Raw genomic sequence first — 514301 nt, forward strand, 5'->3', positions numbered from 1 at the left:
CTCTTATCTTCCGCATGTACCCGTTCCCGAAATTTCTCCTCCATCACTGCTCCTATATGTCGTATCGCATCATCTCTCTCTAACTGATATCCCTGATGCGAGAGTATGAACTTCTGTCTAGCTTGCGTCGTTTCACCGAGTGAGTTCAAGTGCTCCAAAACTTCTTGGCTGCGTTTCTATCTTTCTTGCTTACCATACTCATCCATTCCTCACCCTTTCTCTGAATTTTCGCGTTGATCAAACTGGATGCCTCTCGGCGACATGTTCTGAAAGTGTCCCATTTTCTTTTTACTTCTGTTTCTGACTCCCCACTACGCTTGAAATGCCTGTGTTTTCTAGAGGCTTCCTGACATTTTTGCATCGATTGCTTCACTTCTCTGTCCCACCAGCTTTTTCGTCTATGTCCTTGCTTCCCCTTCCGTTCACTCTGAACTTCGTCTAGTTCCAGAGCAAAAAGCCTAGTTAGGCTCTCATAGGTCCAATCTGTATACCGTTGCCCTGAAACTGCTTCCTCTATTCTTTCAGCAACTATTTCCAACTCTTTGTTGCTGCAGAAAGTTTGCTTTGAATTATGTTGTCTTGTTTCAGCATTTACTTCTCTGGCAAAATTCAACTTAATACGTTTGTGATCACTAACAAGACTTTTGGAACCTTCTTCATCTATTTTCATTATTTGTAACTTACCACATATTTTGTGTGACATGAGTACGCAATCTATAGTTGAATGTAGATTGCCAGTTTCCCACGTTATGTGCCCGTCACACTTCTGACTGGTATTACATGCTTTTTCACCAGTTCTAGTAATATGCTTCCAGTTGAGTCCGTATACCCATCCAGACCCTCCATATGGGCATTCATGTCTCCCATAATAATTATTTCAGAGCTTTCCCCTAGCTCACTAGTGTCTCTTGATATGCAATCAATCATTTTTCTGTTTTCCTCTTTAGCACCTGTCCCTGTCCATAAGTAAACAACTCCAAGGACTGTTGATTCCCAGCGACTTTTCCTTTCAGCCACAAATGTTCGGCGCACTCCTTTCTAATCCTTTGAAAGTTCATGTTCTTCTTAATAAACGCTCCAATTCCACCTCCCTTCCTCGTTCCCTCCATACTGTTGCATTCTTCCCACACATTGTCAGGGTTGCAAGGTGGCTGCTCCATGTCTCTGAGATGTGTTTCCACAAACCCATACACCACTAAATACTCCTTTCTTAGTTGCTCCTCTACCTCTTCCCATTTTAATCTATTTCTACCACCCTGCATGTTAATATATCCAATGTCTGATTGTGCTGTTTGTTTATACCTGTTCTTACGTTTTCTCCTCTTTTTAACCCTGGGTGCCTCTCCTGACTTTGTTGGGTTTTCAAAGGAGTGCTAGGGGTGCTCCGGTTTGTTTACGAACAAACCGGAGCACTCCTATAGCGGACGCCACAGGCGCCGCGCATGCGCAATGGAGTGTGGGAGAGAAGTTCGCCGTCGCCCATAAACCATTGAAATGCGATGTTGTCGGCGTCGGTGTGAGTCCCCATACTCTTTTTCGCGTTGGAATTGTTGATTCTACGTCTTCCTGGCAATGTCTGACTACTTGAGCGGCCTCATCGAAATTATGGAGGCTCGTTACACCGCAAACTTTCGCGTGAATAATGTGACATGCAGCGATTCATTCCACGTGGACGCCGCAGAATGGATGCTAAAGCCTGATTCGCATGTGGAGATTCAGCTCGCGATTTTCAGTCACGACGTCGCTCGGGTTGCAAAAGCGTGGACCGTAGCTGAGATGGCCGACTTCGATACTGAAAATCACGAGCAGAATCGGACCAAGTAAATCAGGCATAACAAGTCGCTGATGGCCACTGGTAACAATTATCAATATATCCTTGTATCTACTGTTTACAGTGAGCCTGCTTACCCCACAACGAACCTTCAAACTTAACAGTCTTTTGAGGCCTGCACTTAGTTCTTATCGCTAATACAGGGCCAACATTTGGTCTACGGGCCGGTGTCGTCTGAAAGAGCGGACGACAAGCAAATGATGATTTAAAGGCTGACTTGCAACCTTTCCATAGAAAGAGGTGCAGGATCTTTTCACTTGTCATGAAAGATATGTACTATCGGGGAAAAATGAAATGCGAACAGAGGAGCGCGTGGCTCGCGGTACAGGCTGCGCCGCCTGGAAGTGAGCCTAGGGGCGAGGGCGCGTGGCCTACTTCGATGTGCTCACGACTCTCGATTGGCGCTCCCCCAGCTTCGGCAGTGCGCCTCTCAGTGCGCTGAAAGCTGTCACCGCTATCTTTGCCTGCTCGGCGAGTGCGGCGAGCTTCTTTGCACTGCACGCGCTGAGCCAGCAAAGATAGCGGTGACAGCTTGCAGCGCACTAAGAGGCGCACTGCTGAAGCTTAGGGAGCGCAGAGGGAGGGGCGTGAACACGTCGGAGTAGGCCACGCACCCTCGCTCCTAGACTCACTTCCAGGCGGCGCAGCCTGTACCGCGAGCCACGCGCTCCTCTGTTCGCATTTCATTTTTCCCCGATAGTACTATTCTTTAGAACCTAAGACTTTATTGGCTAGGGTAAGCAGCTTTTTTAGAAGAACATTTGGTCAGTTTCCAGTCGCAGTCGGGGATATCGGTTCAGGATGTTCTTAGGATTTTACAGGTGTACCTAGGTATTACGGCGGTGCAACATAACAGTCAAAGGTACATCCAGCAACAGGGTGTGTGTATTGGATCGGCGGTAGCCCCAGCTCTTTCTAATATTTATCAAAGAGACCTAGATCTGCGTCTTCTAGAGTCTTTTAGACATAGGTCCCCTAAGGAAATTCTGGTGAGGAGGTACGTAGACGATAGTTTGGTTTGTTCTACAGATAGCTCCTTAGTGGATTCTTTGGAGAAAGTAGTGTTCGAAGCAGCACCTGAATTAAAGTTTTCGCTAGAGAGGCCGAATGACGACTGCTTACAATATCTCGATCTTTAACTTAGGACTAGTTCAGGCCTTTGTTGGGAGTACGGAAAGTTCGCAACAAAGCCTCTTCTTCCTTTCAATAGCTGCCATTCTAAGCATGTGAAACTGGGGATAATTCGGAATCTCATCAATTCAACAGTACAGAAGTCATGCTCACATTTTATTGGCTCCTCTCTTCGTCGTTTGACAAAACGTTTCGAGGTTGCTGGATATCCTCGGGAACATTTTTAAGGCAGTTGGTGTATATGATATCTCCAAAGAAGTCAATTCAGAAAAATCCTAAACCTCCAAAGCGAGTAGTCCTTCCATATTTTCATAGAATTTCTCACAACATCAAAGCATCAGCCAGCAGGTTTAATGTTGGCACTGCCTTTTCTACAGATGATAGATTGAGCCGTTTGACCCCTTTTGCCTCGACTGTTTCAGGTTGCTCGATAAAACACAGAGAAAGGGATGTAGAATGTTCGTCGCGTGTCGTTTACAAGATACCCTTTGATTGTGGCCTTTGTTATATTGGACCAACTAAACGCTGTATAAATGAGCGGTTGACGGAACACAAACGTTGTGTAAAGAAAAAAAGACCCGTACTCCGAGTGTCAAAACATCTGATCGAATGTAGGAACTGCGTACCATGGTGGGATTTAACTTCAGTAGAGTTGCGGGATAAAGATGACCGTAAGCGGTTGATAAAAGAGTCATTAACAATATTAGGTCACGGGAACGCAGTTAATAAGCCGCGCTTCGGTTGGGCAACGAACTTCGGCGTTTTCTTAGGCTGTGAAAAGTTCTGACCTTCAAGGTTTATCTGTGTAGGTTTCCGGGTAGAAGGGACGATGGGTCGTCTTTCCTTTTTGTATGTGTGTTACTGGGCTTGGGGTTACCAGTGTGTTTGGTGGTCAGGAAGCGAGCGGTCAAAAATAAGAGAAGTGCATGACGCAGAGTCCGTTGTCCTTGTTGTTTAGTCAGAGGATACGTTGGTGGAAAGAGGCATTCTTTAGGGTTCTCACACTCTCCCCTTTTCTCTTTTGTATCGAAGTGCCTATATAACCGGGTTTCCGAAAATAAAAGTTTCAGCTGTGTTAGAGACTTTTTAGTGTTGTGTCGTTTACCCGCAGTTTCGGGTTTTTTTCAACCATAAGCAGAAACGTTTGAAAGGGCAGATGACAGTTGGAACGATCAGGCGGCCGTTTGAACTTGAAGATGCACTGAATGTAGTCAACAGGTAATCCGTACAACTTGACGGTTTTCCCATGTTTATCGAGGGAAAACCGGATTTTGACGGTTTTCCCTCTGCTTTCTTCTGAAACCATATCACTCGTGGAAAGAACCACATCCATCGCCAGAGCGACAACTGAACTGGGCCGCATTCCAAAGCGGCGGCCGCTTCTCTCTCGCTCTGTACCAGCTGTGCGACGCTCGTGGTCAGCTGTGAGGCGCTGTGGTCAGCACGCGTGACCTTCTCCCTCTCTCCCTGCCACCAACATAATAAAAGTTATCACCCTCCGTCGCATGGGCACTACCATCTGGGAATCATGTGACGCAGCGCCATAAGATGGCTTCAACTCGTCGCTCCTCTCACCCTTTCGCGCTTTGGCAAAGGCGTTGTATTCATGTTTTTTATCACATTTTACCGCGATTTTTTCCCTTGCTTTGTGAAGTGTCGTCTGATACTTACTTCTACTACCCAACTGCATGCCATCATATGTCCACAAATCCCGCACTTAAAGGGCCCTGCAATGACTTTTTTACTAATTTTTAATTTGCACCGAACCTGAGCGCACTGAACGTAGTAACTTAGTGAAACTTTTCTTTTCTCGAAATTCCCTTTATTTTAAAAGTTATAGGCAAATTAAAATTACAAAAACAAGCAAAAAATAACCTCCCTCATGACGTCCTTGGTTGCTTGAGAATGGCCGTGAACTAGAGGAGAAGTAGTGAGCTCATCGAGCACTCACGGCTGCCGCACTCCGAGTCGACGGCACGAAAGGGCGCCATTGAAGCGTGTTCTGCAGAGCCGTGTATTGGGAGAGTTTGGCCAATAGGCGGAGCAAAGGCTGCCGCCAGCGCCGAATATCCCCCCCACGCTTAGAGCGTAAACAAAATTTGTGACACAGAGTCAACCAATCAGGAGACCGCGACGTCACAATATTGCAAACGACATTTAAAGCGTGAAATAGAAGCGTTCAATCTCGGCCTCTCTGATATCCATCTCACAGATGTCTGCAGTGAAGACAAAGGCACAGGCGCGTGAGCCTAGCTCAGCAAAACGCTTTTGTTTGTACGAGAGCTCGTGCGAGGCATTTTCCAAAGCCACGCGCTCGTGCCCATGCCTTTGTCTGCTCTGCTGATGTTTGTTCGCCCTGGCAGGCTTGATAGAGCAGCGTCCTGAGACTGGCTGAAAAAACACAGTGCAAAAGGTGGGGCGCGCGAGCGTCTTGAGACGCAAAGTCCCGCTCGGCTCGTGTGCTGGCTTTGGCAGTGCTTTCTTTCCCCGTCTCAGCTGAGACGCTGTTTCTAGCAAGTCGGCCCTGATTTGGAGCGCACGTTCGTTTACTCCACACTTGAATATTGGCGTGACTAACACCTCACATGCACAAAGTTTTCAGTCACCGAGAGTTAAACCTTATCACTCTAGCGACGCTAAAACGGCTTAAATTAGTCGTGTCACAAATCTAGAGCTCACGACCACCGCTAGGGGCTGTTTCAAGGCCTGTGGTTGGCCCCGAGATGCTCGCCTATTCAAACCAATGTATGGCCAAACTCTCTCAATAAACGGCTCTGGTGTTCTGGATAGGCTGTATGCAGCGGGCAGCCAGAGCGGCTCTCATTCAATTTGCTGCGGGATTAAATACTAATTCGGCAGGACACTTCATTGGCCACAAACGACAGCAAACACGGGGTAAAGATCAGTTCAGAACGGGAGCCACTTCGCGCTGCCATACCGCCAAAGGGCTAAATCGCCAGCCAAGCCCGCGCCGAGAGCCTTGGGAACGCTCGGAACCGGTCGGATCCTCGAGCCGGCATACGACCGCAGCGCCGCCGCGTACATCCGGGACCTTTCCGTGTCGGCGCCTGATCCCACTATTCCTTTCTAGTATGCGCCGCTTTTTCCACCGCTTGGTGGCGGGTATGTCGACGGGTCATTTCTTGTTTCCGTACTTTATGAACTGCATTCGTATCTTTTTTGATCTAAAATACTGAACAAAAGCTACTTTTATAAATAACTGAAACGGTTCCCGCCACTTATATTTTGTATTTCGACTAAAAAGAAGCTTTTAGCGGCTCTGACCAGTAATAAGCCCAGGACCAAAGACGTCACATTTTGCGCGCTTTCGGTACCGCGGGTCGCCCTCGTCGATGGAGGAGGTTTCCGCGTCGTCCGGTTAAAATAGGACGCACTGATATTTAGTTACTCTCTCCGTGCCCGCTGGCTTGCCCGAACCCCAAGAGACGTGGAAACCGAAAAAAAGGTGGACGCTTAAATATGATTGCAGGGCCCCTTTAATGTTACAACACGTATTGACAATTTGCACAGTCGGCGTACCGGATACGTGCGAGGAAAGCAATCAGCATTAGCACTGGTGGCATTTGAACATGTAGATGACTCTAAGACACACAAGCGCAGATTGGCTTAAGTGATAGTGGCGCAATAAGAAGCGCAACATAATTTTGTGCTCACGCATTTTTGATCTGAAATAAGGAAAATATAGTCAACAAAAGGTGTCATTGCGTGTTTCTAGAAAGCATCCTCCTCTGCCTTCATAACAAGTCCAAAACAGTTGCTTTTGACTATACAGAGGAATATTTTTTGTGTTCATTTATGAATTTAAAGAAACTATAGATTGTGCTCAGTCTCATGAATGCAGTCATTCAATTTTCTTAAAGGGGCCCTGCAATCATATTTAGGCATTTACCTTTTTTGTGGTTTCCACGTCTCTTGGGGTTCGGGCAAGCCAGCGGGCACGGAGAGAGTAACTAAATATCAGTGCGTCATATTTTAACCGGACGACGCGGAAACCTCCTCCACCTACGAGGGCGACCCGCGTAGGCGAAAGCGCGCGATATCTGACGTCTTTGGTCCTTGGCTTGCTACTGGTCAGAACCGCTAAAATCTTTTTTTTTAGTCGAGATACAGAATATAGGTGTCGCGAACCATTTCAATTATGTATGAAAGTAGTTTTTGTTCGGTATATGAGATCAGAAAAGAAACAAATGCAGTTTATAAAGTACGGAAACAAGAAATGACTCGTCGACATACCCACCACCAAGCGGCGGAAAAAACGGCGCATATTAGAAAGGGCTAGTGCGATGAGGCGCTGACGAACGGCGTGCGTAGAAAGAGCCCGGATGTACGCGGCGGCGCTGCGGTCGAGGATCCGACCGGTTCCGAGCGTTTCGAAGGCTTTCGGAGCCGGCTTTGCTGGCGATTTTGCCATTTGGCGGTATGGCAGCGCGAAGTGGCTCCCGTTCTGAACTGATATTTACCCCGTGTTTGCTGTCATTTGTGGCCAATGAAGTGTTATGCCGAATTAGTCTTTAATCGTGCAGCAAATGCAATGCCAGCCGCCCTGACCGCCCGCTTCATACAGCCTATCCAACACGTGCTTTAGTGGCGCCCTCTCGAGCCGTCCACACGGAGTGCGGCAGCCGTGAGCGCTCGATGAGCTCACTATCCCTCCTCTAGTTCACGGCCGCTCAAGCCAGGACCTACTACGTCATGAAGGAGGTTATTTTTTGCTTGTTTTTGTAATTCTAATTTGCCTATAACTTTTAAACTAAAGCGAAATTTGAGAAAAGAAAAGTTTCATTAAGTTTCTACGTTCAGTGCGCTCAGGATCGGTGCAAATTAAAAATCAGTCAAAAAGTTGTTGCAGGGCCCCTTTAAGATATCCAATTCAATTACTTTATTTAGACATAAAGGGTTGGGCTCCCCATATTCATACAAATAAGGGTATTCGTAAAACATCCATAATTTAGGCTCGTAACTACGTCAGAGTTCTCAAGCTGGCCCGTTACCGCTGTATCAATCACAAGGGACACATTTATATAACGAAACTAAGCGAAAACGACATGACACACTAATACCACACGGGCGCTTTGAACTGTCGTTGAGTTTACGAGTTATTGGCCCCATACTGTGATTGAACTTAACTGAACTGAGATGGTGCTATACGGTTCTCTAGAACCCAGTTGAAGCTAAAATGAAGCCTTGTGCCACGTGATCAGCCTAATTGTTAAGAGAATATCGCAGCTCCCGAGCCCTATGCAATTCCAATGCCAACTTCTTAGTATTTTTTTCTCAGGAACCACAGGATGGATTGACTTGGGAATAGTTTTATTAGAAAGATAATAAAAAACTGAGTAATATTGCGGCACCACATTCCCCGATCTTTAAGTTTAAATGTTTTTACGGAACCTTAAAGCTGCTGAAAAATGCCATTTTTTCGTTCCGTTCTTCATGAACATTTAAAAATAAACCAGGGCCTAAATACAAACTTAAGCGCCACAATATTGAAGACCGAATATTTTTGAATACAACTCTTACAATATCTTTTTTTCCAGATATTCTCATTGTGAAAAAATATATCTAAGTTTGCAGCCCATCAGAATGTCACAAATCCAGCTGTCAGCTGGCGCCATCTATGAGTGTGTCGGCGAAATGTCCTCTTGAAATTGCGCACTGTGTTATTGCGCCCGTCCAGGGCGCAATAACACTTTCAAGACGCAAGTAGAAGTAGTCCATACTTGCGTCTTGAAGGTCGGTTCGTTCGCGGTGCGAATTTTGAGATAAAAAACCTCCCAAAAAGCGCTTTTCTTTTTTGTTTTTTGTTTTTGTTTGACGGGTTTGTGAGTCGCGCGAGTGTGATTAGTCACATCACTCGAGCGCGTCGTTTGCGAGGATGTTCCGTTCATTGTTGGTGTATTGGGGTCACGCAAATGCGAAAAAAAAAATTTTCCTTTTTTTTTTTTTCTTTTTTTTCTTGCTTGGTAAGGAAGATATTTCGCGGTTATCACGGGTGGCGGTCATAATAGCGGATTTTAGAATAACGTACGCAATTTTAGCGCACGCTAGCGCTAAATTTAGCGCTTGTAATAGCGCACGCGACGGAAGAGAGCTTTAGAATAGCGTTTCTCCGCCGTGACGCAAAAGCCCAAGCAGCTCGCGCTTGCAACGCCACCAAGATAGAGTCACAATTTTTATTTCACACACGAAATGCTGTAACGTTAGAAAAAAAAAAAAAAAAAGAAACTAGATTTTTGGTAGATAATACTATTTCAGAGTTGTTTAAACATGAGAACGCGACGCGAGCGGTTGACAAGTCGTGTCCGCTTGCGTCACCTCGGCAAAAGAAGTCTCGCGTACTGACCTTCGCACATCGTACCTTCGCCGAGAAATGTTCGCGCGTCGCAAGCATCAAGTTGCCGGGGGTCGTTTTCAAACCACGTAAAATGTCGTCCCGCATTGAAAATCGCAGTCGCGAGGATGTCGCCGACGTCGCACTCACAACGCCGCCAAAGCAGCCGCCGACATAATCCTGAAAGCCGCCATTTTTTTTTTTTTTTTTTAACTGTGCTTGTCTTGGCTTTAGCCAACTTCTCATCACGAATCCTCTTTGTAGAAGCGCAAAGACTCTTTGCGTGCGCACGCCATTTCCGAGATATAGCGCACGCTAAAATTGCGCACGCAAAGCGCAAAACCTGGTTTGCATTCGGAGCATGCGCAGTGGCGACAACGCTATTCTTTGCGTACGCAAAGCTTTAGCGTGCGCTATTCTAAAACTCCCTAATAATTCCGTGTTTTCGGTGTTTATTTCTATCGAAATTCGGCGGGTGTTTCTCGGAGTTCATTTTTCAAAGGGGATTCGGGGTTTATCGGATTCATTTTTGTTACATTCAAAATTCTCTGAAATTGGAGTTCATTTTACTGTGTAAAATTTTAAGAATTCTAAATAAAAAATAAATAAGGTACCGGCACCATGACCCGTTGTATAACGTAATAATAAAGTTAAATTGTAAAACTCTCTTTTTTGCCGTTTATTTTGTCGCTGTGACCTTGAAATTCGAAGTTTTTCGGATAAATCTGAATTGACGGAAAATTTACCGGCGAGTGTTCTTTGGATTTTTGTAGATTTATCCGATAACACGGAACCCTAGTCGTAAGTCGTCAATCGCCCGAGCGCCTCGTTTGGAGGATGTTTCGTTCTTTGGTGGCGTTTTGGGTCACGAAAATGGGGATGAAAGATTTTACGCTTCAAGTGGTTCTTGCGTAAGGGCTGATGTTAGCAACTGCAGGCAGACAGAAGCTACCGAAGCGTCAATGGATTGATACGTCTTACCACTTCTTTCTGTCCGAAGCAGGAGAGGTGATTTGATCTGGCGATTTCAAGTACTCTGCAGAGATGCATTTAAAATTGAGTCTGGACATTTCATCGAACGCCGTTTCATCGAAGCCGTTTCATCGAACGCCGTTTCATCGAACACCTTTTCATTGAACGCCGTTACAGCCTGTAATATTTTTTTTTTATATACACAACGTCATCTAATTCTCCCTTGTTTTTAAATCACAGGGTGCAGTGACGAAATAAGTTCCATCGTGAACATATCCTGCTTCGAGAAGAAAGCCTCCGTGAAACAATGACCCCTCTCCATGCCACATGAAAAAAATTAAAAATGAGACAAAAAACAGAAAGCACGATGTGCTTTCTGGGCTTTTTTTGGGAAGCGGGTAGTGTTTTATTGTCCGAGAGCGTGTACCTGTAACCTTGGGTTATGCGAAGATCCAGAAAGGTTCTGTCTTCTTGGGTAACAGAGTACACCCAGGGCTTTACTATTGTCTTGTGCGGGTTGGCCTTCCTGAAAAAGCGTCCTGAAGATGGTTCATAGGCAAAAGGGTCGATTTTAAAGATGACAGTGAAGGGGAGGTGGTTCCAGTACAGGGTGTAGCTAGAAACAATGTCGGCAGACATTTTGTGCAGCTTTTAAAAAAAAAAAGCAAAAACGTTCAATCTGAGCATAAAGTTCATAATCAGAGTATCATTATATTTTATTTCGCGTGTGCTGTCCTGGCAGTTAAAAGATTTCCGTGAATAAACCTTGAACTAAGTGTAAGGGTGAAAACCAGCTGATGTGAATTGCGCATTACTCAAACCCCCACACAGCAGGTAAAAAACGACACAGACACTTAAAAGTGTTTTAAGTGTCGGTCCTTTACCTACAGTGTCATGGTTAATTCAGTTGTGTACATGAGTAATTTGTTTTCATTTCTTTTTATACCAATTGTTTTTATTTCTAGTAATTTGACTCCACCTTTAAAACAGTTTCACAAGTGACTACCTTAGTATTAACAAATGCAAGGAAAGACATCTATAAAGCACTGTTATGCCCCAAAACTCGGTACATAGAAATTCGATAAAACGGCCCTTAGCGATTCAATGAAACGGCGTACAATGAAATGGCGTTCGATGAAATGTCCATTCATTCGATGAAACGGCGTTCAATGAAATGTCCGCTACCCATTTAAAGTGTTTACTTATATTAAATTCGGAAGAAACATACGTTAGTTCGTAGATTTTATTGTAATTTCGACATTCGCTTTGCATATAAAGTGTTGGAAGCTGATTTCTACCGTAATATAGCAAACATTGCGAAAATTTCTTCAGTGAAGCTAAAAGAGAAAAAGCTTTTTGGTAGTAGGCGTCGCACGTTACTATTTAGAAGTTGGGAAAGTCTCGCTCAGAAGATTTCTTGTTCGACCCCAACCAACACACTCTTCATTCAGTATTTTATGAAATAAAGGCGAATGTTTTAGACAAGAGCCCGCACACCTTTTATTGTGGTGTTCGTCGATTGCACTGTCTTGGATGCGATGAGCCCTTGACCGGCTGTTACTGTTGGGCGGCAAAGAAAATCTCACCGGAGAACGGGCAGCGAAAAAAAGCTCACCGGAGGGCTCACCGGTGAAATGCTCACCGTAAAATTGACAAATGCGGAGAAAAGCTCATTTACGAAATATTTCATTCAATATTTAAAAATTTATATTCTCGGCCTTGTTCACACTGCGGTGTTTATATTTAAAACTCATGTCCGCACTTTGCTCACCGCTCATGCTGCGCTTTTTGTGTGTTCGTATATTTGTAAAACCAAGTGTTCTTGTTCAGTCCCAGAAGAATAGCTTACTTTCTAAGAAAAATGCGGAAGAGGCAGATGAATCCAGTTTTGCAGAATGCGAACAACTAAAAAAGTGGGAAACGCGTTTTTTTTTTTGTTTTTTTTTTCCTGTTTACTTTTCCATGGAGACTAGGGCATCGCCTCAAAGTACAGTACTACGAAGAGCAACAATGTGACCTCTGTTTCGGCACCCGACGACTCCTGACATCTTAAAAAGTATCAAGTCGTCTTGGGCCACATCACCGAAAGAGGTCATTGTTTATTACAAAGCTAAAAAAAAAACGGAACATAATATTGGTGCGTGCGCAGCTGGCCAGGTAGGCAGTGCGCCCGTGGTCGAACAGTTACCGTGCTTGCCTTCCACGCAAATTGCCGAGGTTCGATGACTGGCCACGGATACACCTTTTATTGTTTCTGTAATGTTGCGTTATGGTAAATGTGAGAACCCTGTTGTTTATTCGAAGTTAGAATGTTCTACGCGCCGAACCTTCAACGCCGATTGTTCCAGATGCCCACGCGTGTACATAGAGGCTCAGCAAGGCCAGGAGTCAGTCTCGATTTTGCTATTTCACCAACATCGACGCCTGCGACGCTAACCTTCTATTTTGCTCGCTCCATTAAACGGTTAGTTTCTCCAGTTATTTACAGCTTCATAATTTGTCACTCAAAACAATATCTTTATCCTTTGGATACAAAGAGAAAAACACTATTTACAAAGAAACGAGAAACGATCTGGCCAGAAACCATGATATTCGATAAAACGGCGTTCTACGAAACGGTTTCGATGCAATTGGGTTCAATTAAATGTCGTTCAATCAAATTATTTCGATAGAACAGAAGCTCCGAAGAAATAATGTTTGATCCCTTTGTAAAGGTGAGTTTTTCTCCACATCTATTAAACGTCTAGTGAGCTGTTCTCCGCATCCGCCGGATTTCTGGTGAGCTTTTCTCCGCCAGAAAAGAGTGCAACACCTAGAAGCTCACGGGAGAAAAGTTCACCGCAAAACTGACAGATATTGAGATGAGCCCACCCAAGAATTATACGATCAAGCTTTTAAATTTAGTATTTGCGGCTCTACTCTGGGGGCCCTGTGGAAAAGTACAGACACCATTAGGAATAAAGAAGCAGAAGTCCACAGTTATGCAATAACAAAGTGACCTCGTCATTGCACCCGACGACCACAGACAGCCCCCAAATTCTGTCAGGACCCATCAGCACCAAAAGTCAAATTACGAAAACAAAAATACGGAAAATAATGTTGTGTGTGTGTGCTGCTGGGAGCTTACAACTACAGGATAGAGTATAAGCCTGGGCCAGACAACCAAAACGCCGACGCGCTCAGTCGACTTCCACTGGAGACTTCCGAGGAAGCAACCGATGAGCTACCTGAGTATGTCCATTCGCTTCAACAGCTCGACAATACTCATCTTTCGTCACAAGTGCTCCGCCAACTGACCTTGAAGGATGAGGTCCTCCGTACGGTGAAGTCCTACATTCTCAGAGGTTGGCCTCGGGAGAGGAAAGTGTCTGATCCACGCATGCAAGCGTATTTTACTAGGAGGCTAGAAATGACCGTAGTCCAAGGTCTTATCTACTGGGGCCACCGAGTCATTGTTCCTGAGCCCGCACGAGACCAAATGCTGCAGCTTCTGCACGAGACGCACCAGGGTACCTCAGCAATGAAGTCTGTCGCACGTACAATCGTGTGGTGGCCTGGACTTGACGGTGAGATCGAACGTCTGGCGAGCAATTGCCACACCTGTGTACAAGCAAGGTCGATGCCGCCGGCGAAGACTCCTGTTAATTGGCCTTTGACTCAGGAGAACTGGTCGCGTGTTCACCTGGATTTCGCTGGTCCAGTAAACGGTGCGATGATCTTGGTTGCGGTGGATTCGCACTCGAAGTGGATAGAGGCAATCGCTATGCAACATGCCACGACCGAGTCCACAATCACGGCATTACGCGAGATTTTTAGCCGGTTTGGCATACCGAGAACCATCGCGTGACAATGGCACTCAGTTTACATCCGAAGCGTTTGCCATGTTTTTGTCCAACAACAACGTGAAACACTTGCGCACAGCTCCGTACCACCCACAATCGAACGGCCTCGCGGAGAGAGCCGTACGCACCATCAAGGAGGGTCTCAAGAAACTTCAGACCGGTAGTTTGTCTATGCGCCTCGCAAAGGTGCTATTCAACTACCGTAGGACGCCATTGGAAGATGCAAGATCTCCGTCCCAGCGGCTTTTAGGATACCAAATCCGCTCCCGCCTGGATACCTGCCTTCCGCTTCCTGTCTCTTTTCCTCTCTGCTCAGAGGGAGATACTGCGAGTAAGCTTTGCCCTGGCGACTCCGTCTGGGCACGCAACTTTGGGGAAGGGGAGAAGTGGCTTCCGGGGACAGTTAAAGGAACAACGGGTTCCCGTATGATCACGGTCAAGACGTCAGCAGGAGAGCTGAAACGGCACATGGACCAAATTCGTCCAAGAGAGAGCACGGCACCTGCACCACCGGTGAGCAAGACGCCACCGGTGAGCAAGACGCCTGAACCACCCCATCAAGATGCAGCCGCACCAGCGCAGCCTGACGCAGCGGAAGACGAGGCCGTCCCAGCTGTTCGGCGGTCGACAAGACCCAAGAAACCTGTTGACCGATATTCACCTTAAGGAGGGAGGAATGCTGCATCTCAGACATCATCTTGTTCGCGCGTGTGCGTCTGGTGTCGGACTAACGACGACGACAACCAACAGGCAGTCTCGAGAACAACGCGCGAGCAAATCACTGCAATGGAACTGATGGCCTAGCCCAACTAGCTGCCGATGCCCGGTCTGTTGCAAGAGCACATCTCCTGTAAATACTTGTACATAGATTAAAGAGCACTAGTAACGTCTCTAATAATGTCCAGCAGTACCTCTATTTTAAAAGAATGTCATTTCCAAAAACGAAAATCGTAGGCAAGTTTCCACCGCATTCTTCAAGAGGCCGGTGAGCTTTTCTCCGCGTCGGTCTGTTTTGCACTGAGATTTTCTTCTATTAACTTCTTTCCGAAATCCGTGACTTTAACATCGACCTGCACCTTTTTTTTTTTTTTTTTATCGAAACCGCAAAAAGACTGCACGTGCCTGAAAGACGATGCCGGTTTTTAGTCATTGTAATAACCGGTCAATTGTTGCAATTGGACGTTCCTGTACGGAACGACCACTTTTTTGATGAAACGGCGTTCGATGAGATGTCCTCGAACCCCACGCGTGTCCCGTTTTTTTTAACTTCGGGGTTATTTTCTCGATTATTGCTTTGCTCGACCACAACTCAGGCGCCGATTTGTAGCTCCCCCACTAACCTTTTTTTTTTTTTCTCCCTAAAGAGACAAAACACAAAGAAGGTCCAGACTCCTCGGAATGCCATACAAAGACGCCTACCCCAGCCACAAGAGAGTGGACCCTTATCCCCAGAGCCGGCCCGAAACAAGCCAGAAACCGAAACTCAACTAATGTTTGCTGAAATTTGGACTATATTTGTCGGTGCATTGATCTCATGTTTTTAAGCTGGAATTGGTCATATGCGAGAAAAAGCACTGTGGAGGTGACCGCGGTACATGGCTCATAGCTTTACTACTGATACTCAAACATTCCACTTTATTTCAGTTTCGCTTGACATAGAATTGGCTCATTTAGGAAAAAAAAAAAAAAAGTTCTTTACTTATGATCTTATAAAAACAATTATCCCATGACCCAAAAAGCGCCCAGCGCCCCTTGACGCTGTTACTTGGTGCCACAGCGTTTATTGATTTGAGTGATTTGCGGTGGCAGCGTCTCGCCCGAGTGAACAAAACAAAACAACAACAAATGCGGCGCTCAGTAAAAGATGCCGGGCCTTAGTGGCAATTCAGTTTTGCGAAGTGATTAATCGGAACACATAATTATAAAAGTTATTGTTAAAATATTTTTTCTTCTTTTTAACATAGCTTTGATCAGTGTGTATATAAGACGCAACGCTATCCAAACTTCTGGTGGTTCATTTTTTGGCCTTTCATTTTTTTTTGGACTGTTGAAATCATAGAGTTATTACAATTGTAATAACTCTATGGTTGAAATAAAACAAATTCCAATGCACTAAAAAAAAAGAAAAAGAACTGGGATTTTAATGGCTGTTGATTGTATCGCAAACTGGTTACTTTCGTTTCTTTTTTCGCACAAGGAGATCAGACACTTTTTAGAGTGAGTAGCCTTATTTTTCAAAGCACTGCTTCGCGGGAATGAAATGTAGGCTCTGAGGGCCTGCTATTTAGGACGCTACGCCATTCCGACTTGTGGTATGGCGAATTCGATTGGTCGTTTTGGAGCGCGCCGGGATCGCCTTTTCTGGAGCGAGCCAATTTCGCTGGGCGATCGGGATGGAGACGGACGTGTTTAACTGGTCGTTTAAGGCGAATTCCACTGGGCGTTTTGGAGCGCGTCGGGATCAATTGACCAGATCTGTAACGGAGCACACGATCCGAACGGTGTCGCGCCGCCAACGTATCCCCGATGGAACATGACCACTGCTCCGGGATCGGCGGATGCCTTCCCGTCATTCAACTGCCCGGGAATCCCCTTTCCGCGGCCACCGCGGTCGTTTCGAAGACGTTTTCGCAATCGCGGCGCTAACACGTGTTCGATGCACGAGCGGCAGGAATGGCTCAGGAGCTTCTAGCAGAGATTGCCGGAATGCCCGTAGCGCGGCAAAACCTTATCCTCTCCATCCTGGAAAACGAACCGGCTGTCGAGCCAAGGGGTAAGCAAGTGGCCGAGCTCAGGCGAGATGTTCCGCGAGAAAGGAAGTCACGCGTGTGCGCCGAGGGCTGGCCCGGCTGGCTTCCGGTTGAATCCGCCGAATCGTCGAAGCGACTTTTCTCATGGCGAATTCCCTGGTCGTTTTGGAGCGCGCCGGGATCAACTTTTCTGGAGCAATCCTATTTAACTGGGTGATCGAGATTGAGACGGACGTGTTCTACTGGTCGTTTTGGATTAGCTCCCACCAAGTCGCTCCGCCGATTTCGGCGGATTCAACCAGAAACCAGCCGGGCCAGCCCTCCCCAGCGCACACACGCGACTTTCTTTCTCGCGGGGCATCTCGCCTGATCTCGCCCATCTCGCCTCAGAAGAATTCGTAATGGCCGATCGGGAGGTGCCGCCTGTACCGCCACCGCTTGACGACAGTTCGTCAAGTTGCTCGAGCAGCTTCCGGCAAACTTTGCTAGAAGCTCCCGAGCCATTCCTGCTGCTCATGCGTCAAACACGTGTTAGCGTCGCGACTGCGAAAACGACTTCGAAACGGTCGCGGCAGCCGCGGAAAGGGGATTCCCGGGCAGGTGAATGACGGGAGGGCATCCGCCGATCCCAGAGCAGTGGTCACATTCCACTGAGGATCCGTAAGCGGCGCGACCCTGTTCGGATAGTGTGCTCCATTCCGGATCTGGTCAACTAATCCCAGCGCGCTCCAAAACGCCGAGTGGAATTCTATGCAACGTTATGACACAACGCCACGAAAGAAACGTATGGCATATTTAGTTTTCGTAATGACGATACCAACAATCTACATGCTATTTGGAAATCACATCGTACGAAAAATCTCGCAACGCGAAATAGCCGAAAAACCATGCGTTTGATGTTTTTTTTTTGTTTTTTTTTTTTCTATTTGGTAAGAATGAGACAAAGGGCCCCCTTTGCGATGGCTTTAGAAGCCCCCCCCCCCCCCCCCCCCCCCCCTTGATATCCCCTTTTTGCATAGCAGAACAAAAAACAGCCATTTTCGAAGCTAGCAGGGCGGAAGGAGGGAGTGGGTGGGTCGGGGGAGGGGCGGCTTTTAGGTTCAGGCCGTCCGCTGATAACCGGAACAAAAAAAACAAGCTTCAGACGGGTGGAAAGGCTCCTCCCCAGTGCCATCTGGATTGTGGAAAAGTTCCTATCAAAGATGAAATTCTACTGCAATATCCTCTTAAAGTAATTTACTCAAAGACATACCTTTTGTTCATTATAAGTATATCGTACAATATGTTTAATACCTTGTTGCTTTTTAGCGGCGTTAACACGAGTACCAAAGCAGATTCAGGACTAAGTTCCGCATATTTTAGGATAGGTGGTGCAAGCTACTGCCCGCTACAATGGGTGCACCCATTACTATTTGTCCATTTATACAGCTCGTATGATCTCTGTGCAACTCAAGGAGGATAGATGGGTAGGAGAGGGCATGACGTCAGCCGCGTAGCCTCCACAAGCCACGCTCCCTTGACGCCTCGCCTTTCTCATTTTCCTCCTTACTCTCCTCACTTATCAGCCCAACATGACCAGATCACGTGACCGTAGCTAGCCTTTGTCTAGCCTTCGATCTGATAAAACCTACCGGACGGAACGCGCGCAAGCCTGCAAGCAGTGTTGCCATTTTAGCGATTTTGTCGCTAGATTTAGCGATTTTCTATACATTTAGCGACGGATTTTTTAATTTAGCGGCTAGCGACTTTTTTAGCGACTTCGGTGTTCAACCGTAATCTTGTTATTTTGAACAATTTTAGAGATGCTCGCGGGCTAAACACTTTTGCTCCTCTAGCCGAGTTTGCTTTGGATATATGCTCAATTTAGCGGCGCGCTTAAAAACAATGTCAACACAGTAAACAATGCTGCAGACCATCTCTCCCGCGCCCACGTACCCACGTGCTCTCCGCCAAACGTTGAGAAGATTCTGGAACTGTTTAGGGAGGTGTCAAGTGGACTTAATTTTACCTGGGAATTGCCAGTTTTTAGACATTTTGATCCTTTTTTTTTTTTTTTTAGGAACATGGCTGTTGGCAGTATTGTCCGCGCACTATGAAAATCCTGGTTTTGTTTGAAAGTGCTCACTCTAAACTGGTAAAGAGGGGTATAGCCTTGACTAGAGCACTATATAGCTCTTACGGAGCAGAGTAGCGCAATCCTTTGAACCTCATGTTTTGCCGACAAGATAGCCGACAGAGCGGCTCGGCGCGAGTCACGTGGTACTCAGGGTTCCAAGAGGCGACCCGCCCTCAGGGAGAATACATGGAGATCGATACAACACGGCTGATTAAAAAACGAACGGCGAGTTCACACTTTTCAAAACTAGTCTGTCGTGAAGTTAGTAAAGCACTAAACACTTTGTCAAAGTTTTAATAATATCGGATGCGTGTGCAAATTTTGAGAAGGCAATTTCCAAGGCAATGGCGTTTGAAGCAGACGATTTTTGCTCGCAGCGGAGATGGGCTTTTCGGGTTGGCCGGAGCGGGTCACGTGAATGGTGTGACGTCGCCGTGTCGTATGCTGCATGATGCCGCTCAAGCAATTTTTTAAAAAAAGTCAGGTTCTTGCGGGTCACAAAACTTAGCGCAAATTATTCTAAAATGTTCCATTATTATGTCACAAACGATTGCCATTCCGTATATTGCCACAATACTGAAGAAACAACGATTTTCTCACGTTCTCCATGCATTTCTGACCGCAGTTGGAACCTCCGGGCGTTCGCTGCTAGTCGCCGAGAGGCGGCGTTCTAGATTGCGCTACTCTGTAAAGGGCTTCACCCTATGCCTACCGAAGACAACATAGATTTAATAAAGTCATTGGGTTTTAGAGACAGCGAAGGGAGAGTGGATTTCAAGACTGTAGAGATTACCAAGCAAAGATTAAGTGAATGGTGGCAGAAATCGAGAGAAAACTAGGTATTTTCTTATCCACTGATGGCAAGGGGGTTTCATAGCCTCACTTTCTTTGCACTGCGGAGTGAATATAGATTTCACATTTAATTAAATATTCTAAGCTTAAATGGTAAAACAAAATGGCTAGGTGGCGTAAGCTACCGCCCGATCCAAAGGGCTCAGCCGTATTCATCCATCCATCCATCCATCCTCTGCTCCGAAGGAGAGTGCTCTAGCCTTGACAAGTGCGGCTCTGAAAGAAAAGTTGAAATCACCAGATGAAAATCAGTCTTGACGACAATCAAAAAGGTTAAGAGACATTACAAATATTATTACAAATAAAAACCGTCCTAGTTGTTTTTCAGTGTAAGTTTGGCCTGTCAAAATACCTGAGATATGGTTATTTGAGGTGCACTTATTTAATTAAAGGGCAACTCCACTCAAAAAGTCGACCCTATCGAAATGACTGATATCGCTTTAGGAGGTCAAAATACGGTCATACCCAAAATATCACGTCAAACCGACGCCGCGTTACCGATTAATACCAATATTAGAAATGTTCTCCCGGCTCGGTTAGCGGCCCGAAAGCGGGTGAGCAACGCTGGAACCGGGTGAGCTAGTGAAGCAACACTGGGCAATGACGTAGATCTAGTCCTACGCTCTCGTACGGACGCCGCGAACGCTTCGTTTCCTGTGGCATTCTGCGATTCTGCTGACAGCACGAGGTGTTTACCACATTATCCTGTGTTCTCCTATTTTTATTAGCGTCCAGGCAGTTGCTTTAATTCCAGCATTGCTTCCGCGACAGCGCGGAAGAGAGCGAAGCGGTGCTGCTCGCTCACGCGCGCGTCGTGGAGCCGGAGAGATTTGCCGGTCTCGCGTTGGGCAATGTCGAGCAGGATTTGTAGTGCTGTGGGTTGCACCAACAACCGGGTGCGCAACCCGGAGCTGCGGTTCCACCAGTTCCCAAGAGACCGGAAGAGGCACAAGGTGTGGGTCGGTGCCGTTCGCCGGATAGACTTCGGAAGACCGTTGACTCCGAGCTCCAACGCGAAGCTCTGCTCCCAGCACTTTACGTCAGACACCTACACACGGGATCTGCGGCTGCTGACTGTTGCGGGTTTCACCACGAAACAGGCGTATTTGAAGAACGTTGCGGTGCCGTCGCTGTTCGCGTACCGTCCGCCGGCTGCTCCAGCACGATCGGCCGGACGCAGCAGGTCGCGGCTGATCTAACTAGCGTGCACATAAAGGCACCTTGGCTTTAACAACTTGGACCACTTGTGGATAGATCTGTCCATCTATCTCCCATTATTTCGTTTTCTCGGTCCGCGCGCAAGAAGCAAATACAGTCACGCTGCGTCGGCACCGACCGCGTCATATTTATAGCAGTCGGATTCGCTATTCGGCCGGCAAATTTATAAATACACACTAAAACTTACTACATTTGATGCATATCAACAAAGTAAAGCGGTAAAAAAAGAAAATGTGCATCTAACCTTCTGTTTTGAAACTCCACGTGCGACTGAGCCGACCTTGTCGGCGCGTCGGCTCAGAAGCGCAGGACTGGAACTAGGTCATGCCGACGACGCGCCACTAGTATCAGTGTTGCCAAGCTGCTTCAACCGGTAGTTTCGGTTTCGCCGTGCCACCGGACCGATTCTTGCATTCGCGATATCTACAAAACTATACACACTACCGAAAAACAAATTATATCTCGTGATTCAGGGTCGCCGGCTTCGACTAAACAGATCATAACCCAAAAATTGTAAAAATGGAGTGGAGTTGCCCTTTAATAAGCTTTTGGAATTCAGCGACTTCCTGGCGAATCTAGCGACTGTTTAGTGACTTCCTGTCTGTCTATGCTGGAAAAAGCGGTGGAGAAACTGCATCGTGACTTCGCCGGTGGGAGGGGCCTAATCTCCATCGCCAACCAACTACATCGGAAGAGAACTGCACCGTGACGTGTCCGGTGACGTCGCCGAACAGTGGCGATTGAGTTGAAACTACATCGTTCTTTTTTCCCCCACAGGGAATTTCGGAGAATCGCCGAGTAGGCTAGCGCACACCAGCTCGGAGCACGTGGAGCGAAAGCTCGCGCTGCAGAACCCCGGGATCGTGGGTTCAATCCCCGCTCCTGCCCGTTTCGATCTGCTGGATGAGCATCGTACCGGCGTGCGGTCGTGTACTGCGTGATGCACGTTAAAGACCCCGAGCTGGCAGTCGTACTGCACTGGCTAAATTGCTTATCTACAGTGGGTAACAATGTCGCCATGTTCAGGCAGACTAACCTCCTGCTGTATAAACAACTAATGACAAATTTTACTTGTTGACTATGTTTAAGTGCGTTAGTGCAGCTTCTCTCGTGCTGCACGAGAAAGAAAAAATGTTCCTTCGGGGGTAAAATTTTCGGTGAATTAGTAAGCAAAAAAGAAGAAAAGAGAATATTTCCCTCAGGTTGGGTTCCTAGTAGAAGAGGGGGAAGAAGAAAATCAGTTAGTCTAAAGGGCCACCCACACTAGCGAGAAAACGCGCCCGGCGCGCCGATAAATCGGTTAAGCGGCAAGATAAAGGGCGCGTCTCTGCACGCGCTCGTGGCGCCGACTGTGCTTCGGCGACATTTTGTTACTTGCCGCGATCGGCGTGCCACGCGCGTTTTCTCGCTAGTGTGGGTGGCCCTTTACGGTGTGTATGGTCTTTTCTTTATGTGTATGTTTATTCTAGTTCAGCTGGCCTGACCTGAAGTAGTTGCTTTAAAATAAAGCATATCTCTCTCTCTATCCACCTGAAGTATGAACGAACTAGCTCAATTTAAGCCTGTTGCCGTTGCTTGCTTGGCATTTCGGTCAGCCAAATCGCTTATATGGTGTGCACACAAATGAAAACACTCTCATGTTGAATCGTGTAAGAGTATTTAGAATATTTATCGATGACGCCGCTGAACTTGCATCGCTCGAAGGACTTCCTTTTTGTGAGCGCCTTCTCTGCTTGAGTTTGTTGGAAACACAGCCACTTCGATCCGAGGCAATCGATGATAGCGTTGGTGACATCAACAAGTACGCGACTCACAGAGCACTGGAGAACACCAATGTTTTCGTCGCTCCCGACGGTTCCCTGGAAGCCACCAGCGGCGTAAAAGCGTAGAGCTGCGAGGACTTGTTGTTCGACCGTCAGCACACGGGGCCCTTCAAGACAACGCTGAAGCTTTCCGTGAAGCTGGTCACACAGCCAGCGAGTCACCCCTTTGGTCAGCCGGTATTCGCCCACAAATCTCGCATCGCTCGTCTCGAAAGCATCCCGGTGATCTCTAAAAACTCAATCCGCTGGCGAACCCAACAGTAGAAATGCATATGTTAGGGTCGCCATTTTTTTACGATGCAGATTGATCTTTGGCTTCGCATCGACCACTCAGTTAACTGCATCGTCAAAGTGCATCATGACGACATTTTGACGTCACCGCCAACTAGGGGTGTCGCGAACCGGCCGCGGTTCGAGTTCGACCAGGTTCGACTTTTTCGAACTTTTAGTTGAAAGTTCGTCGAACCTTGTATTGAGGTTCGACTCGTGTGCGCATGCGCGACAGGCTGGCCAGTTGGCTTCGGATTGGATGGTAATGGCTAAGAGATGAATTAAGTGCAGCGCTGATCGGCTATTTCAGTCAATACAGTACTAAAATTTAAGTTATTAACTTCTTTAGTGAATAGAATTAGTTTCTTTTAATTGCAGCTGTTCACACAATAAAATAACCCTTTGCATAAAAAAAGAAATTCTCCAGACCTAGACATGCTTGTATCAAGGTCTGGCCACACTGTCCACAAAGTCGAACCGGTCGAATCTGGTGAAAAGTTTGAAGGTTCGTCGAACCGGTTCGACCCAGTCGAACCACGAAAGTTCGACCAAAAAATCTGGTTCGACAAAAGTTCGCGACACCCCTACCGCCAACTGCATCATCTTACGAGCATAGCCCGAACTGCATAGGGAAAAACTACATTTCAACGTCATGTCACGTGGCCCGAGAGAAGAGCCAATCAGTGCCCGATGCAGTTGTCTACATCATTCAGTTTGCATTCCAGCATAGATAGACTGGTATCAATTTAGCGACGCGCGCAAAAAAAAGATGGCAACACTACATGCAAGGAATCCTACAATGAACCATCTATCTCGCACGTGACACGTCACGCGCGCCAATCGCCAGAGATCTGGTCACGTTGGGCACAATATTGTTTAAACTTTTATTGCGACGTGCCCCCTTCTAGTACTTATAACCTCCTTAAAGCAGCTGGTCCCTCCGCCGTCTTCGCTCGTTTGGTGGTTTCCCGGCTAGCCGGGAATCATTTTAGCGGCAGCTCGGACGCCTAGACCTATCCTTTTCCGGAATGTTTGCTGCTACGATTCTTCCTATACGCCTCCCCCGGCATTCTGAAACAGTAAGTGCCTTGCAAACAATTGTCGGCGGCCGCGGTCTCGCGGACAGGCACCATTTTTCCTCTGTTAGTGAGCTCAACTGTCACTATCGGCTCAATGACAGTTGGCGCCGCCGTGTAACTCCGGCCGCTCGCAATTGAGTCAACTATTGTTGATTCAATGGCAGCTGAGAGCGCCCGTGTAACTAGGGTAAAACACAGCCATGACCCAGCTAAAACCGAAACCAACCAAACTGAAGCCACCTTATGGCACTAAAGCCCCTTGATACAGGTTGATACAAGACAAACGAAAACATATCGAGGGGCTTTATATGGCACCGCGTGTCAGCGCCCTCTGTTCACCGGTCGGGTAACTACAGAGATGCAAAGGTCAATACTTCCTCACCACACCTCTCTTTGCAACGCCACGCATGGTGCTGACACACGGACGAACACCAGCGGGTTTTCGTGAAAGCTAACGTTCGAATGCTAAAGCTTTAAAATCACTACCGCACCCATATATGCCGTGAAATGGCCCCTGCATTCTTCTGTAAAAGCTCCCGGGGGGCTGGATAGAACCCCTCCTGCCCTCCCTGCTATTTATGCTTGTGGCTGCATCATAAGCACTCTTTGGATCCATTGAAGTCTGCCCTAGTCACGATTCCACTACACCGGGATGAAACGAGTGCAACGGCAAGATTGGAACCCCTGTATTCCCAAAACTGGAGACTGCCCACTTGGCCTGTCGGAGGAGGCTGCAAGAATTCAGGTGTAAACACCGAGAAGCATTAAGGATGCCTGGGCTCTTTTCCCATTCATGGATGGACAATGAGAAAAAAGAAAATGGAAAGAGCTCCTCAGTGCTGGCGAAAGAACAGATAACGGCACCTGATCACTGTTCTGAACCTTGCCGCCTTGCATACCTCCGAGAGGGCCACAGTACCACCAAAGTAATCTCTGACACTGTGACTAACGTAGAAGTTTGGGCTAGTCGGTATTTCATGATTAAAAATTAAAACAGCGCAAGCACACGGACAAGAACAATAAGGTAGACGAACAAGGTGCTGTTTTAATTTTTAATCTGAACAAGAAGGTAGACGAACAGTGCCTTGCTCATCCACCTTCCTGTTCTTGTGTGTCCTTTTACTGTTCTAATGTTTAATCAGACACTGTGGCTGTTTTTTTGAAACACGGGACATGCTTTTGCTCCCAGATGCACACAATAAATGTTTGGAGCACCGTTTAATGCTCAACTTCTGCCGTGCCATTAGCCGAGCAAGATGGGAAGTGCATTGGCAATCTCGAGGTTATATAGGCAGCTATTTACAAGCGCAGGACTAAACTCGCTCGTAGCGCGGCAGTTATCACACCTGCTTACGATTTAAGGGACTCCAGTTTGATATGCAAGACGCCAGCTGCGTGCCTCGCGTGTTGCCGAGGAGCATCGAGACAAAGCGTCATACAAACTGTTGTTGAGACCAGACCTATGATGCTCTGTGCTAAACTTGCATCAAATTACGGCTTTGAATGGTTGCGAGCTAATAGCGTAAAATGAAGCTTGATCCAAGGAACTTTGCAACTACACAATCGGTCAGACATTGGGGCTCGTTTTATTTAAAATTTCTCAAATTGTTGCTTCTGGCCTACTTCACTCGCAGTCGGATTCGTCCCCGACTCTCGCTCCTAAAACATCTTCCTGTTGTTCTTCGCCCGACGAGACCAAATTCTTCTCCACGTATGGCAGCATTTTCTGCCTGAACATCTGGGCCTGGAAGAGCAAAGATGCAAACCTGCTACTCTAATCATCATGAATGAACAAGTACAAAGTCGCCAAAATGAACATATAACGACGTCACTACTTGTTCGAAGCTTTTGATGAGCGAGATTCTATCTGTCGCTTGGCTTCCTCGTACAGCAGAAATATACTTCATACAGCCAAGATAAAGACAAACTTCATTCAGGTGGAAAGCAAGAAAGCATATAACTTGAGGAAAAAATGTCAATGCAAGATCTGGAACAGGTGAAAAAGCCGAGCTCAAAACCCACCAAACTTCCTGCAAAAGCAAAAGATGTAAGAAAACCTGGTTTGCATCACGTTTGGGTTTACACCAAGTCAAGCCATGTCTGTACAAGATGGCATGCTGGCAGCACATAATTGTCAGTTGGTACCAGTCAGCACAGCATTTTGTACGACGATTTGGCGCATTTTTAAACAATAATATAGTGCTGCGCAAATATTCGAATTAGTAATTGTTTCAAATAATGCACTCTTCTACATTCGCTTCAAGATGAACTCCAATATTCGTACTTATCAAAGTGTTGACCGCGGCAAGTTAGCGCTGTTGAATGCGCTTCCCACCGAAAGACTCGAGCACGTTGCTTGAAAAATGTAATGGATCACACTTACAAATCACTTTCGCTGAAAAGTACCGGATTACTCTACTACATTACAAATTACTTTGACGTTACTTTTTCCATACACTTATCGAGATAACAGAGAAATAATTTTGATGTTTTCAAAAATGTTCTACAACACTCCTTTCCACTTCTCATATGCCCACATTATGGTGGTCCTTGTAAGAACAAAATATTGCATTTAACGGAAAAAAACGTAGGTGCACTCCGTTCACCTCAAAGCTGACAAGGAGCTGCAACCACACCCAACAACCCGCTAGCTTACAGCAACTCGAAATGATCCCTGGAATTCTGCAGCCAAAGCGGTGCACATGCTCACTAGCAGCACCTACCACCGCCATAAGATCAAGAAGACAACGCCTACTTGGTGTTTTTGTCTTGATCTTCGTTTTTCGCATATTTGTATACCGTATGTCTTGCACGTTTTTCTAGAGGTTTTAGCGACTGGTCATAAAAAAAGTTGTTTTGCTTTTTGGTGATTCTCCTCTTCACAATGTTTTCTTTTTGCTGAACTTGCTGTCTTTATGCCACTGAACTGCCCACTCATATTGCTGCAGTTTCTATACTATGTTCATATTTTTAAAAAGTAACGAGTAATTAGAGTAATCGGTTACTAATATTTGTAATGAAATTAAATTACAAATCACTGCCGCAAAAAAAGTAATATGGCAATTACAAAATTACTTAAGGAATAGATTACAGGTAATCCATAACTTGTAAGGGATTGCTTCCCAAGTCTGCTCAGCAAGTGGATGAGCATCTTACCAGCGTGCATCCCTACTGCATGGTGCACATTAAAGACCCCAGGCTAGCGGCTGTGCTGCAGTGGCTAAATTGCTCATCTACAGCTGAGAGACAAGATGCCCGTTGAGGCAGACGAAGTTTAGGCTGCATAAACACACACGATATTTTTCTGCTCACCAGGCACCTATGCACTGTGGGGAAGCAATTACTGCGAAGCTTGCGGGCTTTGAGGTATTGCATCCCCACAGTGCACAGGTGCTCAAACAAGGTTGGTTTTGAGGCCTCTTGTGACGGTGGAGGACCAGATGCACTGCTGCGGAGCGGGTCCTCCGCCGTCACAAGAGGCTCAAAAACAGGCCTTGTCTCTCACCGTCCTACTCGGTTGCAAGTGGGTGAACGGCGCTTTAGAGCGTATGTTAGGCAGCCATGTCTTGACAGCCCGTGCCCCTAACACAATTTTTGATAACGCATTTTGAAAGGCAATTTATTTCTGTAAAAAGATCTCTCCATGTATTTCCATAGTGAAATTAAAGGACCTATATCTGCGCTTGGTACGATTGAAACAATCCAAATTGGACTAGGAATGAGAAAACAATTGTCCAGAAGGTAAAAATAAGAAGACCACAAGGGGAGGGGACAAGCGAGGCGCTTAAATCGCGTGTGCATAAGACTTGTCCCTCGTCTGGTTTCTCCCTGGGCTCACCTGGCTGAAGAGTACAGCATCGGGAAGGTGGATGTCTCCCGTGACCAGGGCGTTGACCTGCGACAGCCGCTCCCTGGGCTCGGGGCTGAAGATGTAGAACACCTTCTCGGCTGGGTCCACAGCACGCACCAAGCCTACAAGGAAGGACAGGCTAATCTGTGGCCACAAAGAATTACTTCCCACAATTGGGATCGGGAATGTGACACTGAAGCCGGTTCCCAGTTATTTCAATTCTGAGTATCCCTTCGCCGTTCAATATTAAATCAGACTTTTAACAAATTACAGATGGTGTCCTGCAAGGTTTCATTTTAGAAGTTTTGATATTTCCTGTTTACCGTATTTACTCGCATAATGAACGGACTCGCATAATGAATGCACCCTCCACAGTGGGTACCAATATTTGGACTTTCCTTTTTTAACTCGCGTAATGAACACACCTCCAATTTTTGGCTCCGCGAGTCTCGAAGTGCATCCTATTTAGCTAGCCACCAAGCCAATTTTATTTTGCTGACAAGTGGTCAGGCCAAGTCAAGCCAAGCAAAGCCGCTCTCGTAATGGCTGCAAGTGTGTAGATGCAATAGTTGCAGAAGTGATCAACCATAAAACCGAGTGGCACGCACACTTGACGAAGCTTGGGTTGAGGAATTGCCCAGCCCCGGTGATTCTTCGCCTATTGGATGCGTTGATGTCAACAAACATCGTCTGTGGTCCGCTTTCGGACAGTGAAATCGTGAAAGTGGTTAGGCCTAGGAACGGTCGCGTTGCTCTCCGTGCAGAGTGAGCTTCGTAGGCCGCTTTTCCTTCGGTAAAAGGCACACCGAAAGCGGCCATAAAAGGTATGCAATTTATAAAGCATGGTTACTGTGGTGCGCCCCCGACCAGCTGTGAGTGCGCCTCCATCAGTTGAGAGGTGCCACAGTTTGTTGCCGTGTTATATTGGCACCTAATATGACATTTGCACAAAGTGTCTAAATGCAAAAATTTTGACCCACGTAAAATTGTACCTTCAAATATGTGCCAATTTTTCTGGAAAAAAAAAGTGTTCATTATGCGAGTAAATAAGGTATTTACTTTGGCTTCAGCTGTCCCCCACAACGAACTAAGTTTTTAAAGGCTATATTTAGAAATCAATAGAAAAACCACCTAAAAAAGCAGACAGAAAAAAAAAAGTCGGAAAACACCTAAGCACTTCTTATGAGTTGTGAATGCAAAAGCATGAATATCCAATGGAATGCCGCAGAGTGATCTGCGGAGTTCTGTGGCGCGAGTAATGTTTTCGAGTTGTAGCAGAAGCACCGGCGACAATGTGGATGCTAGAGGCAGATCCATGTTCGTCGGCGTCGAGATGAGCAAAAGCACTGCCGACGATGTGGATGATGAAGGCGACGGTGAGACGAGCAGAAGCCTCCGAGCGCGCGCCAACGTGTCCATTTTAACCTGCGCGGGGCCCGTAGTGGCATGGGTTGCGGCAGTTAGTTTTCTCGGTGCGCTGGCGGCACGGACACGCAGCGCCATCTGGCGGCGGTCGTTGAAACTGATGGGCGCAGCGGCCAATGAAAGCCTCGTTGCCGCGCGCCAGCCAATGGAAGCTTTGAGACCAGGGAAACTAGGTGCCATTTTCGCGCTTCAAACTGATGACGTCGGCTCGCTCCATGAGACCCCCAGTTAATGCTTTCGCATTAAAAAAAAGCGCAACAGTATAGCATACAACTGACTCTCAGTAATTCAAAATCATTTTTGTTAGTTCAAAGCAGGGGTATGGTCCTGGAAATCATACATATGAGTCTATGGGGGAAAATATGCGACCATTCACTTAAGCCCCGTGTCTGGTTAATTCGAAGAATTTTTTTGGGCGCTCCAGAAGTCCGATTACTCCAGGAAGAGGAAATAACCTAGCAATTATGCCATCTCAAAACACGACTAAGTACTTATTCTTAGGGGTGTGCGAATACCAAATAGTAGTTATCGAATCGAATATTGAATCGAATCAAGAAAAAAAAGCCGAATATTGAATTGAATATTGAATAGTGATTTTATTTGTAGGAATTTTTCAAAGTGTGCTGCGAATGAGATTATTATATGTGCAGAGTATGCGCCTGGTACAGAATATGCATCTCATACAGAACAAAACCTCAAATGCAAAAAAATTTCGGTTTAAAAAAAAAAAAAAAAAGCAGTTGCTGTTGGACTTTGGGCACTAAAGATCCAATTTTATGGCACAAACATAATCTATCCACCCTAAACGTCACAAGAAAACCAAAATTACAGCCATGCCTAACACCGCAAATTTTTAAAAAAATATTTGCATATCTTAGAAAAGGGGCATTTTGTGATATTTGGTTTCCATTTTAAGGAAGAAAATGGCACCCAAGATTTCATTTCACATAAATAAACAGATAAGTGTTAAATCTGAGTAAACAGGCTTAAACAATATAATCTGAAGAAAAAAAAAATGTGGTTAGGTGGCACAAGACATTGTCCAACTGCCGCTATGCATCCATTTTTCCGTCTACCTATCCTGCTTGAAACGTTAGGATTTTTGTAAAATGGTAGGACCAAGAGGTGTTTCTCGCATGGCCTGTTTAACATCACGGCGCTTACATCAGGAGATAAAATGGCTCTTTTGTCAGCTCCGCGCCGACCGTGCATCTTTGGCCAAATATTCAAGTGACCGAATACTAGGAATTCGATTCGCAAATTGAATTATTTGGGAACTTTCTATTCTATTAGAATTCATATATTCGAGTATTCGCACACCCCTACTTATTCCTCCAAAAAAAACAGCTGCATTTCCAAACGATAGATTCTTGATCCAGACACACTTTACATTTCGTGCTGATATATGTTGCACCTCTAGAACCTAACAAAATTGGTCTGTAGAATAAGTTAATGGCAACTGACACAGACACTGGGAGGGGAGTAAGCTCAAAAATGACCATTTCAAACATTTTCGTGAGCCACGGTAAGGCGTTCAAGTTCTTTTTTTTTACTAACTTCTAGGCCACATTTTTTAACAATTCTTTTTGTACATGAAACTAGAAGATATGCAAATTAAAACACATTAAAAAACAAAAGTCAAAATTTTTAGTCGGGTCGTCTACTTTTCGACTTGCATCTCCGCTTAAAGAAAAAGACTGGGCTTGGCCGTCATTCACCACTGGCGCATGTGACATGTGCATTGGCAAAGCATCTCTCTACAAATTTTCAGACCCAAAAGCTCTCAAATGAGCAAAATGTTTTCTTCATTATTGTTTCAATCGAATGAGAATGCGAAAAACTATACCCGGAAGGATCTCCCTGATTTTGCAATTCACAACTTTCGGTACAATTTCGCAAAAAGCTAACTTGCGGCTTTCTTTTTCTGACCAAGACTGGATTCCACTCTCTCTACCCGACAGAAAATGTGTCGGAATCTCGGAACTTACTACACAGCACCTCTTTTCCAAAGATCCGCGTTTCTCACGTGAGCACGGTAGTTTTTCACAAGTGGAGCGGTGTTTACGCACGATACGCTCGAATTCAAAATCGGGCTGACGCAAACATCCGGAAAAGTGGCCGTACGTCCCAAGTCGAGCTGCTAAAGGTGGGTTCCATAGCGCACCTCCGATTCATGCGACGCTCAAGAAGGGAAAAAGTCGAGCGCCTCGCCGATGGCCTCCGTCGCGGTATTTTCCCGAGACTTCTTTGGCAACTGGAGAAATCCCGACAGCCGCCCACAGCCTTCGGGTACGGTGCCTGCAACGTGTCTCCAACCGGTCAGTTTGCGGCGCCCTAACAAGCGCTCCCTCCATTTCCACCCTACAGCAGCGGCATCCCAGTAGCGGCGATGGATGTGGCAGGCGCCTCTTCTGCTTCACGTTGCTCTCTGGCATCGCAGTCCACGCAAGTTTCGGAAGCCACAAATCGGGAACTACACCGGCATTTGCTCACGATTTTTGCCAGCATTTGTACGGCCGACCACCAGGATGGCGACATCCGACGGCGCGACACTTGTCCTTTGTTGCCACCTGGGAACCACTTTCGACGCGCGGGAGGGACAAGACGCTGAACGCATTGGTCCGAGTCCAGCCACCGTAGACTAAGGGGTCACTTGACTCAATCTGAGCAACTGCTCAAAAGTAGCCACGAGGTTGCTTAAAGGGCCACTAGAAAAAAATGATTTTTTTTAAACAGTCTGGTTGGGACACACATGTAAAAAAAATGCATTTTACGCAAAAAAAAAAAAGAAAAAATTTTTAGAGCAATATTGACGGTGCGAGACTTGTTTTAAATTCCGTCCTTGGACGTAACGAAATGGTCATCCATTCTCTCCACCTCGCCGTGATGGCCAAGTGGATCCACCTCTCCTCCCCATGCCCAAAATGCCGAAAAATAAAACAAGTGGAAAGGAGGTGACTACCGCTAAATCGTGTCTCGCACCATTAATATTGCTTTAAAAAAAATGTTTCGCATAAAATTCATTTTTTAACACGCGTGTCCCAACCAGACTGGTGAAAGAAAAAGCATTCTTTTTTTTTTCAGCGGCCCTTTAAAAAAACATTGACACCCCCAAATTTTTTTTTTTATTTTTGCTAGGCGATTTATTACGGTGTCAGAACACTACCCAATCAATATTTTGCAACAGTGTCATGCATATTATTAATAAAGCCAAAAAATGCAACTGCTCAAAACCAAGACCGGACTGGAGAGGAAGAGGAAATATAGAGGAGGAGGAATATACCAGAAATAACGTAGCTGTGCAAATTTTTTTTTTTATGTACAGTAAAACCTTGTTATAACAAAGTTGAGGGAGTGGTCGTAATTATTTCGTTATAACCATTAGTTTGTTATAGCCAATGTCCATTTCTTCACTATTAGCAAGCAAGGGGAATTACGATTGCTTTGTTATATCCATTAGTTTGTTATATCCCATTTTGTTATAACGAGGTTTTACTGTATTTGCAGCTTTTTAGAAGACAAAAAATGGGTATCATATTTGTTGTCCATTTCTGCAGGGTGAAACAAGGAGACGCCAGGCTCTTTAAATCGACCGGAAAATTCGGTTTCTTAACCTATCGCGCTGCGACTTTGTGCAGTGTTGCCCACAGATGGTGCATTTTTTCTTTTTTTTTTTTTTTAATTTGCAGAGAGCGAACTTACCTGAGGAAACAGTGAAGAAAGAAAAAGGCTTAGCTCCTATGGAAATGCAGCGACGCCTCTGGACTTCAAACAACACGGCGCCGTTTCGCAAGGGAGACAAGAGATGGTGCAACGAACGGTGCCAACAAACGAGCACACGGCGCCGAAAGTCAGCGTCTTTAGCAGACAATCTTTTCGGCTCAAAAGCGGCGCGCGCTCCGCAGGCGGCGGCAGTCGCAGAAACAAAAACAGGTGCAGTAACACTGGAGTTCCTTGTCTGCAAATTACGCCGGCTCTCGGCGTCGTCTGCTCGTTCGTTGACGGCAGTTGGCGTCGCGACCGCTTGCGCCATCTCTTGTTTCCCGGGCGAAATGGCGCCGTGTTGTTTGCAGACCAGTGGCTTCGCTGCGTTTCCATAGGAGCTAAGCCTTTATCTTTCTTTACTTTTTTCTCAGGTAAGTTCGCTCTTTTCAAATTTCACAAAAAAAATGCACCATCTGTGGGCAACGCTGCACAAAGTCGTAGCGCGATAGGTTAAGAAACCGAATTTTCCGGTCGATTTAAAGAGCCTGCCGTCTCCTTGTTTCACCCTGTAGTATCGAGTGTGTGCCCGCGATGACCCTCAACTTTGATCATCTTTGGTGCTTGTGTCTAAACCATAGAAAATGGCATGTGACCACGGAGAAGAGAGTGAGTGCGACTCAAGCCAGCCAGTTCTCCATCGGCGGTTTTCGGGTGGAAAGAAAACAAATTTCGAGCCGCAAATTCGGTTCTGGGTAGTTGGGCTCTCGTACGTCATGAACAAATAAAAACCTTGGCGAGCATAAATAACCTTTCAGTGTCCCTTTAACTAAGACTCTGAGAAGTTCTCAGAAAGCAGGAAGCAACACCAAGCCCCGCAGATCATCCAAAGCCTCTCACCGTATCCCAGACACTCGTAGGGTCCAGTTCCCTCAACGAATTTCGGGTAGTCGCTCTTGTTCGTTTCCAGGAGCTGAAAAAAATAAAAAAAGAAACGAGAAAGCCAATCTCATCAACTTGGAAGCGTGTCACGAGCGTGTAGTAAGAAGGCATCGAGGTATGTCGGTTCCACTGAGACAAAGCTATAATTATATATAGGGTGTCACAAAAAAAAATTTGCAGCGTTTTCTTTACCGCATAAATAAACTAGGCATCGCCGAACACTCATTCTCCGCCCAAAGGTAGCACTAGAGGTTACAATCAGATGCCAAAGTTTCAGCCCGATCCCATACCTTATTCAAAAGCTATAAGTGATTTTCTGAAATTCTCAATGGGGAAATGGAGCCCAATTTTGCCCAGTCCCGGTTTCTGGTGCCATACAGCCCCATATATTCGAAAACTCCGTCGGCCGCCATTTTCCCATTGAACTTTCAGAAAATCACTCATAACTTTTGAATAAGGTATCGCATCGGGCTGAAACTTTGACATCTGGTTGTGACCTCTAGCGCTACCTTTGAGTGGAGAATGAGCGTTCGGCGATGCCTAGTTTATTTGTGCGTTAAAGAAAATCCTGTAAATCGTTTTTTGTGACATCCTGTAGAACTTTGGCGAGACCGACATTAGAATATGGAAGCATCATCTGGGAACCGCGAACATCCATGTTGCATTTCAGAACTTGAAAAGGGTCGAAAACTAGCGGTGCTCGTTCCGTTTAACATGTACTGTCGAGACCAGTTATAACGAATTCTGTTATAATGTAATAGCGGCTACAGCGAAGTGATCACGATTTCCCGTTCGCTTTTGAACTTCGTTATAACCGAAGTCGGTTATAACGAAATACCGGATATAGCGAAGTGATTTATGATTCCTGTTGACTTTGTTATAACCGGTCTTGACTGTATACTTCTACTTATATTTCATTTACTCAATATTGCTTTGACACGGGCCTGGAAACCTTACGGTAAGGAAGGAGTTGTTTAAAATGTCTTTATCCAATTGTTAATGAGGAGCTGGAAATAAATACGTAACTATATTGCCCCGTGCATGACCGAGTTTGCAATGCACGCGGCTGCCACGCGAAGGAACGCGGTTGGTTCGAACCCCGGTCAGTCTGGATCTTTCTTTTGTGATTTTCTCCTGGAATGCTCTGCCTCTTTCTCAGCTGCAATTGAGCATTCTGGTTCCAAACAGTCCTGAAAGCTTTATACACCGGCACGCGGGCTTGACGTCACGGAGCTGCGGCGGCGCTGCGATCGCGCCGGAGCCGAGGGGTGTGGGCAAAAGCTCGCACGTTTCGCATGGGCGTCATAGCATTTCAGCATGTCGCGAAGCTGTGTTGCCGTTAATTGCACCGAAATGTACAAGAAAAGCAGCAGAGTGAGTTTCCACAAGTTCTCGGCAGACTCTGAAAGGCATAGAAGGTGGATAATATCCGTGGATCGAAAAGAATGGTCGCCTCGCGCGAACGACCGTTTGTGCGGCAAACACTTTCTTGGAGGCAAGTGCGGCTTCCATTTCAATCTCCGTCCCGAGGCTTGCTTATGTGCAGGGAAACCGTTGTCTGATCGAGATCACCCGGATTTTGTTCCCATGGTGTTCGCGCACAACGCACCGGCCAAGCGCTCGTCGGAGGCTCGTTACGCACGTGCTACCGAGCAGAAGGGGATCGGCGACAGAACGGCAGTGTTGTAGGCGTTACCGAAAAAAGTAGCGAAATACGTCACCCGTTACTTGCAAATAAAAGGTACACCTTACTGAGTTACGTTCTCTAAAAATAAAAGGAACGCGTTACCGCTACCGATAAAAAGTAAGGCACGTTACTTCTGCGTTACTTTTTTTTAAATTATGATTTAACACATTTTACGGTTTTGACGATACAGGTCGTATATCAAGCAGTAGCTGAACATAAATACTTTATCTCTTTTTACAGTTTCACCTAAATACTTACGAGAAAAAACGCAAAGAAAACATGGCTTGACGCCTAAAACACGGAAACAATTGAAGTGTAATTTCTTTAAGACTTGGGAAGTAGTAACGACTAACGTAACTACGTTACTTGAAATAGTAACATAAGTTCGTTACCCGTTACTGTGTCAAAAACGTAACGAGTAGGTTACTACGTTACTGAAAAAAGTAACGCGTTCCTGGTAACGCTTTTACTTGTAACCTGTTACCGCCAAGATTGCGAAACGGACAAACCTTTACTGGTTGTAATGCCTTGTGGTCACGAGGGTATGAAAAATATCATACCTTGAATTGAAGACGCTCTGTGTATTTAATCAATTAATGAATACACACACTTCCGCAGACCCACAGTCTGCTGATCCCGCCGGCAGTGCGGAAACCGACTCGATGTAATCGTAGGCCTCAAGAGACTTGTAGGCCTGCACCGTGTCGGCCGTGAACTGACTTGGCGAAAACTAAATAAACGACGACCTGAGCCGTCGACTTCCGTGGCAGCAACTTTACGTCGGAAGTACAGCACCTAGGCCTTGTTTACGGCGTACGGATCATCGTAGGCAACGCCGTCCACGCACAATTTGTTTCGATACCGCTACCGTTCAGGCTCGGGCAACGAGCTCAAATAGTCGGGCATAGCATACGACATACGTTATGAAAAAATGCGACGCCCAAATAAAGATACAAGCGTCCCTACAACGTCAACAACGAGCGCACGCCATAGAGCGCAATGGCGAAAACACGGAGAGCCGGGATGCTTTTGCCCACATAGCTACCGCGCATGCGCGGCCTTCCGGCCGTGTTGGTAAACAGAGCCGCTCCGCGTGTCGGTCTATACGAATAAAATCGGCGGTAACGCGCTGCTTCGGCAGAATTGCCCTCCCGTCACCAGGGCCAAACGCTGGCACTTTTTTCTTTAACCCCTGTTCTAAGTTTTGGGGAATTTCTGAACCTCAACTGCTTAATTGTTGTCTTCAAAGTTACATTTGATGTCTTAAAAATCAAGTTTCTAGCCACAAACAAAATGGAAGCAAAATTGAAAAAAATTCAGTGCCGCCATCTGTTGGCAGAGCGAGTCTGGTTCGTCCAAAACGGTTCAGAACGTAAACCGGCGAAAGCAGACGTGTTATACTCGTCCTGAACGGTTCGGGGACGACTCCACGTTGACGAGCTAGGTTTGTCCAAAACGGTTAAGGAATCAAAAAGAAAGACTCACACCCCCCAGAAATGTTTTATTATTTTTTGCCAGGCGATTTAATATGGTGTCAGACGACTACCCAATCAATATTTTGCTACAGAGTTACGTATATTTTTAATACCGTATTTACTCGCACAATGAACGCACTCGCGTAATGAACGCACCCCCCAAGTCGGCTTTTAAAATTTAGACTTTTTTTTCACTCGCGTAATAAACGCACCCCCAACTCGGAGTCAAAATTTTGACCCCCTCCCCCCACGCGCGCGAAATGAACGCACTTTTTTATCCTGGTGCACTGAGGTCGCCAATGCATGGGCAGCATGGGCGAACAAAGCGCCTTGCAAAAGGCGTTAAAAAAATTCGCAAAGATCCAACGGAAGCAAGAAAAGAAAACATAAAAAGGAGCTTTTTTTATTTATTTTTTTTTTTTCACAGCGCAGTTTGGACTTTGGACTTTGGGTTCGCGCGCCGCTTTGCACAAGGAAATAAGAAAGAGAAGCGGAGAAGCGCTCTAAGCGAACCAAACAGCTTGGGAAAGGCAGCAAAAAAAAAACCCCAAAAAACACGGAACTAAGAGAAAACAAAAACAAAAAAGCTTTTTACCTTCTCTTTTTTTTTTTTTTTGCACAGCGCAGTTTGGTTACCGGGGGTCGCGCGCCGCGCGCAAGGAGGTAAGAAAGAGGAGCGGAGAAGCCCTCTAAGCAAACAAAACAGCCTATGAAAAGGCCGCAAAAAGAAAAAAAAAAAAAAACAACCCACGGAACTGAGAAAAAACAAAAGAAAAAGAGGAACTTTTTTTCTTCTTTTTTTTTTTTTTTTGCACAGCGCAGTTTGGTTACGGGGGGGGGGGGGGTCGTGCGTCGCGCGCGCAAGGAGATAAGAAAGATAAGCGGAGTGCCCTCGCTTAAGCAAACAAAACAGCTTGTGAAAGGCGACAAAAAGAAAACCCAAGGAACTAAGAAAAAAAGAAAACAAAGAGGGTTTTTTTTTTTTGCACAGCTTACTTTGGGTACGGGGTCGGGCGCCGCGCGCAAAGACATAAGAAGGTACTTCGATTTTTCAGGATAAAAGGTCCGTTCATTATGCGAGTAAATAGGGACGCAAAAATTTTACTTCGCGTAATGAACGCCCCCCCCCCCCCCCACTTTGCACCAATTTTTCGGAAAAAAAGGTGCGTTCATTCTGCGAGTATATATGGTAAAGCCAAAAAACCCAACTGCTCGAAACCGAAACATGAGCATGGAGTTAATGGCCACAGCTTATGGACTGGGAGGAGGGAGAAATGTAGAGGAAGAGAGAGTCGCCGTAAGTTACATGGCTACCCTCCCCAACTTCATTTTTACTTTACTTTGTTTTTTTGGTTGCGTGAAGCAGGCAACAATGTTGCGGGCACCATTTGTTTTTTGTGCACTTCAAGATCGGCTGTTTTGTACTTATAAGAGTGGAAAATGAGTGGTGAAGGCCCGGTTAATCTGCTTCGTCCAGTCGTCCAGCCTGCGACTCCCCCGATACGACATTATGTTGAGAATTGCACAGTGCATGTACTTCTAAAACTCCTTGCAACTTTTTTTTTTTTTTTAGAGCGCAGCTCCTAGGCATTTGTTTCCGGCTTGAATGGTGTCGCCGTCGGCGTTATTGCGCGGTGCATAATGGGGCGTGTGACGTCACTGATGACGTCATCAGTGATGACAATCACGATGTTGAGGACTTCATCAGTGACGTTACTGATAGTCATCAGTGACGATGACGATGCCGATGATGCCATCAGTGACGATGACGATGACTTCATCACTGACGTCACTTACGACGTCGTCAATGACGATGACGTCATCAACACTGGTGACGTCACTGATGACGGCATCGTCACGTGACCTCACAGGGGTCACGTGACCCCCGTGAGGCGACGGTGACGCCGCTCGGAGGGGGGAGTAGCAGACAGGATGAGGACGTGAGGAGGAGGGAGAAAGGATATACCTTCCCCTCGGTATTCTCGTCCTCCTCCTCCTCAAGTGCTGCGCTCGAATTCGGCATTACAGGGAGTTGTAAACAGCTTTCATTTTTTTATTCAATCAACATATTTTCAGTTTTTTAGAAGCCACAAGAAATGGGTTTCATAATTGCTTTTTATTTTTAATATTAAGTGTGTGCCTTAAAATGACCTAAAACTTTGATTATGTTTGGTATCTGTATCTGAACGGCATGTGACCACGGAGAAGAAAGTGAGAGTAACTCAAACCGGCCAGTTCTCGGTCAGCAATTTTCGAAGGGAAAAGAAACAAATTTTGAGGCGCAAATTGTGTTTTGGGCAGCTGGGCTCTCATATGTCAAGTAAAAATAAAAACCTTGGTAAGCATAAATACCCTGTCAGTGTCCCCTTAACGAAATGCGGCAGGAAAAATTTCATACAAATTATTTACGATATCGAAATTAAATTTTCAGTTTATGGTGCTTAATCTTCGTTTGCATTAAAACTTGGGTTTGGGCTAGTTGGTCTATTACTGATTAAAAGATGGCCCCCGCAACAACGCAAGGGGCCACCTCGCTGACCATTGTAGGCGATGTGGATGTAAACCTGACCTGACTGGCACGAAGTTTTTGAGAAAGGCAAAGGAAAAAAAGGAAAGAGAGATTATAGAAGCATTCTACATAAAAAAGAAAGAAAACAATTGCGTCAGCGCTCCGTCTTTGTATTTGCTCCAGAGTGAGATGGTGTTTCTGGAAGGTTGGCTCTGATTGTCGCGATTGAATCCGATGTGGTTTGGGCAATGTGTATATATAGGTGACAATGGTGTTAATAAAAACCAGTTGAGAGTGAAGCGCCTGTCCTGTCGTCCGTGTTTCTTTATTGTCCTCATTTGTTCGCGCTTTTTAACCTTTTAATCTTAATTTTCTCTTTCTAAATCTGGAACTAGAATTGATACAGTTGAACCTCGTTATATCGAACAGTGCAAGGACCGTGAAATAGTCCGATATAATCAAAATTCGATATACAAAATAACACAAAAAAAGCGTCAAAGTACAGCGCGATCTAATCACTAACAGGCTAGCGGCAAAAATGACTATGTGAAGCGTTAAGGGGGACACTACCCAGAAAAAACAATTTCTGCAAAAAAAGTTGATTTTGAAAAATGTCATCTTTACATCCACCAACATCTACAGACTATTCCCAGAAAGTTTCATTAGTTTACACCGCATAGTTAATTTTTTATAAATTATTTTCGGTCCACCAATGCTAAAGAAAAGGTAGAGGTTGGAGCACTTCGAACGAATTTTTCTCCATTCCATTTTTTGGCATAAGTTTCCCTTTAGGAAAACTATCATTTGTTATTACATAACTTGGATTAATTTTTATAAGTTTTTCTGGGGTGAATTTTTAAGGGAAACATAGCTATGAGATTGAATTTTTTTAAGGGGAACATAGCTATGAGATTGAATTTTTTTTTATTTTTACCATTTCTCATGTTCAAGAACTAGCATTTTGGACAAAGGATAGAAATCTAAAAAACAGCATTCGTGTTCAATGGCGTTTTTGTCATGAAAGATGGTATAATATAGAAATATAGCTCTATAGCTATCTGCTCTGAACTGTTCTAAAGCAATATAACACATGAAAACGACAAATTTATGAGTAATTTCATTTTCCTATGCAGACGCACTTGCTTTCATCTTTGAACATTTACAACTTTTTTTTAACTTCACACAGGCTAAAAAAATTTTGCACAAATGTTCTCAACGTGAACAGATATAAGCCCTGTAAATGTCATTTAAATCAGACAAGTGGTTCAAAATTCACTTTTTTAGGTAGTGTCCCCCCTTAAGGTGAACTATTTATTCCGGCGAAAAAAACTGCCGCAGCATAGATTGCTTCATGGAGTTGATTGCATGATTACGGCCCGCTCCACTGTCTCCAAGTGGTCCACAAGCGCCAGACCACTACCGTCGATCGCACTGCAGTAGTGGCGTAAAAGTGAGATCGTCTTCCCGACAATGTTGTAACAGGCTTTGAAACGTTGTAGCCGCCCGCTACTTGCAGCGATGTTTCGTGCTTGGAGGATGAACGCGACAGTCCTTTGCTTTGTGTTGAAGCATCGGCCCCGACGCCGGAATGTTCCAAGCCCTTCCATCCATAAGCCACATGTAAAGTGATCTTTCCACTTTTTCGAAAGCTGGTGTCCGAACACGGCGTGCGCTGGAGGGCTTGCTTCGTTCAGCCTTCTATCTGATGCTGCCTTTCGTCTTCAGCAGCGTGCTCAAAGTGCTTCGCGGTATGTTGTGCACTTCGGCAACACTGGACTTCTTTTCTCCTTTTTCAACGCGGCGGACGATATCAAGCTTTGTCGCAAACGTCAGCGACGTACGTTTCTTTACGTTTGTTGCCATCTGTACGCCACATGCGGTTGACGCAAGGTCGGAGGAACGAACCCGGAGGAAGGAAACTTTGGGAGCCACGCACAGGGCAAGAAAAGAGCGAGGCTGGCGATACGATTGAGCTGACTGAGCCCGTATGCCGCCAAATCCGGATGGCGTTCCCAGCACCATAGGCATAAAGCTTTATGCGGGCATGCGCTTGAATAAGTCACAAACGCCTGCTGCGCCACCGCTATCCTACGATGTGTTGCGGGAAAGCCCGCCGTATCCTCCGATGTGCTGCGGGAAAGCCTGCCGCCTGTCTCCGGAGCGCACGCTTTCCGGAGCTGCGGAGTTCGATATATTCATTTTTTAACCGACAGAGTTTAATATAAAAAATTTAAAATGCATGTAATTCTTATGACAGTTCGACAATGATTCGATATAAGCAATAATTCTATATATCCGTGTTCGATATAAGGAGGTTTGACTGTATAACTTGTTTTCTAAGTTCTTGATGCAATGTACAAGCAGAAAAAACCATATCTTAAGGTAACAGCGCAAGGCCAATCACTCAAAACGACACACAGAAGGACAAACACACACGCTGATTTACAACTCTTTGTATTCTGCCAGTTCTTTGTTCTTTTCATTGGGTTGACTCTCGAAATCTCCACGACCAGCACAATAGCACGAATACAGGAAACACTTCTAAATATGCTTTTCACTCCTCACCGCAATTATCAGGATAAAAATTCAAGCTCTTTTTGAGACAGAGATAAGGATGGATTACTAACACACTTGTCTTCGAGAAGCCCTATTTTCTGAGCTTCCATTATCTCTCTGGTCAGCTAATTCCGACTTCATGCTATTACAGAACAATTTTCAAAATTCGCAACACATCCAGAATTTCTGCAGTGTATGGCCAGGTATCCTGAAACAATTTTTGTGGGTGTTATAGAAGTTTTTTTTTAAGGGGAAAGGCTGGGTCTTTGAATGCTAAAAAGTTGGGGACAAGTCATTTTTGAGAAAATGGCTTTTCTGATATTTAAACATACCCACCCGGCTCTGTACAAAATATTATTGCTCTAATTTCCAAAACATAAAAAAAAAGAAAGATTAAGTCTTAATTTTCTATGAACATTCAGTAGGAATACACATACTTTAATTAAGTGCTTTCTTCTCTCTTCACACTTCTCTCACAAGTACCGATGCCTCGCAGGCGCTTTCTGAAGTTTGTCTCGGACAATATTAAAACGTCTGGTGCTATTTGAATCGGGAAAAATGGAGCTGGGCAGTGATGCAATTTTTATAGTCCTCCAACTTAAGAGTTGTATTCAATTAATTATTTTCTTAAATAATGAGAAAGCAAGTATTTTACACTATAATTACAGTCATTTTTTAGTAACATAACACTCACTTAAAATCTAAAATAGCATTATACCGCACAAATTACACCTTTGTGGACACAGTTGCATTAAGATTTTTTATAATTTATGAATAATTTTTTTTAATGGACCCGTAACAAATGATTTATTCAAATTCGACCGATTTCCCATAACTTGGGTTTTAGTAAAGATACTATTCAATATCTGATTGCATATTTTGAGTAGGTGCGAGATGTGCTATATCAGTGTATAATATAAGTATTCTTTCATAAATAAGAAAATTACACAAAATCTCCATACCCTTAGGGGTGAAATAAATTAAATGAAATGAAACATCTTTTACACAAGACCCGGAACTTGAGAACACAGGTCTCCTCCACTTACCTTAGCTACCTTAAAGCGAGAAATGCTTTTCGTGTGGATTTGATCAATTACTGGCACTGGCGAATGTCTTCCCATAGCGATTTCCATGCAGACCAACACACAAAAGCTTCGTAGAGGATTATTCCAGCACAGATAAACGAAAAACATGGCGGTGCGTTGCCGTCACTTAGCTTACAATTGCGGGGGACAAGATGGAACCTGAGCAACTTGTGCGGATCGAACGACGTCAAGATGCCAAAGCTTTACTTCGGAGCGAGACGGAGAAACATGGCCACGGGAACTTCCACGTGTGGCCAATACATTAGAAGAGGTCGGAACGGGATTGCAATTGGCGTTCCAATTTCTGCGCCAGATTGCAAAAAATTGGGCGCATCGTTTTCTTTGATTCTATTTCTAGTAGGAAAATGGGACGTGTGCCAATTCATTCCCGAGCTTTTAGGATGCTCGGAGGCCGTGAGTGAGTTGCAACCATAAATGGACAATCTCAGAGACCACTTTAGTGCCCTCTTAATGCGTAAGGGGGCACTAGACTAAACGGCCAAGTGGCTCAGGCAGAGAAGTTCCTCTCTAGCTTGAGTGATTCCACGAAGAAGGGTGTCCGACTTTCAGACCTCCGCAACATGGCTGCAAACGACTCAACTGGCAAGCGAGGCGCTCTCGTGACGGGGGTCTCTCGCAACGCCTCGTGATGAAGAAAAGAACCTACCGTTTCCCTGGGGACCACGCAGAGCGCCACCACGCTGCCGGCCACGACGTGGAGGAGGTCCTGCTTGCGCACGACGCCGTCGCAGTCGTGGATGGCCAGCGAACACCAGGGCACCCTGGGAAGGGACGCGGACGATCCCAGTTAGCGCCAGCTCTTCTTCGCGAGAAATGTTGTTCCTGCCTCGCTACAAGCTCTCGCACAAACCGCTTCGAAGGAGCAGATGCGCGGGCTAGTTCGTGACCAGCGTGGGTTGCAATTGACCAAATTTTAGAACACTGTCGAGCGCACAAAAATGTCCGTTCCATGGTTCCGGAGAATACCTTTAGACCTAACTTTAGAACCGAGCGCACGGGTGGGCAAAAAGAAAAGCAATTCGAGGGATCTGTTTTGCAGCAGCACTTTCTTGCAGGAAGCGAGTCAGTCCCAGTCTGGTTTCTCTCACCACTACGCGGGAGAAATTTATGCAGCACCACCGCTAGCTCGGGGTCTTTAACATGCATCACGCGGCAGTGTCGCACGACCGCACACCGGTATGACGCTCATCCAGACAGAAATCGTCGGGCACTGAACCCAGGGTTCCTGGGTTCTGCGTTGTTTCATCCCCCGTGCTCCGCTTTGTCTTAAGAGGGGGCGCACCTCAGAGCCCCATAGAGAATACATGAGGTTTTTCACCAAATTAAAAAAATTCTCACATAATAACGGCTGCGCGGATCTTCTTGAAAATTTCGGCTTTAAAGACATTGAGTCATTATCGAGACACTAAGCGCAACAATTGTTTCATCATACATTTAATTATATTCTTTAAAAATTCATGAAAATGGTCAAAATCGGCTAATTCGGCACTCTTGCGTTCGGAGCGAATTTACAAAATTATCTAAATTCAAACATGAAAAGTATTGCGCTTAATGTCGTCTAAATTTATTACGGAATCGAATAATATTCAAATTATTCATGTAAGTCGATTTGTTCCGTAACTACAGCAAATATAAAGAACCAAGGTGTCGGTGCTTGTTTTCGTCGTTTTTAAGGTACCTCTCTCTCCCGTGCGGTGGCGCTCGCTGTCCACGAAATGCGAAATCGTCCGTTCGGAGATCGGCCGGATCGGCACTGTGCGAGGTGTTCTTCCGCGGCCGTATTCCGCGCCCGTATCCTGTTTCATTCTGCACGCCGAGGCGTCAGTGTGCGTGTCTTGCTTTCCTGGTTCTCGCTGGGTAGGTCTCCGTGTTTTCGCAAGTGGCAAATTCACCTTGGAGCTATGGGTCGAAGACAACCGTCCTGTGTCAAGCGGACCGCGAGGTGTTCCACAACCTCGCGGTCCGTCAACGCGTTGTGCTTGTTTCTACTTTTTTTTTTTTTTTAAACGGGCTTTTTTTTTTTGACGCAAAGTTTTATTTTATTGTTATCCTTCACACAAATGTCCTTCGGCCTTGGGGTCGTGGAAATCGGGGATGAAGCGTGCACAGAGTAGATCGTTGTTTGCCTCCTTTTTATTTTTCACGGACGTCCTGTGACCTCCGTACGGTTCGTGGTCACCGCAATCTAACGCGGGGAAAAACGGGTCGCCTGCTCTGTAGTCGGCGTATTCCTAGGGGGGGTGATAACTCGCTGTTCTTCTGGAAATTCACATATCACCCAAAAAGGTGACATGGGTAATGATTACGGTATTTTTTTCCGGTGTTTATTTTTGAGCGAAAATCGGTGCATGTTTTTCGGTGCTTATTTTTTAATCACCAGTGTATTATGGGTTGAACGTCTCGTGATGACGCTAAAAAGCGTTGATAACCAAAGAAAAATGCGATTGGACTAGAATGTTTCAAATTTCCAATTCTATTCACATATCCATTACGCTCTTCTCGTGGGAGCATCTATCCTGACGAAAAATGCCTAAGTCATTGAGCTGTGAACGCATACTCAGTGTACAATCTTTCGGCCTACAGAGGTATTGCGCACGCTCGAACGCGCTTCACAGCCCAGTTGACAAAGTTGGTGGCACCCAGAAGGCGAGTTTTTGAATGGTCTGTAGTAGGCAAAAGAAACAAATAACAATCAACGCATATCAGCTCTTCAAGCGAAGAGGCGCGTTTCTAAGGTCAATGGTTCCGGACGGCACTAATGTTGTTGGCGTTGTCGTAAGATGACGTCGGTTCATACGAACTGACGTCATCTTACGTGATCACGTGACACAAACACGTCATCTTACATGATCTCGTTACACGAAATGACGTCATCTTACGTGATCACGCTGCACGAAATGACGCCATCTTACGTGACCACGTAACACGTCATCTTGTAAGTCAACCTCTCCCCACAGCAGCGCGCTCCGCGCTTTCCGGGCCCGTGCAGTGCTGTAGTCGAAAGCAAGCTCCCTATGGCAAGCGAAAGCTTCTGAAGTCTCACATTGAGAATACTCGCAAGCGACCGTCTGTGAAAGCTTCGCACGTTGAGGTTTTTGTTGAGATCGAGCCATCATGTTCCATTAACTATAGTTGAAGTTATCGTTCAATAAAGCCCTAAAAAATATGAATGTAGTTGGTGTAGACATCAAGATCTAATCAAAAATGCGGTTTGACGTCGTTTAATTAACGTGTATATACAAGTGTAGAAAAAAATTAGTTATTTGTGCATAGATGTTTAAAAACGTGTTTAGTATTCGACATAGGACTTTGGGAGAAGGATGTGTTCAGATTTTTCTTCACGAGCGCAAATATACCTGACGCAATAAATAGTGACGATTTCATCGTCCCAGTGGTGAGCAGGTGATTTCTTGCTCGAAATAATGATGCCATTTCATAAACCAAGTTCTGTGACATATGCTCTTCCAATGTCTGGTCACTATTTTGTAAACCTTTCAGTCCAAACGAGTATACTTCTGTTTGTTTTTGTTAGCTTAGGAGGGGGTCACAGAGCCTATCTTTTTGTCTTCCTCTAGGACAGACGTACAGAGTTATACCGCAACACGCATCTGTGGAGCACACAGAGCTATCGCTCTCCTGTTGGCGGTACAGTAGCAGACGACACAACGCAGCTCCGTAGTCTATCGAGGGCACGGCTAGCCGCGGCCCGTAGCGCGACCGTTCAGACTAGGGAAATGGTTTTGAAGAACCGAGAAATGGTATCTTGTGTACAATAATCACATGTCGTTAGTATACTAGTATTCTACTTGCTAAGCCAAATAAATATTTGTGAGAATATGTTTGCGTGACGATTTACTGTTCACACTCCTGACGGATGTTAGCGAATCCTTCATGTTCGTGGCTCGCAGTTATGGGTACACCCTCGGAGTGACTTCACCATATATATTTTTTTCTTGCTTGCAGGACATCATAAAAATCACTAACACGCGAGAAAAAAAAATCTTATGAGTACGCGTGATTTTGAGCTTCGCAGCTCTAAAGATGCCCGGTAAATGTCGTCCAGCTTGGGAAGAAACTAATCCTTTTTGTTGGAGTTTGACTATCGTATGCTGGCAGCTCGTTTCCGGTCTGTTTTGTCTGTACTCCGTTTCACCGTAATTTGGCAACCCTCAGTCAGAGCTGCTGTGAGGGAATCACAGTCGCGGAGCAAAGCAAGTGAGAGCTACTCTTAGGAGCAGTACTATGGCACCTGCAGCGCGTCTCCGACTGGTGTGTTTAGCGTCTTATGCTGGCCATACATCAAAAGTGGTCCCGAAGTGCAACAAATGACGTCACAGAAGACGGAGTGTCACGCTGTTGCATCTCGCGATCTTGGCAATTCATCGTAGAAATGCTGGCGAAAACCACGAGGGAACACGAGTGTCGCTGTCGTCATGGCGTCCCAACGAAAAGCAATTATACAATTTCGACGTTTCTGTAATTCGGTAATTTAAATCACCGTATACAATTTTTAAGAAAATAAAGACATCATAACCAAATAGGAACTTCCATGCTAAAACATGCAGTGCGAAGTGAAGACAACTACTATCTTTTTTTTTTTCTTGATGTCCACAAACAAAAGGCTATGCAGCATCGATCCTACCGTTTTTTTGTTGTTTTTTTTTCGCACATTATGTGATGTCCTCTAACATGAAAGTACCGACGTAAAAGCGCTGTAGAGACGATATAAAAACAAAAATTAAGTGAATCGAGCTTTGTAGTGGAACGAAAAAAATAAATAATTAACGACTTTTTACGGTAAACACTTCACCTCTAAGTACAACTTCAAAAAAGTGACGGTTACGCGCTTTCATGCCCATTTCAACAAAGTTGGGAGAACGATGTATTGCATCTTGTGAATAGACATGTGGAGCAGCATGTTTATGTTAGAGGCATTGTGTGTAATCGCTGCGCAGTACCTGCCAAAAGAAGATATTATTTGGGCACAGTCTCAACCGTTTCCGTCTGTGTGTGCTACGAATACAGCAACTCTTTTCGTAGAAGAAGTGATGAGGAAATGGCGTGTTGATGATACGATTGTGATTATGAAATAAAATTTTTAATCAGCCAATAATTGCGACCTGTCCGGTCGCCTGGAACCCCGACAACAACTATCGTTCTCTGGAAAGTTCATTCTAATATTTACACGTTTTGTGGAGTTCATCGAGCGAATAAGAATGTTCCAACAATGAGCTAAGCCTACACGAGTTCCGGAATCCAACACGGCGCTTTTGAATTTTAGCGCCGTAGATAGTTCCGCGAACAGTGTATACTTCTGTGCAAATATTCGTCTAACAGTTTTGCAACGTTGGAAAGCATCGGAATGATTCAGAATCACTGCGGAGTTGATACTCGGGAAGATAAGACGGGCGCTTGGGAGAAACGGACCGTGGCATTTGAGACAGGGGCACAACTGGGGGACAAACGTGCTACAATCGCATACCCTTCCAAGGTCATCGCTTGGGCGACCGCGCGCGCGCCCAAGAAACCTTTCTTTTTTTCTTTTTAGGGGTGGTGGGGGGGGGGGGGGGGGGGAGGAGGGAGGGGAGGGGCGTGGTGTAGGGTGTAGGCGCTGATTGTCTTCCTCCTTTGTGGCTTTTGACAGACGCACAACGAGACTGGCAGAACAAGCGCATGATTCATTTCTTTCGATGGAGGCGTTCTGTCTGTGTATGCGAACATGGTTTTTTTCCCCTTTTAGTAGTTAGTTGTTCTTGCCTTGACTCGGGTCCCAGTGGGTGGGTTGTCGTTGTATGCCCACTATTTTTTTTTTTTTAGTTTATGGTAGTTTTTGCGCTGATGGGGTATCAAGATAGACAAAAAGAAAAAAAAAAAAAATGAAATAGCGCTTCGACAAAAAAAAAAGTTGTTGCGATCAGGAACGTTTTCAAAGCGATTTTAGGAGCCTGCAGTGTTACCACAGGTGCAGGATTGAGAGCGTAACCCACGCACTTGAAGAGAAGGGGAAGCTCTCGTCTTATTGGAACTCTCTTTTATGGGTTTCCACGTCGCGATTGTCCTTCAAAATCAACTGTCATTTATTTCTCGCTCGTGGCTTCCAAGTACTGGAAGCCACGACTCGAACCACAATAGTTTTGCGAAATCAAGGTTTCGCTGAAATGGATAACTCTCACGTACAGTTCGACGCGCAATACCTTTGCCGTATTGACTCGCGAGAGATGCCCCCAACACGGCTGAGTATGGCGGTGCTCCAGACCTAACATCTAAATTTTGTTGCCTTACCTGTTACTATTTCACGCCCATTTTGAGCCATATCAAAATGAAAGCGCATGATGAAATAAAAATGACACTCGTTTTCCGCTCGATGAAAATTTCACGCCAGCTCGCTGTCTTTGCTGGTACCTTGAGCGTTTCCCAGCGATGCGGAGAGTTAAAAAAACAAAAAAAAAACCACGTACGATGGCATTTTTTGCACACTCATTACTTCTATAACACTGAGCCACCTCGTATCCTTTTGCTTTTCTTTCATGGTACTAATTTCTTTCTGCGCATTACGGCTGTTACGACGCTAAGTCTGTCTGCCCTTCAAATTTGAACTTAGGCTCAGATCAGGGACGAACCAGTTTAAATCAGGAAAATATAATTAACACTGTAGCAAAGTAAATCTATCATATCGATCGGAAATACGATTTGGCACATTCCATCTGAACAAATATTGTGCACAGCGAATGCAATAGCGAGTCAGCGTGCAAAACGCCGCCACACTGAGCTACCATAACATCTCAGCGATTTTTGCATAGCACCGAGCACGGAAAAGAGAAAACAGTTATTCATTCACATAAACGAAGCAAATTTATTTAAAGCCCGGACACTCCGTACGTCCAATCTAGCTAAGGTTATCAATAGACTCGACCATATCATTTGTCGAGACAGATGAAAGACGTTGGCAAAAATTATTAGACTGAATAAGTGAATCTAACGCACGTATTTTACCAACCGACGGTCGTGCGCCTTCAATACCCTTTCCAATTGTCATTGCGCACCTTGGGCACACTTTGGGGAGCAATGCATATTTACATCGCCGCCCGAGGTCTCCATTGAACGTGTAGTGCTGACCCAAATAAAATGCTAACCTGACTCTCAATCGCTCACCGCAAAGGACGATTTCGAACAGGCGGTACTGTAGGTCACTTGAGATAAAAAAAAAAAGAAGAAAAACAAGCTATAGAAACGAGCGTCGTAAAAAAGGGGACCGGTATTTTTATTCCTACCTCCGAACAGAAACGAGCGCCACCCAGTGCATCACACAGCGCAGAGGCCGGACTCGGCCACCGCCAGTGCTGTTAAGTTTTTTTGGGCGAAGTCGCCAGGACGCGACCTAAAAGTCGCCAGTTTTAGCGAAAAGTCGCCGAGTGGTGATGATGATGATGACCTTTTTCGGATTTTTTTTTTATCAAAACGTAAAGGTGTTTTTTTTTTGTTTTTTTTTTGTGACGAGACAAGTGAATAGTTGGAGTCGGCCGTCCCATTCCCAAGGACTCGCCAACACCTTGAGCGACTCAAGGCGTTGGCGAGAAGATCCTGGTCCATAAACAAAACAGCGGAAGCCTGTTCTGCTTCATCCTTATCGAACAAAACCCTCGCTTTAACCCGCGTTAAAGCGAGGGAATTGCTTCGGGGTCGGAGAACGTCACCTCACCCACAACCGGATGAATAAAAATTAACAAAAATGAGTGACATCCAGAGCTGTCCCCTGGAAGCCACTGGAGAGCTATCCGACTGACATATTTTCCCCCCGTTCACGTAGCTTTAGTAACAATTTACATAACTAGAAAAAAAAAAGTCCCCCAAAAAGTCGCTAAGACTCCAAAAACACAAAATTGTCGTTAGGACGACTGAAAACACTCTAAATTTAGCGACTTTCTCGCTAAGTTCACACCACTGGCCACCGCGCGTACATACCAAGCGCGCGCGAGGGAGAGAGAAACTTCCTCCGCCGGGAGAACACGGCACATTTCGGGATCTATTTCACGCAGCGGATAACGCGGGCCTTTTCACACCTCGATACTGGCGCCATCTAGAAGTTGCGCGTTCAACCACGTTTCGAGCCGCGCGCCATCTGGTGGCTGAAACGGACGAATAAATAGAGGTACCGCGCCCTCTTAACACGCTTGGCCACCTGTATCCTCCGTTTCACAAATGCTTGCTTGCAATATGTTGCTCGGGTAGAGGAGAGAGAATCGGCTGCAGACTCTTTTCGGTGTCTGTTGACCATCATTTACATTCTACTAATCGTCTGCACCAAACCAAGCAATTGCAATTGACTGAAAGCAGCAATGGAAGTGGCATTTGACCTTTTCTAGCAGATTTCGTAGCTGGAAAAATAAAGGATAGGAGCAGCAACTGACGCTTCTGGGGCAGATGCCAACGTCTGTTAGCACGTCACTTGAAAATGAAAATGTCGTTGCACCGCTAAATGAGTTTATATCTGATATTCCTTGAGCATTCCTCCTCGGTACTAAAGCGTATTATTTATTACCTTTTATAGTGAGAATAGGCAGGGTGCGGAAGGAACATAAAGACTTCTAGGTCCCATTTACAATGGGTGTGAAAAAAATGGTCATAAAACTAAGCATAGTGCAAGACTTCTGTTAAGATAAAGCATCTCTCTCCCTCCCTCTTTTACCCTCGGTAGTTCATTCACCCCGTATATATATTTCCCGCAAAATGACGGCGAAAATCAGCATATCAACTAAAACATCTATCAAAAAAATAGGTCCCACTAAAGTTTTATGAGCACCGAACTCAGGATCCTAGTACAATAAACTGCAGAAAGAACCACACACAAATATCATGAAAACCTTCAGTCTTGTTTTAAAAGTGACATTGCGCTTTTTCGTTGTTTAAACCTCGAGTTGAGTCAAAGTTTGCAGCCCTTTCGATTGACTGCTGCACGTGGACTACCTTGAGTACCATATTTAAAATGTAGACTGGCGCTTCCTCTCCTTCCTCGGCACAGCCTTTTTAAATTTAGAGGTCAACCTACATCCAAAACCAAAGAAAGTCCTCCCGTAATAGTACTGAGCACAATTTGCAAGCCAATCGCAATAACCCACATCAGCCGCATCTCCTACCACACCGGCGCAAAGCGGTGAAGCTCGACGCGTGCGCACCGGTCTGAGGCCATACAGGTTGAAGCGGGCGGCGCAAGTGCCACCGTACACTCTAGCCACGGCATGAAGGCGTGCGGAGGACATAATAATCCAACGACCTCCTCCGGAGTAACAGACCCTGTCTTACTACAGTAGCCGCCATCCCACTATTTTGGCCATTTTTCTCCGGACTTTTGGCTCCCGACTTTGCCGACGTTGTTTTACGATATGAGCCAATGGAACCAAGCAAACATCGTCAAAAGTGTGACATGGCATTTGTCATCTATCCGTACGTGTTCTTTCATTGGCTAAACCAATCTAGCGCAGCGAACGCCCGTAAATTGGCGCTTTTACTGAACATGCCACTTTGTGATTGCATGTGTTCAAACCTTAGACTGTGCTCTGACCCAAGACGAAACTAACTATGTGGTGGGTGGAGACAGGGGGAAATACATAATTGTACCATTTTCATTCCCTTTTACTTCTCTAAACAATAGAACGGACCGATAAAAGCATATATTTACTTCTCGCTTCAGTCGAGCTGCCCTTGCTCTAAGTGTGGCGCAATTCTTAGCAAAAATGACGCTTTGGCGCAGGATGTAACAGCCTTTCGTTCGTGCTGCAATTTGGTGCAAATGATGCGGCACATCCATCACTGTGAAAGTTACGAAGCTGATCAGAACGCTACTCTCAATTTCCCAGCGGTACGATTAAGTGATTGAGAAGCAATCAGGGATGGGCAGAAATACTCAAGTGTATTTGGAAATACAAATACTGGGATACATTAAAATAGTAGCTAAAACACTGATACTAAAATATATCTGTAAAATTTATCGCAATACGTATTGGAAATACATTATAAATAGAGGCAAAAGGTCTTTGGAAATACAAATACAGGAATACATTTTAGGGAGGGCAGAAATACAAATACAGAAATACTGATACTGAAATACATTTTTCAAATTTGTTTGAGATGCCAACCGAGATGAAGCTTGAAGTTTAAAGTGGAAGTTTTTGATCCCGAAATTACTTTCCCATGGGCTTGGCCCTTAGCCTTGAAGGTAGTGGTTTCGGACGACGAGGAGTCTTCAGCGGGCTCAAAAAAAAACGTTCCATCAAGGACTGACCGCGGTTCCTTCCTTGACGTCCTGTCTGATTGACGAGAAATGCAAAAAGACTTGGACCTCTAAATAAATTCTATGTCACCCTAAATCCCATCAAAACGTCACCCCGCCACTGTCCCATAAGGACACCCCTGTGAACAGTGATCATACGTCAGGGTGGAATGCACTGGTATTCTTTATCTTTAGGTGTGGCCTTGAACATGAAACTTTATCACGCTGCTGCATGGAAGGACAATACATACATTCATAGTAGATTATCTCGTTGAAGATCGTGCAGGCAGTGTCATTTGGAATTTTCGAAAATAGTGGACCACCTGAAGCATCCTGGAACACACGTCTTATCTTCTGTGACGGTTGAAAAAACAATACGGTGGCATCCCTGTTGTGAAGGTCCTTTCTGCCGAACCTCCACCACCGACGTATAGATTGCAGTCCTCAAGCTTCGCATGGCATCATCCAAACGGAGATTTTGTGGATTGTCACCTGATATTGCCGGCACAGGTGCGAGCTCTCCGAGAAACAGAGCGCTCGAGACAAGTCGCAGGTGTACGAAGTCTGGGTCGGCACAGCGAGGCCACCTCTGGCCTCCTTCCTGGGTTTCAGATCAGCAGAGCAGCGGGTCACATTCACGTCGGCCGATGACGTACCCTTGAGCCGTGCAATATTACGGGCCCAGACACATTTGGATATGCGTTGAACTTCACTGCGCGAGTCATCCTACTATTTCAAGTCAACCACCGCCAGGCTCATGCTGCAATGGACTGTGACTCAGCTTTGCCGGCTGGGTGTACTATGCACACTAAGGCAACAGAGACGATTAACACAGGGCATTCGATGCCAGCAAACAATTACCCCAGAAATCCCGACCCAACGACTTGCGGCAGAAGATGCTCTAACTCCACTCCTGGCACGGCACCTGGTTCGGGTCCCCGACTATGCAACACTTCTCAGAAGAAAGAAAAGGACGCACAGAAAAATAGTTTGGAGAATAGGAAGGAACCTTGGTCAGCATAGTAACAATGCCCCGGCATCTCCTTGGCCCTGCAAATGCCCTCAGAAGTTAAAAAAAATAAGCGTTCGGACTTTTTTTTTTTTTTTGGGGGGGTTAATGTAACGAAATATATTTTATCCTGATTGTATCGCGATAGAAAGAAACATTCCAAATGTATTGCGATACAGAAATACAAATACGAAATGTATTTCTCAAATACTATCGCGATACATTTGTATCTGTCATATTTAGCCGAGTCTAAGACAAGCTTCCTTTCGGGAAATATAGCACACTAATGAACTGCAATAAGATGAGAGATGGGCTGGTTGGTAAGTCACACAAATATTGAAAGCACATGTAACAAGGACTAGAAAGGAGGCAAACAAGTGCTCCGTCTGCCTTCTTTCTAGCCCTTGTTTCCTGGCGCTTTCAGTAGTCCTATTCGCTTCAACGAGTTTTCCCGTCCTGAAGATGAAACCGGTTCTGGATGCTTCGAAGCCCAAAGTGATGCTTGCTCCAGCTGGGTAATGCCGACAAGTGCACGTTTGTCACCAAACTGGCTGCTCGCATGAAACGACATTGTTCGGTGCTAACGACCAGAAATGTCGCGGAACCGCCCGAGAGTTGCCGGGCAGAAAAAATGGGAGCCTCACTCTTTGAATGGGCGTGAAATAGGCGGTCTTTTGACGGAAACAGTTCAGAAGGGTACAGTAGTAAACGCCCTCATCTTTGTGGCAACATGTGCGGTTAGCGTGGCTGGTAGGCAGCCATTATTAAAACGAGACAAAGAGAGGTCCCTCAGATAAACCATTCTCCTTCCTTCAAAAATACGCCCTTTGAGCTAAACAGAAAAGCCCCCCCCCCTTCCCCCCCCCCATTTTGACCTTTAAAAACAAACACACATCTGCAATCTTCTGGAAGCAAAAAATGCACCCACTTTCTTTCTCTGCCAGACTCCAAGAAGGGAAGGAACAAGCGAGAAAAGCGTGAATGATGCGCCTTTCGGTAACCCAGAGCTGCAACATGCAGGGCCCACATGCCCTTCCTTGCCTTCCCAAAGCAGCCTGGATGCGTGGCGAGTGTTCGACGAAGAAGCACCAATTACCTGTAGGGCACGGTGCTCCAGAGCCAGAAAGGAGTCACGGTGTCGTTGTTGAGAATGTTGCGACCCAGGTAGGCAAGCATCATGGCGTCCCGCTTCAACTTGGCTTGGGACCTGCGTGGCAATGGCAGGGTTTCTGTGGGGCAGCCTCCTGCTGCTACTTTACCTCCTAACTCGGCTGCCATGGGAAGCTAAGATTCCACCAGTCAGTTCTTTATTCCGAGAAATGGATTATTTTAAGACAGACTCGCTAAGTCCGCGCTTTTCTTGCTGCATATAACCCAATGCAATATATTTCTCGGAAACCAAAAAAAAAAAAATTTAACAAGCATTTTGTGAAAAAAAAAAAAAGATTTCTGAGAAGTGTGTTTGCATTTTCTTGTGAGATTCAGTATCAAGTTCATTTCTCTCCACTTCTGGCAACAACAATTTACCGGTACAAATGGCAAGAAAGTGACTGAGAATCTACAGGATTGTGTGACTGGAAACGTCCTTCTGCAGTAATTCCAACCGCATTTGTACCTACACTGCACAGACACAGCTCACACATGGTAGTTTCCAAAGACCTGTGGTTTCATGATGGCCTCAGGAAAGATTACATATGCCATTCAAGAAGAAAGACGTCAACTGAGTCCGACGTTGCGTCCATGCAAGGCCACACACAGGTGCACGGAGAGCCTTGGTCCTCTCCCTCGTCTCCATCGAGGCAAACGGCCAATTGGAGAAATGGTAAACAAGAGAACGGAGTAAACAGGTGACGGAGGGCAGAGCGCCGCTTCCGATGCCAATGTGCCGACGCGGGCAAGGAGCAGCGGGAGCAGCGTCCACGTTACGATGCCACTCACTGCGCCCACGGTCGACATAGCCTGTCGGAATCAGGTTCAGGTCAGAGAAGGTCATCCCTTAGGGCCCAGAGAAGGTCATCCCTTCGAAAGCCCCCAATGCGCGCGCTTGCGGCAAACTACGCACACACGTGCATGAGAGATTGGGAGTGTTTGCCGAACGTCGCTAAGATCTGCGAGGTTGAGGAAAGTGGACGGCCCAAGTCCAAAATCGCCAAATTTGACACTCCGCCATCGGCTGCTTGACGCTGTCCACTATTTTGCGGAACAAGCGAGATATATGGGACGGGTTCAAGAAGCTTCTCATGCAAGAGAAAGCGCGTCCGCTAACCGGAAGTGAAAGATCGACAACTGCTTCGCGCACGTCAGATTTTCTCTCGCGAGCATGCTTGCCGAGCCGGCGCACGACTTCTATAGCTGCAACGATCTCTATCGGAGTCAATGAAAACATGTTGGCAAAGCCACTGAAGATAACTTTGATTCGTTCGAGCTTGCCGATGTGGACCTTCCCGTCGTTGCTCCTGCCACAGATGCTGTGATCGACCTTGCATGATGCGGCCAGGGTAAACATGAAGCAACGTCGGAGAGGCAGCTCTGGAAATGCCGATGACTACAGAGACGCGAAACGACCCATGGTTGCTTTAAAACAATGCAAAGTGCAGCGGCGGTGACAGTGTTCCTGCAATACCTGAAGCAGTTCGAGGAGAACTGATGCCGGGACGAAATCATAGACAAACTCCACTTAATTATTTTTTTACTCAGTAAAGCTGCCGGGAGATGTTCATAACCGAGGTTTGTTCGATTAAATACAGTATACGGTCAGAGTGTTCCACAGTGTTCCCGTCCACCTTTGAGGCTGCTGGCATTGTTTTTTATGGACTCTCGCTTTTATTGAATAACCGCTTATATCGAATTTTTTCGCCATCCCGTCAACTTCATTATAACGAGGGATTACTGTACTTTGTTTTAAGTCGATGCACAGCCAACGGGACCAATCAAACAGCGTGGCGTTTGATTGGCTAAACGTTTGAACGTGGCATTTGATTGGCAAAAGTGCAACATTGGCTAAACCAATCAAGTGCAGCGAATGCCCCAAGACTTGAGCTTTTAGTGTTTGTGTGGAAGGGGTTGTGTGTTTGAAACTTCGACTGTGCTCTTACCTAAAATGAAACAAACTATACGGTGAGTAGAGATGCTGTGAAATACATATTTGTACCATTTTCATTTTCTTCTACTTCTCCAAATATTAGAATCAACCAAAAATTAAATACCGTAAAATACCGAGGAAGCGCCCATACCGGCACAAGCGCCCACTATTAACATTTTCGAAATTCAAAAATTTGGGAAAGTACACACCAAGCGCCCATATTCTCGGAAGCGCCGGCGTTCCCGGCAGCCGCCGCGGCAAGCACCCTGCCGAAGGTAGCCGCGGCGGACGCGGCCCGGAGACCAATTCCCGTAGAATTGGGTCACAGAGGTCACTCCGGGCACTTTGCCTTTCACGTTACTGCAGCATTGTGTGGTCCGCACAATCCAGGGGTAGCAACGAGAGGACCAATAGGAGTGTAGATAACGGTAATTGGAGAAAAGCTCACGGGACAAAAGCTCACCAGACAGAAGCTCACCGGACAAAAGCTCACTGGAGTAAAAATGACCCGTTTTTTGACAGATCCAGACAAAAGGTCAGCTCAATTTTTTTTATTTTTGCTATTCGGGCGAAACACGGGCTGAAATAAAATGCGGACGCGATGGACATTGGACCATTTTTAAGAGAACTTGTACCCCATCCCACGCAAAGGTGTCAACAGATAAGCAATAGCAGGCAGAGAAGAAACGTTTTGTGACCAAAATTTAGGTCACCGAAACTGAGTGGAGCTGATAAGATCGAGTTTGCTTGACTCAAAGTATGCCGGAGCACCCTTGTGCAACGCCCAAAAAACTTTGTGAAGCGAATTTTCTGAACCTGAAGAGGGACCGAAGAACCGAAGTTACCCTTCGGTGACCTCGCTTTTTCAGTGTGCGTATGTCACGCTAAATGCACCCTCAATGTCTTTTTATTACCAATGGATGGGTTTTCTTGGGGGTCATGGTAATATTTAAAGTGAATGGCTAAAAAAATTACATTGTTTCCGTCATTGTGCGTTATAATTGTATCTGAAATGAAGGATTATTTCAAGGTGATTTGAAAGGGAAACTGAAGTAAAACTGTAATATACAAACCATTGAGTTGCGAATTCTTAAAAATATTTTGAAGGAACGGGAGATGGGCCTTTTGGAGAAGTACAAAACAAATTATCAAATAAAAAAAAAACAAAAAAAAAAACCTGTGCGGTATTTTGGATAGGCTCGCGTTCCTTCCACCACAGTTTGTCCCACAAGAACTAACCATCAGGGAAAAGTCTACCGGTGACATCGGCTACCTGCTGGACTATTTTGATTACACGTATATCAACGGCCGCTTCCGTTATGCTTCTGTTTCTTCTGCGGAGGCACCCAGAGCGAATTCTTCGCTTCGCTTGACTGTGCGCCGACGACGACCGGAGTTTCCCCCGGAATGGTGGAATATGTACGACGCCACTCTTTAAGATAAAGACCGGACGAACAACACCTACGAAGGTTGGAATACTGGGTTCCGGAAGCTCGTCGGCCACGCCCATCCAAGCGTCTTGAGGCTGATTGAATGCCTACAGCAAAATCAGGCGCTCGTTGCCACGGCATTCACACAAGCCCGGAGAGGGAAGCCTACAGTAAGGCGGGTGCGAAAAACCACTCTGCGCCTGCAGCATCTATTTGCAAGGGCTTCCAGGTACATCGAGATCTACCAAGACTGCTGGAGCTAGTAGGGGACTGCATTCACTTCTAACCAATCGATAAATACACTTGTTTCTATTAAAATAAACAAACCATGTGCCTGTCAAATTTAATTTACCTTTGCATTTTAGTGTCGCACGCATGCACCTAAGTTGTCCGCACTCATGTTAAGATCAACATGAAATTTTCTCCTGGTGAGCTTTTGTCCGGGTCTGTGAAAAAAATGGGTAAGCTTTCGTTCGGGATTCATAGATAACAGCCAGTTCATCCCAGCATTTTGTAAATGCATCTTGATAAATCTTTCAAGTGCGAGACGAGCTGGCTGCGGTGGACAATGTGCTGTTGCGAGAAGAATGCCTGGTCATCCCCGCGTTGTTAATGGGCACCATGATTCATCTGGAAACACGAGACCCATCTGGGTGTTATCAGGACTAAGCAGAGACTGTGCGAGTGGTATTGGTCGCTGGGTCTTGATCGTCAGGTGGACCAAGCCATCAGGAACTGCTGAGATCACTGATAAATCTGCCAAATTCATGACTGTACCACATTGGCCGATACCACAGCCAGAACGGGCCTGGCAAAAGCTGGCAGTGGACATTGTGGGGCCATTCACAAGAGCTGAAAACGGACACAAGTTTGCCATAACTCCGGTCGACTTTTATTCAAAGCGGCCAGAGGTGCACTTTGGATCAGTGGCGACGTCGCAGACTGTGATAAACTTCTTATCTGCTACGTTCAGCATGGAGGGCTACCCGGATCAAGTGTAGATGGATCACGGATCACAGTTCATGTCAGCAACCTTCAAGGATCTCCTAGAGGGAATGTGGGATTCGTCACTGCTGCACGTCCATCTACTACCCTCAATGCGATGAACAAGTGGAACGGTTCAACGCGGTGTTTAAGGGATTCATTCAACTAGCAGGTCTGGAGCATCAACTTCTTGAAGTAGATGTCCTTGAATACCCGAGTGTGCACAGGTACACGCCTCATACCAATAGGGGCAGGCTGCCAGATCTGTTGCCGCATGGTCGTGTTCCTCGATCACGGCTGGATGTTGTGGGCTTCCCGTCGTCCAAGTTCTCTGTGAACCCTGTTTCGGAACTGGCCGACCTTCGAGCACGAGTGCAACACAGGTAGGCCTACAGCAGGCGCTTCAAGGACCGCAAGAGGGGGGCCAAGGCCACCCATCTTCAAGCCTGGCGACTTTGTCGGGGTCCGCAAGCCCAACATAGCTACACGGTGCCTATGCTTATCATGGGCACACATGAACCAAGTTCCCATACCTTGGCCGACAACCGCACTTTAAATGCCTTCAAGCTGGCGGCCTGTGGTGAAGTGGGAGAGCATCTGTCAGCAGCTTCACAGCAGACGCCCACAACACTCGAGTCGGCTAATGCGGCCACACCCGTGTCAGTTCCAGTGGCTCCAGAGGCAGTGCCGGTTCGAGGCAACGCAAGATCTACTGGATCCACATCGCAGCAGAAAAGACCTGCGTGGCTCCGAGACTTTGTTAACTAACACTGTTTTACTTCCTGTTCTTGAGCGAGTTCTTGAGTTCCTTGTTTTTGTTAATTAGAAGGGGATGATGTTAGGTGGTAACATTGGGTAACGCCTGTATATAGGCCATACCATCAAAGTAAACATCAGTTTCGTTCGGCTACACGATCGTGTCACGTCAGCTTCTTCCTGGTTGCCCTACGAGGCCGGGATACAATATATAGACGCTTTCAGTGAGTAAGTTACTCGAGCTGCCACCAGTCGGCATGCCCTCCGCGCGCTTTCCAAGCCGCCATAGCCGACCTCTAGTTCCTCGCCGTTGCCCCGTGTTGTGTGCTGCACCGGCCACCACCAGAGCTTTGTTTTCGTGTTCTTTTACGTTCCTCGTTAAAATAGCGTGTTTCCTTTAGGCCTTTTCGATATTTCGGGCTTTCATTGAATCATTTGATATCTATATTTCAACATAGCTCTCGTATTTTTTTATTTATGAATTGGAATCGGACAGCGAATTGATCGACGATACAAGGTTATGGCTTAGGCTTTAGAAACCATGTAAGTTCATCACATTCTTACGTTTTTGTCGCTAATAAAAGGCAGTCAACACCAGTGCGACATATGCGAATTTCAAATGACGCAGTAAGGCAGTCGTGCTTCTCGCTGCACATGCGCGCTCGTTTTCGTAACGCCGAAATGTATGTAAGCGATTTAGCGTGCGACAAGACGAGCAGCGGTGACAACGACAAGAGTCAGCGACGAGCGACGGAAAGTTCTCATGGTCGCCCGTCGCATCGCTCTGTCTTTGGATTTCTAGAAAACGTCGCTCACCGTCTTGGTCGCTAGCTTCTGTCGCTTCCATGCGGTTTGCCTCGTCTCCCGACTGACCGAGCGACAGCGAAGCGGGTGGCAGTCTTTTATCTCGTCGCTCGCCAAATCGCTTACATGCGATTTGGATGCACACAGCATTGAACCATTGGCACCTCAATAGTAAATATAAACCGCATGCAAGCGATTTAACGAGCAACGAGACAAGCGATGGAGACCCGCATCGCTGTCGCTCGGTCAGTCGCGCGACGAGGCAAACCGCATGGAAGCAACGGGAGCAAGCGACCAAGACGGTGAGCGACGCTTTCTAAAAACTCAAAAACCGAGCGACGCGACAGGCGACACTGAGAAGTCTTCGTCGCTGGCTCTCGTCGTTGTCACCGCCACTCGTCACGTCGCACGCTAAATCGCTTACATGCGGTTCGGCTTTACAGAAATCAGCGCGCATATGCAGCGAGAAGCACGACTACGATAGCCTTACTGCGTCATTTTAAATTGGCATATGTCGCAATGGTGTTGACTGCCCTTTATTAGCGACAAAAACATAAGAATGTGATGAACTTACATGGTCTCTGAACCCTAGGCCATCATCTTCTATTGTCAATCTATTCGCTGTCCGAATCCATTTCATAAATAAAAAAAAGTACAAAAGCTGAGTTAAAATATATATGCCAAATGATAAATGAAAACCAGAAATATTGAAAATACCTAAAGAAAACACAGTATTTCAATGCGGAATGTAAAATAACTAAAAAACAATGCTCCGGTGGCGGCCGCTGCAACGCACAACGCGGAGCAACGGCGACAAACTGAAGGTCGGTTATGGCGGCAGGGTCACGTGACGTCAAGATGGCGGCGCCCATGAAATGTTGCCTGAAAGGGTCTGTATCCATAACACGATGTCCCATGGGAATCACGGGAATCACAAGATCTGCGGTGCGTACGACAAGCATGTTCACAGCGGGTTCCCTCTTGTTAATAGCACCATGACACATGAACCTGCTGCGTTTGCGATATCCGTTCACGTGACGTGCCAGTTCATTGCCGATTCCTGCATTCTTTTCTTTTGTCCGTGATCTGCGCGCGCGATAATGGTTCCCGTGATAAGAGAGTATGTAAAGGTTTTCTGCAAGTTTATCTCACCGTGAAACGCACATGTGTTGCGTCCGCCATTTGAGGTACCGGTATCTGTTCCTGTGACATGCGAGTCCACAGAGTGTTCCCGCGCTTTCCTTTGCGAACTGCGTGTGGAATATCAGTTTCTGTGAACACTGAGTTTGCAGTGGATTCCGGTATGTTCATTGCACGGCGCGAATCTGCTGCATTGGCATTCAGCAATATTTGTTTATAACGAATTTCCTCATGTTCATCGGATGCTGGGACGCGAATCTGTCATGTTCGTCATCTGCGGTAGCAGTTTTCGTTTCCGTGTGGTTGATAGCAGGTAGCTTATCGCTATCTTTCTATAACATTTTGCTGTTGCATCCCAAAAGATCGCCCACTCCCCATTTTCGTCCATTTATCTTTCGTTTCTGTGCTCGGGGGATGCCCACCTGGCCCTCCAGGTGCCCCCCGGCAGCTGGTGGCAGGAGAAGACCCGTGGACCGGTGCCGTCCCCCCTCGCCGTGAGCCAGCCGCAGGCACGCTCCACCACGTGGGGATCCAGCGGGGGCAGGTCCTCCGCATCCGCCGACCCGGGCCGCAGCTGGATCAAGTCCGTCGGGGAGGTCCGCCGGATCACGTCCACCAGCAGGGAGAGACCAATGCCTGCACGCATGCACAGACGGCAGCGGCCGGGACTACGTCTCCGCCATTTTCCCGACGGTCGCCCAATTCTGAATGTTAGAACTACGGTACGTAAAGTGTCTCTGCGGGTTAAAGCGTCCCATTTTGGGCTCCGTGTTCGTGGTGCCATCCATACCATGCAGGAATGCTGCCTTAACCTGCGTTGATAGCACGCCGTGCACGGACGCACGCATGTCTGCATGCACCAAACAAGAAAGCTGCGCAAGAGCCTGCTCCTTGCGATTGACAAGGAGCCCACTAGGCCCAGCGCCAAAGTATTTGCCAACACAATTGCCGGCTTTCCCACTTCCCCAGCCTCGCTCCTTGTCGCTTCTTTCACCCGCGCACTTGCTCGCTCGATGCACCTGGTTGGATTCTCTATTTTATTTGTTGACTCTTCTTTTTTTACTAACGAAGAGAACATAGCAGTGTTAGAAACGTGCTTTCACAGAAAAAACGTTTGCGCTGTATGCCCATCGGCGGTGTTCATTGCATGTATGCAAGCAACAAACTTTGCGATAGTAAAACATTCGGAACATTTCTTGCATAAAACATGGAACTAATTACAGTTTTGAGTTTAATGTATCTCTTGTGCAGCTGTACTAGATATGTACAGGAAAATGTAGATTTTTGAGCTTTTTTTTTAAAGATTTTGTGGTTACCGACTGAGACATGACCGACCTCACCTTTTTAAATTTCAGGCGGCAGGGGGTGGGCTCGGGATATTAAGTTAACCAAGCTTAGAAGTGAACAAGCGGAAGGTTGGGAACGACTTTCAAGAATGCAGCTGAATTTTAATTTACTAATGGTGCACGGTAGTCAAAGGCGTAGAGAAACTGTTCAATATTCTATCCTAAAAAATTTGGCCGGAACCATTATTTCTTCAAATTTGCTTCAAACTCAAAATCCCACTAGTATTTGCACATGACTAATGTCTTTTCAATTTGAAGCATTTCGCTGTCCCCGTGACCTTCGGATTACCGAGAGTCAACTGTCTGACCTAAGGCACTAATAATTTTACTCGACTAAACAATGGTCACTGGTGGCAAACAGGATTTCGACATGTAAGAATCTATACTGTAAAGGATTCGATAATTTGTGGACTCAATATTTTAAAAATTTTGCAAAAGGTAGGTCAGGAATATTTTGCGAACACAAAATTTCACGGTTGGGAGTGCTATGTCACATATTCGTTACTACAAAGTGATATATACGCACAATGATTAATTTTTCGCAAGAATTTTCTAGTCACGAAACTTCCGAAAACTAGATTCTCGCAAAAATTGAGTCGTTTGCAGTATTGTGCCCTTACAATGTGTGTGAGCGGTTCTCTAGGTTGCAATTAGAATGCTTCTGGCAAATTCTTCGATATCATTTCGGAATGCTGCATTACCTGCCCCCACAGACTGAAACAAAGGGGCCCAAGAGACTCCCGTTTTCGTAAAGAAATCGACACCCCCAAAGACGAGAGAAAGCTAGGGCTCTAGCCAGAAACAAAGAACCCTCTTCGTAAACCTTCATGAACTGGCCAGGGGTTCAAAGGAGGTCTCGTGCCTTACCGGCCACCCATCCCATGGTGTTCACCACCAGCGGGGTGTTGGGGAAGTGCTGCCGGCAGTGCTCCAGCAGCTTGGATACCGCCGCTGAGTAGGCATCCGGCTGGCTCGCTGGACTCACGTGGCCCAGGAAGTACATCCTGCAAGTACACTCCTTGTCAGGCACACGTGCAGTCCACTCTGCAGTGTTCGCCAATGTTGGATTTATTGCTACCTGGGTTCTTAAACTGGGTAATCTTCCCTCAGTTATGGTAAGCCGCATTCTGCCGCGTTGACGAACGGCATCCACCACTTTCAACATAACACTCAGACATTCGGCGGTTGCCGTCCTTCTCCGCGTCGGTAAAACGTCCAAACACGGTGAGTAGCTCCGTCAACAACGGGACTCGGCAAGTACGATAGAAGGCGTGCTGGGGGCACATGGACGCAGCTTTTTTTGCTTTCACCCTGGTAGCATATATTGGGGCCTCTACTGGTCAGAATAAAGACCGGTACGTAGAAAAAGCGAGTACCAGACTCCTTTGTGTCGCTGACCAGCAGAAGCAGTCCGTCGCGACACAAAAAAGACTCGACTGAGCAAAAAACCCCGCCTCCGCGGGTTACCCAAGCGCCCAAATTTCCTCGACCGACCCTAAGTAAAGTGCATCTACAGTTTAAGCCTAATTTTAGAGGATCCGAGTCATTGCATAACTACCAGTCAAACGCCCCCCGCTATGTGTATTATTGTTTACGAGGCTTCTGCACTCGTCGCAATAACACCGAGATCGGGAGGGGAGATACCTCGAGATGGGAATATTTGATTTGTATTAGAATACAGGTTGACGGTGATTTTCTACCAAAGCAGAATGATGACCGAAGAATGTTGATTTATAAAAGCGAGCAAAACTGAACTGAGACGTGTTGGTCACTTCCTAAAGCGTGCGAAGCGCCTCACGCGAGGGTGCTGGGGCAAAAGGGTCCAGCCCGACGCGAGCAGTGGTTCTCGAGCATGGGTGTGTCTAGGGACCCCTTGGGGACTTGTCAAAATGATGGGGATGAGACAACTACTTGCAGTGAGAAAAGGGCATCCTCTACTGTTTTAAACACTAAAAGTAAAGAGCTGATAATGGCTGTACCCTTCATTACGGGCTTGTGCCAACGAGCCCGAGTCAACAAAAAAAAAGCAACTGGGTATCTTCTTTTCTAAAGAAAAGGGGGTGCTGAGGTGAGCGCTTTGCAGTTGGAAACCACCGGTTTAGAGGCTCGTGGTTTTCTAAGTCCCGACAAAGACGTGACCACAGCGTTCGACGAGCGAGTTTCAGCCCAGGCACGCCAAAATAAACGTTCGTCCAATAGTTTTTTTTCTTCCTTTTTTATAAAAATCTGGATCGACCTCTATTCAAATAACCTTTTTTTATCATTCACCGCAAGTTTACTGGCTTGGGGTTGATCAACATTCATAATCGACCTATATTCGAGTAAGCATGGTAGTTCGGTTAGTCGTCAGTTACTAGGGATGTCGCGAACCACCCTAAGTTTGATTTCGAAAGGTTTCAATATTTTCGAGGACGACGAAGTTTCTTAAGGTAGGAGCACTTAATCTTTGAACTCCAGAGTTTTTGCCCAATTTTGCCTGTTTCGGGGGCTTATGGCCCCCCAAAGGACGACGACGGAGCATGGGAACCCTCCCGGCACCGGAGCCAAGCATCTTCTGGTGGTTGGGACCAAAGCAGCAAGGCAGAGAACCGGAAAGAAGGCCTTGCCAAACGCAACCGCACCGACAGCCAAGCTAAGCCTAATGGCAGCAGCTGACGCGACCAATGCAGCGACAGGGGTGAATCCACTCTACACGTTGAGAAAAGGCCTTTCGCTGACGAAGACTGCACTCACCCTGGACCAGAAATCCCGGGAAGACGATCATAACACCACAAGGGCTCCAAGCGACCCGACAACCAATGACGCCGAGCAACATCAGTTATGCCTGGTGAAGGCGATGCCGACGCTCGGTGAGGCGGCGAAAGCCGACAATCACCACATTCAACTTGATGCGTCGGGACACCCAGCACTCCAAAATTCGGAGCCTCCGAGCGCTGCCGATATGAATTGTCACCAAGCTTCGTGGAGCTCACGTGACCCATCAGGTGATGACGAGATGGACCAAGCTGCATGGTCAACCGTCGTCTCTAGAGGCGCCCGGAAGAAAGCGATAGCGCCGACACCCATGAAGAAACAGCCGGGAGGTGATGGTGACAAACACGACACAGTCATATTACGACCGCGTGAGCGAGTGCGTGTGACAGAGTTGTCGCCAAAAGATCTGAAGACTGCCCTAGCAAAATCTATTGACAACCATTCCAAGTACGAAAGGTGCTATCGAATTAGGATCCAAGAGGTCACTAATACCATTGCGGTGGACACCTGGTTGCCACACCTTGCGGAACACTTCTTAAAGCTGAAGACGATACGAACACCAGACAAGGAAATTCCAGTTTCCACATACCTCGCCCTGAATGGAAACCAGGTCAGAGGGGTAATTTACGGAATCGACCCAACCGACGACCCAGAAAACCTGCTACCGAACCTGGTCAGCACTACACACTGGATCCTGGAAGCAAGACCGATGGGCAAGAACAGTAAGACAGCCCTAATCACATTCGAGGGTAGGAGAACCCCAAGATATGTCACATACTACGATTGCATGAGGCAAGTATGTGCATACAGACCCCGCGCGGTTGTGTGCACGCATTGTCATGCTATCGGACACAAAGCGGACATCTGCCCTAACGAAGAAGAGCAGAGATGCCCGGACTGCGGAAGGGAACACATGCACGGAGAAGATGGGTGCATGGACACCTCCCCGCAGTGTAAGAACTGCAAGGGGGCCCACCTGGCCACGGATTCTTCCTGCCCCAAATGGAGGGAGGCCAACGAACAGCTTCGACAGAAGGGAAAAACGGGGGCGAAACCCAGACGCGACAGACGTCAGGCACCTCGATCAAGACGGTCTTCGGACACTGGGCCGAGGGATGAAAGCACGCCACGGGACCGTGCTGCGCAACTACCCAAGGGAGAAGAGATTCCCACGCCAACCCCGCCGCCAAAGACGGAGGGACACTTCCCAGCGCTTCCAAAGACGGCGATAGCGCCCGCAACAAGTACAATAGAAGAGAGAGAGGACGAAGATATTCCACGCATGGTTCAAGCCATGAAAGCAGCTCTCATGGGGTCCAGGTCACGAGTACCGACTCGAGGGCAGATGGAAACAACAACCCAATGGCATTCCGAGCCGCTACAACACCAAGCCACATACACGGCGACAAACATATCCCAGGCAAGCTCAGAGAGAGACCAAGCATTGGTAACACGGGCGGAATTCAAGACCTCTATGGAGGGAATGATCGCCAGCATCAAGGCAGATCTCCAGAACACCATCATGAGCGTGGTCAGAGAGATCGTGCAAAATGAGCTTAAAGCCATGATAACACCAGTTCTGCATGAGGCTGTCCGCTCATTGTTCCAAGGACAAGAAAATAGTAGCAAACTAAACTCGTCAAGCACCAACACGATGAGCCACGACAGTCAAGATGGCTTCAACTAATAACAGGGCTTCAAATCGGGGCCAAGCCCCGAGGCCGCCATGTGTTGTTCAATGGAACTGTCATGGACTTGCGGGAAAAGTGAGTGAACTGAACAAACGTGTCTTAACTATAGAGAAACCAGTAGCCTTCCTGCTGCAGGAGGTAGGGGGTGTAGAAAAAACAATAGCGGGGTATAACGTATATATGACTCCGACCATACGGTACAAGAAACGGGGAAGACCGCGCAGGGGGTCTGATACGCCGAACGTGCCGGTAGCTAAAGGACAAGCAGCAGTGTTCGTAGATGATAAACTACCACAAGACCAGATCGACATGTCGCAATGGTGCAACGAATATCACGAAATTGTGGCAGTGCTGGTGAAAATCGGTGCTCGTTGGTTGGTGGTGGTGTCGGTTTATGAGCGCCCGGGATATAACGTGCGCAGTAACGCGACCGCTTGGATCCCCCACCTGAAACTTGCAGCAGGGAAGGTACCAATCATCGTGGGGGGGGGACTTCAATGCGACGCACACCATGTGGGGCTACTCCCGTGACTCACCCAAAGGCGAGGAAATAGCTGAAGCAATGACACTGAACTGTTTTAGACTCGCGAACGACGTAGATATGCCTACGCGAATAGGTATGCACGCAAAGCAGAAGGACACCACTCCCGACCTCACCTGGGCAACTCGGAACATCGAACTCGAGTGGCAACTTTCAAAAGACTGTATGGGCAGTGACCATCTACCAATCACCGTAAGACTGACCCATTTCTCAACCGGCGTAAAAAAGCGGGTACACAAACGAGTGAAATGGGACAAATTCAGGGAAGCTTTAACTCAAGGGCTGACCGAGAGCGGGTTCACAGAAAGATTACAGGCAGCCCTCAAGGAAGCAACACAAGACATAAAGGTCAAGGAAGGCGACCCGACACCGGATTCGCACCTTCTCAACCTATGGGCCTCCCGAATTGAAGCCCTGGAAAGATATAAAAATGAGGGCAAACCACCAGCATTGAGGGCAAAGCTCAATCTGGCGACGGCGACAGCGAAGAGGTACGCCAACCAACTTGCTAGGCAGCAATGGCAAGACCACTGTGACTCCTTCAACAGTAGGACGGGCCTTGACAAGATGTGGAGGACGTTCCAAGCTATGCAAGGCAGAAAAAAAAGCCGGACTGCAGCACAAAACATAGCGCTGGCACTGCGAGTTTCAGAAGACCAAGTGGCAGCAGAAGCCGGACAACTCTTCTTCCCACAACCCGCAACACCCGCCCCACAAGAGACTTACAAGTGTCAATACTATGCTCCAGGGGATCCTGCCAGCGCCCCCTTTACTATGGGGGAGCTGATCTCGGCCCTAAGGCAATGCAAAACCAAGAGCACACCAGGCCCAGACGGCATTACCTATGCTCTCCTTAGGAACCTGCCAGACGAACATTCAGAGGAGCTCTTAATATGGATCAACCAAATCTGGACCACAGGTCAAGTTCCAGAAGAGTGGAAGACGTCCTGGGTCATCCCGATTCCTAAACCAGGCAAGCCCACAACGTCGCTTGCTAACATGAGGCCCATTTCACTCACCTCGAATTTATGCAAGCTCGTAGAAAGAATGGCATTATACAGGATTCAGCACATTCTAGAGAACAATGGCACATTTCACTACACGCAAACAGGCTTCCGAAGACACCTCGGAACTCAAGATAGTCTTTTGATGATTTACACGGATGTGCTAGAAACACCTTCCAAAGTTGATCCACGCATCATTGTAGCAGTAGACGTCAAAAAAGCGTTTGACTCCGTACCACACAAGTCAATAATCGACAGCGCAGTGGCCCATGGTATCCAAGGAGCACCACTCAACTTCATAAAATCCTTCTTGGAGGGACAGAAATTTACAGTCAAAGTGGGAAACACCGCAGGTCCAGAAACATCGAATGGGGTCGGAGTCCCTCAAGGCGCAGTCCTTTCACCTACGCTGTTCAACCTAGTCATGGCCGATCTCCCGCCTCGCCTGGCCCGGATCGAAGACCTCTGCTTCACTATCTATGCAGATGATATCACAATCTGGACCAAAGGCGGAGCGGTCGGAAGACAAGAAGAGGTACTACAGGAGGCACTGGACACCATCGTAGAGTTTCTGGATTCCGTAGGCCTGTCTGCAGCACCCAATAAGACCTCATACATAGTGGTGGGCAACCGACACATTCAATCCCAGACAGAAACACAGAACATACGCCTTACCATGAAGGGAGATGAAATAGAGAGAGTTGAAAGTTTGAGGATTCTCGGACTATTCCTCGATCAAGACGAAAGGCCCCATACCTGGATGAAGAGGGTAACGAAAACCTGGAAGAGCACGCTGCACTTAATCAGAAGAGTGGCCACGAAGAAATGGGGAGCCACAGAAAGGGTAACACGTACCCTAGCCCTGGCGCTTCTGACTTCGAAAGCGCTCTATGCATATAATTACAATAGACTTACGCAAACACAAGTCCTAAAACTTGAAAGGCTCAACAGGGAAGCTATGAGAGCAATTAGCGGACTTCCAAAATTCGCAAAAATCGAAGACCTGCACGTTCACTCTAAGCTCAATACTCTCAAGGAGCGGGCAGACGCACTCAAGGACGCGCAACTGGACCGACTCAAGACCACAGAAGCGGGAAGAGCCATATTGCGACATATTGGTTACGCAACGGATCACCTTCCGACGCTCCCAAACCGAAGCCTCGAAGATACAACCATGCAGCTTACTACATTTGCCCCACTGGCTCGCAACATGGGGAAGGACCACGAAAAGCGGCGGTTCCAAAGAGTCATGGACCACATCGACTTTGTTCGAGAGTACAGCAGAGATTTTACCAACCTGTACGTATACACAGATGCTGCACTACGAGGAGACGGACAAGGAGCCATTGGATGGTTCATGTTAAACTCCCAGATGACATGCAGCCAAGTACTTAAGAGTGAATGTAGCCTCAAGGAAGCCGAGCTACAAGCTATACTGGCAGGAGCCAAACAAGCGGCCACACACTGCAACAAGACAGAAGCCCTTTACAAACACGTATGGGTATTCACTGATAGTAGGGAGGCACACGCAGAATGCGACAAGGTTGACACCTATAGCAACACCGTCCAACAGCTGCGAGAATTAGGCCAGCAATTTGCAGATGAAGGACGCGTCCTTCGAATTGGATGGGTACCGGGACACTCCGGCATATATGGTAACGAAGAGGCCGACAATGCTGCCAGAACGGCGCTTGAAGCTGCGCCTGCGAGACCAGACCAGGAGCAACAGGAACAATGTCAAGAAGGTGAAATTAATGTCCTCCCCTTCGACCCCAACGAGTTCCTGTCCCTGGGAAGGACGAAGAGGCGCAAGACACTGAAAGATCTGGTCCCTCAAGATCCGGACGGCGAATTACCTGCCGAATACAGCCGGAGCGACCGCGTTATTCTGCGCCGGATTCGCACCAACACGGCAATAACGCCTGCCCTGCAGGCTAAGCTGGACAGAGCCAGGCGAGCCCGACATCCCGATGACCCCGGGCCGGTTATCGACGGTGACTGCACTCGATGCGGGAGCAAGAGTCCAGCAACTATAATACATCTTCTCTGGGAATGCAGAGCGACTGTACGCTCAAGGCGGGCCACCATATACAACCTCCCCGCTTCTCATCGACCCAAAACTTTCGTAGAGTGGACGCGACCAGGGGGCGACATACAGCACAGAAAGATTGTGCTGGACTCTCTGCTTAAGTTCATTCGAGAAGCCGGTATCCGGCACTATTTTTAAACATTTCATCCTCATCGTATTCCCCATCTCTCACCCCTCATCTTCCCCACAAATGACGTAAGGTCAAGGTGGTGGAAAAATCATTAAAATACGTCTTAAACAAACAAACAAAATATTTTCGAAGCAAACTGAGGTTCGAATTCGAAAATTTTAGATATTTTCGTACCGACCGAGGTTCGAATTCGAAAAATTCGCAACTTTCGATCACAGTGGAGTTTCGAATTCGAAAAGTTTGAAGCTTTCACGGTTTCTAAAATTTCAGGTTCGAATATTTCGAATATCTTTTTACTTGAGGACCGATAAATTGGAAGATTTCAAACTTTCCTAACTTGAAATTCGAGATATGCGAAATTTTCGAATTTCCTGGAATCTGAAATTCGAAAAATTCAAAGATTTCGAAATTCTTTAGATATAAAATACGAAGAATTCGAACGCCTTGAATTTTTATAGACAAAAAGTTAGAAAATTTCTAACTTCTTTCTACATAAAGTTAGAAAACTTCAACGAGTTTCGATTCTCGTTTAACGCTTATTCGAAAAAAAAAAAACTTAGATTTCGAATTTCTTTTAGGTCCAAGTTTTCAAAGTCCACAGTTTCAGTTTCAAAAAATGTTTTCACGACTCACTGGTTTTCACGAAACCAGGTTTAGAAAAGTTTGGGTGTGATATCTAGACTCCGCGAAGTTGGGTCAGGCAATTAAATGAGACGACGAGTGTCCCGGATATGCTGGAATATTTGCCAGTGCAGAGTGACGTGTGACCATAGATCAGTAATTGAGACCGCCAGCCGGGGAGGTCTTTAACGTGCATCACACAGCAGTGATCACACGAACGCACTGTTTTACGATACTCATCCAGTTAGAAATGGCCAGGGGCAGGCAGGAGGTTGAGGCTTGGAAAAACCTTGAAGCGATCTGGCAAACTACCTCCCCACGCTTTTGCAGTCTGGTAGTAACCCAATTGAACGCCGCCCGAGTGACGCTGGCATATAATAAATTAAGTTTGTAATTGTCCTGGAGGTTTATTTTCTGGGACGGAGGAAACGCCTCGCAAAAAGCACAGAAGCCGACACAACTCGAGTTCGAGGAGCGTTCTACCATACAAGTGGCGTCGGAAGAAGAAAAAGGGGGGGCGGGGGCATATGTATAACCTGCCGCCGCTCTTCACTGCATAAAAGATCGCGTAGATGGTCATTGTCGGAAACTCGTTGTCAGAAGGCATTACTTGCATACCTCAGCAAACCTCGCTCATGAGGGCCCTCACTCACCCTGATCTTCACAGGTGAGGTGAGGGTGAGTTTCTAATCCAGGAAAATTCATGAGTTTGAGGGTGAGTGAGGGCGGTGAGGACTGTGAGGGCTGTGAGGGCCGTGAGGGCGGTGAGGGCTGTGAGGGCTATGAGTGCGTGAGGGCCGTGAGGGCGGTGAGGGCTGTGAGGGCCGTGAGGGCGGTGAGGGCTGCGAGGGTGGTGAGGGCCGTCAGGGCGGTGAGGGCTGTGAGGGTGGTGAGGGCCGTGAGGGCGGTGAGGGCTGTGAGGGCCGTGAGGGCGGTGAGGGCTGTGAGGGCGGTGAGGGCTGTGAGTGTGGTGAGGGCTGTGAGGGCGGTGAGGGCTGTGAGTGTGGTGAGGGCCGTGAGGGCTGTGAGGGTGGTAAGGGCAGTGAGGGCTGTGAGGGCTGTGAAGGTGGTGAGGGCTGTGAGGGCTGTGAGGGCTGTGAGGGTGGTGAGGGCCGTGAGGGCTGTGAGGGTGGTGGGGGCTGTGAGGGCGGTGGGGGCTGTGAGGGTGGTGAGGGCTGTGAGGGTGGTGAGGGCTGTGAGGGTGGTGAGGGCTGTGAGGGCGGTGAGGGCTGTGAGGGCGGTGAGGGCTGTGAGGGTGGTGAGGGCCGTGAGGGCGGTGAGAGCTGTGAGGGTGGTGAGGGCTGTGAGGGCTGTGAGGGCGGTGAGGGCTGTGAGGGTGGTGAGGGCTGTGAGTGTGGTGAGGGCCGTGAGGGCTGTGAGGGCGGTGAGGGCTGTGAGGGCGGTGAGGGCTGTGAGTGTGGTGAGGGCCGTGAGGGTGGTAAGGGCGGTGAGGGCTGTGAGGGTGGTAAGGGTGGTGAGGGCCGTGAGGGCTGCGAGGGTGGTGAGGGCCGTGAGGGCGGTGAGGGCTGTGAGGGCCGTGAGGGCTGTGAGGGCAGTGAGGGCTGTGAGGGTGGTGAGGGCCGTGAGGGCGGTGAGGGCTGTGAGGGCGGTGAGGGCTTTGAGTGTGATGAGGGCTGTGAGGGCGGTGAGGGCTGTGAGGGCGGTGAGGGCTGTGAGTGTGGTGAGGGCCGTGAGGGCTGTGAGGGTGGTAAGGGCGGTGAGGGCCGTGAGGGCTGCGACGGTGGTGAGGGCCGTGAGGGCGGTGAGGGCCGTGAGAGCAGTGAGGGCTGTGAGGGCCGTGAGGGCGGTGAGGGCGGTGAGTGTGGTGAGGGCCGTGAGGGCGGTAAGGGCCGTGAGGGTGGTAAGGGCGGTGAGGGCTGTGAGGGTGGTGAGGGCTGTGAGGGCGGTGAGGGCTGTGAGGGCTGTGAGGGCCGTGAGGGCCGTGAGAGCTGTGAGGGTGGTGAGGGCTGTGAGGGTGGTGAGGGCCGTGAGGGCTGTGAGGGCAGTGAGGGCTGTGAGGGTGGTGAGGGCTGGAGGGTGGTGAGGGCTGTGAGGGTGGTGAGGGCCGTGAGGGCTGTGAGGGTGGTGAGGGTTGTGAGGGCGGTGGGGGCCGTGAGGGTGGTGAGGGCCGTGAGGCTGCGAGGGCGGTGAGGGCTGTGAGAATGGTGAGGGCCGTGAGGGTGGTGAGGGCATTGAGGGCGGCGACGGCTTGAGGGTGGTGAGGGCTGTGAGGGCCGTGAGGGCTGTGAGGGCGGTGAGGGCTGCGAGGGCTGTGAGGGTGGTGAGGGACGTGAGGGCGGTGAGGGCTGTGAGAGTGGTGAGGGCTGTGAGGGTGGTGAGGGCTGTGAGGGTGGTGAGGGCTGTGAGGGTGGTTAGGGCGGTGAGGGCCATGAGGGTGGTAAGGGGTATGAGGGCCATGAGTGCATGAGGGGAGTGAGGGCGATGAATGGCGTGAGGGCCATGAGTGCGTGAGTGGTGTGAGGGCGGTGAGTGCATGAGGGGTGTGAGGGCGGTGAGTGCATGAGGGGTGTGAGGGCCATGCGTGGCGTGAGGACCGTGAGGGCGGTGAGTGAATGAAGTGTGTGAGGGCCATGAGTGCGTGAGGGCGGTGAGTGCGTGAGGCACCCTTCAGATCGAGCATCTTTCTCAGCAATTTTGGTGTTAATGGCGGGTTGTTCTCTAGCTTCCCTAGATCGACACGAATTGCTGAGATCGCGTCCGGCTCGAAATAAGCAAGCAACTCGGAGCAATTCTAATTCCAATTCTATGTTAGGCTACCTAAAACGTAACTTTTCTTTAGCACCAGTTTCTCTCAAACTAATATTATTCAAATCTTTGGTTCGCTCAAAATTAGAGTATGCAGCTTCAATCTGGGATCCTGGTCAGACGACGCTCACTTCTCATCTCGAGTCAGTTCAGAACCGCGGCGCTCGTTTCATACTTAACAATTATCACCGTACAGCTAGTGTATCATCCATGAAATCTCTTCTCTCCTTGCCACTGCTTTCTTTGCGCCGTAAGTTTTCTCGTCTATGTCTTTTCAATAAAATATATAATTCTAACCCCATTCTTAAAGAAAAGCTCTTCCTCGTCCCACCTTACGTTTCTCCACACATTAATCATCAGTACAAAGTCGGCGTTCCTCATTCTCGAACCTCAGCCTATCACGATTCTTTCATTCCTAAGACATCACCAGAGTAGAACCACCTTCCGGCGTCATTAATATTATTACCCTCGTTAGATGTGTTTAAAAGTGCTGTTACTAATTATTTTTGCGAAAGTGACCCGTGACCTATTCCATGTCTTCTATTACTGTTTGTTGTTGTTTTTTTTCACTCACTCCCCTCTGTAACGCCCCCAGGGCCTTGAGGGTATGTAAATAAATAAATAAATAAATAAATTCGAATACGTTTGAAGCGGCTGCATCCAATCAGGGACGCAAAATTTTCACGTGATAAATCGTGCCGGTGATGATGACGCCGAAAGACTTGGTTCTGGTTTGAAATCAATAATTTTTTTCGAAATAAACTGTTTCAGAAAGGTGCATTAGTATTCTTAACGAGACTTAAATGCATAAAAACACGTTTATAATGCGTAATTGTATCTAAATAGCGCAAGAAAAATAAAATTTTATGATGACAATGGCAAATTGCAGCAATTGGTTGCTGCGTGGGATCGCGGGCGGCCCGTGTTGCTGGTGTTGCGACGTAAAGTTTCTGGGCGAAATTGCCCCATCTGAAGCTGGCCTGAGTGGCGCGAGGGCCATGAGTGCGTGAGGGCCTTGAGGGGTGTAAGGGCCGCAAGGGCGGTGAGTGGCGTGAGGGCGGTGAGTAGCGTGAGGGCGGTGAGTGGCGTGAGGGCGGTGAGTGGCGTGAGGGCGGTGAGCGGCGTGAGGGCAGTGAGTGGCGCGAGGGCGGTGAGTGGCGTGAGGGCGGTGAGTGGCGTGAGGGCGGTGAGTGGCGTGAGGGTCGTGAGGGCGGTGAGGGCAGCGAGGGCGGTGAGTGGCGTGAGGGCTATGAGTGCGTGAGGGCTATGAGTGCGTGAGGGCGGTGAGTGGCGTGAGGGCGGTGAGTGTCATGAGGGCTATGAGTGGCGTGAGGGCCCTGAGGGCGGTGAGTGGCATGAGGGCTATGAGTGCATGAGGGCAATGAGTGCGTGAGGGCAGTGAGTGGCGTGAGGGCGGTGAGTGGCGTTAGGGCGGTGAGTGGTGTGAGGGCGGTGAGTGGCGTGAGAACGGTGAGTAGCGTGATGGCGGTGAGTGGCGTGAGGGCGGTGAGTGGCGTGAGGGCGGCGAGTGGCGTGAGGGCCGTGAGGGCGGTGAGGGCAGTGAGTGGCGTGAGGGCTATGAGTGGCGTGAGGGCCATGAGGGCGGTAAGGGCCGTGAGGGCGGTAAGGGCCGTGAGGGCGGTGAGTGGCATGAGAGCTATGAGTGCGTGAGGGATATGAGTGCGTGAGGGCCATGAGGGCGGTGAGTGGTGTGAGGGCGGTGAGTGGCGTGAGGGCGGTGAGTGGCGTGAGGGCCGTAAGGGCGGTGAGTGGCGTGAAGGCTATGAGTGGCGTGAGGGCCGTGAGGGCGGTGAGTGGCGTGAGGGCTATTAGTGCGTGAGGGCTATGAGTGCGTGAGGGCCGTGAGGGCGGTGAGTGGCGTGAGGGCCATGAGTGAGTGAGGGGCGTGAGGGCGGAGAGTGCGTGAGGGCCTGAGGTTCAGTGAGGGTGAGTGAAGGGCTGAAGGTGAGTGTGACTCTGAGGGTGAGGATGAGTGAGGGGCTGAAGGTGAGTGTAGCTGTGAGGGTGAGGGTGAGTGAGGGGCTTAGGTGAGTGTGGCTGTGAGGGTGAGGGTGAGTTAGGGCGACCTAAAATGCCGACCTCTAGCTACTTGCGACATGCTTAAAGTTATTCGGAAAATCAAAGCTATGTCTTTTAAACCTAAATAACTGTGCCATTGATAAAAAAAAAATGAAAATAACAATAAATGCGGGGATAAAAATCTGGGGGAAAAAAAACTATCAAGAATTCGCCGGAAGTGTTGTATTCTTGCATATTCAGAGGCTCAGAACTTCGAAACAAGTTTCTCCTACCAAAATGTGTAAAGGCTAAAAGAAACATGTCCCAAGAACGTGAAGCAGAAAAACAAATGTTTTTTTTTTAATGACGTGCTGAACTTGAACAATATTAGATATCTTCTCCTATGAGTTAATTTATTCCTCAACATGAAAAAGCAATAAATACATTAATTTGGATTATGCAGATGGCAATGATATGTAGTCTGTAGTGTTAATTCAAATGCGATACCTCGAACAACTTAGACGAAAAAAAAAAAAATACCAAGTTTAGGGCATAATTGCCCGTAGATACATGTTTGGACATTTCTTCGAAACTCATCTTGAATAACAATAACCACATCTTAAGACGACACTTACCTAGGCTATATATAGATCATTGTTAAAAAGTTTAACATCTTTACCATAAATAGCTTCGGCTATTGCGCGCTTCAAAAATGGCACAAACGACAATCGTGAAAAAACCGTCGTCCTTCCTTGCCCCTTTGGGAATTAATTTTTTTTAAACTAAGAAAACCAGAACATCGAAATAAATGGCATTGTCTTTCGTAAGGAACGCAGCACCGCATGTAAAAGATTGAGAAAAAAAATATTACGAATGTACACATCGCGACACTGTTAGCGCGAACACGACATCGGCGCATTTTACTTTTAGATGGTATTAGCGAGCACGAAATTTTATCGCTTACATTATAGAACTAAATGAGCTCTTTCCAAAGCAATATTAACTTGGATGACATCCCTTGGTTTTAAAGAAAAAAACTGGAAAAACCGGTGATCGCTTGTTCGCGCTAACAGTGTCGCGCTCTGTACCTCACTACTTGAATTCAGATGAAACCGTCCGCTGGTGTTTCGAAGTTCGACGAACGTTGAACTTTTACCCTAAAAGTTAAAAGTTTGTCGAACTTTTGACATTTCAGGATTCCAAAGTTCAAAACTTTTCGAATTCTCTTGATAAATAGGTTTGAAAGTTCGAAAATTATTGAATTCCTTAGCGTAGAAAATTCGAAAATTCCAAAAGCTTCAAACTTTTTAGTGGAAGAATTTCGAAAGTTCGAAAATCATTGAATCTTTTGGTTTATCAAGTTGGAAAGTTCGACAAGCATCAAATTTTGCAGCGTAATAAGTTCGAAAGTTCGAAAAGGATCTAATTTTTTAGCGTAATAAGTTCGACAAATCGGAAAGTGTCAAACTTCTTAGTTTAACAAGTTCGAAAATTCGACTTCCGTCGAACTTTACTATAAAGAAAGTTCGAAAATTTAAAATCTTTCAAACCTTTCGAACCGCTTGATTCGATCATCGAAACTTTGGTTCGAAAAACGTTTGCGGTATCTCTATCAGCTACCCAGTTGGCAATACACCCCTGGCACTGCCTCGTGCGTCTGATGCTTCGCGTATAATGTTGTAGTGACCGGCCTACGAAGGAAGACGAAGCGACATCAACGCCCGATGTCTTCGAACAATGCAGCCTTTCCTTTGTAAATATTGTAAATAAAACATTTAAGTAGCACAACGAGCCTCTACAATGTGAGGCTTGTTGCGAACAACACAAACAATCGGTTTGTGTTGAGAGTAAACGTCGCATTATTTTACCAAGCACGAGGTGGCGGCGGGTCTGCGGTGCCATCTAGTGAACCGATGACGAGCCGATTCATTTACAAATACGACATGTGGGCAGAGAGGCAAGCACTTACTTTTCCGGCGTGTGCACGTGCGTGAACGGGGGCCCTACGAGAAAAAAACCGCCAGTTCTCACACATAAGACTGCAAAAGACCAGAAAGCTTTTGTTCGGCCCTGTATTTCAGCCAAATGCCACATACTACCTAAAAGCTACCAGTTAAGCTAAATGCTTCTAAGAAGTAAAAATAGAGCTTTGGATTTCGAGCACTGACTAGAAACGAGCGAAAAGTTTTAAAGGTTTTTAACGACTCGGCAGAGCTGTCAGGCATTGTCATTTAATGTATACCCAAATTTAATTTTAGTAGCGTTGCGCAAATATTTGAATAGTATTTTCGAATAATACGCTATTCGACATTCACTTCCAGACAAACTGCGATATTCGTATTTGTTCAGGCGTTGATCGTGGTGGGTTAGCAAACACTGAGTGTGCTTATTACCGAGCACCGGTACACTGCAGAGAAGCAACACCCATGGAGCTCGCTTTCGCGGGTGCTGCTTTTCTGCACTGCACTGGTGCTCGGGAAGAAGCCCACTCAACAAGGATAACCCACCGAGATCATCATTTCGAAAAGTACAAATAAACATTCCAGTCGTGCACTCAGGAGGAAAACACACTCTCAAGGTGGGACGGTGCAAGCATGTGCCTGGTGTATATAAAAATAAACGGGAATTTGTAAATTTAGTTATTTACACTACAGTAAAATTTAAAAAAACGGGCTATTATGCAAGAGCATATACGTTAGGCAGAGATATCCCGACAATTTGTGTTCATCATTCATAATCGTTTTTTTTTTTCTTTTCTCAAATTATAGATTGAAGACAGGACATTTGCAAGAAGATTTATAAATCTCGATGATTAGGTATAGCTGGGCATCTCTAGGTTTGATTTTATGTAAAGTGGGTCATTTACTTGCTACACCAATTTAGGTATTGGACTTTCTGAGGCTGCAGTCCATAAAGCTTGGGAACAACCTTCTCGAGTCTATCTGGGCTTCTGTTCTTAAAAGCGTGGTGCAGTGGTGACAGACTATTCAATATTCAATTCGAAAATATTTGACCAATTTCACTACTCACTTCGACTTCACTTCAAGCTCAAAATCCACTATTTGCGTGACTAATTTCCAGCATACATCTTTAGTAAAACAATTAAATGAACATATTTACATATTACAACTCAATTCTTCCAAAAAATAATGTGCGTGGTAGATTCAAGTATGATCAAACAGGAGGGGGTCAGTTGACATTTGAACTCAACAATTTTAAACACCCTACCCCAGTGGTTCACAACCACTGACATTTCAGGGAACCTTTTTGAAATGGCAGAAGCGATGGGGAACCCATCCACCAGGGTGGAGAGGGGTATTGGACAAACGACTAAAGTAAACTCTGAACATACTTTGAAGCTTGAAAATGAATAATACTCAAACCTGCTCATTCAACACACATGGTTTGGTCCATTTAGCTTTGTAGGACAGCTAGCATCAATAAAAAAGAAATAGTTTTGCTCGCCTTGACTGACAGTTTAGTGCTTCAAGGACTTTATGGAGGCCCTCAGGGACCCCAAAAGATGTGCAAACCCCCTTAATAAAATAAAAATAAAAATTAATTTATAGAAATGCGGTTAGCTGCATTTATGCTTGCCGCTGTGCTGGTAAACTTTGGCAATAAATAAAATTAATTTCTCAGTGACAGTTGCTTCCTGTCTCAAGCATGAGGTCCCAAAAATTGCTACTGGTTCCTTCGATTTTGAGATATCAAGTCTTAATGCAGCCCCTGCAAAAAAGGAAAGAAAAAAATGGCTCTGGGAAAGTGGGAAACCTTGAAGTCCCCTCGAACACATTTGGTGAGTCTACATTCTGTCATTTGTAAACTCTTAAAGTGAAAGAAGCTCAGTGATGTGATTGGTCCGAGGCATTTTGAAGCACCTTTTGGAACAGATAAAAGTCCATAATGGAGCAACAAAGCGAAATTACAAGAGAGCTGGCATGCGTGCCAACAATTTGAGTGATTCATCGGTTTCGAAGCTCCAGTTATCTCGAGCGTCTCGCGCTTGGGGTGACTCCGAGGGAATGCACTCCCCGGAGAAAGGGAGCTCACCTAGGAGTGGCTCGGTGACCCTGGTGAGCGAGAGGGCTGCCGCGGGAGTGAACTCCGACTGGCCCGGATCGCAGTCCAGGTACACCACTTCGGGGCACCTGCGTCAAGGGTGCAAGGCGGCCACGTGAGGCTCAAATCCCCCCTTTGGCACGTTCGTCCTTTCTCCTCTCTCGCTGAGAGACACCCACGAAGAAAAGCCCAGTGCACGTACACCAACACATGGCTCTGACGTCACGCCTGGAACATTCTCAAGGGAATAAACTGTAGTAAGGTTGTAAGCTAGGCTAGTTGGTAAGCATTAAATGTAATGATAGACCATACCCTATGCGCTTCTCTTCTTACCTCGTCTGTTCTGTCTATTTGTGCGTGGTCTATCATCATGTTTTCTGAAGGAAAGTTGCCGCTCCGTTTATCATGATGCAAGCGGGGCTCATAGAAATAAGCGAATTTACGAAAGAAAAAGTCGGGGACAAGGCTTTAGCCAGCTCTGTTTCACCGCATGGAATAAGGCCAGCTCGTAAGCTGGTTGGAGCCAGTGGAGGTTGTAACTGCCGTCGTGCACGGAGAGGAGAGACCAAAAAGCCGAGCCACCGACGAAAGAGCTGCGGTTGACCGCATCAATGCTAGCTTCAAATCAGGGATGAGGCATGAGTTTAGGTCTTCATACTGCCACTCTAACGTACCCTGCAATTGAAAACATGCACAATTCCCATCAGTTCCCAACCACGCGCTTTCCTTTGAAAGTGAATACAAAGGGTGATAAATTTCTGCGCCGACAATGCTCACACGTTGAGGAGGGAGTTCACCAGTGTCCTGAGCACCGTCGACTTGCCAGAGTTCTGACGGCCGCAGACGACGACGCGTGGCACCTCACCACCTGCGGAAACCAAGGCCACACGTTTGGCACACGGCCGACGCTTTCCGAAGGGCTCCCGACATCGAGCGACCCAAAAGCCTCTTGGGAGGCGTCGGAGAATTCAAAAGACCTTGAGAATCTGAGCCAGTTCCTCGCAAAAGTGGCCCTAAATGGAGTGATTTGTGGATGTCTTTCTTTCTCCACGTATACAAAGGGGGAACCGAGGCCTCCGTTTACACATTTAATTTAATCTGGCATTTTTCAAACTCTATCTTTTTTGCAGAAATTGTTTTTCTGCATAGTGTCCCCCCTTAAGGGCGGACACTACCCAGAAAAAACAATTTTTGAAAAAAGTCGATTTTGAAAAATGTTATATTTACATCCACCAACATCTAGAGAGTATTCCCAGAAAGTTTCTTTACGCTGCAGAGTTAATTTTTTATATTAATTTTCAGTCCACCGATGCTAAAGAAAAGGCAGAAGTTGGAGCACTTTGAACCCATTTTTCTCCATTCTACTTTTAAGGGCGAAGCTCAATATGGTCTAGCCTTGTCCGTCCGGCGTCCGTGCTCACATCGATTGCCGGCTCATCTGACTTCTTGAAAAAAGAAAGAATGGTTGCACAGTCGACAGGATTCGAACCTGTGCGGGGAGACCCCAATGGATTTCTAGTCCATTGCCTTAACCACTCAACCACGACTACGGGACGAGTAGGAGGCTCTGAGATGTGGTAGTAACTCAAGAACTGGGGATGTCATGGATGAAACGTTGCATGTAGCTGCTCAACATCTATAAAGGAGAGAGGAGAGGGCGCTGCGGTCAAATGCGTATATAATCGCGTTAAACATTGCATGCATTGGCTCAACGTTTATAGACGAGAGGGTGCTGCAGTCAAATGCTCAAATGCGTATATAACCATGTTCCATACCACACATTCTCTTTCTGACATGGACCGTTGACTTAAGCAGTGGAGATGCGTTCCCATGACTTCTAGCGGATCCAAGCTGATCCGCTAGAAGAACCACTGGCTCTGCATTTCACCAACCATAAAGCAGTAATATTGAAGTCGAAACTGTGAGAATCGGCCCGCCATCACCGTGAGTGGACGCGGGAACAGGACCGAGCTTCATTTTCTTTCCATTGCGTGTTGGCGTTTGCTCGTGTGCCCCTGTGTGTGGGTGAGTTGGCGACGCTCGTGCGAGCTGGGGCAGGGGACGCTTTGAGAAGAGAAGAAGACAAGGACAGCACGTGCCGTAACCTTTTGGAGGACATTCGAAAATTAGCTTCACTTGTAAATAGACGTGTTTTTTTTCTTCCCCATACCCGCGGAGTCCTGTCTGGTTTATTCTTCCGTCAGCGACCATCAGCTGCCGCCGTCGTCGGGTCCCGGCGCAATCTCGAAGAAAGAACATCTTCACTGGCGCAGTCGACAGGATTGCGTCAGCGGACCCCGGCGGCGTGATCTTCACAACGGAATCGGCGGACAGCGACTTGACGCGGCACTGGTGGAGCCTTCTACAGAGAAGGTTGGACCACCGAGCTCCTTGAAGATTGGACCACCGTGCTACTTCGTGGTGACAGAGCTACCTCGGACCTGATGCCGTCCCACTTCAGCGAGGAACGCCTGAATCTACAGCTCGGACATCATTTTCGTGCCTGACTATTCTGAGCAGCGGGCTGCGTCTGTGATCCAGCGGCAGTCGTTGACCTTACGGTAAGGTGATTCTTTGACGTGTGCCCGCCATGGATACAGACAGTGCAGAGCGGCGGATGCCGGTTCTAATGCCCGAGCAGAATAGGGGTCGGAACAGGGATGTTGACGGGCCAGGTGAATCGTCACCTTCGAGTGGATTAGGGGCAAACTCGCAGACACAAGGGGAGGGGAACGGAGGATTCCGATCAGACAGCTTAATTGAAAAGGAGATAGAACTAGTGAGGGAGAAAGAACGGCTAATACGTCTCGAGCTAGAACTAGAACATCTACGCTCAGAAAACCGAAAGCGAGCCAGTGGAGGCGGCATGGAGTTTAACCTCCGAGATGAAGTTTTTCGCTTTTCGAGATTGATGAAGGGAGTGCTCACTCCCATGCCGTCGTCCGACATATTAGTGCCGAGCTGGTTTGATGGCGTAGAAAACGTCTTCGAGACATATGAAGTCCCTGAGCGGCTCAGAGAACATCTTGTGCGACCTTATTTCACGGAGGGTATGCGTGCACTAGTGAATAGGCTGAACATGGGTGAGAGAAGTGGGTATGGTGCGGTCAAAGAATCGGTCTTGTTAGAGCTTGGAGTGTCGCGAGCTGAGGTATCGAGGCCCTTTATTGAAACCACCACTTCTCTCAAGGAAAAACACGAGAACCCGAGGCAGGGCATTATACCTGAATATTATTGGGTGAAGTGTTTTAGATGCAAGGAATTGGGGCACCTTTCCCGCGAATGTCCCCGGACGAAGACACGAGACGAAGAACTTCGGTTTCACAAAAAAAGGGTAGACGCCAAGAATGTCACTGTGGAGGAAGACTCCAGCCGTGAGCCCGACAAGGTGACGACCGATGTGGGCAAGACCGACGGTAACAACTTGAACCTCCAAGGCCAGAAGAGGCTGCACCCATCGGTCCGCGAGGCGCCTCACATTCTGTTACAAGCCGACGACACGAAGCGGTCGTCAAAGAACAATCCCAGCTGCGTGTCTGTGCAGGCGGACGTTGACGGCAGAAATGAGCTGAACGTCTCGCGTTCCTGGAGGACGTCCCAGCGAGCCGAGGATGACCACGACGAGAAGGTGAACGTCGACGACGAAAGGCCGTGCACTTGGCCTGGGCGGCAGGCATCCCGGCGATCTGAGGACGACCCATGTGTGAACTTCGACAACGTCAAGGCCGGTACCGACATCTTACCTGAATTGCACAAGTTCCTACAAGACAATAACGACCACGTTGAGAACATGGGCGGCGGTTACAAAGAAGAACCGAGGGTATTTTCCGAGAGGCGGAAATGCCGGCAAGCCGAAGATGACGACGGCGAGAACGTGGACGACGACGAAGGACTAAACTTATCGCCTGGGCGGCAGGCGTTTCGGCGTGCCGAGGACGACGATGGCGAGAACGTGGCTGACGACGAAGGACCGAACTTATTGCCTGGGCGGCAGGCGTTTCTTCGACCGGAGGATGATCACGACGAGAACGTGAACGTCGACGACGTGACAGAACCGAATGTCTTGCTTTGGCGGCAGAGGTTCTGGCAAGCTGATATTGACCGCGGCAGGGAAGTGGGTGTCGACAAGAAGTCGGACATCTTCTTAGGGTGGCTGACGTCACAGCCGGCCGGTGAAGATGTCAGGGAAAGCGGGGACAGCGACGAGGACACCGTCTTCGAGATGAATATGTCCCAGAATATAGCTAGAGACGCCGATGAAGACTCGACCACCTGCCAGCCGACCACGTATGAGAGAGCTGGGAGTGCAGAAGACGACGACAACGACGACCGCCTGCGAGGCGCATTCCCGATTCGTAAGTCAGGACAGAGCATAAACTGTCGTCGCTCTTGCGCGGGGATGTTCCGGAACCGGCTATGCACCATCCGATTCAAGCCCCGTCAAAATCTGGATGGCGTGAATAACCTGTCAGCAAAGAGACCAAGGCTAGGAGGCTAGATGCTACGCTAGTTTTAGCACGACATTTGTCACTCCTTTGGAGCCGTGGCGGGCACAGTAAGAATCACTTGACTAGCATGGGATTTGCATTTGGTGTAAATTTCTTCTATAGTTTGGATTCTTGTGGGTTGAGTCACTAACTCTGTGCAAAGTGTGACTGATACGCGTACGTGTTTGAGTTTAGTTGTTATATATTATTTTTGACATTTCGGGTCTAAAAAATATACTTAGTCGGGAGGTGTGAGAATCGGCCCGCCATCACCGTGAGTGGACGCGGGAACAGGACCGAGCTTCATTTTCTTTCCATTGCGTGTTGGCGTTTGCTCGTGTGCCCCTGTGTGTGGGTGAGTTGGCGACGCTCGTGCGAGCTGGGGCAGGGGACGCTTTGAGAAGAGAAGAAGACAAGGACAGCACGTGCCGTAACCTTTTGGAGGACATTCGAAAATTAGCTTCACTTGTAAATAGACGTGTTTTTTTTCTTCCCCATACCCGCGGAGTCCTGTCTGGTTTATTCTTCCGTCAGCGACCATCAGCTGCCGCCGTCGTCGGGTCCCGGCGCAATCTCGAAGAAAGAACATCTTTACTGAAACACAACCCGGAACTCAGCACTACCTATGAGCAATAAAAAAAAAAAAAAATCAGCACCATCAGCACTATCTATGAACAATAAAATCAGTATCATCAGCATCACCAGAGCTTCGCCCCAATGAACATCATTCACCACGTGGAGATACGGTCATTCTTTGGCATATATTTCACTTTAGGAAAAGTATTGTTTTGTTATTACGTAACTTGAATTCATTTTTATGAGTTTTTCTGGGGTGAAAGTTTAAGGGAAAGATAGCTAAGAGCTCATATTTTTTTATTTTTGTAATTTTTCATGTGCAGATGTGCAGAAACTAAACTTTTGGACAAAGGATGGAAAAAAACAGTATTTGTGTTTATGTGGCTTTTTTGTCATGAAAGATGGTATAATATAGAAATATAGCTCCAAAGCTATCTGCTCTGAACTGTTGTGGTTCTCCTTGGGGCCACTACCTTTGGGAGTACCACGTTCACGGCGAGACGCTCTACCGCGAAGCGGGTTCGTACTCGCGTGGCATGCTGCCCGTTGAGCGCAGACAGACACCAGTCACGTTGGTAACGGTGATAAACTCTGTTTATTTACAAAGAAACAATAACAACAAAACAGCGGCTATAAACTGGTGAACGCCGTTGGTGTGGAGATCGCCTGTGGCCGAACGGTCGTTCACAAAGGTACAAAGGATGGGGTAAACGCTCACCGGTGCGCCGGACGGTTCCCCGTTGTCGCCGCCGCCGAATCCCAGGAAGAGAGAAACGAGATTCTGCTGTCTGCTGGTTTTAAGATAACGGCGAGGGCGAAGTGGCCAATCAAGAAGCGGCACGTCGATCTCCTTTGTGCGGGGGTTTGTTACGGAAATCGCCCCAAAGGGGGAGAGGAGGAAGCCACTCACAGTGGTAAGCAGCGCCACCTCTCGCTACGCCAGCGCGGCCGCCACGAAGCGCCAAAACACTGACGCGACAGAATGCTGAGGGATCACAATCCCCACATTCCCCCCTCCTTAGCCAATAGTCACCCGCAGACGGGTAGACCAACACAAACACACAATCTAGACTAAAAATAATTTAAAAAAAAATAAAAAATAAAAGGCCGCCAGCGGCTGCAATTACACGGGACACAACAGCCCGGCTCATAGGTCCAAAAGTTTGTCCAGCGGTCCCTCACCAGCGGTACAGCTCCCAGCGGCAGTCGGTTGGATGCGTCATCCCGTGACGGTCGCGCACGTAGCGGGTCACCTCCTGAGCACCCAGGCCAGGGTAGGCGTCGAGCCCAAAAGTGGCGATGTCCCACAGCAGTATTCTGCCGAATGCTCAGACGTCGGACTTGAAGGGCGCCCTTGGACTTTTGGTGGTAGACGTCCGTCTCGGGGTCCCAGTGCTCCTGGAAAGTCCGAAGTCGGCGACCCAGCAGCCGTGTTTGTCGACGAGCACGTTGCGGGCGGCCAGGTCCCGGTGGATTATCCCTCGGCTGCCGATGTAGTGCATGCCCTGCGAGACCTGCTGGCCGAACTGTGCCAGGTCCCTGGGGCCCTTGGGACTTGTCACGGGATGAACAAGAACAGCAGGTCCCTGGTCGGCGAGCTTTCCGACCGCGGCGCGGGTACCGAAGATGATGAGCGGCAGTCCCTGGCCGGATGTCGATCCCGACGGCCCACGAAAACGACGGGTTGCTGGTTTGGCCCGCGGCCGGCTGGGGTAGCGGGGACGCCTGACAAGTCACGCGCAGCTGTGGTTCCTGGATGCCGCTGAACTGCCGTAGCCAGCAGACAGCAGCTCCCGAACGACGCGAAGCAAAGGCTGGACGTCCTCTTCGTAGGTGCGGGACGTACTGCGGTAAAATGACCACTTGGTCTCCTACCGCTTGTGAAGACGCTCGCATTGCGCTCTTGCGTTGACATGTGGCCCATGTGAGCGTAGGTGGCAATAACTGACCAATGGCAGTTATGCGTACCCTTTCCCTCGGAAGCCATGTTTGGGGGATTCCCCTACGGGTTCATCCGGGAGCGAACGCTGAGGTGACGTATCTAGGTCACTGCTTGCCAGTAAACAAAGGTGTCTGGCGCGTTCGCGAAGGCAGCAGGTGTATTGTGCTTTGCACTTCCCTTAATGTGACATTTCGCCACTTAATGGGGCTGCCTCTACGAAAACTTCGGATAATAATTCCTCCGTCTACGCAGATTGTAGCGAGACACCTGTTGTTCATCGTCGGTGTTATCTTGCGCTGCGGGTGCATGTTTTTGCGGGGGCTGAGTTTGCTCATTGGCCCCGTTTTCCCTCTCATGGTAAAGTTTCAGATCGCACACATGCACCGGCCTACCGACTTTTCTTGATTGCAAGTTTGTCAGCTTGTACACGAGTGGGGAGAGAATCCCTTGTACTCGGTACGGGCCACACCACTTCGGAGCCAATGCGGCCGAGAAGACTTTGCTGGCATCACTCAGAACATGGTTGCGTCTGAGGACGAGATCGCCCACCTTGTAGTGGAGATCTCGATGCGAGCGGTCGTACTGAGCTTTCTGTTTCGCTCGCGCTACCCTGAGATTGCAGCGCGCCTCTGTGAAGGCTTCCGTCATCCGAGTTTGTAGCTGCCGCGCGTGGTCGGCTGCGCGTTGTCCACCCCGGCGCTCGCTCCTAGGACATGGCCCATGGGGTTCGGAAGCTCTCTCCCGAATGTGAGGAAAGCGGGGGTGAAACCCGTCAAACGGTTGAGAGTGGTCCGAAGTGCAAACCCGATCTCAGGGATACAGTGTAGACCGCATATAACGTATGTCTCGGGAGTCGCGAAAATCCACACTATAAGCGGTACCGCACTATAACCAAAACATAAATTTTTCAGGCCAAAATACATGCCATGAGACAACTTACCTTTGTAAAAGAATTTATTTTATGTTAGATGAAAAAATAAGCTTAGTTTGAGGAAAGTCTTTATTTCAATAGACTAGTACAGTTACGTCTCAAGTGTGTCACACATTTTAAAAGAAATTAGCGGCTTTTGCCTGGCGCAGCCTTTTAACGGCGTCGCGGGTTGCGGACGGACGTCGCGAGCGTTCAGGATTGCTAACCCTAATCACCCTAATCACTTTTCTCCGGAGATGAAAACGCGTGAAAATTCGCATCCTTCATACGGTACGCGCCAGTAATACCTTGAACTTGAGCACACGCATGAAATGCGCCAAATAAGAAATCCGGGCGATGTTCGAGGACACAAATGCTTAGAAATCACCACTGTAGTCCAAGTAAACAAACACGACGACACGGGCGTTTCTGCCGTCTTGAGAGCGCCGCCACGACATCGCCGCACGAGTAGGTGGATCTTCCTTTCTAGTACGCGCTGGGTTATAGCGACACACAACGAAAATTCAGAGTCAAGGATAGCGCTTTTACGCAGAACGATGAGATGCATGCCGTCTACGACGACGATCTCAACCGACGCCCGCGACCGGCATGGAAATGATGGAATGCGCGCGAACACTTCTCGACCTGGGATTGGTCTGTCGTTGCGGTTGTTTGTCGTAGACCGCGCTACCCCCTCCGCTAAGCGTTCCGCAACGAAGAAGTCGCTACTGCGCCTGCGCGCCGATAGCCTTGACTGTGGAGTTCCCGCTATCGTAGCGGATTGCGGAGGGCCTTGCGGGACGGCGAAAACGATCTACGAAAACTCCCTTTTGTTTCCAACGCAGCGGAGGGACGCACGCACGTGAACGACTCGTGCGTGCGTCCCTCCGTCGCTATACTGAAGCCTCTCTCTTCGCTTCTCCCCGCGTTTTCCAGCAACCTCCTTGCCCCGCGAGTGCAGTTTGCGGCTCGCGCCGTCAGCGCCGTTATCTAGTGTCGCCCAGGGAAGCGAGCTCGCTGCTCCGGTCGTCGGCGCGGTCGGCGGGCAGTGCTAAAAACCGCACTATAACCGGTATTTCCCTTCGCGCGCCTGCATTTTAAGCGGTATGTAATTACATGGAGTTCTATGGGAGGTGAACCGGTGGTTTAAAAAAACCGCGTTATACCCGGTCCTGCACTATAAGCGGTTACGTTGTAAGTGGTCTATACTGTATATGCGTCCCAGTCACGGTGCCTTTCCGCGAAGGCGGCCAGCATTGGTTTGATGTTTCTGTTACATGCTCCGTGATGTTCGACTGCGGGTGGTATGGCGTGGTTGTTTTCTGCTTCATGCCAAGGGCCTTGCACGCGTCCACGAATACCTTCCCGACGAAGTAGCTCGCTCGATCAGTCAAAAGAGCTTCGGGGAACCCAAAACGGGTAAAAACCTCCATGAGCTTCTCCGTGATCGCTCGGGCGGTCAGTTTACGGAGTGGAAAGAGTTCCGTCCATTTGCTGAAGTGGTCAGTTACAACCAGCAGATACTGGTGTCCTTTAGGGCTCCTCGGTAGGGGGCCGACCACGTCGCAAGCTGCCAGAGACCATGATTGCTGGCTTGGGATCAGTTGCATTAGGCCCGGCGGTTTGCCGCCTCTCGGTTTGAAGCTTTGGCAAGAGTGGCACGTGCAGGCATAACGGAAAACGTCCCGTTTCATGCCCGGCCAGGTGGCGATGCGACATAACTTTGGTATGTCTTGGAGCCGCTCGCGTGTCCGGCCAACTGCGAGTCGTGATAGTAGCACAAAACTGCGTTTCTCAGACTGCGGGGTACCACTACCTTGAACGCCTCGTCGGAGTCGTTCTCGGAGGGTATGTACCTCAGGAAGAGCCCGTCATTGCTCAGCAGATAAGAATCCTCCGTGCCCGTGCCAATACCAGATACGTCCCGGCACTCAGCGCCTACTACAACACCAGTAGTGTTGCGCCCGGCGGTCGCACCGCCCGCCTCCACGGCGTCCGACTCTTCCGCGAGTCCGTCGATCACCTTTCGACAAAACGGATCATTCTGCTGGGCTTTCAGAAGCTCTTCTTTGCTGAACACGATTCCCACTGCGCTCACTGCGTCTAGGTGGTTGATCGTCTCGTCCGGGGTGGTCAGATCTGCTGCCTCCCTTTGGGACTGAGTCACGGCTTCGCCTGACACTGTGAGTGTCGTTGGCTCGGCCTGGGTCTTTGCGGAAATCTGTGTGCAGTCTACGGGGGCTCGTGACAATGCGTCCGCCACCACGCTTGTGCTGCCTTTCTGGTACCACACGACGTAGTCATATTTTTGCAGCATCAAAGCCCATCTTGCCAAGCGACCAGCGGGTTCGCGAAGTCGGGAGAGCCATATTAGGCTTTGGTGATCTGTTTCGATCACGAAAGTGGTCCCGTCGACATAAATGTCAAAACGCCGGAGTGCAAGGACGATGGCCAAGCACTCTTGTTCGCATGTGCTGTAGTTCCTTTCAGCTGGCGTCAACGAGCGGCTGGCGAAGGCCACCGGTCGGAGTACACCTTCGTGCTGTTGGAGCAGGACCGCGCCCAAGTCAAGATTGCTGGCATCTGTTTGGAACAGAAAGGGCTTGATCAAGTTGGGTAGCTTGAGTTCAGCTGTGTCCGCGAGCGCTCGGGAGGTGCGGCGAAAGGCCGCTTCCTGCTCGGGACCCCAGCTCCAACTCACGGTCCTTCGCAATAGTGGTGGTGGTGCTTGAAGCGTCGCGCAGTTTGGGGATGAATTGGCGATAGAAGTTCACCATTTCCAAGTAGCGACAAAGGGAGCTCACTTCAGTTGGCGCAGGAAACTCCAGAATTGCCTGTAGTTTGTCGGGATGCGGCGCAAGGCGCCTGCGATCAAGTTCGAACCTGAGCAAGGTGATGCGGGTTTCGGCTATTTGAGCCTTTTCGGGGTTCAGGGTCATTCTCGCGGCTTTTAGCCGGTCGAGTACGTCCTCGAGATGACTTAGGTGATCTTTGAAGGTGTTGAAGTAGACGACAATGTCGTCGAGATAGGCCATTGCGTGTTTCCATTTGGCTTCTCCCAGTACTCGGTCAATCAATCGCTGGAACGTCATTGGCGCTCCGCACAGAGCGAAGGGCATTCGTGTGAATTCGAAAAGCCCGCGGTGACAACAGAAGGCTGTTTTTGCCTCGTCACCTGGCTCCATCCGAACCTGGAGGTAGCCTCGGCTAGCGTCCAGGGTGGTGAAGTACAGCGCACTGCCCAAGTTGGACAGAATCGAGTCGATGCTCGGTAGCGGGTAAGCGTCCTTTCGTGTGACGTCATTCAGACGGCGGTAGTCCACGCAAAGACGTGAGCTGCCGTCTTTCTTCGGGACCAGCACCACGGGGAATGCCCAGGGGCTGTTAGATCGCCGGAAAACTCCGGTGTCGATCATTTCGTCCAGGGTACGGTCGATGGCTTTTCGTTTAGCCAAGCTTACGGGTCACGCATTCTGCCTTCTTGGCGGTTCGTCGCCCGTGTCAATGCGATGTCGCACTTCATTTGTGCAGCCCGGTCGGTCCATGAACATTGCGTCATAGCGGCACAACAACAACGACAGTCGGGCTTTTTCTCGCCCTGACACGCTGCATGATTGCGTGAGCAGTGGGTGCGTCATTTCCCCAATGGGGGCGGCGCTCGCTGCCATCGGCGCTGGGCTCGGTGTCAATGACCCGGTTTAGGGAGTCCCTCGCTTCCTCTCGACTGCTCGTCGCGTGCGCCAACGGTGGCGTTGGCGGTACGGCCGGGGGTTTGCAGAAAGGTTTCAGGGGTGCAAAAGTGCCCTCCCGATAGCCTGCGCTGCTGACGTCGATTACAATGCCTGGTTTGGCAAGGAAGTCTCTGCCCAAAATAAAGGGCACCGATAGGCCAGAGAGATGAACGAAGCGTTGTCGTCTTACTCGATTCTCTCATCTCGCGACCAGCCGCGCGGTACCAGCCGAAAGGGCGGTTCGGCAGGCTAGGCGAAAGGCAGTGTTGCATTCTCGGAGTCGGACAGAATTCTATCGGAGGTGAGACAACACTTCGTCGCCGAACATCGAAGCGCTTGCTCCGGTGTCGAGGAGTGACTTGAATGGCTTGCCGGCGATCGTTACAGATATGAACGGGGCCGGCGTGCCGGTCGGAAAGCCTATTCTGTAGGCTGTAGGTAAAAGAGTGGCCATGGGACCCTCTGATTCTTTGTTAGCCACCGGTCCGTCCGTCCAAGGGCCGTTTACCGGTGGCTTTGCTCGTTTCCCGCACGGCGCGATTCCGTGTTCGGTCGTTCCGGGCACTGGCGCGCGAGATGATCGGGGCGATTGCACCGAAAACATCTTCTGTCGTCGCCACGCCGGGGGTTCCGACGTGCGTTTTGGTTTTCGCCGGCTCTGTCGTAGCGTGCATCGGCCCGCTGACCTTGAGGGAGCTTGTTTGCTCCTGCCTCGCTGCCTCGTTGGGGCGCGAGTCGGTGGTTCTGAACTGCGGCGTCGGCCGGCTTGTTCGTCTGCCGTAGGAGTATGGGACGAGCGCACAATCTAGATTGCGTACGTATCTCGGCCCCAATCTTCCGCATAGTTTGCGGAATCGTAGTGCCTCGGTGTTCGAGATGGCGTGTCCCCGCTCCACGCGCAGCGCGGTTCGAGGGCCGCTGACGCTGGAAGCAGGGGCCGGTACGCAAGGGCAGCGAGAATGTCTACCTGAAGGCGCTGGGCCTCGGAGGCGAGCTCGTTCAGGTCGCGGAAACGGCTGCCTCGAAGATACGCAGCGAAAGTCGGGTGGCTTTGGCGTATGACGCGTTCCACTCGCTCTGCAATGGGAGCTGAGGGTTCTGCGAGCTCAAAGAGCTCTTGCATGGCTCGTACGAATTCCAGCAGGGACTTGTCCAGATGCTGGGTTCGCTGTTCGAGCTCCCGCCGCATCCTTCTCTCGTAGTCGGCGGGAAGGAATTCGCAGCGGAACGCCTCTCGGAACTGATTGAGCGTTCCGGGTTGGTCACCGAAAAGTCGGAACCAGCGGGCAGCTGCGTCGACGAGCGCGATTGGCAGAATGCGCTCAAGTATTTCACGATCGGACATTCCCATCACGCGTTGGTACTTCCATAAATCGTCAAGGAAGTCCGTAGCGCTCGCTTTGTCTGCGTAACCCCGATAAGTCGGGACGGGAATTCGGACTGGAGGTCGTTGGGCCTGTGGTGCGAGTGTTGTCGTTCGCAACGCACCTGTCAGACTCTCAATCACACGTGCCGCGTTTTCGAGCAAGGTGTGATGAGGCGCCGCAGCGGTTTCTCCGTGGGGAGACCGGTAGGCTTCGCTTTGTGCCGGCGGCGGAGCACGTGCGTTCAGGGAAGATCCGGGAGCGATGGCGCCCGTCCGCAATGGCGTCGGAACCACGCTCGGCTCCAGGGGTGCACCGTAGGGCGCTTCTCGTTGGAGGGTTGGCATTTCGGCTTCTCGTTGAAGTGGGGGCCGCGCGAATGCGTCGGCCGCCGCCAGCGTGAGCAAATCTGAGAAGTCGGTCTGCATTGTCACGGTGAGCGCTGGTTGCGCAAGGACTCGTCACTCGGCAGCAGTCGCCACACATAGACGTACCGGAATTCTGGTCGTCAGCCCTTTTGTTGGGCGCCAAATTGTGGTTCTCCTTGGGGCCACTGCCTTTGGGAGTACCACATTCGCGGCGAGACGCTCTTCCGCGAAGCGGGTTCGTACTCGCGTGGCATGCTGCTCGTTGAGTGCAGACACCAGTCACGTTGGTAACGGTGATAAACTCTGTTTATTTACAAAGAAACAAATAACAAAACAGCGGCTATAAACTGGTGAACGCCGTCGGTGTGGAGATCGCCCACGGCCGAACGGTCGCTCACAAAGGTACAAAGGACGGGGTAAACGCTCACCGGCGCGCCGGACGGTTCCCCGTTGTCGCCGCCGCCGAATCCCAGGAAGAGAGAAACGAGATCCTGCTGTCCGCTGGTTTTAAGATAACGGCGGGGGCGAAGTGGCCAATCAAGGAGCGACACGTCAATCTCCTTTGTGCAGGGGTTCGTTACGGAAATCGCCCGAAAGGAGGAGAGGAGGAAGCCACTCACAGTGGTAAGCAGCGCCAGCTCTCGCTACGCCAGCGCGGCCGCCACGGCGCGCCAAAACGCTGACGCGACAGAATGCTGAGGGATCACAATCCCCACACTGTCCTAAAGCAATAAACACTTGAAAACAACAAATTTATAAGTAATTTCAAACAGATAGTTTTTCCTATGCACACACGCCCACTTTCATCTTTGAACATTTGCAACTGCTTTTGTACTTCACCCAGGTTAACAAAATTTGCCAGAAATGTTCTCAATATCAACAGAAACAAGCCCTGTAAGTGTCATTCCAATCACACAAGTGGTTCAAGCATTCACTTTTTTAAGTAGTGTCCCACTTAAAGGGACACTGACAGGGTATTTATACTCACGAAGGTTTTTATTTGTACATGACATATAAAAGCCCAACTATACCCAGAAAACAATTTGCGGCTTGAAATTCGTTTTCTTCCCGCCCGAAAATTGCCGATCGAGAACTGGCTGGTTAGAGTCACGCTCACTCTCTTCTCCATGGTCACGAGCCGTTTTCCATGGTTTAGACACAACCACGTAATGTAATCAGTCTAGGGTCATCGAAGGCACACACTCAATATTAAAAATAGTCATAAAATATTATACCCATTTTTTGTGGCTTCTAAAAAGCTGCAAATACGTTGATTGGAGAGAAAAAAGCTGCACAGCCACGTGACTTTCGCCAACTCTCTCCTCCTCTATATTTCTTCTTCCTCCACAGTCCGGTTTCGAGCAGTTGCATTATTTTACTTTATTAAAAATATATGTGGTACTGTAGCAAAATACTGACTGGGTAGTCTTCTGACACCATAATGAATCGCCTGCCAAAAAAAATAAAAAATAAATCTTGGGGGATGTTTAAAGCATTTTTTTGTGTAACAATAAGGGGCAATATCTGTAATGTTGCATGTCCTCTGGGAACGTCATGTTAAGAGGATATAGCAGTAGAATTTCATCTCCGATAGGAACTTTTTTGGAATCCAGATGGCGCCGGGGAGAAAGCCTTTCTACTCACTTGCTTACGCGATATAGTGCTATTTCCAAACAAAAATAAAGAAAAAGCTTGTTTTTTTGTTCCGGTTATCAGCCGACCGCTTGACCCTGAAAGCGCCCCACTTAACCCACCCATCCCGTCACCCCGTCCTGCAAGCTGCGAAAAGGCTTTTTTTTTTCTGCAGTTTAGAAAGAGGATAGCACTGAGGGTTGTGGGCCTTCAAGCCGATTGCAAAGGAGGCCCTCTGTCCCATTCTTACCGGATTAGGAAGAAAAAAACGCGGTTAGAGAATGCCTAATTTCACTGCCCGGTTTTACTTCGGAAAAATATCTTTCTCCGTTTTTTCGGGTATTTCGTGTTCCGAGATATTTCGCACGATACGGTTTTCAAATAGCATGTAGATTGTTGATATCGTCAGTACAAAAGCAAAATATGCCATACATTTCTATCGCGGTGTTGTGTCATAAACTAAAATGTTGCAAAATAATCTGCCACAAGTCGGAATGGCATTGCGTCCTAAATAGCAGCCCCTCAGAGCCTACTTTTCATTCCAGAGAAGCAGTGTTTTGAAAAATAAAGCTACTTACTCTAAAAAGTGTCTAATCTCCTTGTGAGAAAAAAAGAAACGAAATTAACCATTTCGTGATGCAATCAACAGCCATTAGAGACCCAGCTTTGTTTGTTTTTTTTCCAGAGCACCGGATGTCGTTTTATTTCAACGGTCACCCTGATTTCTAAATAGGTGTGCGATTTCTAAATTGCACGGCAGCAGAACTATATGATGTACTGCCGAAATGCCAAAAAATCAATTGCCACAGGTTTAAATAGTGTTGCGTTTTATATACGTACTGATCAAAGCGTACTTCTACTGTCAGAAAGATGTTTCAAAAAAAAAAGAAAAGGTTCTAACGAACTTTCACAAGTTCCAACTCATCACTTCACAAAAGTCGCCCATTTCTTTCAAAATGTGTGACACACTTGAGAGAGAAGTGTACTAGTCTGGTGAAATAAAGACTTTACTCAAACTAAGCTTTATTTTTCATCTAACATAAAATAAACTTTTACAAAAGTAAGTTGTCTGATGGCATGTATTTTGGCCTGAAAAATTGATGTTTGGGTTATAGCGCGGTACCACTTATAGTGCGGATTTTCACGACTCCCGCGACATACGTTATATACGTTACGTAACGTATATAACATACATTATATACGTTACACTGTATCTGTATACAGCACACTCCTTTTACAAAAGATCTTGGTCACTATCAATGTCTGTTATACCCAAGTTAGACTGTACTGCCAAATAGCTTTTATTTTTACAGCTATGCAACGATGTGTTTAACCCTTTGAAGGTTGTCCCCGTACATGTACATTGGCGGTTACACATTTGGAAGTGTCTGCCTGTATGCGAAACCGCTCACACCACGGGAGGCGTTGCTGTTTGTTTTGGGCGAACTATAAACATTAGCACGGTGTTCTGCATTCCTGGGTATATTTATAGTTTTGAAATTCTCCTTTATACATTTATCATTCTGAAATTCTTTTACCGAATTTTCTCTTCCAACTGAGATTTTTAATGCTTCTCAGAATTGACTTCGGAGTAGGAGAGCTTACCATCCGATGGAGAGGCTCTGTCACATACCTCCACTTCGAAACGTCAAACTGCCCGAATGTCGCGGATACACAAAAACGAAACAGAATGGAATAAAGCTGACAACTTTTTACTTTCAAGATCTCCATCTGATGCTTCTAAGCCTGAACAGGTTGCCAGTGCTGCACGTGCTTTCTAGATAATCAAGAAAAAAACTGCGCATTGACCCTTTTTTTATACTATTTTTTTGGAAACAAAAACTGACCACTGAGAAACATCTTTCAGGAAAAAACTTGGAAGACGCTTGGGCTTCCTTTAAGAGTGGAACGCGAGAGTGTTATCAGGTCCCATTCGCATCGCCTTTTCATTCGTGCCTTGCATGGCCTGGTCAGTAGCGTGTCTGGCTTGTAACCGAAGGGTCGTGGGTTCGAATCCCGCCTAAAATTCTTTAAATTTTCCTTTATTAAGGCAAATGAATTACTTTATAAAATGAAATCCTTTGAGACATGTGGCAAACTTTAATTCACATTACATGTCATGTTTTAATCACTGCCATTCCACGCGTGACGTCACGTGAGCGTTGCGGGTTGTTTGAAATTCCCGAGCAAGGTCACGTGGCTGTGACGTATGACCCTATTGACCAATCAAGATTTTCCCGTCATAACACCAATGCCGGCTTTTCTGCGACATGAACTCCCTTAATACTGTTTATTCTTGTAGAACAACGATAGAATGGAACACTCTACCTAATAAAGTCAATTGAGTTAAGACTACGAGATTGTTTGCCCGCTTAATATATGCACGCTCATACGGGTCTGAGGACCCGTCTGAGGGTGTCAATGTGGCATTACTTGTTTCGTACAAATTATGTTTTTCCCTCTCTCGCATTGACCGAAAGGTTCGCAGTATCATAAATAAATGAAATAATAAAATAGTAAATACATAAAAGTGAGACACGAGTCGACCTACGCAGAGCCAACCCATTGAGACCCGGCAGGATATTCCTAGAGGAAGTGGTCCGAGGAAACGCGAAGCCCAGAGCGGGAGCTCACCTGGGGAAGCCCTGGAGAGGCGGCGTGCCAGGGTCGTCAGGGGCAGCCTCCAAGGCTGCCGGTGCCGGTCCGCCCTGAGCTTGAAGCCCAGCCCCAGGTAGGGGCCCTTGAGGCGGGGCAGGAGCCCCTGGGCGCCCAGCTGGCAGGCCGGCCACCGCTCCCCCACCCGCTCCAGCAGCACCACGGCCGATCCGGGGCCGAGGTGGGCACGCAGAGAGCCCCAGGCCTCTGCCGCACCCAACCTCGACAGCGCTGCGGGGAGAAAGACGAGCGCCGGACCGTCTGCTCAGACGCTTCGAAATGTCTATCGAATTAAGATCACATCATCCACAATGCACCGCATCACGTCTTTTGCGTAGGAAACTAAGGCCAATTCCTAGTCAAGCCAAGAAACCCCACCTGGTCCCGGCATCGACGCACCCGTTGCCATTCTCCATCTTTGAGCTGTACTGGCGGTCTGTACGGAACATCAAACTCTCGCTCAAGGCTGCCGTTGTGAAGGGGTTCGCTTTCTTAGAATAGTTGTGGCTACTCCAAAATCAGCCTAGAGCTCTTTGTTGTTCTATTTCGGCAAATGATCAACTAGCATATCTTTTTCCCGTTACTTAAATAGCAGTTCAGTCAGCCAGCAGTACTACCCTCAACTACTGCGTGTATTGTGGCAGGAGAGCATGTTTTTATTTATTATTTCAGACTTCAACTCATGGCCGCTAAAGGCCCACACCAGTACGAACTTTGTATACAGTAAAACCTCGTTATAACAAAATGGGATATAACAAACTAATGGATATAACAAAGCAATCATAATTCCCCTTGCTTGCTATTAGGGAAGAAATGGACATTGGCTATAACAAACTAATGGTTATAACGAAATAATTACGATCGCTCCTTCAACTTTGTTATAACGAGGTTTTCCTGTAGTAGGAAAGGTACAGCAACCGGATTTACTTTTCGCCGAAGAGACCGGCGAATCTGACACAGCTTTTCCTATTTTTTTTTTTCTTTGCACGCAGGAAACAGCGGAATTGGACCCTGTTAGTCTTTTTATCTAGCATAGTATTACACGATAACTGGCATACCAAAATCTGCACATCTGCACTTGAAATTTCCAAAATTACGTGATTTTAAACGGAGTTTGTACGCCAGCCAGATGCTAAGTACAGCCCACTCGGCAGAGCAGACGATATGCGGGTGAGAGGCGGAGGGCACTTTTTTTTCCTTTTTACCCTCTCTGCTATGACCCTAATGGAATGGTCTATAGCCCTATTAAAAACACTCATCTGAAAGTCTTTAAGTGCCTGGATGGGGCAAGCTTTCCTTGAAACAAACACTCATAGTGGAATGCTTAGGTAAGAACAGCCGTTTCGGAGCCTATATTTGGAGCTTTTATGTTGAAGTGCTCCTCCTCACTCAAAATGAGTCAGCATAAATATTGCGCTAAAATTATATTTTTCTATAAAAAAAAATATATATAATTTTTTTTTATATAGAATTATAAAAGGCATTTCACAACTTCTCGGCTTGTTAAATGCCTCGGCGTTTTTGCATTGCGTCCTTGCTCCGCTCATCTCTCTCTCGTCTCTTTTACACTCGCTCTACTCTGCGCGACACTTTCTCCAACTCGTTGCTTCTCCCAGGACAACCTCCGCTTGTCATTTCACACGAGAACGATCACCGTATTCGTAATTATAGTTTTTTCGGATGATACAACTCACAAATTAAATGACGATTTCACGCAGACCCGTAAAAGTCGTATAATCCACTGTAGCGGATTCACACGACAAACCGAATTGCGATTTTAGTTCGCGGATCGTGTGCGACGTGACCAACACGTCACCAATTCTTGCAATCTGTGCCCCGTCCGTGGATACGTAGACTGATGAAGTCGAGCGCCTATCACTCACAAATTTTTGACTGGAGGTTGAATTGAAAAGCGTTTAGTCTGGCAACAGTACAATGGTTTCTTGGCTTTTTGTTTTCTGAAGATTAAGTAAAAAATGGCACGTCGTTGTGTTTTGTGCGCTCGCTGGTTCATTCTCTCGCATGATTGTTGGCACCATGCGGGAAAGAAACAGCAGAAACTTTGTCCAGCTGACACGACGCAGGTTTCGATACTGCTCCGGATCTGCGTCAAAAAGTTTCCGTCAAAACTCATCTACAGTATAGACCACTTACAACGTAACCGCTTATAGTGCAGGACCGGGTATAATGCGGTTTTTTTAAACCACCGGTTCGCCTCCCATAGAACTCCATGTAATCACATACCGCTTAAAATGCAGGCGCGCGAAGGGAAATACCGGTTATAGTGCGGTTTCTGGCGCAGCCCGCCGATCGCGCCGACGACCGGAGCAGCGAGCACGCTTCCCTGTGCAACACTAGATAACGGCGCTGACGGCGCAAGCGGCACTCGCGGGGCAAGGAGGTTGCTCGAAGGAGCGGGGAGAAGCGAAGAGAGAGGCTTCAGTTGCCATAGCGACGGAGGGAGGCACGCACGTGTCGTTCACGTGCGTGCATCCCTCTGCTGCGTTGGAAACAAACCACAACGACAGACCAATCGCAGGTCGAGGAGAAGTGTTCGCGCGCGTTGCATGCCGGTCGCGGGCCGGCTGCTTCTATTTGCAAACATGGCGTCCGTTGTGATCGTCGTCGTAGGCGGCGTTCATCTCATCAATCCGCGTAAAAGCGCTCTCCTTGACTGTGAATTTTCAATCTGTGTCGCTATGATAACCCAGTACATACTAGAAGGGAAGATCCACCTACTCGTGCGGCGATGTCGTGGCGGCGCTCTCAAGACGGCAGAAACGCCCGTGTCGTCGTGTTTGTTTACTTCAACTACAGTGGTGATTTCTAAGCATTTGTGTCCTCTAACATCGCCTGGATTTCTTATTTGGCGCATTTCATGCGTGTGCTCAAGTTCAAGGTATTACTCGCGCGTACCGTATGAAGGATGCGAATTTTTACGCGTTTTCATCTTCGGAGAGAAGTGATTGGGGTTACTAATACTGAACGCTCGCAACGTCCGTCCGCAACCCGCGACGCCGTTAAAAGGCTGCGCCAGGCAGAAGCCGCTCGTTTCTTTCAAAATGTGTGACACATTTGAGACAGAACTGTACTAGTGTGGTGAAATAAAGACTTTCCTCAAACTAAGCTTTCTTTTTCATCTAACATAAAATAAATTCTTTTACAAAGGTAAGTTGTCTCATGGCATGTATTTTGGCTTGAAAAATTGATGTTTTGGTTATAGCGCAGTACCGCTTATAGTGCGGATTTTCGCGAGTCCCACGACATACGTTATATTCGGTCTACACTGTAGTACGCCGCGATAATTCTTGCACGTCCAATCAGCCTTTCATCGAGAAAGACCTTTCTTGAAGCCATGGTATACGTAAGTGTTGTGCACAAGCACGGAGTGCTTGAAGGCATCTACAAATGCCCCTCCGCAAGCCCAGAGCTTCGTCACTTCTACCCCAAAACATTCTTGAACAGGATTATGCCTGTGTCACTGTAATGCCTTGGGTTAGTAAAGCTAGTGGTGCTTCTCGAAAAGCCTATCACGGTGTTCTGTCTCAATCAGTACGTAACCGCGCCATTTGATTCTTCATCGCAGAAGCAAACGTCGATTTTTCTCTTGGACAACAGTGCCACAGTGCGATGTTGGAGTTTCGCAGCCTTGCGGGATGCCAAACAGGTTTGGTCCGTCCTCGCTGGTGTCTGCTCGTTGTCTTCCTCGCGTCGATGGGGAGACGGATGACCCGCAGACAAGTTGTCACGTTGTCAATCCATCCCCGGATCAGTCCGCCGTGTGAATCGGCCATAAGCGGCAACACTTTCGAGACAGCCACGGTTTGGTATTCTGCAGTTCCGCAAAGTCTAACTCCAATTGTTCTGAGACACGTTTGTGCCTCTACCACCTTTGCTCGGGGTCATTTGCGATACTCACTTTTTTCCCGTTGCACGTCACTACGGTTTAATGTTTGCGACACTTACGTTAAATGCTGGAGCGAGGTAACTCGAGCAGAAATTTATATTGCCAATTATTACTTTTAGTCGGGAGTGCCAGAAAAACATTGCTAGACAATTAGAATGTCAAAACGTCTGAAGACCGTCTTGGGCTTCTTTTTTTTATGCTCGACAAACCCACTCCCTCATTCCCCCACACCCCCTAAAACCAACGTATATGTTTTAGAGCACAGCTCTTAGGCGCCCATTTCCGGCTTCAGCGGCGTCGGCGTCGCTGTCGGCGTAATTGCGTGGTGCATTATGGGACGTTTCCCTTAATGCACCGCTCAGACGTTTCAGCAGGGTGACGCCGAAACGTCACAACGGTATATTATGGAAGGCTTCCCATAAGGCACAGTGGTGACATTTCGGCAAGGGGATGTTTTGGCACCATGTTGAAACGTCACCGCGATGCATTGTGGGACGTTTCCCACAATGCACCGCACGGACGTTTCGGCACGGTGAAGTTTTGGCACGGCACTCACGCCAAAACGTCACCTTGCCAAAACGTCACGTGATGTTTTGGCACCGCTCCAAAACGTCGCATGACAACATGCGTTTCACGCACAAAAAAAGCAGGAGGGGAGGAGGAGAGGGTACAGATGAGCAGGAGGGGCATACCCTCCCCTCAGTACCCGCTCCTCCTCCTCCTCCTCAAGAGCTGCGCTCCAAATCAGTGTTACGGGGGTTGTAGCCGTCACACGCACGCACGACCGGGCCAAGCATGCGGCGGCTGTTCATGCCCTATTCACAAGAAAATTAATGACTTCCTTGTTTTCTTTTAAATCACTACGTGATGCTACCGCACTTTGCATATGTTTGTCTATCAAAATTTTTCCAATATTAAAAAAACTTCGAAGCAGGAGACCGTTTAATTAACCGAAATTGCCACGACGCCGCAGATTTATTTTATATACACTACGAACTCACTGCCAATGGCAGTCTACTTACTTTTCACCCATTCTTTAATGTTGGGACGAGATAAATTTCTGCATGCTACCACCGCCTACCGAGGGTTGGACACGAAGTACGAACAGTCATGCCTTCCTGTTCTCTAAACATGCGCGTGACGCCTTGACGCACCTCTACGCAGCTGGAGCGAGCTCGAGTCGGAGTGCGGCCGGATGGGATGCAGGTGAGCCGGAGCGGAGAGGAACCCCGCCTCGACCAGGAGGCCGCTGCGGCCGGGTGTTGCAAGATGGCCGTCCACCGTCAGCGCCCCCTGGAGCACGGTCAGGTGGGCACGCCCCACCAGGCACAGGGCCACGGGGGGCTTGAGCACCGCCAGCAGCTGGTGCTTGGACAGCAGGAACACCCTGTGGGATGGGCTCCCCATGAGTTCCCAAGGGCTGCCACGTGACCGCTCGGTTTTTGAAGCAACGTCGCTTTAATCTGATGCAGATCTATCGAGCAATTTTCTGTCCCTTTCATGTTTTGATGTTTCTCTTCTACCCCAGTCTCAGGTCGATAGACCTTTATCTAAATTACCCAAACATCAAAGAGAATGGTGGGAACGTAGGTACACGCGCTCGTTTACCTTATGCAAAAGAATTTAAGTAAATTACCAAAATGCAGCGTTTGTCGGGCGCGCGAGAGAAATGCAATTTGTTTTAGATTTTAGCCTTTGAACAGCTACAGCTGCAGACGCCAGCATGCCTAAATACGTTCCTGGCATTTTCTGCGATGCTCAGGTAATTCGGCAAAAGGTCTATTCAAAGTGGTTACTATTCACCAGCTTGCCTGCACTCTTACTATATTTTCACAGATCTATTAGGCCAGGTAAACTGGCTCTGCCCCGTAGATTGCAGTGTGATGGAAAGAAACGGCGAATGTACTCTTTAGAATGCTCGGCACATACAGTTTTCTGACTACGGAGGAAGGAACTAAAAGCCATTATTTTCTTATCTATCGATGAGTGTATTATGTAGCCATGTAAAAAGTGAAACAGCAATAATTGTGGGCTCCTAAAATGTATCTTTCGGCGATTGAGAAGTGAAAACGCTGGCTTTTCTCCTGTGGTGTCGTGCCACCGTGGCTGTCGCTTTTGCTTACTTGAAGAGAAATACCTAGGTGCCCATTCAAAGCAATAAATCTCACCAAGCGCTTCACACACGCGTGACGTCGCACTAATTTTAGTCCACGGGAGGCAGGCGGTGTGCTGTTAGGCTTTGCTGAAGAAGAGGAGAACGACGGGGGTTTTTGGGATATAGAATAAACATGGCGTCTAGGCAGGAGGCTACCGGGAGCGCTCTGTGTCATTAAAGCCAACAACACATGGTGTCAGAATTTCAAGGACCCAGGACCCGAGAGGAACGGTGAGCAATGGCAAACGCCAACTCATTCCAGTGCCAACCTCCCGCGGAATTCGATTTCGCCAGCCCCGATGAATGGCCTCATTGGAAGCGGCGATTCGAACGTTTCCGCGTCATCAATGGACTATCAGAAAAACCTGAGCCTGAGCAGGTCAACGGTCTTATCTACTTTATGGGCAACAAAGCAGACAATATCCTTCTCTCGTTGAACCTTCCTCCAGCAAAGATGGAGAAGTACGAAGAAGTCCTTTCAGCTTTCGAGCGACACTTCGTAGTCCGACGAAACGTCATCTACGAGAGAGCGAAGTTCCACAAAAGAAGTCAGCGGGAAGGCGAGGGCGTGGAAGAATTTATAACAGAACTTCATAGCCTCGCCAAGACTTGCGACTTCAGCGTCCTACACGAGGAGATGATTCGAGATCGCATTGTCGTCGGGGTCCTCAACCAAAAACTGTCGGAGAAAATGCAACTAGATCCGGAATTGACACTCGAGAAGGCTACAAATCTGGCTCGACAGTCAGAAGCTGTCAAGAAACAGCAAGTTGCTCTCCACAAGTCCCCAGAAGAAAACGTTGACAGAATCTTCAGAAAAGATGCAAGTCAACAGGGAGGAAAGGAAAGAAATGGGGAAAAGAAAAGTTCTCGATCGAGTTTACCAACATCCGAGAAAGTCTGTTCAAGATGTGGCAATGAACGACATAAAACGAACAAGTGCCCTGCGATAAAAGCAACATGCAACAAGTGCAGAAGACAGCGGCACTACGCACGGGTTTGCAGAAGCTCTACCACCCTGAGGGAGGTAACAACGTCTGAGACGGCATTTCTTGGCACCGTGTTCACGTCAGATGGACAGCGATGGATAGTCAAAGTTGACGTCCGACAAGTCTCCATAACATTCAAGGTCGACACGGGGGCCGACGTCACCGTGATTCCTGAGAAGATGTACAAAGAATTCTTCAATGATGTCTCTCTACAGAATCCCAAGAAAGTCCTCAAGGGTCCAAGTAAGAAATCCTTGACAGTTCTTGGCGTCATGAACGAGACCCTTTACTACAGGGGTAAAACATTCATGACCGACATCTACATCGTAGAAGATTTGGAACAGCCACTTCTTTCAAGAGATGCAAGTGAACGATTAGGCATCGTACAGCACCTTGATCGAGTTGGGGCCGTGCGAAGCTGCACAGTCGACCCAAAAAGAGAATACCCGAAGTTATTTTCTGGGTTGGGTCACGTCAAGATTCCGTACAAGATCAAACTGAGACCTGACGCTGTACCTTTCGCAATGATGACACCTCGAAGAGTGGCCATTCCTCTTCTCGGCAAGACCAAGACGAAGCTCGAAGAAATGGTAAAGATGGGAATAATCGAGCCAATCGAGGAGCCAACTGAATGGTGCTCTGGAATGGTGATCGTGAGAAAACCCAACGGAGAGGTCCGAATTTGCGTAGATCTAACGGACCTCAACAAGTTCGTCGAAAGGGAAGTTCACCCACTACCTGTAGGAGAACACGTTTTCGGGCAGCTCACCGGAGCACGCTATTTTTCAAAGATCGACGCCAATTCTGGGTTTTGGCAATTTGAGCTTGCTGAGGAGTCCCAAGCTCTAACGACTTTCATCACACCCTTCGGAAGGTTCAAATTCAAGAGACTACCGTTTGGAATATCATCGGCTCCAGAATTTTTCCGAAAGAAGATGTCGCAGTTTCTGAACGGTCTCGAAGGTGTTGTATGCAACATGGACGATGTTCTCATTTATGCCAGCTCGCAACAAGAGCATGATGACAGACTCCGTCTGGTTCTGGAACGTCTCCAGGTGAAAGGAATGACTTTGAATCCGGACAAGTGCGAATTTAACGTACAAAGAGTGAAGTTCCTGGGTCACATCATCGACCGCGAAGGAATTCGTCCAGACAGTGCCAAAATTGAGGCTATCGTTGACATGAAGCCTCCCTCAAGTGTTCATGAACTGAGAAGTTTTCTGGGCATGGTCAATTATTTGACAAAGTTCATACCGAACATGTCACATATTGCCGCGCGCAAGGCTGAGAAAGCAACGCTCGGTCACGGTCCTCCAGAAAGTTCCCGTTTATTCATGTACCGCACGTAACTTCTATCATTTATCCCTGCTTTTGTTTTCTAGAAAGTGCGTGTTCATTCTCGCCCCGATCACGCGACGCTCGAACCGCTTTCGCCGAATCTTCGAGATAGCGGCGCACTCTAGATAAGAGGCCGCCCGCGACCTTGTCGAGTCAGTCTCGCCTCAGCGTTTGATCGTGCTGCTTCGCCGCCTTCGACGCCCGCGACGCTCTGTTGTTATCTTTCTTTTGTACCCTTTTATTTTTGGCACAAGTTCGCCACATTAAACGTTTATTTATTCCTGTTTATTTCTTGTTTATTAGTCACCACCCGTGACATTTTGGTGGAGGTGCTGGGTACCGCATGTTCGTGCAGCGCAGCCCCCCAAGTTCCCGCACTGCAAGTCCGAACCCAAGCTCCCGAGGACCCAACGAAGACCAGATCGAGACTCGATCAAGTCGCCGAACCCAAGGGCTACACCCGGAATACGGACCTTTACCACCCAGGACCAGGCAGCCGACGATGGCCAACCAGTCGCAGACCCCCGCCGCTCCTGCCGTCGTCTACCTACCCGTCGCTCCTCGGACACCGGCTCCATTCCACGGCGAGCAGTACGAAGACGTCGAAGACTGGATTGACCAGTATGAACGCGTTGCCCGCCACAATTGCTGGACAGACGAGCAGCGCCTACACAATGTCTATTTTTCGCTTGAGGGGACTGCCAAGCACTGGTACGAGAATCATGAGTCCTCCCTGACGTCGTGGGACATTTTCAAGAACGATCTCAAGGCTACCTTCATCAACCACCACCGCCGAGAGAGAGCCGAGGACCTACTGCGAACCAGAACCCAGGGCCCCAACGAGAGTGTCACCGGCTTCGTAGAGGACGTCCTGCGCCTGAGCGCCCGCGCCGACCCTCGGGCTACAGAGGAGAAGAAGCTACGAATCCTCATGCGGGGCGTGAGAGAAAACATCTTTGGTGGCCTTGTCCGCAGCCCTCCGACAACTGTCGAAGACTTTGTCGCCGAGGCAACGAACATCGAGCGTGCCCTGCAAGCCCGAGCCAGCCACTACCAAAGGCTACCCGGCGTCAGCGCGGTTCCGCCGTCCGCTTGCGACCTTGGCTCCAGCATCCCAAGCATTCGCGAGATCATTCGCGACGTCGTCCGGGAGGAGCTGCGAAAGTTACTACCCGCCGCGGACCGACCAGCTTCGCTCTCCATCGATGAGGTCGTGCGGGAAGAGGTGCAGAGAGCCATTCAACCAGAGGCTCCCATCAGCGCAGCAGCCTTCGAAGAACCCGCGCTAACTTACGCCGCAGTGGCCCGACGGCCACCGCCTCCTCCTCGCGCCTATGTCGCGACGCCCCGACGCCAGTCTCCTGCGCCGCAGCACGACCGACGCCACGACGACCAGGCCCAGTACGCCAGCCAGGAGCCCCGTGCACCCCGGAAGACCGATGTGTGGCGAACGCCCGACCGACGGCCCCTGTGCTTCCACTGCGGGGAGGCAGACCACACCTACCGCCGATGCCCATACCGACGACTCGGGCTACGCGGGTTCCACCCAAGCGACCCGCGCCCCCGGTATGGTGAACGCCCTCGGGAGATCGACGAGTACCTGCGACGACCCCAGTCCCCCGAGCCTGCGTCCCGTCGAGAGTTCCGGTCGCCGTCACCGCGACGTCCAGCTTCGCCGATGCACCGACCCCGACGTGAAAGCCTGTCGCCCCTCGCTCCTCGCCGGGGAAACTAGGCGCGGCAACCCCTGGAGGTGGAGTTGCCGAAGACGACCGACGTAAAGAGCCTCCACGAACGACGGAGCGCTCCCACTCTCCCGACGATACGCATCACAACGACGCTCCTGCTTCGGTGTCCAACAACTTAAACGTTGTTATTGACGGCCTCGACTCATCGGCACTCGTGGACACCGGAGCAGACTACTCAGTCTTGAGTGGGAGGCTCTCTCGCCGCCTGCGAAAAGTCATGACGCCGTGGGATGGACCCCAAATACGAACCGCCGGAGGACATCTCATCACGCCAGTCGGGAGATGCACTGCTCGCGTCGAGATCCACGGTGAAACGTGCCCTGTCAAGTTCGTCGTTCTGCAAGACTGTTCGAGGGACGTTATCCTCGGAATGGACTTTCTCTGCGAGTATGGCGCCGTCATCGACCTCGGAACAAACCGGCTGACGCTACGAAAACCTGCTCCACCAGCGGAGGAACCCGAAGCGACGTCACCCACGGTCCGAGTCCTCGCAAACCACGTAAACCTACCACCGCGGTCGAGTGTTTTCGTACTTGTCGGGATCGATGAAGCTTCCTGTGGCGAAGTTCTTCTCGAGGGAAGCCTCCAATTGCTCCTGGGAAGAGGCATAGGCGTCGCAAGAGGAGTAGCTGAACTTCAGGATGGGCGGACTGTGGCCCTCGTGACGAACTTCCGAAACGAAACGCAACACCTCACGAAAGGTGCAGCCGTGGGCCACGTCGAGAAACTCCGAAACCCCGCCGAAATCACTGCGATCACTGACGAATCCTCGCCGCCCCAGCAAGACAGTACGTCGCCAGCGCAGCTCGACATTGACCCTAAGCTTCCGGACCCTGAACGGCGTCAGCTGGTTAACCTCCTCGCCGAATACCGCGACTGCTTTGCGACGTCGTCGAAGGTGCGCCAGACCGCGGTTGCCAAGCACCGCATCGTTACTGAGGACGACGCGCGCCCTGTGCATCGATCGCCGTACAGAGTCTCCGCTAAGGAAAGGGAGGTGATCCATCAGCAAGTTCAAGAGATGCTGAATGACGACATAATCCAACCTTCAAGCAGTCCATGGGCCTCTCCAGTCGTGCTGGTTAAGAAGAAGGACGGAACTCTTCGGTTCTGCGTGGACTACCGGCAGCTCAACACGGTTACGAAGAAAGACGTCTACCCACTCCCCCGCATCGACGACACTCTAGACCGGCTGCGCCACTCTCGATACTTTTCATCGATGGACCTGAAGAGCGGCTACTGGCAAATCGAGGTCGACGAACGGGACCGAGAGAAGACAGCCTTCGTCACGCCGGATGGACTGTACGAGTTCAAGGTGATGCCCTTCGGACTATGCACAGCGCCAGCAACTTTCCAGCGTGTCATGGACACCGTACTGGCAGGGCTGAAGTGGCAGAGTTGTCTCGTCTACCTTGACGACGTCGTAGTATTTTCAGCTGACTTCGACGAGCACTTGAGACGACTCCGAGCTGTTCTTCAAGCCATTCAGACCGCCGGACTCACACTCAAGCCGTCAAAGTGCCGGTTCGCCTATGACGAACTGAAGTTCCTTGGCCACGTGGTTAGTAACGAAGGCGTCCGCCCAGACCCCGAGAAGACTCGCGCCGTCGCGGCATTTCCAGCGCCGACAGATAAGAAGGCCGTGCGAAGATTCCTTGGACTTTGTGCCTATTATCGACGCTTCGTTCGGGATTTCGCAAGGATTTCCGCACCACTTACGAATCTCACGAAGGACGCCAAGAAGTTCGAATGGGCCGAGGAGCAACAGCAGGCATTCGACGAACTGAAACGACGACTCCAGACTCCTCCTGTGCTTGGACATTTCGACCAGGATGCGGAAACAGAAATTCACACGGACGCAAGTAACGCGGGACTGGGCGCAGTACTAGTCCAAGTGCAAGAAGGCATCGAGCGAGTCATCGCCTACGCAAGTCGGACATTGTCCAAGGCGGAGAAAAATTACTCCACAACTGAGAAAGAATGCCTTGCGGTCGTCTGGGCAATAACGAAGTTTCGTCCGTACTTGTACGGCAGCCCGTTCCGTGTAGTCACGGACCACCACTCGCTCTGCTGGCTTGCGAAGCTGAAGGACCCGTCAGGACGCCTCGCTCGATGGAGTCTTCGACTACAAGAGTTCAACATGACAGTGGTCTATAAGTCAGGCCGCAAGCACAGCGACGCCGACTGCCTGTCCAGAGCCCCCGTCGAAACCCCTTCCGGCTGCAGCGACGACAATGACGACGAGTGCTTTCTAGGAGCAGTGAACACCGACGATATGGCACGACGTCAACGGGACGATCCTGAGCTGCGCGCATTAATCGAGCACCTGGAAGGGGGCAGGAGTACCGTGCCACGTGTCTTCTCACGAGTACTGCCGACCTTCACCATCCGACAAGGTGTACTCTACAAAGAGAACTTCGGCAACAACAACACACCTTGGTTGCTGGTAATCCCGAGTGACCTTCGAGAGGAGATCTTCCAAGCCTGCCACGACGACCCGACATCCGGACACCTTGGTTACAGCCGGACACTGGCCCGGATTCGTGAAAAGTATTACTGGCCGAAGCTCCCCAAGACCGTCCACCTATACACACGATCATGCCACGAGTGCCAGCGACGCAAGAAACCACCGACGAGGCCGGCCGGACTTCTGCAGCCCATTTCTCCTCCAACTACACCCTTCCAGCAGATCGGAATGGATCTACTTGGTCCTTTTCCGCCTTCGACGTCGGGGAACCGCTGGATCATCGTCGCCACAGATTATCTCACGCGGTACGCCGAAACGAAAGCTCTTCCTTCAGGGACTGCTGTGGAAGTCGCCAAGTTTTTCATCGAGTCCATCGTCCTCCGGCACGGCGCTCCCGAGGTTCTGATTACAGATCGCGGATCTTCGTTCATGGCCCAGCTGACGCAAGAGATCCTTCGTCTCAGTGGCACCGGCCATCGTCGAACCACTGCATACCACCCGCAGACCAACGGACTGACCGAGCGACTCAACAAGACAATCGCCGATATGATCTCTATGTACGTCGACGTAGAGCACAAGACGTGGGACGAGGTGCTGCCCTACGTCACGTTCGCCTACAATACGGCGGTTCAAGAGACCACTGGATTCACCCCTTTCCAGCTGGTACATGGTCGGAAGGTAACGACCATGCTGGACGCCATGCTGCCCCATGAGCCATCTGACAACGAGAGCGACGACGCCCAGGCGGTTGCTCAACGCGCCGAAGAAGTTCGCCAGCTCGCCCGACTCCTGATTCAAGACCAGCAACGCGTCGACGCCGGCCGCTACAACCTTCGTCGCAGGGACGTCCACTTCCAGCCCGGAGATAGGGTGTGGGTATGGACGCCCATCCGTCGCCGCGGCCTCAGTGAGAAACTGCTGAAACGGTACTTTGGACCATACAAGGTACTTCGTCGCCTCGGCGAGCTGAACTACGAGGTGATGCCCGACGGAACACGAACATCGTCACGCCGCCCACCACGACCTGAGGTCGTCCACGTCGTGCGCCTGAAGCCGTACTACGCTCGATAGGACTGTGGACCTTTTGTGCTCCAAAAGGCTCTTTAGTTTATCGTTCTTTTTTTATTTTGATTTGTTTTACACTGCATCGGGGCGATGCACTTTTAAAGGGGGGAGTAATGCCGCGCGCAAGGCTGAGAAAGCAACGCTCGGTCACGGTCCTCCAGAAAGTTCCCGTTTATTCATGTACCGCACGTAACTTCTATCATTTATCCCTGCTTTTGTTTTCTAGAAAGTGCGTGTTCATTCTCGCCCCGATCACGCGACGCTCGAACCGCTTTCGCCGAATCTTCGAGATAGCGGCGCACTCTAGATAAGAGGCCGCCCGCGACCTTGTCGAGTCAGTCTCGCCTCAGCGTTTGATCGTGCTGCTTCGCCGCCTTCGACGCCCGCGACGCTCTGTTGTTATCTTTCTTTTGTACCCTTTTATTTTTGGCACAAGTTCGCCACATTAAACGTTTATTTATTCCTGTTTATTTCTTGTTTATTAGTCACCACCCGTGACAATATCGCCTGCCCACTCAATTCTCTTCTGAGCTCAAAGAACCAATGGGTTTGGGCTACGGAACAGCAGAGAAGCTTCGATCAGCTCAAGCACGCACTCACCACGAGTCCTGTACTGACGCTGTTCGACCCAAAAAAGAAGACAGTGATTTCAGCCGATGCTTCATCATATGGCTTGGGGGCTGTACTTCGGCAGATTCAAAAAGACGGGTCCTACAAACCTGTGGCGTACGCTTCACGGACACTCACAGAGACGGAAAAAAGGTACGCACAGGTGGAGAAGGAAGGCCTAGTGGTAGTTTGGGCATGTGAAAGGTTTCAAGATTTCATCACGGGCCTTCACATTGAAATTGAAACCGACTACAAGCCGCTTGTGCCAATCTTCATGTCTAAAAATCTAGCTGACATCACACCTAGACTTCAAAGAATGAAGATGAGAATGATGAGATTCTCCTATGTGATGAAACACATTCCAGGAAAGTCTTTAATTGCGGCGGACACATTGTCCCGACAGCCTCTAAACGAAACTGGTGACAGAGATCTGGAGCAAGAGGTGGCTGCATATGTCAAGGGGGTGACAGCTGACCTTCCCGCGACAGAAAAGAGGCTACAAGAAATCAAAGATCAGCAGGCCAGGGACTCTACATGCAAACAGTTGGCATGGTACAGCGAAAAAGGGTGGCCCATCCGAAAAGAAGTCCCTAACAGCTGCAAAGAGTATTGGCAACATCGATCAGAGATCGCCGTTCAAGATGGACTGCTCATGAGAGGATCAAGACTCATCATACCGCTGTCCATGCGTCCTGATATTCTGCTGAAGATCCACCAGGGTCATCAAGGAATCACCAAGTGCAGAGCTCGAGCCAAAGACTCTGTATGGTGGCCAGGACTTTCAACAGCCATCGAAAGTATGGTGCGCAGATGTCCAGAATGCATCAAAGAAGCGTCGAACCGCCATGAACCTTTGATGCCATCCAACTTTCCAGAGCGTCCATGGCAGAAAGTAGCAATGGATCTGTTCTACCTGTCAGGAAAGAACTATCTTCTAGTAACTGACTATTACTCGAGATATCCAGAAATTGCTCTTTTGAATACGATGACATCAAACGGTGTAATAATACACCTAAAGTCAATTTTTGCAAGACATGGGACGCCTGAAGTTGTGTTCAGTGACAATGGACCACAGTTCCAGCGAATCATTGGAAGTGCATTTCAGCAGTTCGCCCAGGAATGGGGTTTTGAACACAGGACGTCCAGTCCAAGATATCCACAGAGCAATGGATTTGTTGAAGTTGCTGTTAGAATTATTAAGAGAAGCCTCAAGAAGACATCTGACAGCTACATCGCACTGCAATCCTACCGTGCAACACCATTGGGAAATGGATATAGTCCCGCCGAATTACTCATGGGTCGCAAGCTGAGAACGTCCCTTCCATCTGTTTCCTCTTCTTTGGAACCTAGGCTTGTGAATGCCAAAGAACTCCAACGGTGGGAAAGAAAAAGAACAAATCAACAAAAGGCCAACTATGACAGACGACGGGATGTAAGACAACGCAAACCATTGAGAAGAGGAGATGTGGTCTGGATTACCGATCAGCGAAAAAGAGGAACAGTGCAATATGCAACGGAGTACCCAAGGTCACACTTAGTGGACACCGATTCAGATACTCTTCGCCGTAACAGCTTTCATCTTACACCGATGCCTGGGAGTAAAGACACCGATAAAAGTGCAGCACCAGACATCGGATCGACTGCTCTTACACCGGTGCCTGGGAGTGAAGACACCGATAAAAGTGCAGCACCAGACATCGGATCGACTGAGTACACGACACGAAGTGGAAGAGTTGTAAAACCTGTAAATAGACTTCAGTTTTAAAGGGGGGAGATGTGCTGTTAGGCTTTGCTGAAGAAGAGGAGAACGACGGGGGTTTTTGGGATATAGAATAAACATGGCGTCTAGGCAGGAGGCTACCGGGAGCGCTCTGTGTCATTAACAGCCAACAACACAGGCAGCAGTCGGAACTCCAGCGAGGTTGTCGCACATGCCGAGGGACTAAGGTTCCCTCGATGCATTACAGCGGCAGTGTTGTAGCCAAACTGTCCGGTGGGATTAGGTAATCTATATGCCAAAAAAATATATTTTTCGGTGTCCCAAACTGGCAAAAGGCATCTGGTTGATTAATCGTAACAGTCAAAGGCATCTGCGGATTAATTTCCCCGGTATCTTTCGAGGTGCGACCAAAGCCTCGGTTGCCCGCCTCTCGCGCCATGGGACTCCGTCACGTTGTGAGCACCTCGACTGGGTTTTAAACCCGCCCCCTGGGAACCTCCTAAGCGGCACAAATGTGCAGAGGTTAGCGTATCTGATTAATCGTCGGGAGACCCCAAGTGGCATCCCGGCCCCATCAATTAATTTCGCAATATTCTTTTGCATTGGGCTGGTATGGTTTACACTTCCACATACTTGGATTACATACTTGTACAGATATAGTACATACTCAAAAGAGGGAGTGACCTCGAAATAAATAATAAGGAACAATTTATGCAGTTTTGCTCAGGAGAAAGTTCAATGAAAAGGCACCACGTGCCTCTAGCCAGTGAGTGAGCTGCATTTAATTTTTAATAAAGATTGCGTATGAGAAACTCGCAAAGGATCTTTCATGAAAGCTCCTTCGCAGATGTAACCGTAGTGGCAGGTAAAGTATCCTATACAACTGGTTGTCCATTTTAAGGTTTGTGCAACGACTGAGCTTGATTTACCGATCCAATGCTCGTACAGCAGAATATAGGTATTTTCTTTACGTCTGTAGCCCATTCAATTCAGACAGTCTATATCCCACTTGTGAGCATTGTACTGAGTGACTGAATGATGTGGTTTACAAGCTCAGACATCTGCAGTTGCACTAAATATGCTCAGTCCTTCAATACGCAAAAAAACTCCTCTGCAACAATATGGGAGAGCTTAGTACGCAACCATGCATGCCACTGTGGTGTTGACGAGATTGGCAGAGAGCTGCCAATCTAGCCAACTCCACTGGAAGACCCACTCAGATGAGCCACCCCTCAATGATGCTTCATCACACTGTCTCTGATTAATGTCCTCGGCTCCGTTCACTCCGTGAACTGATGAAACTTCTTTTTCTGCAACATTCTCAATTTTTCGTTTTTTTTTTTTTTTTTGTCTTTGTCTTAAGAAGATTTGTATACGCAGCCACCATTATCGAAATTCAGCACCCTGACTAGTGCCACCAGGTAGAGGCACTGTGAACTAGCAGAATTTTGCATAAAAAGAAACCAAGAGATTATTTGTAAGCACTGTTAGCTGTCAATAAAGAATGACAGGTGCTCACATATGGTGACCAATTTAGGCGTAATAAAATGTAAATACTAGCAAATTTGGAGTGGTTCAATCAGAATGAAATGGCAAAACGAGAGTTTCTCCTGAACAACAGTGAAGCATCTGGCAGCAGCTTTTGAACCTGTACCAAACTTTGGCCGAAGTTTCACGACCAGAAGCGCCTTGAAAGACTCCGGCTCAATTTTCACATGTTTTAACGACCACTTTGCGGCACTGAATGAGAACCAAAATAAATCAGTTTCTGGGAAAAGCTAAGCCGGTAAATAAAATTATAACAACCAGAACCCCAGAAAACTGGGAGAAAACCGATTTCACAATAAAATCTGTCCTCTAACCAAACTGTTATCTATTTCAGCTTGAACCCACACTTAGGGAATTTCAAGCACAATATGTTATGTAGCCGTGTCACATTATTACAAACCCCATTATGTCATTAATACGAACCCAACTACCGGGTTATTCAAGGAGACGGCAGGCTCTTTAAATCAACCGGAAAATTCGGTTTCTTAACCTATCGTGCTACGACTTTGTGCAGCGTTGCCCACAGTTGGTGCATTTTTTTTTTGTAAAGTTTGCAAAGAGCGAATTTACCTGAGGAAAAAGTAAAGAAAGAAAAAGGCTTAGCTCCTATGGAAACGCAGCGATGCCACCGGTCTGCAAACAACACGGCGCCTTTTCGCACGGGAGACAAGAGATGGCGCAAGCGGTCGCGACGCCAACTGCCACCAACGAACGAACAGACGATGCCAAGAGCCAGTGTATTTAGCAGACAAGGAACTGCAGTTCCTTGTTGTTACCGCGCCTGTCTTTTTTGTTTCCGCGACTCTCGCCGCCCACGGAACACGCTCCGCTTTTGAGTAAAGATTGCCTGCTAAAGACGCTGGCTCTCAGCACCGTATGTTCGTTCGTTGGCGGCGCTCGTTGTGCCATCTCTTGTGTCCCGTGCGAAACGGCGGCATGTTGTTTGAAGACCGGTGGCGTCGCTGCGTTTCCATAGGAGCTAAGCCTTTTTCTTTCTTTACTTTTTCCTCAGGTAAGTTCGCTCTTTGCAAATTTTACAAAAAAAAATGCACCATCTGTGGGCAACGCTGCACAAAGTCGTAGCGCGATAGGTTAAGAAACCAAATTTTCCGGTCGATTTAAAGAGCCTGCCGTCTCCTTGAATCACCCGGTATATAAACAACATTTTCAAGGACAAACTATGTGAGAAAACATGATTGCACTTTAAGACAAGGACAGAGGAAGAACAGACACCACAAAGCTATGCATGCATTTTTGTCTCATCACAGACACCTCCCATGATGGATGCTTTTTGGGAGAATGGAGGTGTTCATACTAATGAGACATCACCGCATATTTACTGGTGCAACGCAGGGCTGTAACCAGGGGGGGGGTTAGGGGGTTCTAACCCCCCCCAAAATTTTTTTCTGGGTACGGCCCTGGTCGGTGCACTTGCAGCCAGCCGATTTTAATCTCCACCTCTGCGGTATCTGGTAGCGCCGGTCGGCTACCAGATACCAAACCGGGACCGGTTCTCCGGTTTGCTGCAACTCTCCATTATATACCACCGATGCACATGATTCATAGGCGAAAATAAGACAATAGACACTTTCAAAATGGCCGCCGTTGTCCCCGAAAACCCCCCCCCCCCCCCCCCCCCCGAAATTTTTTTCTGGGTACGGCCCTGGTGCAACAGATGCCTTTATTGTCTCCCTGAAACTTTTCGTGTTAAAAAGAAAAAAAATGTCTAGAAAAAGAAATGCAATAGGCACAGTATCTGAATTATAATCAACTCAAAATGAGCAGTCAATAAATCAGCTGCAGGTTGCATGCATTATCTTTTTTTTATTTATTCATTTATACTACTGCTTCTTGTTCAGTACCATAGCAGGAATTTTACATAAAGGATAGTACAAAAACAAGTACATGGTCTCTTAGAATGTAGTAGAAGGGTGGTGAGCTGGGCTAGTTGGGTAAGCATCATACATGGTTAGTCAGCGAGCAACGTGAGGAAACTGTAGAAGAATACTGGAGACAGGAGAGATGCTGAACTCACAACTCAATATTTCATCGAGAAGAAAGAAATGTTTCCAACCATAATTGCATTCATATATTTCAATTCTTAATATTTATATTATCAGTAAAGAAAGCTGCATTAAAAGAACTAGACACGCGCGGTTCTGTCTCTATGTCTGCGCAGTACTGGGAACACACACTAGTAAAACACACACACAGAACTCACCCCCACATTCAGATGAGAGTACTAGTTGATACTACAGTCGGTGACAAGTCAAGAGTGAAGTTGAAGCTCCTCCCAGCTCTTCCCACTTCGGCAGAGCAAACTCTGGAGAGGAGGCGACCTCCTCTCCACCGTTCACTCTGCTAAGGTGGAAAGGGGTGGGAGGAGCTTCCACTTCACTTATAGTAAGACTATGCTGAGCCGGATGAAACTCACCTGTATGCACTGTCAGAGGCTTGAGAAGTCTCCTCGTCACAGCTTTCCTAGAGAAAATGACGGCACATGTCAGTTTGCAGACAGAGGATAGAAGAGGTAGGGCAACAGCTCAAAGAAATAAGGAACAGGTCTCCATCGGTCAAGATGTGATGCGAGAGACAAGTGTGAAATCTAAAAAAAACAATAAAAACCCATATAGGTAGTACTACTGGATGCATACAGCTCATATTTACAGTTACTGGATAGTATGCTGTATACCATAATGCTATTTAGGAGGATATCTCAACTGCTTGTTGCAGCTTCTAGAACCATGTCCGATTACAAGTTAGTGAACACTCAACAATTGTAAGTGGTAAGCTGAACATATTGGGTTTCAGCTGCCATACACTAACGCAGTAAGCATCAGAACATTCCAGTAAAAAATTTGCATTTTTAATGAGCACCACCCTTTCGAACCATATCTGATTACAAGTTTGTGATCCCTCGACAATTGTATGTGGCAAGCATACGGTAAACATTAGAGCATTTCCAGTACAAAATTTGTATTTGTTTGTTTCTTTGAGAATCAAAAATTATGTTTTACAGCAAATCTTCACAAATTTTCAGATCTCAGGGGAACTCTAAGCTATTCTGCTAACAGCTCAACTGTCTCGCCACAAAGCAATTATCCGAGCATACAAACCTCACTAACAATATTTCATGCACCGGGGAAAGAAGGGAACTAGCATCTGGCTCAGAGTCAATGAAATTGTGACTCGAAGAACACATTACTGGGGGCAAGGCTGACTGAGAGGAGGCTTGAAAGAACCTCCAAATTCCTGATGCCCAATTGGAGATGCCACCTCTTAGAAAACAAAATAAGGCCTCAACTGCCTCGTGAACAGAGTAGATAAATTGTTGAGCTTTTTTTCAGTATCGTCCTAAAATGCTATGCAACGCTGCAAGTTGCCCAGCAGCATCTCTATTCACTCACTCTTCTTTCTTTCAAACATGCTCAACTCCCCACGACAGAGGAGAGGAAGGCGCACAAAGAGTGTGATCCTATCAATGTCATTGCTTTCAGTAGCAAAAACATGATTAACACGAATCTCGGAAAAGTTTTGCAACTTTAAATTTAAAATTGAGGGTATGAGGGAGAAATCATTGTCAAACTGCATTTCTTTTGACTTTCAAATATAGCTGATATAAACTCTTCTCGTTTTTATGTATTTTTGACGGTTATTGTTTGATACTCCATACAGTAAAACCTCATTATAACAAAATTGGATATAAGAAACTAATGGATATAACAAAGCAATCATAATTCCCCTTGCTTGCTAATAGTTGGAAGAAATGGACATTGGCTGTAACAAACTAATGGTTATAACAAAATAACTACGACCGCTCCTTCAACTTTGTAATAACGAGGTTTTACTGTACCTGCAGGGGCCTATTAAAAGGCATGCAGTAGGTACTAAATAAAATTAAAAAAATTAAATCAAATTCTGCAGCTTTTTGTTCTACCTTTCTTTCACCACTTGTATCTGTGGTGAGAACGAAGTTTGTATCGTATCATAACAAACCACCACACCATTTTTGGGCAGAGGAGGCAATTATATACAATGCGAAAAAAGAGGCCCTCGTGAAGTCAGTCACAAAGCAATCTGCCACGAGCATCTTTCAAGTGGCACTGGCTGCACTTTGAGAGTATGTCTCATGCCATTAGAATGCAGAAGGTCCTCTTTAAGAGGAACCCGTTTGTATCCCTCTAATTGCTTTCCTTCGTCCGAGACTCCTTTTCTCCTACTGAAAACTCACTAAATGGGTTCAATCTACTCTCGCTATTAACGAGCTCCCCTTAAAGCCTGATGCAAAGCCAAAAAGGAGTTGACATTTGTCCTCTCTACCACTCCTTTGGGGCAAGAACTGGGAAAGGGTTTTCTGCCAGGCAGGAAATGATCCGCAAGTCGCTCTTTGCGAGAGTTGCTTCCGACGAGGTTTCACCGTACGAGCAAAGCTTTTCACTCTGAAACGTTTCAAGGTAGACAGCGGGGCTAGTTGGTGTAACAGTGCGTAACAACGAGGGCTAACAAAAGCAACACAGGATGGTGACTGCTTCTGGGCGCGGTGTAGTAGACTGATAGATGGTGGGTTCCCGTCGGCCTTGGTGAGTGAAGTTGCCAGTACTCTTGTAAAGAGAGTTGCTACACCTAAGAAAAGTGTGGGCAGGAGGAGGACTGGTGTCCTTTCCTACCTGCACGAGGTATGTCATAATTTAAAAAAAGTAAAAGGCCAATATGGCATCCCGGTTGGTATTCTGGCCCCTAGAGAATCAGCATAGTTTGTTCGAGGGTTAACTCGAAAACAGAGGGGCTACCAAAAAACAGTTGTAGCAAAAAGCATGCCACACCATTTGTGACTTGTACTTTAGGTGTTGTATACAGGATACCCCTCTCTTGTGGCAAGGCCTATATTGGACAAACGGGTAGGTGCTTAAATGGCAGGCTCGGGGAACACGACTATTGGCCGAAAGCCACGGCCGGTGGGCACCTGTTGGTGCACTGTAGGACTTGCAAGTGCAAACCATCCCCGATGAGACCACTTTCTTAAGAAGGCACCGAGATAAGGTGACGAGAGAAGAGATAGAGGCCACATCGTTAATTACGGAGTGTAATGTGTCAGTAAGCCATCTGTGGCATTATCGGAAAAAGAAATGCATTTTTGATATGAATGGGAGGCAAGTGATGCATTGATAACATAAGCTCCAATGTGATGAGACAGTTTGGGTGGCGCATGTGCAGTTGAGTGTACCTTTTATGCTTTCCTGTTTTCACTATTTTAACATTTAGTTGCGAGTCGGCGCTCGTTGTGTGTTCTGCTTCTCTTCTTAGTCCTCGTTGTTACGCACTGTTACACATACACAATGTTTGAAATTTTTTCCCTCAACAGTCACCGATGTAGACGTAACCGTTCAAAAAATAATGATGCAACTCGAATAATGACAATCCTTTGGAACGTAGCCCCAAAGGAAACCCACCATGCCACTTGCCACCGTGCAGTCGACCAAAAACGAGCCGTGTTCCGACAGCTCCTCGTCGCTCCCGCTTTCGCCGTCGTCAGATGCCGACTCCGAGACGTCTTCCTCCGATCCAGCGACGCTGCCACCCTCTTCCGCCCAAGAGCCTGCTCCGCGAGCTTCCCCACGTCCCTTGCCTCTCCTCCTCGGCTCGTCCAAAGGTCGCCGGCGGGACAAAGCACCGTCAAAGAGGGAATCGGACTCGCTGACGTCGGATGCCGACTCCTCTTTCTCGAATTCGTCCACGACTTGTTCAAACTCTCGCCTTTCGTTGAGCCACGACGAAGTCGCCGCGGGACCCGAAAGCTTTCTCAATCGTGCTGTTCTGGTCTTCGTCGGGTCTCCAAAGTATCCGTCGGATGTGACGGTCCACAGGTCGGACTGCGGGCACGTTTTCGGCTTGCGGCTGGTAGTCCCCTTTGGCCGTATCCTCAGGGTGCGTCTTAACTTAGGCGTCAGTCTCTTGACAAGCATACTCTTGCGATGCCGCCTTTTCGCGGGCCGCTTCCCAGATGTCGGCCGCATCTGAGGAAAAAGCGAGAAATTTTACTATTGCCGCAACAAGAAGCAAAAGTGCTCGCTCTGAAATGCTCCTGCGAGGGTTGGGTATGTGGAGAAACTTGAGCGTAAAAACAATGTTGGCAAAAACTTTACTCGAAGAACAAAGTAGTCTTGAAGTACTAAAATGAAACGAAACGCAATGCACTTCCAGGGTAAAGTACAATAGTCTCAACTCCAACAGCCACAATGCTCTAACTTCACTCAAATATTTACTATAAATAAAGCTCCAAGTTTTCAGCCAATCGACTTGTCGCCCTATGACAGGAGGTCCCCTCTGACAAGTTCTTTCTGCAAACTGACCTGGACGGGCTGGTCTATTGGACATGCTGCCCTACGACAAAATAGCTTTTGACATATTGGCCTGATTCCAATGCCGAGCAATGCATAAAAAAAAACAGTTCCCTTTAAAACATATCTGAATGCTGAAATAAATTCATAATGCATGTGAAGCTAATTAATAAAATTAAAGGAAGATCCATTGGTGGATCTTTAGGGAACAAGTTAGCATGACCCTTGGGAAACCCCATTGGAAAACGCTAACACTGACCCCTTCACTATTCTGTTTTGGCTTTCTCGTTTTACTTTCTCTTTTGCTTCCACTATTTTTTGCTGCCTCTTTCTGGCTTCGTTACGGGGCCAGTGTTAACGTCTCCCGAAGGGGGGACGGGGTGTGGCATTTCCCAAGGGTCACGCTAACACATTCCCTAAGGATCCACCAAAAGATCTTCCTAAACTTTTTCTGGCAAAAGCGGGCTCGGTGAGCCCGCTTCGCCATTGAAAAGCCCATTCACACAGTACCATTTGCTTATGTTACGTTACGAAAGTTTACGCCTGCTTACGTCGAATTACAACTGCGAATCACCGCGACATACCTGCTTCGTACGAAGTGTGCCAACCCACGCATCATTTTGTAAACAGTGCCTAGATCGCCGTCCCTCTTGCGGAACATTCGAGTGGCGTCCGACGGCACTCGAATGTCCGACGGCACCCGAACACGCATTCGAGCACCATCCGAAGATGTTAAACTCGAGTCGCGCTGTTATTCCGACACGCGTTCCATCAGCCGGTGGCCACACATTTGTTCTATAAGAAAACGCGAATGAGGCAACTGCCACGAGATAAAGAGCACCGTGCTTTACAGCCAGCTAATGCCTGCGTTGCAGAAGGAGCACTCTCTTCACTTTTGCTGAAGCAGCGTGTTCTCGAGGGGGGTTCAGGCTGGTTCACAGACGACCAAGTTCTCGCAATCTCTTATCACGAGAGAACATACTGGCACACTGGTGTCATCTATGAAGTGGCCCTGGAGCTGCATTTCACTAGAACAATGTTTTGCAGCATTTGTGAGATCAAATGTACAGATCAAATGTACAGTACAAAAGTACCCAGGACGTGCGAGCTGTGGCTGAAACGCATTGCCCTGCCATCTGCCAGCGGGTCGCCTGGCTTCGAGATCACACAAAAGCGCGTGCGCGTCCTTTTCTACCTGCGAAGATGTGTGTTCTCCCGCTCTTCTGCGGCACAGTGTTTAACTCGGAATCGGGCGCATGGTACCGCCTCAGAGATAGAGCAGGCAGCTGACGAGCGTCTGCTACACATTCCGAAACTCGAGATATCGCCTGGGGCATTGCGCCGCATTTCACCGTGTCAGCGCACCTTGCTTTATAACCAGTTCAGCTTATCGTTCAGTTAAGCTGCCGTGACTTCTTCCTTTATAGGTGCCATATCAGTAAGCGCTATCTCCGAGGCGGTACCACGCGCCCGATTCCGAGTTAGGCGCTGCAGAAGAGCGGAAAAGCGCACAAGTTGGCAGGCACAGTAGGACGCGCATGCGCTTTTCTGTGATCTCGAAACCAGGCGACCCGCCGGCAGATGGCAGAGCAATGCGTTTTAGTCGCAGCTCACGTGTCCTGGAGACTTTTGTTCCCGACTTACATACTATTGATGAGAAATGGTAGTCTAGAAAGCATTTAAGCCAATAAAAAAATATTGATGGGTAAAAGAAAAAAAAAATGAAGGACGTTTACAATCCCCTGTGGAGTGCATGTAGCTCTTGAGGAAGAGGAGGGGAAGGTACGGAGAGGAGGGTATGCCCCTCCTCCTCTTCTGCTCGCCTCCCATTTTGGGGAAAATTTTCCGCTAACCTTTCGATCTTCGAAAAGTTCTGACGCCTCTGGTAGGTAGGAGTGCCGTCGGGTGGCACTCTAAACCCAGAGTACCTCAAATTCCGCTAATAAAGACGAATGAATGAACACTGCGCTTTCCTAATCATGGCAATTCTGGACTGAAAACACGGGTTCGCGTTTCATGAACTCACGAGCTACTGACACGCTTTCGAGCGAAAAGCTCGTGTTAGCACTCCCGGTGTGCACGCACCTTCTCTGCCCAAGCAGCTCGAACCGGCGCTTGCACGCGACATGCGATGCACGGGTGCGCCGGCGACTCGTGGCCGCCGGTACATCCGTGCATCCACGAGTCGCCGGATCGCAGGAGTCGTGATACTGCAATGAAATTACAGTCAGTACGTAAGGAAACGCTCCTATGTGAATGGGCCTCAAGTGTAATCTAAATTTTCAAAAAGATTACGGTACAATGAGTTCGTCTTCCGCGAGAACTTCTGGCGCGCGTAAACAAAACATGCAACAAGCACCACCATATAGTGCATCCTTGCCTTTTTTCCTTACCTCTGATTTTTTTGGAAACAAGTTCGGTCTACGATTTTCTACAGACTGTTACGATGTCACAGACTACTAAACATTGCATTAAAAAGAAAACACTGGAAGCGAAGGCGATGCCGTACAGATACTACAGCCCAGCCGCCTGGCCACCTGGCTAAACGTTGGCTGGCCTGGGGGGCTATGTTGCGCTTTTTGCCGCTTTTTGCACTCCCAGGAGACTAGGGAGAGGGAAGTGACGTCAACGACACAGCAAACGCAGATTGGGTGTTGATTTCGTTTTCTTCTGTCAACATCCAATCTGCGTTTGCTGTGTCGCTGACGTCACTTCCCTCTTCCTAGTCTTCTGGGAGTCCAAAAAGCGCAACATAGCACCCCTGGGCTAGCCCAGCCAAGGAGGTTAGAAGGGTAGGAGAGAGCATGACGCCAGCCGCGTAGCCTCCACAAGCCATGCTTCCTTGACGCCTCGACTCTTTCTCATTTTCCTCCTTAACCTCCTCACCTATCAGGCCAACGTGACCAGATCACGTGACCGTAGCTAGCCTTCGTCTAGCTATGGGGTGCTAGAATACACCACAGTCTAGCTTTCCATCTGATAAAACCTACCGGACGGAGCGCGCGCAAGCCTGCGAGGAGTCTTTCTACAATCCACCATCCATCTCACATGTGACATGTCACGCGCACCAATTGCCAGAGAGATCTATGGTCACGTTGGCCACAACATCGTTTAAACTTTTTATGACTATGCCCTCTCTACCCTTCTTCCCTCCTTGGGACGCTGTGACGCCAGTGACGCTGTCACTGTGGCTGTGACGAAAGCAACTGCGACGACTGCGACACTCACGTTTGCTTGTGCTACTCGCAGCTTCTCGTTAGCATTTCTATGACCAACCACCAGGATCGCGACATGACACTCCGGCTCTTGCGACGTCATTGGGCGCGTTAAGTTAGTGAGCTCCAGACTCCGGACATCTGCGCTCGAGCGCGCGGGTTCGGAGCGTAGCTTAAAGGCGCCATCTGGCGCCTATTTTTTTAACGTTTCCGGTTCCGGCTTTCTGGCGCGCGCTTAAACTAGAGCACTATATAGCTCCTTCGGAGCAGAGTAGCGCAGAGCCGTATATTGGGAGAGTTGGGCCATTGGGAGGCGCAAGGGCCGCCGCCAGTGCCAATTATTCCCCAAGCGGTTATAGCTTGAACTTTTTGTAAGCCATTTGCACCAATCAGCAAACCGTTACGTCACAACATTGAAAACGACATTGAAGGCGTGTAAGTGAAGCGCAAGCGTTCAGTCTGGGTTCAGTCGGTTTAGCCGGTAGCGGTCGGTGACACAACCGGCGACAGAGCAACGGTGATCGCCGATTGAGTGCGGCGTGACTGAGGCTACGAAGAAACTGATAAAAACGTTCCCATAATCGAGACGGTAGTCTCTCTTCCGTGGAAATTAGACTTCCTTTTTTGTCAATAACAGGTGAGTGAGCGCCAACCTAATCGAAGAGAGAAGGCATCGGGATTTCCGCTGACACCTAACGGCTCTGTGCAGCGCCTTGCTTACAAGCTGCATGTACCAGAACTTATATTCTGCACCAGAGTGGACTGTAGTACATCTCGCCCGGTGTCGGAGTGCGTAGTGAAAAGCAACTCGCAACCGGCGGAAGCTAGCGGTATCATGCTATCCTGCGAGGGCGAGCACCTCGCTTTTGTGCCCACCTGCGCTGCTCGAGTGTTCGTCGTGGACCGAAGTGGTTGATGCATCGATCAGAGCCCCGATGAGCGGCGCCGGAAAAGAAGCTACACCTCTGAGCCACACAAGCGGCTTGTTTGATTGAAATTTCTCTACCACTTTAATAATTTCTGCCCCGGAAGTATGCTTAGCAGACTCCGCTACCACACCGGCAGTAAAGAAGCTAGATCGAGATGAAGCTCCCCGGGTGTTGCGGTTTTGTCCAGTGGAGGTTGCCTTTTACACCAAATTCGCGTCATATAAAGTCACTCGATCGTTTAGGACAAAGACAACTCTCATTTGGACCAGTGCATAGAGGAAGCTGAGTGTCAGTAAATATTTTCGAACCACTACTTCATCTGGGCGACATCAGTTAATTTGAAATGTCATTTCTTCTGCTCACGAGAGACGGGGGTAGAGCATGTAGGCCGAAGGCCCGGACCAGGTGGCTGTCATAGTGTGTTTGCACTGGATTGGTTACAAGTTTAATTACAGCAAGAGATACTTATAGGTGAAGCGAGCACTGGAAAATGTATTTCATTTTGTTGCTGTAATAAAAACAGTCCCATCACATTTAGTTGGGTGTATTTCTTGTCTGCAGTTGCCTATGCGGTCAAATGAGTACCATCCCAGGCTCTACGAGCTACAGCACTCAATCTGGCTTTTTGGTACTGTTGCAATTTTCACAAGCGATCTCCAAATTTCTCAGAGTAGAGAGTTTGGGACTGAAACTTCGTATTCCAGTCCTACTCTTAACCATAACTTCAAAAACAGGAAGATATGTGGCAAAGAAGCAAAAAAAGGCTATGTTTAATTAACCTGAGACGGGTAGAGAAGAAACATCAAAACGTAGAAGGGACAGAAAATAGACAGGACGACGTCTCAAACTCACGTAACTTATTTATTTAGTCCACCTCCTTATATAGTCTCAATCTCAAAATCATCTCCACCAACACAAAAGGACGAAATCTATACAGATCAAGCGCCACAGCCTTCATCGCACAATGCAAGAACGTTGACAACGTTTACAGGTCAACGCGATAAGGCAACATCCATCCACCCTCAAACTTGAACAAAAGGATCTCTTCCACTACTACTATTCTATACACAGTTCATACTTCTCTTCAAGTTTGAGGGTGGATGGATGTTGCCTTATCGCGTCGACCTGTAAACGTTGTCAACATTCTTGCATTGTGTGATGAAGGCTGTGGCGCTTGATCTGTATAGACTTCGTCCTTTCGTGTTGGTGGAGATGACCTAGAGATTGAGACTATATAAGGAGGTGGATTAAATAAACGAGTTAGCCGAGTTTGAGACGTCGTCCTGTCTATTTTCTGTCCCTTCTACGTTTTGATGTTTCTTCTCTACCCCAGTCTCGGGTTAATTCAACATGGTTAATATTCACCAGCTCGCCTGCACCCTTAAGATTTTTTCTAAAAAAAGGCTATAGTAGCTCATTGTTTGCAATCAAGTAAAAAGACAATTGGCGAAGTACCTTTCTATATGAGCGGAGCATAAATCCTTCCATATCGGAGCTAAAATGTAAAGTTATGTTTGGGCACACAGGCATGTGCACAAAGCTTTGTGTCCACGTACCTTTTTTGTGCCTGTGCCTTACTCACCTGCTGCAGAACTTTTGCTTCGATGTACTGGCAGTGCGTCAGTGTGATTATTTTTTATTTACCTTCTGTCCAAACGAGGTGAATGGGCCAATAATTTTTCAGCAACACATGCATCGTGCCAAATGTTTTATTAGCACCTCCATAAAACTTGCACTCCTGGCTTTAACAAAAAAAAATCTGCATTACAGAGGTATGCCCACTATACCGAGAATCACATCTTAGTGTGCCTAAACTTCTCTTTCATTAGTCACGGAGTCTATTATAAACTACTCCCAACGAATTATAATGTGGTGGTACATAAAAAGAAACACACACAGCTACCAGTATGCAAATTTATTTCGAGAGTCACTCACAAAAGGTATAAAATATGCTTTCAGAGAGAGCAGAGCAACTTTGTTGGTTAACGGTCAAATGGCGCACTGGAAAGAGTGCAGGAAATTGCACCAATGATGATACATAGAAGAATAACATTGTTGTTTTGGATGCTCAATTATATGGACAGCGTGTCCTTGGTGGATGCACCTCCTAATTATTGTGTTTACGGAATTACTACGCCACTCTTCTACCATTATAAACGCAACTTCTTGTGCACACTTTTTTTTTTTTTTTTAAATCTGGTGACAAACGGCAAACTTTTAACAATAAATTCTGAGAGCCTATTTCCCCTTCATAAATTTTGGAGTACATTACCTTTCTCCACTTGGTGATCCAGACATCCCATTAGAGTTACAGAAAGCATTAAGGCGTGTACCACACATTAGAGGGGAAACAGTGTACCACAAATGTTAAAGCAAAAGAATGACATTTTATTATAAAGAGTGTGAGGCAGTGTCAGTTATCCGAGTTCCAATCTTCAGTAAAGCCTTTAAGCTTCTTAGAGAAGAATGATTTGTGCACTCCTTAATTTAAAATTGGCAAGTTTTGATATTTGCTTGCAGACTTGCAGCCTACAGTAAAAAGAAGTGTTAGTATAAACAAGTCCTGTGTCTTTCATTAGTAATAAAAAGTTTATTTAAAATGTATTAAAAATTACTGAAAAATAATTAACAGTGAAATTTTAAGCCTTATATTGTTCCCATTCAAGCAAGGGGATTCCACTCAAAACTCATCCCAAAAAGAACAGAAGAATGATAAATACTCAAGATAACTTACCATGCTCAGGTGTCCTGTTAATTTTGCCGTAAATGGCATGTTATGCATGTATGATATCAAAATGTGGTTAAAAGCAGCTTCCCAAGATCAGTGTTATTGTGCTCTTGGTATAACAAACAAATCTTACCACAATCGCTTTATGAACAATGGGTTAGAATCATAATCCCCAAGTTTGTCAATGGGTTTTCAAGAGTTTTGCAGGTACTCCACCAGCTGGTGTTTAAGACAAAGAAACTGGCATTCCTACCAGAAGCTATGTGCTGTAAAATATTGAGTAAGCGCTCATCAAATGGTTGGAGATAACTGTAAAAAATATGGGATAGGCACTTTGCAGGTTCCAGCGCTGAAAGTCAGAACGGTGCAGGAGCAGTGTTGTAGTCTGGTGGGACCCCTATTTTCTTAAAGCAGTTGCACCGCTTGCATCCAGCCAGCTTTGTGCTGGCACTCTCATGTGAAGCTTCATTGCTTCTTACCGGAGTGAGCATGGAAAGCTTCACCGCTCTGCAGCAGCGCACTGGGAAATGTGGTTGATGCGGAGGAGCGCCTTGTTTCATTCAATACATTCAGAAGTTCACTGGCCTGGGTGCTTGATATGTTCTTAATCACTTTTTAAATGTTCAAAAGTGGGGGTGGACACCTATTGCGATATGAGCACATGCTCATCATTTTATGGCACATGCAATGGCAGAGATAAAAAAGTAAGGCAAATATTTTGCCTATCAAAATGGCGGGTAGTAGAAATGCGTCGAAATGATGTGTTATGCGTCACGGAAAGTTAAAAACATGAATGGTTAGTAGTGACTACTGCTGCATTAGAAGGAAGAAGGAAGTGCAGAAAGGAAGGCAAAGAAGTTAACTTGGGGCATTTTATGCTTCATCAGGTAAGTTATAGTAAAGTTTATAAACACAACATTTTAGAGACAACATGCCTCCTATAATTTATACAATTTTCGTCATGGCAACATACCCCCCCCCCCCCATACACATCCAAACCGCTATTGCATGCCATTATAAATAGGGTGCTATGGCAACTATTTAAGCATCTCTCTTGACTTGTAACATAGCAGACATTGTAACATATCACGGCACAGGCAAGACCGTGAATTTCAAACATTACTAAATCTTAGGCGCAGAAAGACCGAAAGGAGAAGACACAAAAAAAAGAGTGACAACACTGAACGGGATGGTGTGTGTGTTGTCCCTCTTTTTTTTTATCTCCTCTCTGTCCCCTTGCACCTAGGTTTACTGATGCTATGACATGTTCCAATCAATATATCAAGACTTAATCATTTCTAAATTGAGAAATATAACATGCAAAGCATACTGCAAGATCATAGGCGTGCACAGGGTCCTCCTATAGGGGGGGCCAAATTCACTGCAGCGCCCCCCCCCCCCCCCCCCCCACCCCCGTCTCACCGAGACCCTTACGCCGTAGGGGTAAGGTGTTCTAGTGTACCCTAGTAGGAGTGCACTAGAACACCATATTTTAACCACGAAATATGACTTCCAAGTTTACTTCAGTGTCACTATAAAACTACCCTTCAGTTTACTTTCCCGCAGATTACTTGGAAGTCTAATTATTGCGGTTTACGAATGGAGCCCGGAGAATGATAAGGCTTGAAATATGTTTGAACCTAAAAATTAAATCTGAGCTGTGACACCGAACATGACGTAATGCCACAAAACGTCATACTTGCCACTGTTACGTGTCATCGTATCCATATCCTCGTAGACCGCAGTAATTGGATTTGCGAGTGCTCTGCGTGAAAGTGGGCTTACATGCGCTTTGATGAGATAACTTTTCTAGCAACAAAAACGATTTATTGCCAAACAAAAGTGGAGACCCCCACGATAAAGAAACCACAGCTTGCACTCATAGGGCACAAGCGCCATCACAAAACACAGAAAGAAAATGAATCGCACGAGGGCTCAGACGATACACAATTTCAATTCACAAACGGTAGACTCTAAAAAAAAAATTTAACACAACACAACAACAGGGCTGGTGCAAATGAAAACAGTAACACACAGTAAAATTAACTACACTATACAAAAGTACTATTCAAGCTGAGCTGTGCAAAAATACTATTGGTGTGAGAGGCGAACCTTAGTTCGGACGGAATCGGCTGTAAAGCACCCTCTTCCGCCGGCTGTCAACCAATTAAGGATAAAGTAGAATTATGTGACGTTGTAGGTTAATGCGATAGCATATCCTGCGAAATTAAAACACATTCATAACAAAAGTTTGCGCGTTTCAGTCGTAAAATGCTTTAAGATATTATCAAAACTGATGGATGTTGCTAGGTCCTGCTCCACAAAGGGCAGCATCAGCCAACGAAGCCGTTCCTGCGACATCATGGATCTTAACTTGGTCTTTACATGTGCGAGCTTCGAAAATGTCCTTTCGCACGAGCAACTGGTTACAGGAATCGTGGAAAAAAGTCGAAGAGCGCGAGAAAAGTCCTTGAATACTGACTTGTCCAACCCATTTTCTTTGAGTGAATTCAGCCAGTCATAGGCGGTCATGCTGTTTGTTTTTTCGTCGCTGGTTCGGGACTTCAGGAGTTGCATTTCAGCACCCAAGCTGTCGGGATCTACCTCAAAAAGCTACAAATAAGAGATATTTGTTCGTCGCTCGCAGAGAGGCCCAAAAGGTTCTGGACAGCACACACAAGCTCAAAAGTTTCTTGTGTGAACCTTTCCTCGATCCCTCGAACACAGGAGTCAAGCATCGGAAAGAAAACACCGACACAAAATTCCTCCTCTTTTGTCGCATAGAAACATTCATTCGCCCAGTTTTGGTCAAATCGCTTCGATACCTTTCTTCTTCGAACTTCGGGAATCTTGATTTCATTCATCTCGCAGATCGAAGAAGCTTCCGCAAACATCTTTTTAAAGACTGTCCCATCTTGCCTCATCTCTCGCAGCGCTTTTTGCAGATGCCTGACTTCATTGAGTGCAGTGGTAAGGTTAATTTTAGGGTCCTGAAGAGCTCGGCTAACCTTCAAAATAAGCTGTAGAATAGGGTGAGCTATTTCCATGCTGCAGACAAAGTCAAAGCTCATCACCTGGGAAAGGAGTCCCTTGCCTTTTGCTTTCGTCTCCGGGTGCTTTGTGGAGTCCACAATCGTTCTTACTGCACTCGACAGTTCGCTGTAGCTCTCACAGCGAACTGACCTTTACTGCTTCAGCACGACATGCCCATCTGGTTGTAGACAAAGACTTCAAAGTTTTCAGCTGTGTGCCGACAGTTTGGAAAATTCGCTCAAAAACAGCATGGCGCACAACACTGTTTTCAATAAAGTTGTACGCAAGTTGCACAACACCAAAGAAATCAAACATCATTCTGTTTTCTGCTCAAGACAAGCATGCATCGACAAGCACCAGGTTTAAGCTGTGGGCATAGTAGTGAACGTAGACGAGCTTGTTGTTCTGCTCTTTGCACTTTGCTTGAACGCCAGCAACGTGCCCTGACATAGTAGAAGCCCCGTCAAAGCAGACGGAACTCACAGAATTCCAGGAAACATTGATGGTGATGAGAACTGCTTGCAATGTGGAAAACACAAAGTCGCTGTCTAAATTTTTAAGCCTGTCGAGAGTAAGGAAGACCTCCACTGGCCTGTTTTTAATTTCGCAGAAGTACCTAATAACAACGGAGAGTTGTTCATGATGACTGCAGTCACTTGTTTCGTCGCACATTAGCGAGACTGTTTTACCTTCTATGCGGTGGACAATCGAAGAAAAAATGGCTGCATGCAGTGACTCTAGGATGTCATTTTGTATTCTGTTGCTGATGTAGGAGGCGTTTTTTGGGCCTGACTCTAAGTGGCCCCGCAAAACGGGGTCGTACTTCTTTAAGATATTAACTATCTCTAAATATAGACCTTGCTCTGCGCTTTCCTTATTTTCACTGTGCCCTCTGAATGGCCTTCCTCCCTTTGAGAGAAGAACAACGATGTCAGTAAGGCGCTTTAGCACCTCACGATTTTGTATTCGTTTTTCTTCAACTTGAGACGCTTGTCGTTCAAAGCTTTCATCCAGCATTGAAGCAATCGATCTGTTTGCTTTGGAGCAATTCCATGACACAACACTGCTAAGATGGCCCTGAGACTTTTCATGCTGATTAAACCTTTCTATCGCTTTCTTCCAAGTTGGAAACCCAGTTGAAACAAAGGATGGGTCTAAATGTGCTTTGGATATACCACTGCCCGGCGGAAACGCCCGACAACAAAAGCAAAAGGCTGCATCTTTTGCTGGACTGTATTCAAGCCAGCTGAACTTTGCAAACCAGTGTTCACAAAAGCTGCGCTTTCGATTATTCGTTTCTGTTTGGGCATAGCTGCCCAGATGAGGCTGAAAAGGACCCCGTGCTTGCCTGGCTTCCTTGTCCAGGTCGTTAGTCGGCATTGGCAGCGACGGGTCGTCGTCAGACATTTGGTTCTGGTTGGTGGAAAGCGTTGAGCGAAATCTCGGAGGCTCATCTGGTGCATCAGCGATGTGGCTTGGCGTCGTGGCACAGCTTGGCGTCGTGGCACAGCATGGTGAAGTGGCGCAGTCGTCAGCTTGCTGGTGGCTGGACATCTTTTCCGGTTCATTTTGTTCATGCTGCTCTTTGCAGCTTGTTGACTGTGCTGCAAACAAATAAGAGAAGTATAACTTTTTAGTTTTCTTTTTACCTGTTAACATGGCTCTTAGAACACGCTCGAAAAGAAGTCTGAGTAAACAATTACAGAACCAACTGCACCAATAATAAATAAATATTTTTGGAAATTTTACGACAGCTTTCTCATCGACAGCTCAGCATAGTCTCTCCAAGCTAACAACAGCAACCGCTGCTCGGAGGCGAGCCAAACACGGCCTGCTGATTGTGTTTTCTATGTTTTAACGTAAATAACCTTTTTGAAAAAACTAGGTTGCTAAAAAGCTAGCTTTTTTTTATGTCGGTGATGTTAGTCGCGCTAGAGTTGCTAGTCTGGCCGAGGAGCACTACCTTCTTTGTTCATCGCGACAGAAGTTCGCGCCCTTCTCGTATAGTTAATAATTTCTAGAGAGATAATCCTGCACAGAGCGAATACACGACTCAAACATTTTAAGACTGCGTTTTATTAATGGTGAGCACTGGCGCTGGGCACGGAAATGCCCAGAGTTGCTGAGTACGTCAGTGAAGACAGACGGGGCTCTAATAGAAACGTTGCTAAATTCGTTAGACACATTTTCCTTTGTGAGGACTTAAACATTCGTGAGTGGGTGCGTCTCTCACTCTCACTGTTGCCTTCGTTCATGAGGCACTTCATTCACCTCAACAAGATCAGTCATTTTGCTCAACGGGGTCCTCTTGAGGTGCCACGCTATCGACTACGAAAAGACTTCATAGAATGATACCGACACGTGCTGCTATATAGAGACTTTTAATGAAAAGGATATGAATAATTTAACCAACTAAACTGAGCTCTGGAATGAATTTAATTGTGCCTTCAACAACGAAGAAAAATACTACAAGGTCAGTTTACTCGTTTTTTTCTTGGAAGGATCACATTATGTGAATGAAACTGCCTCTAGGAAGCCTTCATACAAGCACTGAACGTCCCTGAATTGACTCATCCAATCACCAAACCAGTACCGATGTGCACGGTGGACCCCTTCTTTCGTTTCTAATAAATTGCACTGTTCTCTCTTTCTATACTGCTCCGGCAATTTATGGGGTTCTAAAATAGCGGTGTCGTTTGCATGGGCACCGACAGGACCTTCTTTCTAACATTTGTCACACATTCAGTTTTAATATCCAGCCACTAAACTACCAGTATATACCATGGAAAAGTTCAAAATATTTTCACAATTTGGACACTCAAAAAAACTTCAAATTAATTAATCAGATAGCATGAATGATGTGAAATGACAGAAATCTGATCTTCGTCCACCCGAGTAAGTTACCAAGCTTTCATATAATTACGAAAGATAAAGGCAATGTCACTGATGGGTCCGGCTACCAGAGGGCCAGTACTTCTGAGGACTTTCCTGCGAGCTTGGATGCAAGCAAGTCAGTCGTTCAGCTCGATCACTAGGTAGATAGACTTACCTACCTATCTCAACAAGCTGAAAGCCAACCTGAAGGTTCCTGCTCCATGGAATTGCCATGCACTTTGTTATTTCTCAGGATTCATCATCTATAGCATGCAAGCTGCCTGCCTCAAATGTTTCAGCTATTGGCTCCATTCAACCACCTGCTCCGGAAAAATGTGAAATAGAGGTGTGTATTAAAGGAAGACGACGGCTTTAACAAGGCAAAGCAGACACTGCTGCGTCAGGCTCCTGGTGTATTGCAACCAAACTGAGGAACTGATCCTGAATGTGCCACACCTCCAGAGGCAGTTGGACCAGTGTCGTCACACAACATCCACGGAGTCAAAAGGCCCATAGGAGGTTAACCTTCTTCCAAGAATTCCATGACACACGCATGGGTATCAACGCAATGAGGTAAGGCAATGGTTGATGCCGTACAACCTTGAACAATATGCCAACAGGCTGCATTAATGCCACCAGAAGCAGAGCCACAAGCTTGGCCAGAACCCACGGCTCCATGGACAAGAATTTACATGGACTGCACTGCACCTATCGAAGGTAAAACGGTGCTAATTGTGGTAAACAGTTACCAAGATTGAAAGAAACCACTGGCATCTGCAGCCAGCCAACTCCACTGCAACAGTCGAATATCTGAGGAACACGGTCGCCTGGTTAGGACTTCCTGTTTGCTTGGTGTCCAATAATGGAACACCATTCCCCGGCATGCTGTTTACCGACTTCATTACTCAGAATGGAATTGGCCACCTAAGGACTGCACCGAACTATCCACAGTCAAACAGACTTCCCGAGAGAGCTGTCAGAACGATCAAGGACAGTCTAAAGAAACTCTCGGGTGGTTCTTTGGCCGCATACTTGCCAAGATGGCTCCTTGTGTACCGTCGCACACCGCCTACCACAGGAGGACAATCTCCAACAGAGCTCGTGTTCAACTTTTGTCCAAGAGTTTGCTGCATGGACCTCATCACTGAGACCCAGGAGCCAAAGGTAGACCTGGAAAGACCTAGCAACCTCAAAGAAAGCAGCCCTGTTTTTGAAAGAAAAAATGAAAGCCGCTTACAGCTCCCTGTAACGCCGAATTAGAGCGCAGCTCTTGAGGAGGAGGAGGGAAGGGCACGGGGGGGGGGGGGGGGGTAAACTAACCAGGGGGGGGGGTCACGTGACCTTGGGGGTCACGTGACCCCCAATGCCGATGATGTCATCACTGACGTCACTGATGACGTCATCCGTGACGATGACGATGCGGGTACCGATGACGTCATTAGTGACGTCACTGATGGCTTCACCAGTGATGATGACGATGACGATGCGAATGTCGGTGACGTCATCAGTGACGTCGCTGATGACGTCATCAGTGATGATGACGATGACGATGCGGATGCCGGTGACGACATCAGTGACGTCACTGATGATGTCATCAGTGATGATGACGATGACGATGCGGATGCCGGTGACGTCGTCAGTGATGATGACGATGACGATGTGGATGCCGGTGACGTCATCAGTGATGATGACGATGACGATGGTGTGACGACCCCGTAAGGTTTCGAGCCACAAAGCTGCCGGGCTTCGTCGCGATCGTGAGTGGACCCAAGGCCAGTGATTACAACGAAAAGCAAAGGTTTATAAACTTTTGAAGCAGCCAAACATACACGACACTCTGACGGAACAACACATCAAAACACTCACATTATACTAAACAATAAAACGGCGCTTAAAGTTCAAAGAAGAGTCCGTGATTAAGTCCCCTGGACGACTCACAGTTCGGTGCTGGTCGTCCGCTGAGGCGCTTGGCTGGTACTTGGCGATCTCTTCGTCCCGGAGAAGGCGCGTCGAGTTTCCCCCGACAATGGAAGTCAGTCTCTCCTTGCTCTTGTCACTCGGTGTCTCCTCTTCTCGCTGCCACCAGGCCGTCCCGTCCCCTCTTCTCCTCGCACCGTGCCGTGCGCCCAGCCCCTGGCCCGTCTGGCTCTTGGTCCCCTCTCTTCCCTTTTTGTTCCCACAGGGTCGTCCATTTCTTCCGCGGGAAAAAGGGGGGGGGGGAGGGGTGCCTACTCCGAAGCATGCCGCGATGAGTCCCTGCCCGTTGCTTCCTCTTGAATGACGCACACACACCCACACACCCACACACCCGCGCGCGCGCACCTGGCCGGATCTTGGGTTGGGCCCGAGCGCCCCATTTCGGGGATTAACCCAAGACGGGTACGTCACACACGCCCGTACCACGAAAGGAATTTTGCCCGCAAAAATTCAGAAACAAAAAGAAACTCTGGCATCACGCAAGGCGCCGAAACCGACGGACCGCCCGAACACAATGGGGTAACTCCCGAAACACACTGGCATTCCAAAAATCAATGACAATGTTCGAACGGGCATTGTGGAACATTAACTGAATCATGTAATAAAGACACACGGAAATATATGCGTTCAATACTCTTTTGCACTATCTAGACCATTAGCAGCGGCTGTAGAACGACATCGAGGTCACGCAAGAAACCCTTTGGCACCACACAGATCAATGACAATGCTCGCACAGTCACTCCGAAGCCTACACACTGTCGTATCGCAAGCGAGGTACAAGGGACGAGCCAAATGCATGCGCCATTGACAATTCTAACCGCGACTAAATACGTTGAGATAAACCTCCGGCCGATCCGAGGCTATGCCGTGGTATGGGGCCTCGACTCCGCAAAGGATAGTCACGTTGCATCGGTAGGCTTTCGTCGCGAGTCGGTGCCGAGGTGCGTTCTAGTTCCTCCATCAGGGCCAGCTTGATGAGCTCGTTTGTCCTGCCCTGATCTGACATTCGATAGTCACTACCTGCATGGTGCTCCCCGACTCGCACGGAATCTCCCCTATCCTCACCATCCTCATCTGCCCCTGCTTCGTGCTCCTCGACCACCGCCCCCGCTCTGTATCGTCGAAGGCGATTCGCGTGCACCACCTTCTGTTCTCCCGTTCGTGGATTCTTGACCCTGAAGGTCACTGTCGACAAGCGCTCTACCACCCGAAACGGTCCGCGCCACTTAGCCTGTAGCTTCCTGGCGAGTCCCGCCGCCCCAGCCGGGTCACTGATGCAAACCACGTCTCCAACTGAGAACGCTGGAACCTCAGATTTTGTGTCGAACATGCACTTTCTAGCTTCAGCCGAGGTGGCCAGCGACTGACGCGCCGATTCGTGAGCGCTGGAGAGCCGTTGAACTAGTTCCTCTTTGTAGCTCTCGAGAGTGCCGTAGCTTCCAGTGGGGGGTCGATAAAGCGCCGACGGCAGCTCAGGGTGTCGACCATACATTAGGAAGAACGGGCTGTGCTTCGTACTCTCATGAATGGCCGAATTGTAGGCGAATGAGACGAAGGGCACCCAGACGTCCCAATCCCGCTGATCTCGAGCCACATAGTGCCCCAGCATGCCGGACACGGTCTGATTCAGGCGTTCAACCGCCCCATTACACTGTGGATGATACGGCGTTGTCAGCATCTTCTGCACTCCCAAGACCCTACACACCTCGTTCAACAGCTTGGATGTGAAGTTTGTCCCTCGGTCCGTCAATAGTTGCTGCGGAGCACCATGGCGAAGAACAACCTGCTCCACGAACAGACGAGCGACCGTCTCTGCCCGCTGATCTCGCATGGGCATCACCTCCGCATACCTAGTGAGGTGGTCAACGAAGACAAGCAAGTAGCGGTTGCCCTGCGTTGATACCGCCAGTGGGCCCATGATGTCCATTGAGGTGCGTTGAAACGGCTGAGATACCTCCTCGAAGATCTGAAGGGGAGCTGGTTTCCGCCCCTTGGGCGTCTTTCGCAGTGCGCAGGACGGGCATCGCGCACAGTACTCTCTTACGTCATTTTTCATCCTAGGCCAGCAAAACTCCCGGGAGAGCCTCTCGAGGGTCTTGCGGTACCCGAGGTGGCCCGCGTACGGGGCATCGTGCATTGCTCTCATGAGCTCCGATTTTAGAGTGAGTGGAACAACAACGCGCCCCCGCGAAGAGTCAGGCCCCGTGCACGTCTTTCGGCCTCCCCGGCACAATACACCCTCTCTGTTGATATAGTGGTCACCGGACGACCCACTCGCTCCTTCTCGGCATTTCGAAAGGATCGCCTTCAGCTCCTCGTCTTTATCCTGTTCTACCCGGACGCGGTTGGTGTCTAGTGCGGGCATAAACCCCGACAGCTCCCGCACTACGGCCCGGCTCAGAGCATCGGCGTTTTGATTTTGCTTTCCAGCGCGGTGGATGATCTGGAAATCATGCTCCTGTAGCAAAAGGTTCCACCTCGCCAGGCGCGAGTTTGGGTCCCGACAAGTCATGAGCCACCTTAGAGAATTGCAGTCCGTCAAAACCTGAAAGCGTCGTCCGTATAGGTAGCAGCGAAAGTGACGAACTGCCCACACTACAGCCAGACACTCCTGCTCAGTTGCCCCATACCGCGTCTCGGCATCGTTTAGTTGGCGACTTGCATAAGCCACCGGATGTTCTTCCCCATCGAACATCTGGGACAGCACCGCTCCGAGGGCCTTTCCCGACGCGTCAGTCATCAGGATGAATTCTTTCGAAAAATCTGGGAATCGCAGGAGCGGGGCGCTAGTTAATGCTGCCTTCAAGCGCTCAAAGGCCTCCTGCGCTTCCTCAGTCCAAGCAAACGCAGCCTTGGACGAAGTCAACCGGGTTATTGCCTTGGCCTTTTCCGCGAAGCTCACTATGTGCCTCCGATAGTAGCCTATGAGTCCCAGGAATTGCCTCACCTCCTTCGAATTGCGTGGTATGGGATAGTCCCTAACGCAGCTCAGCTTCTCGGGGTCTGGTCGAACACCATCCCTCGAAAGGATGTGTCCCAGATATTTGACCTCATCCCTTAAGAATTGGCACTTCGATGGCTTCAACTTCAAACCGGCGGAACGAAAGCGCATTAACACTGTCTCTACATCGACAAGATGCTGGTCCAAGTTCTCACTGTAGATGATAACATCATCCAGATACACGTGGCATGACTTTCCAAGCAAACCCGCCAAGACTACGTCAGCCGTGCGCTGCCAGACTGCGGAGCTATTCACAAGGCCCATGGGCATGCGTCTCCATTGGTAATGGCCTGCCGGTGTGTTAAAAGCAGTCTTCTCCCTGTCTCTCTCGTCCATTTCAATCTGCCAAAAGCCGGAGGCCATGTCAACAACCGTAAAAAATTTGGCAGCGCCCAACTGCGAAATCGTCTCTTGGATGTTGGGTAGAGGATACGGGTCGATTCGCGTGACCTTGTTCAGTTCCCGATAGTCTACGACGAACCTGAATGAGCCGTCAGGCTTCTGTACAAGAAGAGCCGGGGAGCCCCAAGGGGATGTGGAGTGCTCGATTATGCCCTTCTCCAACAGTTCCTCGACTTGCTGTTGCATCTCGTCTCTCTTGGAAAAAGGTATTCGGTAAGCCCGCCTGTAGACTGGAGCGCCCTCGGACGTGGTAATGCGATGCTTGACGGTGCTGCAGTGACCCAAGTCAAGCTTCGACGAGGCAAAGGCAGTACGATATTTACATAGCAACTGACCAACCTGTTCCCTTTCTCCGGCGGTGAGGTGGGCAAGAGGAAACAGGTCCAAAAACTCCGACTCTGATATCTCCTCCGCGCGGCCACAACTGAGCACGGCCTCCCCGGGGCATTGGTCAACCTCAGCCTTAACGAACACAGCGACGCGTTTGTGCTTTGGCAGACGAATCTCTGCCAGTGAGACATTCACCAATCTGACCGGAACTTGTCCCCATTTGTCGGTCACCGACAACGAGTCAACCCCCAAAAGACCGTGAGGCTCGAGCTCCGTCATTTCTACTACGCCCTCCGAACCCTTGGGCAGGTTGCCCCGAACTCTCCCCGCCACGATCACCGCTGTTCTGGGAGGAATCACGCACTCCGAGACCAGCATTATCGGAACCTCGGTGTGAGGCACACCCCGTACCACCTCATCGGGGGACCAATTCATGATAGGAATCTCCTCGCCGTTCACCGCCACCATTCCCCTCGATGACAACACGTCGACTCCATAACTGCGCACTATGTCCTGGCCCAGAATACCGGAAACTGGAATCATGGCGTCGTCAGTGCATATGAAGCAGGGATGAGTGATCAAGGTATTTCCGAGCGTAAATGGAATTAGATAGCACCCTCTCGTCTCTAGTTCCTGTCCCGTGATGCCTGCCAGTCGGGTTCGCATGGCTGAACGATGTTCCTCGAACCCATTCGCATCCCGGCTCAAGTCTCGAAAAACAGACTCCTTCAACAAACTAACTTTTGACCCGGTATCAATCAAGAGACGCACATCCTTTCCCCTCACTTTTCCGGCTACAATTGGACTGGTCTCTCCACAAAATCTTACAGCGACACGTGGTTCCTCCTCCTCGTCGGGTCGGGCCGAGGAGGGCGCAATTAGTTTCCCGGACGATTAACCTCCTTGGAGACGGTCTCTTGGGAACCGGGACGTTCTCGCGTACGATGATCCACCGATTGAGCCTCTTTCTCGGCTTTGATTCTACAGTCTCGACTCATGTGCCCAATCCGGTCACAGTACCAACACCGCATGCGAGGGCGTCCCGCCACGCCGTTAGTGTACCGCTGGTCCTGCGTCGTTCTTTGCCACGCAATGCTTTCGGCGAGCAGCTTCTCCAGACGGTCCATGCGCTGGCCCAACTCGGCCACCTCACCCTTCTCCTCGCGTTTCTCCAAAGCGCGAATAGTGGAAGACGGGGCAACTAGCTTCTCGTTACGTTCCTCTTTCGCGGCTACTTCCACTGCCTCCACAAAGGTTGCTGGGTCTTTTGACAAAACGAAACGCCGAACCGGGTCGCGCAGCCCATTGACATACAAAAAGAGCAGCTGTCTGAGCAGCATGGATTGCTCAGCGGCCCCCACCTGCTCTGCGTCCGCACCTTCGTGCTTGCGAAGCGTCTTAGCGCCCAATCCCCGCAAGCGGCTTGCAAAGCCTCGGACATCCTCATTCGCTTCTTGCTTAGCGGACATAAACTTGTCCAGTTTGACGCTGTCTGGTTCATTATCATACCTCTTAAGAACCAGCTCTTTGAACTCAGCATACGATTTAACTGCCTTCATCTCTTCATCATGCCAAGCGAATGAGTACGCCTTCCCGATCATCTTACACTTTGCCATTCCAATCCTCTGTTCATCGTTCCAGCCGCCCATTTGAGACACCTGCCCTAGCACTTCTAGGAATTCGCTCGGGGTCGGGCCCGTCCCATCTCCTGTGAACGACGGCACCATGGCGCCTAGCGCCAGTACGCCCGCGCCCACAGAGTTCGCCATGATCTGAGAAAGGGTGTTCACTGCCGCAGTGCTTGCTTCGCCCGTGGCCATGGGTACACTCACTTCTGCGGGGGTTGCCCGAGAAAATTTTGACGACGCATCCCACCGCTGCCACCAATTGTGACGACCCCGTAAGGTTTCGAGCCACAAAGCTGCCGGGCTTCGTCGCGATCGTGAGTGGACCCAAGGCCAGTGATTACAACGAAAAGCAAAGGTTTATAAACTTTTGAAGCAGCCAAACATACACGACACTCTGACGGAACAACACATCAAAACACTCACATTATACTAAACAATAAAACGGCGCTTAAAGTTCAAAGAAGAGTCCGTGATTAAGTCCCCTGGACGACTCACAGTTCGGTGCTGGTCGTCCGCTGAGGCGCTTGGCTGGTACTTGGCGATCTCTTCGTCCCGGAGAAGGCGCGTCGAGTTTCCCCCGACAATGGAAGTCAGTCTCTCCTTGCTCTTGTCACTCGGTGTCTCCTCTTCTCGCTGCCACCAGGCCGTCCCGTCCCCTCTTCTCCTCGCACCGTGCCGTGCGCCCAGCCCCTGGCCCGTCTGGCTCTTGGTCCCCTCTCTTCCCTTTTTGTTCCCACAGGGTCGTCCATTTCTTCCGCGGGAAAAAGGGGGGGGGGGGAGGGGTGCCTACTCCGAAGCATGCCGCGATGAGTCCCTGCCCGTTGCTTCCTCTTGAATGACGCACACACACCCACACACCCACACACCCGCGCGCGCGCACCTGGCCGGATCTTGGGTTGGGCCCGAGCGCCCCATTTCGGGGATTAACCCAAGACGGGTACGTCACAATGGGGATGCCGGTGACGTCATCAGTGATGATGACGATGACGATGTGGATGCCGGTGACGTCATCAGTAATGATGACGATGACGATGCGGATGCCGGTGACGTCATCAGTGATGATGACGATGACGATGTGGATGCCGGTGACGTCATCAGTGATGATGACGATGACGATGTGGATGCTGGTGACGTCATCAGTGATGATGACGATGACGATGTGGATGCCGGTGACGTCATCAGTGACGATGACGTCATCGGGGGGTCACGCGACATCGGCGGGGGTCACGTGACCTCGGGGGGTCACGTGACCTTGAGGAGGGGGTCACGTGACCTCAGGGGAGTCACGTGACCCCCCACGAGGTCACGTGACCCCGGTGGGGGGGCTCGCGCGGTGCATTATGGGACATTTCCCATGATGCACCGCGCGGTTACGCCGACGGCGACGGCGACGGCAACGCCGCTCAAGCCGGAAACGGGCCCCTAAGAGCTGCGCTCTAACATGGGAGCTGTAGAACAATGGGGACCAAGATCATCTTCCAGGTTGTCGAAAACTGCATGACTTTGGTAAAATCCACCATGGCACAATGAAGCAGCACCTGGACCAGTTGTGCCCCAGACGCTTTAACTCAACTCATTTCTAGTCAGATGATGATATTACCACTGGGCACTAACTTGATTGCAATTAACAAGTGAAAAAACCAGGCTATGGACCAGGAACTGAGCAGGCATTTTAAGCAGTGCAAGGATGCCCCACTCAGGCACGGGGGACACCAACCAAGATGAACCTTTAGCTTGTGCGGCAAAGTGTTGGATCAGGCCACCACCAGGGGTCAGTGTTTCTGGGGGCTTCCCTGTGCAACGGCCATGGGCTTTCTCTCTTTTCCCACACTTTCCAGTGACCATGTAACAAATATGTATGACACGGCCATGTCAATTATTCCCTAATAAACAAATAGGTATGATCCTTGCACCCCATGGATGAAGCAGCCACCAACAATTTCAACATTGGTCTGTATGGAGTCAAAAAACAAGGAAATAAAGGAACTTCTGACACACAACTATTCTTGATGCATGCACACAATAGACTACTTCCATAAAGCCCTGCATGCAACACGGCGCGCGTTGCACTCTGGGAACTAGTTGGCCAGGGAGGAGAGTGGCATGGTTTCGGTTTCGATCGACACGTCGACCAGAGATTACACACAGAGCGTGGACTATAAACGGCCATTATTTCATGTTTTCCGGTCCCGAGAGCGTCATTTGTGGTCTATAAACTAACCTAAATGGCCAGACCTCGAAGCTTTAGCACAAGCCCGAGACGTATATAGCTTCTCTTAACACATGCTTGTTCTATTTTTGTACTTGAGCCTTTTTGTTAGCGTTTCGAGGTATCTGGACGAGCCAGTGCTGGGAATCTCGACGCTGCGAAGCTCGGGGATCTTGTTTATGTACGAATCAACAGGCTGTAGCAACCAATAAGTATGCATACATCGAGCTCGCGCCTTTACATTATATGTTGTTGATCAGGAAGTTTGTTCGTTTCGTGCGTCCATAGAAGAAATATTACTTTTTGCAATTACTGTTTTCTTAATACGCCTGTGTACGCGAAGTAAAACTCGGAGGTGCCATTGAAAAGCTCAATTATAACACACTTCTTATCTCTTATCTGTACTGACCTGCAGCGCTGCACGAAGCGAAGTCCCCACCCACTTGCATTTTACTAATATTCAACATCGCGTATGCACGTAACGTTGTCCTGCAATCGTATAGGCACATTCGCGCATACAAACCGTTTTAAGAAAGCAAAAGTCGAGCACTTGTGTGAAAAATGTTGCACCATTCGCCAGAAGTACGCCGGACGGGTATGAACCCCTATGCGGTGCGCCAAACGAACGAAATTATTCAAAGTGCATTTGACGGTTGCTAATGGCCATAATATTTGTCATGTGTTAGCTTTCTTCCTGCCTGAGTATGCCGCGATAATTTCGGACACACCGTTCAGGCACAGATCTTGGGCGTCAGTAAAAGCTCGTCCAAAAAGGCTTAGCGAGGAGTAGGGGACGCTTGTTAGGGCCTCCGTCGTAGCTAGCCCATCTCCGCGTTCAGAGGCTCCGGAAGTCTTTCTTTGGAGGGGGGGCTCGACATCTCCGAAATCCTTAAGGTTAGGTCGGTTTCAGGTTGACATTAATTGCCATATTGGAATGAAAACATATTAATGCAGCGTGTTCGCATATTCACGCACATATCCATGGAAAACAAAGTAAAACGATGGTTCAGTAAAATAACAGTAAGAAGCTTGCACTGACAACTCATAAAATGACTGGATAACCACTGATATCAGCCGCACCATGTGTTCTTTAATTTTTCTTTCCTATACCAACTTTTACATATCAACTGCAGCTGTGCGTATGCCAAATTGGCTATGTCTAAAAACGTCCCTTCATTTAGGGATTCTCGGGGAAGCATGATGTATTAACGCAGACGTAGACAAACAAGTGTTAAAAGTTTTCGACAAAACCCCGAGACTCGGGGGGAAAAAAAGGACAACACAACACAAAGTCTCATACACAGCAATGTTGCGCCATCAGATGTCTCAACTGGAGGCAGAGATTGCATACATCGGAATGTACCTCAGGGTCAAGTACATCGACCGTGATCGCTTCGGACTCCTGGCGTCAATGCAAGTGGGGGGGCATCACAAAAGGAAGGTGCTGAATGATAAGAGCTGTTTGAGACTTCGTGTTGTCTTGTCCTGAGTTTGTAAACAAGTGTCGCCTAATACCTCACCACCCTGCGGGCACGACGCCGCATGCGCGCAAAGCTTTCGCCATCGAAGGCGCCTTGTCAAATTTGGGAGCTCGTAGACTTGCCTTTTCTAAGCACTCCCGAATCCCCACTCAAGCTCACCAGCCCCCCCTCCCCCTCCTAATGATGGCCTTTAAGCGCCGCGGTAGTACCGCCTGCCTGTTTTGTCTGCGGGCCAGAGAAGCATCATGCATCTTCTGGGCTTCTTGCTTCCACACGGGGGAAGCAGACAAACGCTCGCGGACGTCGTCTTGTCGGAATCCATTCATTTCGCTGTCCCCTCTTAGTTCGCTCTAAACTGGTTGTCGATCAGGCTCATGAGTCCTGCCTGTCATTTTCTTTTGGCTTTGACTTTTCAAGCAAGCCTTTCCGTCGCCCCGGTGCTTTTTGTGCTTGGCGGAGGTGAGGAGGGCGGTAGGTCAGCGTGCATAAAGGGTCATTTATTTCGGCTCAGGAGAGACGGAGGTACAGCAGATAGGCCGAAGGCCCATACCAGATAACCTGCAAACACACAAACTAAAAAAAAAAAAAAAAAAGAGAGGGAGGGGGAGGGGGGCTCGGCAGCTCGGTTTTGGGGACAGGAGGGGCTCAAGCCCACCCTGCCCCCCCCGCTTCCGGAGCCCCTGTCCGCGTTTGCGAAAACTTAATCTTCTATCAGCATAAAATTTGAGTGGGAGATATATGATGACACGAGGAAGACATCATAGTAACTTTGGTGCAGTAGTGAGGTCGAATTTATTGCGTTTCCTTAAAAGTTTACGCGTCAACGCTGGGCTCAACTTTGATACTCCTGTGAGAATGCGGCTTGCTTTTTGCCCAATGAAGTAACAAGAAGCGGACGTTTGGCAAACAAAATAGGTGAAAGGCTCCAGGTGAACAAATTTCAGTTCTACTTCACTGGTACTAGACGGGATTATTGAAATTGAACTCAAAGATGCACTCGTTAAGGTGACTAAGCCACGTCTTACTACGTTTGCATACGCACTCAAATATCCGGTGTTTCGGGTACCAAAAAAAGTGCCCCGGCCTTCGTTTTGTATCGCTCGAGAATGAGTATATTGTACATTCGTAAAAAAGTCAGATAATCGAAAACGCAAGCAGTGCGTTCGGTCGCGGCGTGATAGCATGAGATGAATCTGCTCAGTCGAAACCGAAACTGAGTGGCCAACTAGTTCCCAGAATGCACTGCATGGTATTTCGCCACAATGGGGAGCGTCGGTTTTGGAAGAAGTCCATTGGCCATCAGTCTCCTTGCAACATCCTGGACACAGCAACAAAACCCAGCCCTTGCACCTGTTACACTGAGTACGAGCGTCCGACAAAAACTAACTCACGGAAAGGAAATGGCGGCAGTTAGGTCTACTGCAAACGAACTAACACACAGATACCTGACAATAATTAAGTCTGCAACTACAATGAAATAAAATGAGACAGACCCAAAAGCTGCAACCGATGACCATGGAGGGGACATGGGTCTCGTGCCTCTGCAAGAAAAAACACAGAAACTGCAAAATTAAAATAGGCAAGTGGATAAACCAAAAGGGTCAGAGGCAAAGCATAGGCTCCCAGAAGCGTAAAGGTGCTGCACGGTGAAGGCTCACATGGAAAGCTCATAAAGTAAAGGGATGGCTTGCAAATGTCTTAAGCAAGTGCAGAAGTGAAAAACTTGAGGATACAGAGAGAGTGCATATTTCGAGGTGTGCGAATGACACGAGCAAAGTGAACAGAAGAATGACAGGGGAAAAGACAAGCTAACATGGGCAGGAAGTCTCTGCATAGGTTTTCATGCAAGACACCAGGAAGGAAAGTGTAGGCTACAAACATCCACATGAAGCAAAAAAGGATGAGTGAAACATAAGCAGTGCACAGCACAAGGAGGAGGACAAGAAAAAAAAACATGATACAGAAGAGCAAGATTGCATGACAGCGAAAGCTTCACATAGGCCTACACGTAGAGCAGAAGAAAAATTGCTCCCCACAAGGAACCGTAGCAAGCGTAAAAAAATTCAGAGGCTTCATGCAGCCATACGCACAGAGCACAATAAAAAAAAAAAAAGCTTCCCACAAACATCCGAAGCAAGCGTAAAAGTAAAAGAATATTCTGGGACCTCACTCAGGCTTACATGCAGAGCATAAGAAAAAGCAAGCTTCCCACAAAGAGCTGAAGAAAGTGTGAAAAAAATTTAGATGCTTCACGCAAACTTACACGCAGAGCACAAGAAAAAGAAAGGATTCCCACAAACATCTGAAGCAAGCATGAAAAAAATCCAGAGGCTTCATGCAGGCTTGCACATAGAGCATAAGAAAAAGAGCTTCCCACAAACATCTCTAGTAAGCGTAAAAAAAATTCAGAGGCGTCACACAGGTTTACAGGCAGAGCCTAAGAAAAAAAGCGTTCCACAAAGACCCATAGCAAGCGTAAAAAAAATTCAGAGGCCTCAGGCAGAGCACAAAAAAATGGGCTTCTCACAGACCCGTAGCAAGCATAAAAAAAGCACAGATATTTACAAGCACAGCACAAGAAACTTCCCACAAACATGTGTAGCAAGCATAAAAAAAAATGCAGAGGCTTCACGTAGGCTTACATGGAGATCACAAGAAAAAGGGCCTCGCACAAACAACCGTTGCAGGAGTAAAAAAAATTCAGAAGTGCCTCGGTAAACAAGGAACGCAAAAAATGAAAGCTGCCCTTAACACAAAGAAGAAAGCAAAGTAAAAACAAAATGAGAATGGGACAACAGTTTCATCAACTAAGGCAATCTAAAACACTAATTAGTTTTCCGAGGTCCTGCCATCGACTGCCGAAGTCCCTGCGTTCAGCTGCCCCAGCCGCCAACTCGCAACTTTTTTCCCGCAGGAACAGTTGCAGCCGTGCATGGCAGAATCGCCTGATGAGCTTCATTTTGATTTCATGGCGGTCGGGCAGCTGAACACATTGGCTCTCTGCAGCCATCCTCGCCGATAGGCCGTCCAGGATGCCCCGTGCATGCATCAAATCCGCAATGAGGCTGCGAAAGACACTTTCACAAATTGTGAAGAGGGCGCGTGCAGCTTCAGAGGGGCAGGTCAGAGCGTCAGGGACATAACTCTTTAGCCTGAGGAGGCTATTTGCAGGTGCCATGGGGACTTGAACAGCTGCAGCACACGTGTCACATGTAGCATTATGTTTTACAACTCTTCGTACCACATACCCGCGTAATAGTCAAAGCTATTCTCCTCAGGTTGTGACATGGTGAGTTCTACCTCCTCAAGAAAAATGTCGGTGGGCACAGCAGGTTGTACATCCAAGTCTGCGAGGTCAGCCAGGTAGAAGGAGGCATCGTCCAGTTCGTAGGACCCTGCCTTGGACGCCTTCAGGTACTGCGAGTGTGTGATGATTTTCAAGGTCATCTTAAACTCCAAGAAGTTGGGATAGGGTTGCCCTGTCGCATTACCGAAAACAAGTTTTCATGGCAGTCCTGCGTGAATCTGGATGTGAGCACAAATGAAAAAGAATGTCCCTCAATGAGACTTTGCTGCAGGTCTAGAATGGACTTGGTAGAGAGGATTACCTCCCCCTGCACTGGCTTGAACGCCCCATCCCCAATAGTGAGGTGGAGAAAAAGATCCTTAAATTTGACCAAAAAGTCAAGGGTGTTCTTGTAGCAGGCCTCATTTTGCCTGCTGATCGCAAGGACTGGGTGCCTGCTGCTCATAAGATCAAACCATTTGTTGACCTGTTCCAAGAACCAAGCCGTGGTGAGGAAGTTGGTGCTCCAGCCATGTTTCTCCACCAGGAAGCGCAGGGCAGTGGCCGTGGAGTGACTGAGGACCCGTAGGGCAGTGCTCACCTACAAACACAGAACTGCTTTAGATCATCAAGTGTATGCAATGTTTGGTAAACTCGACTGAAGGAATCAATGATTTGAAACTTCCCCCTCAGTCAATAAAAGAACAGAATGGGCACTAAACGAAGAAAAGGCTGCTAACTTCCATTATTGTTGTCCATACGAATGGTTTTTGCTGGTTTTTTACGAGTTTTGGCCACTCTGTTAAAGTTGGCAGTTCCACTTCATGAGCAAAGGTGATGAATGCCAGCACTGAAGTAAAGTACACTCCATGGTTACTTTGGTAGCTGTGCGTTGCTAAAAGTGTCACCGACTCCGATTTGTGAACCACTGACTGATTTTGTTGAAAACACTTTAAGGGAAGCTAAAGAGGTTCTCCAAAAAAAAATGAGTTAGAGGTAAATTCTTCCGTATTTGTATCCTGCAAATTTGAATATGCACTATTTGCTCAAGAAGTATCACCCAACGCAAAGAAATATTTAAAAAATTCACTCGGCATGATGTCACGTCAAGAACTTTCACCTGGCCACCGAAGCTCAAGCACCATCTCTCGTGCAGTGTTCCGGCACATGTGACCAGCCTTGCCCAATGCAGCGTTTTTTTTTTTCTCGTGAAATGGTGCGTCATCTGCTACAGACGCCTAGTTCCCGCTACAATCTTTCACGCCTGACCAACATCCGCTAAATCTTTTATGAAAGTTTATAGGTGTACTAAACTTACGTCAAAACAAACAGGCGAGTGAAAATCGTGAGCATGAGGTGAATCGCACACAATTTGTCGACCACTCAAATAAGCTTGCAATAGCTGCAGAGATTCCGAGGATCCTTGTTGCGACGCTGCTGTCTCTCAGAAATTTCCTCCTAGCTTCTTACACCTCGGGAGGGCGGGGCTTCAGCGCTATGGTCAAAATGCTTTGATGGCTACTCCGGGCCTCAAATTGACAAATAATTTTAATATTCGTGATACTGGAGGCCATATGAAGATGATGCAAGTGTTTTTTAAAGGTACAAAACCGCTTTAGTTTCCCCTTAAGCAGGCACGTGCGAATAACGAATTTTTTATGTTTCAAGCGAATAAGAAGCTAATAGTGACTTGGGTCGAATAATTTCGAATCGCATATTGAATACTTGCTGTGCCTTTCTGATACTGCCATTGCGCTCAGCTTCCGCCATCTTGACAGTGTTGATGTCAAGATGGCGGAAGGTAGCTTAGCTTAATGGAAGCTAACCTAAGTTAGCTTCCAGTCGTGTGTAACTAGCTTAGCTAGCTACAAACAAGCTAAGCTACATGCTAACTTAGCTTAGCACTCTTACCTTAGTACACATTTTTCAAAACATTATAGTATTTGAGTGATGGATGAGTGTGAACGAGTATGAATAAAAAGTCATTTTAGATATGATATAAAGACTATCATACCTAAAACACCTAATATCAAGGGGCACACAGTAATCCACTGAAATGAGGTTAGACAAGAGTAATTTTGAGTATGTTTTGTTCACGTTCTCAAGGATGTGCGTAAATTCTGCAGTTGCTAATCGAAGCAACAAATGAAGCTTGTCATTTAGTTCTCCTTGTCAACAGCCTTTTTCCTGTAGAGATAGCTTTCTAGTGCACAAACTCAGCATGTGAGCAATGATTATACTTTGTAAAGGAAAATCTAGCTGGTTTCATTTAGGTTATTCTCAAGTATCTGCCTACCCACTGCCAAGGCTCAGTTAATTCTGATCTAAATTACTGAATGACTCTCGCTTCAAATAAATCAAGCTCTACATAGAGATTGTAAGTAGATGAGAGATTTGTCAGTCCTCTTGCTATACCCAAATATTCGTTTTAAATCTTAGACTAAAGAAATGATGAGCAATGATGCACACTGCTTGACGGGACCTCAATTGTAGAGTAACACATATTCATGGTAAAAGCCAGTTTTTTTTTTTTTTGGCCTTGAGGTAAGCACTTATATTGACCGGGAACATGAACAATCATTACGCTACATTACAATGTTTTCCTGAATTCGTCGCACACGCGCGTGACCTCTTCTTCTCTGGAGGTGTGCCTTCCACTCAATGCACAATCGCAGTGCCTGCGAAATACGCACAATCACAGTGTTTTCTCTGTAAGTGTCGCTTCTGCACAGCACACCGGTGCTCGTTAAGAAGCGCACTCAACTGCGCTAACTCGCTGCAATCGCGACTTTGCCAGCACTTAGAAAGTGTGCACATCACCGAATGAACGGCACGCAGCCAACTCATCGCGAGTCCCAAGGGCAACTGATAAGAGCGCTAGAGCGATCTCGACATCACAGGACACAGGACACACGATTGGTAGGTGAGATGATGACGTTTTATTCTAGTAGGGCCGCGCCAATTACGGGGTGCAGATTAGACCTACCTTCCACTACATTAATGGGACGCTTAGTACCTGGGAATGGTGACTAGAATGACGTCACGTGAGAACTGTGTATAGCCATAGGCTGGGGATGGCAACATGTGCAGCATGTGCTGAGCTGTAAACAATGTTTAATTTTGGCCATTCGTGTGCAGAGATTAGTCATGAGCTGCCCAAATGTTTGCCGAGGCACTTATTGTCACGAACCCAAGTCAAGTGTTCATGCAGTGCTCGTATGGAATCCATAAGCCTCATTCGACCATCATCACCACAGGGTGCTCTCCTAGACACCGTCAGCATAATTACCTCCATGGTCGCATCAGCAAGGTTACAAAAATTGGGAGTGAAGGAAACACTCCCCCTCTAAACTTGAATTCACATCTCGACGAGTGCAAGATACTGAGGTCAAACTAGTGCTGTATGCCTGCGATGAGAGAATCATTCCAACACAATATCAATAATCTACCCCTTCATACCACACTGCAACTAAGTGAAAAAGGAACCATGACACCAACTTATCATTTAAAAATAAATTGTGTAAAATACAAAAACACTACAGTTACTAACAAGGATATTATACCTGCAAATAATCAACAGGGAGCTTTGAAGCATTTGAGTAGCCTGACAACAAACTTGCCTTCAAGCCGCCGCCCTAGAGTTCTAGACGACGGCAATGGGAAGCTCCCCTCCAGTAGCAAGTCGTAGCCCAAGCTGCCACATGCAGATCGCATCTGCAGCGACTTCTTCACCGTCTCATTAGACCACTTGGACCCCCTGTTGCTGGATTTCGATAGAGCTGCCAGTTGGTCCACAGTGAAGAACTCGTGCAAGTGAGACCAGAATGTCGCTTCCCTTGTCTTTTGTAAGGCAGCCTGCCTCACCAAGCGATGATTCTCGTTCTCCAGCTGCTTGATCTTCCGGCTCATCTGAAGAAAGACATCTTCAGTGAGCCTAGGTGAAACGGGTGATGGAGAAAGAGGCTGTAGGGTTCGCTTAGAGGTCTTGGCCGCTGGTTGCCACAAACACGGTACAAGAATTGGGTGTCGCCCACCTCATGAGATCACTCCAAGCAGTGCAAGAACCATGACACATACCCAGCTGGTGGAGGCCGCCGACACCAAGGTGCCGAGGGCAGCTGCGCTGGCCTGGCCGCGCTGGTTGTCACTGGTCACCTGCAGCGAAGGGTGCGGTGGTATTGCTACACGGGGGTACGCAGGACCCTGGAAGATGCTTACGAAGCACGCCCCGCTGGTGGTGGGGAGCGGCTGCGTTAGCAGGCCGCCCTGCAGGGCCGCTCCAGAGGTCCTGGCTGCTGGTTGCTACAAACACGGTACGAGAATCGGGCGATTCCCACCTCACAAGATCACTCCAAGCCGTGCAAGAACCACATACCCAGCTGATGGTGTCTGCCGACACCAAGGTGCCGCGGGCAGCTGAGCTGGCCTGGCCGCGCTGGTTGTCACTGGTCACCTGCGGCGAAGAGCGTGGTGGTATTGCTACACGGGGGTACGCAGGACCCTGGAAGATGCTTACGAAGCACGCCCCACTGGTGGTGGGGAGCGGCTGCGTCAGCAGGCCGACCTGCAGGGTCGCTCCGGAGGTCCTGGCCGCTGGTTGCTGCAAACACGGTATGAGAATCCTCGTTTTGCAGAAATATGGGTTCGAGAATAAATGGATTTGTCGCCCTTTCTCTCTTCATGCTGGCCGAGCGGAGAGGGACGAAGGCTTCTTTGTATTTACCTCGGGGTGAAAGATAATCCTCAAGGGGGACAAAAGTGGTTTTGGGGGAGCTCTATCTAAGTCAATGCGACACAATAAGCCAACGGGACGCAGTGGACGTGCCTGCGGCCAGGGAACTCTCGTCTTTTAGCCATGCACTCTCGAACCACTAATTCTGCAAATGGTCCACTGGGTGTTGCCCACCTCATGAGATCACTCCAAGCCATGCAAGAACCATGACAGATACTTAGCTGGTGAGGCTGTCATAACATTACAAGGCAGCTGAGAGTGATGAATGCCTCATGCATTAACTTAATAGAAGCAACAGAATATGAGTTATTGGGTTTTGACTTACATTTCCATGAGGCGGGGTTTTGTGCTGTGTCAGGCTGCAACACTGAATGATGGTGTCTCATGCACTCTTGCACAAGGACCACTCCGATTTAAAAAAAAAAGAAAAGGTCTCTGACATGGAACAGAGATGTCAACAGCCTACCAAGTCCACATTATTATAGGTCTTGTACCTGTGCCTCTTTCAAATCATATCAGTAAAAACATCTTAACACAAGATAAATTATTGCTTTTAATTCACTCTCATAATCTAGGTAAATACCAAAAGAACAAAAATCTCACTTAACCTCGTTACACACACTCACTTGACTTTCAGAATGCAGAAACAAGCTCGGAACAGCTGTGGCTTTTAGCCTCCTCCAGCCGTCAGAGCACCTCGTCTGGAACTGGGAGGGCTCGAAGTGGTCCTGCAGCGAAGAACGTTTTGGTAGACGTCAAAACTGTGTATTCAGCCGCTCGCGTCACAGTACAGTTATTCCGCTGACGAGAGGCTCACGCTTTCAAAATACGCGATCTTACAAATCCATCATCGCACGACCGCCACAGGCCTGAACCACTCGTCTTTCTGCGGTGAAGCGAAAGCGCACAGGACGCTTCCACGGCAGTAGAGAATAGATCACAAAATACACGGTTTCGTCACAGTGCACTCGCGTCCACCGTGCTCGCGTCACAATATTAACAATGGACAATACCTCACCTCGCAAAGGTACAGTCGGGAGGTTTCCACCCCGCGCCACGCCTGATTCCTGAAAGCCACAGTTTCCGTCTCCTCGGGGATTTCGGCAGCTTGAACAAGCGAATTCCCCTGGAAGCTCTGTTCTGGCACTTCAGAGCACAACAACGACCCATTCATCAAACAAGAACGGAACGGCGGAACTCCCGCGGCTACACAAACTTTTGTTTACGTTATTTCAACGCACGTGTCCGCGTGCGCATTCGTTTATTCTATCATTAAAGAAGGCTATGACGAAAAGCTCACATGCACCAAGTTTTCAGTCACCAAGCGTTAACTTTTTTAACTCTAGCGACGCTAAAATGAAATTACCGAACCCTGCTTTACTTTTGAGGCTCACGACCACCGCTAGGGGAAGTTTTGCGGCTTGTGATTGGTCACGAGCGGCCTGTCAATCAACTATTCGACCAATAGATTTTCGCCCCATTGATACCAATGAATGGCCAAACTCTCCCAATATACGGCTCTGGAGTAGCGCAATCTAGAACGCCGCCTCTCGGCGACTAGCGGCGAACGCCCGGAGGTTCCAACTGTGGTCAGAAATGCATGGAGAACGTGAGAAAATCGTTGTTTCTTCAGTACTGTGGGGTTGTACGGAATGGCAATTGTTTTTGACATAATAATGGAACATTTTAGAATAATTTGCGCTAAGTTTTGTGCCCCGCAAGGACGTGACTTTTTTTAAAAAATTGCCTGAGCGGCATCATGCAGCAGACGACACGGCGACGTCACACCATTCACGTGACCCGCTCCGGCCAACCCGAAAGGCCCATCTCCGCTGCGAGCAAAAATCGTCTGCTTCAAACGCCATTGCCTTGGAAATTGCCTTCTCAAAATTTGCACATGCATCCGATATTATTTAAACTTTGATAAATGGTTTAGTGCTTTACTAACTTCACGACAGACTAGTTTTGAAAAGTGTGAACTCGCCGTTCATTTTTTAATCAGCCGTGTTGTGTCGATCTCCATGTATTCTCCCATAGGGCAGGCCGCCTGCTGGAACCCTGAGTACCACGTGACTCGCGCCGAGCCGCTCTGTCGGCCATGTTGTCGGCAAAACACGGGGTTCAAAGGATTGCGCTACTCTGCTCCGTAGGAGCTATATAGTGCTCTAGCTTAAACATGGCTGAACAAAAAGTAAGGGCGCAAACGAGCTGGTGTACATTGCACATGGTTGAAAAAACCCCGAGACTGCGGGTTAGTGTTGTGTCGTTTACCCGCAGTCTCGGGGTTTTTTCAACCATGTACCATAAACATGGCTCCCGTCTCGTCGCACCGTCTGAGAAGTGTTTGTTCGAAGACGGCAGCAACAGCAAGAGCTTGTATTTATGCTGCACGCTGTTGGTGTGGCGATTAAAGGTACGCCGAACGCCTTCTAAATTTTCCAAAGCCTTAAAGAATGACGGCTGAATAGCCGAATTTATTGGCTCGCCTGATCCTGAAATTGCGGTAAAGTACATGAAGAACTTTGATAAGCATTTGAAGGATGTATGCAAACCTTTCTACACCAGCACCATGCTTTTTTTATTTTTTTATTTTCCACGATGACGGAAAGATTGCACGAGCTGCCAAGCGATCGCCGTCGAAGTATCCACGCATCCAAGCAGGCGCGACTTGCGCGTCCGAGGGAGTCCCTAAAGGCTTCGGCGCAAGCACGAACGACGCCGAGAGCTCCGAGGACAGCGTGGAAGCGCAGAACGAGCAGCTCCTACCGACGACCGGCCTACCTCGGTGCCGTTCCTGGCTGCGCCGGAGCCTTTCGGCCGCGGGGTTCGGTTGGTGCGGTCGCGGTCTGCGAGGTTTAGCGAGGCGAGCACGGTGGCATCCTCGGAGTGTCCGGAAGCGAACTCGCTCGCCAGGGATTGCGTACACCCGACGTCTCTGGTCCAGAGTGGCCCGGCGGCCCGGCCCGGAGCCCAAACAGCCCAAAACGCTTGAGTTTTGATGATTCTTCCGTCTCGTGCGAGACCACCGCACCACCGCAACCACCGTGTGAAACCACCGCGAGTAACCGCGAGACTGGCCGCGAGAGCGGAAACGCCGTCATCTCACCGGAAACCGACCTGTTCGAGCTCTCGCGCACCATCTCCGACGATGGAGCTCGCGGAGCGCGCTCCGCCACCGTGCACCGGAAGTGAGACGATGTCGTTTATAGCATCTTCGATCAACTCGCACCGGAATCGCCCTGAAACCAGCACAGTGCACAGCGCTCCTCGGTCGTGCAGCGCGATGTCGGTGCAACATCGAGGACAAACCAGACAAACTGCGCCGCGCCGGTGCACCGGTGTAGGGAGGCTCAAGTGAGGGTGGGTGCAACTGCTAGATCGGCCATCACGGGACATGGACGCCATTTAATTGCTAAATTTTGCTGGGAGTCTATGGGGCAAAGGGTCGTTTTCTTTCCTAACTCAGGTCATAAAAGCCCATTAAGGTGCTTGAATAATTTACACAAGGTATAAATGATTACTTTTCCATAGCCACCAGTTTTGTTGCGATAGGTTAAGTATTTTTTTAACGCGAAAAATGTTAAATTCCGCCATCTTGGACGTTGCTTGTTGTCTGGCAACCTTGCTTTCTCCGCTCGACGTTTGCAAGAAGGAAGCGAGAGAGGCTGCGCCAAGGCGCTCGTTGCTTGCAATGGGAGGCGAGAGGAGGAAAGGCGCATGGAGCAACAGAGTTGCAACAGAGCGGGCGCCTGCTCTCGTGCAGGCAACGCTGGCGCATATCCTTTCTCGAATCCTCTCCCTCAGGCGCCGCCATTAAATTGCAAACGCTCTCCAGGTTTTGAGTTGCGCCCACCCTCACTACAGCCTCCCTACACCGGTGCACCGCGGCGAGCTCCACCTTGCGTCACTTCACGTTTTGTTCGTTTTTTCTTGCGCAGGTCAGCGCACGGTGCCCGTCTGCTGTCAATTTCTTCTATTCTTTTACTCGCGGATTTGACGGTCCCACAGAAATAAACATCGTGGACGTGATTGTCGATGGGGTCACGAAGCGGGTGACAATTCCACATGTATATGTTGGCCATCATTATTGGTTCAAAAAAACGAAACACCAGATAATAGCCGTACCTCGCTGTCATCGAAACGCCTCGCGCCGCTTACCACGAAGTTCGTGCTTTCCGGGCGCTCCTTGCCACCGCAGCAATCGCCAGTAATCACAGCGATGGCGAGAAGCTTGTCGTCTCGCCGTCAGAAGACCCGAGGAAATCATCTAGTGCAGCTGCGAGGCGTGTTCGTTTTTGCAAGATCGCCATCTCGGTATTCTGCGCGTCTGCTACTCCCGCCATCTTCTCGATTCCCGCTCCTGGCCGCAATGCCTGATGGGACTGCCCCCCGGCGCACCGCCGATTTTCTTGGTGCGCGTTGGGGCAACGAAAAGCCGCACCGGGAGGGTGCGCTTCGTTGATCGAGGATGTCTGGTGCGCACCGGTGCACTTGATCGAAGATGAAGGGGCGCACCTCAGTGCCCCGGTGCGCACCGGTGCGGATGATCGAGGATGCTATTAGTTTAGCTCGAGTGCACTCTGACCGCTGGAGCGCGCTCGAGCGCGTTAACTTAACGCGCCCATTTGTTGCCCCTTCGGGCGCTTCGCGACCACTTTTGACGTACGGGAAGCATAGGACGCTAAACACACCAGTCAAAGACGCGCTCCAGGCTCCATAGTACGGGCCGTGTTTCAAAATTGACTCGATTTTATTTTTTTTTAGCTTGGCCGCGTTGGCGTTCCAAAACCTACCCACGTTAACCCGCGTTCTGCGCTTTTCAAATTGTTTTCACGTGACATGACCCGGCGGGGTAACCAGGGTAACTCTAGGGAGCCTTGTAACTCGGATTCCGTCTGACATCTGGCAGGTAGCGTGGTCGCGTGGTGTCACAAAGCTGACAAAGCCACGAATGAACGCACCGAAAGTAAAGTGCTGGTAATGCAGTGAAGCTGAACTCGGACGAGAGCGTGATAGCCCGCCGAGATGTCGGGCAATCGGAAGATCGCTGAAGGGACGGAGGCTCTGCGGCAAGCCGAGAAATTGTGAGCGGGGTCCCTGGTTCGTTGCGGGGGCGTTCATCTCATTTCTTGCGCAGCCTCAAGACTGGATTGCTCAAGTGGAAGCCCGACTGGGACAACGCCGCCGCAGAGTACTGCAAGGCAGGTGGGACTAGAGCGCTCCACGGGCCCGGGCCGGCCCGAGCCCGGTTTGGGTAGCAAGCATTTTCTCGGGCCCGGGCGGGCTCGGGCTTGAACAAAAAATATCTCGGGCCGTACCCGCCCCCGCCGGCCAGGGCCGTGGCTGGGCAGTCTGGTGTGCCGCAAATTCTAAAGTGTCGATGACAAAAAGTGTGCTCATTTGATCCTTTAGGTTCAATAAGAACAAACAAGCTAAATGGAAAATCACGACAGCGCCGTTAAAAAACAAAAGGACGTCTTGCACTTAGAAAGCTTTCACGCGGAAGCCAGGAACATAGTGTCTGCCAGGAACGTAGTGTCCGTACTATGGTAGTTTACCGTCCGACGGCACTCTTGCAGAGCGTTCAAGTGCCGAGCGAAAGTCTCGTATAAAACGAGTTCTCAAAACGTGTTTTTCGAAGCTCCACCCCCTCCCCCGAACTGAACATGGGTGAAGGCGCGCGGAAAAGTATTTTAAAAATTGGAACTCTAAATATGGTCGGTTTGATCACCTGGAAGTGGAAACAGTGGCTCCTCGATTTACTACATTGGGAGATGGTAGATATCGCTTTTATTCAAGAGACAAAGTTATCGACGCCAGAGATGGCCAAGTCATTCGTGCGTGCCTTCGGGCACGACGCTCACAACGAGGTCTTCTGGGTGAACGGCGGTGCTCGTGCGGAAACGGGGGGACATCGCCGTTGTGGACCGGGACCTGGGCGACGATGGGCGCTGCGCGACGGCGGACTGCCCCATCGGTGACCAGCTAATACGGTTTATCTCGGTGTAAGCTCCGAACAGCCTATGCGAGCGACGGGTTTTTTTCGAGACGATGAGGCACATATTGGACACCCCTGGGGACATCGTGCTCGGGGGAGACTTCAACTGCGTTCTCAGCTCTACAGACAGGGCCGGTGTTGTTGCCGGGAAAGACAGAAGTGCCACTACGCTTCGCGACGTACTACGAGACAACGACCTGGTGAACGTTACTTCTAGGTTCCCGGGATTCAGGCCGGATTACACGAGATGGCAAGGAGGGTCCCATGCAGGGCTAGATCGCCTTTACGTTTCCGGCGGACTTCTCACAGGCTGCCTCTTACAGTGTCAAGATGGTGCCCTTCTGGGATCATGGCCTCATCACCACCTAGCTGAGGAGCGACCTGGCGACTGAGCGTCGTGTGAGAGGCTCCTGGAAAATGAACATGGCCATGCTAGACAGCCAAGAGTTCTCAGGGAGGGTGCAGCAACGCCTGGAGAACCTTGGGGGGTGGTGGACGCCTGCACGTGGGAGGCTTCCAAGGAAGAGCTGCAAGAGCTTGCCGAGGCCTTCTCACATGCCAAGGCAACCGAGGCCAGACAGGAAGAACAGGCTCTGACGGGCACACTCCGCATTATACTCAAGGAATAGGAGAAGAGGCCTGGCACCTTTGCTGAGGACATTCGACGCTGCAAGACACGCCTGCAGGAGATGCTGGAGGAGAGGTTGCGGGCGCCCAGGTGAGGAGCCGAGAGCCAAACCTGGAGGGCGAGACTCAGCCCACGAAGATTTTCCGGACCTTCGAAAGGAAGCGCGCACAGACAAATTACATCTCCAATGTGCGGTACGAAGGCCACCTGGCGAGCGGGCAGGAAGAGGTTGCTGCAGCTTTTGAATCGCACTACAAAAGACTCTTTAGCAAACAGGAATGCAATGCCAGTACCCACCACACGTTCCTCTACGAGCTTGCCACCGTCCCGGAAGATATAAAAGACCTGATAAACGCCCCAATCAGGGAGTCTGAGGTACAGCGAGTTATCAAGAGGCTGTCCGGCAACAAAGTGCCCGAACCGAATGGAATTGGCGCAGAGTTCTACAAGAGGTATGCGGACCTCCTCTGCCCCATTCTGGTAGAGGTACACCAAGATACCTTTCAGCGAAAGATCCTCCCTCCGTTCATGAGGGAAACTCTTACGATGCTCATCCCGAAAAAGGCAGGCGACAGCTTTGATCCAGCAGTGACGGACTACAGGCCCATCAGTCTTCTCTGTGGGGACTACAAAATTCTTGCCAAAATTTTGGTGAGAAGGTTGGATCTTGGACTTTGGTTCGTGGTGGGCGACCATCAAGCTTACAGTCTGCGGGGGCATTCCATAGTGCGAAACCCCCACGTTATGCGTATCGTCAAGGAGGCAAGTGGTGAAGGACATCGGCCTTTGGCGGTCCTTCAACTCGACATGAGCCAAGCTTTTGACCGGGTGTCCCACGAGTTCCTAAGGACTGTGCTGAAGAAGTGTGAGGCCGGCGGAATGTTGGACTGGGTGGGCCTCTGCTACCGAGACATATAGACGAGACTTCTCGTCAATGGCGATAAAGGGCGCTCAATACCGATAGGCCACTCGGTGAGACAGGGCTGCCTGCTCTCTCCCATACTCTTCGCCCTACAACTGAAGCCCCTCTGCTGGGCTATCATCCGGGACACAACCATACAAGGACTGCAGATGGGCGATCAACACGTGAAGCTCCTGGCTTACGCCGATGATGTGGCCTTGATTTGCACGTCCAAGGCTCAGGTTGAGGCTGCTTTGCAGCACAATGCGGTATTCTCCCAGGCGTCTGGAGCAGAGGTCAACCGGCGGAAGTCCATCGATGCTTGGCTCGGGGATTGGGCCACGACGCCCAAAATCTTCGGAGACATTGATTGGAGAACAACGGTTGACAGCTACCTAGGAGCGCTGAATGGAGAATGTGGGCCCACGGTGGAACAGTGGCGTCAGAAGACCAACGCCATTCAGGCGAAGCTCTCCCCGTGGCTCGGCAGGCGGTTATCGCTCTTTAATAGAGCGTACGTCTGCAACTCTACTTCATATCCAGTGGTACTCTACTGAGCACAAGCTGCCGTTTGTCCCGAGTCAACTGCCAGTCGTATTCACCGAAGCTGGGTGAGCTTCATCTGGAGGTCGACGATGGAGAGGACGCGGCGCAGCAACCTCTTCCTTAGTTTGGCGGCCGGAGGTCTGGGTCTTGTGAACATGGTGCTGTAGCTCCACGTGCAGCGCTTCCTTCTCTTTAGAGACAGGCAAAACCCCCTCTTTTTAGGTGCCCTACATCACCTCGGCTACCCGTACCTCGGCAGATGGATGGTCAGTACCACAGGTGCCACCACCAGGGGAGCGGGTCTGCGGTTCTACGCAGAAATCGCCGCCTCAGTGGAGTTCCTCCTGGTCCACTTCTCGCGGGAATACCTCCTTGCTGCCAGCGGCAAGACGCTGTACTGGGACACACTCCCCATCGTGCTCTTAGTTCCCCTGTACAGAATGGAGCTGGTCCCCCTTTGCGCAGCCGAGCCCTTCAAGCGGGTGCGGAGGTTCCCTGTCCTGGCATCCACTAAGGACTTCTTCGTCTGATTCCACCTCGAGGTGCTGCCTGTGAAGGTGTGGTTGAACGCGAGGGGTGCTTTTTCCCCCTAATGTACAAACTGCGACCTGTGTGGCTTGAGTGAGACCATACAGCACGTCTTCGTCGAGTGCTCAAACACGTACCTCTTCTGGGACGAACTCAGGGTGGCATTTGGGCAGCATTTTGAAATCGAGTGGCTATCCTCGGAGGTGCCGACAATTTGGACGTAGCCCCGGCAACTGCCCTGCTGTGTCTGCAGTCCACTTGGTTGGCGCACACTGCCATGGCAGAATGTCGCACTGATGCCAGGCCGACATGGGACTACTTCACGTCAAGGCTGAGAGGTGGCTCCTCTCAATTGCCGCGAGAGAGGAATACCACGAAGGAAGGGAGCACATAAAAATTAGACTGGAGGCAAAACAACTGACTCAGGTGAAAATTTCTAACTGGGACCAGTTGGCACCTCAACTGGCTTCAACTGGGAATCAGCTGGGACCAGCTGAGGGGTCAACTGGTTTGAGCCATTCCCAGTTGGAATCAACTGGTTTGACTCCCAGTTGGGAATGGATTGAACTGGGACCAGTTAGGGAAGGAACTGGTTGGAGCGATTCCCAGTCGGTCTTCAAATGGTTTTCCCAGTTCACAATTTTGACAAGTTGGGGGTTTATTGACCTTTGCTAATGAAGAAAACTAAAAATACTTAAATTTTTAGATTTATACAAATAGGGAAAGTTTTAATTACTAGGTACATTTATATACCGTAAGTGACTTAATTTTCACAAAGACCTCATTTTCGCGAATCGCCTACGATTCGGAAGAAATAGGTCCTGTGAACAATTCCGGTAAAATGTAAACACATTGGAATCTGTATTGAGAACCCACCGCGTCGTGAAAATTAGAACCCGTGAATTATTCCAAAACTTCAGCTTTGACCTAAGTCGCGAAATATTGAGCCCGCAAAAAATAAGTCGTTTACAGTATTTATAAAAATAATAATAAAATTTTAATTAACTAAATAATTTCTTTTCATTAAAAAATATCATTAGTGACAAAATGTGTTTACCTAAATGAGCATTTAGTGCATTATTAAAACATATTAAAACATTTATTTAAATACCTACAGTATTTTTTTTTTCGTCTAATAAATAAATTTATCTTTTGGCCAATCGGAGCTAGCCGGCCATCGTGGCACACAGGTGCGGATTAGTGGTACGTGCTGTCGATAGATGGCGCTGCGTATGCGACCAACGTAAGACCAATGCCGGACGGACCTGTGGCGGCGAAGCAGCGTGAATGCAGGTGGGGGTGTGTGTTACCGAGCTCCTCAGTGATACACGCGCCGTCCGACTCTCTTTCGGAGGTCACTTGTAGGCGCAAGTGGAGTGCCGTCGGACAGCACTGTAGACACAGCCTAAAAGGAAACGTATAGATTTAACCGGCATAGTGGGAAAGTGTGGTCAAGAAAAAGAGAGCACTCCAGTCACAGGGTACAACTTTAGCGTCTTTTTCTTCTGCTTTTCAAACTAAAAAAAGAAAAATGTAAGTTTGATTTTGCATTGTGTGCAGGGAGAATCACTATGCCACCAAAGATAAGCTAACTTTAGATAATTTTATTCTTATACAACCTTTTGAAGATGCACTGGCCTGATTTTGATTGTTTCTTCGCAAAAACATGTAGAGAGGGAAGGAAGTTCTCTGTGGAACAAATTTAACAACGAAATGTCCAATATTAGTTCAAGAAATGCATAAATAAAATCTTGGTGACTTTTTTTTTCTCAAAATCACTTATGAACTGCATATATCGGCCCTATTCTTGACAATACATAGTATAAGTCGGGGTATTTATCTGTTGGGCTCAGGCTGGGCTCAGGTTTATATATTTAAAAAAAAAAAAGAAAAGATTGCTGGGCTCGGGCTGGGCACTCAAGCTTCTGTCTAAAAATTCTGCCGGGCCCGGGCAGTGTCTCTTCCGGGCTGGGTCGGGCCGGGCCTGGTAATTCCGGCCCGTGCAGTGCTCTAGGTGGGACCTTTGGATGCCAAAGCCCGAGCGGCCGCCTCACTCAACCCCTTGTTTCAGCGACGGCTTTCAAGGGGGCCAAGGCATTGCAGCAGTGCAAGGACGCACACCTCAAAGCGGCCGAGTGCTACCTCAAGAACGGCTCGTATCCTTCGAGGCATGTTCTCGCCCGTACCTCGCAGTCGCGGACCACTCAAATTACACGCTCCGAGCCAAAGTCTGGCGTAGGGTGGCGCAGTAGCTTGCCTGCCCTCGCCCGCCTGTTCATATTTCCTCCGTCGCCTCCAAAATCACCTCCTTCGTCCACTCTACGCAGTTCTATACAGGATGTTCCCATCAATCCTTGGGGTGCCATGGGAGGTGCACAGGGGCAGACTTACCAATAGGCAGAGTGGGCAGCTATCTAGGGTGGCAGAATTTTGGCGGCCAATTTGTGGCTGCCCCCAAATAAATTGGCTCTTCTTTTTAATGTGAAAGCATTAACTGGTCCCATGGAGCGAACCGAAGCTTTGAAGCCGCGCTAAACGCCACCTTCCCCTGTCCCAATGGAGCGAAGCCTGTCGTCTGTAGCAGAAGTCTGATGGATAGGCTCCCATTGTCTGGTGCGCGTCATCAAGGAACGAGACTCCCATTGGCTCTTGCGTGGCATAGTTAAAAAAAAAAACACCAGCAGAGAAGCCCTCTCCATGGCGACGCAGCGTACGCCGCGGCTATGGTGGCTAGAAGGGGAAGTGTGACGGGCGCCGTAAGCGCGCCATGTCGAAGAGGGGCGCGAGTTGCGATGAAAGTTCTTCGCCACCCCGAGGGGCACTGCACTCTGCAGGGGAGTCAGCGATCTCGGCTGATCTGTTAGTTCGCGGGCGTCGGCGCTCTTCTGAGGCTGCTACAAGCTCTGCTGTTTTGGCTGTTCTGCTGTTTTGGCTTTAAGTAATCATAATATACATTAGGCTCATAATAAATAAGAGTGTTAAGATAAGCTCAAAGTAATCAAGAGTCATCCCAATGTCATTTCGGACTAATTCAAGTCGACTGGGTTAAAAGTAACTCGAAGTAATAAAACGAGTAATAATAATGTCAACGGAGTTCATTATAGATCAGGGGTGGCCAAACCGCGGCTCTTTGCTGGCCCAAGTGCGGCCCGCAGATCCCTCGTAAGGGGACCCCCCCCTTCCCGCATTTTCCCAGGAAAAAACAAGGGATTTCAGGCAGAATGAAGCACGGCTCGCGGTTTGGCAGCCTTGTACCTCCATACATACTGTCGTACAGCCTTGTGGACTCATTCGGACAGCCAGACTCTGAACAAAATTTAAACTTGCCCCCCCCCCGTGGCTCTTAGAAGTTTCGTGGTTTCATTTGCGGCTCTTAGGCCTGGTCGGCCTGGCCACCCCTGTTATAGATCATTTGCAGTTGTCATAACACAAAGTAATCAAACGAGTGACCAAAATGTCAATTATGCCGAATTAAAGTCCCTTTGGTCAATAGTAACTCAGAGTAATAAAACAAGTAATTGTAATGTCAATTGAGCGAATAATGAATAATTTTGTTAAATATTAGCCCCAAAAAATTATAACAGTCATCGCAATATCAATGAGGCCTACTTGAGGTGCCGTAAATCAAAAGTAGCTTGGAAGTAATCAAAAGACTACTAATAATGACTGACTGTGGTCACAACCGATAAATTGGTGCTATAATGCCTGCATCAAATCAAAATACTGCCAATGGGATTGGCAGTATGTTTAAATATATAAATAAATAATTACACAAAGTAAACAAGAGTCACCAAATGTCACTTAGTTCGAATAAAAGTCAATTGAATTGAGAGTAACACAGTAAGCAACAGTAATCATAATGTCAATAATCATCACATAAAAATTCAGTTCGTTCAATATTAGCTGAAAGTAATGAAGAGTCATCTCAATGGCATTTAATTCGAATTTATGGCCAATGTGTCAAAAGTAACTCGAGGTAATCAAAAGAGGAATAATAATGTCAACTGAGTTCAATATAGATCAGTTGGAGCAATAGTAGCACGAAGTAATCAAAAGAGTATCATAATTGCAACTGTACTTATATCATCTGAATTGTATTAATGATAAGTCGACTGATAAGACACATTAAACAAAACATTCAGCTAAAATAAATTAGAGTGCACCACAATAACTCGAGGTTACAAAAAGAGTAATAAATATTAAAATTGCGCCTCGTCAAAAGTGGGACTAGTTACTCCAAGTAAACAGGATAACTGGGTGAGTTGGTATGGATTCATAATGGAACAGCGCGAAATTTTGCAAGGACAGAGGAAGGAGCGCTCGTCCTGTCCAGTTCCTTCCTCTGTCCTTGCAAAATTTCGCGCTGTTCCATTATGAATACTCCAAGTAGTCACAATAGTAATCAAATGATCAGTTGTTCCCCCAAAAATCTGAGTGTATAAACAATTATTCTAAGTTACCGAATGTTTAAGCAAAACACAACCATTGATTGGGTGACCACCCGTCCTGCGACTCGCGGGACTGTCCCGCATTGAGGGCACGTGTACCGTGTCCCGCAAGAAATACCAAAATATTCAAAATGCCCCGCATTTCACAGTGTTATAACATTCACTACGCAACTTATGGCGCTTCCGAACAACGGGGCATGGGGAAGCGCGGAGGTCGCTGGTAAGCTTGTGAATCTCAATGGTATGCCATTTTCTATCCAAGCACTGCGGGAGGCGACCGTCGCTCTTGAAGGAGACCGACGGGCATGCGCCGTTGTTCCTCTCTCCTTGATTGTAAAATATTGCAAGCGAAAATTGCTCACCAGAAGTTTATAAATAAGCCATTGTAATCATTTGCAAATCATACTGTGTTGTGCAAAAGGGTGATTGTGGAAAGCTTATTTTTTCTAGTGAAGACGGCCATGCAAGGCAAAGGGCCTGCAACTCCAAATGGTAGAAAAAACAACAACATAAGGTTCTAATTTTGTGTAAGAGCATGTTAGTGTAAGAGTAAGTGTCGACAGGAAACAAAAATTCAAGAAGATTCACTGTTTCTTATTTCCTCTTGATGCATGATGCAGTGCAGTCCTTTCCTTTTGATGCTGCAGTCGATTCTTATGTTTTCAACTTAGACCATTACAATAACACAAAAATATATCACTGCGAGTGAAAATTATTTTAGTAGCTGTCCCGCATTTTGTCGGCAGGAAGGTGGTTACCCTACCATTGAAGGCATGATTGTGCTTGGTCCTGTCTCGTCTTCCTCGTGTCCTCGTGCTTTAGGCGTTTCACATATCCATTTTACTGTGTATACTATATATTGTGGATTAAATTGACTGACCCCGGGATTAAAGTAGGTAGCGTAAGGATTAAATTGTGTGGTGCTTGGATTAAATTGGGTGGCACTGGGATTAAATGGGCCGTCGCTTGGATTAAGATGAGCGGGTAAACCTGTAGTTCAGTGTGTGGCATCTCCGAATCAAGCGGCAATCAAACATTTGTCTGCATGCGCACATTGCCTGGACATTTTTTTGCTGATTTTTTAAAATAAAATACTCGGCAAGCTTATTGCCTGTTCATGCACTCTTCCGAGAAAGAAAAAGACTGTCGAAGCAAAGGCTACTTCAGAAGCAAGTAGTTTTTTCCTTTGGCTTGTATTCTTGATGCATTATCTGTAAGAGTAAATAAAAGTGAGTCATTCGTCACATTTTTCTTCTGCTGCATTCTGAAGCATATGAAGTGTCCATGATTCATAAAGTTATAAAGTAAAAAAAAAAAAAAAAAAAAAAAAAAAGTCCCATTTCGACAGCACAGAACATATATGCAACAGGGTGGACGTTCATTTGCTCCAACTCACGTGTTCTAAATGGAATTCAAAAATAGTTATTTTTCTTTCCTTTCTATTGCGTAACAGGGCGTCAATAGATTCAGCTCTTGAAGAAAACGTCTAATTGTCTTTTATTTGCGTATCAACTATTTTGCTCCAATCCTATGCTCCGCGCGCCAGCGCTAACTCGCCTGCTGCGCGCAGCTCCCTCTATTATTTTCATCGCAACTCTGTGCAGCCCTTTGCTCTCGGCCGCCACACTTCCCCTTCTAGCCACCATACCGCGGCTATGGAGCCTGGAAGCACAGCCCGCTTGGGCAAACTCCGGAGAGGCTGCGCAGCCCAGGCCAGCGCGTCGCGGCCATTTCACGAGAGCGTGCGCTCGGCCGCTACCTTGGCAGTTGCAAAAAGTGGCCGTCCATGCCACTACTCCGCAGACAAACAAAGGGAGCGGAAGAACGACATTTATGCTTTCGCATTCACAACTCATAAGTGCTTAGGTGTCCTCGGACTTCTGTGTTTTTTAAATCTAGCTCCGAATTTCACTGCTTCGGGAATCAAAGCTCCAAATCTAGCTACTTTTATAAATTATAACTCCAAACTTAACTACTTTCTCGTTACCGTGGGGTGCGGGGGTTGGTTGGGGGGGAGGGGAGGGGAGGGGAGGGGAGGGGAGGGGAGGGGAGGGGAGGGGAGGGGGGAGGGTTGGTGGCACTGCTAAAGGTTGCTTAGGGCAGCAAAATGCTAAGTCTGCCTCTTGAGGTGCAGCACGTTTTGTAGAAAGTCCTTTGCTAATGCAGTTCATGTTTGAGTAGAGCTCTTGCAGGCAGAGCCAATGCTACGGGAAAACGTGATGGAAAAACCTGCCAGAGTCTTTTGTGTTTCGGCAGTAGGAAGACCGAGCGAGAGTGTTCGTTAGTCTTTAATTGCAGACATGAGCTACTGAAAAATACCTACTACGAGGCACTTTTGTTGCGCCAGCAAGCGGAGTTTGTTGCACTCTTGCCACGTGGGACTTGGTTATCATCCATCCTGCGATTATTTGGAGTTTTGTCGAATCAAACACATTTGGTCCTGAACAGATTACCTTGGCAGCTCTTGCCGAGATAGTCTGTTCAGGCTATGTATTATGTCGGCTGGCTGGAGAACGGAATGGTTACTTGTCGATCCAAACAAGAGACTCAGTGGTCTTAGGTGAATTCTCCTCAAAGTGGAGGCAGAGGCATGGCTGCTTGACTCTGCTCCTTGCTTTCCCGGGAACCTTGTTGAGTGGCTCTTTTTGCTCTAGCAACAAACTCGGGATGCTCGGCTGGAACCCTGTTGCTGCGCGTCTCCCGACAGAGTGGCAGGAACCGAGCAGCTAAGGCGGAAGTCGGGCACATGATCTGCTGGGTACTCGGGGTCTTAACCTCCAGAACAGTGGTTCTCAACCATGATGTTTCGCGGACCTCTTGTGGGTCGGCGGAGATGATGGAGAACCCTGTTTGTGGGGGAGGGAGGGGAAAGGTACTGGTTAAATATAATAATGATTTAATAAATGGATATGACTAAAGGCTAATGTGAAGTCGACTTCTCTTATTGACATACACACGAGAAAACTCGCCCGAAAACTGAAACATTTCTTGTCGATCTGAAAAAAAGACAACTTTTATTGCCGGGCTTTACCTATGAGTCAGGGTTTCGTGGACCCCTAGAATGCCTTCGCGGACCCCAAAGGGTCCTCGGACCCCTGTTTGAGAACCTCTGCTCCAGAAGATACCACGATTACTTCCTGCCGCTGGATCTCCATCCCACTTAAATGATTGCTCCTTATAAAACACAATGTCCACCACAATACTTGTGCCGACCATGACAGTTTACAAAGAGAGTGCAGCAACCCAGAAGGCAGAAATAACGGAGTATGTCGGTGCCACAATGTTCGGCATGGACATGATTAAAATAATGCGGACTTGACAAGGACAAAAAAGGCATGTTCTGCATCTTTGGAACAAAATTTGGAAGACAGTTCCGGGATGAAATTTTTCCCGGTCCTCATTATTCGTGCTGTTTGTCTCATTAAGCTGCAGCGATTGGCTCTTTGTGCCAGTCACTGGAAAACGCGTCTGCGGATGGCCTGCCGGCGGTTTCACCCTACAAAGACAATGAGAGTGACATTAAAGGCTGACAAGCAGCCATAAAGGAGGAAACCGCTCTTGGATTTCTCTTCTTGAATTCAAGACGGAAGGAAGCCCTCTTCTTTTCTGTGGGAAGTAGCTTGGCGAGCCACTCCTTTTGGTGGAGGAGGAGAGAAGGCATCTGGGAAAAGGCTTTCTTCCTGTCTGTTAGGGGCACTCCGGTTTGTTTGTAAACATGAGTTTGTCTATAGTGACAACAGTCAGCGTGCCCTCTGGCAGTCACCCAGGTCTCTGGTGCTAGCTGCCACCGTAACGGCGGTGCACACGGTTTCGCATTCATGTGGGCACTTTTACACATGTAATTGCCACTGTACGCCTACGGCGACAACTGTCGTAGGGTTAATAGTGGTGCGCATTGCGACGGTTTGTGCGACCCTTGACGACTGCAATCCAGCTTCTTCTCAAGTGGCAAGTGAGTAGCACCTGCGCGTGCCCCGAGCGGGAAGTGCGTGCCGGCAATGAGCCCCCCCCCCCCGTCCCCCAGGCAGCTGGAGCAGGCTGCACTGGTGAGCAGAGACATGGGGGACCTGAACGCAGCCGGAGAGCTGGTGGACCGGGCCTCCCGCCTCTTCGTAGACTCCCGCAGCCCAGACACTGCCGCCCTCACGCTGGAGCGGGGAGCCAAGTGAGATCCACGGGCGTTTGCCCATGCTCCTTCCTTCCTCCTGCCCTTGACTATAGGGGGGAGGGGCTTTTAACTGAGACAAGCAAAGCGAAGCGCTTAATATAGTTAAATAATTGTTGGGCCGGGGGGATCGGTGGCCGAGTGGTCTAGCGCACACCAGCTCGGAGCACGTGGAGCGAAAGCTCGCGCTGCAGAACCCAGGGATCCTGGGTTCGAGCCCCACCCCTGCCCGTTTCGATCTGGATGAGCATCGTACCGGCGTGCGGTCGTGTACCACTACTGCGTGATGCACGTTAAAGACCCCAGGCTAGCGGCTGTACCGCATTGGCTAAATTTCTCATCTACAGCTGGGAGACTCGTCGCCCCTGTGAGGCAGACCAAGTTCTAGGCTGTATAAACACACACACAACCCATTTTTTTTTTTAATTGTTGGGCCCAGAACCAATGACATTGGGTCCGAAACGGAAATGAAAGAAAGTGGGCAAAGTCATGCGCTAGATTTATATAGCGAGAATGAAATGTAATTGAGTTTATCAGCCACATTGTGGAAGCATAGGAGAAACAGGCAGCTGTGGCACGCTTTGGAAAAAAAAAAGGGGTAAGTATAGAAGTATTTTGGTTGTACTTGTTCAAATTCGAAGCATAGTTCTCTCTTCGCACCTTCGTTGCAAAATGGTGATGCTTCGCGAATAAAATGAAACCTTTCGTCATTCGGGTCGATTGGGACGTCTCTTTTTCTGGGTCACTTGAAATGGTGGCACCGAACTCGATATGCTTAAAGGGTGACAATTTGTCTAAGGCACATATTTGTCGTAAAAATTAATGTAATTTGTAAACCTAATTTTTACGACCACTGGAACTCCGTAAAAAAAATATTGAATTAAGCAAGTTGAATGCTCAGTTGCAGGGGCTGTAACGACGTAACAACCTGGGTCAATTTATTCTAAACTGAGTCGGAACCCCCCGGGGGTTGCAACATATTGGGTGATGGGTTGTGAAGCGGCCCGTAAACTTGACAAAATGTGAACTTGCTTCTTTGCAGTGGCGTCAACGAAAAGAAACTATGGGTCGTAGCTCGAAATAGAGTTGGAATTGAGAGTTGCAGTGTCCTCGTTTTGAGGATCCCTGCTCTACCAAACTCACTTCATTTTTTTTATTACGAGCGAAAGGCCATCGTCGAAGCTATGTCGAGACCAGTTATAACGAAGTGATTGGAAATCGGGAGTCACTTCGCTATATCCGCTTTTTCATTATATCTGGACTCCACAAAAGTAACAAGCAAAGAAAGAAAAAGGGGTGTCATGGGGCACATGTTCATCGTGCCTGCAGAAAGTGGTCGAGGCTTCCTTGCATGCGCTTTCTGCTAGATCGGAGCTGCTTCCTTCCAACTGTGAGAAGAACTCCCGGTCAAGGGAAGAGCCTGCGAGCTACGTACGGACTGCGTCGATATCTGCGACAGCCGCCGCAGAAAACACCGGCAGCAGACGGCATTCTTTAGGTTTATGCGTACTTCGTAGAGGATGGCACGTTTTTGTTTCAAGGAGATTGCCTTCCTCTTCCCCGTTGAGTTGCCGGTAGTGCCTGGACTCTCCATCGTTGAGTGGCATTGATTCACCGAATAGGTACTTCAGTGAGGCTAGACTCGCACAGAGAGCGATCATGCTGACCATTGATGCCAACATAGAACACGAAGCAAACAAAGAAGTGCGCACAGCATCAGGTTCACGTTTTGTAGGTATAGAAAGCCTAGATGAGGGTGCAACTGCTAGATGGGGGTCACAGGCTTGTGGGCCGCTCTTGCAAAACGAGTTGCAGCCTGCAAGGAGTCAAAAGAGTTTACCGTCTGCGAACATCTCCGCTTCTCCGCCCGGTTTTCTCGCCACGTTGACCATGCGACAACAACGTATTCGCATTTCGGGAGTGTAAAGATTCTTTCGTGCCTTTTGCAACAGGATCATCGAAAACAAGCATCCTCAGGCAGCAGTAGAGTTCTTCAACAGAGCAGCAGAAATCGTTTCGGTAAGAACCAGGCTTCATTGTGTCTCATCCAAATGGATCTCGTTGCGAACTGCAGTTGTGCTCGTGCTCCGCATCGTTAACGCCAAAAGAGGCCAGTTTATGCTGCAGAGTTTCCATCAGACTTGCAGGGTCCGGGTAGAGCTTTCTTGTAGAACAGGTGTGCAGAGAAGTCTTTAGAATATAGTCGGTAGATTGAACATGGTGCTTCAAAAATAGTAGCGCAATTGACTGGAAGGGCCACGCAACAGTGCGATGCATCTTAGCTCCCAAAATAAAATATTGGGCTTTGTTGTACCCTATTTTTTTTGCCGTATAAGCAATTGAGAAGTCAAAGAAAGTGGTTCAGCGCATTTAACTTTCGGCTGTGCGCGTTGCACTCTGCAAATACCTCGCTGTATGGGGCCATGCTTCCCCTTACCAGCGAGGCTTGTCTCTGCTCAGGTGGAGGACCGGCCCCGGCAGGCGGCGGAATTCTGCGGCCAGGCGGTCCGGCTCTTGCTCAAGACATCCAGGTGCATTGCCCAGACGCCTGTCGCGGCCGAAGGGGGTTCGCCGGTGAAAGGGCGTCTCGGGTTGACTGCTCCGGCAGTCTCAGTTTCGTCACGCCATTTGGGTAAAGCGCGCTCGTGGGTAGGCTGACTGGAAGTTGGCGAGTGGAGGTCCAGACTTCCTTCGAGGACACTGCAAGCTCCCGGCCATTTGAGTCGTCCCGATGACACTGTGGCTTGGACGAATCTAGTTTGTCCGAGAGTTGGAAATGGAGCTGGCCTGCTTGGGGACCTGCATTGTGAGACCTCCTTCGAAGCTCGTCTGCAGGGTTGCTGAAGAGGATGCGGGCGAGCTGAGCTTTGTACGGCACTGAGATCAACAAATAATCCTCTCTGCGAACATTTGCTGGGGTTATTCAAACGTTACCATTGCCAAAGATTCAGTGCTAGATCTCGGACTGCGCAGATTTGAATAAAGACTAGTTGCTAAACTGTTGTTAATCAACTATCTAGAGTGTTGCTAGACAGCTTGAACAATTTTTTGTTTTTTTTTCTGGCGGAAATCCTTTGTGGATATATAATTCCTATTTAAAATTAAAGATGCCACGAACCTGCCGAGGTTTGAGCTCGAAAGATATTGCAAGTTTTGAACTTCGTTAGAGTATGAATAATGATGTTTGCAACCTGCAAGTTTGGGTTTAAAGTTTGGGTTTGAAGAAATCAAATTTTTGTTGCATATCAAGTTAGAAAAATAAAATTATTTCAAATTTCTTTTCAGGTACAGGCTCGAAAAATATATAAGATTTCAAATTTAAGTTAGAAGTCTTCTAATCTCGTATAAAAAATATAATTTTTCAGGTTCTAATAAAATGTTCTTGAATTCATAGTTAAAATTGTGAAATATGTCACAAATTTGACAAAACGTTGGACAGTTCCTTTATGTCGTAAAGACTCCTTCCTTCTCAGTGCTGTGGTACTTACGGTACTACCTACTTAATATTTATTGTCGCGAAACAACCGTCGAGCCGATTGAGCGGTTCAGAAAAAAGCCTCGAGGTGATCCAGTGAACATCCTTCCGACCTCTTCAAACTAGCAGTGATCCAATCAAATGCCCAAAAGGCTGCCACGAAACGACACAACATGCGACACAATGCATGCACGGAGGCACCCAGGATTCCCAAAAACCCTTAGTTGCTGCGGGCAATTATTTTGGGGCTGGACGGCCGTGGGAGGGAGAGAATGCGGGTGCAGCACCCGACACGGCTCCGGGTCGAGGAGCATGCAACCATACTAAACACGCGGGGTGCCGCTTATTTCCCACGTATGCGCGGCTAGCTTTGGGCCGGTCGTAATGCGTTTGGCTTGGGTTTGCTAGGCAGCGCGGGAGGTTTGTGCACGTGCGGACGTCCCCCGAATCTTTAACGACATTTCCCGCAAGAGCCCCGCATGTGCCGAACCTTGCCAAATCCGGACTCGAGAACAGAGGGCGTCTCTTTTGTTGCCTTCTTCCGCTCTTTGGCAGCGCGAGCATGCTCGAAGCTCGCGAGATGCCAAAGGCGGGAAGCTTGCGTTAGCCGAGAGACTTCCCTGCCATTCTCGTCGGGGAATACAGTTGACGAGGTCGAAGCTACGGGTGCACTCGCACTCCTCGAGCACCGACGAAAGCTGCGCCTCACTTCTCAGACTTGTCCGGCATGCAGGTGGGAGGAGGCAGCGGAGGCCATTGGGCGTCAGCGGGAGTTCCTGCGGGAGGCCGGGGACGAGCGTGCGGTGGGGCGCCTGGTGGTGGCCTCCGTGCTCGTCCACCTGGCCCGGGACGACTTTGTGGCCGCGAGCAAGGCCCTCGACCAGGGCGCAGGGTGGGTGCAGTGCATTCTTACCAACGGGCCTGGGACACAGAAATAGGGAAAGCCTGCTCTTAAAGTGCCCGGTCAGGACTCGTACGGGAGTTCTTCGTTGTAACGATATTGCTTTATTAGAATCATCGCTTCGTTCCCAGTTCCACGCGACCCCGATCGAAATGAGTGCCTTTTGTAGCGGATTATTACGAAGGCAATGGTGTCGAAAGCATGCCGGCCTACACGGAGGTGCACGGAAGACCCTGGCATTCTTTCCACGACCGAGACGAATGGCAAACTGGCCGAACGACAAACGGTGACAAACAGTTTTTTAAGGGGGGACATGGCCTGGGAGGGTCAACTTTTGAACCACTGTCTCAGATTGATTCAAACTTTCAGGGTGATTTGAACCCCATTAGGATTGATGGCATCTAAGGTTTCAGTCTTATAAGCCAATTCTACAACATACCCTATGCGTAACAAGCTCCAGAAAAAAGTTACTGTATTAGGAAATAGAATGATGTGAAGTAGAATACCCATAGTGCAAGTTAAGGTAAAAACTAATTGTAGAAAATGCAATTCTAGAGAAAAACAGTAACACCCAAAAAGGCGTTAGCGTTAAAAAGCTTGTTTATATGCTCTAATAAAAACAAAATTTGAATGTTATGTTGAGTACATTTGTAAATTTAACCCAAAAAAACCCGAATTTCGGAATGTTTTCACAAAAAGCCGATTTTTCCCTGACTATTAACTTGAAAAATAGCACCCAATTTTCACCCCCCGAATTTAAAAAAATCAAAAACCCGAAAATGAACAACCCTATAAATAAAGAACACAAAAAACTTGCTCCCTGCTGACTCTGAGGGTGCCGACATGTCGAAAATAATTTATTGTGAGATAAATCCTGCATGTTTATAAATGAAAGTCTCTGAAACCATTCGTTGGAAGTTAATAAACATAAAAACTTAACATTTTTGAAAAAAACATTTTTTTCTGAAAATTTGGAATTCCGAGGTTATGTTGTCCCCCCTTAATCAAACAAAAAGTGAGGCTTGTTCGATTAAATCTATGTTTAGAGTCTCCCGCAGTGTTCCCGTCCACTTTTGAGGCTGCTGTTGGTATTTTTGTGGTCCTCGCTTTTATCAAAATGCCGCTTCTATCAAACTTTTTTCCCATCCGGTTCACTTCTTTATAACGATGGACTCCCGTGTGTTGCAAAAGGCACTTACACCGAGAAAAAACTTCTCTTTTCCGTAATTTTTGGGTTGCCAGATTCATTTTGAATATTGTGATGTGCTCCTCTTTCGGAATGACATGCCAAAATAGAAGCACATTTCAGAAACATTCCTCATTCAACGTGAGCCTCGCTAGTAAACACCGAGCTAACATTTCTTGGGGGAGTGCAGGGTGCGGGGCAAGTTCCTTCTATGACGTACGTCTGCAAACCATGCACATAAATACAGTAATCCCTCGTTCTAACATAGTCATTGGCACAGCAAAAAAAATTTGATATAAGCTGTTGTTCAATAAAAGCGAGAGAGAAAAAAAAAAAAAAAAAAACAGTGCCAGCAATCTTGAAGATGGATGGGAACACTGCAAAACACTCTGACCGTATATTTAATCCAACAAACCTAGGTTATGAACATCTAGTGGCAGCTTTACCGAGTAAAGAAATAATTTAAGTGGAGTTTGCCGACAATTTCATCCAGGCACCAGTTCTCGAACTGCTCCAGGCATCGCAAACACACTGTCACCACCGCTGCAGCCGTGGGGTGTTTTGCGTCTCTGCAGTTGATACACAGCAGCACGGCCTTCATAATAAGCGTGGTCGACCGCCGATACATTTTGAATATTCCGGCTAAAAATGCGTGCATTTCGGTCACGACCACGTTGAACTTCGATAAAAACGATAGTTTGAAAAAGGCGATTTCGTAATAACGACAGATTACTGTATATATTTCTTGGGGATATCTTAGTGTCTCTAGGAGGGATTGCATAGCTTCCTACTATATTTTGGGTCGATGTGCTCAAATGTTAATTATAATGACTCCCAATAAAAATGTGGCTTGCGACAAAAATATTGCGGTAATATTTTTTTTGGGGGGGCGGGGGCGGTAAAATTTATTTTTTAATGTGTCCCTACCCAAGTGCCCATCTAGCAAAAAAGGTATTTGAGAGTTGAATACATCTTTAAAGGCCAGTGCTTGAACAATTTGAAGTTAGCGCGGCATCGTTTGTGGAAGCACACACAATGCGGTAGGTTTTTTTTTTTTAGTAAGAACCAAAATCTTCAGAGCAAGATACGAGGAAATATTATATGAAAGGCAAAAGCCAATGATGTAATCTTTCAATATTAAGTTGAGAGAATGACTCTTGGTGTTCTTTCAGTGTTTGTTGTACTGATACTCGGACGAGTCTTTCAGTGGAACCATATGTTTATTTTCAGAAGAAATTTCAGTGAAGTATATGCTTTATCGCAACAATTAGCCTGCTTCTTTTTTTTAAATGTGTAAAACTGAATTTTCAACTCTGGTACGATAGAGGAAGCAGTATTTTTATTTACAGTAAACTATACTTAATTTTCGCAAGGACCTGATTTTCTCAAATCGCCTACGATTCGCGAAAAATAGGTCCCGCGAAACATTTCTGGTAAAATGTAAGCAGACTGGAATCTATATTAAAATCCCACTGCGTCGCGAAAATTAGAACCCGCAAGTTATTCCAAAACTTCAGCTTTAACCTAAATCTCGAAATATTGAGCCCACGAAAAATAAGTTGTTTACAGTATTTATACTGCAGGCACATGAGGGACCCAACCAGGCGCGAAAAAATTAACATGGCATCAGCCATGTAGCCAGGGGTGGGGCCCGTGGGGCCCGGGCCCCCCCTGATATCTTCCATTTTGCTGGGACCTCCTCTCCCCCCTCCCCCTCATACAGCATTTTGTCATTGGTCGGCCCCTCCCGAAACAAAATCCTGGCTATGTGCCTGCATGGCATGCATAAGCATCAATATGCTCATTCGTACCTAGTGTACATAAGCATTTAGCTACGGGTGGCACTCAGTTATTCGAGCAACGTTTTAGCGAACGCCAAATTTTTATAGAATGACACTGTAGCAAATGGTCGGCCGTCGCGAAGCCGCGTTTACGGGTGGACCAAGTGAATTAACATTTTCGAAATGAACTGCCGCAGATCACCGCCACGAAGCGGCATAAACGCAACAAGGGGTGGGGGGTTAACATGTGCCCCCGTTATTTGTTAAAACTTCGATTTGCTCAAATGGCACTGTTCGCTAAAACGTCATTCGCTCGTGTGACAGACGGGCGCGTCTCCGCTCGTGGCACGTCGATCACGACCGTACCGGACGGTGGTGGTGTGCAGGTTCCTGGAGGGGGAGGAGCAGGACACCCTGTCCACGCTGCTGGAGGGCTGCGACCAGGGGGACCCCGACACCGTGGCACGCGCCCTCAAGAGCCCCTTCCTCAGGCACATGGACACCGAGGTGGGTGATGCCAGGAAGCTACGCTCGCTCTTCCTTCCCCCAGCCACCGCCGTTTGGTTGCCGAGTGCCAGGCAGGCATGCTTGGCTCTAGATTCCAAAATGCTGCTTCCTGAGCTCCCATGTCGGGAAGCTCAGGCGATATTTTATCTCTGTTATCTCCATCGTTTTAATACACTACAACTTTGAGGTCGGATACACTACGACTTTGAGGTCACTCGCAAAGGAAATGCATGAACAAAGGGAAGTGTCTTTCTCTCCTTTGTTTCACTTTGTCACAGAAGTCCTCTTACTCTAAGGTCTGCGGCCGCGTCATTCGGGTAGGATGAATGTTCGTCGATCACGGAGTCGGCGTTAGGGAATTTAAAGGTTTTTTTTGTTTTTTTTTTGGAAATCGATATTAGCCCAAAAAGTGGGGTGGGCGATGACTCGGGATATTAAGGTATATACATTTTCTTTTCATGACAAGTTGTTGGTGGCGCTCAATGAACCGAATATACATCACAAAGGTGAAGGGTTCACCTCAAGGATGGAGAACTAAGGGTGTCCGCAACAACGAAATGTCCCTCAACTTGTCGGTGTGCAAGGACATTTAGAAGTTTCTATCAGAACCAATGATCAGGCTCACGCATCGCAACCAGAGTTTTGCTAGTACATGGAGAATGCAGTGCTTCGGAATGTGGTACCGGTTGTATCTTGGTGACTGCTATTGATGGATTGGTCGACTTGCAGTGATGTGACTGCTGCGCCAATTGCGCCAAACTGCACCAAAGGGCAGTTTGGCGCAATTGCTACATCCTGCTACATTTTGCCAAACTATGGTAATCTGCGCCAAGCCTGCGCCAAAAATCCAATTCCGGTCGCCTTTTCAAACCGAAACTAAACTAAGTACCGTAACTGAGCATGTGTTTGTTATGTGGCGCAAGCAGCCACGTGACACAAAGTACCCTGCTGTGTGGGAGTATTGATTACCTAGGTTTCTCTCGGTGGGCTTTCTTTCGAGAGGGGCCCCAGTATGTAAAAATTCTGCCGCGAAAGAAAGCTGCTGAAGAGAAGTGAGCTAAAGCAAAGAAGGCGGTCGTTGCACAAAGCGCTCCAAGTATGTTTTGACCGTGGCTCGCGATGTCGTGCATCGATGCGCTCAGGTTCTTGTTTTATGTGTGTTTAGCTTTCACCTCGGCTGCCGGCCTGGCAAGCACGCGCCGCTGAACTGTTTTTTGTCGTATGCTTGACAGTTACATTTTGCGCACAAGTTTGGGAATCAGTTGGCGACAGAGCGGAGTGACATGGTTTCGGTTTCGATCGAACAGCCGTTTTCTCTGCTTGCGCGACGAAGCAAGCGTAACTGCAATCCTGCCAAAGTTGCTCTCACGTGCCTGCGAACATGATTGCATAACAGAGGCACCAGCTGCAACGCTTTCAATGCATTGTTTTATGTTTGCTTACTTTTGACGAAAATCTGGCATGTCGGGAATCAGAAAAACGGTGGTAAGCGGTTTTTCGGAATTGCTCGGCAATGCCTAGAACACTACACTTGTGGGATGTCTCAGCAGTAAAAACACAAGCAGCAAGCTCCATCACAACACGTCACGTCTGAACACAACACAGCACAAAGTGCCCTTCGTTTTTACAGCACTTAAAACAAATATTTCTATTTTTCTAAGAATATCTGCTCCAGATTCTACTTTTGCTGCTCCGAAACACTGTTTTGGCTACTCCAAAAGCCACTTTTGCTGCTCCAAAACACTGTTTTGGTTGCTCCAAAGTCCAGATTTGCTGCTCCAAAACACTATTTTGGCTGCTCCAAAAGGGCTTAGGCCAATCACATCACTGAACTTGAGCTAGTGTAGTATTTGCATCGACAGCTTGCCAGTTTCGAGTGTAAATGCATGGCAATTCATACGGAAGAGGAGCATCGAGCGGCCGAGGTAAGTTATGAAAGGTCATTTTCGAACCTAACAGCCATATGAACAGAAAATAACGGTTGCACATAATTAGAAAACATCACAAACTATGTATGTGGCTTTATTAGAATCATATAAGTTAATTGCAATCTACCGTAAAATACCGAGCATCTGCCCATTCTTCATTAAGCGCCCACCCCTCAATTTTGTAACATTGGGAAAATACACGAAGGACATTTCTTTACATATTGTTGACCTAAGAAGCGCTCATCCCCCAGTTTTACGTGATTATCTCCAAATTTGGAAAGGGTGCTGGGGGCTTGCTCGGGATTTTGCCTTAATTTATTGATGAAATACAAGATTCCTCATTACGCCCTGGGTGGAGCACATGTTGGTACCATTCGTGTCTATACTTATCGGTCCGTGTTTCATCATTATTTTAATGTTGTCCGCACCATTTGAGAAGAAAATGCTATTTTAGGAGTTTGTCCCATTAAATTTTAGGCCCGATCGCATGGATTTCGGATTGTCGCCCTTCATGTGGCCGTTAAACTGCTTGTGACAGCACTGTGCTAAACAGACCCGTTCATAAATTTTTACCCAATAGTGACAAAATTATACGAGCCAAGAAAAGACCATATACCGTCTTGGGTTGAATGGATATCACTGAAAGAACTGAAAAATTTAAATATATAAAAATATTTGCATAAAAAAATACTTTCTACATAAAAGCTGAAAAAAAAAAAGAAAAAAAGGTATGTCAAGTTTGAGGGGAAAGAATGCCAAACCTTAAATACAGTATGGACCGCTTACAGCGTAACCGCTTATAGTGCAGGACCGGGTATAACGCGGCTTTTTTAAGTCACCGGTTCGCCTCCCATAGAACTCCATGTAATTGCATACTGCTTAAAATGCAGGCGCGCAAAGGGAAATACTGGTTATAGTGCGGTTTCTGGAACAGCCCGCCGACCGCGCCGACCGACGGGCGCAGCGAGCACGCTTCCCTGTGCGACACTAGATAACGGCGCTAGCCGCAAGCGGCACTTGCGGGGCGAGGAGGTTGCTCGAAGCAGCTCGAAGAAGCGGGGAACGCACGCACGTGTCGTTCACGTGCGTGCGTCCAAGACCAATGCGTGCGTCCCTCCGCTGCGTTGGAAACAACCGCAACGAAATGTTTGCGCGCGTTGCATGCCGGTCGCGGGCCGGCTTCTTCTATCCGCAAACATGGCATCATTGATGATCGTCTACGTAGACGGCGTGGTGGAAGCTCATCGTTCTGTGTAAAAGCACTATCCTCGACTGTGAATTTTCGTTATGTGTCGCTATGATAATCCAGCACGTACTAGAAGGAAAGGTCCACCTACTCTTGGGCGATGTTGTGGCGGCACTCTCAAGACGGCAGAAACGCCCGTGTCGTCGTGTTTGTTTACTTTGACTACAGTGGTGCTTTCTAAGCATTTGTGTTTAACATCGCCCGGATTTCTTATTTGGAGCATTTCATGCCTGTGCTCATGTTGAAGGTATTACTGGCACGTACCGTATAAAGGATGCGAATTTTCACGCGTTTTCATCACCGAAGAAAAGTGATTAAGGCTAGCGATCCTGAACGCTCGCAACGTCCGTCCGCAACCCGCGACGCCGTTAAAAGGCTGCGCCAGACAAAAGTCGATCATTTTGTTTCAAAATGTGTGACACACTTGAGAGAGAAGTGTACTAGTCTGGTGAAATAAAGGCTTTCCTCGAACTAAGCTTTATTTTTCATCTAACATAAAATAAGTTCTTTTACAAAGGTAAGTTGTCTCGTGGCATGTATTTTGGCCTGAAAAATTGATGTTTTGGTTATAGCGCAGTACCGCTTATAGCGCGGATTTTCCGGACTCCCGCGACATATGTTATATGCGGTCTACGCTGTAAAGTGTACAATCAGGGTTCAACCAAGAAGGGAAGAGCTCCCATCTTTTGATGTGGGTCGTCTGCAGGACAGCAAATGTATTGCCTCCAACTCCTGGAACACATCTTCGACTATAGTCAATTACAGGTTAAGAAAAGTTTCCGAGGGAGAGGAGGGTTGGGGAGGAGGAAGCAAACGGAATGCTGGAGAGGAGACTCGAAAACTTTCCTTAACCTATAACTGACTACGTGTGTGTAGAGTTTTATACTCGCGCCATCAGATGTCGCAATCATACGGGTTGGTCGAAGCCTCTATAACGTCGTTGTACAGAAATCGAAGGACCACTTCTGAGGGCGATATCAATGCACCAGTGGGCAACGCATTCCAGGCAGAGTAATCGGACTGCAGTTCTCTGCACAGTTCAATGCGCGGTTATTGCTCTAGAGCGGTGGTCCTCAAACTTTTGAATCTCGAGGATCGCCTACGGGTCTCGGGTTTGACGCAGTAAAGCTTTGCCTGCAGAATTGTAAACTGCAGGCAAAGCTTTTTTTTTGTTGTAAACTGTAATGCACGTTACCGGGAAGTGTAAGATTGCCTCCTAGGAACGCAGTTTGAGAAGCCTCGCCTTAGAGACGTACAATGCTTTCTTGCCAGTATGCCAAGCTGGCCAGGATGCTGGGCCAGCAGGCAAACGAGTCCAAGAGGAAAGCAGCCAAGGAGCCTGTCCCCACGGGAGAGGAAGGGGCGGACCACTCCGAAGAGGCTGAGGCATCGGCCGGCCCCGGCGGTGACTCGGACGACGAGTTTGCGGGAGGCCTGCTCTGATGTGGCCTTGCATGCGGCGGCCTCTGCAACGCGTCTGCCGCGGCTTGAGAGTTGGGGCCGACTCTGTTCATAGGTTCCAATGATGCGATAAAAGGAGTATGGCTGTGAAAAGCTGGCACGACGTCCTACGGCCTCGATCGATGTCGCGTCAGTCTCGAGAAACCCTAGTCCGCCTTTGCCGAGGAATCCTTCCTGGCTTTGGCATTGATGCAGACATCGTAAGCAACGAAGACCCGTCTGCACGCTCGCGTTTGCTTAGGGCCGAGCGCCTTAAAACCTCTTATGACGAGAGAACACGGTCCCTATATACTGAAAAGTAGCCCAATTCTTCTTCTCCCTGCATTTTCCTCCTTTCCACTGAGGGCAATCCTTCTCGCCCTCCTTCTGCACCACGCCCCCGCTGCCATTTTCGTGCGAGGTCCACAAGTCGCTCGGGTGTAAAGACAAGCGTTCTTCGATTCCACTGAAAGAGGACGATTAAAAAAAGAAATGAATGTAGTCCCGTGTATTTTGGGGCATCGACGTGCACTGCAAAAATATATTTTGTTTACCCGTTTATTGCCGCAAGTGCTGAGAGCGGGCACACAATAGAATGCACCTCTTCCTGCAAGTAAATGGACAGTTTTAGTGGACCATAGGCAAGGACTGCGTTGCTAGCGGGAGCTCGTGCCGTCGCTTTGAGCATGGATTAAGCACGAGCCCGCAATCCTTAGCGTACGCCCTACGAAAACTTTCTGTATTCCATCTCATAAGTTGCGTGCAACAGAGGCAAAAGCACAGGCGCAGTTACGCGGCTTTTAGATTTGCTTTCCTTTCGCGAGCGCTTGTGAAAAGAAAGCAAATCTAAAAGCCACGCGGTCGCGCCTGTGCTTTTGCCTCTGTTGCACGGAACTCATGAGATGGGGTAAAGACGCCGTGCACACGCGTCATATTCCAGTCGCCGTTGCTGACTTCTTTTGTGTTGCCCAGATGCCGAGCCACTGAAGCGGGCGTTGACGAGCCTCCACAAAGGCCAATGCTGGGGAGAAGGGCACAGTCAAATCTAAAATCGCAATAACCTGCCCTGCTGTGGTAATGATGAAGTGAAGTAGACGCGAGAAAAAACAAAAACTGAATTTGGTTATGGCGGCACCCCTGTACAGCTGCTGCAAAGCGTCTATAGGATCTTGAATGAAGTGCATTGGCAGACGGCATCACTCGAGTTAGGCAAATAAAAGACGGCACAACGCGTACAAACCCAGGACTTTTTAGTAATTTTTAGCATTACCAATCGTTTTGCAAAACCAGCATGCAGCTTGGTTTACTTCGTACACATTTTGTAATCATCGAATACTACCTGCAGCTGTGCACATGCGCACGGAGGAATACGCAACGTCTGCATTTGGCTACCCATCGAATACACTCATCTCCCTTGGAGGCAGTTGAAACTTTTCAGACTGATCCAATGGCGCAATTGTCTTCGTCGCCGGGATTTTCTTTTCCCATCGGGACGCTAAAAAGCTTCTTCTTTTTCGGAACGGTGTTCATACAATCCACAGCACAGCGAGATGGCGTCGCGTTGCTGCCGAGGTCATGGCACAAAAAAATAAACAACATTTAACCCTAAAATGGCGCCGGTTCAGAGCAGACCACCAAATCGTGCGGGTTCTTGGCAAGGTAACAGTCACGTGTCGTGCCCGATCCAATTGAAGCGAGGAGAAAAAAAATTTTAGAGGCATGGGCAAGGAGGAATTTCTCTTTTCTATTTCTGACAATGGTTTGCACTACCTTTCAGTATATAGGGACCTTAAGGATTTGCAAGATCAAATGTATAAGAAATGGTCGTTCATAACATTGCCAAAAGGCTTTCGAACCCAGAAAGAAGTTGTAAAAAAATATAAAATATATGGGAAAGGAGTGTTCCATGGCAATAGATGGTGCCAGTGTTTTCTCTCATTGTAAAAGGTTTGAGGGTACACGGTTCTAAGATGTTGCAGCCGAAAATACGCTAAAATATAAAAAAAAAAAAAAAAGTTTTTTTTTAAAGGGCCTAGTTGGGAAATATTTTAGTTTAAAACATTCCACATAAAAGTTTTTTTTTTTTTTCAATATTTATGTTATTAGACGCAATTTAGGTGGAGGTCATGGCCCACTCTAAGCCGCACCAACAGGTCACTGGCCCCATCCATTACTACCGGATTGGCTTGGCTGCTCCATTGAACACGCTCGTAAAGCTAGTGTCTCCCTGTCGCGACGTATGGTGGGTCTCGTCTGGCATCTGGCACCACCTACCGGTCACGAGGGCAGACGCTCTGCAACCTCCGGCGTCGTCTGTTATTCCACTAACGTCCATCATCATCTGCAATGCTCGTAAGACGTAGCCGTGAGAGTGGTGTGCCGGCGTCCGTTATTGCCTGCATCTGTCCAATATTTTTCCCTCTCCTAAAATCGTCTCCAACGCTCTCCAAACACGACCGGGAAAGCGGCGTTCTAGCATTCCGTTGTGCACGAGCCACGGTCCAATACAAACGTCTATCAGCGTCTCTCGATGTGCAGTAAAGAGAGACCGAGAGGACTAAAAGAAATAAATCAGCATTTCTGTTCGTTTCTTTTTCGCTTGGCATCCGCAAGCAAGATGGGCAGCCATCGTAGCACACATTTAAAACGTGACATAAAAATATTCGCTTTGGCAGGCTAGCTGCACTGCAACATTCGAGAGCTTACTTGCCTTTCGGAGCAAAATGACGTGAACATACCTGGACAAAATTAATTTGAGACGAACGCTCGATTGCCTCCAGCCAAATAGAGCACTATATAGCTCCTACGGAGCAGAGTAGCGCAATCCTTTGAACCTCGTGTTTTGCCGACAAGATGGCCGACAGAGCGGCTCGGCGCGAGTCACGTGGTACTCAGGGTTCCAAGAGGCGGCCCGCCCTATGGGAGAATACATGGAGATCGATACAACACGGCTGATTAAAAAATGAGCGGCGAGTTCACACTTTTCAAAACTAGTCTGTCGTGAAGTTAGTAAGTCACTAAACACTTTGTCAAAGTTTTAATAATATCGGATGCGTGTGCAAATTTTGAGAAGGCAATTTCCAAGGCAATGGCGTTTGAAGCAGACGATTTTTGCTCGCAGCGGAGATGGGCTTTTCGGGTTGGCCGGAGCGGGTCACGTGAATGGTGTGACGTCGCCGTGTCGTCTGCTGCATGATGCCGCTCAAGCAATTTTTAAAAAAAAGTCAGGTTCTTGCGGGTCACCAAACTTAGCGCAAATTATTCTAAAATGTTCCATTATTATGTCACAAACGATTGCCATTCCGTATATTCCCACAATACTGAAGAAACAACGATTTTCTCACGTTCTCCATGCATTTCTGACCGCAGTTGGAACCTCCGGGCGTTCGCCGCTAGTCGCCGAGAGGCGGCGTTCTAGATTGCGCTACTCTGCTCCGAAGGAGCTATATAGTGCTCTACAGCCAAATGGCTCTGTAGGTATGCTCTCGGTTTTGAAGGCATGGTCGCAATCGTGACAGTTGCAGAATTCACAGAGTAGCAAGACCGCTTTTACGGGAACCAACATCTTTATTCAGTACCAACATGCACTAATGAACAAATCAAGCCAGATCAAGGAACATAGTTGACGTGGCACACTAGGCTTAGCTCAGTCCTGCCACGAAAACAAGCACCCACACAGCGCTTCCAAAGGCACATACTTGCGAGGTTTGTTTGCTGCAAACTAGGTCGGTTCAGAAGATCTTCCTCTAAACACCTCAGTGAATGCAAAATAACTCACTGTGCAGATGGTTTTCAGCTATGTTTGTCATTGTTTCAAACCAAACCGGTGAAGACAGTCTCTGAATACTTTTGAAACAAATGCATGAAAGGATTGAACTGAACATTGAGGATGGGGACGGAAACGGAACCTCTTTTATTCAAAGAAGTTCCGTTTCCGTCCCCGTCCTCAATCTTTTATCCTTTTATGTATTTGTATCTATTCACCAATATGATCGTTTTCAATTATTACTTTTGAAAACAATGACTCTAAGTTATTTGTTTCTCAAACATAAAAAGATTGGCAATGAAAATGTCCTATTACGGCACGGAGATACAGTTTCACAACTAACTTTTCACACATCAATCATCTCTCCAGTCAATGAGATGTAAGCACGGGGCGGGGCTTAGCGGGCTGCGACCTCCACCTTCTTCACCTAAATTGCAACTAACAATGTAAATCTTGCAAAAAAAAAGTTGTAAAACTTTTTTAGATATACGAGTTTAATCTAGGCTTTTTAGAAAAAAATATTTTTTTTCATTTCAGTTTTCTCTTAAGGCACATACCGTAGAACCTCGGAGATACTGTAAATGACTAAATTTTTGCAAGGACCTATTTTTTGCGAATTTCGCGAATCGCCTACAATTCCTGAAAAATATGTTTCGTGAACAATTCAGGCAATATGTGATTGCTGCGGAAGCTACACTCTATTTCCGAAAATTAGAACCTGCGAATGCTTTAAAATTTTCAGCTTTGACCCGATTCGCGAAAATTTGAGCCCGCTAATATTAAGCCGTTTACAGTATGTTTTTCGAGGAACCGCAGAAAAACACTCGTAACCTGGGATCGATAATGTTACAACCAATAGTGGACAAGTGCCATGTTTATTTGAAAAAAGCTAGACTCTTTAAAATGTTCTTTTTGGAAACTTTGATCTAAAATTCGGTGTCTGAACATAAGAGACCAAAACTCTAGACCAGGGATAACGAGGGACGACACCATGCGGAAGGTTCCTCGTCCCGCTTTATCCCTGATCTCGGGGTATTACTACTCTACCATGTTCAGCTCTCACCAGCTCATATGTGCCCTCAATTTCTGTTCGCTGGGCGTCTACAATTGTTACCATGGCAGGCCTTATTTAGGGCAAGGACGGTCGAGGAAATGTGGGATCTCTGAGAACCTGCAAGTGCGCTCTGGGGAACCTCTGGGTCTCTTGGAACCCGACGGTTCCCTATACCCTCGTGGGCTCCAAGAGTGCATTATTGTTCGCATGTAGCGAACAATAATGCACTCACTAGGGAGTCTTAACGAGCCCTCATTATCGTTCGCAAGGTTCGTAGGCGTCTGCTTTATCGCATCAATGCGGAGGCCAGGAGACCTTCGTTGAGGTCAAAGAGAACCCCTGCTCTAGACAATGGCGCCCCCTTCGTTCAACGACTGCGGTGCGACAAACACCCGCGGGTGCGTAAGGCCGCCCTAAAAAGCAGCCTCGCACACCCGTAAGCGAGTCGGTGGACTTATGGAACCGAAGAGTCGGCACCGATTCTCTTCATATCACGAGCTGCAATCATGCGCTGTGGATGTCCGAACGTACGAAGCTTGTGTCCTACAGCCCCATCGATGTCGCTCCAGCACCCAAGAAGTTCACCCAAAGGAGCATAGTACATGTACGATAGGAAGTATGGCACGCAAAGGCTGCTTTATAAAAGTGTCTCCCAGGCTCCCGTGTGCATTATGTTGCCCATTTTTCGTCCGCTGCATCCCATTGTGTAAAAAAAAAAAGGCTTTTTTTAAACAAATCTGCCAAGCTTAAAAAAAAACAAAAAAAAACACCCTGTATATATACTGCTGGATGGGGTTTAGCTTAACATTTTCTTAACCTCTATCTAATGTTCAATTTTGTTAAATTATTCTCGGAATAAAAATGCAGGAATGACTGGCTCGGAGATGTTTGTCAACAATGCGGGCAAGTGGCAAAAATAAAGTGGAACCACACCCCGTTTACTCCCGTCTCATTTGCCCCAGAGCGGGTTTAATGTTTTGCAGTAGTACTTCGTCTGACTTGGGCAGCAAAGCATGATGCACGACACACTCTGTACTCTCTCATTCTTTATGACTGTTGGCAAGTGGGAGCACACTGCCAATCGTAGCTCTGCCAAGGAACATTGTCCCTCTCGGCAGATGTGCTCGCTGCTTCGGAGCCCCCAAAGGGAACAGAAATGGCTGCAGCTAGTCCTGCCAGAAGAGCCGATTGCATTAGTCTTAAAAAATCGTTCGAGCTGCACCACACGAACCACAACTAACTATGACCAGTTGACAACCGTTTGGGTTCCGAGAAGCCCAACGCTGGTCAACAATGTCAACCTTGCAAGCAAGATGGTAAATTATGTCTAGCAGTATGTTCCATTCATACTTCTATGGGAAGTATCCATCAAAATAGCTAGGTTAGCCTTCTGTTGGGAAGCATAAATCAATGAAATTGAACCCTGGGAGGACTACCGGCCACCGCCGACCTGGTCGCAAATGGGTCGAGGAGTTTCCAGCATTCATTTACTTAGGAGGAAAACATGGGGTTGCTTTTCCGAGCTTGTTTTTGAAACTCCGCAGTGGAAAACAATTGCCAACAAAGACAAGTTCTAACCCAAACAGAGTTCAAACTCGATTTAAAACTTGCAGCTTTAGCAGACGCCTTGTGGCACTACCTCTTCACACGGTTACGATGGACGTGTAAAGATTCTCTTGAAGATTCACATTATATGGGCCTACACCCTGTACATTTCTTCCCGTCATATACAGTGCTCTGCCCATTCATAACGCTCAATATTCAGTAATGAATCTGGCACTAAAAAATAAAGCAAAGAGGCTACAAAGCAAAATGCAATGAATCGAAAAGAGGATGGATGTGGTGGCACTTTCTCCGACTCTTGCTGCGACTCAACGGCTCCTGCAAAGGACCGCCGACAAGTCCACGGACACGCATCAAAATCCAGGCATTTTTTTAAGCTACCCAAGGCTTCCATCTCCGTTTGACGACGAAACTCATTCTTGAGCAAAATGTTTCTGCCACCAAGAAGGGAGGCTACTTTCCCAAGCATCTACAATTATTGTCCACCAGCATACTTCGGAACACTCGTCCAGCCCTAACCTAACCCGAATAGAACGGGGACATTGTTACCATCCTTGACGCACAACCACTCTTCGGCCATCGCCTCCCAAGGTTAGGGTAGAGAAACTGGAATGTTTGCATTTGGGCGAGTCGGTACATTGGCGAAAATGATACGGGGACAAGTGGAAAAAAAAAGTTGTGAATTACCACAATAGATGTGGTTGTTCACAGCATCCTTTTCCACTTGTCCCTGTGTCACGGACACAGGGATAAGCCTCCTGGCCTATTCGTCTGGGGCACACCGCACCCGTCCAGTGCACTACACTCTTTCCACTTTAGTACACGAAAGACGGGCAGGAAGAGAAGGAAGCTCCCCTCTAGCCTTCCAGGTACCATGAACCGCACTGCACCGGTGCGGTGCAGGCCCAGACGAATTGGCCATTAGTTTAAGAACAGTGCTATTTTGGCAAAACATCCTCGGCAAACAAGAGATATCCATAAAGCTTTAATTAGGAAGCAGGGTCCGGACAAATGTATCTGTGTAGAGTCTGTGGCAATTTCCAGTGGAGAGTGTCAGTTCATCGAGGGTTTCCACCCGTTTGTTTGAGGGCACATATCCGCGCTTTTGGTGGTAGCTTTACATGGAATAGTCCTGGTTTTGTGTTATGGTGGCAGCCATCTACCAAGACCGGCCACCTCCTGGAGCCCTATGCCTTCACTGAACTGAACAATGACACCACCAAACTGCCAGGAATTTACCATACAAGGCATTGTCTTGGATTACTTGGCTATAGATCAACCCCACTAGAAGACGGACGTTCGCGAGGAGAACTGCTCCAAGGACGATGGCAGAGATTGAACCCTCTGGACTTGGGCGAGCAGCTGGATTTGAAAGTGCAGGAGAGTGTTAGAACATTCCAGAGGTCTGCTACTGCCACTCGAAGAGGGCCAGGTTGTCAGAGTCAAAAAGAGGTAGTGGTCTAAGAAAGCAAGAGTAACCACCAGGACACCTGAGGTTGTACTAAGTTTTAACTGAGAACAACGGGGCTATTTGGAGGAACACACATCTACTACCGATAAGCGAGCCTCTCATGCCGAACACACCGGAAGATGACACCTCGGACGAGGAAACTCCAAGACTTGCCGTCGGTGGTACCACGGTGCCATCGGGACGCTACAGGGCCCTCCTCCACAAAGATCCCAGCGTCAAACAACCACGCGACTACAATATGACTAACTCTGATCAAGCACCTCAATAGGTTTTTTTTTTTTTTTTGTTTGTTTTGAAGTGTTTGCATTATAAAAAAAGCTTAAAAAAAAAAAAAAAACGGGGGAAAGGGGGGGGGGAATGTTTTGCATCTGTATCGTGTAAATGAAAAAGTGCTCATGACATTGACGTGCGCCACCAATTCGTTCAAAGCCTTTGGACTGAAAAGAATGTAATGTCGGCCTGATAAAGTCGTTGGAGAATAAAAAAAACGGGGTCCATATCACATGAGTGAATGACACTTTAGCAAACTGCCATTTGAGTGAATTGACGTTTTAGCGAATAACGGGGATGCGCGTTAACCCACCCCCCACGCTGCATTCACACTGCTTCGAAGCGACAGTCTGCAGTGGCTCATTACAAAAATGTTTACCCACGTGGCCCACCCAAAAACGCCGCTTCGCAGTGGTCGACCATTCACTAAAGCGTCTTTTGATGAATGTTCAACCGAGTGCCACCCAAAAAGCGATGCCCTCAGGGTGGCAATCAGTTTATAGAACGACGTTTCATTGACAGATTTGTATCAACAAATTGTTTCATCGACAGCTCAGATTAGCTTTTTTCTGCGATAAGTTGCACGAGACTGTTGCCGCGAAGCAGCGTGTACGGGTCAGTCAGGCAAGTTAACATTTTTGTAATGAGCTGCTGCAGACTGTCACCGCAAAGCGGCGCAAACGTGCACCCGTGATACACGTAACGAAATGTCCCTGCAGCGTGCAGTTCATGTAACGGGTTTTGATGAAACGTTTGTGTCAACAAATTGTATGTCCACGAAACGATAGGGGTCCTGTGGATAGCACTCAGCCTCCCCAGGTTCTCCAGCGCCAGCTTTCGCTCCGCATGTTCCGTGGTGCGTCAACACGCTGGGGCACTGATCCCCCAATAAATTTACAAACGGCTCCATACGGTTGCTGTCGGATACGTATCACTAGCAAGTGAAGAGAAAGGCGAAGATTGCGCATGAACCGAGCACATGCCACAGGACTGATTTTCTATGTTCTACCGACGCTATGAGCAGAGGTGAACATTCTATGTGTACACTTGTAAATAAAGATTTTTCTTATTGCTGCAAATTGTGAGAAAAGGAACAGCGATGTGCTGGATTCTGCTCCTGCAAGTCCAAGGGAAACATACTTTTCAATTCAATTGCATTGATAATGGAACCCAAGAAGATCCCTCTCAAGCAACATTGCTATGTGCATGCGGAATGTAGCACAGAACTATCCCCCATTACAAGTCGTAGTATCTTAAGTGCACAGTTGCATACTAGTACACTGCACTAGAATACAGGGTAGTGTGGTAGTGTTGGGACCGGCGCAGCTCGCTCGAGACGCATGCAGTGATGGAAGTGCTGCGCCAATTGCGCCAAATTGCGCCAAGGACGCAATCCTGCTACATGTAGCGCCAAATTATCATTTTGCCGAACAATTGCGCCATGCCTGCGCCGAGATGAGATCTAGCAATAAAAATAAAAATTGAAGTTTTATCACAGCGCATGGCGGTACCGCGGTATTTGCCGCGCCGCAACTGTTACGCAAACCGAAGCTGCGAGGGCGCATTATCATCATCATCATTGAAAGGAACAACGTAGCAACATCTGGGACCAGAGGCGAAGCGAAGAACCATCCCACTGAGCAGCCTATTTAAAAAAAAAAGGCCGAGCTTGTGGATGTTTTCAATGTTGGCCCGCCCTGTTCCCGTGTGCTAGCTACCAGCGAAGTCAAAGCTAGCGCGAGCCCAATGCTCTCTGCATTCCTGACTCGCGCGTGGTCTCGTGCAGTGTGGGCACCGTTACGGGCTCCATGCGCGCGCTTGTAGCTTCGGCTGAGCTCGCACCGAAGCTGAAACGAAGTATAGTTGAGTTGCACTAGGGTGCCTCAATGTCCTTCTGTTTAGGGTGATGCCACCCTTTGTAGTACCACATGCCGACAGCACGCGCTCACGGGAAAAATACAAAGAAATCGACGAAAACAAAATGTCGCCGTAGCACAGTCAGCGCCACAAGCGCGTGCAGGTACACGCTCTTTCACGCGCTTCTGAACAAAAAATAAAAATAAACGTGTGTGACAAAATGGCGAGATGCCACCACCCTAAGCAGAGCGCACATGAAGGCACCCTAAGTTGCACCAAACTCTGGATGTAGTGCTGGTAAAGCATCACCGTCCTTTTCGGAGCACAAAGCACTGCGCGACTCGCGCGACTGCGGTGTCTGCTTCGCGGGTGTCGCTTCACTGCAGCGCGTCGGTGCATGCCAAGGAGCGCACTCAACGGGTTAACTCGCCGTAATCCGATCGTGACTTCGCCAGCACGTCGAAAATGAATCGGAATTTTTGAAGCGAATATCAGATATCGCAATATTGGAAGCTGCTGCCCGAATGACAACTCTAATCTGAACTAAAACATTCCACAAAAGCGAGGGTCGTTAGATGCTGCTGCAGATAAGAAGTGCAGGCTGATAAAACTAAATATCCTCTACCATCAGAACTCGGTGTGACATATTTAATTGTATTTTTTATCTGACGAGCAGATAAACTTTATTTTAAAAAAATGTTTTTTTTTTGTGTTTACTTTGTTGATTTTTATATATCGTGTCTTAAAAAGGCGACAGGCGCTGTGTTCCAATAATTGAGATGGGCTTTATATAGCAATGCAGCATTATTTCATTTTCAAGTAATATGCCAACATATGCCGGACCCTGCTCTAAAAGGGCCACTACCTGCTCCAAAACAACATTTCGCCTGCTACAAGGCTTGCTCCAAAAGGTCAAATGGCACTTCCATCACTGCGCATGGTGTAGATCGCGACAGGTGTCGACACCGGTGCAGCGATAGTGTGGTTGTGGTGGTAAGGGTCCGCTTTCAAGGGGTAGCTTTACGGGACCAAGCAATCTCTGGAGCTGAGCAAGCACAAAATACGTAGGAGTCACATCCACGCACCGTGGGGTGTGTGAACAAGAGCATCCGGAACCAAAAAGACATCTGACCATCTTGTTCTGAATGTTTCTCTTGTTGCGCATCTACCGGCACAAGCTCTTGGCATTGAAGGTGCTACAACGGTATGTTGTTATTGGCTATTTTTTTCCCCAGAGGGCATGTGCAGTGGGCATTGGGTAGTACAAGCACCCCAAGTATGAAGCGAGTTGTTAAAGCTGTGGTGTAGCTCTGTAACAACGCCTCTGCTTCGCATGCAGCGGACCCAGGTTCAACTCCCAAACGCCCTACTATGCCAACTGCAACATCAACGGCAGCAAGTGCAACATCAAAAATGGACGTCATTTCCAGTGCTGGGAAGAGCCAATAACAGCTATCGCCGTAAAAAAAACAGCCACCAGTGCCAGGGATCAAGCCCCAGTCATTGGCAGGGAAGCCGAGTGCGCTGCTGACTGAACTATGGATCCAGCACACAGGAATGAGAGGAGCAGAAGCAAGTGGTACGAGAAAGTGCACGGAGCAGAGGGGGGTGGAAAGGGCAAGAGAGGACTAGAAACAGGTGGTGTAAAAAGAGCACATGGAACGAGAAGTCAAAAGGGCAGGAAAGCGCTGTGTGAAAGGACAATCTTCCCAAATCATTTGAAGGAATCTGTGGTTATGACCAGCTGTTGCGACAGGCCGATTGACACCTTTAGAAGACGCTTTTACGGCCCCGGACTACACGCTGCAGAATCAAGCAGCACCATCTTGTCAGCTAGGTACGAGGTGAGCAAGTCCGAATTGAGGTTGTTGAGCTCAGTTTACGCAAACTATGGTTAGCGGGCTAATCCCAGTTTGGTCTGCCGTGTAACTCCGAACAACCGCAGCTGGTGCAACCTCAACCAGGCTCAACTGCGGCTAAGGGTGCCTGTGTAACGGACAGACTCGGAAAGAAGAAATGGTGCGACGGACGACACGTGGATGCGAATGGGACAAGTGCAGACAACAGACGTTTTAATGTGCCAAATATAAGCAAGGAGGATGCGATTAGTAGTGTGAAAATAAAGGATATAAAAGCTTGGGGAATGCATAGTATAAATACAGAACTCATTTAGCTTTAAAAGGTTGTTAGCACTTGTTGCTTCTACTCTAGTCACTGACAACAGGGTTTAGTTGTCCCACCTGACAACGTCCTGGCAATGTTCCCTCGACTAGACCGACAGTCCGTGCCCTCGCGTCCAAAGCGGTTCCCAAGTGGCAACAAATGATGCCAGCCGTCATTTGTTGCCATCTACGTCCCAGGCGGTTGGATGCAGACGGAAAGCGTCGCTGCATTAACGTGAACTGGCAAGCTGGAAAATGACCTGCAGCGAGTGTCTGCTACGTCCGCCACTGCGACGCCACCAGGATCGCGACCGGTGTGATTCTACTGCCGTCAGGCGGAAATCAAAGAACTGCAGACGCGGTAAACGCACCAGTCGGATGTGCGTTCCAGGTAGTGTAGTTTGGGCACAGAAGGTACAAAAGGAACCCCTTTATTGAGCATGGTGCAAAAGCGCCGCCCCCGACGAAGCAGATGGGGAGATGGGCGTCCTTGTGTCCCGGACGTGTCCCGGCGAAGGGTGCTGGGGGCGGGGCGGCGGGGTGTCCTCCTCACTCCTCTCCGGAGCCAGTCCCCCGCTTGAGCCGCCTCTGACGTGGGGACTGCCGGGGCGATGACCTCTTGGGCGACCGGTCTGCGAGAGAGAGAGCAAGTCACCTTTAGAGCGCATCCCCTCGTGGGCGAGCCTCCCGGGGTCGCTGAAGTAACATTTTCTTTTTGAAGCACCCCAACTAGCACGTATGTCGCATAAACGACGTTCCCAAAAATAAACTAGTTTCCACAAATATACTGCGTAAAGCGAGGGACCGCATACATCGGTTTGTCAACATACTATTGAGCTAAGATTTTGTACGGAGGTCGCTGAACAATCGGACCTTCGCCGAAAAAACTTACCAGAGTAAAGAGTGAGAAATCGAGAACTTCATATCCCTACCTACGGCATCCGTCTGCTAACGAAAGCGTGGCCTCTGAGATTCATCGCACGCGAGGCTTTCTTCTGGCCCTTTCAAACGCTTGTTTGCCCAGCAGATTGAGCATGTAGCACTGCTCCTCCAGAGCTCCACAAGATCGGGCCGATACCAGAGGTCAGCATTTAAGGTCGCCCTCACTTACCCTCACCCCCACAGCCACACTCACCGAGGCCCCTCACTCACCCTCACAACTACACTCACCTTCAGCCCCTCGCTCACCCTCATGCTCACAAGTCGCCACTCACCTTCAGCCCTTCACTCACCCTCACTGAACCTCACGCCCTTCACCGCCCTCATGCCACTCATGGCCGTCACGCCCCTCACGCACTCATGGCCCTCACACCACTCACCGCCCTCACGCCTATCACCGCCCTCACACATTCGTAGCTCTCACGCCCCTGATGCACTCGCCGCCTTCACTGCCCTCACACACTCATGGCCCTCGAGCCACTCAGGCCCGCTTCAGATGGGGCAATTTCGCCCAGAAACTTGACGTCGCAACACGGGCCGCTTGCGTTCACACGCAGCAACCAATTGCGGCAAGTTGCCATCATCATGAAATTTTATTTCTCTTGCACTATTTAGACACACAATTATGCGCTATAAACATGTTTTTATGTATTTAAATGTCGTTGAGAATACTAATGCATCTTTCTGAAACAGTTGATTTCCAAAAACGATCAATTGCAAACCAGAGCCAAGTCTTTTGTTGTCATCATCACCGGCACGAGGTATCACATGAAAATATCACGTCCCTGAATGGCTGCAGCTGCTTCAAATGTCTTCGAATTGCTCCGAGTTGCTCACTTGTTTCGAGCCAGACCCGATCTCAGCAATTCGTGTCGATCAAGGGAAAGCTAGGGAACAAGCCACCAGCAACACCAAAATTGCTGAGAAAGTTGCTCCGTTTGAAGGGGGCTTCACGCACTCACTGCCCTTACGCACTCATGGCCCTCACGCCACTCACCGCCCTCATGCACTCGTGGCCCTCACAACCCTCATGCACTCACCACCCTAACGGAACTCGTACCCCTCACGCACTCATGGTCCTCATCTCTCACACACTCGCCACCCTCTTGGCCCTCACGCACTCACGGTCCTCACTGACCCTCACACTCACGAATTTTCCTGGTTCAGAAACTCACTCACCCTCACCTTACCTGTGAAGATGAGGGTGAGTGAGGGCCCTCACGAGTGAGGTTTGCCGAGGTATGGCCGATACAGAACCGCAGGAGGCGGTGCTACGTTTCAGGCCCTGGGCATGAATGTCTCGGGGAAGGCAGCCGTCTACTTTGACTGAGCCACCTCCTGCAATCTGCCGCCTTCACCGAAGTGAGCGAACGCACCAGCAGTTAGACCAGACTGCCAGGGCGTCACCGCATGAAACCTTCATTGGACAGCCCGCAAGGTCACCTTGGTTCACTGGCCGACTTGCCCCAACCGTCCCCGAACTTCCAAAACTCGGGTGGAGGTTTTTGCGGCAGTTGGAGCGAGTCATCCCCATCTCGTATACCGTATTTACTCGCATAATGAACGCACCCCCCCCCCCCCCCCCCCCCCCCCCCCCCCAGTGGGCATCGATGTTTGGACTCTGTTTCCCCACGCGTAATGAATGCACCTTTAGCTTTCGGTTCTGCAAGTTTCGAACTGCGTCCAACTCGGCCAGCCACCAAGGCCATTGAGCCAATTTTCTTTTGCCGCCAAGCGGCGCGGCCAGGCCAGGCCAAGCCGAGCCAAGCATGCATGTGCACGCAATGGCTGCAAGTGCGTTGTTGCGGAACTGATCAACAATGAATCCGAGCGGAGCGCGCACCTAGCAAAGCTGGGGTCGAGGAATTGCTCAGCCTTGGACGTCCTTCACCCACCGGATACATTGATGTTTACAAACACTCCGTCATCTGTGGTCCGCTTTCGGACAGTGAAATCGTCAAAGTGGTTAGGCCTAAAGGCCCGTTCACACACATGCGTCCGTAGCGACCGGAAGGACCGGAACAACCGAAACGACCATTGCAAGGGTCTGCAACCGTCAGTTGCCGTAGCGACGGAGGGACACACGCACGTGTCGTTCCCGACGCAAGGAGTTGGAGCGAGCCCAACTTTCCCCGCTACGTTGGAAACAACCGCAACGACAGACCAATCACAGGTCGAGAATGGGTCGCGCGCATTGCATGCCGGTCGCGGGGCGGCTCCTCCTGTCTGCAAACATGGCGTCGGTGGTGATCGTCGACGTGGACGGCGTGGTAAAAGCTCATCGTTCCGCGTAAAAGCGCTATCCTTGACTGTGAATTTTCGTCGTGTGTCGCTATGACAACCCAGCACGCATTAGAAGGGAAGATCCACCTACTCGTGCGGCGAAGTCGTGGCGGCACTCTCAAGACAGCAGAAACGCCCGTGCCGTCGCGTTTGTTTACTTCGACTACAGTGGTGCTTTCTAAGCATTTGTGTCCTCAAACATCGCCTGGATTTCTTATTTGGCGCATTTCATGAGTGTGCTCAAGTTCAAGGTATTACTGGCACGTACCATATAAAGGATGCGACTTTTTACGGGTTTTCATCTCCGGAGAAAAGTGACTAGTGTTAGCTATCCTGAACGCTTGCAACGTCTATCTGATAACGAAATCATATTTCTACGTTGCTATATCCCTGATAAGGTTACATCGTCTTTTATAATCGTAGAAAAGGTGTGTGGCGAGATTTGTCTATTGGCAAAGTCGTGTATTAGAGTCGTGATCGTCCAAGACGGTCTACTGCATCTTTTTCTTTTCTTTTTTTTTTTTTTTTTTTTATCCACTGTACCCTGCAGGCCTATCATGAAAAAAAAAATATTAATAAAACTTTAGGCTATAGAGATCTGTCTGTCTATATTCTGTTACGGTATTGAGTGGCAATGCGCCCCCTTTTTAGGGGCACCGCTGAAACAGCTGATGGCGGCGTAGAAGCGGTCGCCGTGCTGCCGACCCGCTGCGCTTGTTGCAGTGGTTGCAGGTGTGTGTACGCACGGCGCAGAGCGGTCGTTCCGGTCGCAACGAACGCATCGCACTCGTTGTACATGTCTGAACCAGCCTTAAGAACGGTCGTGTCGCTCTCCGTGCTGGGTGAGCTTCATAGGGTGCTTTTCCTTCGACAAAAGGCAGGCTGAAAGTGCCCCAAGAAGGTTAGCAGTTTAGAGAGGATAGTTACTGTGGTGTGCCCATGACCAGTTGTGGGTGTGCCTCCGTCAGTGGAGACAGGCCACAGTACCCTGCCATGTCATATTGGCACCTAAAATGACATTTGCGCAAAGTGTGTAAATGCAAAAATTTTACCCCGCGTAATGAACGCACCCTCCAATTATGTGTCAATTTTTCGGGTTGTTGTTGTTTGGGGGTTTTATGGCGCAACAGCTGCGGAGGCCACACTGCGCCAATAAATTTTTCGGGTAAGAAATTATGTTTATTACGCATTATTAAGAGAATGTGGCACGAAAGTCTACTGCAGGGAAAGGGTCGAGCCGTGAAAGCCCTGCCGATAGCAAAGTCGTGGCGAGATGACATCCCACATGTAAACGATGGGTAAAATTAAAGATATCACGAAAGAAACAATGTAATTTTGAAGTCCCGAGTGAATGACAAGACCAAAGAACTCAAACCCCTCTTGCCTCCTAGGAAAGCTATCTGCAAGGGAATAATGAGCACGATATTTCGCCTGCTCAGACTTGCAAAAAAAAGGTATTTTAGGATCAGAAACTTTATCGAGACTCGTTACCGACTCGCTATTATTTTTTGTCCAAAATGATTGGACGCGCAGTTGTCTGAAAACAATCGGGCCTGCATTTCTTACTATCTTCCCCTGTTTTCAAAGAGAAAATGCCGATTTCAACCAGCTGCCTCCTTGCAAAAGTAATGAGTGCTCTGGTGAGAAGTAACAACTATCATTCCAACAAACAAGCGCCTTTTTATCTGGGCAGCTAGCCGAACAAGATCGATGATTACGATTTTCGGGCCTGTAGCTAGCACCCACACACGGCGGAAATGGCCTCGACGAATGAAATGGCCGTAGGAGAGCTTTGCACACTAAGAATATCGGAGGCCATTGCAAAAGGCATCCGACTAGCAAAACAGTCGGCAGCACATAAGATTGCAGGCGGCCATGACGGGCGCTTCCCTCGACAATAGCAGACGACGTTTCCGAGCCGGAAGTGATGCACTCTTTTTCCGCACGATAAAACCAGAAAGAAAAAAAAATCACTATCATCAAAACCTATGTCTCGTTTTTTTGACAATTATTGTCGGCTGCATGTCGTCATCTACCTTGCACACTCTGATTCCTCTTTCTGTCTGCAACTTTCATCCATGTTGTTTTGGAGTGTGAGTCATCTTCGTGGTGTGCTCCCAATGAGTGAGTGAAGGATGCTCTTTTGTACGGAGGGAGGACGAAAGAGGTCCGCCGACGTTTTCTCCGGGCTCTTTTACAATTGTGCGCCGGGTGGGGTGCCCAAAACCAGCCACCGACAACAGTGGCATCGTCACCCAAGCGGAAAAACTTTGCTGCCAGCCTGTTGACGCATAGAGCACTGCCGACATTCATCGGCTGTTGCCTTTGGTTAGCACACACAACCACCGTGGCTAGGGATTCCTACTTTTTCATTTCTAACTGGTAAGTGTGCTTAGTGAAAGTTTTATAGCCTTAATGCCACCCCTGTGCAAAATCTTAGCTCGGTACTTTCAGAAACCGACTGATGCCATCCATTCGAACAGCCATCGATCCCTTTGACTCACCCTGTAGGTAGGTTTCAGAATTGTTCCTCACTCAATATAAGTCTTGCTATGCAAGTACTGCATTAAGTTCTATCCAGGCAGTGAACCAAAGAAGGTTTCTGGGATATCAGCGTCCCTTTAAATGAAGCGAGATCTACGAACAAGTGTTGCATACTTTTGTCAATTCTGAAGTTAGAGCGAGCGAAAAGATGAGCCCTTCAAGTCTTAATTGATGTATTATGCTACTTCTAGAAATATCAGCAAAATACCCACAACTGCAGACTTGGACGAAATGAGGCACAAAAACAAGGTGAGTTTATACTCTTTTTTGTAGTTGGTGCTCTTCGACACACATACCGAATTTACCCAAATCTAGGACAACCTTTTTTCTTTCGAATACAACCGAAGCTCTCACAATCGGGTGCACGAAGCTCAAGAGGCAATATTGGTTTTCTGTACTGCCTTTAACTGCTCTCCCGTAAGGGTGGTCGGTAAAGTGTGGGTAACACTGCTTTTTTTTCCCTTCAGTCTGTGTATTCAAACCGGAATAAACATTAACTGATTTATCTAAAAATTCAGCGACAGAAAGGTAACCCCTTTCTGCAAGAACTGAATCGAGACAGTGCCTCGTTTGTCTGCCAGTTCTATCGGGGCTAGACAAATGCCAGCTAATCTTCCTTTCTGTGTGAGAGAAATTGTACCCCTCACACCTCTCCTTTCTTGTCTGTGGGGAGATGTTTCTCTCTGTGTGCAAACAAAGGAAAGGAAAAGGACTAGGGGGAAAAAGTTGCTCCCGCTGCAGACTAGGTGGATACCAAATTTGCTTTTTGGGGTAGGCTTTAGATTGAGCTCATTTACAAGAGCAAGCTTTTGGGAACTCTAAAGATAACTGCCCTCCGACACGACAGTAACTTTTAGCAAAGCTTCCAACCCTTCTGTGCCACTCTAAATGCAAATGTAAAAGAACAAGAACATACAGTTTTTCCCCTTTATGGGGATAAACTATGCAGTGATGGTTGACGGTACTCTGAGGGTCGTGATTACAGGGCTGGAAACCCACGAGCCTTTATGTGCGTCCCAAAGTGTGCCCAACGTGGCATTTAGGCCCGAAGTGAAACAGAAAGCTAGGACGAGAAAGAGGACCGAACTCACTGAGGTCGTTGAGTGTCTCCTTGGGCAGCCAGTCGTAGTCGACGTCGTTCACGTTCTGAGTGCCCATCTCCACCTTCTGCTTGGGAGCCGCCTTCTTCTTCTGCAACCATGCCGCAAGAGAACCTCCCTTTACCACCCAACCACCGTCCTCAGACGATCCACAAACTTCCCCTGTTCCCACCCCCCTAAATTTTGATTGCCACAAGCGGCCCTCCTTTATGTTAAATAAAAAGTTTAACGAGGAAAAAACACTTTTCATAAATATTTGTGGGATTTTAGTTATTGAAGGATCAATACCACCCTTCGGTCTCGAGTATGGACGACGTTTCCAATCAACAATTCTTTCGATGGGTCCACGGTGTTTCGTGGAAGGGTAGACGCACCGAGCAACTTTCTCCGTGGCAGCTTTTCCGAACCCGCAATTTTTCGGATCAGTAGGCTCCAGATGTCGGCGGTGCGACCCTTTAGTTTGACCCCGAGGGAAAAATTTCCCGTGGCGTGAGGAAAAGATCTTGGAGCAAGAAATCCGAGACGGTTGAGTAGCCCGGCAGACGGTACGATCCCGAGGACGTCTGAGCGAGGTGCGTGACGAGGGCTTCCGGCTGGAGGTTTGCCCGCCTCGCTTGGACGGCCTCCCCGGAAGGCAAGACGGTTAGAGAGGGACACTCACGCTCACAGATCCCAGGAACTGCTGGCCAGCCACCAGCAGCAGCACCAGGCACGTCGCCAGGAACATGTACAGGAAGAACCTGGGGGCAGACAGGCTGGGTTCAGGGTTTCGCTCCAATAGATCACTCCCACCAGTCGTATCGCACAATCACGCGATAACGTGAACAGAGCGACGACGCCTTAATATGCAGAAAGCAGCAGCAAAACATTGCCTGTAAGGACTGAACATAGTTTTTTCTAGCCTGCTTTGCAGAATAACACCCGAATCGTGCGTCGTATAAAAAAAAATAAAGTCGACAAATGCTCGAGCAGCTTCAACTCGTCACGGCAAAACAAACACGCCTAACCTTTCGTCCGCTTTCTTTCTTCGCTTTTCCATCGCCTCCTTTCTCTCGGGACCTACGACGTCGGCGCTCTGGATTTGCAGCTTTCAGCTCCCGTCTTTATGCCTCTGCTTTAGAGTGATAAACCCTTTTCGAGACGTACAAGACTGCTATTTACGTGGTCACGTTTTTAAAAAATTTCTCCTTTCGTTATTAACGAGCTTTGTGCGAGTTGCTACAGAAATTGAAACGCGTTCAATGCCCGCAAAAGGAAGTGTCTCTGCATGTGCCACGCATTTCGGGGAGATTTGAAACGATTCACCGAGTCGCCCATAAAGAAATCTCTATGCGTTTCACCGCACCTTAATGCACAAGGCCGACGACGTACGGTTTAGACAACGCGCCCCTAATGCCCCGCTATGCTGCTACCGAGTCCGACACGCTTTCGGATGGCCTTCGCTGCACGCTATCTATGGAAAGCCGTGCAACCAAGGAGTTCCATAGCCCCTCGAGCTTAAGAAACGCCGCAGATCTCATTGCCTTTGCGCTTCGTTCCTGGTCGTTCTTGTCGGCCTATGGCGCAGTGTAGGAGCGATGAAACAACACTTAGGAACCAGGCTGCGTGGGACCCAGTGTGCCGGCAACCTTCCGGCGACCAAAGCGTCCCGCACACTCACGTCTCTCCGTCCAGGCCTTCATCCACCTCCACCACTTCCACAGTCTCATTGAAGACGGCGTCCAGGTAGGGGGCCCCGTCCTGCTGACAAGCAACCTCCATCAGCGACCGTCGGTACATTCCAGGCACCCAAAGAAGGCCAAACAGGGACGTCACCAAGAGGTGCTTCCTAGTCCCGCCACGGTTCTTACACTACCTGGTCTGGAATCTTCTCGCCGCAGTATAGAAAAGGTTTTCTTGGTGAGAAATTAAAGCACCGAAGGTGCGCCTTCGACATACGTCCTGTTGGATGGCTCGGAGGACGGACTGACGTGGGTTCGGAGAAGCCACTGCGGACAAAGTTGCTGGAAGTGTCTACTTTTTCATAAAACCCCATGAACCCGTCGAAGATATGAACAATTGGATCTATACTCGAGACTTAGAGGTCGTAATATTTCGAGATAATTGAAATGCCACACGAAGAATGCTACATCCGCCTTAAAAAATTACCAAAAATGCTTTTGTTTTTCACTTCTGTGGCAAAGTTTCCAGACCAGTGGGTAGCCAAGAACCACGGCGTCTGTTAGGCCCTCCCGGGCCGGCAGAAGAGGCAACGCCGGATGTACTCACAGCGTCGCGGTACATCAGGTTGACCGTGAGTCCAAAGGGACGGGCGCTGAAGCTCTCGCTGGCAAAGAAGCTGTACGACAGGGTGGCCTGCTGCTTGGGCTTCACCACCTTGTTGTAGCCAATCGTTGTGAACTGGAAAGAGACGCTCCCGTCAATGCCCCTTCCGAGAGGACCCCCCCCGGATCCTAGGCTCGGGTCGCAACGGGCTCCTGCTATGACAAGGTTACGAGTAAACTGGCGGTTCTCAAACTTTCGGTCATCACAGACCTCCTGACCCGCTCAAAAGCGGGGACTCCCAATGTATTCGGCATCGGAGGTCTTGCATGATGCCATAAAGAAAACTTTTTTTAGAGCTTTTTTTCTTTTTTTATTTAGCGCAGACCGCCATGAACGTTTTCAAGGACCCCTGGGGTTCCACAGAACTACTGGACTAAGTTATAATATATTTTCCAGAAAAGTTTTAATTTTATATGGTGCGGAATATCTACAAATGCAGATTACACAAGGATTTGTGCAGTCTGCACAAATCTGCACTCTTCACCGCAGTAGCCGCCCCCTACACCACCATCTTGCGCAGACAACAAAAATTCCCTAATGATTACCTATCGTGACATGTTTGCAGAACTGAGAGGGAAGCTCCCCGGGAAACCAAAATTATCTTTTTTATGCCAATAAACGAGTCAGAACGATCAAAAGAATGAACATGGGTTGTATAATGAAGGACGAAGATTCTAAATAAACATAGAGCTCAAAATTTCGGAAAAACGCCTTACGACCCTGTAAAAAAAAAACACTACACAGAAAAAAAAAAAAAAATTCTGCAATACAAAAAGTTGATTTAGAAAAATGCCATAAACAATACAAAACTTTCCCAGAAAGTTTCATTTGTTTACACTGCGTACTAGCTAGTTATTTATAAATTATTTTCGGTCCATCGGCGCTATAGAAAAGGTAGAGGTTTGAGCACTTTGAACACGTTTCTCTCCGTTCTACTTTTTGGCATAAATTTTCATTAGGAAAACTATCATTTGGTAACTAGACAAAAGAAAAGGCTCACTCATTGTTTCTTCTAACTGGAATATAATGGGCAATGTAACAGTTGGCATTGTTGTTTTACTTCGTGGATGCCTTTTATAAAAGATGTTAACACTTTGACGACAGCATAAAAGGCAAAAACTTTATTCAATTTTTCGGCGCAATGTTAACATAAAATAAATTGCTTTTTGGAAATTTTGTTGTCACAGTTGCATTCTCCAGGCATTCTGCTGCATATCTAGCGAAGAAAAATGTTGGGTATTACATTAGTTTTTTAATGATAGTTTTCCTAAACACTGTCAGCGTGTTCTTGATAAAAAAAAATGACTATAATTTCTTTCACAACTCACGTACACAGATGAAACTTTGCACTGCATTCTGCCTCGCAAGTGCCAGTATATACCGTAAATTTCATTTGTATAAAGTCAAAGGTTCAAAAGCTGACCCTTTTGGGTAGTGTCCTCCCTTACTACAGGTACACACCACACCCTACGGCCTTGTCCCGTTGTTCTCCGGCTAAGAGAATACCAGCAGTGCACCTGCGCATTCCTATGGATGCACAGGAGCACTGCAAATGTAAACAGGTTGCCGTCTACTCCAATTTGCAACAAAAGGTCGCATAGTCACAGCACCGGCTGAAGCTCCAGCACAGATTATACAAGAATCAATGAAAGAATAAAAACACTTTGGGACAGACAGCACAGTTCTTTGTGAGCTGACTGTCCCCAAGTCTTTCATTATTCTTTCATCAATTCTCGTAATTTCACCAAATTGCTCTTTGTTGGCGACAGCTCAACAAGCGCAGGGTGTGGCGAGCGTGGTAACGTTACTCCAAGTAGACTGCGGCCGACAGCAAGGCCCGCAGCGAGAAGGAGAGAGTGAGGCCCTCACGTTCTGAATGTAGAAGGAGAAGTCCATGGGGTAGCGGAACGAGGCGTCCATGGTGTCCAGCACAAAGTCCTTGCTGCCCTTGTTGGTGAAGCCCACCAGGAAGTGCACCTCCTTGCCTGCGGGCAGCTCTGCACCCCACCCCGCCCTCCATCAACGCTCGGCACTTGTCCTCAATCCCGGAGTGGGTTCTTCGCAAAGCCACTCAAATCTAGAGACCTTCTTCAGTCCGAAATTTGGGGAACTTTATCGCTTCCTCAAACCCCACCATAGTTTTCTCAATATGATAGGTCTCTTCTCATATTGACATTTGTTTGCTAATTGCACAACGGTTTTTCGTCACTGGTAAATACCGCAGCGTTCATTTATTTCGCGCGTGCCAGTTTTGTTTTCTTCACATTATCAGACTATTTGCTTAACTCGACAATCTGGTAGTTTTTACGCATTTTCACCGTTTTCAATACCAATGCCAGTCATCACATTACTTTATTAAAATGTCCTCAAACTAACAAAATTGACTATGCGCTCGATGGCATTTTCGTAACTTATAATATGCGCGACTTTAACTAAAACCGTCGATCAATCGATCGATTCCTCAACCGTTCTCTCCGAAGTAAAGTGCTTTTTCAGTTTTAGCACTATTTTAGTAGGCCCAAGTCACCCATTAATGCGTAACTAGGAGCCAAACTCCCTTTCGTATGTTTATTATTGTTTACAAGTTCCGTAAGCTTTTACAATGACTTATTGCGGTAACACTGGGGCTCGAACGTATCCAGAATAATGCAGGTTCCTCGAGGGTTTGAGAACCGACCATCTATAGAGTGGACCCGACGGCTGGTTAGCCCTCCGAAGGGACCATGTAAATTACTAATTTAGCGCGAAGGTGTAATTAGATGGCGACGCCTTTCTCGTAAAAATGTGGAAGGATGAGTTCACGTGTGGAAAAAGATGACAAAGAATGTCTTTTTTTCAGTGGGTTAGGCCTAGCTCCCAATACGATCAAATGTCATGGGGGGCCATGTCCGAGGCATTTATTTTTCCTTCTTCCACTCACTGTCACAATAAATAAACAATGGCCCAGAATGCTACTCGATGGCTCGAGGCTTGGCAGAACGTCCATCCACAGGGAACAGCTTTTCCTTTCTTTTTGCTTTTGACTCTGATGAGCTCATATTTATCCACTTTAAAATGACCAATGCAGCACCTACGAGCGACTCCATAGTAAAGTGTAGCAGGATACCTTAAAGGAGCTGTGCAACAATTTCAGGGCTTTGCTTAAATAATTGTGGAAGTTGATGCCTGACACTTCTGCAGTGAACTACAGCAAACAGATTTTGCCCGGATACCCTAGTTTTTATTTTAAAAAATAAAAAAAAAATCCAGGTTTTTGCCGCCTCTCAACTTGTACATCGTCTTCCGGGTCATGTGCGCAGTGACGTCACTTGAGTAGGCGCGGGGTTCCGGAAAAGTTCTCTCTTTAGAGCCATCAGCGAGCAGCGAGAACTCATCCGCTCGCGACCGCGTGACCACGTGCTGGCGGGCGCCCCGCGGAATATACGGTGAAAGGAGGAAAGTCTCATCCGGGTCCGGCCATACCCGTCCTTGCCCGTCCGGCGCTGTCCCCCTCCCCCTCCGGCTTCTGGCGGCTATTCGCGGTTTTGTGGACCTAGGATAGATGGCGCCACTAAAACTCCGTATAATAAAAGATTTGTCGATGATACCAGGGTTTTGACGCATTTATATATATGTTGGAACGACACGATTTATAGAAAAGTTACCTTTTATCGAGCAGGTATTCGCACAACTTGCTATCTTTTTTACAACTACCCAAGTGATGTCACGCCGCTTGTTTCTCATGGCCGCCGCTCGTGGCTGCAGGTCGGGAAATATTCAAAGTTTTGCCTCGCTATTACGTGGCGGAATTGCAACATTTCGATGAAAGGAGGTATGTTTCCTGCCATTTGTGACACAGTGAACGACATCAAAAGCAGAAAATGCCAATTCTTTCAACGTTAAAATCGTTGCACAGCTCCTTTAAGAAACCAATTTGTGAGGGTCCTTTCGAAATGCCGGGACCACGCTGTATCGCTACTCGAGTCCCGGCTTAATGTACAGCACCAAAGTAACGAAACCTAGAGCCAGAGATCGCCGTCAACCGCCAATCAAGTAGGCCAAACGAGAGCACTGCTTTGAGCCTTTTTTTCTACCGGGAATTCTCAAACATTTAGAACTCGAGGAACCCTCACCTGCCCTGCAGATGAGCAACCAGTCTTGGCGCTCAAGCAATCAAGCGGTGCTGGCGATTAATGCTTACAAGGCCTTTGAGCCTTGTACGCATTAATGCACATATTTCAAAGGGTTAACAATTACATACAGTGGGTGGCTCAAGTCTGCTGGCTTAAAAAGGAAAAAAATCTTTACTTAAAGCCAGATTTGCACATCGGAAACCCACGAGGTTTGAGGAACACCAGCTTTCCAAGGGAGCACCAGCGCCGTACAGCAGGTAGATGAACTGCATTTTCCAAAACCACTTCCCGCCAAAAATGCTTTCATTATGTTTTGCAGAAACTACTATAGTCAGTGACACACTAAAGGAGCACTAAACCACTTTCCGCAATAGCCTATTTATGGTCATAACTCAATCTATGGGCACTATGCATCCTAAAAAACCAAACGTAACATTTGTGCATGACTGGTTTCTCGATTAAAATTGGTATCAAAGATTGCTTTTATCCTGGAACTATCGGACACGCCATAGGGCGCTGTCGGACGAGGAGGAGGGCTTCTCCTCGGAGCCATATATGAGGGAAGAGTTTGGCCGATGGACGTGGCCCGCTTGACGATTCGTCAACTATGCCACACAAACGCTGTGGCCACGCCCCCCTTCGCATCTTCGAGCCCAACCGTCGTCGGGGTCTTATATCTGTGCACTTGGCTCTTGGTTTTTTTCGACGTACGACTGCCTTATCCTATTTTAAGTAAACCGCTAGAAATATTTATGCTGTCTCATGTTTACTCAGGAACTACAGCAAGTTAGTTCCCGCATACCTTGTCAATTTTCCCTCTGTACATGCAGCGACAACAGCCTGTTTCTGTGCATCTCGTACCCTCGGTGCGCCACAAAAATTTAGATAATTTTAGTTTGAGTTATTCTTCTTTGTTTTTGAGCGGTGCACGACGACATCAACTTTTAATTCGCAGCAGACGATCTTTCGATAGAACTTTTGAGCCAGCAAGCTTGTAGAGAGGTGGTCAATGCTTTACAGAATGCCATCATCACGCGAGATCTTCTGGAGTGCACCCCTGTATTCTAAGAAAACTTTGGATTCAACGCAGTGTTCTTTTTATGGGAATGAACTACGATAAAGATGAGCAAGGTCCCAAAGTATTCAAACATTTCTTTGCAGAAAATTATGTTCGAATAAGTGCAGACTTTCAAACATAAATGCCCAATGATAGAAGCATTACAATGAGCGCCAGCTAGAAGAAAGAGACTTCCACCACTCACTCGACTGGAAGCCCTGCGGCTTGGTGAACAGCAGGAAAGTGTCGCCGTCTGGAGACGGCTTCAGCGGCTGGCTGCCGTCATCCTCCTGCAAAAAAAAAAACACTATCAATTTCCATGGCCCCCGACTGTCGGTCGAGTACAGCTACCGTGCAATTACGCTACTCCAGACAAGATTCACACTCACTGGAGTGTGTACAGTCGGCAACAAAGCTCATACTCTCGGTTAATTCAAAGTTGGTTTATTCCAATTTTTGGTTAGTTCCAATCAGTAGTGCGGGGTTCCAGCAATTATACGTACGAGTCTGCGCAAAAAGTAATTCCAAATTTAAGCTCTCGAACCGGTTAATTCGGAGGATTTTTTTTACATGGTCAAGAAGCCCGGCAAGTCTGGGAGCATGAAAAAGCTTCGCGATTATGCTGACGAAGCTTCTATTGCACCCGCGCACGCTTTGCCACTTTTATCTGCCATGTGCACGGTAGGGAAAGACGAAGAGAGTGCGGCGCGCGACTAAGCCGTCAGGCGGCCCAGCCAATTAAACGGCCAGGCCAAGCCAGCATGGCTGCGGGCACATGCATCACGGAGTCCTTTCTACAGAAATTACGCAAGTGATTGCGGCCGCATGGCTCGTAAGGTCAATAAAGCTTGGTTGGAGGCATTACCAGGCTCTACAAGATGTTTTGTCCATGGAATATACCCATGTCGACAGACGTGCCGCGGTGTGCAGTTCGCTTTCGGACAGTGACACTGTACGAGTGGTTAGGCCTAGGAACGGTCACGTCACTTTCCGTGCCGAGTGGCCGAACGGAAACTACTTGTTACACCACAGACTACAATTTTACCTTTTCTTTGGCCAAGAAACTGCCGAAGAGGTTCTAACAAAGGTTTACAATTCGCAGAACTTAGCAGAATGCTGCGTGTTTTCGTTAGCAGAATGCTGCGCGCCTCAGTTAGCGGAGGCAAGCAAAAATCAACCTCTTCCGGTAAGTACCGGAATAAAACAAAACAGTTTAACTCTTTGTTTTATTCTAAGTATGCCTAATTTGAAGCATTTCACCGTCCTCGTGAGTTTTGAATTATCGGTAGTCGACCGTAACGGCCATGGGTCCAGAGGGTATCGTAATAAATAAATAATCTCGCAAACCATTCTGCATTGCACAGTGAAATGGCAATGCCAAAAGCAGAGGCTGAATCTCTCCTCATTTCTAAACTGTCAACAATTAAAGCCCTGGCTATCCCGTCATTCTGCTGGATCGTAACGCGAGGTTCGTTCGGACTTGTGGCGAAGGAAGCGTACAATGCGCACCATTTTGACGGCACGACTGCCACGCTCCGCAACCTTGTGACAAAACTACCGGCTTTTATCGATTTAAGCCCAAAACCAACACTAAATTACAGAAAAGCATTTTGTTTTAACCCATTCACTACCAAAGCCGGCGGAACGCCGGGCGTGCTGTCAGGGGCCATATTGCCAAAGCCGGCAATTCGCCGGTCTGCATGAATTTCTGCTTTAAAGAGCCGTTCATAGATGGCGTGGTACGTAGAATTGGGGCAGTGTAGTTAGATACATTGCCAACAGATGGCGAAGGTCGTTCTGTTCACTCTGAGCCATATATGGAGAGAGTTTGGTCAGTCTATGATCTCGACGCCGTAACGCTCTCCTCCCAAGTAAGCCAATCGGCATGCGGCGTAGAGCGAGAGGCATGAGTGCATGCGCGTGAACTTCCGGCTGCTGCCACCTCAGTGGGGAGGGCCGCCATCTTCGATCATTCTCCCGGCGGAATGCGTGAGATCGGCATCTAAATCTCGATTATTGCCTTTTATATCGCTGGCTCTGGCAAGAAAATGACATTCTGTTATTCCTCTGTGGGTTAAAAAGCTAATGAAGATTTTTCGGCATATGGCCACAAACTTTTATTCAGGCGAAAAAGAAGTCGGCCCGTAGCAGAAGACGCGTAGCCTCAGCAGAGCTCTTCTCCGACCAGTCTCCGACAGCGTTGCTAAAAAATGGCGGTCGTCTCCTCTCTGCTCCCTTCTTTCTCTCTCGCTCCTTCGGTGCTCTCCTCCGTTTCATTTACTTTTCTCCTCTCCGGCGCCTTCGTCGCCACACCCACTGGCCAAACTCTCCCAATATACGGCTCTGTGTTCACTGTGTTTGAGCTTGTTCTTTTGTGTGTCGTCTTTCCTGCCATATCACTGCCTTCCTGGAGAAGATGGCAGCGTCCAGTGTACGGTGTGGCCTTTCTGAGAATGAAATCAAAGATATTCTCTTTGCCAGCCATGATGACGGGACGTCTGGTGAGGATAGCGATTTTTCGGAGCCTTCTGTCGACGACGAAAGCGATTCCGACAGCAGTTGTGAGTCCAATTCACTAGAAGAGTGCACTGGTTGTGCGACGCCTAAGCGACCGAGGATGGAGTGCTTCAAGATCTTTCATACGAGAAAGAATCCGTGACGGCCTATTGATTTGAAGACTTGAACGAACCACTTAAACATGTAAATAAACATGTCTTCTTGTTTTCTGCACCGAGTTTTACTGGAAAATCTTATTATACAAGCAAAACACTCACGCCTAGTGTGGCCCTGTTTTAGGGGAAAAACATGCGGTACGGACAACCCGGCAGTGCGCAACGCGCGCGGTAGCGAATGGGTTAAGTGCCTGGATAGGACAGACGCCACAAAATTGACTTTCCCACAAGAAAGAAAAAAAATTTCGGCGCGATATTTACATTGCAAAAAACATTTCAGCAATAAGGAAAAAGAAAAAAAGAAAAGCTATATTGGAGTTGACATTTGAATACAAAACAAAATGCTTGTCAGGCGTAAATATCGAGTTAAAATGTTTGCTTTGTGGTATGCAGTCCTTCCCAGGCACAAGGAAAAAAAAAGGCTTTTTAGGGGGCTCCCTTGAGAAGCGCGTCCAAAGGGTGGCCTGACCGGCTCTGTGACTGCGGCGTCCTTCTGGTCTGCCTGGGCACTGTCCTCCACCACCACATCTTCGTCATCGTCGTCAGCCTGGGCAAAGGCTCCTGCACCAAAAGCACATCCTCTTTGGTACAACAACAACCAAAGAGATTCAAAGGGCCACAGCTGAGGTAATCCACTCTGCACACAACTCGGGACGAGGGAACGAGTGAGCTACTATGGCAGTGTAGCAATTGGCCCGAATTGTTTCGGAGCACCCTTTGGAGCAGCCAAAGGCTCATCTCGGTTAATGTGCTGGCCTGTTCAAATACAAAACAATGTGTCTTTGCCTTTCCCACTTTTGTGCAACCTGTTGATAGCATCAATTGTATGGCAGTCTCCATCCCCTCGAATACACAACTAATTGTTTAGTCCAGCGTAGGATCACCAGACATGCTGATTTATGAAGTACAGTATGCCCTAGTATGAATGGTTGTTTGAGGTAGGGAATCAAAGGTGAACCAAATTGTATATTCTGCCGAAATAATGTTGGAATTCTGGACACCCAAACTGATATTTCGTTCAAGTTCTAATGGTTGCAAGAAAAGTGCCATTCCTAATTCAGATAAAAATAAAGTGTATGTCATTCGATTATGAACATCAATGACACGTTATGTTCGGAACTTCACAATAGCAAACACCGGCATGCAGACGATAAATATGCTTTTTTAAAAGAAAAATTTAGCCTAAGTCGTTAAAGGGATGGTGAACCGAAATTTGGATTTAAAAAAACAATGCAAAAACAATGTTTTTTTTAAAATTTGGATTTCAAAAAAACAATGCAGGAGATGTAGGCGGGACACTACAATCCCTACAACACTACTCATAAGGTGATATCTCGAATGGACGGCCGTATTTTTGGAAAAAGAGGTTGAGATTGAACGAGGCGCGTGACGTCAAGATATCTCATTTCCTCCTCTCTTGGCTTCGCCCCTCAAGATGGCGAGGTGGAGAAGACGCGAGGCCATTCCCTCTCCTCGGAAAAACAAGACGTAAACATATGTGCCAAATGCGCCTTCTTTTTTTAAAAAATGTGGTCATCCATTCAAGATATCGCAATATGACTGATGTATTGATGTTTGTAGTATCTTGTTGCACGCTTTTGCCGCTGTGTTTTGTGGAATTCAGATTACGGTTCAGCATCCCTTTAAGGTTATTCCCAAGCTTCTATGCACTGCTCCAGCTAATTTAGTTTTAGTTCACCGACTGCGATATCGAACAGCTGGAACCTATATAACCGTGCTAACTAGACAGAGTTTACATAAAAAAATAAACCTATAGAGCAGTCCATTTAAAACTCGTTGCAATACTCAAGTATACATGGCTTGCAATGACATCACATCAGCCGCCATTGCTCCGTACCATGCTCCTGTTTCCATACCTTCCGCAGCGTACGTCTGGCACCACCAAATTTCTCTTCTTGGCAAGGCTTGCTGAGAAAAACAGAGTCAATGGTGCGAAATGTATGGTGCACAAGGTACGGAAACAGGAGCACGGTATGGAGCAATGGTGGCTGGTCCAGTGCCATATCATGTCACGTGCAAGGCATGTGTACTCGCTGAATCAGATGTCGATGGAACATTGCTCTCTATCATACCAACTGCAGGTTTTTTTGTTTTTTTTTCAAGGTTATTGCGAGGCACAGCTGCACTGTCAGCACACACAAAGTTCCTTTTTTTTTTATTCAAAATACTCGACACCTCTGCACATAAGGTTCCACTCTGGAGGAGAACTTTCTCCTTCGCAAAATACAGAACACTTACTCAGCAGTTAATAACGTAAAATCTTTCAAGAAAAGCCGGCGAACTCCGAATGCACAATGCCGGTGGGGAGTCGCACTAAGTGAGTTTCCACAGCTCAGGCAGGTGGCAGAAATTTCTGGCTGATAGGGATAACGACAGCCGCAAAATGGCGGTGTCCAGAGGGCTCTTTTTGCAAAGGTCTATATGCGACACTCAAAAGAAAGGTGAAGTGACGTTAACCAAATGGAAAGCGAACCATTGAACCCCCTTCCCCCCTTTTTATGACGCCGCGTTTGTTACACCAGTTCATAGCCCTTGCTGGCTCGTGCCGAGAGCGAAATTGACATGGCTATGGTGCCTGGAGCGCGTCTTCGACTGGTGTGTCTAGCGTCCTATGCTCCCCATATATCAAAAATGGTCCCCAAGTGGCAACAACTGACATCACAGTACCCGAAGTGTTATGCTGTTGCTAGTCGCGATTCTGGCGGTTGGTCGTATAAATGCTAACGAGAAGCTGCGAGTAGCACAAGCAAATGCGGGTCTCGCTGTCGTCGCAGCGTCCCAACTTCTGGCTGCCGAAACTTCCGTGGACTGCCACACCGGAGAGCGACCTGCAGCAGAACAGGCGTCTGCCACAAACACCACAGCTGTTGGGACGCCGCCAGGATCGCGACTGGCGACAGCCTGACGCTTCTACGAAGCGGAAACTGAGGGACCACTTTTTTGGACGCGGTAAACACAACAGTCAAAGACGCGTTCCAGGCAGCATAATGAGGCTAAGGGCAGAGGGTCTATTGTCATTCTCACAGCCTGGCGACTCCCTCGAAACAGCTCTTTATTTAAGACAATCTGAAAGAAAACACTGCCAAAGCTAGTGCACGTAGCGACTTGAGTGGCACATGATGTTTTCAACAAGTCTGTCAGAAACTCTACTACTTCAACAGCACACGTTCGTATCACATTACCATTCTATTTCTCTTAAAGGGGCCCTGCAATCATATTTAAGCATCTACCTTTTTTGCACTTTCCACGTCTCTTGGGGTTCGGGCAAGCCAGAGAGTAACTAAATATCAGTGCGTCATATTTTAACTGGACGATGCAGAAACCTCTTCCACCTATGTGGGCGACCCGCGGTGCCGAAAGCGCGCGATATGCGACGTCTTAGGTCCTGGGCTTACTACTGACCAGAGCCGCTAAAAGCTTCTTTTTAGTCGAAATACAAAATATAAGTGGCTTGAACCATTTAAATTATTTATAAAAGTAGTTTTTGTTCACTATTTTAGATCAGAAAAGAAACAAATGCAGTTTAGAAAGTACGGAAACAAGAAATGACCCGTCGACATACCCGCACCAAGCGGTGGAAAAGGCGGCGCATACTAGGAAGGTGTAGTGGGATCAGCCGCCAACAAGCGGCAAGCGCAGAAAGATCCTGGATGTACGCGGCGGCGCTGCAGTCATACGGACTGGAGGATCCGACCGGTTCCGAGCGTTCCCAAGGCCTTTGGCGAGCAGCTTGGCTTGCAGTTTGGCCTCTTGGCGGTATGGCAGTGCAAAGTGGCTTCCGTTCTGAACTGATCTTTCTCCCGTGTTTGCTGTCGTTTGTATCCAATGAAGTGTCACGCCAGATTACCGTTTAATTGTGCAGCAAAAGCAGTGCGAGCCACCCTGACTGCCTGCTTCATACAGCCTATTCGGAACATGCTTTAGTGGCACCCTCTCGAGCCGTCGACACGGAGTGCGGCAGCCGTGAGCGCTCGGTGACCTCACTACCCCTCGTCTAGTTCACGGCCACTCAAGCAACCTATGACGTCAAGAAGGAGGTTATTTTTTGCTTGTTTTTGTAATTTTAATTTGCCTATAACTTTTAAAATGAAGCGAAATTTAACAAAAGAAAAGTTTCATGAAGCTACTACGTTCAGTGCGCTCAGGTTCGGTGCAAATTAAGAACCAGTGAAAAAGTCCTTGCAGGGCCCCTTTAAATTGTTTGAATGTCCACGAGTGCTCAGAAAGCATTGCCAAAATAAACATTAAGCGCAAGGTACTTTTCTTTTTGTTTTCACTTTTGTATATTGTTTGATGCAACTTTAATCTTCTTGGGGTAAAACTCTAGTTACGTCAAACGTAACTCGAAAGCTTGGGGTGATATTACGTTGGACGCAATATTAATGCTTATTTTGGGTTCCGTCGGACGCAATGCTAGAAACAGCGAAATATTTAAGTCTTGACTTGGATATTTTCACACAATGAATTAATCGTAGAGCAGCAACCTATAGGCAAGGTAATGGCATACCTCGCAAACAATCCAATTTTTTAAGGTGGGTTCGACCACTACAGTATACATGGTGCAGTGGTGGTTTTACACACTCTGTATTAACAATCCATGTGGGAATCTACAACTGCACCAAGCGAATAATGTTACTAAGAAGTACTCGTAGATCTAGGCTCCGGGGGCACCGAGAAACACAGCGTCACACAAGAAAAAGTAGCTTACGCTTCTATTTCTGAAAGGCTTCTGCTGTACTACATTTTTACTATATCAAAGAAAATACAGCAGAATGGCGACACGCTACAGACCCCGAAGTGTGTGGGTGTCCTTCTAGTGGCCTCTGGTTCGGAATCGCATTTTGACAATCCCTCATCTCGTCAGCTGGACACCAGCCGACGAGAGCACCCACCAACCCCTCCAAAGAACGGAGTCTTCGGCCACCGACCCCGCTGCTCCGTCATGTCGCCACTCCGAGGTACGCGATCGAAGGCGGTTGTGGACCAACGGAACTTCGTCGCGTATCTTCGCTCTCGACTAAAGCGGATGGCGGGGTACAGCATCGACGTGCACAAGAAAAGGTTCACCAACATTCCAGCTGCTCCAACCGTCCGAAATCGATTCATTCGTAATAGGAACACTCCGATGCCGGTCTTAGCTTCATCACATGAATCGCCTCGCACTGCATGTGCACGAGCAGTCGAAGATGCTTTGAAGCGATGTAAAAACTCCGACCTCATATCTCCGAGGTGGACAGCTGAGCGTAGCAAACAGCCCGGAGGACGCCGCTGCCACGTCCAGTTTGACACTCACCGTTTTGCTGAAATAACGTCGCTAGAGGAACAATAAGAAGCACCAGAAGCATATAACGGGAGAACATTTTGAAGTATATCGTCCAAGTTCACCGAGATTGGGCCGCAATGATCAGATGCCAAACGATTGAAGGGGACGACTACGACATGACCGTCCGGCGATACACAACCATCGCTAAAGGAAAGGCAAACCGGTTTCGAGGCTACGGGTCAGCACACGCTGGCACACACGAGTCGGGAACCCGATATGCGACTGTTTTTCACCATACCCTTATGTCACTCAGTGAAAAGGATTCTAGTGGACCGGAACAAAGTCTTTTCAAAATTTATTAAATTTTAATTGTCCGTGAAGGAACAACAACATTCGTTTACACGTCAGCAGCAGACGCTCCTTCGTGGCCATCAATGTTGTCAGAATGCTTGAAAAAGGCCGCCAAAAGAAGACGGGCTTTCGTAATAAAAGCTTTATTTTGGGCACGGATTCGAACTGAAACCGTAACGAGTGTTTTAGGGAACCAGAACAAAATACGATCGATACCTTGGATCGGGATTCGGGCGTGTGGACCTCGCGCTTCCCCACTCCGCGAATGCAGCAACCATGGGGGGCAAAGGGAAAGGGAATGCTGAAGTCCCTGTATCTGGGAATGCTACAAAGTGATAAGTTGGGCCAGTTGGTTCATGGTTCTTTAAATATTTAAATTTCGAAAAAGACAAAGACAAAGTGGAACGACACAAAAGGCGAAAGGGAATGGCAACGCCACCGCAGTAACGCCGGTAACGCTAGTCTCTAGGGGACGCCAGAGCCGTGGAAACGCCGATTTATTTATTTATTTTACGTGCCGAAAAACAACCATGCAGGTCTTCTCTTTGATGCACCCATCCTAAGGTCCTAAACGCGTCTCCAATCCATGCACGACACCGTGGACTCGCAAGACCCATTACGCGAAAAAGTGGCGGCTCCAACAATTTGCTTATTTTGCCTAACATTTTAACCAGTCGCATTAGTATGCCATCTGGGCCTGTTGCAGTTCCAGCCGGGCTTTACCTTCTGCTTTATCCCATTTCCCTGTGGTCATCCGAGCTGTTTCACTCTATGGTTTCACTTGACTCCTCCTCTTGTGCTATGTTGTTGTTACTGTTCCCTATCCCGATTCGGTTCCAGGTCCCCTCTACCCTTGTCCAGACCCGTATAATCAGTATCTGTTGACAATTTTTTTTTTTTTTTACAGCATAGCTGTTAAGGGTTAGTTTTCCCAGGATCGTGTCCGGTACCAAACAAATGTTGACACAACACTCTGGTTGCCGTTGTTGTTCATAGATGGCGGTAGGTGTCCAGAGTGTTGTGTTTGCCGGTTGTCTGCTCGCTGCTGTCACTCATAGATCGCGGCAACCTTTTCAGCCTCGGCAACCAGGAAACTGGTTGCTGCCATCGCTCATAGATCGTGGCAACGTTTCTTCACGGGATGAAGAGCGGGAATGGAACAAGCGGCAATGTGCGCAGCAGCGCGAATGGTTCCGCAACCGCCACCCGGCCGCTATCGCCTGAAGTTTCACTGTGTCGAGCGCTTCAGACTTCCTTGCGAAAGAAGAGCAGATCGCTCTCCTGGAAAGTCACCGCCGAGAACAGAAGTTACAGCTCCGCTGCTCTAGCTTTCTTCTTCACCAAAGTGGAAAGGCTGAGTTTTTTTTTTTTTTTGCACAACATTAAAGCAAATGAACGAGCATTACCCCGGATCCCACTTTATCAGCTAATTCTCGCAAGGACCGGGAACAACGCCGGGAAGGCTTTTCGGAAATTATCTCAATGGAAATAATCCTCGAAGAACGTCGAACGGCGCACGTTGAGGGCTGCTTGTTGTTCGCTTTCCTTGTTCGTTTCCCGCGAAAGCCGAGCAAAAGGGTAAGCATCCTGAACAGGCAAATAAAGTAAAAACTCTCAAGAAAAGCCGGCAAACTTGGAATGCCCAATGCACGTGACGAGTCGCGCTGACTTGCAGGTTTCCACAGCTCAGGCGGGTGGCAGGAATTTCTGGCCGATAGGTGTCGCTGCAGTCGCAAAATGACGGCGGCCAGAGCTTTTTGCAAAGGGCTATACACAGCTTGCACGTGACGTCATTCTAAGTCATGCCAATAATAGACTCCAGCGAAATCGACGCCGTGTAGCGGCAACGCTGAGAAGCTCAGGAGAGGAGGTTGTTTCGACTCAGTCGTCTACTATCGCTGCTTGGTTCTCGTAGGCAGCATAGAAACATTGTTTCCAGTAATTATTTTTATGCTTCCGCCATGTCATTCCTAGGTGCAGACTAGGAAGTTTCTACCATCAAAAGATTGCTTTGCTTTCATATATGCCAGAGCCGTATATTGGGAGAGTTTGGCCAGTGGGTGTGGCGACAAAGGCACCGGAGAGGAGAAAAGTAAATAAAAGGGAGGAGAGCGCTGAAGGAGCGAGAGAGAAAGAAGGGAGCAGAGAGGAGACGACCACCATTTTTGAGCAACGCTGTCGGAGACTGGTCAAAGAAGGGCACCGCTGAGGCTACGCGTCGTCTGCTACGGGCCGACTTCTTTTTCGCCTGAATACAAGTTTGTGGCCATACGCCGAAAAATCTTCATTTATTAGCTTTTTAACCCACCGAGGAATAACAGAATGTCGTTTTCTTACCAGAGCCGGCGATATAAAAGGCAATAATCGAGATTTAGATGCCGATCCCACGCATTCCGCCGGGAGAATGATCGAAGATGGCGGCCCTCCCCACTCAGGTGGGAGCAGCCAGGAGTTCACGTGCATGCGCTCATGCCTCTCGCTCTACGCCACGTGCTGATTCGCTCACTTGGGAGGAGCGCGTTACGGCGGCGAGATCATAGACTGACCAAACTCTTCCCATATACGGCTCTGATATATGCAACACCAATTTTACGCTGCAGTGCAAGACATTTATGGTGGTTCGCGTTCTGAACGACGAAAATGACCTCCTTTCTTCCGCCATTATGCCTGACCAGCGCGGCCCCTACAGTTCGCGAGAGTTGAGAATATTAAGCGCTGCAAGCGTTAGGCTCAACATGTTAGCTGCACACCTCAGAAGTTGCAGTTCAGAGAAACCAACAAGTAGAAATAACCGGTACCCAGCCATGGCAACACTCGCAAGCTATGTAGACGAATGTCACAATATATTCGCAAGAAATTCAACTTGACTCCAGGGGCAGTGCTAGTGAGGGATCAAGAATGCTAAGGTTGGAGAAAAAATAAATGCAGCATGTCTCCACTAAAATCAAAGAATATCGTATAGCACTTCTAAAATCCACCAAGAATTTCCTCACAAACCAGCAGCAAGGGTCTTTCATTCAAAACAGCGTTTACTGCAACACACAAAAAAAAATACTGGCCAAATGCGGTAAAATTAACAAAATACGGCAGCGTAAAAGGGGCAGAAATATTTACATTTCATTTCATTTATTGGTTCCCCTTAAGACCCACGAGGGGTATTACAAAGGGGGCACATTTGGCAGGACAGTGTCAAAACAAACTTCCTAGTCACATTAGGCGTCGCCAATCTTCCATATTTCAAATCGAATGAAAAAGGGGCGATTTATTTCAAATAGGCCACCGCAGTCGAGGAGCCGTTAGCTGAAGACGATGGGAATGAACGGTTTGAACCTCAACAACCAAGATGCGCTACATGCGTTTCGATGTGTGTTTCTCTCTCCCAGTGCCACATCGCACACTGTAAACATGCCGGCTCTTCATCGTATGATCCCATCACAGTTGTAGAGAACAGAACGAAACACAACTTCGCGGATTGCCTGTCGACGGAGAGCCAATCTTGACTTGTGATGTTAGAGCACATGCGATTGTTTGAAAAAATACTAGGTCTTCCGACAACATTACAGACACACTTTCAGCCACATTTGCGATACATGTGCAAGTAAGCGAGGAGCATCACAAGTCCCGTGCAACCAAAACATTGGCGTGAAATTTAAAATGCGCTGTTGCCAGTGTTGTCAGGTGCTCTCTTGGGCGAAACAAAACCAACACAACCAAAACAAACGCTTGTAGTGCAGTGGAAGGCAATCGGCACCATGCCAAAACTGCGACGTTGCTAGATGTTCTCCGTCATCTCTAACGTGAAAGTCACAAAAAGAGACGGAAACATTGGTTTCAAGCTTTTTTCGATGGCCGCCAACACGGAGTGCCGTAAAAGGAGGAGGGAAATGCATTGGAAACGGCGGCACCTTCCCCCCTTTCCCCCCCTGGCAGCTGCCAGGCTGCCATTTCGTGCTCTCCTGAAGTCAGCATTTAGGAGCGTTGTAGAGGCTGGGCGGCAACTTGCTGGACACATTTTCTGCCCGCTCCCAGTCATTTGCCGAAAAAGTTTCTTAAAAATTTGTGGAAACAGTCGTAGTTGCCTTTCAGAACACATGGCCATTTTTAAGAAAGCACAGCGCAGCAGGAAAAAGGCAGTACTCGTCAAACGCAATCGTTGCCGGTCTTGCGGCATATTCAAAGCTTCCTTGGTACGCCGAAGTAGAGCACTGCACGGGCCGGAATTTCTATAGGCCCGGCCCGGCCCACTAGAGACTAGGCTGGGGCCTGGCCCAAGCCAGACAGAATATTTAATTTTTAGGCCCGGCCCGCCCCGAGCCTGACAAAATTCTTTAAATACGAGCCTGAGCCCGACCCGAGCCGAACAGGTTATAAACATGAACCTGAAAAAGTGTGTAAGCATAAAGCACGCACCCTTTCACTATGCTGGTGGAGTCCATATGTTTCCTTTTATCCACTCAAAGGCTTTCCAAGTGCGAGACACTGTTCTTTTTTTTGGATGGGCACCGTAGTGACTATTGAAGTGGCAAATAAAAATTTCAGCTTAATGCTTCAGTCATGCTTCAGCTGTTCAATATTTCTCCATCATCAAGCCTGTACCACTTCAAACTGACTCAGTGTCACAACAATGACTGTGTGCACAGCAGCTGGCTAGCAGGCATACGTGCGTAAGAGTAAACTGTAACATATCTTTCTAGCCTAGCTGTTGAAGCCACCAAACTATTCGGGAAATGGGGTTTTCAGGTGTGAAAAAGGCAGATGAAGGGTGCCCCCTACCCTTTATTTCCCGACGCTACTGCTAGCTGTGCAAGTAAATTAATTTCAAGAGGTTTTTAGTACAAGCCTGTCTCACTATCTGCTTATTGCAATGTTAAATCATCATAGCAGTAATATATTTTCTTTCCAGTGATGTGAGCATGCAACACAGCTCTATAGTATAAAGATTACACCAACACAGACACCATTTTTTTTTAATGCTGCTACCACAGCAACTAGTGTGTGTTTGGTCATCTTTTCCTTTTGCTGGTTCAAAAAGATAAGGCTTTCTTGTAGGCAGATTGGGCAAAAGAACTCAATGAACATGCACCAACAGTTGGGGAGCTCAATCTAGTCCTAGTAAGCCATTGCAGCTCACCTCATTAAGATCGACACTTCATCGCCACAGGTGTGGATTTTGGACCAGAAATTTTGGTTTCATCCTAGTGCAAAAGAACCATAACTCGCCCATTTGCGAGCCATATGCATGCGCACACAACAAAACTGAATGAAAGCAGTCAAAGAAGGATCACAGAAGGATCACATTCTGAATACAGATCATTTTGCTTGTGTTGGCTCCTCCATCGCCACCGAAACACAGCGCACACAGTTCCTCACAGTGCCTTCACAGATTACTTTGGCAAGTGAGGAACGCATGTAAAAACACAAAATGCAGAAATAAAGCCTCAAAGGATAACATACACTTCTGGCGTGGAGTGTTTCCCTGCAATACGGGATGCGACACAATCATAGGGGAATACTAGACCTTGCTTGTGTATGGAAATCGCAACGTCCTCTATCTTCAATGACATCGGTACTATGGCTAGGAGAGAAAGCGGCACGTCGGCTCCCGACGTGCCGCTTCCTCTTTTAGCCACTGGATGGCGCTGCAGGCGCCCCATGGCGGGCGAGGAGAAACCTCCTTGCCCATTGATTGAGATATACGGATATACTCGGGGACGAGGGGCGCTCTTAGAATTACGGACGCCATAGAGCCCAGGCAAGTGATTGGCGACCAGATCTAAGGCAATCGCGGGAACGAGGCCTGGGGGCCGTCTTTGTGTTTAGCTTAACGTGGGTTTGTAAATAATTGTGTAATGTCATGTGTATTTGTAGTTTAGACTGAGTGTTTTGTAGCGTTGTGTTTTATGTACCAATCAACGGGGAGCGGAATCCCGCTCCCGTGAAAGAACCAGGCTGGACTTTGGTTGTTGATGGACCACACGGGAACTGGCGAATCGGCGGCGGTACGCGAATTCCTACAGTACCTATTTACACGTCTTACCATCTATACAAGGTAGTCTTTTTTTCTGCCAGCTTACCTGATCCACACTGCGGTAAGTGATCCCACAAGCAAATGCAGAAACTGCTGCTCCTTTCTTTCCTCAGTTCTAGCCGTCCTGGTCGGCTTCACTAATTCCCCTACTCACCCCTTTAAAACCAATTCTACTCTCACCTAAGGCCAGATGGTGATCCTTGGACTCAAAAAGAACCCCGAAAAGTCACGCCATGAGGCTTTTCACATGCTGTCTCCTCTCTGCAAGTTCCCTGGTTAGCTTATCATAACCGCTATCAAGAAACCACCTTACCACCAAGACAACATCATTGACAACCTCTCCCTGTCAAAGGTTGTCTACTGTAAATATTTTGGGAGTTCTCTTTTTGTTCAGCCATTAAATAATGAATACATCTGCTTTTACAGCAACTGCATCAAATGGAACAACAGTCATGGAGTTTCCAAATAGACAGAGAAAAACAGGGAGCCACTGTGTACCCTTGTTTCAAGACAATGAAGCAAGTTCAGAGCTCAGGCCTTCTCCTTGTGGCAGCCTTCGAGCTGGTTCATGACAGACTGTATCCATGGCTTCACCTCACGCGTACATAGCCGAGAACCCGTCTATTGCAAAACATCCCTCCAGGTACGTCTCCAAGAAAGCAAATGCAGACCTGCAGCCTAAGAACTAACTATGGCCGACAAAGGCTAAATTTCCAGGTAAATAAAACACCAAATAGAAAAGATATGTCCTTAGATTTCTATCAACCTTCTGATAGCTTTAAATGTGCTTGTAGAAACATGCTCGTGACAAGCAAAATTGCTTTTTCATCTTTGAGTGTTATAAATACTGATTTTTGGGCATATTTCCATTCCTTGTTTCTTGATGTTTAAGTGTGAAAGAAAAACCTTTTATTGTTCTTTTATTAATGCCACTGCATTGTGGCACATTTTAATGTGATGTATTGTATACTTCTATTTCTTGCAGTCCACAACGGAAGCATGTTTTTGTTCCTGGTCATTTTCGATCACCAGTGTCTTTTTATTTTATTTTTCATGGTATATAAAACTCTAATTTTATTATATATTTTTAGAATGTTGCACAAATGTTTCGGCCTATTTTCTACCAACATATCAGTTGTAAATGGTGCATTTTGTACTCTGATGTATTTTCCACTGTGTTTTTGTACTGCACTGCTGAACTGTACGGGGGGGCAGAGGCCCTGTCAGGCACCAAGCCTTTATCTGTGCCCCCCACGCATAACTTTCCGCAAAACAAAAACAAAGAAAAAAAAAAAAAAGGACAGATGTGTCGGAAGAGCAATCTGTGGAGCTGGAATAGCGGCCGACAACTTTGAGCACTCTTCTAAAAGAAGCAGACGTCGCATATGAAGGTGACTCACTAAGTGCCACAATAATGAAGGCCCTACAGTGTCAATCCAAGATACTAAGGGGTTCCTCACACAACGCTTGTACAGGAAAAGAAGGGCCCGACAATGACGTGTGAGCCGTCATTAGTTGTTTGCGATGCATCTGCACTCTTGAAGATGCTCAATTGACCTTGCAAGACCACAGGACCGGTTGTCCAAAGATGCTCATGCTAGAGAAAGCGACACCACCTCTTCTGCCATCTGCCGCTATTATTACTGTAATCCTCATAGATTCGACTTTAAATGAGAAACATAAAACATGCCGCTTTCGATGAACAATCTTTGTAGAATATCGCAATTATGTACATTCGTAGCAGCAAAGTAATACACAAAGATGTTAATCTGCTAAACCCTACTCGCAAGCACATACATGTTGAACTGTGCATAAGCTATAGGGAAACTTGCATTTTCGTGTACAACCATAAAAACGGGCGTTGACCCGTAGACTCGTGCACAGATGTTTATCTGTACATCTGGATGCATAAACATTAGTCCACTAAACCAGTGTTCATTTATCACCTGCCGGAAAAAAAAATAGAGTAGAGGATGAAAAACTTTAATAACTATAATATAAACCCTTCACTCAGTCACACCAGAGGCAGGCTTTGACATATCTGTCTCTGGAACTCTTGAGCTCAAGCCTGTTTGGAATCTTCCTCAGACTGCAGAGGGATGCCGTAGCCGCCACCTCCGGGAGTTTCCACACATAGAACGTCCTGGAGAAAAACATCACTGACAGGTCACATCAAGGCCCAACCTCATTGCACAGGTACATCAAGTTTTGTTATGCCTTGTTTAGACACCTTATGCCCGTACAACCTCCAACGAGCATTAATTGTTTAAAGTGTGTGCACAGAGTGTGCGACAGCCCACTGATACTGAGGCTAATTGCTTGTTTCGCGGGCTCAGTTTGCTTTCCATTGATCCAGATCGGTATTCCCCAGAAGCATATAGCCAAGGACAAATGACCATTTTAATAGACACCATGATGTGCTGCAGGGTTCGTACAACATATTCCAAAACAAAATAAATGAGGGTTTTGAAGGACTTTTTACAGCCCTGTCAAGATATTTTCAAAAACACAATACAACAAAGTATAATTTAGTTTTTTAACTGAACAATAATTTTGACAGATTGCAAACTTTGTTTCCATCGTGCAAAAGCATGTTTCTCAAATGAAATGCAAATGGGGACTTCAAGGCAGCTCCTGTGGCTTTGTTGTTGGGTTAAGGCCTTCCATGTTTTTCTTAGGCTATTCACAACTTGGCAATGCACTGATGGGGTTAAAAAGAGACGTCACTTTTGACTTCTATGGAAGTTCAATCAACAACAGTTGCTTAAAATTCCTTTTCTCTTCCTACTGATAATCTCTTCCTCAGTGTTGCATCTTTCTGACAGTCATATCTGTTGGTAGTGTAATGGACTGTCACGAGATGGTGCCACGCACCCAGCGCTAGGGTGGTGCAGTCGCTGTTTCTTCCTTTTTAGCCCCTTTTTGTATTCCCCTTGGCACAATAAACCATATGACAGCTGTGTGTCGTTTCTTGGCTGATGCCAAACCACTCCATCCCCGCCCCAGAAATGTGGTCACCCTGTGAAAAGTCAACAAAAACCAACAGGGTTAGGGCCCAGGACGACGCATTGACCATTATTTCGGACGAAAAGAAGAGGGATCGCCTTAAATGAGTGATCAAGAGGTGCGACCACGTTGAAGAAGAAACTTTAACGTGCCCTAAAATGGTGTACATATTTTTCCTTGCACTTTAAGTGCCAATAAAGACAACAAAGTGCTTTTTTGAAACATGTTTGATGTGCTTACTTGAATTACTAATATATTTTATTACTCGCAACTCGCTTCTCTTATTACGAGATTGCTCGTTGTTTGCCGGTGGATTGAGTAGGCGTGCTGAGATTGAGATGATCGTGGTGGTTTTCGCAGGCTCATGAAGGCGATATCTGCATTTTCAATTTCCAGGTGTTGGAAAAAAAAAATGTTAGCTCCAAGTGTGGCCCCCAACATGTTGTGCTCAGGTGAGGTAACATTGGTGAGAAACTAAGGTTGGCTGCTACACAGGACGTCTGTGCAGTCTGGCCATGGTCTACGCAAAATGCTTCTGCTAGGAGACGCACCAAGACGCCACTGCCTCGTCACATGCTTTCGATACGGCGTGCAAGCTTGCTTAATTTGGCTCGTTCGTTCGAGGATCCGTTACTGGCGACTCCAGCGAAACCAACGCTGCGTAGCGGCAATGCCGAAAAGCTTGGGAGAGGAGGTTGTTTCGACCCTGTTGTCTGCTATCACTGCTTGGTTTTCATAGGCAGCATAGAAACAAACATTGTTTCAAGCAATCATTTTTATGCTTCCGCCGTGTCGTTCCTACGCACTGATTACAAGAAGGTTTCTACCATAGAAAAATCGCTTTGCTTTCATACACAACACAGATTTTACGCTGCAGTCCTCGAAATTTATGGTGGTTCGCGTGCTGAATGGCAAAAATGACCTTCTTTCGTCCGCCAGTTTGCCTGACCAGCATGCCCCCTATAGTTCGCTCGAGTCGCGAATACTCCGGCGTTAAGTGCAGCAAACGTAGCATAGCGTAGAACATGAGCCTTTGGTTGGCCGGTGAGCAGGAACTCGATATCTGCGACCAACCAGTATCAATGTCCACTGCACTACGCCGCATTTGCTATGCTCGACGTCACAAGTATAACAGAGCCTTAAATCTGGGTCCGAGCGAAAGCTCGAGCCAAGATTGAGATGAAGGTGACAATGGGTGTATATACGCGGTCCATGCGTGCGGACAAGCGCCAGATATTTGGGTGTCACTCACCCCGGGCGACACGCTCACGGAGGCCTTCGAGCCCAGGCAGACGGTCCGGCCATTCTTGAAGTGCAGCACATTGACACCGCGGCTCCCGGGAAGTCCCCCTGCCAAAAGTGGGGGCGCGAGCGTCATGCCCCATTCACAGGTTGGGCTGTAGGCACCCAAAATAAAAACGCCAAAGACCCCACGAGGGCTCTCCAATGAAATGAAAAACATGGAGTCAAATGTTCGCGCGCTTGCTTGGCGAGAACATTTGACTCCATGTTTTTCATTTCATTGTCATCCTTCCTTATGTTTTAATAACGAACCAGTTGCTAGTCAGCGCTTTGTCTTGTACTCTCTTCGTCTCTGTGTGTCCTCGTTCCAGTCGCGCCGTTTTTCAACATGAACTCCCACCAACTCGCCCAGTTATCGATCCTTATTAAAGATGACAAGGTGGTGGAACTGTGCTAAAAATCAAAACTCGGAATAATTCGCGAATGTTTTCATTTCGAATACTAAGACACTCAAACTGTTCAAAGTATAAGAGATTTTTTAAGGTTAAACATTTACGCGTAATGTCTTCAGATTTTTTGGTGTCAAGCTTCCCACTTCGCACTGGCACTCCGATGTCGAGCTTTGCCGCTCTGTGCTGGCTCGCAGGGTAAACACGACCGACGAGTCGGGACATCTCATTTGGCTCAATGGTTTCATACATTTTGCTCCCTACTATAGATTGGCCTTGTTTGGTTATAACTAGAGTTTGGCCCCCGACGTTCACGGACGGTGCTGGAGAAAGCAAAGACCTCAAGCTACATTCAAATACTAAATAAGGTAGTAATTGCATCGCTTACCACATTGCACTTTGTTTTATCGAACTCATCTGATCAGGTTCCCAACGGGTTGACGCACCCCTCCACCCTTCCCACCTGTCCTCCTGACTTCTGACTTTTCCCTCTGCCTCTGCCTTTTCCCCCTTTCTCTAAGAATGCATGGGGGAACAGGGAATCACACTCCATGGAATTAACATTGTTGTGAGTTGAAAGAATGTACCCGTGTGTGTTTCGTCCCATGTTTTATTCTTCCTGTTATTTAGTGTACTTTAGCAACACACTCATTAAGAATATAACAAAACTTTCTTCTCACATGTATGCTTCCTTATTTTTTAAACATCTAAGCCCGATTCACATCAAATAAGAAATAGTTGTACTTAAATTTGTCCATAATATGTGATCCACAATTAAAGGAGCTGTGCAACGATTTTAACGTTGAAAGAGTTGGCATCTTCTGCTTTTGATATTGTTCACCTTGTCACAAATGACAGAAAACACACCTCCTTTCATCGAAATGTTGCGATTCCGCCGCGTAATAGCGAGGCAAAACTTAGAATATTCCCCGACCTGCAGCCGCGAGCGGCATGACGTCAATGGGGTATCTTGTCGAAAGATAGCAAGTTGTGCAAATACCTGCTCGACAAAAGGTAACTTTCCTATAAATGTTGTCATTCCAACATAAATATAAATGCGTCAAAAGCCTGGTATCATCGACAAAACTTTTATTATACGGAGTTTCAGTGGTGCCATCTATCCTAGGTCCACAAAACCGTCAGCTCTATCTGCTACTGCGAACAGCCGCCAGAAGCTGGAGGGGGAGAGGACAGGGCCGGACGGGTATGGCCGGATCCGGATGAGACTTTCCTCCTTTCACCATACTGTTCGCGCGGCGCCCGCCAGCACGTGGTCACGCGGTTGCGAGCGGATGAGTTCTCGCTGCTCACTGATGGCTCTAAAGAGAGAACTTTACCGGAACCCCGCGCCTACCCCATCAACGTCACTGCGCACGTGATCCGGAAGACGATGTACGAGTTGAGAGGCAACAAAAACCTGGATCTTTTTCATTTCTTAAAATAAAAACTAGGGTATCCAGGCAAAATCTGCTTTCTGTAGTTCACTCCAGAAGTGTCAGGCATCAACTTCCACAATTTTTTAAGCAAAGCCCGGAAATTGTTGCACAGCTCCTTTAAGAATTTGATATTCACAGACCTCTACAAGGTACAGTAGTATGAATCAAACTTCAATCCTTTGTGTGACGACCAAGATGCCCAATTGGTTCTGGACAAAATTACCAGATTTTAAATTATTTGATATATTTTTACAGCTAATATAAAAATATTCACATTAGCTACCCAGAGAATGCTTTGTTTGGGGGGAAACACTTGGCGTAAGAGAAATAGTAAATACAGTATAGACCACTTACAACGTAACCACTTATAGTGCAGGACCGAATATAACGCGGTTTTTTTAAACCACCGGTTTGCCTCCCATAGAACTCCATGTAATTACATACCGCTTAAAATGCAGGCACGCGAAGGGAAATACCGGTTATGGTGCGGTTTCTGGAACAGCCCGCCGACCGCACTGCCGACCGGAGCAGCGAGCACGCTTCCCTGTGCGACACTAGATAACGGCGCTGACAGCGCTAGCTGCAAGCGGCACTCGCGGGGCAAGGAGGTTGCTCGAAGAAGCGGGGAGAAGCGAAGAGAGAGGCTTCAGTTGCCATAGCGACGGAGGGACGCACGCACGTGTCGTTCAAGTGCGGGCGTCCCTCCGCTGCGTTGGAAAACAACCACAACGACAGACCAATCACAGGTCGAGGAGAAGTGTTTGCGCGCGTTGCATGCCGGTCGCGGGCTGGCTTCTCCTATCTGCAAACATGGCGTCGGTTGTGATCGTCGTCGTAGACGGCGTGGTGGAAGCTCATCGTTCCGCGTAAAAGCGCTATCCTTGACTGTGAATTTTCGTTGTGTGTCGCTATGATAACCCAGCACGTACTAGAAGGGAAGATCCACCTACTCGTGCGGCGATGTCGTGGCGGCGCTCTTAAGACGGCAGAAACGCCCGTGTCGTTGTGTTTGCTTACTTTGACTACAGTGGTGCTTTCTAAACTCGTGTCCTCGAACATCACCCGGATTTCTTATTGGGCGCATTTCATGCGTGTACCATATGAAGGATGCAAATTTTCACGCGTTTTCATCACCAGAGAAAAGTGATTAGGGTTAGCAATCCTGAATGCTCGCAACGTCCGTCCGCAACCCGCGACGCCGTTAAAAGGCTGCGCCAGGCAAAAGTTGCTCATTTCTTTCAAAACGTGTGACACACTTGAGACAGAACTGTACTAGTCTGGTGAAATAAAGACTTTCCTCAAACTAAGCTTTATTTTTCATCTAACATAAAATAAATTCTTTTACAAAGGTAAGTTGTCTCATGGCATGTATTTTGGCCTGAAAAATTTATGTTTTGGTTATAGCGCGGTACCGCTCATAGTGCAGATTTTCGCGACTCTCGCGACATACGTTTTATGCGGTCTACACTGTAGTCAAATTGGTAACCAAATCTCGCATAATATACCAGACATGTACATTCCTAACATAAATTCCGTGACTCGAGAAAAATTGCAGGGTTAATAGCTCTTCAGAAAATCTAATTAATTTACTACTCAAATATAGGTCGACCTTTAAAATTTATGATCCCCTCAAGCAAACAGTGATGCTTCACCGCATTGCCCTTGTGCAAAGCAGTGAAGCTTAACTTGAGCGGAACAGTCCGAGTGCCACAACGTGTAGGCACACGCAGCTGACACGACAATCATCTGACCTTATCACAGATAGAAGACAGGCCCCACTTCATCACAACATTTGCTATGGCATTATTTTTCCAAGCATAGCCTCACCATTGTTCAGCTCGTCAGTCGTGACACTGTTGACATGACATTGATGGTGTCAGCATATCATACAAGCCGACCAAGCATCCAAGAATGATGACAATTCCGCAAGTTTGGACAATGGTGCAGCCAGCACAGTTCACAAGCAAGGTTTTCTCAAAATTAGTAGGGGTGCCTCAAAATAAATATTTATGCTAAGCTTTTTCCTTTGATTTCTTCATAGCTTAACTCTCTCCGACCGCGCTCATAAGTCTATCAACCGTGATCGACAATCTGCGAACCCTGCTGCAAAGCCTTCGATGCGTTTCTGGACAGGTTATGGCATCTGGTGGTTAGAACAGACACTCTAGTTTCAGTTTCCGTATAGTTCTCTTTTTCCCACAAGATGGCGATTTATTATAACCAAACATGCCATGAGAAAGAGCACTCAGTGCTGTGAACACGGCGTCTTCATTGTGCGGCACACCTCCTCGCATTCGATGGCGTCAGCAGTTGATTTTGTTGCTGATACTAGCACAAGTGAGTCGGATGATGATGTTCCGGATCATCAGATTTCAGGTCTGACAGCGATGATACACCAAATAAGCCCGGAATATCGACAACTGTGCATCGATGAGGCTTGTTTTGTTTTCTTTTTTTCATGTTCTTTGCTGGTCTAGTGTGAGAACAAGCGGACGGTTTGTGCTTGTTCTCACTGCATCTGGTGGTTAGATTAGACACTCTAGTTCGACTTTCTGTATAGTTTTTTTTTCTTTTCCCCATGAGATGCCGAGTTATTATAAAAAAAAAACGCAGTCGAGGGGAAAGCGCTCCAAGGAGCTAGCGCTCGGCGTTGGGCGAACATGACGTCTATATGAAAAGATTGTCAGGGATTGCCGCATGAGCTGAAGGATTTCAGATGGGACAAAGATGGAAGGGGTGATGCTCGGTCGCTATGGAATCAAAATGTATTACGCAATCAATGGAAAGACTGGCACACCCTTAACATGATGAGCTCTGTACATTCTACCAACAAGGACATGCTTGCAAAACCGAGGGAGAAAAAGAGGAGATACATGGTCAAAGATCTCCATCAAGAAGCTGCAACTTCTCAACGACTACAATGCCAGAATGCTTGGGGTTGGCCCAGGGGTTCTCAAACTTTTTGGTCCCACGGAACCCCAGGAAGCCTCACAAACTGCTGCGAAACCCCTCCCCCCCCCTCCCCCCTCCCCCCCCTCCATATTTGTCGACCGAGAAGCAACACATGCACAATCAAAGGCGATTGTGCTTGTGTTGCTTTCCATATATCCCCACCCTATCAATCGCAATGTCAGTACAAAGTGAGATGAAGGCGCTTTACACGGTCCTGATGTGCAGCCTGCAGTGTAGGGGGGGATGGAGGGATGCAATTTGGGTGTTCGCAGAACCCATGAGACCAGCTCGCTGAACTCCTGTGTTCCACGGAACCCAGTTTGAGAACTAATGGGTTGGCCAATCGAACCAGTTGATCGGATCATTCAACATCCTGATGAAGCGTGTCCGTTGGCTGAAGACTCTTCTTTCACTGCACTGACATCTCGGCTATCAACAGCTGCATTCGTTTTCAAGCACACCGCAAGCAGCACCCAAACATTCCTGAACTCTACAGAAGTGCATGTTTTGATCAGCTGGCATTTCGAAAGGAGCCCTAAGAATAGGTTCTTGGACTGCAGGGGTTCTCAAACTGGGTTCCATGGAACACAGAAGTTCCACGAGCTGGTCTTATGGGTTCCGCAAACACCCAGATACCCCCCCCCCCCCCCCCCCTCCACCCACGCTGCGGGCTGCGCAGCAAGACCCTGCAAAGCGCCTTTATCTCACTTTGTACTGACATTGCAATTGATATGGTGCGGATATATGAGAAGCCAACACAAGGAAAATTGCCTGCGATTGCACTTATGCAAATATGGAGGGGAGGGGAGGAAAGGGGGTTCCACAGCAATTTTTGAGGCTTCCTGGGGTTCCGTGGGACCAAAAAGTTTGAGAACCCTTGATGTAGAGTATATGTCCAACCTCCTCGTAACCCCAGAACAACTGCATCACAAACCTCCCTTCCTCCCTCCCTAAACCCCCCCCCATTAAAAAAAAAAAAGGAAAAGAGGCGAAATTGGTATGTGTTACGAGGAGTGCGAAGTTGAGCACAAGAGAAATGTCTTCTGCAGTACCTGCTACATCTACCCATTTTACCACATCCAGAAACTGCTTCACCAAATGGCATGGTATGCATGCCACAATGGTTGAGACTAGGTATAACAGAACTTCACGAGCTTTTTTATCGGAGCCTAGCAATTTGCAGCATTTCTTCAGATTGACATTTTGCAGATTCTGTTTATTTTGACATATTTCGGATGTCATTTTTTGCCGAGATATCTGCACATCTTTCTAATTTTTGTTGTGTTATCCACAATAATTTTGTGTTTTAGAAATGAAATTTTACATTATTTATTACGCTCCTATTTCTTACTTGTATAATTAAAAGAGCATTTATTAAGCTCAATTTTGATATACTGCAACAAATTTTAGAAGCAAATGTTTTCTCAGAAAAAGTATACTAGAATTCTTTAGAAATGGGCAGTTTTCCTGAGGTAAAGAAAAAGTTGAGGCTGATTTTTGACGTAGAACTGCGTCTATCTCCGCGCTTGGAAGGGGGTGCAAAGTTGGGAGATTGATGTCACGGAAACTTGGTCACGAGAGTGACATCACACAGGTAAAACAGCAGAGCTGATCAACTTGCCTCGCTGTGCTCCCTGACGGCACGCCGTGTCTGCTGCCGGAAACCGCGCAGTGGGCACGTGCGTCCTTTAAATGCAATAGCATTCTTTAGCTACCCCCTCCCAACCGCAGGTATGTGCAGTAGACCACTTGAGCTCACATTCTCACACTCCTTCATGTTCGCACCCTCTTTGAAGCCTTGACGTCATCCTAATGACGTCGTCCTCTAGGATGTTGTCCTTGGGGTCATGCTAAAGGTCACCCTCGATGTCGTCCTAGAGGTCGCCCTCAAAGATGTCATCATCGAGGTCGTCCTTAAGATCGCCCTAAAGGTTGTTCTAAAAGTTGTCCTAGACGTCTTCCTTGAAATTTCCCTAGAGGTTGTCCTAGATGCCGCCTTTGTATCGTCCTTGACTTTGTCCTAGACGAATGCTATCGCAATTAATAGACAACCAACAAAACTTGGAGGACGCTCAAGCTTAGCCTTTAAGAGTGGAACGTGATAGCATTATCAGGTCCGGTTCACATCGCCTTTTCATCCACTTCTCATGCTCTTCCTGCCAATGAGCAGGAAGTGCAGCAGACATGGCCGAGTCAATAGCGTGTCTGGCTCGCACCTGAAGGGTCGTGGGTTCAAATCATCGCATAAAATTTTTCGAAATTATTTTAAGGCAAATGAATTAGTTCATAAAGTCAAACATGCGGCGACCTTTAATTTGCATTACGTACGTCATGTTTTTTAATCACTTTCAATTCATGCGTGACGTCACGTTTCACGTGAGCGTTGCAGGTTGTTTGCAATTTCTGCGCGAGGCCATGTGGCATTGACGTCATGACCTTATTGACCAATCACAATTTTCCTGTGACGACCCACCGACCATGGCGTTTCTGCAACACAAACTCCTTAACGCTATCGCGTTATTAGTTGTTTCTGCAGCAATTTTTCATCTGCTGGCTTGCTCATTTGCTTGCTTCAAAGCAACGCGTGCCTGTCTGATTGAAACGACGATGGACGCAACTCGACCAGCCGAGATTCCACAATCTTCACTCGTCGTTTTAGACAGTGGCCGAGCTCGCGTCCTCTGCGGCACGGGCTGTTTGCGCAACTCGGCAAAAGCATTACCCACCCCCCTCATTTCTTGTGCCACTCACACATAGTTCTACGGAAATTTATACAGTATAGTACACCTATGCACCAACCAATTTTTTTCAATACTTCCTCATTTCTGCAAGTAATCTAGCACATAAGCTTAGTCAACCTATGTTTGAGTACTTAACATATGGTACATCTATAGCATTATTAGACATAGCTGTACTCAATAACTTAAGACTAGAACAGATAAAAAAAGTTAAGCAGAAAATTGCTCTAAAATTAAGGAATGCAAAAATAGTTCTCCACTATTATTAGCAGAACGATGTAGATATGTACGTTTACAGTATGTATTTAACTGTCATATTTTGCCCTTCCAAGCAATAAAAAGGCCAATATTTCTCAAATAAAGTAGAACAAGTTACAGCTCCATGAGCATGTAGCTTTCTTCCTACTCATCGTGCAAGCAACGTTGATGCATCTAATGGTATGGCCAATGTTGGTTAGTCAGCCGACAAGCTTCCTAAAACGCCTGGGGCCGTTCCGTGGCACGTACGCTCACTGCTCTATCGGCCTGTCCAATGGACAGAAGTGGCAGAACTGGTGGAACGTTTGCTGCACAATGCCTGCAGTGGAAAGGGATTCTATAGTGTTTCTTGTAGTAAACAAAGTTTGAGCAAAAGTCGGAGCAAAAAGAGCACCGTTCGAAAATGGTCCTTCTCTGCGCTAGGGACGCTATCTGCCTGTAAGACATGTGCTCCAAGATGCTTCACGTGGTCCACCCTATTCTCGAAAATTTGAAATGCAACTGCCTGCATGGTCTTCAACGAGGTCACCTACAACGAAAGTACGTACTGTCCTTTCATACAGCAGCGTGGGTAAAGTTTCATGTTCAAGGCAACACCTACAGATACAATACTATACTCGCAGTCAACTTTCTGTGGCAACCCGAAGAGAGGAGGAAAGCGCGTCTACAGCGGTTGGCGCGCCCTCTCCCCTAGCATTGGCTGCATTGCCACAGAAAGCTGACCACAAGTATAGTTCATCCCGCCGTGACGTCATGTGATCAGTGTTGACAGGGGCACCCTTATTGGACAGGGAAGTGATGACGTTTTGATGGAATTTATGTAGAGGTCAAAGTCTTTTCGCATCACTGGTCAGACAGACAGGATGACAGGGAAGGGAATGCGTTCAATTCATTGATGGAACGTTTTTTGAACCTATTGAAGACCCCTCTCCGTCCGGAACCACTACCTTTAAGGCGAAGCGCCAAGCCTGCGGGAAAAGAATTTCGGGATAACAAAAAACTTCCACTTCAAGCTTAAAGCCTCACCTCAGTTGGCGTCTCAAAGAAATTTGAAAAATGTATTCCATTATCAGTATTTATATTTCCTCCCTCCCTAAAATGTATTCCTGTATTTCATTTCCAAAGACTTTTTGACTCTTTTTAAAATGTATTTCCGATACATATCGCGATACATTTTTAGAGCTATATTTGAGTATCAGTATTTTAGCTACTATTTTCATCTATCCCAGTATTTGTATTTTCAAATACATGTTTGACTATTTCTGCCCAACCCTGCAACGTAATGCAGCTGTCAGGTGACACTTTTAACGTTTAGGAATTAGAGGAATGGAATGGAACGATTCAGTCATTCCAGGAGTGGGAATGGGCCCAGTGTCCCCATTCCTATGAGTTGGAAGGAATTGAATTATGGAAAACTCCGATTCCCCGGAATGGATTAGAATGGAATAAAGGTGCCCATTCCGCAATACTGGTGTCGCGCATTACGAGCAGAGACAGATCGTGCATTTCTGCGACAAACGTCGCGAGCTTGAACAGTAATTCGAGAGAACATCCAGAATTCGGCCCACAGAAGCCTCTTCGTTTGCGGTCAAAGTTAAGAATCTCGTGCCACAGCAAATGCCACCGGTGCACCCCCCGCTCCGATAAGACCAACTTGAGCCCGGCAATATAGTTGCGGGTTTTTTCTGCACGAAGAATGGCTGTAAATGAACATAGAAAACCTAAAGCACCCGTGTCAATGTAGAAAAAAACATGCCACGGTCACAGAATCATAAAAATAAAAAATGCACAACTGCGCCAATCAGAGAAAATCAAGCTGAGGGGTTGTTTCAACGGCCGTCCCGCCACGGCTCTTACATCAACTGCCACCAAACTCCCTCCCCCATTTTTTCAGTACTCGGCGCAAGGTCGCGTCTGCTGCGTTATATTCTGCTTGTTTCATGTTGATATGTGAATCATGATACCCGGTCGCACGGAAAAGAAAAGAACACCCGGAAAATTAGCACGCAGAAGGGTGCGATGCTACAGGTACCGCCATCCAAACCCGTGGCAACCCGAGGTATTCCTAACATCGCATCTGTTTTAAGTTTGCCGGCGGCGGGCGCTTTGGTTCCAATCAAAGGTCAAACCTCCCAGTCCTGTTCAGATTTGAAAGAGTTGAAAAATGGGTCGACCTAGAATGGCACAAACTTGGTGGTCGGAGACACCCTCCGGGCCCTTACCTTGGAGTCCGTAGGGAGCGAAGACGCGCCGCTCGGTGAGCAGGGAGAGCTGCAGGGGCCTGCGGAAGAGCAGCTGGCGGACGACGCCGTCGCCGCCCCTGTAGAGGCCCGCCCCGCCTGTGCCTGGCTTCAGCTGGAACTGCTCGAGCACAACGGGGTACCTGCAGCCAGGACCCCACTCACTCGTCGCGGAGGAAAGCTCACGCTCGTTTAAACGCGGACCGCATTGACGACCCCACTAGCGGAAAATCGCGGCGAGCCAACTTATTGTGTCGGAAGGGCAACACCAACCAGCCTTTTGTCGCCGCAGCAGTCACGCAACGGCATGCGACCAAGATAAAAGCGAAGAGATATCAATCGGAGAGGCGCATTGAGAAATACCGACGACTGCAGAGACGTAAAACATCCTACAGCTGCTTCGGAACAAAGCAAAGTGCAGCACCAGTGACAGGATGTCCGAAGCAACTAGAGGGGGTGTGTTCACATAAGGACGGTCATAGTGGTGTCACGCCTATTTTTATTTTCAATTAAATTTCTTAATGAGGTAGAGAAATATGTTCACACAACGAAAAACTTAACTTTTGCAAAAAAAACTTTCTTGTATTCGTGAGAGAAAAATCACACCTAAGGTAAGTTGAAAACAGGACTTTCCCAATTGCGTGTTGATGCAACTTTGAAGGCACCCAGAATAAAGAATACAATTGTCTACATTATCAAATTTTTATAATCAAATTTCTTTTATTTGGTTATATACTTAAAAAAATAAGAAAAAAATATAGCGTTCTATTTGTACCATATTTACTCGAATAACAAACATTTTTTTTCCCTAAAAACTGACACATATTTGGGAGGTGCATTCATTATGCAGGGTAAAATTTTTGCACTTACACACTTCGTGCAAATGTTATATTAGGTGCCGATACGAGACGGCAAGATACTGTAGCATGTCTCCACTGATGGAGGTGGGTCGGGGCCACGCCACAGTAACCATGCTTTATACAGAATGGAAGCTTGGGCGTGTTGGTAAGACATGATTATATAAAACGTACAGTGAAAGAGACGGGACGGAGGAAAGGAGACAAACAACCACTGAACTTATAACTGAAGTTTTAATTGTCAAGGCGCAGTCATAATACATGACCAAACAAAGCAAGGACACACAGTCAATGACACCCCACTGAAACCCGCACAATCATTGCGCATGTTGTTGTCGTGAAAGGAAATCAAATTCTGTTTGTCTCCTTTCTTCTGATTCTGTTGTTTGTTTCCTTTCTAACGTCCCGTCTGTTTTGGTGTCAGTTTTAAATAATCATGCTTTATAAATTGCAAACCTTTTATGGCCGCTTTCGGTGTGCCTTTTGCCGAAGGAAAAGCGCCCTACGAAGCTCACTCTGCATGGAGAGCAATGTGACCGACCGTTCTTAGGCCTAACCACTTTCACTCGCTGTCCAAAAGCGGACCACAGACGACGGCGTGTTTGTCAACATCATTGCATTCAATAGGCGAAGAATGTCGGGGCTGGGCAATTCCTCGACCCAAGCTTCGCCAAGTGTGCGCACCGCTAGGTTTCATGGTTGATCACTTCTGCAACTACTGATTACCTGCAGCCATTACAACAGCGGCTTGATGTGGCCTGATCACTTGGCGGCAAAAGAAAATTGGCTTGGTGGGCTTGGTGGCTAGCTAAGTTGGAGGCAATTCAAGACTTGCGGAGCCGATAATTGGAGGTGCGTTGATAACGCGAGGAAAAAAGGAAGTCCAAATATTGATATCCGTTGTCAGGAAATGTTTGGTGCAGTCGCCAACAAGCCAAGAATCCCCAAAACACTCCTTTATATATTAGGCGACTCATTTGCAACCGAAACAGTTAACAAATCCTTGTATTTATATAAAACAATCTTATCTAAAAAAAATACATGTGAGCTCTTTTATCAGAGGTGTGGCCGATATTGCCTCTGAAAATTTAGCTTTGCAGCGCGTTCAGTCCTTGGGGCATTGATTTGGTTGATTATATATATAGTCACTGCGCTACCTTTTCATTGCAATGGTTCAATGTTTGTAGTTTACTGACCAAATTGTTTGATTTTGTTCTCCAGGCATCACTAGGAACGTGCGGTGTTACGGAAACTTCTGCTCTGATTGCTGCCGGACACTGCAAAAACAAAATAGCAAATTGTGTATAAAAAAAGGAAAAGGCGAAGGAAAGTCAAGTAGCGTCAATCACTCAACATCAGGATTTCTTTTCCCCTGTGCGCGCTTGGGCGCTACTCAATTCGCTGCCATAAAAGGTCCTGCAGGATCTCTTGCAACGCCTCCTCCACCATCGAAAAAGTTATAATCTGGGGCTTTGCGCAGAGGCAACAGAGTGTGGGTTAGAGGGGGAGGGAGGCAGGTGAACACATGTCCTTATAAGAATTGAAGAACACATACAAAAAAAAAAACCTGCACTTCTTTGTTTGGAATAAGTACGCTCTTGATGAGGAACAGTGAGCGTCGCACTGAATATTGCAAGCAATATGGTGAAATACGTTCAGTTTTTTCCACTCGGAATCTGCACTTTGTGCCATATAATACAAAGAATCATCTTGACTAGATTTTTCATATTTCCGCATGTAAAATGTCTGGATTCCAGGCACCTTCTTGATTTTTTCCACTCTTTTTTTTTTTCCCCGAAATACTTTAAGCTTGCTATCCCCAACATGCAGCAGGCAGGCATTTCTTTATTTTGCCCGCTAGTGCCTGTACAAAATCACCCGCGCCTTGTCGTATAGCATCAGTGGCGGGCGACCGCAAATTGTGCAGTGCTGCCCGATGTTTCACGAGCATACGTACGCCATCGTGTGCCTTCTTGCCGTGCCCTGCTGTCAAAAAACTTTGTCATCTGGAGTTCACTTCACCGTCCTTGCAGGCAAATTATGTTTCGTTGAGGGAATCTCAAACTGCTGAATGCTCAAAGCGTTGTCAACTGCCTCTTCATAAGTCGACGACGTTGCCTTAGGAACCGTTGGCGGAAACTCTCGTTGTGCTCTAGAGTTGACGGAACTGGAGCGATGGTTCGCGAGCACGTGTGGACAAGACGCGTGGCAGTCGGAGAGTCAAAGAATTTATTTCGATAATCACAAGACATAAGAAGAAAGGAACTGCAAAATGAGAGAAAACATCCAGAATGAACAACCAAAGGCCAAGGCCAAAAAAAGGGGACGGTAAGGGAACAAGGAAAGAAAAGGGGGGGGAGGGGTCGCGTTTAGAAAAAAGATGGCAAAAGTGCTAGTGGCTGAAAATTAGTCTATTGTTTAAGACGGAGGGAATTTAGTGCAAAGATTAAAGAATGGGCGCTTTTCTTCTTTTTTGCGAGTGCGGGAACAGGGAAAGCCAGATTTAATCACGCAGACTCGCACGTTAAGTTCACTGTGCCCGTTGTGGGATAAAACGTGGTCAGAAATGTGTGTGAAGAGGTTCAAATCAACTTTGTTGGCGAGTCTCAAAGTCTACAAGCCGGTGATACTCACACAAGCTCACACTGCAGAACCCAAGGATCCTGGGCTCGATCCCCGCCCCTGTTCGTTTCAATCTGGATGAGAATCATACCAGCCCGTGCTCGTGTAATCACTACAGCGTGATGCACGTTAAATACCCGAGGCTAGCGGTTGTACTGCAAAATTTCTTATCTACAGTGGAAATCCTGGCGCCACTCTGAGGCAGAATAACTAGGGATGTGCGAATACTCGAATATACGAATTCAAATCGAATAGCAAGTTCTCGAATAATGCGATTTGGGAATCGAATTCCTAGTATTCGGTCACTCGAATATTCGATACATTCAGCCAAAGACGCGCGATCGGCGCTGACAAAAGAGCTGTTTTTTCTCCCGATATTAGCGCCGGGATGTTAGACAGACCATGCGAGAAACACCTCTTGGTCCTCCCACTGCACAAAAATCTAACGGACAGGTTAGAAAAAAGAAAAGTAACGAATGCCACAAACTTTATAGCATGCAGATTTACTCATGATCGTGACTCAATCTAACCTTGAATCACAACCAAAACATCCCATTGTGCCATGCCTAATTCTCTCCACGAGTCAAGCCCCTCGTTTCAAATTGAAGCTCCAATGTAGAACACACTAGGCACACTCACAGAAATCGGCGACTGCACAATCACAAAAAGAAAACCACGTTAACCACGCCGATGAAACCAGCCGAGTTGTTGTCGTCCTTCCGTCAAGTTTGTTTGTTGGAACCGCAAGCCGCAAATTCTGATTCGGAACGAAACGGAACAGAAAAATAGTGTGCCTAGATTTAAAAAGGTTTCCCACCGTTCGATAGCCGCGTTTGAATTACGTACTGCGAGAAGGTGACGAAAAGATGAAAGCGTCGATCGGGCAGGAATTTGGGGCAGGCGTCGTCGCTCTTCGGTTTGCTCTTCTTTCCACGTAACATCACAACACATGCACACTTACGATAAATCTGCGCAGGAGCCGTCTCCGTGGTTTCAGTTTCGCTTGACCCCTTTTTTAAATCTAGGCTTTCTAAAACAGGAAAGATGGACGGAGGAATGGATGCATAGCGGAGGTTGGACGGTGACTTGCGCCACCTAACCGCATGTTTTTTTTTTTTTTTTCTTACTTTAGGTTATATTGTTTAAGCCTGTTTGGTCAGATTTAACAGCTATCTGTTTATTTATATAAAATAAAAATCCCGAGTGCCCTTTTTCTCCTTAAAATTGAGACCAAATATTGCAAAAGGCCCTTTTTCTGAGATATACAAATATAAAGAAAAGGACAATTCGCGGTGTCACGCGTGGCTGTAACTTTGGGTTTTTGTGTAGATAGAATACTGTAAAACCCTTAATGTTCGCGAGCCCTCAATTTTCGCGAATTTCATGAATTGAAGAATTCGCGAAATTAAGGGCGCGCGAAAATTTCGGTCCTTAAGATTTTCAATGCAGGCATCTGGAATTTGCGAAATTTAGTGGTCGCAATTATGTCATCTGTGACCGATTCGCGAAAAATAGGGGCCGTGAAAATAAAGGGTTTTACAGTATGTTTGCGCCATAAAATCTGATCTTTAGTGCCAAACGTCCATCACCAGCTGCTTTTTTTTTTTTTTTTTCACGAGAAGTTTTCTACATTTGAGCTTTTGTTCCGTACCAGATGCATATTCTGCACCAGGCGCATATTCTGCACACACAATAATCTTTCAGAGCACACTTTGAAAAATTCCTACAGATAAAATAATTATTCAATATTCCACTTTTTTTTCTTAATTCGATTCAGTATTCAATTTGATAACTACTATTCGGTACTCGCACACCCCTAAGAATAACCTTTGACTATCTAAACATCCTCAATACAAATTGAATATATATATATATTTTTTTACGATAAGATCATTTGTAATTTTGCGTTTAAAGTTAAGAAGAGGAGCGATCTGTACGCAGGCAAGACATCCTGCGGTGTTGCAGGAGTTTACCTTTTAAGATCGGCTGTATCTAGCGATCTCTAGAGAAATTAATCAAACCTTTTGGTCAGTAAGCTACACACATTAAAGTATAACACTGGAAAGGTAACATGACCAACATATAATCAACTGAGTACAACACCTAATGACCAAACATGTTGCAAAGTTCAGTTTTCCTAGGCAAAATCAGCCACATCACTGATAAAAACAACTCACTCGTTACTTTATACTGCTTAATTGTGCCTGGGAAATCAAATGACCAAATAAGAGCACCGTGGTGTGCGGTGCTCGAGTATCACTACCGCACTCGTTAAGACAGAAAAAACTCAATCCTCATTGAGTGCAACATAGACCTGGTTACACATTTTTTTTTTCTCATTATAAACAACATAATGCAACATATTTTTGCTGATATAAAATTATCGGCCGTGAAGGATCGACCGAATGAAGTTAAAAAAATTGAGGATGATTAATTTCTTTAATAGAAGCGCAAGATTGATGCTTGTCTATTTTTAAAAATTTTTTGGAAAATTTCGGTGCAATGAAAATATAGTTACAGTAGTGGAATGCTATATTTTTTCCTGAAAATGTACACGTATTCAGGACAAAAAAACTTCAGGCTTAAGGTTTAATTTTTTTAAAGTATATAGGTATATCACCAAATAAAATAAATTTGATTAGTTCTAGTAGTAAAGTTTGTGCACGTTTGGCATAAAAAATTTGACAACGTAGACAATTGTATTCTTCATTCTGGGTGCCTTCAAACTTGCGTCAATGTGCAATTGGGAAAGTCCCATTCTCAACCTCACCTTAGGTGCGATTTTTTCTCACAAATACTAGCAAGTTTTTAGCCAAAGTGAGGCTTTTACCGTTGTGTGGACACATTTCTCTACCTCGTTAAGAAATTTCATTGAAAACAAAAAGAACAAAAAATAGGCGTGACACCACCATGACCGTCCTTATCTGAACACACCCTCCTCTAGTTTCTTCGGACATCCTGTCACTGGCGCTGCACTCCGCTTTGTTCCGAAGCAGCCGTGGGATGTTTTACACCTCTACAGTCATCGGTATTTCTCAATGCGCCTGTCCAATCAACGTCTCGTCTTTACCATGGTTGCATGCAGGATCTATGATCGCAACATCCAACACCGGGAACATCCGCATCGACGAGTGCAAACGAATTCCAGTTATCCTCGGTTGCCTTGCCAACACGTTTGCACACGCTCCCGTAGAGGCCGTTGCAGCTCCTAAAATCATGCGCCGGCTCGGCGAGCGTGCCCGTAGAAAAAAATCCGATGAACGCAAAGCGTTCGGCGATCATCGATCTTTGAATCACATGTGCGCTTTCCTTCGCACGACAAACTGTTCTCAAACCCGTCCAACACGTCTCGCTCCTTTTTCGAGACAGTCGACAGTGTCAAACAATCAACGCCGGAATGTCCAATTTTTTTTTTCATCCTTTTTGAAGCGATTTTTGGTAAACACTCCTATATGACGCACCACAGACGCGTGCGTTGGGGGCTTTCGAAGGGACGATATCCTCGGGCTCTTTCGCTTCCCCTACCCGTGTCTGACGGAAGACAGGCCGCGGGCGTTGTGCATAGGGTCCGAACATAAATGCCGCTCCACGGTAGAGAGGCTAGATTTAAGAGAGGGAGCAACTCAAAGCGCAGAGAGCACTTGCAACATAATGGCGGGCGCCTCCTCCAAAGGTGGTCGCAAGTGCGCGTGCATTGCGTCGCCGCGGGTCAAGGAGCAAAGCAGGTGGAGAGACCAAGACACGGACAATACCTCCTCGCAGCTCGCATTGCAAACGTGGCCCGTGAGCCACGTGACCCCGACGGAGCAGCTGGAGACACTCCGAGAGCCAGGCTTGCTACTCCCTAGCCACGTCGCCGTCAGAAGCGGCTTTTCGGCACTCCTTCGCTCCGTTTTCCGTTTGCTTGGGGGGAGGAGAGCGAGGGAACGTTCTTCCACACACCTCCGTGTATTCTCGTGTGCTTTGGGCCCCTCGGCCTTCGTAATAAGCGTGGTCGGCCGCCCAATACGCTTCTAATCATCCGGTTCAAAAGGCCTGTATTGTGGTCGGGACTGCGTTGAATTTTGAATGAAGCAATATTTCGAATAAAGCAATTTAGAGACTGCGATGTGGAGGCATTACTGGCATCAAAACAAGCATGGCGCACGAAGCGGCAGCGTAGAATATATCCGCCGTGCCGATACAGTGACAGACGTGATCGCAGTGATATGATTGGCCTAACCCATTTTGGAGCACCTTTTGGAGCAGCCAAAACAGTGTTTTGGAGCAGCAAAAGTGGCCTTTGGAGCAGCCAAAACAGTGTTTCGGAGCAGAAAAAGTGACTTTTGGAGCATATATTCTTAGAAAAATAAATATTTGTTTTAAGTGATGTACAAGCGAAGGGCACTTTGTGTTGTGTTGTGATGCGACGTGTTGGGGCAGTATTCGCTGCTTATGTTTTTGCTCCTGAGACATCCCACAAGTATACAGCGCTGTGGGTGTTGCCAAGCAATTCCGGAAAAAACAAAACAAAAAAAAACAAGCTTGCTTTTGTTTTACTGGTTCCCAACGTGGCAGATCTTTATAAAAAAGTAAGCAAACATAAAACAATGGATTGCAAGCATCCCGGCTGGTGCCTCTCGTGCAATCATGTTCACATGCACGTGAGGGCAATTTTGGCAAGCTTGCAGTTAGACCTGCTTCGTCGTGCGAGCGGAGACAACGGCTGTTCGTCCGAAACCATGCCACTCCGCTCCGTCGCCAACTGGTTCCCAAAATAGTATACGTGTACAAAATGTAACTGTCCAGCATACGACAATAAACAGTACAGCGGCGCGTGCTTGCCAGGGCGGCGGGTGGGGTACAAGCTAAACACAAAAAAAAAGAGCCTGAGCATATCGATGCAAGACATTGCGAGCCAGGGTCAAAAAGTTCTGGAGCGCTTTGTGCAACGACTGAACTCGAGACAAACAAGCGCGCTGTGCGGGTTCAGCATGCAGACATTGCCTTCTTTGCTTTAGCTCACTTCCCGTCATCAACTTTCTTTCGCGGCAGATTTTTCACGTATCGGGGTCCCTCTCGGAAGAAAGCCCACCGAGGGAAACCTAGGTAATCAATACTTTGACACAGCAGTCATTGAGTTAAAGAGGGATTTTTATAGCAGCGTATGATTTAAACAAGAGCAGGAATGTCGATGCGTTTCAGTTTAGAAAGCGCCATACCTGCAGCGACGTGGGAACGGCAACACACGATGTCGCGAGACCATGGCACTGCGGTCATGCGAGCGCTTCAGCTCACAACTCTCGCTGCGCAAAAACGTGGTTTTGTTTCACAGCATGACGGTATGTCTCGAACCCGGCACACTAACGTCAGAGTGTCTGCACACGCCCGCGTCTATCGCTAAAAAATTAAAAAAAAGAAGAAAAAAAGACGCAAGACGAGATTCCCGAGACGACGACGAGAGCGCGAAACGCGAGACGGTGGGAAAAATTATGCAAGACCGCATAGACGATTCATGCAGGGTACTTTGTGTCGGGCAGCGTTTTGTGCTACCTAGCCAACGCAAGCTCAATTACGGTTCTCAATTTAGTTTCGTTTTTGAAAGGCGACCAAGATTGGTCCTTTGGCACAGGCTTGGCGCAGATTAGCCATATTTTGGCGAAATGTAGCAGGATGTAGCAGAGTTAGCCCATTGGCGCAGTTTGGCGCAATTGCTGCAGCAATCACATCACTGTGATCGGGAGAACAGAACTCTTGCGTCGTACGGTCCGGGTCCATCGTTGTCACTGCCCACAAGACCACGGCGAGTTGAAAAATGATGAAACGTTGTCTCCACAATACACAATGCCTAACAATTGAAGCACTTTACGACGCGGTGGTTCATACTGTCGACTTGGTGCAACCGCACCGCTTCGACCTCAATGCACATCAATGTATCCGGCGTAAAGGGCGGGGTTTCACAAGGAGAGGCGACGTGTAAAACCCCGCCCTTTACGCCGCATTATGTGACACAGTGACATCACGCGACATTATAATGCCACGCGACACCGTGACATCACTTCACGTCAAGTTCGAGTGTCATGTGATGTCATGACGTCACGTGACGTCATAATATCCCGCAATGTCAACATGTCACGTGACATGATGTCGTGCGATACCATAAGGTAAATGTCATGAGGCCGCATGACCTCATCGTCACCTGAGCTCATGAGGTCCCACGAGTTCCTTGAGTAAAGTGACCTCGTGCGATGTCACAAAGTAACTTGACCTCGCAACATTGCACAATGTCGCACGTACGCATGCAGCATGTGCACGGCTCACTTCCAACACAATTTGGGGGTCTCCGAGTTGATCAGATCGAATTGAGACAGTCTTAAAATTTTTCCTAATTCTAACTATGAAGGGCTGTGGACATCACCGAAACACAAACTGACAATGGTGGGACGCCGAGGCAGATGGCCGGCAACTCACCTGCGCTCCAGGATCTCGGGGTCTGTGATGCGTGTGTTGGTCATGTGGGTGTGCACACCGCTGCGGCCGTGCCAGTCTGGTCCCTGCAATTATGGGCCTCCGTCAGAGTCTCGTTTCAGGCCACTTTGTCTAGCATACTGCATGGCGTAAAAGTTCAGGGAATTACATGTACACGTGTCAAGGGACCAAACTGCACAACAGGCAGATCAAAAGCTGTACAAATATCGCCATATGATCCCAAGTATGGTTTTCCTTCTTTCTTATATTTAATTCCCCGTTTTACTCAAAATATATTTGTTTTTTCTTATATGGGGGGAATACGACCGCCACAAACATTAAACTAACGCAAACTCTACAAAAAAAAAAAACTGTTTGCATTATACAGTGCAATCTCATTAATTTGAACCAGAGCGGGACCAGAACTATGTTTGAATAATGCAAAGTTTGAATTACCGGGAGTTTCCTTCACAGAAACACATAGGACAGGACCCGCGTGTTAGTATGAATTATCTGGGAATTTGAATTAATGAGGTTCCAGTGTATGTAACACTGCATACAATATTCCTATCATTCCATTATTTAGTTGATGGTATATTCTAGATTCCAAATCAGCATTATTATAAACTTTTTGTCGCATTAAAAAGGCCTCTCTCGGGCAAAACGAAAATGGATTCCTATCAATCTCCAACCTTAGGCCGAGGGAGGTCGCCTATGAGACTCGCCGTGTACAGATGTGGATAGTGCCACACTCCAGAACGAACTACGGTAATTGGATGTTGAGGTGCAAGGTACAATCACTTTTCTAAATTGCCCAACGGAATCAAACATATACTGTAAAATAGCGGGCAAGCACCCACTCAAACTTTGGAGATAATTGCAAAAAAATGGGGGATGGGCTCAATTAAAATATTCTGGCGGGCTAGTTGGTTATACATATTAAATTACAAATAGCGCTAGGACGAGGACAGACGAAGAAGTGGACAGGACAGGCGCTAACTCACAACTGACGGTTTTATATACAACGTTAAAGAAGAAGGTGAAGGAAGTGTCTGGAGTTGAAAAAAGAAGAAAAAATAGGTCTTTTTCTAACCGGGCACTCTAAGAAGATTGTTAGACTAAAAAGAATAAGACACAGCAGACCAAAACAAAATTAGTAAAAATTAAACAAAGGTAATGATTTTGAACTCTGGACCGTGGGATACAAATTGAGAATAAAAAATTGGATAAAAAATTAATAGAAAATAAAAAGTGATCGTCCAAAGGCTGCCGATCAGTGCCTCGTACAGCCTATTTACCTTTCTACATCCAACAGGCACCACAGCCAAAGCTATACCGGCGCGAGCGCATAGACCCACCCGGTGCACCACCTCACGCGCTCACATGCAAATGTGATAATGTATAGTGGTTCAAGTATTGAACCTCTTTGTCCGTCAACGCCAAAGATGGTGCGGAGACGCATTTTTCTCCATTGGCTTGTATGGTCTGTGCTTCATAGATTTCCCTGTTCCTCTTTTCTTTAAAACGTCTGATCACTTTTGTGTTTGAAAGCAAAGGTGTGCAGGAGCAATATCGCACATGCATGGCTAAATGTCCAGAAGGTGTTGACTGCAGGGTCAGGGCATGTTCTCTCAGTCGTGGGTTTATGCAACGTCCAGTCTGTCCTATATACACTTTCCCACATGTGAAAGGGATTTCATACACCACTCCGCTGTTGCAGTCGACATACTGCAACAGCGGAGGGGATGGGCGCTTGTCCGGTCATCAAGTATGTTCAATGTTTGTGAGAGAGTGCCCGTGGAATTTGTGATTACAAAAAACCTGAATCACTCGATTACCGTTCACCTGTCACTTATTTTTGTGTTGTAAGAATTGTTACCAAAGCATTGCGTGCATGCTAACTTCTGCTGGTGCGGGGAGGCAGAGGCCCGTAAAGAAACAAGAACGCTTTCTCTGCCTCAAATGGAGAGGAGAAATCTCAAGTCAAACTGGCAAGACATTTCCATAAAATATTCTAATCCTTTGTTCTTAACACAAAATCTCTTTTATGAGGTGTTTTCCATGAGAAAATTAACAAACATCATAATGAGTGTCATGAATGAGGGACACGCGAAAGCGTTAGAGAAGTCAGGATTATATATAATGATTACAAATGTGAAGGTTTTCATCTGAATTCAAGCACAGTTTTAAAGTGGAATATTTAACTTTATAAAAAAAAAAAAAAAATGTTGCACGTTTTGGGAGCATTGTTGAAATGAAAAAAAAAAAAGCAAACGGCGAGCTTGGCGGAATTTTTATTTTCGAGTAATTGACCATCGAAGTGGCTGAGGCTAAACTGATGTTTCTTCCACTGGTCGGGGATTGCATGTTTGACTGCTCGCTATGACACCCTCGAAGTAGATTTCATTGGGCCTAAAGAATTACAAAAATTGTATATTTTAGAATACCGTAATATCCCGAGTCGTCGGCCAGCTCCTTGTCGCCTGAAATTCGCAAGAAAAGTGCGGGTGGGCCATGTCACGGTGGGTAAGCGCAAAAGGTTTAGAAAAAGCTAAAAAAAATGCCCATTTCTTCTGTGTGTATTTAGCACGGCAGTGCAAGAGGTACATTAAACTCAGAACTTGAATTACTTTCATAGCTTTATACAAGAAATGCTCATGAAAGAATGTTTTCCTATCACCAAGTCCGTTGCTTGCATACGCGTGATGAACACCGCCGACCAGCACAGAGCGCGAACACTCGTTCCGTGAAACCACGTTTCTAAAACCCCATGTTCCCTTCGTTAAAAAAAAAATAAAATAACTAGGCACGAGTGAGCAGACGAGCGAGCGAGTGAGCAGGTAAGTGATCAAGCAAGCAAAAGAAGCGACGAAGAGAGATGCTGGGGAAGCGATAAAACCTGCGATCGCATTAGCAAATACTCTGGCGGCGGGCCAAGTCGGGCGCCGTGTCAATCGCAAGGACTAGGCTCTGGCGCAACTTTCCTGTTTGGTGCTTACATACTGCATCCGTGCGCGGTTTGCTATCAACGCGGCTTGAGGTGGCGTTGAAGGCACCATAAACACCGAGCTCTGAACTGGATGCTTTACAAACGTCTGCGTGCCACGTTCCAGCAAATCTTTATTTGCCCGTTTGCCTCGTCTCAAACAGCGCACCACCTTACCAACCGCGACATACAGGGAAAATGATTGGCTATTTGCGGTGACCTTATTTCGGTGGAGACAAACTTTGACCTTACACTCTGCGGTCCCTGAATGGGTTACTGCTTGCATTATCTTTCCAATTTTATCCTGTCCACACAAATTATTCTTGTAAACAAAACCAAGTGCCGTTCTGTTATCTCCAGTCTCTATCGTTTTCTTTTTGCACGAATGTACTCAGACTTCGGGGTCGCAAAAATCGGGGAGGAAATGGGTAAACAAATTGAAGTGTCTTTCCCTCCATTTTACTTTGTCACAGACGTCCTTCAACCGCAAGGTTTGCGGCCGCATCATTCGGGTAGGATGAACGTTTGCAGACCGCTGAGTCCGCATAGGCGTATTTGTAGGGGTCTAGTCACAGATTGTCTTAAGCAATAACTGAAAGCTCCAAAAGTTTGCGCAAGCATACCGGAATTCTCCGGCAGTGCAGCGATGCCCTAACAGGTTCCATATTTGAAACGTGAAATTAACTTTTGGCGCAGTGGGAGCTCCTTATCGGCCACGTGTAGCAAACAGGTGCTGCCACGTTGGGGACAGAGCAAGGGTTGAAGCGAAGGCGACTTACAGCACCAGCTCCTCCCGCCACCGTCTCGTAGTAGCCCAGGCTGTCGTCTCCAAATGTGATGTTGTTCATGCACCCCTGGAAGGCAGGCAACAAGGTTATTCCTACTAAAAAAAAAACCATATCTCGCAGCAGACCACTGACAAGAATGGCGCTAACAATGACGGTGAGCTATCGAGTTATTGGTGCATAATAATACCAGGATCAGACGACTGAGTGTATTTTCGAAAAGCTGTCAATTAAAAAAACTGCACCCTTCCTCGATAGCAGGAACTCTACCTCTATGCGCTCAAGGTCATGCGCCATCGTGCTACAGCCTTAAGAAAATACTTTAGAAAATTTTTAGTGAGAAGGTAGCACCTTGCACTAAATAAAAATGGTACCTCCTTTAGACGATTTCTGCTTAGAACACAATGACTTCACAACAAATTTGATCAATCTGTGGCAATGTTCGATTGATGGGATGACATTCAATGGTTTTAACAGTGTGGGGAAAAAAGACAAGAAAAAAAAATGCCTTCGAGGACTCCAAAGGGTCCGCAGACCGCCATTTGAGATCCACTGGACTAAACCAATCAAATGCAGTGAATGTCTTGTGACTTGCGCTTTTAGTATGAGAGTTTATGGTCGTATCTGTCCGAGCCATCGACTGTGCTCTGACCCAAGATAAAACAGAGAATATGGCAAGTAGGGACGCTGTGAAATACATATTTGAATTATTTTCCTTCCCTTCTACTTCCCCGAATACAGTATAGACCACTTACAACGTAACCGCTTATAGTGCAGGACCGGGTATAACGCGGTTTTTTTAAACCACCGGTTCGCCACCCATAGAACTCCATGTAATTACATACCGCTTAAAACGCAGGCGCGCGAAGGGAAATACCGGTTATAGTGCGGTTTCTGGCACAGCCCGCCGACCGCGCCGACGACCGGAGCAGCGAGCACGCTTGCCTGTGCGACACTAGATAACGGCGCTGACAGCGCGAGCCGCAAGCGTTGCGCAAGCGGCACTCGCGGGGCAAGGAGGGTGCTCGAAGAAGCGGGAGAAGCGAAGAGAGAGGCTTCAGTTGCCCTAGCGACGGAGGGACGCACGCACGTGTCGTTCACGTGCGTGCGTCCCTCCGCTGCGTTGGAAACCAACAACCGCAACCCGCGGGCCGGCTGCTTCTATCCGCGAACATGGCGTCGGTTGTGATCAACGTTGTGATCGTCGTCGTAGACGGCGTTCATCTCATCGTTCCGCGTAAAAGCGCTATCCTTGACTGTGAATTTTCGTTGTGTGTCGCTGTGATAACTCAGCACGTATTGGAAGGGAAGATCCACCTACTCGAGCGGCGATGTCGTGGCGGCGCTCTCAAGACGGCAGAAACGCCCGTGTCGTCGTGTTTGTTTACTTCGACTACAGTGGTGATTTCTAAGCATTTGTGTCCTCGAACTTTGCCCGGATTTCTTATTTGGCGCATTTCATGCGTGTGCTCAAGTTAAGGTATTACTGGCGCGTACCGTATGAAGGATGCGAATTTTCACGCGTTTTCATCTCCGGAGAAAAGTGATTAGGGTTAGCAATCCTGAACGCTCGCAACATCCGTCCGCAACCCGCGACGCCGCTAAGAGGCTGCGCCAGGCAAAAGCCGCTCATTTCTTTCAAAATGTGTGACACACTTGAGAGAGAAGTGTACTAGTCTGGTGAAATAAAGACTTTCCTCAAACTAAGCTTTATTTTTCATCTAACATAAAATAAATTCTTTTACAAAGGTAAGTTGTCACATGGCATGTATTTTGGCCTGAAAAATTGATGTTTCGGTTATAACGCGGTACCGCTTATAGTGCGGACCTTCGCGACTCCCGCGACATACGTTATATGCGGTCTACACTGTATTAGGATCGACCAATCATAGGATATTTTTTTTTTTTTACTTCGCTTAAGCTCATCATGGTGCAGGTGTGCAGCAATCCTTAGCAAAAATGGCACTTTGGCGCAAGATGTAGCAGGCTCTTGTTCATGGCCCAATTTGGCACAAATGGTGTAGCACTTCCATTGCTGCTTTTTTGTTAGGCCATGGCAAACTTTTTTCAAAAATATTTTTTTTTTTCTTCGAACAGGGCCTAAAAGAGGGGCCAGTGCAAAAGGCTAACAAGCCTGATCATACACCGGTCCCATAAAGTTCACGCAAGTAATTAAATGAGTGGACAGAAAAACGCATTCAGCTGAAAGTAGCTAACTCATATATAGTGACCGGCACTGCTATCTAGGACGACGAAGGTGGCTTTTTAACGCAAAAGCATTAACTGTCTCATGGGGCAAGTCGTGCCAAACGGCACCTTAAATCCTTTCTTCCTCTTTTTCAAGTGCAGCCAGCTCCCAGCTATGAAACCATGCGCAAAGCCTAGGCAACGGCACCTAGTTTCCTCGATCCCAAAGAAGCAGAGTAAAGCTGATGGATTTCGGCTTTGGTGCCATTGGCTGGCGCGCGTCGACGAGACTCCCATTAAACGCTGTGCTTGTTTCAACTAACGGCCACCCCAAGGCGCTGCGTGCCCGTCAGCGTGCCGTTAACACGGAGCGTCTAAGATTAGCATGCCCAGGAGAGCGCGCACGCTGACCAGCGACGAAAAGTATGTAGCAGGCGGACGAGTGGCTTGCATGGAGTCCTGGGCAGTAAGTAACGCGTTACCAGTAACTAGTCACTTTTAGAGCGCAGCTATTAGGGGCCCGTTCCCGGCTTAAGCGGCGTCGCCGTCGGCGAAACCAGGTCACCCCAAGGTCACGTGACCCCCCCCCCCCCCCCGAGGTCACGTGACCTCCCCGATGATGTCATCGTCACTATTGACGTCAACGGCATCTGCATCGTCATCGTCACTGATGACGTCACCGGCATCCGCATCATCATCGTCATCATCACGGATGACGTCATCAGTGACGTCACTGACATCCGCATCGCCATCGTCATCATCGCTTATGACGTCATCAGTGACGTCACTGATGACGTCATCGGAATCCGCATCGTCATCGTCACTGATGGCATCATTGGCATCGTCACGTGACCCCCCCCCCCCCAGTACCCTTCCCTCCTCCTCCTGAAGAGCTGTGCTCTAATTCGGTGTTACAGGGAGTTGTAAACGGGTTTCACTTTTATTCTGTAACTTCTACCGGTTACGCATTACTCTTTAAAGGGATACTTCAACGAAATTTGAAATATTCCCGTCGTGTTCAAAAATAGGTTGAATATGATCCACAATATCCGTAAATGACAATCGCACGTTTGTATTTTGATCCTGGTGGTTGTATTTTTTGTTATAAACGGCCCACTCTGGCAAGCGCTCGGAGAAGGCCCAGCTTAGAGCACATGGCATCCAACGCAATCGTGACGTAGGTCGTCTCAAGACGAGCAAAGCTACAGCGAGGCTGACGTCGAGAGGATGGCCTAGTCGTTCCAGCCACCGAAGCGGCTGCTTTTGTACGAATTTTGAGAGACGGGTTAATCTTCTATAATCTTCTAGGGGACAATAGCGACTTCTGCGACACACAAAAGGGATTCTCGAGAAGAGGGGAGTTCCTCCTTCCCCCCTTCCCTCGTCGTGGCCGGAGACGAGACAACCTCCGTCACTGGCTGTCAAGGTTCCTAGACAAACATTACAAACGAGGCGTCAGCGACATCCACCAGGTGCTCTCTGCTAATCGTTTAATTCGTTTTAAAATTCCTTTTCGAGACTTTTTTAACAAGATATTGGTATGTTCCATGTGATACTGCTCTTTTGAACACATATAGACCAAAAAATGAGCGCCGAAATTTCGTTGTAGTATCCCTTTAATACTCCTAACTTGTAACTGTAACACGGTTACTTTTTTATTGGGTAATTGTAACCATTTAGGCTGTTGCAGTTACTTTTTTGTTAAGGCCCGTTCACACTCTTGCGACCAAGTACGACAGAGAGAGACGAGATCTCTTAAAACTTCTTAAATGTTTTCAGAATGAGGGAACACACCGGCATTGTGGCGCCATCTATGCGGTAACCCTGGAACTGCATTTCACAAGAGCGAAGGTTTTGCGGGATTTCCGAGGTCAAATGTGCGTAATACCCATAGAAAGGCTCGTTTATAACATTGACAAAAGTTTTTCAAGCCAAGAAAGAAAGGATAATGCGCGAGAAATAAAAAAAAATATGCCGAACCGCCTAGTTTACACTGCTTCCAAATAGATGGCGCCAGTGTGTTCTCTGGTTTAAGAAGTTTTAAGGAACCCAGGTTTAGGAGGTCGCAAGAGTGTGAACGGGACTTTACTATATTTATTAGATCCTTTCCCCACATGGTGAAATTGCCATCTTGAAGTATTTTTTTCGAAACTCCTCGTTTACAAAAAAAAAAGAAAAGAAGCGTGGCCACGCATTACACAAACAACAATGTGCCTGCTTTAGCCTTCGACCTAGAACGGATGACGGGCGAGTAAGCACGAAACCAGGAAATAAAGGAGGCGGCGCCCGTGGTGGCAGGGGTGGCAAGCAATGTCTGTTTCACTGATTTTGGTTCACTCTTCTCTTATGAAGACCATCTGCGGGTGTCGGTGGTCGTACAATGTTTTCCAAGTATTCCGTCTGAGCTGTGTCTGCACCCCCCCCTCTCCCTTCCCCTTCGACAGATATGTCCGTGCTGTCGTTTTTACACCCAGCTGGTCGCCGTTTCCTCTTCCCTAATAATTTTCAAGGAAGGCGCACCCCCATATTAAGCAGAAAGCCGGCGTTGTTCAACTTATTCATTTTCTTTGGAGCCGCTCGACTAAACACTAAGGCAGGTCCAAGTGTAACTGCCTTTTTTGTTGATAGCCTCAAGAAACACCCCAATGGAAGGACACTTTGTTGTGGAACCTATGCAGTGCACCAGCTGAAGTGATTTCCGGAAAACACGTGTCTTAAGTGAGAGAAACAGCTGTTTTTAATACATGTGTGCGGACTGGTCTTCCAAAGTTTGAAACAGATGGCTGGTCGCCGTACACTCGTAGAGCACCAGAAGACCTCCCTTTCCCCTTTATTGTTTTGAAGGTGTTTGAATTGCTGTGTTTAGGCCTGCTTCCGAGTATATCCCATAAAGTAGTTATGTGACCATCTGTGTCCTCATTCGTTTCAAAACACACAAAAAAAGTTTATTGATGCAGGTTGATGACAAATTTTGAAAAACAGTTAATTCTAAGTTGTAACAATTATTGAAAATAAATTATGCACATCAAAATACTGAAACGGCGAATGACGCAAAAAAGAAACACCCTTCGGGTTTAGATTGTTCTAATTTCTCAGTTTACCTTTCTTCTCACCATAGCGTAACAAATGAAAAAAAATTCATTTTGGTTTGTGATTTCTTGTGTCCAATTTTCATACTGTAACGAGAAAGTAACAACGTTACTCTTCTTGCAGTAACTGTCACACATTACTTTTTGAAGCCGGTAACTGTAACAGGGTTACTTTTTCTCCTTAGGTAACTGTAACTGTAACACTGTTACTTTTTACTGGTAACGTGCCCATGACTGCTTGCATGCTTTCACATTCACAACTCATAGGAAGTGCTTAGGTTTACCTCAGGCCTTTTAATGCGAAAGCATTAACTGTCCCATGGAGTGAGCCAACGTCATCAGCTTTGAAGCAGCGCCAAACGGCACCTTAAATCCTTTCTCCAGGTGAAGCCAGCTCCCAGCTACGAAACCACGTGAAAAGCTAGCTAACGGCACCAAAATTCCCTGATCCCAAAGGAGCGGAGAAAAGCTGATGGATTTTCGGCTTCAGTCCCATTGGCTGGCGCGTTGACGAGGCTCACATTGGCCGCTGTGTGTCATCTTCACCGACGGCCATCCCATAGCGCTGCATGTCCGTCAGCGCGCCGCTAACACGAAACGTCCAAAGTCAGAGCGGTGAGGAGAGGTGGCCTCTCCTCGCTGGCAGACAGCGCTGTTCTGCTGCCGACGCGAATACGCTGCAGACGAAATAAGGGAGCGGAAGAATGATGTACATGCTTTCGCATTCACAGGGTGGAACTCATGAACTGCACTTGGGAGCAGCCATGGGAGCAGCTGAAACCGCTGTTTTGGAACAGGTTGGGAGCAGCTAAAACTACATTCTGGAACAGGCTAGGAACAGCTCAGATCAGTTTTCATTGCACTTCAGCTTGTGTCTTAGACAAGCACGGGAGCGATTTCGCTTGTGCTTAGCAGCACAGATGAATGTGAGGGGTTAGGGACCTAGGTAGATGGGATATACAGTATAGACCACTTACAACGTAACCGCTTATAGTGCAGGACCGGGTATAACGCGGTTTTTTTAAACCACCGGTTCGCCTCCCATAGAACTCCATGTATTTACATACCGCTTAAAATGCAGGCGCGCGAAGGGAAATACCGGCTATAGTGCGGTTTTTGGCACAGCCCGCCGACCGCGCCGACGACCGGAGCAGCGGGCACGCTTCCCTGTGCGACACTAGAAAACGGCGCTGACGGCGCGGGGCGAGGATGTTGCTCGAAGAAGTGGGGAGAAGCGAAGAGAGAGGCTTCAGTCGCCGTAGCGACAGAGGGACGCACGCACGTGTCGTTCACGTGCGTGCGTCCCTCCGCTGCGTTGGAAACAAAGAAACAAACAACCGCACCGACAGACCAATCGCAGATCGAGGAGAAGTGTTCGCGCGCGTTGCGTACCGGTCGCGGGCCGGCTGCTTCTCCGCAAACATGGTGTCGGTTGTGATCGTCGTCGTAGACGGAGTTCATCTCATCGTTCTGCGTAAAAGCGCTACCCTTGACTGTGAATTTTCGTTGTGTGTCGCTATGATAACCCAGCACGTACTAGAAGGGAAGATCCACCTCGTGCAGCGATGTCGTGGCGGCGCCAGCGGCGCTCTCAAGACGGCAGAAACGGCCGTGTCGTCGTGTTTGTTTACTTCGACTACAGTGGTGATTTCTAAGCATTTGTGACCTCAAACATCGCCCGGATTTCTTATTTGGCGCATTTCATGCGTGTGCTAAAGTTCAAGGTATTACTGGCGCACACCGTATGAAGGATGCGAATTTTCACGCGTTTTCATCTCCGGAGAAAAGTGATTAGGGTTAGCAATCCTGAACGCTCGCAACGTCCGTCCGCAACCCGCGACGCCGTTAAAAGGCTGCGCCAGGCAAAAGCCGCTAATTTCTTTCAAAATGTGTGACACACTTGAGACATAACTGTACTAGTCTGGTGAAATAAAGACTTTCCTCGAACTAAGCTTTATTTTTCATCTAACATAAAATAAATTCTTTTACAAAGGTAAGTTGTCTCAAGGCATGTATTTTGGCCTGAAAAATTGATGTTTTGGTTATAACGCGGTACCGCTTATGGTGCGGATTTTCGCGACTCCCGCGACATACGTTATATGCGGTCTACACTGTAGTAACAGTGTAACAGATGCAAAAACTTGAAACTTTGTGAGCCTTAATGAGAACCAAAAAGAAAGTACCTCATGATTCTGGAGATAGTGTCCTTGATATTTTCTGAGTGGCTTTCAGCTGCTCAAAATGCAAACCAGCATTGCTTATCGCACAACCCACACGTGCTCGACAAGTAATTACATGCGCGAACCACGTGACGTGCACAAGCAACGGACGTGCAGTTGCGCGGAGGAACAGGGCAACAAATTTCGAGTTTATCTTATTGTGCAACTCAATATCGAAGCAGCAGACTACGATTAATTAATGCAGCTATCATATTCTAAGCGATAAGCAGAAGCAAGGTTAAAGTACGCCGAGCAGATTACTGCTCGCATGAGAGCTGCTGGCCGGCAAAATTTGGGATCAGACCGCCTTTCTGTTCTATTAAATCACGATTTATCTTGCAGAAATGCGGTTCCAACTTCTAAAGATGAAGTACTAAAAAATATCTTTTGCTCATTTGTTTTTAACTGGCCGACGTCAGGATACCGGGCCGCAGAGCCTCAGGCAATCTGACGCTTAACGACTTGACCTCACCTCGGTCAACTTGCTTAACTGCTCGTGGTCGAAGAATAACAATCCAGTCGCAGGTGGTGTAGTACTTGGAATCCGACCCCCGAGTTTTTTTTTGCGCGCTCCCAACTCGGGATACACAGGGGGAATAAACAGAACAAGGGAATGTAAGGCCGACCAAGCTAAATGCACTCATTGTTGCCAATCGAGTCGATAGAAACCGAAACCAAGACAAAATACAATCTTTTTGGCGCACGTTGTGCCATTTGGTGCATAATGGCAGGAGGCATTGGCTGTGGCGCAGTTTCCATGACATGGCGCAGTATGGCGCAGACAAATGTGTCTGGCGCAAAATGGCGCAGCCATTCCACCCCAGCATTCACAACTCATAAGAAGCGCTTAGGTGTACCTCGAGCCCTCCTTTCTGGTCGCTTTCGCAAGGTTCTCAGCTTCGTCAATACTTATCGTTATATCTGTAGTGCTGCTCCAAGTTTGTTCGTTAAAACGGCTAAAATTTCTCAGAAAGTGCAACAGCCAGAACGAGCAAAGAATGTAATTTAGACATATTCAATATTTTGTGCCTCACCTGCGAAGCGGCGCAAGTGCCGAAGGCCTTGAAGACGACGTCCACCACCCTCTGCGAGGTGAGCACGTTGCCGCCCACCACAGCAGCATCGGCCGACGGATTCAGCAGCGAGTGCCTGGGGAGCACCACTTGTACAGGTGCCAGGCAGCCCTGAAACGAATGCTGCCTCAAACAATGTTGCACGGGCGACATCTGCCAATCCTATTTCAAAAGGTGCCAGTGTAAGCGGTCGGTGCACGAGGGATGCTCGTTGTCATTTCTGTTTATCTGGATGCGGATAGTAGGGTCTAGCCGGAACCACTGAAAAAGCTACGCTTAGAAAATTGACACTCCGTCCCCCGGTCATCTTACGGCTCCATCCTTTTGGTGCTTAGTGTAGGGTGGATGCCATCGACCATTCTTACCATTGCTCAGATTCCAAAGCCAAGCAGTGCTACTCCTTTATTACCTTTTCCAGCCAGCGTATTGGCCTTTTGTTTAAGTAAAGCTTCCTAGTGGAACTTTTGTTTTCCTTTTTCCATCTGAGCGGCAGACACGAGTCTGTTTTTGAAAGAATTCATATGATACAGATACCTAAATGGTGATGGATGGATTTTAATAGCTAAACCCTTTGTAACAGGTGGTAGCTTGTGCCACCTAGCGAAAGTCGAAAAAGACAAACATATGTTTCCTCCCGGCCTTCTAGGCCAATTTTCTCCTCCTATCACCAGGCAATGTGGGATATCACCAGGATGACCTTCGGAGAATCGGGCAAAAAAGAAACTAAAAAAACATCACCCCCCCCCTCCCCCTCTTCCCCCCAGCACGGGAGTCAACAATTTTCCTCTGGTCAAACCTGGTCGGCATTACCCTAGCACCGGACCCACTGCGGGACAGGGTTGAGACTTTGGCCCAAAGCCACGCGGGACGGAGTCCCAATTTTCCTCTGTCCCACCTGTCCCCAGCTGTGCTAGTTAGTTGTCCATCATTCAATTACCCCTAGATAATTTCCACCAATCTTCTAATTGTCTCTTTATCACCGTAATCCCTTTCTCCTCTGTCCTTCCATCGCCACCAGTAAGACCCAGGGCCCCGGCCAAATCCATTACCCCCTCGGGGAGGGCAGGGCGAAGCCCCGTGCACTTCAAAACCAAGTGCTCTAGTGTCTCGCTACTATCATTATGGCTGAACATGGTTAAAATCGCGCACGAAGAGACGAGGACAAATGAGGAAGGAACACAGAACACAGACAGGCGTGCACTCACAACTCTAGCATATTAAGTGAAGAAGAGAAAGAAGAAGCACTATTTTTTACAAGGGACAACGTCACCAGGGGGAAACAGATCATCCGCAGTCAAATGATCGCAAGAAGGCAACTTCTTTTTTGCTCAAAGCTACCGACGGCTGGCTAACGCAGCGATCGGTCAGACTCAAGATGGTGAACGCCTCGAGCACCCAGATTGCAAAGCCTAACGCTAGCGCGTTCGTTTTTCTTTAAAGCGGCCAATGATTGATGTTTTTTCTAAAGATCGTGTGCACATACAGGTTTTACAGTGCACCGAAAGGTGACCCCCTACATTGGATGTTAAAGAAAGTTTATGCTCTCGTAGCCGGTCATTCAGACGCCGCCCCGTCTGTCCAACATAGCATCTTCCACATGAAAGAGGAATGCTATATACAACGCCCGATGAACAGGGAACAAATGGCCGCACATGTTTTTTGTGGCACGTGTTTTTTGATAATTTTTCTGCCTTTTCACGAACCTTAGAACAAATTTGTCACATTTTCTTAGAAGCTGATAGTACTAAGGGCACACCATACCTGCTGGCCACTTGTTTTAGGTTATGCGATATTTTGTGTAGGTATGGCATAACCACCCCCCAATTTTTTTCAACGGGCCACCTAGTTTTTTCACCCCCTTTTACATTCTTTACCAGCGTTCCTATCACTTCGATTAAGACCTGATCCGGGAACCCTGAAGATTTTAGTCTATCGATCTGGCCCAAGAAACTCCGATGAATGGCATGGAAACATAACTTTCTTTAGGGCTGAGGTGAGGCAAGAGATGGCAATGCCTCTCTTCACCACCTTGGAGTGCGAGGATGTGTAGTGAACAATACCTTTTTTGGAACGTGGTGAGAATGCCAAGCACAAGTGATTGGCGTGCAATGAGAGGAAAAGGTTTAAGAATTGCAACGCCTATTCGTTAGGCTTCTCAAAAGTAAAGGTGAGCCCAAAACCGCAGGTATGAAAAATGTCCATAATCGTAGCAACTAAATCTTGATCCGCAGTCTTTTTGTACAGTAAAAGAAAATCATCTACATATCTGAACACATTGGTGACAGGCGTGGACTTAATAGCTAAAGCAATGGCACGGTCGATTCTAGCAAGAAAAATATCACTTAAGACTGGCGCGACACAAGGCCCAATACACACCTCCGATTTTTGTAAAAGTACCCCGTTTTGCCATCCGACGAATGTGGAATTTAAATAAAACTGCAGTAGTTCAAGAAAACTGTCTGTAGTCACTCCACTTGAGTTCCGGAAAGCGATTTCGTCTTGGGATTCAATGCAGGCCCTAACTGAGCTAAGTAAAGGGTCATGAGGAAGGGAATAGAAAAGGTCTTGTACATCTATGCTAAATGCACTGTGGTTAGAAAATGCATTTGTCTTTAAAGTTTGAACGACAGTTTCAGAATTCTTAACCAAGAAGGGATCCTCAATCCGCAAAGCGGAGAGATGTTTTTTGGAGAAAGGCCGACATTTGCTGTTGCCGCGTGCCCCTCTCTGTGACTATAGCTCGAAAAGGACAGGCTTCCTTGTGCGTCTTTGCACTGAGAAAGACCTCCAGGTGCAGTCCTTCGGCTTTTTTTATGTTGGCAGCCAACTGAGTCAACGACAAACTCTTGCAAAGTTCTAAAGCTTGTTTCCTAACCTTCTTCGTGTCTACTACAAGCGGTCGGAAGTTCTTTTGCACGGCTGTACAGGCTTTTTCATTGTAGATGCCTACAGGCATTAATACAAAAAAGCCTTCTTTATCGGATTCCAAAACACGTTGTTGATTGTCCACCAAAAAATTAACCAGCGGTCTAGGATCCGGGGACTGGACCCGTCTCGAGGCGGTAAGAGTGTCAACACATTCGGAGACACAACGTGGTCTAATTTCTTCATTGGTCCTGTACGCCACTTTTCTTGCCAAGGTTAGCAGCTCTGGAGGACGTAGGTTCGGTTGAATGCTAAACTTGGGGCCAAGACCAAGGGTTTTTTGAAGTTTCGGGGGAACCTCAATATCTCCAAGGTTGGTGAATCGCCCAGATCGCTTTCCGGAACTCAAGTGGAGTGACTACAGACAGTTTTCTTGAACTACTGCAGTTTTATTTAAATTCCACATTCGTCGGATGGCAAAACGGGGTATTTTTACAAAAATCGGGGGTGTGTATTGGGTCTTGTGTCGCGCCAGTCTTAAGTGATATTTTTCTTGCGAGAATCGACCGTGCCATTGCTTTAGCTATTAAGTCCTTGAATGTCACCAATGTGTTCAGATATGTAGATGATTTTCTTTTACTGTTCAAAAAGACTGCGGATCAAGATTTAGTTACTACGATTATGGACATTTTTCATACGTGCGGTTTTGGGCTCACCTTTACTTTTGAGAAGCCTAACGAAGGGGCGTTGCAATTCTTAGACCTTTTCCTCTCATTGCACGCCGATCACTTGTGCTGGGCATTCTCACCACGTTCCAAAAAAGGTATTGTTCACTACACATCCTCGCACTCCAAGGTGGTGAAGTGAGGCATTGCCATCTCTTGCCTCACCTCAGCCCTAAAAAAAGTCATGTTTCCATGCCATTCATCGGAGTTTCTTGGGCCAGATCGATAGACTAAAATCTTCAGGGTTCCCGAATCAGGTCTTAATCGAAGTGATAGGAACGCTGGTAAAGAATGTAAAAGGGGGTGAAAAAACTAGGCGGCCCGTTGAAAAAAACCGGGTGGTGGTTATGCCATACCCACACAAAATATCGCATAACCTAAAACAAGTGGCCAGCAGGTATGGTGTGCTCGTAGTACTATCAGCCCCTAAGAAAATGCGACAAATTTGTTCTAAGGTTCGTGAAAAGGCGGAAAAATTATCAAAAAATACGTGCCACAAAAAACATGTGCGGCCATTTGTTCCCTGTTCATCGGGCGTTGTATATAGCATTCCTCTTTCATGTGGAAGATGCTATGTTGGACAGACGGGGCGGCGTCTGAATGACCGGCTACGAGCATAAACTTTCTTTAACATCCAATGTAGGAGGTCATCTTTCGGTGCACTGTAAAACATGTATGTGCACACCATCTTTAGAAAAAACATCAATCATTGGCCGCTTTAAAGAAAAATGAACGCGCAATGTGCTCGAGGCGTTCACCATCTTGAGCCTGACCGATCGCTGCGTTAGCCAGCCGTCGGTAGCTTTGAGCGAAAAAGAAGTTGCCTTCTTGCGATCATTTGACTGCGGATGATCTGTTTCCCCCTGGTGACGTTGTCCCCTGTAAAAAATAGTGCTTCTTCTTTCTCTTCTTCACTTAATATACTAGAGTTGTGAGTGCGCGCCTGTCTGTGTTCTGTGTTCCTTCCTCGTTTGTCCTCGTCTCTTTGTGCGCGATTTTAACCATGTTCAACGTTTACCAACTCGCCCAACTTACTACTCTTTTATCATTATGGCAGGCAGTAGATAATGTGTCCGTCTCCTGAAATTTAGCCCTATACGTCCTAACCCTCAAAACTCTCGTTCTTGCCTCGAACAGCAAAGAACCTCCCAGTGAATTGACAAACACATTTTCCTTTCTTATGTCCTGCTTTCGTGACCTGTACACTGTTAGAGCTGATTTTTTAGAGCGCAGCTCTTAGGCGCCCATTTCCGGCTTGAGCGGCGTCGGCGTAACCGCAAGGTCACGTGACCCCCAGGTGGTTACGTGACCCCCCAGGTTACATGACCCCCTAGGCCACGTGACCCCCCCCCCCCTCCGCGCCTTCCCCCCCTCCTCAAGAGCTGCGCTCTAATTCAGCATTACAGGGAGTTGTAAACGGCTTTCATTTTTCCTGCATTTTTCCCTCCCACATTTTCCTTTTCGCCTCTTTTACCCCCTTTTCCACTGAAGTAGTCTGATCAGGCCCATCACCAGTGTGCAGGTATTTAAATGGAAGCTTTCAAGTTTGGTTCGTCCATTTTGTGTTTAAACTTTTCACGTATACAGTTAAACCTCGATGTAACGAAGTCGGTAAAATTCGCAATTTACTTCGTTACATTGAAATTTCGCTAAATCGAAATTTGGCTTTAGCATGCAAAAAAAAAAAAAAAAAAAATTCCGAAACATTTTACGGGTATGAATACTCACCGAAAATGACATTTATTTTGGGGCAAAGTAGTCCGCGAGTTTTGCTTGCGCCTTGTCCGACAGTAGCAGCGGCGTCATACGGCGTTCGAGCGCCCAGAGTGCTTGCACGGCATCTTGCTGCCTATGCGACGCCGTGTACCTCCTCAGTACGTCCATTGCGTCGAGCACTTCCCGAGTGCTCGTGATCTCAGCACTTTCCTCAGGATGGCGTCCAAAACGTTTGCTTTCTCATCCAAAGAAAGAACTTTACGTTTCCTTATGCCAGCAAGCACGTGAGTGAACCGCCCGGTTGAAAAATAAAGCTGTTTAGTTTAGGCGGTGCCAATGTTTCCAACCTACACAGCACTCTTGCCCGCACAGTTTACTTGCCCCCTTGCGCCCACAGTGTGCTTGCGCCTTTGCTTTACATCACGGTCGCAAGACGATAATCGGTCTTCTCGGTCTTCTCCTAGATGGCACTGCCTGTGCGGTCGCGCCTGGGTCGCGCCATCACGTCGCTCCCTCGCTGAAGTTGGCTCCCGCGGTACAGTGAACTATGATGATCAGTGAATGTCAGTGGTGATGCTGTTATGCCGTGTAAACCTTTTGCTCGGCATTTTCTGGTCAGCCCCGCGGAATGCGCTTTGCCGCATGCCTCGCTGGCACTACCGGCGCCGCATCCTCGGGCAGCCTAGGAACGTTGGAAGGCCTGTCCCCGTGAAGTAACCTATCAAAGCGCTCGCGTTTTCTCATAATTTTTTTTTTAACCACAATTTTTTTTGCGAAGTTGTTTTTTAGAGTCTATTTATTTATTGCCTTCTATGGCAATGGCGCTTCGTTATATTGAAATAGCAGCAAAATGGACTTCGTTATATAGAGACTAAAAATACATGGGGTCTATGGGCAAAAAATTATGAAAAATAAAATACTTCGTTAAATCGAGGATTTCGTTACATTGAAGTTCGTTATATCGAGGTTCGACTGTAATACTTGAATACCTTTCATGCCCACCGCGTACCATATTTACTCGCGTAATGAGCACATTTTTTTTTCCCCAAAAAATTGGCACATATTTGGGGGGGGGAGGGAAGGGGGGTGTTCATTACTTGGGGTAAAATTTTTGCATTTACACACTTCGTGCCAATGTCATATTAGGTGCCAATATGACACGGCACGGTACTGTGGCACGTCTCCAGTGATGGAGGCGCACCCATGGCTGGTCGGGGGCGCGCCACAATAACCATGCTTTATAAATTGCAAACCTTTTTAGGGCGCTTTCGGGGTGCCTCTTGCTGAAGGAAAAGTGCCCTACGAAGCTCACTCAGCACGAAAAGCAACACGACCGTTCTTAGGCGATATACATTGCTAGTATCCTGCGGGCACACTCAGGTATAATCTGCGACTACGCGTATAAGAACTCTTGCGAAGTCCAACCCTCGACCGCTGAAGCCTGCTCGCATGAATCAAGTTTTGTTGACAAAGACAAGAACTCGTACGAACTCCAACTGCTGACCCCCGAAGCCTGCTCGCACGGATCAAGTTTCGTTCATGAAGAGGCTACCAGACTCTCTCAGCCTACAGCGCAGCGTGCACCTCACTGTGCCGTTCGGTTGTGGAATGTTTTGCTTTGCTTTGAAACATATTTATAAACGCATTTACCCGGAGTATGTGATATTATGCCTAGCCACTTTCACGATTTCACTGACCCAAAGCAGACCACAGACGACGGCTTGTTTGTTGACATCAATGCATCCAATAGGCGAAGAACGTCCGGGGCTCGGCAATTCTTCGACCCAAGCTTTGTCAAGTGTGCGTGACACTCGGTTTCACGGTTGATCACTTCCGTAACTGCCGCAACTACGCACTTGCGGCCATTACGTGAGCAGCCTCGCTCGGCTTAACTTGGCTTGGCCTGACCACTTGGCGGCAAAAGAAAACTGGCTTGGTGGCTTGCTAAATTGGACGCAATTTGAGACTTGCGGATTCGAAAATTGGAGGTGCGTTGATTACGGGAGGGGAAAAAAAAGTCCAAATATTGATGCCCGTTGTGGGGGGTGCGTTTATTATGCCAGTGCATTTATTATGCGAGTAAATATTGTATCATCCATTTCGGTCAACATTTGTTCAAGTTTCAGCTTACTAATTGCCTCCCGGCTCTCAAAAGACGACCAGCCCATGTCCCCCTGTACTCCCTCATTTGGTGTCTTTCCATGTTCTCCCAGTGCTAATTTGCCTACGCTTCTTTGTCGAATTTCTAATCCTGACTGAACCTCTTGATTTCATGCACAGTACTGCATTGCCAAATGACAGTCCTGGCATCATCACTCCTTTCCATAAACCTTTGACAACTTAATATCTATTACAGTAAAACCTCGTTAATTCAACCCCCACTAATTCGGATAATATGAACTGCGAATCCGGTCCCATCAAACGTGTGTATTAGTCAATGGCACCAAACGCTCATTAATTCGGAGGGAATGCGGCGCGCTATGCATAATTCGGACGAATTCGGCAGGTGGCGCTAGGTACCGTCCGTTTCAAAGGGTATGACCGCCATCCATCCGAGGTGCACACGTGGTTTTTCCGGTTTTCCCATGGTTCTTCGCTCTTCCGGTTCTCCGTGTTTCGTTTCGCACCAGTTTTGTTCTGGATCGCCATGCATTGGCATGCTACTCTCCTGCTACTCTCAGAAGCATAGCTGCAACGGAAAAAGAGTCACACAAGTGACCGACGACCGGAGCGGCAAAACTGTGACATGCAGTGCTATTGTTCCCGAGCGCGCCGATAGCAAGAGTGACAGTCACGTTTCATGCCTCAACGCGGGGTGGCCGTCAGAAAGCAGCCCATCAGCTACCTACCCCCCCGTTGAAACATGCAACGTGACTGGTACTCTCGCTATCAGCGCGCTCGGGAAAAATAGTGCCGGGTGTCGCTATTTTGCCGCTCCGATCATCGGTCAGTTGTGCTACTCATTTTCCGTTGCAGCTGTACCAGGCCAAGAATTTAGCGACGAAAGTGGAAATACTGAGGGCCTTGAAGGTCGGCGTCTCTCGACAACAAGTGATGGAAACTTACGACGTCAAGAGAAGCACTTGGGCCCCGTACGTGAAAATTAAAGGCTGAGATCCTACGGGCTTTCGAGAGCAAGAAGTTCAACACGAAAAGAAAGCGGCGGTGGTAGGTGGTGCACCCGAAACTAGAAGAGGCCTTGCTGTGGTAAATCGTCAGCGCACAGGGTGCGTAGCTCTGAAGTGCGGTGGAGCACCTGACCGAGCTAAGGAAAGTTGTCGTCTCCGCCGAAATGTCAAACAGAAAGCAGGCGGCAATAACAAACTTCTTCTTATATTAAAGGCCTGTCACAGAGAAACGTTTTTACACAGTTTTCTTTGTCCTTTCGATATTTCGATTTTCGGATAATTCAGACATTTTTGCCGGTCCCATGAGATCCGAATTAACGAGGTTTTACTGTACCTGTCTTCTACGGTTATATTTCTCGTTAATCCGGACCAAGTTGGAGTTTTCCTCTGTAGTCTGGAATTGTGTTAGTTCTACGAGCCAAGAGATGATTGAAAATGTTCAAAAGCGTTTTTTTCTAATTGTTTACGATCGTTACATTGGTCGTACTGTTTATTATTCTTATGCGAGACTGTTGGAACAATGCAAATGCCCTACTTTGAGTTCAAGACGGTGTGAGCGTGATCTTGTTTTCCTGTACAAATGTATTCATGGATTAATTGATTGCCCAGACTCACATCTGCTATTAATATTCACGTTCCGAGTCGAGCTTTGCGGGTTTCTTCGACTCTCCATGTTAAGAGGATATCGCAGCTCTCAAGCCCTATGCAATTCCAATGGCAACTTTCTGATATTTTTTTTCAGCAACCACTGAACGGATTGAATTAGGAATGGTTTTATTAGGAAGTTGATAAAAAAAACTGAGTAATATTGTGGTGCTACATTTCCCAATCTAAATGTTAAATTAGGGGTGTGCGAATACTGGAATATACGAATTCGAAATCGAATAGAAAGTTCCCAAATAATTCGATTCGCGAATTGAATTCCTAGTATTCGGTCACTCGAATATTCAATATATTCGGCCAAAGACGCGCGGTCGGCGCAGAGCTGACAAAAAAGCAGTTTTTTCTCCCGATGTAAGCGCCATGATGTTAGACAGACCATGCGAAAAACAGCTCTTGGTCCTACCATTCTACAAAAATCTGAAGCACAGGTTAGAAAAAAGTAACGAACGCCACAAACTTTATAGCACGCAGATATACTCACGATCGTGACACAATCTACCCTTGAATCACAACCGAAACATCCCGTTTGCGCCGCTTCCAGAGAGGAATTGATGGGAGGCCGGAATCCCGCGCCATGCCTAATTCTTTTCACGAGTAAAGCCCCTCGTTTTAAATAGAAGCGCCGATGTAGAACACACCTGCCGCACTCACAGAAATCGGCGACTGCACGATCACAGAAAGAAAACCTCGTTAACCACGCCGATGAAACCAGCCGAGTTGTCGTCGTCGTTCTTTTGGAACCGCAAGCCGCAAATTCTGATTCGGAACGAAACCAACCGGTGGAATGTTCCTATCCCTCCCATTGGGACTCCAATTGCAGACGGCAGCGCCAAATCTCCCCTAACGGGCATTGGGTTTCTCCAAAAGCAATGAAAAATAGACAAAACAATACGTGTGCCGTCGTCATGGCAATCGCTTGGTTATGGGGGAGGGTGTGAGAAGTGTTGTCCCTCCTCTCCCTCTCTCACCCTCGGCGACAAAAGGACGCAAGTTCATTCGGAGTTCGGAGCAGCCTCCAAACGAATTTGCATCCTATTGTTGCTGATGTTGAAAGAAGAGGGAACTGCTCCCATTGCCACCGTCTCGTTCGTCTACAAAACTGTGTAATCTTTTTTAGAAAAAAAAAAGAAAAAAGTGTGTTTACCTTTTTTTGCGAATGTCAGACGCTTCCGAAACGATTGCACTTTGCGTCGCTCGATTGCGATCGGCTTGGCAACAGTGCATGTTCAGTGACAGCCACTCCTCATTAAATCGTCAATCAATGAATGCAAAGAATGCCCAGCCGCTGCTGTTCGCGGCTTAAATGGACGCACATCGCCAGTCTGAGCACTAGTCCAAACTTCTTTTGCAAGTTCTCTTTTTATTAGGCACGCACTTTATACTGAAAAAGACGTTCACGGCACGGCACAACAAAGTTACAAAATCTACACGAAACTACCACTACATTCAAGTATTCACAGACCTGCAATCACACATTTAACTCTGCAGTAGTTAGCAACAGTGATTCGATCGCCACGGTCTCTCGCAGGTTCCTTCTGCAGCGTGAGCTGCTCTACGCATGCGCTACCGAGCTGCGGTGCTTTAACACCGATGCCGCCCACACCGCTCATCTTAAGATAAATGCGCTGTCCCTTGTGACCTTCTACAATAACTCTACCATAAAGAAACATGCACCAGCAAGTTTTCGGCAATCCGAAATTGTATAACCGAAAGTATAGCAGCCCGATTTTACCTTTGGTCACTCGGGAGCCCAAAGAACTTGGCAGAGCTGTTGCCACTGGAATTAGAGCACCACTGAGTCGAGCAATAGACAACGTTCCGTTTCCTCCGTGTACTGGTAGAAGAAATAGACCGATAACCAATAGGTCAACGCCACTGCCCGCTGCCGCAAATGAAAACCACCACCGCACCGCCAGTACAGGCGCCGTCGAGCAGCCGACGCAGCCGCGACCGCGGCAGCCGACGCGGAACTGGTCTCAACGGTCAAAATACAAAAAGCAACCGGCCAATGAGAGCAAAGTATGAGGGCGAAACTTTAGCTAACCAAAATATTTGTTTCACCTTACCAGGATAATTTTTGAAATCTGTAAGCAGCAACAATAATATGTACCTCATCCTATTAAATAAACTTTCAGGCGTAAACCGGAACAACTTAAAGGGCAACTCCACTCCATTTTTACAATTTTTGGGTTATGATCTGTTTAGTCGAAGCCGGCGGCCCTGAATCACGAGATATAATTTGTTTTTCGGTAGTGTGTATAGTTTTGTAGATATCGCGAATCCAAGTATCGTTCCGGAGGCACGGCGAAACCGAAACTACCGGTTGAAGCAGCTTGGCAACAGTGATACTAGTGGCGTGTCGTCGGCATGACCTAGTTCTGGTCCCGCGCTTCTCAGCCGACGCGCCGACAAGGTCGGCTCAATAGCACGTGGAGTTTCAAAACAGAAGGTTAGATGCACATTTTCTTTTTTTACCGCTTCACTTTGTTAATATGCACCAAATGTAGTAAGTTTTAGTGTGTATTTATAAATTTTCCGGCCGAAAAGCGAATCCGACTGCTATAAATATGACGCGGTCGGTGCCGGCGCAGCGTGACTGTATTTGTTTTTTGCTCGCGGACCGAGAGAAAACGAAATAACGGGAGATAGACGGACAGATCTATCCACAAGTGGTCTAAGTTGCTAAGCTAAGGTGCCTTTATGTGCACGCTAGTTAGATCAGCCGCGACCTGCTGCGTCCGGCCGATCGTGCTGGAGCAGCCGGCGGACGGTACGCGAACAGCGATGGCACCGCATCGTTCTTCAAAGACGCATGTTTCGTGGAGAAACCCGCAACAGTCAGCAGCCGCAGATCCCGTGTGTAGGTGTCTGACGTAAAGTGCTGGGAGCAGAGCTTGCTGTGAGCAGAGCTTCGCGTTGGAGCTCAGAGTCAACGGTCTTCCGAAGTCTATCCGGCGAACGGCACCGACCCACACCTTGTGCCTCTTACGGTCTCTTGGGAACTGGTGGAACCGCAGCTCCGGGTTGCGCACCGGGTTTTCGGTGCAACCCAGGCCACTACAAATCCTGCTCGACATTGCCCAACGCGAGTACGGCAAGTCTCTCCGGCTCCACGACGCGCGCGTGAGCGAGCGGCACCGCTTCGCTCTCTTCCGCGCTGTCGCGGAAGCAATGCTGGAGTTAAAGGAACTGCCTGGAGGCTAATAAAAATAGGGAAACACAAAATAATGTGGTAAACACCTCGTGCCGTCAGCAGAATCGCAGAATGCCACGGGAAACGAAGCGCTCGCGGCGTCCGTACGAGAGCGTAGGACTAGAACTACGTCATTGCCCAGTGTTGCTTCACTAGCTCACCCGGTGCCAGCGTTGCTCACCCGCTTTCGGGCCGCTAACCGAGCCGGGAGAACATTTTTAATATTGGTTTTAATCGATAACGCGGCGTCGGTTTGACGTAATATTTTGGGTATGACCGTATTTTGACCTCCTAAAGCGATATCAGTCATTTCGATAGGGTCGACTTTTTGAGTGGAGTTGCCCTTTAATAGAATACCAAAGGATAAGAGATGGCGCTCAAATAGCTGACCGGAAGTCGCTCGAAGTTTCCGCCGGTTGACGAAACGGAACGGAAAAATAGTGTGCCTAGATTTGAGAGGGTTTCCAACCGTTCGATAGCCGCGTTTGAATTACGAACTGCGAGGTGACGAAAAGACGAAAGCGTCGATCGGGATTGGGCAGGCAGGGCAGGGACGGCAGGCGTCGTCGCCCTTCTGTTTGCTCGCCTTTTTCCCTGCGACAACACAACACATGCGCACTTAGGACCAATCTGCACTGGAGCCCTCTCCGTGGTTTCAGTTTCGCTTGCTCCCTCTTCTAAATCAAGGCTGTCTAAAACAGGACAAATATACGGAAAAATGGATGCATAGTGGCAGTTGGACGGTGTCTTGCGCGTGGACCTAACCACGTTTTTTTTTGTTTTTTTTATACTTCGGATTATATTGTTTAAGCCTGTTTACTCAGATTGAACACCTATCTGTTTATTTATGTGAAATAAAATCCCGGGTGCCCTTTTTCTTCCTTAAAATGAAAACCAAATATCGCAAAATGCCCCTTTTTTGAGATGTACAAATATTTATAAAAAAGAAAAAAGGCACGGTGTTAGGTGGTGCTTTTAAGAATAAAAAAAAGGCATGCGTGGCTGTAACTTTTTTTTTTTTTTTTTGCGACGTTTAGGTTAGATAGATTATATTTGTGCCATAAAATTAGATATTTAGTGCCCGACATCCAACAGCAACTGCTTTTATTTTTATTTTTTTTCTCTCACCAGAATTCTTTTACATTTTAGCTTCTGTTCCGTACAAGACGCATATTCTGCAATAGGCGGATACTCTGCACATATAATAATCTCATTCAGAGCACACTTTGAAAAATTCCTACAAATAAAATAATTATTCAATATTCGATTTAATATTCGGCTTTTTTTTTCTTGATTCGATTAGGTATTCGATTCGAAAACTGCTATTCGGTATTTGCACACCCCTAGTTAAAATTGTTTTACGGGAACTTAAACTTGCTTCTAAAGGCCCTTTTTTCGTTCTGTTCTTCATGGACATTTAAAAATAAACCAGGGCCTAAATACAAAATCAGGCGCCACAATATTGACCAAGACTTTTTGAATATATCTCTTATAAGATCTTTTTGCCAGAGATTCTCATTGCGGTAAAATTTAACTAAGTTTGTGGCCCATAAAAATGCCAGAAATCCAGCTGTCAGCTGGCGCCACCTATGAGCGTGTCGCTAATACTACCTCTTGAAATTGCGCAATGTGTTATTGAACCCCGGACGCTATTGGGCGATATGACTTAATGTTGCCTTTGTTTTCTCTGGTTTTATATATTAGTCTCATTTTACTTAATTTCCAATCATTGGGTACATGTCATCCCATAATTATTGGATTAATCACATGCCGTAACTTCAATTTGCTTTTTTCCTAGTGTCTTTATGAGTTCCATAGGTATGTCGTCTGGGCCTGTCACTACCTGCTGGAACCTTAAGTAAACAAATAGTCACGATGGCTATGGGGCTAATCACCTTAAACCAAGTATTGAGTTATTCTTTTGAGTTTCCATCTTGGTTTCAATTGTAATATGCATGCAGTTTTGGGCACCGATTTTGATGAACAAAAAGTGTGCGCTAATTGTGCAAACACGTATGTATTAACTCACGACAAAAGAGCAGTTTTTGTTTTTCCAAGCCTGAATTGCGAGTCATTTTTCTAGCGACCTTATCATTTCTGCTGCAGGAGCAAGGGTATTTTCTGCTGCAGGAGCAGTTGTCATGGCGAAAAGGGAGCGTTTATGTACTAAACATGTGGAACAATTCATTGTCTTGGATGATAATTTGCAATAATTGCATTTGGAGCCGATACCTAACTTGCTGGCTAGTCAAGGGCAATTTCATTTATTTTCTTAAAGGGTTCACTACCAGTTGCTTGTGTGACAACACTAGAGGTTGCCTTTTTACATGCTATTTAGGCATATACAATTTTGTACTCTTAATTTTGTCAATTTGTAAAACTTATCAATTGCACCTTTTGCCTGCTTTAATGTACAGTAAACAGGTGATTACTAGTCAAAGTATAATAGCTGTGTTACTAATTGGATTGCAATACATGCTGCTTGGTTGGGTAGTTTTGTTTACTTGAATTTGTTATAATTTTCGGTTAAACTTGTAATATAAAAAGTATTTGCATATATTGTTTGTCATTTCTTAGTGGTACAGATATTTGAAACATATTCAATTTTGAAGCTATTTTTTCCAATATTCATATTAAATTCATATTCGAAAATTTCAACATTCGCACACCCCCTAGTGAAAACTTCAGTTTAAAGTCTACAGTTACCAAGGTAGTAGTTAATAAGTAGCATTTCCAATCGGAAATTTGTTCTCGCACGCGGCACTCTGCAACAGTCTGGGCCACGTTGGAAGAAAGAGGCATCTAAACGGCGCCGCCTCACCACGGAGCAAGCGTGCACAAAGGTTTGCTCCCATTTCTGACAAACACCTCGAGATGGTGCACAATGGTTCGAGAAACTGTCCTTGTTTGCGTGCATGTTTCGCGGGCTGCGCGGTGCGTGCTCGCGCGCAGAGCTCCAACCCGATGGTACTCTCGCCGAGAGGTGCTCGACCCCAGAGTGAAATTTCGGTCCCCCTCCCGGCTTCGTTCCAACACCTCTCCGTTCTTCCGGCATGGTCTGACCTACGGGCGCAACGCAAAGTCGGGTTTGGAGCCGTTGGTGTGGCCCCCGAGCACACGCAGTCGTTGTTCCCGAGCCTCACCTGGTTGAGGGGGATGTCGTGCCCCACCATGCAGCGCAGGCAGTACAGGATGGCAGACAGCGTCACGGCACGGGGAGCGTTGCAGTTGCCGTACACCTCCCGCCCCGTGCCAGAGAAGTCGAACACCGCAGAGCCCTGCACCGGGAGACCCCGTGAACGGCCAGAAAGACTCAACTGAGCATCTCGGGTCCGACTGCAATGACGGCCCAGCCGAGGGCCGGTGCCAGTGGCCCCAGAGTCTATGAGCACATTGTCACAAGTGAAAACGTACGCTCCTCTCCGCGGTACACTCGCATAATGCAAGTTATCCCTACTACAAACACACACAAAATGCCCGTCAAAAAGAAAAGTATAAAAAATGCCTTACACTTTTGTGTATACCGTATTTACTCGAGTAATAGCTGCACTGTTTATGAAGAAAACCTGAGAGTTCGCTTTTCCACGGAGCACGCAGATTGCCAATCACCTCGATCGACAGTATGAATCATGCTGTTTACAGGACAGAGATAATGTCTTCGTGCGAAGATACCAACTGTGAAGATTGCATTTGTATAGAGAATCGTTTTCTCGACCTGGTTATTCGCTGTTATTTATGCGCAACACAATGATTGGCTGTATATGTGTTATGTGGGAAAGCAGGTGCCAGGGCTACATTCATAAATAGTGCAGCTATTACTCGAGTAAATATGGTAAAATGAAAGCCGATTAAAACCAAACTCCCACAAGAATGTACAGAAAAAAACACCCAAAAACTTAATTATGATTGGCTTTGATTATATCTGTTCTAGGAGAGGCCACCCTCGTAATATAATGTGTACAAGCATATAGTGGGTGTACAACGGTGCACAAGGGGCGGCGGAGACAACAGGATCAATGCAGAAGTTCACTTTCATCGGCACACCGTTGAAGGTACGAACCTACTGGACCAGTCTGAGTGTCGGAAAACCAACTGGCTCTTTCGATTTACCCGGACCAGCCTACAGCAGTGCAAAAAAGTGAAGGGTAGTGAACTTCCGGCACGTGCAACAACATATAGGTTGCATTCGTAAATGAAATATGGCAATGTGCACGGACTGCAGATAGTGCACAAAGTAAATCTAGAGCCAGCAAATCAGTCACATGCACGGTCCGTAAGCTCCCGCTCCGCTCTATCGACGCCAAGAACCGGAGTGGTTCTCCGGTCGCCACTTGGGGCAAGTAGGGGTTCCACGAGATCGTTAAAAATTGGAGAACTTCAGCTCGGAGTGCGGCTCATTAAGTAGCTCGAGGTAAATCGACCGAGCCCGACGACTCGGCAACTTCAAAAGGGGTGCGGCACCTCGTCCTCCTTGAGCTGCACGCGCAGGCAGATGCGCGAGCCGTCGTCCATGCAGTCCCAGGCCTCCAGCTGGGCCCTGCCCAGCTTCTCACGGGCGCCGGCCGCCACCCCCCGCAGCAGGTCTCGGACGGCCAGCTCGGCGTTCCGCTGCACGTGGCCCATGTAGGCCTGCACTGCCGCCAGCCCGTAGTGGTCGATGAGCTCCCTCACCAGCTGGATGCCCTGCGAGGGGGGAGGCACCGCCCTTGGTGAACGACCCTGCAGCACGAAGGCTGTCCGGTCCACGATGCATCGAGTGCTCAATCTTCTGGGGAAGGAAGGAGGACGAAGAGTCCGAGCAGATGACACTACTCCGACTCTCAACGGACAAATTTGTGGCGTAAATGTTGCTTCGCTCTCTTCGACAACAGATAGTTACATTGGGGCCATTCATACGGGCAGAAAGCGAGGAAGAGGAGAGCTCTGGTTGGAATGATTAGTGGGTAGATGCAAAGCTAGCTGTCTTCTACTCGCTCTTCGAACGCCGGCGTCTGGCATTCAAATGCATTTGAACAGTGAGCAGCTAGCTTTCTGTCTCCCCACTCATCATACTCCAATCGGAGCTCAATGTTCCGCCATGCACTCTTGCCTCCTCCTCTCCCTCCGTTTCCACTCATACTGGTTCTACGCTGTCCATGTCCAACATGCACCGTACGGGTTGGCATCAATCCCGAGTCTGGAAGTGGGATAAAATGAACGAGAAAAAATTATTGTCCGAACGTAGCGAGTGGCAATTTTTATTTTGCGCGTAATTTAGTGGCGGGTTTTACCTTCTGGGCAGCAGACCTCATCGTGAAAAAGGCTCGCAGTGTCTCCATGCAGCAGTAAAAGCATGACAGGATGTCTGTCCCAAGCAGAAAATCTTTGCACGCGGAGAAGTCGCCCTGGTGATCCCAGTAGAATGTCGCGAAATCACCACTACAGTGGTGATTTCTAAGCATTTGTGTTTTCGAACATCGCCCGGATTTCTTATTTGGAGCATTTCATGCCTGCGCTCAAGTTGAAGGTATTACTGGCGCGTACCGTATAAAGGATGCGAATTTTCACGCGTTTTCATCACCGGAGAAAAGTGACTAGGTTAGTAATCCTGAACGCTCGCAACGTCCGCCCGCAACCTGAGACGCTGTTAAAAGGCTGCGCCAGGCAAAAGCCGCTCATTTCTTTCAAAATGTGTGACACACTTGAGAGAGAAGTGTACTAGTCTGGTGAAATAAAGACTTTCCTCAAACTAAGCTTTATTTTTCATCTAACATAAAATAAATTCTTTTACAAAGGTAAGTTGTCTCATGGCATGTATTTTGGCCTGAAAAATTGATGTTTTGGTTATGGCGTGGTACAGCTTATAGTGCAGATTTTCGCGACTCCCGCGACATACGTTATATGCGGTCTACACTGTAGTACAGTGTAGACCGCATATAACGTATGTCTCGGGAGTCGCGAAAATCCGCACTATAAGCGGTACCGCACTATAACCAAAACATCAATTTTTCAGGCCAAAATATGTGCCATGATAAAACTTACCTTTGTAAAAGAATTTATTTTATGTTAGATGAAAAATAAAGCTTAGTTTGAGGAAAGTCTTTATTTCACCAGACTAGTACACTTCTCTCTCAAGTGTGTCACACATTTTGAAAGAAATGAGCGGCTTTTGCCTGGCGCAGCCTTTTAACGGCGTCGCGGGTTGCGGACGGACGTTGCGAGCGTTCAGGATTGCTAACCCTAATCACTTTTCTCCGGAGATGAAAACGCGTGAAAATTCGCATCCTTCATACGGTACGCGCCAGTAATACCTTGAACTTGAGCACACGCATGAAATGCGCCAAATAAGAAATCCGGGCGATGTTCGAGGACACAAATGCTTAGAAATCACCACAGTAGTCGAAGTAAACAAACACGACGACACGGGCGTTTCTGCCGTCTTGAGAGCGCCGCCACGACATCGCCGTACGAGTAGGTGGATCTTCCCTTCTAGTACGTGCTGGGTTATCATAGCGACACACAACGAAAATTCACAGTCAAGGACAGCGCTTTTACGCAGAACGATGAGATGCACGCCGTCTAAGACGACGATCACAACCGACGCCATGTTTGCGGAATAGAAGCAGCCGGCCCGCGACCGGTATGCAACGCGCGCGAACACTTCTCCTCGACCTGCGATTGGTCTGTCGTTGCGGTTGTTTGTTTCTTTGTTTCCAATGCAGCGGAGGGATGCACGCACATGAACGACTCGTGCGTGCATCCCTCCGTCGCTATGGCAACTGAAGCCTCTCTCTTCGCTTCTCCCCGCGTTTTCGAGCAACCTCCTTGCCCCGCGAGTGCAGCTTGCGGCTCGCGCCGTCAGCACCGTTATCTAGTGTCGCACAGGGAAGCGAGCTCGCTGCTCCGGTCGTCGGCGCGGTCGGCGGGCTGTGCCAAAAACCGCACTATAACCGGTATTTCCCTTCGCGCGCCTGCATTTTAAGCGGTATGTAATTACATGGAGTTCTATGGGAGGTGAACCGGTGGTTTAAAAAAACCGCGTTATACCCGGTCCTGCACTATAAGCGGTTACGTTGTAAGTGGTCTATACTGTAGCTCACTTTCAACGACCAAGCTTAGACCATGCAGGTACTTTTAGAAGTTCTGGAATGCCTACGAGGTACCCAGCACTTCTTTCTCTATCTGATCGTACCACCACTCGATAGTTGTCGGTGCCCCCCACGCCGAAGAGAAGACTCCTCGCTCTCCGATTGGTCGAGCCAAAAAGAAGCACCCAGCCTACTCGAGTTGGCATCTGCGACAGTGACGTAAAAATCTCCACGTTGCAGTGAGCCATGCAGGTGTCATAGTCGGTGACAGGTTAAGAGACCGGGGGAAGCTCCTCGCACCTCTTTCCCCTTTAGCAAAGCCAATGCTGGAGGCTGTCCCCTCCCCAGTATTCGCTCTGCTAAAGGGGAGAGAGGAGTTTCCCTCTTAACCTGTCACCGACTATACACCTTTCCAAAAAAAGAAAAGGCTTCTGGCCGGTTCCATCTTCAGCGTTCGTGCGTATGACACGCCGTTTGCTCGCCTCGCGAAGCGACAAACATGCACATGCTGGGCTGTGAAGATTGCACACTGAGCTGAGGATTTGTTAACGTTGGAATGGTGTATAGACAGTACCATCCTCTTCAGAGAGTCGAAGCAGTAACTTCAGCAGTTCCTCAGGTCCAAATTATGTCCTTGTTCGAGAGAAAGCTGGTCGGCGCCACGACAGCCGACAGGTTAGGCCAAAAACGTCCGACACGGCTCAATGTGCCCAGGAGTCTGCAGTCGTGCTCCGATTGATCTCTACCGAACGTGACAATGTCGTCTACCACGTCGACGCATCCTTTCATTTTGTCGGGGATCCGTGACACCTGGCGTTAGAATACCTCGAGGGCAGAAGCAATCCCGAAGGAAAGGCGACAATAACAGTGGCGACCGAAGGCAGTGAGAAATGCGAGACAATCAAAATTTTGAAATTCGTTTGAAATAACCAGATATGAAATACCAGTTTGAATGATTACGAGCCTATTTGTTTCTTATAAAAACTTATTGAGCTTCTGAAGTGATTCATCTGTATAGGATTGTGGTCAAATAAAATGTCTTCGAACCCCTTACTGTTCCTGACCTCAAAGTGCTCCATCAGACAGGAATACAATTTTTGTCATTTGTAATAAAGTTGAGCACATTTTAAAATAATTTTTCAGAATTTATATTATTAAAGGGAAGATGGGGCGGTTCTGCATTTGAAAAAAAAACACTTGAATTGTGTTCACTTGGCCGTTAGAATAACAGATATCACAATTATGTTTCAATGCAACGTGCCAGAGAGCCATAAGAGCAATTTCAAAATAGGGCTGAAGCCCCGCCTACCAAGCCTTAGGAAGCCTAAAAAATCTGTCGATGACGTCACATACAGCGACTGTATCTTGCTTTTAACAATACTTGCGCAGTAAATGTTCTGGGTATTTGGGTTCACGGGGTAAAATTACACTAGAATTCACTTCTAACCCATTTTTTCCAAGAAGCTCCGTAGATTCCCTTTAATACCAATAAAAATGGCATCCACATAAAAAAAAAAGCGGGAGCTGTGGAGCTCTATGGAGAGCGCAAGTTCGTCCGCTTTTTGTACACGGGTTGCGAGGATGTCAGAATGCTAAGCTCTTAGTGGCTGATTAAACAAAATAGTGGGTAAACCTCAAGGCATCTAGCATTCATGTCTACTGTTGTATTCCGAGTTTAGCAGTCTTACGGGCACGAATTTTGAACGAGAGAAATGCGTGCCCCACTCGCAGTGGCGCGTGCTCAGCTCGTGTGTACGAGTACCGCTTTGAAGCAGTTGACCCTGGGATTCGGATTAAAGAAGTCAGACAGTCACCGGTGTCCTTCCTTGCCCTTGGCAGGGCTTGCGAAGACGCGGGTCCCCGCCGTTAATGGGTTGTCTTCGCAGATGAACCCGACCTCTACTCCCTGGCTACAACGCCTGCAGCAGCGGCTGCCATTCCTTTCCCGGCATTGATAAGGCAAGACATCGCCACCACCGGCATTCAAATTCATCCACGCAGCTCTGCGCCGGTACCCAACAGTACCTGTCAAACCACCATCTCGCGACCTCACTACCAACACCGGCCATCCCCTACAAGAATACAAAATCTACCCACTATCCTTTCAATCAACAGGGTGTCTCGCAAATTGTTATTTTGAAATTCCCTGACAATATCAGGTCAAATTCCCTGACCACTGTAGAGGCGGTTAAAGATATAAGACCATTACAACGCAAGGCATTAAGCATTGAGCAATGTGAAGGTAATTTTGCACGAGCCTAATCGAACTTGCATATTCCGAAATATTCGGGTTCGTCCAGTCCGGATTAAACGAGCACTTTCTTGCCGCCGACATCGTCCGTGAAGAGGCCACTTCCGGAAGCACAATGAAAACACAACGCTCAACCACACACGCCAATAACCAAATGGCAACATTTTGTGGAAAAAGTTAAATTCAATATTACATGAAGGACGTCAGTTTGGAGAAACAACCGAACTTACGATTGAGGGGGATATTAAAAAAGATAAAGTTCTTGCAGACGCATTCAATGATGTTTTTTGTCGACTTAGCGTTCACTCTGTTGAAGTTTCAAAATAGTATGTAAAAAATCTTTCTGACAGCATATTTCTCTCTCTAACTAGCGAGGAAGAAGTTATTTCAATTTTTATGAGCCTAAAGAACAGCAAAAGTTCTAATTCTCAAGACATTCAAATAAAGCCCATTAAATATGTTAGAGAGTCTATTGCTTTTATTTTAACTCATATATTTGATGTACATCTCGAAACTGGTGTTTTTCCACGTAAAATGCAGATAGCAAAGGTTTCTGTCATATATAAAGCAGGGGATAAGAATGACCTTAGTAATTACAGGCCAGTCTCCATTTTACCAAGATTTTCAAAAGGTTTGGAAAAAATCATACATAAAAGACCTTACACTTTTTTTGAGAAACACTCAATTCTTAGTCCCCGACAGTACGGGTTTCGGTAAGGGTACTCGACGGAGTGTGCGTTACTAAACCAAAAGAGATAATTCTAAACAATATTGAAAATAAACTGCTTACATTGGGAATCTTTATCGATTTTTCAAAAGCCTTCGATCGTATTAATCATAAAACTCTCCTTCAAAAACTAGAACTTTCTGGTATTCGGGGAATAGCACTGAAAATACTCGAGAGTTACTTACAGTTCCGCTTTCAAAGTGTTCTAATAAATTGCCAACGTTCTGAGTCTAGAAACCTTAATGCAGGTGTTCCACAAGGCAGTATTTTAGGGCCTCTTTTATTGAACCTGTATATTAACAACATAGCTAACATTGATGATGAAGCAAACATGATAATTTATGCAGATGATGCTAGTATATTTTTTGCAGGGTCGAATATTTCGGACATTATGAAGACAGATAATACATTTCTAGAAAAGCTTTATATGTGGACAGTTCTGAACTCTTTAGTGATAAATAGTAATAAAACGAAAGCTGTTGATTTCAGGTCAAAGGGGGTAAAAATTAGCGAAAATAAGCTTCTCTCCTTAGACTCACGTGGCATAGAAATTGTGCAGAATGTCAGAGTTCTTGGTGTTATGTCTAATGAATACCGTATTTATTCGAATATAGGTCGACCTTTTTTTTTTTTTCAGAAATGTTGTCAAAAATTAAGGGTCGACCTATTATCGTGACCAAAAAATTTCGACCTAATTCGCGACCAAAATTTGAAACCCTACCGAGGGTATGGAGCTGTCAATCACCTAGCCGGCGTCGCGGTAGAGCCGCGCGGCATCTTGTTTCAAAAGGCTTTTGATCCACAAAAACAACCGAACAGCAGCAGCCGACAGCCCGTGTCCCCTACGGCTCTCGCGCACATTCCTCGGGCGTCGAGTTTCGCCATCACGCCTGTAGCGTTCCCCTCGCTGGGCAAGGGGGAAGGGGAGGGAGAGGAACGCGATGCACCATGCACTTTGCCCTCCTATGCGCTCCATTCCTCTCCTTCGCAAACGTGCAGAAAAAAAAAAAAAAAAATATTTTAGCTTGTTTTTTTTGTTTTTTTTTTTCGGTGGGTCGCGCGTTGCTCACGGGGCTTGCAGCGTTGCTCGTGTCTTTGTATTTGGTCTTTCGTGGCTCGCCCGTCTCCACCTTCTTTTGTTTCTGCTGGTCGTCATTTGCCAATCTACCAAGCTGACGAAGCTTCGGACGACGATATGTCCGGAAGTTCTGACGATGAATAAGTTTTTGACATCGCCCTGTGATTTAGCCGAGAGTGCTGTAAATAAAGGTTTGTTTATTTTGCCCTAACTTTCCCCTGTTCCTTAAAAAAAAAAGAAAGGTCTACCTATATTTGAATTATTTTTTTTTTTATTCTCGATGGGCTCAATAAATAGGGGTCGACCTATTTTCGGGTAAATACGGTACATGCGATGGGATGAAACAGTTCAGATGATAGCGAAAAAACTATCAAAGGTGGTAGGTACAATTTATAAGTATAGAAAAACCTTACCCCAGTCTGTACTACGACTTCTTTATAACTCTTTCTTCTACTCTTGCTTTAATTACTGCTTCTTGGTATGGGGAAAATTAACTTCTGCAAATATTCATTGTATTCATATACTTCAGAAAAAGGTAATTCATATTTTGTGTAATGAAGCACATGACAGCCACACGGTACCGTTATTCAATAAATTAGGAATTGTTCCAATCACAAATTATTATGAGTATTAACTTGCCCTGGCATATAAAGCAGCGAAAAACCACCCGGGAAACAGTCTTCTTTCTCTTTCTTTCCTTTACTCACAAAACACCTCGTATGCCACACGCCATGCCGACTCCTGGACGGTCCCGTGCTCGAGAACAAACAACGGAAATCAAATGGTTAGATACCAGCTACCCAAAATATTGAACTATTTTTTATCGCGGAATATTGCCACGCTCGTCGGCGAGCGATTGCGCGAGTGGCCGAGTGGTTACCCTGCTTGACTGTCGCGCAGAAAGTCTGGGTTCGATTCCAGTCAGTGGAATATTCTTTTATTTGTTCTTTCAACATTTCGTTCTCGTGAGTTTGAGAACATTCTCGTCTGATAGAGTTCCGAATGTTCCAGTTGCCGAACAATCTAGGCCGATTGTTCCAGAACCCAACGCGCGTACATAAGAGACTCCGTGTGCTGATCTGCAGCCAGTTTCGCCCCAGCGTTAGACTCTGCCGCTCCGCCGCCTCCGACGCCCGCAACGCACTGTTATTATCTTTTGTACCCATTTATTTTTGGCACAAGTTCGCCACATTAAACGTTCATTTCTTTCTGTTCATTTATTGTTCTTTTGGTCACCACCCGTGACAATATTACAATTGAAAACTGTTCTAACAAACGCATACTATCTTTACTAGTTTCGTGAGAAATCTGATTGTGTACTCTTGAGAGCGGTTTTTGTTTTGAGTGCCTCTTCTGCTGTTGCTGTTGGGGGAGGAGAGGGCACTGTCAAGCAGTTTTGTACTGTCGAGCCCGGTTATAACAAAGTCAACGGGAATCGGAATTCACTTCGCTATATCCGTTATAACCGACTTCGATTATAACAAAGTGCAAAAGGGAATGGGAAATCAAAATCACTTTGCTGTAGTCGCTATTTCGTTATAACCGGTCTTGACCGTACTGCTTTTTTCCCTCCTCCCTCTCTTCTTGTTTGAAAAGAGGAATAAAGAAACTTGAAAACATGGTCGCCAGATCTACTTTCGGATACTTTCAGCTTAAGGCTTGGATTGGATTGGGGTCTGTGGCTTTCCTATTTGTTACTAAACCTAGTAGCTCTAACTGGATCTAGCCTAGTGTCGTGCTCTCAATCTAATCTAATCCAATCCAAGGCTTGAACTGGATTTGTTGGCTGTTCTCTTTGCATCGGGCAGCACACTTTCCATCTAGTGAGCAGAGCCCACGCTCCGCTCTAAGCAGAATTTATTGCCTATTTTTCTGCCCCCAAGTCCTCGTCTTTGCTCAGGGCACTCGATGGCGTATCCGGCTCATTTTCCCTGACTGGGCTCACTTTCTGACAATTCCCTGATTTTTCCCGGTAATTAAAATTTCCCTGACAATCCCCGGTTTTGCCAGTCGCTAGACACCCTGAATCAAAGGCAATCAGAGCTCGGCTTCAGTCTGACGTCACCGCAATTCCTGTGCAAGCAGCAGACGACTTGCTCTCCGCATTGGGAGAAGATCAAAGAGGGGAAAGCGTACTAAAGCAGAAATGGAACCAGAAGAAAATTATGCTTCGTAACGCTTGCTAGGAGCGCTAGCTGTCAACTGGGTCTGAGTGGGCCACTGGGGCTTACGAGTCTGTTCGCCTTTTACGTTTCCTAGGCTACCTTACGGTACTGTATCCCAGAACTGCCGGGGAGAGGGTGATTGGACCTCCAAGCCCCTTGGTGTGGCATGGCGACAGGCATGCCTCCACTCTGACAGCCAAGGCTCTCGCATAAGCTGCAAAGAACAATCCGAAATGAGTCCTTGCCTTGTTATTGGCTGCAATCTGGGCCTGCAGGTCAGCCAGGTTGTCTCGCAGGTTGCGCGTCCCACTGGAGTTGGGCAGCAGCGCAGGGGCGTTCAGTGCCTCGGTCAGTGCTGCACACAAGTGGAACGATTACAGTTGGAAACTGCACTCGACCCAGCGCTACCATCCTTTTTCTCCATCCCAAAACTGCCGGTGCCTCCAAAGGGACTGTGCGTCTTGTGCACCTGCCAGCAAAAAAAATGAAGCTACGTGGCAATGTGCTTTATTGGTCACAAACTGTTAGTGTGAATTAACCCTACTGACACCTGGTAAGGTGCAGCCCCCAAAGCCTCTAAGGGGAGGGTTAGTGCTCAAAGACATATTTCTTACTTTTCCTGACGGGCATAAACGGTCAGTTTCTAGTTGCCTTCGAGTACTTTTCAGATATCCCGGATGGTTGGAGGAAAAGAGAACCGAGTTTTACTTGCCACGAAACTAAACTATGCTTTAGCCGCTGCTCAGTCCTCAACCACCACTCAGTCTTCAACAAAAAAAAAAAAAAATTATGAGTAGCTTTAGCAGCTGGGACCAGATGCCCAAGTTTCAGATCTTACCATTAGTATCTGATTCGAGAGTTATAAGCAATTTTCAAACACTTTCGTCGAAGAAATAGGGAGACCCGAAATACATAAAGGTATATGGCATCTGCCACCAGGAAGAGGCCCCACTTCCTCATTGCAAATTTAGTAAAATCGCTTTTAACTAAAGATGCCTCAAACCTCCCAAAACTAGTTTTTGAAATTTTTTTAAAATTTCAAAGTTCGCTAAGGTTTGTCAAAAAGTCTGCAATTTTCAAGCTCCACCAAGGTTTGAACTAAAAACTTTAAAGACGTCAAAGGTTTTGGAAATTTTGGGTTTGAAAATTTCAAATTTCTTTACGGATCAAGTTAGAAAAATTCCAATGTTAAAAATTTTTTACGAGGTGCAAGTTAGAAAAGTTTGAAGATTTCGAATTTAAGTTTGAAATTTTTTAACTGCATAGACAAAGATCAAAAACTGCCGTTTTGAATAAAGTTCTCATGGCTCACCCCATCGCTTGTTTCTGACATTTTCTTGCGTGACAAACATTAGCCACCCTAAAATGCCGCTGGCTACTAATGATAATGAAACAAGTGCCAATTCAATGTACGCCATCGTGCATCACTCTCTGTGCCTGCTTTTCCCCAGCAAAGCACCCCAGTCGGATTTTAAACCTGCAGGTCAGGGATCTTTGGCCCAAAAGTTACCTCAGGGCAACCTTTAGGGTTTGACACGGGAGTGGCTCTCTGCACGACCAGTGGGAGAATCTCAGGTACGAGGCCACCAGAAAGTCAGCCATTGGAACGACTTAGGATTCGCTAAATGAAGCTCTAGGGAAACTTTCATTCCACCCTGCACATTCACATCTTTGCATTATTTATATTTTTTTCATTAAACCTTCCAGGATAAAGTTAGAACACTGTCAAACTTTTGTTCAGAAGTTGGAAGTTTGTAGAACTCAGTGATGTGATTGGCCTAAGCCATTTTGGAGCACTTTTTGGAGCAGCCAAAACAGTGTTTTTTAGCAGCAAAAGTGGCTTTTGAAGCAGCCAAAACAGTGTTTCGGAGCAGCAAAAGTGGCTTTTGGAGCCACTTTTGCCGCTCCGACAAACAAAGTGCACTTGGTGCTGTGTTGTGACGGAACTCGCTGTGTTTTCACTGCTGAGACATCCCACAAGTGTACAGTGTTGTAGGCATTGCCGAGCAATTTCGAAAAGAACGCTTGCCACCGTTTTACTGGTTCCCGACAAGCCAGATTTTCGCCAAAAGGAAGCAAACGTAAAACAATGAATTGAAAGCGTCTCGGCTGGTGCCTTTGTGGTGCAGTCATGTTCACAGGCACGTGGGCAAGTTCAGCAGGCTTGCAGTGGCACGTGCTTCGTCGCGCGAGCGGAGACAACGGCTGTTCAATCGAAACCGAAATAATGCCATTCCCCTCCGTCGCCAACTGATTCCCAAAATAGTATTCAAAATGTAACTGTCCAGCGTACGACAAAAACAGAAAAGAACAGTCGGGCGGCGCGTGCTTGCCAGGCCAGCAGGCAAGGTAGAATCTAAACGCACACAAAAAAACAAACAAAAAAAACCTGAGCGCATCAATGCATGACTTCACGAGCCAGGGTCAAAAAGTTCTTGGAGCGCTTTGTGCAAAGACTAAACTCGAGACAAACAAGCGCGATGTTCGGGTTCAACATACACAGATTGTCTTCTTTGCTTTAGGTCACTTCTCTTCCCCAACTTTGTTTCGCGGCAGATTTTTCACGTACCAGGGTCCCTCTCGAAAGAAAGCCCACCGAGAGAAACCTAGGTAATCAATATTTCTACAAGCAGCTTTTTTAGTAGAGTATGATTTAGAAGAGGGCAGGAATGTCGATGAACAAATTTAGAAAGCGCCATATCTGCAGAGACGTGGGAACGGCAACACCCGACGTCGCGTGACCACGGTGACTGTGTTCGCGCGAGCGTTTCAGCTCACAAAGTAACTTTCGCCACCCAAAAACGTGGTTTTGTTTCACAGCATGACGGCATGGCTGGCACCCGGCACACTAGCGTCGGAGCGTCAGCACACGCCTGCGTCTATCGTTGAAAAAATTTAAAAAAAGACGCGAGACGAGATTTCCGAGACGACGAGGGACGAGGGCGCGAAACGCGAGACAAACCACTGGGAAAAACCATGCAAGACCGGATGGACGATTGATGCAGGGTACTTTGTGTCGGGTGGCCGCTTGCACCACCTAGCTCACGCATGCTCAATTACGGTTCTCAGTTTAGTTTCGGTTTTGAAAGGCAACCGAAATAGGTCCTTTGGCGCAGGCTTGGCGCAGATTACCCATATTTTGGCAAAATGTAGCAGGATGTAGCAGGATTAGCCCCTTGGCGCAGTTTGGCGCAATTGGCGCAGCAATCACATCACTGAGAACTTTTAAAGTCTACAGATTTGAAATTTAAAACATCGCTGAGTTTCTTGGAGTTGATAAGAATGCCAGTTCAAGCAGTTTTCCCCCTTGAATACCGCCGTCGTAACATACCCTCTCCCCTAAGCACCCGGCTAGCCTAGGGAAGGAGCCGCTCGCCTGGATACCTCACTCCTTTTTCGCTTAAACCTGTCACGGAATAAACATGTCGGTTCTGATAAACGCGTGCTTTTCCTGGCCCTGGACATCACATAATTGGCGACGAGGATGGTCCTTCAAGCTGCTGAGCTGCTAGCCCCACTGACGAGCATTGCAGCCTCACCCACCAGTCACCACACAAGCACGGTTCCATCACTGAGTGCAAGACATGGTTTCCCAATTAGGGCAAGTTGAACATTTTGATGACTCAACTAGCAATTGGCTGTCATACGAAGAACGACTCTGAGCATATCTCCAGACTAACGAGGTGCTCGAAGACCTTAAAGGGGCACTGACACCCCAAAGGTCGTATTTTTTTTTATTGTCTAAAACGATGCAAGTTGCAGTCATAGACACGCAAAAAAAAACCGCATCTTTTTATTTTTGGCGTTTGATTTTCCCGCCTCTCGCCTCCTCGCTTCTTTTGATCGGTGACGTCAAAAATCAGGAAATTTAGAAGCTTTGTAGGCGACATCTCTATAACATTTAATAACGGCAATCCTAAAACATGTTTTTTAATGCAATTGTGAACGTAAAACGGCCCTTCTTTTTGAAATACCAAAAATCGGGAGTTCGTTGTGGTGCCATCTCCTGGATTTGTATCCCCCCACGGAAAACAGGCGACACCGCTCAAAACCGGTCCGCCGCAACGCCGGCGCTCGCTCCTTTCCCCCTTGCTTTGGGTCGCCATGGCAACAGCAGGGAGTCGTGAAAAAAAGTGGACTTTCAGGAGTTCGCAATAGTTGACGTCAACGCACCGGCGCGGATCGCGCAGGAACTTCGAATTCGGCATTTGGAAATTATTTTTTTACTTCACAAATACTGAATTCCCAAATTTCAGATTTTGAGGGTAATGTCCCGGCATCGTTTTCAATCGTTTCGGATAATAAGAAAAAATATGATTTTGATGTGTCAGTGCCCCTTTAAGATGGACGCTTTTATCAGCCTCAACAGACCTAGGACGTACGCTTCGTTAAAGTCGCTAACTACCCCAGAAGCCTCGACAGCCAAGTCCTAGGACTTCTTGTTAAAAGTACTACGTAAGCACCTATCACCGCAAGAGAGCAAACCAGAGGACACAAAAAGTCCAAGAAACAATATTGCAATTCGTAGAGGAGCTACGAAAGCTTGCCAGATGTGCGAGTTTGGAAGCTTTCTCGATGAATTACTCCAGGTCAAATTCGTTTGCGGGCTACAACGTATTGATTTAGAACACAGCAGTCTTGTTAGATAAACATCTGCCCTTTCAAAAAGCAGTCGAGCATGCACTTGCGTTGAAGTCAGCACTAAAGAACGCTCTGGACACAGACTCCAAGCGTGAAAGTAACATTGACCTGCATAAGATGCAGCAGACGAAGCTAAGACTCCTACAAATCAGTTTCTCTGCTAAATTTAGTGGGGCAAATGATGTCACACAACTTGGTGTCACTTCACCTACGAATAAATTCAGTTTCTCCGTTAAATTTAGCGGGAAAATTGACGTAACGTGACCTAAACACCAATTCAATTCCCCGCTAGATTTAGCGGGGAATTGGATTGGTGTTAATGTCAATTTTCCCGCTAAATCTAGCGAAGAAACTGAATTTTTTCCGCTAAATCTAGCGGAGAAACTAAATTTTCCCGCTAAATTTAGCGGGGAATTGAATTGGTGTTGAGGTTACATAGCCAGGAATTGAATTGCTGTTGAGGTCACGCGACGTCAAGTTTCCCGCTAAATTTAGCTCGGTTACGCCGATGCCACAAAACACGAAAACGGGCGCCTAAGAGCTGCGCTTTAAAAAAACTAAATGTGTGCGAACCAACTCTGAAGTTGAGAATAATCAACCCTTCTCACTTGGCACACATGGCAGGGTGCCTTTAGCATTGTCAAATAGCCAACGTAAAAAAAAAAAAAAAAGTTTTGCTTGGCTTGGTTAATGGTTGAGAACTTTGCAAATCCAAAAAGGCTTTCAAGGACCCCAAAGGGTCCGCAAACCCCCATTTTGGAGACTCGGATTTTCTGCCCTGCGAGTGGAGCATGCGTGGCCACTCTCTCTAGGGCTCCACCCACCCTCCTGCTGGAAGACGCCGGCCTGGACCAGCTTGAAGGAGAGGAAGGTGGCTCCTTCCTCCAGGATGGAGTGCGAGTGGGCCGGCATGGAGCCCGGGCTGATGCCCCCAATGTCCGCGTGGTGGCCGCGGTTGGCCACGAAGAACACCGGACGTGGCTCGCCGGGGTAGAACACCTGCAGGCTCCGGTGTGTCAGAGCTGTCGGAATACCTCCAGGTGCGCACATTCACACTTAGGTTTTACAGCGGTGGTTCTCAAACTTTCAGCCGTAACGGATTACCTGGCCTACCCGGAGGCCGGGGACTCCAATGCATTCTGCCTCAGTCTTGTGCAATGGCATAGGAGGGCTTTTTTTTTATACCGTTCTTTTTGCTCGCTGCAGATCCCCATTAACACTCTTAGGACCCCTGGGGGTCTGCAGACTGCGGCTTGAGAACCCCTGTTCTTCACTGTAGAATACAACTTCCCTTAGTAAAGTAAGATGACAATCTCAGCTACTTATATTAGTATCTTGACTACACTCTCTTCTCATAGTTTAGTTGCATTAAAAAAAAACCCAACCGCAAGCTTTTTTTGAGCACGTCGGTATTTTGGCCCCATGTTGCTCTAAAAAATACTCAAGCCCAAATTCGGAGCTAAAAATCTGCTTTTCGTGTAAAGCTCGTCAAAATATTAGACGATGGAGAAAATTGGCCATCTGCGTTAACATCCCAAGAACGCACATAATTTTGTCACACTGCCTCCTTTCACACGATAGTTTGTCTGCCAGGTGATTTCATCTGAAATCGAACACACGTGTCAAAAAAAGTATTTTGATTTCCCTGAAAAAAAAAAAAAAAAAAAAAACGTAGCAGCCCCACATCCTTAACGAAAAAACAGTCTCTCAAGAATTTTTTCTTCCATAAAGTTTTTTAAGTGAAGCAAGGTGAAATGCTACATTCTGGCTGCTTGATTTTTGTACCCAGTTCTGTCAGTTGTTATAAATAAGAAAAAACAAAAAGACTCAATAAATTTTCCTAGTACAATGTGAAAAACTCTTTTATCATTTAAATTAAACTTTTTGGTATATCTTGCGTTATAATTATAACATGCTAGACGTCACACCTTTGACGTTTTGGCGAGATATTTGGAGCCTCGTACCTTAGGGTTCATCTTAAATATTGCTTACTAAATACTGCACACCTGCAGTCATCTATATGACCGGTATCAGTTTGGTTTAATTAATTTTCACGAAAAAGTTTACAATAAGTCTTAAATTTCTAAAAACTTAAATTTAACCATATTTTGGGCCCTTTCTTTTCTATTAAAAAAAAAAAAGCCATTGTTACACTGATGTTTAGTTTATTCCTCTTACTCTTAATGATGTCAATTTTTTTTTGCATAATCAAAGTTTTTTTTTTTGTCATATTTTCTGGAGAAGCGATCAAACACACGTCCAAGTCGGCATTACTTCGAGGCTTTTTAAACTTAAAATGCCAAGGGCCGTGGCGTCGGAAGCGTTTGAGAGGCGAAAGAGTGGTGAGAGCCGGCAACAAACAAAGGGGGAGGGGAGTGCGTTATGCGAATATGCCGCCATTAGAAGAAAATAAGCAGCCCCGCATTAATCCACAGTACTACTGTCACGGCGATGGCGACAAAATCCTCGTGCATAAGCGTTGCATTCACACACCATGGGTTCTTGATGGAGAAGCCTCCCTTGACCTTATTTTCACGAGCACGCACGTCACCATTCTATTTGCTACCAATGGCACGAGACATGTCGCCGGGGCGTCTTTTTAGTGTCTCGCAAGTGCGATGCCACAACGCACACGTCTGCCATTTTGAGCCACACTCTCGTGCAGTGAAGATAAAGGCAGCTAGCTTCAGGTCTACCCACTCATCATTCCAACCAAAGCTCGGTGTTTCAACATCCCCGCGCTCTCGTCTTCTCCTCTCCCTCCTTTTCTCGGCGCACGAGTTTGAGGCAGTGTAGTGCGCACCTCTCTCTCAACCGTGCCGCTCGGCATTAGGACATTGTGGGGCCCAAGTTTCGTGTAATGCATCGACCCTTGCCGGAAGTTAACGACCTTTCTGACCTTCAAAGCCTCCTGCAATAGGAGAAGAAAACGTGCCTTCGGCAGAGAGGAAAAAACTATTAAAGGGTCGTGAACGAGCTACCGAGATGGCGATGCCTTATCGTACGAATGAAGTAATGCCAAAGTAACGTGCATTAATTTTTATTGTTACCTGTAACATGTTACTGTACGTGTTAGTAAGGAAGACGGTGCAGATAAAATCTCTAGGTAATTTCTTAAGTCAGGCTTCGTTGCAGTTCGCTAAAATACCCAAAACTTTCTAAAAACATAATTTTTTTTTTTTTTTTTTGTGATTGGGATGTATGTACTGAACACCTTTGCCTCTTTTTAGATTTAGTGTGTGCCAGCCCTTCATTGCTGGCATAAAGATTTTTTCTTTTTTTTGGTGGAGAGGACATTATTTCTTTGTGAACCTTTATTAGAATTAAATAGGTACTGATCCTTTTGTTAATTTTTGGGGGGAAATTATAGAGTTACCTTTGTGAATCCGCATAAAGGTCGTTCATAGTACTACATTGTGTATTGGAAGGTTTGGCGTTTGGACCCATTAGAGGTTGCCCCTCTGCGTTGGTGGTGGAGGATTGTGGGCTATATAAGAAGGCGGACTAAATAAACCTGGTAGCTGAGTTTGAGACGTTGTCCTGTCCTTTTCTGTTTCTTCGACTTATATGTTCATTTCTGCCCCAGTCTCAGGTTTATTCAACATGTTACTTTCATTTTGAGGTTACGTAGGAGCAGAAATGCGTCACTTTTATTTGCGAGTAACGAGGAACATATTTCGTTACTTCTTTTCGGTAGCGCCCGCGAAGCGGTGCATGGTCAACTATCGCGTGCCGTGTGACACAGTAAAAATTAACGCATTCGTTCTGGGGGGGAATGAGAATACCTGAATTTATCCCGATGTTCATTATCTCCGACTGAATGTGCCGTTGGCTTCACCTTAGCGCGTCAATACTTCCCCTTAAGATACAGGTACAGATACAGAGAAATAAAACTACCAAGGTTTGTACCTTAGGTGCAATAAAGGTTCCTAGTTACCAATTTGAAGTTACTTGTGCCCAGGTACCTTACAACCCTGCAAATCTGTCACCAAAACGTCAAAGGTGCAATGTTTAGCATTCTTTTTATGGCATAAATTATACAAAATAAATTTAATGTAAACAACAAAATAGTTTGTGTGTAAAACCTATTGTTAGTCATTTTCCTTTTAACTCATTTATAACAACCAAAAGAACTGGGTACATTAAGCAGCCGAAATGTAGCATTTCACCTTGCTCCATGTAAGAATTTTTGTGGAACGAAATAAATTTTCTAAAATATCTTAAAGAGAGGCTTTGCTCATTCAGGAGTGGGGCTACATGTACATTTTTTTAGACAAATCAAGATACTCACCCCGACACACGTGTCCAGTTTCAAATAAAAGCACTAGGCATGTGTGAATAGTGGACTTTGAGTTTGAAGTAAGTCCAAAGCGAATATTGGTTCTGGCCAAATATCAACAAGTTTCTTTACGCCTTTCACATCTGCAACAAGCTTATAAGAGGAAACACTACTCCGGAAGGCTAACTTTTGAACTGTTTGTCTTATTTGCATGGCATTTGCAGGGTGTACTCATAGCACTGGACAAGTGCTGTGGATATTTTCAACCCTATAAATCAAGGGTCTCAAACACGCAGCCCGTGGGTCGCATGCGGCCCGTGAGTCGCTGGGACGCGGCCCGCAGGCAACGGGCTGCGAGCCCTCGTTCCCATGCATGCCTTCAGCGCAAGAAATGGCATGCGCCATAATGACATCATGTTGCAGATTTATTTCCGCTTGAAACATAGTTCTGCTCTTATAACGTGTCCACACAGTTACCATTCTGTTTTCATTTGCCTTGTGTCTTCTTTTATATTTTGCTTCCCCAAGTTTTGTCACGTTAGTCACCTGTACCACAATTTCACTTTTAGGCTGCAAGCGGGAGCACTTCGCTCAAGGACACACTTCGGCTGCACAAACTCTCGCTCAGCAGAGGAATGGTCAAAGATAAAGCTAAGAACTTGAGATTTTTGCCTTAAAAAAAAATCGCCATTCGACGACAAGTATTGTTTTAGACTGCTGCTATCAAGAATCCCCTAGAAACAAAGCACTGTCATATGAAGAGATTTCCTATTTTTTTTAAAGAAATCTAGAGCTTGAATAATTCCCGAGTGAATTGGTGAACAAAAGCAGCAATGTGGTTGCTCTCGTAGGAGCGGTGCCCATTTAATTCTTGTTATCACATCAGGCAAGGGCCCAAATTAGTCTTATAAACAAAGCAAAACTGAAGATGTCGGTACGTACACTGGGATTAAAAAAAAAAGAGAGAGCATGACCGTTAAAATTGCTCTCCCCCTCCCCCGCTAGGTTGGCCCTCGACCTTTGGGGGATGGGCTATCTGGCCCCCGCACTCACATGAGTTTGAGACCCCTGCTATAAATTTATCCCACAATGAGTTACATAAAAGTTCATAATAAAAAAAGTGTATCTGCTGAGGAAAGCTATCGTTTAGAAAGGGTAATGAAAATGGCCAGTTTTTTTGCTGGAACATACAGCAGAATACTTTCTCCAGACGACTATGAAAAGAAATTGAAAAAATTGTCAAATTTATTCCCCCCCCCCAAAAAAATGGAAAAAAGTTTTTTTTGGGTGTACATTTGATTAAAAGAAATATAAACTTTTCATAACAAAAGAGCATAAAAATGCAGAAAGTAAGTTCACAGTCGTGTTCTCCAGAAAATTTCAATATAGAAAAACTAAAATATATCTGAACGCATAATTTGATTATGAAATGATAGCTTCCCTGAACTGATATTTGACACTAAAAAGTGAAGCTGAGATAAATGCGTTTGAAGTTTCAAGATGGATTTGTTTTAATGTTTTTGCACTTTGAATGTCACTAGAATCTGCCAGCTGCATAGGTGACACCTTCTTCCTCAACTCTCTTCTGCTCTGCTGCTACTGCTTCTAACTTCCTTCGCTTGTGGGCAGTCTTCGGGGTATCCAGCGCCTTTGCCTTGGCCTGCGTGATCTTCAGCTCCAATGCCTTCCTCGTGTGCTCCAGATGGTGGCTTCCAGGCTTCATGCCCATCTTCTCGAGCACCCTCTCAAAGCCCTGCGGACCCAGGTTAAACTCGAAAACCGCCCGCCATTGCAGCAGCGGTTTCAACAGTACGTAGGGATGCAAACTCGGTCTTTGGGCACCTCTTCCAGACGAGCGCATTGTAGGATTCATGGGCATTTTGAGTACTCATCCTGCAGCATCTTGCCAGCAGGGTCTTGTCTGACAGACGGTTGTACAGCAGCACCAGCTCTTTTGCTATGTCCCTTGAGAAGGCAGGCCGATGTGGGCGTGGTGCACTTGGCTTGCCAGCTGCTCCCAGGGCTTTGTGGCGCTTGAAATGACACCAGGAGTCTTCACCCTGAGGACATGCCTGGTGCCGGGGCTCGGCGTGAGTCGAGTAGCTGTGAAATAAGCTTGAGAAGACCCCCTTCTGCATCTTTACAACATCTGGAGCATTGCCCTTCAATGCGGTTGCATAGAAGCTTGTAAGTCACTTCATCACAACATTGGTGAGCTTGCCTTTTCCTCCGAGCCCCTTCTTGGTTTTTTTCACCTTGTCCATTCCAGCATACATACGCTTTGCCACATGGCTGACGCAGTCTTCTTTCTGCATAACCTTGTCGTAGAGGCCTAAGCTTGCAACATGGTTGAAAGCCTTACTGACCTCATCACTGAGCACTGTCACATACTGCATGTTGTGCCGTTCCACTGAGCGGCTGAAGATGTCGTTAGCTGCTTGCACTTCCATCGCGTTAGAGGAGCCCTCAAAGTTCTTCTGGCAGACTTCCTCATGCGACTTTGCCCAAGCTTGATATTCATTCAAATCTTTCTTGGGACCGAGGTTGCAGCCATGGCAATAGGTGCTCTGCAGGGAGAAATCGAGGACCAAGCCAGTTTCGAGTTCGATGACTGCACCGACCCCAAAGTGGGACGTGTGGCCGCGCTTTTGCCATGTGCCGTCGTAACTGACGCAGACGTCAAGAAGATTGTCATTGTCGTCCTGTACTCCACCTTGGGACTCCACTGCATGCATCTTTCTCACAGCCTTTGCGGCCTCCTTCATCGCGTCGCTTGCCGCTTCTATTGACGTGTCATGCCTTTTGGCTGCTATGTTCTGGTAGGTCTTAAGATGCATCAGCGGTGGTGCACCCATGCCTCCAAAAAAGTTTTTTAGCTTCTTAAGCTCATTCCGCAGTCCCGACCGACAACACAGAGGAGCGCAGCGAGTTCGTTTTGCCGAGTCGTTCCCACGGGTGCGGAGTGCGGTGCCCTCGCGATCTCCCCACAAGAACTGCAGACGATCACAAACTGCAAATTTGCTCCAGTTCCATCTTCTGCCAACTCGAATCTGCGTACCAAACAAGTGGGACACAACAAGGTGCTCACCAGAGTCTGCACGGCTGAAACGTGCACAAAACAATGTCCGTCGAGCGATTGAGATGGATTGCTGTCGTCAATCGGTTCACGCTCGGCCTCGCTGCGTTCCGAAAGCAGAATCTTCCGCTCGAAAGTAGTCAAATCATCGACTTCCTCCGGGAACGAAGCATTCGCAAAATGCGGCATAGAAGCATCCTCCAATGGTTCCGACTAAGTCAAACTGCAGCTTGACTGTGCGGGCGACGTAGTCAACTCCAGGGCTTCTGAGCACTTGCGGGATCCGCGACCTCTCGGTTTTGTGAAGCGAGAGCGTCTACCAAAGTTTCTACGCATATTAGCTTTAGTTGCGGGCATTTCGTAGTGAAAACAGAAGCAGGGAAGATCAAAGGGAAACGGAGCAAAGTGATCAGATCAGCGAAAAAACGTGTTCTGAACGCGAACCACGCGCAATCACGTGACCAAGGACAGCCACTCGCAGCACGGGTTTCATAACCTCAGCCAATAGCAGCGCCCGTTGGTTTTTTTAGCGGCATTCTTGCCCCAGAACGAGCATTTTTTCTGGTCCGCTCTCCCGTGCACGGAGGAGTAAAGAAATAAATAAATAAGTAAATTCGAAAGCTCGTTTTCGATGCTTTGAACGAGACCACCAGATCCACGCTAGGCCTAGCAGCCGCGGAGCAATCGTGTTTCGAAACTGATGCTTATCATGGTTCTCTCCGTGCTCAGCCAAGCACGGCACTCCTCGCGCTCGTTACCGGCGAGTCAATAATGATTATTTTTGGCATTGTTTGTCAACGCACGCTGATAAAACTTTTTGAGGGTGTTCATTATTAATTCTGAAAATGTGTTTTTTTGCGAAAAATCTGTAATTCGGGGCCATGTCCCCCCTTAAATGAAAACCCAGCACTGAACTTGTGAAGATTGTAGCCAAGCTTCCACATGTTAATTTCTAAGATAAGTAGTAGATTTTAGCCTAACTATATTTATTTACTGTTGCCTCCAAAAGTTTAATGCCTACATTAAAACGGCAAGTAAACAACGGATTTGATATCAAATTAAACCTATATGGATGCCCGGCTATACCTAATCAAGGGCATTTAGAAATATTCCTGCTATATGCATATACTGTATTTACTCGCACATTAAACACACTTTTTTTTTAATGAAAAACTGACACATATTTGGAGGGGTGCGTTCATTATGCGAGGTAAGATTTTTGTATCATATTTTCACTTCCAAGAGTAATGTACACCAGAAAACATAAAATCAGTTAAAAGACCAAAATACAGGTTGTCCACACAAGTGAGGGAAGCCCGCTTACGGGAGTGATGACGGTGAGGTCAGGCAGGTGACTGCCTCCGGCCTGCGGGTGGTTCGACAAGATGACGTCTCCGGGAAGGATGTTCTCCCCAAGTGCCTTCATCTGCACAGTGACAAGGGCAAACTCAAGGGCTGTCCGCACTCACACACAAGCAAGAAACTGCTTTTGTAAGCCAGAACACAATGTATGATTTAAAAAAAAGAAGGAAACCTGCAACAAAGGTATTACCTGGTACTGCACAGCCTCCTGCATGGCTCCCAGGTGGACCGGAATGTGCGGGGCGTTGCACACCAGGCCCCCGTCCGGCCCAAACAAGGCGCACGAGAAGTCCAGCCGCTCCTGCAAGGCCCATCGAGTCTGTGCTCAGTCCTCTCTGGCAGCAGTGACAAGCGTGCACAAAAAGCATGGATGTGAACTGTGTCCATGTACTTTTGCTCCAATAAACACTCACTGGTTGGTATTCTGCATAGAAGCTGTGGGCAATATTGCTGCGCGCTGGTGCCGGGAAATCAACGCTCGGTCACGGAGCTCTAGAACGTTCTCGTTTATTCTTGTTCCAGGTGCAACTTCCATCCTTTATTCCTGCTTTCTTGTTCTAGAAAGTGCGTGTTCATTCTCGCCCTGAGCGCGCTACACTCAAACTTTCTCCGCCGAATCTTCGAGATAGTGACTCACTCTTGATAAGAGGCCGCCCGCGACCTAGTCGAGTCAGTCTCGCCCCAGCGCTCGATTCTGCTGACACGCCGACTTCGACGCCCGCGACGCTCTGCTTTCTTCTGCTTCCTTCTTTATTTTTGGCACAAGTTCGCCACATTAAACGTTCATTTATTTCTGTTTATTTCTTGTTTATTGGTCACCACCCGTGACATTCTGGTGGAGGTGCGGGGTACCGCATGTCCGTGCAGCGCAGCCCTCCGTGTTCCCGCAGTACAAGTCCGAACCCAAGCTCCCGAGGACCCAACGAAAACCAGATCGAGACTCGATCAAGTCGCCGCACCCAAGGGCTAAACCCGGAATACGGACTTCTACCACCCAGGACCAGGCAGCCGACGATGGCCAACCAGTCGCAGACCCCCGCCGCTCCTGCCATCGTCTACCTACCCGTCGCTCCTCGGACAGCGGCTCCGTTCCACGGCGAACTCCACGAAGACGTTGAAGATTGGATCGACCAATTCGAACGCGTCGCCCGCCACAATAGCTGGACCAACGAGCAACGGCTGCAAAACGTGTATTTCTCGCTCGAGGGGACTGCCAGAAGCTGGTACGAAAATCACGAGTCTTCATTGACATCCTGGGACATTTTCAAGAGCCAGCTGAAGGCGACATTTGTCAACCAGCACCGCCGAGAGAGAGCCGAAGACTTACTGCGTACCAGGACTCAAGGCCCCAACGAGAGCATCACCGGCTTCGTGGAGGATGTCCTGCGTCTAAGCGCCCGAGCCGACCCGGAGGCCACAGAGGAAAAGAAACTTCGAATCCTCATGCGAGGCGTCAAGGCAGAAATTTTCGGAGGCCTGGTTCGGAATCCCCCGACGACCGTCGATGCTTTCGTCAGTGAAGCCACCAACATCGAGCGCGCACTGACGGCCCGAGCAAGCCACTACCACCGACTCGCCGGCGCGCCTACTGCTCCAACCGTCACAGCTTCCCTACTGAACCCGAATACCAACGGTGTCGACAACCTCCTGGAGATCGTCCGGGATATCGTCCGGGAAGAGCTCCGCAAGATCCTACCTGCTGCAGATAGCCCATCTTCTCTCTCACTCGCCGAAGTCGTACGAGAGGAGGTCCACCGAGCCTTCCAGGCGGAGACTCCTGTCATCGTAGCAGCACCCGAGGAGCCCAGCCTGACCTACGCCGCAGTGGCCCGAAGGCCACCACCTCCTCCTCGAGCCTATGTCGCTCCGCCCCGACGTCGATCTCCTGCGCCGCAGCACGACCGCCACCGCGACGACCAGGTCCAGTACGCCGGCCAGGAGCCCCGCGCACCTCGGAAGACCGACGTGTGGTGAACACCCGACCGACGTCCTTTGTGTTTCCACTGCGGGGAAGCGAACCACACCTACCGCCAATGCCCATACCGGCGACTCGGGCTGCGGGGGTTCCACACGAATGACCCACGCCCCCGTTACGGTGAACGCCCTCGGGAGATCGACGAGTACCTTCGACGACCTCAGTCCCCCGAGCCTGCCTCCCGCCGAGAGTTCCGGTCGCCATCGCCACGACTTCCGGCTTCGCCGATGCACCGACCCCGACGTGAAAGCCTGTCACCCCTCGCTCCTCGCCGGGGAAACTAGGCGCGGCAACCCCTGGAGGTGGAGTTGCCGAAGACGACCGACGTAAAGAGCCTCCAAGAACGACGGAGTGCTCCCACTCTCCAGACGCCACGCATTGCAACGAAGCTTCTGCATCGGTGTCCAACAACCTAAACGTTGTTATCGACGGCCACGACGCATCAGCACTCGTGGACACCGGAGCAGACTACTCAGTCTTGAGTGGGAGGCTCTCCCGCCGTCTTCGAAAAGTCACGATGCCGTGGGATGGACCTCAAATACGAACTGCCGGAGGGCACCTCATCACGCCGGTTGGGAGATACACTGCTCGCGTCGAGATCCACGGTGAGACGTGCCCTGTCAAGTTCGTCGTTCTGCAAGACTGTTCGAGGGACATTATCCTCGGAATGGACTTTCTCTGCGAGTATGGCGCCGTCATCGACCTCGGAGCCAACCGGCTGACGCTACGAAAACCTGCTCCACCACAGGAGGACCCCAAAGCGACGTCATCCGCGGTACGAGTCCTCGCAAACCACGTGAACTTACCACCGCGGTCAAGTGTTTTCGTACCCGTCGGGGTCGATGAGACTTTCTGCGGCGACGTTTTGCTCGAAGGAAGCCTCCAGTTGCTTCTAGGAAGAGGGATCGGCATCGCAAGAGGCGTCACGGAGCTCCAAGACGGACACACTGTCGCACTCGTAACAAACTTCCGATAGGAAACCCAGCACCTTACGAAAGGCACCGCCGTGGGTCACGCCGAGGAACTCCCGGACTCAGCCGCAATCGCCGGAATATCGGAAGACCTCTCTTCGTGGCCACCCAAGACAACGCCGCCTTCGCAGTTTGACATCGATCCAACCCTGCCTACCCCACAAAAACGACAACTCAGTGACCTACTCGCCGAGTTCAACGAGTGCTTCTCCACGTCGTCAAAGGTGCGCCAAACGACCGTTGCGAAACACCGAATTGCCACTGAAGACAACGCGCTTCCTGTTCATCGGTCGCCGTACCGTGTCTCTGTCAAAGAGAGAGAAGTCATCCAGAAGCAGGTCCAAGAAATGCTCGATGACGACATTGTTCAGCCCTCAAGGAGTCCGTGGGCTTCACCGGTAGTCCTGGTAAAAAAGAAAGACGGGACCCTTCGGTTCTGCATGGACTATCGCCGACTTAACGCCGTAACAAAAAAGGACGTCTACCCGCTGCCACGCATCGACGACACCCTGGACCGGCTGCGCCACGCCCGATACTTTTCGTCGATGGACCTGAAGAGTGGGTACTGGCAGATCGAGGTGGACGAACGAGATCGTGAAAAGACTGCCTTCGTCACGCCGCACGGGCTGTACGAATTGAAAGTTATGCCGTTCGGACTATGCACAGCACCGGCGACGTTCCAGCACGTAATGGACACCGTTCTTTCCGGCTTGAAGTGGCAAAGTTGTCTCGTCTATCTCGACGACGTTGTGGTATTCGCCACCAACTTTGACGAGCACCAGAGACGCCTGCGAGCCGTGCTACAGGCTATCCAGAATGCCGGACTGAGACTGAAGCCGTCAAAATGTCGGTTCGCTTATGGCGAGCTCAAATTCCTGGGCCATGTCGTGAGTGCTCAAGGTGTAAGTCCTGACCCTGCAAAGACATCCGCTGTCGCCGAATTTCCGAAGCCATCAGACAAGAAGGCCGTGCGAAGATTTCTTGGGCTGTGCGCATACTACAGGCGTTTCGTTCGCGATTTCGCCAAGATTTCTGCACCGCTCACACATCTGACGAAGGACGACGTGAACTTCCAGTGGGGGGAGGAGCAAGAACAGGCGTTCAACGAACTGAAGGAAAGACTCCAGTCTCCCCCCATTCTCGGACACTTCGATCCATCAGCGGAAACGGAAGTTCACACAAACGCCAGCAACGCCGGACTCGGCGCGGTACTCGTCCAAAGACAAGACGGAGCAGAGAGGGCGATCGCTTACGCAAGCTGGGCACTGTCCAAGGCAGAGAAAAATTACTCAACAACCGACAAGGAATGTCTCGCTGTCGTCTGGGCGTTAACCAAGTTCCGTCCGTACCTGTACGGGATCCCGTTCCGCGTTGTCACGGACCACCACGCTCTCTGTTGGCTCGCCAACCTTAAGGACCCGTCAGGACGCCTCGCTCGCTGGAGCCTTCGACTGCAAGAATTTGACGTAACCATTGCGCATAAGTCTGGCCGCAAGCATAATGACGCCGATTGTTTGTCTAGGGCCCCAATCGAATCTTCACCCGACAGCACCGACGACGACGATGACGCCCGTTTTCTCGGAGCACTTACGGATACTGACATGGGAGCACTTCAACGAGACGAACTCGAACTTCGCGCCGTGATGGACCACCTCGAAGGTCAAGGAAGTTCAGTTCCGCGAGTCTTGGCCCGAGACCTGCCAAGCTTCGTTCTGCGGCGAGGCGTGCTCTTCAAGAAGAACTTCGGAACGAGCAACACTACCTGGCTGCTGGTTGTTCCGGCCAGCCTGCGAGAGGAAATCTTTCAAGCCTGCCATGACGACCCGACAGCTGGACACCTTGGATACAGCAGGACGCTCGCCCGGATTCGTGACAAGTACGACTGGCCGAGACTCCCGAAAACAGTACACCTGTACACACGGTCATGCCGTGAGTGCTAACGACGTAAGAGGCCTCCGACGAAGCCAGCAGGACTCCTGCAGCCGATACCTGCCCCGACTAGGCCTTTCCAGCAGGTCAGAATGGATTTGCTTGGGCCGTTCCCAACATCGACGCAAGGAAATCGGTGGATTATCGTCGCGACCGATTATCTTACACGATACGCCGAGACGAAAGCCCTGTCATCGGGAACAGCAGTCGAAGTCGCCAAGTTTTTCGTCGAATCCATTCTCCTTCGACACGGCGCCCCGGAAGTGCTGATCACAGATCGCGAGTCATCCTTCATGGCACAGCTGACCCAAGAAGTTCTTCGGCTCAGTCATACCAGCCATCGACGAACAACCGCTTATCACCCACAGACCAACGGGCTAACGGAGCAGCTCAACAAGACCATCGCCGACATGATCTCCATGTACGTCGACGTAGAGCACAAGACATGGGACGAGGTGTTGCCGTACGTCACGTTTGCGTACAACACAGCGGCTCAAGAAACCACGGGAATGACACCGTTCCAACTGGTGCACGGCCGGACAGTTACCACAATGGCGACGCCATGCTGCCTCACGTGCCAGCCGACGATGGCAACGACGAAGCTCAACTGATCTCCCAGCGCGCGGAGGAAGCTCGACAGCTGGCAAGAATCAAGATTCAAGACCAACAGCGAGTCGATGCACGCCGGTATAACCTTCGTCACCGAGACGTCCACTTTCAACCCGGAGACCGGGTATGGGTTTGGACACCAATACGGCGCCGCGGTCTCAGCGAGAAGCTTCTGAAACACTATTTCGGACCCTACAAGATCATCCGACGCCTCGGCGATCTGAACTACGAAGTTCTACCCGACGGAACGCGCCCATCTGCAAGACGTCAGCCGCGACCCGAGGTCGTGCCCGTCGTCCGGCTCAAGCCGTATTACGAACGATAGAGCTTTCCACTCTCGTCGACGAGTGAACTGTGAGCTGTGAACTGCGGCTCGCAATTCTGCTGTCCTTTTGTTTTTTTTTGTTTGTTTTCCGTTTGTGCTGCATCGGGACGATGCACTTTTAAAGGGGGGGATAATGCCGCGCGCTGGTGCCGGGAAATCAACACTCGGTCACGGAGCTCTAGAACGTTCTCGTTTATTCTTGTTCCAGGTGCAACTTCCATCCTTTATTCCTGCTTTCTTGTTCTAGAAAGTGCGTGTTCATTCTCGCCCTGAGCGCACTACACTCGAACTTTCTCCGCCGAATCTTCGAGATAGTGACTCACTCTTGATAAGAGGCCGCCCGCGACCTAGTCGAGTCAGTCTCGCCCCAGCGCTCGATTCTGCTGACGCGCCGACTTCGACGCCCGTGATGCTCTGCTTTCTTCTGTTTCCTTCTTTATTTTTGGCACAAGTTCGCCACATTAAACGTTCATTTATTTCTGTTTATTTCTTGTTTATTGGTCACCACCCGTGACAATATCGCTTACTATGGGTTATGCTACCCGTGGAAACTGGCAAAAACATCCGGGCCACACCACAGTTGGCCCACCATTTTGACAGCTCATTTTCTGCATTGATCCCCTTTGGGCTTGTAACTTCCAATACAGACCAAAGTAACCAATTCTTGCAATAGTCAAGCCCAGTTATAACGAAGCCAATGTTAATGGGAAATATGTTTGCTATATCCGGAATTTGTTTCTTCTGAACTTAGCAAAACATAGCAATTTCTTTATGGTTGACGAACTGGAGTGCGTTGGTAGTAAGTTTGTTTGATTTATTTCATTTCAGCTTGTTTAGACATTACATTATGTCTGCGGCACCGTGCCACTAAGTAAATGAAATAACAGAATATTTTATATAAACTCTATCGACAGGCGAGTGAATATCATACATTCAAAAATGCTTCAATAAAGCGAAAAAAGAAAATCAAAACACGTAAGAATAAACAGAGCAACAGCGTCAAGCAGCTGCTAAAAGCAATATACAAAATTTACTATTTCAGTTATCCATGGCTATCATCAGTTTTTTTCCATATTATCTTGTATTTGTTTAGCGAGATACCAGATGTAATGAGTGTATGGAGATGACTATGTGTCAAGAAAGCTTGGAGCTTGATATGCAAGTGTTGTGAGCCCATGTTAGTCCTCATTTTTGACAGTACATACTCCTCATTACGCATTATAATGGTGGTCAGGTCAAGTGCAGAGTGATGGATAGGTTGCCTCTTGAAGACTGGTCCTGGAAAATGTAGAGTGCAAGTCTAAAACTGTATAGTTTATCAAATTCCAGTATTCTAGATTTATCGAAAAGCGGAGTGGTGTGTGTGTCATATTCAGTGTTATCTATTAAGTGAATAGCTTTTTTCTGACAACTACTGTCATATTTGTCTTTGTTGTGTGACCCCCGACAAGAAGGCAGTAGCGGACCTTGCTATATATTAATGCATAATAGAGCTGGTACTTGAGCCATTCCGGTAGAAGATATTTAGCGGAGGTTATTTAGAAGATATTTAGCGAATATTTAGGGGTGACCAAACTCTCCTCAAGAGTTAAATAAAGAAATATCAATTTGGCAGAAAAATTTCCCCGCTAAATTCAGAGGGAAATTCAGCGAACATTTCCCGCTAAATGGGATGGGAGCAGAAGAGGACGAGGAGAGGGAGAGGAGGACATCACAGAGAATTGTAAACGTCTTTAATTTTTTAAACACGAGACCTCGAAGGGGTTAAGCTCATTCTTTCGCGCTAGCGGAAGCTAAACAAAACACTGTCTCAGCACGAGACTCCACATCTTCAACAGCCTTAATTTACCTTCAACAGCCTTAATTTACCAGCGGCCGTCCCCTCTAGGCCGAAACAAAAGAGGCCGAAAGACCTTTCAATTTACCTTGATGTTTGTGGAGATGGCGGTCCTCTGCAAGATCCTGCGGCCAAAAAACTTGCTTGAGTGCCTGCGGCGTGCCCCTGCGGGAACACACTCACTTGCCCATCTGCTCGGCTATGCTCATGAACCGGTGCGAGAAGAGCGACAGGCGCACTGCGTCTAGCTCCAGACCAATCTTCTCCCGGGCCGGCTGGTTCACCTGCGGTGGTTGCCACCATGCGCCCATGACACACTGCCCACAAACGTACAAGGTGGGGCACACGAGGGGTACAGGTACAGTGCCTACAACGTGTCTCCAATGAGTGTCTAATTGTGGGCTCCTGCAGAACTTTTTCCCGAGGTGGGGGAGGCAAACTCATTCTACCAGAAGGGGGGAGGGGGGTGCGCAATTAATCTTTAGACAGGAGCAACCCTGGAATGATGGGGCAGAAGGGTCGCTGTGGCAAGCCACGATTGGCCTAACGCAGGGGTTCTCAAACTGGGTTCCGGGGAACACAGGGGTTCCATGAGCTGGTCTCATGGGTTCCGCAAACACCCAAATTGCAACCCCCCCCCCCCAAGCCGCAGGCTGCGCAGCAGGACCATGCAAAAGCGCCTTCATCTCACTTTGTACTGACATTGCGATTGATATGGTGAGGATATATGGGAAGCAACACAAGCAAAATTGCCTACAATTGTGCATCTGTTGCTTTTCGGTCGGCAAATTTGGGGGGGGGGGGGGGGGGAGGGGGAGGGGGAGGGTTCCGCGGCCGTTTTTGAGGCTTCCTGGGGTTCCGTGAGACCAAAAGGTTTGAGAACCCCTGGCCTATCGGGCACCACAATGTTTTAGTAGGATCATAGCCGCTTAGGTCATATTATTCCAGTTTTATCGACGAAAATAAGAGCAACTTCAGACCGCCAATTTTGAGGGTGTAGATTTCATGAACAGGATGTCTTCGAGCTTCCGTATTGCTTGTTACACGTACCATCAAGGTTGTTGCGTTCACATTCGATAATCCTATAATCGTGCCGTCAGGAGTACGAACCCTAAAGCCACAGTCACACTGTTCATACATGTGTTAGCGCCGTCCCCAAAGACGACGAAGAGTACCCCAAGAGCGCTCCACAATCCGCGTGACTTAGAGTTCTTTTCTCGGTAGCCATACCTGCCTGACGTATATTAAACGTCCTTTCCTAACCTTCTCTCGGCCGCCCCCGTCTTCAATGTCGAGACCGTAACATCTCAGAAGTGGGATAGCCAGCGAACATGGCCCACTTCGGATCGAATCCTGCGGCTACGACTTGGCACAGCGGCGCCAAACGAAACCTCGACATGGCTGAACCGAACGAGGAAGGTCAGCGGCGCAGCGAACGGAACCGGACCCGACAGACTGCGGCAGCGGGCCCTCTTCGACTTCCAGTCACCGTTACTACTGGAGCAGGGAGCACAGGCCTTGGCGCGATGGCGCGACCACGAGCCAAGGTAGTGTGGCAGCTGGAAATCCTGAACTCTCCGACACCAGTAATCAAGGACAAGGAACATCGGTCACGAGCCCATCGATCGTCCCTCCGGCAATTCAGACTGGAATGAAAGTACCGACAGGCGACCTTCCTGGACTTAATTCTCTTGTACACGAGGCCGTACAAGCCGCTGTGCGAGGAGCAATCACGGGCTTGGCTGACCTGCTACGTTCCACAGCTCAGCCCACGAATGACGCAAGACCACCGACAGACTCTGGTAAGCTGGTACCAGTGTTCAACCCCGTGACGAATCCAGCGCAGACCATCGAACATTGGATAAGAAAAGTCGACGAACTCTCTGTGATATACTCATGGAACGAGCGACAGACGTCGTGTTTTGCTCTGACGAAACTGGAAGGAATCGCTAAAACATGGTACGACGGCCTCGTCAGTGTCCAGCGCTCGTGGCTTGAATGGAAGGCGGAGCTGAAGAAAGCTTTTCCACCCGTCACATGCTTACAGCGCCGGCACCAAGAGATGGAAGCGAGATGGAAATTGGCAAACGAAACTGTCGAGCAGTACTTTCATGAAAAAGTCAGCCTAGCTCGACTCTGTCAACTTCCTGAAGATCAGATCGTGGATTATGTCATAACCGGCCTCAATGACGAATCTCTCGTTCGAAGTCTCAGCGTTGTCAAATTCCCGACACCGGAGGCTCTGCTGGAATGTCTAAAATGTTTGGACGACCGACTCGCCGTCATTGAGGAAGCGTCCCATCGGTCAGATGTGGCGACCGTTTCGGCGACTGTCAAGACAGTCCCATCGAATCACCGATCCACCCAAAGAGTTGTTAAACGAAAACCGGCCTTCAACTCTAGCGGTGAGCCGCGCTGTTTTAACTGCGACGAATACGGACATATATCTGCAAACTGCAGTAAACCACAGAAGCGAGAACGCTGCAGCAAATGTCAACGGATAGGACATAAAACAGCGGACTGCAGAGCAAGCGCCAAAGGTAGTACGAACGTCAAAAGTCATCACATTGAAGATAAACAGGAAGTGAATGCACGAAACGAGAAGTACTTTCAAGATGCTCTGGTAGACGGGAAGCCCATTCGAGCTTACGTTGACCTTGGCAGTCAGTGCGTTACGTTGCGCAAGATAGATGCCGACGATTTGGGAATCAGCTATAACGAGCCGTCCCGAAGATGCAAGATTGCGGGCTACGGTTCCGGTCAAGTTCTGCCGTGTGGAATGACGGAAGCAAGCATCACAGTGGACCAAGCTACAGCCCGCGTTCCAATCTACATTGTTCCAAGTGAAGCGCAAGCGATTCCGCTTCTCGTTGGAAAGCCATTTACTGAGCAACCACATGTCACGATCGTGCGAAGAAGGAACACACTTCGCATTTCTGAAGAGAACGGCAGCTTTGCTGATGAAGATGACCAGCTTCGATTCGTTCAAGTTCCTGATCTTCCGCCACGTTCTGTCACGCTCTGGGCCAAGGAGTCTGTCGTGATTCCACCAGACTACGTGGGAATTGTTCGTCTGACGACCAAGGAATCCGCCACAGGACACGTCCTCGTTGACGCACAATTTCGAACGCAAGAGGGCAGGGAACACTGTCTGCCTGCTTGCGTAATCGACGTCTCGGAAGGCGGCAGCACTGTTTTGCCTATTTTGAATGTATCGAAGTCCGACCTCCATATTTCGAAAGCAGAAGTTGCAGCCAGAGGATCCTGGTGTTCAGGAACAATTGAGACTACGTGCCAGCGAAAGACGACGGATATGTTGGAACCGATTAAGGCGGAGGATATACGAAAGGGGCCTCAGGTGACTGCTGAAGAATTTGACAGGCTGCTAGAGTTCATTAACGAGTACCGTGACTGCTTTGCCCTCAACGTCTTCGAGCTTGGCTCTACGAGTGCGACAGAGATGAATATCGAGACTGTTCCTGGGGCAAAACCAGTATCTTTTCGTCCATACCGGCTGTCCTACGACCAACGCACTCGAGTAAACAAGGCCGTAGAAGAACTGAAAGAAGCAGGTGTTGTCCGCGACTCATCATCCGAGTATGCGAGCCCACTACTTGTCGTAAAAAAGAAAACTGGAGAGGAACGACTTTGTGTTGACTACAGAGCGCTGAATGCGATTACTAAGAAGGATAAGTATCCTCTACCTCTTATCGAAGATCAGCTGGACCGACTCCAGGGAAACTACTGCTTTACGACGCTTGATCTGGCATCGGGCTACTACCAAGTTCCAATGGCTAATGAGTCCCGAGCTAAGACTGCTTTCGTGACGCCTGACGAACATTACGAGTTCTTAAAAATCCCGTTCGGTCTTTCAACGTATGATGAATGCCGTATTGGGACCGTTGCGATATGGTGTCGCCCTAGCGTACATGGACGACGTTCTTATCCCTTCCACCGATTTAATGAGGGTCTTGCTCATCTCGAGCAGGTCTTCCAGGTTCTACGAGCTGCGAACCTTACGCTTCGTGTAAGCAAATGCAGAGAAAGTCACGTATCTGGGCTTCGAGATCGGAGCGACTGGACTCAGACCCAGCGACTACAAAGTGAAGGCTCCAATTGACTTTCCAACGCCGTCCTGAGTGCACGAAGTCCGACAGTTTGTTGGACTGGTCAGTTACTTCAGACGGTTTGTCAAGAATTTGGCAACTCTCGCACAGTCATTAACGAAGCTTCTAAAGAAAGACGCACCTTGGGAGTGGACCACAGAGCAGGACACCGCATTCAGTGTCCTAAAGCTGCGCTTGCAGGAACACCCTGTGTTGGCCCTGTACAACCATGAAGCCCCGACGGAAGTTCACACAGACGCAAGCAAAAAGGGGTTGGGGGGCATGCTACTTCTAAAAACAGAGTGATGGCCACTTCCACCCCGTGATTTACGTAAGTCGCCAAACGTCAGAGGGACGTTATCATTCATACGAGCTGGAAGCACTCGCCGTGGTGTGGACGTTGGAACGACTCAGGACTTATCTTCTTGGAATCGATTTCAACGTTGCCACGGACTGCAGCGCCCTACGGGGAACGATGAGCAAACGTGAACTCATACCCCGAGTGGCACACTGGTGGTTGCGGTTGCAAGAATTCACCTTCACGGTTATTCACAGAGATTCAGCGTCTATGCAGCATGTTGATGCGTTGAGTAGGTCTCCGACTGGACCAGCGGAAGAAATGGAGGCGTGCGAAGGACTCCATATCTACGCTACAGCGATGGAAGAAACGGATGACTGATTGGTTGCCGTGCAACTACTGGACGCCGATGTGAAACACATCAAAGAGGTTCTGGAGAAACCTGCGTCCTCGGCCGAGGAGCGCCGCATCCACTCCGAGTATAAACTCCAGAGGAATGTTGTCTTCCGAAACATTGATGAAGACTCATCAAGGCTACTGTGGCTTGTTCCGAAACCACTGCGTTGGCAGGTTGTGTGACGTTCCCATGATGATCTGGGGCATGTGGGGACGGAAAAGACAATCAAACGGATCCAGGAGAAATACTGGTTCGCAGGAATAAAGCGCTATGTACGGAGATACGTCGCCTCATGCGCAGAGTGCCTCTATAATAAGACGCCAACAGGAAAGAAACCTGGCATGCTTCATTCCATCGACAAGGTCGGTGTTCCGTTTCACACACTCCATCTGGACCACTTGGGACCGTTTCCAAGATCCAGACACGGGAATACGTACCTGATTGTAGCTGTGGACGGGTTCACAAAGTTTGTGATACTCACACCTGTTAAGAACACAGGAGGCCAAGCGACTACGCGATGCCTGCGACACATCGTTGGACTTTTTGGACCGCCGACGCGAGTAATCACGGACCGAGGAGTGGCGTACACTAGCACGACATTCAAGAAGTACTGTGAAAACTCTGGCATCATTCACATTTTGACTTCAACAGCCACACCGCGTGCGAATGGTCAAGTCGAGCGTTTCAACAGGACGATCACTCCAGCGATTGCCACTTTGACAAAGGACAAAGGTGAGGAGATCTGGGATGAGGTTGCTGACCTTGTTCAGTGGAGCCTGAACAACACGTACCACAAAGCAATAGACAGCACACCGTTCAGATTGTTGTTCAACTTCGAGTCAAGAAGCTTGAATGGCGATCACCTCGATGACGCTTTGTGCGACCTGTCTACTAAAACTAGCGAGGAGATGTCAAATAGAAGGAAGGCAGCTATCCAAGCCATCCGACTTGATCAAGAGAGGCAGAAGTGTCGCTACAACCAGAAGCGACGACATGCTGTAACGTTTGAACCGGGAGATATTGTTGTGGTTCAGCGAGAACCGACGTCGATAGGAGAATCCCGCAAGTTGCAGGAGAAATACAAAGGTCCGTACGTAGTCACAAAGCGACTTCCCAACGACACCTATCGCATCGAGGACATACCTGGCCACCAGCGGACTCAACGTTATTATACTTCCAACAGTTCCCGTCGATAAGCTGAAACGACTCAACACATTCGATATGGACAGTGAAGAAAGTTCTGAAGAAACATCAAGTGAGGGCACTTGATTGCTAGGATGGCCGAATGTTAGCGCCGTCCTCGAAGACGACGAAGAGTACCCCAAGAGCGCTCCACGATCCGCGTGACTTAGAGCTCTTTTCTCGGTAGCCATACCAGCCTGACGTATATTAAACGTCCTTTCCTAACCTTCTCTCGGCTGCCCCCGTCTTCAATGTCGAGACCGTAACACATGGTACAAAAAAAATGAGACGCCAAATGAGAGCACAGCTCTTGAGGAGAAGGAGGGGAGGGTACGGAGAGGAGGGCATGCCCCTCCTCCTCCTCCGTACCCTTTGCGACTATATAAAATTAGATTTCATGAAGCCGGTTATTATGAACTTAAATTTTGCACTTTCATGTTCCTTTATTATGAAAAATTTTAATTTGCAAAACTCAATAAATGTTTTTTATTCATTTGTTTTCTTCAGCTGAAAAATGCATCTTTTGTGAAATTTCTTTTCGTAGTAACTGGCAACAAATATTCCAGTATGCATTCCACCAGAAACATAAGTGGTTATCAACGTACGCTATTTCTCGACGATATTCATCGAGCAGATTCCATGCCAACCTATGCTTTACTTTGTTCCGGGGAGATAGTACGTCATAAAATTGGTTCACCAGGCTGAAAATTTCCATGCCCCCCTTCTCCATGGTTACAAACACAACATGCAAATTTCATGCCGATGGGAAGAGCGGTTCAGATGTTGACATTCCCAGGTAGCGCCCTCCCTTAGTACCTACTTACTGCACACATACTCTGTATTCAATTTAATATTCAAAGTCAGTTTTCTTCTATAGTCATATCCGATTCATATTCAAAAGTGTCAATATTAGCGCACCCCTAACAACAATACAAATAAGATATCTTAATACATTGTTTTTCAAGCTCTAATATTTCTTGCTTATGATCTAATTTCAAACACACAAACAGCTATGGCAATCCAAAGGTGGAAAATTATCATCACGCTTGCCCAAGTGTAGCCCTTCTAATTAACAAGTTATAAAGTAAAAAAAAAAACCCCAAAACTAATAGAAACTTTTTAGATAGTATAAGAAATGGTGCTATCAAAGTCTCTACCTTTGACAATTGGCAAAATATCTAAATTAGCCTCCAATCCTTTCGAAGCAAATTCCCACGAAAACAAAAAGCAGGTTCTTTTTATCCACCAAATTTCCCTGATTTTTTTTTTTTTTTTTTTTTTTTTTAACTTTTTACAGAGTTGTTTTGCCTATCTTGGCCTTTCAAGGTGGGAAAAATGCCTACCCACTTGCACGCATGTCCACTGTGGCACGTTTTGTTGGCATTGGAAAACAGGTGAAACAGTAAGGTTCAATCCCATCGAACTGCAACACTACACTGGGGCAGTGAAGAGTGTTGCTTGTATTCAGAAATGGCCGTTTGGGAGCCACGATCGCGAGCAGTTCTGCTGCACCGAGCGAGCGAGTGAGTTGGGGGACCCTCGCTAGAGCGCTTTGTGTTCTTGGCACGAAGGGCGAGCAACAAACTGGAAACGTGAATGGTTGTTTCATTCACAGCGTCTCGCTCCACTGAGGCCATTTATAGTTACAAAATTAAATGCCGCATTTCAGCTACGCTCAAGATGGCTGGTTTGCATGTAGGCCGATCTGGCGGTAGTGGCAATCGGAGCATCGGCTCATGCTTCTCAGAATTGAATTGAGAGGTTGACAGCTTTTGAGTCGACAAGGGAGCTCCCTAAAGTACCTCTGATCTGGTTCGAGACCGTCAGAATGTCGTAAAAGTGCACAGGAAGTGGACATGCCAAAATAAAACTTAACAAAAAAATAGGTGGCAACAAATTTTCACACTTTCTGCTCAGCAAGAGATCATGAACAGAAATTTGGATTTCACAAAATAAGTTGCAGACGCACTGAATGGGACGCCACAAACTCCAAAACATCACTTGTACGTCGATATCTCATAAGGACACCCGTATTTTTGAAAAAAAAGGGCACGATGAAGCGAGGACTGTGAAGTCACAATTCTCCTGCAACAGCTGACAATGAGAGAAAGCGGCCTCGCTTCTCTCCTTCTCGTTTACTTTTTTATTTATTTATTACTTTTGCGGTGCCCCTCAACAGCCCAAGAGCCTACAAGAGGGTGCACCGAAGTGCGTACATGCTAGAACACAATGCATAAAATACAAAATACAAGAACATGCCTAGAAAAAAAAAAAAGGTTTACATGTTTGATAACAGCATTGATGCAAAAACTTGCCTACTTAAAGTTTAAATACGTTCCCCAGCTTAAGGGGATGAAGGGAAGAGAAGAAGGAATGAGAATCATGACGCGACACGTCTCGTCGGCCTCGTCAGCCGTGTTCAATTACGCACTTCTTTTCCAAAAATACGGTCGCGCGCTTCTTTTCCAAAAATACGGCCAACCGTTACGGATATCACTGTACGAGTGATGTTTTTGGGTTTTGCATTGTCCTATCTGTCGGTCCAGCCTTGTTTTGTGAGCTCCCTATTTCGGTTGAGTATCCCTTTAATGTTTCCATTTATTGCTTTTCAATCTAAACAGCTTGCAAGCATTGTTCATATGGCATTTGATAATTAAAAAAAAAAGAAACCGGTGCAAAGACCTATTCTTTGCATTGCCCCTCTAGAAAAAAAAAAGAAAAAAACTCCATCCACTAAAACAGATTAAAAACAAAAGGATTGAAGTGGGTTGTAGAACAATTTGGCCCTCGCTGCGTGCATGGATTCAGTAACACTTTGTGCAGTCAACTTTGCTAGCCCTTCCAAACCTGCAGCATAAATTAGGGACGAAGGTAAATATAGGTACACTACCGTGATGCAGACGTCTCCCTGCTCCAAGACTTGCGCATGACAGCCTGGCTCCACTACTATGGTGCTGCACAGAGGAGTTATTCATATTGGTGACAGATCAACAGACCTAGAGAAGCAGGTGTTGAAAACTGGGCTAATTCATAACAATTCATTATAAAAGAATGGAGCGTATCGAAAACATGGGGTCCAAAGATAGATACAGTAAAACCTCGTTATAAAGAATTTGAAAGAGCGGTCATAATTATTTCGTTATAACCATTAGTTTGTTATAGCCAATGTCCATTTCTTCTAACTATTCAAGCAAGGGGAATTATGATTGCTTTGTTATATCCATTAGTTTGTTATATCCCATTTTGTTATAACGAGGTTTTACTGTACATACAACAAATGAGCACTCGCAACATTTATTTTTATACTTAGTGAACAGTAAGTCTGGTCTGCTTATGCGCACAGTTCCCTTTAACCCATTGGCTACTATGCGCATCGCATGCTGCCGGGCCCTCTGTGCCGCACATTTTTCTCCTAAAACGAGACCACGCTAGGCATGAGTGTTTTGCTTGTATTATGAGCTTTTACAGTAAAACTCAGTGCGGAAAACAAGAAAACATGTTTATTTACATGCTTAAGTGGTTCGTTCTAGTCTACAAATCACTAGGCCCTTATAGATTATTCCTCATTTGAAAGGTCTTGAAGCACTCCATCCTCGGTCGCTTAGGCATCGCACAACCAGTGCTATCTTGACGTCATTCGGACTCAGAACTGCTGTCGGTATCGCTCCCATCGTCGACAGGAGGCTCTGAAAACTCACTACAGTCGAATCCGGATATATCAAATTCAAAGGGGATCGTAAAATAGTTAGATATATCGATAATTTGATATACAAAAATATGTTAGCTTAAGCTCCAGTTCAAATTTCTGCAAGTCTCTGCTAATATTAAAGGTCGAGACCAACGGAACCTTACCAAGTAGAGCCTTTAAGAGAAGCTAAATACGGAAAAAGCGAGCCGCATAAAAAGAAACTCTCGATCCATAGAATAAAGTTAAGCAAGCAACAAAAAAGAAACCTCACTAAATTCAGGCAGCAAAAAAAGAAAGGCAAAAAAGAAGAACCGGGCAAAGCAATAACGGCGAAACAAAAAGGTAAACAAAGATAAGGCATTCAAAGTGCGATTGCTCAACTGCTGTTGTCAACACACTCCACAAAAAAAAAAAAATTTTTTTTTTGCTTATTCTATTTTGGGGCTAAGCGACAGCGGTGGTTGGGGAAAGGGTGCATGCCACCATTCCAACGGCAAGCACTCTCTGCCCTCCCTACGCATGTTTGTGCCCTTCCCCTTGTTTTCGCTATCCTTCACTTTTTACACGGAGCAGTTAAGGGCTAGTTTCCCCAGGATCGTGACCCCCGCAAAGAAATGTCGACACAAAACTCTGGTTGCTGCCGTCACTCATAGATGGCGGGAGCTGTCCAGAGTGTTGTGTTTGCCGGTTGTCCGCTTGCCGCCGTCACTCATAGATGGCGCAACCTTTCGAGCCTCTCCACTCTGGCTTGCCGATTTGGTCGGCGATTACTTCATTCCCACCATAGTACAGGTTTGCTGGTCTTCCTTCTTCACCAAAGTGGAAAGGCTGAAATTATTTTTTTATCTTTTTTATGGCTATTTTTTATTTATTTTTTTACAACTGCTTTTTTGCTGTGTATCCCTGTACGCGTATGCTGGCTTGGCAGTCTGCCAGCCCCGCAAGGCGAGCGCCACCCACAATCCAACTGAGGGAGAAGCGACGGGCAGCCGTGCTTGGTTCGCTATAGCAAGTGTCCCCGCCATGGGAGTTCAATACAGAAAAACAATGCTCCTATACTATTACATGTGATTTTCAAGGGGATGTCTGGACTGTTTGATATAAACAGTAGTTCGAAATACCCGGGTGTGATATAACTGGGGTCCATTGTATCCTCACCAGACGTCAGGTCATCATTGCTGTCGAAGAAGATATCTATGATTTGATCATCAGAAAGGCCTCACCGTACACTGGGCGCTGCCACCTTCTCTAAGCAGGCAGCGATCGAGTGAGAAAAATGACACACAATAGAACAAGCTTAAACAAACACAGCGAACAGAATGACTCATGCCATCTGTTGGCAATGTATCTAACTACACAACCCCAAGTCTACATAGCGCGCCATCTATGAATGGCTCTTTAAAACAGAAATTCACGCAGACCAGCAAATCGCCGGCTTTGGCAATATGGCCCCTGATGGCGCACCCGGCAATTCGTCAGCTTTGGCAGCGAATAGGTTAATCTATCATGGAGGAGCGAAAAGCCTCCTTGTAAATCATAACAATGGTCATGAGAAAAAAACCACCATCAACTAGCTCAACTACAAACATGTGTTCTGGTTGAAGAAAAAAATGTGCATGCTTTTCGTCCATAAAAAGAATGAGATGACTTAAACTTAAAGTTCTTAGACCAAACGCCTCTAAAACTTCATGTGCTCGTTAAGTCTGTCAAATATCTCTGTGTTTTTGGACAAAAGAGAGCACCGACACATTGACTGTCGTCACATGCGTCAATGTCGGCATGCAGACAGGATCAAACACCAGTGATAGACCGGATCTATGTGGCACTAATGGCTGCTTTCATGGCCACCCCATGTTCCCGAATGTTTGAAACCAAAACACGAAATAACATACGACAAGATTCGACTGGCACTTATCGCAAGTGGCACAAAAAAAATCATACAAGCTTTATCATGCTGACTAAGACTGCTAAGCACAGAATGTGTGCCTTCCAAGGAAAAAGAAAAGGATGTAGCGCGTGACTGCTCACTCGCACGCCCCGCACCGAAGACTTTGGTTTTGAGTAATCCGACCAACGGTCCTGGATAGCTCAGTGGGCTGAGCTTTCCAGGGTAGCACTTGGCTTGCAATCGCAAGGTGGTGGCTTCAATGCCTGCCAAAGGGACCAGAGTCTTTTTATATGGTTCCCTATGGGCATAACGCTTTTCAGTGTCATTACAGCCGGCCACTAAAGAACTCAATGAAAATCGGCTGATAAAACACAGACAGTCAAACCCATCTATAACGATCCCACATATAACAACCTATCGGTTACAATGACCAGCTTTCAGAAAATATATGAATTCAAGGCCTTACCCATTAAAATTGTTCCAGATAAAGTTTTTCAAAGCATCATACTGTTATAACAAACACTCGAAAACCGCTTTCGAAGAAAAAAAAAAAATCTTGCGCGCGAGAAAAGAAAAGATTAAAAGAGCTACATTTTGGGCACAGTGCTACGGGAGACGTTCAAGGTCATTTCCATGGCTGCGCGGCATACTTCCCCAGGGAGGAAACAAAACTACAAAAGCAAAAAAATCGTGGTGGCTTAGCTCGGCTATGCCAGGATATACGTAGCGTGAGCTTATGCACAGAAAATGAGAGGCGCTGTCAAACGGCTCCGGTGCAGCAACAGACTTGTCTACTGCGCAACGGAGGCGCACAGCTGGGCACGCGGCGGCGCCAGTGCATCTGCCGCGGCTATGACATCACTCCTCTGGAATGCGCAGACCGGCGAGGCAAGCGCAGCGGTGGTGGCTCCGGCGCGCCAGCTGTGTACCGTGTGACGTCACTGCTCCTCGCGCATGTGCAGCACGGAGCACGGCTCATTATGCCAGCCACACGAAACTGCTCAACCTCGGCCAGTGTAGCTCACGCTACAAAACGCCCTCCCGGGTCGCGTAGTCCGCCGACTGTGCGTGTGCAGGAAGGAGAAGAGGGGGAGAAGGAGGAAGTCAACTCTCACGCCGTGCTGCGTTTGTTCGTTCTATGCAAACTCCGTATTCAACTCAAGAAAAACTCAATGCTCGGAATAAGGTGGCTAGCCCCATCACCATCATGACCGTATCATGCACATTCTCGAACTTGTGTCTGTCGTTTTAAGATGGGAAAAAAAACTTTCAGCCTTTCCACTCTGGAGAAGGAAGACCAGCGAAGCTGTACTATGATGGGACGACCCCAAGCACGACCTCTTAGACGACCTCAAGGAAAACGCCTAGAGGATGACATCTAGGACGACCTCAAGGATGACGTCTCGGACGACCTCAAGGATGACGTCTAGGACGACCTCAAGGATGACCTCAGGGACGACTTCAGGGACGAAGTCTAGGACGACCTCAAGGACGACTTCTAGGACAACATCTACGACGACCTCAAAGATAACTTCTCAGATGAACTCTAGGCCAACCTCAAGGATGACTTCTAGGACGACCTCAAGGACAACCTTAAGGACGACCTCAAGGACGACTTCTAGGGCGGCCTTGAGGACGACATCTAGGACGACGCCTAGAGAAATTCAGCCTCTCCACTCTGGTGAAAACTACATTGGAAAGGCTGGAAAGGTTGCTGCCATCTATGAGCGAGGCCGGCAAGCCGGTTGTCTGGTTGCCGCCGTCGCTCATAGATGGTGGTACCTGCCCAGAGTTTTGTGTCGACATTTCTTTGCGGGGGACACAATCCTCGGGAAACTAGCCCTTAACAGCTGTACTGTTAAAAATTATACTGGGAGGTTTTATTTAAACGAAAGGGCATCACGCTGGCCGAAAAAAATACAACCGAGCAGCACTGCGTGGCCTCGCAATCCCAACCGCCCGACGAGCTTGCAAAGTGTTGTTTGAAAGACAACCCTGCCAGAGGAGATGGCCCCGCACTCGTACATGCGCAGGAAGTGCGGCACTTAAAATTAGGGGTGTGCTAATACTCGAATATACGAATTCGATTGAATAGAAAGTTCCCGAATAATTCGATTCGCGAATCGAATTCCTAGTATTCGGTTCCTCGAATATTCGGTATATTCGGCCAAAGACGCGAGGTGGGCGCGGAGCAAACAAAAAAGCAGTTTTTTCTCCCGATGTAAGCGCCGTGATGTTAGACAGACCATGCGAGAAACACCTCTTGGTCCGACCATTCCACAAAAACCTAACGCACAGGTTAGAAAACAGAAAAGTAACGAACGCCACAAACTTTATAGCACGAAGATTTACTCACGATCATGACACAATCTACCCTTGAATCACAACTGAAACATCACGCTTGCGCCGCTTCCAGAGCCGGAATTCCGCGCCAAGCCTAATTCTTTTCACGAGTAAAACTCTTCGTTTCAAATTAAAGCGCCGATGTAAAACACACTTGCCGCACTCGCAGAAATCGGCTACTGCACCTCTGCACGATCACAGGAACCGCCCCCTCAGGAGGCTCCGCCTTATTACAGGCCAGCGACATCAACCACAGTTACATCAACACCAAAGAAGAAAACCAACGTTACCATGCCGGCGAAACCAACCGAGTTATCGTCGTCGTTCTTTTGAAACCGCGAATTCTGATTCGGATTCCGAATCAGAACGACAACTCGGTTGGTTTCGCCGACGTGGTAACGTTGGTTTTCTTTCTGTGGTCGTGCAGTGGTGCAGTAGCCGATTTCTGCGAGTGCGGCAAGAGTGTTTTACATCGGCGCTTCAATTTGAAACGAGGGGCCACTGATGAGATCGTGCGAGGGGCTTTACTCGTGAAAAGAATTAAGCCTGGTTCAGACAGTTGCGTTTGACTGCGTTGCGGCTGCGAGAAACCAGGACATCCCTGCTGCTTATTCGCCTCGAGATCGAACCGTGCCGCCACCGTGCGGCCGAAAAATTAAACGCGCGAAAGCGGGGATACCGCCGTGCGTCGTCTGCTACGGGCGCACGCTCAGAAGCATGGATTTCGACGACGCAAGCCCGTTTTAGGCTGAGCTTGACATTCCTTATTAAATATTTTATGTTTTTGTTGCCGTTTCTTCTTACTAAAGGTTGTGTTGTATCGTTTGCCATGCGTAGAAATTCAGCAAAGTGATTATTATTAAGTCGGAAGCTTCCATAATCTTAGTGTGTTGTTTTTTATACAATCGCTGGTCCCACGTATTTTTGTTATCTCGCACAAACCGCGGCTTTCATAAAGCATTGAATGTTGAGTGGGTCTGTGGTTTTATTAGAAAATTAACCCGACAGATCGCTATCCTTCAATAGATTAGTCAATCGAAAATCCGCATGATGATTTTGCCCCGGTCATATTGCGTGAAAGACGTTAAAGCTACAGATTTCTTTAACTTATTTTACTGTGTCATAAATGGCATATTGCATTCCCATTATAAACTTCACGTTGTGAGTCCTACGTAAATATGAACACGGGAAGCCTTTTAAAATGAAGTATTTTTAAAGTTATTATTTAAACAGTATGATGAACGGTAAACCACGCTGAAGTGGTTTACCGTGCAAACCGGTGTCACAAAAGAAGTAAAGACGTCAAACATATTAAAGCAGGCATATTTTACTCCTTGTTGACTTTTTCAGGCACAAGACTCCAATTAACCGGCAGAAAAAAAATGCAATTAAAGCATTACTTGAATAATCTGAAAGTTAATCGATGAACTGCCCAGTCCCGATATACGTTAGGTGAGGGCGGAGGGTGATCGGAAAGTCTCGTGAAGGTCGCTAGCCCTCATCAGTAAAAGAGTATCACTGCGGCCGATGCTGTCTGTGTCGTGGTGCGCGTCGTTTTTTTGGGGTTGCAAAGTGTACCGTGTTTGAATACAAGATTATTTAGCCATAAATTTATAGTATTAGCCTCTTGACATCCGGGACCCTCATCAAGAAAATTGAAGCGGGTGAACCCACACTACCGAGAAAAGCATTTAATAATAGGAACATTGCTGCGTTGCTCGGTTACACTCGTTTATTACAGTCACGGCAGATATATTAGAACAGTTTGTTTCACTTGTTTCAGTTGTCCTGCCAACCGTGCAGTTTGCAGATTTTAACAAGAAGAGACACTCTCTCCTCATCGCAACGCAGTACATTTGTTCATACTCCAAAAAACTTACCCACACTATGGCACAATAAAAGGGCAGAGGAACTCAATAGCATGGTAATTTCGAATATAGCGCTAACTTACCTTCATTCTAAATATTTATATTACTGCAAAAGCTAGACGTAAAAAAAAGCATAGAAACTGCAATTTCACAGCTCACAGTACCAGTATTATGTTATCTGGGTTGGAATTTATTATTTTTTTAATTGCCACGTTGATGAACCGATACACTCATTTTAAAAGAAACAAATATTTAACATAAATATTCCAGTTCAGCCGGAGACGGGCATCAGTCGTGGTGATCCATGCTTTCCAACGTCTGCCTAGAGCAGACGACGCAACCACAGAAGCGATTATATAAAGTTGGGCAGCAAGCTGGCAAGACGATTCTATCTTCACTGAAGCACCAAACAGTACCGCATCCTTTTCCGCTAGAATTGTCTTCCCACCAATAGTATGCAACAAAATAAACGCAAGAATCTACGCCGTCTCGCGGGCGAACGTGGAGAGCCTATGGGGCGGCCGTTCTCCTATCCCCGCTTTGATGATGATGATAGCGCGACCGTAACGCCACCTCTAGGTCGATCTCGAGGCCAATATCGCGTGCCAAGATGATTCCTTGAATTGGATTCCACGCTTCGTACGAACCACAGATGTGCCGGTGACTCGCTTTCGGTACTCGACGCAACGCAGTCAAACGCACTGAAACGCAAGTATCTGAACCGGCCTTTAGGCTTGGCGCGGAAGAAACGGAACGGAAAAATAATGTGCCTAGATTTGAGAGGGTTTCCAACCGCTCGATAGCCGCGTTTGAATTACGAACTGCGAGAAGGCGCCGAAAAGACGAAAGCGTCGGTCGGGTTCGGGCAGGCAGGGCAGGCGTCGCCGGTCTTCTGTTTGTTCGCCTTCTTTCCACGCGACAACACAACACATGCGCATTCACGATCAATCTGCGATGGAGCAGTCTCTGTGGTTTCGGTTTCGGTTGCTCCCTCTTTTAAATCAAGGCTCTCTAAAACAGGATAGATAAACGGAAAAATGGATGCGTAGCGGCAGTTGTACGGTGACTTGCGCCACCTAACCACGTTATTTTTTCTTACTTTAGACTATATTGTTTAAGCCAGTTTACCTCGTTGCTGTTTACTCAGATTTAACACCTGTCTATTTATTTATGTGAAATTAAATCCCAGGTGCCATTTTCCTTCCTTAAAATGGAGACCAACTATCGCAAAATGCCCCTTTTCTGAGATATACAAATATTTAAAAAAAAGAAGTTGCGGTGTTAGGTTGTGTTTTTAAAGAGAAAAAAAAGGCACGCATGGCTGAAACTTTTTTTTTTTTTTTTTTGTGACGTTTAGGGTAGATAGATTATGTTTGCACCATAAAATTGGATCTTTAGTGCTTAACGTTCAACAGCAACTGCTTTTTTTTTTTTTTTTCACCGGAACTTTTTTACATTTTGGTTTTTGTTTTGTACAGGACGTATATTCTGCACCAGGCGCATACTCTGCACATATAATAATCGCATTCTCAGCACACTTTGAAAAATTCCTACGAATAAAATCACTATTCGATATTCGATTCGATATTCGGGTTTTTTTTCTTGATTTGATTCGGTATTCGATTCGAAAGCTACTATTCGGTATTCGCACACCCCTACTTAAAATGCTTTAGACCAAAGCAAGTATTAATTACCTATGTGGACAGCAAAGAACCATCGTCGTACTAGTGCACGGCATTTATTTTTGTGTTGGCGTGCGTTTCATAAAATCTGTTCTATGAGGTATGTGGTCAATCTCCATCATTTTAAAAGCGCTGTAGAATCGGCACCAATTTACTTTTTGATTATCTGAAAGCTAAATCTGCCTGCGCGTTAAAATTGGGGGCACGTTAGAATCGTGCAAACAGTTACTTTAAATAAAAAGCTGGCAGAGTGAAACTACCAATACCAGCTTCATTAGCCATATTTATAACGTGTTTTAAAGGTAACAGTGATGCGATTGGTCCAAGTCATTTTGGAGCAGCTCTTAGAGCAGCCAAAAGTCAATTTTGAAGCAGCGAAAACAACTTTTGCAGGATCATTTTTATTCATACCATTGCAGACATTATGTTAAAATTAATGTGTCGGGACGTCCAACTAAAAGGCAATGTCTACATTGACTTCTCACTATGTGCAACCCTTAGTTGGAGTGAGTCCCTCAAACACAAAACTAGCATTTAGCTGCGTGGAGAAGCACCAGACAGGGTGAGAAGATGAGTGAAGAAGAACAGCACATGCTACTGTGAATGGTTATTTTAGGTACTGAATCTCACTGAAATAATACAATAATGTGGAGCCCAGAAATTAATGGTTCCTTCGAGTTTTAAAGATTGTAACAGAACAGCAATTTATAACTCAGATAAAAGACAAAGCACTTGTCATTTGATTTTGAACGTCAATTACATTTTATGTGTAGAACTTCATAACAAAAACGGCATGTGAACAAAACTTAAAAGCAATCCCGCCGAACTCATTAAGGTTGTTCCCGAGCTTCCATCCACTGCTCCTGCCAGCTTAGTTCTAATTTACTCACATCTATATAAAAGTGACAGCTAAACAAATTAGTTGGCATCAATAAATAAATAAACATACGAAAGAGCGCATATAAATGTTCTTGCAATACCAGTGATGTGATTGGCCTAAGCCGTTTTGGAGCACCTTTTGGAGCAGCAAATGTGGCCTTTGGAGCTACCAAAACAGTGTTTTGGAGCAGCAAAAGTGGCTTTTGGAGCAGATGTCCTTAGAATATATATATATATCAGGGTGTCGAACCGGAACCGAACCGAACCGAAAACCGGAACCGAACCGGTATTTTTTCCGGAACTGAACCCGAACCGTTATATTGTTATCGCGATGAACCCGAACCGGAACTGAACCGGAAAAAAAATAACGGTTACCGGCTCATGTCAAAACGGTTCGGCCACGCGCTGTTGACAATGAATGTGCTATCAATGCCATTTGTTTTTTAAGTGCCGTCAACTGACACACACCTCGCTTACATATTTTTCTTCTCCACTCAGTCTTAGGAATATAAACGCTGCATTCATGAATCTTGACAAACGCTGCATCCATGAATCTTGACACAGGAACCAGTATTGCGCTGGTCGCGGCTTGCACAGAAGAAAGAGAATTGGAAAGCTGTGCAAAAAAAAAATAAAAAATCGCGTCACGGGATTTTATTTTCCTACAATCTCGTAAATCCTAAATGCTGCTGTGTGCTCATTTCATAACACGTTTCTAGAACGCGCGAGTTCTTGAAGCTTGCTTCCATCGGAATGAGAAAAGAAAAGGCTGTGGAGTTTGATAATAATGCATCCGGTTTCGTATAGGCACTTAGAAGCTAACATATTTGTGAGACAGCGAATTCTTCTATTTTAATATTTATCCTATTACGTTCTTCTGGCGTTGCGTTCGGTGAAGTGTTTTTCATATTCCGTATCTTGTTTAATGAAAACTTCTTTAAGGGTCTAATTTGAGTTACCGAAGGCTAGTTCAAATAAAGAAAGCTGTATTTTCTCCCCACTGTTCCTTCAATTGCTTACACGCCGAGGTGGCGGGATAGTTAGCGAGTTCAACTTGTAAGTGGGTTTGTAAGGAGGTCGCGGATTTTACAGCTACTGCGTCGGACCCAATTAGATGAAGTCCGAATGCGTAAACGTCGGTGAGGTAACCTTTGAGTGCACATAAAGAAACCATTCCTGGTAGAAATCCCTGAGCCTTACACTACGATGTATCCCGTTTCGTATGTGCTGATTTCAGATGTTTTATTTGTAATTTATTTTGATGTTGCAATTTGTCATTTATAATTTCCGAACCGGTTCAGTGCCCCGAACCGGTTCGCGAACCGGTTCACGGATCGAATTAATCGAACCGGAACTGAACCGGAACAAAATAAATTTACCTGAATCTGAACCGTAACCGAACCCATATTTTTTTCGGTTCGACACACTGATATATATATATATTCGTTCTAAGTGCTGTACAAACGAAGGGATTTGTGTTGCCTTGTGTTCTGATGTGACGTGTTGAGACTCAACACACTGCTTGTGCTTTTACTGCTGAGACATCTCACAAGTGTACACAGTCCTGTAGCCGTTGCCGAGCGATTAAAAAAAAAAACACTCGTTACCATTTTACTGGTTCCCGGCGTGCCAGATATTCGTCAAAAGTAAGCAAACGTAAAATAATGGACTGCAAGCGTCCCGGCTGGTGCGTCTACCGTGCAATCATGTTCGCATGCACGTGAGGGCAACTTCTGTAGGCTTGCAGTTGCGCGTGCTTCATCGCGCGAGCGGAGGCAACGGCTGTTTGATCAAAATAAAAACCATGCCGCTCCGCTCCGTCGTCAACTGATTCCCGAAACTTTATGCAAAATTTAACTTTCGAGCGTGCGACCAAAATCCGTCAAGCGGCACGTGCTTGCCAAGCCGGCAAACAAAATACAGGCAAAACACACACACAAAAAAAGAACCTGAGCGCATTGATGCAAGACATCGTGAGTAGGGATGCCGCGAACTTTTTTCGAATCGAAGTTTCGATGATCGAATCAAGCGGTTCGAGAGGTTCGAAAGATATCGGTTTTTCGAATTGTCTATATCGTGAAATTCGACGGAGGTCGAATTTTCGAACTTGTTAAGCTAAGAAGTTCGACGCTTTTCGAACCGTCGAACTTATTACGCTAAAAAATTCGATCTTTTTCGAACTTTCGAACTTATTGCGCTGCAAGGTTCGATGCTTGTCGAACTTTCGAACTTGACTGACCAAAAAATTCGATAAATTTCGAACTTTCGAACTTATTTATCAAGAGAATTCGAAAAGTTTCGAACTTTCGAATTCTGAAAAGTCAGCAGTTCGACAAACTTCGAACTTTTAGGGTAAAAGTTCGACGTTTGTCGAACTTTGAAAGACCGGCGGACGGTTTCATTTGATTTCAAGTAGTGGGGTACATTCGTAATTTTTTTTCTCGAACTTTTACACGCGGTGTTGCGTTCCTTAAGAAGACAATGTCGATTATTTCAATTTTCTGGCACGCTTAGGTTTAAGGAAATAAATCCCCGAAGGGGCGAGGAAGGACGACGGGTTTTTGACGATTATCGTTTGTGCCAAATTTGAAGCACGCTGCAGCCGGAGCTATTTATGGTAGACATGTGTTATACTTTTTTAAGAATGTATAGCTTAGGTAAGTGCCGTCTTAAGATGTGATTATTGTTATTCAACGTGAGTTTCGGAGAAATGTCCAAACATGTATCTGCATTCAATTTTGACCTAAACTTGATATTTATTTTCGTCTAAGTTGTTTGAGGTATCGCATTTAAATTAACACCACAGACAGTACATATCATTGCCATCTGCAGAAGAGTCCGAAATACCTGCAAGGTGGAGAAAAAGGCTGAAGCCCCCCGCTACCCTCTTTCCCCCCGTTTTTCCTCTTCCGACGCCACTTGTATGGCAGAACGCTCCTTGACCTCGAGTTGTGTCGGCTTTCGTGCTTTTTGCGAGGCGATTCCTCCGTCCCAGAAAATAAACCTCCAGGACAATTATAGACTTCACCGGATCGGATTACTACCAGCGTGCAAGGGGTGGCGAGCTAGTTTGCCAGGTCGCTTCAAGGTTTGTCTAAGCCTTAACCTCCTGCTCGCCCCTGGCCGTTTTGAACCGGAAGAGTCTCGTAAAACAGTGTGTTCGTGCAATCACTACTGCGTGATGCAGGTTAAAGACCCCCCCCCCCGGGGCTGGCGGTCACAATTCTGCACTGGCAAATATTCCAGCACGTCCGGGACACTCGTCTCATTTAATTGCCTGACCAACTTCGCAGAATCTAGATATCACACCCTAACTTTTCTAAACTTGATTTTTTGGAAACCAGTGATTCGTGAAAACGCTATTTGAAACTGAAACTGTGGAGGAACTTGAAAATCGGACTTCGAACTTTGAAAAGTTGGACTAGAAAGAAATTCAAAATCTTCAAAGTTTTTTTTTCTTTTTTTAAAATTTAGCGTTAAAAGAGAATCGAAACTTTCGAACTTTTCGAACTTTATGCAGAAAGAAATTCGAAATCTCCGAATTGTTCGAACTTCATGTCTATAAAAATTCGAAGCGTTCGAAGTTTTCGAATTTTGTTTCCAAAGAATTTCGAAATCTTCGAATTTATCGAACCTGAAGGAAAACAATATTCGAAATATTCGAATTCGAAATTTTAGAAACCGTGAAAGCTTCGAAATTTTCGAATTCGAAACTCCGCTGTGGTCAAAAGTTGCGAATTTTTCGAATTCGAACCTCGGTCGGTACGAAAATATCGAAATTTTTCGAAATCGAACCTCAGTTCGCTTCGCAAATATCGAAACCTTTCGAAATCGAACCTAGGGTGGTTCGCGACATCCCTAATCGTGAGCCAGGGTCAAAAAGTTTTTGAACCACTTTGTGCAACGACTGAACTCGAGACAAACATGCACGCTGTGCAGGTTCAGCATGCAGAAATTGCCTTCTTTGCTTTAGCTCACTTCCCTTCACCAACTTTCTTTCAGGGATAATTTTTCACGTACCGGGGTCCCTCTCCAAAGAAAGCCCAACGAGAGAAACATAGGTAATCAATACCTCGACACAGCAGTCTCCGAGTCAAAGAGGGATTTTTGTAGTAACGTATGATTTAAACAAGAACAGGAATGTTGAAGAGCATGCGGCAGTACCTAGTTTCATTTTAGAAAGCGCCATGTGTGCAGCGACGTGGGGCTGCAACACCCGACGTCGCGCGACCACGGTGACTGGAAGGCAGAGACCAAATATATTTTTCCCACGGCCGTTGCTTTTAGGAGCGAGTGCTTCAGCTCACAAAGTAACTCTCGCCGCGCAAAAATGTGGTTTCGTTTCACAGCATGACGGCGTGGCTGGTACCCTGCACGCTAGCGTCAGAGCGTCCCCACACACCCACGTCTTTCGTTGAAAATATTTTTAGAAAAGACGCGAGACAAGACCCACGAGACGACGAGAGCACGAAACGCGAGACGGCGGGAAAAAACATGCAAGACCAGAGGGACAATTGATGCAGGGTACTTTGTGTCAGGCGGCCGCTTGCGCCACATAACAGATGCATGCTCAGTTACGGTAGTCAGTTTAGTTTCGGTCTTGAAAAGCGACCGAAATTGTTTTTTTGGCGCAGGCTGGGAGCAGATTACCCATGTTTTGGCAAAATGTAGCAGGGTGTAGCAGGGTCAGCCCATTGGCGCAGTTTGGCGCAATTGGCGCAGCAATCACATCACTGCAATACCAAAGCTCGCTAAATCTCAATATGAAAAAAGGTGCTGCCAGGATATCGTAGTCTATCATACATACGCGCCAAAGTTGTATTCAAAAACTGTTGCGTCTTGCTCTGGAGGAGTGCTTTTCCCTTGCACAGTGGTGTGCTGCAACAAAGCAAGACAAGCAAAATCTCGATGCTTACATTGTGGCATTTGCTTCTCTGCAGTACACCAGTGTGCGAGGAGAAGCGCACTTAACGAGACTAACTAATCCTCCAGCAGAAAAGACGACGAACATGAGAATTATTGCGAAACTTCCGAGTACTGTCAGCCTTTCATATGAAATGCGATTGAATTGTATGTTATTTCAGACGATAGTCAAACATTCTGAGAATTTGCATAAGCATATTGCCACGCGCGTCGGCAAGCAAGCGCGTGTGTGGCCGAGTGGTTATCGCGCTTGACTTTCGCGCAGAAGGTGTAGGTTCGTTTCCAGTCAGCGGACTGTCCTTTTATTTATTCTTTCAACTTGGCCTTCTCGTAAGTTCGAGAACTTTCTCGTCTGATCGAGTTCCGCATATTCTATGCACCGAAAGTTCTACACCGAATGATCCAGAAACCCAAAAGGCCACATAAGGGACTCCGCAAGGCGAGCGGAGTCAGTCTTGCTCCAGCGATTGATCCCGCTGTTTCGTCGACATCACACCTGCGACGCTACCTTACTTTTATTTTGTTTGGGCACAAGTTCGCCTCATTAAACGTATAGTTTCTTTAGTTATTCTTTGCCTCATCATTTGTCATTCGTGACAATATTGTAACGGTTCGACCAAGCAGCGAGGCCTGAGCTATAATATTTTCAGTATCATTAAAGTGAAATTAAGTTTCGGCGCAAAGTTGGTGGAAATTTCTCACGTTTTGGCAAAATGTAGGAAGATGCAGCAGGGTAACCGCTTTGGCGCAGTTTGGCGCAAATGGCGCAGCAATCACATCACTAAGGTAAGTCCAGATATAACAAACTACTGATAAAACTACCACCTTTTTTGCGCAAAACTATCACATTCGTCATAAGTGGGTTTGACTGTACTGCGTTAAAGAAGAAAAATCTTGACTGTCACAATTCAAACCCCCCCCCCCCTCTGCATGGCCATGTTAGTGTCCTAGACGGGTGTAGTAGAAAGAGCGGCGGCCAGGCCATGAATGGTTTGCATCAGGCACGTACCCAGAGGGGGCCCAGGGCCGTGTTCACACATGCAAAGTCATTATGGGAGGCGTCCCATAATGCAACGCGTGGGTCATAAGTGAGACCCGCGCATTGCATTATGGGACGTTTCCCATAATGCAACGCGCAGTTACGCCGCCGCCGCTGAAGCCAGAAAGGGGCGCCTAAGAGCTGCGCTCTAAAAAGGTAGACTTATATTCAAATATATACCGTAGTTTACTTTTGCGGTGAGAAAAACCTTGTAAATTTGTTTTTGGGACCTCAACATTAGTTGGTAGGAAAGAATAAAAGAAACAAACGACTCCAATGAAGTCGGATAATTTACTAAGTATGTAATACATACACATATCACCAGACAATCTCTCGTTGAAGATTGGGTCTAAAATCTTGAAAAGTGTAGAGTGCACTTTTGGAAGAGACATAGGCAAAGAAGCCCGTTGGAACCAGGTGCTCAGAAATGGTAGGTTTCTTTTGAGACTTGCACTTTCAAGTAACGGTGAGTTTCCAACTTGATGCGACAAAGACAGAGGTACCTACCAGTTGTCGTCTATCACAATGGCAGGCCCCTGAACCACGTGGCCGGCCAAGAGTTTATTGAGCAGAAACACCGGCGTTGTGTAGTAGCGGTCCTCGAAGTAGCACTGGGTCTCCTGGGAACAAAGAAGGGGCGATTTGAGCACACATGTTAAGGTCTTCTCATTCGACTATTACTTCACACAGACAAGAAAACAAATATCTAAAGTTGCTCGTGACACACAACGACCAGAAACACGTCAAGGTGGCAATATGGGCACGTCAAATGTTTATTTTTTGAAAGGGCAAAACGAAAAGAACGAAGACAGAGAATAAAGAACTAAACGAGACAGGCATTGTCCAGTGCTACTTCTGTTCAGTTTCTCACTCTGTCTTAATCCTTGCATGTCTTTTTTCCTTTTTTGAATACACATGACACAATGCCTCTTAAGACTATATTCTCATGGTCCAGTATCATTGCATGTTTGAGTCATATTGCCACGTGCGGAGGGGTTGCCAATGCACGGAGCTGCCACGCGAAGGAACAGGGTTTGAACCCCGCTCGCCTCGGATGTTCCTTTTATAGTTCTGTATTCTTCTGAAAAGCTCGAGCTCATTCTCGGCTTCCATCTTCTGTTTTGGTTCAGAACATTCCTAAACTGACCGAGTGTGCAAAAGCAGCGGTAGAGTCTGCGATATTCCTATGGTCTCCGTCCCCGATGGTCGTGATAACGGCCGCGGGTCGGAACGCTCGGCCTCCTTCGCCGTGAGTTTTGACCTGTTAGTGAGGCGGAGGGTCCCCTGTCTTGGAGGGCCCTCCCCTCACTCTCCACCCGGGGGGTCCATCTTCCGTTCTCCCGCTCGCATGCGGATCACTGCTGACAGGTGAGGAGGTTTCGCCTCTTCTTTTCCCGCTTTCGGGAGGTAGACTCGTCCAGCGACCGCGAAAGAGATAGGACGTGTATTGATGACTTCTCCAATAGTTCCCCGATCTTGGTTCTCTGGAACCCTGTGTTGTCTCGCAGGTAAGAACCTTTTCTTATCTTGCCAGTGTGGGGGTCATTTTGGATGGGGACGTAGTAGTTCGTATAGGAGAATGTCTTAATAAATGCTCTTGGACTCTGTACTTACTCTGGTACGTGTCTTCTCTTCCACTATACTCGAGAGAGTGAGACAACATAGTCGATCATTGGCACTGACGGAGGTACTTATCAAACTGACCCGCAGTAATGTGGCCCTAAACGTCGTCTATATTGCCGCGTGCATGATCGAGAAGATACGTAAACGATAAGGAGGCCAGAATTCCCTTGCCTAGTCAGTCTCGCCCTGGCTCTTTCGCGAACATTCTAGGTAGAATATTCGGGATAACGAGCATAGTAAATAACGAGCCGAGCGCCTTATTGCCGATTCATTCACTGATTCTCTCTCGCGATAGCCAGCTGTCACGCCAATGCATCGTTGCTTGCTGCTGCCGCCGCCGTCAACAACGTGTGTTCCTTTTCGTTTCTGGCACAAGTTCACTCCCATTAAATCTTTAGTTCTTTCCGTTTTCACCTACATCATTGTCTGTCATTCGTGACAATATTTCTGCGGAGATGTGGGGACCGCGCTACTAGGTTTGACGTTTCCTTTGAGATCGCCGCCGCTGTTGAGATAATCCTTTGGTTACTCTATCGGTACCTCTGTTGGTAGCTAACAATCCCACATAAAGTGGCGCCCAACAAGGGGCCACGACTTTTTTTGTCTTGCTCGTGGCACCTGGCCTCCGTCTCCTTGTCCGGCCTTGGCCAGCAATTCCTTGACTTTGATTGCCTCGTACCATGAGCGCTCTGATCTCGCCTCTTATGGTTCAGCGATTAATGCCGAGTCGGTAACTTGCAGTGCTGCTAAGGGTCTCCCTTTGAGCGAGCGCAGTGCGATTCATACGCGTGCTCCTGTTTTGAATTGGTGTGCGTCAAGCAACGTTTATTGTTGCGGAGACCCTTAGTTCTCCATGCTCGAGGCGAACCTTTCACCTTTGTGATGTGTAACTGGTTCCTTGTGCGCCACCAACTTGTCCTAAAGGGAAAATGTATACAGAAGTTTTGAAGACGTCCTTGAGAACCGGGTGGACTTTTATGTTCAGCAGGGAGCGAGGCTCGGCAGAAAAGAGTAGCGAATGAGCAGCAGTGCAATCTAAAAATGTAAATATGAACTTTTTTTTTTTTTTTGACTCCAAGTAGTCACAGACACTCAGAGTCGGACGGTAACAGCCAACAACTGGCTGGTACTTCTACTGACGGGCTCCGGGAGCTGGGCCACGTAACTGACTCCTCGTTCGGGTCAAACGATGAGACGGAAGAGACCAACGAGCAAAACCCGACAGCGGTGACGGCGGCGGTAGCGGCTGAGCCGACAGTGGCCGCAGAGGCGGTGGTGGGTCCCGGGGCCAAGAAGTCGGAGCCACACGTTCGTGACGAATCGGAGGCTGGTGAACAAGGGAAATCCGACACACCGAAAGCCGATGCTTCGGAGGACACAGCCACTCCGACGCAGTCAGCAGCGGAGGCGACCGCTTCGCCAGCGGGGGCAGCGCTCCGGTGGTTAGCTCCAAGCTTGGTCCTACACCAAAAACCTGTTCCAAGGAAACGAGGGGGCCGATCAGGCAAAGTTCCAGGCAACAAAGAACCAAGGACGAATAGGCCCCCGAGCATCGGCTCCCTCTCGTACTCGTTTTTCTCCGTACTGTCGTGCCGTCGATGCGGATTAGGGAAGACCGGTCCTGGTTCGCTTGGTGAGTGTCATTTCTCGGTCTCCGTTCATCAACCTGTTTTTACTTTGGTCTTTATTTGCCTGCTGCTTTTTTTATTTTTATTTTTTAGTCTGCGATGTTCTTGTTTGTCAGAGCCTACCTTTTTCACATGTCTGCCATTCACCAATCGATGTATTTTAAACCCAAATCGAGACAATGTCCTTTTGCCATTATAACATGAACAAAAAAGTGTACCCACTGCCCAACGAAGTAGGGCGAAAATTCAGCGCCCTCTCTACTACTCCCCTTTCTCTGTTTCATTTAAGGGAGGAGGTGGGGAATAAATATGAAATTTCTTATTTCTAGAGATATCTGAACGAAATTTACAGAATGTGTTTATAGCACAGACATAAGAGTAACTGCAAAGTTTAATGGAGCTGTGCATATTATTTCTCAAGTTACAAATATTTATCAAAATCGTCCATATGCATTCCTTATCCCAGGTCTGGAGAATTTGAAAAAGGTAGTAGCGGCGTAAAATTTGTTATGATGACCCCTGGATACATTCCCCAGGGCATAACAGAGACCTTTTTTTAAATTTCTTTGTTGAAAAATTTTAACACAACTTTGAATTTTGTGTAGTCAATGAAACCCACATTCACCAAATTCATTTTTTTATTATAAATTTTTAGTACAGTTTTCTAAAAAAAAGGGCTCTGTTATGCCCTCACAAAGTTATTAGAGAACAGAATAAAAAAGACAGCACAAAAATCCATTCATCAGTTCCTGAGATATCGCTGGAACGAGCAGCCACGACAGTGAAAAAATCCATTCTGAGAAAACAGCACTTGAAAGTTGCACGCAGATTTTCAGCTTTAGAATGACCCTGCAGAATAGTCAGAAGTGTTCTTGCGCACTTTCTTCTTGTTCCGCCTTTCCAAATTCTCTTGATGTCGTTTGCTGGCCTTATGCAGACGTAGGGCATCTTTCTCGACAGCTCGTTGGAGGGCCAGATGGGTCGGCTGAAGTCCCGCTGCAACCGATATTTCTGCAGTTGCCTTGTAGCAGCCGGCGTTGAACCTCAACACCACTTCATGCAGTGCAGTTTGCTGGCATAGCTCCAAGTTCGGCTTGAGCAATATCACAATGTCTAGCTTCTGCTTCGATCTCCTCACGTGTCAGGAAATGCGTCCGCAGATGGGTGCTAGAAGACGCGCTCCTACTTGTCGCGGCGGGCGGAAGACGGGCGCTGGGACCCGCGATCTCGGGAGGAACCACAACGGTCGGCATGCTCGGTACTCCAGGCGTGAGCGGGGCGATGCGTTCTTCCTTGACGACAGCCGATGGCACAGAAAATCCATCACTGGAAGTGTTGACGCGATCATCATTGACGGCACGCCGTGCAGAAACTTCCAACTTCGCCATCCGCACTAACTTCATGGACCGCTTCCGCGCGCCAAACGCGTGCACCGTCTTGTACTTCGAACCCCGCATCGTGTGCGACCACGAAACAGACGGGCACGCTACACGAAACTACTCAAAGAAAGTTCGGAAAACGATCGTAAAGATGGCGAAAAACGAAGTGGAGCTGACAAAGCAAGAGCGCGTGCAAGCAGACCACTACCAAAAGCAGACGACGCAAGCGGCAACAGCAGGAGAAACGGAGGAGGAGAGCGCTCCGCGCGCGGAGAAATCGCATCCCAGCCAATAGCAGTCGCGCGCTCCCCCGCACGCTCCTCGAGCGCGCGCTCTGTCCAATCACGTTCTTGCGATTGCGACATGGAAGAACGGCGACCACGCCGTAACCACGCAGCCGACGCCATTTTGGGAGCTGGCAAAAAAAAGAGAAAGAATTCACGTTCAAAACAAGACTAAGATGGCGGCCGTCGGCCCAACGCGTCGAAAATGGCGAGCGCGCGAAGTTGGGGTTGATTTTGACGTTTGACCGTCACTTGGATGCTATTCAGGCCTCGTAAATAATTGTTTTTAAATATTTCCCCGTTGTATTTGGTGCTGATAATTACAGAGAAGGTAGTTTATGAGATATACGACCGAAAAATAAGGTTTTCTAAAAATCGACTTTTTCGCAATTTTCCGGTTTTCAAAGCCCGCGTCCCCCCTTAAACATTCAATCAGCACGGAACAAGTTTGATGAGTTGAATATTTTTTTAGACGATTTTGGTTTCTCTTTTGATTTCCTTATGTTAACCGAGACGTGGTGCCGTTCTGATGAGACGATGGACCCTTTGGATGGATACACCGTTTATGACTTAAATCGCGGTTTAAAGCGCGGGGGTGGTGTTTGTATTTACGCAAAAACTGCTTTCGAATGTACGGTCATAGATCAGTTGACTACTGTTACAAATGATTTTGAAATTCTGACTTTAGAAAGTTCAAAATCTATATTATCTGTTATGTATCGTCCACCAAATGGTGATATGGACTTGTTTTTGGAATTCATTGAAAAACTCTTTATGTTCATGGGTGAAAACAATGTCACCTTCTACTTGGGCGGAGATTTTAATATTGATATGATGACGTCATCTCCGCAACAATTGCGGTTTTTGTCATTGTGTAATTCCTACGGTTTCTTTTGTCCAATATCCCAACCAACTCGGGCAAATAATACGAATGCAACGCTTCTAGACTTGTTCATAACAAATATTGATGATTCACGCCTAACTGCTGGTGTCATTGGGGCCACAATCAGTGACCATTTGCCAATTTATTTGTTTGCCGATCTAAAAATTCGGTCAAAAAAGTCTTCGAACACAAATTACACTTTTCACAGAGATATAAGCTCAAGAAGACTAAACTATTTTGAAGAGGAAATACAACTTACAAACTGGAGTGCGGTTTTTTCCTGTGACTCAGCTGACCAGGCATATGATCTCTTTCTTGAAACGTTCAGAAATATCTATAACCGGTGCTTTGCCTACAAGAAGTGTCGAGTGCATAAGAAATCACGCAAGCCGTGGGTTACTTCGGAGATAATTAGAATGACGAATCGAAAGAATGCGCTCTATAATAAATTTCTGCACACTAGAGATTTGGGCGTCCTCCGCGAATTTAAAATTCAAAGGAACATGGTGACTAGTGCTATTCGCAAGTCAAAGCGTACATACCATTATGATATGTTTCAGGGTGAACCTAGAACGGATGTCATGTGGAAAAAAGTGAACATGTTAGTAAAACCTCACTCTCGTAGTGACTCAATTAAAACGATTACTGTAAACGGCGAGTGCATAACTGGCGCCGTGTTGGCTGACAGGTTCAATAATCATTTTGTAGACTTAGTTGATAGCGCTCACTCCGTCAATGCTTGTGACCTAGTCGATAAGACTTTGGAGAGTGTTTTTCTTCTGCCTACTGACGACAGTGAATTGATATCAGTATATAACATTTTTAGAGAGAGTAAAAGTAACGACGTGCATGGCATTCAGATCGGGCCTGTAAAGCATGTAATTCATTCTATCGTCCCTTGTTTGACCCACATTTATAACCTCGCCCTTCAGGATGGGGTGTTTCCTAAAAGAATGCAAGTGGCCAAGGTGTCCGTCCTCCACAAGGCAGGGGATAGGAACAACGTGGGTAATTACAGGCCTGTGTCTGTAGTGCCGGTATTCTCCAAAGGACTAGAAAAAATTATGCACATGAGACTATATGCTTTCTGTGAAAAACACTCAATTATTACCCCTTGTCAATTCGGTTTCCGAAAGGGGTACTCGACAGAGTTGGCGCTACTAAAACAGAAATAAATGATACTTACAAACATAGAAAACAAACTGCTAACATTAGGCATATTTATCGATTTTTCGAAGGCATTCGATCACCTTAATCATAAAACTTTACTGCAGAAACTGGACCTTTGTGGCATCAGGGGTGTTGCCCTGAAGCTAATCGAAAGCTATTTGCAAGACCGTTATCAGTACGTTGAAATTGACGGGGAGCGTTCAAACATGCGCCAAATAAAGACAGGTGTACCGCAAGGGAGTACTCTCGGGCCCCTTCTCTTCAATCTTTTTATAAATGACATAGTGAACTTAGATGATAGCGCCAACTACATAATATACGCAGATGATACAAGTTTGTTTTTCTCTGGGACTAGCATTGACGTCATTATAAGAAGAGCAAATCAATTCTTGCAGAGTCTAAACGTTTGGACCACCGCAAATTCATTAACAATAAATGTTGCGAAAACTAAGGCAATTATTTTCCGCGCAAAAAATACAAGCTGCACCAGCAGCCTGCCGGGAGGGCTCTCTTTTGCCTCACGAGATGTGGAAATTGTAAAAAATGCTAAGGTGCTTGGCGTAACTTTTAATGAACATATGCTGTGGGATGAGACGGTGCAGGACACAACCATAAAGCTCTCGAAGGTTGTAGGCGTTTTATATAAATACCGTAGTATCTTACCCCCCTCGATAATGCTGCTTTTATATCACGCCCTGTTCTGCTCATATTTCGATTATTGTTTCCTGGTTTGGGGTACCACTACGAAAATGAACGTTCAGAGACTTTTTATAATGCAAAAGAGGGCAATACGAATAATATGTAATGTAGCGTATGATCACTCCACAAAATCTTTGTTTAAAAAGCTTGACACGTTAAAAATCACCAATTACTATAGTTACAAGCTTTTGATGTCATATAAAAGATCATTAAACAACCCTATTAGCATTTTTAATTCAGTCTCAGGTTTGGAGTCGCGAGACGCAACATACAGCACTCGTCATTCTCGAAACTGGGCCGCACCGCGCTCCACAACTACTTATGGTGACCAGAGACTGGCTTTTACTCTCCCAAGAATTTTAAACAACCTTGAGGCAAAGGGAATTTCCGTGGCCAACACAAGCAAAAAGGAAATTCGTGACCTATTTGAGTGATCTATTGAATAGGTGTTGTCATGTTTTGAAGGTGCAGAGGCAGTTGCGTATATATTTTTCAAAGTCAATGTGCATTGTAGTGCATGTGCTCATTACTAAACTCTTGGAGCAAGTGTGTGCTACTCTGAATTATGTTTACCTTGTTTAACTCTTTCGCACTGTATATAATTGACACCACTGTCCTGTGTAAGCGCTCGATTACTATCTGTTTTTATATATGTTGCATTGTTCTTTCACTCATATGTTGTGTTTCCTCTGCGGATGTAAAGGGGAGGCGGGGGCTACGTCAAGTAGCGACATGCTGCTTTTTTCCCTGCCTTCCCCTCTCAGATGGAGAGGAAATAAATTGATTGATTGATTGATTGATATAAAGTCTAAGAACGCCGGGTCTAGGCAGAGCCCCAGAAGGCCTCCAGGGACCCCAAAAAGTCCACGAACCTCTATTTGAAAACCACTGCTTAGATCATAGAAATGATTCAAGTAATCGCGATGCCGTTTAAATGATGCGCCATTCCCTTCTCCACATCTCTTCCCGTCAGTGTTGTCACGGCATGCTAGAAGAGGAGGTGTGACATCCTTAAGGGTGAGCACAGTCCAGCGATTTGGCCCACAGAGCAGAGTATCACCTGCGAGTGGCTGGCTGCACCACCATCCACTTCTACCGAGTGAGTGTGCAGTTCAGAGCGGAAGGAAGAGTAGTTTGCTTCCGCAGAACGCAGTCGTGGCGTCACTGTTGACTTCCACGCGGTACTCTGCAGGCCGAATCATGGGACCACTTTTTATCGTGGTCAAATTGACTAATCACCACTGCTCCTTTTCTAGCCCACCATAGGTCGATGCTATCAACGTGGAAGAAAGGACAGCTTGTAGACCCTGGAAGGCTCACCTCTGTGGGCTGTGGGTCCCCTTCAGCCCTGGGCAGCTGGTGCGAATGCGTGAGGCACGAGCGTCCCACGGCACGCACACGCACGTCGTCCACCACAATGTCGCGGCCACGAAGAACAAACCCAAACTCTCTCTTGTACCTGTTGAGGACATTGAGCGTCGGCTGCCGACATTATTGTTTTTCAACCGAAAAATGCCGTGGAAATCATATAAAGTCTGTTAATCGTAAAAGACTAGCTGTATCTGTTTTTGACCAATAGGGACAGAGCGAATCTAACTGGAGTGCCAATCAGGGCGGGGTGCCCCGATTGGCACTCCAGTTAAGAGATTGGTTTTGTCGGGACTCGCAAAGCAGACGCCGCATGAAAAATGTGCCGCAGCGAGTTGTATATTGCGAATTGTAAGATGCATATGCCTTTCCACAAAACACTAGATATGTGCTGTGTAGTTCGATGCGGTTGCACAAATAGAAATTTTCTTGGTGCGAAGTTATAAGGGCTATAAGCGTAACCTTACGAGACTGAGTGCCACTCAACTTGGATCCAACTTGTGCGTAGTTGCGAGTGGCGTTTTTCACCTTGCAGTTCACATTCTGCTTTAAACTGCGGGATGTATGTATAATTACATCTTTTTTTACAGTGGAGCTGTTAAGGGCTAGTTTCCCCAGTATCGTGTCCGCGGGCAAACAATAGATGGCGGCAACCAGACAATCAACTTGCCGGTCATCTGGTTGCCGCCGTCGCTCATAGATGACGGCAAACTTTCCAGCGTTTCCACTCTGGTTTTCACCAGAGCGGAAAGGCTGAATATCTCTAGGCATCGTCCTAAGAGTCGTCCTCGAGGTCGTCCTAGACGTCCTCGAGGTCATCCAAGAAGTCGTCCTTGAAATCATCCTAGACATCGTCCCTGTGGTTGTCCTAGGTGTCGTCTTCGAGGTCGTCATGGAAGTTGTCCTTGAAATCGTTCCAGACATTGTCCTTGAGTTCGTCCTAGACGTCTTCCCTGGCATCGCCCTTGAGGTCATCGAAGAAGTCATCCTCTAGGCATTGCCCTAGACGTCGTAAAAATGACAGCTTCGCTGCTCCTCCATCTTCACATGAAGGGAAAGGGCTCTACATTTTTTTCATTGAGGCGACAGTAAGTGCAGTATAGACCCTATTACAGTCGATTATCAAGAAATGTTTGTGGAATCACTCGCAACTGAAGAGGGAAGTCAGTCGCCAAGGGAGGCCAAGACGGACCCTTCTCCACGTTTGCTCCCGTCTTCCTCTCTTTTCTCCCGTTGTCGGAAGATCATTGCTCTGTTTCAGCTCACATGCATCGTTATCTCCGCGATCAGGTTGTTTACCGTTTGCGGATTTGCATTCAATATGGTTGTTGCTTTGCCGCACGTGCAGTCCTCCTTTTGAGTGGTCGAAGTGCCTAGGAACGCATGGGTGTCCAGCCGACATGATGAAAAAAGGGTGCCTCTTTCGCCTATATCGTGCAAAGTAAGAACGATAGCCGTAGCACATTTGCGCACCTTGGGATCCCCACGCAGTCGTATACGCATGGCATGGGTGACCTTTTTTGGTGGTTACTGTGCGTGCGATGCCGGTCGCAAGCCACGGAAGCCAGCCATTCCCTCTGTGCTCACTCCTGGGACAGAGCATATGGCCTTGGTGCGGCGACATTATTACAGAGAGTCTGCAGCAGTGACGACGCAAGCGGAGGTGCAGGTTTTCCTTGGGTTGTTGAGTGGTGGAGGGAGGGGGTAACGATGTTGTTCAGAGATGAGCGGAGAGGGGAATGCATCCAGATAAACGAGGGGAAGCTCTGCGGGTAGGGCAGGGGCAAGGCGACGAGTTCAGGCTATTTTTTGTGTTGTGTTCCAGAAGTAGAGATGTTATAGAGAAATCGAATGCGGGGAAGTTTCTAAGGCCCTACAACATTACGCATAGCAATTGGACACTGCCAAAATGGGATTTTGTATAATGCGAGTAAGGCTTGAAACACCCGTTTTGAAGTTATCGTCAGCAGACGACGCTTCCTCATCATCGCACCGCTATCAACAGGTCGTCGGGGCTCTCTTCTCTTCCCTCCTCGTGCGGCGCAGCCGATGGAAATACCCAATTTTTCTCTCCTCGTGCCGTGAGGGGAGGAAAGAAGGGTTTTTCCATCTCCGCTGTGATGACAGACAACTACAAACGCCAACATTAAAATCTCCGCAAAGTATCACCTTTAAAGCTGTCGCTTTATAGAAAGCATGGCAATATTAGAAAAAGTAAAAGATTCACTCTGCAAGCAAGTACTCCACTGGAATGCTCAGCAGTGCCGGACTCGTTTGAACTGCCACTGGGAAGATTGACACCGATGTTGGTCACACTATATGGAATGCTTCTTGTCTCGGCAGTTTGAGCTGACATCCCATGTTACTCTAAGGATAAGGGAAGACAATATGTTGAGCAATGGGATGAAAGCGAATCTTAGCTGCGTTCCAATGTGGGGAGCCAGACTAGTGATGCTGGGATCGAGCTTTACTGCAGTGGCCACGAGAGCTCTGGACATGTTTTTTGTATTGATCATGTGAAGAAGGCTCAGTCGGAGGCACCGGGTTGCAGGGGCAAAGCCAGTTTGTCTAGCGCCCTCAGGATAATCACTTTCAATGCCTTCAGCAGCGTCGGTTACGAAGTTAGAGAAATGAGGGGGGCAGTGGAAGCCATCCGCCATCTTCTGATGTCATGCAAGCTTCTACAGCTGCCAGGCAAGCAAGTGCATTGATGGACCAGATTTTTGGTGCCTGTAAGGGCCCTAGAAAAAACTGAGTGTCCACCTTCACACAAGAAAACTGTTCCAGCTTGTGTTTGGGCTGAACAGTAAAGACCTGTTGGCATCATGCAGTGAAGGCAACAGATGGAATGCTAGTCAGAGCCAGCATTCAGTCGTCTAGCTTTAAAGCTGTGGAATGCACGTTCGACAGCGACAACGTCTCGCGCGTTGCCGTCAGATAGACAATGGTTCGGCTTGGCTGCTCGGCCCGCAAAAACAAAGTTGGCCTCCCGGAAAAAGGAGGAAAAGGAGAGGTGGGGAAAAGAAAGACCCCTGGCGAGACCAGAGAAGAGGGACTCTGGAGAATTCATCCCTACGACTTTGCTTACGCTGTCGTGAAGCCGCACTGCCCAGCGAAATTCGCACCCGTACTTCATCTTTGATTTTATATAAATTCTGATGCAAGCTATACGCGAGAAAATATGTTATGCTGACAAAGCATACCAAACTATCAAGTTGAGAGGGTCAAATGAAAGCTATCGTGACTGGCATTGTGTTTTACTTTCAAAAGCAGGGCTGGAATCACACACGTTAGATACCGAGATTGTGACCCGAGTTGCCCCATTTGACGCCGATGAAGCCACGATTGAACACGCACAAAATGATTTGTGAAGTGCTTCAAATTCAGCATGGGTGTCCAGATCATTACATTGCCGCAAGACAAAGGTCGTTATATATGCATTCCACAGTTTAAAGCACGATCAGTGAAAAACACCAATTCATAGCTATGCACAAGTTGAACCCATGTTGACTGGCACTCAGTCTCGTAATGTTCTACTCTAGACTCGCCCAACTTGGCATGGAGCAAGTCTATTTATTTGTACTATGGCACCGAACGACACAGCATGTATTTTGGTTTTTCTGGAAAGGCATATGCATCACACATACAATATCAAGCTTGCTATGATGCTTTTTTAATGCTGCGGATGCTTCCCAAGCACCGTCAAAAACTATCAGCGCACCACTGGGAGCAGCCTGGTCGGCGCTTGAGTTACGTTTGCTCCGTTCCTATATAGTTCACTCAGAACTGCACAAGTAACATTTGCAATATTTTTCATTCTCCATATCTCCTGTCTATATATATTTTTTTTATGTTCTCCTAAATGAATTGCCCCTTTTTCAACTTAATTTGTTTGGGAAGAAAAACAACATATTGAGGAATTAGTGCATACGATTCTTCATACAATTTTCTGCAGTACCGTATTAGCACGAATATAACACGTTTTTTTTCGAAATTACGTGCTCCAAAACGCACCTCGCGTTATATTCGGAATCCAGTTCAGCCACGAGGCGCGAGTCTGGAGAAAGCCAGAGGAGAAAGCCATCCCTCCGGCTCAATGCAAAATATCCGGTGTGAAAAGAAGTGGGGGTGTGGAAGGGAATTTATTAGCTATTGGGCCACGTGAAGGGGCGAATAGAAAACATAAAATTTTTATCACTTTTGTGTTTGTACAATGCGTGCACACCGCAGAAGCGCGCGCCCGCAATGCGGAAATGCGGGCACTGGCCAATACGAGCCAAGCCAAGCCAAGTCAAATCAACACAAGCCAAGACCACCCACCGCGTTTATGCAATGGTGCAACACGAGGCATTTGTTTATGCAGAGGCACCAAAACAAGAAGTGTGATCGTACATCGGGTTCAGCAGTATTCTTTTCTGCCTGCGCATTGTTTAGTTTCTGCTCCAGAGTGGTCTGGTGTTTGTGTGTTGGTGCTCCTGCTTGGTGCCTTGTTTGGATTGTGGGCTGCCGAGGAGCTCGCACGGAAGAAGGAACTACCAGACAAGCAGGTGCCGTGCTGCTTGCCAAGTGGATTGTAAACGGAAGGACCTGAGCAGTGAGGATGAGTGCAGTCAAAACATAAACTGGTATTTCTTCTATTTCCATTGACTTTTCACTTCTGCTATGCCCCCGAGTGCGAGAAATTGACGCGGCATCAGTTCGCGTTATAATAGTAATAATATATATTTTTTCTTTTGTGGGCATCAAAACTTGCCTTCATGCTATATTCGTGGTCGCATTATATTCGTGCGAATACGGTAGCTATCAAAACTTTAACTGGAGTTTTCTCACCTTTTTTTTGTCAGCATGCTTAGCCTTATGCAGGTTCTTACGGCATTTTTCTCCTACGCTTTCAATAAATTTGATAGCATCGAATGCAGGAAAAAGTGAACAATAAAGTAAAGCTTTATTTTTGTGGCTAAGTGTTACCAAACAAATTTCAACAACAATACTATGACATTATTATGGTTCATAATTAGGGTTTGTCACAATTGAACAAGTTTATGCTACAATGTATGTCTATACATACACAAAGATTTAGAATGCATAGCAGGTCCTTAACTACAAATCCACACCACTCAAGAAAATATAATTTTTTGGAAAGGACTTTAACAACCATGTTGAATTAACTTGAGAGACTGGGGTAGAGAAGAAACAGCAAAATGTAGAAGGGACAGAAAATTCTCTCCCTTCTACGTTTTGATGTTTCTTCTCTACCCCAGTCTCAGGTTATTTCAACATGGCAAATATTCACCAGCTCGCCTGCACCCTCACAATTTTTTTTATGACCTTAACAACTTCTAAACAAATGATCTAATTAGGCTTCGGTGCTTTCCTAGTACCATGAAAACTAAATGAGATGTCTTGAAACTAATTGCATATTTGAAAAAAAGAAAACTTAATATACACAGTGATTTTCATCAATACCTGGATAAATAAAAGGCTCGAGGTACATTTAAGCACTTCTTATAATTGTGAATGTGAAAGCAGCCACGCCGCTCTTCGCTCCCTTCTTTAATATGCGGCGTACAACACACTGACTTTGGGCATGGAGCAGTGGAGCCACTGCCTCGCAGACACGCAGCGCCATCGGGTGAGCGATCGCTCAAACTGTCGTGTGCCTTGCGGCGCCAGGAAGGAACAGACAGCAACGTAGTTCCCAGTAGAACAAACCCCTTGGTCTATTCCATGAGCCGTATATATTGCCACGCGCCGTACAACCGATAAGAAGCGAGTGAACGTGGTGATCAGTGATAACACAGCAGTGTGATAACACAGTCATGATGACACCACACAAACTTCCGTGCAGCGGCCAATGGGAGCCTCGTCGACGCGCGCCAGCCAATGGGACTGAAGTGTAAAAAGTATGTCGGCTAGCTTTGCACGTCGTGCCGTTCTGCATGGTTTCAAAGCTGATGACGTCGGCTCGCTCAACGAGAAAGTTAATGCTTTCGCATTAATAACATATACACTACAGGAGCAGTGTCTTCCCGTCAGTTCAGACATAACAATAATGGGTTACAAGCAGATTATCCGGTTTCGTCTATGTCGTTACAAGTAGGTCCCAGCGTAGAACAAAGCGGAAGTCTACGACCAACCAACGAATGGAAGAGCCCACCTGCTCTGGAAGGAGCCCTGGAAGTTCCCGAAGCTCGAGACCACGTCCCCGCTGGCCCGTGGGTCGGGACTGCCACCGGAGACTTCCGGTGGGCACATGAGTGCACAGTCCGTCCTGTCGTAGCGCATGTGCAGGAAGGGCTCCACCTCTATTTGCTCCCTGAAGCAGAGGTCCCAGCTGGGGTAAACATCCGTTCTCTTCCCCACAAAGCAAGCAGGCCCCAGGCCTCGGAATGACCACGGCTGTTTCGCTACAGCAGCCTGCTGGCAAAACACCCACTGCCCTTCCATGGCAGAGCTTCCGTTCTAGAGCAGTTTTTAAAGGGGCACTAAAGTGCTTTCCGAGATCCTTGTTTTATGGTCATAACTCAACCTACGAGCTCTAAGCATCCTAAAAAAAACAGAAATTACATGTATGCACGGCCGATTTGCATATTAAAAAAGGTGATCAAAAATGCCGACACTTACTGTTGCTGAAAAATGACAGATGGCGCACCTGAACATCGCTCAATATGGCCAAAAGAGGTTTTTTAGGATGCTTAGAGGTCGTAGATTGAGTTATGACAATAAAACGAGGATCTCAAAAAGCACTTTAGTGCCTCTTAAGGAAGAAACTATTTAAGCTGGAAAATCCAGTTTTTTATGCATAGAAAAAAACAAAAAAAAAATGTTTGGTTGACAGTGCTATTCCTAGATGGTACCACACAGGCTCAGATCTGTTTTCGGGACTCAAAGTTTTCATCTTTGTACTCTATGTTGTGTCACCTGTAAGAAGCGGAGTTAACCAGACAGTTTTTTCACTTTTCCTCCCTCTGCATAGGAAAAAAAAGGCTTTTTCAGGATAACGTAATAAGGCAGGGAAGCTGGTTAAAGTTAAACATTTCCAAAACCCAAGACGGAGGCTACAAAGAGGGGACAAAAAAAGATGTCCAAACTTTTTTTGTGGGAAAAGTGTATGGCTTTTTCACACTTACTTTTTTTTCCTTAAATCTATGTAGATAAAATTTGAGATTGATAAATGCACCATGTATTGTGAAAAGTTACATTGCACTTTGTTTATTGGTTTATTTACACAAATTTCTTTTCAGCCCGATAAGCACCCACTCACCGCTTAAATCCTTGGTCGAGCAGCCGGTCTATGCAGCGCTCACTGAGCTCCTTGAGCCTGGCATCGATCTGCCCAATGTTCCCTAAGGAAAGAAGAACGAGACATTCTGGAGCAGCTTTCGGAGCATATCCTTCTTTCCTATTATCACCAACACTACGTTAGGATTTGTTGGCTTGTCCAGCTGAAAGACAATGTCTCCTTTGCCACCCTTTCTGTGCAATCATTTGTTCCCTTGTGCAGCAAGCTGAATTGCCTCAGACACCCTACTCGCCATTTAGATGAGCATTTAATAAACATAGAGTAAACATTTAGTCGTGCCTTTAAGCATCAGGCACAGTAACAAGTTACTGAATGATGAAGGACATAGCATGAACACTAGTAAATGACTATCTTAGGTATGAAATCAAAAGCACATCAAACAGTAATCAACCAATATTACATTAGAATAGAAAAATTAAAGGAAGATCCAATGGTGGATCCTTAGGAAATGCGTTAGCATGAACCTTAAGACACCACGCCTGCCCCCTTTATGAATGCTTGAAAGGGTAAAACATTGAGGACAGGGAGGGGAAAAGTACTTCTTTCATTGAGCAACAACATAAAATGGCACAAAATATAAAACCGCACCCCCAAAGGTTTCAACGTTCTCGAAAAGGGAAAGGAGAAAATTGTTAAAAGAGAGGGAAATGTACTATGTACTATAATGTACAATAAATTTAAAAGTTCAGAAAGCACTAGCGTCACGACGAGGTATCAGTAATCTTGTTATCTCTGGTGTTAGGAATTCAACCTCTGTCATTGTCAGTGATAATGAAGGTGCAAAAATGTTGTTGGTGACAGTCCCCATGGCAAATGATTCAATGATTTCTCTCCCAAATCTGTTGTTGTGCCCGCCCAATATTCTAGTATCAAAGAAATAAGGAGTACAGCCATCACACGTACGGCTGTGAACGACAATTGGGTGAAAAGACTCATTTGAAGCCTTTGAAACTTCCAAGTTGCGTTCTCCCAGTCAATGGTTAACGCATATCCCAGTTTGTCAGGTGTACTGACTGCCTCAGCTTAGTGGATTTGAATACACCTTTCTTCTCACTCTACAAACCCACAAATCTTCTGTGGCTTTCGCACTCTTCAGGCAGACAATTACTGTCTGCTCCACTGAAGAGGCTGTTAAGAAAGAGGTCACAACGATCAAAAACAACCTGAAAAAGAACGGGTATCCTGCCAGGTTTTTGAACAATACGTACAAAAAACTTAAACATAATGAAAGAGAAGATGCCCCTCCTCCACCCAACCGCGTATGCGTCCCGTACATCAAGGGCCCAAGCGAGATTCTAGCGCGTTTTACGAAAATACCACGTCAGTGTTACACATAAACCAATGTCCACCATTGGATGCCTCTTCTCGCTTCCAAAGGATCATCCTCTTAAAGAAAAAGCTCATGGGACTCGTCTACAGGAACGTAGGAGGTGACTGCGCCGCCTCCTACGTTGGGGAAACTAAAAACTTCCCGGAATGTCTACGCCAGCATCAGTATGACGTCAAAAAGAATAACTGGCAGGGTAGCGCGCTAGCAGAACACGTCCAGAAAGAGGGTCACACGATTTGATTCAACAACTGCTCTATTTTTGGCACGGAAAGAAACTGGTACAGACACCTTTTATTAGAGTCCTGGTATAGTCAGGACACCGAAAATACTAATGTCAACCGGTCAAGGCCTGTCCAAACAGGGTACTACAAAACTCAGGACTCCGGCAAATCGTGCCGCGCTCCGCTTCCGGCCGTCAGGGGGAAATTTCCCTCCGTCAAAGCTCCCGGGAGGAAACTTCCCTCCGTCAAATCTCCCCCTCGCTTCCTCCACGGTGGCCTTGCTCTGCTCATCACGTGGGTCCGGAGAGCCACTCACACGCTCTGTTGGCTGTCGGTCAATCGCTCAAGGCCTCCGCTCGCAATACGGAACCGCATCGGACGCCATCACGACGAAAGTGAATCTCGACAAAGAAAGCAGATCCGAGGCGGGCGAAACGCACCCTTCGACGCAGGAATGTCCCAAATCCACCCGAAGCCGGACCTCCTTGGCCTTCGAGCCGAGGCGACGGCGGTACGCGAGGGCATTGGCGAGGTGAGACAGACGCAGGTGGCGTGTGACGTCAATCTGACGAGGAGAGCAGTCGTGATCGTAAAAATTTTCACGACTCCTGCATGCAAACATTTTCACAACTCCGACAAATCATAAAAATAGAAGCGTCCGCTTCACTTTTCACGATTTGTCGGAGTCGTGCGTTTTGTAGTGTCCTGTTTGGACACCCCTTCAGCCGGGACACTTCCAAGCGCCTACATGTCCGGTTTGCGGAGCGTCACGCGAGACTGTACGAACCATAAAACACGTGTTGAAACAACGGCCGCTTTAAAGAAGCCAAAAACACTGGGCAATTTGCAAGACGACAACAAGAACAAAAACAGTTACCCGTGAACAAGGGGCCCAACTGGCCTCGAAACGTCGGGCTCCGTACTATTATTTTTGGTTAATTTTCCTTTTATTCATTGTCATTCCTAACCAGGTGGGTGTCCACCGAAAGGTTTACGTTTAACTCTACAAACTTTTTGGCATGTTTAACATTGCACCTTCTAGGACTGTCGTTCTCATTTATCTTTTTACACATCTGCTAAAGGCACATAGAACAGGAAAAACCAAACTCGTGTTGAACGATAGAGCTTAAAAGGCGCGCAGAATTGTGCATCTAAGGAACCACAGCAAAACAACCTTTCTTTTTGGCGTAGGTCATGTGATGTCAATCTTCCTCTTAACTTTAGTGGGAAAACTGAATTGGTGCATAGGCCACGCAACATCAATTTTTCTACTAAATTTATTAAGGGAACTGAATTGGCACATAGGTCATGCGACGTCAATTTTTCCGCAAAATTTAGCGGAGAAACTGAATTGGTGAATAGCAGTGTTATTATAATGTAAGCAAGAGGTTCAACTGGTGCCAGTGTCTATGTGACTTCCGGGAGGCAAATTGAAGCAGACAGTAATCAGTCTACTTTTGTGGTGCTCCTGTGCATTCCTGGGAGAAAAGGCGTGTGCATTTTGTCTCTTCGACGGAAAATAACTTTCGTTGTTTGGGTCATACCAAATAGTATGCACCTTTATTAACACTGTCACAGTGTAATTGCTTTAGTTGGCACATATTTTTCCTCATTAGCGAACAATGTTTAACTTTGGTATATTTCAGGCCCAGCCTCTCTTCCACAGCAGGTGTGTAAAAACAAGCAACCATTCTAAGCAAAATAACAATCGCCAAGAATATAAAGTTTGTTCAAGGCTCGCCAGCATTGCTGTGATGCATATATATTGCTAATATGCCAGTGTTGTCAATATACAAAAATTAGCCTGTCTTGCATCTTTACGAGCAGTTAAAAAACATTCAAAACATAAACAAAGTATGTGGGATATGAAAGGTGTCTCTTTTTACTATTTTCTCTGCCGGGCAGCCTTTATCGGGCACTTGTTACAAAAGCTTTCGAGCGTGCGGGTGATGTTTTTAATGTAAAACAAGCATATTCGCACAGAGCAGAAAGAATAAACCAGTACTCACTTACTGAAAATCTGACTATATTACGTGGCCTCAGGGATGGGCAAGATACATGCAAATATGTATTGAAATACAAATAAAAAATACTTTGTCAAAAATGTATTAAATTACAAATTTAATTTCATTTCCAAAAAAGCATTTAAGTACAAGATATAAATACAACCAAATGTATTTGGTCTCCTCCAAATACTTTTCCAAATACATTCCTCAAAATATGCATCAGCGACTTTAGGGCACCTGCAATGGGTTTCTGATTATCTCATTTTAATTTTGCATCGCACACTCGGGAGCTAGTGTGCGAGGCTCTAGTAACGTAACAGAAATATAACCACAAAAAAAAATGTCATCAGCTTGGACGTTATAGGTGAAAAAAGTACAGAGCTTCAAGCAGCTTTTTTTGACGATTGCATTTTGGCATAGACCAACAAAGAACCGAGACGACCAAGACGCGCAGCTCTAGCTAGAGAATTTTTTTTATTGTTGCAACTTGCACCAGTTACGGAAATCTGGACGACCCGCGCATTTAGAATGTTCCAGGCAAAAATATGGATGAAAATCAGGCTGGAAAGCATCACAAGTTGTAACAGGCACTTATTTAGCTAGTCTGCCTGTGAACGTCTATTTCGTCGCTATTCTTGCCCTGAACTAGCACCGTAATCACAAAGTCACTAAACGCTTGTGCTTGATTGAGAGACACTGCATTCAGTGCAGAACGTAGTTTTCTTCCTGCTCTGGACAGTGACAATAAATTTGAGGGATGTATTTTCGCACACAAAATTGTATTTAATTACAATTGTATTTGAAATACCCACGTTTTAGTATTTAAACACACGTCACATACATTACACAATTTGTAATTAAATACAAATGCAAAATACACAAAGTATTTGAAATCTTATTTCAAATACTTGTATGTTAGAGCCTTGACATGGGAAACGGGGGCCAGTGAAGGCTTAAAAGGGAGCGTTTAATACAAGTCTGGCGGGTACGCCTGCCCAGCAAAAAGAATGGTGCGCCACGCGGGTGGTGGCACGAGCTTGGGGTCAGTCGTCTCCTTTGTCAAGGGCGCTAACACTCGGCCATTCTGAAATTCAAATGTCCTCACCTGATGTTTCTTCAATGTCAACACCAAAGCATTTCAGCTTGTCGACGGGAGCTGTTGACGCGTAGAAACATTGAGTCCGCTTGTGGCCAGGTGTATCTTCAATGAGGTGTCATTAGAGAGTTGCATCAATTTTCCGCTGCAAGTGCGACTTCTTGTTCTTTTTTTTTCTTTCTCGAGCCTCCGCTGTTGCTCACGGAAAGTTTGTTGTCGTAGCCGCCGTCGTTGTTTCGGTGCTGCTGATTCGTATTGCGGTGAGGTCGCTTCCTTGGTTGTCTTCTTGCCGACGCGTTTTCGCTGTGCACCCGCTTGCGGCTGCCATTGCCTCCTTTCTGTTTGTTCGGTAGTGCTCGCCAATTTCCTTCCGACTGTCTACTCTGATGTTGAGACTCGTGAGAATCGTAGGAAATGATGCAGGGCGTAACCCGACTGCCACTCTTCTTCAAGTTGCATTGGTGAACAAATTGGCCTAGGCCCGCACAGTTGTAGCAGTAGCATTCCTTAACTGGCCGCGTCTTGAAAGGCGCTCGCGCGATAGGACCGTCCTCTGTTGTAAGATGGTATCTCATCCACATATCAGGGCAAAGCTGAGGTCCTGTTCGTCCATCTTCCGCTTTGATCGGGTCCAGGAGATCCCTCGTTCTTCGCTTGATGGCGGTTTCAGACATTTCTGAACACCAGGAGCCTCTGGCTGCTGCATTGCCTATCGCAATATTGACGTTAGAACTGGATATATTCAAAATAGGCAAAACCGTATCGCCATTTTCTGTGACATTGATTACACAAGCAGGCAAACAGTGTTCCTTGCCTTCTTGCATCCGCAACTGTGCGCCAACAAAGACATGTCCTGCTGCAGACTCCTTGGTCGTCAGATGAACGAGACACACATAGTTCGGTAGAATCACAACGGACTCGTTGGCCCATAACACCAGGGAGTGTGGTGGAAGACCAGGGACCTGAATATCTTGGAGCTGTTCATCATCAGTAGAACTGCCTTGTTCCTCAAAAATGCGAAGCGTGTTCCTTCTTCGCACGATGGTAACATGCGGTAGCTCTGTAAACGGTTGTCCAACAAGAGGAATGGCTTGTGCTTCACTGGGAACAACGTAGATTGGAACACGGGCTGTCACTTGGTCTACGGTGACACTGTCTTCCATGATGCCGCACGGTAGGACCTGACAAAAACCGTAGCCTCCAATCTTACATCCTCGGGGCGGCTGGTTATAGTTGATGGCTGTACAACACTAGAGCGCACGACACTCGAGTGCGGAGATCAGAGCGCCGACAGTAGAGCGCCCCAACGTTAGCGCGCGCAACACTAGAGCGCCGCGACGTTAGAGTGCGCGACACTAGAGCGCGGCGACGTTAGCGCGCGCGGAGGTCGCATCGCGTTATGGAACGGGGAAGATTATGGGAAGGCGCTCGCTGCGGGAGCTATACACCAACTCATGTTTACAAACAAACTGGAGCGCCCAGAGCGCCCCTAGCGGACGCCACCGGCGCCGTGCATGCGCGATGGGGGTGTGGGCAAGAAGCTCTTCGTCGCCTATAAACAAACCATTGCAATGCGATGTTGTCGGCGTCGGTGTGAGTCCCCGCGCTCTTTTTGGCGTTGGAATTGTTGATTCTACGTCCTCCTAACGATGTCTGACTACTTGAGCGGCGTCAGCGAAATTACCGAGGCTCGTTACACCGCAAAACTTCGCGTGAATCATCTGACATGCGGCGATTCATTACGCGTGGACACCGCAGAATGTACGCTAAAGCCTGATTCACATGATGAGATTTCGCTCGCAATTTTCAGTAGCGACGTCGCTCGGACTGCAAAAGCATGAACCGTAGCTGAGATGTCGACGTCGATACTGAAAATCGCAAGCAGAATCTAACCAAGTGAATCAGGCATAACAAGTCGGTGATGGCCACTGGTAACAATGATCAACATCTCCTTGTATCTACTGTTTACGTCCAGCTTGCTTACCAACCTTCAAGCTTAGGTCTTTTGAGGCCTGCGCTTACTTCTTATCGCAAGTACCGGGCCCACGTTTGGTCTACAAGCCGGTGTTCTCTAAAAGAGCAGACGACAAGCAGAAACGTTTGAAAGAGCAGACGACAGTTCGAACAATCAGGCGGCCGTTTGAACTGTAGTCCGCAGGTGGTCCGTACAACTTGACGGTTTTCCGGCGTTCATTTTAAAACAAAACAAATAAATTTGATGACCAAAAGTATCCATGAATTCAACTCAAAATGCTTCCCGCCCAAGCAATCGTGGTCTGACGGCGTCTGGTTTTCCCCTTTCAAGGCACATATCCACCTTCTCGGACGAACCGAGCGCATGAAAACTGACCTTCAAATCTTTCTCGACACTTTTGGTACAGCCCCAGTCGCAGCATTTTGACGAGAAGGCAGGTTTTTGTCTGGTTCCTTTCAGAACGCAGGAATACACGTCTCACATGGGCACTTCCGCCCACAGCCCCGGACCGGAAGTGCGTCCAACGCGCCACCACCGCAGCGTGACGTAACAGAGATGACTTTGTGTATACTCCGCAACAACTTTTCTTGGCAATGCAGTGGAAGGTAGAGGCCCGCGTCCCCTCTCGCATTTTGAGTGTACGCAGGCTCTTTTCCTCTCCCATTTCCGGGGAGAGGAGGAGAGCCCGCGCACACTCAAAATGGGAGAGGGGACGCGGGCCTGTACCTTCCACTGCATTGCCAAGAAAAGTTGTCGCAGAGTATAGTGAACAGCTGAGAACATGATGGCGGCCAACCTCGTCGGTCCCGTATGGTCGCCCGCAATTTTTTCCCGAGAACAAACGCAAGCTTTTATTGCCATCATAAGTAAGCGGAATATAGCGGAGCTGCTCGATGAGGGCGGCCCCCGTCCAAGCCTTGCGAAGTACGACTTGCGCGTCCGAAGGAGTCCCAAAGGCTTTGGCGTAAGCACGAATGACACCGAGAGCTCCGAGCACTGTAGAGCACTGCATGGTAGCGCAGAACGAGCAGCTCCTACCTCGGTGCCGTTCCTGGCTGCGCAGGAGCCTCTCGGACTCGGGGTCCGGTTGGTCTGGTCGCGGCGAGGTCTGGCGCGGCGAAGCGCGGAGGCTGCAGAGGTTTCCTCAAAGCGAGCGCACACACGTCGCCTTTGGTCTAGAGTGACCCGGCGGCCCGGCCTCAAGCCCGAAACGCTTGGGTTTTGATGTCTCTTCAGTCTCGTAACTTTTTCCACAGCACCGAAGACAGTGGGCATGATCTTCATGTTCACTGAACGTGTCGAAAGGCCTCCAGTGCGATGCACCAGAAAACGTGGTGCGGCTGGTGCCAGAACTGCATAACTTCGAGCTTTGACACGGCGTGGCGCCACCTTCGTGTATTTATTTTGTTTATTTAGTACATACTGCGGACCTTTCGAGGTCCAAGCAGGGTGGGCGGTAAATATAAATAACGCTACAAAAAACAATAGTTGCACATAAAACAAGAAAACAATGGTGGAAAAACTGCTGCGCAGTAATACGAGATATACAAAATACACATATATCAAAATCTAGTAAATCACAAAGTTATAACAATGACCCATCAAAATGTACTCGGTGAGCATTCATGTAAACGTTGCCGCGTCGGCTTCATTTGAAGAACGTTCAAAGCACGAGTGAGGTCGATGCGCTGAAGTCGCTTTCATGTAAACGAGGCTAGTATATATGCGGTGCTTGCACTTGTCGCGACTGTTGATGAATCTGCACCGCGCCACCAACCCGTACTGCTAAAGCGCCGTTACCTGCAACCGAGTAGGAACAAGACTCGTCGCCCGTACGCACTGCTTCTCCGCTTGTCGGTCGCCATGTTCGCTTTTTTTCTTTCGGCTTTGGCTCCGATACGGAATCGGCCAAAAATCAGACTCCTCCAAAAGCTCACTCCTCCTCGAAGGTCAGACGTCATAGCGAAGTCAAGCGGCCATTGGCGGCGTCCGCGTTTCTCCTTCGGGTGATTGACAGGCCTTGGTGAGGTTTCAGCGAAAAATTGCTCCAGAAGCGAGAAACACGCGCCACTTATTTCGAAGGCGCGCCACTTTTTCGGTTGCGGTCTGACGGGGAATCTGTTTCCCGAAACCTAGTTTCGCGAGAAGATTCGCCAACAAGGTGCATCGTGTGAATAGACCTTTAGAGCGCCCGTCACGAGAGCGCAGAACCAGCCTAGCGCGAGTGGCCGACCGGACCGACCACTTCTTCAGGCATTGCGTGTTTTATGTACAATTGGCAGGGATGTATGCCGCGAAATTTAGCAATGACATTGCTAAATGAGTCGACGAAATGTTTGCACGCGACAAACCAAAATGTGTTACAAAACGCTAACAGAAAAAGAAAGAGAATATCTGCAGCGTGCATTTCTGCAAAAAAAAACAAAAAAACAAGAACATTGCCGGTGACCTAGTCAAGGTCAGCTGCCATGACTTTCTCTAATTTTTTTTTTAACTTTTTCTCTAGCGTTCTTTAAATCAAATAACTAATTACGGCTTCAATAGTTTTTTGATTTTGTATATCACAGATTTTCAGGGGAGGTTTTCCTGTATCCGTTAAAAGGCTGGAAAGATCTGCATGCGATAAAATTGCGCTGAGCTTTCCTTCGATGAGTTTATTACAGATACTTTTTAGCGGTGATCTTTCTTCATTACGGACATCGACGTCAGAATACCATTTAAGCTTATGCGAGGGGTGTCTAAATAGCCACCAAATAGATCGGAGCCCAATTACAGGTCAAGAATAGACAAAATATTGAAAAAAGTAAACTCTTTATAGAATATCCGAGAGGCGCACCGCAGCACTGTGAAGAAATCTTAAACTCGCTCCTACACTCAACTGCAACCTTTCCCGGTACCAATATGCCCCAGCCCACTCCCCTGCCCCCTTTTCTCTCCAATCTCAGTAAACAATTGGTTAGAAAAAGTCGTGCCCTTTTTATTTTTATTAAAGGCATACTTAATGAATCAAAAATCACCAATGTTTCAATCCGATGAGTCGCACAATTTTGTTCTGTCTGTGGAGCCGCGGGTACATCAGACATTTTTCGGTGTTTGCTCAAATGGGGTGCGCTCTCGTGTCATGCGCTCAACTGGTCATGCGCTCTCGTGTCGTGCACTCTAGTGTCAAGCGCGCTACTGTCGCAGCGCCCTCGTGTCGTGCGCTCTAACGTCGGCGCTCTAGTGTCGCGCGCTCTAAAGGCGCTCTCCCATGGTTGATGCCCAGATTATCGGCATCCACCTTGCAGCGTAACGCACAGACTTCCAAGGTCAATATAAGCTTGGACAAGCTTCCCATCTACGAGAGCGTCTTGAAAATACTTCTTGTTTTGGACACTTACTTGTTTGTTTTCGACGTGATGATTTTCTACGGACACACTTCCTCTGTCGCTTGATCTGCAGTCAGCTGTTTTATGTCCTGTTCGGTGACATTTGCTACACTGTTCTCTATTCTTTGGTTTACAGCAGTTTACTGACATATGTCCGTATTCATCACAGTTGAAACATCGCGGTTCACCATCAGAGTTGAATGGCGGTTTTCGTTTCGGGATTCGGTGGGCATTTTGGTCACTGGGTGAACTGTTCTTTCCTGTCCTTGAACCGGTTGCCGCGTCGTATCGGTGGGACGCTTCCCCGACGGCGGTGAGTCGGCCGTCCAAACGTTTGAGGCACTCCAGCAGATCCTTTGGAGTAGAAAACTTGACAACGCTCAGGCTCCGAACGAGCGCTTCGTCACTGATGCCTGTAATGACGTAGTCCACAATCTGATCTTCCGGAAGTTGACAAAGACGCATCAGGCTGAGTTTCTCATGGAAATACTGTTCGACGGTTCCGTTTGGCAGTTTTCGCCTCGCCTCCATTTCCTGGTGTTGGCCCTGTAGGTTTACGACCGGTGGAAAAGTCTTTTTCAGCTCCAGCTTCCATTCAAGCCACGAACGCTGGACGCTGACGAGGCTGTCGTACCATGTTTTGGCGATTCCTTCTAGCTTCGTTAGCGCAAAACATGCTGTCTGTATCTCAGTCCATGAGTATAACACCGATAGTTCGTCAACTTTCCGTATCCAATTTTCAACTGTCTGCACCGGATTAGCGATGGGGTTGAACACTGGTATCAGCTTACCGGACTCTGCAGGTGGTCTTGGGTCTTGCGTGTGCTGGGTTGCGGGACGAAGCAGGTCAGCCATGCCTGCGACCGCTCCTCGCACGGCGGCTTGTACAGCCCCTTGTACAATAGTCTGAAGCCCAGACAGATCACCTGTCGGTCCATACGACCCAGTCTGCATTGTTGGTGGAACGTTTGCTGGGCCTGCCAGTGGTATTCGTTGCCCCACGGTGTCGGTGTCGAAGCCCAAGGTCCAAGCTGTTTTGGAGCACCTTTCGGAGCAGCCAAAACTGTTTTGGAGCAGCAAAAGTGGCCTTTGGAGCAGCCAAAACAGTGTTGGAGCAGCAAAAGTGCCACTTTAAGCAGAAAAAACTGTGTTTCGGAGCAGCAAAAGTGGCTTTCGGAGCAGATATTCTTAGAAAAATAAAAATATTTGTCTTAAGTGCTGTACAAACGAAGGGCACTTTGCTCGCCGCAATAAACAAACTATGGTCAAGTTAGACCACCTGGAAGTCTTTCAACATGTACCTGAAATGCCAATGACATGACACATTTTGCAATGCTTCAGTTAAATGATACATATATACATACCCGTTATAGATAAACATGAGCCAAACTGCACATATTAAACTTTATTTGAAAATGACCAGCTTAGTAGTAAATATTGCAGCATTAGGTTGACTAGTTATATAATATAATAAATGGAAGCAGTCTCCGGCTGATGAAACAAGTACTGCAGTGCATTGCGAAACTGTACACAAAACAAAGGAGCATCACGAATAGCGGGTGCTTTTCTTTTTGCTTTTCAAAAACTTTCTGCAAGGCTGCTGCAAGCCTCGCTTTGCCTTCGGCTAGTAATCAATGTCCACTTGCAATGCCTCTTAAGAGACATTGAGACATCCCACAAGTGTATACATACATTGCTGTGGCACTGCCGAGCAATTCTAAAAAAACGCTTGCCACCGCTTTACTGGCTGCCAGTAAAACGGTAAAACGTGCCAGATTTTCGTCAAAAGTAAGCAAATGTAAAACAATGGATTGTCAGTGTACCGGCTGGTGCCTCTGTCGTGCATTCACGTTCGCATGCACATGAGGGCAACTTCGCCAGGCCTGCAGTTGCACGTGTTTCGTCGTGCGGGCAGAGATGGCTGTTCGACCCAAACCATACCACTTCGCTCCGTCACCAACTGGTTCCAAAAATTGTATGCAAAATGTCCAGCATACGACAAAAAACAGCCCAGTGGCACGTGCTTGCTAGGTCGGCAGGCAAGGTAGAAGCTAAATACACAGAAAGAAAAAGAGCCTGAGCGCGTCGATGCAAGACATCGCGAGCCAGGGTCAAAAAGTTTTTTGAGCACTTTGTGCAACGGCTGAACTCGAGACAAATAAGCGCGCTGTGTGGGTTCAGCGTGCAGACATTGCCTTCTTTGCTTTAGCTCACTTCTCTTCACCAATTTTCTTTCGCGGCAGATTTTTCACACACCGGGCTCCCTTTCGAAAAAAAAAGCCCACCGAGAGAAATCAAGGTAATCAATACTTTGACACAGCAGTCTTTGAGTTAAAGAGGGATTTTTGTAGTAGCGTTTGATTTAAACAAGAACAGGAATGTTAATGAATATGCGGCAGTCCTTACGTTACAGTTTAGAAAGCGCCATATCTGCAGCGACGTGAGGACGGCAACACCAGACGTCGCGCGACCACTGCAACTGGCAGGCAGGGACCAAATATAGTTTTCCCACGGCCGTTGCTTTCAGGAGCAAGTGCTTCAACTCACAAAGTGACTCCCGCCGCGCAAAAACGTGGCTTCGTTTCACAGCATGACGGCATGACTGGTACAGGGCACGCTTGCGTTGGAGTGTACGTATACGCCCGCATCTATCGCTGAAATTTTTTTAAAAAGATGCAAGATGAGAGTTACGAGACGACGAGAGCAGGAAACGAGAGACGGCAGGAAAAACCATGCGAGACCAGATGGACGATTAATTAATGTAGGGTACTTTCTGTCGCGCGGCCACTTGCGCCACCTAGGTCACGCATGCTCAATTACGCTACTCGGTTTCACTTTTGAAAGGCGACCAAAATTGGTCCTTTGGCGCAGATTACCCATATCTTGGCGAAATGTAGCATGATGTAGCAGGGTTAGCCCTTCGACGCAGTTTTGCGCAATTGGCACAGGAATCACATCACTGTACATAGGTCACATGGCATAAATTTTCCCGCAAATTTTAGAGGGGAAATTGAATTGGTGCATAGGTCACTTGACGTCAATTTTTCCTGCTAAATTTAGCGGGGGATGCTGAATTGGTGCATCAGTCACGTGATAATAATTTTTCTGCGAAATTTAGCAGGGAAACTGAATTGGTGCATAGGTCACATGACATCAATTTTCTTGCCAAATTTAGTGGGGAAAATAAACTGGTGCATAGGTCACGTGACGTCCATTTTTCCGCAAAATTTAATGACAAAACTTTGCGTTTATGCTCACGTCGTTGAAAAAACGGAAAAAGGGCCACCAATACAGCCAACGCTCGTGTCTGTCTTGTCTTTCTTTCTTTTGTCCTCGTCTAAAAAGCGCTACCATGCCTTTGGCAACCCAAGACCAATACCAACTAGCCCAGCATTCAGCATTGATAAATGCTGTGAAAATAGCGCCTAACTCGATAAGGTTATTGCCAAGCTTCCATTCTAAAACGGCTCCAGTGCAGCATCAGACTTGGCTACTGCACAATGGAGGTGCACAGCTGGGTACGCGGCGGCGCCAGTGCATCTGCCGCGGCTATGACGTCACTCATCTGGAATGCGCAGACCGGCGAGGCGCACACGGTGGCAGCAGCTCCGGCACACCAGCTGTGCGCCGTGCGACGTCACTGCTCCTCACGCATGCACAGACTGGCGAGGCGCACGCGGTGCCGGTGGAGTGCACGGCGGCAGCAGCTCTGACGCACCAGCTGTGCGCCATGCGACCTCACTGCTCTTAACGCATGCACTGACTGGCAAGGCGCGCGTTGTGGCGGCGGATTGCGCGGTAGCGGCGGCTCCGGCGCGCCAGCTATGCGCCGTGTGACGTCACTGCTCCTCACGCATGTGCAGACTGGCGAGGCGCACGCGGTGCCGGTGGAGTGCGCGGCGGCGGCAGCTCTGACGCGCCAGCTGTGCGCCGTGCGACCTCACTGCTCTTAACGCATGCACAGACTGGAAAGGCGCGCGTTGTGGCGGCGGCTCCGGCGCGCCAGCTATGCGCCGTGTGACGTCACTGCTCCTCACGCATGCACAGACTGGCGAGGCGCACGCGGTGCCGGTGGAGTGCGCGGCGGCGGCAGCTCTGACACACCAGCTGTGCGCCGTGCGACCTCACTGCTCTTAACGCATGCACAGACTGGTAAGGCACGCGTTGTGGCGGCGGAACGCGCGGTGGCAGCGGCTCCGGCGCGCCAGCTATGCGCCGTGTGACGTCACTGCTCCTCACGCATGCACAGACTGGCGAGGCGCAAGCGGTGCCGGTGGAGTGCGCGGCGGCGGCAGCTCTGACACACCAGCTGTGCGCCGTGCGACCTCACTGCTCTTAACGCATGCACAGACTGGCAAGGCGCGCGTTGTGGCGGCGGAACGCGCGGTGGCGGCGGCTCCGGCGCGCCAGCTATGCGCCGTGTGACGTCACTGCTCCTCACGCATGCACAGACTGGCGAGGCGCACGCGGTGCCGGTGGAGTGCGCGGCGGCGGCAGCTCTGACACACCAGCTGTGCGCCGTGCGCGACCTCACTGCTCTTAACGCATGCACAGACTGGCAAGGCGCGCGTTGTGGCGGCGGAACGCGCGGTGGCGGCGGTTCCGGCGCGCCAGCTATGCGCCGTGTGACGTCACTGCTCCTCACGCATGTGCAGACTGGCGAGGTGCACGCGGTGCCGGTGGAGTGCGCGGCGGCGGCAGCTCTGACGCACCAGCTGTGCGCCGTGCGACCTCACTGCTTTTAACGCATGCACAGACTGGCAAGGCGCGCGTTGTGGCAACGGAACGCGCGGTGGCGGCGGCTCTGGCGCGCCAGCTATGCGCCGTGTGACGTCACTGCTCCTCACGCATGCACAGACTGGCGAGGCGCACGCGGTGCCGGTTGAGTGCGCGGCGGCGGCAGCTCTGACACACCAGCTGTGCGCCGTGCGACCCCACTGCTCTTAACGCATGCACAGACTGGCAAGGCGCGCGTTGTGGCGGCGGAACGCGCGGTGGCGGCGGCTTCGGCGCGCCAGCTACGCGCCATGTGACGTCACTGCTCCTCACGCATGTGCAGACGGGCGAGGCGTGCGTAATGGCGGTGGAGTGTGCGGCGGTGGCAGCTCCGGCGCGCCAGCTGTGCGCCGTGCGACCTCACTGCTCCTCACGCATGCGCAGACTGGCAAGGCACGCGTTGTGGTGGCAGAACGCGCGGTGGCGGCGGCTCGGCGCGCCAGCTGTGTGCCGTCCGACGTCACTGCTCCTCACGCATGCGCAGACCGGCGAGGCGCACGCGGTGGCGGTAAAGTGTGCAGCGGCGGCAGTTCCGACGCGCCAGCTGTGCGCCGTGCGACCTCACTGCTCCTCACGCATGCGGAGACCGGCAAGGCGCGCGTGGTGGCGGAGGAACGCGCGGTAGCGGCGGCTCCGGCTCGCCAGCTGTGCACTGTGTGACGTCACTGCTCCTCACGCATGCGCAGACCGGCGAGGCGCTTGCGGTGGTGGTGGAGTGTGCAGTGGCGGCAGCTCCGACGCGCCAGCTGTGCGCCGTGCGACCTCACTTCTCACGCATGCGGACACCGGCAAGGCGCGCGTGGTGGCGGAGGAACGCGCGGTAGCGGCGGCTCCGACGCGCCAGCTGTGCACCGTGTGACGTCACTACTCCTCATGCATGTGCAGACCGGCGAGGCGCGCGTGGTGGCGGTGGAGTGTGCGGCGGCGGCAGCTCTGGCACGCTAGCTGTGCGCCGTGCGACCTCACTGCTCCTCATGCATGCGCAGACCGGCAAGGTGCGCGTGATGGCGGCAGCTCCGGCGCGCCAGCTGTGCGCCGTGTGATGTCACTGCTCCTCACGCATGCGCATACCGGCGAGGCGCATGCGGCGGCGGTGGAGTGTACGGCAGCGGCGGCAGCTCCGGCGCGACAGCTGTGCGCCGTGTGACCTCACTGCTCCTCACGCATGCGCAGACCGGCAAGGCGCGCGTGGTGGCGGCGGAAAGCACGGTAGCGGCAGCTTTGGTGCGCCAGCTGTGCGCCGTGCGACGTCACTGCTCCTCATGCATGCGCAGACCGGCGAGGCGCGCGTGGTGGCAGTGGAGTGCGTGGCGGCGGCAGCTCCGGCGCCGCGCACTCCGTGTCGCACAGCGAGCACGCTTCCCTGTGCAACACCAGATAACAGCGCTAGCCGCAAGCGGCACTCGCGGGGGCAAGGATGGCAAGGAGGTTGCTCGAAGAAGCAGGGAGAAGCGAAGAGAGAGGCTTCAGTTGCCATAGCGATGGAGGGACGCACGCATGTGTCATTCACGGTGTAAGGCCAGCAAGGCATTGGCGAGCCCAACCAGCCGTTCGCGCGCGTTGCATGCAGGTTGCGGGCCGGCTTCTTCTATCCACAAACATGGCGTCGGTGGTGATCGTCGACGCCGACGGCGTAGTGGAAGCTCAGCGTTCTGCGTAAAAGCGCTATTATTGACTGTGAATTTTCGTTGTGTGTCGCTATGATAACCCAGCACATACTAGAAGGGAAGATCCACCTACTCCTGCGGCGATGTCATGGCGGCACTCCCAAGACAGCAGAAACGCCCTTGCCGTCGTGTTTGTTTACTTCGACTACAGTGGTGCTTTCTAAGCATTTGTGTTTTCGAACATCGCCCGGACTTCTTATTTGGAGAATTTCATGCCTGTGCTCAAGTTGAAGGTGTTACTGGCGTGTACCATATAAAGGATGCGAATTTTCACGCGTTTTCATCACCGGAGAAAAGTGATTAGGGTTACTAATACTGAACGCTCGCAACGTCTGTCCGCAACCCGCAACACTGTTAAAAGGCTGTGCCAGGCAAAAGTCACTTATTTCTTTCAAAATGTGTGACACACTTGAGAGAGAAGTGTACTAGTCTGGTGAAATAAAGACTTCCCTCAAACTAAGCTTTATTTTTCATCTAACATAAAATAAATTCTTTTACAAAGGTAAGTTGTCTCATATGGCATGTATTTTGGCCTGAAAAAATGATGTTTTGGTTATAGAGCGGTACCACTTATAGCGCGGATTTTCGCGACTCCCACGACAAACGTTATATACGGTCTACACTGTACTAGCCATGGTTTTATCTGAAATGCTTACTGGAAGGTGGAGTTTTCACGCCAGTTTTCACATACTTCTGTCTGTAGCTTTCGACAAGCGAGGTGGTGTGTGCGGGCACACCACTGCGCTTTCAAAAAATGTTTTTTCCCCCCAGCAGAATCCTGCCTTGTGGCAGAGCGAGATCCACAAAAATCGTCCATTTCACAGATGCATTGATGAACCGTCTGTAGCAGGCAAAATATTGGTTTGGAGCAGACACACTTTTGGAGCAGACGTCCGATAGCATGTCACTTACAAGTGAAATTGTGATTGCTTCATTAAATCAATTAATATCTGAAAATGATTGACGGTTCCTCTTTGATACTGAAGAATATTTCTTCTTATTTTTTGTAGAAGAAACAGACAGGATGCAAAAGAAACACAGCGTTCTTTTCAGACATATAAGGCTGAGGTCAGAGTAGGTTCCTTTTTCAAAGGGCATAAATAGTTGAAACATGAGACATAGTATAGCGTTTCAGTAGGGATAAAGCCTCTCTCTCTCTCTTTCCCACTTTTACACTCAGTAGTAACCTAATTGAAACTGTAAATCCCCGTAAAATGCCGGCGAAAATAAACATATCTGCTGAAACGTCTAACAATAAAAATATGCTCCCTCACAAGGTTCTAACGTATTTGCACAAATATAACGCAAGTTTTTTTTTTTTTTTTTTAATTACGCTTTTCAAAATGCACTTCGCGTTACATTCAGAACTAAGTTGAGCCATGAGGCGCAGGCGTCTGGAGAAAGCCGTCTCTCCGGATCAATGCAGGAGATCAGGTGGGAAAAGAAGTGGGAAGGGGGGGTGTGGGAGGGAATTTATTAGCTATTGGGCCCGTGAATGGGGGAAATAGAAAACATGAAAGCACTTTTATCACTTTTGTGTTTTTCCAACGCACGCTGAATAGCACGCTACAGAAATGCAGAAAAAATGCGGAAATATGAGCACTGACCAATTCAAGCCAAGTCAAGCCAGGCCAAGTCAAGCCAACACAAGTCAAGCCAAGACCGCCAATGGTGTTTAAGCAATCATGCAACATGAGGTGTTTATGTGGTGGGACCAGAACAAAAATGATTGTGATCAAGTTTCGGGGGTCCAGCAGTCTTTTTTTTTTTGCCTGCGCATTGTTTAGTTTCTGCTCCAGAGTGATCTGGTATTTGTGTGTTGGTGCTTCTGCTTCGTGCCTTGGTTTCATTGTGGGCTGCCAAGGAGCTCACGCCGAAGAAAAAGGAATTACCAGACAAGGGGCGCTGTGCTGCTGCATATCTGCGTAGTTGAGAAGCGGATTGCAAATGGAAGGACCTGAGCAGTGAGGACGAGTGCAGTCAAAACATGAACTGATATTTCTCCAATTTCCATTGACTTTTCACTTCTGCTATGCCCCCGAGTGCGGGAAATTTAGGCGGCCTCAGCTCGCGTTATAATAGTAATAATAATTTTTTTTTCTTTTTGAGGTCATCAAAACTTGCCCTCACGTTATATTTGTGCAAATACGGTAATTTTATAAACTGTAAAAACTACCACCCACAAATACTAGTAAAATCTGCATTTGTGCTCTGAAAGTGTCACTGCACTTTACATGCGTTCGAGCCAGAGCTGAGTCGAAGTTTGCTGCCCTTTCAATTGACTGCTGCGCGGGAACTACCTCGACTACCATATTTATTCAAATAGACAGATTTTGTTTCCTTTCTTGGCACAGCTTTTTAGAATTAGAAGTCAACCTACAGTCCAGACCAAAGAAGGTCGACCCGTAATAGTGCCGAGCATAATTTCCGAGCCAATCGCGCTAGCTCATGCACTACCCCATGTGAACCGCAGCTCCTAGCACTCCGGTGCGAGGTGGTGAAACTTGACGCTTGCACGCCGGTGTGACGCTGTGAACGTTGACGTGAGCTGTGCAAGTGCCACAGGCCATTGTACATCGTAGCAATGCCTCGGAGGCACGTGAAAGATGCGATCATCGAGCGATATCATCATGAGTAAAAGATCCTGGGTCTGTCTACTACAGTAGCCACCAACCCATTAGTTTGTAAACTTTTCCTCGCCACTTTTAGCTCCCAAAATCGCCAACATCGGCTGGACGATCGGACGATGACGGGGTTGGTGCGATGGAGATCAATCTCTGCACTTCCTTTCATCTTAAGCCAAAGCGCAGGTGACGCTCCGAGTCAAAGGGACACATCGAGCAGCACCGAAAGTGCAACATGATATTCGTTAACTATCTCTACGTGCTCTTTCACTGGCTAAACGAATCGACGTTGGGAATGCTCCAAGATTTGCGCTTTTAATGTGCGTGTTCGTGGCTATATGTTTGAGCCTTCGACAGAGTTCTTACCTAAGATGAAACAGACTGTACAGTGGGTAGAGGCGTTGTGGAATACATATCTGTACCCTTCTTTTTTCACCAATAATGAAATATTTTTATTCACTGCTTCGTTCAAGCCTGCCTCCGCGCAAGTATGCCGCAATTCTTAACAAAAATGGCACTTTGGCGCAAGATGCAGCAGGCTTTCGTTGATAGTGTGGTGCAAATGGTGCAGCACTTCCATCACTGCATATGCTGCTTCACTGCAGCACACCAGTGCGCAATAAAAAGTGCACCCAATGGAGCTAACTACCCCGCACTAAAAGTAAGAAATATTCCAAAATTTCTGAGTACTGTCAGGTTCAAAATTGAACAGTAGAGTTTTCAAAGCGATACTCAAAATTTGTGATAATTTTCCCAAAACTATCGTAACGATCAGGCAGTGAAGTGGGACTTCGGCTATTAGCTTCAGCATTGATTCAGCGTAACTTTTCGTGCAACATTTGCACAAATTTCTCCCATTTTGGTGAAATGTAGAAGGAGGGTGCGTACTTTGGCACAGTTCAGCGCAAATGGTGCAGCAATCACCTCAATGAAGGTACCTAACATTATGAATACCATTCTGCAATAGCACTAAACAGCAGATAATCCCAAGTTCACATATGACAACACGGTGAGAAAGCAGGAAGGGATTCGTAGAAATAAGAGAACACAACAGATTACAATAACGATCATTTAAAGGGCAACGTCAGTCAATTCCGAAAATTCTGGGTTTACGGGCGACTGCCACATCATAACTAATAATGAATGGTCCTAACGTATTTACTCGCACAATAAATGCACCCCCCACAACGGGCTTCAATATTTTGACATTCTTTTCCTCTCCCGTAATCAATGCACCTCCAATTTTCGGATCCGCGAGTCTCGAATTGCGTCCGATTTAGCGAGCCACCAAGCCAAGTTTCTTTTGCCGCCAAGCGATCAGGCCAAGTCAAGCGAAGCCACTCTCGTAATAATGGCCGCAAGTACGTAATTGCGGTAATTACGGAAGTGATCAACCGTGAAACCGAGTGTCGCGCACACTTGACGAAGCTTGTGGTCCGCTTTCAGACAGTGAAATCGTGAAAGTGGTTAGGCCTAATTTCACACACTCCGGGTAAACGCGTTTATTTAAGCTTATTTAAAACTTAAATAAACGCGTTTACCTGGAAAAACACTCTCGACCTACACTGCACTGTAGGCCGAGAGTGTCTGGTAGCCTCTCTGTGAACGAAACTTGATCCGCGCAAGCGGGCTTCGGGGCTTGGCGGTTGAACTTTGTACGAGTTCTTATACGCAGAGTTCTTATAAGCGTAGTCGCGGCTATACCCGAGCGTGCCCGCCAGATACTAGCAATATTCGCGACTCCAGCAAAACGAACGGCACCTAGCGGGAAAACACTGAACTGGCCGGAACAGGTCCCTTTGCGATTTCTGCTCGTCTCTTCTGCCTTCCTCGTTTCCATGTTGTCGGTGGTTTGTGTGACAGAACAGTTCTACCGGTGACTGTGTCGTAACCGCAGTATCGCCTTGTGACCGAGGCTGCTCTGCACGCGACCTATGTAAACGCATGAGCCAGACATTCTGCGTTTATAAACGCTGGAAGGACAGTGGGCAGTCCTTTCCTCAAAGTCAAGCCTCTGGAAGTTCGCTTACTCCAACACATCGCCGCAGGTTCGAATGTGGAAGATAAAAAGTGGGGGAACCAATGTTGAGTGCGATGCTTACTTGCCGCTGCCCCAGCGTTATGCGTTGAGCTGGCTCATGGCACGGCACGACCTGGATTCGACCGCCATATTTGCCCGATAGTGGCGTCCCCTATGGGTCGCTGGAGTCGCGAATATACCGCCTAAGAACGGTCGTGTTGCTTTTGGTGCTGAGTGAGCTTCGTAGGGCGCTTTTCCTTCGGCAAAAGGCACCCCGAAAGCGCCCTAAAAAGGTTTGCATTTTATAAAGCATGGTTACTGTGGCGTGCCACAGTACCTTGTTGTGCCATATTGGCACCTAATATGACATTTGCACAAAGTGTGTAAATGCAAAAATTTTACCCCGTGTTATGAACGCCCCGCGCCGTGTCGTCGCGTCAATTATTCGGGAAAAAAAGTGTGTTTATTATGCGAGTAAATACGGTATGTCATTCCTTCTCCGAAAAGTTAGTTTTCTTGCAAACCTTCTTTAAACAAAAATGACAAAGCGAAACCGAAACTTTGCTTGCAGCAGGCAACACTGGTCCTGCTCGTCAACTACTGGACATCACATGGTACGGAGACGTGGACCGTATCAACAAAAGCGGCGGACGGCGTTCTAGACCCGACACAGTCGCGCCCCAGACCCTCTGTTTTTTCCTCTCGCACTCTGTGCTTCGAAAAGTAAGAAACTAACAAAACAATTCTTCCAGTTGTTGACATTCCACGCAGTGTTGGTTGTATCCATGCCATTCCATATGTCGCCCGCTAGATTGGGCGGATTTTGGTGACTAAGGAGCCGCTCCGACTTCAATGGCCAGTCTAATAAATTTGTAAGCGTAATTACGTCGTAATAATTAATGCATAGGCTTTTGAGATGATGCAACATAAGACTGCATCATTTTCTCGACATCGAAATTTTGCCAGACTTGCCCTTTAAGAGTGGCGGAATTCTGCTCTAGAAAACCTCTGAGGGGGAAAAAAAAAGAGGACAAAGAGGATGTATCTTGATTTTAAATAAGAACAGAGAGCAAAGAACGCCTGACCAGAAAAAGCGGCGGAAAATGAGGGGGTTGAATTGCAGAGAATGGACGAGCTAACTGGGCTGAAAGCTCTTTGGGTTCAACTCTGGATTCAAAGATGCTTTTGACACGGTGGAAGTTGGCTAACTATGTTCAATTGGGTACTTATCATCTTATTCCAGGACCTCTCTACCGTGCCATTTGATAAAAAGTCTCTCACGAAACTTACAATACCTTCGATGTGGTCTATGCGGGGGCGCAGCGACCCTTTGACCGGTGATGTGTTGACACCACGTTTGCAAAAGCGAGCACAATGTTGCATTTGACCTGAGCAATCTGTGCGCCGGTTGATATCCGTACCACGGAGGCAGATTGCCTTTGACCGCCCGTAGAGCTCAGTTCGAGCCTGAAGCCACAAACCACTTTGGTGCAACGCAAGTGTGATACTCGATGCAGTGTAGCACGTTATGCATGTATGGAAGCAATTTTACAGTCTGGAGAAATTCTCAAACTGCGTTAAGTGTAGGCTCCGAGGAGCTGCTTAAAGGCAAAGTGAGGAGTGTTGTGCCCGATCGAGGGATTTTAATGACGATGCGAACACCGAAGTCACGCTGCTTTCAGCGTAATATACCTTCTCTACGGCAGTAGCTGTTATTGCCCCTTTTTGGCAAAATCTGGCAAAATTTATATGCAGAAACCTACGTGATTGCGGGAAGAGGGCGATAATATGGCCACATTATCACCCTTTCTCTACCGCCATAGTTCCTTGCCCGACCGCATCTATGGCGAGCCGTGCCACTGCTCCCTCCTGCCCCCTCGTCGCCAGCCCTTCGGGGATCTGGAACGTCCCAAGTGTGCAGGCGGCGCACGCTTGGTTATTTTTCTTCCGACTCGCAAGCACTTCGGGAATGCAGTGTCGCAACAACTCTCTAGACGCCGTCGTGTTAAAACTAGGTCTCTAGAATTTAATGCCCGAAAAACGCCACTTTCAATTTAACCAAGTTGTCGATTTAGTGACAGGTTCCCTCAGCTTCGGTATTTCGAGTTTAGCCATATTCGCGTGCAATGCCACCGATCAAACACAAATCTCCTTTGTTGCCGTATAATTTCAAGAGTAAAAACCGCAATGCCCCTGATCGTACCAAAAGCTTTGTCGCGATGTAACTTAAGGAACGAAAGCCGTTTTAGAGTTTCCAAGACTGCACAATGTTCCGGAGAACTCACCTGACGTGTAAAGAAGGGCGCAGGGCTCCTGAGCTTCCTCCACCACGTCTGCCAGCGCCATCCCGTAGGCCGACAGGATGCCAGCGTACCTGCACGGGGATTGCCGTCTCTTCAGGTGGGACCAAAGGGTCCTGTTAATCCATGCTCCGAAGAACAGGAAAGAAGCTGAATTCGCCCGATACTGCGATGCCTGCAGGGTACCTCAGATGCGTGCATTTATCGTCCTTTCTGTCCAATGGATTCTGCCTGGCCCACCAGCCCGCACACCAATCAAGACTTGAAAAACCCCAAGCCTGAATCATGCAACGTTGGTGACAACCGCCTATGTTTGTCTCAAACTTGTCTTTATTAACTGAATGCTGGCAATGAAGATAAGTTGATGCGGTAACATCACCACAATATCATTCGCTGCTCCACGAAATTAATGCAATAAAATTTGCAATTGAAAGACGCACGGGAGCCTGTCGTCGAAGATGATCAAGCTACCAGACTTAAACCCAGTAATTTAAATTTTCCATTGTAGGTTTTTAAAAAGTTTTAGGTCCCAGTGTAATGTTACACAATTTAAGCCAAAACTTTTCAATGCTTGTTAGATCACGAGAGGGTTCACAAAAAAATTAACTACGAGGCTGCAATTCCAAGGTGAAAATTTCTATCCGTAACAAGTAGGAAATCCAGCTGGAATCAAGTGGTTTCAGTTGGTTCCGTTTGGAAGCAAAATGCTTCCAGGGAGAAAGTGCAACGAGTTGCCTCAGCTTGGCTCCACTCGAAGGACTAACCGAGACCAGCTACCCTTTGCTCGTTCCAGATGGAAAGCCAACAGGGACCATGGTCCCGAAGGGTAATTTGTGTCACTCCCACACAGACTGGCCCCCCAAAAAAAAACATGGGGAACCAAAAGCAGTTTTGCGCTCAAAGACATGGTGTGGAGGTCTCAAAGGGGTCACGCCTTCCGGCAGGGAGGCCGACCGCTCAACCTACCACTCCGCAGCGTATCATGCTAAGCGCTGCGGCGGGTTCGACTGTCGGCTGCAACCGTCAGCCGAGACTCTCAAAAGGGAGCACACGGACACGCCGAAGGCAAGGGATAATCGGGCGTTTATTTTACGTGTTAAACATATAAAGATAAGACACACGCTAACGGCGACAAGGAAGGAACAGACCTTACCTTGTCGTGCCTTCCCGAGAGCGGGCTCGGAGGTGGGCCGTCAGGGAGGGTCGGGCCACACGTCCGAACAGTTTGATGTCCCCGCGAGCAGTCCCCTCGAACCGGGGTACAAGGCCCCCCCTCTCTCTTTCTCCGCTGGCGGCCTCAGCCTCGGACCCAACAAGGTCCAACCGCCAGGGGGACGTTTCGCGTGTCCCCGCAAGGTGGGGGGGCACGGGGGATGGAGGCATGCGATGCGAGGGTAAGCAGCCAAGATGGCTGCTCCTCCGAGGCACGAGACAGGGCGCTCCGGCTGACGGTTGGACAGCTCGGAGCGCTATTCCCGCGGCCATAGGGCCTAATCAGGGAAGTGGAGCGGGCGGCTCCCACAATTCCCCCCTCCTCAAGATCTTGAGCACCCCTTTAGAACAAGGGATGCCGGCTCTCGTTCCCCCCCAAAATGACGCGCACAGAGAAAACAACAAAACACTACAAAATACATTAAATATATATAATAATCCATCGTACATAATACATGATCCTGAATACATAATGCTACATAAAAATTTTAAAAAAACACACACTCTTGAGGAGGCCGTCGCCCGGGGCTCCTGTTTTTAAAAATTCAAAAGTTCCTCCGTGAGCTGTTGCTCCTCCTCCGGGCTCAGCGCTGGTGCGGAGGGTGCCGCCTCCCCACTCACCCCGTCCATCGCCACGTCCACTGGCATCTTGAAGAGGCTTTTGTCCAAGATGGCGGCCGTGAACTCCGGCCGTCGCGCCATATACGACAGGACGGCGTCCACGGCGCCTGGCTGGTCGAGGGCGGCGTGCAGGTCAGGCGGGGCAGGCGGGGGACCACCTCAGGCGCCCGGACCCGGCTCCGATGGATTTTGCTGTCGTCGTGGACCTCGTTAATGCGGAGGACCCCGCAGCCCTCACAGTACACTGCCGCGGGGTCCGGCGTCATGGAGGCGCCCTGGGCCTCGCGGTCCGCGTCCTGGATCGTGCGGCCCCGAAAGAGCGGGGGCAGCTTGTCGGCCAGGACCCCCCGTCTGGGCCGCCGCTGTTCCAGCCATTCCCGCCAGGAGACTAAGCCGTGTGGCGGCCCGGTCCCCTGCTGCCAAGTCCGTGTTGCGCCGTGGCAGGTCGATTTGGTGGTGGGGAGAGGGCCCACCCCAGCCCCAGGAGACGGGGTGTCCAAGGGTGACCGTGATGGTGTCCCCGAGGCGGCCCTGGAGGAAGCCGCTGACCGGGGTTCACGTGTGTCTGCGGACGAGCGGCGCCGGGCGGCGCCATGGGGGGAGGGAGCCGCTGACCTGGGTTGCCCCCAGACCCCGTTGCGACCGTTGGACTCCGCGGACGGGTGGCGCTGGGCTGCGCCGTGGGGGGAGAGAGCCGCTGTCCGGGGCTGCTCCCGGATTCCGTAGCCGCCGTTTTGGCGGGAATCAGGGCCACGGCCGTAGGGGCGCCGCCTCCAGGTGGGTCTCCATTGCCCCCTCCACGAAGCCGAGGCCGTCGCCGCTCGCGGCCCCCGTCCGGCACCGTCCCCAAGTTGATGTTGTTGCTGCATCGCTTCTAAGTTTAAAACTGTATCCCGGCCCGCACACTTGTCGGGCATCAAAATGTCTCTCCCTCTTCCCTCGCCCTCGTATCCCTACACGAGAGGGAAGAAGGGAAGGAACCCCTGGGACGGACTTTCGGAGCATCTCCCCGCATACAGCAAGGAAACTCCGCTCGGTCCCCCGTCATCCGCATGGAGGGGGATGGGGGTGGAAAACACGACTTCGAAACGGGGCTTGGGGAAAAGTCAGTGGGCCAACCCCACGCCGAAAGTCGTAAAATTTCTCGGAGGCGCTGCTTCTCAAGGATCGCTTTGGCGGGACCGGGAGAAGGGCGTCATGCTCCTGGCCAACAGAAAACATTGCCCCCGAGGGGTGACACGTTTCCGAGAACAGGCTTGTTAGCGGGGTTGCCAATAGCTGAACTCGGGCAGCCTGCGTACATTAACCGGCCCAACCGCAGAGCGGGAGGTTTCAGTTGGAATGCAGACCACGCGGTGCCATTAACAGGATATGGCACTCTGCGTACGCAAACTGAACTCGGCGGCAGAGGATGCGGCAAACTACCGAGGCAAGCAGGGGTTGCCCGGTTGCTAGGATTTTTCTAGCAGTCCTTTTCGATGACTCCGCAAGGTGTAGCGGGGTGCCGACACTTGGCCGTTGTCCCCGCCTCGTCGCGAGTGCGTCTGCTGCCGCGAGAAACAATGGTCCTCGGCCGACCCGTCCTCCCTCATTGTGTAAGGTTTGAGGTCGCAGACGTGTACCGGTCCACCCACGTCCCTAGATTGTAGGTCTGTTAACTTATAGACCAGGCGGGAGCATGAATTTTTGACTTGGAACGGGCCCGACCACTTTGGCGCCAGCGCGGCCGAAAAGGCCTTGCTTGCATCGCTAAGCACGTGCGTGCGCCTAAGCACGAGGTCGCCCGCCTGATAGCGGACATCTCTGTGCGTGCGGTCATACTGGGCCTTTTGGCTAGCCTGCGCAGCTTCCAGATTTCGGCGGGCTTCGGAAAAGATATCCGTTAACCGAAACTGTAGCTGCCGGGCGTAGTCAGCATAGGCTGGCCGCGCGTCGTTCACCCCGCCGTTGGCTGCCAGAACCTGGTCCATGGGATTCATGAGCTCATGCCCAAATGTGAGCAGGGTAGGGGTGAACCCCGTCGATCGGTTGACCGTGGATCGGAGGGCAAACCCAATCTCAGGGAGATAAGTGTCCCAATCCTTGTGCCGCTCCGCATAAGCTGCAAGCATAGGTTTGAGATTGCGGTTCACGCGTTCGGTCACATTCGACTGGGGGTGGTACGTCGTGGTCCTATTGTGCTTAATGCCGAGGGCCGCACAGGCGTCCACGAATACCTTCGACGTAAAGACACTGGCATTGTCCGTTATCAAAGCCTGAGGGTACCCAAAGCGCGAGAACACCTCCATTAGCTTATCTAGGATCACTCGAGCCGTCAGCGTTCGGAGGGGAAATAGTTTGACCCATTTGCTGAAGTGAGCAGTGACAACCAGCAGGTACTGATGACCCTTCGGGCTCCTTGGAAAGGGGCCGACGATGTCGCACGCCGCGAGAGACCAGGCGTGCTGACTCTTGATGGGTTGCAACAAGCCGGGGACTTTGCCGTCTCGTGGTTTGAGGCTTTGACACAGGTGGCATGACCGGGCGTATCTCAGTACGTCGCTCTTCATGTTGAGCCAGGTGGCGAAGTGACACAACTTATGATAAGTCTTGGGGCCACTCGCGTGTCCGGCCGTTGGCGTGTCGTGATAGAAGCGCAAAAGCGCACCTCTCAGCCCTCGGGGCACCACCACCTTGAACGGATCACAGGTGTCGTTCTCAGATGGTATGTACCGCAAAAGAAGCCCGTCAGCGTCCAGCAAGAACGAATCCAATGCGCCAACCACATTACCAGTGGCTTCCCGACGCTGGGCGTTTACAGCAATACCAGCTGATCGCCCGCGCTCTCCCAGGAGCCCGTCGATTACTTCTCGACAAAATGGATCGTTCTGCTGAGCTTCTCGTAGCTCTTGTTTGCTAAAGGGGATCCCCACGCCTCCAAAAGAGTCGACATGGTTCACGGTTCCGTCAGAGAGCCCCGGGGGTGCCGGTGTCTCGTCGGACTGGGCTGTGAGTGGCTCGGACGCAATCACACATTTCGGCTGAGTTTCTGACCTGGAGGGGTCAGCAAACGCAATGGGGGCCCGAGACAAGGCGTCGGCCACAACGTTCGTGCTTCCCTTTCTGTAGCGCACCTCATAGTCGTAGCGCTGCAACGTCAAAGCCCATCTCGCCAGGCGACCGGCCGGCTCTCGGAGGCGTGTGAGCCATTTCAGAGCGGCGTGGTCGGTCTCAATGATAAAAGTCGTCCCGTCAACGAACATGTCGAGCTTTCGGAGCGCGAACACCATGGCAAGGCACTCCCGTTCGGTCACGCTGTATCGGGTTTCGGCAAGCGTCAATGATCGGCTGGCAAAGGCAACCGGTCGGAGCGCGCCTTCGTGCTCCTGGAGCAAAACCGCACCGAGTCCCCGGTCGCTCGCGTCGGTTTGTATCACGAACGGCCGGTTCAGGTCGGGCAGCTTGAGGTTGACGGTGGACACGAGAGCATCAGCGAGGCTTCTGAAAGCGGCCTCCTGCTCAAGGCCCCAGCTCCACTGCGCAGACTTCCTCAAGAAACGGGTTAAGGAAGCCTGGACAGCCGCGCAACCAGGGATAAACTGACAAAAGAAGTTTATCATTCCGAGGTAGCGGCGCAGAGAGCTTACGTCCGTCGGCGCCGGATACTCCAGGATAGCCTGGAGTTTTTCAGGCACGGAGGGACGCCGCTGCGGTCAATCGTGAAACCCAGCAAAGAGATACGGGTGTCGGCGACTTGGGTCTTTTTCGGATTCAGGGTCATTCCGGCGGCCCTTAGTCTCCCAAGAACATCCTCCAAATGACGCAGGTGATCTTCGAAGGTGTCCGAGTACACGACAATGTCATCGAGGTACGCCATGGCATAGGACCATCTGCCTTCCCCGAGAACACGGTCCATGAGTCGCTGGAACGTCATTGGCGCTCCTGTAAGCCCGAACGGCATGCGCGTGAACTCAGAAAGTCCACGGTGACAGACGAAGGGTGTCTTTTCGGCATCGTCGGGTTCGACTTGGACCTGTAGGTAGCCTCTGCTGGCGTCGAGCGTTGTAAAGAACTTTGCTCCGCCGAGGTTCGAGATGATGGAATCGATGCTTTGGAACGGATAGGCATCCTTGCGCGTGAGTTCATTCAGTTTGCGGTAGTCCACGCAGAGGCGGGAGCTTCCGTCTTTCTTTGGGACAAGCACGACCGGAAAACCCCATGGGCTCTCTGAACGCTGGATAACGCCGGTGTCGGTCAATTCATCCAGGGCGGCGTCGATGGCCTTTCTTTTAGCCAAACTAACCGGACGAGGATTGCACCGCCAGGGGCGAGCGTCCCCTGTGTCGATCCGATGCCGCACTGAGTCGGCGCAGCCGGGTCTGTCCGTGAACATCGAGTCATAAGAGTATAACAACGATGAAAGGCACGCCCTATCGCGACCCGTAACACCGCAGGAGGGTGCCAGCAGTGGGTGCAAAGCATTCTCGGCTGCGCCGATGGCACGCGCCGGGCGTGCGGACGCAAAGCCCAAAACCGGTTTCGGAGAAACAGTCTCTCCCGCGCGACCAGGGTTGCTTGCGGCGCTCGTTGGCATGGGGGCCGTTGAGGCGGCCGGGGGCTCGCAGAAGGGTTTCACTGGACCAAAAGGGCCCTCACGGTAACCTCCGTTAGCGACGTCAATCACCATCCCCGTTCGAGCAAGGAAGTCTCGCCCCAGAATCACCGGTACAGACAGGCCGGGGAGGTGGACGAAACGGTGGCGTCTCACTCGTTGGTCCCATCGCACGATCAGCCTTACGGCGCCGCTCGATCGGGCGGTGCCGCCTGCGGCCAGTCGAAAGGACGTGTTGCATTCCCATAGCCGCAAGGAGTGCGCCTGCAGGTGTGCCAGTACGTCTTCGCCGAACAAAGATGCGCTCGCCCCCGAGTCGAGGAGAGCTGCAAACATCCGGCCGGCGATGGTGAGAGCCAAGAACGGGGCAGGCGCATCGGGCGAAGAGTCCACCCGATACGCGGACGGAGCGAGGGCGATCAAGGGGGCCCCTGCGTTCCGTTGCGCCGCCGGCCTCGTCAGCGGCGGCCGGATCCGTTTCCCGAAGCTTGTTGAGGCGCGGGCCGCTGGTCGGTACATTCTCGGGCAAAATGGCCGGGACGGCCGCAGCGGTAACACTGGACGTTCGAACCGCGGGACCGGTTCCGTCGCAAGTTCCTTGGCGGGTTGGGGCGCTCATTCTGGGCATCAAGGTGCCCGGTCTGCGCCCATCTGTGCTGTCTCGGGTCCGCGGGGCGATCCCGATAACGCTGGTTCACCTGCGCCTCTGTGGAGCATCTTCGCAAGCCAAAGGTGTAGGGGTAGAGAGCACGATTAGAGATGTCCCTCGTGTCCGTTCCCCGCGGGTCGGCATAGGCCGCGCACACCTCGGGCCGGCGAGAGCGAGATCCGCTATTTCCATTCCACGCGCAGCGCGGCTCTAGGGACTCCGACGGCGGGGGCGGAGGTTGATAGGCGCGCGCTGCGAGGATATCGCCCTGAACGCGGCGGGCTTCGGCGGCAAGCTCGTCCAGAGAGCTGAACCTGCTGCCTCGTAAGTAGGCGGCGAACGTCGGGTGCGCTTGCCTGATTACCCGCTCCACTCTCTCTGCGTTCGGGGCGGCAGGGTCAGCTATTAGAAATAGCTCCTGCATTGCCCTGACATACTCGAGAAGCGATTCGTCCGAGTGCTGGGTCCGTCGCTCCAACTCTCGTCGCATCCTCCGCTTATAATCCGCGGGGAGGAATTCCTGGCGAAAAGACACCCGGAACTCATAGAGAGTGAGCGCATGCTGGCCGGCAAGGCGAAACCAGCGGGCTGCCTGATCGGTGAGGGCGACCGGCAGAATGCGGCCCAGAATTTCCTGGTCAGACATCCCCATGGCCTGCTGGTAGTGAAGCAGATCCTCCAGGAAGTCAGTTGCGCTGACCGCGTCGTCGTACCCCTTATACTTGGGTATGGGGATTCGGACCGGTGTTCGCGTGGCTCGCGGTCCTGACAAAACGGACTGCATGGCTCCAGACAGGCTCTCAATGATTCGTGATGCATCTCGCAAAAGCGCGTCATGAGAGCTCTGCTATCCATTTCCCGAGCAGACTGGTGTGGGCACTTGCAGCGCTGGGGTCTCGTCTCGCAAAAGGGAGACTCCCGAAACGCCGTTCGGCAAGCGATCGGCTCCGTCTGTGGGCAAGTCAATGAGATTGCCGACCGCGGTAGCCCCGGCAGAAGCGGCGTCGACATCGCGCGCGGGAAGGCTCCCCCTCGAGGGGGGGAGGAGGCCATCGCGAGGAGTGCCGAGCCCCCCTGTCGCCGTGTCAGGCCGGGGGAGTAAATGAGCAGCGTGACCGTAGGGCGGTCCGCTCAACTCGCCTGTGGTGTCTCTCTGAGGCGGGTGATGCACGTCGATAAACGGACAGGCGGGTGGGCTCTCTCGCAAAGGGGAGGCCAACGTAGCGCGATCATGCAGGAGACCGGCTCGTACGGTCTCCTGTCGGGCAAGGACATGCCATGCATGTCCTTGCCCGACAAGCAAAGGACACGTGAGAACTGCCGAAAGAGCTAGCCGACCTCAGAGAAGGTTGACGTGGCACATCTGGTTGCAGGCACAAGATTTAATGAAGTGATCTTTTGCCACCTCATTGATGCAACCTGGTCGTACCGCTTAAAAGTGGAACGACATCGGTGCAGCAACCGACAATTTGACCAACATTCTAACAAAGAAAATTCAAGATTCCATCTTGGGAGGAGGAGAGCTGCCCGAATTGACACAGTGAAATCTGCAGGCGGGTAGTGTGTTGCAGATATATTTTTTATATTTAGTCATTATTCGAAAATATTACATGACGCATGACTACCAAGAACCAACCGAGACCAGTTGAAACCGGAAATGTGGGCCATATGCCAGTTGACTGGGACTGGTATCGTCACCCAACAAGTTGTGGAGACCATAAAAAAAAGTACATGCGCGTCATTCGACAGAAATCTGTCTGCTTGGGGTGAAGAATAATTAAAGGACAACCAACCAAGCCCTAATCAGGGAGTCAACAATTTGAAGCCTGCTCAACCTCTTTTTGGGGGTGACTGCAGCAATAGTCATTAAGGAGCAGTATTTTAGTTTTTGTATTCTGCGGTGGCACATTTCTTTTTGCGTTGGTGATACCGCCAAGATCTTTGATGCAGGCGGACGGTAAAGCACCAAACGATTTATTAATTGCATTCGAGCCTTCGGTGCTTTACCATCCACCAAAGAAACAAATGCACCACCTTAGAAGACAAAAAATCTACAGGCCCGATCATGCTGACAAAGAACGGTGAGACCAGAATGGGTCCCACACAAACCACAACCCCGTTTTTCCTCGATTTTTTTTCTCTTAATTATATATATTTTCTTCTTTCTAAGTATTTGTGTTTGTATTTTTATTATTAAGATTCATAATCTTTTTTTTTTATTTATTTATATTTTCTTTGATACAATTATACACTTCATTGATTTATTTTTGTATATTTTATTTAAAATATTTGACCGCCTCGCGCAGCACCTGTGAATGAGAACCTTGGTCATTCCGAGGGCTCGTGCAACCGCGCAGGCATGCTGCGCTCCGGCCCCTCCGAAGCACGCCAGCACGTGATTGGCCGAGTCGTGGCCCTTGCCCTGGGTCAGGGCCCTGATTGGCCGGCACATGGACTCGTTGGCCACGCTCACAAAGCCCATGGCCACCTGCTCCGGGGTCATGGAGCCTCCGAGGCAGGAGTTCACCTGGGCATGAAGAATCCAAAAACGAGCAAAGGTGCATGGTTTCTGTGCGTTGCTTCGTTATCGCCCAGAGTGAACGACGGATCGGAAGAGTGGCGCGGCCAGAGCCCTTTATGCCGAGAGAGTTTGGCTCTCCACCAGAGCAAGCAAACTTTGCGAGGCCACAATATCAAGGTTTTTGCTTTTGGCCACTCCACTTTGCATGCGCTAGCCCAATGGCGGGGTGAGTACAGTGTAGACCGCATATAACGTATGTCGCGGGAGTCGCGAAAATCCGCACTATAAGCGGTACCGCACTATAACCAAAACATCAATTTTTCAGGCCAAAATACATGCCATGAGACAACTTACACTTGTGAAAAGAATTTATTTTATGTTAGATGAAAAATAAAGCTTAGTTTGAGGAAAGTCTTTATTTCACCTGACTAGTACAGTTCTGTCTCAAGTGTGTTACACATTTTGAAAGAAATGAGCAGCTTTTGCCTGGCGCAGCCTTTTAACGGCGTCGCGGGTTGCGGACGGACGTTGAGAGCGTTCAGGATTGCTAACCCTAATCACTTTTCTCCGGAGATGAAAACGCGTGAAAATTCGCTTCCTTCACACGGTACGCGCCAGTAATACCTTGAACTTGAGCGCACGCATGAAATGCGCCAAATAAGAAATCCGGGCGATGTTCGAGGACACAAATGCTTAGAAATCACCACTGTAGTCGAAGTAAACAAACACGACGACACAGGCGTTTCTGCCGTCTTGAGAGCGCCGCCACGACATCGCCGCACGAGTAGGTGGATCTTCCCTTCTAGCACGTGCTGGGTTATCATAGCAACACACAACGAAAATTCACAGTCAAGGATAGCGCTTTTACGCGGAACGATGAGATGAATGCCGTCTACGACGACGATCACAACCGACGCCGTGTTTGCGGATAGAAGCAGTCGGCCGGCGACCGGCATGTAACGCGCGCAACACTTCTCCTCGACCTGCGATTGGTCTGTCGCTGCGGTTGTTTGTTTCCAACGCAGTGGAGGGACGCACGCACGTGAACGACACGTGCGTGCGTCCCTCCGTCGCTATGGCAACTGAAGCCTTTCGCTTCTTCGAGCAACTCGGCTGTGGAGCAACTGCCACGCGAGTGCCGCTTGCTGCTCGCGCCGTCAGCGCCGTTATCTAGTGTCGCACAGGGAAGCGCGCTCGCTGCTCCGGTCGTCGGCGCGGCCGGCGGGCTGTGCCAGAAACCGCACTATAACCGGTATTTCCCTTCGCGCGCCTGCATTTTAAGCGGTATGTAATTACATGGAGTTCTATGGGAGACGAACCGGTGGTTTAAAAAAACCGCGCTATACCCGGTCCTGCACTATAAGCGGTTACGTTGTAAGTGGTCTATACTGTACTTGTTTTATAAACATAGCTTCTTGTACCCTGACATTTTGTTTGGCATGCAATCGGTAACTATATTCAAGCACCGGTCATTCTTTATTAACCTCCAAAAACAGAAGTTACAAATAAGCATTAGTTCTTTTGGTTTTAAACAAAATGATGCTTTCTCAAACAAAAAGGAACCAGGCAATCGATGCTTTCTCAAACAAAGAGGAATCTGTCAATCAAGAGCACGGGTTCGTAGCGCCTTTCCTAGATGGCGCCCGCCGCAGCAACGAATTTCGATGATGACCACTTTTGAGACCTTTGAAAAAAGTGTTAAATATGTAGTCACTTTCTGTGCGTCGAGAAAAAATGCAACCAAAATTTCTGTTCACAATAGCCAAAAATAAAGCTGAAATAAATAGCGAGACTCGCCTAAAATAACCATATTATGTGTATCTAGTCGGAATGATCATAGTCTTAACATTATAGATACTGTGCTAGGACAAGCATGTTTGCCAATTCTTTTTTTGTTAGAACGATTGCACAATGAAATCAACTCACGGAAGAACAAGTGTGCTGTTTGAGTGAAGAAGTGTTGTTTTTTTTTTTATGCCTGTAAACCGCCCTACCATAACGCCCCTGGGCACAGCGGGGTAATTATTGAATAAAGAAAAAAGGTGACAAACTTTTGCCTCCCATATCTTAATTTGATGATTCTAAACCTAAACAGCATGCAAGCACTGTACATGCTCCCACTAAATAATTAAAAAGAAAAACTGCACATTCACCCTTTCTTTATACTATTTCTTTAAAGAACAAAACCTGACCACTCGAAAGCATCTTTTTTGAAAATAGCTTGACCATCAAAGTGTTCATACTGACCGCTACCGGTTCATTCTCAATGCTGTCACTCAATGCCACGCAAACAAGATGCCCGGTTGTTTTCATTTTGTTTTTGCACAAGCGCTGCAACAATTGTCATCACTGTTGGATATTTTTGCTAGTTGACTCGTGTTGTCTGCGAACTTGCTTTTTTTATTTCCAATCACTTTTTGTTTTGATTTGTAATGGAGACCCCAAAAAGCTTCTTCTGCTTTCAGTTGCACTTTATTCTTACTGCCGCAATGTTTGTAAAGTGTTTGCACGGTCATCATTTTTGTTAATTTTGTTGTGTTGCGGTTTCAAGCGTGTGCATTTGTGGGCCCGTCTACTACTGGTCGGCTTCCGCTAGCTCCCTAGCGATATCCACTGAGACGAGTGACGCATTGACTTTGAAATTTTGGCATCTTTTTGCGATCACCTATTCTGAAAAGGCAACATGACAAGGCTATTGAATTGTACCCCTCACATCAAAAGTAATCTTTGAGAACATAGTTATATTGAATAAGCATTCTTTCCAGCTTTCAGACGAGACCTGGTTGTACTTAATACTGTAAATGGCACAGAGTCCACTTAAAAAATAAACAAATAAATGCCCGTTTCTACTCATTCTATACTTTGATTGTCATCGCAGTTGCGATCAGGGGATACTGCTGCACAAACGCACTGAACATAACAATTTGTTTCAGCTCTTAGGATACAGAAACAAGGCTCACCAACGCCTAAAACGTATGGAGCATGTACTTTTCCGTAGCGTCGTTGGCTCACAAAGAATCCAGATCTGCCACTGTCGCCGTTTGCTACCGGTCCCATAGGTTTTCAGGGGAGTTTCCAGTATTGGCGAAGCTACATCGTATTTGCATGTATCTTATAGTTGCTGTACTTGCATAGGGCTCATGGGAAATTATTAGGGTTGTGCGAATATTCGAATAGTAGTTCCGAATAATACACTATTCGATATTCGCTTCGAGAAGAACTGCACTATTCGCGTTTTTCCAAGTGCTGACTGTGGCGGGTTAGCCCCGTTGACTGCGCTTCTTACCAAGCACCGGTGCCCTGCGGAGAAGCATTACCCGCAGAAGCGAGCTCCGCGGGTGTTGCTTCTCTCAGTGATGTGATTGGCCTAAGCCGTTTTGGAGCACCTTTTGGAGCAGCCAAAACAGCGTTTTGGAGCAGCTAAAACAGTGTTTCGGAACAGCAAGAGTGGCTTTTGGAGCAGATACTCTTAGAAAAATAAAAATATTTGTTTCAAATGCTAGACAGACCAAAGACACTTTGCTTGCCGCAATAAAGAAATTATAATCAAGTTAGACCATCTGGGAGTCTTTCAACATGTAACTGAAATGCCAATGACACGACACATTTTGCAATGCTTCAATTAAATGATATCCACTATAGGTAAATAAGAATCAAAGTGCACATGTTAAAATTTATTTGAAAATGACCAGCTTAGTATAAATAGCACAGCATTAGGTTGACCAGTGATAAAATAAATGAAAGCAGTCTCCAACTGATGAAACACGTAACTACTGCAGTGCAATGCGAAATTGTCGCGTGAGCGGAAATAGCTGTTCGATCGAAACCATGCCACTCCGCTCTGTTGCCAACTGGTTCTCAAAATTGTATGCAAAATATAACTGTCCAGCATACGAAAAAAAACACTCCAGCGGCACGTGCTTGCCAGGCCGGCAGGCGAGGTACATGCTAAACCCACAAAAAAAGAAAAAAAAAAAGAACCTGAGCACATCGATGCATAACATCGCGAGGCGCTTCGTGCAACGGCTGAACTCGAGACAAATAAGCGCGCTATGTGGGTTCGGAGTGCAGACATTGCCTTTTTTGCTTTAGCTCACTTCTCTTCACCAACTTTCTTTCGCGGCAGATTTTTCACACACCGGGGTTCCTCTCGAAAGAAAGCCCACCGAGAGAAACCTAGGTGATCAATACTTCGACAAAGAAGTCTTTGAGCTAAAGAGGGATACTTGTAGTAACATATGATTTAAACAAAAACAGGAATGTTGAACATGCGGCGGTACTTAGTTTCATTTTAGAAAGCGCCATATCTGCAGTGACTTGGGGACGGCAACACTCGACGTCGCGCGACCACGGTGACTGGCAGGCAGGGACCAAATACAGTTTTCCCACTGTCGTTGCTTTCAAGAGCGAGCGCTTCAGCTCACAAAGTAACTCCCGCCGCGCACGCAAAAACGTGGTTTCGTTTCACAGCATGACAGTATGGGTGGTACCCCAGTATGTTAGCGTCGGAGCGTCTGCATACGCCATCGTCTATCGTTTAAAAAATGGATACACATATAAAAAAAACGCGAGACGACGAGGGCGCAGAACGAGACATGGCGGGAAAAACCAATCAAGACCGGATGAACGATTGATGCAAGGTACTTCGTGTCGGGCGGCTGCTTGCGCCACCTAGCTCACACATCCCTAATTACGGTACTCAGTTTAGTTTCGGTTTTCAAAGGCGACCAAGATTAGTCCTTTGGCGCAGGCTTGGCGCAGATTACGGATGTTTTGGCAAAATGTAGCAGGATGTACAGTATAGACCACTTACAACGTAACCGCTTATAGTGCAGGACCGGGTATAACGCGGTTTTTTTAAACCACCGGTTCACCTCCCATAGAACCCCATGTAATTACATACCGCTTAAAATGCAGGCGCGCGAAGGGAAATACCGGTTATAGTGCGGTTTTTGGCACAGCCCGCCGACCGCGCCGACGACCGGAGCAGCGAGCTCGCTTCCCTGTGCGACACTAGATAACGGCGCTGAAGGCGCGAGCTGCACTCGCGGAGCAAGGAGGTTGCTCGAAAACGCGGGGGGGGAAGCGAAGAGAGGCTTCAGTTGCCATAGCAACGGAGGGACGTACGCACGAGTCGTTCACGTGCGTGCATCCCTCCGCTGCGTCGGAAACAAAGAAACAAACAACCGCAACGACAGACCAATCCCAGGTCGAGGAGAAGTGTTCGCGCGCGTTGCATCAGTTGCATGCCGGCCGCGGGCCAGCTGCTTCTATTCTGCAAACATGGCGTCGGTTGTGATCGTCGTCGTAGGCGGCGTGCATCTCATCGTTCTGCGTAAAAGCGCTATCCTTTACTGTGAATTTTCGTTGTGTGTCGCTATGATAAACCAGCACATACTAGAAGGGAAGATCCACCTACTCGTGCGGCGATGTCGTGGCGGAGCTCTCAAGACGGCAGAAACGCCCGTGTCGTCGTGTTTGTTTACTTCGACTACAGTGGTGATTTCTAAGCATTTGTGTCCTCGAACATCGCCCGGATTTCTTATTTGGTGCATTTGCGTGTGCTCAAGTTCAAGGTATTACTGGCGCGTACCGTATAAAAGATGCGAATTTTCACCCGCTTTCATCTCCGGAGAAAAGTGATTAGGGTTAGCAATCCTAAACGCTCGCAACGTCCGTCCGCAACCCGCGACGCCGTTAAAAGGCTGCGCCAGGCAAAAGCCGCTCATTTCTTTCAAAATGTGTGACACACTTGAGACAGAACTGTAGTAGTCTGGTGAAATACAGACTTTGCTCAAACTAAGCTTTATTTTTCATCTAACATAAAATAAATTCTTTTACAAAGGTAAGTTGTCTCATGGCATGTATTTTGGCCTGAAAAATTGATGTTTTGGTTATAGTGCGGTACCGCTTATAGCGCGGATTTTCGCGACTCCCGAGACATACGTTACATGCGGTCTACACGTAGCAGGGTTAGCCTCTTGGCGCAGTTTGGAGCAATTGGCGCAGCAATCACGTCACTGTTCTCTGCATTAAGTCGGTGCTCGGTAAGAAGTGCACTCAACGGGGTAACCTGCCGCGATAAACTCTTGGAAAAGTAGGAATATTATGATTCCGTGCTTGAAAGAAAAGCATACATTCAAAGCGGGCTGGTGCACCCGTGACGACTGTATTTGAAAATAAATGAAAACTTTGTGAATCGCTATATATACATTGTAGTAAAGGTTTCAAAATTAAACGGTTATGCAAGAGTACACTATGTTAGGCAGAGATGCCCTTGCAACCTGCGTTCATCATGCACATTTTATTCTTTTCTAACTCGAGATTAAAGAAAGGGTATTTTATAGAGCAAGATTTGTAAATTCATTCAATTGGGTATAGCTGGCCATTTTTATAGGATTCATTTTATGTTAAATCCGTCATTTACTTGCCATCCCAGGACACCAGACCTTCTGAGGTCACAGTTTATAAATATGGATAGATTAAACTTGGCTTATAAATGAACAGACAAGAGCACTCTGTCTACTTCCTCGTCCTTGTGTTTCTTTGGCGCTTTTTTATCTGATCATGAACCAACTGGCCCAAATTGCTACCTTAATGGTAGTGAAAGGCGCGGAAAAACTATTCGATATTCAAATCGAAAATATTCGGCCCAAACCCCTATTTGCTTCGAATTCGCTTCAAACTTAAAATCCACTATTCACACAAGACTAAAAATTATCTCAGGGTGATGCAAAGACCAGCTAGACTTGGCATCAGTGAGGTCAGGCAGAAGCCTCGCAAGACCTATTTGGCTGGCACCCGACGGTCGAGGAAAGCGTAGGACGTAGCCATTGCGATGAAACCTCGCACTGACCTGTGCCGTGAGCTTGCGGAGGGCTTCCATGGCCGCAGCCTTGTCCAGGGGCTCCCGCTCATTCTTGCCGAAGATCTTGGGGAAGTGGTCGGGCAGCAGACGCCCCAGGCACACATTGGCGTCCGTCACCGTCAGGGGACCCCCTGCAAACGCCAACGGGACGCATTCAAGTTCACGTCAAACATTCTTTGGCATTCAGCATTTCGTGAGACCCAATAAGTGTAGCTGCAAAGCTCGACGCCAATTGATTAGTGGGGCAGGTCACGTGACCGGAGGAGTAGGCGAGGAAGAGCTCGACCACCTGTGCTTAGCAAGGGAGAGGAACTTGAGAGTATAGAAGGCTCTGGAAGACCGCTGGGTATATTGGCCTGATTAGCAGTAGTATTGTTTTATTCTAGGAGAAACTACTCAACATATTCGTAGACGATATTTGTTCATGCATAAATCACTCGGAAATATTACAGTTCACCGATGACATTAAGCTTTTTCTAGCTATCTCTGAATGCGATAAACTACAGCAAGATATTATAGCGCTGGCAAATAGGTGCTTCTCAACCCGGCTAAAACAAAAGTTATATCTTTTTCTAGAAAGCATTCTTGCAACATCTTTGACTACACTTTGAAGAAGTGCTTGATTGAGCGCGTTTCAGTTGAACGTGACCCAGGAGTCTGCTTGGACAGTGAACTGAAATTCTTTGATCATGTGACATTTTTTAGCAACACATGTTACCGTACTCTGGGTGCGATTACCAGAATGACGCGTGATTTCAGGGGATATTCTTGTTTTTTGTATCTGTATCGATCCCTCATCCTGTCTAAACTGGATTTCTCAAGCGCTGTTTGGAATTGTCTAAACCAGACTAACTCCGAATGAAGTTGAAAATATACAAAAAAAAAAAAATTGTTTGACTGCTTTACGATCAATATTTAAACGGGCAAATTTATTTCAGCCATGAGCGGTCGTTAAGATTTTAAACTTGCACTGCCTCTTCAAAAGGAGGTAGGCACGGGTCTTTTTATTTCTGCACAAGTGTCTCCACAACTTAAGCGGGGGCACTACCGGGAAAAAAATATTTCTGCAAAAAAAGTTGATTTTCAAAAGTTTAACGAGTTCACACTGTATAGTTAAATTTCTATAAATTTTCTGTCCACCGAAGCTAAAGAAAAGGTAGGGTTTGGAGCACTTTGAACGCATTTTTCTCCGTTCCACTTTTTGGTATAAATTCCATTTTAGTCAATCTATCGTTTGATAATGGCAATACAGGGAAGGGTCATTGTTCACTTATCCTGACTGAATTTTAATAAGGAATGCGGCTATTGAAATTTTTTGTCACTTTACGGATGTCTTTTATGAAAAATGTTGACATTTTGTCGAAGATACAGAAGACCAAAAAGTTGACCAATTTCGCAGAAGAGAAAATTTATAGAAATACGTAAATAACTTTTTACAAAAAAATATTTCACAGCCGCACCCCCCAGGCATTCTGCTACATATCTAGCAAACAAAACTCTTGAATATTGTGATAGTTTTCCGACGATAGATTAACTAAACAATGTAGGCGTGTTGCTGATAAAAGCTGCTTTAATTTTCTTTCCACTTAACCGACAGACCTGAAATTTCGTTGTGCAACCTCTAGCATGACCACCAGCCTACCCTGTAAATTTCATTAATTTTAAGCCAAGGGTTCAAAAGTTGACCCTCCCAGGGAGTGTGTCCCCTTAATCGAATGCCCGAAACTAACCTCATCCGCTTCCATTGCTGTACGGCAGGCAAGACTCTTCACTCCCACCGTGTTTTCGTTACTTTTGAGCAAAAAAGCTTAAGACCCATTGAACATATACAGTATAATTTTAACTTGTCGGCTGTGATGAAGATGCCTGATGTAGATATCTTTTTGCGGGAGAGTTTTATTATGCAGTCTCTGCTAATGCTTTTGTAAGGTGTGTTTTCTCGTATTTCTTTTAGCAAAAAGTGTTATCTTCAAGTTCATGCACTTTTCCTCTTTTACATTCATATATCACGTTTTTACTTCTTCATAATATGTATGCATTTTTGTGTGCCTGCCCTTTATGCAACACTGCATATATGTGTAAATGGTTCACACTTATATAGGCCCCTGGGTTGTTTAGGGGCACCGGAAAAATACAAATAAATAAATAAATAAATAGAGTGTACATATGTAAGAGTTTCGCTAAACGTTTGTGATGTTAGAACAAGTTACATATGCAACACAATTGCTTAGCAATTTCTTATGGCGACTTCCACAGGGCGTTTTGGAGCGTGCCGGGATCAAATGACCAGATCCGGAATGGAGCACACGATCCGAACTGAGTTGCGCCGCCTACGGATCCCCAGTGGAATATGAACACTGCTCCGGGATCGACGGATGCCTTCTTGTCATTCACCTGCCCGAGAATCCGCTTTCCGCGGGCGCCGCAGTCATTTCGAAGACGTTTTCGCAATTGCGGCGCTAACACGTGTTTGACGCACGAGCGGCAGGAATGGCTCGGGAGCTTCTAGCAAAGATTGCCGGAATGCCGGAAGCTGCTCGAGCAACTTGACGACGAACTGTCGTCAAGCAGCAGCAGCAGTAAGGCGGGCGGTACAGGCGGCACCTCCCGAGCAGCCATTACGAATTCCCGAGGCAAGATGGGCGAGAGTCCCCGCGAGAAAAAAAAGTCCCGTGTGTGCGCCGAGGGCTGGCCCGGCTGGTTTCCGGTTGAATCCGCCAAAATTGGTGAAGCGTCATTTCTCGGATCCAGATCCAGATCTGGAGCGGGAGCTAATCCAAAACGACCTGTGGAACACGTCCGTTTTGATCCAGATCGCCCAGTGAAATAGGATCGCTCCAGAAAAGTCGATCTCGGTGCGCCCCAAAACGACCAGTGGAATTCGCCATTACATGAGTCAATGAAACAACATATTGTCGCCGAATTCTTTTTCTGCATTTAGGTGAAAAAAATAGTACAGCCCTTCCTCTTCACGTGAAGATGAAGGACCAGCGAAGCTTTATTTTTACGACATCTAGGACGATGCCCAAAGGACGGCCTCAAGGACGCCACCTAGAGGACGACGTCTAGGACAACCTCAAGGACGACTTCTAGGACGACCTCAAGGACGACTTCTAGGACGACCTCAAGGACGCCACCTAGGACGAATTCTAGGACCTCTAGGATGACCCCGAGGAAGACGTCTAGTGCGACCTCAAGGACGATTTCTAGAACGACCTCGAGGACGATGCCTAGGGGACGACCTCTCGAACGACCTCAAGGATGACTTCTAGCACCACCTCGAGTATGACTTATAGGACGACCCCAAGGAAGACTTCTAGGACGAAGCCTAGAGGACGACGCCTACGATGATCTCTTGAACAACGTCTAGGACGGCCTCAAAGGCGACACCTAGAGGACGAAGTCTAGGACAACCTCAACGACAACTTCTAGCACCACCTCGAGTATGACTTCTAGGACGACCTCAAGGACGACTTCTAGGACAACGCCTAAGACGACCCCGAGGAAGACGTCTAGGACGACCTCAAGGACGACTTCTAGAACAACCTCGAGGACGACGCCTAGAGGATGACCTCTCGAACGACCTCAAGGATGACTTCTAGCACCACCTTGAGGACGACGTCTAGGACGACCTCAAGGACGACTTCTAGGACAATGTCTAGGACGGCCTCTAGGATGACCCCGAGGAAGACGTCTAGGACGGCCTCAAGGACGACTTCTAGAACGATTTCGAGGACGACTTCTTGGATGACCTCAAGGATGACTTCTAGCACCACCTCGAGTATAACTTCTAGGACGACCTCAAGGACGACTTCTAGGACAACGCCTAGGACGACCCCGAGGAAGACGTCTAGGACGACCTCAAGGACGACTTCTAGAACAACCTCGAGGACGACGCCTAGAGGATGACCTCTCGAACGACCTCAAGGATGACTTCTAGCACCACCTTGAGGACGACGTCTAGGACGACGTCTATGACGACCTCAAGGACGACTTCTAGGACAATGTCTAGGACGGCCTCTAGGATGACCCCGAGGAAGACGTCTAAGACGGCCTCAAGGACGACTTCTAGAACGATTTCGAGGACGACTTCTTGGATGACCTCAAGGATGACTTCTAGCACCACCTCGAGTATGACTTCTAGGACGACCTCAAGGAAGACTTCTAGGACGAAGCCTAAAGGCCGACGCCTAGGATGACCTCTCGGACAACCTCAAGAAAGACTTCCAAGACGACCTCGAGGCCGATGCCTCAAGATGATAACAACGGATGAGGACCTCAATATCCAATAATGCCAAGGAAGGCCGACTCACACTGGTTGCCCCCTCTTTTTATTTTTATTTATTAATCCTTGCCACAACCAATGGGGAGTTTTCTTTCAACACCTGTGAATGCATTTTTCCCCAGATCCTAGCGCATAACAGCTTCGCTGTAGAAACAAAATTTGCAACTTACCTAAATGCTTTGTATGAAGTTGAAAAAATGCAGAATGCATTAGCTTTTCCAAAGCCTTTTGCCACCTCTAGACTTTTAGATATTTGTCTCTTTGTGATTTTAGACTTTTTTCATCTGTATTTCTCCCTAGCAGGGATGGGCAAAATACATGCGAATATGTATCAAAATACAAATACAAAATATTTTGTCAAATATGTATTTAATTACAAATCTAATTACATTTCTAAAAAAGCATTTAAGTACAAGATACAAATACAACCAAATGTATTTGGTCTCCTCCAAATACTTTTCCAAATACATTCATTCCTCAAAATTTGCGTCAGTGACTTCAGGGCACCTGCAACAGGTTTCTGAGTATCTCATTTTAATTTTGCATCGCACACTTGGGAGCTAGTGTGCGAGGCTCTAGTAACGTAATAGAAATATAATCACAAAAAAAATGTAATTAGCTTGGACGTAATAGGTGAAAAAAGTACAGAGCTTCAAGCAGCTTTTTTTGTCGACTACATTTTGGTATAGACCAACAAAGAACCGAGACGACCAAGACGCGCAGCACTAGCTAGAGAATTTTTTATCGTTGCAACTCGCACCAGTTACGGAAATCTGGATGACCCACGCAATTAGAATGTTCCAGGCAAAAATATGGATGGAAATCAGGCTGGAAAGCATCACAAGTTGTCACAGGCACCTATTTAGCCAGTCTGCCTGTGAATGTCGATTTCGTCACTATTCTTGCCCTGGATTAGCACCGTAATCCCAAAGTCACTAAACGCTTGTGCTTGATTGAGAGACACTGCATTCGGTGCAGAACGTAGTTTTCTTCCTGCTCTGGACAATGACAATAAATTTGAGGGATGTATTTTCGCCCACAAAATTGTATTTAATTAGAATTGTATTTGAAATACCCACGTTTTAGCATTTAAATACACACGTCAAATACATTACCCACTTTTTAATTAAATACAAATGCAAGATACACAAAGTATTTGAAATACGTATTTTAAATACTTGTATTTGAAATACTGCCCATCCCTGCTCCCTAGCTATCTGGCTTTCAGACTGCATTAGGAGACACAAACAACGATTTCTACATCTTCCAAGTTTATGCGCAGAATCCAGGGCCCGTTTTCTCGAACGCGAACCGTGGTTTAAAGTTAACTATTGTCCCTAGAAGGGGGAATTCCAGGTCACGTGACTGGGAGAGCAGGGGCGCCGAGGGAGGAGCAGTACCTAGAAGCAAAATGGCCGCGGCGTCGCTTAATGAGGGCTAATAGTTCTGCTTGGTTCTGCTGAACATTCACTTCGATCTGGCTGTTATATTAATGACGCACCATCAACCTATTAGCACGTCAAGCAAAGCGGTAGTTCAGAGAGACTACTAAACTAACCGACGGCAGCATTCCGCGAACGCATCACGCTTCAGCAGTCCGGGATCCAAGACATATGACGGTACATAAGCCTTGCACGTGTTTTTATGGTGAGTAAAAAAAAATGTTTTGCGAACGAGTGTTGGCACATATTTATACTAAGACGTTTAATTTGTTACACTATGCACGCCAACTCGTGAGCAGCGATTACTTTGCGGAGAAAAGGGGTTATCCTCAATAAAGATTTCGTTCCGGGTGAACAGCTGAGACATTGTACTGTTTTTTTGTTCACAGTGCGCCAACATTATGCCGACAGCATTGAGGTTTCTACATATCCCCGGTGGCCAGCAACTCAACGGTGACGAGAAGCTTAGCTTCTCGTCACCGGTGAATCGGTTGGGCAAACGGAAGAGAGGGCAAACAGTTGAGATCAGCAGGAATCGCAGAAACGTGCGTCGCAAGGAACGAAAACGAGACTACAGCACCGGCGTTGCCAGACTGGAAGAAACACGGGAAAGTTATGCGTTGTTTATGGCGAAACATATTGAAGGAAATGTTTCCTATATTTTCGAAGATTCGTCGATAAACTCTAGCATAGTAGCTAAAATTTCTTCTTACCATCGGAAGCAAATAAATTGGCCTTCAAGTACAACATTACTATATTTTGACTTAAAATACCATACTAGATCGATGACAACCAGCGGAAAAAGAGGATAAACAAAATGACTGGCTTGTTTCACCGATAGATGGCGATGCCCAATCAAAAATAATTATTGTTGTTCTATATTCAGCCGTTTATTACAGTACCTAGGTACTTTTCCCTTCCTAGGCACCATGGTTTACTAAAATGGGTTTACCATCGCTTCGAGAAAACCGGACCAGGTAGTTGCAAGTTTTAGAGCACAGCTCTTACGCGCCCGTTTCTGGCTTAAGTGGCATCACCGTAACCACGCGTTGCATTATAGGACGTTTCCATTTGACGTCTACTTCACGAGGGCAAAATTTTTCCACTTAATTTGGCAGAAAATTTTTCCACTAAATTTAGCGGGAAAATTTTTCTGCTAAATTTAGTGGGGAAATTTTCCAGCTAAAGTTAGCAGAAAAATTTTTCGGCTAAATTTTAGCGGGCAAATCTTTCTACTAAATTTAGTGTAAAAATGTCTCTGCACAATTTAGCAGAAAAAGTTTCCTGCTAAATTTAGCGGAAGAATTTCTTGCCAAATTTAGTGAGGAAATTTTACCTTTGTGACGTCACGTCTGACGTCACATGTGACCTTTACTCCGTACTCTCCCCTCCTCCTGAAGAGCTGCGCTCTAATTCGGCATTAGAGAATTGTAAACGTTTAACTTTTTTTCCTCTATAAACCACAATGCCGCGCGAGACTACACGACATGTTCATCCGACCACATCACAAGTCACGCGAACTGCTCGTCTGACCATGACGTCGCAGTCACACGAGCACATCACCTGACTTGTGACGTATGCAGAGTCATGCAACATGGTGACTTAACTCCGGTGAATCATGTGCATAGTGGTCGCACGATTACGTAACTATAGCTTATGCTATCGTGTAACCGGGGGGCTCTAAACTTTTCAATCTCAAGGAGCCCCCGCACGGCTTGACTAAAAGACGAGGAACCCCCCCTGCTCTCGGCAATAACATAATAAAACACCAAAGCAGTAGAGAAGCCTAAAGACCTTGTAAACAATAGACGCATATTGTTTGGCTCACGACTATGCATCAAGAGATGGTTCAGATTTGCTTAAAAAGTGCGGGCAAGGACGGTCAAAGGGGAGCTCGAGGAACACGTGAAGCGAGTCTGAGGAACCCTTGAGATACTGAGAACCCAGTTTCAGAATCCTTCATGGGACCTAGGGGGATTATGACCTTCCAGACCAAAATTACAAACTCTAACCGTAAGTTTATTAAACAGTATCCCAGCATTTCAGGGCCAATTGGGTCTCTAGCTCACGGGCAAGTTCTGGTAAGGACGTGTGTCACCATATGCGCACACGAACGTATGGGGCTCTGTGGACGTCAGCAGCCCCTAAACATGGCTGCTGGGCAGAGAGCCTGAGTTTATGACCAAACCAAATGGAACTACCAATGTCACTTTATGCAATCCTTTATAACCATGCAGCATATGTGATTGGAAGCTCCTCTGTGGAGCCCCTTTTTCGAGCCTGCACAGAGCTTTCTGCTTTGTGGTGCAAACATTACCCCATGATCAGAGGCGTTACAAACACTAAAGGCTTTACTTGCACGACGAAGCAATGCTCCTTAAATGATGCTACCCTGCTTTCCACTTTAATGACTCTTTTTCTTTTCTTCGACACAACCTGCTATTATTTATCGGTTGGGGCGTAAGGTTCCTAAACCTCTCCTCTTCATATGCTCCGTTTTACATTACCATATGTACCACAGATGATGCTACGAGCCCTACAAGTCAATTCAACGTCGTGCGAGTGTCACATGAACTTTGGGAGGAACGCAGCGACACATTATCACTTGGCACGGTACACTGCCTGAGATGGCTCGTAACGCTTGCTACAATCCATCATACTTGTAAACAGAGTATAATGATGCCTAGATAAATGGACTGAATCATTTTGTTAACAGGCTAGCCGCATTAAAATACTACCCTGGGAGAGTAGAGCGGTGCAGCACAATCAACAACACCCTAAGAAACGAATGCGGAGCAAAGTTCAGTTTTCATAGGAAATATCAGCCGCTCAACTAATAAAAAGAATTCGCAGGTTTTCTCGTATAATGCTCCGTGGTGTCTGGGAGATAATGCGACCAACAACGGCCACTGCGCGTGCCGTGCTAGACTACCACTAGTCATTGGAACACAAAGCCTCCAACAGTAGTTGACAACAACGCAGACCTTGCAAAATGTTCATATTTCGAATTTAAAACAATATAAAGCAAGATGTTTCCGCGGATTCTGAATTACCCATTTCCAGGGGTTCGTCGAAGGAAGTTCAAAAGAAATATAGGATGATTTTTTTTTTTTAATTGCCACACGAAATTTGCACAACTTTGACTTTTTCGATATTTTGAAAACTTCCGGACACAATGAAAAAATCTACTTACAATAATTGAGTGCTTACTTTATTGTTAAAAGTGAACAAAGCGTGAAATACTTTGTAAAAAAAGTTTCGGCCTAAAAACTTTCATCCCTGTTAAAAAAATCACAGAATGCCTAAATATGACAGTTGTTTAAGAGGTGAAGTTTGTCATTATATTTTACATGAAACATACACTAAAATAAACTAAACGTAACTGCTTCTAGTAGGCCAGTTAGCGTGCTTTAGGCTTAAAAATATTTACGTCGAAGAAAACTATTGTTCTCGCAGCCCTCAAAACTGCACCTATGTGCAATGGGGAAATTCATAGTTCCACCTCCCCTCAGACGCTATTTTTTAAAATGAAAACAAGGAATATTCATTTTTTTAAAGGTCCATGTTGTATGGATGTGTTTTGCAGTGCCATAAAAATTTAACTGAAAAAAACAAAAAAACAACCTAGGCATGGCACATTTATGACTATTCTATTCTGAACACACCCCTATATGTTTTAAGCTTCGGCGGTGTTCCCGTCTCCTTTCGAGGCTATTTTATGGCACTCTGATTTTAGTTAAATCACCGCTACACGCATAAAATTTTTCTGCCGTCCCAGTGACTTCATAATAATGAAAATTTACCATATGCGGAAGTCAATACCACTTGAGCTTCCTTTAAAAAGGCACTGACACATCAAAATCATTTTTTTTTTATTATCTGAAACGATTGAAAAAGATGCTGGGACATTACCCTCAAAATTAAAAACTTGGAAATTTAGTATTTCTGAAATAAAAAAACAATTTCCAAATGCCGAATTTGAAGTTCCCGCGCCAGTGCAGTGAGTCAAATGTTGCGGTCTCCTGCAACTCGACTTTCTTTGGGACCTCCGCCGCTGCCACCGCAACCCGAAGCGAGGAGGAGGTGACCAGGCGGGATAGAAGGGCGCCGGCACGGGAAAAAAACGGTTTCTTCCCTGACTCGCCGATAAGCCTCTGCTCGAGCGCCACCAAGTTTTCCGAGGGAGGATACAAATCCAGGAAGCGGCATCACACCGAAATCTGATTTTTTGGTATTTCAAAAAGAGGGGCCGTAGTTTGTTCGCAATTCCGTTAAAAAACATGTTTTACGATTGCCGTTATTAAATGTTATAGAAATGTCGCCTACAAAGCTTCTAAATTTCCGGATTTTTGACATCACCGATCAAAAGAAGCAAAGAGGTGGGCGCAGGAAATACAAACGCCAAAAATAAAAAGGAGCGCGCGCACGCGGGGTCATTTTTTTTTGCAATCTGCTTTTTTTTTTTTAGTGTCTATGGCTATAACTTGCATCGTTTTAGACCAGGGATTATCAAACTTTTTGGCCTCACGGAACCCCAGGAAGCCTCAAAAACTGCCGCGGAACCCCCCACCCCCCCTCTCCATATTTGCCGACCAAGAAGCAACAGATGCACAATTGTAGGCAATTTTGCTTGTGGTGCTTCCCATATATCCCCACCATGTCAATCGCAATGTCAGTACAATGTGAGATGAAGGTGCTTTGCATGGTGCAGCCTGCGGCAAGGGGGGGGGGGGGGGGGGTGCAATTTGGGTATTCGCGGAACCCATGAGGCCAGCTCGTGGAACCCCTCTGTTCCCCGGAACCCAGTTTGAGAACCCCCGTTTTAGACAATAAAAAATAATACGACCTTTGGGGTGTCAGTGCTGCACAGTCTCTCGTATTTGTCTTTTTCATAAATCTATGACCTAAATCTGACACCCCCCAAAATTTTTTTTTTTCATTTTTTGCCAGGCGTTTTATTATGGTGTCGGAGTACTACCCACTTAATACTTTGCAACAGAGTAGCGTATTTTTTTAATAAAGCCAAAAGACGCAACTGCTCAAAACCGAAACCAAAACCCAACGGAGGTCGGAGAAGTAGGGAGAAGAGAGGGAGTGGCGGAAGTCACGTGGCTACACCCAACCGTGCGTATTTTTTGTTTTTTTTTCTCCTCTCGGTAGCAGACGACACGACATGCGGCGTACGGGAACTGTTCGCCATGCGATTCTTTTGCAGTTATGTTTGTTCCGCTCGTTGTTCTGTACTCCAAGATGAGTTGTTTTGTACATTGAGGAGTTGGAGATGAGTAGTGAGTGCCCGTGGTGAATTTCCATGATCGGCTCCAAAAAGAATACACCCAAGATGTTGCGTGAAGAGCTGGCCCACATGTCCTGCGCCCGAAAAAAAAAAGGGCATTGTGCGACACAGTTTCCGAAAGATCAACGGGAAGTGGAAAGTGGTTGAGTTAGCAGGTGTCAAAAAGGAAATCCCATACCATTTGAATCAGCGAAGTGTCGTCCACAACATTTGTTTGTTTCTTCAGTGATAATTGTAAAAAAAAAAAAAAAAGAAGATATGTAAACATTAAAAAATGTCAAAAAAAAAAAAGGTTTTACGGGGGATTGAATTCGGTCCTACCGCGTATGAAGCGGTCGTCTTTCCCACTGAGCTACTGGGGCAACTCCTTACTGGTGGATCTCTTTCCTTAGTAATAATTCAGCCGGTAAACTAAGTTGGAAAGTTTGATGCCGATTTTCCTCTAGCAAAAGCACTCCCGGGTCGAAGTCGGGAAGCACCACGCATTGGCGACATTCGCACCTAGTAAAGAAATCGTACTCGTGCATATTCAACTCGAAGTAGACACGTTGTGCTTGACGTTTGCGCGAGCGATGTCTTCAGCCACGAGAAGGGACCGACGGCTTGGCGACGTCTTCGTGCAAATCGGCTTGGTGGTTGGGCGTGTCGTACGGGATGAATACCTATTCTTTTGATCAGTCCCGAATTTCTCTTTTAAAGGTTGACAGAATTCGCCGGTACCGCGAACGACAGTTCTGAAATAGAGGTCCCACGCCGTCCCCGCGAGTCCCACGATACGCGAAACAATGAACGCACAGAATGCTTCCGGTTGTCTGTGGAACATTTTTTTTTCAATCAACGTATTTGCAGCTTTTTAGAAGTCACAAAAAATGGGTTTCATATTTTTTTTCTATTTTTAATATTGAGTGTGTACCTTCAGTGACCCACGACTTTGATTAAATTTGGTGGTCGCATCGATACCTTAGAAAACGGCCCGTGACCGCGGAAAAGAGAGTGAGCGAGACTCGAACCGGCCAGTTCTTGATCGGCGGTTTTCAAGCGGAAAGAAACCGAATTTCGAGCCGCAAATTCTGTTTTGGGTAGTTGAGCTCTCATATGTCACGTACAACTAAAAACCTTGGCGAGCATAAATACCCTGTCAGTGTCCCTTTATATCACAACTAATCATCCCCCCCTACTTTGTTTCAGCACGCCTTGATCATCGTCACAAAGTCGGTGTCCCATTTTGCCACTCTAACGTTTATTATGACTCTTTTATTCCCAGGACTTCCAAAGACTGGAATCGCTTACCTGCATTGCTCACATCAATTAATGGTCACGCACTTTTTTGTACAAGTATTGCCAATTTCATGTTCCCTGTTCTTTAAGTATTGTATATTTTGTTCCAATTGTTAGATATGTTTACTATTTTTCCCACTCCCCTCTGTAATGCCATGTGCCCTGAGGGTAAAATAAATAAATAAATAAATAAATAAGCATTCCCAACAACCTCTAGGACGTTGGGTCACTTTGTCGACAGGCGTGCGAGCAAGTACGGTGATAAAACGTGCGCGCGAGTTTGTACGTTGTGCGTCCTTGTCGTCCTTCCATCTTCAATCGTAAACCTGCGTTACCACCATTTACCGAGCTGTCCGTATTCACCACATCTCGACCCCACAACTAGGCGGCTCCGCAAACTTCCTGAGCACGGGCCACCGGCCTTTCTGCGCCATCGCGGACGTCTCGAGCCAGGATGGATGCAAATGCAAAATGCTTAGCGACCTCCCCCTGCGCTGGCGAAGCGGCACGGACGAGTGTCGTTACGGCCGCTTCACGTTGGTGCCGTAGCCCAAAACGCACCACCCAGTGTTGGGAGGGGTCACTTGACGTTGGCTGGGGTCTGGCGACGCGAGAGCGTACCCTTGCGATAGCAGACCGGCCCCGGGTGAGCTCCGGCCGACTCGGGTCCAACCACGAAGAGCCCCGACCGGAAGAAGAGCATGGAGCCCCCGCCGGCAGCCACTGTGCTGATGTCCAGCTGCAACCAGGCAAGGTCTCGTAAGAAATAAAAGCGACACGTTTCATCAACACACGGGCCAAATTCACATAAGTAATATTGGGGCTCTATTGATATCCCAACATGGTGAGACAGCAGGACATCACACGCAGCATGTGCCCAGCTCACTCGTCACACATTCTGCCCGTCTCCAAGTTTACCAAATATGATCGAGACGTGCTGAGTTATTAAAGCAGACCGTGTTTTGTGCGGCGTTTCCTATGAGCATCATAGCAGGTGTCATGAATGTGTGACTTGCTGAGAGCATTACAGACGCTTTTATACAAAGATAACACATCCCAGGTTCGGGCCCCCCATGGGGCTCGAACCTGGGACATGTCCTGGGATTTGTGTGAACACTGGGATTAGAGTGAACAAGTCATTACTTATCTCTAAAGGTCAGCTCTTTCTGCTGATTGTGAAGTGATCGGTGCCACTAGAACAAGTGTTTCACTGTTGTTTTTTTTTCATTTGTTTTTAGTGCCAGTAGGCATTTGGGTATTTTGTCTTTTTATAGAAGTAAAACATTTTGTGAGTTAAATTGACACTGACGGTATTGATGCTCATCAATGTTTTCATTTGTACATGACACATGAGAGCCCAACTACCTAGAAAACAATTTGCTCAAAATTCGTTTTCTTTCCGCTTAAAAACCGCCGATCGAGAACTGGCTGGTTTCAGCTATGCTCACTCTTTTCTCCGTGATCACGTGCCGTTTTCTATGGTTTAGAGACCACAAACGATAATCAAAGCCGTAGGTTATTCAAGGCACACACTCGATGCTAAAAATAGAACAAAAAATATGATACCCATCTTTTGTGGCTTCTTAAAAGTTGCAGATACGTTGATTGAGATAAAAAAAAGTTGCACAGCCATGTGACTTTCAGTAACTTTCTCCTCTATATTTCTTCTTCTTCCCCAGTCCAGTTTCGGTTTCGAGCAGTTGCATAATTTGACTTTATTAAAAATATACACTCCGTGCGGGAACTATAGGGGGCACCCTGAAAAACGCGCGTAGTGCCACCAGCGGAGGAGCTGACGTTCGACAGTGAGACGCTTTTAGCAGCCTGCGGCGCTTTTTCGCGTGGAAAGCTGTGGTGGCAGAGGCGTGCATGGGTGGAACTTTGATTCTTCAAGCCGATACGTTGAGGGTGACTTTGCACGAGGGCTGAGGAAGACTAGGAAAGTCATCTAGCTGTTTTCCGCTTCTTATATATCCCAGGAAATAAATTTAACATCTTGTATCAATCACGCTGCATGCTGGCTTTCAATGAGAAACATTCCCGCCTTCTAAAGAGTGCAACCACTGCACCTTTTTTGCAAAATCAAGGAGGCATTGGTTTCATGAAATTAATCTACCACAAAATGATTGAGTTCAGGGTGGAGAATAAAAATCAAGATGATTTAAGTTCTGACTTAGGCAACACCAAATTCACTGTGATGAGTTTCCACAATAACACCTTTTGCTGAAAAATAATTTCCCGAAAAGCTAATCCTCTTTCCTTCTTTTCGTCTCAAAGGGCATTTATTGTTGCTTCCGTGCCAATAAACTCAACTGCATTTGAGAACTTGTGTTGTGTTAAACGTTTTTTTATTTTCCCTTTTCTCAGGGTTCTCCACTATACCATAAACACATTTTTATTAATGCATGTCTGCAATTCGATGCCATCCATGTAAATTTATTTTGTTTTTAATAAAAAAAACATCAATCAAATAAAAATATAACATGCCGAGCACGAGCAAAATGTGATGCTCTTTTGCGCTAATCGGACAAGGGAGCTTTGTTTCTATCTTCTACTTCGTGCCATCTTATGCAAGCATATCAGGAAGCAAAGGAAAGAAACAAAAACGTGTATGCATGTGCACACACGCACACAGACCGATAAAAGGAAGTGACTGAGAGGGCACAGACAGGTCTAATCGTACATGTAAGGTTGACCTTACATCGGCCAGTATAACTAGATATGTTCTGTCTTACACTAACCTGCCACTTTTTCCATAAATCTATGCCACATCTTGCACACTTTAAAACCAGAAGATAAAGTCACGGCCGTTAGACAACTCTCGAACTCTGCTCGAGTTCAAAGAAATACGTCGTTGAATATTGTTTTTTTTTTTTGTTTTTTTTTTTGCTTTTCACTTTTGGTGCGGCTGAGAGAGCTTTAATACTTTGTTTGGCACCGGCCTCAGAAGCAATGGCAACAGTGGCACCGTGTGCACAAAGCTAATAGAAAACAATTTGGCGGAAATGAGATGCTTCCTCAGCATTTTCACATATACTTCGGGGATATCATATTTTGTTTTGCTGAAGTATTACAGCAAACAAAGCTTTCTAAAAACACAAAACAAAGCAAGCTCTTTTTGTTCTAGTATGACGTGGTTAGTATAAAGAAAACAGTTTTGAATTAATCTGCGCCTCGCGATATAATTCAATTTACAGGTAATCTTTCTTTTACGCTGTTTGCAGCGATTGAGTCGATTGAAGAATCCATTTTAGGTGCTCAAGACACGCGTGTCTTGTGTCTTTTGTTGGTAAAGTGATTTAAATATTATATACATCTGATTTATATCTTACCTAAACAATAAGATTTATTTATTTGATGTTTTAAAACTATAATTTCTTTATTTTTTTTAATGAAGAAAAGCGATTTCCGCATTTGGAAGGAGGCTGATAAAAAAAAATAAAGCACAGCACCTAAACTGCCATACTCAAGCGTCGATTGTCCAGTGATTCCAAGCATCAATGTAGTTTTCTTTAGATTCACATTTGTCACTTGTTGTACCGTCCAAATCTTTCTTCACAAAGTATAAAATGCAGCCATACTGGTCCGGAAAGATCATCAACACTTTGACTGCGGGGACGAAACGTCTTTGGAGGGCATCCCCCACCCAAAATGGACACTGCATACCCGCAAATGTGGGATGGTTTTTCAATTCGTCCCATCGGCGCTAACATACGTAGGTGTTACTGGCACAAAAACAAACACAGTGCGCAAAGTGGCAGTGTAGGATATGTCACCCGTGCCGACACGTGGCAGGCGTGATCGGGAGACAAAATTTCTTGCATCGTATGGCACGGATCCGCCGTTGCTGCTGCCCCACGAAAACAACAGCGAGTTGAAAATAATTGCAGTGGCTTAGCTCGGCTATGGCAGGATATACGTAGCGTAAGCTCAGGTTCAGCTGGTTATTCTTGGCTTTCCTGGTTGTCTAGGATTAGCTTGATTATCATGCTTACTGCTGCTTCAATGACACACACACGGTATACGCATTATGTGACTACTTCGGGATCCGACGAGTTAAGCTTCTCCGCTCTTTTTATTGCGGAGGAGTAACCGAGCTTTCGGTTGCACGTCAAAAGATCCCCAGGTGGTCCAAATTAATCCTCCGCTGGGGCGTGCCAGATGCCCGTCGTTGGTTTGGCCAGCTGTGAGCCGTCTTGTTATATATCAAGCAACCAAGCTGCCGCCCAGAACAACCGGACAGCCATTATCTCGACCGGGTGCATGCGTGCGGTGCATGCACCGGGGACTGACACGTGTGACGTCACAGCTCCTCGTGCATGCGCAGCCTGGCTCTCCAGGAGCAAGGCGAAACTGCTCAACCTCGGCCAGTGGAGGTTACACTACAAAAGTATGAAACTTTGTCCCCAGGAGACACGACGCATCAGTATTGGAGCACCTAACGACGCAGCAGCTCACGCTGTCAACCCAGCGCAACTGCATCGCTTAGACTTTAATGCATACCAATGCACGCGGAGTGGTTTCGTTTCATTAGGGTTCTCAGCTCCTACCTTCGGTAATGGCTGTGCGGCGGCACACCGGTCGCATCACATGATATGAATATGTTACGCTGTAGCAAAATAGATCGCCTGACAAAAAATAAAAAAATTTTTTTAAGGGGGTGTTGGTGTCTTTTTAAGTGCTAGTACATAGCCTGAAGTGTCACACACATAAAAAATAAACACTAAAAATATAAAACCACAAAGCTTTCATATTAGAGTTTGACGGAACCGTTTTTGCTAGGGGTGTGCAAATACTCGACTATACGAATTCAAATCGCCATAGAAAGTTCCCAAATAATTCGATTTGCGAATCGAACTCCTAGTATTCGGTCACTCGATTACTCAATATATTCGGCCAAAAACGTGCGGTCGGCGCGGAGCTGACAAAAGAGCCGTTCTTTCACCCCGTTGTTAGCCCCATGATGTTACACAGATCATGCGAGAAACACATCTTCGACAAAATCTAACACAAAGGTTAGAAAAAAGAAAGGTAACGAATGCCACAAACTTAATCGCATGCATATTTACTTATGATCGTAACGCAATCTAACCTTGAATCACAACCGAAACATCCTGTGTGCGCCGCTTTTAGAGGAAAATAGTTGGGAGGCCCGAATTCCACGCCATGCCTAATTTTTTAAACGCTTAAAGCCCCTCGTTTTAAATTGAAGCGCCGATGTAGAACATGCTTGCCACACTCACAGATATCGGCGACTGCAACATCACAAAAAAAAAACCTTGTTAACCATGCCGATGAAACCAGTCACGACTGCCAAGTTCTCGTCGTCATTCTTTTGGAACCGCAAGCTGCAAATTCTGATTCGGAACGAAACGGAACGGAAAAATAGTGTGCCTAGATTTAAGAGGGTTTCCAATTGTTCGATAGCCGGGTTTGAATTACGAACTGTGAGAAGGTGACAAAGAGACGAAAGCGTCGATCGGGGCAGGCGTCGTCGCTTTGCCTTCTTTCCACGCGACAACACAAGACACGCATACCTACGACCAATCTGCACAGGAGCCGTCTCCGTTGTTTCAGTTTCGCTTGATCCCTTTTTTTAAATCTAGGCTCTCTAAAACAGGATAGATGGACAGAAAAATAGATGCATAGCGGCAGTTGGGGGAGTGACTTGCGCCACCTAACTACAGGTTCTGTCTAACCTCAGATTTTATTGTTTAAGCTTGTTTACTCAGATTTAACAGCTACCTGTTAATATATATACAGTAAAACCTCGTTATAACAAAGTTGAAGGAGCGGTCGTAATTATTTCGTTATAACCATTAGTTTGTTATAGCCAATGTCCATTTCTTCCCACTATTAGCAAGCAAGGGGAATTATAATTGCTTTGTTATATCCATTAGTTTGTTATATCCCGTTTTGTTATAACAAGGTTTTACTGTATATACCGTATTTGCACGAATATAACGCGAGTTTCTTTTCGAAATTACGTGCTCCAAAACGCACCTCGCGTTATATTCGGAATCGAGTTCAGCTACGAGGCGCGCGAGTCTGGAGAAAGCCAAAAGAGAAAGCCATCCTTCGGGCTCAATGCAAAATATACGGTGGGAAAAGGAGTGGGGGTGTGGAGGGGAATTTATTAGCTATTGGGCCACATGAAGGGGTGAACAGAAAACATGAAAAAAACATTTTTATCGCTTTTGTGTTTTTACAACGGGCGCACGCTGCAGAAACTCAGCGCACCGCGCGTGCCATGCGGAAATGCGGGCACCGGTCAATTCGAGCCAAGCCAAGCCGGGCCAAGTCAAGTCAACACAAGCAAAGACCACCGACCGCGTTTACGCAATCGTGCAACACGAGGCATTTGTTTACGCAGAGGGACCAGAACCACAAGTGTGATCGTGTATCGGGTTCAGCAGTCTTTTCTCTGCTTGCGCATTGTTTAGTTTCCGCTCCAGAGTGGTCTGGTGTTTGTGTGTTGGTGCTTCTGCCTCATGCCTTGTTTGGATTGTGGACTGCCGAGGAGCTCCCGCGTAAGAAAAAGGAAGTACCAGACAAGCAGGTGCCGGTGCTGCTCCTTATCTGCGTAGTTGCCAAGTCGATTGTAAACGGAAGGACCTGAGCAGTGAGGATGAGTGCAGTCAAAACATAAACTGATATTTCTTCTATTTCCATTGACTTTTCACTTCTGCTATGCCCCCGAGTGCGAGAAATTGACGCGGCCTCGGGTTCGCGTTATAATAGTAATAATATTTTTTTTCTTTTTGGGGCATCAAAACGTGCCCTCGCATTATATTCGTGGTCGCATTATATTCGTGCAAATACGGTATATATACACAAACTCATCTCTGTTACGTCACGGCGCGGTGGTGGCGCGTCGGTCGCACTTCCAGTCTGGGGCTGTGGGCAGAAGTCCCTATGCCAGATGTGTATTCCTGCGTTGCTTTGAAAGTAAACAGAAAAAAACCTGCCTTCTCGTCAAAACGCCGTGACTTTGGCCGTACCAAAAGTGTCGAGAGAGGTTTGAAGGTCAGTTTTCACGTGCTTGCTTTGTCCGAGAATCGGGATATGTGCCGTGAAAAGGGAAAAGCATACGCCGTCGGACAACGATTGCTTGGGAGGGAAGCACTTTGAGTTGAATTCACGGATACTTGTGGTCATCAGATTTATTTGTTTTGTTCCAACATGAACGCCAGAAAACCGCCAAGTTGTGCGGACCACCTGCGGACTAAGTTCAGTGCGCCTTCAAGTTCAAACGGCCGCCTGATCGTTCGAACTGTCGTCTGCTCTTTCAAATGTTTCTGCTTGTCACCTGCTCTCTTCGATGACGCCGGCCTGTAGACCAATGGACCTTTTCCGAGAAGCGTTCTGCGCACGCGCGAGTGCCTGATGCAAAGCGGTGGAAGTCGGCACAAAAAATCAAGGAAATTCGGAATGAGGCTGTAGATCGACGAGTAGAACACGCAATTGTAGCAAATATATAATTGTGTTACACAAAAAAAGAAAGTGGACGGAAAGAAAAACACGACGTTTGGGTGAACGCTATGGATGACCCTCTTTAAAGTCGCGTTGGGCATGCGACGCAGCTCAGAGAGCGACTGGTAGGTAGCGACTGGAAGCAACTGGTAGCGTAGCTCCCAGTATCGATTGGTAGCGCAAGTAGGTCACTTCCTCAATTTTTAGTTCGTGCAGCCACCGCCTGGTGCCGTCGGCATGTGGAAAAGGTCAATTGCTGGCCCGGTGCTTGCGATAAGAAGTAAGTGCAGGCCTCAAAAGACTTGAATTTGAAGGTTGGTAAGCAGGCTCGATGTAAAAGATAGATACAAAAAGATGTTGATCATTGTTACCAGTGACCATCACCGACTTGTTATCCCTAATTCACTTGGTCCTATTCTGCTTGCGATTTTCAGTATCGACGTCGACTATCTCAGCTACGGTTGACGCTTTTGCAGCCCGAGCGGCGTCGCGACTGAAAATTGCGAGCGAAATCGCATCATGCGAATCAGGCTTTAGCGTACATACTGAGGCGTCCACGCAAAATGAAGCGCCACATGTAACATTATTCACGCGAAGTTTTGCGGTGTAACGAACCTCGGTAATTTCGCTGACGCCGCTCAAGATAGTCAGATATCGCCAGAAAGACGTAGAATCAACAATTTGAACGCGAAAAAGGGCAGGGGGACTCACACCGAAGCCGACAACATCGCATTTCAATGGTTTGTTTATGGGCGACGGCGAGTTTCTTGCCCACATCCCTATTGCGCATGCGCGGCGCCGATGGCGTCCGCTAGGGGCGCTTCGGTTTGTTTGTAAACATGAGTTGGGGTGTGTGTGTGTGTGTGTGTGTGTGTGTGTGTGTGTGTGTGTGTGTGTGTGTGTGTGTGTGTGTGTGTGTGTGTGTGTGTGTGTGTGTGTGTGTGTGTGTGTGTGTGTGTGTGTGTGTGTGTGTGTGTGTGTGTGTGTGTGTGTGTGTTTGTGTGTGTGTGTGTGTGTGTATATAAAGTCCTGGGTGTCCTTTTTCGCCCTTAAAATTGAGACCAAGCATAGCAAAATGGAAAAAATTGTGAGGGTGCAGGCGAGCTGGTGAATATTAACCATGTTGAATTAACCGGAGACTGGGGTAGAGAAGAAACATCAAAACGTAGAAGGGAGAGAAAATAGACAGGACGACGTCTCAAACTCAGCTCAACTGAGCTGAGTTTCAGACGTCGTCCTGTCTATTTTCGGTCCCTTCTACGTTTTGATGTTTCTTCTCTACCCCAGTCTCAGGTTAATTCAACATGGTTAATAGCAAAATGCCCCTTTTCTGAGTTATACAAATATTTAAAAAAAAGAAATGTCGCGGCGTTAGGTCGTGCTTTTAACGAGAAAAAAAGGCACGCATGGCTGTAACTCTGGGTTTTTTGTGACGCTTAGGGTAAGTAGATTATATTTGCGTCATAAAATTCTATCTTTATGCCCAAAATCCATCAGCAGCCGCTTTTTTTTTTTGTGTCACCAGAGTTTTTATACATTTGGGCTTTTGTTCTGCACGAGATGCATATTCTGAACCAGGCGCATACCCTGCACATATAATAATCTCATTCACAGCACACTTTGAAAAATTCCTACAAATAAAATCAATATTCAATATTCTATTTGATATTCATCTTTTTTTCTTAATTCAATTCGGTATTCGATTCGATAACTACTATTTGGTATTCGCACACCCCCTACTTTTTGCACATCCATACGGTACGATGAGCCCTCCGGTACGCAGTGCGCATGCGCAACCACAGAAGACCTGCATATGCGCAGTTGGTACCGCATCAGATGTGCAAAAACGGCTCCCTAAAACTCTCCAACATGAATTGCCAACACCATACTTAAATTGCAAAAGCTGTCCCTGGACTAGAATCCTTTAAAACGGTTTGACAACACCCTATGTAAGGAACCCTAATCGTAAGCTAAGTGCACTTCACTAAGCCAAGAGGCTAAAGAGCTATTTCTGGTTTGTTTGTTTCTGGTGCTGCTAAATTATCTTTCGTTACTCTAAACAATCTGCTAAACAAGCTAAAGTTAAACAAACAAACGAGGAACAAAAAATAAAACATCAAAATCAAAAGAAAAGAAGACAGCTTTTTGCGCGAGTTTTACGGTGGCAAAAACTGGATACGCCGCTGGAGAAGCGAACTGATGAGGAGTGCATCAGAGGGAAGCCCGGAGCTCCAAATGCTGCTGCAGAAGAGCCTTTCTGTTTTTCAAGGGCCCCGTGCTGTTCATCCCTTTTTCCTGGCTGTATTTGAATCATCTTTTAACTGCCGTTTGCTGTCGTTGAAGCAGCGGTATGACATGAGTAGTTTGCAAGTATGGTGCATGCTAATGTCACCGTGCGTGCTGACTAGCTTTGCATGCGAGTACTACTTTGTTACTGTTTCTAAGCACCTGTATGAGCACATATTTTGCACAAAATGTGCAAAAGGCATGTGTCCTAGAATTCGCCGTCGGTTGTCTTCGTGTTTCTGCTGGAATGAAGCTTTAACCCAACCCTGGCATCTCCGGATACAACAGTGATAAAAAGTAAAGATCACAATATTAAATTAAGCCTATATTTGTTTTGCTGTCCCCCATTTCTGCAGCAAAATACCGATGCCCAGATGTTTTTTTTGTTTCTTAAGTTTTAATGCAAATGAAGCAAAGTTCAACACTTTTTTTAACAACTGGGAGCTGTGAACTTTTTTGTTTGGTGCAGGAAATGCACGGGTGGCCGGGTCTAAGGTACAGGTATGAAATTATTTGAAGTGGATCATGCCTGGTGGAACTGGTAATCAGTCCGATATTTCCATGCATGACTGAACTGGAGCAAAACCACAACCAAATGCAAAGCTAGCAGTCCCTATTCGGCCACCCAAGTCCGAATAATGACCAGTTTGACGGTCCATTTAAGTTCCAATTCCGAGGGCAGGTCAATGAATGAGGGGAAGCGAGCCCAAGACTGGATAAAGCAACGGTGGGTACCCACCTGGGGTGCCTGGATGGTCACTCCCGCAGTTGTGGTCTCGAAGGTGTGGTCAAAGTGACCATCAAACCTGCTCACATCCGTTGAAGTGCCTGGGAAGACGGCCAAAAAAGCCACATCAAGAAATGAGCGTCATATTACAATTTTAATTAAATGAAATGTGACATTTTAGAATGTGCATGGTTTCCGTGGTCCGAGTCAATATTGCGTTAATCAAAACGGGCCGCACAATTCGAAAGTTGGGTTCTCATTCATGTTTTACAACTGACACATTTTTGAGATCACGGTAACAACAAAAAAATTACCTAGAAAGTATGACCACCAATAACATTTTCGGGGCCTATAATTTTAAGTGGACTTCCACGGCTGTAGAGAACTAGAACTTACTATTCATATACCGGTCGACTAATTTTTCGTCAAGTTCAGAGGGTATTTTTTTAAGTTTACCTTTTGCCGAAACGTCGGAGTTTATTTTGTTTGATTCCCAATTCTCCGAAATTCAAAGCTTGTTTCCCATTTTTCAAAAATAAAAATAAATAATATTCCGCTGTGGTCGATTCAAAAGAATGCGCTCGTACCAAATAATATTTTTTCAACTAGATTTGACGTTGGCGCCATTGCCTTGGGCAACATGACTTGGTCCCACGATAAAAGTTGGGGACAAGTGTTGCTCGGATAAACATCAATAGCTTAAAATTAATTAACTCCCAAAGGTAGCCCTTCTGAACTTGTTCAGGTTGACCAAGCAATGGTGTTCCCTTGACTTGGTGAGTGGTAATAAGCATCACTTGTACATTATCTCCCACACACCCTACAAACCGGTTAATTGGCAGTCTCGATATGAAATGGTCTCTCAAAACTTGGCAAACAGACGATGTCTATTCCTTCCACAGTCTAAGTCCATGGAGCAGTTCAGCCGGAGAGTTTGCTTCGGTAGACACCCAAAAACTCCTTTAGGCTCGCACAAATGTTGCTTTGTTCTTGCGCGATAGTCTGGACGTGTCCTTTTAGAACTCGACTGAACCTCTTGGCCCGTCTGTTTGCCCGCGGATGGCAGATAGCAGACCGACGGCGAGAGATTCCTCTCGAAAACTCCCGGAACGTACGGGATAGAAACTGCAGACCAGGATCCGAAACAATGCGGAGGGCAAGTTCGTCTGCTTCTTGCGCAGGGGGTAGAGGTGACGTCAAAATGCCGAGCCCTGATTGGCTGATCGCGACCCCCCTATCTGAGCGTCGTCTGCTCCTTTGCAACGTCGTCTGCGTCTGTCTTACCTTTCCTGCGACTTTCGGAAGTGCAGAGGGCAGATTCACGAAACGATCTTACGCCAAAAAATGTGCGTAAGACATAACTTAAAAACAAATTCATATTCACGAATTCGTAAGTTTTGCGCAGGTTACGACAAAATCCTTCGACAGCTCCGAAGCTGTCTTACGCACTTCTTACGATCAAATCAACATGGCCGACAGCGTCGCGGTCGCGACGACCCACGGACGTTTATTTTTCTACGTGCGCTTCTCACGCGTCCCGACTTCAAGCAGCAAGAAAAAAGTAAAAAGCACTTGAAACAGACCACGACGAACAAGAACGCTGGATCCACAAACACCCGGGAAAAGGTCCAACGGCCACGATTCCGCCGAACGTGATCAAGCGAGAACGGCAGTTAGGCCTAGCAGGCACTCCGCGACTCGGCGACCGTCTGCCTACGACCGGCTAGTGTGCTGAATGGAATATGTCCGCGCGACCCTTGGGAACCCTTCCCGTATTATACTTTGATCGCTGACCTCAGTTTTAGATTAAGAGGTCAATTTCTTCCTCTTGTTATCTCCTTGTTTCCCGAGGCAACGGTGACTCTCGCCGGTGAAAAAGTGGTGAATCTCCGACAGACGCAGGAAAGGTAAAGCAGCCATCGCTTTGACTAGCAGACGTAAAGCAGACGACGTTAACTGCGCCAACCCGCCGACGCCATTAAAGAATGAGGAGTCTCGCCGCATACGAAAGGAGGGAAAAAGTATTTGGGAAGGGAACTTGCGGACACCAACACGCTCACGCTCGGTTCTTAGCAAACAAACCTCGGCGCCTCGGGACACCTCGCCAGTGAGTCCTTTGACTTCCCTCCTTGATGCGCGTTTGCTAGTTGTTAGACAAACTACAGTGTACTAGACAAACAAAACGTACAGCTCGAGTTATTTCGTCTGCCCTCTCTGAAAGGCGAAGTCAAGCTCGCTCGTAAAGACCTGCACTTCTGAAGGTTGCAGGAAAGGTAAGACAGACGCAGACGATGTTGCGAGCAGACGACGTTGCAAAGGGGCAGACGACGCTGAGATAGGGGGTCGCGATCAGCCAATCAGGGCTCGGCGTTCTGACGTCACCGCTACTTCCTTCCTCATGCGCAGAAGACGAAAATGAGCCCACTTGCGAGGCGTATTACGTCGAGGTAACCTTCTCTGCCGAAAATCGTTGTTAGAAATCGCAACAAACTCCAGCCATTGGTCAAGTACAGAAAGCAACCTGCGGCCACTTACTGTAGTAGTTCGCCAAAGTAATTGCAAATCTCAATTCTGAAGGAAGTCCGTAGAATGGTGCAACAAAATCAATTCCTAGCCGTTTCGACGCACCTGATGGAAACGGTACTGGTTGGAGAGGTGGCACTGCTGTCACTGCTGTCTTGTCGGTCGTCTGACACGTGTGACAGTCTTTGATGCAAGTTTCTACTTCAATGTTGATCGTGAACCACCAAAAGCGCAGATGTAGACGCTGTTTGGTTTGCACAATTCTCCATTGCGAATTGTGCAACGTGGCAGGACATAGGGCAGGACATCGCAAGTTAAGCACCCTAGCGCAGTTTTGCGCAAATGGCGCAGCAACCACATCAATGCACTTCTGCCAGAACCTTTCCTTCTTAGCTGCATGGTCCCCCCAGTATTTGCACTGCACAACAAAATACCGGACCAGAGCTTCAAGAAGCACGGTGACTAGCATACCCTGTTGGACTTCCAGAAACAAAAAGAAAAGCAAAATAGTATTCTCGTATGACGATAGACGGCAGCACTTGCCACCATCTATCCTGTTCAGTATTAGCGTGTGCTTATTGACAGATGGCGCCATGTTCCCGTCATTTCATATTTTCGTCATGCGATTTCCGCTTTGTGTTTTCCTTGTTTTGTGTTGTGACCCATAAAGTCAGTTGCGTCATCGTCCACACCCCAGTAGGTTGTCTCTTCCTTTGTCTCTCTGAGCCGACCGTTCCACGACGGTCCGTCAGTTCAGCGGTGACCTGACCACTGGCATCCAGCGATGAAGTCTACAGCCAGAGTCTTCCAATCGCGAGCCCGTCTCTGGGCACGCTGGTCATCATCTATTTGGTTTTGGGGCTCATTCGCTCGTATTAGAGGGTAATTACCACTCGGCACACTTTTTCCCCGCTCGACTATCGGGGTGTTTTGGACTAGGCCCCGAGCACGCAGGAGCCACGTTCTAAAATACAAAATACAACATCCGTCTAATGGCTAAGCCTTCGCATAGAGCAAGTTGACTGGAGGGCTGTGAGTGAAGACACCTCGCCACGCATAGCGGCACGCATGCCACTGGAGTGGAGAATAAAAATCAAGATGATTCGAAACACAATTCAAACCATATTTTAAGTAGCACCAGATTGACTACGATAACTTAAATCGACCTCTTTCCAAGTAAAATAATCGGGGAAATATTATCTATTTACCCCTTGTCTAACATTTTATGCTTTCAAGGCGCATTTATATCATATTTAATGCAAAGAATGATCGAGCAAGGAAGATTTATATTAGGCACCCATTTTTAAAAACCCATCTAGTAGAAAAAACTCATTCTTTTCTAGCTGAAGTTATTTAAATAAAATAAATAAAGATTAAATCGAATAAATCTATTTTATATAAAATAAATCCAATTTATTAAAACATTCTCTCACAATTCAAGATTTTTTTTCCTCTTGCACACCAGGCTCACCTCCCATGTCGAAGCCGATGACGGGCACACGGTCCAGGGGGCTGTACGAGGTCTTGGCATACCCGACCACTCCGCCAGCGGGACCAGACAGGATGGACCGGGAGCCGGAAAACCTGCCCCCATTCGGCGAGATGCTCGAGAGCTTCGTCCGGTGCAGACAGAAAAGATTACGGTAGCCCATAACTGAAGTCGAGATAAGGCGGAAGAAGATGCACAAAACGAAGCACACGCAGACACACGCAACGCCTCCAACATCGTTCCATCGGAGACAGCGCAAGTCTCAAGTGTCTCGGGCTTAGTCATTTTGACGGTAACCAGCTTGCCCGCAAGGTAGGGAAACTGAATTGGCATTGATGTTATGTGACATCAATTTTCCCGCTAAATCTAGCGGGGAAACTTAAAGACATGCGACGTCACAGGCCACGGCTTCACGAAATCTGGAGCAACTAGCCAAAGAAGTTTTCTCATTAATAAAAGTTTTGTTTGGGCTACGGCTACTAAACAAAATACGCTACTTAACGGTTTTCGCTCGAGCTCCATGGAGCATTCCTCTGTTTCAAGTAACTCATTTTCCTGCACAGATTATTGGCTGTATTTATTCAGTCAAAACTAGCAAACAAGTGTCTCTTACTTTATTGTACCATTTTATTTTACCTAAATATTTGTTAATTTTATGTTAGATAAAGCTAGCAGTTAAGCCTCCATACATACTCACAACATGTTTGTAGTTTTATTATTTTACTTCATTCATTTCATCTGGTGATGTTAAGCATTTGTGCATATCTATATAGTTTGTTTTAATCTTGTCACAGTAATCAGCAACAATTATGGATACATTTTTAACATTGTATTACCTTAAGTACAATTTGAATGAATAAGAATGCGCAATTTCTGAAACTTTGAAATTTCTCCGTCACATTTCTTTTTGATGCGAAACGGTGCAAGAGACAACAGAGGCCATGAGCGAAGCCAGTTGATGAACTAATTATGTTAATATGCAGTAATCGCTGTTCAAAAATGTAATAAAATGTAAATCTTTTCCAGTACAGTATAGACTACTTACAACGTAACCGCTTATAGTGCAGGACCGGGTATAACGTGGCTTTTTTAAACCACCGGTTCGCCTCCCATAGAACTCCATGTAATTACATAGTACTTAAAATGCAGGTGCGCGAAGGGAAATACCGGTTATAGTGCGGTTTCTGGAACAGCCCGCCGACCGCGCCGACCGACCAGTGCAGCGAGCACGCTTCCCTGTGCGACACTAGATAACGGCGCTAGCCGCAAGCGGCACTCGCGGGGCAAGGAGGTTGCTCGAAGAAGTGGGGAGAAGCGAAGAGAGAGGCTTCAGTTGCCATAGCGACAGAGGGACGCATGCACGTGTCGTTCACATGCGTGCGTCCCTCCTCTGCGTTGGAAACAACCGCAACGACAGACCAATCGTAGGTCGAGGAGAAGTGTTCGCGCGCATTGCATGCCGGTCGCAGGCCAGCTTCTTCTATTTGCAAACATGGCGTCAGTTGTGATCGTCGACGTAGACGGCGTGGTGGAAGCTCATCGTTCCGCGTAAAAGCGCTATCCTTGACTGTGAATTTTCTTTGTGTGTCGCTATCATAACCCAGCACGTACTAGAAGGGAAGATCCACCTACTCGTGCGGCGATGTTGTGGCGGCACTCTCAAGACGGCAGAAACGCCCGTGTCGTCGTGTTTGTTTACTTCGACTGCAGTGGTGCTTTCTAAGCATTTGTGTTTTCGAACATCGCCCGGATTTCTTATTTGGAGCATTTCATGCCTGTGCTAAAGTTGAAGGTATTACTGGTGCATACCGTATAAAGGATGCGAGTTTTCACGCGTTTTCATCACAGGAGAAAAGTGATTAGGGTTAGCAATCCTGAATGCTCGCAACGTCCGTCCGGAACCCGCGACGCCGTTAAAAGGCTGCGCCAGGCAAGAGTCGCTCATTTCTTTCAAAATGTGTGACACACTTGAGAGAAGTGTACAGTATAGACCACTTACAATGTAACCGCTTATAGTGCAGGACCGGGTATAACGCGGCTTTTTTAAACCACCGGTTCGCCTCCCATAGAACTTCATGTAATTACATACCGCTTCAAATGCAGGCACGCGAAGGGAAATACCGGTTATAGTGCGGTTTTCGAAACAGCCCGGCGACCGCGCCGACTGACCGACGCAGAGAGCACGCTTCCCTGTGCGACACTAGATAACGGCGTGAGCCGCAAGCGGCACTCGCGGGGCAAGGAGGTTGCTCGAAGAAGCGGGGAGAAGTGAAGAGAGAGGCTTCAGTTGCCATAGCGACGGAGGGATGCACGCACGTGTCATTCACGTGCGTGCGTCCCTCCGCTACATTGGAAAACAACCGCAACGACAGACAAATCGCAGGTCGAGAAGAAGTGTTCGCGCACGTTGCATGCCAATCGCAGGCCGGCCGGCCGGCTGCTTCTATCCGCAAACATGGCGTCGGTTTTGATCGTCGACGTAGACAGCGTAGAAGCTCATCGTTCCACGTAAAAGTACTATCCTTGACTGTGAATTTTCGTTGTGTGTCGCTATGATAACCCAGCACGTACTAGAAGGGAAGGTCCACCTACTCGTGCGGCGATGCCGTGGCGGCGCTCTCAAGACGGCAGAAACACCCGTGTCGTCGTGTTTGTTTACTTCGACTACAGTGGTGCTTTCTAAGCATTTGTGTCCTCGAACATCGCCCGGATTTCTTATTTGCCGCATTTCATGCGTGTGCTCAAGTTCAAGGTATTACTGGCGCGTACCGTATAAAGGATGCAAATTTTCACGCGTTTTCATCTCCGGAGAAAAGTGATTAGGGTTAGCAATCCTGAACGCTCGGAATGTCCGTCCGCAACCCGCGACGCCGTTAAAAGGCTGCGCCAGGCAAAAGCCGCTTATTTCTTTCAAAATGTGTGACACACTTGAGAGAGAAGTGTACTAGTCTGGTGAAATAAAGACTTTCCTCAAACTAAAGCTTTATTTTTCATCTAACATAAAATAAATTCTTTTACGAAGGTAAGTTGTCTGATGGCATGCATTTTGGCCTGAAAAATTGATGTTTTGGTTATAGCGCGGTACCGCTTATAGTGCGGATTTTCGCGACTCCCACGACATATGTTATATGCAGTCTACACTATACTAGTCTGGTGAAATGAAGACTTCCTGCAAACTAAGCTTTATTTTTCATCTAACATAAAATAAATTGTTTTACAAAGGTAAGTTGTCTCATGGCATGTAATTTGGCCTGAAAAATTGATGTTTTGGTTATAGCGCGGTACCGCTTAGAGTACGGATTTTCGCAACTCCCACAACATACGTTATGTGCGGTCTACACTGTAAACATATTTCTCCCTTCGGAGCTGACACACATTTTATTTCGTGGGTTTATAATTTTACTGATACCAATGCACCTCAAAAGGGTCGAAACTCAGAATTATTCTGAATTCTGCGCTGCCACCACACGTGACTACAGAAAGCGGTGGGGGGGGGAACCTGAGTAGCAGGGTCTTGAGTGGTAGCTCTTTTGCAATACCAAATCTCGGATTCAGTGCAACGCAGGTAAATAGCCTGTCAAGGCCTCACATCCAAAGAGTATGGCACATTCCCTAAGCGAAGGCTAGGAATGGCAGGGAGGCCAGTGCGTCCAGCACTCACATGTGCATGGGGGTGAGACCTCCGTCCGACTGCATGAAGAGCACCGCCACATCCTGCAAGAAAAAAGAAGCAAGATTGTAATCCATGCCAAAGAAAACCCCAAAATACAGTGGGGAAAACGTGCCTTCAGGTTTTCCTGGAATCCACGCGTGAATCCCTCCACATACTTCTTGATGCACGGGGTCAGGTAGGCGTCCACACAAGCTGCAAGAGCCCAGGACAGAACCTTCAGCTTGAGTCAGCAATTCTCAGACACACTTGCAAGCTCCACAAAGCTCTCGGTAGAACTGTTTTTGTCTACAAGTTTGCCTACACCATTGTGTACAGTGGAACCCCCATTATGCGACGCCTTACACCTTACGATAATTTGGTGAGGGCCCAATGAACTCTCGATAAAAACAATGTAATAGAAGTTCAGACTTCGTGAAGTGCGATTATACTCATCCCGCATCACACGATGAACCTGGCATGTCACATCGCCGGTAGAAACAGACGTAACACAAAAACAAAGACATTCAGCCTCTCCACTCTCGTGAAGAAGGAAGACCAGCGGAGCTGTACTCGATACACTGCCGCAACGCACACGCGCCCGATTCCCGTTTCTTCTTGTCCGACACGCCGCTGATCGTGGATACGTCTCCGGCAAACCAGAGTCAGTCGCACACGGCGCACAAGACACCAAACGGGTTCTCCACGAACTCCCTCCGGAACCTCGCCGTTGCACCCGGGAACTGTTCAGACGGCGTGGAGTGCAGTCGTCGCCGGGCCTCGCGCTTACACTTAGCCTCGGTGGCACGATCGTCGTCCGTGACGTTGGCTCGCCGGTGCCCTTTACATTGCTGGTTCTGTTCTCAGCGGCGGCTTTCCAGGCAAGCAATGTGCTCCTTGGCGAGGGAATCTGAACTGCACGACGCAGTGGAAGTCGAGGCGACAGCGGCTTTGTGGCGGTTGCACACCCATTCGCGCTGCTGCGTATGTCGCTGCTCCTTCCACAGCCAGTCTTCTTTCCCCGAAAGGGCGCGCGGCTGACTTATCGCGAGTCCAAACCGAAACTGAAAAGAGCGTAGGAGTGTAGGAAACAGCACCCAAAACAGACGAGGACGAAGAAACAAACGTGACGAGCGCTGCGCTCGCTATTTGTGCTTCTTCTTCGTCGTCGTCTGTCTTTCGCAGTTTCCTACGATGAATTCCCACTAACGTGCCCAACTATCAATTCTTCTATGATAGCTAGAAAGGTTGTTGCCATCTACGAGCGACGGCGAAAACCAGACTGGTTGCGTGCTTGCCGCCGTCGCTTATAGATAGATGGCAGTAGCTGTCCAGGTAGGTTTGTGTCGACGTACCGGACACGATCCTGGGAAACCTTTCCCTTAACAGCTTCGCTGTAGAACTGTGCACTGTGCTGGCGGTCGTATTCTGCCTGTTTCCTCCTTCCCCAGCAAGCCATTCTTTGGCGTCTCTTCATTCCTTTACCAATGCCGTTGCATTTGGCTGTCTTTGACCCTTCACCTCCTTTCAATCAGACTACCCTTGAATCTCGTGCTCTGCTCCCTTTTACTTTTTTTCTTCTTTCTTGGACAATGTACTGCCGCTGCCGTGCTGCGAGGCTTAAATGTTGGCAGTGATCGCAATGTGTTTTCGAAATCCGAAAAGGAGGCGCATCTCATTGTGTTCTTTGCTTATGATTTTCATATGCTTTGCAGTTTACATGCTCTTGAATAATGATGTGCCCTGCCGCAAATGAACACCATTAATGTACAGAAAGACGAGGTGAAATCATAATTGGCACAGTGCCGGCAGTATTTACAGCTTGCGACTTCTGGAGCACGTCGAACGTCGACGACAGCGTCGCAGTCCACGACGCAGAGTCGCTCAACAAAGTTGTCAAAAAGAAAACGATCCAATCCCATGACATTTCGGACGAAGGTGGCGGTGTTGCAGGTGCTGAAAGCTGCAGGTACCGAAAGCTGCATGTGCTGATATATGCAGAAATGTCAGATTTGACAACACTTGACAATTTTCTTCGAGGTTGCGGCCCCCAAAAAGAAATAAATTACCACCTTTCTGAGAATGAGGGAAGGTGAAAATAAAAGGTCGTTGGCGCATTTACCGCAGTGAATGCGCCCCATGTGCTGAGAATCACGTGACCCAGAACAGCCACTCGCCATTCGGGTTCCATTACATCAGCCAAAAGCTGCGCCCGTTGGTTTTTAGAGCGCAGCTCTTAGGCGCCCGTTTCCAGCTTGAGCGGCGTCGGCGTAACCAAGGTCACCCCACGGTTACGTGACCCCTCTCAAGGTCACCCCAAGGTCACGTGACAACACCAAGGTCACGTGATCCCTTCCAAGGTCACGTGACCCCCCAGGTCTCGTGACCGCCCCTCCCGAGGTCACGTGAACCCCTCCCCCCGAGGTCAGGTAACCCCCCCAGAGCATATTAAAGAATGAGGGGAGGAGGAGAAGGAGGAGGAGGAGGAGGGGTCTACCCACCCCTCAGTACCCTTCCCTCCTCCTCCTCAAGAGCTGTGCTCCAATTCGGCGTTACAGAGAGTTGTAAATGGCTTTCACTTTTTTACCACCATTCTTGCCCAGAACGAGAGCTTTCTATGGGGCTCTCCCCCGTGCACGAAGGGTAAATAAATAAATAAATAAAAATACTTTCAGCCTTTCCACTCTGGTGAAGAAGGAAGACCAGCCAAGCTGTACAATGATGGAACGACCTCAAGGACGACTTCTTAGACGACCTCAAGGACGACGCCTAGAGGACGACGTCTAGGAAGACCTCGAGGACGACTTCTAGGATGACCTCGAGGACAACCTCAACCACGACTTCTAGGACGACCTCGAGGACAACCTCAAGGACGACGCCTAGGACAACCTCAGGGACAACGTTTAAAACAACCTCAAAAACGACTTCAAGGACGACCTAGAGGACAACGTTTAGGACAACCTCAAGGACGACCTCTAGGACGACCTCGAGGACAAACAGTCTGACAACGTCTAAGACGACCTCAAGGACAACCTCAAGGACGACTACTGGGACGACCTCGAGGACGACGCCTAGAGAGAGAAATTCAGCATTTCGATTCTAGTGAAAATCACAGTGGAAAGGCTGGAAAGGTTGCCGCCATCTATGAGCGAGGCCGGCAAGCTGGTTGTCTGGTTGCCGCCGTCGCTCATAGATGGCAGTAGCTGTCCAGAGTTTTGCGTCAATATTTGTTTGGTACCGACATGATCCTGGAGAACCTAGACCTTAACAGCATCGCTGTAAAAGTAAAATCGAAAGTCCACAAAATGACGCTTCACACGAGACTACCCACACCACGCTAGGCCAAGCAGCCGCGGAGCGATCGTGTTTCGAAAATGATGCTTATCATGGTTCTCAGCCAAGCACGGCACTCCTCGTGTGCATTACCAACAAGTCAATAATGATTATTTCTGCCGCTGTTTTTCAATGCACATTGATATAGCTTTGTGAGGGTGTTCATTACTAGTCGTACATGCCAAAATTGTGCAATTTTAATAATCAATTGTTTAGCGAAAAATCGGTAATTTTAAGCTGTATCTCCCCATATATTTACTATCGCAATTTCCAGCAGGCCATTCCTTGTGTACTGCCCCGTGTGAGGGCTTTCGAGGAAAGAAATGGAAAGGGCAGACAAGGCGGGCATCTCCCCCAGCAGCACACTCACCTGTGAAGCCCCTGGGCACGACGCGGACCATGGGCATCACCTGGGACGAGAGAGAGACGTGCCGGAAGCCCAGCTCCAGGGCCACCTCCCCCACCAGCCGCTCGTGCTCTTGGAACCTGCACAGGGTGGAAAGGAGCTAAGGTACCCTCCGACCAGCGTGCCTGCCACATCCACAAAAGGTGCCCTTCAACTCGCGTCCGAAGAGGTCGGAGGTGCGTCATGCTGGCAGCGGCACGGTGGTGGGCACTTGTTCCGCCCTAGGTTGCACCGCTCCCAGGCGGTCGACAAAAAGCAAAGCAGACGCGAGTTGACGGCGACCCTCGCGTTCACTCGTCCTTTTAAAGCAGTAGCTTTAAGGAGCTTTTGTCGCAAAAAAGCCGTTTGTGAAGCAATGCGAAAACGTGCGAGAATTTCAAACAACCCACAACGTATGCGTGAAAAAATATGTTGCGCGTGGAATGAAAGTGAATAAAACGTGACGTGTAATGAGAATTAAAGATCGCCGCATGCCTCAAATGATTTCACTTCACAAAGCGATTCATATGCCTTACAGAAAAAATTTGAAGAATTTTAGGCAGGATTCGAACCCACAACCCTTTGGTTGTGAGCCACACGCACTACCGACTAGACCACGCAGACAAGCTTGCACAGCTTGGGAACGTTTATATGTATAGCTATCGCATTCCACTTTTAAAGGCAAAGCTTAAGCGTCCTTCGGTAATTTTTTGTCAGGATTCCTATAGCTGACCTCCGGCATCGCAAAGCCCAACGACCGACAAGCTAGTTTACGCGACGTCATTTGCCGCCGCTTGGGAACCACTTTCGACATGCGGGTGGTATAAGACGCGCAACGTTTGGATGCAATCCAGGCAGCGTAACCGAGCCGGTTGTCGGCCCGCCCACTCACGTGTAAGAGTGCAGCAGTGCCACAGCCAGGCTCCCAATTCCTTTGGCCAGAACTCGCTCCAGGTCGGCCCTCAACTTGGGTACGTTGAGGGGCTTCACAACGCTCACCTGCAACGACGGGCCCCGGGTTCTCAGACTGGCTTCCCCGGGGCACACCCATTGGTTCTCCTTTCCTCACTCGTCTCTGCACCCGAGCGAAAAAGCTTTATGCACAGTTCTAGCAGCCTCCCACCGATAACGCGAGCTAAACAGCGTCGTGCATCGTCGCTCACGACACCTCGCATCTGTATTTCTACAATCTTTTCTTGAGTAACGACGTTACTTTTGCCCTTATTTTTCCCAGTTTCACGACCTTCAGATATTGTCAAACAAGTACGATCTAGCCGTCCTTGCACTTAAGAAACTATGCAGTCTGACATTTCGAGTGCCACAAATCGGCCCAGAGCAACTCTAGTTTCTCGCAGGTCACGACCCGGCTATAGGCACGTGCGCGTGAAACGCGAACAACCTAGCGATCCCTATGCATGTGTTTGCTCTTTGCGACTGAACACTTGTTGACACCTTGAAGCGCAAGTGTGGTCCTTCAGTGCCCTTCTCACTAATAAAATTGAGAGTGAAAATTAAAAGCTCGGGACCTTTGTTTGTTGATGATACGAAGCGAAACTGAGGGAAAAGGACAGGATGAGGGCACATTGAGATTCGAACGAGAAAGCGTCGCATTTGAATGCGTTCCAACAGTGTGCAAAAACAAAAGAGCCTTTGTACAGTATATAGACCACTTACAACGTAACCGCTTGTATAGTGCAGGACCGGGTATAACGTGTCTTTTTTCAACCACCGCGTCGCCTCCCTTACAAATCATGTAATTACAACCGCTTAAAATGCAGGCGCGCAAAGGGAAATACCGGTTATAGTGCGGTTTCTGGAACAGCCCGCCGACCGACCGGCGCAGCGAGCACGCTTCCCTGTACGACACTAGACAACGGCGCTAGCTGCAAGCGGCACTCGCGGGCGCAAGGATGGCAAGGAGGTTGCTCGAAGAAGCGAGGAGAAGCAAAGAGAGACGCTTCAGTTCCCATAGCGACGGAGGGACGCATGCACGTGTCGTTCACGACGCAAGAAGTTGGAGCGAGCTCAACTTTCCCCTGCTGCGCTGGAAACAACCGCAACGACAGACCAATCACAAGTCGAGGAGAACTGGTCGCGCGCGTTGCATGCCGGTCACGGGCCGGCTTCTTCTATCTGCAACATGGCGTTGGTGGTGATCGTCGACGTGGGTGGCGCGGTCGTTCCGCTCATTGTTCCGCGTAAAAGCGCTATCCTTGACTGTGAATGTTCGTCGTGTGTTGCTATAGTAACCCAGCATGTACTAGAAGGGAAGGTCCACTTACTCGTGCGGCGATGTCATGGCGGTACTCTCAGAACAGCAGAAACGCTTGTGTCATCGTGTTTGTTTACTTCGACTACAGTGGTGCTTTCTAAGCATTTCTGTTTTCGAACATCGCCTGGATTTCTCATTTGGAGCATTTCATGCGTGTGCTCAAGTTCAAAGTATTACTGGTGCGTACCGTATAAAGGATGCGAATTTTCAAGCGTTTTCATCACCGGAGAAAAGTGATTAGGGTTAGCAACCCTGAACGCTCGCAACGTCCGTCCGCAACGCCGTTAAAAGGCTGCGCCAGGCAAAAGTCACTCATTTCTTTCAAAATGTGTGACACACTTGAGAGAGAAGTGTAGTAGTCTGGTGAAATAAGGACTTTCCTCAGACTAAGCTTTATTTTTCATCTAACATAAAATAAATTGTTTTACAAAGATAAGTTGTCTCATGGCATGTATTTTGGCCTGAAAATTGATGTTTTGGTTATAGCGCGGTACCACTTATAGTGCAGATTTTCGCGACTCCCGTGACATACGTTATATGCGGCCTACACTGTATTTAAAAACAAGCGAGATCTAGTATGTTGCTTCGTGCAATAAACTGGGGACGAAGTTTTTTGTTTTTGTATGTCTTACAAAAAAAAGTACCGTATTTACTCGAATGTAACGCAAGTTTTTTTTTAAAATTTCCCTTACCTAATTTGGGGGTTCGCGTTATAATCGAAACGCCTCAAAATTTGCCTTGGCGGTGTCGCAGCACAGGCTCTTTAAAGGGCAACTCCGCTTCATTTTCTATATTTAGAAAACTATGTAGCCCTCTTCAGTATCATATAGGAAGACCCCATGTCAAATATTACGATCTAATTCCGTTTATATATTTAATAAACTGGCCAGGAAACCTTCAAGCGAGCCAAGTCGCTGAACTCTGCCAACTCTAGCGTGCGGCGCGAGGCGCAATCATCAGCGCAGTCAATGCCACGGAGTTGGAGCGGCCAACGTTGAACCACTACATCAGAGGCATGACTACGTCATTCTCACGTTTTGCTTGATTTTACTTCTCAGAGCGAAATTGAATGATGACGTCATGAGTTTCTTCTCCCGGTGTTGGCTGACCGGGCGTTCACGTGATCACTGTAACACGGATGTGCTAGTTTGCGCTGCCCTGCGTTTCTCCGCTCCCCTTCTCCTCTTTCTTCTTCTCCCCTCTCCCCCGGGCCATCACCGTCCACGCCATGTGAAGCAACCTGCCTGCGTCCAATAAAAAAAAAAAAAAAAAGGACCTGCCCGTGTCGCGTGTCCTGTTTCTCGCTCCCTCCCGAACGTCACAAGACCACGTGGTTCGACGTGACGTGGCCATGACTCTGATGACCCGAGACCACTGTTTCCTGACGCAACCAAAGTTTCGGTTTCGGTATCTGATGTTTAAATTAGGATTACACAAATAATATTCCACATTTCGCGAATCCGAAGACGTAGAGTTGTTTAGTAATGCTTTGTGAATGTGAATCACATGGAAGCCTAAATTTTTCAAAATTGAGCGGAGTTGCCCTTTAAAATGGCTACGACAAATCTCGCGATCTTTCAATCTTGTGCTGGCAACATATACACGCTGGAAACAGCCAATACGATCCTATTTTTGTTTGCGACTCGTTGCACCCATGTTAGGGTTACGGGTTACCTTCACAACGCTTTCTCTTTCTGTTAGGGTTACCGTACCCATGTGCCCGTGTTGTCCGTGTTTTGAGAGCTGCTGCTACGTGCTTCTGCGACTGGAGTCGAGCGAATGGCGACGCGACAAGCTCAGTACGACGCCCGCTTTAAAAGAAGTGCAATTATGATGGCTGGGGAAATCGGAAACTCTGCCGCGGCTCGACGGGTAGATGTGACGGAATCGACTATCCGTGGGTGGAGGCTCCAGCGTGAACCCGGCCGAAAAGGCTTCCGCGGACCACGTTGTAGTACTTTTTAAGGTACTTTTCCCCTCACTTAACTCGCGTTACATTCGTGCTCTTTTTTTTTTTTTTTTTCGCGCTGTGAAAAGTTATTTCTTGCGTTACAATCGTGGTCGCGTTACATTCGAGTAAATACAGCAACTAGAAAGTAATGCCGTCACTTTTTTAAAGTAGCTGTAACTGCAACGGGTTACTCTTTCGTTGCGGTGACAGTGACAGTAACTTGGAAATTTCTTTTCTAAGAGGACGCACCACCTCAAATAATCTGATTTTTAACCAGTCAGTCGATTTTATGAAATTTGGAGTGTGTCCTCACCTCTATCCCTAGTTGCACTGTTCAAACTTTCACCTCCGTAGAACAATTTTGTGCGGAGCTACAAGAGGAAGTCGCTTCCCAGTAAACAGTCACCGCTGTTGGTTGGGGATTTAACCTTACCTAATTGTTGCGCAATATTTAGCGCATCTAAGCTCGAGCCTCAACCACAACATATGGAGGGGGGGGATATCTATTTTTGATGCTGAAAACTTGGCTTTTTGACTAAAAAAAGTGGCAATTCTCAAGAAAATGTTTTGCGGTTAGTTGAACTTCCTGCTCACCAAAATCTTTTTTTAAAAATAAGGACTCGAATTAAACTAACACATAAATAGATAGCCGCACTCCCCGTTAAATTTCAGTTCAGAAACATCTTTCATGATGAGAAAATATTGTGATGCATTAAAACGATAAATTTCCTAAGATGAAGTTGGAGCTAAAAAAAGTGAAACATAGAAAAAGCAACTTCAAGTTTCCATACCACCACACTTTATTGTTCCAAAGGTGGTGGCACCTAGGAGGCACCAGGAGTGAAGGTGGTACTTTCCACTGCCAGATCCTGCTGCACCTTGGCAATGGCCTCCTTCTTCCTCCGCTTCTGGGCCAGTTTGGAAGACCAATGCGCCTTCAGTTGAGACTTGCTGATTTTGGCCCATGTGGCCTCAAAGAAATGCTGTTCTTGGTGGCTCCCCAGCTTAATGCTGAGCTCTGTGAGCACCTTCTCAAAGCCCTTGGGCCCCAAGTTCAGCTCCACTGCAGCACTGCCAAAGCAACTGAAATCTAAACTGCTCTTTGAGACGCAAACTCTGTCTTCGGGCAGCACTTTAACATCAGACCATTGACCAATTCATTTGTGTTCTGCACCTCCATTCTGAAACGTCTTAGCAGCAGGTCTTTTGTGCACGAGGCGATTGTAGATGTGCACTAGCTGCTTGGCCACCTCTCTAGAGAAGGATGGATGGTGAGGCTTTGGCTGGGATGGCTTTCATGCTGCCTTTGGGGCCAGGTGACGATTAGAATGGCACCATGACTGTTCCCCTTTTGGGCATACAACGTGTCGTGGCTCCTCGTCTTTTGAGTGAGTGCGTAAGACTTGCCATCACTCCTCGTTGCATGCACCTGACATCTGGGGCGTCGTCCTTGAGTGCACGTATATAGTAGTTGAAGAGTTTCTTCATAACTACACTGTAAGCTTGCCCCTGCCTCCCAGCACTTTTGTGGATTTCTTCAGGATATCCAAGGTGGCGTACATCCGGATTTACGCAGTGCTCCTTGTGGATTTGTGAATCCTAGAGGTCCAGGGCAACAACACTGGTGTATGAGTTGCTATCACCGTCGCAGGGGACCCTTGTGTACTGCAGGCCACGTGCGATGGAGCGACTGAAGATCTTCACTGCTAATCCACCAAAGTTTTTCTGGCACCTGAGGCTTCTCAAGCCACGCCTCATACTCGTCAGAGTCCTCTTTTAGGCCAGGTGAACACCCGTGGATGTAATTATTGATGAAGCGAAATTCAGCACGTTTAGTCTGCAGCTCTATCCCCACACCGACACCAAAATGCGATGTTTGGCTGCGCTTATGCGACATTCTGTCGAAGGTCACACACACGTCTAACAAATCTTTGCCATTTTCTGTGCCGGAACGGGTCTGCTTTGCTTGCGCTGCTTGCTTCATAGAAGCAGTTGCCGCCAACATCGACGCATCATGAACTTTGACAGCGAGCTCCTGAAATGACTTGAGGTGGATCGGTCGCAACACATTCATCTGCGCAAAAAAGTTCCTCAGTTTAGTGTGGCCAATACCACAATCCCGGAAACTCGGAACAATGCGTGCAGCAAGCTCATTTCGACAAGTATCCTCGTTTGTTGACGAATGTGGAGAATCTAGGATGTCCCCACAGCATGGGCATTCACAACTGAAGGAGCACTCCTTTGTTGCACCACATAAGCTTGAGGTCTGGCTTGAAGCAATTTGGGCAAAGAAGACAGCATACTAAGTTCATGATCGCACGAACGTCAATCAAGGGATACCCATAACAGATCTGCGGTGACGGCTGCCTCTTCTGTTAGGACCTCGTCGAAGCACGTTTCCATGAGCAGCGCGTTCTTTCGCTCGATTGCCGTGAGCAGATTTTCCTCTTCCTGCGGTTCATTCTCCTTCGAGGTTAAAGATCCAGGCTCCGTTGGTAAAGCTATCTGGGCGGAGAGAGATGGGCCAGGCGGCGGCAACGGCGATCCCCTTCGCTCGGAAGGCATGTGACGATGGCGCAACTTGAGTAGGTCCGTGTGAGCGGCGCCCATCCGAAATGACACTCAAAGGAAGCCTTTGGATCTCGCTCTCACTTGGCAAAGCTGCGTGGCTTTGCCAAGTAAGAGCTAGATCTAAAGGCTCCCTTTGAGTGTCGTTTCGTTTCTGGCATGTTAACATCGATCGCGAAAAGAGCGAGAAATCTGATGCACTTTCGATACACAGATTATCAGCAACGGCGAGCATGACGGGCGCCAACAATAAAAAAAGCAGACAAACCCACTTGACTTGCAGTAAGACAATCCCCTTTCTAGTTTCTATTTTCTTGGTTCAATTTTCTTTTTCTTTCAAGTCTCCTCTATATTTTGTCCAGTCAGAATGGGCACTGAGATTCCTGTGCACGTGAAAGCTGGATTTCTACAGGATTCTCAACCGTGCATAGTTTACTTTCATATGAAAGGACTTACCGTATCGGGACCATGAAGAAATTCCGTTTAAACAAGAGTAAAATGATCGTGCGGATCGTGCTTAACTGGTGCGGAGCTGCGGCGATTTGAAAATTGTAAACAATGAGGTCTCGCGTTCGTGAAACATCCAATTTTAGTGTCGTCGGCTCGTCAAAAAAGTTTTATTTCTCCGTAAATATTGCAGATATCGCTATAAAACTTTAGAAAAGAGAGCATTACAAGTTGTTGATCCCTAATAATTAAAACTAGAAATGCCATTTTTTGCCGAAAAATCGCGATTTCACGCCCGTGTCCCCCTTAAAGAAACTAACTGCAATGAATCTTGCAAGCAACTTACTCCAGACTGCTTAGGACCTTGAATGTGTACATTGAGGAGTGCTTTATCAAACACTTCCACAAAGCCAGCGTCAATATGTGTCCATTTCTGTTCAGTCTTGTACCGAAGCTTCTACCTCCCACTTTTCAGATATTTCAAATAAAAGCATAGGGCATAGCAGGCGGCCACCTCAGCATACATCCCAGCTCGCCGAGGTCGTCGAGGTGCTCCTCTGACTCTCCGAGAAGGTAGTGCAAAGTGGTGAAGCGTTACGCACGTGCGTCGGTGCGAGACGGTAGAACTCGACTCAAGAGCGCCGGCACCAAGTAGGCTTAACAAGAGCAGCCCGGCCACTCAAAGAGGTGCCTTTCTTACCATATTGTGCTTCTCTGCTCTCAGACCCACAGGTTACTTCACAGATTTGCATCTGAGTGCGCTCAAGTGCGTCCCGATGCCCCCTAACCTCTCAACACGCCGGCACACTCAAGTCATCCACTGGCTAGCATCGGAAAACTTTCGAATCGCCAACGACTAAAGGTTTAGCGGTATTTGCGAGATTCCATATCCGCACAATCTCGGAAATATTAGTTTGCAACATTGCCAGAATTATTTAGAGCTTCCGGCGAAAAAGGACGCGAAAAAAATGAAAGAAATATATACATAGTCAAAACTGTTCAAGGGCAACTGACAGATGGCGCCAGTCGTCGAGCGGTTACGAGGAAATGTAACGCAAGAGCACACTCAAATGCAAATGAGCAAACCGTCCTTACATCCTCACTCTTTTCCCAGTTACCAAGGCTTTAGTGCAGGTGCCTGCTGAGTATTTTGTGGCAGGAACCCGGGGCACTCGAGGAAACTCCCCCCGTGGGAGCCTCCCCGGGCGGCTCACCGTCTCGCCGGTGGTTCCTTGGCACCTGGCCGAAGGCAGGTCCAGCTGGCAGTCGCTGCGGCAGAGGACCACCCGCTCCTCCGCCTCCACCACTTGGTCGTACAGCACCTCCGGCTGGGCGCATGTCTGCAACGGGGGTCGGTAGAGCATCAGAATTAATTGGGGGAAAGCTTCGATGCTCAAGTACAAAAACTGAAAGCGTCCGGATATCTGAGTTCGATAACATATGACGTCGCCGAGTCCTTGATGACCTCAAATAAAAAACATGACACTGAAAAACACAAGAAACACCGATCGACCCTTCTGCCATATATACACCGCTTGTCCCACTACTTGAAGAGAACAGTCGCGAAGTTTCAAGTCCAAGTCGTGCTTTCAGCTCCGGGCAAACTAAAAGGGCTCTGCCCTAAGGTCAATTGCCAGCAGCATGAACAGCAAGAGTGCAGTGTAAAACATCGACTCAAGTATGTAGAATGTCAAAGTGGAGTGGTATATCAAATACCATTTACTTGCGGCAAAGTGTATGTAGGTCAGTCGGGGCGACGTATTAATACGAGATTAAGAGAACATGCCCAAACACTGAAATCAGAACCATCGGGACATCTTGCGGTGCATGTCAGAGACTGCAAATGCTCACCAACATTCAACAACACCAAAGTTCTGAAGCAGTTCCGTGACAAAAACATTAGAGAGCTGTACGAGGCTCAAGTCATCCTCACCAGTGGCGACAAGTGTATAAGCGCGCCATCAGTGACCCTAACACAGAAAGAACTTCAGTTCCTTCGGTGTTTCCCCTAAACACTTGAAAACCAAAAAGAACTTCATTTCTAGCGGTGTTTTGACTGAAAACTTTTTAGCAGGTTGCTCTTCTTTTTTTCTTCTTTTCAATTTTTCTTTTTCTTTTTTTTTTTTTTTTTTTGTTTAATAGACAGTTTTTTTACGTGACAAGCACTTTGCCTTCAGCTAAAGTTAAAATATTTTTGCTCCGATTTTAAAACCAAATATGCTCTTTGTAGCAGCAGTGACTTTAATTTTATTTTTTTTTAATTTTCTTCTTTTTCACATCCACCTTATCGTTCTCTAGATGCTCTAATAAATTTGACAGTTGTAAGTAAGCGCTCTGTCCTGTACCCTCCTTCTCTTCTTATTCCTTTGCGCTTTTAAAACCACCGTCTAGAGGCCGGTAGAGCAACCTATTCCCAACACGCTCCCCCACCGGAAAACATCTCGTACAACGACTCTTTTTAAAAACCGATATACAGCCGCCGACATATTTTTCGGACACCGATAATTCGGACTCGTTCGATATTTCGAACCTAAAGGAGGAACCGTGACCTACCCGATACAAATAGATATATACGACCAATGTTTCAAAGAGCTTCAAGTCCGAAAGTTCAATCATCATGCATCATTGTTACCATTTGGCTTCGTTCACTCGCCATTCTGCAGTCGTAGACTCTCGCATTTCATCTCGTCTCGGTGAATCATGTTTTCAAACTACGCTGGCTTGGACATCGTGGCCCCGTCTGTTCTTCCACCGCTAAGAAGCGCGAAAAGTACTCAACCACGGCGCTAGAAAAGAAAGCGGCGATTCTCAAGCTAGAAGAAAGTGGCCGAATGCAAGCGGAGACGCAATCTGATGCGAGGCCCTATTGACGGCTTTTTGAAGGCCACTTAGACGTAATGAAGACAAGATTTCTGATCTGCCGCGGACTGCTCTACTATTTAGACATCTTCTCAGTCCCTGCAAAGTCCGAAAAATCGGTCGGCGACTGTAGTACCTCCTAGTGACCAACGAGGCAACCATGGCGTCTCTCTATTGCTTGGCGTCCGGGCCGTGCTTGTTGCTTTTTGCCGTGCTTTGGCTGCACGTGCACGATCGAGGCTCGGGAGACGCCCGAGCAACGTCCAAAGTGGAGGCTCTCACTGGAACACTGAGGCCTTCTCACTCTGTCAGCGACTATGGCTGCGTAAACTTCGTGAATATACATTTGCTGCTCTCGTTTATTTATTTGTTTCCCTCGCGGAAGAATCACCTTTGATTTTAAATTGCCCCGCCTTTGTAGAATTGCCTTACCGTAAAATCCTGCAATGGGGTGCGCAACCCCCGAATGATTGTCCACCCCACTTTTTCTGGCTGAATATCTGTAACATAAAAATTCCGGAACATTGGCCACCCCCCATTCCCGTCGGACGTCGCGCGATGTTCAATGGGAATAGCATTGACCACGTGATCTGTGGTGCCGGTGCGTTTGCAAGTGAGTTTGTAGCGGGTGTCCGTGTTTTTGTCCGCAATCTGCAGTATCCTTTACCGTAACACGAGAGCTTGTAGCAAAGACACGAGAGCTTGTAGCAAAGTCCAGCGTGTTTTATCGCATCGCGAAACGCGAATTTTCCGTGTCCACAATTTGCGCTATCAGTTCCCATGTCACGTTGTTTGTAGCGGGTGCATCGGTGTTTATCACTTATTTTTTATAAAGTTTCGCTGTCACATCCCCCATCCCATGTTTTTCAACATTTATCTCTTCATTTGGGGAGGGCGTTCTTGGAAAATTTTACCTTTTATCTCTTCAGCCTATTTTTGTCAACGATGTATACTGTCAAGATAGGTTTTAACCATGGGCGCATTAACCGGGGGGGCAAGGGGGGCACTTGCAACCCCAGTTCTCATAATGGGGGGGCAAGGCATGTGTTTTTCCCCCCCTGAAACAGCCGCCACTGGGTAGGGAAAAACACTGGCCGGCAGAGCCCAAGGGATACCACAGACACCGGCCCCCGGCCCTGAAAAGAGGGGGTGGTCTGTTTTTGCCCCCCCCCACTCAAAAACAAGTTGGTACGCCATTGGTTATAACAAAGTCAACGGGAATCTGAAATCACTTAGCTATATCCGCTTCTTTTTTTAAAAATTTTATCGGTGTAAAGGAAGAAGACAAAAATACAATAGTCAGCAAGGCATGAGAGGTTCCTTTCTGATGGCGTGCATGTGGTCCGAATGTGTGAGTTATCTTTTGTGCCGTTACCCTTAAGTCCTGAATAGCCAACTCGCCCAAACCTTCATCCTAAGAAGTTACATTATCTAGTGTTTTTACTTTTCTTTTATTATTTTTATCAGCTTTTAGGGTACATATGAGTCCCCCATAAAAGAAACCCTCAACTTCCAAAAAATACTTTTGAAAGAGCTTCAATATGACATGTACGTAGCCAAAGTGGGATTTCCCCCTCCCCTGAGAAACATAAAAGGGCTTAGCCCAATATCAACGTCACGAGCGCTAGAAGCAGTTCCAAAACATGCTTCTATTTCAAGACGTCAAGCAGGACTCAAAGTTGCTCCCAATTCAAAATATGTGTGGAGATGCAACTACTCGGTTGAAAAGATGTTTTTTTTGGAGAAAGCTCAGTTTATGGCATAACTGTGGTTTATTATGACAATCCTACAACATAACTGCTATCCCCTTAAACATACTTCCCTCTCTTGACACCAATGCACATGATTTTTCCATAGTTGGAAACAATGCTGCGGGTCATGTGTCAGCCCGTCTTCACCTTTACCTCGCCCACAGTTCTTGCCTCGCCACTTTCCCTCTCGGTGACGGAGTTTTCCAGTGCACCACTGTCTACATTTTCAGATTGTACTGGAAAGTCCAAAAGGTTGACACACAATGACCTGGAGAACTGTTTCCAATAATGGAAAATTTGTGTGCAATGGCAAATAGATAGGGGATCAAAGGGGCTAGCACTAATATTAAGCCACAATTTTTCCACTACATTCATTATTTAATAGCCACGCATCTAACACGCCCAATAAAGGCGATTAAAAAATGTGTCGTTTTGGGGAGCTCAGTGTCCCTTTAATGGGAGACTGACACCTCCCCGAGAATAATTTCTCTAACGCGAAAGTCCCAGCCCCGAGCTCGGCGGTCCTCGGAGTAATTCGAAGTTGAAACAAACGCGACCGAGCCTAAATCAGAGAGTCGACCCACCAGGTCGAAGAGGTTGGGCCGAGACTGGTTGCCGATGTAGAGCAAGTCCCTGAAGCCAGCGGTGACCACCAGGGCAGTGGGCTCGCCCCTGCGCTCCAGCAGGGCGTTGGTGGCCACCGTCGTGCCCATGCGGATGCACTCAATCTCGGAGGCGTCCATCTTCTCGTCGGCCGGGAACGGACGCCCCGTCTCCTGTAAAAGGCCACATCACTTCACCGGCGACCAGGCTACAGCAGAACCTCAATGGTTACAGGCCTGTCGGAGGACAAAAATATCCGTACGAAGCAAGTCTTCAAGCTATCAAAAGAGAAAATGTACAAAACTCCGTTGTGCAAGCTCGGCACAGTTGGAAATGCAACAGAATTACACAATGTAATCCTCAAAGTGGACTCGCTACATTCTGTAGGTTGTGCACTCAGTCATATCCAAGGGGAGGCCAACCAAGTGCTTTGTCTGAGAATTTGCGCTGCCACATTTGACGAAGCTACTAAAGATGGCATTTAGCCCTTCATTTCCCAGTATGTAATTGAAGGCCCGTATAAATACCTTTGCAGTTATTCTAAACAAATATGAGCACCTGTTGTTGCACCATCCTCTTCCAATCTGTTTGTTTACCCCTTGCGACGACGCTTTGACGCTGTCCGATTGCTCCCATCGGCTCGTAGCGTCAGCTGCTTCTGTAGTTGAAACCAAGTACAGTATAGCTGGATGCGAGAGCTTTTTAAAATGTTGATGTGCCGTCCGCGACACGGTGACGGTTATCGTATCACGGACGGCACAAGCCGATGCTGCGGCAACAGCATCTCGGCAAGCGTGCACGCCAACCGATCCCCAGCTGGCCGGCTCACGGTGCAACATTCTCGCCCGTACTCGGCAGGGAGCCCCAAAGGTGCGCTCGAAGCGTGGAAATGGGGCAAACAAAAGGCGAAGGGCATCTACATCACGAATGGGCAAAGCCGATGCAAAGGTGTGCCCGAATGTAAACAACCACAGAAAAGTACTGTCGCTCGCCACTATGAAATGCATCCCACAAGCTCGCTAATGCGCGGCCGCATCCCTTTCCTGCCACTCGTTCTTTTTCTAACTTGACCGCTACTTTGTCGCGGGCCATACCAACAAAATAGTTGGGATAGGCAAATCAAAAAATAAATTTTAGGCAAAAAAAATTTGTTTAGAGCTATAGTGACGGCGAGATTTATTTGAAATCTTGCGCGCGAAGCCCATGACGTCACCGGTCATTTCGGAATGACCATCTCAGTCGTGAAGGAAAAGCCGATCCACCTCTCCTCCACGTGCCCTAATTGCTGAGAGAGAAAACAACCTTCGGAAAAAAGGTGACTGCCAACTAAATTGAGTCTTGCGCTGTCAATATTGCCCTAAAAATTTTTTTTTTCCCAGAAAATTAATTTTTTGACATGCATGTCCCAACCAGATTGTTAAAAAAAAAATTTTTATTTTCCTTTTAGAGGTTTTTTTTAAGTAGAGAAAGCATGTGAACTTGAGAAACGACGGCATCCTTCAAATTCTCTAAGTGGGTCTGGCAGCAAGGGGACAAATGAAATGGAAATGGGACAAAGCAGAAAGCGTGGGGGTGCGGGGAATGCACGACTACTACACAGGGCCGTCCTGTCCTGTGTAGTAGTTGTGTGTTCATTGTGCGTATCTAAGCAACATACGTAGCGACAGTAAAACATTCTTTCATAAGCGTTTTTACAAAAAGCAATAAAACTAATTTGAGTTTTGAGTTCAACGCATCTTTCGTGCAGTTGCGCTAGATATGTACAAAGAAATAAACGTTTTTATAGCTTCTCTTTTTTTTTGTGCTTATTTATTGAGACATGGCCCAGTCCACTTTATGAATTTCAGGTGGCAAAGGGGTGGGCGATGACTCGGGATCCTATGGTACATCCAGCAGATGCCATAAAAACATTGAAAGAACCATTTCTCTTCAGTGGGCTAGGTGGCAGCAGGATGAACACGCCACTTAAATTCTTCTACTTCACCCTACAGATAGAGTTTGTTTCTTCGTATGATATTTATAAGTCTGATGACTGCTGTCATTATTTCTGTTTCACTATCTCGGTATAAAATGTGTTTATCTATCCTACTGTGTAGTGGCAATGTTGAGTCTAACCCTGGCCCTGATACACAGGTGGAAAATGCTTTTAGTCTTTGCTTTGCTTTTAGAAAAGGGAAAATGCTTTTAGTCGAAGGAACAGACACAGAAGGGAATGTTTTAAAATGGGAATGTCTAAACACCTTTAAAAGGTGTTAAACGACATGATGAGCTATTACCAGCTCGCCTGCGCACTTAAGTCTTTTTGAAGCAGGCTTCCCTTTTCCTATGGCCCCACCGCCAGGCCAACCACGCTACTCCTTCAAGCATTTACAGTACTCGATAAGGGACCCCAGAATCTTCCTGTAAAAAGGAATGGCTTCTTGGGGGGTCGATGTAGATGGAGGCACTTTGCCTCCTCCTGAAATTTACGAAACAAGCGGACAGGTCGGTGTCTGTGTTTTGAATGCTCCAGGCGGTGTTTTGTGTTTGGAAGGCCCTCTGTCTTAGGATCAAGGGGCAGACCCGCAGGGCAATGACCATCCATAAGAAAGTTTCTTCTCGGTGGGTGAGCAAACCTGGGGCTGAGCGTAAGAACATGCGGTGCAGTAAGAGACTCCAAGTCATAGTGAATGGATTTCCATTCACAACTATAGAGGAACCACTCCATCAGCTGGCAGGATCGACACATTTCTCCAAGCTGGATTTGGCCTCAGCTTACCATCAGGTTCAAGTGGCAACAGACAGCCGGGACCTGACAACATTTCTCACACACGACGGACTTTTCCGGTTTCTAAAGATGTGTCTCAGGCCGACGCTGCCTTCCGAGCCTTTCGGAGAATGGGCTGCAAAGGGGTGCTTCGCTACATTGACAATGTGATTGTGTTTGACAAAGCAGAACACCGGGAAAATCTGTGGGAGGTCCAACACTACGTTGTTACTGCTGGACTCCAAGTACGCAAGAAGTGCAAGTTCAACGTGAAACACTCAACTGCCTGGGGCACTGCGCAAGGAGTAACTCCCCTTGAATTTAAAGTAGAAGTCATTGCTAAGTCATCGGTACCATGAGACTCAAGGAATTGCCATTGTCTGCAGGTCATGATAAGGAGCATTCTTTGTGTCATCGTTCACCCCAAAGCAGTGGCTACAGGAAGCCTTGCACGAGGACCACCCTACAGGTTGTCATAAGGGATGTGTCTACCAAGCGGCTGGAGAAGAGCAGCTTAGATTAAAGTTTACTTGAATTTCTTCGAGTACAAGAGAAGCGGGGACTGGGGTCAATTTACAGCTGCAAGGAGAACAAATGGTCATCCCTGCATTGGTGATGGCCACCGTGACTGAGCTGGCACACAAGACCTACCCTGGGGTCGTCATGACCTAGAAGAGGCCGCGCAAGTGGTATTGGTGGCAGGGCCTCGACAGGTCACCGGAAACTAAACGAGCACCTGCGTGCCGATGAGTATGCAAAACCTAGTAACTGTGCCACTTGAGCCAATACCACTTCCAGAACGGGCCTGGCAGAAGCTGGCAATTGACATTGTGGAGCCATTCACAACAGGGAATGGACAAAAGTAAGCCATAACCTTGGTAGATCATTATTCAGTGGCCACATGTATAGTTTGCATTGGTAGTGACGCCGTGGGCGACAATGCATTTTTTCTATAGTACGTTAAGCTGGGAAAGCTACCCGGATGTGGTTCTTAGTTCCTGTCTGCGACTTTTAAAAAAGTGTGTTCCTGTCTGAAGACTTTTAAAAAAGCGTGAAATTCCCCCCCCCCCCCCCCCCCCCCTTCACTGCTGCTCGTCTTACAATGTAATAGCCAGGTTGAGCGGTTCAACTAAGTTTTGAAGGAGGTTTATCAGTTGGCGGTTCTGGACCATCGACCTCACGAAGTGGCCATCCTCGAGTACCTGGGCATGTACAGGTGCACGAATCATGCCCTAGTGGAGGTACCAGTTGCTCCAACATGTTCGTGTTCCTCGGTCCCGACTGGACATTGTGGAGTTCCTTTCGTCGGGGTTCTTTGTGAACCCTGTCCCTGCTCTCGCCGATCTCGGGGCACGAGTGCAGCAGGGGTAGAACTATTGAGAGCGCTACACAGATATCAAGAGGGGGGCCAAGCCATCTATCTTCGAGCCTGGTGAAATTGGTAGCCCAACGTTTCGACGAATGGGGCACCATGCTAGACAGAACCGATGCTGATCACGGGCACCCACGAACCAAGTTCCCACATCTTGAGCGACAACTGCACCTGGAATGTGTCCAAGCTGACGGGTTGCAGTGGAGTGAGGGGCGCAACAGCACTGCAGCCAACGGGAGGGGCAGCTGTGCCCGAGCAGTCATTTCTGAAGGTGTCCCTGTAGCTTTGAGCCAGGTCACTACAAGACCACCATCGTAGCGAAGAAGGCTGCCTAGCTCAGATATATGGTATGATTACAAAAACATTTTGGGTTTTTACGTGCCACACTAAAGGGCACCTCGCATGCTGCGACGGAGGACAAGGATTAAATAATTTAGATCACCCGGGGATGTTCCGACGTGCAACTGAAGTTTGGTTACACTTCTCTGCGAATAGCCTCCCCCAGATTGCAGGCACCTTGACCGGGATCAGAACCCGACACCTCTGGGGTCCGTAGACTGGTGCTTTGCCTCGATGCCACCGAGGCAACTAGGTGTGATTACTAATGATGCTTAATGTTACCACTTTGCTTTTTAATTACCTCAGTTCTTCTTGTGGGAAAAGAGAAAGACGTACTGGCAACATTGGACATCTGTATATACACCGCTGGCATCATGGTAAGCATTATTCGTCCTGATGAAAAACAGTGCACAAAGGACAGGACGAAGAAAAAAGACAGCTCACACGAGTGCTGACTCAAAACTGAAATTTATGAGAGGAAAAAGAAAATAACGTTCACACATAAAAAGGAAAAGAAAAGGACAAAGAACAATACATTCCCCACCATTAATATTAACAAAACTATTAAGAAACTAAGAAAATTATAAGGGCAGACATGCAATGCTGATCACAGGTTCAGATAAAACTTAGTCGTTAAAAGCACTGGATAGGGATTATTGATTTGGTTTGCTCCAAATCACACATCCCGTTTGTAAGTTTTGCAGTGTACTGCTTCCTTATTCCTGGTTGTTGTACTAGCAGCCAGGATATAATAATGATGCAAGCAAATAACTCCACTGGGAACAAACATAAAACTTCCTCAGACTTTTAAACGAGCATGTTCATGCTAGCTGTAAGATGCGCTTGTGTCGTCTCATTTCATGCGTCTAAATCATTCATCTTACGACTTAAACGTAAACCTTTCGGTGGACATCCACCTGGTTAGGAATGACATTGAATGAAAGGAAAAGTCTAACCAAAAAATTGATACGGAACTCGACGTTTCAAGGCCAGTTCGGCCCCTTGATCATGGGTGACTGTTTTTGTCCTTGTCGTCGTCTTGCAAATTGCCCGGTGTTGCTGGCTTCTTTAAAACGGCCTATGTATCTGCACGCGCTTTATGGTTCGTAGCACCTTGCATGACGCACCGCAAACCAGACACGTAGGCGCTTGGCAGCTGTCCCAGCTGACCAGTTGACGTTATTTTTGGTGTTCTGGATGTACCAGGACTCTAATAAAAGGCGTCTTCGCCAGTTTCTTTCTGTGCCAAGAATAGAGCAATTATTGAATCCAATCGTGTGACCCTCTTTTTGGATGTGTTCTGCCAGCGCACTGTCCTGCACGTTACTCTTTTTAACGTCATACTGATGCTGGCGTAGACGTTCCGGAAAGTTTTTAGTTTCCCCAACGTAGGAGGCGGCGCAGTCACCACACGGGATCCTGTAGACGAGTCCCTGAGCCTTTTCTTTAGGGGAACGATCCTTTGGAAGCGAGAAGAGGCGTCCAATGGTGGACACCGGTTTATGTGTCACACTGACGCCATATTTTCGTAAAATGCGCGCGAGAGTCTCGCTTGGGCCCTTGATGTACGGGATACATACGCGGTTGGGTGGAGGCGCGTCTCCTGTTTCATTCTGTCTAAGTTTTTTGTACACGTTGTTTAAAAACCTGGGAGAATAGCCATTCTGTTTTAGGTTGTGTTTGATCGTTGTAACCTCTTTCTTAAGAGCCTCTTCAGTGGAGCAGACAGTAATTGCTCGCCTGAAGAGTGCGGAAGCCACAAAAGATTTGTGCATTGCAGGGTGGTAGGAAGAGAAGACCAGGTATCGGCCGGTGTGTGTCGGTTTTCTGTAAACTTCGAATGTCAAACGGTTGGACTTTCTCTTCGTGAGCATGTCCAAGAATGGAAGAGAACCGTCAGACTCCAGCTCAAGACGACGACAAGGACAAAAACAGCCACCCAAGATCAGGGGGCCGAACTGGCCTTGAAACGTCGGGCTCCGTATCAATTTTTGGTTAGAGTTTTCCTTTCATTCATCTTACGACTTCCAACAACATACATTTCAGTTCCTTTAGCCTAGTTTTTCTTATAACTGAGAACTTTCATTTCATCTTAAAAAATCCACATTCTTTACTCATGACGCTCCTCTGTGCAACTTGCATTCGCTTTGTGGAAAGTATTTGTGAAAAACTTGCAGCACACGAGAGCGCAGGGATGGGCTAAGCCTTGTGCTAAAGGCACAAGGCTTAGCAATGTGAAAATGCAAATCAAGTCTTTCTCAAATTTATTATTTTAGTGGTTTTCGATGATGCTCAGCAAGTTTCTAAATTGGAAACATATTGAACTAATTAAATATTTTATTAGAAACTTAAGTAAATTATTCTAATGATTGTGACAATTGTCCCCCTATTTGATGTCCCCCTGGCCGTACACATGGCTCGCACGAGATGTCAGTCCGCCATTCTCCCTAGTGGCCAGAATACCTCGTTAAGGCAACAGAAGCCACCTGTCCTGTGCCCCCCATTATGTCTAAGAGAGGTCAGTGCAAGCTATGTATAACTATCCTGCACAGACCCCATTTGTACACCCTTTGTGGTTTTCTTTATCTTTTTTAATAGAGATCTGTTAAATAAAATTAAACACTTTGTGTATTTGTTTTAATTGTGCGAGAGAAACAATGTTTATTCCAGAGAAGATGTGTTACCGCTAGATAAGAAAAAATATGTACATCAACTGTTTCTTTATACTTATTCCTTTGGAAACAAAACCCACTCATTAAAAACATTTTAAAAAAAACAACTCGACCTTCAAAGGTTTTGAGACTTGTTGTTGTTTTGTCCGTTTTTTTTATTTTTCCGTGTTTCCGGTTTACTATGGAAGTTCTTCACCAGCTCGCCTGTGCTTTTACCCTTTCTTCATAAGTAAGGACACAGAAATAGTGTGCCAATCTAGGGTAGCCTTTGACCAGAGGAATGTAATCAGCCAGAAGAACAGTCAGTTCTTATCCTGGGCTATCTTTTGAAGTGCAGGGTCGATGGCCCCTGCCTTAAGCAGCCCCTACCCTAAGCACCTGTGTGGAGACAACGTCCCGACTTGCTTGCTACTCCTGATCAATGTGCAAGCATGTGCAAATGCTGTTGTTTTTTTGTTTTTTTTTGGGGGGGGAGGGGGGGGAGGGGGGGAAGGGGGAGTTTGCAATGATAACACATCTGAGTAACCTGCAAACAATTTCATGCTGTTCTGTTCTTCTTTCACCTCTTTTGTCACTTCTTTCAATGCAGTTGCTGGGACCACTAGACAGCAAGCTTACCTTCTTTTGTTTCTTTTTTTTTTTTTTTGCTGTATGATGCAATAACGTGGCTTGTCCAATTCTTTTATTATTGTTTGGTGCCTATCATCATTTCTATAAAATAATGTACAGAGACCTTTTTTTTCTTTTTTCTCAGGCTGGTTTTGTTAAGTGCATTTATGCAAGCTTCCATTTTCTTTATATTTTCTGCATATGAGTATTAAGTGCCTTTTTATGTTATGTCATTACATAACATGAACTACCTTGCAACACCAAAGGCAAGAATGCCCTGGTGTCCGAGTAGTCCGAATTACATATATTATATCACACTTTTAAAATGGTTCAATTACTTTTTTAGGTAAAATATCCCTAACCATTTAGTTAATCTTTCATCCATAAACGGTTATCAGTAATTGATCACATTTCTTGCCAAAGAACTGCCAGTCCATCTGCAAGTCACTCAGATACGCAGCACAGCCCATACAGACAGTGAAAGTTTTTTGCAACATTTTGTCACTCGAAAGAACTAAGAAAGGGATTATGAGAATTAGCAGCCTCGAACTGTTGCAATCAGAGCTTGTCACGGCACTGGCTACTGGGTCTGCCAGGTCTGTGTCTAGAAAAGAACAGCGGGAGGCAGCACTTGTGACAACCAGCAACACACGCCACCATTAGATGGCTTCAATGCAGAGCGCAAGTTTGTCTGCTTCTTTTGCAGGGGTTGTAGTGACGTAAGAATAGTGGGTAGACCTCAAAGCAGGCTGCCTCGAGGTCTACCCACTATCCTTCAATCAGAGGCAATCAGAGCTCGATGTTCTGACGTCCCCACAAACCCTGCAAAAAGAAGCAGACAAACTTGTGCTCCGCATTTAGTTTGTTTCGGCTTTAGCATGCTCGTGGCCATGTTGTAAAACATTGGTAAACAACAATAAAACGTTAGAATTAAGCCCCTCCGAAATCTATGAAGTGGTTTTGAGAAACAAATAGCTGACTCTTTTTACAAACACCTTTAGTCATGTTTGTCATTATTTTCGGTCAGGTTCTGCAGCAGAATGATTGAACTGATGCGCAGGGAAGATTTCCATCTTCTAGGGCCATAGTAGCTGACCAGTTTGCAGAAAAATAAAAAAATGAAAATACAAATGCACGGAAGCACAGAAAAAAGCATGTCGACAACCTGAATTAATGATGTGCTTAATTGCGAAGAAATACCGTACCGCTTAACCCACTCCCAAGTTTACCACTCAACATTTAATTTTTGTAGTCACCAACTTTTTGTTAGCTTAGCAGGCTGAAAAAATGGCGCCTTTAAGTGATATTGCCTCGGTTTGTTTTCTTAAAGATATTAAGCACTCGGGAAGTATTTCAATAGTCTATTTAAGGCCGAGCAGGAGATCGAGCCAGCTACTGGCCGTGCTGAAGTACTTATTAACAGCACTTCACAATGTCCAACTTTGTAAAAGTAATTGTGTTGTGTATGTTTATACAGCCGGAAGTTAGTCAGCCCCAATGGGCGTCTGGTGTCTCAGCTGTAGATGAGACATTTAGCCAGCGCGGTACAACCGCTAGTCTGGGGTCTTTAACGTGCACCCCACCGGTACAATGCTTGTCCAGCTCGAAACTGGCAGGGTAGGGATTGAACCAAGGATCTCTGGGTACTGCAGTGCGAGCTTCGCTCCAGAGTGATCCGAGCTGGTGTGCACTAGCCCACTCAGCCACCAATCCACCTGTTCCACTTTACAAATTGACTATTTGTTATACAAAGCTTCGCTTACGGTGTACTCTGAACAAAAGGCAGGCCCGTCAACATTTGTCATAAAAAATATAACAGGCCTGAGTGACATATGTCTTCAATAAAAACTGCAAAATAAAATTAAGGGAAAAAAAAAAAGGAATGACAGAAGTATGCTTAAAGTATTCATATTTAAGTGTCTACCTTTTTTGCTGTTTCCACGTCTCTTGAGGTTCGGGCAAGCCAGCGGGCATGGAGAGAGTAACTAAATATCAGCGCGTCATATTTAAACCGGATGACGCGAAAACCTCCTCCACCTACGGAGGCGACCTGCGGTGCTGAAAGCGCGCGATATGTGACATCTTTTGTCCTGGGCTTACTGCTGGTCAGAGTCGCTGAAAGCTTCTTTTTAGTCGAGATACATAATATAAGTGGCGCGAACCGTTTCAGTTATTTATAAAAGTCGTTGAAAAAAAAACAAATGCAGTTTAGGAAAGGTGGAAACAAGAAATGACCCATCGACATATGCGCCACCAAGCGGTGGAAAAGGTGGCGCATATTGGAAAGGTGTAGTGAGATCAGGCACCGACGAGCGGAGAGCGAAGAAAGGTCCCGGATGTATGCGGTGGTGCAGTGGTCGTATGGACTAGAGGATCCGACCGGTTCCGAGCGTTCTGGAGGGCTTCGGCGAGCAGCTTTGGCTTGCGGTTTGGCCTTTTGGCGGTATGGCAGCGCGAAATGGCTCCGGTTCTGAACTAATCTTTATCTTGTGTTTGCTGACGTTTGTGGCCAATGAAGTGTCATGCCGAATTGGTGCTTAATCACGCAGCAAAAGCAATGCGAGCCGCCCTGGCTGCCCGCTTCATACCGCCTAGCCAGAACATGCTTTAGTGGCGCCCCCTCAATGCGTCAACACAGAGTGCGGTACCCGTGAGCGCTCGCTGAGCTCACCACTCCTCCGCTAGTTTACGGCCTGTCAAGCGACCAGGGACGTCATGAAGCAGGTTATTTTTTCCTTGTTTCCGTAATTTTAATTTGCCTATAGCTTTTAAAATAAAGTGAAATTCGAGAAAAGAAAAGTTTCCTTAAGTTACTACGTTCAGTGCATTCAGGTTCGGTGCAAATTAAAAACCAGTAAAAAAGTCCTTAGCAGGGCCCCTTTAAGACTGCTTATGTGTGGCAAGGCGAAAGCATTATAGTCCCGTGGGAGAAATGTTTTTGAGTAATCTTTCTACACGTATTAAACTTTAGGACCAACGCATAGCATGACGTCCTAGAGATCGACGCCAAGTACGGCATCTAGGACGACGACGGGGACGTCAAGGACGGTGTCTAGGACGATGCCGATGACAACCTCTCAGACAACCTCAAGAACGTCTAGGAGTACCTCTAAGACGACCTTAAGGACAACGTCTAAAACAGCACCTAGAAGAAGTCTAGGATGACGTCGAGAATGATGCCTAGAGGACGACGTCTCGGATGACCCTAGAGACAACGTCAAGAACGACGTGTGGGACAACATCAAGAACGACGCCTAGAGGATGACATCTAGAACAATGCCTAGAGGAGGTCACTTAAGGAGGCTGTCACGTATTTACGTGGGTGGCCTCGTTTGCCTGCGGAAGCCGCCGTGGATGTAGATGCTGCTGCTGATGTCGAGGCCATAGTTGTAGACGCGGTCGCCTCACAGTCCATCGCACGAAGCACACAATGAGCACAGATGAAGTCTGAAGCGCACCTTTTGCATATGGCGCTCCAGTGGTGATATCACGCTGATGACATGATGGCATATTTTTATGGCCATCTTTAGGAAACGTCACCACTTGTTTTTCACGTAATGTGACAAGTGAGGTCATCCTAGAGGTCTAGGACGACTTATAGGACAACCGCAAGGGTGACACCAAGGTAATTGAACAAGTAGCGCTGCCCATTAAGAGGCGCATGCCACTCAATCATATTTTTTATCGGCTGATAGCACATTTTTTTGCTCAATGAAACAAGTAGGGCTTTCACCTTAAAAAAAGAAAGACCCGCAAATTCGATAGAGGTCAAATGCCACGCATCGCTTTATGGGCCTGTGTAGACAGATACCTTCACCTGCACAGATGCTCTGTGTGCATTTCGGCATCACCAGTCACTGAAAGTAAATCCCTGTCCAGTATCAACTCCTCTGTACTTTAGCGACACCCACAAACACACATTCTTACTAGTGTCTCGTTTTGATTACCCCAATTGCTCTCAAACTGTCGTGACAGTTTTTCAGCCTGGGAACTCTCAACCGTTCTGTTAAAATCAATTAACTGAATTAAATTTTCATATTCTAAGAAATCATTAGAGCACTTAAAGGGACAGTGAAGACGATTTTATTTAATTTTTTTAAATGGTGTTTTTATCCTTCTGTGGAACATCGCATGCTGCCCAATTTTTTGTAGACATTTGTGACGCGTATTTCTGTGCCTACGAAAGAAGCAAAGAAACCGAAACTGAACAATCTCCATTCTCGTTTCTGGGTCTCCGAAAACGGAGGTGACGTAGGGAGTGACGTCAAGTGTGAATAGTCGGTATCGGTAGTATTTAGCAGATCGAGACTCTGGTTACCGCGGTGGGTTATAGCAGCGCGGTGGCGTGGTCGTTTCGTCGAAACTATCAACATGGACGGCAATGCCGCTCTCGCGAGCGAGTTCGAGCTTCCGTTCAGTGACCGAACACAAACGGAACGGGAGTATGTGTGTGGCGTCCTCCGCCATCACCCGACGGAGACCGCCCAGCCGTTAACAAGCGGCAGTTTCGTGTCCAGCGTAGTAAAGAAAAAAACAATTATGCTTCTTTATTTACGGTTTAGTAATCATTTCCGGTCCGATTTATTCCTTTCACTGCTATTCAAGCGGAAATTAGAACAGTATTTCTAAAAATCGTGAACCAAAACGTGACCGAGGGCACGTTTATTGTTTCGACCAATCGCTGACGCGTCTCTTGTGACGTCGCGCTTCTTGGCCCCGCGTCGGTCACGTGAGCTCCGCTTCACCTGGCTTTTCCCACAACTCTCGGGGCATCGCCCCAGTCGATCCCGGTACGATTATTACCGCGACTGTTTAATTGATTTGCGCGGCACACAAGCGCCGGTTTCGGCTGAAATTTGGGCAACGTGGCCTGAGACGTGCCTGGAACCCAGTTCAATCGCCAAAAAGATGTGCGAAATTGCCTTCATTGTCCCTTTAAATGATTAGACATATGACGAAGCATGACAGTTTCTCTAAATTCATGAACAAACCAGTCGAGCAAATGTTTCTATCATGAAAACGATTAAGTATGTCTAACATATTTTGAAGTCATATCATGAACAAACAAGTCCCCCATGTAGAGGTTACCATTATTCCGAGCATCAAATAACATGTGAGTTAACCCACATCATATATCACATATACCGTAAAATACCGAGCATGGGCCCATGTCACATTAAGGGCCCACCCCTATTTTTGAACGATTTCAAAAACAAACAGAGGACACATCAACCGCCCACCCTCCCCATTTTAGGCAAATTAAAAAAAAAAAAAATATGCGAAGGTCATGGCAAGCGCCCAGTCGCCTCGGATGGCCGTTATCTCCTGAAGTTAAAGCGACCGGTACTAGTTATGAGTCCCGACCACTGTCACGACAGCGCGGGCAAAGGGGGCGAAGGGCGCCGCGGGAATCGGGCGAAGGGCTCCGGCGCAACACGGCAACACGCCGGCGCCGCAGGAATCGAGGTCAAATGGTAGAAATAACAAAAGATACAGGCGAGCTGGTGTAGAAAGGAAGAGAGGCAAGGGCACGGTGGCAAGAGTGAAGTAGTGAAGATACACTACGTTGGAAAGGAGGATCTAGCGAATGGAAAGCCGCACAGAGCTTAGCGCGTGTGCTGCACACGTGCCGTGTGCCCGTGTGCCTCTGCCCCTCCGCTTCCACTTGTTGTTCGGTGGTTTGGTTAGTTCCGTGTTCATCGCGCTGCATTGCTTGTGTTCACTCGGTTCGCTTGTTTGGACGATGCACTCGTGTATGGTCGCTAGGAAAGTATAAGTTGTTGAATGGCATAGGCGCCACGGAAAGAATGTAAGCCGGACATCGCGTGAATTCAAGATTGACCGTAAAAGAGTGCGTGAGTGGGACTCAAAATACGAACTGCTCCTGCAACAGAACCACGGAAGATCACGGCTGAAACGCAAGCTGAGTGACGGGGCACCAGTCTTCAGTAAAGAGGTTGATGATGCCTTATCATCAAATGGCCGCCATTTTGCATTCGGCGGTCGGGCCGAACAAGGGCCCACCCGACTATGTTATCCTTCTGCGTTTTTGCTCTCGGACCTAACAAGCGCCCATCCCCGAGTTTTCCGCGATTATCCCATAATTTTGAGTGGGCGCTTGCTCGGTATTTTACGGTAATCAAAAGCAACTGTTTTAAATTTCTTACAAAGGCAAAATGCAAATCATTCAGGAAACAGACAGTGGCAATTCATACGCTATTTTTATCAGCTTTCTGAAGATCCTAACTGCGTGATACTAAATACACTGGCGCATTTTAACACAAATGCTCCACCAACATCACTGAGCCAATATGGCTTGCCACAAGCAATTGGCCTTTGAACCATCATGCTGTCATCGAGTAATCTACCGTAGAATACCGCGCATCCGCCCATACCACACTAAACGCCCATTCCCAAATTTGTAAGATCTGAGAAAGTATGCACACTATGTTTAAATTTACATGGCTTATTTACCATTACTATCCGACTACAAATATGTACTTGGTTTTGATATAACCCAATTAGTTTTATTAATTTGAAAATTTAATTTGCAAAGATTATGGGAAGGATTAAGACAAACTGAAATACTAAAATAAGAAAATAAACATATAGCAGTGAACCAAGAGGTATCTGGAATCCAATAAGGTGTAAATGAGAGCTCTAGGATGATTTATAAACTTTTTAACTTTCCAGTTTCAAAATCATTTTTGCAGGATGCCTAAAAGGCACCTACGAAAAGCCTGACAGCCTATTCAATATAATTGTACCCCTTATTGCATATGTCATGCATACAGCTAGCAGAATAAAGAAAAATATATGAAAATTAGATACGTGCAAGTGGAGATATGGCTTCCATAATATAGTAAGGGGTTTAAATAGTTCACTCAGAAATAATATTTAAAAAAATTTACAGATCCATTTCACTTTGTTTCCAGGACGATACTTCAAGATAAGAGACTTATTTAACGAAAATCATTCAGGACAAGATAAGTGCTTACCAAACTTCAAAAAACACATTTTTAAAAATGTGTTCTTAGCAAAATTTTACCTTAAAGAGCAGTGTCTCCCCTTAAATCATGAGTGGGGGCTTGCCTGGTATTTTCCAGTATGTATATACTCAGTCTTGGTCAGTACTAACGCCGATTCCTGTGCCCCCCTAGCCTCGTCACGTGCATCCGAAATGAAGACAATGCAAATTGTCCAAATGGTTTGCGAAATTAGCTGCACAAGTTATGCAGGTAATGATGGAATGTAATTAGGCACTAAATATAAGCACGGGATGACCAGTGTTGCCAACTCAAAAATTGAAAATCCGCAGTCGGAATCCCGAAAACCGCTAAAAAACCGCTAAATTCAAAACACAGCGCAAAACGATTTTTTATACTTTTTTTTTTGCTTTAATTCTTGACAGAGGTATAATAACAGTAAAGATCATATCAATGCCATCTGAAAGGACGCTTTCCTTTTGTTTTGACTAGAAATCTGTCGCGCCACGCCACTGTTCACCCAGGTCACTGATCTCTACCCAGGTCACGATACGAAGCCAAAATTGCAGAGTGAACGCATACGAACATGGCAAGGGACCCTTCAGCAATGTGTGACTATTATAGTAACCGCTCATTCACACTGGAAGCGGATCCGCGTTCGCAAAGCGGTTGCGGACGCGGTAGTATAAAGATCCAGTACAATTGCACGCGTACTTGATGTCATCGAGTGCGCGTGCAATTGTACTGGATCTTCATACAACCGCGCTCGCAACCGCTTTGCGAACGCGGATCCGCTTCCAGTGTGAATGAGCGGTAAGACCCGTTCAACTCGTAGAGTCGTCTGCTACCAGAGGAGAAAGGTGCAGCGGCCGAAACATGCTTCTTCGTTGCAGCGTGCGCGACCAAATCCACACTCTTCGCAGATAGTTCTGTTTCGAAATAGCGGCACCTGGCTCGTCTGCTATCACCAGGAACCTCTAGTCTTTTCTAAACTTTTGAGCGTACTCGACTTAATGTTTTGATGACGTCACAGGCGTTACTCTCACAAACCAGAACATTACTGAGAGTAAGCGAAGACGACTGTGGCTTATTATCCTTATCATTATGGATATTAAAGGTGCATAGTTGACAGTAAATCGATATAACTTCTATATCGCTAAAAAACCGCCAAGGTTACATAAAACCGGCTAAAAATCCCGCCGCCCGCAAAACAATAATTTATCCCGCCAAACAGAACCAAAAACCGCTAAGTTTAGCGGGAAAACCGCTAAATTGGCAACACTGGGGATGACTCTTTAGTGAGTAAGGCAAGAAATGCGGTGGAATGCGAGGTAAAACACAAATGCAGCACATTCGTCAAGGCAAGAAGAGGAAACAAGCCTCCTTATGGCAGCAACGTCACAATTCCAAGATGGCAGCACCCTGTACTTAGGAAAGATGGCGCCCGTGGCAAGGAGTTTTTTTGCGCCTTTGACGATGATGAGTATGGTTTTGTGTCCCACATGACCACAAAATTGGTCTAGCTGTGTCTCAGCACATTCATTTTAATGCACGGTACAAAACACACACGGAATGAAGATACCAAAAAAGATAAGCTCAAGTTAAACCATTTCCGCACCCATATTTCCTGGCAAAAGAAATTTTTTATATTTAAAAACTGGATTAGTTCCAAATAACTTTGAATCACACCAAAGAGAAAAATAAAGTGGGCATGTTAACAGTTTCCTAAATCACGAAGATGCTGAGATAAAGTTATGGACATGGTATAAGCAGAAATGTGCTGTTTGGTATTCTAACTTCTAATTTGCCACCTTTGATTATTCACAGAAAAAGTATAAAACAGAAATTATTACTTCATGGTACTGCATAAAAACTACAACAAACTTTTCTGATACATGATGGTTGAAACCGGAGACTGGTTTGAAAAACTGAACATTCGTGAAGGGGGAAGAAAAACGAACGGACGTTCTGTCCCTTTTTCTTCCTCCTTCACGAGTGTTTCGTTTTTCAAAACAATCTCAGGTTTCAATCATCATTAATAACTTACACCAGCTCGCCTGCACTTTAACCGTTTTAGAGCGAGGGCCACCAAGTGACGTCCCAACGGTCACAGTGACGTCCCAAGGGTCTCAGTGACGAGTGACGTCACGAAGGCCACAAGTGACGTCACGAGGGCCACCAGTGACGTCACGAAGGCCACAAGTGACATCACGAAGGCCACAAGTGACGTCACGACGGTCACCAGCAACGTCACGAGGGTCACGTGTGGCGTCACGAGGGTCACCAGTGACGTCACGAAGGCCATCGGTGACGTCACGAGGGTCACCAGTAACGTCACGAGGGTCACGAGTGAAGTCACTCTTGTGAAATCACACGGGCTACCCTCCCCTCCGATCCTCCTCCTCAAGAGCTGTGCTCAAATTCGGCATTACAGAAAACTGTAAACGTCTTTCATTTTTTTTTTTGATGAAGTGTCTAGAGTTACGTCCGACGTAACCCAAGTTACGTCCAAATCTCCGCCTTCCCTACGTTCACGGGGGAGAGAGGGGAAGGCGGGGGGAGGGGAGGGTTAGGTATACGCACTTTAGTGCTCTGTCCGGACGTAACGCTAGCCACAGCATTTTTTTTATCAAACTTTTCTTGCTTTCACTGCAGCAAATAGGTCTACGTCATCGAAGTCAATTTGCTCAGCTACAAGATGCCAGCTAAATGTAGGGAGATACACGGAGAGAGAAAGAGAGAGAGATAGGACAAACACTCCTGGCGTCTTTTTTTTCTCTTCCTTTTTGTGTATCTTCCTACGCGCGTTTGCTGGGTCCCAATTATTTTAAGGTCCTAATCAGCTAAATACTGTAATTTAAATGTAAAGCAGGTGTTCTTCATTCACCTTACATTCTTCATTCTCAATTTTGACTCCAACTTTCAACGTTCTATTTAAAGGGCCCCTAAAAAGGAAAAAAAAATGCTTTTTTAAACAGTCTGGTTGGGACAAGAGTATCAATTTATTATCGTTAAGCTGTCACGTTTCCTGACGAACAAGACGAAGAAGAGATGCTGGAGCATCGAAGAACGGCAGGCGGTAATTCTGCGCAAGGAATGGACCTCGGCATCGGGCCGGGGCAAGTGCACCAGCGGCTGGCCACGCTCCAGCACCGCTGGGACATTCCATCCTGCCGCCCAGAATGCTGCTGGTGCCATTGCTGTATGGACTGCTAGTCCGAAAGCCAAAGGACAAAGAAGCGGACAAGAAGCGGGAGGAAAAAAGGATCATCCGAAGCAGCGGAGCCCACATTTCGGCGACGACCCGAAGAGAGGCGCAGCTTCGGGATGGTGCCCCGAAGACCCTAAAAAGAACCCGGCGATGACCCGGTGAAGGCTCGGCGACCACCGAAGAAGAGGAAAGGAGACATTGAAATTTGACGCGAAGCTGGCGTAAGATATTTGGCAGCAACCTGAGCATCCACAAAGGTGCCGATGAAGGTGCACAAGACGGATTTGGTGGTAACCAAAGATCAGTGACAACGACTCTCGGCAACGGCCCACATATTCATATCTATCAACTACAAGGAGGACACTAACCCCGACGCAATTTGGCGACACCATCAACTCAGCAGACCACAACTGAGATCACCGCATGCAAACGAACATGCGAGAACATTGATACCTTTTTGTACATTTGTGTATTAGTTTATTAGTGCTCTTTTTGCTTCCCTCTTTATTTAATATACCTCTATCTCTTCCATCATCGTGCACTCTTTTCTCTTTATCCAACGGTTGGACCCTGAACCGTGACATATGCAGAAAAAATATTTTTTTAGAGCAATATAATTGGCGCAAGACGCAATTTAGTTGAGGTGGAAAGAGCTAATGACCATTCCGTGACGTCATGGACTCTGCATGCAGAATTTCAAACAAATCTCTCGCCATCAATATTGATCTAAAAAAGTTTTTCTGCATAAAATTTATTTTTTGACACGCGTGTCCCAACCAGATTGTTTAAAACTTTTTTTTTAGGGCCACTTATATGCTTTTTTAAAATTATTCATTTAGCCTCATTTATATTTAGGCTCATTTATTGCCCTTGTTTCGTTTGCGCTTTTTAACCTTGAAAATATATTTACTTGTTCATTTTCCGGCTCCCGAGACAACTGAAGTCCCTTATCCGGCTCCTTAGCTAAAAAGTTTGGGCTCGAGGAACAACAAAAGATGGTGGTTTCTGAAGTATTAAGAATTGTGGTGATTGTTTCATCAGCGTGCACCGTGACAGAGCAGCTGTTGACAGAAGGTACCAGCGAAGGCTCAACAAAGATCGATGATGCAGCTGCACATTATCCAGTTTGTGAGGTGCAATTCGTTAGCACTGCACTTTTAAAACATGTTAATTCGAGCCTTACCAGCAGCTTTGCTCGTTTGTGACGTTGACACAGTTTGGCTTCTGCATCATCAAGCTGATAATTGAACAATCCTACAACCATTAGTGAATGCGACAGTCGCCCTTGCAATGTTTACCAGCGCTTCACTAAGTCTGGAAAACTTCGCTACTTGAAAGGGCTTTCCATTTCAGCTCCTAGAGTCACTTGTCAAATAATTTTGAGATTCCAACGACTTACACACCTTGAACCGTGCAATGAAGCCTGTTTTGCCGACACGACAGCCCATCGAATCAAAATCTGGAGTCGGCGGCATATCTAATTTGTTTTACTCGTAACACGATTGCATCGGTGCAAGAAAATTCTGCACTTACTGGCTGACCGTCATCATAATAAGCTCGGCTCACTGTTTCAAGTTTGCACGTTAAGAACTATGCACCTCTCTCGAAAATATGTTGCATGTGTGCCAGGGTTAAGCGGTATCGAGATACAAATGCACCGCGGTAATATTTTGTAAATACATTACATACTTATAGTTCTTTCCTTTTTATGTAAAAGGTATGCAAGTATGTACCTATTTCTTACGTATTAGTATCTCTTCTTTCAGGAAAAAAATGTAGGTCAAAATGAGGCGATTTGTTTTTTCAAACAATGATTTTGTTTTAGGTTGTTCCATTTTTTTTTTTAATCTTTATCTTTTATGAAAAAAATCCAGATCGGAAGTTATTGCAAAATGAGCGAAATATGCATTTGAAGTAATGCTGGCAACTGAAGTATGCATACATCTCAGGCATTTTCATGCGCACGGTCCTTCAAATTGTGGCGTTGCCTGCCAATGCATCTATCTTGAGAAGTAGGGCTAGTCATAATTTCTCCACCGCATTTTTCATTAGCTTCAATTTCCCATAAAGTATTAATAAAAACAAAAATTCCTGCCACCAAAAAGTGTCTTTACACTTTCATGGTAATCTCAAACTTAACACTTAAAAACAAGGACAAATGGAAGGAAGAGACAACATAAGGCATAACTAGCAACAAAAAGTTTAATTCGAAAAAAAAAAAAAAAAAAAAAATAAAATGGAATAAAATAACAATAAAACACTTGCCTACATATTGTATGTAAAAAAAAAAGAACAGGTCATTTACCCCCGCCCCGCCCCCGCCCCGCCTCGCCCCGCCCTGCCATGCCCCCACCCCTCTTTCTGCAAAAATACCGATTCTTTCTCAAGAGGGGGCCAACGACGGCTCGTTGACACACTTGCTTGTCCCTTTTTTGTTGACAATTCACAGGCTTCCTGTATCTCTCTTGTCGTTTCGTTCCTATCTCTCCCGATGATCTTGATGTCCGAAAAAAACCAGTGTGCACTCACACCTATTGCCATGCACTGCCAAGTGACCCGAGAGCGACTGCTTAGTGGGGGCTGCATTAACGCATCGCCCTGTTTGCCCAACGTAAGAGCGGCCGCACGAAGGTCGAACGTGGTACAACAGATCCTCGGTGCATTCAACAAATTTGTTCCGCTGCTTCTTCTTGCAGCCGTCACTCCCCAAGTCAGGGGAATCGATTTTTCGGCACGAACGAGATAGCTTAATTGGAGCAGAAAAAGCTACTAAGACATCATGGCGTTCACCACTTTCTTTAGGCTGAAAGATAAGGCACGACGGAATGGTCGCCGGCCTTCATTTCGGGCGCTCTTGAGCAGTCTTCTGGGCACTGATAAGCTTCTTTTTCATACGCTCTGCAACGTAAATTAAAGTTTTTTGCGGAAACCCTGTGTGTCGGTCGACCCGTTGCTGGAAGCGTCTGCCCATTCCCTCAGAACGCAACTTAGTCGAAGAGGCTTCGAGACATGAAGTAGCAATGCCTTTTTTGACCAGCTTGGAATGGGTGGAGTTGTATTGCAGTATGACTTTCTTGGTGGGGGGTTTGTAGCCCTAGCTTAAGGGTACATTCCAATCCATGAGAGAAAGCCGTGCAGGTGCCCAACAGATTGGCCACCGCTGCATCCGTGAGCTCATTGGGTGGTCGAGAAATGGCAAGGTAGTCATCAACATACCTAAAGACCTTAAAGATCCCTTCACCCCCAAGCCTCTCAAAAATAGGACTGTCATAGTGAGCCAAGAAAATGTCCCAAAGGACAGGATACATTGTAAAGATTATAACAATACTCCAAAAAATTTTTCTTTTATCTTTCCTTTCTCTAATTTTGGGGCACTTTCCAAACAAATTTGGCATGCTAGGATACGTAGTAGAGTGCAACTATGAAGGTTTGGTTAATATGTGCATTATACAGTTCTAAAAATTTAAAGAAATGTTTGTCAGCCCATTAAAAATGTCTTTTTTTGTGATTTTTAAATACTTTACAAAGAAGGAGGCCTAGTATTTACTATATTCGTTGTTCATTGCACTCAGTGATTCATGAGGAGCAGAATAACCTATTTCATGATGCTCTTTTAGGTTTGTGGTCATGCCCCATATGTACACAAGAACTAGAGTGGCAATGTGGGCGAGTTGGTTCATGTTTAAGCAAGATCTAAAACGACACACAAAATAACAATGAGCAAAATAACGATTACGGGAGAAAACAAGTAAACAGGAGGAGCAGTAAACTAACAGCTAAATATTTATTCGAAGAAACCCATGAAAGTAAACAACCAAATCGCCATTGTGTCAATATGTGTCCAAATAGGAGATAGCCTACTTCGACTTGTGTTGATACGGTACTGATTTGGTTGTTTAGTTCCATGGGTTTCTTCCAATAAATATTTAGTTGACAGTTCAATGCTTGTCCTGTCTACATCTCTCATCTTCGTTGTTTTGCACACTGTTTCATATATTGTGCACAAGAACATGTGTCTTTTGCTAGTACACTGAACCCACAACATAAAAAAACAAGATATACAAAGCCTAACATCAGATTAACAAAAGGAGATTAGGCACCATAAACTGTGAAATTTCAATTAATCTGTTCAAAATATCTTGAAAATGTTTTCCCATAGAATATGTCCCCTTCATTTTTTCATTGCATACTATACATTTTTTACAGTATTTTGTATTTATATATTGAAATACATTTTCAGGTGTACTCCTGGTATCGCAATACTTCAGGGGCCCCCAATGTATTTCTTTACAATTTTCAAGGAACCATCTACAGATGTTCTCTTGTTTTGCGTGAAAGGGGTGGAGAGTGGCGCGAAGGGGACATCGCGGCTTTCCTATTGCACTGACCAAGGTTCGCCTAGGAACTTTTGTCTCTGACCATACGTGACTCCTTTCTTTATTCTGCAAAGAACACGAGGGTTTTCCCAGACATCAACTATTCCTGCAGATTACGAGTAGAAAGCGTCCCCGACCAAAGAAAATATGGGTTCACCCCACGGTGACATCGTAAGGTCACTGCCGAAAGAAGCGCCGAGTAAGACAAAATCATGGTGACGTCTCGAGGTTATTTGGGAGAACAAGAAACTGATTTAGATGTCCCTGTGATCTTGCCTAAAAAAATAAGATGCCGAAAAAAAAAAATAAAAGCTCAACAGTAAAAAAAAAAAACTTTATTTCCCTTACTACTATGAGAAATGTTAAATCTGTGCTGAATTTATTTTGAGCAAACATCGAAATCCAAGCTGCATCTTGCACTAAGTACTCATTAGTTCTTTAAAAAAGTCACATATTTTAGACTGTTTTTCATTCTTCGTATAGTGCTCTACGTAGTATAAAAACATTTAAAATTGCTTTTTTTCTTTTTTTTCAGAACAATGTACTTTAGTAATTGTATGTCTGCCCCAGCAAAATATGCCAATGTATTTGTATTCAAATACTTTTTTATTTTTCAAGCATATTTCTGATATGTATTGCATATAAATTTATTTCAGTATGAGTATTTTGGCAATCGTCGTGTAAGCCAGTAGCTGTATTTCCAAATACCCCAAAGAGTATTTCTGCCCAACCCTGAAGTCTGCCTTGGTGAATGTGCTGTCAACCAGCAGCATAATGAGGGGTTTCATCCTTCTCTAGCGTGACGTCATGTGCAAGCCACGTATTAAAGGGACACAGATGGGGAAGCAGAAGCGGTTAGCAGCAGCAGTCATAAAAACCAACCAAGTGTGCAACCGTACGACTTGATGATGTGAACCACAAGCCTGTTTCTGAATGCGAAGACGTGGTCCGAGACAATAAAGCGCTACGGGCCTGGGTCCTGTGGCACTCTCATTGAACGCCATTTAATCAAACACCACGTAACTGAGCAGTAGGAATTCTGGAGCTAGGAAATAGACTTCTTATAACACCAGTGGTATAGCAGCATTATAAGAATCATTATAATTTATAAACTTTTTTTCCAACTTAGTGGGGTACTAAAAATAAGAAACACCATTTTCTCCACTACTTCTTCATGACATTAGTGTGTTTGTCCCTTTTGTTGTCAGTAGACTCCGGTTTAAATTATGCGTAAACAGACATAAGCAAAATATAAAAAAAGGTGTACATAGCAAAGAATAGTTATATCCGTTCCAGGACGTACCTTTTATGGTTAAACACATGGGGGATGAACAGAGAACAAAGTGTGCGGTGGAGAACAGCTGCTTATCTTATAAGAAAGCAGTAAGTCACATACACGCTCAAGTTTTGTTATGTAGTAACCTATTGCGATTCAATAACTAAAATTTAAGTGAAAAAGTGATCGGTAAAGAAATTCTGTTTCTGGTGATTCGACGGGGGCATTAAAACAATTTTGAAAGTAAGTGTAAAACATTCAAAAGCACATACTGTAGTCTGTAATACTCCAAAATTCAGAAAAGCGAAATTCAACGAAACGACACCGAGCTATTTGGTGAAACGGCATTGGATGAAACGGTGTTCGATAAAATGTCCACTTATTCAATGAAATGGCGTTAGTTCAAATCTATGGTACCCGCTCAGGTCTCGGAGACAGCTCAGGCATGACAGAACGGGTTGGCTCCAGTGGAGTTTTCTGGAAACCGCCAATGTGGTGCAACCCCAACTTTTACAAGAAGGCACGAAGACCCGCGCTCTAACCAAGCATGATTATGTGTTAAGCTTGAGGATGTCTAACGTCCTCCAAAACAAATCAGTCATCAGCACCTGCAGGTTGCCAAGTAAATACACTCTTCTGGCGTGAAAAAAAAAAAAAAAAAATTGGCAGTAACCTTTAGCTTTAGTGGGTCACGTAACATATATTTTGCCGCTAAATTTAGCGGGGGAACCGAATGGTTATATAGGTCACGTGATGTCAGGTCACGTAAGATCGATTTCCCCCACTAAATTTAGCGGGCAACCGAATTGGTGTATAATTCACATGATGTCAATTCCTGCTAAATTTAGTGGAGAAACTGGATTGATGTTTTGGCCACAAGACGTGAATTTTTCCGCTAAATTTAGCGGGGAAACTGAATGGACCATCTTCCAGTAACGAGCGCTGTCTGCGGAGTTGTCTTTGAACTACAAATGAAGATAGCCCCACTTGCCTCCACCCATCAGAATACATTGGCATCGTGCTGTTACATCGATCTTCGTTGCCTTTTGTGACCCACACCAACATACACACCTTTTCCACAAGGGTGCAGCCATCTTGAATGGCGACACCCTGGTATGCGGTAAAACATTGTTTTGATCTCTCAACGCCACTGGAAGATGTTTACAAAAAAATGTGCAATTGTCACACATTCTTGTTTCGCCTCACCTACATCTTCTTGCATATTCCACATTGAAATGTTTTATTATTTTTTGTCCCACATACGGAACCCATGTGACTGAGAACAACAGCAAACAGGAAACGTCTATGCTCAAACAATGGCCAAAAAAGACGAAATATGTGCAAAGATAGGTGCTGAACATGTTGGTCGACCGGAACTTTACTCTGCAAAAATGATGACAGCGGGAAGCAAGGCCAGGAGAGGGGGTATACATACACATGCGCAGAAGCTTAGTGGAAAAGGTCCACTGGTCCGTATGTCCCGTGATGTCGGGTCACGTGACATCAATTTTCCCACTAGATTTAGCTTAGAAACTGAATTCGTGTATAGGTCTTGCGATATCTATTTCCCCGCTAAATGTAGCAACAAATGCATAAACAAAATTTTGGGATTGGGGGTAGCGTTAAAAAGCAGCTTTAAAACAAAACTCGGCTATGAAACACCAAATAGGCATCATTTTTTAATGTGACCTTACCCTCCATGTCACATTAACATTTTTTAATGTGACCTTACCCTCCATGTTACTGACCAGTCCTAAACAGTTCGGGCGTATTATGAATAGAAACAAAACGAACGATATATCGCTCACTAATAATGGTGTTGTTATTCCAAATGACCAGTGTGCCTCCATCTTAAATGACATTTTTGTAAAAGCGTTTTGTGTAGATGATGATTGCTCCCACCCTGTGTACCCTAATTATAACTTTTTGCCCATGGATCCTCTTGTGATTGACTATGACGGAATTTTAAATTTGATTGATAACTTAAAAACATCTTCGTCTTTTGGAGTAGACAATGTCACCTCCACACTCCTTAAGAATACTAAAAATTATATCGCAATTTACCTTTTTAAGATTTTTGAGCAATCTCTTGCATCTGGTGTATTGCCTGAAGAGTGGAAAATAGGGAAGGTGATTCCACTCCATAAACAGGGCGATAAACAGAGTCCTCTTAACTATTGCCCCATTTCCTTAATCAGCACACCTTGTAAAATTTTAGAGCACATAATTTTCACTCATTTGGTTAACTACTTGGACTCTAATTCCTTCTTTTCTCCATCCCAACATGGTTTTCGTAAATCCCTTTCATGTGAGACCCAACTACTGACCTTCACTAATGATGTACTTTCCATACTTGACCGTGGATCCCAGATTGACTGTGTTTTTTTAGATTTCTGCAAAGCTTTCGACAAAGTTGCTCATAAACGTTTACTCTTTAAATTCAGTCAACTCAATCTCGATCTTAACGTGCTGTCTTGGATTACATGTTTTTTAGCTAATCGTTCTCAGTTCGTTCATGCTAACAATGTAAATTCTTCTATCAAACCTGTTACTTCTGGTGTACCGCAAGGGTCTGTTTTGGGGCCCCTGTTGTTTTTAATTTACGTAAATGACTTACCACTCTGTGTATCATCATCGATTAGCCTCTTTGCTGATGATTGTGTAATTTATCGAGAAGTCACTAATACTACTGACATCGAACTTCTTCAAAATGACTTACAAGCTGTGGCTGATTGGTGTGATTTGTGGCAAATGTCCCTCAATACTAACAAATGTAAAGCGATGACTATCTCCCGTCGAATTACTATATCTCCTACTTACTCAATCGTTGAAATTCCTCTTGAAACTGTACCATGCTATAAGTACCTTGGGGTGCACATCACTTCTAACATGTCATGGAAAACTCATACTGACCACATTATCGCCAACGCTAACTCCATGCTTGGTTACCTGAAGAGAAACTTTAGGTTAGCCCCAGTGTCCCTAAAACTACTAATGTATAAAACCCTTGTCCGTTCCAAACTAGACTATGCAGCAGCAATTTGGGATCCTGGTCTCTCAACTCTCGTGACTGATCTTGAAGCCCTACAGAATCGCGGTGTCCGTTTTATATTTACTATCATCGCACATCTAGTGTCTCAACTATGAAAACTAATTTATCACTTCCTGCTCTTTCATTACGCCGAAAAATATCTCGTTTGTGTCTTTTTTATAAAATTTATCATTCCAATACTCCGCTTAAAAACAAACTAATGTTAGATCCTGCTTTCATCTCGCCGCGCGTAGATCATCAATTTAAAGTCGGAATTCCCCATTGCATTACCTCAGCCTATTATAACTCTTTTATTCCAAGGACATCTTCAGAGTGGAATCGCCTTCCCGTGCAATTAGTAAACATACCATCCTTTGAGTTGTTTAAAAGTGCGTTGACTACTTACCTATGTTAATATCTCTCTTTGTTTGTTTGCCTTGTTTTATACATTTCTTAATTTGTTTACATATTTTTTTTTTACATTTTTCGTGCTTGGCTTTTAGTGTTCGTATATTGTTTGTGTTCCAAATTTGTCTTGTACCACTCCCCTCTGTAATGCCTCAGGACCTTGAGGGTACTTAAATAAATAAATAAATAAATATAGGTAGTATTCAAGAGTCGCTGAATACAGTGTCAGAATACCGCATTCCCATTCTATAATGCTTTACTGACCACAGTCTCACTCTAGCAGAGTGTGTTTTGATTTCCTGCAGCATCAATCGACAGCAGCAGTTACATGAGACGTGCTGTCACTATCATCACCGTTCCAAATTGCGACCACGAGCCACCATATTCTGGCCAGCCAGCTTTTGCTGCAACAATCCGGGTTGCTTCTCACCCACTTGGCGCCGTGATGCATTCTTTTTGGGGAATCGCATCCTAACGTTCCGGATTTCGTGGCTCGTACACGCCTGGTTGGTGTGCCTTTGAGTGCAGAAGCAGGTCAGAGAATGGCAAAAGGCTCTTCCGCTTCCTGTCAGGCAAGGACAATACAGCGAAGCGAAGGAGTGCTTGGATTACCATTATAAAACAAAAGAATTCCCTGTCTAATGCAAGAAGCAAGCTTTGTGAAGTAAGTATATTCCAGAGGTTCTTTCCTCGTATAGCAATTGCCTCTCAGCCGATCAGGCTGCTTCTACTGAGCTTGGTTCGGCAAAAACAATGCTTGGAAGAACGGCTGTTTCTGAATAAGAAATCGATTGCAGTGCTTTTGATTCAAATTGCTTCGCTTCGTACGAAGCGTGAAACCACTGTCAAGAGAGTAGCCTTGCATGCGAAAAGGGAAGCACAAATGTCCGGGTGACTCATAACACAATTTAAGCAGGCTTTTGTGTGAATAAACCCTCAGGTGGTTGTCGTCTTAATTTTTTTTGTTGATTACATTGACGTTTTTCTGCCTTGTGGTTGGCAAAAAAACAAACAAAAAAAACATGAATGAAGCCACGACAGCACAATCTTAGATAGGCATGTCACTTGATGCCCTGAGTGAAAGATGCATCTTGATCCTCAGGTAGCATGAATATTGACACCAACACCCTTCGTGTTACACCGGCTTAGAGAGTCACTGATTTCATATCAAGCCATTCTTGTAACTCACCGTCAGTTCCATTTTTCTGCATCAACTATTTCAGTGATGGAAGCGGCATTTGACCTTTTGTGGCAGGTTCTGTAGCAGGCAAAATATTGGTTTGAAGCAGCCACTGACATTTTTGGAGCAAGTGCTTACATCTGTCAGCACATCACTTGAGAATGAAAAAGTGATTGCATCTCAATGAGTTAATTTATGATAGCCAATCAAGGGTACCTCTTTGATACTCAAGCGTATTACCTATTACCGTATGTAATAAGAGTAGATGGAGCATAAAAGATATACAGGAGGTTTCATTTACAATGTGTATTAAAGAATCATAGTGCAACAGCTCACTGGGATAAATCCTCTATCCCTTCTCAATTTTACACTCGGTTTAGTTTGTTTTGTCTGTAAACATAATTTCTGTAAAATGCCAGCAAGAAGAACCAGCATATCCACTAACGAGTCTACCAATAAAAATGTGTCCCATAAGTTTAATGAACCTATCAAACTCAAGACTCTAATATCATAAAATGCAAAAACAACCACCCAAAAATATTGTAAAAGCCTACACTTGCGCTCTAAAAGTGACACTGCTCTTTAGCGGCATTAGGAACCAGAGTTACGTCAAAGTTTGCTGCTCTTTCGATCGACAGCTGCAAGGGAACTACCGTAACTACAGTATTTATTCAAATCTATATAGACCCTTGTTTTCCCTCTCTCTGCTGTTTTTTTAGTTATTTTTTTTTTAATTTAGAGATTAACTTACAATTAGGACGAAGAAGTTCAACCCGTAATAATCCTGAGCATAAGTTGCGCTAAGCCAGGCACTCCCCCAGGTCAGTCGCTGCTTCTAGCGCTCGGGTGCAAAGCGGTGAAGCTCGACGCGCGCACGCTGGTGAGAGGCGGTGAAGGATGATGCGTTCTGGCACAAGTGCCACGATACTCTGCAGTCACGGAAGGTAGGCATGTGGCAGACAGGATAATCGAGCCATCTTAGCAGGAGTACAAGACCCTGGTTCTGTTTTAGCGCAGTAACCGCAATCGGCAATCCTACTATTTTATAAGAAATAAGAAACCCACAAACTGGCTGGATCCAGACGCGGCCGACATTCGCATGTTTGCGCTGCTCTGCGTATGCTGTATCTTCGTCGTGCTTTGCAGGCTCCAACTGGACAACTCATTAGCTCTCGACCATTGTGCCAAGCTGCAGAGCTCGGTGCACGTTGCCAGCCCCTTTCCCTCAAGCTTTTCCGCATGGACATCTACTAGGCCTAGCTTGGCAACGGCAACGGAACACTGGCACATCTGCTAACCGCGACACCGACCGTCTCCTGCCAGGACAACGGGACACCGACCGTCTCCTGCCAGGACCACGGGACACCGCTTCAACTTTCACACCGTTTGCATTCGTTTACTGGCTGGCGACACTCCAACGAACCCTGGGCCGCAGCAGAATTCCTGTGCAAGCTGCACGAAGCGGGTGCGGGACAACCAGGCAACCATCCGCTGCGACTCGTGCGACCGATGGTTCCACCGCGGCTGTGTTTACATGTCACTGAGCGATTACCGCAAGATAGGTAAAGAAGGCGACTTATGTTTTTGACTAGTGTGTTCGCTGCCACCACTCTCGGACGACTTGTTCAAGACGCCTGGTGCCCCTGACCCTTCATCTCCCACCGTGCCTCGCATGACCTTTCTCTGGTGCTGCAGTAGCAAGAAAAACTGTTTGTGCGGGAGTCCTGAAGGAGCCCCGCAGAAACAGCTCCGCATTTGTAAAGAAGGATAGAAGTAGAGGAACGAGGCTCTAATCCAGTTTGGAGAAAAGAAAGAGGGTTTCAATCCAGGGTGTAAATACTGATAGTAGTAAAAGAAAAAGATGGCCACAATATAGTTGACAGTTCAGCAGTTGTCTATTTTTGTGTTTATTAATGTTGAGCTGGCACCACCCAAGAGTATGAACCTACTAGCTCAACTCCAACCAGTAGTAGGGTCCATAGGGTGTTGGAATGGCGAATGCAGCTGCAACTTGTAGTCCACTAGGCAACCTGCCAACGAGTGCTGCATTGCACAAACCAGAACCGTATATGGGGAGAGTTTGGCCAGTCTATGATATCGCCGCCGTAACGCCCCCGTCCTGAGTGAGCCAATGAGCCTGCTGCGCAAAGTGAGAAGCACGATTGCATGCGCGCCAACTCCTGGCTGTTTTTAGCTGAGTGGGAAGGGCCGCCATTTTTATTCATTTGCCCAGTGGAATGCATGAGATAGACATCCAAATTTCGGTTCTTTGCTTTTATTTGGCAGGCTCTGGCATGAAAATTATATAGTGTTATTCCTCGGTGAACTCTCTTCACGCTTGAACGCAAACTTGTAGTCGGGGGAAAAAGAAATAAGCTTGTAGCAGACAACACATAGCCTCAACACTGTCAACAGGTGTCAACAGCGTGTTGCATCAAAATGTCGGTCGTCTCTTTGCTCACTTCTTTTGTGCTTGCTCCTTCGGCCCTTTCCTTCACTTTTCTCCTCTCCAGCGTCTTCGTCGCCACACCCACTGGCGAGACACTCCCAATATACGGCTCTGGCCCAAACCACATAAAAGTTTATCATCTAAGTGTGCGCCTCTTCTTGACGGTCGTGAAAGATGCGCTTTTTCGTCCTGAAAACTCTAACTGCCGAAGTAAAAATTGATATGCCACTATGACTTGGGATATTGCTGCGTCCATGGCCCAGAAGGAACGCTTCTTCGTACTTCTAGAATATTCGTGTTTACCCTCACCCGGAGCCTAATAGATAAAGCCATAATGACCTTGCCGAGTCGGGCTCGCCTCAGCTCACACCTGAACATTCTACGTTGAATTTTTCCATCCGTGATAATTAATTATTTCCTGCTTGCGGAAAACAAAGTATCAGAAACGAGGTAGAAACGCATGTGTGCGTTTTCCTTCCCACCGTCACACACACAAAAAATCTAAACAGCTGTTGTTGTTTTTTTATTATTATTGCTATTATAGCTAGTTGCGCGAATGTGGAGGAAACTCTTGAAATAAGGCGGGCAACTAACCCCTGCCAGCACCGCTCGCAACTCGTGGACTGGTTCGGCGTAGTTCGGCCCACTTTCGTTTGCGATAGGAAAGCGCCAAAAGGCACCGCTTCCGAAACCGTCGTTTCGAGGCAAAGCTTTGGCCAAGTGTGCGGGATCGCGATCGAAAGCGGATGGCCGACTCACCTGTTCGAGGATTCTACGGATGCCCTCCCTGGGAGCGTCGGCATAGTTGGCCGGATCTTCGGAGAGCAACTTCATGAGCCGCACTCTGCCGCTGGGGCAGCGCGCGTACACGTCCGTGAACGTTCCACCACGATCGATAGCGAACTGAAACTTCGGAAAAGCAGACATCACTTGTCACAGCAGGTACACAAGGACAAGCGTCACAATGAGTGCAAACGGGCGTTTGCTAGAGCGAGTAACGGTGGTTCACGGGGAACACCGGACAACACATGTGCGATGAAACTGAGCGCCAGGGCCGCAGGACTGAAGGTGCCTAGAGTTAAGGGTGTTTTCAGGTGTTCCACCGGGGTCACGTGGTTTGTGGGCCGCGTGTGCAACACGGGCCCACGAGCTGCAAGGATGTGGTAAAATCTGCGTCTCCCCTTTCCGCCTGCTCCACAGCTTACCTCCTCCCTGTGCGAACGCAACGCATGCGCACTTACAACCAACAGCACCACAGGCGTCCGCTCTCAAGGGTTCAAGTTGATCCCTCTCTTAAATCTAGAGTCTCTAGCAGGCTTTTAAGCGCAAATAGATAGATAATAGACACTAACGGCTGCACTCTTTATAACGAGCGGTAGCTTGCGCTATCTATCATCAAAGTTAAGAACAAACAGTAAATATCACCAAGCGTTGTGGGACAGCGTTACTAAAGGTCATTTTATCCAAATGGAGGTCAATTTAATCAAAGTGCCATTCAATTTATTCCGAGCGTCGTTAAATTTAATCCCAGCGCTATCCGATTTAATCCGGGGGTCGATCAATTAAATCCATTATATATACATGCCCGCTTTTGTCATCAGTGGTTGTGTTTCGCTTACACTTTTGATAAAATCGAATAATTATTTATACAGTTAAATTCTTTTGAGGACCACACATATATTGATGATCATTTCGATCATTTGAAGTTATTAGTCGCACTATTCACATGTGGCAGGGGGGGTTAAGGTGGGTGAGGAAGAGGAGCGAATCCCGTGCGCCGACACCCGGGGTCCCGAGTAGGGGTGTCGCGAACCGGCCGCGGTTCGAGTTCGACCAGGTTCGACTTTTTCGAACTTTTAGTGGAAAGTTCGACGAACCTTGTATTGAGGTTCGACTCATGTGCGCATGCGCGACAGGCTGGCCAGTTGGCTTCGGATGGGATGGTAATGGCTAAGAGATGAATTAAGTGCAGCGCTGATTGGCTATTTCAGTCAACACAGTACTAAAAATTAAGTTATTAACTTATTCAGTGATTAGAATTAGTTTCTTTTAATTGCAGCTGTTCACAAAATAAAATAACCCCTTGCATAAAAAAAAATTCTCCAAACTTATGGCGAGTTCGTTTCACGGCACTCGTGCCCACGCGTGCCCACTCGCAGCGTGGATCGGGTTCGTTTCGGCCGGCACTCCACGAGTGGTTGCACTCTTCGAGTTCGTTTCAGCACTGACACCCCACGCGTGCATGCACTCGCTGCACCGAGAAAATCGGGAGTGCGCCAAAATGCAATCCCGTCATGCCTCGCTCCGGCGGGGCCGGTGAGGAGCGGGAGCAGACGACGAGGGTTCGTCTGCTACGATGTGTCGCGGAACCGAACGGAAAAAGAAAAAAGTAGATTTTCTGATAGAAATCGCGTCCCGCGGGCAACGAAATCAAACGCGAGCTTGAATTGTGAGCGTCTGCTATTTCACGAAGGAAGCAATTGACAATCCGTGATTTATTTGCAGGTTTTAAATCGCTCTGTTGCCGTACAAACGCTGAAATATACCACTGTGTAAGTAAATGCTCAGAACAAACGCACCCGCGGCCCCCGAGATGTCTATCACCATCCGCGTGCGGGTGAAAAATTTAATATTTGTCGACACAACTCCCCCAGCAGAAACCTCTGACTGCCTAATAAGCATCAGAGAAAGCTAAAGATGGTGACTTTACCCGAGGATTGGGCAACATCATCATGTTTAACATTTACCTATACGTCAGCCAACTTGCCCCGTCATATTTTGTTTGAGAAAGCTCTCGTTCTCGACGCCCTCACTAAGGCTGATATCTAATCCACCTATAATGACAATCCAAATCGAAAGTCCCAGTGCTGGATATTCAAACAGGCTAATTCTAAGCCGTACCCTTTGAGTGGTTCACGCATAATACCATGCTCAAACGGATCAAGCTCCTGCTCGGACAGCATCATCAGTTTTCTTCAGTGTAAACGGTTATAAGAATTGAAAGATAGCAACCAGCTGTTTTGTAGACAGCTGGTTGCGGAAATTTACGCCGTCTGTAACTATCTGTAAGGCAGCCGAGCTGCTTGAAGTTATCGCAACTATAAACTACAGATTTCAGCGACCAACGTTTGTAGATAAACGTTGGTAGCGACTACATTCTCACATTCCCACGCATCACTCCGAACAGAAAGGCGCTAGTTTCGGTTTGAAATCGGTACCTTTTCTACAACATAGATGGCGGCAGCATCAGCCTTCTGCACTCGGTGCATTTGGCGAGTTCGTTTGAGTCCAGTTTTCCATGCAACACTCTGCGAGTGCGATGCATTCTGGGAGAGAACTCGAACGGTGCCAGTGCGAGTGAAACGAACTCGCTATTAGACATGCTTGTATTAAGGTCTGGCCACACTGTCCATAAGGTCGAACCGGTCGAATCTGGTGAAAAGGTCGAAGGTTCGTCGAACCGGTCGACTAAGTCGAACCCCGGAAGTTCGACCAAAAAATCTGGTTCGACAAAAGTTCGCGACACCCCTAGTCCCACTGATCTCAATAGAGATCAGTAGGGGTGTCGCGAACCGGCCGCGGTTCGAGTTCGACCAGGTTCGACTTTTTCGAACTTTTAGTGAAAAGTTCGGCGAACCTTGTATTGAGGTTCGACTTGTGTGCGCATGCGCGACAGGCTGACCAGTTGGCTTCGGATTGGATGGTGATGGCTAAGGGATGAATCAAGAGCAGCGCTGATTGGCTCTTTCAGTTAATACAGTACAAAAAGAATTAAGTTATTAACTTTTTCAGTGATAAGAATTGATTTCTTTTAATTGCAATTGTTCATAAAAAAAATAACCCATTGCATAAAAAAAAAAATTCTCCAAACCTAGACATGCTTGTAACAAGGTCTGGCCACAAACTCCACAAAGTCGAACCGGTCGAATCTGGTGAAAAGTTCGAAGGTTAGTCGAACCCCGAAAGTTCGACTTAAAAATCCGGTTCGACAAAAGTTCGCGACACCCCTAGAGATTAGGGATGTCGCGAACCACCCTAGGTTCGATTTCGAAAGGTTTCGATATTTGCAAAGCGAACTGAGGTTCGATTTCGAAAAATTTCGATATTTTCGTACCAACCGAGGTTCCATTTCGAAAAATTCGCAACTTTTGACCACAGCGGAGTTTCGAATTCAAAAATTTCGAAGCTTTCACGGTTTCTAAAATTTCGATTTCGAATATTTCGAATATTCTTTTACTTCAGGTTCGATAAATTCGAAGATCTCGAAATTCTTTGTCAAAAAAATTCGAAAACTTCGAACGCTTCGAATTTTTATAGACATGAAGGTCGAACAATCGAAGATTTCGAATTTCTTTTTGCATAAAGTTCGAAAAGTTCGAAGGTTTCGATTCTCTTTTAACGCTAAATTAAAAAAAAAAAAAAAAAAAAAAAAACTTTGAAGATTTTGAATTTCTTTCTAATCCAAGTTTTCAAAGTTCGAAGTCCGATTTTCAAGTTTTTCCACAGTTTCAGTTTCAAATAACGTTTTCACGACTCACTGGTTTTCACGAAATCAAGTTTAGAAAAGTTAGGGTGTGATATCTAGATTCTGCGAAGTGGGTCAGGCAATTAAATGAGACGACGAGTGTCCCGGACGTGCTAGAATATTTGCCAGTGCAGAATTGTGCCTGCCAGCCCCGGGGGGGGGGGGGTCTTTAACCTGCATCACGCAGTAGTGATTGCACGAACACACTGTTTTACGAGACTCATCCAGTTCGAAAGGCCAGGGGCGAGCAGGAGGTTGAGGCTCAGAAAAACCTTGAAGCGACCTGGCAAACTACCTCGCCACCCCTTGCACGCTGGTAGTAATCCGATCCGGTGAAGTTTATAATTGTCCTGGAGGTTTATTTTCTGGGACGGAGGATTCGCCTCGCAAAAAGCACAAAAGCCGACACAACTCGAGGTCGAGGAGCGTTCTACCATACAAGTGGCGTCGGAAGAGGAAAAACGGGGGGAAAGAGGGTAGCGGGGGGGGGGGGGGGGGGGGGGGGGGGGAAGGGGGGTTTTAGCCTCCTTTTCCCCTTTGCGAGTATTTCGAACTGTTAAAGAAAACAATACGGGGAAAGAGGGCGTGGTCGAGCTTATTTGAATCTGAAACTATCTATGCATATGTATAGCTACTGTCACTCTTCACTGCATAAAAGGTTGCGTAGATGGTCATTGTTAGAAACTCGTTGTCAGAAGGCACTGCTCGTCACATGCTTAGTGGTTCGGAAGTTCAAAGCTGTCTTTTCAACCTAAACACCTGTGCCGATAGTAACAAAAAAAAAAAAAAAAAAAGAATAAATGCGGGAATGAAGAGCAGGAAAAAAAAAAAAAACTATCAAGAATTCGTCGGAAGTGTTCTATTCTTGCATATTCGGAGGTTCAGAACTTCGAAACAACTTTCTTTTACCAAAATGTGTACAGGCTAAAAGAAACACGTCCCAAGAACGTGAAGCGAAAAAAAAAAAAAGTTTTCTTTTAATGACGTGCTGAACTTGAACTCTATTAGAAATCTTCTCCCATGAGTTAATTTATTCCTTAACGTGAAAAAACAATAAATATATTATTTCGTATTCTGCAGATGGCAATGATATGCACTGTCTGTGGTGTTAATTTAAATGCGATACCTCAAACAACTTAGACGAAAATAAATATCAAGTTTAGGTTATAATTGTAATTGTAATTGTAATTGTAATTGTAATTTATTTGCACAAGAAGTATGATGTATATGCGACGACGTGCGAGGCTAGGCAGAAAGGTAACAACCCTTACGCTTGTGCGCCTGCTAGCCGGTCGCCGCATACACCGTGGATGAGGGGAAAGGAAAAGGGGAAAAACAATTTGGGTAAATATAAATAGTCAAAACAACAACAACAGTGGTCAGTGGTTATGGTGCCGCAGCTCATGAGGCGTCCGACACCACTTGACGGGAGAAGAGCCTTGACGGGAGAATCAAACATGTATCTGCATTGCATGCAGATACATGTTTGGACATTTCTTCGAAACTCACGTTGAATAACAATAATCACATCTTAAGACGGCACTTACCTAGGCTATACATAGATCATTCTTAAAAAAAGTATAACACATCTACCATAAATAGCTCCGGCTGCAGCGTGCTTCAAATCTGGCACAAACGATAATCGTCAAAAACCCGTCGTCCTTCCTCGCCCCTTCGGGGATTTATTTCTTTAAACCTAAGCATGCCAGAACATTGAAATAGACGACATTGTCTTTCGTAAGGAACGCAGCACCGCGTGTAAAAGTTCGAGAAAAAAAAAATTACGAATGTACCCCACTACTTGAAATCAAATGAAACCGTCCGCCGGTCTTTCGAAGTTCGACGAATGTCGAACTTTTACCCTAAAAGTTCGAACTTCGTCGAACTTCTGACTTTTCAGAATCCGAAAGTTCGAAACTTTTCGAATTCTCTTGATAAATAAGTTCGAAAGTTCGAAATTCATCGTATTTTTTGGTCAGTCAAGTTCCAAAGTTCGACAAGCATCGAACCTTGCAGCGCAATAAATTCGAAAGTTCGAAAAAGATAGAATTTTTTAGCGTAATAAGTTCGACGGTTCGAAAAGCGTCGAACTTCTTAGCTTAACAAGTTCGAAAATTCGACCTCCGTCGAGTTTTACGATATAGACAATTCGAAAAATCGAAATCTTTCGAACCGCTTGAATCGATCATCGAAACTTCGATTCGAAAAAAGTTCGCGGCATCCCTCAGTGCCTAGTCCCGAGTGAAAGATCGCGAAAGAGAGCGACGAAACACGAGAGAAAGAAAGCAACGTTGCCAGCTGAAGGACGACAGTCGCCATGGTAAACGCGAAGACTGAAAACTCTCGGCAATATAAACAGTGATAATTTAACGGTGTAAACTAAATTCTGAGCTATTCTAATGATTATAAAAATCAATATAGTCATTACGCCGCATTAACTTCCCCTCTGTTGAAACCTCGGAAATCTGGTGGTTGCGCGGTTTCGTATTCCTGAAACCGCGCCCGCCCGCGCCCCACCGGCCCCGGCCCCCACCGGCGAAGTCGGGTCGGCCGGGTATCTTGTTTAGTTTAGCGTTTACGCGAGGCCGTACATTTGCGCGCTATGCAAAAAGAAAGCTTCGAAAGGAACGCGAATATCTTTCCACCGGTAAGTTCGTGGATCGTTGAAGTTCATGAAACTGCTCCGCCGCCCGGTCGGTGTCAGGGGCACAAAACGTGTATGGGCGCACGTACTGCCTTTCCCTGAATACCTGCACACCGGGCGGCACTGTACAATAAAAGTGCAATAAAATACAATACAATACAAATACAATGATATAATTATATTCGTGAAATCGAAGGCAGTTGGTAACCATGTGTAGGACCCCGAGGGGCTGCCTGCATGCTCCGCCGCTTGCGGCAGCCAGAATGCATGGGAAAATGGCGGACCTTTTCCTCTACAGTTAGCATGGAGAATAGAAGGGTAGGAGGGGGCATGACGTCGGCCGCGTAGCCTCCACAAGCCATGCTCCCTTGACGCCTCGCCTCTTTCTCATTTTCCTCCTTACTCTCCTCACTTACCATGCCAACGTGACCACATCACGTGACCATAGCTAGCCTTCGTCTTGCTATCGGCTACTAGAATACACCACAGTCTAGCCTTCGATCTGATAAAACGTACCGGACGGAGCGCGCGCAAACCTGCAAAGAGTCCTACAATCAACCATCCATCTCACACGTGACATGTCACGCGCACCAATCGTCAGACAGATCTGCGGTCACGCTGGGCACAAAATCGTTTAAACTTTTTATGACTAGGCTTCACCAATATTGCAACGTGCCCTCTCCTAGTACTTCTAACCTCCTTGACAGTTAGTATGTATGATCCGTACAACGAGGTAGAGCAGGTCATGGAGAATACACCTTTCCAAAAAACGCTCCTAGGCCGCCGCCATGTTGCTGATGCTGATGCGGCTGGTGCGACTCTCGCGCCCCCTATGAGCTAGAAATTTTCTGCCACTCTCTGGGACTGTGAAGACCCGCTCAACGCGGTTCTCTACGTACGTTTTTGCGGTTTTGCATTCGACGTTTTCTCGCCTCTCTTGAAAGTTTCCACTTATTTTTTTATGCGTGCTGTGTACGCTTTTTGTGTTGTCTTCCATTGTGAGAAATAAGGCTGGTAAGTGCCTGCCATTCAAGCTTTTCTGCTCGACATTCACGGGAAAGGTGAAGGACGTTGAACGGCCCTCGACGCGATTTTGCAAACATTGTTCTCCCCCCTCCCAGAGATAATCCGCGTAGACTCCTCAGTCATCTCCAAAAAATAGTTGTCCGGGTTGGGGTGAGAAATAGGTCAGTCGCGTTTGTTTTTTGCCTTGGTGCGGTTGTGAAAAAAGGAAGCTCTCCCCGAAACGTGCCCCAAAACGAAGTCATCTCGGATTCCGTGTGATCGTCAAGATGTGACTGTCGTCGACTGTGACTGTGTTATTTGAGATCGTTCTCAAATAAATTCTTTTCGGATAACGCTGCATCGTGTGGTACGTACGATATATTGTTCGAATGTGAACATTTCCTCAATTGTATGTCCGTGTCCTGTCCATCGGTAAACACGTTATTTGTGAGCCTGAAAAATGCATGCTTTTCGGCCCTCTTCTGTTGCAATTTATTTTTGACAGCAAAACGCTTTGTCGTTTCCCATGCGGCGAATCCCGCTGCGCCGTCAAAACCTATCGTAAGAAAAAAAAATAACTAGAACTATACATTCCAGTCGCATTCGTTCTGTCGCGCGCATACCCAACAAAAATAGTTAAGTTTTTTTTTTTTTTTTTGCTTTTTTGTTTTTTCAAATGTGTTACAATGCTTTCTCAATGTCCTCGGGAAAATACATGTACCATGAGACACAAAATATAGCGGGAAAAGGCGATAATTTAGCCGCCAGCAGCGTTTGAAAATGCGCCTACGCAAGCTGCGCCTATTGAAATCACAGTCCACTCGGTTAGGGTTAGGAGGGACGCCGGTGAGAGTCTAGCCTCAAACTCAGTGACTGGGCTCGAAAACGGTTGGTTGCCCCTGGGGTCGAGTGTTTTTTGGAAAGGTGTATAGAAGAGTAGGAGAGGGCATGACGTCGGCCGCGTAGCCTCCACCAGCCATGCTCCCCTGACGCCTTGCCTCTTTCTCATTTTCCTCCTTACTCCCCTCACTTACCATGCCAACGTGACCACATCACGTGACCGTAGCTCGCCTTCGTCTTGCTATGGGGTACTAGAATACACCACAGTCTAGACTTCGATCTGATAAAACCTACCGGACGGAGCGCGCGCAAGCCTGCAAGTAGTCCTTCTACAATCAACCATCCATCTCACACGTGACATGTCACGCGCACCAATCGCCAGAGAGATCTGCGGTCACGCTGGGCACAAAATCGTTTAAACTTTTTATGACTAGGCTTCACCAATATTGCAACGTGCCCCCTCCTAGTACTTCTAACCTCATTGGAGCAGGTAGAGCATGTACGACGAAACCTTCCGATCCGACGTGCGGACTGCCGGAATGACCTTGGTGGGAGAGGGTTTTCGTAGCATCGGAGAGCGTTGAAAACCCTCGCCTCCGACCGTCGTATTGCGCGGTCGGACTTCGGATCGGACGGTTTCGTCGTACATGTGTTTCGCGCTTTAGAGCGATAAACCGGGGTTCCGGTCTGCACTCGGAAGTGACCCCCATTCAAGGAGGTTAGAAGTACTAGGAGGGGGCACGTTGCAATATTGGTGAAGCCTAGTCATAAAAAGTTTAAACAATTTTGTGCCCAGCGTGACCGCAGATCTCTCTGGCGATTGGTGCGCGTGACATGTCACGTGCGAGATGAACGGTTGATTGTAGAAGGACTCCTTGCAGGCTTGCGCGCGCTCCGTCCGGTAGGTTTTATCAGGTCGAAATCTAGACTGTGGTGTGTTCTAGTACCCCACAGCCAGACGAAGTCTAGCTACGGTCACGTGATGTGGTCACGTTGGCATGGTAAGTGAGGAGAGGAAGGAGGAAAATGAGAAAGAGGCGAGGCGTCAAGGGAGCATGGCTTGTGGAGGCTACGCGGTCGACGTCATGCCCTCTCCTACCCTTCTATTCTCCATGCCATTGTACGCAAATTTGACCACACGTCACATGACCAAACCAAATACGTGACGTCACAGAAAAGATGGCAGCGCCCATGCAGCGGCTGGCCCCAGCTGGGCCGGAGCATGTCGTATCTTTGTTGGTTGTCGTTCGTCTCGGCGAGTTGATTTCAGACGCGAAAGCCGTCATATGAGGCCGGTCGAAAGCGAGTTCAGAGTTCAGCGTGGTGTTTGACGTACGTATAACGTGAAAATACGGAGGAACGGTGTGCATTTCGCTGGTGACCGACCGGGATATTGCCACGGAAGAGAAAATCTGACCTACGTTGCTCGGACCTCGGATTGATTCGGATACCGCTAGGATACAATTTAAGGCGACGTTTCTGTTCAATTGTTGACCATCGGAATCTTCGAGGTTTGCAGTGAAGCATGTGCAATATATTTGGATACACAGTTTAACGACGGAAATTGCGTGAGTCGTGCTTGGCGGTGTGCAATCGTGGTGCAGCCTCGGTCAAATGACCGAGGGATCACTTTGGTTGTGCGGCGCACCGGAAAGCTGCCTTGAGGCTGGCAGTTCCCGTGCCGTGCTAAATGATGCTGTGCTGCTTCCCAAATTGTTCCGGCGTAGACGTGCACTTTCACGTCTACGTCTACTTGTGTACGAGTCAACATGCTGTAACAACCAATAAGTATGCATACATTGAGCTCACACCTTTACATTAGTGTTGTGGTCAGGAAGTTTGTTTTTTGCGTACGAAATTACATTTTTTCAATTACTGTGTTTCTTAATACGCCCGAGTATGCGAGGTAAAACTGGGAGACGCCGTTGAAGTTAAAATCAAACACTTTTTATCCTTTTATAGATGTACTTACTCGCAGCACTGTACGAAGTAAAGTCTTTATACACGCTCGGATTCAAGTAATTCAATATCGCATGAATTTATCCTCCAATCATACAGGCACATTCACGCATAAACCGTTTTTAAGAAACCAACGGTCGAGCACTTGCGTGAAGAATTTTGCACAGTTCGGCAGAAAGCAGGTACACGCCGTGAACCCGTAGGCGGTGCGCCAAATGAACTAAAGCTCATTTGGCGGTTGCGAGTGGCCATAAGATTTGTTCTATGTTTGCCTACTTTTTGACTGAGTATGCGGAGATAATTTCAAAACCACCAATCAGACACAGATCTTGGGTGTCGGTAAAGGATCGTCCAAAAAGGCTTCGCGAGGAGTAAGGGACGTTTGTTAAGGACTCAGTCGTAGCTAGCCGATCTCGGCGTTTGCAAAAACTTAAACCCCAGTCGACATAAAAGTTTAGTAGGAGATATATGATGACACGAGGAGGACTTCATAGTAATGTATGTGCAGTAGTGACTGCGAATTTATTGCGTTTCCTTAAAAGTTCATGCGCCAACCTTGGGCTCAACTGTGAGTATCCTGCGAAAATGTGGCTTGTTTTTGCTCAATGAAGTAACACAAAGCGGACGTTTGGCAAACAAAATATGTGTAGGGATCAAAGTGACCGAATTTCAATTGTGTTCCACTGGTACTAGACAGGATTATTGAAAGTGAGCTCAAAGATACAATCGTAAGGTGAGTGGACTAAGTCACGTCTTACTACGTTTGCATACACAGGCACAATATCGGGCATGACGGGAACCAAGAAAAGGGCCCCGGCCTTCCTTCTATGTCGCTCGAGAATGCTTAGAGTATTGTTCATTCGTAAGAAGTCGGACAATCGGAAACGCAAGCAGCGCATTCGGTCACGGCATGATAGCATGAATTGAAGCTAATCAATCGAAACCGAAACTGAGTGGCCAACTAGTTCCCAGAGTGCACTGCGTAGCATTTTTCCACGATAGGGCGCTTCGAATATCGGAAGAAGTGTATTCTGATGTATCCAGAGCATTCGTGGGATAGTCCACCGTGAGCTATCGTACAAACATTTGCGTTGCATTGCATTGCATTGCACAGTGCACTGAGCTACCGTACATGCTTTTTCAGCCCGAGCGACGTATGTCGATAAGGTTTGCAAAAGCCTGTGCTAATGCTGAAAATCGCCCGCAGAATTGAACCGAATGAGTTGCGTATAACAAGTCGGTGATAGCCACTTGTAAATGATCATCTACTTGTATCTGCTGTTTACACCGAGATTACTTACCCTAAACAACCTTCAAACTTAAAAGTCTTTTGAGGCCTGGACTTGGTTCTTATCACAATTACTGGGTAAATGTTTGGTCTAAGGGCCACTGTCGTTTGAACGAGTAGACGACAGTTTAAACAATAAGATGCCCGTTTGAATGTGAAGACGCACTGAATATGTTCTGCAGGTGGTCCGGACAACTTGACAGTTTTGCTGCAGTCATTTCAGAACAAAACAAATAAATCGGACGGCCACAAGTCTGTGAATTCAACCCGTAAGTGCTTCCCGCACAAGCAATTATGTTCTGACGGCGTCTGGTTTTTTTTCACGGCACCTATTCGTGTTCTTTGACGAGCCGGGCAGGAAGAAAACATGGGGAAACTACTTAGACATCTTTCCCGGCTCTTCTGGTGCATCCCCAGTCGTGCCTTTTTGACGAGAAGGCAGATTTTAGTCTGCTTTCTTCCAACGCAACACGAGAATGCCCGTCCCACATAGTGACTTCCACCCACACCCGACCAGATGTGTGCCGAAGCACCACCATTGCGGCGTGACGTAACAGTGTTGAGTTGATGTGTGCATTTGTGTAATAAATGTTTGTATTGTTTATGTCAGTCACTGTATTCATTGGTCTTCTACCTTCTGTGAGAAACTTCCAACTAGCATTCCTACTGCAGGTGGCTGGTGTACCCGGCACAATTGGATGCATCGGCGGATTCTATATTGCCATCGAATGCCCGGCCAACAAGATTCGGTTGACCTATGTGAACCGGCACCATTATCTTTCACTAACACTTGAAGCCATCTGTGACCGCAACAAGCGGTTTCTGGATATAACCCCGGAGCATCCGAGTAAGGTTCACGATGCTAGGGTATTTAGAACTTCCAGCATCGCGGACAAGCTCTCGCAGATCTGCCGCAGGGGCCAGTACCACATCCTGGGTGACACGGCCTACCTTTCGAGGAAGCACCTGATGACTCCTTTCAGGGACTGTGGGTCCCTCACTAAAAAACAGAGGGACTTCAACGTGAAGTTCTCAGGCACACGCGTGCTCATCGAGAACGCGTTTGCTGACCTGAAGAAACGATTCAGGCAGCTGAGGCTCTTAGAGTTCTTTACTGTTGATCATGCAACAAGATTCATTATTGCATGTTGCATCCTCCATAATCTCTGCATTATGGCTGGAGAAGCCGATGTTTTCAGGAGCCAGAGGACGAGGCTAGCAGCGTCCCAGACAATTACTCGCTGGAGGAGTGTGGGCCACTGGCGGCTTCGGATTCTGTTCTCCGCAGACTGGGGAAAGAAAAGAGGGACAGGGTGATTGCCCAAATGGAGCTGAGATAAGCCGCATTTGCCAAAATGAGCCCTGGGTTGGCTTGCTAGAACAGCGTCTTGGCTGAGACTGGGTGAAAGAAAGCACTGCAAAGAAAGGGCGCGAGCATCTTGAGAAGCGGCTTGAGTCCCACCCAGCTCGTGCGCTGGCTTTAACAGTGCTTCCTTTCACCCAGACTCAACTCAGATGTTGTTTCCACCAAGCCGGTCCCGGTGACCACTAGAGCAGTCATGTGTTTACTGCGCACCATTTCCACTGAACTATGCCAAAGCGCTGCCCTTCTACACCATGCAACTTTTCACCAAAATGTGAGGAATTAGGGGCAACATTGCACCAGAACTGAATTTCACTTCATTAATGCGAAAACTAAAGGCATGTTCACACACTTACGACTGACTGAGACAAGACCCGTTTTGAAGCCTCTTGCAACGGCTTACGACCGGCTCCGCAGTAGCGCATCCGGTCGTAAACAGTCACAAGAGGCTTAAAAACTGGTCTTGTCTCAGTCGGTCGTAAGTATGCTAAGGAGCTGTTGCAAGAGGCTAAGGATGCTAAGGAGGTGTTGCTAAGGGGCCGTTGCACAGAAGGAAAAAAGTGAAGGCATTGTTCATTTTTTTTTTTTTTTTTTAGCTGGTCAGGACAACATGCACATTTTAATATATAGCACTGTCAGAACAACCGAATATCCTTTGAAGTACCTTGAACTCTAACCTTTGTTTTAGAACCGCGTTGCAGTGCTCTGGAATGTGGCACCATGGAAACATTTTGTGGCTCTATACTCCGTGGCACTATAGTTGGTGCCAAGTCAAGAACGAAGTTGAAGCTCCTCTCACCTCTTTCCACTTTAATACAGCGAACGCTGGAGAGGAGGCGACCTCCTTTCCACTATTTTCTCCGCTGAATTGGAAAGGGGTGGGAGGAGCTTCCACTTTGTTCTTGACCTGTCACCGACTATAGTTGTGTGCAGTGCAGGCGAAGACAACGACAGGCGAAGAGAGAAAGTGCGAGCTCTTGGAAGGCGGAACGGGAGAGGAGGGCAATGGAGGGCGAGGGGAGAAAGAAAGAGCACTAGGAGAGGAGGATGTTTTTTCTCTTCCTCCCCAGCCCTCCTAGTGCTTGACATTTCTCGCTCGCCTGGCGTTGCCTTCGCCTGTACTGCACGCTACTAGTGAAACGGAGTATAGCACCATACTATGTTTCACCTTCCGGCGGAGTGCAGGGGACACTACTAGCCATCTCAGCCAATCCATTACTGTGATGATATCACATGACTGCGTGCCTTACATGTTGCTGCACCTTTCCCAAACGTTGCACGACACTTGCACCGCATTGTGTCGCTGCGGTCTATCTTGAGGTGAAACGAATTAAAACAAAAGCGGCATATTCAACCTTGCAAATTCAACAAGCATTTTGAAGTATACTCTAGAAAACATTTCCTGCAACGTATGACTTGTTTGCAGTGTAAGCAGTGTCCTTTTTCTTCTGCTAGTTTTTGTAGTTTTTGTGTATCTACTGCGTTGTAGACAATACCGTTCTTTACTGTTCTTTGATAGTAGTGTATTTATTGCACTATGAATGATAACATACTTTGAACTTGGTTTATTTATTGCACTCTTAAGTGACATTAAGCCACTTTCTAGGAGAGTGCATTTATGGTAAAAAATAATCCATAGGCTCTAAGCATCCTAAAAATCAAAACATTACGTTCATACGTGGTCAATTGTTCTATTAAAGTCTACATGAAAAGATTGATTACCATGGAACTATCGCCGACACAAGATGGCACCGTTGCACAAGGACAGGGCTCTGCCATTCTCGTCGGATGGCAACATCTGGTGTAAATTTTTTATGCTGATTTTAATAGAGAAATGGGCCACGCATAAATGTAATGTGTGACTTTTTAGGATGTTTAGAGCCCATGGATTGGGTTATGACCATTAATAGGCTACTTCAGGAAGTAGTTTAGTGCCCTTTTAACAAGACCACATACCCTTAACTGTTCTTGGGTATAAATTACTGTTCTTGAGTATCAATGTTAATAAATGCTTGTCACCTTCTTCCACTGGTCTTCTGTCTAGAGCTTGGGCTGGGCGAGGATCGTTGTAAGAAGCCTCTTCGTTCGGCTCCTTCTTCGCTTGGCACCTCTCTTCCTTTACAGTTTCCCGGTGCGCTCTGCGTGCTTGCCTTGCCTGCTCCAGTTGTGTGATCTCAGCGAAAAATTCTTTCATGTGCTGTAGCCGAATTGAGTTCAGCCGGCCTGGATGGGTGCTTCCGGTGGCTCCTGTCTCGGGAGTTTCCTCGGGAGAGCATGGAGGTATACTTGTGGTTGTGTCGACCGCTGCTCCTGCTGCTGCTGCTGCCCCTGTCTGGCTGCTAGGCGGCACCTTGTAGGTGGCTTCATTACTGTATCTGATCACCTCAGGCTCGATGCGGTCGTCCATCATTCTGATTCAGTCAAGCTCGTCTTCGTATGGGACGTCGACGGGTCCAGCTCCACATCGACCGTTGTGGCATACTGCTTGCCGTTTGCGTTTTTGAATGGTTTTTACACGGGCGTTACACTGGTCCGGTGTTTTAATCGAACCAATTGTGGTCATGAGATCCTCCGATATCCGATCAAATACGGCTTTCTTATATTTTTTTTTTTTTGGGGGGGGGGGGGGGGGGGTCCAATTTCTGCAAAGTAGCTCTCATAGTAGTCCAGGAGCAGCTTTGTCTCGCCACTGGTCCACTCGAAATCTAAAAAGGATCAAACTTGAGCAATCAACTGGCTATTCAATGTTTAGCTTGTACAGACAGCAACAGCATGAGCTGACCCAGTTCATGCTAAGTGAAAGGGGTCAAATGTTTTGCACAAGATGCCTTCAGCCCGCCAAGCTATGAAATGGGTTCTGTGTTTTCAAAGTGTATTTTTCATTGATATTTTTGTTAGGGTATTTTTTTTAGGTTTTAGCGTTTCTTATATTTTTCATGTCTGGGGGAAACTTTCGGCTTATATTGAATAAAATAGGATGACTCACTGACAGTTCATCAGAAGCTGCGTTCTGGCCCAGTACAAAATGAAGCTGTGGACAAAAGCTTTCTTCCAGTGAAACTTTATTTCTTTGTTTCACATTTAAAGGCCCTTTTTTGCTTTTTTGCGGTCTTTCCTGATTTTGAGAAAACCGACTTGTAGGTTTAATTTCTGTCCTTATTAGTATTTACTAAAACATGAGACCCTAGCTATGAAACTGATTGCCATAAGGGAAATAAACAATGTTTTATATTGCAACAATTGAAAATGTGGCAATCCATTTCCATCTTGTTTGCGGGCCTCCCTGCACGGCTTCTCTGCCGCCCTGGCTGATGCGCTGCCGGGCCAACACGGCTTGCCCCGCACCCTATATTTGTCGGGGAATAGGCGGTCACTTCCTATTTTGTATTTGTATCTGTGTTCCCTCACAAGCTCCATCATCTCTCAATTCGTCAGAGTTTTAAAAAATGGGACCTAAAATTTGCTGTCCATCAAACAATTTATAACTGTTTCTTTTTTCTTTCAGAAACTTGCAGATATGCTAACAAAAAGTGAAGGGTTGTTGCAGCTCGGAGATAATACATCTCTGTTTAATGCAAAGTAAGGAGATAGAATAAAGGAATGCCTTGGAGGGTTCGGCAGCCATGACAATATTGATGAATTTTTTCAACAGGCGTGAACAGTTTCGAAATTCAAACAAATTGTTGAGCTGGGTTTCCACACCCTTCGCGTTTTAAAAAAAGCCTATCTTTAGATAAAGTGACAGGCCTCACAAGAAAAGTGGGTTTTTTAAATTTTGAGTTAGAATATGGTTATTAGTTTTCTTCCAACATAATCTCAGAGTATTAACATGCTGAACGTTTACCTCGGATACGTTATTGAAAAAAAAAGAAATAAAAGAAGAATGTGGTTGAAATCAGTGTTGCCGAATGGGCACCCCCATTCCACTCCAATTCCATTCCGGGGAATTAGAGTTTTCGATAATTCAATTCCTTTCAATTCCTAGGAATGGAGACACTGAGCCCATTCTCACTCCTGGAATGGCTAAATCGTTCTATTCCACTCCTTTAATTCCTAAACGTAAAAATTGGCACTTGACAGCTACATTTTGTTGCCGGCATAAGCAGCATAAAGCTGACATTATCAAATGCAGAGACAGTTGCAAAAAAAAAAAGAAAGAAAAGAAAAGAAAAAAAAAGCTAAATTCCTAAAAAAAGCACTGATTTTTACTAAGCGGACCGCTGGTGGCAGAAAGTGTTTATTTACAATGTACTGCAAACATCGAGAAAGCCCCTTGATATGTCAATGCTTGTTTAAGACATCGGTCTCGCGACCACGTCGCTCACAACAAACAGCAAAACTTAAATCCACTCATTGTCTTTTCTTTTTTTAACTTTTTTTTGCATTTGACTTTTAAGAAATACGCGGCCAGCGTGTTTGTTTGATAAGACAATAAAATATATCCAGTTCGTGCGTGGCACAAAAATAAGCTATATTACTGAATTCTTCAAATACAGCAACAGGGCTAGTACACTGCTGGAAGCGACTCCATGCACAGCGGCAGAACACATCCTCTGACAAAATGCAACCTCTGCGGCGCAGCACGAGGGACCGTACACTGTTAGCAAAAATAACACGCCCAGACGTGTAAACCGTTGTCCCATAGCGGACACGTCGAAACGTGTTCGTTTTACACGAGGCCATCTGTGTTTTTTGTCTACAGATGAGTTGCTGTGTAAACTTAACACGCTACACCGTGTCTGCCTTCCGCAAAACCGTTTCGAGCGTGTTCCTTATGAAACATGGCGGCCAGCGGCCGAGAACAGGCGAGAGACGAGCCCAGCGAGCCGCGCGCCTTTCAGCCGAATTGAAAGCACACAGGGCGCGTTAGTTCTCGTTCGATGTCTCTTATACACAGTAAAGTCTCCAAGCGGCGGACGTAGCTACTCGCAAAGGTACGTACGTGTGTTGTCGGCGGTCGGCGGCGTCAATAGCTTCAACGAGCCGCTAGACAAAAAAAAAAAAAAACAAAGAAAAAAACGAATGCCGAATTCACATGGATAAATAACTTGAGCAAACTATTTAGAATCGGGCGGTAACTTGCGCCACCTATCGAGATTTCTAGCAGCCTGTTTTTTTAAAAAAAGACGAGTCTGTTAACACTGTGAACGACCACGGCCACACAGCAACCCTACATTCAACGCAGGCAACACAACACACAACTATACGGCACCGACATATACACAAACACAACAACCGACACAACGCCCGACACTTCCTACTCGATATCCATTTCTCCCCGCGGCGCATATAAGCTTGACATGTGCGGGTGAGCTCCTTGGTCACTGACCATTACAGATTTATAGAAGAATACACAAAACACGGCGCAATGGACAGCCGTCTGTTAGAACTGTTTGCATTTAAAAAGTATGGAGGCAAAATCTATAATGTTAGTCCGTTGCAATAAATAATGATATGTTAACAATAATTCTTAAACCGGTCATGCAAAAGTTCAAATTTTTGTTATTTTCTTGCTTGACCAGTGTTATGAGCAGTCCGACTAGCATGAATCAGATAGAAAAACAAATTATTGGGATTTTGTCATTACGTATACAATAATAAATGAAAATGATCCTTGCGCAAAGCATTTTTTATATATTTTTGTGAAGGACATCCGGACATCCGCCCAACACTTCACTTCCGCTAATTGCAGCAGTTGCAGTACGGGAGCAGACGCCTTCACTTTTGGGGCGTTTTGATGCAGTTTGTTGTCGTATGTCGTGTCGGTGTCGAGAAGGGCGGTGGGGCTTGGGAGTTTGTGACCGGTGTTATTCGTGAACACTGGTGTGGGGCGCTGATGCGTCTTTTTTTTATACTGCCACCACCCCGAACTTTGAAGATACACGGGCCCGTAGCAGTGCATTATGCTGAATCGCGAGCTCCTTCTCTGTTGACATCGCTTTCCTGGTACCACTCGTGGATCCTGCAAGCGTTTAAACAGTGCGCACCGTCTCGCCTACATCCCCGGTGACGTACTCGACCTGTTGAAACTTATTGCTTCGGTCATTTTAGAGTGCGCAAGGCAGTTATCTCGTTGGTCTGGTTTCGGTTATAGAAGCAAGGCAAAACGCTCGTAGTTCCCGCCCTCGTACACGTTGGACATCTTCCACACTTTGACACCGGATAACTGAATGAACGAGGATTTACATTCACTTCCGAGGTTACTCTCGCCGCTTCCTCACCGTTCAGCAGCAGGATGAGCTGGCGACAAGCCGCGGATGAAAGGCTTGAGCATCAACAGCCCAAGCGCACTCGGTGCCGATGCGGGCGACGCGGGTTTCTGTCAACCGGGAGGCCAGCACAAACCGTGACCGTTCCAGCTCTTCGTCATGACACGGTGTTGCAGAGAGCAGGGTAAAATACAGCTACACGGATCACCGAAGCAAACGACTGCTATCTTAAATCTTGGCTTGTGATTGCGCCTTTGTAGTAGATCATGTTATTCGTTTTGCTGGAGAGACGCAAACGACGGGCATAACAAAATCGCTTGCATATTCCGCATATCTCACAAAAGCATTTACCCTGTCACCTTGCGAAAAGCGCGAAACACGGAGTCCGCACCGTCCTAAGCTTCCCGTTTTTTACCTGCTTTAGAGCAGTTTGTACCTGCTAGTAGATATGCCTACTGAAACTGAAACAGGGCAGTGCCAGAGAGAAAGAGACAAAGTTTAGAAAGCTTGCTCGCTCTCTAATTTCTCAACTCTCAAGTGATTGTACCATAATAAATGCACCAACGCGTCTTCCAAAATAAAGAAAGAGCACTACGTTCACAACATAAAAAATGGTCTCAGTACATGCATCTGTGGGCAGGTAGGAAACCTTGCCCTTATTTATTCACGCCGCATGATTGCCGCAACAAACTCGTTGCAGGACTGAATCATACTCGAGCGGTGTGCGTCGCTATGCAAACGCAGTCCAACACGAAGCATAAAAAACGGCAGATTTAAGACAACAATCCGGAGTCCATTATTCAATTAAAACAACGTAATTTTGTTGAAAACGCCCGCTGCTTCTTACTCACGGTATGTGTCGGGATACTTCCACAGTTTGAAACGGAACGAGGGAAGATTTACTTTTAAAAACGCTCGCTGCGTCCTCCCGGACCAGCTGGACCGGATCAGCTGACGACGACGGGACTGTACCCGTTGAACCCCCACCACGCAACAAACAATTTGCGCTCCGTGTTAAAAGCGTGGTTCAAACAGACCCGGAATACAAAGCACCGCACCACACACGACGAATGTTTCAGCTCTTTTTCGCATCGCCGGGTTGCACCAAACAGAACGAGATCGCCGAAGTCAACGCCGCGCTGTCGTGAACCTTGGCTTGTGGTTGCGAACTCGTGGACCCTGTGACTCCCTTCGCTTTCAAAGCACACACGACGATTACGAATGCTACTTTCCGTCTTCCAGGAACATCACAGGGGCACTTCTCCGGTCACGTCTTCACTATGTGCTCGCAAACTCCGAAGCTCTATGCGAAGCTTCTCGCGTCCCGTCAAACCAAAACAGTAGCGGCGCCATGCGTACTTGCCAGATTTTCTCCGGTCAAACAAAAACAACGAAAGCCAACCGGCGCTTCCTTCCAGCGTACATCGGCGTTGCGCTTGCGCCGTGGCCAGATCGCCAGATCGCTTGCAGTTGAAGGTTGAAGCAAAAACGAAACCAACTGCTATGTCACGTGTTCACATCGGGGACACGCTTTTTATATCCATTTTAACTGTTTGGAACGAATAATTAGACCCATAACTTTATTTGTGGTGTCTAAGAAACTGTTATCAGGACCCCTAAACTAAATACAAACATGGGCGACATGAAGCAAGCCGCATTGCCATCGACCAGAAGATGGCGGCGAGCCCGGTAAGCGTGGGTTTCGCCAACGTCCTGCGACATGGCGCAATTGCTTTTGGTGCGTATCTGTCTCCGAGACATGTTTCTTTCCGCGGCATTTGTCTCGACGGTCCTTTTTAAGTGTGTCCCCAAGCATTCCGGTGCTTCGATAGCCGGCAATGCCGCGGTCGTCGCCGGGGGCGATGCGTGTTTTCGAGGTCGGCTACACGGTTACGCGTGTATGACCGAACCAAAACACGTTTTTTACAACCTCGCATGATTTCTGAACGAATTATCCGTTACTCATCGTGTAAATTTATGGTAATTTGTGTAAATGGCGTGTTTTTCACCCCAAATATTCGCCAAATACACGGGACTTGCTAACAGTGTATAGGCCATGTCATGAAACCTGTTTTAGAACGCATAAGTTCACGCTTGCTTTACGAATCTCGATATTTCTTATCATATTCAATTCAATCTTTGGCTGGTTCGCCTGCCCTTTTCCACCCTTTGCATACTCATTCTCGTGTTTCGATCCTCTTCAGACGGCGAATAAAGCTCGATGATATACGCCGACTTCACCGTGTACAGTTTCGTTGCACAACTTTCAGCGAGTAGCTTGTTTATTTTCTTCGCGACTAATGTAGAAAATTGTCTTCTACGATGCCATGACTCGATCTGTATTTATCTTGTCTTCTCGTCCGAATTGTGATGTTCCTCTTCGCGCTGATCGAGTGGCGGGTTCAGGCAGCAGACGGTACCAACCGATTCATTCTTCTACCTCGGTGTGGGTTGTTCGCGTAGTGGCGACGGGTCAGGAAGTCGGCTTTGACAAAGCTCTTCACATCTAGATACAATTAACGGGGTAATACCGCACCGCTCGAATTGACATTCCCCGTGTTTCCTCATTAACACCGTCCAACTGACTTCTCACCGCCTCAAACAAGGAGCACGAATACAGATCGGACAGCCGAGACGCGCGGAAGCCAAAACTTCAGTGGCATCTAGCACCCAGCTCTCCTCAGTTGCCCTCACAGCAACGGTCGCACCTCGTCTGGCGCGGGACGGTCTTTCTGCAGGTCTAGTCAGTTCGGTCACACCAAGAGCGGCGACGATAGTGTACTTCACCTTACGATGGACCTCAACAGACAGCACGAGAGCCATCGAAACCAATCCAGTGCTTTCTGAGTGCTGCGTCACCCTGCAGTGCCGCTCACGGTACTGGATTGCCTATGGTGACTTGTAGCGTCCGCAGCGGTCCATCGCAAGGTGAAACAAAGTATGCAGAGACTAAAGTCAAGGGAAATGAGCGGGAATCCGCTAGCTTGCTTGTAACCCCAACCCACTAAAACATAAAACACAGAAAACAAGCATCGGAACAAAGACCAAGTAATAGGCGGACATACAATACAAATGCAGTACAAAAAAACAAGCATCGGAGCAAAGCGGAAGAGGAGAAGAGGGAAGTGAATCTCGCTTTGTTTTAATGCGGAAGCAAACCCGAATTTCGCACTTCAAAGGAGTGCGCACGAATGAACGTGGAAGGCAGCAGGGTTGGCTGCCTGCTAAACAACGCGCCTCGAATTATAAGAAAAATATACCTGATCATCTTTGGACGGCGCCCAAGTCAACGAGTTATCAGAGCTCTGCGAGTTTTGATTAGCTTCCGCTCCCAGATCACAGTCTGTGCGCGCGCGTGCATTCTACAAACCGCAGTAACAACAAAAAAAGCATGACAAGAAGTACGATGAGGAGTTGCGCATGGCGGTTTCTTTCTTTGCCGCTGCCTTTTCTTTTGCTTGGTGCTTGGTTTCTTGTTTCGCTCTCGTGTAACGCCATCGAAGCCCGATGCCTGCGCGTCCGTGAAAGGCGCCACGTTACCCCCCTTTCCCCCTTTGCTCTTTGCTTTGACGCTTTGTTTTGTATTGCATTTTGTTGGCGTATAAGTCTGTTAGGGCTCCTCGCGGGCTAGCAGTTTCCCGCTCATTTTATTTCTGAGCAACTGACTCACTGACTGGCTCGGTTTAGATAACCGTAAACACTAAAAAAAAAAAAAAAAAAAAAATGAAGAACCGTGTTTATTCCATTCCCATTCCATTCCGGGCAAAAGGCACCTAACTCCATCCCCATTCCATTCTTCTCAACGTTACCACCCATTCCATTCCCATTCCATTCCGGGGTCGTGAAAATGCGGAATGATTCCGGATTCATTCCAACCCTGGGGGGCAACTCCGCAACACTGGTTGAGATGCAGACTTACAGGGACCTGTCTTGTTTTTTTTTTAGGCTGCTGGACGGCGTGGTTTTTTTCCTCTGATGCTCCTTCCAAAGGAGAATGCTGCTGACCTGTAAATTTATCCAGACCATTGTTCAATTCACCATTGTTTTATAATGGTCTAATGAAAAAATCCCCCGTTAATATCTCGAAAAGAAAAAAAATCAGTGGAGACTGCACACGCTATATTGTCAGTGTTTGTGTCAAGCAACGTACCGCCCTGGTTTCGAACATCTGGGGAGGAAAATGTAGCACCATCTGAAAAGTGTATGAGACAACTAGCCTTATTAATTCGATGAATGGGAGTCGCAATGAGCACAAAAGCACAGTAAACACAGGAAGACAAGTGGAGCACATATTGCTTTAGCCTGAATGACACCGGAATAAATAAATTTGAGATAGATCATTAATTCGTAGCACAAGCCGGGTACAGTGTTTTAAAACGCGCGAAGCCGTGACGCTGATTAGTTTTAATGTTATCAAATAAAACTGTGCGCGCACGGGCACAAAAAAAAAAAAAAATCCTGCAGCTTTGCGCGCGTTAATTAAATTTCTTAGTGGTCGATCTTGGGTTGGTAGAAAAATTACAGCCTAATTTAAAGGGGCACTGACACATCAAAATCATATTTTTTTTTATTATCCGAAACGATTGAAAACGATGCCGGGACATTACCCTCAAAATTTGAAATTTGGGAATTCAGTATTTGTGAAGTAAAAAAACAATTTCCAAATGCCAAATTCGAAGTTCCCGCGCGATCGGCGCCGGTGCCTTGACGTCAAAAATCGCGGAGACCTGAGAGTCGACTTTCTTTCACCACTCCCTGCTGTTGCCATGGCGACCCAAAGCGAGGAGGAAAGGAGCGGGCGGCGGCGTTCCGGCGGTTCGGTTTTGAGCGGTGTCGCCTGTTTTCCGTTGGAGGATACAAATCCAGGAGACGGCACCACAACGAACTCCCGATTTTTGGTATTTCAAAAAGAAGGGCCGTAGTGCGTTCGCAATTGCGTTAAAAAACATGTTTTACGATTGCCGTTATTAAATGTTATAGAGATGTCGCCTACAAAGCTTCTAAATTTCCTGATTTTTGACGTCACCGATCAAAAGAAGAGAGGAGGCGGGAGGCGGGAAAATCAAACGCCAAAAATAAAAAGGCGCGCGCGCGCGCGGGAAAATTTTTTTTCGCGATGCGGTTTTTTTTGCGTGTCTATGACTGCAACTTGCATCGTTTTAGACAATAAAAATAAATACGACCTTTGGGGTGTCAGTGCCCCTTTAAGGTGACATGGTAACCGAGGATTTGGGGGACAATGGGACGGACAGCAGAAAGTTATAATAGAGTTTCGGTTATGAGCAGGGGTTTTCTACTAAAGCCGTTTAAAACGCATGCAGAAATAAGGAATAACTTACCAAGAGCAAATCCAGTTGCCTCGCGTCCAAGAAAGGACAGCAACAGTTACCGGACCGCCGGATCCGACAGTTGTTGCGCCATGGGATCTCCAGCGCTTGCTATGATCGCATCAGTTTCTTCCGCCATTTTTTCAAACGATAGGGAGGACGTGGGGACTGCGACTGCTGCGACGGCCGGTAGGGGGTTGGCACGCGTGTAGAGGGAGGCTCCCGGGAAGACAGGTCTTGCGTTTCCGGTGTACGCTCGGGGCGCTGCCAAAACGCGAGTGCATCTGCTTTGGCAGATTCGGAGCGTGTCCCGTGGAGCGGTTTTCCTTCTCCCTCGCGGATTTTGGAAACCGATCCGAATGTACCAGTGGAATTCACCAGAAGTAATCTCTGTGAGTGAGCCAACTTCCCGTTGTGGCGCTGCTCTTACTAACATGTTGTCGTCACCACATTCCATCGAAACTTCACAGAAATCCACAAGGTGGTGTTTGGTTCTCGTTTTATTCAGTTTGAAATGTTTCCTCAATATTGGTATTGGTGAAGTCCTACTTGAACCCGCTTCATGTTTAAAGGGGCCCTGCAATCATATTTAAGCGTCTATCTTTTTTGCGGTTTCCAAGTCTCTTGGGGTTCGGGCAAGCCAGCGGGCATGGAGAGAGTAAATAAATATCAGTGCATTATATTTCAACCAGACGACGCGGAAACCTCCTCCACCGACGAGGGCGACCCGCGGTACCGAAAGCGCGCAAAATGTGACGTCTTTGGTCGTGGGCTTACTACTGGTCAGAGCCGCTAAAAGCTTTTTTTTTAGTCAAAATACAAAATATAAGTGGCGCGAACCTTTTCAATTACTGATAAAAGTAGTTTTTGTTCAGTATTTTATATCAGAAAAGAAACAAATGCAGTTTATAAAGTACGGAAACAAGAAATGACCCGTCGACATACCTGCCACCACGCGGTGGAAAAGGCGGCGCATACTAGAAAAGAGTAGTGGGATCAGGCACCGGACACGGAAAGGTCCCGGATGTACGCGACGGCGCTGCGGTCGGTTACGGACTGGAGGATCCGACCGGCTCCGAGCGCTCCGAAGGCCTTCAGCGAGTAGCTTTGTCTTGCGTTTTGGCCATTTCGCGGTAAAACAGCGCGAAGGGACTCAAATTCTGAACTGATTTTTACCCCGTGTTTGCTGTCGTTTGAGGCCAATGAAGTGTCATGCCGAATTAGTGTTTTATCCCGCAGCAAATGCAATGAGAGCCACTCTGGCTGCCCGCTGTATGCAGCCTATCCAGAACACGCTTTAGTGGCGCCCTCTCGCGCCGTCGACAGGGAGTGCGGCAGCCGTGTGCGCTCGCTGAGCTCACTATCTCTTTTCTAGTTCACGGCCACTCAAGCAACCAAGGACGTCATGAGGGAGGTTATTTTTTGCTTGTTCTTGTAATCTTAATTTGCCTATAACTTTTAAAATAAAGCGAAATTCGAGAAAAGAAAAGTTACATTAAGTTACTACGATCGGTGCGCTCAGGTTTGGTGCAAATAAAAAACCAGTAAAAAAGTGCTTGCAGGGCCCCTTTAAGCAAAGAGATGAGCTCCAAAATTTGGTTTCCGTATCTATTTAATATTATGAACTGCCAAAAGAAGCAGCCCCCTATTTTATGAAAACCTACACTTCTGCAAGTGACACTGCTCCTCAGCGGCGTTGGAACCAGAGTGAAGTCAAAGGTCGCTGTTCTTTCGATCGACAGCTGTACGGGAACTATCTTCACTACCGTTTATTCAAATATAGACCCGCATTAATTTTTTTCTCTCGGTGCAGATTTTTGAAACTAGATATCAACCTACCAAAAAAGGCAAAAAAAAAAAAAAGTAGAGCTGGAATAGTACTGAGCATAATTAGTGAGCCTATCGCGCTAACCCAAGCGCTCACCCATGGTAGCCGCTGCACCTAGCACCTGGTGCAAAGAAGCTTGACACGCGCGGGCTTCTGGCGGCACGGAGGCATGCGACAGACACGATAATTAAGTGATATCGTCAGGTGTACACGACCCTGGTTCTGTCTTATCACAGTAGCCGCTATCCTACAATTTGGCAATGTTTTCTTGCAACGTTTAGCTCTTCACATCGCCCGCATCGTCTGGAAATTTAGACGATGTCGGCGATCAATCCACCGGCACATCAACCAACCAGTGCGGTTGACGAGCAACCTCAACACTTGGTTTCACCTTTATTTAAAATGCAGTCGCCGCTACGACCCAATGTGACCAACCAGCTCCCAAGCGCGACATCGCGGCATTCCTCCATCTTCCTGCGCGTGGTCTTTATTGACCGAACAGATCAAGTGCAGTGACTGTCCCGTGACTTGCACTTTTAGTATGTGTTTGTTGCTGTTTGTGATCGGAGCCTTTGACTGTATTCTGACCTAAGATTAAACAAACTATACTGTGAGCAGAGACGCTCTGAAATAAAATGTGACATTTTCTTTCCTCCTACTTCTCTAAATATTAAAGTAAACCATATACATAAATTTATTTTTGCTTTGGTTATCTTGGCACAGGTGTGACGCAATTGTTATAAAAAATGGCACTTTGGCGCAAGATGTAGCAGACTTTCGTTCCTGGCGCAATTTGGCTCAGATGGCGCAGCCCATTCCATCATTGCAACATTTGCACTGACTGCACGTCATGGACGAAGAAATACCCACCTAACCTGTCCATCCATCCTCCAATGGAACGCGCGTGGCCTTCGAAGGCGTCTTCCCGACCTACGACAGCACCTGATTCATTCTCCTGCTGACGTCCTGGCCATTCAAGAACCAATGACGCGACCGGGCGATTTCAGGTTTTCCCCTTACGTCATTCACCACAGTACGCCAGCGCGAAAGGGAGGTCGTTCTCGAGCAGCGCTCCTTGTGACCGCAGGACTAGCACACAACCCGGTTGATCTTTCATCGTTCACCACAGAGAAAGCAGAATTTGCAGCTGCCACGATTGAAGTCCGAGGCGAGCTCTTCACTATAATTTCTGCATATGTCGCTCCTGGGCGTGCTAACAGCTGGGACGCGGGAGATTTAAATAAGATAGCGCTCAAATGCCCTGGCCATTTGATGCTCTGCGGTGATTTGAACGCACATAACTCTGCCTGGGGTGACAGGCGAACTACTGCAAGAGGCAGATCGCTCGAGTGTGTCACGTCTTCGCTTCACCTAGAAGCATTAAACGACGGCACAGAAACATATGTTCGCCGAGGTGTAAACGACAGTGTTCTTGATCTATCCTTTGCCCCACCGGATGTAGCTGCAAACTGGACTCCACAACCCGACTCATGGGGCAGTGACCATATTCCTATCAACATTGTATCTCCCAACGCTAGTAAACCGAAGTACAGACGATGCAGGGTCACAAACTGGGACATATATGACGGCACCTTGACAGAGCCCTAGCAGCAGGTCCTCTGAAGGACCCAATCATAGCAATCGCCAATGCTCTTAGTCTCTCGACGAGGACGATAAAGGTGCCACTCTGGAGGCCAGCGCCAGACCTGGTATACTTGAACCTCCGCGCCGCGTGCTGGAGAGCTCTACGAAAGGCACGAAGAACAAAAGATCCAAAAGATTGGAATAATCACCACAAGATTGATGCCAAATTCCGTCGACATACAATTCGTCTTCAGCGAAAGCAATGGGGACAACTCTGCGCCTCCTTCGGATCGGCTGGCGGCCTTTCTAAAGCATGGAAAATAGCAAAGGCGTTGTCTTCCGCAAAGCAGATTCAACACCCGATATCCGGACTCGCCGTTGCACTTCAAAAGCCTCTGCAGGAAACGGTGGAACTATTGGCGGATGAATTTTCAAAAGCTATTCCGCTACCCCCAGGGTACCAAGAGCCAGAAACTCGCCCGTCTGATGCCTGCGCCCCCATGCAGCTAGATAACGACTTCACCAGAGGCGAACTAGAATACGCGCTACGGAAGTGCACGAAGCGCAGCGCTCCTGGACCTGATGGAGTGACATATCAGGCACTGAGCAACTTAGATAAGAGTCACCATCCCGCCCTCCTGGAGGCACTAAACAAGGTGTGGCGCACCGCAGAACTCCCGGATGTCTGGAAAGTCTCCCATGTGATTCCGATCCCTAAGCCTGGTAAACCTCACGCGTTGATGTCATCGTACAGGCCTATCTCCTTGACAAGTTGCGTCGGTAAACTCCTTGAGCGCCTCGTTCTTCGCCGTCTCACGTGGCAACTTGGCACAAACAAGACACTTCCTGACCAACTGTCTGGTTTCAGGGCACATCGCTCTACGGTCGACGCCATAGGAGAAGTAGCAACATCTTTCGAAGAAGCGCGGGCTGCTGGGAAAACGATGTACTGTGCCTTCTTGGACATCCACAAGGCTTTCGACGCTCTACCTCATGCCACCATCCTCCACCAACTCACTCTCTTCGGCATCGCAGGTAGAGCTTACACTTACATCCGTGCATTTCTTCAAAACAGGACCCTTATTGTAAACGTCCGGGGAACAACAAGTGCCCCAAGATATGTGACCCAAGGAGTACCGCAGGGCAGCGTGATAAGTCCTTTTCTTTTCAATTTGGCAATGGCGTCACTACCTGCTGTGCTTCCGCCAATGACATATCCACTTACGCCACGGACAAGCATCGCCATTTATGCGGATGATGTCGCAATTTGGACGGTTGGGTTAAGCAACCAGGCACAGATGACTGGGCAAATTCTTCAGTTTGCTCTGGATAAAACAGCAAAAACAATTTATCGTCTGGGACTGACATTATCTGCTTCAAAGACCGCTCTCCTCTACACCAACAGGAGCCGGCGACAGACCGTCAAAATTACACTCGACGGCGTAGAAATCGCAAGGAGTAGGTCCCACCTCTACCTGGGCCTTTTAATCGATGACCTCGCGACATGGCGGCCGGCAGTGAAAAGACTCTTAGGACAGTGTCGACAGCTCTTGGGCGTCCTCCGGAGTTTCCGTGCATACGGCCAGAGAGGTATCCCACCGGATGGTTTGCTGACACTCTACAAAGGTCTTCTCCAATCGAAGCTCCTATACGCACTACCATTCGTCAATATCAGGCGACCCCAGCTAGACGCGCTCAAACGTTTTCACCGTGTCGCTTTACGACTCTGTTTGAGACTTTCCCCATACGCGAAAAACGTGGCAACGCTCACGGAGGCACAGGAAGAGCCAATCATCCTACGAGAGGAAAGAGTGGCAATGCATTCCCTAGTGCGAATGCACACGACCCCGTCGGCACAGTACTTTCTTGCCAACCTGCTGAAACGACCATCGTCGCATCTTGGTCAACTAGCTGCACAATTTCAGCGTAACATCGGAAGCCCTGGAGTTTTATATTCTTCACGTCCCCCACACTCCATACGCCCACCGCTAGACGTGCGTGAAACACTTCCAGACCTGCCTCGGAAAAAAGATATTCACCCAACTGTCGCCCGCACAGCTGTCGCAGTGGCTCTCGAAAATGAATACGTTGAACATCTTGAGGTCTACACAGAGACAGACGGCTCAGTTGACAAGAAGAGAGGAACTGCAACCGCGGCATACACGATCCCCGCAATATCAACTGAAAGTGCGGTTCTCTTAAACATCGAGACGTCCTCTACAACAGCGGAGACGGTTGCGATTCTTCTGGCACTTACGGCACTGGAGGAACGTCCTGAAACCGGTAAGGCTGTGATACTAACCGATTCTCGAAGTGCGCTAGTTCACATCGCCAACCCAGAGCACGCTCCCTTGATCGCCCAGGAGGCTGCACACATAGCAACAAAGCTAGAGGACAACGGATGGAGACTGGTATTTCAGTGGGTGCCATCCCACAGCGGAATTCTTGGAAATGAACGTGCAGATACCCTGGCAACAAGGGCACACAGCATATCGACTACCACGCACAACCTGCGACGCTTCCACGAGGCGCGCCTTCTCATCGCACGCGATCTCAGGAAAAGACACCCCGATCCCGGAACAGCCAATGGAGAAGGTCCTGTACCAGTCCCAACCTCTAAACTGACGCGGAAAGACGCAACGCTTTTGCATCGTCTCCGAACTAATAGCGCGTTCACGAGGAAGACATTGCATCGCTTTGGAAGGACGTCTCAGAGAAGCAGTGCTGACTGCACTGCGTGCGGGGACGTTGAAGACATCGATCACATACTATGGCACTGCCCGGAATACGAGAAAGCACGGAAAACATTACTAGCTTCGGTAAGGGCGACAGGGGCACAGGCGTCCATGACAAAGGAACTGCTATTTCCTACTGGCGGCAAGCAACGGGCGCGGGTCATATTCCGTGCAGTGCTCGAGTTTGCGCATGTGACTGAGATTTCAGACCGCCTCTAACTGCCGCGCGCAATTCGGAAACCGGTAAAGATCTAGTCACACGTTTGCGACATGACAATGATGCAAAACTCCAGTGAACGTAGCTGTGTTGTGGCAGAACTGCGGAACTGCGGCTGTGAAACACAAGTCTCGCCGCCGCATCGCGGCGGCGCGACATGTTACACAGGTTCAGCTCGTCGCCGCGAAGCGGCGACGAGCTGTACTTGTGCAATTGACCGAATGTTGAGAGCGATTGAGCGACTGTTGGCACTTGAGCTTTTTATCGAACCTTTACTTTGAACAAAGTTTTAGCCGTGTGTTTGCAACGCTTTGCCCCCTCCCCCCCCCCCCCTCCCTCTACCCTACAAATGATTTGATTGGCGCTTTCCCCTAGTAACTGCTAAAATATTTTATTCAACCCATCTCAATCCACATCTTTCCCTCCCTCTCCCCTTTGGCTATGCGAGTCTTTTCCCTGCCTGGAGAATAACATTTCGCATAGCCATTAAACCCCCTTTCCCGTTTTATACACCACATCCCCCCCCCTAAAGGATAAATGAGTGAGTGAAGTAAGGAAGGAGAAAGAAGGTGCACTTGTGCACAATAACAAGAATGCGATTGAAAGCGGAAGGAGATTGGTCACGAAATCAACGAGTTCCAAAACCTTCGTACTATATCCCATTTTAAAACCCCCGACTGAGAAGAAATGTTAGAAAACAAACCCTCCCTTATTAATTCCTAAGGCTTTTAACCTCAAGCATCGTTAACGCTTGACCGTCTCTGGTCAAGCCCAGACACTTGCATCTCTTCACCTATTGTTTGAATATTGCGGTCACAGTGTTCATCACATGACTTGTGCCATGTGTTGAACACTCAACACGTGGCAACGCATGATGCATGTGTTGCCGAGGCTATATTACTGGGAAAAGCGAAGGAGTTGGTAAAATGTACCACCAAAACAGCCGAGCACAGACAAACAACTTGAAGAAGACCTGAAACTGGTACACACGTAAAATCAAATTATTCATCAGCTATGATGTTTCCAATTTCAAGCATTACTACAAACGCGTAGCAATTTTGCAAAATTAGAAAGCATCAAACTAACTTGGAATCAAAATGAGGAAAGCAATGCGTTTTGAGTAGAAAATAAAACGGCAAGATATGAAATCGGGTAGGGTTTTTTCTACTGAGGGGAAGCGGCCCGTGGCATTTGGGACAGGGGAACTGCCAGCAAAAAACAAATAAACAAGAGGACAAAACGCAGGAAGAAAACAACACAGTTGTGAGTTAACTTGCATGAAATTGAGAACATGCGAAAACCATCCCAATAATAGCACAAAAATAGGAAATGGGCTAATCTGAAGTCCAAAATACAAGTTCGTGAAAGGCATATTTGCAATTGAAATCTTCACGCGTGGTTCGTTTTTTTTAATCTCTTTTGTAGTTGGATTTATTTTAAGTTTCTAATTCCGTGCGAGTTCCAGTAAGTTTATAGAAGGTTTGTTCTAACCAGGAGCGTAGAGCCAAACATAGCGTGTTTTTAGTTTAGATCAACGCTCGAAATACTTCAGTAGGGGTTGCTTTTGTACAAAACGTGCGATCGCTTACTTTATACTGGTTTACATAGTGTTCTTCGGTTATTCTCCTTTGTCTTGTGTATAGCTCGCACATTAAAACATCGCTTTTCTTCTACTCATTTTAAAAGCCATTACTCATGCAGTGGGGCTCCTTGAAGTGATCAGAACAAAAAGAAAATATAGATACATTGAGGTATTTCCCACATATACGCTGTCTATAATTCACCTCCAATCTCCATCGGCGTACAATATGTGCGCCTTCGATGAGTAGATTTCAATCAACTGTTACTGTAGCGCTCCCTCGATGCGGCTTGTTTTAGATAGAAGCAAAAGAAAAACAAAATTTGAAAGGCCGTTTGACTCCGAAGAGAAACAGAACTGCCGCCGCTACGCAACCACTTGAGCGCTGGCGTGCGCGGGAATGGGAAGTCCGACACACTGATACAATGGATGCGTATTCGGACAACGGTCACATATAAACATAAAATAATTCTAGTAAATCATAAACACTTCTGATGTTCAGTTAAGACTAACGTGATGAATGTTTTAAATTGTGCAACTTGCTGTAACAGATGAGTGTTATATATTTATTACTCTTCCCGGGATTATTTGTTTGTGCGGATGAAACGGAAGCGCAGTGACGGTGCCTCCGAGGTATCCGAGGCCGCCGATACAGCCGAGGCTCCAAGGAATGACGTACGACCAGCGCGACATCCGAGGCCTCGGGTTTCTTTTCCGGTTGTGCTCAAATGATCTCGATGTTCGCCTTCTCTCTGTGGTCGCGGCTGCCGGCGGCCTCGATGTCTCGATCCGCCATATAGGGTCGTGTCCTGGCCCCCTCATCGGGCTCACTTTCCGAGCGTTCGAAGTGCAGAAAAATTTGGTGAATTTTTTCATCGGACCTTTTGTTTTCGATTGTCGTGATTTGTGAGACCCCGCACATTAGGGATTACTTAAAACCTTGCAGGTATGGTCTTTATGAAAATACAAAAACATATGTTACACGTTTATTTGCTTATTCATGTTTTGTGTTAATAAAGCTGCGTCTATTTTTGTTTATTCAAGTTGTGGGCACGTTGGTGGCTCCCCAGACCAGTGGCCCGACTAAGGGGCACAGGTGGCGGACCTTGCCGCGTGGCGGCGGAGTCCAGTCGGCCACCAGCACATCGCGCGCGCCGCCTTGATAAGGCGGATCAGAGGCAACGCGCGGGCAGTCGCTGCCTGAACTCAAGCGCCGCTGGTAACGATGTCAATGTGGTCTCGTCCATGTCCAAATAAATGTAGCTTCTTGTCGTTGAAACCGCTGGCTCCGTGTTATTCCCCCGGGGTGGGGTATGCAGCAAGGCTAGTCGACGACAAAGGAAAACGCGACACGTCCGAGTTAATTAAATTTTTAAGCGACTTTCGCTCTGGTGCGTTCTGATCAGACAAAACAAAGCGAAATCATCAACTTGGCGAAAAGGCCTACAACATGGAATGGCTAAGGCCTGAAAGTTAAACGGATTTCCGATCTTTGCACGTCCAGCAGACTTCCAAGAACTATTGAAGCATTGGACATCGGCCGCTGTCTGCTTGGGTAGGTTCTAGAGAGACTGCAACTAAACGATGACTGATCAGTAACTAATATTCACTAATAATCTTTTAATTAAATATTGATTCTCAATGTTTCAATTGCAATTTTGAAGACAGGCATAGATGGCTCAAGAAGTTTACACAGGTATTAAAAAAAACCGGCTTAAAGATATTGGTCAAAATTTCTGGCCTATCCCTTTTACAATTTCCAAGCTGGCTGATTTTGGCGCCGTCTCGCGGCTTGCTTTCGAAACTTAGGAAATAGCCGTTAAATATTACACTGCGAGTTAACTTCTCCGCATTACACCGCTTGCAAATATGTCCCTCTACATTGTTCTGCCACATGACGTCATTGGTCTTAATGAGCAATGTGAACACTCTGCACATTGATACCCATGATATGCAATGGGGCCCCTCTTAAGTTGGCTTTTCTGAAATTTTGTGTATCTTCCCGCAAATTGTGGCTTCCCTGCAGCACTTCCAATAGCGCCAATGAGTGAGGTGAAGGTTTTGCTCATTGGTGTTACTTACACATTCACATTGATTAGGTTTGACCTGGTATTTCTATAGACCGACACGCGGGTTTGACGTCACGGCGCTGCGGCGGCGCAGCGATCGCGCCGGAGCCGAGGGGTGTGGGCAAAAGGGCGCACGTTTAGCAAGGGCGTCATAGTATTTCAGCATACCGCGAAGCTGTGTTGCGGTAAATCTCACCGAAATGTACAAGAAAAGTAGCGGAGTGAGCTTCTACAAGTTCCCGGCAGACTCTGAAAGGCATAGAAGGTGGATAATATCCGTGGATCGAAAATTATGGTCGCCTCGCGCGTTTGTGCGGCAAGCACTTTCTTGGAGGCAAGTGCGGCTTCCATTTCAATCTGCGTCCCGAGGCTTGCTTAGGTACAGGGAAACCGTCGTCTGATCGAGACCACCCGAATTTTGTTCCCACGGTGTTCGCGCATAAAGCACCGGGAAGCGCTCGTCGGAGGCTCGCTACGCCCGTGCTACCCAGCAGAAGGGGATCGGCGGCAGAACGGCAGTGTTGTAGGCGTTACCAAAAAAAAAGTAACGAAATACGTTACCCGTTACTTGCAAATCAAAGGTACGCGTTACTGAGCTACGTTGCCTAAAAATAAAAGAAACGCGTTACCGCTCCCGATAAAAAGTAACGCACGTTACTTCTGCGTTACTTTTTAAATTATGATTTAACAGGTTTTACGGTTCTGACGATACAGGTATGCATAAGTTCATATATAAAAAAACATTATATTCATGCAGAAACAGAACATAATTACTTTATCTCTTTTTACGGTTTCACCTAAATACTGACGACAAAAAACGCAAAGAAAAACATGGCTTGACGCCTAAAAACACGGAAAAACTTAACTTGAAGTGTAATTGCAGTAACGAGTAACGTAACTACGTTACTTGAAATAGTAACGTAAGTACGTTACCCGTTACTGTGTCGAAAAAGTAACGAGTAGGTTACTACGTTACCGAAAAATGTAGCGCGTTCCTGATAACGTCGTTACTTGTGACGTGTTATCGCCAAGACTGCAGAACGGACAAAGCGTTACTGCTTGTCATGCCTTGTGGTCATGAGAGTAGGAAGAATAGCCTACCTTGACTTGAAGACGCTGTGTGTATTTATTTAATTCATAAATGCACTTCCGCAGACCCACAGTCTGCTGACCCCGCCGGCAGTGCGGAAACCGACTCGAAGTAACCGTAGGCCTCGAGAGACGTGTACGCCTGCACCGTGTCAACCGTGAACTGGCTTGGCGAAAAAAACTAAATAAACGACGACGTGAGCCGTCGACTTCGGTGGCAGCAACTTCACGTCAGAAGTCCAGCAGGCCTTGTTTACGGCGTAAGGATCCTCGAAGGCAACGCCGTCCACACACAGTTTGTTTCGATACCGCCGCCGTTCAGGCTCGGGTAGCGAGTTCAAACAGTCGGGCATAGCATACGACATACGTTGCCAGGAAATACGACTCACAAATAAAGCTAGAAGCGTCCCTACAACGTCAACAACGAGCGCATGCCACAAAACGCAATGGCGAAAACACGGAGGGCCGGGTTGCTTTTGCCCACATAGCTACCGCGCATGCGCGGCCTTCCGGCCGTGTTGGTAAACACAGCCGCTCCGCGTGTCGGTCTATAGGAAAAAGGCTCTCATTTCAAGCAGGGCATGGACGGCAGCTCCTCCCCATGGGTCTCAGGGAAACGGGGAATGATTGCGACACTAATTTGACTACCCGACTTACGGTTGCCGGCCACTGACTAGGCCCCTCATTTGTTGGCCAACGGGGCTAAAGTTGCGATCAGCGACCGGTTGGTGTTCGCCCCGTCTGCATGCCGGACTCATGGTTTGACATCTGAGAAGGGGCCGTACGCGCACGTCGAAATCGGTGGCAACATTTACCTCGCACTAATCGACACCGGCTCGACCCTTTCCCTAATCGGCGACAGAGTCCACAAAGACTGTCGCCGAAGAGCACTTTACGTGCGCGACGTTACAACCGCGCTGCGTTTAGCAGCTGGATTGGCAAAGGCGCAAGGCGCTTGCGCCTTCATTTTAGCCTCGACGGCAGGCGAAAGAGGTAGCGTTTTGTCTATCTGCCAGACATGCGAATTCCTGCGCTCTTGGGACAGGCTTTCATCTGCTGTAGGGGGATTATCTTAGATTTTTAAACAAACCGGTACCACTATAATCTGTCGACTCCTCTTATCCTCTTTGCCGTCCCACCGAGCTTCGGGCAGGGCAGGGAACACTCACTCACCGGGTCATTAGAGGAGCAAGCAATAGCTGCGCGAGTCGTTACAGGAAACGTTAAAGCGATTGTTGTTTGTTATAACGGGCCTGTAGAACAACGGTGAAGACTAGCTCATGCCTTGTATGGGCACGAACTATGTTTACCGAGAGGCCGGGACTTGCAAACATTCTACAACATAAGAATGGAATGGGACCAGGGGTGCTATGTTGCGCTTTTTGGACTCCCAGGAGACTAGGGAGAAGGAAGTGACGTCAACAACACAGCAAATGCAGGTTGGATGTTGACAGAAGAAAACGAAATCAAGACCCAATCTCCGTTTACTGTGTCGTTGACGTCACTTCCCTCTCCCTAGTCTCCTGGGAGTCCAAAAAGCGCAACATAGCACCCCAGCGCGAGCTTCGACCTCTCCTTCCTCTTCTACCGAGGTGATGTTTTGTGAACGTGACTCAGGCCATGGACGTAAATAGATGGTAAGGCCCCGAGGGACCTGTTAATGTTCCCCGGTGTATTCTGGATATGCCACGACTCCAAAAACAGGCGTCTTCGAATATGTGGCTCCGTGTCTATCACGTGTGCGTTTCCGAAGTCGATCCGATGATCAAATACCTCACAATGTTCCGCGACGGCGCTACGCTCGCGATTGAAATTGCGCACATCGTTCTGGTACTGGCGCATGCGTTCGAGAAAAGATTTAGTTTCACCGATGTAGGTGGCGGGGCACTCCGCACACGGTAACTTATAGACCACGCCTTGTGCTTTCTCTTTTGGGAGGCAATCTTTCGGCCTTGGCATGAGTCGTCCTAATGTTGACACTGGCTTGTGCGCCACCTGGATCCCTTATTTTCGGAGCACGCGCGTCAGTGTCTCGCTCGTCCCTTTTACATAGGGGACGCTGATGCGCGCGATAGGGCGGGGCTGTGTGTCACCCGACGATCCATTGTTATTGCGCGTGCAGCACTGTCGACGGGCGACGCGTTGAAAAAAACTCCTTGAGTAGCCGCGAGATAGATTGTGGCGTTGCCTCCGCCGAGGCAACGCCACAATCTATCTCGTGATGAAACTGCTGCGCTTCGGAAGCTCCGCGAGGATGCAGAGGTTGTGCTACTGCCGGCAGATAAAGGGAAATCTACCGTCGTCCTGGACCGGGAGGGGTATGAACAGAAGGCACGGGATCTTCTGGAAAGTCCGGCCTATGAAAAGCTTAAGAAAGATCCAACGTCCCAAATTCAGCGGAACATGAACAAGATGTTGTCTGACATTTTCAAGCAACATCCAGAGTCGAAAGCCTTCTACTTGCATCTCATCTGCAGGAATGGCTCTGCGCCAAGCTTCTACGGACTACCCGAGACCCACAAACCTAACGTCCCCTTAAGACCTATCGTGGACTTTATGACCTCACCGCTCCGAGCGTTGTCAAATTACCTACACCGGACTATAGCTCCCCTTGTTGGAAATACGCCGACCCATGTGCTGAACACCGGCCACTTCGTGGAACGTGTCTCGCAAGTGAGACTCAGCGATGATGGCACGATTGTGTCTTTCGACGTTGTGTCGCTGTTTACCAGCGTGTCAGTTCCCTTAGCAGTTGTTGCAGCCAGAGAGGTTCTCGAGAAAGACGAAACATTGGGCTCAAGAACCAGCCTCTGTGTTGATGAGCTATGCCGCCTTCTCGAGTTCTGCCTTGGCAGTACGTACTTCAGCTTCAAGGGTGAGATTTTCAAACAAGTCAGCGGAACGGCAATGGCCGCCTCTATTTCTGTCACGACGGCAAACCTCACAGTGGAAGTGGTTGAACAGAAAGCGCTTAGCACTTTTGCCAACAGGCCAAAAGAGTTCATGCGCTATGTAGATGACTGTTTTTGCATCGTGAAGAAATCAGAGGTGAACCACTTCCTCGAACACCTGAATTCCATAGAACCGGCCACCCAGTTCACTGTAGAATACGAGAGAGACACTGGCGAGAGAGACACTGGGTAGAACAAGCTGGGGTTCACGGTCTACAGGAAGCCAACACACACCGGACGCTACCTTGATTATGACTCGAACCACCCGACGAGTCACAAGACGTCGGTGGTCTCTACTCTCTTGTCAAGAGCAACGACCATCTGCTCGTCGGAAAGAGACAGAAGAAAGGAGAAACAGACCATACTTGCTGACCTCCAAAAAAAAAAACGGCTACTCAAGGAGTTTTGTTCAACGCGTCACCCGTCGACAGTGCTGCATGCGCAATAACCATGGATCGTCGGGTGATACACAGCCCCGCCCCATCGCGCGCATCAGCGTCCCCTATGTAAAAGGGACGAGCGAGACACTGGCGCGCGTGCTCCGAAAAGAAGGGATCCAGGTGGCGCACAAGCCAGTGTCAACATTAGGACGGCTCATGCCAAGGCCGAAAGATCGCCTCCCAAAAGAGAAAGCACAAGGCGTGGTCTATAAGATACCGTGTGCGGAGTGCCCCGCCACCTACATCGGTGAAACTAAATCTTTTCCCGAACGCATGCGCCAGTACCAGAACGATGTGCGCAATTTCGATCGCGAGCGTAGCGCCGTCGCGGAGCATTGTGAGGTATTTGATCATCGGATCGACTTCGGAAACGCACACGTGATAGACACGGAGCCACATATTCGAAGACGCCTGTTCTTGGAGTCGTGGCATATCCAGAATACACCGGGGAACATTAACAGGTCCCTCGGGGCCTTACCATCTATTTACGTCCATGGCCTGAGTCACGTTCACAAAACATCACCTCGGTAGAAGAGGAAGGAGAGGTCGAAGCTCGCGCTGGTCCTATTCCATTTTTAGTCACCCCTGAAGGAGTCAAGTCGACCCCGAAACGTTAGGAACTCTTTGTTTCTAAACTTTTGGTTTGAGTTTTCTTTTTTTCGAATTGTTCCCCAAACCAGACAGATTCCTGTCGAAGATGTTTACTTTCAAATTCTACAACATAAGATTGACACAGCAGATGCTAAACCATTGGGTCGTAATCCCAGACCGCTTTGTGTACACAAGCAAGCTTTCATAGATAAGGTTCTCGATGAGTTGATAGGCACAGGGGCCGTGCAGCAGTCACAGAGCCCCTAATCTTTCCCAGCAATCGTAGTGCAAAAAAAAAAAAAAAAAAATGACGGCACCGTTAGCTTTTGCGTGGACTATCGACGACTTAATGAGATGACAAGAACGGATCCATATCCCTTCCCATCTTTTGAGTACATCATGGGTAGCGCGAGGGTTTTCACACCCTGAAATGTAGCAGAGTCTTTATGATGATCTAGGTAGCACCAGACGATGTCCAGTAGACGGCATTCACCTGTCACAGCGGTTTGTTTGAGTTTACCCGCCTTCTGTTCGGATTGTCTAACTCGCCATCTAGTTTACAACGGTTGATGGACATCGTGCTAGTGTGCACGAAGTTTAACTTTGCCATGGAATACATGGATGATGTCATTGTATTTGCAAAGTCATTCGAGGAGAAGATAACACACCTCGAGGTCATCTTAAGTAGGGTGAGCAAGGCCGGGCTAACTATTAATCCAAAGAAGGTCCGGCTCGCGGCCTCAAGGGTCAATCTCTAAGGTTTTATTGTAGATGAGGGTACGTTGGAGGCCGAAGAAGGATAGGCTCCTTAATCCTTAATTACTCACCGCCACACGACGCGAAGAGCCTTTAAAGGTCCCTTGGGATGGTCGGTTTTTATTGGTAGTTCATCCCTGCAGGGAGCGCTGGATTAGCACGGCCACTGAACCTGCTGCTCCACAAAGGCTCGAAATGCGTTTGGACTGAGAACAAGATGTAGCTTTCCCTTCGCTCACAAAGGCGCTAACAGCCACAGCTATATCGTGCCTTAACCTTAACCGTCCGTTCGTTGTACAGACAGACGACAGCGAATATGGTGTCGGTGCGGTGTTATTGCAGGAACATGATTGACAGCTACGCCCGGTGACATTCGCCCGCCGAACCCTTACACCGGCAGAACGCAGTTACAGCGTGACGGAGAAAAGGGGGCCATCCGTCATTTTCGCTCTGAAGAAGTTTGACCTGTATTTCGACATGACCACTTTTGTCATTCAGACCGACCATGCCACTCTAACCTGGGTGCAAAGGTTGAAAAGCCGGCGGGGAGGATAGCTCGGTGCGCAGTCACCCGGCAGCGATGCGCCTATGCTGTTGAGCAACAAACGTGCTCGAGCAACAAGCAGAAGCACTTCCTCGGGCGTCCCATGATAGTGGTTGGGAGGAGGAGACGCAACCAGGCGATTGCGAGAGACGTGTTTCATGCACAGCCGCTTGTAAGCGAGACAGTACACTCTAAAACCGGTCCCTCATAAAAAACGCTGTCCCTCTGATTTTAGAGGGGACAACAATGCTTTCAGGGGGACAGCCCTTTTTAAGAGGGAAATCGAAAAATAAAATAGCAACATCTAGAGGGACACCAACATATTAAGAGAGACCAAGGAAACCGTTTCGTTAGTCCCTCTGAACAGGAAAGACAGACAAAAAGATTCAGGCGTGTCCCTTCATATTAAGAGGGGACCGGTCCCTCTTAACTGGACCAATGTAGTTCGGTCAGGAGGAGGGGGGCAGGCGCACTAACCACGGCAAAGAGTTCGGACGGTGCTAAGGCTTCGCGCCAATTCACGGAGAGCTGGAAACGGTCGTTGCCGGAGAGTCGCAAGCGTCATGCTGCTCGCTTGACTTCCTTCGGGTGAGTAATCCTGTCATATTGGCGCTTTTGTTTTGGGTGCATTGCGGGTGGGAATAACGAGCCATCAATATTTTCACGCTGGCTGTGAGATGCACGAGCTTTGCATGTAGGGTGAGAGTGTTCAGCTGTAGTCCGCGGACGCGGTCGCTTCCTGGATCTGCTCGTTCAGCTAGGACAAAGCGTCGCTAATCGTTTGCCCTGCCGTGAGCCGCAGGGCTGTCTTTCGCACAAAACACTTTTAGCGGGTTAGGGTGTCCCAATGTGTACGCGTCTGTCTTAAGCTGGTGATATCAGACCATTTTCTGTCCGACGCTTTTGTCTACTTTTCAATTTCGAACGCGCGATCGTTCTTCTCCCAGCTCGAGCTGCTAACTTTGGCAGTGCTACGCCGGCATTTTATTACCGGCAATTTCCTGGTATTTTATCCGTGAGCGTACACTGTCGGCATCGAGTACTACAAAGGATGGCATCACCCTCCCTAAGGCAAAGCCAACATAAAGGCACCCTAGCTGGGGCAGTCAGTGTTTGTAAGCTTGGCTCGCCGATTTCTTTCTCGGTGTGCACTCTAAATGCTTGAGGTTGACCGCCCGAGAGCGTTGATTGACAGAAACAATGTTGGCGATTTTGTGTTTGTTTGCCTTCACAATTCATTACAGCAATTTACACTGCAACGTTATGTTGTAGACATCGTTAGCGTTGCAGTGATTATGAACATTTTTTTCTCAAGTTGGCGGCAAGCAAAAACCCATAATGTGTGTGTATGTTTGTGAAAAGGGCAGGGGGATTGGACGAGCACAAAACAAAAAGAAGAAATAAAGGTTTTTTTTTCTTCGCGTGTTCGCGTTGCGTCGGCGTCGCGGCGTCTGCGGAAAAGGGGGAAGGGTGTAGCGGTGGCCAGGGAGTACATTTTTTTTTTGGCGTACTGTTTTGTTCGTTATATTTTGACGGTCGTGTCGGCACAGCTACCGGCTTTTTTTTTTTTTTTTGGCGCCGACCATTTTTTGTTTTTGGAGATTTTATTTGTGATGTTTATTATGCTCTTTGTTTTCTGTAGCTGGCTGAATATTTTTTTTTCTGTGTCGTGCATCAGCGAAAATTATATGAACAGAAATTTGCTTTTTTTTTCTTTCTTATGCGCTTTAGGGCTAGTGCGTTGACTGTGGGCGTTAAATGACAGACCGGTATTAACAATCTTGTTTTCAGAGTGAGGCAATGGCAACGAACGTTGACATGAAGGAAATCAGGCGGAGGTTCCGCTCGGATTGCTCTTGTAAAGAGCTCTACCGGGACCCTCTGCACGGTGGAACGCACCACCCTGAGTGGTGAGCCTACTGCGGCCACCCGCACACGGTTCACAACGAACTCGGTAATTACTAACTTTTTGTATTCCGGTATGTAGGTAGGCTCTATTTACGTTCTGCTGGCATATGCACTGCTTCTAAAAAAAAAAAAAAAAAAAAAAAAAAAAAAAAAAAAAAAAAATAAATGAATGGCTTGCGGCGAAATATTTACAGAAATGTAATTTTTTATTTGATTATGTTGCTTTCTAAAACATGCGCTAGATCACTTCTGCAGCTTCGAGCCGCAAATGCAATCCATGCTTTCCAAAGCACATGGGGCTTCTAAAGTTCATCTACTACTAAATGCGTTTTCGTTTTGTCTTGGTAATACAGAAACAATTGATTCTCGTAAATTAATTAAAACTGCAGTCTATTCTCGTACCAAAAATTAATAGTAGCAGAAGTTGCGTCATAAGCTAATGTCACTCGCTATTTCATCGCATACAGATTGGGTTCCGAATCTTTGAACTGTTTGCACTTTATTTTCGCATTTGTTTCCTATCGCCTGCTTGATAACAGGTAAAAGCGCTTCATTACCTTTATTCTAATTCTCACCCTCTGTATCTAAAGGAAAACAATATGGTCTTTCATTCAGCTAAAGGTGGATGCACAACTTCGGTTCCATAACACGATCGTCAACATGCTGGGAAACCTGGAGGAGGTAAAAGGGGCCTTCTGCGGAGACAACCCAACAACATTCTTGAACATTACGACCATCCTCCGGTCTCGATTGGCCAGAAGTTCTTTCATCACCTATGGTATGTGAAAAAGCGAATGCAAAAATAGAAATCTAAGTTTGACGCTGACGCAATTTTTTTTTTTTTTTTTTAAGAATTGCTGCTTGCAGGACGATTTTACCCCTGACGAAAAAGTTCCAGGACCCAAGACTTTCTTCGGTTCGGAGAAACGGATCGTTTCTGGGAACGGGTCAGTGAAACTATCCGCTAGCACGACTATGGAGGGGGCACTAGTCATGTGCTTATGGGTGTATTACATAAGGGGACTCTCCTACCCTGTGGCATGTGGACAAACCCTTGGACCAAACCCTTGGACCAAACCCCCTCGCTTACGGCCGTTCAAAAACAACAGAAATTCTGAGCTTCTGCTGATGGCAAGAGACGCCGAATAATTAGTTTTTAATGCTATGAAGTAGGTAACTACGCTCTAAAAATAAGCACAGGAATCTACTTTCCCGAGCCAGCACTTGGAAAGTCAATCACCGTAACTCACGGAAGCAGCTCAGCGAATCACGATGCCGAAACATAAGATTAGACCAAAAAAGCCAGTCCGAGTTGTGACATTAACCAATGCAAAACATCACGCTTGTTGTGCTTAATGTCGCAACTAATTTTTTTTGGTATAATCATATGTTTCGGCATCTACATTCGCTGAGCTGCCTCCGAGAGTTGTGGTGATTGTCTTTCCAAGTGTTGTGCGGGAAAGTAGACGCACGGGCTTTTTTTTAGAATGTACTTTTTCTTTTTGTGTTATCCGCTAAAGTTTTTTTTTCCAGCATGATTGTATTGTTGTTGTTTATGATAGGCAAAATGAGTCACTCTGCAGCACGAAATTTTTTGTGTGATAGCTTCCAAGAAACGCCGATTTCTGGCGTCGTTCTAAGTCTTTTTTTATTCGTAAAAGCTACCAGAACATCGTTATAGAATTATTATTTTGATGAAGACATATCAAAATATTTTCTTGTGTCATGGCAAATAAAACAGTGTTTACTCTTAAAGATTGTTACTGTTTTCTTTAACACATTGATTCCGTTTATCAAACAAGATATACAGATCAAATTTCAATTCTGCTACGCAGCACAAAATAACTTTGGTTAAACCATATCAGCAAAAGTGCGAGAAGTGCAGTGCAGCATGTCAGCTTACACTCAAAACACGAAGGAGCAGAAATTGTACGATACAATAACAGAGGTAACTTAAAGCCGGGGTCACGCTGCTTATACATCATACAAAATACATTCTGCAGACATGTTCCAATGCGAGTCACCGCGACATCCGTGCTTTGTATGCCACGTGACAAAGTAACCTCTTGATTGGTTACCTCGTGGCGTACGAAGCGCGGATGTCGAGGCGACTCGTTTCGGAACATGTCTGCAGAATGTATTTTGTATGAAGTATAAGCAGCGTGACCCCGACTTAAGGGGGACTATGCCCCTGCATTTTAAGCGGGCCACCGTCCCTCCGAATTTAAGGAAGAAAATATCTAAAAACTGTCCCTCTTAATTAAGGGACTCTGACCCCAAATATAAGGGAGACGCCGCCTCGCTTACTTTAAGAGGGGTGGTGTCTCACTTAATTAAGAGGGAGCATCTCCATGTAATATTAAGAGGTCTGTCGCCCCCCCTTAAAGTTAAGTGAGAAAAAATCGAAGAAATATCCCTCTTACTAAGTGGGACCGGGCTTAGAGTGTAGGGAATGAAGCAACAGGAGGTTGTGGAGGTGATAGAAGACCTTACGAAGAACAACGGATTGTAGCTTGGGCTAAAGTCGTACGCAAAGAAGATCTTGCAGAGGCCCAGAAAGCGGATGGGTTTTGTCAGCGGGTGTTCCGTTATTTGGTAGATTGAAACCAATCAACACTGAGACAGGGCTAACAAATAATTAAAAATCTTTCAGAACAAATGGTACGACCCAGCTTCGCATCTGAAATTAGTACTTGAAATATATCGCCTTTTTTTAAATAAAAAAAGTGTAAGTCCGAATTATATGTTACATCTAAATTTTATTGGATGTTAAGACCATACTGATCATTCCTCCTAGAAAAACAAAAAAGAATATATTTTAAAATGGTGTTTTTTTGAGAAAAGTAATGTTAAAGGTTGTACTTTTAGTTCCTAATTTCATTCTAATACATTTTTGCCCAGATAAAATGTTTTACTTCGGCGATATTGTACTTGTTTCATAAATATTTGTTGGAAAAATCATTTGATGTATATCTCCTAAATATTAACGCAACAAAAGTTATCATACAAACCACGTAACTTATCGTCAAAGAGACAAGGTTCTGATTTTTTTTAACATAAAGAAGTAGAAACAAAAACAAAGATTTTTGAACATTCGACAGTTTTACTGTAGTAGAAAGAAAATACGTAAAACGTTTTTTCTTGTTTCAGTATTCGAGTGCAGTGAAGCTCCCAAATACGCGACTTGTAACGATCGCCCAAATCCCGAAATCCACCTTTAGAGCGTTAGGAGTCAAAATCTTGAAAATTAAAATTACAACCCAGAAATGATTTTCAGTTTTGCTTTAGTGAAAAATTTGCTAAACATAATTTTCACACGTTTTGAGACATGGCCTTTTTTCTTGCACGATTTAAAGTCAAATCGCCCAGTAGTAATTGGTCGTCAGAAAGCTCAGTCGGCTCGTCAAGTTCGAGCTAAGTTGGAGCAGCTACCATTTTTAACGACAGACCAGCTCGGGGCGGGTCACTGCGAAAATGCGAGTCCGTCTTTCGCTCCGTGATGTGGAGCGTGTCCCACAGGGCGGACTTTCTTCTACCCTCGAGGGTGTTGAGAACCGCTGCAGATCTAACAGCGGATTTTGACATGATATTTCAATAGCGGATTTTGCCGCCGGGAAATGCAACGTCTGTCAAGTGTACCTGCACGCTTTCAATGACAGTCCGCCGTTTCCTTGGGAACGCTGTAGGGAGCCGCAGTCTCGTAATCACATCGACATTGCTGGCCTTAGCAAGATATGCCTCATTTTCGTAGACAGGTTTTAAAACTATGTAGAGGTCGCACAGATGTTCTTATTGACAACGTCATGCACCATACATTACCTTCGTGCACTGTTTGAAACTGACAGCCTGCCAGATGTCATCGCATCCAATGGCGGTGCATCTTTTACTTCAGCAGAATGGGAAAAGTCTTTCCTCGCGAAATCAAATTTGGCCCATACGTATCGTCCCTTACCACTCGAGTTCCAATGGTCAAGCCAGAAGTATGATGGAAAGTGCGAAGGAGACCTCCTTCGTTTGACTTCATTGACTGGTCACTCCGCCTGGCGAGGATTTCGTTTGCTC

The 514301-nt window shown here is 47.3% G+C and overlaps 5 protein-coding genes, 1 long non-coding RNA gene and 1 pseudogene across 10 annotated transcripts; 1 reads left to right on the top strand and 6 right to left on the bottom strand.

Annotated features, from left to right (window-relative positions):
- Positions 1-25801: 25801 nt before the first annotated feature.
- Positions 25802-126103, bottom strand: LOC8039352 (polynucleotide 5'-hydroxyl-kinase NOL9). 2 transcript variants are annotated; one of them, XM_029972573.4, is made up of 16 exons: positions 125926-126103; positions 125618-125742; positions 122645-123208; positions 119629-119675; positions 104710-104942; positions 99628-99879; positions 82761-82851; positions 81975-82072; positions 79891-79924; positions 65174-65310; positions 63383-63596; positions 55861-55971; positions 44135-44249; positions 34114-34186; positions 28075-28208; positions 25802-25980 (listed from the first exon to the last, which is right to left on the bottom strand). In XM_029972573.4, the coding sequence occupies exons 2-16, from the start codon at positions 125708-125710 to the stop codon at positions 25861-25863; spliced, it is 2316 nt and encodes a 771-aa protein (XP_029828433.2). In that variant the 5' UTR covers positions 125711-125742; positions 125926-126103; the 3' UTR covers positions 25802-25860. The 2 variants fall into 2 exon arrangements, with proteins under 2 accessions (XP_029828433.2, XP_029828439.2); XM_029972579.4 differs by lacking the exon at positions 125618-125742 and having other exon boundaries at positions 125926-126102.
- Positions 126104-150269: 24166 nt separating this feature from the next.
- LOC121836840 lies at positions 150270-156383 on the bottom strand. The gene is made up of 5 exons (XM_042292104.1): positions 156376-156383; positions 155984-156085; positions 154246-154534; positions 151113-151226; positions 150270-150756 (listed from the first exon to the last, which is right to left on the bottom strand). Exons 3-5 carry the CDS (start codon positions 154532-154534, stop codon positions 150695-150697), a joined length of 465 nt encoding a protein of 154 aa, XP_042148038.1. The 5' UTR covers positions 155984-156085; positions 156376-156383; the 3' UTR covers positions 150270-150694.
- A 3867-nt stretch (positions 156384-160250) lies between these two features.
- On the top strand, positions 160251-185536 carry LOC8039348 (gamma-soluble NSF attachment protein). Its single transcript, XM_029972592.4, has 10 exons — positions 160251-160441; positions 160495-160562; positions 166030-166114; positions 172341-172358; positions 172431-172571; positions 174524-174590; positions 175032-175102; positions 176780-176938; positions 180301-180421; positions 184868-185536. Exons 1-10 carry the CDS (start codon positions 160383-160385, stop codon positions 185036-185038), a joined length of 960 nt encoding a protein of 319 aa, XP_029828452.2. The 5' UTR covers positions 160251-160382; the 3' UTR covers positions 185039-185536.
- LOC120845878 lies at positions 185329-187861 on the bottom strand. The gene is made up of 3 exons (XR_005716926.3): positions 187774-187861; positions 185590-185642; positions 185329-185501 (listed from the first exon to the last, which is right to left on the bottom strand). It is a non-coding gene; the product is annotated as an uncharacterized LOC120845878 (long non-coding RNA).
- A 9732-nt stretch (positions 187862-197593) lies between these two features.
- LOC8039349 (translocon-associated protein subunit alpha) lies at positions 197594-219941 on the bottom strand. 2 transcript variants are annotated; one of them, XM_029972607.3, is made up of 9 exons: positions 219525-219941; positions 214680-214771; positions 211744-211828; positions 208239-208366; positions 206313-206444; positions 205705-205784; positions 204706-204784; positions 204036-204135; positions 197594-197810 (listed from the first exon to the last, which is right to left on the bottom strand). In XM_029972607.3, exons 1-9 carry the CDS (start codon positions 219589-219591, stop codon positions 197728-197730), a joined length of 846 nt encoding a protein of 281 aa, XP_029828467.1. In that variant the 5' UTR covers positions 219592-219941; the 3' UTR covers positions 197594-197727. The 2 variants fall into 2 exon arrangements, with proteins under 2 accessions (XP_029828467.1, XP_029828459.1); XM_029972599.3 differs by having other exon boundaries at positions 205705-205787; positions 219525-219722.
- Positions 219942-227840: 7899 nt separating this feature from the next.
- Positions 227841-467962, bottom strand: LOC8025851 (5-oxoprolinase). 3 transcript variants are annotated; one of them, XM_029972619.4, is made up of 32 exons: positions 467548-467956; positions 436115-436306; positions 432135-432260; positions 424575-424681; positions 423668-423783; positions 420101-420180; positions 419977-420029; positions 416298-416410; positions 412316-412404; positions 402439-402556; positions 389505-389647; positions 382437-382654; positions 373040-373128; positions 349633-349714; positions 348526-348684; positions 342321-342459; positions 333842-333954; positions 317915-317978; positions 309225-309325; positions 309130-309166; positions 301586-301696; positions 301358-301459; positions 293503-293677; positions 288283-288392; positions 279211-279432; positions 277893-278027; positions 262421-262570; positions 253886-253960; positions 250124-250206; positions 240177-240337; positions 230132-230229; positions 227841-228016 (listed from the first exon to the last, which is right to left on the bottom strand). In XM_029972619.4, exons 1-32 carry the CDS (start codon positions 467713-467715, stop codon positions 227936-227938), a joined length of 3810 nt encoding a protein of 1269 aa, XP_029828479.2. In that variant the 5' UTR covers positions 467716-467956; the 3' UTR covers positions 227841-227935. The 3 variants fall into 3 exon arrangements, with proteins under 3 accessions (XP_029828479.2, XP_042148041.1, XP_042148040.1); XM_042292107.1 differs by lacking the exon at positions 467548-467956 and adding an exon at positions 450920-450941; XM_042292106.1 differs by lacking the exons at positions 227841-228016; positions 230132-230229; positions 240177-240337 and adding an exon at positions 247282-247576 and having other exon boundaries at positions 467548-467962.
- A 12193-nt stretch (positions 467963-480155) lies between these two features.
- Positions 480156-492087, bottom strand: LOC120845881 (annotated as a pseudogene).
- Between the last annotated feature and the right edge of the window lie 22214 nt (positions 492088-514301).

This window comes from Ixodes scapularis, unplaced genomic scaffold (assembly GCF_016920785.2).
Source record: "Ixodes scapularis isolate PalLabHiFi unplaced genomic scaffold, ASM1692078v2 PGA_scaffold2__306_contigs__length_199485367, whole genome shotgun sequence".
Taxonomy (NCBI): domain Eukaryota; kingdom Metazoa; phylum Arthropoda; class Arachnida; order Ixodida; family Ixodidae; genus Ixodes; species Ixodes scapularis.

Bases quoted from the DNA above. Each gene is read 5' to 3' on its own strand.
- LOC8025851 (XM_029972619.4), bottom strand. From the start codon at position 467,715: ATGTCTGCTTTTCCGAAGTTTCAGTTCGCTATCGATCGTGGTGGAACG. The intron at 373,129-382,436 runs GTGCTGCGCGAG...ATCCCCGTGCAG, and splicing joins ACCAAGGTTCTCATTCACAG to GTACGCTGGCATCCTGTCGG. The intron at 309,326-317,914 runs GTAGTGTACCTA...CAACCACCGCAG, and splicing joins AGGGAGACGTCTGCATCACG to GTGAACCAGCCGGCCCGGGA.
- LOC8039352 (XM_029972573.4), bottom strand. From the start codon at position 125,710: ATGCACGGATGTACCGGCGGCCACGAGTCGCCGGCGCACCCGTGCATC. The intron at 119,676-122,644 runs GTGGGTTTCCTT...CATTTTCTCTAG, and splicing joins GCACGGTGGCAAGTGGCATG to GAAAGCTGTGACGAGGAGAC. The intron at 65,311-79,890 runs GTAAGTGCTTGC...GTGTACTTGCAG, and splicing joins CACGTGCACACGCCGGAAAA to GATGTACTTCCTGGGCCACG.
- LOC8039348 (XM_029972592.4), top strand. From the start codon at position 160,383: ATGTCGGGCAATCGGAAGATCGCTGAAGGGACGGAGGCTCTGCGGCAA. The intron at 174,591-175,031 runs GTAAGAACCAGG...GTCTCTGCTCAG, and splicing joins GAGCAGCAGAAATCGTTTCG to GTGGAGGACCGGCCCCGGCA. The intron at 180,422-184,867 runs GTGGGTGATGCC...CTTTCTTGCCAG, and splicing joins TCAGGCACATGGACACCGAG to TATGCCAAGCTGGCCAGGAT.
- LOC8039349 (XM_029972599.3), bottom strand. From the start codon at position 219,591: ATGTTCTCCCGTTATATGCTTCTGGTGCTTCTTATTGTTCCTCTAGCG. The intron at 214,772-219,524 runs GTGAGTGTCAAA...CTTTTGGTGCAG, and splicing joins GACGTTATTTCAGCAAAACG to GAGCCTTTGCCCAGGCTGAC. The intron at 204,785-205,704 runs GTGAGTGTGCGG...GTCTGCCCCCAG, and splicing joins GAAGGCCTGGACGGAGAGAC to GTTCTTCCTGTACATGTTCC.
- LOC121836840 (XM_042292104.1), bottom strand. From the start codon at position 154,534: ATGAGCCGGAAGATCAAGCAGCTGGAGAACGAGAATCATCGCTTGGTG. The intron at 151,227-154,245 runs GCAAGTTTGTTG...CTGTGTTTGTAG, and splicing joins TCTAGGGCGGCGGCTTGAAG to GTGAGCACTGCCCTACGGGT. The intron at 150,757-151,112 runs GTCAACAAATGG...ACACACTCGCAG, and splicing joins CGGCTTGGTTCTTGGAACAG to TACCTGAAGGCGTCCAAGGC.